This window comes from Grampus griseus (assembly GCF_964374135.1).
Source record: "Grampus griseus genome assembly, chromosome: 3".
Classification (NCBI taxonomy): Eukaryota; Metazoa; Chordata; class Mammalia; order Artiodactyla; family Delphinidae; genus Grampus; species Grampus griseus.
In genome coordinates, this window is record NC_139019.1 from 97,231,082 (window position 1) to 97,730,696 (window position 499,615).

At 38.0% G+C, this 499,615-nt stretch overlaps 3 protein-coding genes and 1 pseudogene across 6 annotated transcripts; 3 read left to right on the forward strand and 1 right to left on the reverse strand.

Moving 5' to 3' along the window:
• Nucleotides 1-17,100: 17,100 nt before the first annotated feature.
• On the reverse strand, nt 17,101-107,665 carry DTWD2 (DTW domain containing 2; the record flags this gene model as incomplete). 2 transcript variants are annotated; one of them, XM_082650594.1, is made up of 6 exons in its annotated part: nt 17,101-17,566; nt 22,881-23,009; nt 73,090-73,282; nt 76,041-76,135; nt 80,139-80,229; nt 107,448-107,665. In XM_082650594.1, the coding sequence occupies 6 exons, from the start codon at nt 107,663-107,665 to the stop codon at nt 17,396-17,398; spliced, it is 897 nt and encodes a 298-aa protein (XP_082506720.1). In that variant the 3' UTR covers nt 17,101-17,395. The 2 variants fall into 2 exon arrangements, with proteins under 2 accessions (XP_082506720.1, XP_082506721.1); XM_082650595.1 differs by lacking the exons at nt 73,090-73,282; nt 76,041-76,135.
• Nucleotides 107,666-169,500: 61,835 nt separating this feature from the next.
• Nucleotides 169,501-301,687, forward strand: DMXL1 (Dmx like 1; the record flags this gene model as incomplete). Its single annotated transcript, XM_082650313.1, has 45 exons — nt 169,501-169,713; nt 190,602-190,727; nt 194,023-194,094; nt 196,916-196,994; nt 201,525-201,657; nt 206,380-206,446; nt 207,727-207,905; nt 212,007-212,196; nt 213,740-213,908; nt 217,082-217,294; nt 219,147-219,400; nt 219,508-220,192; nt 220,283-220,404; nt 223,105-223,194; nt 223,275-223,377; nt 223,518-223,637; nt 223,928-224,149; nt 226,297-227,982; nt 229,206-229,313; nt 230,442-230,611; nt 231,125-231,222; nt 232,206-232,371; nt 233,193-233,448; nt 234,583-235,676; nt 236,129-236,320; nt 238,793-238,869; nt 241,086-241,213; nt 241,731-241,979; nt 242,314-242,427; nt 247,296-247,474; nt 252,299-252,429; nt 257,205-257,290; nt 258,699-258,900; nt 260,164-260,281; nt 263,509-263,571; nt 272,243-272,329; nt 274,886-275,007; nt 275,375-275,516; nt 279,034-279,094; nt 283,217-283,344; nt 287,237-287,329; nt 289,902-289,993; nt 295,185-295,237; nt 297,578-297,795; nt 299,485-301,687. The coding sequence occupies 45 exons, from the start codon at nt 169,501-169,503 to the stop codon at nt 299,707-299,709; spliced, it is 9,375 nt and encodes a 3,124-aa protein (XP_082506439.1). The 3' UTR covers nt 299,710-301,687.
• A 9,008-nt stretch (nt 301,688-310,695) lies between these two features.
• TNFAIP8 (TNF alpha induced protein 8) lies at nt 310,696-433,700 on the forward strand. Of its 2 annotated transcripts, none has more exons than XM_082650581.1 (2): nt 310,696-310,823; nt 431,991-433,700. In XM_082650581.1, coding segments are annotated over exons 1-2 (567 nt in total). In that variant the 5' UTR covers nt 310,696-310,822; the 3' UTR covers nt 432,557-433,700. The 2 variants fall into 2 exon arrangements, with proteins under 2 accessions (XP_082506707.1, XP_082506706.1); XM_082650580.1 differs by lacking the exon at nt 310,696-310,823 and adding an exon at nt 395,375-395,514.
• Nucleotides 433,701-472,562: 38,862 nt separating this feature from the next.
• On the forward strand, nt 472,563-473,005 carry LOC309821010 (large ribosomal subunit protein eL32-like; annotated as a pseudogene). Its single transcript has one exon. The product of its transcript is annotated as a large ribosomal subunit protein eL32-like (transcript).
• The last annotated feature ends 26,610 nt before the right edge of the window (nt 473,006-499,615 follow it).

Below are 499,615 nucleotides of genomic sequence, written 5' to 3' on the forward strand. Positions count from 1 at the left end.
TATAAAATATGAACAGACCAATCACAAGTACTGAAATTGAAACTGTGATGAAAAATCTTCCAACAAACAAAAGCCCAGGACCAGATGGCTTCACAGGCGAATTCTATCAAACATTTAGAGAGGGGCTAACACCTATCCTTCTCAAACTCTTCCAAATTATAGCAGAGGGAGGAACACTCCCAAACTCATTCTACAAGGCCACCATCACCCTGACACCAAAACCAGACAAGGATGTCACAAAGAAAGAAAACTACAGGACAATATCACTGATGAACATAGATGCAAAAATCCTCAACAAAATACTAGCAAACAGAATCCAACAGCATATTAAAAGGATCATACACCACGATCAAGTGGGGTTTACCCCAGGAATGCAAGGATTCTTCTATATATGCAAATCAATCAATGTGATACACCATATTAACAAATTGAAGGAGAAAAACCATATGATCATCTCAATAGATGCAGAGAAAGCTTCTGACAAAATTCAACACCCATTTATGATAAGAACGCTTCAGAAAGTAGGCATAGAGGGAACTTACCTCAACATAATGAAGGCCATATATGACAAACCCACAGCCAACATCATCCTCAATGGTAAAAAACTGAAAGCATTTCCACTAAGATCAGGACAAGACAAGGTTGCCCACTCTCACCACTATTATTCAACATAGTTTTGGAAGTGTTAGCCACAGCAGTCAGAGACGAAAAAGAAATAAAAGAAATCCAAATCAGAAAAGAAGAAGTAAAACTGTCATTGTTTACAGATGACATGATACTATACAGAGGATCCTAAAGATGCTACCAGAAAACTACTAGAGCTAGTCAGTGAGTTTGCTAAAGTAGCAGGATACAAAATTAATGCACAGAAATCTCTTGCATTCCTATAAACGAATGATGAAAAAACTGAAAGTGAAATTAAGATAACACTCCCATTTACCATTGCAACAGAAAGAATAAAATACCTAGGAATAAACCTACTTAAGGAGACAAAAGACCTGTATGCAGAAATCTATAAGACACTGATGAAAAGAATTAAAGATGATACAAATAGATGGAGAGATACACCATGTTCTTGGATTGGAAGAATCAACATTGTGAAAATGACTATTCTACCCAAAGCAATCTACAAATTTAATGCAATACCTATCAAACTACCAATGGCATTTTTCACAGAAGTATAACAAAAAATTTCACAATTTGTATGGAAACACAAAAGACCCCGAAGTGCCAAAGCAAACTTGAGAAAGAAAAATGGAGCTGGAGGAATCAGGCTCCCTGACTTCAGACTATACTACAAAGCTACAGTAATTAAGACAGTATGGTACTGGCACAAAAACAGAAATATAGATCAATGGAACAGGATAGAAAGCCCAGAGATAAACCCACACACATATGGTTACCTTATCTTTGATAAAGGAGGCAAGAATATACAATGGAGAAAAGACAGCCTCTTCAATAAGTGGTGCTGGGAAAACTGGACAGGTACATGTAAAAGAATGAAATTAGAACATTCCCTAACACCATACACAAAAATCAACTCCAAATGGATTAAACACCTAAATGTAAGGCAAGACACTATCAAACTCTTAGAGGAAAACATAGGCAGAACACTCTATGACATAAATCACAGGAAGATCCTTTTTGACCCACCTCCTAGAGAAATGGAAATAAAAACAAAAATAAACAAATGGGACCTAATGAAACTTAAAAGCTTTTGCACAGCAAAGGAAACCATAAACAAGATGAAAAGACAACCCTCAGAATGGGAGAAAATATTTGCAGATGAAGCAACTGACAAAGGATTAATTTCCAAATTTTACAAGTAGTTCATGCAGCTCATATCAAAAAAACCAAACATCCCAATCCAAAAAAGGGCAGAAGACCTAAATAGAAATTTCTGCAAAGAAGATATACAGATTGCCAACAAACACATGAAAGAATGCTCAACATCATTAATCATTAGAGAAATGCAAATCAAAACTACAATGAGATATCATCTCACACCAGTCAGAATTGCCATCATCAAAAACTCTAGAAACAATAAATGCTTGACAGGGTGGGGAGAAAAGGGAACCCTCTTGCACTGTTTGTGGGAATGTAAACTGATACAGCCACTATGGAGAACAGTATGGAGGTTCCTTCAAAAACTAAAAATAGAACTACCATATGACCCAGAAATCCTACTACTGGGCATATACCCTGAGAAAACCACAATTCAAAGAGTCATGTACCAGAATGTTCATTGCAGCTCTATTTACAATAGACAGGAGATGGAAGCAACCAAAGTGTCCACCATGGGATGAATGGATAAAGAAGATGTGGCACATATATACAATGGAATATTACTCAGCCATAAAAATAAACAAAATTGAGTTATTTGTAGCGAGGTGGATGGACCTGGAGTGTGTCATACAGAGTGAAGCAAGTTCAGAAAGAGAAAAACAAATACCGTATGCTAACACATATATATATGGAATCTAAGAAACAAACAAAAAATGGTCATGAAGAGCGTAGGAGCAAGATGGGAATAAAGTCGCAGACCTACTAGAGCATGGACTTGAGGATAAGAGGAGGGGGAAGGGTAAGCTGGGACAAAGTGACAGACTGGCGTGGACACATATACATTACCAAATGTAAAATAGATAGCTACTGGGAAGCAGCCGCATAGCACAGGGAGATCAGCTTGGTGCTTTTTGACCACCTAGAGGGGTGGGATATGGAGGGCGGGAGGGAAGGAGGTGCAATAGGGAAGAGATATGGGGATATATGTATATGCATAACTGATTCACTTTGTTATAAAGCAGAAACTAACACACCATTGTAAAGCAATTATACTCCAATAAAGATGTAAAAAAAAAAAAAAAAGACACAGTCACCCCCATTGTTCACTGCAGCACTATTTACCATAGCTAGGTCATGAAAGCAACCTAATTGCCCATCAGCAGACGAATGGATAAAGGAGATGTGGTACATATATACAGTGGAATTATTAGCCATAAAAAGGAACGAAATTGGGTCATTTGTAGAGACGTGGATGAATCTAGAGACTGTCATACAGAGTGAAATAAGTCAGAAAGAGAAAAACAAATATCGCATATTAACGCATATATGTGGAACCTAGAAAAATGGTACAGATGTACCGGTTTGCAGGGCAGAAATTGAGACACAGATGTAGAGAACAAATGTATGGGCACCAAGGGGGGCAAGTAGAGGGTGTGTGAGGGTGGTGGTTGTGTGATGAATTGGGAGATTGGATTGACGTGTATACACTGATGTGTATAAAATGGATGACTAATAAGAACCTGCTGTATAAAAATATAAAATTAAAAAAAAAATTTTTAATCTCTATTTTTGCGTTCAGATAATTTAAAAAAAAAAAAAAAAAAAAAGACTGATGGCTACAGCTATAGCATTTAGGGAGCTTGAACTCCCCCTCCTCTGAACTAACCTTGTGTCCCTCTTCTCTTCCTGCTACTTCTAGTTTATAATGGAACTGCCAAGTGCCCTTAAGGGCTCTTCTTCTGCCAGTCCTGAGAGTTTCACTCTAACAGTTCTCCTCAGTACAGCTGACTCCCTGCACTCTAATGCAATGACGAACCATAGCTGGCCCACCTTGAGCACTCAGCTGGAGATAACCACAATACAAAGTCTAGGGGGACTTAACTGGGGAGTGAACAGTAAGGCTTTAAGCATAAAACCCTTAAACAACAAATTTAGCCTTTCCTTCAAAAGGCAGCATACACATTTTTAAATTTCACATACTGCAGGGACCAATGTTTCTCTTTGCTCTTCCTGACTTTTGAGCAAGTCAGGCAGTTTGAGAGCAGAACACCTGATACTATGGTATAGACTTCATCATTCATTTCCTACTTAAAATGAGTGGGAAGATCCACCACTGACATTATATTTGAGATGCTGCTGCAGAGTCTGTCACAGAATTTCTATCAGAATTTTTAAATCTGACAATCAGGAACCTGGCTTATAATAATATCAGGCTAAGTCACTCTAAGAATACAAAGAGAGAGAAGTTTTCTAGATTTTTTTTTTAATATATGGGCAAATAAGTTGAAAGAGGAGCAAAAAGTTGATCCAAGAACTGTATCTTGTAAAATAATGCAATTCTGTATGGCTGATTGGTGGATTTCTAGCAATACATAATGAGAATTTTATTTGTGAATTAGGAAACATTTCAGATTTTGATCATTTAAAAAAAGTTTTGCAAAAGTAAAGATTAGGGATTGATGAGCCTTTTATTACCTTACTTCATTTGCTCTATGCAGTCCTAAGATAATAAATTAAAAGCAGTTCTAACAGATGTATGATGTCCATTAATGAACAATTATTTTAGGATTCTTCATACACTGCCCTATTTTCTATTCCATATTATAACAGCATATTTGAGGCCTCTTTGTTCCATAAGTTAATTTCAGAAATGTTTACCTACATGTTTCTTCATAGATTTTTTTTGCTTATTCATATATATCTAAATAATTAAATTAAAATATCTCACCATATCCTTGAAAAATACATTTCTTCCTTTGGTGCATGTTATGCGTAGTGCTGTACTTATAATCAGAAAGTATTTTTTTAGCCTCATCTTTTGTGGAAACTATGTATTCACATCAAGTAATGCTAGTACAACTCCAGACAACAAGCACTCAAGCTCTTTCTGGTTCTATTTTTAAAAAGATTGTTTTGACAGCTCTAATTGTGGCATACAGAAATACCAGTCAGGTAGCTGAACTTGTGTTTCAAAGACTATCCTTCAGGGCTGGATTCATTAAATATTAAATATGAGCATTAAGAATATCATACATTTTACATGGAATATTTTGCTTTCAACATGATTTCCTCACTGAAATTGTTGGTCAGTCCAATCCCTTGCTACTATCTTACCTGAATTATGCACTAGGCAAGGCATTTTCTTGTAGAAATCAGCAAGTCAACTAGAACATCCTCTCTGCAGGAAGGCCCTGTCAACATATATTACAATAGTTTTTCTGCATTATATTCTGATGATAATAAAGTGAAGTAGGTTAAGAAAAGAAAATTAATTTTCTTTATAAGAAACATCTAATGAAGCTTTTATTCATTTCTGACAGGGATTCACCACATGTTGAGAATAACATCCCGGGCTCAAGAGGAAAAATCAGATTCCACTCCCCATTCAAAAAGGAAGTAGATGCAACATGGTTTCTAAAGTAATAAATTAAAGAATTAATGACTAGATCACAAGGATTGAAACAACTATTTGAATCAAACAAGTATATATAAAATATTACTGTTGTTACAGCCTTCCTTATAAAGATCCAGACAGGATTAAAGTATTTACTAAAGACTACTGATGCCTACCACTGTGGTTAAAAGTATTCTATTTTTTTTTCTGGTAGACATTTATAACCGCAAAAAGAATTAACTGGACAGTCGGGTTGAGCGAGTTGGCTTTTTTCTTTTAAGAACAAGACATTTTTAGGAACGAACATTTATATGAAAGTGCCCTACCATTTTCAAATTTTCCTATCTAAACTTCAAAATAATGGAAAATCCAAATACCTAGATTTTTTTACATACAATATTGTACTAAAGACAGTGCCTGACACCTACTAGATGATAAACATATACATGTTGAATGAATGATAAATAAAATGGATTAGAAAACGAAAAAAGTCAAGGTCTGCATGGTATATCTCTTTCCATTCTTTTGTCTTTAACCTTATCTTTACATTTAAAGTGTCTGGTGCATCTTATAAAATGTTTACAGTTGGGTCTTACTCCACTAATCATCACTAATCATCAGAGAAATGAAAGTCAAACCCATAATTATGCAGTCACTATGGAGAACAGTATGGAAGTTCCTTCAAAAACTAAAAATAGAATTAACATATGATCCTGCAATCCCACTCCTGGGCATATATCCAGAGAAAACTATAATTTGAAAAGATACATGCTCCCCAATGTTTACTGCAGCACTATTTACAAAAGCCAAGACATGGAAGCAACCTAAATGTCCATCAATAGATAAATGGATATAGAAGATGTACTGTATATATAAAATGGAATATTACTCAGAAATAAAAAAGAATGAAATAATGCCATTTGCAGCAACATGGATGGACGTAGAGATTGTCATACTGAGTGAAGTAAGCCAGACAGAGGAAAACAAGTATCATATGATATCGCTTATATGTAGAATCTAAAAAAAAAAAAAATACAAATGAACTTATTTACAAAACATAAACAGACTCACAGACATAGAAAACAAACTTATGGTTACCAAAGGGGAAAGTGGGGGGAGGGATAAATTAGTAGGTTGGAATTAACATATACACACTACTATATATAAAACAGATCACCAATAAAGACCTACTATGTAGCACGGTGAGCTATACTCAGTATTTTGTAATAACCTATAATGGAAAAGAATCTGAAAAAGAATATACATATATATACACGCATACATATATATAATTGAATCACTGTGCTGTACACCTGAAATTAACACAACATGGTAAATCAATTATACTTCAATAAAAAAATAAAAAATTTTAAAAACCACAATGAGATAGCACCTCAAACCTATTAGAATAGCTATCATCAAGAACATGAGAGGTAACAAATGTTGTCGAGAATGTTGAGAAAAGGGAACCCTTATACACTGCAGGTAAGAATGTAAAATGGTACAGCCACTATGGAAAACATTATGGAGTTTCCTCAAAAAATAAAAAATAGAACCACCATATGATCCAGCAATCCCACTTCTGGGTATTTATCTGAAGGAAGTGAGATCAGAATCTTTAAGAGAAATCTGCACCCCCATGTTGTTGCAGCATCTTTCACAATAGCCAAGATATGAAAACCACCTAAAAGTACTTCAATGGATCAACAGATAAAAGAAAATGTTACACACACACATCACAATGGAGTATTATTCAGCCGTAAAAAAGAAGTAAATCCTGCCATTTGCAACAACATGGATGTATCTGGAGGGCACTATGCTAAGTAAAATAAGCCAGAAAGAGAAAGACAAATACTAAATAGTATCACTTACGTGTGGAATCTTAAAAAAAAAAAAAAAAAAAAAGCTGACTTCATTGGAACATAGAATGGTGGTTGCCAGGGGCTAGGGGTAGGGGGAAATAAGGTGATATAGGGCAATGGGTACACATTTTCAGTTATAAGAAGAATAAGTTCTGAGGGTCTAATATATAGCATGGTGACTATGGTTAATAATATTTGTATATTTGAAAGTCACTAAGAAAGTAAATCTTAAAAGTTCTCATAACAAGCAAAAAAATTGTAACTATGTATGGTTACGGCTATTAACTAGACTTACTGTGGTGATAATTTTGCAGTATACGCAAATATCAAGTCACTATGTTGTACATTAGATCCTAAGCATTCTCACCACATACACACACAAAAGAGTTACCGATGTAAACTATGTGAGGTGATGGATATGTTAATTATCTCGATCTTGGTAATCATTTTACAATGTATATGTATATCAACTCATCACATTGTACTGTACACTTTAAATATATACAATTATATTTGTCAATTATTCCTCTATAATGATAAAAAATCATTTTTAGGATTTAAAGATTTACTGCATGTTCTGACCTCAGGATGAATCCCATCATACTTTACATGTCCAGTCATTTCAATTAGAAATACAAACTTCCCCTGTTTGAATAAAAAAAATTTTTTTAATTTAAAAATTTTAAAAAAAGAAATACAAACTTCCCAGATTATCTATCATCCTATAGACTCACCACTAGGCATCTCTAATAATCCCATTTTCTACTCTTCCCATCCTTACAAACTGTGATACTGTGATTTATAACAAGAAATATATATTTCTTCTTCCCCATTTCTGGCACAGAGCTCCTAAACCCCTTGGAATTTCCTAAGTGATAAGAGCAATAAAGGTGTCTTGACGTTCATAACAACCCCCTTTCAAACACACCTGAGTTTATGTTAACAAGGTGACTTTTGGAAAGCACCTGAGGATGGGGGCTTGTTGCCAGGAGAACCAACCACATGACTGGAGGGTTGGAAATTTCAGTCCCCCCATGTTACTGCAGGATTATTCACAATAGCCAAAATATGGCAATAACCTAAATGTCTTTCAATGGATGAATGGATAAAGAAAATGTGGTGTACATAAAATGGAATATTATTCAGTGGTTTTAAAAAAGGAAATTCTGCCATTTGCAACAACATGGATGATTCTGGAGGTCATAACTCTAAGTGAAATAAGCCATAATTAGAAAGACCATGGAGAGCAGAGGGCTGGAGGCTGAATCAATAGCCAATGGTCATTGATTTAATCAATCATACCTATATAATGAAGCTTCCATAAAAATCCAAAAGGACAGGGTTCAGAGAGCTTCCAGGTTGGTGAAAACATGGAGATTCAGGGACAGTGACGAGCCTAGAGAGGACATGGAAGCTCCAAGACCCTTCCCACATACCTTGCCCTTTGCAATCTCTTCCATCTGGCTATTCTTGAGTTCCAGCCTTTAATAATAAACTGGTAATCTAGTAAGTAAAATGTTTCCCCAAGTTTTGTGAGCCATTTATTATATAAATGAGAACATTGCTTCCTCTGTGGCTCTCCCAAGCAGAGGCTGCTTTTCCTCTCATATCCCTCATACCTCAGAGCCTGGAGACAGTATAGTTCTCTTTGATGGCCATTGTCACTTTCCATCAAACTCACTTGGTCTTTCCTCCTTCTTCATTAAAAACCTCTAGCACCTCTGAAATGCATTACCAGACTCTATTACCCCTTACCCTCCTTGTTGGCATTATCTATTAACTCCCGGTCGCTTCCCCTCATTCACTGATGAATTCAGCACCTACTTTCCACCATTACTCTTAATATTCTTGGGGACTTCCACACCCCAAAACTTGGGCATCCAATTCCACAGCCTCTTAATTTTTTACCTAGCTCTAAACATCTAGTCTTCTACCAAACTTTAGCATCATTTCTAACGTCACACATTGGAAACTGTTACCAGTAATAACTGCACTACCTTTGATATCTCAATTTCAAACTTCCTGTTCTCTGACCCTCACCTTCCAGCTTATTTATCTAGAATACCCATGCCAATAATTCTATGACCACACTAAGATTCTCAACCAATGACCATACCAATTTTTCACTATCCATGGTCCAGATGCCCTTCTCTCCTTATAAGTCCAGATTCTACGGTCTAGTATTATTACACAGTACCCCAATCCCTTACCCTCTCTCCTTCTCTTGTGCTCACTGAACAGCACCCCAATCCAATTATCTGCTTACTCTACGACTAGGCACCACAACAGAATGTGGAGCATGCCCACATACACAACTCACATAAGCATGCTAAACAGATCTGCTTCAAATTTATACTCATATATCTGAAAGGGGCACACAACAATGCCAAACAATCCTAGTCCTTGCCCCAGTAAACCCACTCTCCAGATAAATACTTCATGTCCTCTCTCTCCATAAACATATCTCAATATCCCCCTTCATACTTAGTTGATAACTTTACCACTTTCTTCACTGAAAAAATACAATCAGATAAAAAACATGTCAAATTTTTTCTTCAGCAAGTCTACCAATCTACCCAGACAGCTATCCTTAATATCACGTATCTCAAAAAAAAAATTCCTGTCCTTTGATCCCTCTGAACTACTATTTCTCTGAAAAATTCCTTAAGATTATTTACGTGCTGCATCCTTCTCATCATTTAGCACAAAACTGAAAAGTCACCTCTTCCAACAAAGCCTTTCCCAACTACTATGATTGGACTCTCATACTCTGCTACAGGACCCTTTCCCGTAACAGTTATCAATACCTGAAATTATTTTATTACATCTGTCTCCAACCACCAAACTTCAAGTTCTTGGACACAGGGATTCTGTCTTCAACATCACTGTATTCTCTAGTACCTAACATAGTGCCTGACACATACTAAGAGCTAAATAAAAATATCTACCAAATAAATGGTTTATTGGAATGATTACTGAGAAACACTAAGTAGACCAAGATCTATCTACTAATAGACATAAAAGACAGACCTCACAGACACTTTTACTATATACTGAAACCTGGTATTTTATGGATACCCAAGCCTATTTCACTAGTAACATCATGTCCAATTATCCAAAATAATGGTAGATGCATGGAGAGATATATTACCTAACAGACTTTGTTCTTTGATGCTAAATACTAGGAATCATTCATATATTTCAAATTAAATATTTATGATATTTTAATAATAATGTTATAGAGAATCACCACAAAACATAAACAATTCTATTTTTTAAAATAATTCAAATAACTTACAACAAAAATTAGTAGAAGCATTATACAAAGTAAATATTAAGTCATTAGTAATTTAACTATTTCTTTTAAGATGGAAATTAAGTTTAATATTGTATTAATAATTTACTGAATATTAGATATTACAAATCACAAATGTTTAGTTCTAAGTAAAAACTATTACTATACCCCATAAACATAGACATTAGTAAATTTTAAGCTAAAAAGAAGACCGGTACTCTTAAAAGCAATGAAATCAATTCCCATAAATTAAAAATCAAAAAGTGACATCATAAATTCCCTGGCAGTCCAGTGGTTAGGACTCCGCGCTCTCACTGCCAAGGGCCCAGGTTCAATCCCTGGTCGGGGAACTAAGATCCCACAAGCCACGCGGTGTGGCCAAAAAAAAAAAAAAAATTCAATGGCCTAATCCCAGGCCTACAATCCCCATTTAATCTATACTTCTCATCACCAATGATCTGAAAATGAAGGAGATCATTTACATTGGTATACTGATATCATTGAATTTACCAAATTCTTTTCCATACAGAAGTTTCCAGGACCTTTATGAGCAAATAAAACCATCCAAAGATATGAATAAGTTAACTATCTAATTGCCACAATGCAGGAGTCCTTTATCAAAAAGGTACCTTTCAGATCAAGAAATCAGAAGCCTTGTTTTATATGTTGAATCTGCTCATAGATATTAGAAGGAAGGGACATAATTTTGTTTCCTGGACAGAATCACAGTAAGATCTTGCAAAGATGAGAAAGAAGTCCAATTTCTCCAAAGAAGACATACAGATGGCCGAAAGGCACATGAAAAGATGCTCAACATCACTAATTATTAGAGAAATACAAATCAAAACTACAATGAGGTTTCACTTCATACTGGTCAGAATAGCCATGATCAAAAAATCTACAAACAATAAATGCTGGAGAAGGTGTGGAGAAAAGGGAAGCATCCTACACTGTTGGAGGGAATGTAAAATGGTACAACCACTATGAAGAACAGTATAGATGTTCCTTAAAAAACTAAAAATAGAACTACCATATGATTCAACAATCCCACTCCTGGGCATATATCTGCAGAAAACCATAATTTGAAAAGATACATGCACCCCAATGTTCACTGCAGCACTATTTACAATAGCAAAGACATGGAAGCTACCTAAATGTCCATCAACAGAGGAATGGATAAAGATGTTGTACATATATACAATGGAATATTACCCAGCCATAAAAAAGAATGAAATAATGTCGTCTGCAGCAACATGGATGGACCTAGAGATTATCATACTAAGTGAAGTAAGTCAGAGAAAGACAAATATCATATGATATCACTCGTATGTGGAATCTAAATTAAAAACTGATACAAATGAACTTATTTACAAAACAGAAACAGACTTACAGATATCAAAAACAAACTTATAGTTACCAAAGGGGAAATGCGTCAGGTGGAGAGGGATAAATCAGGAGCTTGGGATGAACATGTCACACACTACTATACATAAGATAGATAACCAACAAGGATCTACTGTATAGCACAGGGAACTCTACTCAATATTGTGTGATAACCTATATGAGAAAAGAATCCGAAAAAGAATAAATAGATGTATATGTGTAACTGAATCACTTTGCTGTACATCTGAAACTAATACATTGTAAATCAACTATACTCCAATTAAATTAAAAAGAAAAAGTGACATCATAATCCGTTTTCCCTACTATAACCTACTGAATGAACACTTTATGAATTAAAGGAAGAGCCAATTTGTTAATGTATTTTGCCTGAAAGATACTCATTATTTCTACTAATCTTTACTTTTCCCTTATTCACTAAATGGATATTTTTCTTTTATAGAAAACTATATGCCATGGGTAAGAGTATCTGTCATTGTCTGCTCCATAGAATTTTAATTTGCAAGAGTTCTGAGAGTTACTAAACAATAACTATTAAATGTGATGTTAAAACATTGGTTTCATTTCTATAATTGTAGATAATCCAGAGACATGAAAAGGCAAGCTTACATTTTAGATCCAAAATCAAGGTTTTTTATATACATTTTTAACTGTTTCTTCATTGATTCTATTAAGAAAGAAGCAACTTTAGATATAAAATTATTTAATAAAGCCAAAAAAAACTCAGATTTATAAAATCTGATGATTTTTTCACATTGTAAATTACTGCCTTTTTCATATCAATTATGTTTCCCATAAAATTAAATATATACCAAAAATATAATAAGAGATTTTTTATCTTGTAAATAACATATTTAGAGACAGAAATGGATAAATGCTTTTAGCATACAAAATCAATGAAGAGTACATCTGTGAAAATAATCTTGAGGCAGTTGTACTTTCTAAAATGTTTTAATGCCTTAATTCCTTAATATACTTTTAAATAACAATAACAGTAAATTATAATTTCTTATTCAAAGGCCATCTATTTCAGTTTTTTTAATTCCTTACACTAAAAAATTTCTTTAAAAAATAATTCTTATGTTGTTAGTTCAAGTGAACAATTATTAAAGACTAATAAACAATTACTTGTTTGTCTAATATGTTTTTTTAAATAGACTAAAGGAGCCAAGTCATCTGCACAGAGTAAGTCATGGAGCACTGATTTCCTGCACAAATTTTAAACATAAAATTATAATCTATTAAGACCACTACAGGATCTTTTGTAAAGAAAAATACTTACGTAAGAATACATGAATAATTTGTAAAAAAATTTTCTACAAACTAGCACACAGGCTAAGGATAGTAGAAAAGGATAGAGGACAATGAGGGGAATGAGAGAGGGAGAGGAAGAGCCTAGGAAAGAAGAAGCAAGTGTGAAAAGAAAGGAGGGAGGATATGGTGACTATTGTTGATTAACACTGAATTGTATAACTGAAATTTGCTAAGAGAACTTAAATGTTATCACCAAAAAAAAAAGTAAATATGTGAGGTGATAGATGTGTTAATTACTTCACAGGGAAGAAACCTTTCACAATGTATATCAAATCATCATGTTGTACACTTTAAATATCTTAAAATTTTATTTGTCAATGATACCTCCATAAAGCTGAAAAAAAGAGAAAGGAGGGAGAATATGCTAAGCAAAGCCAGTAAATAAAAATTTAGTCAGAAAAATTAAGGGGCAGTGATTTATTCTATGCTATAGGACAGAATTAGATGCAAAGTTTCATTACATCTAAAACACAGTCTACTTATCTATAAAAATATCCACTCATACCTATTTTTAAGGAATAAATCTACATAGCAAAAATCCAGTTATATAAAACTTTTGAGTTCACTAAGTCAAAGCTAATTTTTTACTTAGAGCATCAATAACATTTACTTCTACACCAATGAAGTTGTATCCATGATCAACAACTTACCTTCCTGAAATTCAGTATCATTCAACGGAAAGGATTCTCTATTAGCATGACCACATTTTTAAACAGGCAATTTAGGGCAATAAATGGGGATATGTGATGAAGAAAGCTATACAGAAGTGCTCTTCTACATAATTCACTAACAGTGGTGGTGGTGAGGAACTTGCTCCTTCCAAAATCTTAGGGAGAAGACAGTAACACTGTAATGGTCACAGCTAAGAAAAGTTGGTTTGGAGTCTTAAAGTGGAGGAAAATAATTTTTCTTAACGTAACTCTCATGTTCCACATGAGAAATCTTATAATCCAAGCTATAGAAAGTTTCCAAGCACTGTGACTTGTTTCATATACTCTAGTTCTCAACCCTTTATACTCACATGTGCATAAAATTCTCAAAATAACATCACTCATTACACAGTGATTTTTTAACGCACCACAAAAAGGCTGACTAAACACATGGTCACCTTATATATAAAGGAATACTCTCTGAGTTACATGGTTTAAATAACAATTCACAAAACAATCTACCCCACATCAAAGTGTAGAGTATACATGTAAAGCCTATATGTATACTCTACAGCTACAAATCCACAAAACCTAGAATTAATCCAGGCAACTCAACCAGATACAAAGCATCTGAAGTTAAAAGTCAACTAATATAATAAAAAAGTAACGACTTTTAAAAACCAGATTAAGTTAAATCCTCACATAATACTACACATTTTGAAAAATTTTAGTAACTAAAAGTATTAATAGTTTTTAAAATGTATTTAAAAATGCTTAAAGAGAGTAAGTGACTAAAAAAGCTCTGTATACTAGAAAAAATTAAATGTGTGTGTGTATGTGTGTGTGTGTGTGTGTGTGTGTGTGTGTGTGTGTGTGTGTGTATAAAGCTTACTTTTAAATCTAATGTTTAGTTTTTCCTTACAATTTAAAACTACATACAGGAAACTCTAGAAGTCATAAGTAAAGAAAAAACAAAGTCCCCTCTTCTTGCTGAAATGTGTACATAACTGCAGTAGATGTAAGTTAGATATAAATATATACTACATGTATGTCTCTTATTCTATATAGAAATCTCCTTAAATATTTTCCCAAGGGAGTGGGAAAAATTTATTCTCTCAAATTGAAAGTTTTTGTCCACTAAAAATATTTATATTTGTTCTCGAAATTATAGCTGTCTTATATTCTACAGTTATTTCCATGTGAAAACTTCAATATAAGTAGTTTATCACAGTGAATAAACTTGTTCAATGAATACTGAGAAATCTAAACTTATCCAGATTGCATACAAATGAAAATGTGTGCTATTTCAAAATTACATGCACCTCTTTAAAAATTAGGGCTCTATCAAAGGCAATCTATAGATTCAATGCTATATCTATCAAAATTCCAATAGCATTTTTCACAGAAATAGAACAAATAATCCTAAAATGTGTATGAAACCAAAAAAGACCATGAATAGCCAAAGCAATCTTGAGAAAGAAGAACAAAGCTGGAGGTATCATGCTTCCTGATTTCAAACTATATTACAAAGCTACAGTAATCAAACAGTATGGTACTAGCACAAAAACAGACACATAGATCAATGAAACAAACAGCCAAGAAACAAACCCACACTTATATGGTCAACTAATCTACCACAAAGGAGGCAAGAATATACAATGGAGAAAAGACAGTCTCTTCAATAGATGTTGGGAAAACTGAACAGCCACATGTAGCCACACGCAAAAGAAGGAAACTGGACCACTATCTTACACCATACACAAAGATCAACTCAAAATGGATTTAAGAACTAAAATGTAAGACCTAAAACCGTAAAACTCCCAGAAGAAAACATAAGCAGTAAGCTCTATGACATAGGTCTTGGCAATGCTTTTTTGAATCTGACACCAGAAGCAAAGGCAGGCAATAAATGCAAAAATAAACAAGTGGGAGTACATCAAACTGAAGAACTTCTGCACAGCTAAGGAAACCATCAACAAAATGAAAAAGCATCCTACTTAATGAGAGAAAATATTTGCAAATCATATATCTAATAAGGGGTTACTATCCAAAATATATAAAGAACTATTACAATTAAATATCAAAAAAACAAACAATCCAATTTAAAAATGGGCAGAGGATCTGAATAGACATCTTTCCAAAGAAGACATATAGATGGCCAACAGGTACATGAGAAGATGCTCAGCATCACTAATCATCAGGGAAATGCAAATCAAAACCAAAATGAGTCACCACCTCACACCTGTCAGAATGGCTGTCATCAAAAAGACAATAAATAACAAATGCTGGCAAAGATGTGGAGAAAAGTGAATCCTTGTGCACTGCTGGTGGAAATATAAATTGATGCAGCCACTATGGAAGGCAGCATGGAGGTTCCTCAAAAATTGAAAACAGAATTACTATATGATCCAGTGACTCCACTTCTGGGTATTTAGCCAAAGAAAACACTAACTCGAAAAGATATCTGCACCACCATGTTCATTACAGCATTATTTACAACAGCCAAGATATGGAAACAACCTAAGCATCCCATCAATGGATGAATGGATAAAGAAAATGTGATACACACATGCACGCACACGCACATATATATATATATCTATATATATATAAAGGAGTATTATTCATCCATAAAAAAATAATGAAATCTTGCCATTTGCAACAACATGGATGGACCTTTAGGGCATTATGCTAATTGAAGTAAGTCGGACAAAGAAATGGTATCACTTAAATGTGGAATCTGGAAAAAAAAAAAAAAAGCTTATAGACAGACAAGCTCTAAGATAAAGAAAATAGACTGGTGTTTACCAGAGGCAGGGGTGGAGGTGAGGGTGGGAGTGAAATGGGTGAAGAGGGTCAAAAGGGCCGTTTTTAAACAAGTAAGTCATGGGAATGAAATATACAGCATGGTGACTATAGTTAGTAATACTGTATTGTATATTTTAAAGTTGCTAAGAGAGTATATCTTAAAACTTCTCATCACAAGAAAAAAATTTGTTCTAATTATGTAAGATGACAGATTTTAACTAGACTTATTGTAGTGATCATTTTGCAACGTATACAAATACCAAATCATTATGTTGTACACCTGAAAATAATGTTAGACAGTGAATATACTTTTTCTAATTAAACTTTAACTTTAAAAATATGGGCAATTAATCACACACTTAAATCACATTGGCTGAATTCAATTTTAGTCCCTAAAGAATACTTATTTATGAAATAAATAAATTCAACCTAGATTACTTGATTATTATTTTCTTTTGTTACTTATTTCAAACTATAATGTTCATGTGCAAGATTATCCTCTATTATAGGTCTACACCTAATTATCTATAAATACTAACAGAAACAATACTGGACCAGTCAGGCACATCAATTTCCTTCCATTCCCTTTTATTAATAAGTACTTCTAACCCAGCTCAACAACTAATCACATTTCAAATTACTGACTTGAAAAAATGTATTAGAGGCACATTTTAAAAACAAATACAGTACGAAATCTTGCTTTTCACTGAATCACTGAATTTTGTTTGTTTGTTTTTTGGCTATTTGGATTACTTTCTTCTTCTGGGTAAGTTTAGTATGTAACTCTCATTCTTTAGACAAAAACCCATAGACTTAAAATGTATAAAAAGTTAACTCGTTATTGTCAGCTGAAGACAACAAAACTAGCACCATAAGAACAACTGTACTAAATTTTAATGCTGTTCATTAATAGTTCCATTTTCCTGAGTTTGCGTTTGTTCTTTGGCATCGGCTTAGGATATAATCCATTTTTCAGAAGGTGTTCCTTGCTGAGGCGAATTTGAGCACCATGCTGAAGCTGGAAAGAGCATAAAGCTTGAAGAGGGCGAAGCAAAGTCTGTTAAGATAAAAAAAAAAAGATACTAAAAAAAGTGTGACAAATCATGATATTCTATCTAAATTTTTTCTTTAGAAACAGGGATTATTATTTTATTATTAGCTTTTAACTATGAAAAGCAATAGGCAATCAAATATATGATAACTTCTAAATAAATAATTCATTTAAATTCATACCTTACATACCACTAAGGAATTCCAGTAAGACACAAATACTAATTTTCCATATAGGTGATAAAGTCTAAATTTAGTTTTATACTTTAATATATTCAAACACTACAAAAATTGTTGCCATTATAATAACTAATCTGTAACAGCAGACTAAAAGAGACATTTAGGTACAAATTAGTTAGTTCAGTTCAATCACAGACTAACACAAGCTTCCCTCTACTTGCTAACAAACGGATGATGGCAGCAATGGGTAAGTTTACTAATTCTCTCACACTACTCCATGGCCCACATACAAGTTAGATAACCAGGTGTGGGTGCATTCGAAATAACTGTAACTGTATACATACCTGTCTGAACTCAAATACCTATAGGGCCAGACATATAACATAAACATGTGACCTAGGTGGACCTATAAGGTAACAGGGAATGGTGGAGGTTGTCAAACAACTGAGCATATGTCCTTCTTAAAGTTATTCAAATTCAAAAATTAGGGAAAAAAACCCAAAACATTAAGCTACTGTTTTAAACATATTTGAGTCAGAGTCTTTCCCTGGGCCTGAGTTCCCTGATCTAACACTTTTAAATAACACACTTGATGGTGCAGATTGTTTAAAAAGAAAATAAAAGGAACAAAGATAGATTTAACTACAAAAATTTCACAATGTCTATGTGAAAATGTATTCCCCCACATATACAACAAAAGTGGCAGCAAAGGGCTTAACAGCTTTAATTTACAATGAACTTGTACAAATATGTGGCAGTCACTGGTAGTTGCTCTCCATATCCATTCTTTTCTTCCTTATTAAAAAAAATCTAAAATTTTATTCAAGGTGGCAATGTGTCCAGCTAGTAATACTACATTGACTAATGACAGTTTATCCAACAAGATGTAAGTGGAAGGCCTTGGGTTGGGACAGACCTGGCAGGCATAGGCTTTTGCCTTTTCTTCTTGCCTGGAACGTGATTGCCACATGTGGGATGACCACTATGTGACTACAGGACAATAAACATGAAGATTAAAGCCAAATACATACAGTGATGGACAGAAAGACAGAAGAAATCTGGGTCTCTGATGTCCTCTTCAGCTGCATCCCCAGCCATAGAACACTAACTTCAGCATTTCTTAATACAGGAGAAAAATAAACTCATATATGGCTCAACCACTGCAGTAAGGGCTCTGTTACATGCAACTAAATGTAACTCCTAACTGAGACACACCAGTAAGAAAAAGACAAACGTCTTGGAAAAGCTCTGCCTGACATTATTGTAGAGAGTCTCTTAGGTATGTCTCATAATTTCTTTTTGTATCTTCAATTCTTCAAACAAGAGAAGAAATATAGAAATGACTATAATTACTTTACAGAGTCAACATAAGGAAGTGATTGAATCCTGAAACATCATACCTAGGAAACATACCTTGGACCATATACAGACTGAGACAATTGCTATTTTATGACATTTATTAGATTCTTCATAGATAGAAGAGTATTAATACTCCTCTGATTAAGGGCCTCCAACTTTTACTTCCCGAAGATAAGATTCTATCAATTTTCTGAGTAACTAAGACAATGAATTTTGGAGATAGATCTGTGGTAGTCACTAGGGCTGTTCACAAATACATCAGTCCTCTTTCATGATACATGATCAGACTGCATTTTCTAGCCCCTCTGAAGTTAGGCATGGCCATATAACTTGACTTGGTTAATGAAATGTGAGCACAAATACTGTGTGTCACCTCTGGGCAGATGTTTTAATAGTGGTGTATGATTCCCCACCTCTCTTTATTCCTTCCTTAATAAAAGTAGAGTGATGTGTCTAGATGGTGCATCCATCAGCCTGGATCCCTAAGTGACTATAATTAGCAGCGGTCCCCCTGGCAATCCCACTGTACAGACAGTGTGTTATGCCATTCTGATTTGGGGGTTTTGATGCAATCACTTACTAGCTATGTGTTCCCAGATAAGTTAACCTCTCTTCGCCTCGTTTTCTTCATCTGTAAAGTGAGGAATATTATGTCCATCTTATAAGGTTATGATTATGGTGCACTCACATGATACATTTAAAATGCTTAGCATATAACTTGATTGATAATAAATGATAATGTTTCTCTTTACATTCATAACATTATATTTGGGGCAATGTGAAACTATATGAGAGGTTTACTGGTTCAGAAGAACAAAGAAAATCCTCTACTTACAAAATTAGTTTCTAAAAGTTTATTTGGGGGAAAATCAGTGTTCTGTAAATCCTCTGTCTATAGATGCAACGTGACAGTTTCAAAAGACCGTTATTAACAACTACTGGTGATGAGTAGAGTTAAGACATTTAGGTTACAGCACATAGCTTTGCCACGTCTAGTTACAAAAGTTCATAAGGCTTCCAAGGTATGAGTAACCCTGGTACATACTATAATGGCAAAATGAAAATCACCAACTTTCAGTTCAATTTTTCTGTCAATCTATAGACAAGAATCAGAGGCGAGGAAAGGCAAAAAGGTGAACTCTTCTTGAGAGCCCGGTGTCAGGCAATTAACATACATTACCCCATTCGATTCTCATAACAATATTATGAGGTAACTATTTTTTGTATATTGCAGATAAGAAAACAAAAACAAAGAGATTACATGAATTGTCTTTTGGCAAAAACTGCTGATGATGAGTGATAAAGTTTTAACTCAAACTTGCTTCAAAACTCATATCATGCTATCTCCAAGTGACTGAAAACTGCTCAAGAATAAAGGAAGAGAAAGAATCAACAGACTAAGAAGGCCATTCTATGCCAAGTTCTTTATTTTGAGGAGCCCTACCTCTACAGAATGAAGCCAGCTGAAAAATTACTACTCTCCCCATCATCTTAAGGTTTTATTAGGATGCCCCTAATAAAAGGTTATTGGGGGGAAAAGGCATGTTATAGCTTTCCTCCCCAGGAAGGAAAGAAAACACCTATTTCAGAGCAGATGTTCAGAAGAATGTACTAATTTTTTTATTGTAGCTATATTTAAACAAGCTGGACTTGGTGTTCCCCCACTAAGAAAGCTAATTGTTTGCCAGATGTAATAATAAGCAACTTGGGATGTTTCATATGCTTTTTTTCTGCTCATGTTCCTGCGACCATCTTATCAGCACCTCCCAAATCACATGTCTGATTATCAAACATCCTTCTTCTACTCCTGGTCACTATAGTATAACCACTCCTGGTGACCAAAGCAAAAAGAATGAGAACTCCAGGACCCCACTTTTGCTTTGGGATTTTATGTTCAACTTGATCCACAGAAAAAAATAAAAGCTCCAAAAGCTGAAGAGATGATAGATCCTTATACCCTTCTGTCTCTTAAACTCTGCCTGTTGTAAGATATTATACTAAAAACATAAGACAGGTTTCCTGCTGTGACAGTACATTAATTAATATCAGAATAATATATCTAATAAAGCTGGAAAGGGGGGAGCAGTAGCAGCATTTGTAGTAGCAGTAGTAGTACAAACCCTATGCCAAACCCTAGCCCTATTATACTATAACTACTACTACTAAAACACCACCGTTACCAACATTAAAGCTTCTGTTTAGGAATGCAGTAAAGATCCAATTCCAATTGTGGGAATAATAAATATAAATCCATAGAAGATTCTTTTTATAAACCAAAAGAAGAAGAGGAACGAAATTTTAAATTTATAGCCAAAGACCATTATATTTTTCCCTCAAGATTTAAACTTTTAATGAGGCCTGTGTCTGATGTTGGCTGATCCTAGGATTTTACATCAACAAAAAGGAAAATACAGAGACTGTACAGAAAGCAAGCTTAAACAACAGCCTTGGGTTCCATCTTTCCTTTAAGACAACTAAAAATAATGTTGTTTTCTGCTGAAGAACATACACAGATGATGGTTAATAAACAAAACAGAGAGAAAAGTATAGGGGTATATTAAGTGTTATATTGATGGAAGGTACATGGGAGTAGGTGATAAAGTCAGAGGGGAGAAAAAAGAGTCTGAGAACACTCCCTGGTCATTTGGAGGAAGGATTTAGGATCCCTCACGCATTTTTTCCCTCAAAAGAGAGAAAGAGAAATTGCCTAGACCCAAAACTAAGTCTACTCACACAGATACACACAAAAATAGCCTACTCATGAAAGCCTACTTCTTTCAAAAGAAGAAAGTCTCCAACTCTGAAACATACCATGGCTTAGGGTAGGGGAGAGGAAAAGGGCAATTCAATGCTTCTTCTGGCATTCTTTAACTCCCCTTGCTTTGGAGGTCTTTTGTTCTTTTTCTTGGTAACTAATCCACTTATCCAGTTACTCTGACCTAAGCTTTTATCCATTATTGGAATTTCCCTCATGGCTAAGGCACACTTTTATAATCGAAACCATGGTGTATAATGAGAAAGACAGAAAGAAGGCAGGAAAGAGCATACTTTGTGTGTGTGTGTGTGTGTGTGTGTGTGTGTGTGTTAGAGGAGGGAGTTATAAAACTCCATTTAGTTTGCTATTTTTTTCTCTTGTCATAAATGGAAAGTTTCTTACATGTTCTAAAAGGTTGAGATGTTGGTGAGCTCACTGAAACACTATTATTTACTAATGATTATGAATTATATATGAAATCATCAGGCTTCCATGGAAATTAAATAAAATGTTGATTGCAGGTTATAACCTTTTCATATTCTGTAGGCTTTTTTCTCAAGAAAAATTATATCTTTTTATACCCTAAGCAAGGTTAATAAGATAAACAGGAAGTTGGTATATCTCCTTGAATAAAAGCACCAATGGAAAAAATCTTGCTGTAAAATGTTCTTTTAAATAAAAAGTCTAGTACAAGAGAACACGAAAGACTAAAACAGAAATACAGACTACTGAAAGACATATCTAGCCCAAAAAACCTATATTTAATGTTATGCTACTTAAAAACGATTTAGCATATTACAAATGCTGTTTGCACAGCTTAGAATGAATATTTAAATAATGCAATCTGGAACGTTAAACTAACAGAGAAACACCAGAGGGGAAAGGAAGGTTATAAAAGTGCACAAATTTCTATCACAGATACAGTCTACTTGTCACTTAAGTTACAAATTTAACAAGTTATGCATTTTAAATTTTCTAGACAAAAAACTCCTACTTTCAAAAACTATGTAACTTTCCAAAGACATACCTCTTGTATGTAATTATTTTTCTCCAAGATAGAAAGAGCAACAGCTGCACACTCCAGTGTAGAAAGGCACCTATTAGTTGGTTGCGCCCGAATTACATACTGACTAGAAATGCTGGTTTTTAATTGCACCTGAAATCAAAAACAGAATAGAATGTAATTTTTCTTTTAAGTTTAAAACTATAAGGTCTGTTTTTTATTTTATTTTATTTTATTTTTGCAGTACGGGGGCCTCTCACTGTTGTGGCCTCTCCCGTTGCGGAGCATAGGCTCCGGACGCGCAGGCTCAGCGGCCATGGCTCACGGGCCCAGCCGCTCCGCGGTATGTGGGATCCTCCTGGACCAGGGCACGAACCCATGTCCCCTCCATCGGCAGGCGGACGCTCAACCACTGTGCCACCAGGGAAGCCCTTAAGATCTGTATTTTAAATACTAATTACTCTAATTTCCTTCCAAAATTGCCAGTTTATAAATATTAAATGTATCAATATCTTCTATACATAATATCCTTTTATTATTGTTTTGTTAAATAGAAGCAAGAGGATAGTTATACATCTGACAAAGAAAATGTATTCAAAATATATACAAATTCCTACAAATCAAAAATAAAAAGACTAATAACCCCCTCCCAGTGGGCAAAAAGAGTGAACAGACACTGCACAAAAGAAGATATACAAGTAGCAAATAGGTACATGTAAAAGGGCTCAACATGATTTAATGTAAATTAAAATCACAATGAGGGGCTTCCCTGGTGGCGCAGTGGTTGAGAATCCACCTGCCAATGCAGGGGACATGGGTTCGAGCCCTGGTCCAGGAAGATCCCACATGCCACGGAGCAACTAAGCCCATGCGCCACAACTACTGAGCCTGCGCTCTAGAGTCCGTGAGCCACAGCTACTGAAGCCCGTGCACCTAGAGCCCATGCTCTGCAACAAGAGAAGCCACCGCAATGAGAAGCCCTCACACCGCAATGAAGAGTAGCCCCCGCTCACCGCAACTAGAGAAAGTCCGTGTGCAGCAATGAAGACCCAACACAATAAAAAATAAATAAATTAAAATAAAATAAAATAAAATCATAAGGAGATAACATTTCACTCACTAGAACAGTTAACATCGAAAAGACTAACACCACCAAATGAGGATAGAGTAAATGAAACTCTCATACATTGAAGTGGAAGTGAAAATGGTTTAATCACTTTGGAGAACTGACGATTGGGATATTTTATTTTCTGGTTTATTCCTCTATTATTTCTTAAACTGATAAGCATTATGTCTGTGTGGGTGTAAATCTATATAAACACACAGAGATACACACACATACCAACACACACACACACACACACACATATATATATCCTCTTTTTAGATAAAAGAAGCATACTACAGATACTTTTCTCCATCGAGATAATATTTTAGCTGAGATAGAGTCAGACATGAGAAAGGCAATAGAAAACTGAATGTCAGCATTTTGGCCCTTTGATTCCGACTTTAATTAAATGAAACTCAAGTAAACTTACACTCATAAAGCCCACACTCTGACCAAAATCACATTTAAGGATATGTGATGGGAAATATGGTTTTTCCACTCTGATTGCTTTTTGTTCAAAAAATTATCCTCTACAACTTGTTTCCTTTCCTTCCTCAAAAAGAGATGAGGGGAGAAGGGGGAGGGAGAGAGAGAGGGAAACAAAGTGGGCATCATAAAAGATTCACTATAGAATGTATTGCCCTATATATGATTTTGGAATATATTATTTAAAGCATATTTGACTAATTATATTTTAGATATCATATTTAAATTACTCTGCATTTCTACCAATGGACAAGATGAAAAATAGATGCAGGGAGAGAAAGAGATGGAAGAAAACGGTTGAGAAACATGTATAATGATAAAAGAAAGCCTATGTTTAAATAACTGTAAGAATAATTCATGATGTTGATTAATTGTAATTACTAAAAGCTTTGATATTTCATCAGGTCAACTAGTAGAACAGAGTACAGACAACTACTGCTTTCAATACTTAATTCCAAGTCATCACTGGAAGAATTTATAACAAGCATCTGATTAAAACAAAACCTTTGGAAAACATGCAAAATTCACAGTGGATTTTGTTTATTGGAATTAATTTGATTTTTAAAAGAAATTTGTTATTTCGGGAGGGTGTTTTATTTCTTACTGTGGCTCACATGGCTGTATGAAAACAGAATTTGAAATATATCATTTGTTAAAAGACTTCAAAATATGCTTCACAAATCATCTCTCTGGGAGTTACCTAGTAACTGGATATATTAAAAGAGTATATATAACTAAGATCTGTCATATTATTAGGATACCTGTTATTAAAGCATGCTAATGTGATCTCACGGCACCTCCTTTTACGCTTACGTGCTATATCACGTTCATCACACACTTAATTCAGTGAGTAAATGAGCAAGACTAAAAAGAAACCCTGTTGATCCATCTTCTTGAGAAGTCACAAGCATCATAATTTTTCAGAAACTGTCTCATCTTCATGAATAAGTGTTCAAGAAAATCCAAGGCAAAATTAACTATTATAAGAAATGAAAAAAATTAACATATGATGAAAGTATGGTATGTAGAAAGAGGAACTACTGAAAGACCAATATTATTATATCAAAGTTGACAATAATTAATCACTTAATTTCAGTCATTTAGTTTCTCAGTTTCTGCTCACTTGATAAAAATCAGATAGCTGGACCTGTATTAAAACCTATTTTTTAGTGATCAATCCCAAGATCATATAATGTATATGTAATTTTAATGCTACATTAATTATATATCATTATTGTTAATATATTATGTACAATTATTATATACAATCTTCATTTCCAATTTTTGGAAGCCATGCTGATGCAAAGAATGCTTCAATAATTTTGATCTTCTTGGAAGTTGGTTCTCCATGGGTAGAAGTTGTCTGAGTGCTCTTAATGTGACTTCTTTAGGAACAGGAGTATCATTGGTTGGTTCAGAATTCTACTGGTATAGGTTGTAAGCCTATAATATAACTCCCATTTTAGAAAGAGCCAACTCATCCAAATTTGACTTCTAGACTGAGCTTCAGAACTTTTCCACTGATTCTCTGGATTGGCTAAAATTTGAATTCCTTAAAATTCTTTTGTTGTTAATGCCTTCCTTTATTTTCTTCCATTAAATATATATTTAATATATAAATATACCAGATAACAGTTTGACAGCTATGATCACTGTTCAGATGCTTTTTAAAAGGGTTTTTCCAAATGTCTCCTTCCTAGATAGACCTTTAGCTATTTTTGTGATTTGTGTCATTAATAGTGTGGAAGTCATAGCATGTTCAGTGGTTTAGTAATGACCTTTAGGACTCAAAAAACTATCCAAAGGATTAACATGCCATGGCTTACGTTTGCATAACATATGTCTTTAAAATAATTTACTATAATATAGTTAATTCTTTTGTCAAGAAAAATAAACTAAAGAAGACCTCAAAATTAAAATTTTGATCATCTCCACACACACACACACCCAACAAATGCTGTATTTTTATAATCTGATGGTGATTACGTGTTATCTGTTCTCAGGCTCTTTTAAGACAAGTTTCATTATTACATAAAACTATTGTGCTCCTCACTTAATTATTAACAGTCACAAGACATTCTAATCAGTTGATCAGCTTCCTTAAAGGTTTCTAGGAAAATCAATCTATTTTGCAGGCTTTCTGAAACAACCCTAGTCTAGAACAAGCTAAAAAAATTCTTTTTACTAACATTCTGAATTCCTTACCAGTGGAAGACACACATAAAAACCCTCCTTTCTGAAGCACCCTTTTTTCTATGATCTTTCACAAACAAGAATCAGTATCTGAGCTTATGAGCTGCCCTTTGAAGGAGTGGTACTAAATCTTTTCTTCTAGCCCCAATCCCTCAATCCACTTCATTCCTTTAATTTCCTCAGTTTAGTTCAAAACTATGATCTAATAGTGATAAGAGTCCAGCTTTGGCATCAGACAGTTGCCAGTTTGAACAGAGACTTAACCACTTATATGCAAAGTCTCATGCACTTGGACAGTAAGTGCTATTCTAGAAAATGTACATATATTGTCTCATTTAATTCTCGCAAAGAACCTATGAAGTACTATTATCTCCATTTTACAGATGAGGAAACCAAAGTACAGAGAGGTGAAGTAACTTACCCAACGTTCCAAAATCAATCATGGTAAAGCAGGTAAATGAATTTATAGTCTTCTTTGAGAGCTTGAGCTCTTCATAACTAGGCTAATAATTAAATGGATGAATTCTTAAGCAAATCCCAACATATTAAACAAATAAAACAAAGCTATTCTGCTGGAAAGCAAGGCTGAGGGACTCCTGAATAATTTTAGGGGTCTTATGAACAGAGTGTAAAAAAAAAAATGATAAAGGGGGAGGAGTCTTCTCAAGAATGAAAGTTTCTCACACATATCAATATCTATGTCTTGCTCCCATCTTCCCACACTGTGAAGCCTGTAAAGTTTTTATAGAAAGTTAAGATTCTAGGATTAATGTTGAAACTCAGAAAATTTGATAAAAATAAGGTTAAAGGGGGCATTAGTTATAGATAAAATGATAATATTGTGCTACTTCCAAAACACATTATTGTTTAAATTTTTTTTTCTGAGTTGACCTGAGAAACTTCATTTCATAACAGTTTCTATGGTAAAGCACAATTCCAAAATTACCAAAGAACTTGTAGAACGAACACATTGGGTTTAAAATTTAGTACTTTCTTACACATTAAAATGATAATTAAAGTTACACATTGCTTTTCCAACACACAAAAACTGTGATGTTAAAAATGCAAACATACAATTCAGAAGCCTAAAAATTATGCACTTACAAATTTCAAATTTAAGCAAATCTAAATAATGATACAAAATTAAAATTCTGTTGAGTGACATATTTAATCAAATATCTTGACTAGTGTTTTTTCCTACTAATAAAAATATTTAATCTACCACATAACTCCAAGTAGTGCATATCTGAAGTCACTGAGAACTATGGGTATGGAAATATCTAGAGAAGGAAAGTAAAAACACATAGATTCATGAGATCACAGAATTGGAAGTTATCTTTATAAGTCAAATAGTAATCTCCACGTTCCCAGGCATAATTATTCTTTTAAAAAGTTTAGAATGACAGAATTAAAGTTTAAAATAATATTGAAATATAATAATTTCTCTTAAATAAAAAAAGTTTTATCTGAGTTTTTAAGCTTCCTCTTTAAAAAAAAAAGAATAGAGGCATGAAAACAAAAATTCCTTAAGATTATTGGCTACCACCCCTGGTGGCGCAGTGGTTAAGAATCTGCCTGCCAATGCAGAGGACACGGGTTCGAGCCCTGGTCCAGGAAGATCCCACATGCCACGGAGCAACTAAATCCATGTGCCACAACTACTGAGCCTGTGCTCTGGAGCCCGTGAACCACAACTACTGAGCCCACGTGCCACAACTACTGAAGCCCACGCACCTAGAGCCTGTGCTGCACAACAAGAGAAGCCACTGCAATGAGAAGCCCGCGCACCGCAACAGAGTAGCCCCCACTCGCTGCAACTAGAGAAAGACCGCACGCAGCAACGAAGACCCAACGCAGCCAAAAAAGTTTAAAAAACAAAAAAACATCATTGCCTACAATAACTTCAGAGTGATTTCAGTAAATTAACAAAACATTACACCATTAAACAAGCCAGAAAGAAGAATGTGACTATAGATTACACGTCTTGGCATTACTTTCTGCTGCTATTTTCCTCAGCAATACTTAATGGAGACGAGTCTCTGTTGAATAATGCTATAGAAACTAACTTTTGTGATATCTCCTGAAATTGAAATTGTCCAAACTAAGCATGTCTACATGTATGCATTTATTCATACTGGGCTTACACCAATTTATATCCTTTATTAGGAAACTTAGAACAGAAACTGACTTAGTATATTAGAAATTGATTTACTAGTCTCACCTAAGTAATAACCAATTTTATAATGTCTTGCTAGTGAAACATTTTCTCACCAAAGATAAATTTCATTTAACAATTATCATTTCTACTCATTTCAAAAGCTGTCATGGCTTTATAAACAGCTATTGGAAAATAAATCATAAATTAGCCTAGGTGTGAAATAAAGCACACATTAAACAATTACTTCGTAAGTTCAATTTGTCACATAAAATTTTTATTTTAAAATTTACTGAGTTAAATTGTACACTCTTTTACTTTATTAACAACACTTTTCTATAACCTTGAATTAAAATAATGTGCATGAATTGGGAGACAGAAAAGCACAGTAACTAAAAGCATAAGAAAGGAAATTATTAACTCTACATAATAGTAGTATGACCTCAAACAAGATTTAAACTCTCAGAGCCTAAAACATTAACAATCTTAAAGAATGATTGTGCTCAGGCTTCCCTGGGGGCGCAGTGGTTGAGTGTCCGCCTGCCGATGCAGGGGGCGCGGGTTCGTGCCCCGGTCAGGGAGGATCCCACATGCCGTGGAGCGGCTGGGCTTGTGAGTCATGGCCGCTGAGCCTGCACGTCCAGAGCCTGTGCTACGCAACGGGAGAGGCCACAACAGTGAGAGGCCCGCGTACCGCAAAAAAAAAAGAATGATTGTGCTTTAAGATGCTAATATATGTGAAGTGCTCAGCAATGCCTGCCATACAGTAAGCAGGCAATACAGGCAAAGATGTTGATGAGGGTGGTACTGATGCTACTGATGTTAACCAGGATACTGCTAGTGATGATTTACAATGCTTTCTTCACAATCTAAGGAATAAGTGTGAAGCAACTCAGCTTTATCGCAATAAAGCCAGATGAGTAGCCTGACCAAGAGTGAGGGATAAGATAAAACTTAGAGCTAGAAGAATGTCAAATTTTACAGGATGGAAGAAGAAAAGCTATTGAACAGGTAGAGAAAAAGCAGTCTTAGAAGCAGGAGAAAGAACCAGAAAGGAGTTTCACTGAATAACAGAGAACAAGTTACATTGCCAGATAAATACAATATTCCTAACAGTAAGAATCCTGAAAAAGGCAGAAATATTTTCATTAAAGATATAATTTATATACAAGGAAAATATTCATATTTTACTCTTTTGCCCTTTAAGTACATGATCTAAGCATCATTAAAATGTGCAATAATTCCCAAAGTATTGAATCTTGTATCTAAATCTTTGATATTTCTTTAAAACATTCCCAAACAACACTATGTAACAGAAGAGACAGACCAAGAATTTATAATGATTTTTGAAAATACTTTTAAAATGAAATTTTTTCATTTCTTGAATGACCTTGCATGACTCGTTTATCTGCCTATTATTTTCAATATATTTTCTCATCTTCTTCTACCTCTGCACATGTGTAACTTATCTGTAATGTTTAATTGATTTTATGACAGTAAAACTGGCAGACGGACATAAAAAAGAATTGGCTAACAATAGGGTGCTATGTTCCTTTGAAGAATACAGAGTACAGAATACTTAAATGATAAGAAATTATGAGTTGCAGAATATCACAATTTTTTTAACTGAAGTATAATTAACTTACAATGTTAAATAGTTTCAGGTGTACAACATAGTGATTTGATATTTTTATACCTTTTATTACCTTTGATCATTTTACACCAAAATGATCACCAGGATAAGGATAGTTAACATCTGTCACCATACAAAGTTATTACAATATTATTGACAATATTCCCTATGTTGTACATTATATCTCCATAACTTTGTTATTTCATAGCTGGAAGTTTGTACCTCTTAATCTTCTTCACTTATTTTGCCCATCCCTTTACCCACCTCCCCTCTGGCAATCACCAGTTAGTTCTCTGTATCTATGAGTCTGTTTCTATTTTATTATGTTTGTTTTGTTTTTTAGATTCACACAGGGGAATTCCCTGGCGGTCCAGTGGTTAGGACTCAGCACTTTCACTGCCATGGCCCAGGTTCAATCCCTGCTTGGGGAACTAAGATCCCGCTAGCCACACAGAGTGGCCGAAAATAAAAATAAAAAAGTGATATCACACAGTACTGGTCTTTCTCTGTCTTATTTCACTTAGCATAATACCCTCTAGGTCCATCCATTTTGTCACAAATGGCAAGATTTTGTTCTTTTTATGGTTAAGTAATATTCCATTGTGTATATATACCACATATTCTTTATCCATTCATCTTTTCACAGACAATTAGGTTGCTTCCATATCTTGGCTATTGTAAATAATGTTACAATGAACACTGGTATGCATATATCTTCTTTAATTAGTGCTTTTGTTATTTTCAGTTAAATACCCAGAAGTGAAACTGCTGAGCCATACGGCAGTTCCATTTTTTAATTTTTTGTTTTCCATAGCATCCATACCAATGTACATTCCTATCAACATTGTACCAGGGTTCCCTTTTCTCCACATGCTTGCCAACGCTTTTTATTACTTGTCTTCTTGATAACAGCCACTCTGAAAGGTGTGAGGTAATCATTTCATTTTGGTTTGGATTGCATTTCCCTGATGACTAGAGAAGTTGAGCATCTTTTCATGTGCCTGTTAGCTATTTGTACATCTTCTTTGAAAAAATATCTATTTATGTCTTCTGCCCATTTTTAAATTAAATTGTTTGGGTTTTTTGATATTGAGTTGTATGAGTTTTTTTTAACCTATTTTGTGTATTAACCCCTTATTGAACTTGTCATTTGAAAATGTCTTCTCCCATTCAGTAAGGGGCTTTTTCATTCAGTTGATAGTTACCTTCACTATGCAAAAGGTTTTCAGTTTGATGTAGTCCCACTTGTTTACTTTTGCTTTTGTTGCTCTTGCTTAAGAAGACAGATCCAAAAAAATATTGTTGAGACCTATGTCAAAGAGCATACTGCCTATGCTTTCTTTTAGGAGTTTTATGCTTTCAGGTCCTACATTTAGACTTTAATCCACTTGACTTTATTTTTTATAGATGGTGTAAGACAGTGGCTTAAGTTTCGTTCTTTTGCACATAGCTGTCCAGCTTTGCCAACATCACTTACTGAAGAGTTTGTCTTTACCCCCATTGTATATTTTTGCTCCCTTTGTCATAGATTAATTGACCATATAAGTGTGGGTTTATTTCTGGTTTGTCTATTCTGTTCCTTTGATTTATGTGTCTGTTTTTGTGCCAGCACGATATAATTTTTATTACTACAGCTTTGTAGTACAGTTTGAAATCAGAGTGCATGATGCCTCCATGTCTGTTAATTATTTTCTTAGACTATTTAATAGAGCTAGTGAAATCCAAAAAGTGAATTGGCCTTTCTTAAATAAATCCATTCAAACACAATTTGGACAACATCAAGTACCCTGCATAACAGCCATTAATGATATAATATATTCCCCTCAGAAATATAACATAATTCTGTCAACTTTGTAGCACGAAGAATATGTGCATAAATGTCAGATACTGAATTTGACAAGTGAATTAGTTTTTATTGACACAAATAAGGCTGAAAAATTACCACCCAAAAAAAGGGATGAAAGACTGATAACTGCAATGAAGAGTAAAAATAATATGGGAAAAGAACACAAGGTAAAGAATTCTTTAAAAATTACAGGAATTTCTTTTCTATTCAGTAGGAAAAGATCTGATTTCAAATTAAAACTTAATTTCCCCAAAGCTTATCATTCACTTTTCAAATGACTTAAAGGAAAATTCTATTAGATGGTTAATCAAAACACTGGCATGGGCTCTTCGGTGGGGCTAATGGTGGACTCTGGGAGGGCTCATGCCAAGGAGTACTTTGCAGAACTTCTGTTGCCAGTGTCCTAGTCTCCACGGTGAGCCACAGCCACCGCCCGCCTCCACAAGAGACCCTCCAACACTAGCAGTCGAGTGGCGGACAGGGTCTTGGTGCTCTGGACGGGTGTCAGGCCTGAGCCTCTGAGGTGGGAGAGCTGAGTTCAGGACATTGGTCAACCAGAGACCTCTGGGGCCGATGTAACATCAAACGGCGAAAGCTCTCCCAGAGATCTCCATCTCAATGCTAAGACCAGCTCCACTCAACAACCAGCAAGCTACAGTGCTGGACACCCTATGCAAACAACTAGCAAGAGAGGAACACAACCCCACCGATTAGCAGAGAGGCTGCCTAAAATCATTATGAGGTGACAGACACCCCAAAACATACCACCAGATGTGGACCTGCCCATCAGAAAGAGAAGATCCAGCCTCATCCGCCAGAACACAGGCACCACTCCTTTCTACCAGGAAGCCTAAACAAACCACTGAACCAACCTTACCCATTGGAGGCAGACACCAAAAACAACGGGAACTACGAACTTGCAGTCTGCGTAAAGGAGACCCAAACACAGTAAGTTAAGCAAAGTGAGAAGACAGGGAAACACACAGCAGATGAAAGAGCAAGGTAAAAATGCACCAGACCAAACAAATGAAGAGGAAATAGGCAGTCGATCTGAAAAATAATTCAGAGTAATGACAGTAAAAATGATCCAAAATCTTCGAAATACAACGGAGAAATGCTTAAAAACGATCTAGAAGAACTAAAGGGAAAAAAAACAATGATGAACAGCACAATAAATGAAATTTAAAATTCTCTAGAAGGAATCAGTAGCAGAATAACTGTGGCAGAAGAATGGATAAGTGACCTGGAAGATAAAATAGTGGAAATAAATACTGCAGAGCAGAATAAAGAAAAAAGGATGAAAAGAATTGAGGACAGTCTCAGAGACCTCTGGGACAACATTAAATGCACCAACATTCGAACTATAAAGGTCCCAGAAGAAAAAGAGAAAGAAAAAGGGACTGATAAAATATATGAAGAGATTATAGTTGAAAACTTCCCTAATTTGGGAAGAGAAATAGTCAATCAAGACCAAGAAGCACAGAGTGTCCCATACAGGATAAATCCAAGGAGGAACACGCCAAGACACATATTAATCAAACTATCAAAAATTAAATGCAAAGAAAAAATATTAAAAGCAGCATGGGGAAAGCAACAAATAACGTACAAGGGAATCCCCACAAAGTTAACAGCTGAACTTTCAGCAGAAATTCTGCAAGCCAGAAGGGAGTGGCAGGACATATTTACAGTTATGAAAGGGAAAACCTACAACCAAGATTACTCTACCCAGCAAGGATCTCATTCAGCTTCAACGAAGAAATTAAAACCTTTACAGACAAGCAAAAGCTAAGAGAATTCAGCACCACCAAACCAGCTCTACAACAAATGCTAACGGAACTTCTCTAGGCAGGAAACACAAGAGAAGGAAAAGACCTACAACAACAAACACAAAACAATTAAGAAAATGGTAACAGGAACATATATATTGATAACTACCTTAAATGTAAATGGATTAAACACTACAACCAAAAGACACAGACTGGCTGAATGGATACAAAAACAAGACCCATATATATGCTGTCTACAAGAGACCCACTTCAGACCTAGGGACACATACAGACTGAAAGTGAGGGGATGGATAAAGATATTCCATGCAAATGGAAATCAGAAGAAAGCTGGAGTAGCAATTCTCATATCAAACAAAACAGACTTTAAAATAAAGACTATTACAAGAGACAAAGAAGGACACTATATAATGATCAAGGGATCAATCTAAGAAGAAGATATAACAAGTGTAAATATTTATGCACCCAACATAGGAGCACCTCAATACATAAGGTAAATGCTAACAGCCATAAAAGGGGAAATCAACAGTAACACAATCATAGTAGGGGACTTTAACACCCCACTTTCATCCAATGGACAGATCATCGAAAATGAAAATAAATAAGGAAACACAAGCTTTAAATGATACATTAAACAAGATGGACTTAATTGATATTTATAGGACATGCCATCCAAAAACAACAGAATACACTTTCTTCTCAAGTGCTCATGGAACATTCTCCAGGACAGATCATATCTTGGGTCACAAATCAAGCCTTGGTAAACATAAGAAAATTGAAACTGTATCAAGTTTCTTTTCCAACCACAACACTATGAGACTAGATATCAATTACAGGAAAAAATGTATAAACAATACAAACACATGGAGGCTAAACAATACATGTCTAAATAGCCAAGAGAACACTGAAGAAATCAAAGAGGAAATCAGAAAGTACCTAGAAACAAATGACAAGGAAAACACGATGACCCAAAACCTATGGGATGCAGCAAAAGCAGATCTAAGAGGGAAGTTTATAGAAATACAATCCTACCTCAAGAAACATGTCAAATAAACAACCCTTATATCTAAAGCAATTAGAGAATGAAGAACAAAAATACCCCAAAGTTAGCAGAAGGGGAGAAATCATAAAGATCAGATCAGAAATAAATGAAAAAGAAATGAAGGAAATGACTGCTTATTGAAGCAAAGATCAATAAAACTAAAAGCTGGTTCTTTGAGAAGATAAACAAAATTGATAAACCATTAGCCAGACTCATCAAGAAAAAAAGGGAGAAGACTCAAACCAATAGAATTAGAAATGAAAAAGGAGAAGTAACAAGTGACACTGCAGAAATAGAAAGGATCATGAGAGATTATTAGAAGCAACTATATGCCAATAAAATGGACAACCTGGGAGAAATGGACAAAGGCTTAGAAAAGCACAAGCTTCTGAGACTGAACCAAGAAAAAATAGAAAATATAAACAGACCAATCACAAGCAGAGAAATTGAAACTGTGATTAAAAGTCTTCCAACAAACAAAAGCCCAGGACCAGATGGCTTCACAGGCGAATTCTATCAAACATTTAGAGAAGAGCTAACACCCATCCTTCTCAAACTCTTCCAAAGTATAGCAGAGGGAGGAACACTCCCAAACTCATTCTATGAGGCCACCATCACCCTGATACCAAAACCAAAGATGCCACAAAGAAAGAAAACTACAGGCCAATATCACTGATAAACATAGAATCAAAAATCCTCAACAAAATACAAGCAAACAGAATCCAACAGCACATTAAAAGGATCATACACCATGATAAAGTGGGGTTTATCCCAGGAATACAAGGATTCTTCAATATACGCAAATCTATCAATGTTATACACCCAATTAACAAACTGAAGGGTAAAAACCATATGATAATCTCAATAAATGCAGAAAAGGCTTTTGAGAAAACTCAACACCCATTTATGATAAAAACCCTCCCAAAAGTAGGCACAGAGGGAACTTACTTCAATATAATAAAGGCCATATATGCCAAACCCCCAGTCAACATCGTCCTCAATGTTGAAAAACTGAAATCATTTTCACTAAGATCAGGAACAAGACAAAGTTGCCCACTCTCACCACTATTATTCAACATAGTTTTGGAAGTGTTAGCCACAGCAGTCAGAGACAAAAAAGAAATAATGGAATCCAAATAGGAAAACAAGTAAAGCTGTCACTGTTTGCATATGACATGATACTATATATAGAGAATCCTAAAGATGCTACCAGAAAACTACTAGAGCTAATCAATGAATTTGGTAAAGTAGCAGGATACAAAATTAATGCACAGAAATCTCTGGCATTCCTGTACACTAATGATGAAAGAGCTGAAAGAGAAATTTAGGAAACACTCCCATTTACCATTGCAACGAAAAGAATAAAATACCTAGGAATAAACCTACCTAAGGAGACAAAAGACCTGTATGCAGAAAACTATAAGACGCTGATGAAGGAAATTAAAGATGATCCAAACAGATGGAGAGATATACCATGTTCTTAGATTAGAAGAATCAACACTGTGAAAATGACTCTACTACCCAAAGCAATCTACAGATTCAATGCAATCCCTATCAAACTACCAATGGCATTTTTCACAGAAGTATAACAAAAAATTTCACAATTTGTATGGAAACACAAAAGACCCCGAAGTGCCAAAGCAATCTTGAGAAAGAAAAATGGAGCTGGAGGAATCAGGATCCCTGACTTCAGAGTACACTACAAAGCTACAGTAATCAAGACAGTATGTGGCACAAAAACAGAAATATAGATCAATGGAACAGGATAGAAAGCCCAGGTGTAAACCCATGCACATATGGTCACCTTATCTTTGACAAAGGAGGCAAGAATATACAATGGAGAAGAGACAGCCTCTTCAATAAGTGGTGCTGGAAAACTAGACAGCTACTTGTAAAAGAATGAAATTAGAACATTCCATAACACCATACAGAAAAATAAACTCAAAATGGATTAAAGACCTTAATGTAAGGCCAGACACTATCAAACTCTTAGACGAAGATATAGGCAGAACGCTCTATGACATAAATAACAGCAAGATCCTTTTTGACCCACCTCCTAGAGATACAGAAATAAAAACAAAAGTAAACAAATGGGATCTAATGAAACTTAAAAGTTTGCACAGCAAAGGAAACCATAAACAAGACGAAAAGACAACCTCAGAATGGGAGAAAATATTTGCAAATGAAGCAACTGACAAAGGATTAATCTCCAAAATATACAAGCAGCTCATGCAGCTCATATCAAAACAACAAAAAACCCAATCCAAAAAAGGGCAGAAGACCTAAATAGACATTTCTCCAAGAAGATATACAAATTGCCAACAAACACATGAAAGGATGCTCAACATCACTAATCATTAGAGAAATGCAAATCCAAACTACAATGAGGTATCACCTCACACCAGTCAGAATGGCCATTATCAAAAAATCTACAAACAATAAATGCTGATGAGGGTGTGGAGAAAAGGGAACCCTCTTGCACTTTGGTGTAAAGCGATACAGCCACTATGGAGAACAGTATGGAGGTTCCTTAAAAAACTAAAAGTAGAACTACCATATGACCCAGCAATCCCACTACTGGGCATATACCCTGAGAAAACCATAATTCAAAAAGAGTCATGTACCAAAATGTTCATTGCAGCTCTATTTACAATAGCCCAGAGATGGAAACAACCTAAGTGTCCATCATTGGATGAATGGATAAAGAAGATGTGGCACATATATACAATAGAATATTACTCAGCCATAAAAAGAAACGAAATTGAGCTATTTGTAATGAGGTGGATAGATCTAGTGTCTGTCATACAGAATGACGTAAGTCAGAAAGAGAAAGACAAATACTGTATGCTAACACATATATATGGAATCTAAAAAATAGGTTCTGAAGAACCTAGAGGCAAGACAGGAATAAAGAGGCAGATGTAGAGAATGGACTTGAGGATACGGGGAGGGGGAAGGGTAAGCTGGAACAAAGTGAGAGAGTGGCATGGACATATATGCACTACAAAATGTAAAACAGATAGCTAGTGGGAAGCAGCCACGTGGCACAGGGAGATCAGCTCGGTGCTTTGTGGTCACCTAGAGGGGTGGGATAGGGAGGGTGGGAGGGAAACGAAAGAGGGAGGACAAATGGGGATATATGTATATGTATAGCTGATTCACTTTGTTATACAGCAGAAACTAACACACCATTGTAAAGCAATTATACTCCAATAAAGATGTATAAAAAAAAAAATTCAGGGCTTCCCTGGTGGCGCGGTGGTTGGGAGTCCACCTGCCGATGCAGGGGACACGGGTTCATGTCCCAGTCCGGGAAGATCCCATATGCCGCGGAGCGGCTGGGCCCGTGAGCCATGGCTGCCGAGCCTGCGTGTCCGGAGCCTGTGCTCCGTAACGGGAGAGGCCACAACAGTGAGAGTCCCGCGTACCGCAAAAATAAATAAATAAATAAATAATTCAATACCTCTGTACATTTTTAAGAGTTTAAAAATAAATAAATAAAAGACAGATCATCCTCATAAATAAATAAATAAACAGATAAAACATTGGCATGTTAATTCCACGCTTCTTATGGAAAGCATTAATTACAATAAAAGTATCACTATGATGATATACAATATTTAACAAATTGTGGTTTACTGTTATGTTGCTTTTCACCATCTGCTTAATGAAAGGTTCTATACTTTAGCTTACTATTATTTTATTAAGATTCCCATCAATTCCTTAATCCATATAAAAGCTATTTGCATGTATTTAATTTATTGGCAATATCTACAGCCGAATTCCATCTATCTGTATTAATTAGTTCTTTTTCTACTAGACAAGGTTAGCAGTCTCAGCCAGAGACGCAAACACATAAGTCTTTGTAACTATTAGCATGACTTTTATTTTTTAATAACATTCTTTCCAACAACAGTACTCAATTCCAAGTCAATATCCTTTCTAGACTGAATCTCTGCAAATGCCTATCTGGACATCTTGCTTCCACTTCAATCTTCTTATAAATCCTTCTATATGTATCAACCAAGTGAATTTCTAAAAAACAAACTGATCACATTACTCCTCATATTAAAATTCTTAGCTTGCCACTAGGCAAAATCCTTACCATGGTCTATAAACTATCCATTTCATGAAGAACACTCTTTCCCCACCTCCCTCACTACATAGCCAGACTAAGTATAGAAAAGTATTTACCTTTTCTTTGCCTGGCTAACTATTACTATCCTTCAGTTCTCAAATGCTAAAGAGGTCTTCATGAATTCCCAACTTCAATCAAATTGCCGTTTTAAAGCACCCCCTATATGCCATTCACAGAATTTAATTTGTAATTATATACTGACCTAAGTGGCTATTTCCACACAAAGTAAGCTCCATTAAGGCATGGATTATTTTACTTACAACTTACTGCATTCTAGTGTCAATAACAGTGCCCCATAGTGGCTGGTATTCAATAAATACTGGTTGAATGAATGAACGCTCATGATAATCATTAGAAAAGAAAAAAACTATAGCTATGAATTCAAACCCAGCAGTTAAATACTTAAATTTATGGTTTTTTGGTAACTTTGCTGGGCAAGATGTGGAAATGAGAGGTGGAAAAAGGATTTGTATAAAGACATTAGGGTTCTCTGTCTGAATTTAAACTTATGAAGTTGAGGGAATTCCCTGGGTGGTCCAGTGGTTAGGACTTGGCGCTTTCACTGCCAGGGCCTGCGTTCGATCCCTGGTCAAGGAACTAAAAACCCGCAAGCTGCATAGCATAGGCCAAAAAAATAAATAAGTAAAATAAACTTACAAAGTTGATAAACAACTGCTTTAGTCAATTATTAAATTTTATATAGAAAAGGTGGAAATGGGAAACAAATATTATTAGTCATAATTTATCTCTTTTGAGGGACTTCAGTAAGTTGTGTTTTAATTTTTTGTTTTTTGTTTTTTAGGTAAGACGTGGGTTTATTTAGAAATACACATTCCATAGACAGAATGCAGACCGTCTCAAAAGGCAAGAGTGGCCCCAGGGCATGGGGTCACCTTGGAAAGTGAGAGCGGCCAAGGGAGAAACACCCTCCACAGACAGAGTTCGGGCCATCTCAGAAGGTGAGAGGCCTAGTAAGTTTATTAAGCAGGGAGAGCCCACTGACATCACACAAATCCTTTAAGAACTAGAAATTTAGCCAGTTGTTCATATTACAGGAAAAGAAATGCAATTCCTTTTAAGCTGAGAAATTTGTAAAAAAAAATTGGACTTTGTGAAGCAAATATGAACTGTTTAATGAAAAAATATATATATGTATATATATAAGGTGCGTATCAAATCCTCTTGTAGGAATTTTAAAGGGATTACCTTCTTTTATTCTATGCAATTCTAACATCGTTTTCTATAATGCAAAATCTGAAAACTTTAAATATTTTCAGCAATTTCTTTTGAGATACTGGAAAAATTCAACCAGAACAAAACTCAGCATGTTATTGAAATCTACATCAAGAACATAAATAAGTTATCTTTTCCAAACACTATGCTTTAATTCAAAGTGACATTTTTAGAGCACCTATTTGGAGGAAAAATTCTAAAGGGAATAAATGTCACGAAATTTTTTAAATTATAAAATCATATAAGGAAAGTAAGTCACAAAAACTTTTTCTATAATTATATTTGTCTAATCACATATATATGTACATAAACACATGCATAATTATTCTACCATAAAAATGGAGATACCAAAAGCTTCTAAACTGTCAACTCAAGAATATGTATAAACTTGATACCATGGGAAGCCAGTGTTTCATGGTCAATTACATTATATCATTCATATGTTTCTAAGACATTTAACATTCTGTATAAAGTTGGAATTTTTTAAAAGATTTTCAAATAATCACAGAGACTCACTTTTAGTAACCACATCATTTCTATTTTCTTCCCTTAAAATAAAAATGTTTATAATCTTTTGCCCCAACTTCTCATAATAACATATTTACATTTAGTTACAGGTGCTAGAAGAAATTATAAAAAGATGAAGTACCATGCAGAGGATATTTGTTGAAAAACTTATAAAATAAACTTTTATTTATAATGAATGGTTTTGGAATTGTTTAATAGTATTGCATACAAGTGGATACTTAAGTACTGTATCTGTAACAATGTAACATATATTAGTGGTCTTTTGACCACTCAAACATCAGCTTTAGTTTTAAATTTAGATATACTTGATATCAGTGTAGAAAACACTGACCCAAATTTGGACTTATTAAAATTCTGGTGAAAGATAAATATGCTTATCTGAAAGTCTCAAGTGAGAGTAAATGCTGGGCTTGGTGATTTTCAAAAACAAATATCCTTAGTATTAAGTCCAACATGACAGCTTTGTAGACTAGTATATAACTCAAGGTTAACATCTCATTAGCAAAATATTAGAAAAAACTTTGAATCTGTGCTTCTACTTTCAATAGTCATCTATGTCTTTTCTAGATATTAAAATTTCATGTCAATTATAAAAGACCTATAAGATTTAGAAATGCATAATATAAAAAGTGAGAGTACCCTGTAATGTCACCACCAAGAAAAAATGACTACCATACAGTATTATTTCTTCTAACACCTTAGTTTTTAATTCATAATTATAAAATTTTTAATATCTACAAAAGAAAATATGCAATATTTGAGTCATGAAGAATGACTAAAACTGGCATCCCTGAATCTTTTAGTAACTAGTTAAGAAATACAATAGAAATAACCAAAATGATTGACACTCTCAGGATACCCTTCCCAGTATGCTCCACACACTCACAGAAATACAGAGAAATAGACAGACAGATAGATAGATAGACAGATAGATCCATCTATACATCTAATTTCATTTAAGAATGTCCTTAGTGCAGCCACTGTGGAAAATGGTATGGAGGTTCCTCAAAAAACTAAAAACAGAATTACTGTATGATCCGGCAATTCTACTCCTGAGTATACAGCCGAAGAAAACAAAAACATTAGTTCAAAAAGATACATGCACTCCGATGTTCATAGCAGCACTATTTACAATAGTCTAGATATGAATGCAACCTAAGTGCCCATCAACAGGTGAATGGATAAAGAAGATGTGAGATTATATATATATGGTATACACACACACACACACACACACACACACACACACACGGAATACTACTCAGCCATAAAAAAGAAGGAAATTCTGCCATTTGCAATAACACAGATGGACTTGGAAGGTATTATGCTTAGTGAAGTTAAGTCAAACAGAGAGAGACAAATACTGTGGGATATTACTTATATGTGGAATCTAAAAAATAAAACAAACTAGTGAATACAACGAAAAAGAAACAGACTCACAGATAAAGAGAACAAACTAGTGGTTACCAGTGGGAAGCAGGAAGGAGAAAGAGACAAGATGGGGTATGGTAAAAGATACAAACTACTATGTATAAAATAAATAAGCTACAAGGATATATTGTACAACAAAGAGAATATAGTCAATATTTTATAATAACTATATATGGAGTATGATATTTTAAAATTGTGACTATGACATATACCTGAAATTACATAATACTGTAAATCAACTATACCTCAGTTTAAAAAATGAAACAAAAAGAATATCCTTAGTAAAACAGTGAAAGCTCTCCTAATAAACTTGACCTCCTCCAAGATAACCACTAGTCTTAATTTTTTATTATTCTCTTAGTTTTGGGTATCCTAAATAACACATTGTTCAATTTTGCCTTTTTGAACTTTATAAAAAAGGTTTATATGCTTCTGTGACTTGTCTTTTTAACAACATTATATTTCAGGATGCATCCATCCATATTTATTCCTATAGCTGCAGTTCATTCATTTTCATTTCTGTCTTACAGTATCCCTGTATGTGAATTTGCCACAATTTACATATTCACTGAAACATTTGAGCTGTTTAGAGTTGTTTACTATTATAGGCAAACTAATAAAAATTTGTGTGTCCTAGTACAGAAGTGCAGGTGTTTCACCAGAGTACGTATCTAGGAGTAAAACTGATATCAAAGTATGGGGTTATGCTTTCCTCATGAAATAATGGCAAACTGTGTTCCAAAGTAGTAATATTTTATACACCCTTCAGCAGCGAATAAGAGTTCCACTTGTTCCATTTCATCTCCAACGTTTGATAGCATCAGACATTTTTAAATGTTTGTTAATCTGATGGGAATAAAGCGTTTCTCATTGTGGATATTTTGTATTTTTCCTTTCATCTACTTACAAAAGAAGAAATGTGGATGCGTATCTTAAATGGGACATCTTTAAAAGACCCAAAAGAAATACGTGTATATAAGAAGCTTAGAGACCTCTGAAGAAAAAACAATAAACTACCCAAAAGGAAAGAAAATAGACACCAAGCTTGGTCCAGAAACAGAACTTCAGAGTTGTAAGGAAGAATTACATCTGGGTAGCTGATTACACTGTTTCCAGAGCTCACGTAGAACACCATTTGAGTATTTTCAGCAATCGCCAATGGTGGAGGATTTACTGGTGACCATGGTCAGACCCTATGAGGCAGGAGCAGGAACCAGTGAAACAAAGGTGATTGCTACTATGAATGACCTCAATTTCAACACCAGCCTAGGATTCTGGAGGAATCTTGGTTTAGTAATTTCTACTACTCGCCTGTCACACCATTGAAGGTGGGCTGACTTGCATCTCGACATCCTAAGAATCTGACATTATCTTGAACATAAGAGGTTTATGAATGTTTTTGGAAAGATATCCATGTGAAGTAGAAAAGGCATTAGATTGGGCACGAGAAGGTAAGAGTTCTAACGCTGGGGTCACCAAATACATCTTTATGACTCTGGCCAAGCCACATAACTTCTGTGAGTCTTAGTTTTCTATAATACCTGTTGTGGCTTGGTACAGATATGAGAAAGATCAAAGGAACATGAGTATGGTAAATCACTCTGTAAACTGTAAAATGCTTTACAAATATAGAGTTAATAACATTTTTAATGCTGATAACGTTCAAACTTGCACATCTATGCTGTGCAATTTGTAATTTCAAAAGCCAGAAAGTTGACTAAGCTATAAGTAAAACAAAAGTTTTTAAAAATTTAAGTTACCTCAATAGTAGTCTCTACTCTGACCCTAACTAGGTGAGTGACTTTTCCAATTGGTGTGTGTGTGTGAGCTTTAAGCTTTTTTTTTTTTTTCACTTAAGTAAAACCTATGTGTGTGTGTTGGCTCCAATTTTTATAATATTGGGTTTTCTGCCTCTTTCTTAGTGATTTGTACTATTTTTTATATTATGTATTACAAACATCTTCTAACTGTAAAGTACATTTTTAACTCTACTAATGTCTTTTAATGACTAGACATTCTTAAAATCAATGAAATATAATTTATCAACCTTTTACTTTATGGTTATTGCTTTTCATACTATGTTTAAGGAATATTAGACACCGAAGTCGTCTAAAAAGAAAAGTGACAATGGTATCTGCAGACACACAGGGTTGGGTATGGGCCTGTTCCCACCAGCCAGACTAGAAAATCTCATGATTCATAGGTTATTGAGCAGAGTACACAGAAAGGTCTTTCCTCTATAGTGGGGAATACGCAGCCCTAGACTGAGCACTTGAAAAGTGCTCATACAATTATACTCGCTTGCTTCCTTTTACACATCTGCCATCATCATGAGAGTATGACTGGGATAACCTACAGGAGAATGAGAAGTGGAAGAGCTTAATCATGTCGGTGACCATCCAAGAGCCAGTCTACACCAGTTATAAGAGTGAGCCCAGCCAAGACCAGCAGAGCTGCCTAGCCAACACCTGACTCTGTAAGCAATAAACTTACTTTATACTACTAAGATTATGTGCTACTAAAATGCTTCTGGTTGATTGTTACACAGAATTATTGTGGCAACATGTAATGGAAACACTGTGTAAACTTTCACTTTGATCTTAAGGGAATCACAGAGCTTTGTATATTTCAAAATGAGATCTTCTTCTGCCATCTAAAAGAATAAGATATGGGCTTCCCTGGTGGTGCAGTGGTTGAGAGTCTGCCTGCCGATGGAGGGGACAAGGGTTCGTGCCCCGGTCCGGGAAGATCCCACATGCCGCGGAGTGGCTAGGCCCGTGAGCCATGGCCGCTAAGCCTGTGCGTCCGGAGCCTGTGCTCCGCAACGGGAGAGGCCATAACAGTGAGAGGGCCGTGTACCACAAAAAAATTAATTAATTAATTAAAAATAAAATAAAATAATAAGATAGTTGAACACTTGAAAATGTACACTTAAAATGGTTATAATGGTAACTATTATGTCATATGTATTTTAACACAGTAAAAAATGGAAAGGATCTTTCCATTATATAATGCCAGGCATTAATACCAAGGATGACATTAAATACTCATCCCCAATCTAGGCCCTATCTTACTCACTTTCTTGCCCTTTTACTACTTGCACCTTATTTTCTAAGGATCCTGATCATCCTTACATACATGATGCTTTTTCTCTTGAGACTGTGCTCCCACTTTCCCCTTTACAGAAGCGTCCTTCCTTCTCTTTCCTGCTCTCTCTGGGTGACTCAACACATTCCTTAGGTGGGTTAACACCTCTTCTACAGGAAACATTCCATAACTTCCCCTGCCAGGACACATGATATTTCTCTTCTTCCAAAATACCTACTATCAAGTTCTTGACACACTGTACTGTAATTATATTTATGTATTTATCTCCTCCAATTCAACTGTGCAACTAGAGAAAAGAAACCTTGCTTTTTCCTCATACTTGTGTTTATGGTACCTAAGAAAGGGCCTGGCACATAAGAGGTGCTGAATATAATTTTGCTTTATAAATACATATGCAAGTAAACAAGCAGACAAGCCAACCAGTCACATTCCCCTCCTAGGGCAGAAAGGAGGAGCTTTACCTTCTAATTCCTTCTATCCCTTTTTCCTCACCACTAAGGAAAGTACCCTGGAATAGGATCTCATTAACTGAAAGAAAAGTACCTAAGATTTATGAAGAAGACAGTAAATAGAAAAGCAGTTTCTGTACTCAGATACTTAGTGATAGTTATGAAAAAAGAAAAATTTTATACAGTAGCACAGCTCTCTGTAAGTACTCTGAATCACAAAATACTGCACAGCTCCAAATATGTTTCCTGTCTCTGTAACAGGAGCTACTTTTAAAAGTAAGAAAAGGATAAGGAATCTGGTCCCCTAACAACAGTTCGGTAAATATTAAAATGCAACTTCAGGAAGGAGATTCGCTTAAAAATGAGTTAGTATGACAGCAATAGAATTTTTTTAAGTAAAACTACTAAACAAGTAAAAGAAAGGACAAACCTGTTTCCCACACTGATATTCAATGATATTCCAGAGTTTATATTTCATACACAAATTTTTATTTGCTGTTGAAAATACCACTTTAAACAAACTTTAAATAAATATATATATTTCTTTAAATAAAGAAATATATATAAAGTAAAAATATTAGATTTTGGTTAAGAGATTGATGAATGAACTACTGTGACTTATTTAGATTTGGCTCACTTTTTAATAAACCTTTAGCAGGAACACTATGAGATTTTCAAAACTATAGAACAATGAAGGTAAACAAAATTCCCTAGCTGGATTAGGAAATGACTTCCCATTAATTAAAAATATGAACAAACAGAACACTGTGTAACTTCATTATTCTTCTAACTTGTTTTTCTTACCCTTAGCTTTTACTAATAATATTCCCTCATTCATGATAGGCTAGCAAAGATTAAATAAGGTAAAATGAACAAATAAATAAACAGAATAGATTCCTTCATCCTTATAGTTCTATAAACCAATGAAATAATAATCTTATCTAATTACATTATTTTCCTATCTTAGAAAAAAAATTATTACAATTGGTTGTATCTGAACTTTTAAATGTATTAAAGATAATGAGAAAATAATTCCATTTTAAAGAAAACTACTTGGAAAAACAAAATGAATATCCATATTTCCTTGAAATCTTTTTTATCATGGATCTATGTTAAAATATTATTTGAAATAAAAGCTACAAAAGGTTCCTTATCTATTTATTTTTCTGCCAATATGTCAGGTTACCATACAATATATCATTATTTTATGCACCCCCATAATTTTAATAATCAATGATTAAAAGTGATACAAAGTTAAGGCACAGAAATCTCCTGCATTCCTATACACTAACGATGAAAAATCTAAAAGAGAAATTAAGAAAACACTCCCACTTACAATTGCAACAAAAAGAATAAAATCCTAGGAATAAACCTACCTAAGGAGACAAAAGACCTGTATGCAGAAAACTGTAAGACACTGATGAAAGAAATTATAGATGATACAAACAGATGGAGAGATATACCATGTTCTTGGATTGGAAGAACCAACATTGTGAAAATGACTCTACTACCCAAAGCAATCTACAAATTTAATTCAATCCCTATCAAACTACCAATGGCATTTTTCACAGAACTAGAACAAAAAATTTCACAATTTGTATGGAAACACAAAAGACTCCGAATAGCCAAAGCAATCTTGAGAAAGAAAAATGGAGCTGGAGGAATCAGGCTCCCTGACTTCAGAGTATACTACAAAGCTACAGTAATCAAGACAGTATGGTACTGGCACTAAAATAGAAATATAGATCAATGGAACAGGATAGAAAGCTCAGAGATAAACCCATGTACATATGTTCACCTTATCTTTGACAAAGCAGGCAAGAATATACAAGGGTAAAAAGACAGCCTCTTCAAAAGCGGTGCTGGGGAAACTGGATAGCTACATGTAAAAGAGTGAAATTAGAAAACTCCCTAACACCATATTCAAAAAAACTCAAAATGGGTTAAAGACCTAAATGTAAGGCCAGACACTATAAAGCTCTTAGAGGAAAAAATAGGCAGAACACTCTATGACATAAATCACAGCAAGATCCTTTTGGGCCCACCTCCTAGAGATATGGAAATAAAAACAAAAATAAACAAATGGGACCTAATGAAAATTAAAAGCTTTTGCACAGCAAAGGAAACCATAAACAGGACCAAAAGACAACCTCAGAATGGGAGAAAATATTTGCAAATGAAGCAACTGACAAAGGATTAATCTCCAAAATATACAAGCAGCTCATGCAGCTCAATATCAAAAAAACAAAAACACCAATCCAAAAATGGGCAGAAGACCTAAATAGACATTTCTCCAAAGAGGATATACAGATTGCCAACAAACACATGAAAGAATGCTCAACATCACTAATCATTAGAGAAATTCACATCAATACTACAGTGAGGTATCACTTCACACTGGTCAGAATGGCCATCATCAAAAAATCTACAAACAATAAATGCTGGAGAGGGTGTGGAGAAAAGGGAACCCTCTTGCACTGTTGGTGGGAATGTAAATTGATACAGCCATGGAGGTTGTATGGAGGTTCCTTAAAAAACTAAAAATAGGGGCTTCCCTGGTGGCGCAGTGGTTGGGGGGTCCACCTGCTGATGCAGGGGACACAGGTTCATGCCCCGGTCCGGGAGGATCCCACATGCCGCGGAGCGGCTGGGCCCGTGAGCCATGGCCGCTGAGCCTGCGCGTCCGGAGCCTGTGCTCCGCAACGGAAGAGGCCACAACAGTGAGAGGCCCGCATACCGCAAAAAAAAAAAAAAACAACTAAGAACAGAACTACCATATGACCCAGCAATCCCACTACTAGGCATATACCCTGAGAAAATCATAATTCAAAAAGAGTCACGTACCACAATGTTCACTGCAGCTCTATTTACAATAGCCAAGACATGGAAACAACCTAAGTGTCCATCAACAGATGAATGGATAAAGAAAATGCGGCACATATATACAATGGAATATTTCTCAGCCATAAAAAGAAACTAAATTGAGTTATCTGTAGTGAATTGGATGGACCTAGAGTCTGTCATACAGAGTGAAGTCAGAAAGAGACAAACAAATACTGTATGCTAACACATATATATGGAATCTAAAAAAAAAAAAATGGTTCTGAAGAACCTAGAGCCAGGACAGGAATAAAGAGGCAGATGTAGAGAATGGACTTGAGGACACGGGGAGGGGGAAGGGTAAGCTGGGACAAAGTGAGAGAGTGGCATGGACATATATACACTACAAAATGTAAAACAGATAGCTAGTGGGAAGCAGCCGCACAGCACAGGGAGATCAGCTTGGTGCTTTGTGACCACCTAGACGGGTGGGATAGGGAGGGTGGGAGGGAGACGGAAGAGTGAGGAGATATGGGGATATATGTATATGTATAGCTGATTCACTTTGTTATACAAGAGCAACTAACACAACAACGTAAAGCAATTATACCTCAATAAAGATGTTTAAAAAATTAATTAAAAAAATGATTAAAAGTGATATAAAATAATATCCCTGAAGATGACGAGAAAAAATAAAACTGACCTAAGTAACTTTGGAAAACGGTATTTTAACTTGCTACTATTGAGCTGAAGATGAAAAGAACTGTACATAAACATAGTAGTCTTGTTGGTGTGTTTTCTTATGGGGACGGAAGTTAATAACTCTGAAACTAGTTTACATGCACTGAATTCAGGTTGAACAAATAGACAAACTGTAGTAATGGAAAGGAGGTTCCTCAAGGTCAGAGAACAAATTTACAAATAAGCAAGGGAGAAAGGCTGGAATGAACCCTGTGGTGCTGGATTACAGTTGGAGACACCAGTACAAACTCATTTGATTTACTATGTATGCAGATACAGAATAGCTAGATGTGGAAATAATTAGAGATGTATGTACACATACATTTTCTAGGGCTGTCAACTGAGAGGCCCTATCAAAGTAGCAGCAAGCATACCTATAGCCCACAGATTAGTTTCTAAATATAATTTTTTTGTGTGTGTGTGGTACGCGGGCCTCTCACTGCTGTGGCCTCTCCCATTGCGGAGCACAGGCTCCGGACGCGCAGGCTCAGCGGCCATGGCTCACGGGCCCAGCCGCTCCGCGGCATGTGGTATCCTCCCGGACCAGGGCACGAACCCGTGTCCCCTGCATCGGCAGGAGGACTCTCAACCACTGCACCACCAGGGAAGCCCTCTAAATATAATTTGTCAATGGAAGGAACCAGGGATCACTGGAGAAATGGCTGAGCTGGAGAAATTTTAGGACTGGGGCAGGAAAAATAGATGAGCCTGGAGTACATTATAGTGACAGAAGGTAAGGAAGTACTTGAGAGAGGGGAAAAAAGGCTGAAGCATGTCAGAAGGACACAGGAACCAATCTGAAAGAACTCCCAATGGTCAAAGCCGATATGGCAGCTTTATAGTTTCTATCAAAATTTGAAACATGAATACTCTTTTTTTTTTTTAACATCTTTATTGGGGTGTAATTGCTTTACAATGGTGTGTTAGTTTCTGCTTTATAACAAAGTGAATCAGTCATACATAAACATATGTTCCCATATGTCTTCCCTCTTGCGTCTCCCTCCCTCCCACCCTCCCTATCCCACCCCTCCAGGCTGTCACAAAGCACCGAGCCAATATCCCTCTGCCATGCGGCTGCTTCCCACTAGCTATCTACCTTACTACGTTTGTTAGTGTGTATATGTCCATGACTCTCTCTCGCCCTGTCACAGCTCACCCTTCCCCCTCCCCACATGAATACTCTTTGACACAGCCATTTTAATTCCTGTTATCCACCAGATAAATACACATGTATACACATGTATTAGGATGTTTACTGTAGCACTGCTTATATAACAGCAAAGAGCTGGACACAAACTAAATATACAGCAGTAGGGAAATGGTTAAATAAACTACAGCACATCTATTCAATGGAATGCCATGAAGTACAGTTTTTTGGTTTGGGGTTTTTTTTTTGTATATCTTAGGTATTGACAAAGATTTCTATAGGTGAGGCACTGTATTTTAGTGGCTGAAAGAATTCTAAAGCCAGACTAGAACTCGATTCACATCTAGACTGTTAACCACTTTTTATAACTTTAGACAAGTTCTTCTACCTTGTTGTGCTTGTAAACAATAACCTTGTATTTTACTGATTCTTAGACACGCATTTTCTCTCCACATTTCAACATCTCTAAAATTAGAATATGTCTTATAATAGAATTTTAGGTTCCTAAACTTCAGAAACAAACTGTTTTAAAAGTTCATTAACTCAAAAACACTCATCATAATCAAGTGGTAACAGCTGGGATTCTCTTCTGACTTTTTAAAATCTCTTAAAAACACACTGCCTAATTTTCAACTGGAATGGGTTTTTTCATTAGGTTCCAGACACAACTAACTTGTTATTATTTTTCCTTGTTTCTTTTTTAAAAATACATCTCAGTTTTTTTTCCATTCCCATATTATTTCAATTCTCATATATCTGTTAGGCTTTGAGACCTCTATAAACTCACACTACTGGCAAATATCAAGTACTAAAATGCATTCAAACTTATATATGAACCAAGACCTAAACTCTCTAATTTAAGTAAGTATTTTGCTTTGGGATTTTCCTTAACAACTAAGGTAAGTATGCTTTTTGGTATTTTCATATGGCTTACTGAAGCACACTGAAAATCATTTCAATCACCTTAAAATTCTGATGCTATCAGCAAAACATTACATGCAAATGATCTGATCATCCTGATTAGTAACTTTGTACAACAGAATTAATCTCACAGTTTTAATGTTTTATATCAGATTTTGAATGCATTCTAATATACATCTATTTTGGAATATACATTTTATTTCTCCAACAAAACATTTAACAAGAACACTACCTTGTATTTATCATATGTTCAAATTCACACAGAAAAAGCAAACAGTGAAGGTTTAAATACCAATCTTTAACATATCTATTAAGTGACATGAATCTTACAAGAACATGATCCAAATGCTATCTTTGCTTTCTTTTTTTACCAGATTCCTATGACTCTAAATACCATGATCTAAGACTTTTTTTTAAACCTCCAATGCTTACTTGAAAAAATGAGATTTGAGATTTTGAAAGTTCGTGAACCTAAGAAATAACATGGTTTATAAGAGTATTATCAATTGAAAATATCATTTCCTTCTAATGACTACCAACATTATTTTAAACCCATTTTTCTAGAACATCAACAATTCTCTCAAAAAATAGAGGAAAATCAAACACTACTCATCTTAGAGGGTAAAATTACTTCAAAAAATAAACAGCTGGCAAAAATGACACTTGAAAATGGTGGTGCTATGAGTTCGACAAATATTTATATTTTTGTACCTAATGAGTAGAAGAGACAGAATAGTATAGTTCAAGATAGACATCAGATTTTTGTAAATTTACAAGGGTTCTTCTTCTGTAGATACAACTTTGCAGCTATCAAATGAGAAACGAATAGGCAAAGAGAAACATGGAAACTATAATGAACATTCCCCATCTCTGTTGAACCATATATAGAATATTGCTAATAAAAATTTTCCAGAAGCACTAAAATTTAAGAGAAATGTACACTTCTCACTCCATGAAGAAGTTTTTGCATGGACACTTACTTTCATTTCTCTTGCATAAATACCCAGGAGTGGAATGACTGGACCATATGTTATGCGCATGTTTAACTTTTTAAGAAACTGACAAACTATTGTCTAAAGTGGCTGCATCATTTTACATTGCCACTAGGAGTGTATGAGAGTTTCAGTTACTCTACAGCTCTGCCAATACATGGTGTGAACAGTCTTTTTTAATTTTAGCCATTTTAATAGGTGTGTAATAGTATCTCATCGTGGTTTTATTCGTATTTCTCTAATGACTAATGATATTAAGCATCTGTTCATGTGCATATTTGCCATTCATCTATCTTCTTTGGTAAAAGTGTTCAAAACTTTAGCCCATCCATTTTTTTAATGAGATGTTTGTTTTCCTATTACTGAAAACTGAAAGCTCTTTACATATTATGAATACAAGTCTTTTCTTCAACCTATTCTTTACAAATAATTTATCTCAGTCTATGGCTTTTCTTTTCATTCTCTTAACAGTGACTTTTGAAAAGCAGGAGTTTTTATTCTGATGAAAGTCCAAGTCAATTTGTTCTTTTACAGATGGTGCTTTGGGTGAAATCTTGAACAAACCTAAGATAACAAAGAAAACTCCTCCCGGGGCTCTGGTCCTTCTCTCACAGGTACCACCTTGCATTAACAGGCCTCAAATAAAAATGAGTAAGCAAAAAAAGAAAAAGAAACAAACACAGGATCCATACAAAGCTATTACCAGAAAATTAAGGAGAAAAATGAATAGGAAAAACAAATGACAAAGGAAGAATAATTTAACATCAAGCAATAAATTACAGTACATCCATACAAGAGATACAAGGCAGCTAAAAATGCATAAGGAACCTCTTTACATACAGATACAGACAGGTCCTAAAATAAATTGTTAAATGAAAAAGGCAAGGAACAGAGGAGCAGGTATCTACCACATATCTAGGAAAGGGGGGATTTAACTGTATATAAATAAAATAATCTGGAAAAATACATAAGAACTTGACATATTGGTTACGTCTGGGAACGGGAAATGGGTACATGGGGTATAGAGGCGAGAAGAAGACTTTTCACTCTATACTCTTTCATATCTTTTAAATTTTCAGCCATGTGAATATCTCACTTTTATTAAAAATTAAATTCAAAAAAACTGAATGATACTTATGGTCTTTTCAACAATTATTTAATTATTGTGATGCAAGAAAAAGATTAAGTCATTGCTTTCTGAGACTAAAATGTATCCCTTAAAAAATACAGTTTTTCAGGAAAGAATGAAGAACTTTACTCAGTTTTCTATTGAAACTCAAGACCCTCTAGCTTCAGAAATATATACTACATTCTGTTACTATTTGGTAATATAAAGCAAAGTATAATTTATTAACTAAGAAAAAGTAAATGAATTAGGCAAGCCTCAGTTAGCCAACGACATTATATACATTAGAAGTAAATAATACTTAGTAGGTACACACTATGAGCCAGGAGCTATGCTAAATACTTTGCCTGTATTATCTCATTTGAATGACACAATAATCTATTAAGTAAATGCTATCACTTCTATTTTCCAAAGGAAGAATCTAAGAGCAGAGGTAACTTGCCATGTCAAACAGCAAGTAAGTTGTGGAGCCAGGTATAAAGCGAGGCAGTCTGACATCAGGGCCTGGGCTGATACTCATTAGGCCATGAGGCCGGTCCTACACATTCCATTAAATAAGGTACAATAAAGTTCTAGGCAGATAATCTTGTATATACTCTTCAGTAATTCATATTTTATAAACTCTGAAGTTCTTAGATTTTGAATTAATTCATTTAAATTTCTGTGTATCGGACTTCACTGGTGGCGCAGTGGTTAAGAATCTGCCTGCCAATTCAGGGGACACGGGTTCGAGCCCTGGTCCGGGAAGATGCTGCAGAGCAACTAAGCCCGTGCACCACAACTGCTGAGCCCACACGCCTAGAGCCCGAGCTCCACAACAAGAAAAGCCACCGCAATGAGAAGCCTGCACAACCCAACGAAGAGCAGCCCCCACTCGCCTCAACTAGAGAAAGCTCATGCACAGCAAAGAAGACCCACCGAAGCCAAAAATAAATTAATTAAAAAATTTTTTCTATGTATCTTTTTTTTTAACATCTTTATTGGAGTATAATTGCTTTACAATGGTGTGTTAGTTTCTGCTTTATAACAAATTGAATCAGTTATACATATACATATGTTCCCACATCTCTTCCCTCTTGTGTCTCCTTCTCTCCCACCCTCCCTATCCCACCCCTCTAGGTGGTCACGAAGCACCGAGCTGATCCCCCTGTGCTATGTGGCTGCTTCCCACTAGCTAGCTATTTTATGTTTGGTAGTGTATATATGTCCATGCCACTCTCTCACTTTGTCCCAGCTTACCCTTCCCCCTCCCCATATCCTCAAGTCCATGCTCTAGTAGGTCTGTGTCTTTATTCCCATGTTGCCCCTAGGTTCTTCATGACCTTTTCTTTCTTTTTTTTTCTTAGACTCCATATATATGTGTTAGCATATGGTATTTGTTTTTCTCTTTCTGACTTACTTCACTCTGTATGACAGACTCTAGGTCCATCCACCTCACTACAAATAACTCAATTTCATTTCTTTTTATGGCTGAGTAATATTCCTTTGTATATATGTGCCACATCTTCTTTATCCATTCATCCAATGATGGACACTTAGGTTGTTTCCATCTCCGGGCTATTGTAAACAGAGCTGCAATGAACATTGTGGTACATGACTCTTTTTGAATTATGGTTTTCTCAGGGTATATGCCCAGTAGTGGGATTGCTGGGTCATATGGTAGTTCTATTTTTAGGTTTTTAAGGAACCTCCATACTGTTCTCCATAGTGGCTGTATCAATTTACATTCCCACCAACAGTGCAAGAGGGTTCCCTTTTCTCCACACCCTCTCCAGCATTTATTGTTTGTAGATTTTTTGATGATGGCCATTCTGACCAGTGTGAGATGATATCTCATTGTAGTTTTGATTTGCATTTCTCTAGTGATTAATGATGTTGAGCATCCTTTCACGTGTTTGTTGGCAACCTGTATATCTTCTTTGGAGAAATGTCTAGGTCTTCTGCCCATTTTCTGATTGGGTTTTTTGGTTTTCTAATATTGAGCTGCATGAGCTGCTTATAAATTTTGGAGATTAATCCTTTGTCAGTTGCTTCATTTGCAAATATTTTATCCCATTCTGAGGGTTGTCTTTTGGTCTTGTTTAGGTTTCCTTTGCTGTGCAAAAGCTTTTAAGTTTCATTAGCTCCCATTTGTTTATTTTTGTTTTTATTTCCATTTCTCTGGGATCTATGTATCTTTGAAAACTGGTGGACCTTACTTTTTAGATAGAATGCAATCCTTAGGATATAAATTACAGCAAGTCACCAAAAGGCAAAATCCTAGTTTCACAAGTTTTGTGCTTTAATTACATGAATTACCTTCTTTAATTCAGATGTCTAATGAAGGCAGAGGCAGAAAGTGTTTTTTAAAATGTATATAGTGCATTATTATTAATCAGGTAAAAGAACAGAACAAAAATACATGGAGGGCTAAGTGTGAAATTTTGCAGGGTGACATTCTAACATATTTATATAACAATTTTATCAAAAATGAGATTTCTTTAGTAACCTCTAGATGCAATAAAAGAGATATTTTAGTATGTCTTCTTTTTTCTGACTAAATTTGGCTACATTTTTCCATTTGTATTCAGGTTGTTTCCCGAATCTATAAGAATTCTCCTGATTCTTTTTTAAAAAATTATTTTCATTATTAGTATATCAAAGTATTAGAAGGTCAAGTATTTTTTAGCCATCTGTTCCAACTACAGCATCCACATCACTTCATAAACAGAGGCAGTTTTATCGACCATGCCCTGTAAGTGAGGCACATAATCATACCAGCTGCCCAACTAGTCCAAGCATGCCTGCTATGCAAACAGCTCTTCTTTCTCTGAAATAATTGTGTCCACTGGGCCAATTTAATGCCGTGCTTCTCCAGCATTCCCTTTGCCAACTGTGACAGCTGTTGCAAGAAAGTCTACAGTGCACCCACTGCCACTCACATCCCACCCTAAACTGGGTGCAAAACATCTCTGAATAATGTACTCCTCTGAAAGAATGCAGTAATTAGAGGCTTAAACGCAGTCAGTATCATAATACGGCTCACAAGAAGTTACGGTAATTAATATATACAAACACAAATTCATTTCACATTACTACTTTCACATATCACAACCCAGTAAGATCCATTGGATCAAACCATTAATATTTAATAAATAAAATGCATTACAAACCTTATAACAGTCATTGAAGTGACCAGGATAACCAAGGAATTACTACTGATTGAATTAAGACCAAACAGCTCTTATCTTAAACTTCTCTTAACCTCAAGCATCCAGAAGACACTCACAAACTGTTATGCAAGCAAGACAATAAAATAATCTAGCTCAATGTTGTCTAATAAAAATATATTGCAACACACGTATGTAATTTTAAATTTTCTAATAGCTGAATTTTTAGAATGAAAGGGAAAAGGTGAAATTAATTCTAATAATATATTTTATTTAACCAAAAAGATCAAAAATAAAATATTTTAACATATAATCACTATAAAAGTTATTAAGAGATTTTATATTCTTTTCTTAAAACCAAGTCCTTGGGCTTCCCTGGTGGTGCAGTGGTTGGGAGTCCGCCTGCCGATGCGGGGGACGCGGGTTCGTGCCCTGGTCCGGGAGGATCCCACATGCCGCGGAGCGGCTGGGCCCGTGAGCCATGGCCGCTGAGCCTGCACGTCTGGAGCCTGTGCTCCGCAACGGGAGAGGCCACAACAGTGAGAGGCCCGCGTACTGAAAAAAAAAAAAAAAACAAAAAAAAACACCAAGTCCTTGAAATCCACTGTATATTTTATATATACATAACATCTTAATTAAGGGGCTAAATATCAAACATAAATTTTTAATCTGTATTTAGATTTCATCAGAGTTTAAAAAGTAGTTCATGTATCTAAGTTGTTCGAAATATACTTCAGTTTTCCAATAACACATTCATGTACCACATAAACACATGCCTTCAATATTTTCATACACACTGACAAAATTGGTTCATCTTTTTTTAATTTTTTATATCTTTACTGGAGTATAATTGTGTTACAATGTTGTGTTAGTTTCTGCTGTACAACAAAGTGAATCAGCTATATGTATACCTATATCCCCATATCCCCTCCCTCTTGAGCCTCCCTCCTACCCTCCCTATCCCACCTCTCTAGGTCACCACAAAGCACCTAGCTGATCTCCCTGTGCTATGCAGCAGCTTCACACTACCCATGCATTTTACATTTGGTAGTGTATATATATCAATGCTACTCTCTCACTTCGCCCCAGCTTCCGCTTCACCCCCGCCGTGTCCTCAAGTCCGTTTTCTATGTCTACGTCTTTATTCTGCTCCTGCCACTAGGTTCATCAGTACCGCTTTTTTAGATTCCATATATGTGCATTAGCATATGGTATTTCTGTTTCTCTTTCTGACTTACTTCACTCTGTAAGACAGACTCTGGGTCCATTTACCTCCTTACAAATAACTCAGTTTTGTTCCTTTGTATTCCTGATTAATATTCCATTGTATATATGTGCCACATCTTTATCCACTCATCTGTCTATGGACATTTAGGTTGCTTCCATGTCCTGGCTATTGAAAATAGTGCTTCAGTGAACGTTGTGGTAAATGTCTCTTTTTGAATTATGGTTTTCTCAGGGTATATGGCCAGTAGTGGGATTGCTGGGTCATACGGTAGTTCTAATTTTAGTTTTTTTAAGGAACCTCCATATTGTTCTCCATAGTGGCTGTATTAATTTAAATTCCCACCAACAGTGCAAGAGGGTTCCCTTTTCTCCACACTCTCTCCAGTATTTATTGTTTGTAGATTATTTCATGACGGCCATTCTGACTGGTGTGAGGTGATACCTCATTGTAGTTTTGATTTGCATTTCTCTAATGATTAGTGATGCTGAGCACCCTTTCATGCGTTTGTTGGTAATCTGTATAGTTTCTTTGGAGAAATATCTATTTATTCTTCTGCCCATTTCTGGATTGGGTTGTTTGTTTTTTTGATATTGAGCTGCATGAGCTGCTTGTATATTTTGGAGATTAATCCTGTGTCAGTTGCTTCGTTTGCAAATATTTTCTCCCATTCTGAGGGCTGCATTTTCGTCTTCTATATGGTTTCCTTTCCTGTGCAAAAGCTTTTTAAGTTTCATTAGGTCCCATTTGTTTATTTTTGTTTTTATTTTCATTTTTCTAGGAGGTGGGTCAAAAATGATCTTGCTGTGATGTACGTCATACTGTGTTCTGCCTATGTTTTCCTCTAAGAGTTTTATAGTGTCTGGCCTTACATTTAGGTCTTTAATCCATTTGGAGTTGATTTTTGTGTATGGTGTTAAGGAGTGTTCTAATTTTATTCTTTTACATGTAGCTGGCCAGTTTTCCCAGCACCACTTATTGAAGAGGCTGTCTTTTCTCCACTGTATATTCTTGCCTCCTTTATCAAAGATAAAGTGACCATATGTGTGTGGGTTTATCTCTGGGCTTTCTATCCTGTTCCACTGATCTATATTTCTATTTTTGTGCCAGTACCATACTGTCTTGATTACTGTAGCTTTGTAGTATAGTCTGAAGTCAGGGAGCCTGATTCCTCCAGCTCCATTTTTCTTTCTCAAGATTGTTTTGGCTATTCAGGGTCTTTTGTGTTTCCATACAAATTGTGAAATTTTTTGTTATAGTTCTGTAAAAAATGCCATTGGTAGTTTGATAGGGATTGCACTGAATCTGTAGATTGCTTTGGGTAGTAGAGTCATTTTCACAATGTTGATTCTTCCAATCCAAGAACATGGTATCTCTCTCCATCTATTTGTATCATCTTTAATTTCTTTCATCAGTGTCTTATAGATTTCTGCATACAGGTCTTTGTCTCCTTAGGTAGGCTGATTCCTAGGTATTTTATTCTTTTTGTTGCAGTGGTAAATGGGAGTGTGTCCTTAATTTCTCTTTCTGATTTTTCATCATTAGCGTCTACAAATGCAAGGGATTTCTGTGCATTAATTTTGTATCCTGCTACTTTACCAAATTCATTTATTAGCTATAGTAGTTAGCTATAGTAGTTTTCTGGTAGAAAACTACTGGTTTTCTGGTAGAATCTTTAGGATCCTCTATGTATAGTATCATGTCACCTGCAAACAGTGACAGCTTCACTTCTTTTTCGATTTGGATTCCTTTTCTTTCTTTTTCGTCTCTGATTGCTGTGGCTAAAACTTCCAAAACTATGTTGAATAATAGTGGTGAGAGTGGGCAACCTTGTCTTGTTCCTGATCTTAGTGGAAATGCTTCAGTATTTCACCACTGAGAACGATGTTGGCTGCTACTCCAGCTTTCTTTTGATTTCCATTTACATGGAATATCTCTTTCCATCCTCACTTTCAGTCTGTATGTGTCCCTAGGTCTGAAGTGGGTCTCTTGTAGACAGCATATATACATATCTTGTTTTTGTATCCATTCAGCCAGTCCATGTTTTTTGGTTGGAGCATTTAATCCATTTACATTTAAGGTAATCATTGATATGTATGTTCCTATTACCATTTTCTTAATTGTTTGGGGCTTCTTATTGTAGGTCTCTCCTTCCTTTGTGTTTCCTGCCTAGAGAAGTTCCTTTAGCATTTGTTGTAAAGCTGGTTTGGTGGTGCTGAATTCTCTTAGCTTTTGCTTCTCTGTAAAGGTTTTAATTTCTTTGTCATATCTGAATGAGATCCTTGCTGGGTAGAGTAATCTTGGTTGTAGGTTTTTCCCTTTCATAACTTTAAATATGTCCTGCCACTCCCTTCTGGCTTGCAGAGTTTCTGCTGAAAGATCAGCTGTTAACCTTATGGGGATTCCCTTGTTTGTTATTTGTTGCTTTTCCCTTGCTGCTTTTAATATTTTTTCTTTAATTTTTAATAGTTTGATTAATATGTCTCTTGGCATGTTTCTCCTTGGATTTATCCTACGTGGGACTCTCTGCACTTCCTGGAATTGATTGACTATTTTTTCCCATATTAGGGAAGTTTTCAACTATAATCTCTTCAAATATTTTCTCAGTCCCTTTCTTTCTCTCTTCTTCTTCTGGGACCCCTATAGTTCCAATGTTGGTGCATTTAATATTGTCCCAAAGGTCTTGAGACTGTCCTCAGTTCTTTCCATTCTTTTTTCTTTGTTCTGCTCTGTGGTAGTTATTTCCACTATTTTATCTTCCAGGTCACTTATCCGTTCTTCTGCCTCAGTTATTCTGCTATTGATCTCTTCTAGAGAATTTTTAATTTCATTTATTGTGTTGTTCATCTCCTTGTTTGCTCTTTAGTTCTTCTAGGTCCTTTTAAACGTTTCTTGTATTTTCTCCATTCTATTTCCAATATTTTGTATCATCTTTACTATCATTATTCTGAATTATTTTTCACGTAGATTGCCTATTTCCTCTTCATTTGTTAGGTCTGGTGGGTTTTTGCCTTGCTCCTTCATCTGCTGTGTGTTTCTCTGTCTTCTCATTTTGCTTAACTTACTGTGTTTGGGGTCTCCTTTTTGCAGGCTGCAGGTTCGTAGTTTGCATTATTTTTGGAGTCTGCCCCCAGTGGCTAAGGTTGGTTCAGTGGGTTGTGTAGGCTTCCTGGTGGAGGGGACTGGTGCCTGTGTTCTGGTGGGTGGGGCTGAATCTTATCTTTCTGGTGGGCAGGGCCACGTCCGGTGGTGTGTTTTGGGGTGTCTGTAAACTTAGTATGATTTTAGGCAGCCTCTCTGCTAATGGGTGGGGTTGTGTTCCTGTCTTGCTAGTTGTTTGGCATGGGGCATCCAGCACTGGAGTCTGCTGGTCATTGGGTGGAGCTGGGTCTTAGTGTTGAGACAGAGATCTCTGGGAAAGCTCTCGCCAATTGATATTACGTGGAGGTCGCTGGTGGTCCAATGTCCTGAACTCGCCTCTCCCACCTCAGAGGCTCAAGCCTGACACCAGGCCAGAGCACCAAGAGCCTGTCATCCAAACGGCTCAGATGAAAAGGGAGAAAAGAAGAAAATAAATAAAATAAAATAAAAATAATAATAAATTTTTTAAAAATTATTAAAATTTTAAAAAATTAATAATAAAAAATAGGAGAACAACCAAACCAATAAACCAATCCACCAATGATAACAGGCACTAAAAACTATACTAAGAAAAACTTCAAAATCAGAAACAAATCAGTCACAGACAACAAACCCCAAGTCTACAGTTGCTCCCAAAGTCCACTGCCTCAATTTTGGGATGATTCATTGTCTATTCAGGTATTCCACAGATGCGGGCTACATCAAGTTGATTGTGGGGATTTAATCTGCTGCTCCCGAGGCTGCATGAAGCTCCTGGGCTTCAGCTTTGGTTTTGGCCCCACTGCTGGGTGTAGGTCGCCCTCAGGCATCTATTCCCACCCAGACAGAATGGGGTTAAAGCAGCGGCTGATTAGGGGGCTCTGGCTCACCTATGCCAGGGGGAGGGAGGAGTACAGGTAGCTATAATTGGATTGCGCAGTGCGTCTGTGGTGGCAGAGACCCGTGTGACATTGCAACAGCCTGAGGCATGCTGTGTGTTCTCCCGGAGAGGTTGTCCCTGGATCATGAGACCCTGGCAGTGGCTTACCCAAAGCTACCTTCTTCCTACATTTGAGCTTACCAAATTATTTTTTACCCAAAGTATTAATTGGACTGTGTCTCTTTTATCACATGACTCATATAAACTAAATAAAAGTACATGCAAGTTTTCAAATTTTGAATCAACTGATCTTTGCTATTGTGGGAAAGATCTTACATCCTATGAGCTACTGTACAGTGCCTTAAGTGAAAATCTTATATTTTTTGTATTCTCCTAAGTTTTTAACAAAATTTCCACAACATAATCATCTTTTTTACCACCTCACCATCTAAAAATGACTTACATGTGATCACGTAAGTTTTTAAAAACCTAAGAAATCTATTAAAAACCTACTGCCAATAATAAGCAAATTTTAAAAGGTCTCTGAAAAACAAGGTCAATATACAAAACTGAACTGTATTCCAATATATTACAACAAACAATTAGAAAATTAAATCAACAAAATATAATGTCAATATAATAGCATCAAAAAACATGAAACACTTAGAGATAGATTTAACAAAATATGTGCTAGACCTAAATGCTGAAAGCCACAAATTTTTTAAAACAAATTAAGGAAGAAAAATTAATAGAAAGATATACCATGTTCACGTTTATGGACTGACAGACTCAATTGTGTTAAGATGTCAATTTTCTCAAAACTGATCTAAAGATTTAAGGTAATCCAAATCAAAATTACAGCACGCATTTTGGCAGAAACTGACAAGAAGATTCTAAAATTTACATGAAAATGCAAATGACTGAGAATTAGCCAAATCAATTTTTAAAAAGAACAAAATTGAATGACTTTATAATACCAGACTTCAAAGTGGTCTATAAAGAAAGCTACAGTATTCAGGACAGAGTATTATCACTATAAGGAAAGGCACAGATCAATGGAACTGAATATAGCATCCAGAAATTGATCTACCCATACATATTCAATTGATGTTTTTAAAGATGTTAAAGTAATTCAATAAAAAAAAGATATTTTTTCAATAAATGGTGGATAGTCACTGGGAAAAAAATAAACCTCAACCCTTAAGTCACACTTACCAAAATTAACTCAAAATTGACCACCATAAAAGCAAAACTACAAATGGGGCTTCCCTAGTGGCTCAGTGGTTAAGAATCTGCCTGCCAAAGCAGGGCACACAGGTTCGAGCCCTGGTCCAGGAAGATCCCACATGCCGCAGAGCAACTAAGCCCGTGCGCCACAACTACTGAGCCTGTGCTCTAGAGCTCACGAGCCACAACTACTGAAGCTTGTGTGCCTAGAGCCCATGCTCCGCAACAAGAGAGGCCACCACAGTTAAGAAGCCCGCACACCGCAACAAAGAGTAGCCCCCGCTCACTGCAACTAGAGAAAACCCACACACAGCAACAAAGATCCATTGCAGCCAAAAATAAAATAAAAAATAAAATAAATAATTTTTTTAAAAAAGCTACAAATGTTCTAGAAGAAAGCATAAAAGAAATAGTTGTGATGTGGAGGGAGGTAATTTCTTAGGATATGAAAAACATGAAACATAGAAGAAAAAAATTATAAGTTGGACTTCATCAAAATTATAAACTTCTGCTCTGTGAAAGGCATTATTTAGAAAATGAAGAGATAAACCACAATGTGGAAGAAAATCCACTGCATATATCTGACAATATACTGATATCCAGAATATTTACAACTCATTCATAAAAAGATAACTTAATAATAAGAAGATACATAAATGGTCAACAGTCAAACTAAAACCATAGTTACATACCACTAGTCATCCATTAGAGTGGCTAAAACTAAAAACATAGGCTATACCAAATGTTATAAAGGATGTGAAGCAACTGGCTCTCAAACACTATTGGTGGGAATATAAAATGATATATATTTAGAAAACAGTTTGATAGCTTCCTATAATGTAAAACATACACTTACTGGCAATTTCACTCCCAGGTATCTACCCAAGAGAAATGAAAATATATGTCCACACAAAAACCTGTATAAGAATTTTCACAGCAGTTTTATTAATAATAGTAAAGACTGGAAAGGACCCAAATATCTATCAATAAGTAAACAGATAAACAATTACCCATACAATGAAATACCACTGAGTATAAAAAATGAATAAATTATGCACATGCTTACATGGATGACTCTCAAGAGCATTTTGCTAATCAAAAGACATCAGACATAAAACAGTACATACTATACGATTACATTTATTTAAAATTCCAAAAGGCAGGGGGCGGGGAATCTACTGAAACAGAATTCATATCAGTGACTGTCTGGGGCTGGGATGAAGGATGGAGAAATTGAGCACAAAAAGGACAAGGAACCTCTAAGGGATGATGGAAACATTCTACATCTTGATTGTTGTGGTGGTTACATGATTATGCATTTGTCAAAAATCATCAACTGTATATTTTAAATAAATTCATTTTACTTCCTATAAATTATACCTCAGTAAAGTTAGTTTTTTAAAACTATAATGAGATACCATTTCTCACCTATCCAATTGACAAAATTCAAAAGCCTGACAACAAATTTGTTGAAAAGGCTGTTCGGAAGCAGGCACTCTCAAACATTACTGATAGGTACGTAAAATGAGAGAAAATAGTTGGAAAGAAATTTGATAATATTTATAAAACTACGTATTTACCCTCTGATCTATCAATCCCATGTCGAGGAATTTACCCCAAATTTACCCCATGATTTACACAATCATGAAACAACATATATACAACATTATTTGTCAGAGTAAACACTGGAAATCATCTAAATGCCTTTCTATGGAAACTGGTTGAATAAAGTATAGTTCATCTATTTAAAGGATATAAGGAGTACAGGTACTATAAGCAAAAGAATAAGGAAGATCTCTATAAACTGACATGGAGTGATTTCAACGATAATGGTGTTAAGTTAAAAAACATGCAAAAGAATATGTATAGTAAGAGAGTTTTGTGTAAAAAACATAGAAATGAGACTATGAATATATGTATATATCTGCTTGCTTCTTGAAAAATGCTATAATATAAGAATAAACAAGAAGTTAGTAAAAGTTATTACCCACGGAGAATATGTGGAAACAAGGAAGAAGGGATATGAAAAAGAGTGAGACTTCTGAGTATAGTTTTTATACAGTTTTCATTTTTGTAGATGTAACTAAATTACAGATCTTGATATAGGAAGACTCTCTTGAATTATATGGGTGGGTCCAATCTAATCACATGAGCCTCTAAAAGCAGAGAGCCTTTCCCAGCTGGTCAGAGAGATAGGACTGAAGGGAAAAAAAGAAGAAGAAGAAGAAGAAAAGGATGCATGAGAGGATCTCAACCTGCTATTGCTGGATTTGAACATGGATGATGAGTACCACTAACCAAGGAAGGTGGACAGCCTCCAGAAGCTAGGAACAGCGTTTGGCCAACAGCCATCAAAAAATCAGGGATCTCAGACATATAAGCACAGTATTGGAATCCTTCCAACAACCCAAAGGAGCAGGAAACAGATTTTCCCCAAGGTCCTCCAGAAAGCAACACAGGAGAAAAAAACATAGGAGATCAACACCTTGATTTTAGTCCACGAATTGTACCAGACTTCTGATCTTCAGAACTATAAAATAATAAATTTGTGTTGTTGTAAGCCACTAAATTCATGGTAATTTGTTAGGGCAGCAACAGAAAACTGATAGAGGTTTCAAAAGTATGTACTTGCACCAATGTCTTTCTTCTAGTCTTCACCATCTATCACCTGGACTATAAGTTGTTCTGTCTCCAATCCTACTCTCTTTTAATGCACTCCTGCACTCTGTCAGAAGAGTGACCTTTCTAAAATGTAAATCTGATTGGAAAAGGTCATTTCACTTTTTCTACCCATCCTCACTTGGGATTCAATACAATCCCACTCCCACTTACTTTATATTGGAAAATAAAAAACAGATGCTAAAAGGTATACAGAAATGCAAAGGAAATCCAAAACAATTTTCACAAAAAAAATTAAAAAAAGGAAAAGAATAGAGTTGGTTGGCTTACACTATGTGATTTTAAGACTTACCACAAAGCTACAATAATCAAGGCAGAATGGTATTGACATTAAAGATAAACACATACATAAGTGGAACAGAAACAGAACCATAGATGGTCAAGGTATTTTCAACAAATGAATCACAGTAATTCATTAGAGGAATGACAAATCTTACCCACAAAAGGTACTGGAACACCTACATAGCCATATCTTTTTAATGAAATTTTACTTTCTTCACACCACACACAAAAAATTAACTTAAATCAAAAATATCAGCTAAAAATGTATCACTCAAATAAAAATATATGACTTCTAAAAGAAAAAGTAGGAGAAAATCTTTGTAACCTGTGGGTAGACAAATATTTCTTAGGATATAAAATATACAAACCATTTTTAAAAAACTGATAAATTGGACTTGATTGAAATTAAAAGCTTCTGCTCTTCAAACTCAACATTAAGAAATGCAAAGGCAAAACATAGATCAGAACAAAATATCTGCTACACATATGTCTGAGAAAGAACTATTCTGCAGAATATATTTAAAACTCCTGTAATTCAATAATAAAACAATCAATCCCCCCAAAATAGGAAAGGACACTTCACTAAATAAAAAATATGATGATCAACTAAAAACATGCAAAGATGCTCAACATCATTAATCACCAGGAAAATGCAAATCAAAACCACAATGAGATACCACTACTCTGCCCTTAGATTAGCTAAAATTGAAAACACTAACAAGTGTTGGCAAGAATGTGGAACAACTGAAACTCTCATACAATGCTGATGAGGAAGTAAAATGGTATAACCACTTTGGATAACTGGCCATTCCTTATAAAGTTAAACAAAAGACACAGGAATTCCACTCCTAGGTATTTACTGAAGAGAAATAAAAGCATGCAACACAAAAAGACTTGTAAAAGATCATTCAAAGCAGCTTTATGCAGCCTTTTTGCTTCCTCAGAAACATAATATACTATCAAACATCCTTTCTTTCTGTGACACACTTGACCTCTCCCTCTCAACTAAATCCTTCCCACTGTTTTTTAATTACACTTAAGTCTCCCCTACCTGAAATATATAATAAACGAAAACATCTTCCACCAAGTTCACAATTCCCTTGTTTCTACCTCACTTCTCTTCTTACCAAACTACTTAAGATAGTTTTCTATACCAACTGGATCCATTTCTTCACCTCTACTTGCCACTTAAGCCTGACTGCCTGGTTTCCATCCTATCACTCCACTGTAACACTCTGACTAAAATAAACAATAACCGTCATGTCACTAAAACTAATGGATACTTCTCAGTACTCACTTAACTGATCTCTCAGGAGCATTCAACTTTGCTAACACTCTTCTTCCTTTGTTCTCAAGACACCACATTCCTTTAGTTTTCTTTCTACCCACCTGGCTACACATTCTTTGTCTCCTTTGTGGTTTCAACCTTCTCGCCTGGTTATTAAATACTCAAGTTTCTCAAGGTCCAATCTTAAATACTTGTTTTTAACTCCATATTCTCATTCTAGATAATATCATCCATAACCTGGTTTCACTTGCCACCTAAGTGGAAATGACTCACAAATGTATATACCTCAGTCTTTAACCACTCCCGTAAACTTTAGATTGAAAATTATTACTTTAAAGGGATTCTAAATTCTCAAGTTCATTTTACTGGAAATAGTTCAGAAGATATATATATATATATGAAAACATGGTTAAGTGCAGAGATTCAATATCTAATTAATAGTTTAGGATTATCCTAAGGAAGTAGTATACCCTGATGGAAAAAACCTGAAAGTCCCTACTATTTCAACTTCAATATATATATGCTAGTGAGAAAAAGGAAGAAAGTAGATATGAGTGAGTCCACACTGTAGGGCTGCCCCCCCCAAAGAGAGTGACCAACAGTGCAAACATCCATATCTTTAGTGACACTGAAATGGTGGTCAAATAGCCAAAAGCACTCTAACTTGTGAGTGAGACAAGGTCAGAAGAGTCAGGTGGATGGTACCACCATGATCCTATCTTTGGAACAAGATTCCAGTCAGTGGGTGGAGCTTCTGTGGTCCAGTTTCTAGGAGCAAGAACTAGGGAGGTGGGGATTTAAGGCAGAGTTCAGTCCCACTGGGGGAAATGGAATGATAAGTCAGAAATCAAGGCTGAAATTCAATCACCTAACTGAGCACTCTAAGTGCACTAAAGCAGAGGGGAGACTCACTGTGATCATGAGTGTCCAGGGTTCACCTCAGGTATCCAAATATCAATCTCAGAACATCCCTGATGCAAGTGGACTGCATAATATCCTGCCTGCCTTGATCAACATTAACAACAACAACAATCATCTAAACACCAGGACTCAGGATGGTAGTGTGGTGCCCCTAAAACTGAACAGATGCCCATGAGCAGTGGGATTTGGAGTCATAAGATCTCCATTCTCACTCTAGTTCTTCTATTTTCAAACTTAAAAAATCACTCTAAGCCTCAGGTTTCTCATCTATGAAGTGGGATAATTAACAATACTATTCAAATCCACAGGAAGATGCAGAAGAAAGGAAATGACCAAAATGCTAACTATGATTATTTATGGATAGTAGGATTTCAAGCAATTTTTATTTTCCTCTTTGAAATTTCCTGCTCAATGTAGAAAATTTTCAAAATAATTACAAGGAGGATAATGAAAAACCTCTTGTGTCCCTAGTACCCAGAGTTTTGAGCTTCCTTCTAAGTCTATCATTCTAATTTAGAGATTATTTTTATTTAAATCTCAAAAACAGAAAAAAATAGTATTGTAAATAATTGGAGTAAGCTATGAAAACAGACAACTTCTTAAAATGAGAGCCACATAATATTCACAAATATGAACTATTACAATCCATAGCATATACAGAATGCCAAATTAACTGCTACTATAAAACATTATGATTCAATTTTTAAAAAATACTTATTCAAACCATCTAACAATTTGCTTAAAGAATGAAATTATATAATGCATGCTAAAATTTTCTAACATGCAATATTATCCAACAGAGATGTCATTTATTGTTAATACCAAAAAATAAACATGATTGCTGAATACAAATAAATTAGGATTGAATAACATTCACTCAGGAGTCCTGAAGGAACTCAAATGTGAAGCTATCAAACTATGAGCTAAAATTTGTAAAAGCCGCTGAAAGATTTCAAGAATTTTTCATGATATTCATTTAAAAAAAGGCTCCAAGGGCTCTCAAGGAACTACAAACTGGTGAGTAAAAAAGAAATATTTCTAATCACAGGTTTGAAAATTTTCCACTTAAGTAAGAATAATTTCTAGCCATAAAAAGTAATAATATTTTCTGCAAAGGGAACTCATGCCTCCATGGTTCTTCTGGAGGAAAAAAATATATATGGTGCATCTCAGCCTATCATATTGCATATAGGTCAGATTTTTCATTTTCAAATGAAAAAATGAACCTGGACACGGTTAAGATAAAAATAACTAGAATAGTCACTCTCTAAAGAGGATATAATAAAAACATTCTCTTCTTAGAAATATGAAAGCCAAAAGAAGATGTTACATGTTAATAAAATCACAAAGAGTACAGATAACATGAACACAGAATTATTCAGCAGAACAAAAAGATATCCCTTAACACTCAAAGGGAAGGTAGTTTGGGGAAAACAAAAGGAATTAATAACCACACATTACAAAATATGTGGTAATACAGGGAATTCAGAACTCCAATTATTCCAGCTAAAAATAATAATATAAGCTATTTCAGCAGTATAAAATAAATAAATGATCGGTCTATTCAGGATAGTCTGATTCTTAATTGGCATTTTAGGGCTGTAATACAGGAGAGGCCGTATGTAGGCAGTCCAGTCAACAGTCCCAGCTGAGCACAGCCTTCCATCCATCGCTGCCAAAGTGCCAGATTCATGGAGAAAGCTCTTGGACCCACCAGACCAAACCAACTATTAGATGAAAATCACCAAGTGACCTCTGACAACAAGTCAAACTGAATTCTTGACCAACAAAATCGTGAGATACAATAATATGGCTGTTTTAAGATACTATGTTTTGCAGAATTTTGTTACGCAGTTTGTCATGGGTTCCCAAGACTACTCACAGGTCTAGTGATTCACTAGGACTCACAGAACTCAGCATCTAGTTCAACGTATGACTAAGACTTATTACAGCAAAAGAACACAAAGCAAAATTACCAAAGGGAAAAGACACATGTCCAAATGAAATCAGGCTCAAGCTTCCAAGAGTCCTCTCCCAGTGAGGTCGAAGAGGATGCACTTAAATCCTCCAGCATTACACTGTGACAACCTGTGTTAAGTGCTGCCTACCAGAGAAGCTCATTAGAGACACAGGGCCCAAGGTCTTTACTGGAGATTAGTTACATAGACACCCTCTGCCTGGCACGCACCAAAATTTCAGACTCCTACAGAAAAGCAAGTATTCATTGTACACCACATTGTTTGTACAACAGTGAGCCACTCATCCTTTAGGGAAAGTTTATATCTGTGCAGCAAACTGTTTACCATTCACATTCTCAGATGCCAAAGGCCGTTCTTGCAAGAATGTTTCTAAGGGGCTTCCCTGGTGGCGCAGCGGTTGGGAGTCCGCCTGCCGACGCAGGGGATGCGGGTTTGTGCCCCGGTCCGGGAGGATCCCGCATGCCACGGAGAGAAGCCACTGCAATGAGAAGCCTGCACACTGCAACAAAGAGTACCCCCTGCTCACCACAATTAGAGAAAGCCTGTGTGCAGCAACAAAGACCCAACACAGCCAAACATAAATAAATAAAATAAATTTAAAAAGAAGAAAATGTAGGAATAACTTCATTAAAAGCACACAAATAGAAGCTTTCCATATACCTTTTTCAATATAAAATAGCCCGGGCATGCCAAAAATAACAGCATAAAGTAAAACCACAATAACAAACTAAAAAAATGTAAACACTTTCATTGTTAAATAGAGAAGGTAAATTTTTTATATTCATAGAACATGCACAAAAATTTGCCATGTACTTACCCTGATAAAAATCATAAAATTATTCACAATATTGTTGGCAATGTTATTTTATCATGATCCAACAAAATAAAAATAAAAATAGCTACAAAAATGTTATAACACTTGAGAATTAAGAACTCTGATAATCCATGGGTAGAAAGAAATCAAAACAAATTACAAATTATATCAATGGTATAGATACAAAAACACATCAATCCAAAACTATAGGATACAATGACAATTATACTAAGAAGAAACATTACAGTCTTCTTTCCTTTTATTATTAAAGAAGAAACTCACTAATCTTAATAAAGAAACATAGTACTTATAGCACAAATCTTACAATCAGAAAAAATAATTTAGCTGAAAAAGGTAAAATAAATTGATCAAGCTAAAAGTTCAAATTGATGAAGTAAGAATAAAGTTTAATAGCCATTAAAACAATCTAAAGGCTAATACTTCTAAAAGCTCAATAAACAAGGAAATCCCTCTTGAGTCTGTTCATGGGGGAGAAAAGTGTGTGTGTGTGTGTGTGTGTGTGTGTGTGTGTGTGTGTTGTTTATGATTAGAAAAAAAAAAGGGAAACATCCAGAAGAAATTAAAATAAGTACTTAAGAATATATAGGTATATGGCAAATAATCTGTTAACCCAAGGGAAAGGAATAATTCCCTAGAAAAGATAAACTATTAAAAAATGAAGCAAATAGAAGTAGAAAGCTTGAATAATTTTCATGAAAGAGTTTGAAAGAAGGGTTTTAAAGTTACCATTTTAAAGAGACCAGTATCAGGTGGCTTCACCATAGAGCTCCATGTAATTTTTAAGGAGCAAAACTATTTTTTTTTTCTTCATTCACAATTTTTATTTCTTGCAGTGAACTTTTTATATCTTCAAAGTCAATTTGTCTTTAAAAAAATTAATACTTCTTATTCATGGTACAATCCATCCCCCCCTCCCCCAAGGAAAACAAATTCAGGGACGGAGTCATTTGGGGGAAGTTGAAATAGGTACTATAGGTTCGTGACGAAGACTTCCCAGCCCACCATCCTGTACATATACAACAAAATGGCAGCACCTCAAGTTCACCTAAATGAAGTTAGGTTAACTATTATTTAAACTATTCCAAGTCACAGAAAAATATTAAAATCTCTCCTATTTATTTGGTGAAGTTACCATTATCTTAGTACCCAAATATTATAATAAAAGTACATAAGATATATAAATTATAATTTAAAGCCATTAAATAAAATATAAGCTTCTGTAATATATCAAAAGGGTAGTACAATATGACCCAGTAGAGTTCATTCTAATAATACAAGAACAGTCCCACATTAGGAAATGTATCATCATCAATTACATCAACAAATTGAAGGATAAACCATATGATTATAATCATGAATGACAAAAAAAAGTATTTCATAAAAACTCAGTCATGCCTAATAAGAACAAAGTAATTTAGTATTCCAAAAATATTTAAACATAACACTTCTTAACAAAAACATTAATACACATAGAAATAAATAATCCTTACACTGCTCTGATTAAATGTCTGAGAAACTTTTATTACAGCTAAATGCCTAAACTATGGTGAAATCTGATGGTAGGAACTGACAAAGAAGGACAAATTTGAAATTTTCTGCTTACATATAAAACATACACACAAGCATATACATACCTCTGTACATAACATTTGCATATCTAAACACCATCAAATTCATATATAAACGCATATGTGTGTCCTCTCACAGAAAATATATACATGTATAACTATACATTTGTATTTACTCTATGTTAAAATACTAGTTTACCTGTTTAGGCAGTCGGAACAAGGAATTCTTGTAGAAAATGTCCTTAGCCTGGCTCCATGTACCATCGATGATGATGATTGTGGAAGGATAAATAGGAGAATCTAATATAAATTCTTCCAAATTAGCAGCTTCAGCCCCTGGATATAATATTAATGTATCAGACTTCCGACAAACAGTTGAAAGTTCAGGATCTCTAAAAGTTTAAAATAAAAGTCTTTATTAGCCTGGCGGGGGTGTGGAGTTTTATTATTCTTATTGAACTTCATTCAAAAATACATGTCAAAGCATTTTGTCACTAGAGATATAATAAAGAATGACACAGCCTCTGTCTGCAAGCAACAAAACAAACTTGAGGGGGAAGGAGACAAGTTAAAAGTCAATTAAAGACAATAAATGGTATAATCTTCAAACTATAATAATAAGTAGCATCTACAAAAATATACAGCCAATACCAGCTCTAACAACGTCCTTTTAGATTGGTATCAAGGTAAAGATAGGGGCTTTTGCCACTCATAATACACATTGTACTGAAGGTCCCAGTTACTACAATAAGGCAAGAAAAAGAAATAAAAGGCATAAACATCAGAAAGGAAGAAATATAAATGACCCTATCTGCAGATAATCCTACTTACATTGAAAGTTCTAGGGAATCTACAAAACAATTTCTACAACTAACATACATTTAGAAAGTCATAGTATACAGGGTTAATATACAAAGCCCAACTGTTTTCTTACATACTAGTGGCAAAAAACTGAAAATAAGTATTTTTAAATTCCATTTACAAAGGATACTAAAAGTAATAAGTCTCTTAATCATTCCCCCATGGTTACATCACATACTCTAACAAAAAACTAAATCAATCATTCAGGACTTCCCTGGTGGTGCAGTGGTTAAGAATCCACCTGCCACTGCAGGGGACATGGGTTCGAGCCCTGGTCAGGGAAGATCCCACATGCTGTGGAGAACTAAGCCCGTGCGCCACAACTACTGAGCCTGCGCTCTAGAGCCCGTGAGCCACAACTACTGAGTCCACGTGCCACAACTACTGAAGCCCTCACGCCTAGAGCCTATGCTCCACAACAAGAGAAGCCACTGCAGTGAGAAGCCTGTGCACCTCAACAAAGAGTAGCCCCCACTCGCCACAACTAGAGAAAGCCCGCACGCAGCAACAAAGACCCAAATGCAGCCAAAAATAAATAAATAAATAAAATAAATTTATAAAAATAAATAAATAAATCATTCAATTACCAGATTAATATTAAATCAATAATCTTAGTCAGCTTTAGTTTAAAATCCATACGTGAATAATAATTTACTGAGTAAGCACTATATTTGGTACCATCAAAAATACTGAGCTTAGGGCTTCCCTGGTGGCGCAGTGGCTGAGAGTCCGCCTGCCGATGCAGGGGACACGGGTTCGTGCCCCAGTCGGGGAAGATCCCACATGTCGTGGAGCGGCTAGGCCCGTGAGCCATGGCCACTGAGCCTGCACGTCGGGAGCCTGTGCTCCGCAACGGGAGAGGCCACAGCAGTGAGAGGCCCGAGTACCGCAAAAAAATAAATAAAAATTTAAAAAAATAATAATACTGAGCTTAATATCATAGGCTCAAAATGGGATAGGCTATTTAGAAAAATATCAAGTTTCTCATCCCCACGCACATCTGTGGAAGGGTTACATAGCCAAATGTCAGGGATGACCCAGATGGTTTCCACTTCTACCACCATAGATGCTCACCATTTTTGCAATAAAATAACCAAGATCCAAGCTGGCAGATTATATATCCACATCTATCCAAGAATTATAAAGAAACTATCATTATAAAGAGCCTCTGTGTGAAAGAAGTGTCACAGTGTAAATTATGTGGTTGCTCCCCATGTGAAGGGCTCTGGGTGGTGCTTCCACTCCCAACAAAATGGCAGAATCTGCAACAGCAGCACCAAGCCCAGAGCAAAGCTCACCTCTGGGGGACAAGGCAATGCAAACTGTGCAAAAGAAAAAGCTATATGAGAAAAGAATGCCTAACCAATAGTTTCAGAGAAAGGAAAAAAATGATTTTATAAAGTTCTAACATGATGTTTTCATAATACAAAGCTAAAATAATAAAGGAAGGAAAAAGTTTGGTCAATTCCTTGGGCTTGGTGCTGCCACTAGTCTTACTTAGCATTTTCATAAGTGAACTGAAAAAGAAATCTAAAAATATATTTAACTTTGTAGATAGGATCAAAGTAATTTGTGAAGGCTCTGAATAGGTAGAAAAGCAACAAATATGCTTCAAAGGTAAGAAACAACTTGTAGAAAAATTTCAATATACATACAGTATATTATATATATTTATTATAATGGGTTCTGTAATACAGTGTAAAATAAGATCCAAGAATATTACAGAACTGTCTGTGAAGATATCAACTAACAAACTGCTGCACATACTGGGCCTCATCAAAAAAAATATTTTAAACACAACAAGAGAAGGCATTCTATCATTTTTTTAAAATATGGATGTGCCTATAACTGGAACACTAAATATAGTTCTAGTCAATGTACCTTAGGAAAGCCTTCATGGGCTAGAAATGAATATATGTTTATATAAATGTATATCATATATAATTGTAAAAGAAAAAGAAAGAAAAACATTAACTAAATCTAATACAAGTACACTAACATCTTGAAATAAAATATCTTAACAAAAATGAAATAAACAGGAAATATACATGCCTTTTAGGCTCAACATATATACCATGGAATTTAGATAATGCTATAATTTGTTTATTCCATTTTGGTCTGTTTTTGTTTATGTTTTGCTTATCTTGTATTATTTTGAGAGAGAAGGCAGAAATTAAATTTTTTAACCATTTCCAATGTACCACGTTCTAGGTCTAATAGGTAACTTGAAGGAAACCATTTTTAAAGTAAAAAAAGAATTCATTTAAATTGCCCTAAAAGTTAATTTACCTTTCCTCACTGAAGCGACGACCAATCTTGACTTTACACTTATCTTGGGGGAGACATGCTGCTAGCAGAGGAACTGTCCGCAACACCTTGTTTTCCTGTAATTAAATAATTAATTAAAATGTAGATTCTAATTAGATAAACACGCTTTTAAAACCTTTTGATGAACATCTGATTCACAGCATTATGTATAATTTTCACAAGTCTTTTACTACAGACCACAGTTTAATAAAAAGAGGTACAGTTTCTCTGACTTATCAGTATTAAATATAATACAAGTGTATATTTTTATTCTATTTGGGTGTATTTACATGTTTACTGATCAAAAAGGATAACATTATTCTAAATAATAAAGATTATGAAAAATGTAAATTTGTGTTTAACTAAATTGAATTCATTTATTCTGACAAACTTTTTATTTCACTAGTAATTACATTTTGTAGTATGTCAACTTGAAGGTAACTGCCTAGATATTTATGCCCCAAAAGCAAGGAAGTGCTCAAAAAAAAACAAAACAATAGGGCATATCAAAGGGACACAGAAGCCAATCTTAAAGAGCACCCAATGGAACAACTTGAGCAACAAAATAACAGTATTTGGATTATAACCCAAAGTATAAAATAAATACAGAGTCTAGACTGATATAAATAAATGATTGAATAAATAAATGGGAGAGAAGTGACAAATCTTCCTCATAGAAGAATTCCAAGTAATAAACATAAACTCTCCCCTCTCCAGGAGGTGGAGTTTAATCTCTCCCTCCTACTTGAGTGTGGGCTGGATTTATGGCCTTCCTTCCAAGGAATAAAGTATGGAAAAAGAAAAATATTATAACTTTAGTGTGAAAAAAGCTGGTGACCATTTCTGTAAATTGCATTAACTATCATCATAGATAATGTTCACCATAAATCAGTGGGTTTTTTTCAACGTCCTAACTTCCAACACTAAAAACCACCTTTCTGGTTGCCACAAGAATTCCATTCTTAATCCTTAGTAAAGTCAGGTGCTTAGCTATTCTGCTTTAGCCTCATACTTTTCTTGGTTATTTTGGTCTATAGTGCTCAGTCACTGCCTGGCTCTTCTCCACTGGCCCATCTCGGAATGTCATGCTTGATCAAATAAGTGACAGAGGCCCTCTCTAATCAGTTTACTTACATAGAGCCCAATGTTAGCTTTACCAGTTTATATAATCCTGCATATACATATCCTCACAGTGAATAACTTGTGTCTATAAAAAAGACAATGTACTAAAGGAATATCAAATATTACTTACTTTCCTTTAGGAATATCAGTTATTTAGTAAATATAGAAAATAATAAAGTTATATATGAATTTATAAAAGTAATTAAAAATAAATTTATAATTACATTATTTACGTTTAAACAGAAACCAAAAGTATTGTAGTAACAGTATTCAACAACCACAAACAGACACATAGATATACCCTCAGGGACATTTTTGTGTTTACCTCTTTCACCCCTGGGTCTTGGAAGTATTGATTAAAATAGCATGTAAAAGGTAAATTTGCAGATGCTGAGAGTAGTTAAACTGACCTACCTAATATAAAGTTCAAAAGGAAACAGAAGAGTCAGAATTTGCTGGGATTTTAACTAAAAAGAACATGTAGCAGGCTGGCACTCTGAGGAAGCCTGAAAACAAGTTGGAGCAGCTCGTATGATGAATGGGACTAGCAGGAGATAGGTGAGAGGGAAGTTTCAGGACATTTTCCAGCGTCTCATACTGTTTTCCTCCCTCCTTACCATCACTATTGAGACTTCGACACATAATTAAATCACTTTCCAAACTTTTGTCAAAGTAACACATGTAAAATAGTCAAATTAAATGGTGCCTAAAGATTTGTAATGTTCCCAGATACACTCCCCAATACTACTTCCTAGAGGCAATCACTTTAACTCTTCTATTTCTTCCAGTAGTTATGTCCATATTTCTATATATGTCTTGCTATTTCTTATCAATTTTAGATATTATCTAAAAACTACCATTTATTATCATAATAGCTAACTTTAACGTATATAATTCTAAGTGCATTTTATATATTATTCATTTACTACGCACCACCACCAAGTAATGAAGTATATTTTTTATTATGTCCATTTCACTAATGACAAAACTGAAGCACAGAGAGGTTAATTATCTTGCCCAGGGTTACAGAGTTTACAGAGCTGCTAAGGATTTAAACTCCTGAGCCTTACTCTTAACTACAGCATTCTATAACTACAGCCTCTCGTAATAAATGAAAATTTAGCTTTCTTACAACACTCCTTACCCTTACATCTTCTAATATTTTTAGTTAAATCAATAAACAGTATTTACATAATTAATGCCTACATATACGTAGTTCACAAAACGCCAAGCAATTTAACACAACGTTTCTTTCTTGTAAAGTATTTTTGTTATTCTTGAGATAACTGTTTTGTTTTTATCCTTAAGTAATTTTCTATATGCATATACCTACTCTTTGAAATGCTCCATCATATCACCTCCATTTCATCCACTCCATCAAGTCTTCTTTTCTCAAAGCCCCCTCCTAGAGCCTATCCAAATGGTTTTCAATCATTTTTTAGGGAAAGTCATCAAATTGGCCTATTCTTTTATTGAAAACAGTATGCTGAGATTAAGCACAAGGCAGCCAAGTATGATTGACTTAGATTAAGATTGTAAAGTTCCTTGGAACTTTAAGGAAAAACAATATGTATGTACTTGTACATACATAAAATACATTTATAGCACACACAATTATGGATGAATCATCTAAACTGTGAATTAACTATGAAGGAAGGAAGGAAGGGAAGGAGGGAGAGAAGGAGGAGAAAGTGGGGGAGGGGTATGGAGGACAAGAGAGGAATGAAGAAAAAAAGGAACAAATAAGAGATATGAAAACATTAAAACGGCCACAAATCTATGAAAACACCTACATTTTAAAAGCCATCTTATGTCTGGAACCATACAACAATGAAAAGGCCCCATACTATGCATATGGCAAAATGAAAACAGCACTCAACATCAAAAGTCAAGTTTTAGCCACAACTGTTATGGCCAGTAAGCTATCATTTTATGTAAATTTGAGCTGCACCGTGTTGTATGTTTAAACGCAGTAAAATAATGCTAGTGATTAAAGTGTCACAATCCTGACAAAAGCATGTTGTTAACACTGAAAAAAAAAAGGCTGCCCAACAAATGAAATATTTAACAATTTGCAATAAAAGAATAATTGCTCCATCATTTGGAAAAGGAAAGTGACAGATTAATATACTTTAATGTCTTTGGTAAAGTCTTCAAGTGGTATACACCTCAGAAATTTAAGAAAAAATTATTCCTCCTTCAAAAGCCTGGAAAAGTTTTAACTTCAGTTTACAGTAAACCCATTTTTGTACCATGCATCAACTAGTTTGGTATTGATGATAATTTCTGGTTTTCTATGATCTCCTTCGCTCCTCTCTTCATTACTGCAGTTAATCAAGAGTTACTAACATACATACACACTAGCACATGCATAATTCTCACCAACATATGAAATTATTAACTAAAAAGTCTTTCTATACAACACGTACACATATTTTTATATATTTATTTTTATATATACATGTAAAACATACATATTTGTTCTATTCACTTAAAGAAGTAAAAAATTTATTTTACGCATTCATTTTATAACACTAAAATGCTGAGCATTATCTCTGCCCTAACAAGAAAAGACATCAAAGGATACAAGCTATGACCAGAATTTAAAAAGCAATAATTTCTTAGCTCTCTACTCACAAAATCTTTTTTTCCTCTATACAAAATTGTTGGAGTTCTAAACTTCTATATATTCAATATTCATTATACAATTCAGTAATGTACTTTCTATGAAATAACACCATTTTATGAAATAACACATTTTTTGTCTGTCTATAAAGCATATGATACTATACTATCATATAATATATAAAAGAAACTATTTTTTTCCCAAAGAGAGCATTTATCATCAATTTATTTTCAAAAATGCTGAAGAGCTGAAAGGGATGAGTATGTTCATCTGTATGCTTCCTCTTGTATCCTAATATTCTATCTGAAATTGTGTATTTTATAACATCTTACCTCTGCTGGATGCTGAATTATGTACAAGTGGGTAGAGATGTGTAGAGGATGCACTGGTAGAAACGGACACAAACACACTTTCTGAGGTCGGCTAAAGGGCAGAAAAAAAATGAAAACCTGTATGTTTAAAATAAAATTATATACCAATAACCTAAAATTTGAACATAATCTCACTTCATTATATAGATTTGCTAAAGCTGCATTCTTTAAAATGATACCAAGAATGAATTTAATCAATCATATTTTCAATATGAGAATTTGAAAAAAGACTCAAGTAAATTTTTTACCATCCACATAGATCAAAGTACCTCAAAAAATCTTGCCTTAATTATCTTCAATGGAAGAATACTCATAAGTCACCACCATGGTCTTTTTATTCATGAAGAAACACTTCTAATAATTTGCATTCCAAATCAAGAACAGATCTCATGTCAAAGAGAAACCTGGCAATTGATCTAAATCATCTGAAGTTGGAGAGAACAAAATGATGATAAAATATTAGAATATAATTACCACCTAGAAGAGAGTTCTAATCAAACTTAGCCATCAGTCAACATGGAGAGCTTACCAATTGTGAGAAGAAACCCAAACGGGCCACCAAAATATTTTTGGCTAGAATTATATCCACAGAACGCCAGTCTATCCATTTGTTTTCCCTTTTGTTATTGTTTACTTTGTTGTTTTTGTTTTAGTTACTTTTTAGTGCTTTACTATTGTTTCAAAAATACTTATTACAAAATTCAGATGGAATAAAAGGGTATACTTCCCATCTCAGTCCTCCAGTCTGGTGCATTCTCTTCCCTAAGGACAACCAGTGCTTAGTTTCTTGTGTGTCCTTCCAAAGGTATTGAAGGAATATACATGGATAGTTTACCATTATATCCTATATTTAATATGTGTGTTTATAATATGAAATTCAACAAACGGCCAGATACAGTATATGATGGAAGTAAATTTTCACAATGGATCACTATTATAGGCAGATGTTACATGCCATTACAATAGTACACAAGTGAATGTTATATTAAAGGGAATTCCCAACAGCATACTTACTACTAGAAAACTGATCACTATCAACTGTTTCCTCAATTTTACTCATGTTGAGTTATAGCCTAAGGTAAGAAATACTTATATTAATAAAACACAGTGCAAGTAAATTGGTTCAATTATATCTACCACCTCATTCTACAAGAAACTGTCAAACCTTTGCTCCTGCTGAAGAAATCATCTAGACAATATCTTACGCAAAGGTAGAAATGTATTGTACAACATGACCCCACTTGCCCTCTCCACCAATGAACCCAGAGTGGATGATTAACCAAAGGAAAATCAATATACTTGTTTTCCAGTGATGTCTGAAATGATTCCGTGTGACTACTCAGTCCTACAATGGGTTCCTTCTCAGGAATGTGAGATTTATAGGAATGGAGAGTCTTTCAGCGGTCCCAAGAAGACCACTTAAACATAAGTAAACACCGGAGCAGTGACTGATGGAACTACGTATACTGACAAACAGATCAAGGGCTGCAATTAGAAAGGATTTCCCATTCAATAGGAGGAGGAAGAGAATGAGATACATTAGAATTCTAAAAGTTTAAGTTTCTGATTTTTTTTAAAGATTTTTTTGATGTGGACCATTTTTTTTAAAGTCTTTATTGAATTTGTTACAACACTGCTTCTGCTTTATGTTCTGGTCCCTTGGCCCCGAGGCACGTGGGATCTTAGCTCCCCAATCAGGGATTGAACCCACAACCCCTGCATTGGAAGGCAAAGTCTCAACCACTGGACTGTCAGGGAAGTCCCTAAGTTTCTGATATTTTTATATGAAACTCTGCATATGACTGCAATGCATGATCAGATGTCAGTAAAATTCTTTTATAAAATGTAATTTAAGATCAGATGAAGCCATTTTTTAAAAATCAGAATTTAACTGGATATCAACTTACATATTTATAAATTATATGATTCTAAGAATATGAAAGAATGCAAAAATGTCATATGTCTTATGCAGGAAGCATCCACATATCAGCAGGGCCAAAGAACTGCAAAATCCAACAAGTAAACAAGCTGAGTGAAAGCTGTAGATTTCTGTGGGTAGCAGAAAACTAGGTAAAATAAACAGTTAAAATAACATCTTTAGTTCATGACATATATAGTAATTATAAAGGTCCTTAGTATGACAGTTAGGATAGTGCAAAGAACTGCTTTAGCTATTGATAGCTCTGGGTTTCATGTCTGACCAAAACCTCTGTTCATGGGGGGAAAAAAAGTTACCTGGGATAGTAATTTCTTTACTGGAAGGACATGTTTGATCTTTAGGAAGATTTAGAATTAAGTAGTAATTTCTTTACTGGAAGGACATGTTTGATCTTTAGGAAGATTTAGAATTAAATAGTTTGGAGAGTTCTGCTTCCAGGATAACAGGGAAAGTTGCTTCAGAGACCCACACTCCAGTGAAACAAGCAAAACTGACAAATACTGTTTTATAAAACCACCATTTAAAGTCTCTGGAGGGACTTCCCTGGTGGACAAGTGGTAAAGAAGCCGCCTTCCAATGCAGGGGACGCGGGTTCAATCCCTGGTCAGGGAACTAAGATCCCACATGCCACGGGGCAACTAAGCCCACATGCCACAACTGCTGCGCTCGTGTGCCTCAACTAGAGGGCCTGTGTGCCACAAACCACAGAGCCCACGCACTCTGGAACCCGCGTGCCACAACTAGAGAAGAGTAAACCCACACGCCACAACTAGAGAGAAGCCCACGCACCACAACAAGAGAGAAACCCGCACGCCACAACCAAGAGCCCGCACGCCACAAACAAAAGATTCCACGTGCCTCAACGAAGTTCCCACGTGCTGCAACTAAGACCCAACACAGCCAAAACTAAATAAAATAAACAAATAAATAATAAATAAATCTTTTTTAAAAGAACTTAAAACAATAAAGTCTCTGGAAATTGTCCTAAGGGCATATTCAAATGAAGAAACATTATTCAAGAAAATCTATGAAAACTTGGTATTGGGATAGTTTGTGGCATTTGAGCCATAACCCATTTACTACCTTGCCCCAGTTTAGGTTGACAGAAACTCCACTCCAGGTAAGTGTGGCCAAGAGAACAGAGCTTCCTCTCAGCTTTCGATCAAGACTTACCATATGTCACAGAGAAAGGTAGACCATCAGCATCTCTCATCCTTCCAACTCCAAATTGAAGAAAATAAATTCCTGGTGAGTGTGGCCAACAGAGCAGTCTCCTTTCCTCCACCCAGCCTCCACTTAAAAAACAGAAGCTGTACCACAGTGCAGTAGGCTGAAAATGCTGGGACCCCAACTGTTCTCACCCCAGTTCACTCATAGGACAGAAGTTCAACACCAGAAGCAGCAAGTCAGAGGCTACTGACTAGACCTGTGCCCAGAACAGTGACTCAGAGAATCCACGTTGGAGGAGAGGCAGACTATAAGAGAGCTCTGAAGCTCTCCCTAAAGTAACTGACTTTATTTGAAATGGAGTGTGAGAAGTTCAAGCCTAAGGGTGCTCTCAAAAACAATAACTCTTCTTAATTAAGAGCAACAGCTAAATCATAGGCCAGCTAGTTCATCAGAAAGAACCATGGAAAGAGACAGCTAAGAAGAACACACATGCAGTCAGAAAAAAACTCAGAGTGGCCTCAAAAACTACCCCTCTCCAAATTTAACTGGATCAGACTGCTGAGCAATTTATTCTCCAGGGCACTGTATCGAAATGATAAAATGATCAACTGATAATTAGTGGAGCCTACTGGACAGGATGCAATACCAAAAGAAGAAGGCAGCTTAAAAGAAAGATGTTGTAAAGAGATACTCAAAGATAATCTACTAAAATCATTGTAATACTGGTGGTGTTTGCACAACTTTGCTAATATTACAGAAAACCTCTAAATTATACACTTTAGTAGGATAAATGCCATGGTCTGTGAATCGTATCTTAATAAAGCTGGTTTTTTAAAAAATATAAAAATGCAATGAAAAAAGAACGTTCAACCTAATTAGTAAGAAAGAGGCATTTTACCACTATTTGACATCATGTTATGTTAAGGTGGGTTTCCTTCTCTACAATGTAAGCTACCTAAGAGCCAAGGACTTGACCTACTTTCTTCACTTTTATATCCCAGCACCTAGCATAGTAAGCTATCAATAAATACTGTTGAATACATGAGGGAATACCTTTGCATTCCCTCTTACCTTGACCTTGAAATTCCTTTCTCCTCCTACACAATTTCTTATCCTATCCTTTCATTTTCTTACATATCAAATACTGATCTCTCCTTCACTTCCTCTCTAGTACTAAAGCAATTAGTTTGTATTATAAATGAAATTCAGAGTCCCAGATCTTCCTTTGACATTTCTGTTGTTTCGTTTCCTTTTGGCCACAACGTCCAGCTTGCAGGACCTTAGTCCCCCAACCAGGGATCAAACCTGGGCCCTGGCAGTGAAAGCTCCAAGTCCTAACCACTGGACCACTAGGGAATTCCCTCAGATCTTCCTTTGTTATCATTTGTGATCTTTCTGGTAAGCAATACCATATAGGGAGAAAAAGTATTTACTGAAGAAAATATTTACTTAAAAAAAAAACAGCTAAGCACTTTATGTACAAGCATTGTTAACTGTGATTTAAGCTAAACCTAATTGTTTTGGTTTATGCTTTAACATGCTCATAAAATATCACTACCCATTTATTTTAAAGCATGTCCCCTTTATTAACCCCCTTATTAATTAATTAAGAATTTTGCTTATTTGTTATTAACAGCAATTTTTCTCATACTTTCCTACTCCACAATTGTCTGCATGTACTATGCTGGTGACTAGCTATCCAAATGTTAAACCATCTCTTACCAAACTAGTGAATAAGTGCAGAGAAATTGCTCTCCTCAATTTAAAATCTTTTTCCAAAAGAATAAAATACCTAGGAATAAACTTAACAAAGGAGGTGAAAGATCTGTATATTGAAAACTACAAGACATTAATGAAAGGAAATGCAGAACACACAAATAAATGGAAAGATATTCTGTACTTGTGGATTGGAAGAATTAACATTTTTTAAATGTCCATACTACCCAAAGCAATCTACAGATTCAATGCAAACCCTATCAAAATTCCAATGACATTTTTCACAGGAATAGGACCAAAATTCCTTAAATTTGTATGGAACCATTAAACCAAACAGCCAAAGCAATCTTGAGAAAGACAAATAAAGCTAGAGGCATCGTGCGCCTTGATTTCAAACTATACTAACAAAGCCCTAGTATTTAAACAGTATTATACTGACATAAAAACAGACATAGATCAACAGGACAGAACACAGAGCCTAGAAATATACCCATGCATGTATGGTCAATTAATTAACAACAAAGGAGCCAAGAATATACAATGGGGAAAGGACAGTCTCTTCTAAATGGTGTTAGGAAGGTTGGACATACAGATGAATGAAAATGGACTACTATCTTATACCATACACAAAAATCAATTCAAAATGGTTTAAAGACTTGAGTGTAAGGCTGGAAACCATAAAACTCCTAGAAGAAAATATAGGCAGTAAGCTCCTTGACTTAGGTCTTGGTAATGATTTTTTTAATCTGACACCAAAAGCAAAAGCAAAAGCAGAAATAAACAAGTGGGACTACATCAAACTAAAAAGCTTCTGCACAGAAACAGAAACTATCAACAAAATGAAACAACAACCGACACACTGGGAGAAAATATTTGAAAATCATATATCTCATAAGGGGATATAAAGAACTCATACAACTCAAGAGTAAAAAAAAAAAAATCCAATTGAAAAATGGGCATAAAATCTGAACAGACGTTTTTCTAAAGAAGATATACAGATGGCCAACGGGTACATGTAAAGATGCTCTACATCATTAATCATCAGGGAAATGCAAACCAAAACCACAATGAGATATCACCTCACATCTGTTAGAATGGCTACTGTCAAGGAGAATAGCAATAAATGCTGGAGAAGGTGTGGAGATAAGGGAACCCTCCTACACTGTTGGTGCAAATATAAATTGGTGCAGCCACTACGGAAAACAGTATGGAGATTCCTTAAAAAAATAAAAATAGAACCGCTATATGATCCAGCAATTCCCCTTCTGGATATTTATCTAAAGAAAATGAAAACACTAAATCAAAAAGATATCTGCATTACCATGTTGAGTGCAGAATTATTTATAATAGCCAAGATATGGAAACAAAGTGTCCATCAGTAGGTGAATGGATAAAGAAATTGTGATATATATACAATGGAATATTATTCAGCCATAAAAAAAGAATGAAATCTTGCCATTTGTGACAACATGGATGGACCTCCAGGGCATTATGCTAAGTGAAATAAGTCAGACAGAGAAAGATTAATACCATATGATCTCTCTTTATATATGGAATCTTTAAAAAAAAGTAACAAAACAAAAAAACCTAAGCTCATAGATACAGAGAAAAGATTGGTGGCTGCCAGAGGCAGGGGATGGAAGGGGGAGAAATGGATGAACTGTTTTTGTATTTTTTAGTTTAAAAAAATTGAACAAAAAAGTAAGTAAAATTTTTAAATAAAAATAAAATATTTTTCCAAAGAAAAAAAAAATCTCCCTACATTCAAACTTAATCCTTGAAGGCTTAAATATTTCAAATCAATAATGGATTAAATAATTTATAAATCCAACAAAATTTTATTCAAACATTTACTGTACATTTTAACTATGTACCAGACGTTAAGCACTTGGGACAATAAAAGAGAGAAAGATTACTGCCCTTATTGAATGTGTATGTTTTCACTGTGCCAGAAAAAAATTTTTTAAAAGTTCCTTGCTTCCTATGAACTATTATGGATGATAGGAAAAAAACAGATCAGATAACTACACATCGAACCTTATTATTTATCATTATTTATAAATAATGAACATTCATCTTAAAATAAAAATCAAACTACTTTTACAATTTATATAGATCTAAGGAAGAAAATTTAATATCTGAATAAATATCAACAGGTAAATTGGGTATAGGTTTAGGGAATAACTATTAAGATATGTCACTGACAATATCATTGTCTTGCTATGTGATCCTGACTGTGTCAGAGGTTTTCAATTTCCTTCTTCATAGAACTAGTAATAAGATACCAAGAAAGTTCTGGTGAATAACTACTGAATCACAGGCAAATGTAATAAAAATGTAATTTTTCAACTAACTTATAACAGAATGACCAAAGTAAGAGCTGAGATTTTTTTCCCTCTTCAACACTTACAACACATTGAAAATGTATTGTAAATACTGTTCTCTATCACTGGGGTTTATCTTCTTTAAAATCTATACAACCAATTAATGTTCATTATATTCTTAACATATAAATGGAATTTTCAAATAATTTCCCTGAACAAATTTTATGAAATAAGCTTTTTCTTCTTTTCTCAATAAGGTTGTAGAAATAAATACGTAGGCTTCCTGTCAGACTAGGACTGACTGGCTTCTGAAGTGAATGCTGTAAAACAGGGGTAATCTGTCACTCTGGGTATGCTATCTTTGACAGCCTGTAGGGAAATAAAATTATATCTGACATATGACTAGAGATGCTAAAACCTACAAAAACATCTTCCAAAAGTTTAATTAATATTTAAAAGTTTAATTAATTTCTAACATAATATTCACTGAAAGCTATTTTTCTCATAGTACTAATAAGGCATACTTTAAAGATTAGTGAATACGGGACTTCCCTGGTGGCGCAGTAGATAAGAATCCGCCTGCCAATGCAGGAGACACGGGTTTGATCCCTGGTCGGGGAAGATCCCACATGCCGCGGAGCAACTAAGCCCATGCGCCACAACTACTGAGCCTGTGCTCTAGAGCCCACATGCCACAACTACTGAGCCCATGTGCTGCAACTGCTGAAGCCCACGCGTCTAGAGCCCGTGCTCCACAATAAGAGAAGCCACTGCAAAGATAAACCCACACAATGCAACAAAGAGTAGACACCACTTGCCACAACTAGAGAAAGCCCACACGCAGCAACAAAGACCCAACATAGCCAAAGTAAATAAAATTAAATCTTAAAAAAAGAAAGATCAGTGAATAGATTTACAAGAATCACTATCTTTAAAAGAATTTCTTTTACCCACTAAACAAAAGCAAATGTAGAGCCCAGAAAGATAACGCACCTCAAGTTTTCCAACACTCAACAAAAAATTTTTAGTCCCATAGACTGAAAAAGCAAAGAACAAAGAGTTTCATCACTTTTCAATAGATCAGTTGAATAGATACACTGCATTACACATAAAAATGGCAACAACTTTCTAATTTTAAAACAGACTTTGAAAAACGAAATGCCACAGTGCCCTCTACTGTCACTTTAAAGAAACTTAAATAATCTGTAAAATAAACTCTAGGTTTTACATTTTTGAAACTATATCCAATATAATCAATGAAAGAAGAAACAGCTTTTCGTTATTAATATAATATTATAATAAAATTTCATCTCATAAAGAGAAGCAATCTCAACCATGTATGATTGCTTCAAGTGTAAAAGAAATGATATTCTCATAACCCCTTAAATCTGTTTTTTATCACTACATTATTTTATTTTATAAATGCCTTCAGGAGTAGAGGAACAACAGACTTAGAAAAAAAATCACTGTTATAGGAGAGGAAGTAACTCTCTAAAGATAATAAATACCTTTAAATGAGACATATTGACCTAGGCACGCTTAGAAGAGTGGTGTCCAAAGTGAGTTAAGTAAAATATCCCAATGGGGTGCAAAAAGATAGTATCAATATTATCACTTCTATTTATAATTAAACAACTAATATTTAGTACATAGAATAACACTCCCTCTATGAGATGGTATATCACATGGTAATGTGTCAGGATATGCAGTATCCTAATAGAAAAGGAGGAGTTTCATAACGTGAAGTGTTAACAACAGCACCCACAAAGAAACTATATATACCCACAAAGAGTCTATACTGAAGAAATTCTAATTACATAATCACAAATAAATAAGTATATGGCAGAGCTGTTCCTTTCTTACTGCTACTTCAAACTCTTCATTAGAGTTAATAAATCTAATCAGATGACGATAACTTTAAAAAGTAGAAATTATAAAGATTATTTGAACTATGAAATCACATCTTACTATCAGTAAGTTACTATCATAAACCTTACTGTAAGTATATATTATGTCTCAAAAATACTAAATAATAAGACTAGGACCCCATCACAATTAGCAAAACATTTTTAAATAGTTTATTTCACCATTATCTCTTCCCTTTTTATCTATTTTTTTTATGGTTTAAGAGGCAAGTCATACATTAATATATGATAAATGTATATTATCATAGATAAATATGTATACCTATTAGAACTACATCCTAAATATTTTAACCAACTGTGGTATGTATTCAAAATAATTTAGAGATCACTGGCCTAGAGATAAGCTTGTTCCTACTATAAGATCTATAACTAGGAACAATTTTAGTAAGTGTTATTATATTAAAGAAGCCTTCAGGGCTTCCCTGGTGGCGCAGGGGTTGAGAGTCCGCCTGCCGATGCAGGGGACATGGGTTCGTGCCCCAGTCCGGGAAGATCCCACGTGCCGCGGAGCAGCTGGGCCCGTAAGCCATGGCCGCTGAGCCTGCGCGTCCAGAGTCTGTGCTCCGCAACGGGAGAGGCCACAACAGTGAGAGGCCCTTGTACTGCAAAAAAAAAAAAAAAAAAAAAAAAAAAGAAGCCTTCAGAGGAGCCAGATGCTTGGAAAACAAAAGCCTTGTGTCCAGAGAGATGACTATATACAGCATCTATATAAAGCCCCTACTAGAGCTGCAATGACAAAGTGACAGGTCAACTGAGAATCTTGTCATAAAGTAATCATCTATAGTCAGTTATCCTATTATTTACTTTGTCTTCTTATATCAAAATAAAACAAATATAAAAAAATAAACATCTTTCTTAATAGCAAGTTAAGTAAATCACTCTTTGCTCTACAAACTCTTATTTTATACTTTCATAATTTGTCTTAAATATTTATTACATAGACATGTTTTCCCTCACATTCAATTCACTATGAATTCTAGAGGAAACAATTTCTTAATTGTTTTTCTATGACCCAAGCTGTGCCTTTACTGGATAATGAATTAATAATGATTGAATGAATAAAGACTACCCATATGATTCATCAAATTAAGCCTCCAGATCCATGTGCAGCAGAATTCTATGCTCCTTAGCCATTGGTCAACTAAAGGGGACAGCATGAATGGCCATCCTGACAAGCAAGGAGTCAGAGGTTAAATTGTTCCAAGGACCAGCTATATCTCAGTAGAGATATTTTACAAAGAATAGCATAGAATGAAGGGACCATGTTACTAGAAAACATCTTCATTTTCTTTATTCTTTCTTCTCCTTTCCCTTGCCTAAAAGCTGTCTATATTTTAAAATGCAGATTTGGAATACCTGATTTATTAAGGAAATATTCCTCCTAAATTTATATAAAGGTCCATTTCTTCAAAAGAGCAAAAGAGAATTGAGAACTTTCTTTGATATAAGAGACAAAAATATATAAGGTTTAAGATAGGCTTACTTTACTACATAAGAGAACACAAGAATGGTATGAATAAGCCACCGATTTTGATGTCCCTTAAAAAGTATTTTTCATCAATGGAATATTTATTTGTAGCTGGAAAGTGCGTATTTTAAAAGCCCTAGGATTATAAAATCTCCATCATGAGGCAATTTAATTATGGTGACCTGCAACATTAACACATGCAAAGTTATTTACTTGCCCTTAATCTCTGAATCTAGAAAAACTACCCAAACAGGGAAGAAGATGACTACAAAATAAACCAATTTTGTAAATAATAATAATGATAATTCATGGAGGAGAAAAAGAATGAGGGAGGAGGGAGAAAAAGAGGGGAAGGAAGAGGAGGAAAGAGAAAAAGATAAGAGATGAGAACAAGGAGGAAAGGGAAAGAGGAAGAATTTAACAACTGCACAATTTTGTGCAAATGTGCATATGCTATAGGCACTATGCTAAACACTTTACCTTCATTTAATTCTTACAAAACCTGTCAAACGAAGGTAGTATTATTGCCCTAATTTACAGATGAAGAAACCAAGGCTATGAAAGGTTAAATAACTTTCTCAAGAGAAAACAGAGCTGGGGCTAGAACCCAGTTCTAATTCCAAAGTGTATGCCCTTAATCAATACATTTTGTTGATTCCATATAAGCATTTAATGTCAATAAAAAGTCTTAACATAACTCTGTAGTGCTTCCCTAGGTCCCAGAAGGCCTAGCACTAAAATTAAAATATTTGATGATAAATAAACCTAACAGGCTGAAAGAGACAAAGAAGAAGCAAAAAGTCAAAGTCAAAGAAAGGTCAAAGAAAGAACATTCCATCCAAAAGCAGGAGAATACACATTCTTTTCAAGTGCATATGGAACATTCTCCAGGATAAATCGCATGCTAGGCCACAAAACAAGTCTCTACAAATTTAAGATGACTGAAACCATATCAAGCACCTTTTCTAAACACAAAGGTATGAGACTAAAAATCAAGTACAATAAAAAAAAAAATTGCAGAAAACACAAACACATAGAAACTTAATATGCTACCAATGTGTCACTGAAGAAATCAAAGAGAAAAGCAAAAAATATCTGGAGACATATGAAAATGGAAAACACAACAATTCAAAATCTATGGGAAACAGCAAAAACAGTTCTAAAAGGAAGGTTTATAGCAATACAAGCCTACCTCAGGGAATAAGAAAAATCTCAAAAAATCAATCTAGCCTTACATCTAAAGGAAGTAGAAAAAGAACAACAAACAAAACCCAAAGTTAGATTCAGGAGAAGATGGTGGAAGAGTAGGATGCAGAGATCATCTTCCTCCCCACAGATACATCAGAAATACATCTACACATGGAACTGCTCCTACAGAACACCCACTGAATGCTGGCAGAAGACCCCAGACTTCCCAAAACGCAAGAAACTCCCCACGTACCTGGGTAGGGCAAAAGAAAAAAGAAAAAACAGAGACAAAAGAATAGGGACAGGACCTGCACTAGTGGGAGGGAGGTGTGAAGGAAGAAAGGTTTCCACACACTAGAAGCCCCTTCGCGGGCAAAGATTGCGGGTGGTGGAGGGGGGAAGCTTCAGAGCCACGGAGGAGAACACAGCAACAGGGGTGCAGAGGGCAAAGCTGAGAGATTCCCGCACAGAGGATCGGTGCCGACCGGCACTCACCAGCCCAAGAGACTTGTCTACTCACCTGCCAGGACGGGTGGGGGCTGGGAGCTGAGGCTTAGGCTCTGGAGTTTAGATCCCAGGGAGAGGACTAGGGTTGGCGGCGTGAACTCAGCCTGAAGGGGTTAGTGCGCCACGGCTAGCCGGGAGGGAGTCTGGGGAAAAGTCTGGAGCTGCCGAAGAGACGAGACCTTTTCTTGCCTCTTTGTTTCCTGGTGCGTGAGGAGAGGGTATTAAGAGCCCTGCTTAAAGGAGCTCCAGAGATGGGCGCGAGCCGCGGCTATCAGCGCGGACCCCAGAGACGGGCATGAGACGCTAAGGGTGCTGCTGCAGCCACCAAGAAGCCTGTGTGCAAGCACAGGTCACTGTCCACATCTCCCCTCCTGGGAGCCTGTGCCTCCCGCCACTGCCAGGGTCCCGGGATCCAGGGACAACTTCCCCGGGAGAACACACGGTGCACCTCAGGCTGCTGCAACATCACGCTGGCCTCTGCTGCCACAGGCTCGCCCTGCATCCGTACCCCTCCCTCCCCCCGGCCTGAGTGAGCCAGAGCCCCTGAATCAGCGGCTCCTTTAACCCCGTTCTGTCTGAGCGAAGAACAGACGCCCTCTGGTGACCTACATGTAGAGGCGGGGCCAGATTCAAAGCTGAACCCTGGGAGCTGTGAGAACAAAGAAGAGAAAGGGAAATTTCTCCCAGAAGCCTCAAAAGCAGCGGATTAAAGCTCCACAATCAACTTGATGTACCCTGCATCTGTGGAATACATGAATAGACAACGAATCATCCCAAATTGAGGAGGAGGACTTTGGGAGCAAGATAGATTATATTTTCCCCTTTTCCTCTTTGTGTGTGTGTGTATGGTTATGCTTCTGTGTGAGATCTTGTCTGTATAGCTTTGCTTTCACCATTTGTCCTAGGGTTCTGTCCATCCGTTTTGTTTGTTTGTGTTGTTTTGTTTGTTTTGTTGTTCACTCTTCAAAATTTTTTTTCTTAATAATTATTTTTTATTTTAATAACTTTATTTTATTTTATCTTACTTTATTTTTTTATCTCCCTCCCTCCCTCCCTCCCTTCCTTCCTTTCTTTCTTTCTATTTATTCTCCCTTTTATCCTGAGCTGTGTGGAGGACAGTCTCTTGGTGCTCCAGCCAGGCGTCAGAGTTGTGCCAATGAGGTGGGACAGCCAGCTTCAGGACACTGGTCCACAAGAGACCTCCCAGCTCCACGTAATATCAAACGGTGAAAATCTCCCAGAGATCTCCGTCTCAACACCAACAACCAGCTTCACTCAACGATGAGCAAGCTACAGTGCTGCACACCCTATGCCAAACAACTAGCAAGACAGGAACACAACCCCACCCGTTAGCAGAGAGGCTGCCTAAAACCATAAAAAGGCCACAGACACCCCAAAACACACCACCAGACGTGGACCTGCCCACCAGAAAGACAAGATCCAGCCTCATCCACCAGAACACAGGCACTAGTCCCCTCCACCAGGAAACCTACACAACCCACTGAACCAACCTTAGCCCCTGGGGACAGACACCAAAGAAAACGGGAACTACGAACCTGCAGCCTGCGAAAAGGAGACCCCAAACACAGTAAGATAAGCAAAATGAAAAGACAGAAAAACACACAGCAGATGAAGGAGCAAGGTAAAAACCCACCAGACCTAACAAATGAAGAGGAAATAGGCAGTCTACCTGAAAAAAAATTCAGAATGATGATAGTAAAGATGATCCAAAATCTTGGAAATAGAATAGAGAAAATGCAAGAAACATTTAACAAGGACATAGAAGAACTAAAGAGGAAACAAGCAATGATGAACAACACAATAAATGAAATTAAAAATACTCTAGAAGGGATTAATAGCAGAATAACTGAGGCAGAAGAACTGATAAGTGACCTGGAAGATAAAATAGTGGAAATAACTATCACAGAGCAGAATAAAGACAAAAAAATGAAAAGAACTGAGGACACTCTCAGAGACCTCTGGGACAGCATTAAACACACCAACATTCGAATTATAAGGGTTCCAGAAGAAGAAGAGAAAAAGAAAGGGACTGAGAAAATATTTGAAGAGATTATAGTTGAAAACTTCCCTAATATGGGAAAGGAAATAGTTAATCAAGTCCAGGAAGCACAGAGAGTCCCATACAGGATAAATCCAAGCAGAAACATGCCAAGACACATATTAATCAAACTATCAAAACTTAAATACAAAGAAAACATATTAAAAGCAGCGAGGGAAAGACAACAAATAACACACAAGGGAATCCCCATAAGGTTAACAGCTGATCTTTCAGCAGAAACTCTGCAAGCCAGAAGGGAGGCATTTCATTTTGCTTATCTTACTGTGTTTGGGGTCTCCTTTTCGCAGGCTGCAGGTTCGTAGTTCCTGTTGTTTTTGGTATCTGTCCCCAGTGGCAGGACATGTTTAAAGTGATGAAGGAGAAAAACCTACAACCAAGATTACTCTACACAGCAAGGATCTCATTCAGACTTGATGGAGAAATTAAAACCTTTACAGACAAGCAAAAGCTGAGAGAGTTCAGCACCACCAAACCAGCTTTACAACAAATTCTAAAGGAACTTCCGTAGGCAAGAAACACAAGAGGAGGAAAAGACCTACAATAACAAACCCAACACAATTAAGAAAATGGGAATAGGAACATACATATCGATAATTACCTTAAGTGTAAATGGATTAAATGCTCCCACCAAAAGACACAGACTGGCTTAATGGATACAAAAACAAGACCCATATATATGCTGTCTACAAGAGACCCACTTCAGACCTAGAGACACATACAGACTGAAAGTGAGGGGATGGCAAAAGATATTCCACACAAATGGAAACCAGAAGAAAGCTGGAGTAGCAATTCTCATATCAGACAAAACAGACTTTAAAATAAAGACTATTACAAAAGACAAAGAAGGACACTACATAATGATCAAGGAATCGATCCAAGAAGAAGATATAACAATTGTAAATATTTATGCACCCAACATAGGAGCACCTCAATACATAAGGCAAATACTAACAGCCATAAAAGGGGAAATCAACAGTAACACAATCATAGCAGGGGACTTTAACACCCCACTTTCACCAATGGACAGATCATCCAAAATGAAAATAAGGAAACACAAGCTTTAAATGATACATTAAACAAGATGGACTTAATTGATATTTATAGAACATTCTATCCAAAAACAAAAGAATACACATTTTTCTCAAGTGCTCATGGAACATTCTCCAGGATAGATCATATCTTGGGTCACAAATCTAGTCTTGGTAAATTTAAGAAAATTGAAATCGTATCAAGTATCTTTTCAGACCACAACGCTATGAGACTAGGTATCAATTACAGGAAAAGATCTGTAAAAAATACAAACACATGGAGGCTAAACAATACACTACTTAATAACGAAGTGATCACTGAAGAAATCAAAAAGGAAATCAAAAAATACCTAGAAACAAATGGCAATGGAGACACCATGACCCAAAACCTATGAGATGCAGCAAAAGCAGTTCTAAGAGGGAAGTTTATAGCAATACAATCCTACCTTAAGAAACAGTAAACATCTCAAATAAACAACCTAAACTTGCACCTAAAGCAATTAGAGAAAGAAGAACAAAAACACCCCAAAGTTAGCATAAGGAAAGAAATCATAAAGATCAGATCAGAAATAAATGAAAAAGAAAGGAAGGAAACGGCAGCAAAGATCAATAAAACTAAAAGCTGCTTCTTTGAGAAGATAAACAAAATTGATAAACCATTAGACAGACTCATCAAGAAAAAAAGGGAGAAGACTCAAATCAATAGAATTAGAAATGAAAAAGGAGAAGTAACAACTAATACTGCAGAAATACAAAGGATCGTGAGAGATTACTACAAGCAACTCTATGCCAATAAAATGGACAACCTGGAAGAAATCGACAAATTCTTAGAAAGGCACAACCTGCCGAGACTGAACCAGGAAGAAATAGAAAATATGAACAGACCAATCACAAGCACTGAAATTGAAACTGTGATGAAAAATCTTCCAACAAACAAAAGCCCAGGACCAGATGGCTTCACAGGCGAATTCTATCAAACATTTAGAGCAGAGCTAACACCTATCCTTCTCAAACTCTTCCAAAATATAGCAGAGGGAGGAACACTCCCAAACTCATTCTACGAGGCCACCATTACACTGATACCAGAACCAGACAAAGATGTCACAAAGAAAGAAAACTACAGGCCAATATCACTGATGAACATAGATGCAAAAATCCTCAACAAAATACTAGCAAACAGAATCCAACAGCACATTAAAAGGATCATACACCATGGATCATACACCATGATCAAGCGGGGTTTATTCCAGGAATGCAAGGATTCTTCAATATATGCAAATCAATCAACGTGATACACCATATTAACAAATTGAAGGAGAAAAACCATATGATCATCTCAATAGATGCAGAGAAAGCTTTTGACAAAGTTCAACACCCATTTATGATAAAAAAAAAACCTGCAGAAAGTGGGCATAGAGGGAACTTTCCTCAACATAATAAAGGCCATATATGACAAACCCACATCCAACATCGTCCTAAATGGTGAAAAACTGAAAGCATTTCCACTAAGATCAGGAACAAGACAAGGCTGCCCACTCTCACCACTCTTATTCAACATAGTTTTGGAAGTTTAGCCACAGCAATCAGAGAAGAAAAGGAAATAAAAGGAATCCAAATCAGAAAAGAAGAAGTAAAGCTGTCACTGTTTGCAGATGATATGATTCTATACATAGAGAATCCTAAAGATGCTACCAGAAAACTACTAGAGCTAATCAATGAATTTGGTAAAGTAGCAGGATACAAAATTAATGCACAGAAATCTCTGGCATTCTTATACACTAATGATGAAAAATCTGAAAGCGAAATTAAGAAAACACTCCCATTTACCATTGCAACAAAAAGAATAAAATATCTAGGAATAAACCTACCTAAGGAGACAAAAGACCTGTATGCAGAAAATTATAAGACATTGATGAAAGAAATTAAAGATGATACAAATAGATGGAGAGATATACCATGTTCTTGGATTGGAAGAATCAACATTGTGAAAATGACTCTACTACCCAAAGCAATCTACAGATTCAATGTAATCCCTATCAAACTACCACTGGCATTTTTCACAGAACTAAAACAAAAAATTTCACAATTTGTATGGAAACACAAAAGACCCCGAATAGCCAAAGCAATCTTGAGAAGGAAAAATGGAGCTGTCACCCAGGTTATTATAGTAAAAACATTATTGTAGTCAGAGATGGAAGGAAAAAGTTAGTGCACTTACCCTGAGGATCAGAGAGATGTATTACTGGCAGCGCCCATCATATTTAACTCATCAGTCTGAGCTGTGTATATCCAAGTGGAGATGACAATACCAAAAACTCAATTAGTAGGTTCAATTTTAGCTGCCATGCTAGATTTATCAGGGGCATGAAAGAAATATTAAGATAGCAGAAAGGGTTCTGTGGTCGAGGCAATGTGGATGGATATATAGAAAAATATTTGAAAATCTTTTTATCTCCTGTAAATGCCAGAGAGTATCTGTCACAGAAGAGGCACTATTCAACCAAGTAGGCAGAATGACTCAGCCAGTTTGCATCAACCGACCTCAGTAAACAGCTACACTGATGCTGTCATGATGGGCATCTGAACAGAATGACCATAATTAAGGAGGAAGGCCATGTATGAGCGCTACAAGTGAGGTGGATGGACCTAGAGTCTGTCATACAGAGTGAAGTAAGTCAGAAAGAGAAAAACAAATACCGTATGCTAACACATATAAATGGAATCTAAGGGGAAAAAAACGGGGTAAGACGGGAATAAAGTCACAGACCTACTAGAGCATGGACTTGAGGATATGGGGAGGGGGAAGGGTAAGCTGTGACAAAGTGAGAGAGTGGCATGGACATATATACACTACCAAACGTAAAATACATAGCTAGTGGGAAGTAGCCGCGTAGCACAGCAAGATCCTTACTTATGATAATTGCTGCATTTTTTCAGTGATTTCTTTCTTTGAGGGTTTGTATTAAAGATTCAATTTCAAGTACATTAAGGGTGATATATATGCTTTGTTAACTACTCAGATAACTGTGTACCTTCAATTTTGTGGAAACTGGAACTTCTGTGCATTGCTGAGGGGAATGTAAAATGGTTGCAGCTGCTATGGAAAACAGTTTGGCAATTCCTCAAAAAGTTAAACACAGAACTACCATATGACCCAGCAATTCCACTCCTAGGTATATATCCAAAAGAATTAAAAGCAGGAACTAGAATAAATATTTGTATACCAACGTTCATGGCAACACTATTCACAATACCCAAAAAGTGGAAACAAACCAAGTGTCCATCAACAAAAGAATGGATAACAGATAAATTAAGATGGCATATACATACAATTCAGCCATAAAAATGAAATTTTGATATATGCTATAACATGGATGGACCTTGAAAGCATTATTCTTAGTGAAATGTCAGACAGAGAACAAATACTGTGAGATTATACAAAGTATCTAGAATAGGTAAATTCATAGAAACAGAAAGGAGAATAGAGATTACCAGGGGCTGGGGGGAGGAGGGGATGAGAAGATATTATTTAATGGGTACAGAGTTTATACTGGGGATGATGAAAATTTTCTGGGTATAGATAGTAGTGATAGTTACACAACATTATGAATGTATTTAATGTCACTGAATTGTACGCTTATAAATGGTTCAAATGATAAATATGTTATATACATACTAACCTGATTTTTTTAATTGACCTGCCAAATAACAGATTTACATAAACAAGTAGATCATACACATCTCTTTTTTTTAAGATTTTTTTTTTTACAGCTGTTTTAGATTCACAGCAAAATTGACGGGAAGCTACAGAGATTTTCTATATACCCCTGTCCAAAGACATGCATAGCCTCTCCATTATCAATATCTCCCATCAGAGTGGTACATTTGTTACAAATGATGAACCTACAATGACGTTTTGCATAGACTTTTAAAAATAATTTTGAACTCTCTATTGAGTCTCTGTTGAGTCACGGTCATTACATTTTTTTTCCTTTAATTCTTTGAACCTATTATAAGCCTTGCTTTGAAGTATTTTTCTACTATATCCAAAATCTGGATCCACTCAAAGACAGTTTCTATTTGCTGTTGTTTTCCCTGTATGTGAGTCACACTTTCCTGTTTCTTTGCATGTCTAGTAAGCTTTGGTTAAAAACTAGACGTTTTAGACAATGTAGTGTAGAAACTCTGGATTCTATTTAATTCTTCTGGATGCTGTTCTTTGGAAACTTGCCTGGACTTAACCTGCAGACTCCCTCCTCTTGTAGTGTGCAGTCACTGGTATGTCTGTTCAGTTTTCTTTTCTTTTTTTAATTCTTATTTTTATTTATTCCTAGGGGTCACACCTGTGAGATCAGACACATTTCTATCAGGTCAATCTCTCTAACTCTTTGCAAGGTCAGTAGAATCATTCCATACCTTTCTGTTTTTTTCCTTGATTAATCCTGGAACACTTCTACTTACTTCACTTCACTGCTCCCTTTTTCCCCACAACTTTTCCACTAGGCTTCCAGTAGACAAAAAAACAAGAAACAAGCAAACTAAAAACTCAGCAGAGAAAAAAAAAAAAAATCCTATCAATCAATAATACCTTCAAATTTGCCTTTCTAACTGAAATGTGAAGAGCCACCAAGAGAAATGAGAGCTGACTATAGGCAGGTAAAGGATTCAGGAGGTAAAAGGTGGACCATAAAAAAGGCAATAATTAAAATTGCCCATCCCAAAATAATTAAAACTAGCCATGGACAAAGGAAAAGGAAAAGAATCTATGGATTAGAAGAAGGCAAAGGAACACCTCACTGGAAGTATATATTATATGCAATAGGAAAACAAAGAAAGTCATACTGTTCATTTTAGTATAATTCATTATTACGTGATGCAGTAATGAAAATATGAAAGTTAAAGCAGCTCTGCCTCTGCTACTCCCCTGACCTTAAGAATATATAAAAGAGAATAACTATTTAAATCACAAAGTTGTCTTATATAGTAAATAAAAACATACATGTAAGAAAGCACTTTGTAACCTGTGAAGTCTTTTAAAATAATGCCAAATTTATTTAGATACAGAGAACAAACAGGTTGTTGCCAGAGGGGAGGTGGGTGAGAGGATAAGTGAAAAAGGTGAGGGAAATACAAGATGTACACACTTCCAGTTACAAAATAAATGTTACCTGTATGAAATGTACAGTGTGAGGAATACAGTCGATAATTATGTAATATCTTTGTATAGTGACAATGGTAACTAGACTTATCGTGGTGATCATTTTCTAATGTATAGAAGTATCGAATCATTATGTTGTACACCAAGAACTAACATAGTGCTGAAGGTCAATTATACTTCAAGAAACAAACTTAAAGAAAAAGGTGAGGAGTGGTGAGAGCGGGAGAATTGGATGAAGGTGGTCAAAAGGTACAAACTTCTAGTTGTAAGATAAATAAGTATCAGGGATATAATGTACAACATAATATAATTAACACTGTCATACATTATAAATGAAAGTTGTTAATCAAGTAAATCTTGGGACTTCCCTGGTAGTCTAGTGGTTAGGATCCAGCACGTCCACTGCCGTGGCCCAGGTTCAATCCCCAGTCGGGGAACTGAGATCCCACAAGCCACGCAGAGTGGCCTAAATAAATAAATAAATAAATAAATAAAGTAAATCCTAAGAGTTCTCATCACAAGGAAAATTTTTTTTTCTTTTTCTTTTATTTTTTATCTACATAAGATGATAGATGTTCAATAAACTTAATCATTTCATGGTGCATGTAAGTCAAATCATTATATTGTACATCTTATACAGTGCTGTATGTCAATTATATCTCAATAAAACTGGAAGAAAAAAATAAAATATATTACACATTTTAAAAATAAATGAAAAAGACAAATTTTAGACTAGACTATTAAGGAATATATTCTCTCACTACATAAGCATTAACAGAGTTACGAATTATTAATTTGGGGCAAATGTAAACATACTTAAAAAATTAATGTCTTTTGATATTCTTTGAAGAAAACTTCTATCTATCAGAGGGTAATAATAATGTTCTTATTTTTCTTGGGGAAAATAAATCAAACATTTGGAAAGCTCTAAAGTGGTTTCTTAAAATTGGTCACTCCTCTTTGGAGACTTAATTAAGAAAAAAATTCCCTCTTGAGATATATCATCTTTGCTCAACTTTGAACATATGATTAGCTTGCACAGTAATTTGTAAATCAGTTAGCTTCCCACATATCTTAGGAACGAACTAGTTCAAAGAATAAACATATTTTCTGTATTAACAAGAAAGAACAAATTAACTTAGTTAATGCACAAAGAATTAAATTTGCACGCTATCAAAATTTTTACCCTAAAAATTACCATCAATAATCTAGTTTATTTTAAATTTACCAAAACAGTTGGTTTTCTAATTCTAAGTGTTGATACCAGTTCAACAATCTTAATTATTGTAAACTAATTGCTTTGGGAGTTACCATTTTTCACTTCTACCTACAAAACCCGCAGACTGATTTACCCTCCTGCTCAGGCTGACCAGGCCACAATGACGTACATGAGACCCAGATCAAAAAGCAAATGCCTATGAGAGGCAGGCAGTTAACCATAGTTGAATTAAGCAGGAATGACTGGGAGCAATGATGACCTGGACAGATCACACCCAATCTAAAGGCACAACCAATACTCCGCTCAGCCAACTATTTTGCTCAGGCAGTTGGCCCCCAAGCTCCTAGATCTTCCCATTCTCACAGAAAACAGAAATCTGGATTTTGATATAAAACACCTTCATTTTTAACTATTAGCAACTGGTAATTTAAAACTGGTAAAAATATAGTTTTAAACAAAACATCTGTGGGGCTGCCAGTTTGCGGCTCCTGTATTCTTCTTAAACACCTGCAACCTTCCCTGCTTCGCTTTCTCATTATTTTATCCCCAGCACCTTCTTCTCCAGAATAACCAAGCCTAAAGAATACGGAAAAGGTTAAGACATGGAATAAAGAAGCTAGACGTTGTTAAAGGGTACAAAGTTGGAACTAGAAGGGGAACAAATGCTGGAGATCTAAGGCACAGCATTGTGATATGGTCAACAATACTGTCTAATATACTTCAAAGTTGCTAAGAGGCTACATCTTAAGTCTTCTCAGCACAAAAAAAGAAATGATAATTAGATGACAACAGCTAACCACTACCAATGATAACCATACTGCAATACATAAATGTATCAAATCAACAGGATGTACACCTTAAACTTATACAAATTATACAACAAATATATCTTAATTTTTATTTTTAAAAAAAGGAGCTAAAGAATACCAAAGCTCAGGAATCCTGTTACTAAGCTTGAAGTAAACATACTTCAGCTTAAAAAGTATGAAAATCAGAGCTACTCCTGCAGCCTTAGTGGCTGCACTTCAACTAGTGACTACATCCACTCGGCAAACAAAATCATAAGGCTTCTTCAGCAAGCGTGGAGCGTAGAGCAAAGCCAAGCATTTGCAAGAGCTTGGAAGCCAAGTGGACTGGAGCTGGAGACCCAACTCTGCTACTTGATTGTTACCTCTACCTTCTTATCATTTAAAAGCTAATGATATCATCAATTCTAGAATGCTGTTATGAGAAATAAATAAAATATTATACATAAAGCACCTAGGCTTGGTGAATAACCTGCAGATGACCAGTGCTTAATAAACGGGTGCTAAATATATTGATGTGGCTTATTATAATCCTTACAACTTTGTACTTTGGTAAGAAGAAAGCACTGGAGAGAGAAAAATTTCTGTCTCAGGGCCTATCTGTGTCAGTTGGTGTACATGTTCTCCCTGCTGTCTTCCTCCCTCAGACAAATTAAAAAATACTCTGTATTTAGACATTATTCCATTATTCTTATGATCAATGAATTTCAAGTGGTTTCTAACTCTTGTCCTCAGGCAGGAATATAAACAGAAGATATAAAAAAAAAATTAAGATGTCTGGCATTTTACTGGAATAAGGCCCTAACTCTTCCCAGTCAAGCCTTTTACCATTGTATCACCATTCAGTTTGCATTTTTCTTAATATATAAAACAGAGTACAAATTGTGATAAAAGCCACCTATAGAAGTCAAGTTGTAACCTCCATTCAAATATAAAAATACTTCAGTGGCTGTTTTGTTGGGTTCTAGTGCTTTAGGCTCAAACTCCCTAACACAGTTTATTTGGCCCTTCCCAGTGCAACCACCATTAATCTCTGCAGCCTCGTCTCTCCTTCCTTTCTGCCAAGCTCTCCAAATACACTGTACTCTATACAATGTACTCCTGTACATGCTGTTCCTTCTAACAGGGACACACTTTTTATAAAATCTGTATCTTGCAATAACAAATTAGTTTGGGATCTTTTAAAGAATATTTCATTAATGTTTAAGATATGTTGTATTTCTAACGAGCAAGATTCTGCTGAGAAGTTAAACTGAGTTTGCACTTCCTGAACAAAACCAATCTCTAGAACTCCTTAGGCTGTGACAATTATAGTAATGTGTTTAGAAAAATGAATAGTGTTTTAAATAAATGGCCAAATAACTGTGACTTACTGATCACTCAAATCTAAGAATGCATTTTAATTTTAAAAACTATTATAAGCATAAGTGTAAACAAGTTCACTCAGGGAACTAATTAAAACCCTAACCGCCTAATAAAATAAAATATAAAGAGCTATAAATATTATACTGATAACACCTAAATATTCTCCATAATTCTAGAACTGCACTCTAACCAATTAAAACAAACAAAATGCACAGCATGCCAAGGGAAAGAGTCTTTAAAAGGTAGAAAATTTCACTAGAAAAAACAAAGTGCAGAAATGTCAGAATGAATTATAATGCTGAAGGATTAACTAAATGAAACTGAAAACAAGCTAAAATCCAGCAAGTCATTTTTACTTTTTAAACAGTAGATCAGGTTAGAGGGTAGAGAGGGAGGAAAAGGCAGAGCCAAGAGGACTTTTAGGGCCGTGAAAACAGTCTGTATGCTATCAATACTATAATAGTAGATATATGTTATTACAAATTTGTCCAAACTCAAAATATGTACAACACCAAGGGTGAACCCTAATGTAAACCATGGACTTTAAGTGATAATAATGTGTCAATGGAGTCCATCAATTGTAACAAATGTACCACTCTGGTAGGGGATGTTGATAACTGGGAAGCTATGTATGTGTAGGGGCAGAGAGTATATGGGAAATCTCTGTACCTTCCTCTCAATTTTGCTGTCAATCTAAAAGTGCTCTAGGGCTTCCCTAGTGGCACAGTGGTTCAGAATCCGCCTGCCAATGCAGGGGACACGGGTTCGAGCCCCGGTCCGGGAAGATCCCACATGCCGCGGAGCAACTAAGCCCGTGCGACACAAGTACTGAGCCTGCGCTCTAGAGCCCACGAGCCACAACTACTGAAACCCGCGCGCCTAGAGCCCATGCTCCGCAACAAGAGAAGACACCACAATGAGAAGCCTGCACACCACAACTAGAGAAAGTAGGGCACAGCAACAAAGACCCAATGCAGCCAAAAATAAATAAATAAAATAAATAAATTTTTTAAAAAATAAAATAAAAGTGCTCTAAAAAATAAAGTCTATTAATGGGGCAGACAGGAGGAGATAAGAAAAATTATAAATCTTTGCTAGCCATAGAAGACTAATTTTTAAACTATTATAACTAGCAGTTCTGAGTAGACTAAAAACTACATGATAAAGCTAGCATAATTTAGCTCTGGATTTGTATTTGAAATACTTTTCTTTCCACCTCCTAGTGAGAGCCCTTCGAAGCATTTTTTTTTTCCTTGGGGGGCTGTGTGAGTCTTCGCTGCTGTGCACAGGCTTTCTCTAGTTGCGCGAGCGGGGGCTACTCTTCGTTGCAGTGCACGGGCTTCTCATTGCGGTGGCTTCTCTTGTTGCGGAGCATGGGCTCTAGGCGCATGGGCTTCAGTAGCTGTGGCTCGCGGGCACTAGAGCGCAGGCTCAGTAGTTGTCGGGCACGGCTTAGTTGCTCCGCAGCATGTGGGATCTTCCTGGACCGGGGCTCGAACCGGTGTCCCCTGCATTGGCAGGCAGATTCTCAACCACTGCGCCACCAGGGAAGCCCCGAAGCATTCTTAAGTGCTATCTCCTAACAACTTTAGACAACTTATTTAAATAAATTGTATTCACACACCCCGTCTGTTCCAACACACAGTCTCTTTTAGACACAAATTATTCACCCTCGTCAAAGGTCTACTGAGTATCTACTGCACATAGTACATTCAGAAAATATAAAAAGATCCTTACACTCAAGATCCTTCCTCTGAGGTCTTAGAATTCAGCTCTGGGAAAAGGTCAAAATGGCCCTGGTAAGAGACTCCAAGTATGCAAATGCTAAAGACAATCAACCAGCCGGTTCTTCTGTTCTCCTTCTTGGAACACTTCTCTCTTGGCTGAATCCTTCTCATCTTTCAAGTCTCAATATAAAGGCTATTTCTTCACAAATCTTTCCTGACACCATCCTGCTATTTTCTATGGCAGAATCCCACTTCTTTCATTGCTGTTCTTTTTTTTCCAATCTGTAATTACATATTTAGTTGCTTGTTTACTGGTTTATCATCTGTATCCAATAACAAACTGAACACTCTATGTGGACAAAGGCTCCACCGTATTACCAGTAATTAGCAAAGCACTCAGTACTCAATGATTAAATGAATGCGTACATCTGGTGCTCAGGAGAAAGGTCTGAGCTAGAGAGACTGGAGTAGAGGTGATAACTTAGCCATGAAAACTAGTAAGATCACCTGTGAGAAGTGTATGGGGTTAGAAGAGAACCTAGAACCAAGACCTTGAGGTAGCCCAACATTTAGAGTTTTAATAGAACAGGCAAAGAAGACTAGGATACAGAAGTCAGATAAATCAAAGCGAAACCAAAGAGACAGTGTTTCAAGGAGTGAGTATTTCAACTGCAGAATTCTGCCAAGAGGTCCAGTAAAAAGTGAACAGAAAAGGATCCATTAGATTTCACCTCATTAAGGTTAATGGTGACTTTAGTGAGAGCCATTTCAGAGCACCTAGGATCTGAGGACAAATTACAGAGTGATTCCCAGGTGAGGAAGTAGAGACACTACCTAATTGTTAAAAGTGTGAAGGACAACAGAGAGGTAGTAACCAAGAGAGATGATCCTGAACACCCAGGAGGTAAATATAATAGTATATCTGTATAGCATGAGATTCAAACAAGCAGGAAAAGCAATCCTCACAATCCTGAAAGTACACCAGCATAATTCAAACGGTCAAATAATGTTAATTGTTGGTGTTGCTAGTTTAATAAATTGTCTCCCCATTAGACTATAAGTGACCCAGTGAGCGCAGAGATAACGTATGTTTTATCCATGCCTAGGTTTCTAGGAACCGAGAACAGTGCCTGCCACACAGTAGGTGCTCAATAAATATTTCTAAGTGAATTCATAATTCTGAATACAATGTCAACTACTGGAATAGCCACCTTGATTGTCTCCTCTGATCCATTTTTTCTTTTTTTTTACTGTGAGATGACTATGTCACATAAGCATAAACGTGTTTTTACAAATATTACTGTCATTACGCCTTACTTCCCCTACCAGACACTCAAGCTTCTTGACAGCGGAACTTCTGTCTGCTCATCCCATGACCCGCTCAGTGTCTTGCAGGAAGAAGTAAGGCTAAATAATCCTGAACCTGGAGAAATGGCTTCTTACGAAAGAGCTGTGACAGGTATTTCACAGTGATTCCAAGGTCAACCAGTGGACCCTGCCGCCCCAAGCGCGGAGAGGCCAGAACCAGCGCTCCCCCGGCCTGGAACCGCAGCTGCCGCCTCCCCGGCAGAGGGCGCGGCAGCCACCGCGATACACATCCCCCTCCAAGTCGGCCGCCGGCCTCAGTCCCCGCCCCCGCCCGGCGGTCACCTGCAGCGGCTGCACTCGGGCCTCCGCTCAGCCGGCTCCACTGGCAGTTCCCACAGGCCGTCCGCACTAGCCCCGTCCGCCTCCGCGTCCAAGGCAGTCGCCGCCGGGGCTGAGCCGCCCTCCCGCCGCTCCTCCTCGTCCGGCTTCTGAGACCTAGAGGCCCCGGGTAGCCGCGCGACGGGGTCCCTGGGTGTTCGCGCCTCTTTCTGCAGCTCCATGGCAGGCGCTCAGGTCCGACCGTCACATTGAAGCCCCGCTGCCGCCAGGGGCCGCCACAAGCTGGAGAAACCAGCCTCCGCCGCCCGGCGCCACGCACGCACGCCACGTACGGGGGGCGGGTCTCCGAAGCCCAGGCTGGAGACCCCGCCCCGCAGCGGACAAGGAATGAACCCATTGGTCTGTGCCCTGTGGGCTAGTTCACCTAGAACCCGGAAGGGAAGTGTGGATTGTCCTGGGGAGCAGGTGAGGTTAGGAAAGCGTCTCGGGGAGAAATAAAGGAATCTCCTCTGAAAACACCTCAGGTGGCAAACTTGAATGTACTTTCCTTGTTTTCACCCCTTTAAAAGTGAAAATATGGGCTTCCCTGGTGGCGCAGTGGTTGAGAGTCCGCCTGCCGATGCAGGGGACACGGGTTCGTGCCCCGATCCGGGAAGATCCCACATGCCGCGGAGCGGCTGGGCCCGTGAGCCATGGCCGCTGAGCCTGCGCATCCGGAGCCTGTGCTCCGCAACGGGAGAGGCCACAACAGTGAAAGGCCCGCGGACGGCAAAAAAAAAAAAAAAAAAAAAAAGTGAAAATATAATGGAATTCTGCGTTTTCCCCCTTAGGATGGCAGTTTAAGAATTAGCTTCGTGACCGCGCGCAGTAACAAAGACCCAATGCAGCCAAAAATTAATTAATGTAAAATTTTTTTTAATAAAAATTTAAAAAAGAATTAGCTGGGTGAGTGCACACAGCAGTCTCAGCATCTGATGTACTTGATCAGCTTGTGTACTTGTTTCAGGCCTACAAAGGAGAGGTTGTACCGATTGAAAGTTGAATTCACGGCTGGTCTGTTTCAGCGACTTTCTTGCTCTAGAAGGGCAGGGACCTGTGTCCTGTGTCTTGTACTTGGTATTTCTACTCGTCATCAAGCATACTGTTTTACGCTAGACACTAAACATTTGTTGAAATGCGGTTTTTAAATTGTCCGAGGCCAATAAGATCAAAGTAAGAGAGCTGAGATTTCATGTATGAGGGGAGAAGTAAGCCACAGAAAGGTAACTACCTTGCCCAACTTTTTACAGCTCTGGAAAACAGCAATATAGCCCGCAGTTTTTTAAAAGCCAGAATGAACTTTACGTCAGAATGAAAGTGGCACTACTTCTTGCCCTATATCGGTGCTGATTGTTTTCATTTAATACTTTGTTACTTCTACCAACATTCATCGTTTTAAACAAAAATATTAAGTTTTTACCAGTCATATGAGCTAAGTTTTGCAATCATAATTATCTTGATTCTAGAGCTATGAAAGTTTAAATAAAAAACAAAGTAGATTTATCACTAACAGTAATAGAGCAGTATTGTATTTCTTAAAATAAAGTGTTTATCTCACTATTAAGTTTTTAATCATCTTAAAATCAAGCCTGTAGGTCTTCCCTGGTGGCGCAGTGGTTGAGAGTACGCCTGCCGATGCGGGGGACACGGGTTCGTGCCCAGGTCCGGGAAGATCCCACATGCCGCGGAGCGGCTAGGCCCGTGAGCCATGGCCGCTGAGCCTGCGCGTCCGGAGCCTGTGCTCCGCAACGGGAGAGGCCACTCCGCGTTCTGCAAAAACAAACAAACAAAAACAAAAACAAAAAGTTCAAACCAGAGATTCCTTATAAAAGTTCAAGCAATACAGATTTAAAGGATCCTATATGGTTAGTCACTACTCTTGCTAGACTTATACAAATAATCAGGTCAAGTTTATTAAACCTAGACTTACTTTGCAAACAAATTAGTCTTAATTCGGCTATCTTTGTTAACAATTAGGGTGAGATTTTAGAGAGAATAGTTACGTTTCAATTAAATTATAATACATACTTGTAGATATTAGATTTTTTTGCTATTAAGTTTCCTTGAGGTTTTGTAATTTACCTAAAAACTAGACTGAATTTTTTTAGTTTTCTCCAATATCTGGCCAGAACTCTCTAAACTAACTTTTCCAATTTCTTCCCATCCATTTGACTTGGAATCACTGAGACCTAAAACTTTTCCTGAAGCCCTGCAAACTGAAGCTAAACGACTTGATATAAACTTCAGAGAAGTTGCCACAACAGCTTATATTTAAATAATCCTTGTGCCTGTTACTGTATGTCACTCAGAAAGTTTACCTGAACACCCAATGACATCATCAGAGACGTTTCAAACTGCAAAAGATGCTTGGACACTGATATCTAGAAATTCTCTTGACTGACTGCCCCCTGGGCTAAAAAACTGGTTTATAATCTGCTCCAATTCTTAACCTATGTTTTTCTTTTGTTTCCATAGAAGTGCCTCTTATTAAATACCCGATTCCTTGCACCATAGATCTGGCTTTGGGAGCCCAGATGCATTACTGAAATGAGATACAACTGTTTAAATGACCTGTTCTCAGAACTAAGAAACTGGTTCAATGAAATGGAGGACTCTGCTAACCTGTTCTCTCTCTCCACTGTCACCAGCTCAGCTTTGACTATGTGAAACTTCCAGGGAAGTTTCAGAGGAGAGAACTGTTGGAGCCCAGAGTAGGTTGTGCAAAGTGTGCCTCAAGGGCATATTGATTATTTTGAATTAAAATTACTTAAGAAACAGCGAACACAAGAGGGACACTCTGACCTTCCTGTCTCCCTGAAAGCAGGAAATCAGTGTTTCATGTGAAAGGTGCACCCCTGCATCTGGAGGTAGAAGGACACCCTTGTTGTCAAAGATAAGGAATTCCAGCCTAGAAGCCTGTGTAAACAAACATTGTTACTTCTTTAATTTACTACCTCAAGCCAAAACTCTGTTTAGATTCTTCACTAATAGGGCATTCAAAACCTACACTTCATTGTCCTGCCAATTCCTCACAAAGTCACCTAGCAAGTATAAAAAATGCCTGCTTTGGCCACTTCCCATGTCTCATTTCTCTGAGACCTCCATGCACATGAATTAAAATTGTTTCTTTTTCTCTGTTAACCTGTCTGTGTCAATTATATTATTAGTCCAGCCACAAAAATTCAAGAGGGGTAGAGGGGGAAATATCCCCCTCCCCAACTGGTTCTTTTTGGCTGGGCCTGAGAATTAAATCGACATAAGACAGATCAAAAGGAGAAAAGAATACAACTTTTTTTAATGCAAGCTTTTTGTCACACGAGACCCTTCATAAGGAATAAGATCCAAAGATATTATGACACCAACTTGTTTTTATATTAGGTTGAACGAAGAGGCAGTCGTGGAAAAGTGACTCAACTATGTGGGCAAGCTAAAGGAAGATAGGAATTATTTTAACAAAGTCTGTTTGGATGATAGCATTCTCTTGATCTTAACTTCCTGTCCTTGATGATTAGAATGTACCTTCCTTCTGGTATAGGGAGGATATCTTTCACATAGGAATTTCACTTACTGCTTTTAGGGAAAAAAAAGTAAAGTCAGAGTGTTTGTCTTCTATCTGCAGTTTTTCACATGGCTTTAACTCAAAGGAGTCAATATGCCAGAGAGGCATATATTTGGGGAAGCATGTTCTGAACTCATCCCCTTCCTCTATCTTCAAAGCCAGTAATGGCAGGTTTTGAGTCCCTTTCGTGGTTTGACTCTCTCCTGCCTCTTCTTCCGTAGTCACATCTCTCTGACTCACTCTCTGCCTTCCTTTTCCACCTAGATAATCCAGGATAATCTCCCTATTTTAAAGTCAACTGATTAACTGCTTAATTCTATCTGCAACCTTAATTCCCTTTTGCTGTGTAAAGTAACATAGTCTCAGGCATAACACCAAGGAGTGCAGAACTTGAGGGCCAAAATCTTATCTTCCATATCTGCACATCTAAATCTATGAATGCAATTCATACAAACTTCACATGAAAAAGAAAAAGGAAAAACATATACCCAAAGTATTACTGATACTTACACCAAGGTACTGGGATTAGAAGTCTCTGTGTGAGTGTGATTTTCCTCTATCTTACAAATGTTCTGCACAATGACCATGTAAACCACATTTTTAGAAAGAAGAATTCAGAACATTAACAACTAGATATCAGAATATTAAATGGTATGATTAATGGCAAGTAATATAAAGTGGAAGATGGTTTCTATTAATTCCATTCCTTGTTTTCCTTAGGCTACCTTTCCTTAAGACTGTATTTTTGGGTCTTTTTTATGTGAATTAGTAGTGAGTCTAGTGATTCTTTTATTTAATGCAAGTTCCCTAAGTACATGTGTCATGATTATTTTGACATAAATTGTTCTTAAGTGACCCAGTTGATGATAGGGAGATGATTGCGTTTCCTTCACCCCCAAGTCACTGGACCCTTTGGTTTTCCTCAAGGATCTACTCTAATTTTTATATTTCCTGACTGTGCAGTTATGCTTTCATATTTTCTAAAAATCCTAGGTTTACTTAACTTGGAAATTTATTATCCCTTATCTACACATACAACTTGGATCCTCTGCTCACAGGATTTTTTTTTTTTAAAGCATCTTGTTTGCTTAGATTTGTTTGTTTTACCAATTAGTTTTGGAGACACTCATTTTTACATTTTGAATTAAATATCCCTGCATAGAGTTAAATAATTAAAATTTATAAATCCAATTCAGATGACTGGCAAATTTTTTAACTTAACTATTTTTATGGCCAAGAATTACCTCAATTATTAGAAACAACTGAGTTTTAGAGCAGGAAGGGAATGTGAAGATCATCTAACACGGTGCTTTTCCAGCCTGTCTTACATGGGAATCAGAGGAAGAGCCCCACCCAAAGCCAATTAAATCAGAGCCTGGAAAGAAAGAGGGAACCCCAGACATCAATATTCTTCTTGCAGCTTGAGTTGAAAACCACTGATCCTAAGATCCAGCTTTTTACAGATGCGGAAGCTGAGGCCCAAAGAGGGGAAATGGCCAGGTAGAAAGTTTAAAACTCCTGACTTCTAACCTAGTGAGTTTTCCCCTGACCTTGTTGTTCTCAATCTTTGCGGTGTCAGGGAGCAGAATTCGCCACCCTAAAATGTCTCTTTAGCATGCAGATGATTTCAAGCTGAAAAAATGATCAAGGCCCAAGACTCAGGAAGAAACTTTGATTTTCCCCCTAACTGCCTAAAAGAATGTAGGTAGGGCTTCCGTGGTGGCGCAGTGGTTGAGAGTCCGCCTGCCGATGCAGGGGACACGGGTTCGTGCCCCGGTCTGGGAGGATCCCACATGCCGCGGAGCGGCTGGGCCCGTGAGCCATGGCCGCTGAGCCTGCGCGTCCGGAGCCTGTGCTCTGCAACGGGAGAGGCCACAACAGTGAGAGGCCCGCGTACCGCAAAAAAAAAAAAAAAAAAAAAAAAAATGTAGGTAGATGACCTGTTCCAGTTACAGATAACTAGGAGACAGGAAAGTCTGCTAGAATTCCTCTGTGTCCCATTGACTCTGCACGGCCCGGCAAACATTTGTCTGCCAAACATTTGCTTTCCTACCTAGAAGTCAATTTCCTTCTCCCCTTAGAAACCCCAAACTGCCACCTCCAACACGCTCCATTATGTTCAGCTGAAAATGGTACTTAAGGTGAGGGTTTCAGCCATTTTGGCAAGTTACTCAGTTTTCCTGAGTCTCTCTCATGTATACGTGTTATTAAACTTTCGTTCGATTTTTCTCCTGTTGATGTGCTCGTGTCAATCTTAGACCAGCCTGAAGAACCTGGAGGGTAGAGGAAAATCTCTTCCTCCCAGACAGGGATGCTTAGAACCCTCTTTAGAACATTCATAATTACTTGATAAAGCCCAAAGTTCTACCTCCAGCCTAATGAAGCAGAATCGGTCACTCCCTAGGTAGTTCAGATGAGCACCAAAGTTGAGAATCATTGCATCTTACCTAAAGTGGTGATTTTTCTCATAGGAAAAGAACAGAACATAATCATAATTTCTCTCCTCTATATTTTAAAATTGTCAGTCTATGCTTTTGTTGGGAGATATATATATATTTTTTAATATACTACAATCCTATTTAAGGGGACATTTTCACCACAACAATAATTTGTTACCACTGTTGAGGAGGGAGAAATTTTCTCTACCCCTCTTGAGTTCTTGTGACTGGACTAATAATAAAATTGACACAAGATAGGTTAACAGGAGAAAAACAAACAATTTTAATTAATGCGCATGGAGGTCTCATTGAAACGGGATCTAGGTAGTGACCAAAGCATACAGCTTTTATACTTTTGAGACGAAGAAACAATAAATTTGTGAGGAATTAAGAGGACAAAGAAACTTGGGCTTTGGGTGCTTAATTAGTGAAGAACCTAAACATTTTGTCCTTGGGGTAGTAAATTAAAGTAGTAACAATGTTTGTTTATATAGGCTTCTCCACCCTAAATTCCCTATCTCTGGTGATAAGCGTGTCCTGCTATCTCCAGATGCAGGGAATGCACCTTCCATATGAGAAATTTATTTGCTGCTTTCAGGGACACCCTGAAATGACATCCTGTATGTTAAACAGTCTCTCTAAGGGGATAAAAAAAAATCTCAACCTTGAAATTCCTTGAGGAAAAACACCTCCTGACAGCTGTGAGCTGCAGGGCATCTTGATCTAACAAGTCATCTGTTGGCAATACCTCATTTGAGCCAATAACTAAAAGGCATATGCCCCAACAACCCTAGTTCTCCTTTTAATTTTCTCTGTGTTTTGAATTGAAGTATAGAGGGAAATATGAACTTTGCTTAAAAGCAACCTGGCAATTATGTTCTGCTCTTCATCCTCAAATATCCTTGAGGGAAAATGTTGCAAAAGTAATTATTAAATAACTTTTAGTTTTCAAAGTTGAATTTCCAAAACCAGTATATAGAGTCACAATCCTTGAGCAGAGAGAGAGGACAGGTTTTGTTCATCTTCCTTACTCAAAGCAACAACCCTGTATGTGAGCTCCTATAGCAACCTGCTAGGACCTTAAACTCAAGACCTGTGCCTTTCATCACCCTATTCTTGATGTACTGAGCCCATCCATTAACAAGGAGCTTCAAAATGGTTCTAGAATTCATCCTGAGGTGAAAATGAGAAAGGAAGGGGGCAGGGCACAACCTTTAAAAGAATGACATAGCCAGAGGATACGACATAAACTGGTTAGAATCAAATTGGTCTAAGATGGTGGACAAGCTGACTTCCACTAGACCTTGAGCCTCATTTTACGCTCATTTTAATACATTAGCATATGCTAAATGACACATCCACAGGCACCATGACAGTTCCGAGGCTGACCATAAAAGGCAGTAAAGTGGGCGGTGGCCCAATTCCTGGAAATCCCCACCGCTTCCCCAAAATAGTTGGAATAATCCTCTCACTCATTAGTCTGTGAAATTACCCAGCCCTATAGAAACTGACAACCCTGTACCCTGGTGCCTCTCTTGCCTTCTAGGATGGCCCACACTCTGTGGAGTGTGTTTCTCCCATGGCTTCTCTCACCTTCCAAGATGGCCCACTCTGTCTATGGAGTGTGTATCTCCCTGAATAAACCTTTCACTTTACTATGGCTCACTCTTGAATTCTTTCCTGCGAGAAGCCAAGAACCCACATTTGGCAGCTGACTCACCTGAGACCTGGGAAGTGACCATCCTCTCCAGCCCCACTTTCTTTCCTGCAACAAAAAATGGAAACACAGGGGCTTCCCTGGTGGCGCAGTGGTTGAGAGTCCGCTTGCCGATGCAGGGCACACGGGCTCGTGCCCCGGTCCGGGAAGATCCCACGTGCCGCGGAGCGGCTAGGTTCGAGAGCCATGGCCGCTGAGCCTGCGCGTCCGGAGCCTGTGCTTCGCAACGGCAGAGGCCACAACAGTGAGAGGTCTGCGTACCGCAAAAAAAAAAATAAAAGCATGGAAACACAAATCATCATCATGGAATTATGGAATTCTAGAACCGCTGGGCTCCTCAGAGATGACCTTCTATAATCTATTTATTTTATAGCTAAGAAAACTGAGGACCACACATTTTAAGTTACTAATGAAAGACCTGTCAGCAAGGCAGTACTAGATAGAGCCGAGTCCTTACTTCCTTTCATGTGTTTTCTTAAAGGTACTGTAGGGGAACAAAATTTGCCACCCCAAGATGTCTCTTTGGCATGTGGATTATTTCCAAGCTGAAAACAATGAAAACCCAAAAGAATCAGGAAGAAATTTTGACATTTCCCTTAACTGCCTAAAGAACGCAGAGGACCTATTCCAAGAAAGAAACTACCACTGTAGATAACTATAGTGTGAACTAGGTGTAGTAGACAGGGAGGAATCTAGCAAAGTCGACTTATTAAAATTCCTCTCTGTGCTCTCATCAGAAGACCACAAATAACAAATGCTGGAGAGGGTGTGGAGAAAAGGGAACATTTTTACACTGTTGGTGGGAATGTAAATTGGGGCAGCTACCATGAAAAACAGTCTGGAGTTTCCTCAAAAAACTAAAAATAGAACTACCATATGATCCAGCAATTTCACTCCTGGGTATATATCCGAATAAAAGGAAAACATCAATTCAAAAAGATATATGCACACCAATGCTCATAGCAGCATTATTTACAATTGCCAAAATATGCAAGCAACCTAAGTGACCATCAACAGATGAATGAATAAAGAAGATGTGGTACACACACATACACACACACAAATTGCTCTCTGTGTCACACTGTCTCTGCCTGGCCCAGCAAACCTTTGGGGGATTAGTGATGGGAGTAACTGAGTGATAATGCTGTCATCAATTGAGATAGGGAAGACTGGGGTGATGAACATGTTTGGGGGAGACGGGTATCAAAACAGGGTGCCAAGAATGCTGTTTTGTCCATGCCATGTTTCAAGTACCAACATTGAAATTAATATAGAAATATCAAGTATGCAGCTGGATATAAGAATCTGGACTATGAGGGAGAAGACAGGGATAGAAACATTAAATATGCTTCTTTTCCTTCCAGTTTTATTGAGATATAATTGACTTACAGCACTGTGTAAGTTTAAGGTATAATGATTTCACTTACATTATGAAATGATTATCACAGTAAGTTTAGTGAACATTCATCATCTCATATAGATATAAAATTAAACAGAAAAAATTATTTTCTTGTGATGAGAACTCAGGATTTATTCTCAACAACTTTCATATACAATATACAGCAGTGTTAATTATATTCATCATGTTACTAAATGTGCTTTTGATTTAAAAAAAAAAAGATTCAGCTATACCCTAGAAATACCAGGGGTTTGTCTGATTTGAGAGGGAACGGCAAATAAAAAAAGCCATCACTGTACTATATGTCGCTTTTACTATAGCCAGCTCCATAGATCTTTTCCAATCCCTTTGATTATATTATATATTTTCAAGAGGCCTGGAACATGAAGGTGAGCATTTATGCTTCTATATCTGTTTTTAGTTTATTGTTCGGGAGTAGGGCTGGTAGTGAAAGGAATGGAGAACACATGAACAGGGAAAAATCTGATATTTCTCAAAACAAATGTAAATTATTGAAATAGCATATATATGACTTAACAGAACTAGAATTCTAAAATAAATATCTTTTGAATTTCATTATAATACTAAGCTCAAAATTTCTGCAAAGATGAATGTGCTATAGCCTTGCCACTGACATACCCCTTTGAACAGTTCAAATACAGCAGCATTATATTGAATTCCATGCTGAAGCAGATGATACTATAGCAAAGCCCTGGTGTTATTTCTGAAATTATAACTTACATTTACATAGCACTTTACAATTTATAAAGTCTTTTTACCAACATTATTTCATTTTGCTTTTCCCTACAGCCTTACAAAGTAAATAAGATGTTTATTTTTATTTCTATTTGCCAGATAAGGAAAAATGCCAGCCTCTGAAAATGAAATGGTTTGTCTAAATTAAAATGGCTATTTTAAATTTATTTATTTATTTATTTATTTTTGGCTGCGTTGGATCTTCGCTGCTGCACACAGGCTTTCTCTAGTTGCCATGAGCGGGGGCTACTCATCGTTGTAGTGGGCGGGCTTCTCGTTGTGGTGGCTTCTCTTGCTGCAGAGCACGGGCTCTAGGCGTGCGGGCTTCAGTAGTTGTGGCACGTGGGCTCAGTAATTGTGGCACAGGGGCTTAGCTGCTCCGCAGCATGTGGGATCTTCCCAGACCAGGGATCGAAAAAATAGCTATTTTAAGTGACAAGACTGTGTTCAGAAACCAGATCTTCTAACTCTGAGGCTGTTTCTTTCTGTGATACCATAAAACTTCTTTAATTTTTTCTACACTGTTGAGTGGATATTTATTAATCGTTTCCCCAATTTCATAATAAACAAAATTGAAATAACTTAGAGTGAAATGAATGTCTTTACACCATGAAATTATATCGGAAAGAGCTAAGATTAGAACCTACATTTCCTAAGTTGCTGTTTCTTAACTAATCCATTAGACATTCACTGATGATTCAGCTAGAGATGTTTACCACTGTAAATCATTTCTACTACATAAATGCCTTGAGCTAAAACCTATGAGCAAAATATGCCTGGCAATAATTCAATTTCTTACCACTTTTACTACATTTTTTTCAAGTTTTCAGAGATAATTCATGTTTTTAAAACTTTCTTGAAGGAGGAAGTTTAAAAATCACAAACTTGCTGAAGCAGTTGTGGCTGTGACCAAAAAAAAAAAAAGAGGAAGTTTAAGAAAAAATGTACAAATAAATGTTAGAATATCAGGTGTTAGGATGCTTGAGTGGACTCATTGTGGCAGTCACATATGGGAAATCTGACATTTCACATGTTCCATTTTGAGACCTGTTATACACAAAGCCCCTATTCAATGAAAATCACATTATATGGGCATATCATGGATGACTTTTTGTAGTTTATTTTAGAAAAGATGTGAGTACCGTTTAAGACTAGCCCAGAAAATCGTAAGTTGGAATTTTCTCCTCTAAGTATCATGTTTCTCTTCTAAAATATCTCTCCTTTTTTGTACAAAATCATTGTCAAATAATAGCTTTTGAATACAAACTCCAGAACTAGAACTCAATACGGTAACATCTTAGATGACAAGAATTAATTTTGGTCTGAGACATATGGTTTTATTCACAATGACTTGTTACTTGCCCTGGAAGTACTCCTATACTAAAAACACATACATTGACCCACACCTGTTACATAAAACAGGCCAATAGTTGAAGACCAAAAAAATTCATATTTTTCTATACATGTATTTAGCAAAACCAAAATTATTCTAAGACAATATAATCCAATGATGTGAAACATCAGTGGTGTATATAATCCAAAATAGTCCATAATTTCCAAAAAGGAATTTAGGACATGCATTTTAGTAAGACATGGATATTTGACATCCTGAGAATTCACAACTCCTTAAAGAGATTAGGTTGTATTATGAATACTGAAGATCTAACTAGACAGGAGCTAGGGTTTTTAAAATTTTTTTCGGCTGCACAGCCTGCAGGATCTTAGTTTCCCAGTTCCCCAGCCAGGGATCGAACCCATTCCCCCTGCAGTGGAAGCATGGAGTTTTAACCACTGGACCACCAGGGAAGTCCTAGGAGTGAGGTTTTATATTCTGGCTCTTAACTACAATATTTTCAAACCAAAAATCATGACGAATTATCTAAAATAGTCTGAAATCAGTCCTGCTCTAGGTAACCCGTGAAGGCTAGCCAACACGCTTCTAGCTCTTAACCCAGTTTCCTGCCCCCATATCCCAAAGTCCTCTTCCCAAAGACAGAAACTGTTGATTCCCTGCCTGGCCCCATGCTTTGCAAACAGTGCTGTCTTTCCTTCAGTGGGACAGTTCAAAAGTTCTTTTTTATTATGCTTTTCTGTATTTTCTAAATTCTCTATATAAGCAAGTTTAAAAATCAGTTTTTAAGAAGCAATAAAAATATTTTTAAGGGATTTAAGGATTACGAGTTCAATATGCAAGTGATTCAGTAATAAGTGATACCTGGTCTTGCCCTTTGTTACATCCTAGTTCTGATTCCCAATAATGATCACCATTCTCAGACCCTAGGCCTTCCTGGTTGGGAACTCTATTTCCTTCCCTCCACTATCACAGAGGGCTTAGAGACCTTCACTGAGACTGCTTCTTGCCACTCTCATTCCTGAAACCCATTAACTGCTGGCTTATTTCCCTCTTACTGCTTGCTATAACATCACTTTCAGGTCACTCCTTTTACATCTGGTTAAGCCTTCCTGATGGTGACCACTTCTCTGGCTCACCACTATTATCTGTTGTCGTATCTCCTAGAGATTAAGTTCTGTTAAGTCTTGGGGAGGTAACAAACAGATGGCCCATAGGGCAAATTTGGCCCAGTAACAGTTGGCTTGGCATTATCAGTATTTGAAATTTTAAAAGGTGAATGTCTTTAGACCAAAAATATGTTCTCTGGTTTGCCACAGTCTCCAGCACTCCCTATTGTATTACACCTGCCCCTTTATTAATTTGTTTAACTGCCTGAGACTTGAAGTTATTTGAGTTAGACGTCTAGAGAGAGAGCCCCTCCAACAACCATTTTTTTTTAAGATTTTTTTTTTTTAACAGAATCTTTTTTAAAATTTCATTTATTTTGGGCCATGTTGGGTCTTCGTTGCTGTGCACGGGCTTTCTCTAGTTGCGGCAAGTGGGGGCTACTCCTTGTTGCTGTGCATGGGCTTCTTACTGCAGTGGCTTCTCTTGTTGTGGAGCATGGGCTCTAGGTGCACAGGCTTCAGTAGTTGTGATGCGCAGGCTCAGTAGTTGTGGCTCGTGGGCTCTAGAGCACAAGCTCAGTAGCTGTGGTACAAGGGCTTAGTTGCTCCGTGACATGTGGGAACTTCCTGGACCAGGGATCGAACCCGTATCCCCGGCATTGGCAGGCAGATTCTTAACCACTGCGCCACCAGGGAAGTCCCTCTCCAACAACATAACAGAGCTCTCATCATCATCCCAGCTGGGTTCTATTTACCCAGTACCTCAAAAGAATGTCTAATTCCAAGTCTCAGTTTCTCTTAGTCTTTCTGGCTCCATTGATACAAGTCCATTGTGTGAAACGACAACACCATCTCAGATGCCAAGAAAGTAGGGGATGGAAGGGGTGACATTTGAATGCTACTCTGGAATTATTGACTTGTACTGCAACCCTTGTACTACATACCTCCAAATTACAGATGCACTCTGAAAAAAATCTAAAAAGGAACTCAGCAGAAGAAGGAAGCAAAGAACAGCCCAGATATCCATGAAAATGAAAATTCTCACTACTGATGTGAGAATTAACCACACTTTTTGGTGAACTAAAAATGAGTATCACAAACACGGATGTTCCTTGCTGGGCCTCTCCATGTGTAGTAAGTCAGGGCTCCCTCCAGAAAGTGCCTTCAGACCTATGCCCACATCAGCTAAGTATTCATGCCTGCATTCCATGCAGCATATTAGGAATTTGTGGAATGCTGTAAAGCATTTTGTATCCATCTGGGGAAGATTTGGAGGGGTAAAGAGTCAGGATAAGTGGAACAAAGAAGGAGAAGTCATAGATTCCAACGTATGGAATCTATGACTTCTCCTTCTTTGTTCCACTTATCCTGACTCTTTACCCCTCCAAATCTTCCCCAGATGGATACCTAGGGGTAAGATGGGAATAAAGACACAGACCTACTAGAGAAGGGACTTGAGGATATAGGGAGGGGGAAGGGTAAGCTGTGACAAAGCGAGAGAGTGGCATGGACATATATACACTAACAAACGTAAGGTAGATAGCCAGTGGGAAGCAACCCCATAGCACAGGGAGATCAGCTCGGTGCTTTGTGACCACCTAGAGGGGTGGGATAGGGAGGGTTGGAGGGAGGGAGACACAAGAGGGAAGAGATATGGGAACATATGTATATGTATAACTGATTCACTTTGTTATAAAGCAGAAACTAACACACCATTGTAAAGCAATTATACTCCAATAAAAATGTAAAAAAAAAAAAAAAAAGAAGTCAGAATGGCATAAGAAGCAAGCAAGCCTGAGTGGAAGTAAGGAGGAGGGAGAAAGGAAGGCAGGGAAGCAGGAAGGTAAATTAACAGTTTATTGAGCATGTACTAGGTACCAAGTGTGCTCATTCCTTTTATACACATCATATTTAATATTCACGCCCCCTTAAGTTCAGAGAGTTAAGGACTTACTCAAGGTCACAAAGGCACAAAACAACAAACTTAGACTATAAAGCCAATTCTAACTCAAAAGTCCACTCCCTCTTCCTAACACCACAACTCTCTCAATGATGATTTATTTTAACCAGTGCAGCAAGCAAGTCTTAAAAAACAAAATTCAACTGAGTACATTTGAAGATCTAATTGGCTTTATTAGGCCACTTAGGAATTGGGCAACATTCCATCTAGCAACTGGAAGGGAGCTTGGAGGGGTTGTATAGATGGGGCAAGGAAGCTATTAGCAAAAGAAAGGATTAATTTGGGGCCAGGACATCTTTTGTCGGGGAGAAAGGAAAGGTGGAAGAGTTTTATCATGCAAATTGTCTATTTCCCCTGGGGTGGGGGGGGGGGATAAAGAGGGCCCACGTGGCAGATTTCTTCATTGGTGCTAACCAGAAAATTCCAGACTGGTTGATTCAGCTTACATTTCTGGTGAAGATTGAAAAACTGCAATTAGGTTAGGTATTAAATCTAGCTTTGGTACCATGGGCTTTAGTAAAGTGACGCCATTTGGGGCCTGTAGTTTTTCTCTTTAACAAGAGCTAACTCAATAGTGTTTTGGGAATGGGTTGAAAGACTAGGTAAATTAAACTTTCAAAACAATCCTGTGAGATAAGTATTGTTTTTTCCTTTTTTCACAGAGTCAGAAACTAAAGGTCAAAGAAGTAAAATAACATACGAAAAGCCAACCACTTTTGCAAACATCAGCAGTATTACTTGGTGTATGCCTTAGGCAGAAGGGTCCCCCATACTCTGTTCATGTTGCAAAGAGATGAGTTAGGTAGGGTCAAGGTGAAGGGGGATGTATAACAGGACTGTGCTTCGAGAGAGGGATCCCACCCCCTGTTGCTCTCTACAGGGCAAGATGGGAGTGGACTTAGAAGCAAGGGACATAAAGTCTGGGCTTGTGCGCTGAATGGTCTGAGCTTAGGTGCCATTTGTCTGTGAACACTAGCTGTTAGCTCCTGTGGGAAGTTGGCTTGTTGTGCAGCTCTTCCCATGGGGAGAAAGGAAATCACTGGTGCCGCAAGAAGTTGTTTGAGACACAGCCCCTTCCACTGGTGAGGGAAGCAGGGTCCCCTGCCCAAGCTAGTTCATCCAGGCAACCCAGAGAGAACTTCTACAGTCATTTATTGGACAATCCAACTTCTCTTTACTCATTCACCAAAAATAGTGGCAGAACAAGGAGTTAAATCATGGTCTTTTGTTTTTAGAATCCGGGTCGAAGTTGGAAAGCTAACCCTGGTTGAGTGAAAACAACAGCCAGATCCAATGGCTATGGCAAGCTCAGAACTGTTTCACGACTTATTTGCGATTTCAAGTGTTCAAATGGCAGATGATAGTCAAATAGAAAAATGACAGCATTCTGGTTCCAAGTGATGGAATCACTCATAACATCCTAGACACAGCTAAGAGCTTGAGGAGGAAGACGTCTCCAACTGGGAGAGAAAGGGCACCTCACTGACTGACAAAGGAAGTCAGGAAACCATTTCCATTAAATTCATTGGTTGAATTAAAGGGCAGCCTCATAAATAACTGTACTCTCTATTCTTCACCACAAAGGTTCTTTATGATAGAATTTTCCGTATAGACAAATATAGAAGATCAAAGGACATTTCTACTTTAAGAGGGTTGGATCTGTCCTAATAATTTTTTTTTTTTTTTTTTTTGCGGTACGCGGCCCTCTCACTACTGTGGCCTCTCCCGTTGCGGAGCACAGGCTCTGGACGCGCAGTCTCAGCGGCCATGGCTCACGGGCCCAGCCGCTCCGCGGCACGTGGGATCTTCCCGGACCGGGGCATGAACCCGTGTCCCCTGCATCGGCAGGCAGACTCTCAACCACTGTGCCACCAGGGAAGCCCTGTCCCACTAACTTATAATATCATTTTTGTTAGTAAAATGAAGTAGACTGTATGTAATGAGTCCTACTGTGAATATTTTTGTGAATAACTACCCCACGATTTTTTAAAATTTCCAATTAACTTTTTAACTATAATTAATTTTAATACAGGTTTCCTTATAGTGTGTTTACAGTTTTCTCTATTATATTTTCATTTTATCTCTATAGTAGCTTTAGAGTAAAAGACTTGCATTTTTCTTTATTCTCTAAAAGGTGGAGAGATGTTTTGTTATATCATGTGATAAACCGTTCTTATTAAGCAAGTACTGGTCTGAGAATGCACCTGTGTTTATTCCTTTCTATTCTAAAACTGAACCAGAGATGACAGGCAAAAAATAAGAGGCTTTCTTTTTTTAATGAAGTTTTTTTTTTTTTTAATAAGTAGCTCATTGATGAAGTGATATTACCTCCTTTCTGTCTGAGATCAAAATCAGGGCTTCAGAGAACAAATTGGTGGTTACCAGTGGGGAGAGAGAAGATGGGAGGGGCAATCAATATAGGGGTAGGGGATTAATTATTACAAACTATTCTGTGTAAAATAAGCTACAAGGACATATTGTACAACAGAGAGAATATAGCCAATATTTTATAATAACTATAAATGGAGTATAACCTTTAAAAATTGTGAACCACTGTATTGTACACCTGTAACTTATATAATGTTGTACATCAACGATACTTCGATAAAACAGTTTCTAAATCAGGGCTTCAGTGTTCATTTACTCTTACATTTGCTCCTTGGAGGTATGGATCTGCGGATCAGATGACATATTGCTAAAGTACACGATTCACGGAAGTCATTTAAAGACAGAACATTCACCCTGTAAATAGATTTATTCTTTCTCTCTCTTCCTTTTATTTCCTTCCTTCTTCCTTCTTTGCTTCCTTCCTTTTTCCCCCTCTTTCCTTTAGCCTATAAGTTAACCCTTAAATAAACCTAATATTAATAATAAAATTATATTTTATGATAAAAGAACTGAGAATTTAAATATAAATATGAGAAAGTAACATTTTTCTTAATGATATTTTACAATATTTTACTTCCTGCATACAATTCACTATATTATTAATATAATATGTGCTTTGAACCTGTATATTGGTAGTTTTTGCGAGACCATTTCTTGGTACTTGGGTCAGTGGGTAGGTGGGTGCAGTGTGTCTTAGACTTAGCTTCGCCAAGGCATAGCCTGAAACCAGGATTTGAGTGCAGTTAGTTTACTTTGGAGGCGAATCTCAGAAGCAGCAGTAGAGGAATGGGGAAGTAAGACAGGGAAAGGAAAAAGGAGCAGCAAAAATTATTATTATTATTAAGCAGATTACAGCTGTGGGCAACTGAGACTCAATCCTGCTGGATAACTCTGGCAGATAGGTAGAAATTGCTATTGAGTCATACCACCAAGAGCTAGGGCTCTCCCTGAGGGAGCAATAAGATAGAAACATGGAATGAGGGAAGATAAGAAAGATCAGGTGACATTTGATTGGAACTATTAGTATTAGTAGAAACTCAATTTTTAGAAAGCATATATAGGTGTGTGTGTGTGTGTGTGTATATATATATATATATATATATATGAGCACACATACACACCCACGCAGAGTGATGGCATATCTAGTGGGAGAGTGAGGTTTTGTCTGTGGGTTGACTGAACATTTTAAAGGAAAGGACCCATACCTGAGGGAGCTAAGACAGGTGGTAGTGACCTGAAATGATGTGAGAAATTCCCAAAGGGGAAACCCAGAGGGAAAGAGTTTTCTCTTTCTTTTTGGACAATATCCTTCTGGATCTCTTCTCTGCTATAAACTGGACATATTTTGCATCTTATTCAATAGGAAACTTGCCTAAGTCACTTTTCCCTTAATCAGTTCAAGAAAGCAAAATAACATTTACCATAAAATAAGCTTTTCTTCATTTTTATAAAATAAACATAAGGGACTAAGTATGCAAACTCAATATTTGATAAATAAGAGGGTTGTAGAAGTAAGAGGAGTAGCATTAAGTAGAAGATTTGACACTTTGTTTAAAAAACAGAGTGAGGTCAGCTGATTCATAGTGGCAGATAAGGTAATTCTTTTGGATCTTTTTGCTGAGGACAGCTATACCTCTGCAATAAATATAAAACATCTGCTCATGGACATCAGTGAGCTAAGAAGTCAATAAAGAGGTACTGGGTCAAGATGCAGGCTAGGACAGAACTACAGAAAATGAACCTGATATTTGGGAACACTTCTATTCTGGGTATGTATATCAGTTACTGAAAGAAGTTACTAAGAGTCTGAATATATTGATGTTCATAAATATATACTTGCTCTCCTTTCTCCTCTTATCTTCCTTAAAATACATTAAAATTACATAAATTAATAATTATAACAATGTTGGGTCTTTTGACATTTACAGATATATAGGTGAAATATGTATAATAATAATAACACAAAAACAGGGAAGGGGAATAAATCTATAAAGGAGTAATGTTTCTACATCTCACTGAAATTAAGTTAGTATACTTCTGAAGCTGATTGATGCTGATAAATAAAGAGGTATATGGTAAGCCCTAGAGTAATCACTCATGAAACAACCACCAAAATAGTGGAAAAAAATCATTAATGAAGTTAAAATGCTACATTACAAAATATTCACTTAATGAAAAGAAAGAAATAAGGAGAAATAGAAGAACAAAACAGCATGATATATAGAAAACAAAAAAATCAAATGGCAGATGTAAATCCAACTATACCAATAATGGCGTAAATGTGAATGGACTAAATCTAATCAAAGCTAGAGTGTCAAACTGGATTTTTAAAAAAACAAGATCCAGTTACATGATGACTACAGGAGATACATTCAAATATACAAAGAAGATTGAAAGTAAAAGGATAGCAAAATCTAAATCATTTAAACATTTTCTCCTATGTTCAAAGCGATTCCCAAAACCCATCCCAGGTCCCTGAAAAAACTTTGGAACAGGGACTTCCCTGGTGGCACAGTGGTTGGGAATCTGCCTGGTAATTCAAGGGACACGGGTTCGAGCCCTGGTGTAGGAGGATCCCACATGCTGCGGAGCAGCTAAGCCCAGTGCGCCACAACTACTGAGCCCACGCACTGCAACTACTGAAGCCCGCAAGCCTAGAACCTGTGCTCTGCAACAAGAGAAGCCACCACAATGAGAAGCCCACACACTGCAATGAAGAGTAGCCTCCGCTCACCACAACTAGAGGAAGCCTGTGCACAGCAATGAAGACCCAACACAGTCAAAAAATAAATACATAAATAAATAAATAAGTAAAAAATTTTTTAAAATTTGGAACAAATATCCTTTGCCTATGGGAATTCTGATCACTTTTCAAAGTTCAGTTCAAGTTCATCCTCCTCTGTAAAGACTTTCCTGACCATTCCCAGAGCCTTCTCCCACATTGATGAATATCTCCAGTCAATATTGTTTGTACCATTTTTAGTAAAGAGTATTTCCAATGAATAAATTAGTATCTAAAAGCAAACAAAATTAACTTCCTTGATTTTTCCTGGGGCTCTGCCCATATCTCAGATCACTCTTCGCTGGTTCTGTACACCAGCCCCCCTTCCCCTTCCACAATGCTTTCAACTGGCCAGCACCTGCAGCACCTTTACCTCAATTTATACTACTGGGACTTAAGTGACTTCCCCTTTTTGTATACAAATTGAAAAAGTATTTCTTTTGGGACATATAACAAGGCCTATTAAGCTTTATAAATATCATACTAGTTTATTCTGAGTAGTTCACTACCTCAATTTATTGTAAGTACTTAAGGTAAACTTAGCAGTATTATGTCTATGAGTATATATATATGAGTTGAGATTTTTTTGTCTTGGTAAGAAAAAATTATCAGACAATGCAGTAGATACTTCAGTACATCACCCAGATCTCCCCTTCAGGACCAAGGCACTCATTTTCCCAATTGCCAGTGTGAGCCCTTACTGGGAATCGTCCTCAGCTGAACAGACCTGCCTTGCTCAAGGTTAGACACCCTTCTTAGGTGTCCATATGGGGATAAAAAGGCCCAGGCCCCAAACTCAGTTGAGCACAACTCAGAAGAACCATCCCAGACCCATTTTCCCGTAAATTCCATAGGAGACCTCTGTTGCAACTACACTGAAGTTCACCTTTTCTCACTGCCCAATCCTGCTCCAGTGTTTTTCCCAAGAGCATTCCTGATAGATCTCTTAAATGCAAATCTTTGTCTCAGAGTCTCCCAAAGAACTGTCCTAAAACAAAGTCATGCTTGGCATATGTATCAGTTTCCTAGGGCTGCCATAACAAAGTACCATAAACTGAGTGCCTGAAACAACAGAAATTTATGATCTCACAGTTTTGGAGCTAGAAGTCTGAGATCAAGGCATTGGCAGGGCCGTGCTCCCTCTAAAAGCACTAGGGAAAGGTCTGTTCCAGGTCTTTCTCCTAGCTTCCAGTGGTTCTTAGTGGCAGCGTAACTCCAGTCTTCCCCTGGCATTCTCTCTGTGTCTCCATCTCTATGTCCAAATTTCCCCTTTTTATAAGGCCACAGTCATAATGGATTAGCGGTCACCCTAATGAGTTCATCTTAACTTGATCATCTGCAAAGACCCTATTTCCAAATAAAAGCATGTTCACAGATACTAGGGGTTAAGATTTCAACACTTTTGGGGGAAAATAAAATTCAACCTATAGCAGCATATTACAAGAATCAACATACAAAACATCCTCTTTATTTCAAAGGGCCTTTTTTTAAAATTTTAAATATATTTAATTATGTACTTATTTTTGGCTGCATTGGGTCTTCGTTGCTGCGCGGGTTTTCTCTAGTTGTGGAAATAGGGGGCTACTCTTCGTTGCAGTGCAAGGGCTTCTCATTGTGGTGGCTTCTCTTGTGGAACAGGGACTCTAGGCTGAAGGCTTCAGTAGTTGTGGTGCGTGGGCTCAGTAGTTGTGGCTCACGGGCTCTAGAGCGCAGACTCCATAGTTGTGGCGCACGGGCTTAGTTGCTCCGCAGCATGTGGGATCTTCCCGGACCAGGGCTCAAACCCGTGTACCCTGCATTGGCAGGCGGATTCTCAACCACTATGCCACCAGGGAAGTCCCCAAAGGACCTTTTAAAAACACAAAACATAAAAACTTAGTCTAGGCAGTTTCATCCTCATCGGCCTGGGACTAACTGAGAGTCACAGTGCAACAACAGTACTTCTCTGACTTGGCTCAAACAACTTTGCAAGAACTCCAGCTCCTCAAGGTGTTCCCAGACTGTTTTGAGGTCCTCAGAGGGTGACTTTTTTTGTACTCTGTGGACTACTCTGTTTTTTCATATGTACAATAGTATCCATTATTTTTCTGAACTACTGCTTCACCTGATTGAGACCATGTAATCTGCCCTTGCTGATACCCAAAGCTCCTGACACTTTTCTCCTCAAAGTGTCACCACTGTTAGTGGATATTGAATCCATTCTTGTTTGCACAAACTACATGGTCTTAATAAATGTAGCCCTATGTGATTGGGCAAGTGCTTTCAGCACAACCTGCTTCTTCTCTTTTTTCCACTTCTTCCTCAGGAATGTCTTGGCTGATCTTGGACCTTTGCTCTTCTTTATTATATACATGTTAGAGTCAGCTTGTCAGTTACAAGAAAAAAGGTTATATTGAGGTTCAGATTAGAATGTCATTGAATCTATTGACTTTTTCATGTATTACATCTTCCTGCCATGTGGGAAATTGCCTTGATGCAATGGTGGCCACTAAGTATACTCCCTGGCAAGCTATCCCGGACATCATAGGGCAGAAGGGCTCAAGGCTAAATTAAAATGCTCAAATCACATGGGTTGTTAAACCACTTTAACACACAGTGAGAAACAGGAGAAAGAGAGGAGTAAGTTAATACACTTAGGATAGGATCCAAGCTGGGTGGAAGGGCCACAGTACCTGGCTCTGTTTCTCTCTCCACCACATGAGCCTTACTCACTGATGGTGTGGTTACAAGGCCCAGTGCTGAGGTCTGAGCAAAGCAGCCCAGACATTAGGTGCCTTGGACCAATGATACATAATTGCCCTATTGGAGAGACTCAGGGCCAAATACACTTGGTCACAGCTGTGGTTTTCAATTAGCCTATTGAACAATCTTGAGTTTTATTTGTGTTTACTGGGTAGAGAACACATGGGGCCAGAATGGATATCAAAAATGGATGGAAGTTGAATTAAGACCTCATGAATATTGAGTGCTTTCATATGCTATGCATACTTAGTGTATCCTAAATATTAAGTGCCTCTTGCATATTTAGTATATCATGAATATTTAGGTATTTAGTGATTCATGAGAATTAAGTATGTCCTGGTCCTTCCACCCTTTCCTATTTAACATACATGTGCACTACATACTAACTTCTTATTTATACTTAACACATCTAAAGAATTTTATTAATCTCATTTGTTTTCTTTTCTTTTGTAGCAGGATTTAATATTCTCAAACAATACAATACACTAACTATCCAAGAACATTGTACATTTTATTTGGTTTAATTTACTTAAATCTCCTTCAGTATCTTTCAGTGGTTTTTTTTTCCTGCTCCTTAAAGGACTTATACAACATTTTTAAATGATTTATTCCCAAGTACCTTATATCTTTTGTAGATATTATAAAGGATCTTATAAATCTTTAATGACACCTTTAGTGACACTCTCTAACCCTATTCAGGCAAAGCATTATAGTTGAAAGAGCATGATCTTTAGAGTCAGATAAAACCATGTTCTCTGCTTACTAGCTATGTGATCCTGGGCTTCTCAACCTCTTGGAAGGTCAATTTCCTCATTTATAAAATAAGGATAAAAATACCTAACCCACAGAGTTATTGTAAATTTTGAGATATTTTGTCATGTGGAGCTGTCCTGTGCATTGTAGGACGTTTAGCAGCATCCCTAACCTTTATCCACTGATACCAACAGCATACATCACCCACCGACCCCACCCCCTTTATAAAAAAATGAGAAAATATGTATAACATACACAGAACTAGTAAGTTCTCAAACATTGGTAGTTATTATTAATGAGCCATTCTGGGCATCTGGATAACCGAGTTTTTATATTTTACAAACCTAGAATCTCTTATTTTAATCAGATTTGACAAATATATTTCCAATATATGTTAAATATCTGCTTTCAAACAAAATACAGAACTAAACTGAACATTTTGTTGATCACTTGGAATCATCATTATGAATTATTATAATTTCAATAAGGGGGGAAGAAATATACACTTGAATGCCTGCAGTGTTATAGGCAATTTATGTCCATCATAAGATTTAATCCTCATAATAGCTCTTAGAAGCAGGCACTGTTATCCCTGTCTTATAAAGAAGGAAGCTGAATTGCAGAGAAATTAATTTCACTCATGCTAAATCACTGCTAAGTGACCAGGCCTGTCTGATTTCGAAGTCCGTGTCCTATTTGCCACCCCAGACAGCCACATAATAAATCTGTCAAAATGAATAATGCATGTGAGGCTATTTGTCCTTAAATAGCCCAGATCACTGTATATTTGAGTTTGTGTGTCTTGTTTTGCTCTGCCATGGACTTGTGCAGCAGAACCTGTTGATTCTGCAGGCCATCTTCTCTACAGCCATCCTTCTCTATAGCCTACACCCCAGATTTGTTCCTTGCTAAGAGAACCCCTGCTTCCTCAGGTCTAGGGTAGCCTTTAGATTTAAGGCAGACTAGACCCCTCCCCAGTGATCTTGTTTGGTGCCAATTATTGTCATTCCATTCCCTTTGCCAACAACTGGTTTAAGCATGGGCACGTGAAGCAACTTTGGCCAATGAGACATGACAGGAAGCCTACTAGGGGGTGTCCAGCAGAAGTTTCTCCTGGCTGATAATAATAGACCCATGGAAGAAAGTGAGTCTTCTTCTTCAACTTGATGACATATCATCTTATATCATCTTGTGATCATACGGGGACATGCCTCAGAGCAAGAACAAACATGCCAAAGATGACAGAGCGCAAAACAGAAAAAGCCTGAGCCTTTAATGATATCATAGAAATTAATACACTGTACATTTCAACAAGGTACAGCCTGGGTATGCAGCTGGTGGTTTTTGTTTAGTTTTGAACGTGTAATGTGCCGAACATCAGGTAATACCTCCCTTCTTACACGCCTTCTTTCTAATAGATGAAAAACATTTGAAAAATAAAAATCAAAGTTAAGAAGGTAACAAAATGATTGCCCTGCACCCTTCTCTTTGTTTTTGCTCTGTAAAGTTATTTAGGAAATAGTCCTATCTCAAGACTATTCCAGACTTAAGAATGTTAGGGCTGGCTGCTTCACTACTGTGGGAAAAACAGCAAGAAATGAGATAAGATGTCAGGTGTTCATTATTGTGCCAATTTTGTAGAACACTGAAAAAACATTCCCTTGTCCTTAAAGGAGAGTGTCACACAGGAGGCAGATGGCAAAAATGTTTATCATGCCTCTAAATCTCTCCTGCAGTTCTGCCTATGTGGTACATCAGAGGTACCATAATGATCAAGTCCGGTGGCCAACCTGTCTTAAGCATTTTAGGTGCAGGATAACTTTATCACTACTGGTCATATTATTTTTGCTTTTCTTTTTCGCCTTCTCTTGGGGACTCAAAGCATTATTTTGTCTAAAAGTATATTAATATGAGACAGTGTGAGAGCTTTTGGCCTAGCTATAATAGTTTGGGGTCTACTCATGGGTAACACAGAAGGACCTGTCCATTCTTACGTTCTATTTATCTGTGCCTTATATGTTAGCATAGATACTCAACAAATTATGGTATTAGTGAATAAATGGATGCTAGTATAAAATAAATGTAAACAAATTTTGATTAATGTATTCATTCATTCTCCTTGCTGTTGTAAAGTTTATTATACAGTCATGACAAAGTAAATAGATAATTATAACAAAGAATTATAGATATTACGCTAGAAGTATACACCGGGTACTGTGAAAGAACAGAAGCGTGGCTTTTTCAAGATGTGTATTTCAAGCAGAGGGAACAGCATATTCAAAGGGACAGAGAATTGTACATTGTCTGTTGTGGCTGTAGTGAAGAGCTAATGATGGCCTGCTCACACCTGTCCTTCCAACATTATTCCCAGAACCACTATCTTGGTTATGTCAATCTTTGTGCCTTTCAAGCCCGCATTAGGCAATTTAGCTCCGGGAGCAAAATCAGAAAGATCATGAGGTAGAAAGAGGATAGATGGGTAATAATGAGCCATAAGTGAGCCGAAATGTTGACTTAATCTGTGGGGTAAAGAATATATACGGGCAGAAAAAAGACTATGTGAAGCAGTTGGTAATTGGAGGAGAAGCAAATAGATACCTTGAAACAGATTCAAAGAATGTAGTAGAGATATATTAAGAGGGGAGCCCATAATTGTTCTAAACTTCAATTCCTATGGTATCACTATTTTCCTTATTGATAACTATCACCTTAAGAAAGTTAGTCTGAATGAGTTTCTCTGTTCTTTACAACTCAGAGTGCCTAATGAAAACCATCCCCTGTTGGTTCTCTCTGTTTCTGTTAACTAGGATTCTTCCTTCATTTTCCTATTTTCCCATAAATATGTCACTTTCATCCCTGCCTGTCTTCCATCTGTTATGTCATTTACCTTAGATGAATTCCCTTTTCTTCCCTCTAACTAGTCGTTCGGCTGACATTTTGAGCCTAAACAAAGCGCCAGCCACTTTGCTAGATGCTGGGGCTACAGAGATGACTCACACGCGGTCCTTACCTTCATAGTTGGAAACAACCTAAATGCCCAAAGAGATATGTTTAAAGTAATTATGGTATGCCTGACAAAACACACCACTCAACAGCCCTTATAATCATTCTAAGAAGAACATTTAGTGACTTGGAGAAATTCACAAAATCTAATGGCAAATGACAAAAGCAGGTCAGGGTAATAGTAGAGAATATAGGCCACCAGCTTTGTTTTAGGCTTTGTAGTCAGATAAACCTACATTCTAGAGTTGGCTCAAATACTTTCTTTTTTTTTGGCTTAGTTGGGTCTTCGTTGCTGCACACGGGCTTTCTCTAGTTGCAGCGAGCAGGGGCTACTCTTCATTGCGGTGCTCAGGATTCTCACTGCGGTGGCTTCCCTTATTGTGCAGCACGGGCTCTAGGCATGCAGGCTCAGTAGTTGTGGCACAAAGGTCCTTGAGTGCAGGGTGTTCAGTAATTGTGGCGCGAGGGCTCAGTAGTTGTGGCTCACTGGCTTAGTTGGCTGGTGGCATGTGGGATCTTCCTGGACCAGGGATCGAACCTATGTCCCCTGCATTGGCAGGAGGATTCTTACCCACTGCACCACCAAGGAAGTCTCTCAAATACTTTCTAAATGTATGACCTTGAACATGTTACTAAACCTTTCTGAGCTTCAGTTTCCTTATCTATAAAATGGGGATAATTAATAGTACATATTTTCATAAGGGTCTGGTGATGATTAAATGAGATAATATATGTAAAGTACTTAGCCTGATGCCAGCTCATAGTAAGTGTTCAATAAACTCTACCCACTATTAGTATATCATAGTATACTGAAAAATATATATACATTAAATATATACATAGAAACTGGAAGGAAATATTGTAAAATGTAAATATTGATATTGTATCTGAGTGATATGACTACAGATGATTTTTGTTTTCTTCTTTATACTTTTATGTGTTTTCTACATTTTCTACAATGGCAACATTTTACCTTATAATAAGAAAAAAGTTATTTGAAACAATTATTAATGTTCTTTAAAACATGTTAAATATTTTCTAATTTGATATTTTTAAACAAGTCAAATGTTATAAGTTTTTAATTAGTAAAGTTAGAATTAGATTCTATTATAGCTTAAATTGTGATATTATTCTAAATAATATGCTTTTATGTATCCTAAGTCTATTTTACAACTTAAGAAATACCAGAAGTTAATGAAGAACACTGAACTTCCCTTAGAAAATATATATATCAAACATGTGCTTATATAGAAAGTCCTGCTTTAAGTGAACCATTTTAGATTTAAATTTGCTGAAATTATAGTGTGTATGTATCACCATAGCAGCAGAAGCTGACTTAGCAAAATAAAATAAAACAAGATAAAATAAAAATGAAATGAAACCAATGTTGTAAACACTGTACATGAAGAGTCAGGAGAAAAAAATATTGCTAGTCCCTTGGGCTATTGATGTAACTACACCAGTGCCTATACTGAGGAATCACATGCTAGATATTCAAAACTGAAGCACGGACTCAATGGTAACAAGACACAGGCTCAGAAAATGTGGAATACCTAAACTATCCATGGATCTGAAGTCATCACACTCACTGATTTCTTCTTTTTCTTTTTAATTTTTAGCTGTGATGTGCAGCTTGCGGGATATTAGTTCCTCAACCAGGGATTGAACCCAGGCCCACGACAGTGAAAGCACCGAGTCCTAACCACTGGACCACCAGGAAATTCCCACACACTTCCTAGTTTCAAACAATATTTTAAAGTTATAGTAATCAAAACAGTATGGTATTAGCATAAAAACAGATATATAGATCAATGGAGCAGAATGCAAAAGAATGAAACTGGACCACTATCTTTCTGCATACACAAAAATCAACTCAAGATGGATTAAAGACTTGAATGTAAGGCCAGAAACCATAAAACTCCTGGAAGAAAATATAGGCAGTGAGCAGTGAGCTCCTTGATATCGGTCTTGACAATGATTTTTTTTCCTTAGGATTTGACACCAAAAGCAAAGGCAACAAAAACTAAAACAAATAAGTGGGACTACATCAAACTAAAAAGCTTCTGCACAGCAAAGAAAACCATCAACAGAATGAAAAGGCAACCTTCAAAATGGGAGAAAATATTTCAAATTATACATCTGATAAGGGGTTAATATCCAAAATATATAAAGAACTCATACATCTCCTGGACAAAAAGCATATAATTTGATTAAAAAATAGGCAGAAGAACTGAATAGACATTTTTCTAAAGAGGACATATATATAGCCAACAGGTATATGAAAACGTACTAAACATCACTAATCATCAGGGAAATGCAAATCAAAACCACAATGAGTTATCACCTCACATCTGTTAGAATGGCTATCATCAAAAAGACAAGCAATAAGGGTGGTGAGGATGTAGAGAAAAGGGAACCCTCATACACTGTTGGTGGGAATGTCAGTTCGTGTAGCCACTATGGAAAACAGTATGGAGGTTCCACCAAAAATTAAAAATAGAACTATCGGGCTTCCCTTGTGGCGCAGTGGTTGAGAGTCCGCCTGCCGATGCAGGGGACGCAGGTTCGTGCCCTGGTCTGGGAAGATCCTACATGCCGCGGAGCGGCTGGGCCCATGAGCCATGGCGGCTGAGCCTGCGTGTCCGGAGCCTGTGCTCCGCAACGGGGGAGGCCACAGCAGTGAGAGGCCCATGTACCACAAAAAAAAAAAAAAAAAAAAAAAACAACTATCATATGATCCAGCAATCCCACTTCTGGGTATAATTCAAAGGAAGTGAAAACCGGATATCAAAGAGATATCTTAACTCCATGTTCATTGCAGCATTATTCACAATAGCCAAGAAAGGGAAACAATCTTCAGCATTATTCACAATAGCCAAGAAAGGGAAACAATTCTAAGTGTCTGTCAATGGGTGAGTGGATAAAGAAGATGTGATACGTATATATACAATGGAATATTATTCAGCCATATTAAAGAAGGAACTCCTGCAATATGCACCAGCATGGATGAAAATTGAGGTCATTAAGCTAAGTCAAATAAACCAGAGAAAGACAAATACTGCATGATATTACTTATATGTGGAAGCTAAAATAAAATGTCAAACTCATAGAAATAAAGAGAAGAAAGGTGCTTGCCAGGGGCTTGGTTGGGGATGGGGGGTGGAATAAGGAGAGGTTAGTAAAATGAGTAAGGTATGAGGATATAATGTAAAACATGGTGACGATACTTGATAACACTGTATTGTATAACTGAAATTGCTAAGAGAGTAGAACTTAAATGTTCTTACAAAAAAAAAGAAAAGATAAATATGTGAGGTGATGGATGTGTTAATTAGCTAGATGGGGGAAATCCTTTCACAATATATGTGTATATCCAATCACCACAATGTACACTTTAGGTTAAAAAAAAACACCTAAATATGAATTTTATAATTCATTGACTTTTCCCATTATTAAATGATACAGGAAACTGCCTTAAAGATTTATACACTTTTAAAAAAATGACTACTATATGTTATTTTTCAAAAGGGCAAATGTTATAGGAAATGAGTACAAAAAAATAAGAAACAGAAAGTGGAGGTGGTTTACAATGGTTTTAATTTTGCTGCTTGCTTTCACCCAGACAGAAAAACCTGCAGAGAGCTTTAAATACTATGCATGTGCTGATGATTCCGAAATTTACAACGCCTGAAAAATTCTTCTCTTCTCTTCATCCCGCACGTCCTCTTGCTTGTTCTTCAACTCCCAGCCTGAATGTCAATTTCCAGAGCTCCTTCTCCTGACAAAGACCAGGTCCATTTCCTCCAAGAGAGGAGCTTTTAATCCTTATGACTTTGACCCACAGTAAGAAATATATTTCATATACTGATCTGGTGCACACACAGGGAAATATTCATTCCTGAATATCTCTGTGTGCCAGTTACTATAAAGCATGAGAGATACAAAGTGAATAAGACTGTTAAAAACTCTTGTCCTGACAGAGCTTACATTCTGGTGTTCCTGCTTCTGCCTTTACCTCCCTTAAAGCTATTTTGAATCTAGCAGCCAGAGTGATGCTATTAAAACAGAAGTCAGATCATGTTACTCTGTTGCTCAACATCATCCAATGGCTTCCCATCTCACGCAGAGTCAAAACCAAAGGCCCTTCTATGAACTACAGGGTCTTACATGCTCCAGAAACCCCACTTGCCCTTTTCCCTCATAGCCTGCTATGTCTCCCATTCACTCCCCTTTACTCACTTCGGCCTTGCTTTTCTTCAAACTCAGACAGGCCAGGCAAGATCAGTGCCTTTGCACTGGCTATTGCTTCTGCCTGGAATGTTCCTCCTCCAAATATCCATATGACTTACTCCCCTAGTTCTTTGAGGTCTTTACCCAAAAGGCACCTTCCCATGGAAGTCTTCCTTTGTTACTGTTCCTAAAATTTCAACCCATACCCCTGACATTTTATATACTCCTCCTTGCCTTTTGTTTTTCAGTTTTATCACCTTCTAATATATTCTATATCTTACTAATTTATCTTATTATCTATCTTTCTCCTAGAAAGCACACTCCCTATTGTCCTGGATTTTTGTCTTTATTCACTGACTATATAAACTGAAATTTTAAAATTCACAAAATAATACTTACCTTATTAGGTGTGATTTACTCTGATATTTTCTGTTATTCCTTTTATTAAAAATACTGGTCGTAAGCCACTAGATTGGTTTCATGATCCACAGTTTATATTATACTGCCTTCATGTATGGTCTCATAGTGTCGTGTGTTTTTGTTTCATAGCATATCTCCTCTCTGTCTCTCTCTCACTACTAGTCCCTGCCATACTATGAGTCCTATGAGGGTCAGGGCTGTCCTACTCAGTACTATATTTCTAGCACCTAGCATAGTACTGTAACAACTCCAAATCAGGTAAAAGCAGAAAGGGAGCAGAAACTGTAAGCAGAAGTTAGCCACCAGGCAGATAATGAGCAGAAGCAAAGAGGGAAGTAGAAACTATAACCCATGAGAGAGAGACAGAGCTGTTTTAAGTCCATAAGTATCTTTTTAGCAAACTTCTTTACCCTCTTTCTTAATTAGAGTGAGTTTTTTATCTTTTAAAAATAATGCTACATAAATAGCAGATGAATGAAACATCTTGATCAGTCAGAGCAAACAATCCAAACACTTTAATAAAATAAATACCAATAGTTTCTAAATTTCAGATGGGTGTTAATGGATAAATGGAAGAATTACTTTAAAGCCTGGAGATGAGAAAGGCAGGAGAGTATGTTTGCTTCAATCAGCCCCCCATGTCCTTTTACCCCCTAGCCAACTTCCTTCTTTGCTCTGCCGCATGGCTGTGACACACAGGAAGAGCTCCTGGCTGACCCCTTGCCCAGAAGGACAGATGTTCTAGATTGTATAAGGAAGATGCTTTCAAAGGTAAAGAGAACTTACAGGAGTAATCTCTCTCTGGGTGTCTTCTCTTCTTAGAGGTTTAGGTGAAACAGGCCTGATCCCCACCCAGGAAAATGTCTAGGTTAAGAATTCAGGCTTGCTCAAATTTACATTCTCTGGTCTTACTCTTTTTCATTCTAGCACATTTCATTACTCCAGACTTCATTTTACACAAGAGTTTTGAAAGCTGAGTTTCAACTTTCACCAACTTTCACCATTTAGATGGTCCAGTTAAACTCACTAGATTCGATGTTGGAGAAAGGAGATAAAAATCCCAGATTGAAATAGTGTTCCTATGGCTGTGCTGTTTTTGGTTTTACACACACACACACACACACACACTTTTTTTTGGAGTGGTGTTTGTTTGGAGATACATACATATGAATTTCCTTGGCAGTGAAGATTTAACCCTGAAGCTAACAAAGTTTAAGCTTCAGTGCTTCTCATTTTCATGGGGCTCTTCTAAGAAACGAATCTAATTTTGTCTATTTTTTTTAAAAGGGCCTCCAGAAATGGATAATTTTCATGCCCTATTAAAATCTGGATCTGCCTGTGCCTTCAGGAACATTACTGGTAGTATAGTCTGATTAAGAGTAGAGCTGTGTGTTTTAGGAACTCAGGTCTGCTCAGTAGTCCTGGCTCTCATGAGCCCTGACAGCTGTGTGGCAAGTTGAGGAGTTGTTGCTGTGACATTAAAAGAAAGGGAAAAATGGGACTTCCCTGGTGGTACAGTGGTTAAGACTCCACGTTCCCAATGCAGTAGGCCCAGGTTTGATTCCCTCATTAGGGAACTAGATCCCACATGCATGTCGCAACTAAGAGTTCACATGCCACAACTAAGGAGCCCGCCTGCTGCAACTAAGACCTGGTGCAACCAAATAAATAAATAAATATTTTTTAAAAAATTCTTTTTAATTAAAAAAAAATAAAAGAAAGGGGAAAAATATGGAGCAATTTTTCGTTTCTTCTTAGCCACTGAGGTGGGTAAATCAGGGTTCATAGGAAAGTACAAACAGAGATGAGAGACCATAGCTTAGCAAATGAGTATAGAAAGAAGTGCCAATAGCACAAGTAAATTATGAATAAAAAATATATAATACTTTATAAACTTTATTTGCCTTGTGATTAAAACAGATCTTTAGTTAATCTTGGTTTGAAATGTTCAAGATAAACTGGAATTCTGGACAGAGATGTATGAGATAAAACTGAATATTCACGTAGTTTTCAAGATCATTGTTATAAAAGATAACATGAGAAACATTTTTAAAAAGTGGTGAAGGCATGACACCTGCCTTGAAACAAATGAATAGAAACTATATGTGTCATTTTCAGGTTGAAGATTTTAAGAGTAAGTGTATAATTTATCATGCTCTCTTTTCTCTTATTCAGCAACCGGTGATGTCTAGATGGTGGAGGTTATGTTAAGCTGTGTATCTGAAAGAGGAAAATACGGAGCAGAGCTGTAACTAAATTATAATAACCACATGTCACACAAACAATAAGTGAACCTGGGGTTGTTTATTACAGCAATATATCCTAACCTGTTCTAAGTTTTGAATGTTTAAAAGGTCTATTTCCTTTAAACCACTTCAAATTATTTCTAACTGATGTATGTATGATGTGGTTAAAAAAAAGGTAGACATATTCCACCATTCACTATCTGAAAATATTAAAAATCAGAAAAGAAACCCGGGTAGGATACAATACGTTTTGTTTTAATCCTCAGGCTTCTATTCCATCACTATAGGTAAATTGAACAAATTATTTTACTTTGTCCCTTTCTTTGTAAAATAAAAGGTGTCTACCCCCCCCCAAAAAAAGTAAAGGTGATTCTGGAGAAAGGAGGAAAATATCTTTCATACCTCCTTCCCTATTAACCATGAGACAAAGGAAATATCCCCAAAGGATATGGGGCCTACACAGGAGACTTGATGGAGAGAGAGTACCATTCTAATAGGCCCTTAGAAATCAAATAGGATTGTCACCTCAAATCCACTATATTTAACTGCTCAATAGGGTAGAAAATTGATTGGGATGAATATTTGACTCAGAGAGAATCAGAACTAAAAGGACTCTTAGAAAAAGAAACTTTAATCCTCTTTGTTGTATAAATATTCTCTTTAAAAGATCATTTGTCTAAAGTCACAGAACTAAGACTGAACCCCAGCACTTGTAATTCTCAGACCAATGCACTTTGTAGGACATCTTATTGCTTCTCCATTTCAGAAAATCAAAATCCATGTGCATTAATTCTACTTGCCTGAAGTTTTTTACTTCCAAATTAGAAATCAATTTCTTTTGCCTGAGGAAAAACAATCTCTTATTTCTTTTAGGAGCATTAAATGTGGCTGGTTGATGCTTTCATGTGACATTTGATTTAGTTATAATAAAAGTATAAAGAGAAATACTAATTATTCCTATAATTAAAATTGCCAAAAATTCCACAAGAGAGATAAAGTATTTTAAAATCTTCAGCATCTATATAACATGTTTTACTTTTTAGATGTTTGTGGTGTTTATATAACACATACAACTTATCTGGTCAGGCAAATGCAGGCTAGCATACAGTTCTCCTACTCATTCTAAAATATAACCTAGTTTTTAAAAATTACTTTTGGGGGAATTCCCTGAAATAATATCCACGATATCATAAGCTTGAGGTGCTATTTATATTTTTATATATTCAAATATTTTAAAAATATTAATCTGTGTACTACCTAAAAGCACCTCATTGTGGGAAACACTGGTATAGTTCATGGAAAGAGCACTGAATTTGGTACAAAAAAAAACAGGGCTTCAAAATTCAGTTATTATTTTTTTCTGTTAAATTTCTTTACCACTCTGAGCCTCTCTCCTAATATGTAAAATGAAAGAAGATACCCGTTGCGCTTTCCTTCCTAGGTTATTGTGAAGTTTAAATTGCGTAATGGCCATAACACTTTGAACTGTGAAAAACATGTAGAAGATAAGAAGAATTTTATATAAGAAAATACATAATAAATATAAAACAGTAATACATAGGACAATAATAAAGTCAACTAGTTTTATGCTTACTGTATTTAAATAGTTACTTTTTAATCTGCAAGACTATACCTTTCTTTATGAAAGCAAAAATTGGGGTATAATATAGGGTTGCTATCTATCCCATCAACAAAAAAACTGAGGGGGTGGGAAATCCTTGCCTTTTTCAGGAACAGAACCATTCTGTTCATTAGTTTGGTTTTAGCCACTGCAATCCCATAGTCTCTGAGGGCCATCTGCAGGGAACAGCCCAGAAGAAGGCAGAGCAGTGTGTGACTCTAACAGTGCACATATATCGACATGAGTGATCAGTGCAGAGCCAATATAAGCCATGTTTTTTTAATCAGTCAGTAAAACTTAAAGGGTGGATTCTTACACTCTCTTGCTACGAGGAGTCAGCTGAAGAACTGCTCTCAGGCTTCATTCAGGGTCACCTAGAGACACAGCAGCCTCTAGGAATCACTGATATCTGAACATTGAACATCAAAGGGACTTTTACAGGCTACATTCAGCCTTCTGAAGTCATGCTAGGTATTCTCGAGAAAATAGAACATGTCTAGGCTAGCATGTGTCATAAGGCTTCATATTTATCTCTGGTGTGCCTTAGCCTGAATACTAAGGTTCAAGCAAATGTGTCAGCACTATGCTATATACTTTTGCTTGTGTTAATACATTTAATATCTATTAATCTTGCCATTTGTGAGAACTCTAATGTTAACTAATGTTATCTAACTCTAATGTTATGAACGTGCCTTATAGCCTAACAAATGTTCAGATTTACCCACATGGTTATAAACAAATTATTCAGCTTCCTTAGGTAAAATTCCAATTATCTGTGATGACTGGACATATGACTGTTTTACATATGACATTTAAACTGTTAATTTTTTTTTAAATTAGAATATAATAAACAGTATTAAACTTATACTTAATACATTTAAATCTTTTTATCTTAATCATCACTATAAATTCTATTATAATTGTAATGCTGTATTATGGCTATAAAATTATAGAAAACAAAATTGAATTCATATTAATCTCATGATTATTTCTTGTAATCTTAAATGCAGAAAAAATAGTTATTTGGATTCTCTGACAGTTTGGCTGAGAGATAAATAAGAATTTATTATAATTGTCAATTTTCCTAATTAGCAAGAAATTAGAATATGATTTTTTTAAGTTGTCAGCTATGCCCAGATAGGACCAGATCATCTCGTAGTGCCAGAAAGTAAGGAAATGCTAAAAGAAACAAACAAAAAACAATGATGTAGTGTATCAAAGCAGCAACGGAGCCAGTTGAAAGAACTCCTAAGGGCAAAAAGCTGGAACAATTTGAGCCACAAAATAAAGTAGCATGGGATTATAAACCAACATATAAAGTAAAAATCCATGAGTACGTACTAATATAACAAATGACTGAATAAATAAATAAATGGGGGAGAAGAGGCTAATCTCCCATTCAAAAGAATTAAGAAATAATTTCTGTAGATACTCTACCCTGAAGGATAGAGACCATAACTCCTGACTTACAGAGTTAAGGAAACTCCGAAAGTGTTGTCTGTGAATAGTGTCTTCCTTCCATAGAGTACAGTATGGGAAGGTGGGAAAAAGAATGAGAAACACTACGTCAGCCAGTCAACATCAACAGTGATAAACCAAGTAGACATATGTAGCCTTAACATGATGTGGTGAAAATGGTACTTCACCTCTGCGGTATTCTCCCAAAAATGCATAGTCCCAGTCTAATAATGAAGTAAAAATCAGACAAATCCCAATAGAGGAACATCTTACAAACACTTGACTAGTAGTCCTCAAAACTTTCAAAGTCATCAAAAATTAGGAAATGTCTGAGAAAGTGTCACAGCCAAGAGGAGCCTAAGGACATAATGACTAAATGTAATGTGGTATCTTAATGGGATCTGAGACAGAAGCAGGGCATTGGGTACAACTAAGAAATCTGAGTAAACCACGGACTTTAGTTAATAATAATGTATCAATATCAGTTCATTAATTATAGCACGTGTACCATAATAATGTAAAATGTTGAAAATAGGGGAAACTAGGTACGAGATATATGGTAACTCTCTAAACTATCTTCTCAATTTTTCTGTAAATCTAAAACTGTTCTAAAAAATGAAGCCTATTGTAAAAAGAAAAGTTTTCAGTTATTCTAATAAAAGCATATCATTTATATATTACATCGTACTTTTTGCTTAATGGTAAGAGTATTAGGAGAATGACATTTTTTAATCTTAAAAAAATTAAGATAGGTTTAATTCTACTTAACCAAAGTGTAATAAGCAACTGATTTAATTAATCTAATTTATGGTAGGCTCTGAATATTGTGTGGATTTTTCAACTTAATTAGGAAAACTTTTACATTAAATCCAGTACTGAATGTTTGCTTCTTTCAATTTATTTTATTTAACCTAATGACAGAAGCTATAAAACTTCTAATGAGATATTTCATTTGGAGGGGAGGTGGGGTTTTTTTTCCCCGCATAAATAAGTTATCCCAGAATTGATCTCCAACAAAACTAAAACTTCTGTTTCCAGTTTTATAAACTATATTTAAAAATAAGACTCTCTAATGTTGTAATTTGCCACCACCTTTTATATGTGCATTCAAGCATTTCACAGCACCTTATGGTACATTTATAGTGACATTTCCTAAATGAGAGAAGCAGATGAGTCAAATGACTTATACCAGACTCCCCATGAGTCAGAGGTGGAACTGTTCCATTGAGTCATTAACTGTCAGTCCTAAAGTAATTTTCAGGATAATTATTTAAACAACAACCATCTGAAATCAGAGTAAGGAAATAAAATAAAAGCCATTTTCCTACTAGTTTTCAACAGTAGGTTGTACGAGAACAAATTTGGGGGATTCAAATATCTAAAGATACCACTAAACTGAAATACAAAGACAGTGCTCTCACTTTTTAAAAAAATTTATATTAATATCTGTTGCATTTATGCTAACGTTAGGGACAAATACCCTAAGCCACTTAGAGCTTAAATCCTACTCTAAGACCCTTTTTTTCTATTATTGTGCCTATATAGGAAGTACCTTAGACAAGTCAATAGCTGTCTATTAATTCTGTCATTACTCTCTCAGTACCCTAGCTTCTGAGGTAACTACCTTATAAATAATGTAACAAACAATGTTATATCAGAAAACATAATTCTGAAATTTTTGAATGCCATAAACCAAGAGTATCTGACCTCAGAGTTTTCACTGCTCCTTCCTTTAGTGATGAAGATTCTTATGAGCATATATACCAGAAATAAAACATCAATGTTTTGTATACAATTCTGAATTCTTATTAAAATTAGTTCTCACTTAGACCTCAAAATAGTCTGGGCCCAAGTAAGCTTCTTTTCAACCTACCATATGCAAGCCTGTGCGTGTAAGAAACTGTATTTCAGGTAAAATCCATTTAAAGCTGTACGTTTTTTAAAATGAGTATTAAGCAGAAAAATACTCAACCTGAAGCACACTGGGAAAAATGATATTAACACAGATGATCCGGTAATTCTGGAACTGCTTGACATTGTCACAGGAGTCTCTAACCTTGTTGGTGGAAGCCTTGAGGGCAAGGAGAATTGTTGTGTCAAGCAAACAGCAGACTCTAAACAAATTCCTGGTTGCCTAGTTACAGTACTTGATGATGAAAAAATAAAAACACTATTCCTATCAGTTAGTACATGTTCTGTTAGTATAAATTTATGGGGACATAACTAATAAAATGCTGGCACCTTACCCAAAGTGTGTATATAGTTTTGTATAATATAAGGCCTTGTTGAAGCCTAGGGAAGTAGGAATAACACCAAGAAATACCCCAAAGCCCCCATTAGAAAGTCATCTTATCATGAACTCATAGGATGTACGCTGAGGAGATTACTTTGCCTTATGGCTTCATTATAACACTCTTCCCAGGGCCCCAAATTGAGGACTCCTTTATGGGTGGGACCATGCACCTTCCCTCACAATCACCTCATAAATAATTTCTTCTAGTGGAGCCCAACACAGACTTGTGTCATCAAGGAAAGTCCAATTTCACTAAATATCTGTTTAACTCAAGTTTCTGTTTAATGAACCAATTCCCATATCCAAGCAAATAACCCATTAATAGTAAGGCAGGGGATATAGTTCAATAAATTGCATTGAATGGAAAGCTCCATATAGAAATGTTGTTCCCAAACATAGGTATATCCAACCTGACTATTTTAGAATTAAGTCTTTATGCTGTAACTGATTTTACATGTTGGAACTTTGATGGTCTACCGAAGAGAGGAGAAGGACAGGGAAGTGAGGCAAACATGGAGAAACCCAGTGGGGCAGCTTTAAAAAGGTGCAAAACTCAAATGCTGTCAGGATAGAGGAGGTAGGCTAAGGACAAATTTACTGCTAAAAACACGCAGAAAGAGGTAGAAATAAAACAGGGGCACTTCGGTATTGGATTTGAAGCCTAACTTGACATCCTCCCACATGATGAGATTCAATAGCAACAACAACAAAGAATTCTCTAATATGAAAGTTGTCTGTGTAACTGACAGACAAACCCAAGAAAAGACACTAGTTTACTAATTTTTTTTAAAGATACATCTAGACTCTGTAACACTTGGTTTTCTTTAAAACATTCTTTAAATTAACCCCAGCAATTGTGACATTCTACCAAGTTCATCAAGTGGGAGTTCAATTAAACTGAATGTTTTCATTTTGTGAATCAATTTATAGCAAATGGCCAGCAGAGAGAAACGACTACTTGATGTTTAGAGGCTGAGCTGAACAGGTGCTTAGGTTAAATGAGATGTGTCAAAAATCAGTACGACAATATGTCTGGAAGAGTACCCAAAACACGGTGGTTGGGCTTCCCTGGTGGCGCAGTGGTTGAGAGTCTGCCTGCCAATGCAGGGGACACGAGTTCGTGCCCCAGTCCGGGAGGATCCCACATGCCGCGGAGCAGCTGGGCCCGTGAGTCATGGCCGCTGAGCCTGTGCTCCGCAGCGGGAGAGGCCACAGCAATGAGAGGCCCGCGTATCGCAAGAAAAAAAAACCAAAACACAGTGGTTACCTCCGGGAACTGGGTGGCTGGGAGACGAGGGCAGGAGAGAGACATCTCACTATATACCCTTTTGTATCTTTTAAATTTTAAATCATGTGACTGTACTATCTATTCAAAGAAGGAAATACAATATTTTAAAAGTTAAATTAATGTGTTTCCCTTAAAATATTAAGAAGACCAATGACAACATAATCTCTTAGGAAAATTGTATTCTTGAAACAGTAAAATATACAGCAAATGCCATTCTATCCCTCAGGTTAATGAGCTGTGTTATCTTGCAATCATAAAGAATGCACTCAATCAAGTGTCTTCTGGTATCAAAGAGCAGTACTCCTAAAAGCTATTTAAACAATTGTATGTGTTGTTATACATTATTTAATATACCTTTAGGGCAAAAAATAAATGTGATTCCAAACTAATACTATTAGCTCCTACAGATAAAAGAGAAAGTTAGAGTATAGAGGGAAAGCAATGTTAGGTTTCTTTTTCTTTTTTCATCTCGGAAGCTTTTACTGATCACAGGGCTGACAGAAACATAAATCAAACTTTGAAGAAGGAGGATGGACAAGACCATAAATAATAGACCTGTGAATTATTCAGTGTAGATTATTTTAAATCCTATAATAAAAATATTTCTAATTAACTATATTATTACTGCTGATGGGTATTAAAATTACTGAATCCATTCATGACAACAAAGAAAAGCCCTTGGAATTACTTCTCTTTAAGGCTAGAATCATCAAGAAATTGGAGAGAGACAGAAAAGAGCAGCCAACAGAATGTTGTACAGAAGATGGGAGAGCATAATGACAATAGTGTTTTCCTAGACCCACTTCTCTGACTCTAGCTCTATACTTGTACCCCTTCCTTCCTTCTGTCCCTCTTTCCCCCCTTCCCTCCTTTCCTCCTTCCTCCCAACAAGACATTATCCCAGGCAACAGGAATTCTAAGAGGTATCTCTTCGATTTGTACACAAACAATCAAAAAAAATCACATATAGCCAATAAATGACAAATGCCATAAACAGAGCTATGAACATACAGGAAGGTGCAGATTCTGGTGTATTCTGACCTGGCCACATTCTAGCGCCATGAGTCCCAGTGTTGCCACAACAACATTTTTGCAAATGAAGATAAAGTTTGGATTAAGAGCTGTGATAAGGGAAAGAGAATTTAATAAACCTACTGAAATGAATGGTACACTCAATGAATAGGTACACTCAATTCTGCTTCCTCTTGGCAATTATAGGCAAATATATTTTTGCTGAAAGTTTTCGTTAATTTATTATTACAATTTTTAAAAAAGTGTTTATTTAAATGATCAATGGCAGTGCTTTGAATATTTGAGGGCAACTCATAATGTAAAACTACTATTTTGCATTAGAATGCATTTGAGCAAGAGTGGAGGTAAAGGTTTACCTTTCTTGTGACGTTTTGCTGGAGCTAATGGTAAGAATAATTTTAGTCTGTTAGGACAGTAATGAGCTTTAAGCAGAGTAAACTGGATGAGGGAAAATGGTAACTAAAATTTTGCCAGAGTTAGTCCACAGAGAAGGTAATCCAAACTTCAATATACATGCAAGGCATTTAAATCCAAGGAAATACTGTCTGATTCTTTTCCTATTACTCTTTAAAAATGTTTCTCCAAACTCTTCATACATGCTTTTCAGCTAATGCCAACTGGCTATGGCTTCTTTTAGCTGCTTCTAACAGATTCAGTTCAAGACTAGATTAGATACTGCAAGGCTTAGTGATGGCATAAACAATCTCCCTCACCTAAACTGACCTGAAATAGTAAGGTAAAAAAAGCAAAAAAGACTGAGATGCGAGGTTCATAGAGGAAAGGAAAACATTCAGTGTACTCAGAGGGCATTCATTTAAAAGTATTTATATACGTGTCTACTGTGGCCCAGACATAGGATTGTTCCCAAATTGTTTCTATATGTCTAAATCTACAATGAGAAGCACCACTTCTGAACACATTTAAATTTGTGATAATCATGGTTAAAACTAGGAATATCAGAAGGGGCTTATATGCATTATTATTTTACTTAAAACAGCAATAACCACCACGAACATTTATTATAAATCACATATTAAGTATTTACTGTTTGTCAAAACTATGCTAATCTCTTTACTTTCATTTTCTCATCTAAACCTCACAACAACTCTGTGAAGAAGGTACTATTTTTAACCATTTTACAGATGGGAAAATCAAGGTAACTGACACCCAGTAAGTGTCATAACTGACTTAAAAGCCCACACACATCCTCTGTGCTATATTAACTTGGAATTTTAGCAATTTTCGCAATGAGGAGAAAAGAACTGGTGTTATTTATGTCACTACGAAGTGATTCACATCGGTATCTTGATGGCAACTGCTCATATAAATTATTTCAATTTAAGCCAACTTCATCCTCTAATTTTACCTTTTAGGTGAACAACATTCCAGTTAGGCATACAGTTTTGGCTGTAAAACTAATTTGCCAATGTTAATAGAGCCTTTAGTATGGTCCAGGTGCTGGCCTGGGGTAGGTGCTATTTTTGTCAACCCTACTAAAGCCCTAAGGGGTTTAGTTTATACTGCTAGTGAGCATGAGAGCTGGGATTCAGACACAGGCAGTGTGACTCAAAGGCTCCATGTCGCTGCTCTATACAGCCCTTCAATTAAAACAGGCTAATGAGCCAATAATGATAATGAATCTTGTGCCTTGAGATGTGAGGGTCAGAGCAGAGTGCCTTAGGGGGCCCAGGAGTTCCATCATTTTACAGCATAACATTTCCTCCTTTGGAGCTAAATATTAAGTCAGAATTAGGCATAGGAGAGGAGAGGAATGGCCATAGCTATTCAAGTGGCCTAGGGGCCCACTGTATCAGCTCCCACTTAGGACCACCCACTTCCTAAAAGAGCAGCTGGTAAGGTGCACTGAGGACTTGTTATTTACAGTTTGGGAATAAACATGAAAAGCTTCAGAAAAGATAAATTTCTGATTGCCTGTCATTTACAGAATATCTGCTCCTCCTGTCTTACTGAGTCCATAACCTTAGGTAGGTTCAATGCTCTACGCTTGCTCATCTTTGAAATGTCTTATTAACGCCTGAGTGGAAGGCACACTACTAATACCAAATATTAATTATACTTATCTTCAGGATTATAAACATAACTACAGATTTTAATGAGGTGGCATAAAGTATTAACATTTATTTAGGGCTTTAACTTTTCACAGTCTTATTTAGAAGGCACAATTTGCAATGTCATTTCCATGTCTTAGTTGCAGAAACAAAGTAACACTTTGGCAAAGTGACTTGCTTAAAGTTATGCAGCATACTGATAGTGGATATTCCTAGCTTGGATAGCTCTTTGACCAAAAGTTCTTATGCCATTGGTGATATAATAACAGTAGCAAAATGTAAGGAGCACTTAACATGTACCAGATGCTGTGCTGAGCACTCTAAGCACATAATCCAATTCTTACAACAACCCCACGAGGAGGTTATTATTATTCCCATTTTACAGATGAGAAAATGGAGTCTCAGAGAGGTCAAATCATTTACCCAAGATTACACGCTCATTGGCAAAGAATCAGGATCCAAACTCTAGTCTCTCTGACTCCTAAGACTTCCCTCTAAACCCTGCAGAATAAGAGTACACGTGTAAAATATTTCCCTTACCTAAAATGTTTTAAAAAGTGAGAGGATGGGAGGAAGGGTTGCACATCTGGGCCATGAAGAAGGAAGTATGGTTATTAGCTTAACCCTCGAAACCTAAGGTTCAAAAAAAAGAAAACAAAGGTATGACATGTTCCTGTGTCTATCATTAGGTTTTACTCTGCTTATGTTCTAAATAAAAACCTACTGGGTTAAGGGCATTGAACTGTAGTTCAGCTGATTTAACGGTAATACTCCTCTCCATGTACAATGTTTACTAACAATGTTACATAGCAATAATAATTAGGAAACCATTAAGTGACAGCATGTAATGTTGGTTTTAGGTTGTAAAAGGATACTACAAAAATAGGAAATGATACTTGTGGGTACACATATACAGCTATATGCACATACACAGACACACAAACGTATATTTGTTATTCAGGTATAAGAATATTGGCCAAGTCTAAAAGTTGCTTTGTGCACTTGAATATCAGAATATGACTGCTTTTCAAATTGAATAACATCTGGTTAAAAGTAGGTACATTTGCACAAATTTATGCTTGTCCAGAATGAGGTTTCAAAAATCTGCAGCAACTAGATTGTGGTAGGAGAAGGTATATATTGAACATGTGGCATAATTCTTTTCTTAAAGCTAAGTCTTAGGGCAGTTAAAAATATAAGTAAGACTATTTATCAGGATCAAGATATATTTATAATAGTAAAAACAGAAACTTTCAGGTAAAACACCCAATTTATTAATCAAGAATTATGCTTTTACCAAATTACTTCCTTTCCTTTAAATTGCTTTATTCGAGGCAGGGATCGGGGTACCCACATTTCCCACGATAAACTGATCTCTTATTTCGGTCAGCCAATTTTTCTAGCCACCCAAAATGCAAGTCCTTGTGTAATAGGGAAGAGCCAAATCTGACTACATGTCAGATCTGTTTCTCTTACTTTAACCTTCGCTTCCTGTTACTTTTGATCACTACAAGGATACTGTCTGTACACCATGGTCTGCCTCAGGGAACCCTGCCTCTCCCTGAATGTTAAACCAGAGTGCCTTTGTTCAGGGAAACATCCTGACCCTGTCCACCTGTGGATGGCTGCAAGAAAGAAGAAATTAACACATACCCTCCCCGAGGCTGGCTATTCCAGGGGATATTTGCAAATCTTATGCCCTTTTTACTTTACTTCCTCATCTCCTCCCCTTCTCTGTTTTATAAAAGAAACTGGTATCCAAACCCCGATAAGATGGTTTTTCGGAGACACTAGTCTACCACCTTCTTGGTCTGCCAGCTTTCCGAATAAAGTCGTACTCCTTGCCTCAACACCTCGTCTCCGATTTACTGGCCTGTCATGCGGCGAGCAGAGCGAGCTTGGACTCGGTAACAGAAGGAATGTAGCAGGATTTAAAGTATATATTATAACAATGATCAGAAATATGTAACAGAAAATGTAATAGGATTTCACAGGAGGTAAGTTTATTTACGAAGAACTGTGGTGTGTTTTCAGTGAGAATCAAAGATTTTACAGTATGGAGGAACATCAGATTTAAAGGGGGTCCCCCTAACAACGTGTCGATGTTTCTACTAGATTAGTTGCTGTGACTACTGTCGTTAGACAAAGCACAGTGGGAAGCTGATTATAAATCACAAAAGGCCCGTTCATGTTTAGGTTTCAAAAGAAGAGGTCTCCTTACCAAAGACTTAGTTCCTAAAGGTGCTTTTAACAGACGCTATTCAAAGACGTCATTATTTCAGAAGAGTTGGGAATCCACTTTCTGAAAAAGTCAGTGCCATCTAGCATTCTTCGTAATTGTCTTTGTTACTGGCCTGGCAAAACTTTGAACAGCCTATAGTCTGTCAGAAAGAAAGGGTTTATCTCCTCCAGATATATTATGTCCTAGCTAAAGAACTTCGATAAAATTATAAATTCTCTTTGGGAAACTTATAGCCTTTCTGAGCTAAAACAGTAAGTAGAGAGAATCAGTCTTAGGACTTAGATCATCTTTAGAACACAACAAAAGGTCATCCACATTTTGTTTACATGTAGAATCCCTGAGAAATTTATAGTCTATGAGGTCGTGGTTGTGGAATTGTGAAAAGCAAGAGTGTACCTCTGAAATTCTAAGCATAACTGTCCAGGATAATTACTGATTTTCCCAGGAAAAGGTAAACAAACATTAACTATTTGATCTAGAGGAAAATGTCAAATGGTGGAATTTCCTGGGAGAATCATCAACTCCTCAATAGAAGGTATCGAACAACAGTTTACATCCCAAGACTTGCCCCAAAAGCCTCACCTTGCTGTGTCTACTAATTCTAAACTATAACATCCATGTAATTCAATAACGATCCATATGCAATCCTAATCAACACTCCTCTCCGCCTAAAGTTAAAAGATCTGCCTTGAACCAAACTTCACAATCTCAATAAATACCCCAACTTTGTCCTCTCTCTGAGACACCATTAAGACACTTTTGTGGTAGTGTTCTCTCTTACTGCAGTAAACAATAAACTCAGCTTTGTCGTATCCACAGACTGTTTAGCTGATGTGGGGGAACGAGCATTTGACCGTCCCTGGAGATTAGGGATTATGTCTTATTTATTTTTGTTTTTTACAATGCCTAATGAAACTTAATATACCCAGTAAACACTTTAAAATGTTGCAACTTAATATTTGCTGAATAAATGAATGACTGCAATATTTTTGAATTCTTGAATGTTAGGCAAGTTGGCAAAGCTCTTTCTGAGAGGAGGTAGTTCTCATGAGTGGTGGTACCACCTCTCTAGCGAGACTTTGGGTTAGGATTGCCAGATTAAGCATTTAAAAATACAGGGAAGGGGCTTCCCTGGTGGTGCAGTGGTTAGGAGTCCGCCTGCCGATGCAGGGGACACGGGTTCGAGCCCTGGTCCGGGATGATCCCACATGCCATGGAGCAGCTAAGCCCGAGCACCACAGCTACTGAACCTGTGCTCTAGAGCCCGAGAGCCACAACTACTGAGCCCACAAGCCACAACTACTGAAGCCCATGCACCTAGAGCCCATGCTCCACAGCAAAGAGAAGTCATGTCAATGAGAAGCCCGAGCACTGCAATGAAGAGTAGCCCCCGCTCACGACAACTAGAGAAAGCCCACAAGCAGCACAAAGACTCAACACAGCCAAAAATAAAGTAAATAAAATAAATAAATTTTTTAAAATAAATAAATAAATAAAAATTAAAAAAATAAAAATACAGGGAGCTGGAGCACAGAGGATTTTTATGGCAATGAAACTACTCTGTAAGATGTACGTACTACTCAATACATGTCATCATACATTTGTCCAAACCCATAAAATGTACAACACCAAGAGTGAATGGTAATGTAAACTATGTTCTTGAGGTGATAATGATGTGTCAGTGGAGATGCATCAGTTGTAGGAAATGTAACTTTCTAGTAGGAGACGTTGATAATGGGGGAGGCTATGTATGTGCAGGGGACAGGTGTATATGGGAAATCTCTGTACTTTCCTCTTAATTTTGCTGTGTATCTAAAATTGCTCTACAAGAAAAAAATCTATTAAAAAAATACAGGAAGCCCAGTTAAATTTCAATTTCAGACAAACAATAAAGTATTTTTAGTATAAGTGTATCCCATATAATATTTGGAACATACTTACATAAAAATTATTCTGAAATGATATGAAATCCAAATGTTATCTGACAATCCTATTTAGGATATGTACAGGGTATATTTGGTTGACATACTGTGAGATGGGGGGCAGTGGGGTGTGTGAGCCCTGTTGGCAGAGGCCAGGAACACTTAATGTCCTGAAATTATGGGACAGTTCCATGCAACAAAAAACTGTCCCACCAAAAATGCCAATAGCACCATTTGTGAAAACTGGCAAGACTTGCTGGGTAGGAAAAAAACTTTTCCTCTACCCTCTTCTGTATACTAATTGGGGGACTGCACATTAAAGTGACAAAAGACAAAAGACAGACTAACAGGAGAAAAACAGTTTATTTGTATGCATAAGGGAACTAACAAAAGAAGTAGCTAGCTCATTAAGTCGTTGAAGTTAGAGGTTTATATACCTGACTCAGTAAGAGAAAAGGAGAGAGGAGAAAAGACTTCTTTGGGAAGAATTATAAGTTTATTTAAGAGAGACAAATGGGTTTTAGGAGAACAAAGGAGAGATAGAAGTTTGTGATAATGTTTTTCTAAGCAGGTACCAGTGGTCTTTCCTCTTAAAGGTTATAAATCTCACCAGAGAGGGGATTTATGATAGATTTACTCTTGGCTTCCTGGGAGTAAAAGCTGCCAGAAGAGGGAATTTATGGCAACCTCATTACCCAAAAGTTTCTGCTTTTAATAAAGGAAGCTCCAAGGCAGCTTCTTTCTTCATCTGTTGAATCTCAAATGTCTTTAGCTTAAAATAATCTTTATACCAACTCTGGGGGTCTGAGTGGATCCCCATAGACTCTTCTGTTTGGGCTGTGCCGCGAGGCATGCGGGATCTCAGTTCCCTGACCAGGGATGGAACCCGCCCCCTGCAGTAGAAGCTTGGAGTCCCAACCACTGGACCGCCAGGGAAATCCCTTCCATAGGCTCTTATTTGTGAATTTTCTTTCTTCTTTAATGTCTTTTGTGTACAATCTTTGGAAAGAATATTCTTAATTATATGCAGAATTTGTTAATAACTTTTCCTATTCATCTTTAGAGGAGGTCAGCTGTGATACACTTGAAAAGACAGAAATTGAAGCCTACGGTTTGAATGTGTCTAAATAACTTCTTTTCTATACCATAGACTCTCATAATAGTGCATAGGGTACTCTTTTTAATCAGTCCTGTAGTTCCTTTTTTTTTTTTTTGCGGTACGCAGGCCTCTCACTGTTGTGGCCTCTCCCGTTGCGGAGCACAGGCTCCGGACGCGCAGGCTCAGCGGCCATGGCTCACGGGCCCAGCCGCTCCGCGGCATGTGGGATCTTCCCAGACCGGGGCACGAACCCGGGTCCCCTGCATCGGCAGGCAGACTCTTAACCACTGCGCCACCAGGGAAGCCCCTGTAGTTCCTTTTTTAAAAGTAAAAATCCAAGGGTCAATGTATTCAAAGTTAGAATTATGAACAATTTCTTCATTCATTAATAACATTGAAAAACCAGTGTGGTTCTTTTTCTCAATTTATGTAATAAAAAGGTACTGTCAACTGAAAAATACTGCACAACCTAAAAGGAGTTTTTGCCAAAAAAAAAAAAAAAATAAGGTAGTTGGAACACGAAGAGATTACCGCTAATTAAAGAAAATCAGACATCTCAAATTAATGAATTTAGCACTTTTCTATATATGGGAAGATGCAAGAGTCTGGGCTTATTGAAATTGTTCCTTTGATATGCACCTTAACTATCTAGGGCCAGTATCCTGCTTTTCTCCATCCTGAATCCCCTCAGGGTGCACAGTCGGGGATAGCTGCAGTGGCTGATGGCTAGATGGCCTCAACATCTTTGTTTACTGATATGGCAGGCCCTCAGCCACAGTACAATGAATATTCTTTGAGTTGGGAAGTTACTAATTAGTAGCACTCCTTCACAACATATGACATGGTCACTGTCTGAATGAAAAACAGTTGTTTTGTTTTTCTAAGTTTTTGAGTTTTGCAGGGATCCAAGGTCTGAAAAATTAAGTTACACTTTCCCAAATATCGGCACTTTTTTAGTGTTTTACTTAAAACCTCATTGAGAAGTACAGAGATGCTTAATGTGACCCAATTCAAAACTGAATAAAAAAAAAAAAAACTGAATGAAAAGAAAAACAAATACCATAATTAGGAGTAGTTGTTAGAAACACTTTCAGCTAACTTATTTGGGATAGAAACATCCATGCCTTTCGTTCCCTTAGGTATATATCTGGGGGTCATACAGGAGAATTCCAGGAAAAGTTAGCTGCTACTACAAGAAATCTGTAGTTCTCCCAAACTGACTAGAATCCAAAACACAAATCTACCTTAAACAGTTTTATTTTCATAAAACATTTTCATATGCTCATGTTTTGGTTTTTGAAGTTTTGTTTGCTGTTCAAGTCTGAGATTTTTCTTGTCTTAGTCCTCAGTTTTTGAGTTTTATCTCAGTTTAAATGAAATCTGCTCATATTGGAAGTTCCTCAAGCAAATATTTTCTGGTTGTATTATACTTTTTCCCAGTGAATAATGTAGCAGACCGTTTGGTAGCCTACCTAAAAGCCATTTCCAGTCCCCTCCTTTCTTGTATTTCTTTATCTAAGGCTAAAAAGCCAGTTATTCATTCACTTCCCAGCCTCCCTTGAAGCTAGGTGTTTGCAATGTGACCCAATTTTGGCCATGGAAATACAATAGGAAGTTTGCTTGTAACTTCCCAGAAAGATTTTCCTCGCTGGTAAAAGAAAAGTAGAAAGTGAGGACAATGCCTCTTTCCTTCCTCATCCTTCCTGCTTTGTTTTCTGGTGAGGAAAAATCTGGAGCTGCTATAGTCAACGTGTGCCCATCAGGAGAAATCCCACATTTTGTTGCTGTACCATCCTGGAACTATTTTTATTGTATGACATACTTATATGTCTTTATTGTTTAAGCCACCACTGGCTGCCTAGTCTGTTATGTACAGCCTAAAACAGACTATATAAATATTATTTATGTATTAGAATATTTACTATATCTGTCATGTTTACATTTGTTGATTAGGAAACATATGGTTATGTTCCATTTTTTCCTCCCCTGGAAGGACTGCCAGAAAGTTGAAAAGGTTCTGTGGAAACCTTTGGAGCAATTTAATATTTCAATGAGAAAGGAAGAGGGGGACATATAGACAATTGCAATCGCTCTATATAGAAACATCATTAAAGGGATCCGTAACTAGGAACTGCCATATTAATATGAATATGCCTTCTAAAACTCAATAATTTTCTAATCCTATCCCATCTCTTACATGTATTCCTTTTTTAAATAGCTTTATTGAGACACAATTCACATATTATAAAATTCATACTCCCTCTTTGGAAAGGATTAGCATCCCACTTTGCAGAAAAGATGAAGACTATCAAGTTGAACATTTCTTGCCCCACCTCTATCCTCTCTAACCAATGGTCTCTATTTCTACACTTACCATTGACAATTCCAACCCCTCCACCCTGGATTCCTTATATCCTTGGTTTCTAACTCCATCAAGAATGTTTAATATCTTTACATTTATGTAAGGAGGTAGCTCTTAGATGGGCCTTTCCAAAGGAGACATAAGCAATAGGGTGTGACCCAAATGGGGTTAGCTAAGCAGTGTGGTCAGACAGCAAGAGGCCTGGGCAGGGCAAGATTGCTGACTAGACTGACGCAGCAGGGCTTGGCAAGTTTAGGAGACTCAGCAGGCTTTAAGGCGTCTTTAAAAGGTAGCAATCAAGGTCAGAGAAGCAAACTAATTAGACCCTTCAGGACAGTGCTCCAGAGCCAGTGCTACAAAGAACTTGTTCTCTGACTGAAGCCTAGGAAACCATTGCCCTTTTGTCAGTTGTAGTCTAAGTATTCTCCAGTCAGCATCTTTCCCTGTCAGAGCTTTCTGTTGGGGAAAACTAAAACAAAAATTAAAAAGATTTTAAAAAGAATTATGGGGGAAAGGAAAGAAGGAAGGAAAGAAAAAGGAAGGAAGGCAAGGAAAAAAAAGAAGATACTGTCTTCATCTATTCAAGAGCTCTCAGTGTCCAAGTCAGATTCAAGGCTTGGCTGAAGGACTGAGTCCCTCATGGTGGGCTAATTCTTCCAAGCCTTGTAATTTTCTTCATAGTTTTCCTTTCAGTTCCTGCCTTGGGAAAAGGACAATAAGTACAAAGGCAAAGACAATTTATAGATATTGCTGCCAGTTGATGCCTCCTTATGTCCTTTTTATGCATTTAGAAGGTCACCAGTGATCTAAAATCCTAAATCCAATGCCAATGCTCTCTTCTTAGACTTTAATTATTTTCACAATCTGAGAAGCATAGTGCTTTTCAAGCAACATGCTTCTTAAAGTCCCTGCTATGTTTCCTTGATGCCTCTCCCATGCGCCTGACTACATTAGAGGAGCTGACTCCTGATTACTACTATTGGGTAGTCACTAAGCTTTAGTTTTTGGTTCTTCATTCCTTGCTTTCTTCACCTTCTCTCCTTAGAAACCACCTTTCTTCCTGAGGGTCAACTCCTGATACTTTTAATGTCTCTTTCTTGGTTTTATATTACTAGCTCTGTAATCATTCCTGAGCTCCAATCCCATTTCCCCAACTATCTTCCACCATGGATGTACCATGATTACTTCAAATTCAAACACTGAAATTAGTCTTAGTCTTGCCTACCCAAAATGGCTTGTGCTGCTATAGTCTCCTTATTTTTCACACATTAGTAAAACGCCAGTCATCTAATGCTGTCAATGAGCAGCCTGTCTCCATTCCTACTCTTCTATGAGAAAATTTCAAAATCTTATCTCCCTTCTTTTCCAAGATAAAAACTTTCTAGGAAGAATATTAAGCAAACAAACGTACCATGTTAGACACCATACACCATTATCAACGAGAGAAATTTAGAAACAGGTAAAAAATAACATCGTATACATTTTTAAATTTCATTTTTGAAAATCACAAACTTGAGGATTTTTTTTTTCAGAAATAAATACTGTTAAAGTGACCTTTTCATGTATAGCAAAAGGGCATTTCTTTTATCTACCTCTGGCTCTTAAGATTCAGAAAGAAAAAAGTCCTATTTACTAAAAATCCATTATTGGTTCAGATAGATGTGCTTTAACTGAAGCACTGTTTACAACCTGGAACTCTCTCTGTGGATGCTTTTGATCCAGAAACTATAATCAAAAGCCTCTGCACTGAGCATAAGGCAATGTACTTCTAGAACACAGGAAAATTGTGGCCATCTGAATTCCTGGCAATTTCAGCTACAGAAAAGAGTTTTTTTTAAGAAAGCTGCTTACTGAATTTCCCTCTTAAAAAGGTTCTCTTTTTCTTTCCTCTGTTGTATGGAAAGGAAAAATCAGCAGGTAAGGTCAGAATAAGTAATTTATTCATTTTTCAACTCTGTTTTCTTTTACTTGCTCAGAGCTCTATTATACGTTTTCTGTGGAATTAATTTTCTACCTGGTGTCTATACTTTTATTTTTTTAAATCCTACAGGCAGGAATTGAACCAAGTTATGTTGAATTATGTAAAAAGCACTTTTTAGGAATGGTATTCTTGCCTTTCTCCCATAGCTAATGCTGTTCCCTCTGCTACTTCACATGCTAATATTTCCCAGATTCAGAAAAATTGGAACTCTCGTGCTGGTTGGACTATAAGTTACCATGTATTAGCCTTGTGATCCAAAGTGACAGAAACAGAATTAAAACTCAAACTAATTTAAGGGGTGGGGGAAGCAGGTGGGGAAGATTTTGGTCTTACATAATTGGATAAGATGGGCACTACACAGGACTGGACCAAGGGTTCAAGTGAGATTGTCATGACATCTTCTTATTCCCAATCAAAAATGAACTTTACTTTTCTCTCTTTGTTCTTTCCTAAAACACTCAGACATCACTCTATGTTCAGAGATGGTGGTGCTTTCTTTCAAAAATGTAACTGTTCCCTGCCAGCTACAGCAGAGAAATCCCAGAGAAGGGTTCTGATTGACCCAGGGGTCCATCCCTGAGTCAATCACTGTGGCCAGGGAACCTAAAATGAGCAGTATAGCCTAGAGGTTAATAGAATGTACTCTGATGGAATTTTGTAGATTTATGTTATCTCCTTTTAATGTACTCTCTGATACTTGCCAGGCTCATATCCCATTTTCATGGGAAGTCCCACTGCCATTTCCCCAGTTCAGTGTAGGGTCCTGGAGTCAAAGCGTTGACCAGTGAGAGGCAGCCCAGGTTCTGGCTGTTCACTGCTCTTTTCATCCATCCCTATATAACAGCTATTTCCACTTCCTTAGGTAGAAGAGGAAAAAAATAAGGATATACTCTCAGTCCACTTCTCTCTAAATTTGGGATTATTTGTGAGAATTCTAATGATTTGATTGTAACTTTCAAGGATTGCTTCTGGTAAATACAAGTAGAGCCACACTAAGCTTCAGCAAAATCTTCCACTTGTACATTGGTTGTAATTTTTTCTGGTTTATCTCTGTTCCTTTCCTAACGTAGCTATTACTAAAAAAATTTTGCTGGTAAAAAATAATAGTAATAATTTATATTGGGACTTCCCTGGTGGTGCAGTGGTTAGGAATCTGCTTGCCAATGCAGGGGACATGGGTTCGAGCCCTGATCCAGGAAGATCCCACATGCCCTGGAGCAACTAAGACTATGCGCCACAACTGCTGAGCCTGCGCTCTAGAGCCTGTGAGCCACACTACTGAGCCCACATGCCACAACTACTGAAGCCCATGCTCCTAGAGCCCATGCTCTGCAACAGGAGAAGCCACCGCAATGAGAAGCCCATGCTCTGCAACGAAGAGTAGCCCCCGCTCTCCGCAACTAGAGAAAGCCCATGTGCAGCAATGAAGATCCAACGCAGCCAAAAATAAATAAATAAATTAATAATAATACATATATATACTTTTATTTATATATAGTTATTTATATATAATTTATATATATATAAGTTATATATGTATAATTTATAGAGAAAGTGTTACTTAATTAGATATTGGTGGACAGTGTGTGACTCAACTTCACTCCCCCATCTTCATGCAGAATTAGCCTCAGCTTGTATTGCACAATTAAAGGAGCCACTCAAGTGACTCTCACCTAGACATAGATTGCTTCAAGTGTACTTGCTATGTTGTCCTAGGCAGAAAAGAGGCTCGCAGTTTCTTTTATTGGAAAATTTTGTGTCCTGCCTCATCAGTTATTCTATAATACATGCATGAGTGAGTGCAAGCATTGCTCTGATAAGCTTTTTTTATAATCTAATTGGGTAAAAAACCTTTTTCCCCCGTGCACACATCTTCTGTTTTCTTTGCTTTCAGAATATATGTCTTTTGTAATTATTCCTTCCCATGTTTGAGAAACATTCCCCAAATTTCTGTTCATTCATTTACCTCCCTATCTTGTCTTACTGTTTCAGCTAGGAGGAAGTGGAAGGCTCTGATCATTTACCAAATCATAGTCCCCCTTCTTTTTTTTTTTTTTAAGACAATTTTTTTAGAGAAGTTTTAGGTTCGCAACAAAATTAAGAGGCAGAAGCAGAGATTTCCCAAATACCCCTGCCCTCACACATGCATAGCCTCCTCATTATCAACATCCCTAACCAGAGCGGTACATTTGTTACAACTGATGAACCTACACTGACACAGCATAATCACCAAAATTCATGGTTTGGACAAATGTAGAATGACATGTACCCATTTTGACAGTACAGAGTATTTTCAACATGCTCTTAAAAAGACACCGTGTTCTATCTAGTCATCCCTTACCGCCAACCCCTGGCAATGACTGATCTCTTTACTGTCTCCATAGTTTTGCTTCTTTCAGAACATCGTATAGTTGGAAATCATACAGTATGTAGTCTTTTCAGGTTGACTTCTTTCACTTAATAATATGCATTTAAGGTTCCTCCATGACTCATCATGGTTTAACAGCTCATTTCTTTTCAGCACTGAATGATATTCCATAGTCTTGATGTACCACAGTTTATTTACCTGTTAACCTACTGAAAGACAGAGTGTTTACTTCTAAGTTTTGGCAAGTGTAAACAAAGCTGTTATAAACATCAGTGTAAAGGTTTTTGTATGGAAATAGTTTTTAACTACTTTGGGTAAATTCTGAGGGGCATGATTGCTGGATTGTATGGTAAGAGTACATTTAGTTTTGTAAGAAACTGCCAAACTATCTTCCAATGTGACCATACAATTTTGTGTTCTCAGCAGCAACGCATGAGAGTTCCTGTTGCTCCACATCCTCTACAGCATTTGGTGTTGCCAGTGTTCCAGATTTTGGCCATTCTAATACATATGTAGTAGTATCTCATTGTTGTTTTATTCTGCATTCCCTCATGACATATGATGCGGAGCATTTTTCATATGCTTATTTGACATCTATATATCTTCTTTGGTGAGGTGTCTTTTAAGGTCTTTGGCCCATTTTTCAATCAGGCTGTTTGTTTTCTTATTGTTGAGTTTTAAGAGTTCTTTGTGTATTTGTGATAACAATCGATTATTAGAAGTATCTTTTGCAAATATTTTTTTCCCAGTCTGTGATTTGTCTTCTCATTCTTCTGACATTGTCTTTCACAGACCAGAAGTTTTTTTATTTTACTGAAATTCAGCTTATCCATCGTTTCTTTCATGGATCATGCCGTTGGTATTGTATCTAAGAAGTCGTCATCAATCCAAAGGTCATCTAGGTTTCTCCTATGTTATCTGCTAGGAGTTTTATAGTTTTGTGTTTCAATTTTGGGTCTGTGATCCACTTTGAGTTAGATTTTGTGAAGGGTGTAAGGTCTGTGTCTAGACTAATTTTTTTGCACATAGTTGTCCAGTTTTTCCGGAATCATCTTTTTTTTTTTTTTTTTTTGCTATACGCGGGCCTCTCACTGTTGTGGCCTCTCCCGTTGCGGAGCACAGGCTCCGGACGCGCAGGCTCAGCGGCCATGGCTCACGGACACAGGCGCTCCGCAGCATGTGGGATTTTCCCGGATCGGGGCACGAACCCCGCATCGGCAGGCGGACTCTCAACCACTGCGCCACCAGGGAAGCCCTCCAGCACCATCTTTGCTCCATTGTATTGCCTTTGCTTCTTTGTCAAAGATCAGTTGACTATAGATCACAGTCTATTTCTGCATTCTCTGTTCTTTTCCAGTGATCTATTTGTCTATTCTTTCCCCAAAATCACACTGTCTTGATTACTGCAGCTGTACAGTAAGTCTTGAAATCAGATAGCATCAGTCCTTCAGATTTGTTTTTCTCCTTCAGTATTGTTTTGGCTATTCTGGGTATTTTGCCTCCCATAAAAATTTAGAGTCAATTTGTCAATATCCACAGAATAACTTGCTGGGATTTTGATTAGAATAATCCCTCCACTTCATTACTGTCCCAAAGCCCAATGCTCTCAAGTTGCTCCCAGCTAACCAAAACTGCCTGCTGCTGTCCTCCACATGGCCTCTCCTTTGCCTTTCAAAATTACATCTCTTGACTTCTGCTTCCCCCTTAATGAAAACTCCAGTAGGTGTTAGAAGACCCACAATCTGATGCATGTGACTTATTGGTAGTTCCAAAACATTCCAAGAAGTACTTGCCTTTAACCAAGTGAATACCTATAATTGTCTGTGTATCAGGGAGTTTTCTGGTTGGAGATGTTTATTTTACCATTTAATAAAAGCTGCCCTTTATAGTCTGGGTGTGGGTCAAGGTAAGGAGGTGAGCTTTCCTTCCATCTTGTGGAAGGAGGAGAAAACTGTTTTGGGAAGATGGTTCTTTTTACCAGCTGATCACTGAAGACTCAACTTAAAGAAGTCCTGTCTCTTCTCATCTTGCCAGCTAGGGAATAAATAGTAGGCCCTGACTGAATCCACTTTGGGATTCAAGGGGCTTTGGAGAACACTTAAAGGGCCTTTGCAGCCCAAGAGATCTGAGTTCAAATCTTTGGGTGGCAACATGACCTTGGCCAAGTTATTTAATTTCTTTGAGTTTAGGTTTCTTCATTTGTAAAACAGAGATATTACCCTTAGAGTGTTGTTGAGATTTAAATGAGATAAATAAAATACCTATTACAGTGCAGATCGGGTGTTTAATAAACACTAGCTTTTATAAATAATTGCCCTTTAATAGTTTATGGGTGGAAAACCCTCCAGTTGAGCAAGTGAGGGTGAGCCAAGAGTATTTAATGGCCAATAGTATTTAATCTTCAAATATTAGAGGTATTGGAATTAATTTTTCTATAGTAACAGTATTATAAATAATGGCTAGGGTCCTATACCATTGCTCAAATATCTATTTAACCTATAATATTGCTGATGGAGTTTTCTATAGTAAGGTTGCTGTTGGCAATACAGGCAGGTTTCTGGGGCATTCAATATCTTAGATGCTCAGAGATCCTCATTATTTTTGTGAGATAATGAGTTCAGAATGCTTACATGAAATTCCAGCAACATAGTCCTCCTGATTCAGCCTTTGTTATAGGATTAGGAACTCTTTTCTTCTGACCTCCCTCATCTGTTGGGTGTTGGCTATGGGGATGGAAGCCCCTCTTGGTGGGTCCCTTGGCACAGGCCCTAGGAGGAAAGGGATTTATATTAATGAGTTTAGGATGGCAGGGAGGAGGGTAATGACAGGGATGTCAGTAAATAAGCTAGTGAGAAAGAGGCATGATTACTTCTCCATCTGAGCTGACTTCCTATATGCTCCTACCCCCACCAAAAAAAAAAAAAATCTCAGAGTTTAGCCTGTTTGCTTTTCCTTACACTGTAACCACCCCTCAAGTCTGATAAAAGTCCCCTTTCCCTTTAAGACCAGCACTGAAGAGAGCATATCTCTTTGTCCTGCCAGTCCCCAAAACCACAGTACTTTGGTTTTCTAAGAGATTTTGCTGCTAGCAATAAGGCAAAATAAGGCAAAATTTTATTAAAAAAAAAATTATTAAAAAAAAGACTTCCTTTTTCAGACCCATCCTTCCTCTTTTATTTCTTAGAAATAAAGCTGAAGAATAAAACTAAAGAAACTACAGGGAAAAAAAGAATGAAAGAAACTAAAGGGAAAAACCACAAAGGCACATAGCCTTTGAGCATTCAAAGGACAGAATAACAAAATTCAATTACAGATCAGGGAATAGTTAGATTCAAGAATTCCCCTGGACTTTCTGTGTTAGGAGGTGGACTTGTGGCCTTTGGGCAGAGGGGACAGGGGAGGGAGGATGAAAGGTATAATTTACCTCCATCTCTTCCATTTCCTTATCTTACTAATTTTGCTACAAGGTCAGAGTTATGCTCAAGTTGCATAAGAAGTCAGGACTGGATTTAGGGTTGAGTAGAACCTTGTTAAGTGGGAGGTGAGTGACATTACAGGGTGATCTATGAAGAGCAGCAGTTTGAAAGTAAAGGGATTGTCTATGGCCACTTCTCCAAGGTAGTTCTTCAGGGACTCTTTTTATATATATGTAAGTCAGGTCCTGTCTATATTCAGGGTTCAACTATTAGTGAGGATCTACTCTGTGCTATGATAAATATTGGGGAATCAGGGATACAATAGATGTATTTAAAGATGCTTGTGTAATCATCAACATGAAATGTTTTACTAATTAAGCTGAGTGGTCATGCAGTACAACAACCAGTCTGCACAGCAAAAGCTATTTCATAGATCATAGAGCAGTAGAGGATTCTTCCTATAAATTAGGGGTCGGCAAACTTCTTCTCTAATGGGCCAAACAGTAAATATTTTGCTTTGCAGGATATACAGTCTCTGTTGAAACTACTCAGCTCTGCAGTTGTAGTGTGAAAGTAGCCATAGACAATATCTAAATGTCTATGCATTGCTGTGTTCCAATAAATTTTACTAATGGACATGGGAATTTCATATAATTTTCATATATCATGAGATATTTTTCTTCTATTGATTTTTTCCAACCATTTAAAAATGTAAAAAACATTCTCAGCTCAAGGACTATATAAAACCAGACAGCAGGCCGTAGTTGTAGTGGAATAAATAGATATAGTAAAAGGATTTAGTTGTTTCATTGAAAGAGTCCATCTGCTAAACATCAAAGATAGGTTGTTGAATGGGCATTTTTTTCTGAATAAGAGTAAAAGGAATGTCCTCACTTTTCATTAGTTGTTGTACTGTAGTCCCATAGTTTTGGATACAGAATGGGATGGCCTCAGAACATTTGTGGTGTCTCAAACATCACTGGAAAATTTGATTTGGACTGAGGTTTGACACTATATGAAAACTTTAGAAAGAATATGTCAAAAGGTTAGATTTAATTTAATAATAATAATGAGTAGCTAACATCTATTGAATTCTGACTATGTGCTAAACACTGTGCTCATTTAATCTTCATGATAATTGTATGAAGAAAGTCTATTACTATCCCCACTTTACAGATAAGGAAAGTAAAGCACGAAGAGATTAAGCAACTTGTCTAAATGACTGATTAGGCCAGGAGTCAAACTCTTGTTTATTTCAAGGATGAAGGAATTTAATAAAAACTAACAGATGTTTGTATGGAAATATGTTAATATAAATGTTTCAGACATTACATGAAATTTCTAAAAATCTTATATGTTCTGGCATAAGTCATAATTCTAGTTGTTACTTTAAAATATATATCTCAGAAATAACTAAATTTCCTTGCCAATTGCATTATTATGTACTTTCATCAAATCTTTAACCGTGGTCATTTTTAAGTCTTTTGTCATTTACAGACAGTTCTGGGTGTACTCTGATGCTTTTGCAAAAATATTCCCATAAAAGGGTTTCATCTTCAAGGAATTCATGGAAAAGACTCTGACAAGTACAGGTTTCTGGTAATTGACTATACTGCTGAACTGAATGAATAAGCATTTTCAGAACTCTAATGGAAAACTGATGAATTCATAAAAGTGCTAACAAAAGATCAAGATAAAAAAAATTAATTACATGGGACTGAGTGAACTGATAAGGATGATTATAAGTTTTGTGACTTTCTGTTTGAATAATTAAAAAAAAAACCTAACAGATGTTTATCAGGAATAAAAATGCCAAGTAAAATGTGTTGATAATCAGGTTAAACTTGTTAATTTTACAGATGACGAAAACAAAGTTTACAAGACATTTTCCATGGTCACACAGCAAATGACAGATCAGGAGTAGATCTCAGATTTTCTAACTACTAGGTCCCTTAGTTTCTTTTATTCTGCTAAACAGTATGCCCTTCAAAACCAAAAGATAGGCAGAATAGAATGAGTAAACATGTTAAACTTTGGGCTATACACAGAATTTATGTGGAATATAGAAAAACCTTGATTTAAGATCTAAAATATAAAATTAACTTAAAGTCATTTAAAATAAAATCTGAATAATTAAAACACAAACTAAACTGTATGTTAGACCTCAATAAAATAGGTTTTTTTTTTTAAGACAAGTTATGTTTTAAATCCCTTATTTTTATGAGGAGACTGGGATAAATAATGGAATTCATTTACATCTTTCAAATTAAGAAAAGGGAGATGGCTCTTAAATTTATTTTTTTAAAAGTTTTTATTATAGTTGATTTACAATGTTGCATTAGTTTCTGCTGTACAGCAAGGTATATCTGTTATACATATATCCACTAATTTTGAGATTCTTTTCTTAAACTTATTTTTTAAGTAACTTTTTTTATTGCTAAACGAAGTATATGTATACTGCAAAAAACTTAGGGAAAGCAAAAGGAAATAAAATTACCAGTACTCCTCCTACCCAAGTAATAGTGTGAACTTTTTGGGGGGTTGTTTGTTTTGCTTTCTGTTTTTTGTTTTTTTACCACAAGAAAAGGATATAAAATCAAAATCAGTTCACCAATTTTTAAAAAAAAAACTACTTTTTTTTTTTTTTTTTTTGGTGGGGAGTTCCTATTTACATTCACTCATTTAACATTTTCTGAACACCTAGGTTGGAAAGCGCACTGCACTAGACACTTGGGATACAGGATCGTTTGTCCCTAAGAGGGTACCTGGGAGGAGACATAAAGAGATGTTTATCAATAATAATACAAAACTTGTGTTAAAATACAATTAGAGTTGAATCTCACAGTTGAGACTGTGACACTAAACATTCTGGAATTCTTAGGTTTTTCCAAAACAGCTTAACGCAGGGCTGTTGCAGTACTGTTATCAGCACTACTTCAAAACGAATGTTAAGTTAAACATTGGCGAAAACCCTTCATTTTAGTACTTGTCAAATGTTTAAACCTTTCAAAATTTTCCTTTTTAGCGAACTGGAAACGCGCGTCCTGCCGAGGTAACCATTGCGCGGGCACAGAGACACTGCAGGGTTCACATTCACTTGGGAGTATTCGCGGGACGCCTAGGGGAGCGGTGCTTGTTGGGACTTGTAGTCTCTACCGAGGCCGAAGACACCGCAACTGCATTTATAATGCACTTCTCCCTTTTAAGCTTTCTGGCCCAACAGTCAGATTAAGCCCCAACCTAAAGCATAATTTGACAACCCTTACCTCTTCCAAGGCTCTTTATGTTTTTACTAGGTTCCTTACGTTCAACATTCAAACGCACATCGTCCGTCACAAGCCTCAAAGAGATTGGTCTGTCCTCAGCAGTGGGCGGAGCCTTAGGTGGACTGGATCTCTGGATTGGCCAACATCTCACTCGAAGAGGCGTTTTCCACTTGCCGTTCTGCACACTGTGGTAAAAAAGTAAATCGTTTACCGCAGTGTTCCTTTTCGCCGCGAGAATCTCGCGATATTTCCGCCAAAGGGACCTAGCGACGCGTAGAGAGCCGCCGAGGCCAGTGGGGGTGGCCGGCACCGGAGCAGGGAAAAGCCAGGTTAGGGGGCAGAGGACTAGCGGGTGCTACTTGCGCCATTCGGGTTCGGTCCGGGCCAGCCACCCAGAACACAGAGGAAGTGTTGTGGACGGCGTGTCCCTCCTGGCCGGTGGGTCGGCCCGGGGTCGCAGCCGCTGGGTCAACCCCGAGTTTCACCTGGGCCCGCGCGGGTTGTGACAGGTGCGCGGAAGAGCGCGGCGCTCCGCCCGCTCGCCGGTCCGCCCCCTCCGGGCCTCGCCTGCGCGGGCTCGGGATGAGCTGCGGGCCGCAGCTGAGCGGCTCCCGCTCCTGGCGCCTGTCGCTGCCGCCGTCTCCTCCCAAGAGCAGACGCCGCCCGTGAGGGAAAGCGGGAGGGAAGCGGCCGCTGACCCCGGGCATGAGCCGGACGCGACATACGTTGCTGGATTAAGGCGCCGACATGAACCTGCACCAGGTGCTGACCGGGGCTGTGAACCCTGGCGACCACTGCTTCTCCGTGGGCAGCGTCGGCGACCAGCGCTTCACGGTGAGTGAGGGAGGCTCCCGCGTCGCCTGTGGCGAGTCCGCGCCCCTGAGTCAGCCGGGCTCGGCCCAGAGTGACGGGCAGAGGCCGAGAAAGCCTCGTCGCCCTCGCGGGGCGTCTCCTACGGAGGTCCCAGCTCCTTAGGGCCGGCGTACCTGGCCTTTGAGAACGAAGGAGGCAGTAACGCTTCGGTCATTGAGTTATTTAATGTACAGAGGCTAAACTCGGAAGTTAGAATGTTTTGTAGGATTTTTAAAGTTTTTAATCTGACGTCCTTGGGCTGGGGAGGTTTACTAAAATCGTTTGTCCGAGAATCGTTGGTGTGTAATGTGTATGTGGGCTTTTTATTGCCCCACTCCATAGGCTCTAATTGTCAAGTTGAGGAATAGTTGGGATTGGTTTCATTTCTTCCTCTAAGTTTAGGTCAAGTGTCTTTGTAGTTGAAAAGAATGGGTGTCTTAAAAACAGGTAGCTGTCAACAACTAGCGCTGAGTGAAAACAGTGCTTTTCACTTATTTTTCTTTAAATTCACTGGGAATAACTTTGGAAAGAAAAAACTATTTTTCGTAAATGGTTCACTCCTGCCATCCTTTGAATTCCATATGTAACAGTTTAGTAGTCCTGGGAGGCTTATATTTATTTTAGATTGTTCACATTAATTACTAAAAGTTGCATTACTGTTTCTCAGTAAAATTCCTCTTTGATGTGTAGTGGTAATTCCAGGTTAAAGTTTAAATGAAAGTGTCTTGTTTTTCATTTGTTTTCCCCAGATAGTGAAAGGAAGAGGGCCCCAAACTTTTGCTGTTTATCAGTATATTGACATTTTCTGCCTTAACTATAGCGGTTTTTTTTTAAAGAATTAAGTATAGTTTTTATAATAATTTCAAGCTATAAGTCAGTATTGCACATGATAGCCTATATCTGAATATATGTATAGTGCTCATGATTTTTGCTACAACTTGAATAGCTATCTCTTAGTTGTGATTAAAACTTAATTTTGCATAAAAAAGTGAAACAAAATAAACATCTTAGTAGATGCCCTAGGTTTTCTTCTCAAACGATTTTGACTTTTTTTGGTCATCTTTATCAGTCGGAATAAATAATAGGAAAAAAAAGTAGTCATTATTTAACATGGTGTAGGCATTTAATACCTGAATTGTGCTTTTAGATCTGTGCCAACCAAGTACTTTGCTTTTGAATAGAGTCTGTACCTCCCCTGTAGAGTGACTCACACACACCTTAACTTGCACTTGACACTAGCAGTTTTAGAGATTCTAATTCTAAATGTTGACCTCGCTTCAGTGCTCAAGAGGAGGGTGAACTCTGAGAGTCTCAGTGGGCAACCATAGTCTCCCTGCAGTTGAACATTGCTCACTGCTCTTGCTATTTAGAAAATAAAGATCATCCTAAGAAGATTTTGCTAGTGGTAGATTATAGGATGGTAACATTACATTCTCTGTCATCTCCTAAAATTATATGAGTGCTTCCTCCAATGTAAATTCTAACAACTTTTTCTGAGAAGGCATTCAGAATCTATGTAAGCAGTGATATGAACTTCAAAGCATATACAATATGATGGCCTATTTATACACCTAGATGATCCTTCTAAGTGTATATAAAATCTTGGTGAATGCTTCTGTTATGTTAAAGGAGAAATGAGTTAATGTACCAAAGATAAGACTATCCTACGCCATCATGTAGCTTGTTGCACAGTTCTACTGAATTTTAAAGTCTGTTTCCATAGACCAGGCTTTAATCATCTCCCACCAAGCCTACTGCAGATTTCTTCCAGATCTCAGGAATCAGTCCAGTAAATAAGGTAAAAATAAACATTTTGTTGTTATTTAGTATAAAGAGATCCCAGGTCTCTATAATTTTGGTGATAGTTTATTAACAATCATCTTTTTTCCTTTGCAGCTAATCCATCCCTGACTCTCTAACATTAAATTGATATTCCGTTATAAACCAAGTTTCTTGCCCTCAGTCTACTGGACACTATATACATCTTAAATTTATCTCTCTTGAAATTACTGTCTTTGCTAAAATGTAGAATCTGTTGTTTACTCCTTGAATTTTGTTTTTAACCTCTTTTGATTTTGGCTTCTTTTTCTTTTCACAGAAAGAGAGCAAACATTAATGGTAGATGGTATGTGCAGACTAAAAAACTCTCTCCAAATTCCAGTTTTACTTGAGCTAGGGACATGAAATCTTCTTGCAGGCCCACTTGAAGAATTACTTTGTTTGTCCTGTTACATTATGCCTTCTCTAAAGACAGACTTTACATTCGTAATTCATTTCTTTGCATGTTTGCAGATAACTTATTTGTTCTTGTTTTGAAAGATTACAAGAGATGAGATCTCATTTTTTGAATACAGTCTGACAGGTTTTAAATTGAAATGAAATTGAGTGCCATTTCTCATGGATTCTTGATTTTAAAATATGAAATTACTAACATAGTTAGTATATGTAAGTATTAGATACTTTTTTACTACTTAAACTGGCATCAAACAATTTTGACTTTTCTCTTAATAAGAAAGCTTCTAGTAGGCAATGACCTTTTCTCTTATACTTTCAAAGCACTTTATTTGCGCTTTCGTTATATTAATGACCTGTCTTGCCTTGTGTATGTCTTCCACAGTTTCATTGTGAGTGCCTGGAACAGTGATTGAAGTACTGATGTCACCTAATAGTAGAGTCATTACCTGAATTTGATTTCCAACCTAGTCCTTATAGTTAGTTATGTATCCCTGGGCAAGTTCTTTTACATTCTTTGAATTTCTTTTTTTTCTTATCTGTAAAGTGGGGCTAAAGAAGAACTTATTCATAGGGTTGTTACATGAAAAAGTGCTAAGTTCATTGCTTAGTACCTGTAAAACCCTTAAAAATGTCAGTTATTATAAAGGCTAAACTCATCATAATGCATAGCACATAAAAAGTGCTTAATAAATACTGGTTGAATTGATGACTAATAGATAAAGAAGCCTTATCTATGTAATTAAAAATTGTGTTTTTAAAAAAATATTTTTAATAATTTAGATTTGAGTCCAAATAAAATACTTCAATTAAAGTTTAAAATTTTTTTCCAAAGTCATTTATTACGCATTTTGCCATAAATATCAGGTGAGTAACCAGGAGAGATTTCAGATATCCGAAGCAAAAATTCTTTAATTTTTCTTTATTTACATGAATTTTTCTCTCACTCCTTTTCCCTTGTTAATTTCATACTGTCTTTAGAGTGAAAGTATATGAGCAACCTGGACCTAATCTGTTGACAACTTTTGTTTTTAGAATAAAAATTTTATTTGTAAAAGACAAATAATAAGTTAAAAACAGGCATAGTTAGTTAGAATCTGGATTTTCTAATGTTTCTGTGCATGCAATAGATTATCCATACTTCGTGTTGAAATTGTGTTTTTACTGAAATGGAAAGGGAGATAATTTCCAAGAGACAGATTGTGTTAATATTTAGGACTTGCTGTCTCTAGTTTGGAATTTAAATGCCTTTGTTATACGAGGGATAACAAACATGTAATAACTCCAGACTCCCTTTTGTATTAGACAACTCTGTGTTCCCAGCCAAGGGGACCCAGATTAGAAGTCAAAAGACTGACTGCAGCTATCCGGGTGTTGGTAGAGAAATGGAGGCTGAATTAGCATTCTCCTTCTTTCTGTAATAGTAGTTTAACTTTTTGTTTTGTTCACTGTAGGGAAACCTTTATAGGAGGTTCTTATTTTGGAGAAGCACGTTAATGTTTGTGGATGGAGAGATACAGGAGGGGAAAGTTTGATACTGTTTGTATCTGGAGAAAGAGAATGATTTTTGTGGTACTCATATGCTATTACGAGTACAAATTGGACTTCTTTTTACATATTTAGCCTATTTAAAAATTTTATGTTTTAAATAGTATTAAGGTTCCTTTAAAATTATTGAAGTAATACGAATTCTTAATGTTGTGTTTAAAAAAGTGAGAATAATGTTAATTACAACATGCCAAACATAACTCATTTAACCAGGAAGTATACCAGGAAGAAATTCTTTGGGATATTTACCTGGTGTGGTTGGTTAAAACAAAACAGTAAAAACAGGAAATCTAAGTACAGAAATCACAGGATTTCCAAATTAGAATGCTGACTGTGGCAGCCTTGGGTAATTTTTGAATATTGGAGAAGGTTGTCTGCCAAATTTAAAGTTAAAAATCATGTTTCAGTTGTATGCTTGAAAGCACACATATGAACTCAGTTCTTTCTTTGCACCTTGTTTAGTCTCAAAGTTAGTAAACCCAATATTATGTATGCCTAATAAAAGGATTTTCGTTTCTCACTTTAATTTTCATTGCTTAGTAATAGGTTATTCTGATTACAGATCTTTTGACAGAAGCAGCTAGTGTACCAATTACAATATATACATATTAATTTTGAAGCTTAGGTAGTGTGGCAATTTATTTCATGAACCAGTGCTGTTCTTTTTGTTTTGATAGTAATAGGGCACCTTGAAATGAATTTTTCAGAACAATTTCTTTTGGAAAAAATCTATAAAACTAGTTTTAGATTTTGGTTTAGAATGTTATGTATAGTATTACATCTTAGGTTTTTTTTTTTTTTTTTTCATCTTAGGTTTTTATTTAAAACCAGGGAGATGGGTTATTTTTATTTAAGAATTTAGTAAAAATGGATTATTTTAAAATCACACACAGCACATTTTATTTATTTTTTCTTCTTTATTTTGTTTATGTGTGAATTACATTGATTGACTTTTAAAATTGAAGGACAGTTGATTCATAATACTGTGTTGGTTTCAGGTGTCCAGAAAAGTGATTTGGAGATTGTGTGTGTGTGTGTGTGTGTGTGTGTGTGTGTGTGTGTGTGTGTGTGTGTATACACACACACATATATATGATTATGTTCTATTATAGGTTATTACAAGAATAGTGTCCCCTGTATTATACAGTAAATCCTGTTGCTTATCTGTTTTATGTATAGTAGTTTGTATCTGTTAATTCCATACTCCTAATTTATCACTTGCCCCCCTCCCTTTTCCCTTTGGTAACCATAAGCTTGTTTTCTATGTCTGTGAGTCTGTTTCTGTTTTATATATGGATTCATTTGTATTATTTTTTAGATTACACATATAAGTAATATCATACAATATTTGTCTTTCTCTCTATGACTTCACTTAGTATGATATTCTCTAGGTCCATTCATGTCACTGCAAATGGCAATATTTCATTCTTTTTCATGTCTGAGTAATAGTCCTTTGTATATATGTACCACATCATTATCCATTCATCTGTTGATGGACACTTAGGTTGCTTCCATGTCTTGGCTGTTGTAAATAGTGCTGCTATGAACTTTGGATGCAGAGCCCATTTTGAATTAAAGTTTGTTTTCGTGTATTGCCATGCTTATTAACTCATCATGTTGTATAAACTCTAGAGATTGAATTAATTTTAATAATATATTAAAAATATCCATAAGAAGATATGTTTATTTCAAGTGATTTTTGCATGATATCCAGTTTGGATTTTCTGTACAGATTCATCTCTCTATTTTTTCCCCCCAAGCTTTATTGACATACAGTTTACATGAAAATTGTGTAAGTTTAAGGTATGCAGTGTGATGATTTGATACACATATATAGTGTGAAATCTTTACCACAGTAAGGTTAGTTAACATATCCTTTAACTCACATAATTACCATTTTGTTGTTGTTATGATGAGAACATTAAAGCTTTATTCTACTAGCAACTTGCAACTGTACAATACAATATTGTTAACTATAGTCACCATGCCGTGCATTAGATCCCTAGAACTTATTCATCTTATAACTGAAAGTTTGTATCCTTTGACCAACATCTCCCATTTCCCCCATCCATAGCCCCTGGCAACCACCATTCTATTCTGTTAGTACAGTGTTTCTATTAGTACGATGTTTTTAGATTCCACATATAAGTGGAATACATTATTTGTCTTTCTCTGTCTGACTTAGCATAATGCCCGCAAGGTTGTCACAAGTGGCAGAATTTTCTTCTTTTTTATGACTGAATAATATTCTTTTGTGTTTGTGTGTGTGTGTATAAAACATATTTTCTTTATCCATTCATTCACTGATGGACACTTAGGTTGTTTCCATATCTTGGCTATTGTGAACAATGCTGAAATGAATATGGGAGTGCAGATATCTCTTACAGAGATTTCATCATCTTTGGATATAATCCTAGAAGTTGGATTGGTGGAATATATGGTAGTTCTGCTTTTAATTTTTTCAGGACTCTTCCATACTGTTTTTTACAGTGGCTGTGCCAATCTACATTCACACCAAGAGTGCACAAAGATTCCCTTTCTTCACATCTTCACCAACACTTTTATCTTTTTGTTGATAGCATCCTAATGGATATGAAGTGATATCTCATCCAGTTTTGATTGGCATTTCCCTGATGAGTAGTGATGTTGAACATCTCTTCATGTACCTGTTGGCCATTTGTACATCTTCTTTAGAAAAATGTCTAAGTCTTCTGCCCATTTTTAATTGGATTGTTCATTTCTGGTAATGAGTTATATGAGTTCCTTATGTATTTTAGGTATTAACTTTTTTTTTTTTTTTGCGGTACGCAGGCCTCTCACTGTTGTGGCCTCTCCCGTTGCGGAGCACAGGCTCTGAATGCGCAGGCTCAGTAGCCATGGCTCACGGGCCTAGCCGCTCCACGGCATGTGGGATCTTCCCGGACCGGGGCACGAACCCATGTCCCCTGCATCGGCAGGCAGACTCTCAACCACTGCACCACCAGGGAAGCCCTAGATATTAACTTTTTATCAGATAAGGTTTGCAAATATTTTCTCCCATTTTTAGGTGGCCTTTTCATTTTGTTGGTGGTTTCTTTTGCTGTGCAGAAGCTTTTCAGTTTAATGTAGTCTTACTTATTTATTACTGCTTTTGTTGCTTGTGCTTTTGGTGTCCAAAAAATCATCATTAATTGTCAAGGGCCTTTTCCCCTATGTTTTCTTCTAGGAGTTTTGTGGTTTTAGGTTTAAGTTTTTAATCCATTTTTGAGTTGATTTCTGCGTGTGATGTAAGACAAGGGTCCGATTTTATTCTTTTGTATGTGGATGTACAGTTTTCCCAGCATCAATTTTTGGAAGAAACTGTCTTTTCTCTGTTGTATATTCTTGGCACCTTTGTCAAAGATTAGTTGACCATATAAGTGTGGGTTATGTCTGGGCTCATGATTCTGTTCCTTTGGCCATGTGTCTGTTTTTATGCCAATACCATACTGTTTTTTTGTTTTTTTTTTTAACATCTTTATTGGGGTACAATTGCTTTACAATGATGTGTTAGTTTCTGCTTTATAACAAAGTGAATCAGTTATACATATACATATGTTCCCATATCTCTTCCCTCTTGCGTCTCCCTCCCTCCCACCCTCCCTATCCCACCCCTCCAGGCTGTCACAAAGCACCGAGCCAATATCCCTGTGCCATGCGGCTGCTTCCCACTAGCTATCTACCTTACTACGTTTGTTAGTGTGTATATGTCCATGACTCTCTCTCGCCCTGTCACAGCTCACCCTTCCCCCTCCCCATAACCTCAAGTCCGTTCTCTAGGAGGTCTGCGTCTTTATTCCTGCCTTACCCCTAGGTTCTTCATGACATTTTTTTCTTCTTAAATTCCATATATATGTGTTAGCATACGGTATTTGTCTTTTTCTTTCTGACTTACTTCACTCTAGGTCTATCCACCTCATTACAAATAGCTCAATTTTGTTTCTTTTTATGGCTGAGTAATATTCCATTGTATATATGTGCCACATCTTCTTTATCCATTCATCCGATGATGGGCACTTAGGTTGTTTCCATCTCCGGGCTATTGTAAATAGAGCTGCAATGAACATTTTGGTACATGACTCTTTTTGAATTTCGGTTTTCTCAGGGTATATGCCCAGTAGTGGGATTTCTGGGTCATATGGTAGTTCTATTTGTAGTTTTTTAAGGAACCTCCATACTGTTCTCCATAGTGGCTGAACCAATTCACATTCCCGCCAGCAGTGCAAGAGTGTTCCCTTTTCTCCACACCCTCTCCAGCATTTATTGTTTCTAGATTTTTTGATGATGGCCATTCTGACTGGTGTGAGATGATATCTCATTGTAGTTTTGATTTGCATTTCTCTGATGATTAATGATGTTGAGCATTCTTTCATGTGTTTGTTGGCAGGCTGTATATCTTCTTTGGAGAAATGTCTATTTAGGTCTTCTGCCCATTTTTGGATTGGGTTGTTTGTTTTCTTGTTATTGAGCTGCATGAGCTGCTTGTAAATTTTGGAGATTAATCTTTGTCGGTTGCTTCATTTGCAAAAATTTTCTCCCATTCTGAGGGTTGTCTTTTGGTCTTGTTTATGGTTTCCTTTGCTGTGCAAAAGCTTTGAAGTTTCATTAGGTCCCATTTGTTTATTTTTGTTTTTATTTCCATTACTCTAGGAGGTGGGTCAGAAAGGATCTTGCTGTGATTTATGTCATAGAGTGTTCTGCCTATGTTTTCCTCTAAGAGTTTGATAGTTTCTGGCCTTACATTTAGGTCTTTAATCCATTTTGAGCTTATTTTTGTGTATGGTGTTAGGGAGTGATCTAATCTCATACTTTTACATGTACCTGTCCAGTTTTCCCAGCACCACTTATTGAAGAGGCTGTCCTTTCTCCACTGTACATTACTGCCACCTTTATCAAAGATAAGGTGTCCATATGTGCATGGGTTTATCTCTGGGCTTTCTATCCTGTTCCATTGATCTATCTTTCTGTTTTTGTGCCAGTACCATACCGTCTTGATAACTGTAGCTTTGTAGTATAGTCTGAAGTCAGGGAGCCTGATTCCTCCAGTTCCTTCTTTCGTTCTCAAGATTGCTTTGGCTATTCGGGGTCTTTTGTGTTTCCATACAAATTGCAAAATTTTTTGTTCTAGTTCTGTGAAAAATGCCAGTGGTAGTTTGATAGGGATTGCATTGAATCTATAGATTGCTTTGGGTAGTAGAGTCATTTTCACAATGTTGATTCTTCCAATCCAAGAACATGGTATATCTCTCCATCTATTTGTATCATCTTTAATTTCTTTCATCAGTGTCTTATAATTTTCTGCATACAGGTCTTTTGTTTCCTTAGGTAGGTTTATTCCTAGGTATTTTATTCTTTTTGTTGCAATGGTAAATGGGAGTGTTTTCTTGATTTCACTTTCAGATTTTTCATCATTAGTATATAGGAATGCCAGAGATTTCTGTGCATTAATTTTGTATCCTGCCACTTTACCAAATTCATTGATTAGCTCTAGTAGTTTTCTGGTAGCATCTTTAGGGTTCTCTATGTATAGGATCATGTCATCTGCAAACAGTGACAGCTTTACTTCTTCTTTTCCGATTTGGATTCCTTTTATTTCCTTTTCTTCTCTGATTGCTGTGGCTAAAACTTGCAAAACTATGTTGAATAAGAGTGGTGAGAGTGGGCAACCTTGTCTTGTTCCTGATCTTAGTGGAAATGCTTTCAGTTTTTCACCATTGAGGATGATGTTTGCTGTGGGCTTGTCATATATGGCCTTTATTATGTTGAGGAAAGTTCCCTCTATGCCTACTTTCTGCAGGGTTTTTATCATAAATGGGTGTTGAATTTTGTCAAAAGCTTTCTCTGCATCTATTGAGATGATCATATGGTTTTTCTCCTTCAGTTTGTTAATATGGTTTATCACATTGATAGATTTGCGTATATTGAAGAATCCTTGCATTCCTGGAATAAACCCCACTTGATCATGGTGTATGATCCTTTTAATGTGCTGTTGGGTTCTGTTTGCTAGTATTTTGTTGAGGATTTTTGCATCTATGTTCATCAGCGATATTGTCCTGTAGTTTTCTTTCTTTGTGACATCCTTGTCCGGTTTTGGTATCAAGGTGATGGTGGCCTCGTAGAAGGAGTTTGGGAGTGTTCCTCCCTCTGCTATATTTTGGAAGAGTTTGAGAAGGATAGGTGTTAGCTCTTCTCTAAATGTTTGATAGAATTCTCCTGTGAAGCCATCTGGTCCTGGGCTTTTCTTTGTTGGAAGATTTTTAATCACAGTTTCAATTTCAGTGCTTGTGATTGGTCTGTTCATATTTTCTATTTCTTCCTGATTCAGTCTTGGCAGGTTGTGCCTTTCTAAGAATTTGTCCATTTCTTCCAGATTGTCCATTTTATTGGCATAGAGTTGCTTGTAGTAATCTCTCATGATCTCTTTTATTTCTACAGTGTCAGTTGTTACCTCTCCTTTTTCATTTCTAATTCTATTGATTTGAGTCTTCTCCCTTTTTTTCTTGATGAGTCTGGCTAGTGGTTTATCTATTTTGTTTATCTTCTCAAAGAACCAGCTTTTAGTTTTATTGATCTTTGCTATTGTTTCCTTCATTTCTTTTTCATTTATTTCTGATCTGATTTTTATGATTTCTTTCCTTCTGCTAGCTTTGGGGTTTTTTGGTTCTTCTTTCTCTAATTGCTTGATGTACAAGGTTAGGTTGTTTATTCGAGATGTTTCCTGCTTCTTAAGGTGGGCTTGTATTGCTATAAACTTCCCCCTTAGAACTGCTTTTGCTGCATCCCACAGGTTTTGGGTCGTTGTGTCTCCATTGTCATTTGTTTCTAGGTATTTTTTGATTTCCTCTTTGATTTCTTCAGTGATCACTTCATTATTAAGTAGTGTATTGTTTAGCCTCCATGTGTTTGTATTTTTTACAGATCTTTTCCTGTAATTGATATCTAGTCTCATGGCGTTGTGGTCAGAAAAGATACTTGATACAATTTCAATTTTCTTAAATTTACGAAGGCTTGATTTGTGACCTAAGATATGATCTATCCTGGAGAATGTTCCATGAGCACTTGAGAAAAATGTGTATTGTATTGTTTTTGGATGGAGTGTCCTATAAATATCAATTAAGTCCATCTTGTTTAATGTATCATTTAAAGCTTGTGTTTCCTTATTTATTTTCATTTTGGATGATCTGTCCATGGGTGAAAGTGGGGTGGTAAAGTCCCCTATTATGAATGTGTTACTGTCGATTTCCCCTTTTATGGCTGTTAGTATTTGCCTTATGTATTGAGGTGCTCCTATGTTGGGTGCATAAATATTTACAATTGTTATATCTTCTTCTTGGATCGATCCTTGATCATTATGTAGTGTCCTTCTTTGTCTCTTTTAATAGTCCTTATTTTAAAGTCTATTTTGTCTGATATGAGAATTGCTACTCCAGCTTTCTTTTGGTTTCCATTTGCATGGAATATCTTTTTCCATCCCCTTACTTTCAGTCTGTATGTGTCTCTAGGTCTGAAGTGGATCTCTTGTAGACAGCATATATAAGGGTCTTGTTTTTGTATCCATTCAGCTAATCTGTGTCTTTTGGTGGGAGCATTTAGTCCATTTACATTTAAGGTAATCATCGATATGTATGTTCCTATTCCCATTTCTAAATTGTTTTGGGTTCGTTATTATAGGTCTTTTCCTTCTCTTGTGTTTCTTGTCTAGAGAAGATCCTTTAGCATTTGTTGTAAAGCTGGTTTGGTGGTGCTGAACTCTCTCAGCTTTTGCTTGTCTGTAAAGGTTTTAATTCCTCCATCAAATCTGAATGAGATCCTTCCTGGGTAGAGTAGTCTTGGCTGCAGGTTTTTCTCCTTCATCACTTTCAGTATGTCCTGCCACTCCCTTCTGGCTTGTAGGGTTTCTGCTGAGAGATCAGCTGTTAACCTTATGGGGATTCCCTTATGTGTTATTTGTTGTTTTTCCCTTGCTGCTTTTAATATGCTTTCTTTGTATTTAATTTTTGACAGTTTGATTAATATGTGTCTTGGCGTATTTCTCCTTGTATTTATCCTGTATGGGACTCTCTGTGCTTCCTGGACTTGATGAACTATTTCCTTTCCCATATTCTGGAAGTTTTCAACTATAATCTCTTCAAATATTTTCTCAGTCCCTTTCTTTTTCTCTTCTTCTTCTGGAACCCCTATAATTCGAATGTTGGTGTGTTTAATGTTGTCCCAGAGGTCTCTGAGACTGTCCTCAGTTCTCTTCATTCTTTTTTCTTTATTCTGCTCTGCAGTAGTTATTTCCACTATTTTATCTTCCAGGTCACTTATCCGTTCTTCTGCCTCAGTTATTCTGCTATTGATCCCATCTAGAGTACTTTTAATTTCATTTATTGTGTTGTTCATCATTGCTTGTTTCATCTTTAGTTCTTCTAGGTCCTTGTTAACTGATTCTTGCATTTTGTCCATTCTATTGTCCATTCTATCTCCAAGATTTCGGATCAACCTTACTATCATTCTGAATTCTTTTTCAGGTAGACTGCCTATTTCCTCTTCATTTGTTAGGTCTGGTGCATTTTTATCTTGCTCCTTTATCTGCTGTGTGTTTTTCTGTCTTCTCATTTTGGTTATCTTACTGTGTTTGGGGTCTCCTTTTTGCAGGCTGCAGGTTCCTAGTTCCTCCTGTTTTTGATGTCTGTCTCCAGTGGCTAAGGTTGGTTCAGTGGGTTGTGTAGGCTTCCTGGTGGAGGGGACTAGTGCCTGTGTTGTGGTGGATGAGGCTGGATCTTGTCTCTCTAGTGGGCAGGTTCACGTCTGGTGGTGTGTTTTGGGGTGTCTGTGGCCTTATTATGATTTTAGGCAGCCTCTCTGCTAACGGGTGGGGTTGTGTTCCTGTTTTGCTAGTTGTTTGGCATAGGTTTTCCAGCACTGTGGCTTGCTGGTTGTTGAGTGAAGCTGGGTGCTGGTGTTAAGATGGAGGTCTCTGGGAGATTTTTGCCGTTTGATATTATGTGGAGCTGGGAGGTCTCTTGTTGACCAGTGTCCTGAAGTTGGCTCTCCTACCTCAGAGGCAGAGCCCTGCCTCCTGGCTGGAGCACCAAGAGCTTTTCATCCACACGGCTCAGGATAAAAGGGAGAAAAAGTAGAGGGAATTAATAGAAGTATGAGGAAAGAAAGAAGGAAAGGAGGGTAGGAAGGAAGGAAGAAAGAAGCAAAGAAGGAAAGAAGGCAAGAAGGAAAGAAAGGGAGGGAGGGAGGAAGGAAGGAGGGAAAGAAGGAAAAAAGACAGAAAGAAAGAAGATACAGTAAAAATAAAATAAAGTATAATAAAGTTATTAAATTAAAAAATTCTTATTTAGAAAAAAAAAGGGACGGATAGAACCTTAGGACAAATGTTGGAAGCAAAGCTATATTGACAAAATCTTACACAGAAGCATACACATACACCCTCACTAAAAGAGGTAAAGGGGGAAAAATCATAAATCTTGCTGTCAGAGACCACCTCCTCAATTTGGGATGATTCGTTGTATAAAGGAGGGAAGGAAGGAAAGAAAGAAAGAAAGAAAGAAAGGACGGAGGTAAAGTATAATAACGTTATTAAAATTAAAATTGATTATTAAGAAAAAAATTTTAAGAAAAAACCATGGACGGATAGAACCCTAGGACAAATGGTGGAAGCAAGACTGTACAGAGAAGGTCTCACACAGAAGCATACACATACACAGTCACAAAAAGAGGAAAAGGGAAAAAATCATAGATCTTGCTCCTAAAGTCCACTTCCTTAATTTGGGATGATTGGTTGTCTATTCAGGTATTCCACAGATGCAGGGTATATCAAGTTGATTGTGGAGCTTTAATCCGCTGCTTCTGAGGCTGCTGGGAGAGATTTCCCTTTCTCTTCTTTGTTCTCACAGCTCCCAGGGCTCAGCTTTGGATTTGGCCCTGCCACTGCGTGTAGGTCGCTGGAGGGCGTCTGTCTTTGCTCAGACAGGATGGGGTTAAAAGAGCCGCTGATTCGGGGGCTCTGGCGCACTCAGGCCGGCGGGGAGGGAGGGGCACGGAGTGCGGGGCGGGCCTGCGGTGGCAAAGGCCGGCGTGACTTGCACCAGCCTGAGGCGCGCTGTGCGTTCTCCCGGGGAAGTTGTCCCTGGATCCCGGGAACCTGGCAGTGGCGGGCTGCACAGGCTCCGCGGAAGAGGGGTGTGGAGAGTGACCTGTGCTCGCACACAGGCCCCTTGGTGGCGGCAGCAGCAGCCTTAACGTCTCCCGCCCGCCTCTGGGGTCCGCGCTTTTAGCCGCGGTTTGCGCCCGTCTCTGGATTCCGCGCTTTCAGCCGCGGCTCGCGCCCGTCTCTGGATTCCGCGCTTTCAGCCGCGGCTCGCGCCCGTCTCTGGGGTCCGCGCTTTCAGCTGCGGCTCGCGCCCGTCTCTGGGGTCCGCGCTTTCAGCCGCGGCTCGCGCCCGTCTCTGGGATTCGCGCTTTTAGCCGTGGCTCGCGCCCGTCTCTGGAGTTCCTTTAAGCAGCGTTCTTAAACCCCTCTCGTCACGCCCCAGGAAACAAAGAGGGAAGGAAAAGTCTCCTGCCTCTTCGGCAGGTGCAGACTTTTCCCCGGACTCCGGACTCCCTCCCGGCTAGCTGTGGTGCACTAACCCCTTCAGGCTTTGTTCAAGCCGCCAACCCCAGTCCTCTCCCTGCGCTCCGTCCGAAACCGAAACCCGAGCCTCAGAGCCTCAGCTCGCAGCCCCGCCCGCCCTGGCGGGTGAGCAGAGAAGCCTCTCGGGCTGGTGAGTGCCGGTCGGCACCGATCCTCTGTGCGGGAATCTTCCCGCTTTGCCCTCCGCACCCGTTGCTGTGCACTCCTCCGCGGCTTCGAAGCTCCCCGCTCCGCCTCCCGCAGTCTCCGCCCGCGAAGGGGCTTCCTAGTGTGTGGAAACTTTTCCTCCTTCACAGCTCCCTCCCACTGGTGCAGGTGCCGTCCCTATTCTTTTGTCTCTGTTTTTTCTTTTTTTCTTTTGCCCTACCCAGGTATGTGGGGAGTTTCTTGCCTTTTGGGAGGTCTGAGGTCTTCTGCCAGCCTTCAGCAGGTGTTCTGTAGGAGCTGTTCCACGTGTAGATGTATTTCTGGTGTATCTGTGGGGAGGAAGGTGTTCTCCGCGTCTTACTCTTCCGCCATCTTCCGCCTTCACCATACTGTTTTGATTTTTATAGCTTTGCAACATGGTTTGAAATAAGGAAATGTGATGGTTCCAGCTTAGTTTTTTTTTAAGATTGCTTTGGCTATTTGGGGTCTTCTGTGGTTCCATGTGAATTTTAGGACTTTTTTTTTCCCTATGTGAAAAATGCCACTGGAATTTTGATAGAGATTACATTGAATCTATAGATGGTTTTGTGTAGTATGGACATTTCAACAATATTAATTCTTCCAGTCCAAGAACAGAAAATGTCTTTTCATTTATTTGTGTTGTCAGCTTCTTTAATCAATGTCTTACAGTTTTCTGTGTACAAGACTTTTCACCTTGGTTACATTTACTCTTAAGTATTTTATTTTTGATGCTATTGTAAATTGGATTTTCTTAATTTCTTTTTTGAATAGTTTATTGTTAGCATATAGAAATGCAGTTGATTTTTGTATGTTGATTTTGTATTCTGCAGTTTTGCTGAGTTCATTTCTTAGTTCTAACAGTTTTTTGGTGGAATCTTTAGCGTTTCTATATGTAATATCTTGTCTTCTGCAAACAGACAATTTTACATCTTCCTTTCTGATTCGAATGCCTTTTATTTCTTTTTCTTGCCTAATTGCTCTGGCTAGGACTTCCAATATTATGTTGAATAGAATTGGTGGGAGTGTGTGCATCCTTGTCTTTTTCCTGATCTTAGAGGAAAGCTTTTAGCTTTTTATCATTGAGTATATGAGCTATAAGCTTGTCATATATGGCCTTTATGGAACCATCCTTGCATCCCAGGGGTAAATCCCACTTGATTATGGTATAAGATCTTTTTAATGTGCGCTTGAAATCAGTTTGCTAGTATTTTGTTCAAGATTTTTGCATCTATATTCATCAGGGAAATTGGTCTGTAATTTTCTTTTCTTATAGTGCCTTGTGTAGCTTTGGTATAACGGTAATGTTGACCTTGTTAAATGGCCTCTTCAGTTCTTTGGAAGGGTTTGACAAGGATTGGTGTTAATTATTCTTTAAATGTTTGGTAGAATTCACTGGTAAAGCCAACTGGTCCTGGGCTTTTATTTGTTGGGAAGTTTTGATTACCTTATCAATTAGTGTATTATATTTTCTCAGTTTTCTAAAAGAGTAAATATTGATAGTGATAACCCACACAAACTAAAGCTCTTGGGGAGGGAGAAGCTAGGGTGGTTATCCTCAGTATTTTCTTAAGTGTACAAAGGATTACTGAAACCAGAGAGTTTGAGAACCATTGCTTTATAGTATTCCATTGTATGATTATACTGCCGTTTTCTTTTTAACTTTTTATTTTACATTGGAGTACAGTTGATTAACAATGTTGTGTTAGTTTCAGGTGTACAACAAAGTGATTCAGTTATAAGTATCTATTCTTTTTCAAATTGTTCTCCCAATTAGGTTGTTACAGAATATTGAGCAGAGTTCCCTGTGCTATACAGTAGGTCCTTGGTGGCTATCCATTTAAAATATATATACTACAGTTTATTTATGCATTTTATTATATGTTTGAGTTGGTTCTACTTTGGAGCTTTTATGAATAGCTATGAATGTTCTTGTACATGTCTCTTAGTGTACATATAGACACATTTCTGTTGGGTATAAACTTAGAGGTAGAATTGCTGGATCATTGAGTGTGCCTGTGTTTACCTTTCCAAAGTAGTGGGACCATTTTATTTTACATTCGTATCAGCAGTTATGGGAATTCTGGTTGCTTTACATCCAAAGAAGTCATTTTTAATTATAGGAAGAAATTAGGGGACAGTTATTAAATTCACATCATGTTTATTTATAAGGCATTGTATGGCAGCATAGCAGAAGGAGTAAGAGCATGTTCTTTCCCATTAGTTATAACTTGCTTTCAGTCTCATTTGTGTCTGATACTAGCTCTGAGACTTGAGCCAATTACTCAATCTAAGTTCGAGTTTCCTTATCAGTAAAATGGATTGATTATAGTAAATATCTCACAGGATTTGTTGTGAGGATTAAATGGGATACCAGTGAAAAGCACTTAGCATTTGGCCCTGTCAAGAAGAAAAAATAGGCTCAGATGACTACAGTGAATGAAAGATAGAGGAAAGCACAAAAAAGTGCCCCCCTCCCCGCCCCCATCTCTTTTTCTGGCTGTTTATTTGTATCCTTTATCACACTGGTAAGCATAAGTGTTTCCCTGAGTTCTTCGCACTGTTTTAGCAAATAAATCCAAGGGGGAAGAGGTCATGGGAACCTTTGACTGGGACAGAAGTTGTGGGTAATCTGAGGACCTACTATTTGTGATTAGCATCTGAAGTGGAGGGCAGTCTCAGTTAAGGCTGAGCCCTTAACTTGTGGGATCTGATTCTATCTCCAGGCAGATAGTGTCAGGACTGAGTTAAATTGTAGGATACTCAGTTGGTGTCACATAATTGCTTGCTTGGTGTGGTTAAAACCCCCCCCCCATATCTGTTGTCAGAAGTGTTGTGAATGTGGTAATAATGTGAGAGCAAAGGAGAAACACGGGAGGAAGACTAGTTTTTTCCTTCTCACTCTCCAAGGCTGCAAACGTATAGTCAAATTCTGTGTTCATAAGTTACTTAGTTCCTTCCTGCCTTCTTTCTTTCAGTGTAGATATAGTATTTGTTTGAAATGTACTTAGTTCCTTTGTTTCACCTCCCCCCCATTCTGATTGATTTAAATCAATTTTTTGAATATGTATGATGTTAACGTGTTTCAAAAGTCATAACTAGTGTCCACTGGTAGATGAATGGATAAAGGTGTGTGTGTGTGTGTGTGTGTGTATACATGTATACACACACAGTGGAATATTACTCAGCCATAAAAAAAGAATGGAATCTTGCCATTTGTGACAATATGTGTGGACCTGGAGGGTATTATGCTAAGTGAAGTAAGTCAGACAAAGACAAATACCGTATGATTTCACTTATATGTGGAATCTAAAAAACAAAACAAATGAACAAACAGCAGAACGGTAACAGACTCATAGATACAGGGGACAAATGTGGTTGCCAGAGCGGAGGGAAGGGGGAGGTGGGAGTGATAAGTGAAATAGGTAAGGGAGATTAAGAAATAGAAACTTCCAGTTACAAAATAAATGAGTCATGGGCATTAAATGTACAGCATGGGGAATATAGTCAATAATACTGTAATATCTTTGTATGGTGACACATAATAACTAGACTTAATGATGATCACTTTATAATGTATGGAAATGTAGAATCACGGAGTTGTGCACCTGGAACTAACAGAGTGCTGTAGGTCAGTTATACTTCAATTTTAAAAAGAAGTCGTGAGTATATAAAAAGTTATACTCAGAAGTGTTATTCTTTGCTTCCACTTCATCTTCTCCCCTTTTGTAGGTATCCAACTTCATTTTTCCCTAGTTTTATTCTCCCTTTGTTCCTTTTTGTAGCAAGCCAGGTACACGTGTTTTATTTTCCTTGTTCCTTACACACAAAAAATTGCCATATATGCTCTTTTCTACTTTTTTTTTTTTTCACTTTATAATATCCCCTAGAAATCACTCCAAGTCAGTTCATAGATTTCTTCCTCATTCTTTTTATAGCTGTTTTAATACTCCATCGTGGCTATGTACCACAGTTTATTCAACCAGTATTCTGTGCACAGCAGGATTTTTAAGGAGATGTTTACACATTCTTGAAAATGATTAAGAAATGGAACAAAACACAAATAGAGTTTGAGTCTCTAATGCATTTTATATTTAATTAGTCAAATAAACTATAAAAATTAAAATTCTGTAGTCAAGAAAACCAGAAGTTGTTTTTATTATAAGCCCCAAGGATAATAGTCAACTGATGAACTGTAAACTGCAGTTCGTTATATTTGTTTTTTGTTTTTTCCCCATTTACCAGTTTATTGCCATCCATTAGTTATAACTCTGAAAGAAGAAAGTGAGGACTAAATGACAGAGATATTCCAGATGAAGATCAATAATTTTTATTCAATTTAAAGTTTGCCAAAACTAGGGATAGATAGCTTTGCACCTTCTAGTGCCGTCACTAAGGAAAAATTAACTGACAGGCAGTGATAGTATAATAGCAGCAGCAAAAGAACAAGGGTAATCCAGAACTGGATAAGTCTTTAGGTTTATTTGTATTATAAGTTGGCATCTTTCTATAGGGATAGATGTTTATTTCTGAGGTAACTTTGCATTTATCAAGTTTATAAATGTTTAATACTTGTTGAAATAAACAGTAATTTTGTGAGGTACTTCAGGATTCATGTAGACTTAATTCAGGAAAACTTAGAGTCCTGATTGACAAAAATAGGTGCAACACAATATCTGTAAGTAGATATATAATTGCAGGTAAACAAAAAGAAGGCAAAGTTATGAACACATTTTAAAATATATATATATATATTCTAGTCAATGGAAACTGAAAAAATTTTGTTTAGTGAGGAGGAAATCTACATTGTAAACATTCCAAATTTAATACAGTATTTTGGTAAACAGTGGCAATCAGTATTTTATCAAAATATAATATTCAGGAGAAAATCAGTTTCTAAAATATTAAGGTATTTTAGAGTATTGTTAATGACATTTTTCATAAATTAGTTTTTGGAATTTATTCTGGCTGTTAGTCTTGTGACAAGCCTTATGATCCTATTGTGGATATTTACACCTAGGTGAGCAGACCATCATGAGGTTTTTTGTTTGTTTACTGAGCCAGTTTTTTCCACTGTGTGGCACTAGTAGAAACAGACTTGATTTCCCCTAATTCCTTTTAGGAAAATTCCAGACAAGCATGCTTAACTAGGGAAGTTCCTGTTCTGACATCAAAATAGCACTAGATCAAAAATCAAGAGATCAGAGTTCTCAAGCCCACTCTGCCACTAAGAAGTTGTCGGCCAATTTAGGCCTCATTTTCTTGTTGATAATGTGAGCAGATTTATTTGTATGTTCTTTCAAGTCCCTTTTCTAATATTTTTTGGTAGCTTGTACAGAACCATTTTGGCTTTGGTAGGAATTACGGTTATGAAGTATATATTAAGTATAATATTTTTTACATTAAGTAAGGTGTATGTATATGTGCAAAAGTGATGAGAAAGTAAAGAATTACTAAAATTTTAAGAACTTAGGATGGAAAGCAGTTTGTGATAGATATTTTATTTTCAGAATTATGCTGCATGTAAATTCTAGGACGACAGCCACGTACTCTTAAATGGAAGAAACTCCTGTGATCTAAGAGCAGAGAACAAGATAAACTTGAACCCTACTTTTTCATCTTGGACCTTAACTTGTAGTAATGGAAATGGATAACAAGCAAGATATTTACAAATTGTGGTATATGCTATGAAGAAGAAAAAGAGTAGTGTGATGGAAAGTAATTAGGGGAGGGGGGAAGAATATTGATCAATATGAGTATATTCAGGAACTGAGACATGAATGTTGAAAAGAAGCTAGTTAGACAAAGACCAGGCAGATAGAAGGAAGGTAAACCACCTTGAGGTGAAAAAAGATTGTTACGCCGAAGAAACAGAAAGAAGGGCAATGTAAGGGCAGGAGCCAATTGAGGGAATGAAAGAGTAGCTTGAGATGGATTTGGGGAATTAGGACAATCATTTAGGGCATTGACATTGATAAGAAGTTGAGATTTTATTCCAAGTGCGATGAGGAAACTATTGAAGGGAAAATTACTTGGTGTAATAAACATTTTTAAAAGATCACTCTTGTCTGGGTGTGGAAAGGAATTAGAGGGAAGCAAGAATGGAAGCAGTCAGAGTATAAACAATAATGCAGGAGAGAGATTATGGTAGTTTAGATAAGGGCAGTAGCATTCAGTGGAGATGGAAAAAGTGAAAGGAATTGGTATATATTTTGCAGAAAGGACTGACTGATGGGACTATATGTGGGAGGTAAGGGGAATATTCTCAAATAATAAAGATTTTTTAAAATATTTAAAATTAGTCTGTTAATATTTAATGCCAGTGTCATACATGATAAATATTTTCTTGACAATTTTATCATTTTTATTTTACTTTGTTCATTTTTTTCTTTGTTTTTAGGCTTATGCCTCTGGATGTGACATTGTTATACTGGGAAGTGATTTTGAAAGACTGCAAATAATCCCAGGAGCTAAACATGGAAATATTCAAGTAGGATGTGTAGATTGTTCAATGCAACAAGGCAAGGTTTGTAATCTTGTGGTGATATGAGATTTGTTTTGAATATGGTTTTTGTAAGTATAGTCTCTGAAGTATCTATTTCCTATTGAATTAGAGACTTGCTGTGTTTCCAAGACAATGTAGCTACAGGTTTCTTTGGCTCTCTAAGATGCACTCTAGAGAACAAAATTCCTGACTCAGATGTATCTTAGAGATTGTCAGGAATTCTGTTCTCATATAATCTTGAAATATAGCATAGTTTTCTCCATGAATTGACAAACAAATGTAATATTACCTGTAGAATAGGTATAAAGCTTACTTATTTAAAAATTAATTGGATTGAGGGAAAGGAGTGACAATAAACTTCAGTCTATTTAGAAATAAACCCTGAAAAGAAATTGTTGTTAGAGTCCTTTTTTGTCTGTAAACAGGTAGTTATCTCCTTGTAACTTCTAGATAAACTTTGTACAAAAACGAACATAAATTGATAATTTTTTGAATAATTTATTCCAAGTCTATAAGAAAAATGAAAAATTTAATTTGAACTTCTGTTTACACATGGAAAGTATAAAGTTACCTTGAAAGTAAAAAAGCAACAAAAACAAAAGAAACAGGGCATGGGCTTTCCTGGTGGCGCAGTGGTTGAGAGTCCGCCTGCCAATGCCGGGGACATGGGTTCGTGCCCCAGTCCGGGAAGATCCCACATGCCGCGCGGAGCGACTGAGCCTGTGAGCCATGGACGCTGAGCCTGCGCATCTGGAGCCTGTGCTCCGCAACGGGAGAGGCCACAACAGTGAAAGGCCCGCGTACCGCAAAAAAAAAAAAAAAAAGAAACAGGGCATATGATTTAACATCAGGTTAAATACAGTTCTGTATAGTACCAGAGTTGGGAGAGTTATAACTTATAGGCAGTATAGTGTATAGCTTAATATAGCACCATATAGGCATAGATGACCAGGCCTAGGTACAGTTGCAACTAGACTAGGCTGAACTTTGCAAATTTAATTTTTTTGGTAGATACTTAATTCATGTATATTGTTTGTGATTCTACCAGAACATTTTGTGTGAGAAATCAAAATGGGCCCAACCTTATTTTTTTTAATGTAATCATTCCTAATAAGGCTGCCATTCTGAAAAGTTACTTCTTGGGACCTAGTTTAAAGATACTCGTAACAAAGGAGTTTCAACTCTTGTAGTCTTTGCCTACTTTTTGGACTACTGTTCTTTTTGTTATTCCTGTGTTCCTTCCTTTCAGTAGAGTTACAGGTATCTCATCTGTCTTTCTTTTGTTCATGCCTTTCATTCTCACTGTACTACGAAAGTGGTTTTTATTATGGAATGCTAAAAATCCTTGAGACTTTTTTCCCTTTCTCTTCATGTTTGTTTGATCTCGTAGCTCTGTAGTTCTGTAATCTTGATTGTATATAAAAACTTACTTATACCATTTAGATTCACATAGGGCTTGTTAATGTTGGAAATCTAATTTTAGAAATTTTCAATATGAGTTATCTTTTAATCTATATTACATGAAATCCAGGTTAGAATGAAGAGGTCATTTGGTTTTATAATTATTCTAATAAAGGGTAAATTTCCTTTGTTTTACAGAAAACAGTATACTCAAATGATTCCTTAAGGTATCAAGATGAAAATTTGTAGATTTTGGTACTTGGGATTTCTGTTTACCTTTTAGAAGGAAATGCTTCTTGATACCATAGGCATCAATATTTTATCATTACTGTTTTTTTATTTGTACTACCAGATTAATTTTCCTAAGAAAATTCATCTGCATTTGACTTGTTATTCATTTGCTTAAAACCATTCTTAGTTTCCCATGAACTTAGAAAAGTTCAAATTGTTCACCTTGGTTTGAGACCTTATTTAACCCACTCACACTTGCCTTTTTGGCCTCATGTCCATTATTTCTCTCTTCTGCCTGGGCTGGTGCTCAGTCACCTCCCAACGTACTTTACCTCTTTTAATATTTACACTCGTGGGGACTTCCCTGGTAGTCCAATGGTTAAGACTCCACACACCCAATGCAGGGGCCCCAGGTGCAATCCCTGGTCAGGGAACTAGATCCTGCATGCGGCAACGAAGATTTCACGTGCCACGACTACGACCTGGAGCAGCCAAATAAATAAATATTTAAAAAAAAGATGTACACTTGTGTTCATACTATGCCCTATTTCTAAAATTGAACACTCACTGCAGTTTGAAATTCTATCCACATTTAAAGGCGCAAACTAAATACTCCCAGGTGAAGTCAGTGCAGATGATTTCTACCTTCTAAGATCTCCTCAGAACACTTTAAAATATCCATTGAAAGTTTTTTTTTCCATTATGTATGTTACATCCTCATTTCTTACTGTCTTCACTAGATTATATGTTCTTATTTTTATCCCTGATCATTCATTCTATCTATATATCTGTCTGATTTCTGATGTTTTAATGTTCTTTATTTGTGACTCACTCAAGCTATAGTAGTAGCTACCTTATAAAACAGAGCCAGCAAGGGTTATGCTTCATTGATTTAAGAGTAAATATTTGAAAGTTACTCAAATAAAATAGAATATTGAAAAAATATACTCCTTAGAGAGTTTACAAAGGAATAGATCTAAGTTTTACTTCTAAAAAGTTAAATATACACTGACAGAATTCTGAACTTTGAAGACAGATAACCTAAAAACTTGATTTTTAAGTCACGTCAAATTCCATACTTGACAAGGAATACATCAATACATTTTCTTCTGTGAGGAAGGAAATTAACATTTACTATGCATCTTATATAGATAATTCTTTACCAGATGCTTTACAAATGTTATTTCAACCCTCAAAATAATCCTATTAGGAAGATAGTATTATATATACTGTAAATATAGATAGAAACTAAGGTTCAGAGAGCTTAACTTGCTGGTACACAGTGACAGCACTGGAATTCTGATCCAGATATGGTAGTCCCCAAAATTGACATTCTCAAGTATTGGTGAAAGAAATTTTGTGTTGGGTATTTTTTTTTTTTTTTTTTTGCGGTACGCGGGCCTCTCGCTGCTGTGGCCTCTCCCGTTGCGGAGCACAGGCTCCGGACGCGCAGGCTCAGCGGCCATGGCTCACGGGCCCAGCCGCTCCATGGCATGTGGGATCTTCCCGGACCGGGGCACGAACCCGTGTCCCCTGCATCGGCAGGCGGACTCTCAACCACTGCGCCACCAGGGAAGCCCTGTGTTGGGTATTTTTTAAGTTATACTGTTAATTTCTTTTGTTCTTTTGATTCATAAGTAAGTTAACATATCCATAACTTTTCTTTCTTTTTTCTTTTTAAAAGATTGCAGCATCCTATGGAAATGTTGTATCTGTTTTTGAACCAGTTAACCTACCGAAGCAAAAGAAAAATTTGGTCAGTAATTCATCTTTTTCTCTTAGAAATGAAAATGTGTTGTGTATTAAAATATACCATTTTTAAGAGTACAAAATTAGAGTGATCACATAAATCAGTATAAATTATACACTGTAATTAAAGACAACATGTTAAATGCCACTTCCTTATTAAAGATGTATGTTTCATTGAAGTAGAATTAAACTAAATTGTGCATATGAATTATCTTGAAATGCTTTTCTTTTTTTTCCATCTATCATTTTTTTCTTTTATTAAGTATTTGAAGAGTCAACAACTTGAAACTTGTTAGTTACTTTATTGCTAATGGCAAACATCATTGTCCAGTCATATGTGGCACTTGTTCTTTGTTTCTGTGATCTACTTTTAGGTAGTTTTTCTGCTTTATATATTTTGTTCTTAAAGTGACATGTTTTAATTGCAAAGTCTTAACCTACCCCCTGAACTTACTTTCTTGCACTTATTATATCATGTAATAATTGTTAGTGGGTCAGTGAATTTTTTTTTAATAAAGAAACTATATTCAGAAATAGTTCCTGAGAGTTGGTTAAAACTTTATAATTTATAAATATTGAGGTTATGTAGTAGATTTCTTGGGTGTTTAGATGCTCTTAAAGATAACAGTCAGATCAGGCTGTTTTATCCGTTTCTACTGAAGGTTAAGCTAGTGATTTGAACCATGTGGAAGAAGATCAGCATGGTGTGTCTAAAGAGCATTGTAGTAGGAGTCATAGGACTGGTTTATTTCTCTGCTGCTCTGTAGCTATTGAAACTGAGCAGGTCAACCTTAAGAGGCTCTTTGCTCAATTCCGAAATTGGTTAATGTTTGTTTATTTTTGATGTCAGAGACTGTAGAAATGTGTTAAATGTAAAGAATTAAACAGTGTGTCAACAATAGATTTACCTTATATATCTTTTAATAGCTTTCATTTCATTTTCACGTAGCTCATTAGTATCTTACAAATTCCCTCTGACTTAGTTGGGCAGCTGTTACTTCTTTTTTTATAAATAAGGCAGCAGAGACCCCAAAATAAGTGACTTGAGCAGTGAAACAGCTATTGAGCCCCAGAACTAAGAGAGAAACTAGTTGTCTTGATTCCTGGGTGTGAGCATTCTTTTTCCCTACCTTGTGTTAATGAAAAATATTTTCTCTGGGTTAATTGATATCCATTTTAAAATTTCATGGAAGGAGAGTCCACAGTTCTCTCCTCATTTCTATTTGTGTTTATATATTACCTAATGAATCCAGTGTTAGAGGCTCTCACACCCTTATGAGTTAGTAACTGATAGCACTAAAAACAAATTTTAAAGGTGGTTGCTCCATCCAAAACACTGTATTTCAAATAATACTCAATAAGTATTTGTTGAATGAAATAGCTGACTTTAAAAAAAAATCAGTTTGTTATGTTAAAATGCCTTTATTGATAAGGGTAGAATTGAGAATTTCAGGTTTTGCCCATTTTCTCTTGTACTAATTATAATTGTTTAATATAATAGTGTAAAAAATTCAATAAGAAGAGGCTTGTTTATTGGTAGGCAGCACTGACTTTGCAGAGAGGGTGAAAAAAAAGCCTGATGAATAAAGGGAAAACTGGATCAAATGGAAAAATCATAAACTTGGAAGATGCACAAAATCTTGAATTCCAGGATATAGTCTCAGAGAATCCTTAGAGCCTCATAAAAAATATTATATTCTTTTATTTGTACATTCTGGAATATTCTTTTAAGATGGTGGTTCTTCACAAGAGGTACACTTCAGAATCACTAGTTGATACGTGTGTCCATATCCTGCCCTGAGGAATTCTAAATGTGTAGGTGTGGGATTGTGCCTGTGTGCTTGTACATATAGATCTAGAGGGAGTTCTGATGTGTGCTGTGATTGAGAGCCATTCCTGCAGGATAGTGTTTCATAAAAGCATATTCTGCAGGCCACCTGTATCAGAATCACCTGGAGATGTTGGTTTAAAGTACAGATTTCCTGTGCCCAGTTCTGGACCTTTTGAATCTGAACCTTTGGGCATGGGTCTTGAGCATTTGAATTTTTAATAAACATCTTAGACTGTTTTCATACTAAAGTATGGGAACGACTACATTAAGATAGTGTTTATGGATCTCAATGTATTAGAGGTTAGAGAAGTCAACTTAGTAGGCCACAACCTGAATTTAAAAGAAAATGAAATATAATAGAAAATGTTAAGAGCGCATCACATGTATTAAGGGTGAACTTAGATTGCATTTATGTGTGTGTATGTGTGTTTGTTCTGGGTTATAGTGCAACATGTATTTCTTGCTGGTTTGCAGGTTAAAAAAGTTTGAAAAATATTGCTTTAAGGCATGAAAAGCCCTTAAATTATGTAATGTAAGGGAAGTGTTAACATCTCTTATTCTGAATTTTCACACATAACCGTACGCCCTCAGATGAAGATGAAACTTTATAGAGGAGGAATCCTCAAACAGCAGACACAGACATATTTAAAATTAAACCTTTGTAACTATAATAATAATAAAGTAATAATTATAACTTTAAAAGGCTGAGGTTAATATATATGTTGTCCTAGTTGGCAGATACTTATTGGTTGTTTAAATATACTAAAGACAGGCTTTTGGACTTATAGGAATGGATGTTCTCTCACTGATCTCCTCCATCACATATTCCTTATTTTTCTTGACAAGCTGAACATTTTATTCTCTTTAAGTATGACTACATGGTCAATTATACCTAAAAAAAATGAGTACATGTATTGTTAAAAATAATTAGTGTCAGTATATACGTTTGACAGAAAAGATGCCAATAATTATTGACTAAATGACTTTTTAATTTTAGGAATTATATAGTCAGTGGCAGAAAAGTGGCCAATTTTTTCTGGACTCAATAGCACACAATATAACTTGGGATCCTGCAGGTAAGAATACAAGAAGAATTAACTGAAGTGAAATAACACTTGTCTAGGCTATTGCTTTTTTTCTTACTTTCATGTATTTCAGTTCTGCTTTGTGTGAAATTGTGGGGAACACAAAAGTAAGTAAAACAGGTTGTGCTATTTTAGAGCTTATACTGAAATGAGGAAAATATGCACCATAATAGTGTCCAGCTATTGTAGGAATACCTGTTGTTTTGGGAAGGAGACACTAATTCTTTGTGGGGAATCAAAGTTCCATTGCAGAGGAGCCTTTTGCCATGAGAGTAGATAGATTTTGACAGTGAAGGTGGGAATAGGTTGAAGAAGGAAAAAAGAAGTGAATTCTAAGAAGAGATAATGTGTATATGTATCAGTTATCTATTTCTGCATTAGAAAATCATCCTAAAGTCATTTTTACCAATTTACCAGAGTGAGCAAAGAGGAACAAAGAAAGAAAGCATAAGATATATTCTAGTAATGGTTAGTACTTCATTGAGGCTGGAGTGAGTCTGGTGATGAGATAAGAATACAGCATATATGGAAAGCCTTTACAATCATGTGAAGAATTAAAGAATTTTAATTTAATTCCTTTTAATTGTATAAAATGTATAGGTTTTTGAAAATGGCTAGTGACAGGCTAAGATTTATGGTTTTGCCAGATTTTTCTGGTAGCACTAACTTAGAATGATCAGACACAAGAGGAACAGGAAGATAAATACTGTATTATCTATAATTACCTTTGGAAAGTGTGCATTCACAGTAGTCTGAAAGAGAAATAAGAACTTATTTCAGTGCCTTTATCATAGTAGGTGCTCAATTAATATGGCGTGACTAATGAAAGGAATTCATGGATATGAAATGCATTTAGGTAGTCGAATTGACATTACTTGACAACTGGATTTCACATTATTCTGAGGGTATCTTTGATCACAGGAAGAGTGATATGTAGGAGTTAGAGATAGTGGAACATAAATTTTATTTGGATGTATGGAATTTGAGATGCTTGCATATCCTATAGCAGTATTCATTAGATTGTTAGAAATTTGAATCTAAATTTATGAAAGAAGTTATCTTTGGAGCATAGAACTAGAAGTCATCAGTTAAGATAGATAAGATAAATTTTAATATAGTAGATAAAATGGCTGAGAAAAAATGTTAATTTAGAATACGAAGTTCAGAACCTTGGGAAATTATTTTAGAAGGTAAAAGAGATTATCTTAGATTAAATAAAAATCACATAATGTTTTAAGATGTTTTTTCTCATGAGATTGATGCTTACTAGCTGGTAGCCTACAGGTATATTTTATGCATACAGTGAAAAGAGTAAAAATTTGTCCTGGGTTCAAATTTGGCATTTAGTACAGCACTTTGAATATAACTCTACTCTGGATAGGGTCGCTGATGTCCAGTTTATGCCTGTTTCCTTATAAGATAATTAGCAGTGTCACCTTTACTTTCACAAGTGTTCCTATTTGGATGATAAATTATATGGTTACTCTGTGATAACACTACAATTTATTATAATTATTTGTTTACCTTTTTTTTTATTAGGCAAGGGCTTAGAATCTATTTTATTCAGTATTTTATTTATCTTTAGGGGTCCATCATATATTAAGCTCTCAATAAATGTTTACATATATGACTACAAGTTTTGTGATCATGAGCAGATTACTTAACATATCAAGAATGGTTAACTCACTTTAAATTAAGGTAATATCTATTTCACAAGATAGTTTTTTAATGATCAGATATGGTAGTATATATGAAAGTAGTTGGTACTTTCTGTAAAAAGGTATTTATGTAGGTACTTACCTATAAAAATATTGTTAGCAAGTGAACTGGCTACTTGAAGTCTCATGAATAACTGTAATAAAAACATTTATTATTTGAATTGAGTGATATTTCTTTAGTAATGACATAGTAGTTGCCTGGAATTTTTGTACCTGCAGTCTGTTAGTACTAATTCTTTAGAAGGTAGTATTGATATTGTTATTGATATTGACAGTATTTTAGTTCTTCTAAAATCATCATTACAGAGTAGTATTAGAAGATAGCTACTTATTTTCTTAACATATCTAGTAGTGACTTGCCAGTATTTCATGACCATTATCTTTTAAATCATGATTTATTTAAAATTCACATAAAAGTTTATCATTTTTCTTTTTATAATCAAAAAGTTTAAAATTTAAGTGGTTTGGTTGAGAAATGGGTTATTACTGTAATATATATTGGGGAGCTATTATTACTTTTGTAAATGAACTTTGTAATTATATAAACAGATTTAGAATATATTAAGTGAAATACTAGTATTTCGGTTTTGATGAATATTTACTTATTAGTATATGCCAGGTATTGGGATATAAAGAATATTTTTCAGATGGTGCTAGTAAACTGACTATAGTGCCTTTGTGTTGTCTCCAAACGCACTATTGCATCTTGCTTAAATCATAAGACTTACTATTTTAGACTTAATGCTTTTTTTTCCTACTTTGATATCTATACTTCTGCCTTTCTGTTCAAATCAATGTATTATGCCATACCTTACCTACTTTTGTTTCATTCCATAACTGGGATGAATTATTTTGTGTTCTATATTAATTTCTTAATCCTTCATGGTTTACCTTAGTTTCACCTTTAGTTTATGTTAAAGAAAACTTGTCAAAACTGAACGTATAGATACAGAGAACAGATTGGTAGTTGTCAGAGGCAGTGGGCTGGAGTAGGGTGGGGTGGGATTGGGGAGAGTAGATGAAATAGGTGAAGGTACAAACTTTCAGTTATGAAATAAATAAATCCTGGGATGTAATGTATGACATAGTGACTATGCTTAATAATTCTGTATTGTGTATTTGAAAGTTGCTAAGAGAAAGTAGATCTTAAAGTTCTCATCATAAGAAAAAACATTGTAGCCATGTGTGGTGATGAATGTTAAGGAGACTTATTGTGGTGGTCATTTCACACTGTATACAAATATTGAATCATTATGTTGTAACCTGAAACTAATACAATGATACATGTCAGTTACATCTCAGTAAAAAAAAGAAAACGTATGTATGTTGCTAAGCTAAACAGTGGAATGATAACCATATTTAAATGGAATGTCTCATTAGTATCAATACTTTCTGGGCTGTTTTTATCTGTCTATAGGACTTTCCACCTAGTTGCTATTATTTATTGAGCTTCTGCTAAGTGCCTAGCCTGTGCTAGATATGTAATACATATTATAGCTAATTCTTAAAACAGCTCTACACAAACTTCTAATTTTATAGGTGAGAAAATTGAGACTCAGAGGTTGCCCAACTCGATCAAATTCACATAGCTGATTGAGTAACTTATTTGGGATTTAGACACAAGGATTTCTGATCTAAAGTCAGTGTTTTGCCACAGACTCACTTTTTAAATAAAGTGATCTTTCCAGAGAGATAGAATGCCTTATTTATTGTCAGCTTTTTGGCCAAAATTGTACTGCCTTTATTTTCTTTGATAGCACAATCTTCCACTCAATTCCCCAAGTCATAAAGTTGGAATCTCTCCTTGAAACCTCTTGTATCTCTCTGTTTTTTACTTGGTGTCATGCCATGAAAATTCTGTTCTTTTTTTTGAAATGGCTTTTAAATCCATGCTTATTACTTTAATATTTGATTCAGATCCTCATGATTTCCCATCTGTATTTATTATAGTCATTTAACCGGATTTCCCAGCGTCTTACATTTTTCCTAATCTTGCCTATCTCTAGAGTTATAAAGAATCATAATTTACCCTTCTTTGTTTACTGGAGTTTTTGAAAGTATGGTGAAAATTATGGATTATCTCTCTAGAAAAATGCGCAAAGTATACCTATAACTTTTGCATGTATGTCATTGGAAGGAGGTTTATGGGCATCTTACGTCCATCTGTTGACAGCCCCTCCCAGTTGAGACCCCTTGTTCTAAAATACAGATACACTTATGTAAACTACACCCCCCCTAAATAAAACCTTTAACTTCCAGCTACCTATAACAAACTCTGAACTCTTTATGAACCTCAAAAATGCTTCACAATATGATCCCTTTTTTCCAAACTTATTTCTTTTTCTAAGTCTACTACGTACCTTATCCCTTAACTATAATGAGATTATGAGGCATTCTCTGGAATATATTTGAACTTGCATGTTTTCATGCTTCTGTTCATAATATTTCTCTACTGGAATGTGAACCCATCATGAAAAAGGACAGTCTTTCATTTCTTATTGTATTGCCAGTGCCTAGCACAGTGCCTGTTACAAAGAAGATGCTCATTAAATGTTTGTTGGATGAGAGATGATAAGATCTGTTCCCTTTTTTGTCTTAAGTTTCTTCAACAAAGTTAAAATATAGCCTTACTCCCCCATACCCCAAATCTCTTTTTGTTATTTGACTTTTTAAAAAAGTTGTATTATCTTTATAGTATTATATACAACTCTTGAGCATGTACTTAACTCACTAATTAAATACCTAAATAATAATTGGTGAATGATATATATATATTATTTTTTTTGATATATATATATTTTAGGCAATCGTCTTTTAACTGGTTCTAGCTGTTTGCAACTGTGGTCCAGTGCTAACTTGGAGAAATCAGCTGAAGATGAAAATCCAGATAAAACAGATCTTAACTTTGGGGATTGGAGATGCATTTGGCATTGCAAGTAAGCAATTAATTAGGGGATTAAACCAATAAACCTGTTCCATGTGGTCTTATATTATAAATGCATTTTAGTTGGTGTAAAACCATACTAACATAAAAAGTATTGATTTTGACATGCCTTTTCTTATATACAGAGGATTCACCATTTCCCATGTTCTGCAGACGCTTTTTTACCTTTTTTAAATTGTTGAATAAAACAACTAGGAAGAAACATAGAAATGTGTTAGGCCTATATGAAGATAGTTAAATAAGAACTTGCTAAATTATACAAAAGGAGACAGAGACACCTGTCATGATTTTGAATGGAAATTTTCCTATTGTGAAGAAGTATATTTTTCCCAGACTAATCTGTATGTTGAACATCATCCTTATCAAAATCTCATTGGAATTTCTACTTTTGAGCATAGTTCAAATTTTATTTAAAAGGACAAATATGGGAAAATCAGGAAAATCCTGAAAGAAAAAAAGAATGAAGATATACAGTATAGTAAAATGAATTCTAAAGCTACAACTGGTCAAGCAGTTTGTTGTTGATACAGGAACAGATAGATTAGGGTCCAGGGTTAGACCCAATTATACATGGAGATTCAGTATATAAGGTGGCATTTTACATCAGTGGGGCAACTTGCTAGTTCTGTGGTGGAGAAAATGACGTTAGAATCTCTTTCATACTTGGCACCAAAATAAATTTCAAAGGAAGAAGAAGCAATATCTATACAATGAAAAAATTTTAGAAGAAAATATCGGTGAATTGTCATAGTTTAATACTACCATGTCCAGTATGATAGCCTCATTTCACTTGAGCCCTTGAAATATGGCTAGACTTAACTGAGATGTCCTAAAAGTATGAAATGAACACTAGATTTCAAAAACTTTGCACAAAGAAAAAAATGTAAAACTCTTATTAAATTTTAATTGATTACACATTAAGATGATAATATTTTTGATATATTGGATTAAATAAAATATACTTAATTTTACCTGTTTCCTTTTACTTTTTTAAATGTCACTACTAGGAAATTAAAAATTACATATTGGGCTAACATTTATCATTTGTGTTCTATCACTGTTGAATGAGAAGTGCTATTTTAGAGTTATGGAAAAAATTTCTAAGTATGACACCAAAAGTAGAAACTGAAAGGAAAGAAAAGGAAAAAATTAATAGTTTTGTGTATCAATAAAAAATTTCTGTAAAGCAAAAAGACCATAAGGAAAAGAACCAAAAACTTGTTGGGAAATATGTGCAATTTTGGGTTAATGCCTTTTTTAAAAGGAGGTCTTAAAAATTAACTAGAAAATAACATATCTCAAAAGTAAACAAAAATGGACAATGAAGAGAAATTTTTTTTGAGAAAAATTTTAAACAGTAGTACGTATGCATAATGAGCATATTAAGAGTTGATTGACTTCACTCAAAATCATAAAGAAGAGAATGAATAATACCTATTACGAGTGAGTGGAGGAAAGGTATTCTTATATACTCTTAATAAGGGCATACAATTGGTATCATCTTTCTAGAGATCAATTTGGAAGTATGAATCAACAGGCTTAATTTTTCTTATGCCCTTTAGATAGCAAGTCCAAGTTTCTTTCATTCATTCAACAAATATTTGTTGAGTGCTTATCATGTTCCAGACAGTGGTAAAAGCGCTTAGAATATAGCTGTGAACACATAGGGGGAGATAGACAATACACCAGTAAATCAGTATGACAGGATGTTAGGAATGGCATTCTTCCTGAGTCAGTTTTACATATTTTTAAAATTCTTATTTTATTTTTTAAAATTTTGGCTGTGTTGGGTCTTCGTTGCTGCGTGCGGGCTTTCTCTAATTATGGCGAGTGGGGGCTAGTCTTCGTTGCAGTGCACTGGCTTCTCATTGTGGTGGCTTCTCTTGTTGCGGAGCACGGGCTCTAGGCATGCAGGCTTCAGTAGTTGTGGCTCGCAGGCTCTAGAGCACAGGCTCAGCAGTTGTGGTGCACGGGCTTAGTTGCATGTGGGATCCTCCCAGACCAGGGCTCGAACCCGTGTCCCTTGCACTGGCAGGTGGATTCTTAACTACTGCGCCACCCGGGAAGTCCCCTGAGTCAGTTTCATATGAAGCAGTAAAGGGTACAAATCAGATACCAAAGTCAGAGTAAGGCAGACCTCCTATATGTATAGAATATACAAAGGAGATTTCAAAGGAGCTGGTTCTGTGTTATTTTGCACCCCCTCAGCCAGATCATGGGTGTTAAAAAGGGTTTACATGTAGAGAGGAAATAAGATTTTGCAAAGATAGTTCTTTAGAAAGAGCTAATGGGGGAGAGAAGAACAAAGAAGTGCTATAGTGCCTTCACTGCAGATCTAGTAAGGGGATTCCTTGGGTTGAACTGAGAATTTGAAATGTATTTCTTGCATTTGGGAGAGGGGAAGGATATTAAGTTAAATCATAATCAGAGTTATACAGTGGGAACTTGGACTAGACATACTAATTGTTTATTTGAGGTGGTTTGTTATTTAAGTAAGCAATAAAGCCTTGGACTAGAAACTATGCCAGTTTTATTTTAGAATCAACTGAAGATTACACTAACTGGAATACATTTCAAAGTTGGGTTTGATCATACATTTGTGGTGCATTTAGAACCCTGCTAATACCTGTTAGATGAGGACCAGTAGGTACGATAGAGAATAATTAAGTAGGGTAGGGGGAAGAAGAGTAGAGGTGACATTTGAGTATAGACCTGAAGGAAGTGAGTGAGTAAGCTATGTGTGTGTATCTTCTGGTGAAGAACGTTGTAGGAGGAGGGAACTAGTGCAAGGCTCTGAGGTAAAAGTGTATGTTACCTTGTGGCTGGAGTAAAGTGAACAAAGTGAGGAGTAATAGGGGAGTCAGGAGTCAGCTTATAGGTTATTGTGAAGCTTTTGCCTTTTATTTTGAGTGAGTTGGGAAGGCCTTGGGGCTTTTAAGCAGAGGGTGTGTTGAGATCTAGTGGATTGGCCAAAAAGTTCGTTCGGCTAGTGAATACGTTCAATAAAGTTCTTCGTGAAAATGAAAAATGTCTCTTATTTTTACTTAAAACCAAACGAACTTTCTGGCCAACCCAGTAATTCTCTTTTAAAAGAACTGCTTTAGCTACTGTTTTAAGAAAAGACTAGGGGCAACAAGGTCACAATCATGGAGACCAGACTTTTAATTATTTGTTTTAAAGATGTCCTTAGGATTAACCAGATGCATAAAAATGTGTGTGCAAAAATGTTCATTGTACTACTTAATGTTCATGACATATTTTAAAATAAATATTACAAAGCAGATTGTAAATATGGCATCAGTTTCCATCTCCTTCCCCACACTCTTCCACAGAAAGTAGATGGAGAGGGAATATGGAAGAGGTCTGGAAGTCAGTGTATTAAAATGTTAACAGTGATTTTGCATGAGAATGAGTGTTGTGGTATTGGTGAAGCTATGGATGATTTTATTTTCTTCCTTTCACCCATTTGTATCAATATTTTCTCTTATGTATTTGTAACATTTAAAATCAGGGAAGGGACTTCCCTGGTGGTCCAGTGGTTAAGACTCTGCGCTCCCAATGCAGGGCAGCTGGGTTCGATCCCTGGTCGGGGAACTAGATCCCACATGCCGCTATTAGGACCCCGCATGCCGCAACTAAAAGATTCCGAGTGCCACAACTAAAGATCCTGCACGCAGCAACGAAGATCCTGCGTGCCGCAGTAAGACCCGGCACAGCCAAACAAACAAATAAGCAAACAAATATTTTTTAAAAATCAGGGGGAAAAAGTTATTTTTATTTGGAATGAAATGTGACAAAATATCTCTTTGGCCTGCTTTACAAATAAATTTAGGATGAATCTATCTAAGCATGAACTTGGGTAAAGAAAAGGAAAGCAATCACAGTGAGAAGTGTCTTGAGATTAGTATATACAGGTAGCCAGAAGGGAAGGTGATGAAGGGAAATGAGCCAAAGCTCCTTGGAGAAGAAAAGACAACTATGTACCAAGTATGTTGGTGAACTTGGAAGGCCGAATCCATGATAGTTGCAAGTCTCCCATTAACCCATACATAATCTTTAATTATGCAAATGCTGCCTTAAGGCAGAATTCATTTTAAAATACTGATTTACTGTCCTTGTAAATGTATGCTGGAATATAAGTATCTATGGCTCCGGAAATTAGGTTTCCAGATTAAAAAATGAAACCTTTCTTTCTCACATCCTAAGGGAATGAGACCTATGGCTCTTTTGTCTTAAGCTTTGAAGACTGACAAGTCAGGGCTTCCCTGGTGGCGCAGTGGTTGAGAGTCTGCCTTCCGATGCAGGGGACACGGGTTCGTGCCCCAGTCCGGGAAGATCCCACAAGCCTAGGCCTGTGAGCTATGGCTGCTGAGCCTGCTCGTCCGGAGCCTGTGCTCCGCAACGGGAGAGGCCACAACAGTGAGAGGCCCGCGTACCGCAAAAAAAAAAAAAAAAAAGACTGACAAGTCATTCCTTACATGATTCTTATGCATGGATATTTTTACATAAAAAATAATTTTTATATTTAATATTAAGTTTTCTATTTTTTAATTTATTTCATATTTATGAGATATACCTATAAGCGAGTGTGAAACTTGTTTTATCACAAAATTTTCTATTTGAAGCAAATTGCTGAATATAATTTAGAGAAGTAATGTTGCATTCTCTTATTTAATTTTCCTTGAAAATTATTTCTTGTCTGTTTAATTTACAGAACTGCTTCCCAAGTTCATTTAATGAAGTTTTCACCAGATGGAGAATTTTTTGCCACTGCTGGGAAGGTAATTTGTAAAAATACTATTGTCAAGTTGTGTTTATGGTATAGTTTGAAATGTCAAAAAAAATTAGCTGGCTTCATTAAGTTGAAAACATTTTCTGTTAAAAATGTTAAGTAGCAAAAATTGGCTAAATATAGTGTTAAAGGCAGTATGGTATAATTGAAACAACGTAGATCAAAGGTAGATCTGGGTATAAATTTGCCATTTACCAACTGTTTGATCTTGGGCAAGTAGTTACTCTCTTTGAGCCTTGGTTTTCTCATGTATAAACTGAGGATGATAGTACCCACCTCATAGGTCGTTGATCATCAAATTAGTTTAGACAGTGTATGTAAAGTGACTGGCACAGAGTCATGGATGAAGTATACTGTCAATAATCAACTATAACTACTGTTTATGTTATCTTTTAGCTGACAGCTATATTAGGCTGTATTTACAATAAAAGAATTTACAGACTTTCTAGAAGGACATTTGTAACTTTTCTTTGTTATTACCTGTTTATTTTAGAATAATGTATTCCCTTGAAATTATTTTATTTTTAATCATTGGTTCACAGAGCACTTTACATACAACTAATAGTCTGAAGTTATTGTTCCCATGGCTCAAAACCTGCAGACTAAGAATATGAGATATACCTTAAACCCTCAGTGAGGTTTTTTTTAGGATAAAAGTAGAGCTGTTTAATCTAATTGACTTTACAGTCAGCTTTGGGAATGCAATTAATAGCTTAAGAACAGAACCTGGTACGTGCTAGTCTCTCTTGTTCTTGCTTTCCTTCTCAAATTAGGAGATGCAATTTTGATTGTGCTTAGAATATTTTACATAGTAGTAGTTGCTAACTAGTTATCATCAACATTTTCTTTGAACATTCACATGGTAATTTATAAAAACTGTGTTTTCAAAAATCACCAGTCTTTTGAAGTCTGCTAATGGTAATGCTTTCTTATTTGGTATTTGGCTAAGTGGGCACGTGAAGCCCTAACTTCATCTTTAGGTCTTTCCTAAATGACTTTATTTTCCATACCAAATGGTAACTAGCATTTTCCTTGAACCAACCCTTGCAAAATACACACATCCACACACATTAATTCTTAAAGAACAGTTAAGGAATGCTAGTAGAAAAGTATCAGAATCAGAGATTTTCTTCCTAATTTCTCCATGCCCAACTCCTCTTCACATCCCTAAGTTCCTTTAATTGGGGAGAAAAATCTTACTTTTGGTATTTGACTTAACCTTTAATTTAATTCTGATCTGGATGTTTTTTGTTTTTTTTTTCCCCTTAGGATGACTGTCTTTTAAAGGTATGGTATAATGTAGAAAACTGGCGGACATCTGTTACCTCTCCAGATAAAAGTTCAGAAAAACAATCCCAAGGAGAAATTGACTTTTCTTTTGTATATCTGGCCCATCCTCGAGCTGTAAATGGATTTTCCTGGCGTAAAACAAGCAAATATATGCCTAGGTCAGTGGATTAGTCATTTTTCCCATGTATTAAGAGAACATCATCTTTGTGACTTTGACTGCTTTTCTCACTTTGAGAATCATTCCTTTAGGATTTTTGCCTATGAAGATTCAAGTAATACTAGATCGTTCTTGGACTGCAAACCTCTGGCCACCGGTCAACTATGGTTGACGCTTAAGAGGAGAGCCATATGAAAGGATAATTTACCTCTAGATCAGATATCTTTAAGTGACAGAGTTGTGCATCGTTTTCTTCTCTATGTTATGTATCCAATTCTTTCATCTCTTAATCATTCTCCAAATTGCCATTTGCATCAACTTTTTCACATTTCACTCCCTTATCTTGTCCCTTCTATATCTCCTCTGTTTTCCCTTTTTTTTTTTTTAATTAAAAAAAAAAGGCTTTATTGAGAACATATACCATAAGGCCTCAAATATTTCTTTAACTGCACCCAGCATCTTTGAGGAGAAGTGCATGGGTTAATACATTATGATGCCGTAAACTAGGTATTAGTTTAACCTACACATGCATGCACAAACACACCTGTTAGTACTTTTCTTTTTTCCTGTAGTCCTTGCAAGACTTGATAATCCTGTTGAATTTTTGCCTATATTTAGTAAGTTACAGAGCTATTGTATTACTTAAGTATAGGTAGAAATCCTTTTTGTTCCACATGGCCATTTTCAATTTGGCCACACTATGGATCAGTACAGGTTTTCCCTTATCTTTTTGTCATCTGAGATGTCTTAAGCTGATCCATGGTAGCATACCTAGATCATTTGTTGACTTTAGTTTTGCTCTTCTGAGCCAGCAGAGTATACCTAGATTTTTTAAAAATTATTTGACGTTTTTTAGAGCAGTTTCAGATTCACAGCAAAGCTGAAGGGAAGGTACAGAGATTTCTCACATAATCCTGTCCCCCACATATGCACAGCCTCCCCCATTATCAACATCCTCCACCAGAGTGGTACATTTGTTACAGTTGATGCTTATTTCAACACATTATTTTCACTTAAAGTTCATAGTTTACTTTGTGGTTCACTCTTGGTGTTGTACATTCGATGGGTTTGGATAAATGTATAATGGCATATATCCATCATTGTTATACCTAGACTTTTTTGAGCTATTTTGGAGTGCAGTAGTTACCATTCTTCCTACCTCAGTCCTACAGTCTAACAAAGCATAGGAGTAGGACACTGTAGGTACAGTGATGGTTCTTTTGTTAGAAGTATGTTTCACAGTTTTTGGGCCAAGGGAGAGTGGTGTGGGCAATCTGTATTGTTAGCAAAAGCACCTTTACTCCAGCTTCACTTTGAGAACTGTTGCTCTAGTACCTCTGAGATCATTGCCCACACGTATAAAAACGTGTTTAGAATAGAATGAGCTATGACAAATGTAAAGTAAAAATAGCTGTCATCACAAACTGTTAACCTTTTAGAACTATCACAAGATCACATTATTTCGGAGGCTGATTTCTTCTTCTATTCCAGGTATTTTCATGTGCAGCCAGTTAGACCACCAGAATACTAAAAATGAGGCTTGTGAAATATTTTATCTTTTGAGAGAGGACAGTCACATCTACTCCTGACCTAGTTCACTTAGTGTTGGCAAAAGTGATCACGGTGGATACAGAGGCAGTACCTTAAACTGGGGCATTACGAATGCCCAATGACAGCAAAAAGGCATATTAAGGGTTTTTTTTTGCCCTGCTTATTTTATTTCTTATCAACTAAATTCTGCAACATAGGGAACTGATACAGAGCTAGACTTTTCTGTTAGTTACGGCATCTTTTCAAGGTTTCCAGAATTTCATTTTTGGATCCATTTCACTAAAGAACCAGCTAATCTCCCTTAGTTCTTTTAGTTTTCATTTTTGTTTCACCCGCTGCCTGCAGATATATAGTGGGAAGGCTGACCCTTTCTCATGAGGATGAAAGAGATCCCATCAAAGACCATTATCCTTTCTGATATGGAATCTTAAAATTAAGATGCTTAACCAGATGGTAATACTTTATATAAAGGGCCTGCTGGCTTGAGAGAGAAGAATGGGGAAGTGTTTGTAATGAGCATGTACTTCTTTACAAGTTAAAAATTGTTGTATGTAGGACAGGTTAGGAGGTCTGGTTATATCCCCCTAAAACGTCCAAAAGTTGGTTCTACATAACTAGTTTCAAAAGCATCTTAGCCTTTCGTTGCATCAGCATAGGGCAGCTAAATAAAATAAAATTAAAAAAAAAAAGATAGGACAGCTGTTGCAGACACTTACCCATCACATGGTTGCCCATATAAGGTCATTCATTTATATATATATATATATATATATATATATTTTTTTTTTTTTTTGGTTGGGAGGGAGAGTGCTACACCTGAATATGATATGCTTATTGGAGAGAGAATAAGATACCTTGATGAAGTGAGGAAGGGGGGAGGTATTGCCTGAGCAGTGCCTCAAATACATCTGGATATTTCTTCTATGCCATGCTTATATTACCTGCCAGCTGTTTGTAAGGCGTGGCATTATTTGTAAGGCATGGTATCCTGAAGAGAGTCATGTGGGGTCGAAGCCCTGTCCATGCTTCTGAGTTTTGCAACTTTTTAGCTTGCTTTGTTGGTCTTGCCTAAGTTCTGTACCTCTCCTGATTGCTGTCTGTTCAGGCCTTTAGTCTCCTATCTTCTGCTCTTTCTTTATAAGCCTTCCCATTCTGCCATTTACTGATTGGCACTATGAACCTTGAACTTCCATATTGCCTTTTTGTATTTTCTTCTGTTTCTGTTTATTTTTAATCTCATTGCTACTGCTTGTGTGTATTTAAATGTACTAGAGAGAAACTAAGAGAGGGAAGGAGGGGAGGAAAAGGTCAGAGGGAGATAGAGGGAAAAAGAGGGAGAAAAATGAAGGAGGAAGAGGGGGGAGAGGCATAAGGCTGGGGAAAGGAAGGAGAAACAGAGGGTTTGGAAAGGTAAGAAGAAGGAGGGGCCCTAGGAAGGGGGTAGCGGTGAGAGGTAGGAGAGGTGGAAACGGAGGGTGGGTTGGAGAACGTGAGAAGCAGAGAATTATAGGAGAAAGCAGAGGGAGAGAAGCCCAGAGTAGATGGAAAGGGGAGAAAAGTAGGGGAGTATACACAGAGGGGGAGGGGAAGGGAGGGAGGTGTTAAAACAGAGGAGGGAATCTGAAGGAGAGAGCTACCAAGACAAAGAAAGCTGTTCTCCCTTTTCTTCCCCTTTGCTATTGTTCTTAAATCAAGTAGATACGTTTGTTTTAAAAAGTGACTACTACGGAATATTTTAATTTTTTTCTTTAACTTACTGGGTTACTTGATAGAAACCTACTTACTGATTGTTCTCTTTTAATCAGATATGTTTGAATAAGTGTCTGTTAGAGGATATTGCAACTATTTTTTTTTTTTTTAAATTTCCTGGGTTATCCAGTAGAAAGGTAGTCTTAGTTAATAGGATTTCAGCCTTTGAGCTCTTGATACTTGTGGGGTTTATTAACATATATGTAATTGTTTTGTTATTATTTTGTGGGGTGGCAAGACAGTAAATTCACTGAAAGTCAAAAATGACTAATGAAGGAGGTGGCTAAAAAATCATTAATTTTTCTATTGCACTTGACTGCTTTTGTCATATGTTAGGCAAGGAAAGAGTAAGTGTACTGGTTACTTTAGCTTATTAGTGACAAGTGCATGTACCTTTACAGGAAGTAAAAATGAAGCATTGTGAAATAATTCAAATAAACATCCACTGAATAAATCAGAAAATTTTAATAGAAGAAGTCAGGTTTTTTCCTTGTTTATTAACTGAGCAAGTATGGTATGATTTCAGTTTTTGTTCTTTAGATGTACGAAGAATCTTAGACTACTGAAACAGGAACTACTGAGTTCCAGGCAGAAAAGAATAGGTTAGCAAGCATTTGCTGTGATGAAATCAAATACCCAACTCAGTTGTAATGGCTTTGACTAAATACACTACATAAATGTATATTGACATTTTCTTCATTGATACCTTAGTTGTGTGCATTTAAATAATTATAGAAACATTGTAGAATGTGATACTGTGGGAAATTTATACTTTTGCCTCAAAAATCTTTTTATTCCTTAGGGCTTCTGTATGTAATGTACTGTTGACTTGCTGCAAAGATAACATATGTCGTCTTTGGGTAGAGACATTTTTACCAAATGATTGTTTGCTCTATGGAGGTGACTGCAGCCATTGGACTGAACCAATTAATTTAACAAATAACTTCAAGAGAAATGCTTCCAGTAAAGAACGAGTTCAGAATGCTTTAGATGTGAGTGTTTTTGTTAGATGTTATTTCCTACAAGTTTTAAAATCTTTCGTACATGGCCTTTTTTGTAACATTCATCTTAATTAATATTCAAAGTCATGGATAGTTATGAAAAAACATATATGTCTTAGGAAAACAGTTCTGAGAAGATTTTCGGGTGTTTTTGGGTTCAACAAGTTTTCTTAAGGATTTCGCCTAGCATAAAACTGCCTATAATTACAAAGTTAACCTTAGGTTAACTGATGATAACAAAAGGATGATTATACTTGACTTAGCTAAAATAACGTAAATTAAGATCTGAGAATGCAAAGATTTGACTGTAAAAATAATTTATTATTTTTCTTTCTTTAGAGCTTGGGGTGTTCGTCCTGTCATAATTACAGGAATGATTAGAGTAGTTTATCAGATTCTGTTCTACATTTGTTATCTTCCAAATCTCCAAGAACTTGAATTATTTACCTTACTAATTACTATAGTATGGAAAGTAAAAGCCAGTTTTTGGTGTTGGGGGTAATTCAACATAGACTAGTTAACACAGATTCTTCTTATTATTTTCTTAATATTGAAAACAAGAAAGTGACCTAAAAATGATTTATCTTTGAATGTTTTGTATGAATATGGAACCACTATTTCTCAAATTTAGATAGTATTCTAGTGACACAGAATATCATTAAGTATATATTGTGTAGAGACTCAACCACTGATAGAATGGTTATGTGTAGTAATAGTTGAAAGAAGTCCTTGACTAGGAATCTGAAGACCTTTGTTTCACTTTTAGATGACCTTGTGTTCTCTATAAACTATTTTATCATATGAAAGATGAGAATAACAATATTTGCATTGTCTGCTTTATGGGTCAAATGAGATGATCTCTGTGAAAGTGCTTTGCAAACTATGAAATATCATCCTAATGTATCATGGTAGTTTTATTCAGTGCTTTGTGGTCATAGGAAGTAAACTGAGGGTACGAAGAGAACAGTATACATAGGGACATCATTTTCCACACACACATTGTAAACTTTTTTAAGTTTAGGAAATTAATTCTCAGAAAATATTAAATAAAAATTTAAAGTATTGTGTGATGGTTAAAAGAAGAGTCAAGCAGTTTAAGTTCCAGGCTTATTCCAGGTTTCAATTTTGCTGTACAAAAGTACTGCAAGAGGGCTTCCCTGGTGGCGCAGTGGTTGAGAGTCCGCCTGCCGATGCAGGGGACACGGGTTCGTGCCCCAGTCCGGGAAGATCCCACATGCTGCGGAGTGGCTGGGCCCGTGAGCCATGGCCGCTGAGCCTGCGCTTCCAGAGCCTGTGCTCCGCAACGGGAGAGGCCACAACAGTGAGAGGCCCGCGTACCGCAAAAAAAAAAAAATAAATAAATAAATAAACAAAAAAAAAATACTGCAAGATATTTGTACATATAAACTTATCTGAAATAGGATATATGTACTATCTAACAATCATTATGTAACCTATACATATATGCTTATGACAATACAGGCATTAGTTTTACTTTGTTTTGCATTGTTTGACTTTGTTTTTATTCTCACAGGTAAATCTGAAACATTTTCGTAGAGGTCGGAGGAGATCACTTGCACTTGTAGCACATACTGGATACCTGCCACATCAGCAAGATCCTCATCACGTTCACAGGAACACTCCACTGCATGCCAATGCACTTTGCCACTTTCATATTGCAGCCAGCATCAACCCAGCCACGGGTAATAAAGCACTGTTCAGAAAATGTTTTTCAAATTGAGTAGATTGATTTTTATAACCAATAAGTTATACTTTTACTTTTTTAATAAGTAAAAAATTGTAGGTGACTTTCTTAGCTAACTTTTCATTTTAGCCAGCTCACTGATTATAGAAAAAGAAGTTTTTATTTACTTGTTTGCTTCTTAAGTCTGTGATTTGGTCTGTAATTTTAGATCTTGATAAGTCATTGAGATTCTGTATTTGATATCTGAGATTTGAGCTAATACATAACAAAGAGGTTAACACCTCAGAGTAGTATTTTATAATTATTGTATAGTTGTTCAAACGAAACCAATGTGTTTCGTACTTGATCTTTGGAGCCATTTCAGAAATAGGGCAGAAGTATGTAGAAATTATAACTGGAAGAATTAAGAAACTTATCACTGTAGTCAAATAGGTACTATGAAACAGACTGAAAGATCTAGAATACCTGGGTTTATCTATGAATTTGAAGACTGAAGTGTTTATCATTTTAGTAAATATTTTCTGTGAGTTTAAAAACCAAGTGGTCACAGTTGGGGGCATTTAAAGTGGAACCTTAGAATATTACTGGGAAAAAAGTTAAAAATAATATTTACACATGATAAATGCCATCTGTACAGGAAGTGTAAAGTAAAATCCTCCTTTTACCTCTATTCCACCCTAGTCTTCCTTCCCAGAAGATAACCACTGTTGATGAGTTTTTATGTATTTTGAGATATTCTTAAACATAAATTAAGCATAACCTATTTCCATATAACACACTGGATTGCATTCTTCAAGAAACATAGCAATAAATACAGTCCATTAGTTACTTGAATCAAAGTGAGAAGTACTTTGATAAGTTAAAAAGTGCTGAGATACCTGTGGTAGGAATAAAGAGTATTTGCTGATTTTTAAAATTTTATATGGTTAACTACAGTCCCAGCTCTAAAAGAATCCAAAATCCATGAGCCATGAAAATGTAAATGGGAGAATATTGAATTATTTTTATTAAAAAATTGTTTTATTACCTTATCAAAAAATGTACATTGTCAGCACTTATAGTATCCAGAGGCAACTCTAGGTCACTGGAATAATTTTGAAAGTCTTTGCTGAGTAAAGGACAATATTTTGAGAATAAAGAAAGCTTGAATTCTCACTTTAATGGAAAAGGCTGAGGTATTATGAAAAAAATAAACCCTAAGTTCCTGTGTAACATCTCCCTGACTACCTTCCAATAAGGAAAACTCTAAAACCTTTCTTTAGATTGTGGGTCCCTAAGAAAAATTCATATATGTAGGGCAAATCAAAGCAAAATAATAATATTAGGAGCTATATTAGATCTTGTGAAAACTCCTTTCCCTAAATTAGGTCTGTTAGAATGACTTTCCTGCAAGGCCCAACTCAGATATGGCTTCACTTATTTGTCCATCAATGGAAAATGATACAGGAGAGGAGTTCATAATAGCGTGTTCTCTTAGTTCTAGTTCTTACACGCTTTCCATGAAGATTTCTCATAAAAAATGACTTTATCAGATTCTCTGGGTGAGGTCAGGAGGCAAAGGAAATGTGAGTCTTTTCAGCCAGAATGCTTCTGCTAAAAGTCAGCATAAGCCCCTAATTGTGTGTACTTTACAGCTAGGCCTGTGATCTACTTTAGGCATTGCTTATCTCTTCTGAGTTGATTGTAAGTTGAAAATCAGAAAATGCTACCCATTTAGTTTTCTTGGGGACACTCTTTCAAACCCTAACACTATTGTGTATCTACCTAGGAACAGTGGGATTGGCAGTTCAGCCCCTCAAGGGTTTTATTGGGTGTTTAGTCTGTGCCAGTATAGGAACTGGAGATAGTGGTAGGAGCTGGAGGTACAGTAGTGATCAAAACAGTGTGGTCCTTGCTCTCAGGAAGCATATAACTAGGTAGGAGATAGGTAAATATTAATCAAATAATTATACTAATGAATATATAATAATAAACAGAGCGCTTGGATTAGATAATATCCATCAACTCTTAGAACCCAACGCCAATAAGAAGGGACAGAAAAAAGATTCTTTTTTTTAACATCTTTATTGGAGTATAATTGCTTTTCAATGGTATGTTAGTTTCTGCTTTATAACAAAGTGAATCAGCTATACATATACATATGTCCCTGTATCTCCTCTCTCTTGCGTCTCCCTCCCTCCCACCAGGAAAAAGATTCTTCTATCCTTTCTTTTACCATTCATGCCCTATAATACTGTTCCTATGGGTGTCCATCAATAGACGGTATTTGAACAAATACTTAAAATTGTTTATATTTCCTTTTAAAAAAAATCAGTAGATTTGCTCTGGAGAAAATTATTTACCTTCGCTGAATCCATTCCAGCCTATAATGTTCAGCAGACACCAGCATGATCTAGATTTGGATTTTATTTAATAATGATAGACAAATTTTTCTTTACCTCTATTAAGTTAGGATTGTCATTTTTCACAATTTACTCTGAATTTGTACTTCAGTATACTTAGCAATGATTTCAAAAGTAATACCAAGGAACAATTTTTTGTAGCTGAGTTGGCTTGTCTTGAATGCTTTTCTTGAATATAAGGGAACCTCAGTTTCATACTTTCTAACTTCAATCTTGATGCTAATAAATAAGCAGTATCTATCTTAGAATTAGATAGGTAGGTCATGAAAAAAGTTAATATGAGGATCTGTTAAGTAAAAGAAAGTTGTTGCTGTTGAGATAAACATATCACTGGTTCCTTTGACAACTTAATGATGGCATTTTTAATGGTAGATCAGGTTAAAATATATTTCTAACCAAAGTTTCTATACAAATTAAGAAGACTACCCTATTAACATGTCTGCAAATTATAGACATATTTCTTAATGAGAATATTTTTTAAAATTATAGAAAAAAATGTATATGTATGTATATATAAATAAGTTACGGTATATAATGTAGAATTTTATTTCCTTTACAGTAAGTGTTTTAAATTTACCATGTAAGTCTGTTTTCATGAATAATAATTGTGTGAACCATTATACTGTGAGTCTTATTTATAGGTTAAATAAAATGTATGGCAGAGGTTTAAAGATAAATGTAACAGTAAATAATAAAAATAAGAGACATGGATGTTTTATATGCTAACATAATAGAAATTTTAATATTTTTTTGTTGTTGTTCTTTATAGACATTCCACTTCTTCCTTCTATTACGTCTCTGAGTCTAAGTGAAAATGAAGAGAAGAGTGGACCTTTTGTGGTACACTGGCTAAACAATAAAGAACTGCATTTTTCTTTGTCCATGGAAGTCTTTTTACAACAACTTAGAAAAAGTTTTGAGCAACCATCTTCTGAGATGAGTGTAGAAGACTCTAATCAGGCAGATGTAAAATCTGATGAAGGTAAAGCTTTAAGGATAAAAATTATAAAGTTTTATTTAAAATAGCAAAGATTTTTATATTATGGTAACACCAGCTACTGTTAGAAATAACCTTCAAATTGCAGTGGCTTAATACAAATTTGGACTAGCTCATTTAATAATCCAATGTAGATGTTCCTGTTCCAGGTGGCTTCTTTCCTGATGATGATGTAGGGACTTAGACTTCTCCATACTTATGCTTCTGTCAGCCACTAGGGTCTTGCTACTTAGAGGACTATCTGCAGACTAGCAGCATTGTCATTATTAGGAATGTACAATCTCAGGCTCCACCTGGAGCTACAAGAATCTGTAATTTAATGAAATTCCCAGATGAGTTATATGTATATTAAAGTTTGAGAAGCAGTACACTAGGGCCTTAAGGTTTGCATTCAGCCTCAGTCAAGTAGAGAGAGAAATCAAAAATGTTTTTGTTATTTGTTTTAATTACAAGATTGCACGTTCCCCTTTAAAAAAAATTTAAATTAAACAATACAAGCGTGTATAAAGTTTCCATATTGTTAAGTTTGATAAGTGTCCTTCCAGATTTATTCTTTTCTATGCTCACACAAATATATGCATAAAGGTAGTTTTTTTAAGAGTTGTACTATGGGAGTTCATTTTTCAATGAAAATAGTGTGCTGCAGCTTGCTTTTTAAATTCAGTAACAGGCACTTTTCTTTCTTATTTTTAACAGCTCCTGAGTCAAGAGACTCAAGAGAAAACTTAAGCATTTTTTCTGATGATAGCCATTTAAATTGATTTAAATTGTTTTTCACTATATACTGATAATGGTAGAGTAACACATCTCTTCATCTTTGTGTGAATTTTTCTGTAAGGTAGATTCCTAGATGGGGAATTAGCATAGTGTATAAGCATTTTTAAATTTCAATAAGTTCTGTCAGATTACCCTCTAGTAATGTTTTACCAGTATATGTTCCCTCTAAGTATATGCAGATATCCTTTTTTCACATCCTTGCCAACACTGGATCTTTTTATTTTTTGGCTGTTGATATGGACAAAATGGTGTCTTGTTTTACTTTGAATTTTCTTGAGTTAAATTGAGCAGAATTATGTTAACCCTTCTGTGGTTTGCCTCTTCGTGCCTTTTGCCTAATTTTCTGTTGAGTTATTTTTCTTTTTCTTAATGATTTTATGTCTTGACTAATTTTTAAAATCTGGTAAACAAGCTAACATTTTTTGATAGTCTCTTAAGAAAGGCTTTGTATTCCTAACCAGGAATAGGGGCTTGGATGTAGAGGTCAGAATATACATATTTATTTGTATTAATAAGTTGGCATGTGTTGAAGGAAATCTGGAAATTAGGCACTATAAAATGTATTTCTTTAAAATAGTTTCTTTAAGGTATCATATCAGTTATAAATGCTTACACCTAGAGGATGGCTAGTGTGGTTGACTTAGGTTTTATGAATCTGACATTATGAAGAAAGTACAAATTACATTCCAATACTATATTTTAAAAATTCAGCCTAATTTCAACTCCCTCATGTTAACATGAGCAAAACTAGGGTCCAGAGAAGTACTGTGTCTTACTTCTAAGTAGTTACTTGTGGTACATCTGGGTTTGGAAACCAGTTTACCTACTTTCCAGTCTAGTATTAGTCCTTCTACTAATAATCCACTGAATCAGCCTTATAGGCCTTCTGAGTACTGAGTTAACTCCGTGGCCTGGAGCAAAGTTATTTTTTAAAGGGAACCCCATTTCTTGTTTATATGAAAACTTGTTTTTCATTTTGAATGCATTTGTAAAGATATTTCTTAATTTTTAGTAGTAGCTTGATTGTATTTACTTGGTTCATGAACCCTTTTGCTTATAGAGATCGATGACGGTGTTGATGATCTGAAAATAAATCTTGAAAAGAAGGAATTGGGCAGTGATAAATTGGTACCAAATTCAAGTTCTGTACCATTACCATCAGCTGCCATTGATCATCAGATTGAAGTACTTCTGTCTGAATGGAGTAAAAATGCAGACATGCTATTCAGTATTCATCCCATGGATGGTTCTTTGCTGGTTTGGCATGTGGATTGGCTGGATGAATACCAGCCTGGTATGTTTCGTCAAGTACAGGTATTATTTTTATGATCTCTGGAGAGCTACTTGTTAAATGTGGGTACTGTTTTGTAAAACCTCTTTATATAATTTCATGAATTCTAATGCTACTTTCTTTCTTCTAGGTGTCCTTTGTTTCCAGAATTCCTGTAGCTTTCCCCACAGGTGATGCAAACTCTCTCTGTAAAAGCATAGTGATGTATGCCTGTACCAAGAATGTTGACTTGGCTATTCAGCAAGGGAAACAAAAAACTTCCAGCCTGACACGTTCCACATCAATGCTTATATCTTCTGGTCACAGTAAATCAACTAATAGTTTAAAATTAAGCATTTTTACCCCTAATGTTATGATGATTTCAAAGCATGCTGATGGCTCCCTGAATCAATGGCTTGTCAGTTTTGCCGAGGAATCTGCCTTTTCTACAGTTCTCAGTATTTCCCACAAATCCAGATATTGTGGTCATCGCTTTCATCTTAATGATTTAGCTTGTCACTCAGTATTACCATTATTGCTGACAACGTCACACCATAACGCATTAAGGACACCAGATGTTGATAACCAAAAGGAACCTTATGGTGCTGTGAATATTGAAGAATGTTTTTTGGCACAACAGAATAAAAGCACTATTGACATGGCCTTTCAGGATCCCAATGCAGTTTACAGTGAGCTTATTCTTTGGAGAGTTGATCCAGTTGGGCCATTGTCTTTTTCTGGAGGTGTTTCTGAGCTTGCCCGGATTAATTCTCTTCATGTTTCTGCATTTTCCAATGTGGCATGGCTGCCCACTCTTATACCCAGTTATTGTCTAGGTAAGAATTCTGATTTTTATTTAAGAACTTGAGATTTTCTGACATTATTGCTTAAGGGTTAAATTTCAAATGTTTTTAAAATACATCTAGGTGCATACTGCAACTCTCCTAGTGCATGCTTTGTAGCAAGTGATGGACAATATCTGAGATTATATGAAGCAGTTATTGATGCCAAGAAACTTCTCTATGAGCTTTCCAATCCTGACATTTCTGTAAGTAAATGGCTTTTGAAGCTAAGAATATAATATGTTTTTAGATACTTTATACTTATTGGGCATGTTCTAGAATTGTGACATATAATTTGTAATAAAATGTATATTTTTTAGTAATTTTTTTCACACTTTACTCTTACAGTGATTCTAACCTCCTTTAAAAAGAAACCATATCTTTCATTCATTCCAAAAGTAGAGTCTAGTGTCCTACAATATGTGTTTCTGTTGTACTTTTTTTTTTTTTTTTTGTGGTACGCGAACCTCTCACTGCTGTGGCCTCCCCCGCTGTGGAGCACAGGCTCCAGACATGCAGGACCAGCGGCCATGGCTCATGGGCCCAGCCGCTCCGCGGCATGCGGGATCCTCCCAGACCAGGGCATGAACCCGCTTCCCTTGCATCGGCAGGTGGACTCCCAACCACGTGCCACCAGGGAAGCAAGCCCACTGTTGTACTTCTTTGCTCAGAGATAAATGGGGACTACTGACAGTGTATGGAATTATGTTGGTTCATCTGCAGGTTTTTTTCTAGGCAAGGGAAGCTGAAATAACAGGAGTGGAATTTTAATCTTAACCAAGAGGAAAGAGCTTTCAGCTTGGTTGCACTACAGGCAGGAGTTTTTTCAACACCATTGCAAACAAAGCTTTTGTCTTATGACAGAGGGCACTTGTTCCTGTGCCCAACTAATAGCAACCCACCATCTGCATTGTCTCAGCACCTCCAAAAGCCAGTATTTCCATTCTTTTGGTTTTTGTGTTTTTAAATATGCCCTGAGGTAACTTTCAGCCATACTGAGCTTCCTGTTTAAGAGAGTCAAACTGTCCTCTCAACCATCAATTAATGTCTTTGTTAATGCTCTGGTTACAGAATTGCATAGGTGTCAGTGGTCTGCTCCCATCTTGATTTTTCCCTGTTATTTTTATTGCATGGTTTTACAGAATACAAAGTTTTTCAAAACATATATAGTGTTAAATTAGAAACGTATATTTCTCGAGGGCCTTCTATTTTTCAGGAATTGTTTTAAGTGCTGGAAATTTAGATGTGAGCAAAACAGACAAAAATCTAAGCTTACATTCTAGTGAAAGAATATAGAAAAAAGGTAAAAATATATTAATAAATACTTTGGAGAGAAACAATGTTGCAGAAGTAGTATGGAGTGCCAAGTAAAGTGCTGGTCGGGGAAAACCTCACAGAAGTGGTGCCATTTGAGTAAAGACCTGAAGGAGATAAAAGAGCTACCTATATCGATATGTAGAGGGAAGAGTATTTCAGGAAGAGCCAGTGTAAAGATCCTGAGGCCAGAGCATGTTTGGTATGTAAGGAACATCAAGGAGGCCATTGTGGCTGGTGCAGAATAAGTGAGGTGGAGAGTAGTCAAAAATAAAATCAGAACGTGAGCCTGGCCAGATTGTATTGAGAGTAACTTTGACTTTTACTCTGAATGACATAATAACTAGTGAAGAGAATGACAGTGATATGGTCTGACTTAGGCTTTAAAAGGATCACTCTGGTTGTTATATAGATTAGACATGGGAAGCAGAAGTGTTATCAGAGAGAACAATTCAGGAAGCTATTACAGTAGTCTAGGAAAGAATCAAAGGGGTTTAGAGTGGTAGGAAATGGTGGTGATAAAGATGCTAAGAATTGGTCAAATCTGGATGTGTTTTGAACATTGAATAGTAAGGATTGGACTGGATATGGGGTTTGTGTGACAAAAAGAAGATGACTCCCAAAGTTTGCCTTGAGATGAGAAGTATAAATAGCAGTTTTGGGGTTTTTTTTTTTTTTGGCCACGCTGCCTGCCATGTGAGATCTTAGTTCCCTGACCAGGGATTGAAGCTGTGTTCCCTGCATTGGAAGTGTGGAGTCTTAACCAGTGGACTGCCAGGGAAGTCCCTAAACAGCAGATTTTGAGGAGCAGGGCGATTCAAGAGCCGGGCTTTAGACATGTTAATTTTGAAATGCCTGTTTGATATCCAAGAGATCTAGTAAGCTAGTCTCTGGAGTTTTGAGGGAGACCTGGTCTGAAGATAGAAAATAAGTAGTTGTCAGAATATAAAGTTGTGGAGCTGAGTGAGATCACTGAGGGAGAGACTATAGCTGGAAAGTAGAAATGATAGGAGGATTGAACCCTGGGGCATTCCATTGCTAAAAGTGAGGTGAGCGTGGTGTATAATGGAAGCCAAAATGAAGAAAATTATTTCCAGGAGGAAGGAGTAATCAACAGAATCAAATGCTGCTGATGGATCCAGTATGATGAACATTGAATTTAACAACGTGTGCTTGACTAGAGCAGTCAGGAGATAAGTGGCTCAAGAAATCAGCATATGTAAATAGTATGTTAACTTGTTTCTTTAGCTTTCTTTGTCAAAATTAATGCTTAAAAAACCTTGATTCTTAGAACATTTCCATGAGATTGAAGTCAGTCTTTCACACTTATAAATATAAAATACTTTTTTTCCCCTTAACAATTACCAAGCATTGCTTTTGGTTTTCTCTGCACCAGCTGAGCTGTAACTTTCTTCATTCCTGTGTAATTGCTTTGTAAAACAGTAAAATGTTTATAATGAAAAGGACTTGTGAATTTATTTAGTCTCACCTGAACTTATTTATTATTTGTCTGTTATGCCTGAAATTTTATGTCATTTGTTACTATTTTTTTAATTGTTTAATAAAGGAGATATCCATTTTTTCAAAAACAGAAATATGTTGGTGAAGTGTTTAACATCGTAAGTCAACAGTCAACAGCCAGGCCAGGATGCATTATTGCATTAGATCCCATTACCAAACTTGTAAGTATTATTTTTCTGGCCACTTAGCATTAGGTAAATAATATGTATGTCAACTTACATTGGTATTTATTTACATTCAGCAAGGCAGAAAAACCCAACTGCTTCATGTTTTTCAAGAAGACTTCATTTTGAATAACCTTGAGAAGAAAAGACTAGGAAAAGACAGAATATTATCTGATGCAGGTAAAGAAGAATTTTTCATGAAATAAGAAATAAAATGTAGAGTATGTTAGGCAAAGATAAATTGATATAATATTTACATAATATATAAAGTTATCTCAGCTTTCCATGTTAGTAGTGAAATACACCATTTATACCAACAGGCAGCTCACCTAATGAATTTTCGGAAAAATTCTACCTAATTGTGATAGAGTGCACCCAAGACAACCGTTCATTGTTACACATGTGGAATTTGCATTTGAAGTCCATTCCTGTCTCATTGGGTGAGTTTTTTTTTTTTTTTAAACTTTAAGTAGGCTTAGGTTAACAAATTATATATGGTTAGATAGTTCAGTGGATATTTTTTAAAGCTGTTTTTATTGAGAGAGGATAATTATAGTTTATTCTGTTAATTAAGAAAAAAACAATTTTCTGATTTTCTTGCCGTAAAGAATCATATTAATATGTTAACTTTTTTGTCTTTTATAAGGTGGTTTTAGATTATAAAATGTAGCAATTGTAATGTTTATAGGGTTTCTCTCCCAGTTTTTGGTTCTTTTTTTATGTTTTATAGATGAAAAAGTAGATACAAAAATATCTGAAGCAGTTTGGCAGCCAGAAGAACATTATTCTTCTTCTCCAGAGAAGATCTTATCCCCTTTTTCACAGAAGTATCAGGCTTGCAGAGCAAATCTCCAGAGTACCAGCAAGTTGACTCTGTCTTCAGAAATGGTTTATAGCCAAGAGTTGCATTTGCCAGAAGGAGTTGAGATAATAAGTGTTAAGCCATCAGCAGGTTTGTAAATTTTGTAAAAGGAGACTAATCAAACTTCATAATGCATGAGTATTTACTGTGTATTTAAAAATAGGTGCAACTCCCAGTTTTAAAATCTACACAGAAACAGAAATAGAAAGAATATCTTTAAGTACCCTAAATTAAAAATTTAAATTTCTCATTACGTTTTCAGATGACTCTGGCATTTGTCAGCCAGTTGTGGTCTTAAATATTGATTTCCAAAACAAATTTTTATTATCCTTTTGTGAAGACAAAGCGAAAGTTTCCAGGGCAGAGATAATAATGGGGTGGCACCTTATTTGCCAGCTTTGATAATGCTGGTATTGGCTGCCTGGAGCTCTGTGCTGTGAAGGATTCTAAGTGTGTAGTTCCTGATATATATATTTGTCATCCTTATCCTTAGGGCAGTGGTTCTCAAAATGTGGTCCCCAGACCAAAAGCATCAGCATTGTTTTGGAAGTTGTTAGAAATAATAATTCTTGGGTCACACCCTAGACTTACTAAATCACCAGCTGTGAGGTGGGACCCAGCAGTCTTGTTTTGACAAGCCTTCCAGGTGATTCCAGTGTACAAAAAAGATCAAAGTATCAAGGGTATCATGAAAACCAAGACAAAAATCCATCCTTTTATCACCTAGTTCTTTCATTTTCATAGTCACAGTGTGGGTTTTTGGTCTTCTTTACTTGTCTATCACTTTCGACTAATTACTTTGAATGCTTTTCAGTTTGCCACATTATCAGGTACTTAATCTTTTCTAATTGGTGAAGTTAGCAGGAGTATTAACAGTGTCCTGATAACTTTTACATTCTGGGTTTTTTTTGTATATTTTAATAAAAGAGGCATCAATGCAAGGCAAGTTAAAGTTTGAAATAGAATGACTTTTGTATTGGCACAGTTTTAAGAGCTGTTATCCTTAGCCAGAGCAGTATAATCTTCACTACTGAATTCTATTAAAAAAACTATATGGCAGATCTAAGAGAAACTGAAGATGTTTCTAAAAATAATCCTTGGCGCAAGTTGAGTTTGAAAGAAAAGAGAAGTCCTAGGGCAAAGGAAAAAATTTGTTTCGTTTGGCAAAAACAGTAGCATGTGATAACAGCTTTTTTTCCTAGTCTTGAGAATTTTTTTTTTAACCAAGACTTTTGGGAAGGGTAAGCTCTTTATTCTCTGTTCAGTTCAGAGAAACTAATAGACAGTGTTAATTGTGTCCTTATGCAGTACTGCTAAGTCCTTGAGGACTTAAAGAAAAACTTATGTTGAAATACGCTTTTAAAATATAATAAATGTTCTGTATAACATTTCTGTATTACGATTAGCAGTTTATGTTTAATAGTCTAGGATAGGGATTGGCAAACTATGGGTCACCTACCTTTTTGTAAGTAAGTTTGATTGGAACGTAGCCACACCTATTTGTTTACTTTTGTGTATGGCTGCTTTGTTCTACACTGGTGGAGTTGAGTAGCTGCAACCAGGACTCTGTGGCTAGCAAAGCCTAGTTGTTACTCTTTGGCCCTTTAAGAAAAAGTTTGTCAACCCCGATTTAGGAAATTAAGAGTATGTAATTACATTAAGCCCAAGCAAACATATGTCCCACTTAGGAATCTTCTCAACGTCATTTATATGAAATACACTTCAATCATGGAGGACTCTTTTAGTACTTAGGTAAGCATGAGCCGTTCACAAAATTGTATTAAAAAATATTATAGAGAAGTAGCCAGGGAATATTGACAAATTTTAAAAAACGTATTGATATCTTTAAAGTGAGATTTATAATAATATATAATGCTAACAAAGAGTTGTGAAAAGAATGCTGGATTGAAAACCAGGACTAGAATTTAGGTTTTCTAATTCTGCCTTAGTCTAGCTATTTGATTTAGGCATAAGATACTTACACATTTAGTCAAGAGTCCTTACTTATAAATTATTACGGAGTTCTCTTTCAGCTCTAGGTTTTGGTAATAATGTCCTTTTTATGTACCTTTTTGACGTCATTAAAAGCGTCTTACTGATCTTGCTGATCCTTAAGCTAAATATTGATTGTCATGTTGTTAACACTAGTTCATGCAAAAGACTAAAACCTTTAGTACAAGAAAACAGATTTATTTAACCAAATTTCACATTTTGTCACTGGATTATTTTTGTTTTAGGACATCTGAGTTCTTCTTCCATATATCCCATATGCAGTGCTCCTTATTTATTGGCAACTTCATGCTCAGATGAGAAAGTAAGATTCTGGAGATGTAGAGTAACAGCTGAAGAATCTGCCACTTCAAAGAATGGAGAAATGGATCTTATATACATTTGGGAAGAATGGCCGTTACTTATTGAAGATGGACTGCAGAACAATAGTAGTATAACTGTACCTGGTAGGCCTATAGAAGTCAGCTGTGCACACACAAATCGTTTAGCAGTAGCATATAAGCAGCCTACGTCTAATAGTAGATGTTCTCAGGACTTTGTGATGCATGTAAGTATTTTTGAATGTGAGTCTACAGGAGGTTCATGCTGGGTCCTTGAACAGACAGTTCATTTAGATGAGTTAAATACAGTGTTGGATTCTGGCATTAGTATTGATAGCAATTTAGTGGCCTATAATAAACAAGAGGTATATTTATCCAGTAAAGAGAGTGTCACATCAAACACAAAGCATTTAGTTCACTTAGATTGGATGTCTAGAGAAGATGGTTCTCATATTCTTACTGTAGGAATTGGATCAAAACTTTTTATGTATGGACCCCTGGCTGGCAAGGTACAAGAACAGACGGGTAAGGAAAGCCTGGCATTTCCTCTCTGGGAAGGTACTAAAGTTGTGCCTCTTTCTAAATTTGTACTGTTACGAAGTGTGGACTTGGTTTCTTCTGTAGAAGGCTCTCCACCTTTTCCTGTTTCTTTATCATGGGTCCGGGATGGCATCCTGGTGGTAGGAATGGATTGTGAAATGCATGTATATTCCCAATGGCAGCCATCTTCTAAACAAGAACCGGTTACAACAGATTCATACAATGGGAGCACTCCATCTATAATAAGTTTAATAAAACAGAGTAACTCATCAAGTTCTGGATTACATCCTCCAAAGAAAACCCTGACTCGATCCATGACCAGTCTTGCACAGAAAATTTGTGGAAAGAAAACTGCGCTTGATCCTTCTGTGGGTATGGAAGATTCAGGTCTTTTTGAAGCAGCTCATGTTCTTTCCCCAACTTTACCTCAGTACCATCCTTTGCAGCTTTTGGAACTCATGGATCTTGGCAAAGTTCGGAGAGCAAAGGCCATCTTGTCACATCTTGTCAAGTGCATTGCTGGGGAAGTTGTGGCTCTGAATGAAGCTGAATCTAATCATGAACGCCGCTTTAGGTCTCTCACCATCAGTGCTAGTGGAAGCACTACTCGAGACCCCCAGGCATTCAATAAGAGTGAAAATACAGATTACACAGAAATCGATTCTGTCCCTCCACTTCCTTTATATGCCTTACTTGCAGCAGATGATGATAGCTATTACTCATCCTTGGAGAAATCTAGTAATCAGAGTACCTTAAATAACTCAAACCAGTTGTCAAAAGAAAGTTATGATGAGCTTTTTCAGATGTCAGCTTTAATGACTGATAGTCATGTGTTAAAGACAGAAGAAGAAAATACAAAGCCCAGGGTTATTGACCTTTCACAATACAGTCCAACTTACTTTGGTCCTGAGCACGCTCAGGTTCTTTCTGGCCACTTACTTCATTCTAGTTTACCAGGACTCAGCCGGATGGAGCAGATGTCTTTGATGGCTTTAGCAGATACAATTGCAACTACCAGCACTGATATTGGAGAAAGCAGAGACAGAAGCCAAGGTAAAATTAAATTGGGTATAGGATTAGAGGAAAAATTGATGGTAATATTTTTACTTATTTTTTTCACAGAAAATAATCTTAAATAATTTCTGTAAAAATGACAGCCATGAAGGTTTTTAAAATCATCATTGTTGCCTTCACAGTATTTTTAACTTGAATATATATTATTTATCCCATAAATCATAGTACTCTGAGAAAGTACACAAAGATTCATTATGCCAAGTCATTTTTACCTGTCTACTTAATAATGTTAAGAATCCAACTAATTGCTTTTGAGTTTAGCAAAAGTTAACATTCTTAATAAATAATTACTTTAGAAACCCCAAAATAAAAGGTGCTTTCTCCTTTATTTGTTTTTCACATTGTAATAATTCACTGTTAATTTGGGTTTTTTAATATTGAGGTTTTAAAAAAATTAACATTAAGGTATACTCCTTCCTAGAGTAGCAGCAAGCAAGCCTAATAAAATTAGGTCTTTTCCTCACCCAAAGAGCATTTTTTGTTTTTAACCTCCTGAGTTATGAATAAATTTGTAGAATTCCCATCAGATTTCAAATAAGATCTGATTAACAGTCTAGCCTTGTGCACCAGATATGTCAGTAGGATGCGCCCCTTAAAAGGAAAATGTGGGGTAAATTTAAGAAAAAAGAATAACAATAATAAAAATAAAAACTTTAAGAAAAAATAAGTTGGTCATGAATTGCGACATGAAATATTATTAGTAGATATTATGTTTTGATGTGACTGTATTACAAGTGTTTTATGTTTTTATTCATTTAAAGTAAAAATCAGGCCCCCTTACCATATAGCCATTTCTTCCAGTGTTAGCAGTTATTGGAATGGGTATGTGACTTGAATCAGTATGGATAATATTACAGGGAAGGTTAAACTATTTTAAAATTGAGTCACATTTAAATTAAAATATTCATGTCAGAGGAGATTATTATTAAAAATATGTCAGAGATCCTGAGTCAATTCATTCTCTTTATTATTTTTTCAATTATTTAACGATACAACTTTTTTCTGTAATGTATAATTATATAGGAAAAAGAAATACTAGATAATATTTAGACTGAAAACTTTTGTCAGTTTCACACAATGTTTTGTCCCTGTATTTGGTGCTGTGACATACCCTGCTTGCCAGAATTATTAGCATTTACTTGTGTTTTGCTAATGAAATGGGTTTTTACAAGTAAAAATACCTTTTTTTTTCTTTTTTATAGGTGGAGAAACTCTTGATGAATGTGGCTTAAAATTTCTTTTGGCTGTTCGACTTCATACTTTTCTTACAACTTCTCTTCCAGCTTATCGAGCTCAACTCCTTCACCAAGGTGATTTTGGCAATAATCTAGTAAAAGGAAGTAAGACGAGTAGAAGAGAGGCTTAAGAACATTTAAGTTTGTTTTTGCCCAGATATGATAATGCCAGCAAATTTGACACATTCTGAATTGCCTTAATTTATTTTAAAAATGTTTGCTTTCATCTCATCCTCTTTGCATAAAAATACTGGAGAGGGCTCCCCTGGTGGCGCAGTGGTTGAGAGTCCGCCTGCTGATGCAGGGGACACGGGTTCGTGCCCTGGTCCGGGAAGATCCCACATGCTGCGGAGTGGCTGGGCCCGTGAGCCATGGCCGCTGAGCCTGTGCATCCGGAGCCTGTGCTCCGCAGCGGGAGAGGCCACAGCAGTGAGAGGACTGCGTACCACAAAAAAAAAAAAAAAAAAACTGAACGATAAACCCCACATGTGTGGACCAGTAGGTTGAGAGACTTGCTAATGTAAATGATGCTTTATAAATATAAAAGTATCTTATTAATATAGTGATTATGGGGTAATAAAAGTTATTATGTGCTAGGTACTATCCCAGATGCTTTAACTATATTATTTCTTTTAATCCTCACAACAATGTAATGAGGTAGGTGCCATGATTATTCACATTTTGTAAATAAGAAAATTGAGGAATCAAGAGGTTAAGTAGCTTGCCCAAAGTTATATAGTTAGTTAGGGTGGAGCTAGAATTTAATTTATGCATTCTGATTCCAGAGTTTTTGCAGTCTTAAGTTCTGTTCACCAGCTGTACTGTCTCCTTGGTGCTTTTTTGATTCCATGGAATTAAATCCACACAACAAATGTTGACCAAAGGATGTCAGACATACTAGAGAATAGAAAGACTCAGCACAGTGGCATTTGCCCATAAGCGTTTTTCCTTATCTTTTTAAAAAACTATATTTTAATTATAGAAAATATATGCTCATTGTAGAAAATATTGATGTGATGATTGAGTTACTTGGAGAAGCAAGAAAAAAGACCCATATTCCCTCCAACCCCAAACAGTTATAACTCTGGGAGTCTTATATAAACTTTTAGGCATTTTTATTGCAACTATGGAACACACATTTCTGATCATCATTATATAATCATATTTATTTTCTTATAAACATTATTTTTGATGTTTCTTCAGGCCTGTCTAGTAGTCATTTTGCCTGGGCCTTTCATTCAGTAGCAGAAGAAGAACTGCTGAACATGTTGCCAGCAATGCAGAAAGATGATCCCACATGGTCTGAACTTAGAGCTATGGGTGTGGGGTGGTGGGTCCGGAATACCCGCATCTTACGCAAATGCATAGAAAAGGTGAGTGTTTTATTTTGGTGTAAAAATGAATTAATATATATTGCATGTTTATTTACATGATATTCCATATTTCCTCTCCTGTTACTCTTTTTTTTTAGCAGTAAAATGCTTTTAAATAGTCTTTATATTTCAAAATAGCATAATTTTTAACAATTTATATTCTAATTCTTAAATTGCTAGTTGATATATTAGCATTTTTTATTGATATACACAAAATAATATATATACACATTTAGGAAAATAAAACAGTACAGAAGAGCTTGCAATGACAAGTGTAGTCCTGTTTCCATCTCTGTAATCTTGGGGCCCACCACCATGATTACTTTTGTAATTATAAAATAAATTAATAAATTAATAAATTTACATATACATGCGTGTGTTCATACACATATTTTTTAGTTTATTGAACATTTAAGTAGAGAATGTATGACAGTCTCGTATATGAAGGAAAGTATTTGTTTATTTAATTAAAAACTGTTACCGTGAAATTTTGACCAATATTTCTAATTATAGGTAGCCAAAGCAGCCTTTTATAAAAAGAATGATCCTTTAGATGCTGCCATTTTTTACCTTGCAATGAAAAAGAAAGCTGTGATTTGGGGATTATATAGGTAGGTGAAAAAACTGCTTCAAAATGAAAAACTTTCCATAGAGTATGAAGTAAAGATTTCTTGTTCTTTTTAGTGTGATTCATGTGGATTCTTAGTTATTTTTGTATTTAAGAGATTTCATGTGAAAGAAGCCCAGGTTACAGAGCAGAAGAATCTTGATGAGGTCACATTAGCGTTTTTTAGGTTTATCAGTCCAGAAAAACATTTTTTTTTTGCTTATTTTAAGAACTTCTCATGATGCTCCTGTAGAACAAAAACTAAACCAGAAACTTTATCTGGAATGGGGAAGAAGATGAATTGGTGGAGCTTTGAAGATACATCTACCCTCTGCCCTATCAAGGATCTCTTGGACCAGGCTATTCTTCCAAACCACCCTCTTCCTAAGGGCCCTGACCCCATTCTTGAGCTAGAGTCATTTAGAATTTTTCTCTTTCACTTGTTCTCAGCTAGACTTGGTGAGCGTGATCGCCATAAATAGTTCATTATTCGTTTGGGGTTCAGTTCTAGATATAGCCATATGATCAGCAACCTTTGGGGGAAAATCATGGTATCAATCAGTTGTAAGAGACTAGATCTTTTAGGATTGTTTTGCTTCGGGACAAATTCCTTGGATTTTTATCATCAAAGTCATCTTCAGGTGGGCAGTGGGGCTAAAGGCAGTTGATTAAGTGTAAATGGTAAAATAGCACAGAAGTTAATGTAAATTATATATTTGTATAGATTTAAAAATAATTTTTCACAGTGCTGTTAATGTAGTTTCTTCGTAGTTTGAAAGAATGTTTTCAATAATCTCTGAAATTTATATGGAAAAGTAAATGTTTACCATAAATGCTACTTTGCTCAGAAAAGCAGCAGATGTATAGTAATTTATGAACTGGTAAATGTTTCTTTTGAGTCTTAACTTTTAAGTGGCTAACTTCATAACAATTGGTTTTGATGTAGAAGCATTATGTTCCGAAATTTTCAAACTTTTTTCTTTATAGATCCCAAAAAGATTCCAAGATGACACAGTTTTTTGGGCACAATTTTGAGGATGAGAGATGGCGTAAAGCAGCTTTAAAGAATGCTTTTTCTTTGTTAGGAAAACAAAGATTTGAACATTCAGCAGCATTTTTTCTTTTAGCTGGTTGCCTCAGAGATGCAATTGAGGTAATGAATGAATTTTTTTAAAAATAGCATTGTCATCCTTTTAAGCTCTTCATGGTTTCAATTTTGTTTTTTAATTTCAACTCAAGTATAGTGGAACTAACACAAGGCTTAATGTCTAAAGGCTTAATGCCTAAAGGCTTAATGCCTAACTGGTAATATTTAATGGTGACTTTAAAATTTTGTCATTTAGCTTGAATGATATTTATACAGAATTAAAATTAACCAGGTTCTGTTGGTTGGTAGAGATAGGTAGTTGATCTGACTCTTAAAAATATTTATGAACAGTTAAAAAATAAAATATTTGTCCTGTCACTTTAAACACATTCGGACGTATATTTGGCTCTGTGTTAGTTGACAAACCTTAGGAAATTTTTAGCTAATTATTTCTAAGTAAACCTTACAAAAAGTTATAAATATTTAAAATATAACATTTCTATTTCAAACTGCCCTTTTGCTCAGAGTTTCATACAAGTGATTCAAAACATCTTTTTGATTTGGAAACATTATAGTCTGCTGAGGTGGATGGGGAAGGGTAAAAGCTCAAGAATAAAACAAAGCGTGTCATTTTAGCAATTATTTAGTGGTTTTTCATTAGGCTAATTCTTTTTGCAAATATGTATTTAGTACTACCAGATAAATTAACATAAATGTTGTCAAGTAGATTTGCTGAAGCAAGCAGCATATGTTTTGTTTATTGTCCTTGTTCACTATTTTCAGATATTAATAAAGCTTTGTGTTCATCTAGTTATTAGTGAGTTAATTGAGTTTACCTTAAAATGAAAGATACCCTTATTTATAAACAATATTTCTTGTTTTTGAAGGTATGTCTTGAGAAACTGAATGACATTCAGTTGGCTCTTGTAATAGCAAGACTCTATGAGTCTGAATTTGATACATCTGCAACATATAAATCTATTTTACGTAAAAAAGTTTTGGGAATTGAACTCAATGAACTCAATTTGTTGAATATAAATATGCATTATGATCCTTTTCTTCGGAGTATGGCATATTGGATTTTAGAAGATTATAGTAGTGCTCTGGAAACATTAATAAAGCAACCTATCAGAGAGGATGATGGTAAGCTATACTTCTAAGATGTTAATGTTTAAGAGTTTTATTAGTGTTCGTCAGGTTCAGAGCACACTGTTGGGTGCTAAGGATAATGCAGAGCAAATTGAAGACGTACATGGTCTAAGACTTTATGGTTTAGTTGGGGAGACAGAGTTATGTATACAGTTTTTTATTTTTTATTTCCCCCCCCACCAGGAAGCTAAATCCTTTGAAAACCAAGGACTTTGGATTTTCTTATTGAACATAGATGTTTTCAACGTTTGAATATAAATGTTTTGAAGAAAATAGTGATAAACAGGGAAATAGAAGTGGTTGGATTTCAACTATAATTTTAAGGTTGACTAGATAGGACTGAATTGGATATGGAATATGAAGGGAATGAGAGTGAAGTTTAACTCCTGGGTTTTTAGTTTGAGCAATAGATAAGTGATAGGGGGAAGGCTAGGAGCAGAGTTTGGAGAGTGTTGCTTTAGATAGAAAAGACTTCTCAGATAAGGTAACCTTTGAGATGAGACCTAATTGAAATGAGTGAGTAATCAGTCAGTGCAGGTATCTGGTTTTTAGGCCAAGGGCACAGTAAATAAAAAGGCCTTGAGGCAAGAATATGTACATGTAAATGGAAACGTAATGTAGGCCTTTGGATATAGCATTCTAGATTTACAGGGTGAAATTGCTACTAGAAATAGAGATGTGCACGTTATCACATATAGATGGTATTTAAAGCCGTGGGACTGCAGGAGTTAACTCAAGGAGTGTAGATAGAAAGGAGGTCAAGTACTGAACTCTAGGACACTCAGCATTTAAAAGTAGAGAAGATGAGGGAGATCTAGCAAAGCAGACGGACTGAGATGAAGTGTCCAGGAAAGTAGGAGAAAAAGAACTAAGTGTGTAACTGGATGTTTTAAAATGTCTTAGATTGTTTCCTGAAGAGATGTGAAATCAGCATAATCTTTGTTTTCCTACTATGTTAGAACGCTTTCATTACAACTGTGTTCCTGTCTATTCAGTGCTATGTATTAGTTTGGTCTCTTAAATTTTTCTTAGAAGACCAGGTAGATAAAGGTGCCATGGTAGAGAAAAAGGGCTACAGTACAACCCTTGAAGAATTTTTCTTGGCTCATAAAATGAATTTACTTTCAGATCAAGTCATGATGTCAGCCTGCAATCCTGCCGTTTTTAATTTCTACAATTATCTAAGAACGCATCCTCTTTTGCTGAGACGTCATTTTGGATCATCTGATGCGTTTTCCGCACACATGAGTTTAACAGGAAAAAGTGGACTGGCAGGAACAATTAATTTAAGTGAAAGAAGATTATTTTTTACTACTGCCAGTGCTCATTTAAAAGCTGGCTGCCCTATGTTGGCTTTGGAAGTATTATCAAAGATGCCAAAAGTCATCAAAAAAACGAAACCTTTTTGTAGAACATCTAGTTTTCTGGATACTAGTAAAGTCTGTTCTCCTTCTTCTCCATTCAAATTGGATGCAAGGGAAGATAAGTCTTCTGCTATTGATTGGTCACAGTCACTGATGAATGGTTTTGGATCTTCTTCAGAGGGTTCCTCAGAGAAGCAGTCAAATTCCACTCTTTCTTTTGACTGGAGCCAACCAAGTATTGTATTTCAGGATGACTCTTTAGAATTAAAATGGGACAGTGATAACGATGAAGAAAATGAGGATCTCCCTGTTTCAATGAAAGAACTAAAACCTTTACAGAGAAAAGTAGGGGAAAAAATAGATGAAACAAGTTCTAAGTACACAGACTCTCTCAGCACACTAGATGCACATGACATTTTAAATCCATCAGAAGATATCATTGCAGTTCAGTTAAAATTTAGAGCATGTTTAAAGATTCTCACGGTAGAACTTCGTACTTTATCTACTGGATATGAAATAGATGGTGGAAAATTGCGATACCAGCTGTACCACTGGCTTGAAAAAGAGGTGATAGCCCTTCAGAGAACTTGCGACTATTGTTCAGATCCTGAAGAATTACAGTCTGCATTTAGTGAAAATGGAGATGCATTTGGATTAAATGAAGATGCTGAAGATTTGCTTCATCAAACAAAAGTGAAACAACTGAGAGAAAATTTTCAGGAAAAAAGACAGTGGCTTTTGAAATATCAGTCACTCTTGAGGATGTTTCTTAGTTACTGCATACTGCATGGATCCCATGGTGGGGGTCTTGCATCTGTGAGAATGGAATTGATTTTGCTTTTACAAGAATCTCAACAGGTATGTAACTTACATGATAACCAGTCAAAATACTACTTGTATGAAAAACAGTTTTTGAGATTGCTTTTTTAGTTTTAAAATGTTAAAATTGTTGATTTTCTTAATTATGGTTGCTTTAAGGAATTCTGCTTTTTGTGTGGTGCTTCATATTATGGATTTCTAGAGTTGTGAATGCATTGTGGTTTAAGGACAGTTTGATATCAGACCCTGTGATCTGCTTAATTCATATTAAACATTCTTATACGAATGCCTTGTGAGATGATGATACGAGCGTATTGTCCCATCAGTTTTCATTATAATTGGTGGAAGGTTGATCGTCCCTTCTAACTCTGTAAAAGTTTGTTATGCTTTTAATTTTTAATTGTTCTGAAGTTTTTCAAAGAGACCCTGAATTACTTAATGGATTATAACTATAAATAGTTGATTAACCTTTTTTCCCTTTGTTTTTTAAGGAAACAGCAGAACCAATATTTCCTAGCCCTCTTTCAGAACAAACCTCAGTACCTCTCCTCTTTGCTTGTACAGCCAGTGCCAAAACAGTAGTTGCCAATCCGTTATTGCACCTTAGTAATCTAACACATGATATTCTGCATGCCATAATAAACTTTGATTCACCACCCCATCCTGATATCCAAAGCAATAAAGTAAGTATGCTTGGTTTCAGACATTTAATTTACCTATATACTATGATAAAACTAAAAGATAAGTGTTAAGGCTTTTTATAAACAATTTTAAATATCATCCTATGCATAGTGATTGTTTCATTGCCAAGTTTATATTGGTTTTGATCAAAGAAAACTTTTGGTTGTAGGCCAAGTTCATCTTACTTGTATTACTTATACCCAATAGGGTACTTTAGTTTTAAAGTTTTACTTCGTCTTATTTAACTGCATCATTCTGGTAAGCATAATAGTGTGTATGCACATTTATGAGTAAATCTTCAGCAGTACACTTAGCCAAAAAGCTGGGGTTTTTTTAGAGACAGAAACTTAATATTATGTAAAAGTACTAGTATCTCTTTTTTTTTCCCTCATAGTCTGCATTTGATTCTCTCCCCCACCTCACAGGCTGTGATATCATGCCATCCATTTTCTTTTTGTCTAGTGGTAGCCTCTCCTACAGTTTTACCTTCCTGGATAACCTTAACCCTTATAAATTAATTTTGTCACTTTGTTTCCTATACTGCTCAGTAGAATAAATGCCCACATTGCATATTATACAATTAGGAATTTAATTTTGTTTAGATTGTGCTGATTTTAACCAAACTTTATTCCATATTCAACTTTAATAATAAGCAAATAATAAGCATAACCCTGGTGTATCAGCTTTTGCTGCTTAAGAGCCACCCTGAAACATTAATAGCTTAAAATAGCCATGATTTATTTTGCTCATGATTCTGTGGGCCAACTGGACTGATAGCTGGATACCTTCATTTGTCTTAGGTCAGCAGGCAGGTTGACTGGATTCTGGATGACCTAGGATGGCCTTATTTACATTTCTGGTGGTTGGCAGACTGTTTGCAAGGCTGACAGGAAACTTTGGGATGACCAAAGACTTTGGGATGTGTCTCATCCTCCAGTAGGCAAGCCTAGAGTAATTAGCCTGGGTTCTCTAAAGAAATAGAGCCAGTAGGGTGTGTGCGTGTGTTTTTATAGAAGGAGCCTTGTTGTAAGCAGTTGGCTCACTTAATTATGGAGGCCGAGAAGTCTCAGGATCTTCAGTTGGCAAGTTGGAGACCCAGGAAAACAGATTGTGTAGGTCCAGTCTAAGTACAAAGGCCTGAGAACCAGGGTAGGTAATAGTGTAAGTTCCAGTCCAAATTCCAGCAGGCCTGAGACCCAAGAAGAGCCAGTGTTTCAGTTCTAGTCCCAAGGTAGGAAAAGACCAGTGTCCCAGCTCAGTGCAGCCAGGCAGAAGTTCCCTCATACTCAGCTTTTTTGTTCTATTCAGGTCTTCGATTGATTGGATAAGGCCCGCTCACAATCGGGAGGGCAATCGTCTTTACTCAGTCTACCAATTCGAATATTAACCTCATCCAAATTTACCCTAACAGACACATCCATAATAACGTTTGACCAAACGTCTGGGCACCCCTTGGCCCAGTTAAATGGACACATGAAATTAACCATTTCACCTGGATTATTTCATATAGTGGTTCCAGGGGTTTAAAGAGCAAAAGTAGAATTTGCAAGGCCTTTAGAGAACTCGGTTCAGAAATAACGCATCACTTCTGCCGTGTCCTCTTGCACAAAGCAAGTCTCAGCCCAAATTCAGTAAGTGGCGAAATAGACTCCACCTTTTGATTGGAGAAGCTAGAAAATATTATCGTTTTTGTAGTCTGTTGTATGTGGTCTTCGCTGTCTTCATTCATATGATGTTGTCCTTGATTTTAATTCATATCACATGTCTATTGATCATTGAAGGAAAAATAGCAATTAGATTTTAATATGCACAAAGAGTATCATACCTTATAATTAGATCAAGAACCTGGTCTTTTAATAGTCTAGCCTCCTTTCTTACCTAGATTAAGCTTCTCCCTCATCCTCAGATCTACTCCTGTTACTTCTCTTGTCATGCCATGTTTGGAGCCCTGTCTTCCTCAGTACACGTATTTGCCTTTCAGTTGCTGTCTTTCATACCTTCTTTCTCTAAAATTTCCCTCTCTTCAAATTGTTTTCTCTAGTAACTCGACTGTGTGATAGCATATTCTTCAGTGATCTGTTCATAAGTGAACTGTCATTTACCAGGCTGGACTTCATATTTTGGTTGAAGAAGGAGCAGTTTAAGTCTTGGAGGGCTTGCTTTTAATGCATGGCTCATGGCACTACTGAATAAGCTAACATCTGTTCTCGTTTGCCCTTAAAACAAATTAGGTAGTAGGTGTCTGTTTTATAATTTCTGCCAAAGTCCTCAGGTTTTGTGTGTTTGTTTGTGTGTGTGTTTTTAATTTGTTTGTCACAAGACCTTTCAGACAGAAATGAGTATTAGGGAGAAAAAGGAAATAGTTTATAAGGGCAAAATCATTTTTTCATCTTTTTAAAAATGCTGATTATATTAGGTCTTGAAAAAAAGCTACATTTTTCAAAGTTATAACTCTGTTGTTGTTTTTTTTCCAGGTATATGTAATGCATACTTTAGCAGCTTCACTTTCTGCTTGTATTTATCAGTGCCTTTGTGGTAGTCATAACTACAGGTAAATATCTTGTGAAATTTAAGAATGTTTGCAGTAACTGATGAGGTTTGAGAATTTGTATGCTCTTGCTCTAGAAATACTGTGTACTGCAGTCCACCTTAAATAATGCAAAAAGCATATGGCTTAAGTGTTGAGTCCTTTTTTTTCATCTTTGAAATTTTAGCATACGTCTTTATGGCAAATGTATCTCAAGTAAACTCTTCACAATATAACTTATTTAGCAGCCTTTTATTGATCACTGTCTAATGCTAGACATTGTGATATACGCTGGAATAAGGTCTCCTTCCTTAAGGTCAATCTAGTTAGAGACAAACATGTGAAATGATAAATGATATGTAACATGACATCATACTTAAATGATATGTCCTATAAGATGATAGGTAGTAAAATCTCAGGGAGCACAGAGGAGGGAGTGACTGACTTGGAATTGAGAAAAATTTTACAGAGTAGTTGATTATGATTTTTCTCTTTATGTCCTAAGGTTTCACTTAGGACATAAAGATAATAAAGCCTAAATAATTTAAAGCCTAGATAATTTATCTAGGCTTTCAAAACATGTTGTTTGACAGTGTGGGGGTCTGTATCTTTCTTTAGTTCTTTGAAATTCCCTTACTCTATTTCTTCAAATATTTTATCTTCTCTCTTCTCTTTCCTTATATGAGACAGATATTGGAACTTGTGGGTCCCTCTTATTTTTCTTTTAGCTTTCCTCTCAAATGATCCCTTTCATTATTTCTTTATTTATTTTTTGCTTCATTTCAGGAGAAATCCTAGCTTCATTTTCCAGACACTAATTCATTCTTCAGCAATGTCCTGTCTTTTATTTAGCCTATTTGAGTTTGTTTTAGAAATTCTATTTTCAATTTTAGTATCTCTTTATTTAATAGCCACTTAAAAAAATAACTTACTGTTCTTTTTTTAGTTTTATTTTTTTTTAACATCTCTGAGTATAAACCACTTTCCTTAATGTTCTGTTAAGTCTTTGCTTCCTCAGGTGTAGGTATGTCGCTGAGTTTGTTTTCTCTTACATGATGTCAACATTCCTTTGTGTTGATTTTTGATTATCTGTTTATCTTACGTGTTTGAATTCTCCCAGGGGTCACCTCAGCTTACTACTCTGGTTATGTATTCCCATAGTAGCTTCAACTTGATTTCTTTGACCTTGGTCCTCCAAAAGTTCACTTTCTTATTACTGAGTATGGCTTTGTTTTCATCAACATATTTTTATCTTTCTTATCATTTCCATAGGCTTACTTTAGCAGGGGAGATTTTTGGTTTTTGTTACTCTTCCATCTTGAAAATGGAAAGTAAAGCAAGAGAAGCTATTTCCATATGTATCAAACTGTTAGAACTAAGACAACTTGCCAGTTAGAACAGATCTAAACAAATAAGTGTGCTATTTTTAAATATTATATTCATTTATTTAACATATGATATAGGAACTACTGACAGGGTTTAACAAATTTTTCGTACCATTTTTCTATTGTATTTATTTCATAGTTTGTGTCAAGCTGTAATTTATTTTGTCCATTGATCAGTTTATTTAGTTTTAGCTTAAAGTGCCATTTAATTAGAGAAGCTTATGCTGAATTCCCAAACTGTGTGAAATCACTCCTCCCTTTTGCTTTCATATCACTGTATGCATAGGTTTTGTCTTTAAAAACAGTATGATAAAATTATTTGTGTCTGATTCCCCCACCAGACTATAAATCGCATGAGGACGGAAACCATGTGTTTCCTTAAACACCTGTTATCTGGTGCATATACCTGATATAACCTACCCTAGTGTAGGGTAGAATAGCCATTAAATATCAAATTGAACCTAAACTGACTTTTTCAACTCAGTAACCTTGTTTTAAATTTTGATATATAAGCTTGCTACTTGTGGTCAATAATGATTTAGTTTTTTCATTTGTACATATTTTATGTCTTACAGTAAATATATTTAAAAGCTATCATATCTGTTTTAATTTAGAAAATTTAAAGGACACTTTGTTTTATTATAATACTAGACTATAAAGTACAGTACTTAGGTGTAAAGCAGTATAACTAATACACAAAATTTTGTATTTAAGGTACCCTAGATGATAGATCTAAAACATGGAAGTATTACGTGTGAAATTCATTTTAGATCATTGTATGTTATTATTGTTTTATTATATCGTTGTTATTGTAGGTCATTATAGATTGTTATTATTTAAATTTTTTTTTCTTAGTTCATTTCAAACAAATCAGTTTACTGGAATGGTGTATCAGACAGTACTGCTTCCCCATCGACATTCTTTGAAAACAGGAAGCTTAGATGAAGCCATAACTCCCAATACATCACCAGCTCATTGGCCAGGTATAAATAATTTATATATGTGTGAGTGTTTTTCTTAGCCTTATTGAATTTAATCAGATGAGGAAAAAGTAGGTTTGGCTTGGGTTTGTTGTATGATAATCATTGTTGTTAACTATTGTTAGAATTGATACCAGTTTATTATTCACCACTTATTACAAATTATCCAGTTATGTAATGTTAGTTTTTCCTTTATCATCATACTAAAATAACTCAAATATTTTGTTGTATCACTTTTTATAATTTTGCTTTTGTCATAATAGAAAAACATTTGTTATGGCAATGAAATTTTATCTATCAGATTTGAATCAGATTACAGATTTCCAGCGTTTGTCTAAATTGAACAAGTAGCTCAACATTTATGCATTAACTGCAATAACCTCTACTAGTCTATGAATCTATGGCAGAAAATATTTTAATCCTGATGCTGTAACTTTTTTCAAAAATTAGGAAATGTTGATTATTTATTAATTTATTGTCAATGATAGCTAATGGTAGTTATGTTTGTTGTTTCTCCTAGGAATAACTTCTCTAATTCGACTTTTGAATTCTTCTGGGGAGGAAGCCCAGTCAGGGCTTACAGTCTTGCTCTGTGAGATTCTCACAGCAGTGTATCTTAGTCTCTTCATCCATGGCTTGGCAACACATTCTAGTAACGAACTGTTTCGGATTGTGGCCCACCCTCTAAATGAAAAAATGTGGTCTGCTGTATTTGGTGGAGGTGCACATGTTCCCAGCAAAGAACAGACACGCTCAAAAGCTTTACCTGGTTAGTTTTTAAACTGTTTTATTTTATTTTTTAAGGCTACAGCTTTATTTTTTCATCTGAATGATAACTTTGTTAAATGTAATTACATTTTAATTCATTCACAGAAAGTTCTGTTACCATTTTCTTAAAGCATGAACAAATAGTTTTGTGGTAAATATGCAGTATAAAGTTTCTTGTGTAATTATCAAACTTTAAGATACTCATGCACCAGTGATTAGAACTATCTAATGTAATTTAAAATCTTTTACTATTGAAATTTTCATTTGTTTTGAAATGTACTGTAATATTGGTTTTTGTTCTATCCCAAATCAGATCTCTCTTCTTTCTTTGGCAGGAAGGTACTTTGCTATGCCTAGCCCCCACCAGGTAGTGGTATTCTCCATGGAATGTGTGGGCTTTTCCAAAGCTCTTTCAACCATCAGTTCTCATAGCCCTCCCAGTCTTGCAGGCAAGATATTAGCTTTAGAAATAGGCTTTTACAGTTCAGCTTGCTTTGTGTTGTTTTGGAAGGGTTGGGGTACAGTGGGCCAGTTTTATTTTGTTTGGCACTTAGCAAACTGAAAATTTTCCATTAATCAAGTCATATTTTTGATTTAAAACAATGATTAGCATTTTAGAAAACCATCCCTGCTTTTTTATTATGCTTTAAGTTCTTCATTTTGATGTTTTCTATTCCTTAGACTTTAACATATTTTTAAATGTGTAGAAATAAATAAACGTCAGTGCTAATCATGATAAATCGGACTATGGCTTGAAATGACTGGAAAAACATTTCAAATAAGGCTGCTTTATGTTCTGCATATTATGATTCCAGCCATTAGGGTTTTGGATTTCTAAGTGTTCATAATATCATGCAAAGTAAGTATTTTAAACAATTGTATTACCTTTTCTAACTTTCTAATGTTGTAACTGTAGGTACTGTATTTATTTAAAGACTGAAACAAGCTTTTGACCTGAAAAGAATCTTCATGATGCTTTCTGCCTTTAAGTTTTCTTTTTTTTATTAGCCCATATGTGATAATCTTGGCTTTAAAATTTTTAACAATATTTTAAATTTTGTAACATCTCCTTTCTAATTTTTAAAGAGTAATTTCCTGTGCTTTATTTTTTATATGGATAAAAATAGAAAAGACTAACTTATGAAACTCATGTTGGAATATATACTTAACTTCAGGTATTTGAATTCATTTTAGAAAAAATTTCAAAGTCTGAGAGGGAGTACGATTTATAGATCTACTGAGATTAAAGACTGTGATCTTGTTATTACAACATGTTATAAAGGGATAAATTCTTGAAATGGAATGTCCACATACTTGTAAAAAATTAAAAATACATTTTTACTAACCAGTCAGCAAGCCTCAACTTCAACAATTCCTGGAGCATTTCTGAGCACAGATACATAAACAACCTTACTCAAAGTCCAGGTTGTTCTTTGTTTAACCACTCAGATATAGCTGTTTGTAGTTACAAATATCATATAATCAACTCTATCTCACCACTTACTGAATCCGAAATAATCAAAGTGAAAAAAATTATCTGCATCTGTATGTTTAACCTCTTGCGTTGGGACATGGTAGCCAAATAATACAGGATACTTAAAAAATGAGGTTTACTTAGTGATGGGGCTGGATATAGCCACATATAGATTATGTGATGCTCATCTGTCTATAAGAACCCAGAAACAATTCTGAATGCAATCAATCATGGATGTAACTGAAGGAGCATGTACAGAAAACATAAATGATATGATTTATCAGTTTGCTAACCAGAAAAAAGAGTACGCTCATTTAATGATGAAACCAAAGGTCTGCTGTTTCTAAAGCTGATTTAGTTTGTGAAGGAACAAGTAGAAAAAGAAAAAAATAGAAAAACAGAATAAAGGGAAGAAGTGAAGATACTAGGTAGTAAAGGCAGTAATAGTAATTAGAAGTAGCAGTCCTATGAGGCAGATAAACTGACAGTTGGAGAGACAAAATCTGAGAACAGAAAATCAACCAAGACAAAGGGACAAGCAGGGGTGGCTTTCAGTATAAGGCAGAGTTCTGAAATCTCAGTTTTTGAAGGCATTATTATGTTGTTCTGAAAGCACACCAACTAAAGCAGCACAGCAGCTTGATAAATTTTAGGTTGTAAGTAAGCAGCCCTGTATGTTCGAGTTACTGTTGAATGTAATCATGATGTCTTAAGAGTGTAATTAAATTAGATAATATTCAGTATACATTGTTGACCAAGGGAATAAAATGATGCGTTTTAGAAAAGTTGATCTGAATTCAGCCAAAATTGTTATATATATTGATATATTTTTAGTTTCTAGTGTTTAAATATGGCCAAATGAAAACTGACAGGTCTAGAATATTTCATTTTCCTGACAACCTATTCATCTATTCAGTGTCAATGTATTGTATATTGAAGATGAAATACATGCTTAGAACCCTTAAAAATCTGTTTTTAAAAAGTGTTTTCATAAACTTAGTACTATGAGAAGATTTTAAAAGTTACCATTTGTTTTCCTTGTTCTGGTATAAATTCTGATTTTAATTTTCTTTGCAATAATGGTCTTATGAACTAAATTTTTCTTTCTACATGTCTATTATATACTTAATGTACTTTTAGTGACATAAAATTTAAATATGACTTAAGCTTTGTAATATAAGAAAATGGTAGATGATTTTTATTAGACTTTAACTCAGCAGGTCAGAGTTCTTAACAAAAATGTTAAGGTACATAAATCAGTATTTTATTTTTTAATCAAATTTACTTTGTGATTCCTACATATGTTAATGAGGGATTTATTTTTTCTAATTAATTAAAACTGTAGCGTGGGTGAATGTTCATGGAGTTCTGAATTATTCTATTATGGTTAAGTTTTAAAGTAGATGATCATATAAGCAATAGCAGTTTTTGAAAAACTACTTTTTTTCTGCTAACAGTGAGAAATCCATACTTTTGCTTTTTATTGCATATTGTAAAGCAAAACAAAATATTTTAAGAATTTTTGTTGTGTTTCATAATAATGTTTGCAGGTATAAGAATTGTCGTTATTCCTGTGCATACCTTAGTTTTTCTTTACCTACATTCTAACTTCTTAATGCCCCTTATAATTCATAAGCTCTATCTATATCCAAGTTCCTTTTCATTTCTCCCTAATGCTGATTTTTTTCTTTTATTACTAGTAAAGTAGCCATTTACTACCTTAATAATGGAACAGTAGAATCAGTTTGTATCCAAGGAGTGACACAGTTCTTGATATTTTATTATTAGCTTTTTTCAGAAACAAATGGTTAAGCACCCAGCAGCTACACAGTTTCTCTTGGTGCCCCTCAGCTTCATGACCACTCGAACCCAACGTGATATAAGCATAAAGTTGTCTTAGGTCTTGCTGCAATTTGAGGGAAAAGAAGAGGGAGCATCTACCCTAATGATAAGCTTCAAATCATTTCTTGTTTGCTAGGAGGTGTCACTAAGGTCTTTTAATTTGTAGCATTTCAGGTAATATAACATTCGGTACTGTGAACCTGTTTGCCGTTTTTCCCCTGTTGTCCTTGTGCATCAGAAATGTTTCAATAAGAAGTTTTATACTTCTGAAATTGAGTCTGTAATTTTAAATGTTTCCCCTCAGTGTGGTTAATTTCTTGTTTTCATGTCAATTATCTGGGTTCACACACTGTACTTGCAAATGTTTTTCTCTCTTAAAAAATTTTTTTTATGTTTTGCTTTAAAAACTTTGCTTTTTTATGACATAGCAAGCTTGGTAAAATCTGTGAATTTAGCATTGTAAGTTTTATTTTTCCCTAAACGTCTGTGTTCACATCACATGCCTTCTAATAATCTAAAAACAAAACAAGGAGAATAGTAATATTTGTCAAGTGATAAATTTATTTTAAAGCATAGCATTAATTTTTTTGACAGATTAAAAAAATACCCTTATATTCTAAATTTTTTACTCAATGAGAATTTGGTAAAACCACTGTTTAAGTTTTATAATGTATATAAATGTATGCAACAGATATATTAGAAACATGATTGTTGATTATCAATTGCTTATAAGATCAGAGAGAAAAAATTACACATTGAATATGATGGTTCTTTTAAAAGTCATTTGAATGATTACATACCACTTTTTAGCAATCCCTTTGTATACTAATTTTATTCATCTTTATTTCATTTTTTCTGAAGTAACTAAATTATTGTTAGACTCAGCTTGGCTGTAGCTTGATATAATGCATGAGCATGCTGTTTATGCAAGCTAAGTAGCTTCAAGCAATAAAACAAAATTGTATTAAAACACAAATACGGGCTTCCCTGGTGGCGCAGTGGTTGAGAGTCCGCCTGCCGATGCAGGGGACACGGGTTTGTGCCCCGGTCCGGGAAGATCCCACATGCCGTGGAGCGGCTGGGCCCGTGAGCCATGGCCGCTTAACCTGCGCGTCTGGAGCCTGTGCTCCACAACGGGAGAGGCCACAACAGTGAGAGGCCCGCGTACCACAAAAAAAAAAAAAAAAAAAAAAAAAAAAAAAACACAAATACTTGTATTCCTTTGGAAGGTAAGTGACTTCTTGCTGTAACCATTAAAGAAGAATATTGGTGTGCCTTAATATGGGGTTGTTTGCCTATCTTTTAGACCATGACTATGTCCAGGAGATCCTTGATTTTCTATTGGTGATTTGCATGTAGTGACTTAGTATTGATTAAAGATTTGTATAACTTGTTTTTCTTTGCTAATGCCCTTAATACTCTAAGGTAAAATACTAAGAGAATATTGACTGTTAAATGTTTAGAAGTTAAAACAATAAAGATTGCATTTTCTCCCTCTTCTTTGTTGTTCCATTGAGTAGAAAATTCTACCTCCAAGCCATTTCTAAAAGTCTGAATCAGTTTAGTAGGTAGTTTTGGTGTTTGAATTTTTTAATATTTTCAGTGAAAAATTAGTAGTAGTTTTTTAGTAGATAAAAGGCCAAGTGATTACTGAAGAATCTCATAACTGAGTTGTTGCCTTTAATTACCACTGACATCCCATGGTATTCTTCCCCCCCCCCGCCCCATGATATTCTTAAAAAAACAAAATAGAAAGATGTAGATAATTTAGATAAGTCAACATTCAGAGAGTAAGGGACAAGATGAGATAAAAACAAAGATCACTATACAAGATGATTTTTGTCTCACTTCCTCCACTATTTTCTTACCTTACTATCATAATAATCTCGGTTTTGTGTATGTACTTACTTGTAGTTAACCTTAGGTCTTATGTAAAAATAGATGAAATCAGAACAATGAAAATTGTACTTATTTTATAATACTTTATTTTGTTCTTGTTAGTTTCTTCACTAGTGGAAGAAGGAGAGAAACAGAACAAACGTTTTAGGCCATCAAAAATGTCTTACAGAGAATCTGCCTCAGTGACCTCTTCCTCACTACCAGTAAGCCAGGAATCACTGATAGTTAAAGAGAAGTTCATTCCACCTGAGCTCAGTATCTGGGACTATTTCATTGCCAAGGTAATACAAGTGTTATCCACATGATTATTTGTGTAGTTAAACAGAAATGAAACTGTTTAAAATAAGTAATTGTTGGTGTTTCCAAATATTTTTCCACACTGGTTTAGAAAATTTTCATTTTATCAGGGTACATTATCACAAAATATACCCTAAAATATTTTGGACATATTTCAACCAGGTTTTAAGGCAGTTCTTTTATAAATTATGATCTTTGCATTTTAAACAAAGCAACGTTCTTAGTAAGATGAAAAGATAAATTGGTTATTAACACCTTAATGCTTGATAGTAATTAAGGAATCAAGACTGCCAGAAGTCAAAGTGCCATCCATACTCTAATTCCTTTTCTATACTCCAGGCAGTCCTGCATTGTCCTGATATACACAGATTTCAGTTTTTAGTTAAATAACATCAGTCCCTCAACAACACTGTTCAATTTTAAAGTTACCACAATTTATTAAATATGAGTAATCGCATAAAGTACAAACTTTCCTGCTAGCTATTCAGTCCACAAATCACTATGTAAATAACAGATGCACCTCATGATCAGTGACCAATCACAACAGTTCTTTCAAAGTCTGTCAGTGATTGGTCATTTAGTACCTGTTATTCAGTATTCAGTTCATACACAGACAGAAAGGCATGTGGTTGTCTTGCCTCCTTATCTCCCATAATAAACTCAAGTGACATTTTACAAAACTGGCTAATCAGAAGAGGGAATTGGCTAACACAGATAAAAGTGCAACTGAAAAATGAAAAGTGATAGTGATAGTACTGGAAGTGAAATTCAAATCAAATATAAGTAAAGTTATAGAAGAAATAGCTAACTTTGGGAATACTGACATTGCTGTCATTTGATACACTTTAGATGTACAGCCAGAGGCAATTAGTAAAGGCCAGCTTATCAACATAAATGGAGAAAGTGTGGCAAAAGGATGAAGATGTCCCAGAGATAGTGAAATTGGCAAAATACTTCACATTAAAAGAACTCTGGGTAATATTTCACAACATTGAAAGTGCAAAGAGTAAAAAGTTGGACGCTGATACAAACTTAGAAAGGAGTATGACGATTTGCTAATGATTAGAAAAGAAGCTTGCTTTGATTCCTGAGTTAGAAGAAGGCCAGCACTGTTCAAAGTACTCTTGATAAATTTCTTACAAAGAAATAAAACACTTTAATTCTCACTGTTTCTAATTACAGTATACTAAATAAGTATTGTTTTTACTATTTTTTTTCATTTTCCTATACATTTATAGCTGACTGTAAAAGTTTTTAATGTTCTGACAAATTTTTAAATGGTCACAGAACATTTGTAATTTTTGCATGCTTCAGGGTAAAGAAGGGCATTTATATCACCTTGTTTCACATTGCCTTTTGCAGTCATTGATTCATTCAACAGATGTTTATTATGTACTCTGTTTATATTGGAATATCTTTATTTCATCTTCATTTTTAAAGCATAGTTTTACTTTTGCTGGGTATGTGATTCTCGATTAGCAAGGCCGCCTTTAGTTGTCTTGTTCCTGGATCTGGTTAAATTTGGGGCTGGTCTGCCCTTGTTCCAATCTGTATCTCAGCCTCAGGCTAGTTGAAATGTTAACCTTCCCTAATTGTTTGCTGCTAAGAACTCTTGTTTTTGACAATGCTGCTGGGCATGGAATTCGTTGTTGTTGTTTTTTTAATTGAAGTATAGTTGATTTACAGTGTTGTGTTAATTTCTACTGTACAGCAAAGTGATTCCAGTATTCATTTATATACATTATTTTTCATATTTTTCATATGGTTTATCACATGATATTGAATATAGATTGAGGACCTTGTTGTTTATCCATTCTCTGTATAATAGTTTGCATCCCCTAATCCCAAAGTCCCAATCCCTACCCCACCTCCCTCTTGGCAACCACAAGTCTGTTCTCTACGTCTGTGAGTCTGTTTCTGTTTCGTAGATAAGTTCATTTATGCCATATTTTAGATTCCACATTTAAGTGATATTATATGGTATTTATCTTTTTGTTTCTGACTTACTTCACTTCTTTTTTTTGCGGTACGCGGGCCTCTCACTGTTGTGGCCTCTCCCGTTGCGGAGCACAGGCTCCGGACGCGCAGGCTCAGCGGCCATGGCTCACGGGCCCAGCCGCTCCGCGGCATATGGGATCTTCTCAGACCGGGGCACGAACCCGTGTCCCCTGCATCGGCAGGCGGACTCTCAACCACTGCGCCACCAGGGAAGCCCCACTTCACTTCTTATAATCTCTAGGTCCATCCATGGTGCTGCAAATGTCATTATTTCATTTTTTTTTTTTTTTTTTTTTTTTTTTGCTGTACTTGGGCCTCTCACTGTTGTGGCCTCTCCCGTTCCGGAGCACAAGCTCCGGACGCGCAGGCTCAGCGGCCATGGCTCACGGGCCCAGCTGCTCCACGGCATGTGGGATCTTCCCGGACCGGGGCACGAACCCATGTCCCCTGCATCAGCAGGCGGACTCTCAACCACTGCACCACCAGGGAAGCCCTATTTCATTCTTTTTAATGGCTGAGTAGTATTCCATTATATATATGTGCCACATCTTCTTTATCCATTCATCTGTCAGTGGATATTTAGGTTGTTTCCATGTCTTGGCTCTTGTAAATGGTGCTGCAGTGAACATTGGGGTGCATGTATCTTTTCGAATTATAGTTTTCTCTGGATTTATGGGCATGGAGTTCTTATTAAAGTCAGCCCCCTCTGGCCAGGCCACAGAGTTCTTTGTCCTCACAGGCTGCTGTCCCTGATAGAACAAATGGGCCACAGAGGGCAGGGGTTGGGTTAGGAGTACCCCCTGGCCAAAATGCCAGATGCTCACTTTTTACCAGAGATTCAGTAGTTTTTCTTGAATAAATACTTCTCTATGTGCTGTATGTATTTGGTCAGTTTCCAGTATCTTTAAATGGTTGTTTTTGACAACTTTTTCCAGTTTCATTACTTCTTTTTGGGAAGAGGACTTACCAAACTCCTCACTCAGCTTTTCCAGAATTTCTACCCTCCCTGCTATGTTTCTTTATTGGGCTTCTTTGGACCCAAGATTTTATAAGTTTTCTTTTCAAATTTCCCACATCTCTTCTTTCATCCTCACTCTTAACTGATGACATCATCTTATGTCATTAAAAAAAAAAAGAACCAGACAAAAGTCTTTCATCATTCTGTCGTGAAGCCCTCATCTTGTTCTCTCTTGTTATTATCAAGGAAGCATCCTTCCTATCAAAGATTCATTGCTATTCTGAATCCTATCCTTGTTTTTCTTCTCTACCCTTCTCTCTTCACTACTGGCTCTTCCCTTCAGAGCAGAAATGTGCTCTGCTGTCTCCCATTCCAAATCCTGCTTTGATCCCAAAACTTTTTCGAACTATTATCCCATTTCTCTGCTTCCCATCCTCCTTCAACTTTTCAAAACTATAAACACATTATCTTTCTATTACCATAGGTCCCGTTCATATTTACCCATTGTATGACTCGTGACACAACCACCCCACTAAACCTGCTGTTGTTGAGATTCAGGTGGTATCCATGTTATCAAGTATAGGAAACTTCTTTGTCATCATCTTATATGACTTCTTAGCAGTATTCAATCCATGTGACTATTTCCTCCTTTTTGAATTACTTTTCTCTCTTGTTGTATTGATACCAGTCTCTTCTAGTTTATTTCCTAACCTTACTATTTATTTCTTCATAGTCTTCTTTCTTCTTCCTTTTCTGCCTGACCTGTGAATCTTGATCTTCTTCAAGATTTAGGTTTCTGATACTTATTTTCTTTAGTACTTCCCATGTCACAACCAAAGTCCTCCCATTTTAGTAAACGGCATCTTCATCCTTATAGTTGCTCAAGCCAGAAACCCAGAAATCGTCTTTTCCTTCTCTTTCCCTTGCTCTCCAAATTGATCAGTAAATCTGTGCTTTCCCCCAGATATACCATGAATGTGTTATTTATCTCCATTTCCATCACACACCTGTATCCAGACTGCCAACTCTTGCCTTAGTTACTGATGTCTCCATTTCTTCTCTTGACATTTGACTTTTCTCTCATAAGGCTATGGTCATAGTAACATTCCTAAAGTATAAATCTCAATACCTATCCTCTACTTAAAACTCATCAGTGGCATTCCATTACACTCTTTACTGTGTTGTACAAAAACCCTACCTGATCTGTCATCTGCTGTTCTCTTCAGCTTTTCTCCCAACACAACCCTCTTGCTTTAGTAGGCTTCAGCCGAACTTCTTTTTTTTTTTTCCATACCAAACTCTTTTACCTTATTAAAGCCTTTTTACATACTATACCACCTAAAATGCTTTTCTTCCCTCTTGTTAAATGGCTTATTCCTTCTTGTCCTTTAGGTCTCACTTAAATGACACTTTTCAAAGAGGCCTTTCATGATCAGCTTATCTCAACTCTTGTTAATATTCTTGATGCCAATGCTATTTTCTTCTTTATAACACAGCTAAATACAATTTATATTTAGTTTTCTATTATTTGCCTGTTTTTTCCCCCCACTAAAATATAAGAGCTGTGAGGACAGTGACTATATATATGTCTTAAAATTTCTTACATTGAGTATACTTTTCACACATAGTGGATACTTAATAAATTTTTGTTGATTGGATGAATAAATAAGGGAATTGTGTAAAGTGATGTTGAAGGCATAGAATGTCAAAAAAGAAGCAACCAAGTACTGGTTACTTTACTTTCTTATAACAAAGTACCCCAAAATGGGATAAATTGCTAATATTAGACTGTATAATTGAATGTGTTAAATCAGATAGTTGGATGATAAATTCTGTAACTTTTTTATTTTAGCCTTTTCTACCTGCTTCTCAAAGTAGACCAGAATATGATTCAGAGGAGAGTCTGGAAAGTGATGACGAAGATGAAGATGTTTTAGCTTCAGATTTCCATCTCCAAGAGCATTCTAATTCAAATTCATATAGGTATGGAATATTTAATTTTAAGCTTCTTTAAAAAAATTCATTATGTAATTTTGAAAATAATACATGAAATTAATATCTTGGTGAATTATATTATAACCCAGATTTCTTTAGCTGAAATTGTTAAATTCCCTTCCTTAACAATAATTTGACAGTTAATTTTTGATTACCCTTGAATGGACAATCTGTACTTTTTTTCAGCTCTCATAAATCTTGCTGTCATATCATTCCTTGCCCTTTGCTCCCTACAATAAACAAACTGCATTGTTTTAACCTAAAAGATCTAATGTCTTTTCAGTACACTAGTACTCAAAGATGTCAGTGATTTGTTTCTTAAAAATGGCATATGTGGAACACATATAAAAATCATAAATGTTCAAATACCCTCAAAGCTCCAATGCTACATTATTATCCTTACATGTATAAGTGATAGTATGATATGTTGTTTATATCTGAAAGGTGTATATATTTTATTATGACATGGTATGTTAATTGATAGAAAAATATAACTTTTCCAAAAGAAACAAGTAAGTATATTAGGGAAAATGAAGTACTCCTTTATCGAAAAGAACAGTTTTTATGAGATTTTTAAAAAATTAATTTTTATTGGAGTATAGTGGATTTACAGTGTTATGTTAGTTTCTGCTGTACAGCAAAGGGAATCAGTTATACATATACATATATCCACTCTTTTAGATTCTTTCCCATATAGGTCATTACAGAGTATTGAGTAGAGTTCCCTGTGCTATACAGTAGGTTCTTATTAGTTATCTGTTTTATATATAGTAGTGTATATATGTCAATCTCAGTCTCCCAATTTATCCCTCCCCCGCTTTATCCTTTTTCACCTTGGTAACCATAAGTTTGTTTTCTACATCTGTGACTTTATTTCTGTTTTGTAAATAAGTCCATTTGTACTATTGTTTTAGATTCCACATATAAGTGATATCATATAATATTTGTCTTTGTCTAACTTACTTCACTCAGTATGACAATCTCTAGGTCTATCCATGTCGGTGCAAATGGCATTATTTCATTCTTTTTTGTGGCTAATATTCCATTGTATATATGTACCACATCTTCTTTATCCATTCCTCTGTCAATGGACATTTAGGATGCTTCCATGTCCTGGCTATTGTAAATAGTGCTGCAATGAACGTTGGGGTGCATGTATCTTTTCAAATGATAGTTTTCTCCATATATATGCCCAGGAGTGGGATTGCTGGATCATGGTATAGTAGCTCTATTTTTAGTTTTTTAAAGAACCTTCATACTGTTCGCCATAGTGACTGTACCAATTTACCAATCTACATTCCCACCAACAGTGTACGAGGGTTCCCTTTTCTCCCCACCCTCTCCAGCATTTATTGTTTGTAGATTTTTTGATGATGGCTCTTCTGACCAGTGTGAAGTGATTCCTCCTTGTAGTTTTGATTTGCATTTCTCTAATAATTAGCAGTGTCGAGCATCTTTTCATGTGCTTTTTCGCCATCTGTATGTCTTCTTTGGAGAAATGTCAATTTAGATTTTCCACCCAGTTTTTGATTGGGTTGTTTGTTTTTTTGATATGGAGCGCATGAGCTGTTTGATATTTTAGAGATTAATCCCTTGTTGGCCACTTAGTTTGCAAGTATTTTCTCCCATTCTGAGGGTTGTCTTTTTGTTTTGTTTATGGTTTCCTTTGCTGTGCAAAAGCTTTTAAGTTTAATGAGGTCCTATTTGTTTATTTTTGGTTTTATTTTCACTACTCTTGGCAATGAGTCAAAAAAGATCTTGCTGCAATTTATATCAGAGAGTGTTCTGCCTTTGTTTTCCTCTAAGAGTTTTATAGTATCCTGTCTTACATTTAGGTCTTTAATCCATTTTGAGTTTATTTTTGTGTATGGTGTTTGAGAATGTTCTAATTTCATTCTTTTACATATAGCTGTCCAGTTTTCTCAGCACCATTTATTGAAGAGACTGTCTTTTCTCCATTGTATATTCTTGCCTCCTTGATCGTAGATTAGGTGACCATAGATGGGTGGGTTTATCTCTGGGCTTTCTATCCTGTTCCATTGATCTGTATGTCTGTCTTTGTGCCAGTACCATACTGTTTTGATTACGGTAGCTTTGTAGTATAGTCTGAACTCAGGGAGTGTGATTCCTCCAGCTCCGTCTTTCTCTCTCAGGATTGCTCTGGCTATTCGAGGTCTTTTGTGTTTCCATACAAATTGTAAAATTTCTGTTCTAATTCTGTGAAAAATGCTATTGGTAGTTTGATAGGGATTGCACTGATTCTGTAGATTACTTTGGGTAGTATAGTCATTTTGACAATATTGATTCTTTCAATCCAAAAACATGGTATATCTCTCCATCTGTTTGTGTCATCTTTGATTTCTTTCATCAGTATCTTATAGTTTTCTGAGTACAGGTCTTTTGCCTCCTTAGGTAGGTGTATTCCTAGGTATTCTATTCTTTTGATGAGATGGTAAATGAGATTGTTTTCTTAATTTCTCTTTCTGATCTTTCATTGTTAGTGTATAGGAATGCAAGAGCTTTCTGTGTATTAATTTTGTATCCTGCAACTTTACCAAATTCATTGACAAGCTCTAGTAGTTTTCTGTTAGCATCTTTAGGATTCTCTGTGTGTAGTATCATGTCATGTGCAAATAGTGACAGTTTTACTTCTTCTTTTCCAATTTGGATTCCTTTTACTTCTTTTTCTTCTCTGATTGCTGTAGCTAGGACTTCCAAAGCTGTGTTGAATAAAAGTGACAAGAGTGGACATCCTTGTCTTATTCCTGATGTTAGAGGAAATGCTTTCAGCATTTCACCATTGAGTATGATGTTAGCTGTAGATTTGTCATATATGGCCTTTATTATTTTGAGGTATGTTATCGGTGCCCACTTTTCTGGAGAGTTTTTATCATAAGTGGGTGTTGAATTTTGTCAAAAGCTTTTTCTGCGTCTATTGAGATGATCATATGGTTTTTATTTTTTAGTTTGTTAATGTGGTGTATTACATCGATTGATTTGCGTATATTGAAGTATCCTTGCGTATACTGAAGTATCCTTGCATCCCTGGGATAAATCCCACTTGTTCATGGTGTATGATCCTTTTAATGTGTTGTTGGATTTGATTTGCTAGTATTTAGTTGAGGATTTTTGTGTCTATGTTCATCACTGATATTGGCCTGTAATTTTCCTTTTTTGTGATGTCTTTGTCTGGTGTTGGTATCAATGTGAGATTTTTATTTGCTGGTTTCCTGTGTTAACCTGATTTTGTTTTTTTGAATATATGGAATATTTACATGGCTCAAAAGTCAATCTGTGTAACTCAACAACAAAATAACTCAATTAAAAAATGGGCAAATAAGTTGAACAGACATTTTTCAAAATAAGCACATGAAAAGATTCTCACTATCACAGATTATTGAGGAAATGCAAATAAAAACCACAATGAGAGATCCCCTCACACCCATTAAATTGGCTATTATCAAAAAAAACAGAAAATTACAATGTTGGCAAGGGTGTGGAGAGATTGAAACCCTTGTCCACTGTTGGTAGGAATGTGAACTGGTGCAAACCACTGTGGAAAACAGTATGACAGTTCCTCAAAAATTAAAAGTAGAATTACCATATGACCCAGCAGTTTCCCTTCTGGATATATACCACAAGAAATTGAAAGCAGGTGTTGAACTGGTAGTAGTACACTCATGCTCATAATAGCACTATTCATAATAGCCAAGGGGTAATTGCAACTCAGGTGTCTGTCAGCAAATTGAATGCAATAAAGAGTGTGGTAGATACATAGAGTAGAATATTATTCAGCCTTTAAAAGGATGGAAATTCTGACACATGCTACAATATGGATGAATCTTGAGGACATTTTGCTAGGTAAAATAAACCAGGCACAAAAAGACAAATGCTTGTATAATTCCACTTATGTAAAATACCTAGAATAGTCAAATTCATAGAGACAGAAAGTAGAATGCTGGTTGCCAGGGCCTAGGAGACAGGGAAAATGGGGAGTTATTGTTAAATGGTTATAGAGTTTCAGTTTTTCAAGATGAAAAGAATTCTGGAAATGGATGGTGGTAGTGGCTGCACAATATGAATGTACTTAATGTCACTGAACTGTACACTTAAAGGTAGTTAAGATGTCATATGTATTTTACCACAATTTAGAGTAGTAAAAAATCAGTAATCTAAGAAATAAATTTTTTGCTTGAAAAAAAAAATGCCAAGGTATCTTTTTTTAATTAAAAAAGGAAATCTGTATAAAAATATAAAATCTGAAGTCTCATATCCCTTCCACTTGAGTCCTCCTCTATACCCTCTACAGATACTTATTTTTATTAGTTTCTGGTTTATCCTTCTGTTTTCAAAAATAAGGGTGTGTGTGTGTCTCTGTGTGTGTGTAAAATTTATTTCCGCTGCTTTCTTACACAGAAGGTAGCAGGTAGCATACTATATAATGTTTATAACTTGCTTTTTATTTATTAATACATGCTGGGGTTCACTCCATATTAACATTTAAACATCCTTTTGGCTACCCTAAAGCATTCCATGATTCAGAGCTAGTTATTCAACCATTACAATTACTCTGATGGGTAATTTCTACTCTTTTGCTGTTGTAGATAATGCTGACATGAGTAACTACATGCATGTATTGTTTTGTTTTTGTGGAGGTATATCTTCAGGGTAGATTCCTGGTAGTGAATTGTTGGATAAAGAGTGTGTAGTCTTCTCAATCCCTAAGTAAATTTTTAACAGATCTACTGTTGCTTTATTTTTAGTTGGTCATTGATGCGTTTGGCAATGGTGCAGTTGGTGCTCAGCAATTTGAAGACTTTCTATCCCTTTGCAGGTCATGATCTTGCAGGTAATAAATAGCTTAACATAAACTTATATTGCCATTGCTTTTGATTGACTTATTTTGTATTGTTTTTCAAGTAGTGGAGAAAACGTTTAGTAAGTTCCTATGGGTCTATCATATTGTTAGGTGCTTTTAGGAGGACAGGGTCCAAGAAAGCAGGGAATCTGAAGCTGATGTGATTGACTGTATTGAGACTGTGATTATGGCTCTAGCCAAGGTGTTGAAGATTTAATAGTTGTAGACACGTAGGAAACTAAACAAAAGCAAAAATTTAGTAATTATTAACTCTGAGGGAGAAAAAGGTTGTACAGGAAAGAAAGGGGCATGATAGTATACCAAGTAGTTCAGCTGTGATCTCTATTAACATATATATAAAACAAAGTAGACACTAAATTATCAATCTAACTAAAAATTATTATGGACTGTATTGGAATGATGGAGAGAGGGGAAGTTTATTCTCATATTTCATAGTAAATCAGTAGATCATTTCTAAAATAGAAAAAAATCATAAGCATATTATTTTGATTTTTGAAGGTAAACAGCAGAAATAGCTAAAAGTTGAAAGGGGGATCAGGATTCAGGAGTATGGAAGTGTAGAACTGGAAAGTGCTGACTTTTGTAATAAGTATTATTTCACTTTTTTTACCTTGTATATTATTTTACTTTTCAAAAGAAGTCTAGCTATGTGCTGTACATAAATTGGGCTGATACAAAGGCTTAAAGCAATTAATTTTCCTCCCAAACATATTTTTATAATATTCAGGTACATTTTTTGTGCGAAATTAAAGTCAAAAGCAGAGATTGCTATAGCAGTTATTTATTTATTTATTTAATTTATTTATTTTTGGCTGTGTTGGGTCCTTGCTGCTGCGCCCGCCTTTCTCTAGTTGTGGTAAGCGGGGGCTACTCTTCGTTGCAGTGAGCGGGCCTCTCACTGCGGTGGCTTCTCCTGTTGCAGAGCATGGGCTCCAGGTGCACGGGCCTCAGCAGTTGGGGCTCACAGGCTCTAGAGCGCAGGCTCAGTAGTTGTGGCACACGGGCTTAGTTGCTCCACAGCATGTGGGATCTTCCTGGACCGAGGCTCAAACCCACGTCCCCTGCATTGGTAGGCGGATTCTTAACCACTATGGCAGTTACTTAAATCACAAGTCACAAATGTTATTCCAAGTTCTAGTAGTAAAGGTATGATGTAATTTTGACTTAGATTGCCCTTTTATTCTGTTGTCCTAGGCCACTAATTATGTTGAAATGCTATACAGATTTATGACATTCTTTTCAATCCTCTGGATTTCTGTGCCCACCTCTCTTTCGCATCGCCTCTGCCAAAATGTGTGTTTATATCTTATTCTCTACATTGAATATAGCATTTTACTGCAGAAGATAAATGTGGGTCAATTTTATTTTCTTTTTATAGAGCTTCCAGTTAGTTCACCACTTTGTCATGCCGTTCTAAAAACTCTTCAATGTTGGGAACAAGTTCTTCTCCGACGACTTGAAATCCATGGGGGGCCACCTCAAAACTATATTGCAAGTCATACCTCTGAAGAGAGTGTGTCTGCAGGTCCTGCAATTCTCCGCCACAAAGCTTTGCTGGAACCTACAAACACTCCTTTCAAGTAGGGTTTCATATGAATACTGTTCTAATATGAGTTTTATTAAATCAGAATGTCATCAGGTGGTATTTAAAGAAAAAATATTTTAGTACTTCCATATTTAATTTGCTGTTCTAGGCTCATATCTGTGTCTTTGTGTGATGCATATTGTAGTCCGGATGTTAGCAAACATTTCTTGCAAAGGTTCATATAGTAAATATTTTAGCCTTTACTGGCCCTACAATCCTTTTTGCAGCTATTCAACTCTGCCATTTGTAGAGTAAAAGCAACCATAGACAGTAAACGAATGGGCATGGCTATGATCCAATAAACTTTTTTTTTAATATTTATTTTATATTGGAGTGTAGTTGATTAACAGTGATGTGTTAGTTACAGGTGTACAGGAAAGTGATTCAGTTATACCCATGTAAGTATTCATTCTTTTTTGAATTCTTTTCCCATTTAGGCTATTACATTGTATTGAGACAAGTTCCCTGTGCTATACAGTAGGTCCTTGTTGCTTATCTATTCTAAATATAGTAATGTCAATAAACTTTATTTTTGAATATGAAAGGTAGGCTGGATTTGAGCCATGGGCCAGTGTTTTCTGACATCTACGTTGGAGCAGACCTATTTGGAATAGCTAGTTAGCAAACTGTTTTACTGTACATGAGGAGATAAAGCATTTGCACCAAGAGGTAAATCAATTCATTGCTTGCTTCATTAAGAAAGTCTTACTACAAAAAATGTTAACTGAACTAAACAGTGTACTTAGTGGCTTAGTGACATAGTTGATTTACATTCTTTCATGGGCTCTTACCTCACTGCACATCAGTAACACAGTTCATGGTCCAGTATGTGTTCACAAACAACACTTTGAGTAGTTTTGCTTCTAGATCTTTTGTAGGAAGCATACCTCTTTTGTTAGATCTTATGTTCTTAGGTTAAAGGTCATCAAACTGCAGCCTGTGGGGCCAAATCCACTCTCCTTCTGCATTGTAAATAAAGTTTTGTGGATTACAGCCACACCCTTTCATTTTAGTATTACCTATGGTTGCTTTCCCACTTCAGTGGTGAAGTTAAGTAGTTGGGGGAGAGACCATATAGCCCACAAAGCCTGAAATATTTACTATCTCTTAAGAAAAAGTTTGCTGATTGCTACCCTAGATGATGTGGTCTGATTCTAGTTAATTTATTATTATAAACATTCATATAGCACCAAGGAAATATAGTCAGATTAACCAGAAATCTCTGAAGTGTATGATGAAACATATTGTCTCTCTGTAGATCTAAACACCATCTGTCACTGTCTGTGAAGAGACTTTGGCAGTACCTGGTGAAGCAGGAAGAAATTCAAGAAACCTTTATCAGAAATATATTCACAAAGAAAAGGTGTCTAAATGAGGTCTGTATAAATTAAAACTTGTTTGCTATTTTATTATTAAAGTCTTTTGTATTTTTAACTATAAAGAATAAGTTGCATTTTACAGACTTTTAAAAACTCATTGTTTATGTCATAAACATGTATTATGTAGTTAATACATAGAAAAAGAGAGGGTCAGTATTTTCCTAACCAATTTAATTTAAAGTAACTAATTCAGATGTGTTTGGGACTTTTATTTCCCAAAAAGATACTGTTTGACTTAAGATTTTTTGTCTTGTTTCCTGGTTTTGAGTTGTCATGATTACCATTTTAAGAGGCAAAGTGGAAATTTCCCATCATTTTCATGTGATAAAGTTTATCTTATAAGTTTCATTGAAACTAGGTTTGTATACTGCAAACATTTCAAATATGTACATTTTCCTTTTTTTGTATTGATTATACTTCTTAGTAAAATTTTGCAGACTGAAATAAATTTATAATTATACTGTAATTGGTTGATTATACCTTGATGTTATTATCATAAAGATTATTTTTCTCATTTAGTTCAGTGCTACTAGTAAGTCCAGTTTGAAGATATGGGGAACCTGTACTGGAATATAAATTAACATATTGCCTCTTTCTTTGAAATAGTTTTGCTATTAAAAAGTTTTGGATAAATTAAACAGTGGACTTAGTGATGCAGTTAATTCCTTATCTTCTCATGGATCAGTAACAAAGAGTTCAAGACTGGCGGCTGGTTTGTGGATCACACTTTGAGAAGCACTGAACTAATCTAAAAGCAAGCTTTGCAGTTGTTGAAGTGGGAGGAGAAAAGGAAGATATTTCAGTTGGAAAAATAAGGAAATAGAACAGCTTCTTAATAGACAAGTTAGCAAAAAGCAAGATGGCATCTAACCTTATTGAAAAAGGAAAATTACATATATCTCATTGTCTCTCAGTTTAAGAACTAATTTGTAAGAGGCAACTGCATGTGTTATTATTTACTATTTGCCTGATTGTGTAAATATATTTGAATAGCCAAGTCAGGAAACAAAATATATAGTGTTCTTGCTAATAACTTAGAAGACTTCTGACATGTGTACCTTAGTATAACATTGAAATCTAGGCAAACAATAGATACAATTAGATATAATACAAATTAATGTATTTCTTTTTAACCTTATGTCAGATATATCTTAAATATTTAGTATATGAATTCCCTTTAAAACAGTTTAAGAAATTTTTTTGATAAATAAAATTAAAAATGAATGTGCTAAAAAAAAATGAATGTGCTAGATAAGAGTGTCAGAGTAACTATAATATGTTTACTGCTGAGGTAATGTTTCTTATTTTAAATATACCTTTGCCTAAAATAATTTATTACAAGTTAAAGCATCCTGATAATGGTATATGAAGCACTGCTGCATTCTGTACAAATGGCATGTTTACTCTGCTTGTTATTACTTCTTTGATTTCTTTGATGTGCCGTGTAATATGAACATGCAAATATGGCATAGTAATTTCAAGTACAAAATCATTTTTTAAAAACCGTTGCCGTATTTGATTAATATAGTTATGAAGATAAAAACATTTCTCCACTGCTGATATACTTAGTGCATTTGGGAAATGAAATCATTCTCAAAACAAACAAAACAAAACTAGTTTACCACTGGATTGTCTAGTTGAATCAGGAAATAGAGTCATTAAGGAAATAGAGGAGCATAACCAAGCCAGAATGCATATGGAGGGATAATGGATAAATGAGTACAACTATTCCTGTTAAATTCCTCTGCTGTTTTATTCTTAGTTTTCTTAGGAGTTTCATGATATCTTAAGAAAATTTTAGTTATTTTTGTATTGTAATTATTTTAATCAGAAGCATGAATATGAATGTTGCACTGAATGTTTTATAGCTATCATTAAGCTAAATATTTTCTCCGATTTTAGTTTTTTTAAATCTCTAAAATGAATATGATTTACAGTACTTTGATTAGCAGAACTTAACTTATATAAAACCTGGCGTGATTAATGGTAGTTATTAGAAATTATTTGTTACTACTTTGTTGTTTTATTCTTGATGATAGTGACATTTTGATAAAGGAAATATGAAAAGAAAAATTTTATGTAGTAAAACATAGATTAGATGGAATTAAATAAAATATTAACTTTATAGAGTTGGTACAAAGTTATTTAATCTTTACTGGAAAGTTGACTAGCCTTTTTGTGGTATTAACAAAATTACCTTCCATCTCTCTGCTTTATAAAATGATGATTATACTTAAATAGTTGAGCCCAAGTCCCTGACTTTTCAGATGGTTAGGAAATATTAACAGATGTGTGACAGGCCTTGAATTTTCAGTGGGAGATGTTGGAGAGTATTTTGAGAGTGCTGTTTTATTTATTCCTTTACATGTTTGGAAATGAAATTTTCTTCATCTGACATTAAAATCCTGGTGTATCCTCAGTTCTTTTCTTTTCGTATATAATGTAGTTTGCTGGCACATGCATTTTTAAAATAGAAGTTCTTTCCTGTTTGTGCTTATTTGGAAGTAAAGTATAGATAGCTGCAAATAGACTATATCTGAATCATAACCAACAACAAAAAAAATGCTTGGCAGCTGTCATTTTTATCCCCAATTCCTTTTTCTGTTTTTTTTTTTTTTCCATTTTCTGAGAACTAAAGATCTTGAACCATCTCTTTCTTTAACAAGTGCTAATATCCCCTTTTAAAAATGATATGTGTCTCCAAGCATTTTATTGACTGTTTCTGGCTAAATCAAGAGAAGGAGAGGATTAGAAACCTAGGAATCAAAAATTTTCTAATCAGGAGGTCTTCCTTGAGGAATGAGGTATCATAATGGAGACAAGACTTAATAGTGTGTAAGAGAGCAATTTTACTTTAATTTTCAGTTGATAGTACTCTGGCACTAGTAGCTCTGAAATTTGTAGTATAAAGTACTTTGGGCTCAATCTTGCTTTAATGTCAACGTTTCAAATGAGTTAAGTGGGTAAAAATTTCTTAAGAAATAGAATAAAATTTATAGTGATAGTTAAGGAGTTCCGACAGATTAAGTTTTCCCCAAACCCCAATCATGCATCCCCACACATGCTTCTTTTAAAATATATGAAATTAAAAAAATAATAACTCAGTCCAGTGTTGTTTTTTAGTAAATTTAGTTAAAAATAAAATTAAAAAAAATATCCCCAGTATTTTGCATGTTACATCTCATCCTTACTCTTTGTCATGTGGTTATTCTTTCTTGATGAAGTCATTAGAGGACAGCTGTGAAACCATCAAAAATTCTATGATGGAGGAGCCAAACATCAATAAGGTACAAAATATCATTCAACTGAAATTAGAAATTGCATTCTTTAACAAGAAAAACAAAGTGTTTGCATTTTAGTTTTGGACTGGACTTTGTTTCTAATGCAATTAAATTACTATTCCCTCAAATTATTCTTTTTTTAACAAGTTAAATATTGCAATCATAAAAATTGTTTCTGTTTTGTTATTAAGACAATGCAGTTTTAAAGGGAGTTGAATGTATCCTGTTTTGGCTGCAGATTTTTCTGAGTAAATAAAACTAAGGTTCTTAATAAAATGTAATTACAGTAGGTATTATAGAAGTATAGTAGTATTGTTCTGTTTCTGCAAGTATCACTTTTGAAGATAAAATTCTCTCCTATGATGTAAATTACTTGAAATATATCAAATACTATTATGTAGCCTTTGTTTTACTGGTATCAGTAGCATATAGCACATTGCCTTATGCATAGTAACTACTCAGAGTACTTGAGAATAAGAGCAGAAAGGATGAGAATTTGTACAATCATAAAATAACTCCCAGATGTTCTGTGATCAGACATTCAAATACAACTTTTAGTAGGTTGGTATTTAATTTATATGTTTCATATTCTTATTTTAAGACAATCTCAACAGAGTAATTTTTAGGGGAATGATTTTTCAAAATATTTTTTTTGAGGCTACTAATTTCCACTTCTTTTTCTTTCCCAAAGGATTCTATGCAATTAATTTAAAAAGACTGATTTGATATAAAGTGTATATTGTAACTAAAACTTTGGCAAAGTAAATATATGCCGTCCATACTTAACTTTGGAAATTTCTAATGGCCTTCAGAAGTTTTGAGGGAACGTAATTCAGACTTTTAATCAGTTAACAATATTCTTTGCCTGGGTACTCATTAATTATTATAGTCTATACATTAGCATGAATTCTTATCCTAAGACTTTTCTTTTGACAGATTTTATAAAATGTTAATAATCAGAATGTTGTATTTCTGTAGTCATCACACTACATCAAAAGGCAGTCATTCTGTTTGGTTAACATCATAACAATTTTTGGCCAGAATTTTCCAAGCCATCTGCTACAGTTTTATTTTAAACAGGTTTGTTAGGTATACCTGACTTAAAGTAACTGCACATATTTATTAAAGTGTAGAGTTTGGTCAACTTTGACATATGTATACATTGGTGAAGCCATCATCACAATCAAGATAATGAATATATCCATCAACCTCAAAACTTTAATTCCTTCCTTGCTTCTCCCTTCCTAACTTTGCCCCGTTTCTCTCAGACAACTACCAATTTGCTTCCTGACATTACTGATTAGTTTGCATTTTCTTGAATTTTATGTAAATAGAATCATACAATATGTCTTTTTTTCTCTGTGTCCTTTCTCTTAGCATAATTATTTTGAAATTCTTCCATATTGTTTATTTCAGTAGTTCATTCATTTTTATCACTGAATTATATTCATTTTATGGCTATACCACAGTTTGTTTGTCCATTTACCTGTTGATGAACACTAGAGCTGTTACCATTTTGGGGCTATTTCAAATAAGACTACTTATCATATTCATGCACAGGTTTTTTTGTATGGGCATATGCTTTCATTTCTCTTGTGTAGATGCCTGGGAATGGAACGACTGAATCATAGTGTAGGTGTATGGTTAACTTTTTAAGGAACTGCTTAAGTATTTTCCATTGTACCATTTTACATTCTCAGCGACAGTATATGAAATCAGTTGCTTAACATTCTCACCAACACTTAGTATGGTCAGCCTTTTTATTTTAGCCATTCTAGTAGATGTGTACTGGTAGTTTGTTATGGATTTAATTTGCATTAAGCATCTTAATCATGTGCTTATTTGCCATTTGTGTAACTTTTTGGTTGAAGTGTCTTTTCAGATGTTGTGTCTGTTTTTATAGGGTTGTATGTTTGCTTAGTTGAGTTTCAACAGTTCCTTATGTATTTTAAATACAAATTAGATATGTGATTTTAAAATATTTCCTCTTAGATGATTTCTTGTCTTTTCATTCTCTTTACAAGTTCTTTTAAACTGCAGACGTTCTTTTTCTTTCTTTTTTTTTTTTGCGGTACGCGGGCCTCTCGCTGTTGTGGCCTCTCCTGTTGCGGAGCTCAGGCTCCAGACGCGCAGGCTCAGCGGCCATGGCTCATGGGCCCAGCCGCTCCGCGGCATGTGGGAATCCTCCCGGACTAGGACACGAACCCGTGTCCCCTGCATCGGCAGGCGGACTCTCAACCACTGCGCCACCAGGGAAGCCCCAGAAGTTCTTAATTGATATATTGGAGCTCATCAAAATTTGTTCTGTGTATGGATTTTCTTTCTATAAGAATTTTGCCTAACCTAACGTCACAAAGATTTTCTCCTGCTTTGTTGATGTTTTATAGTCATGGTTAGACCTATGACCCAGTTTCAGTTAATTTTTTAATACGGTGTGAAGTATGTATTGTAGTTACTTTTTTTTTTAAATCTGTGTATCAGTTGTCCCACCACTTTGATTATCCTTTCCTCCACTGCATTGCTTTTCTCTCTTAAAAAGTCAGTTGACATATATCTGGAAGTTTATTTCTGGACTCTGTTTTGGACCATTGATCTATTTGTTTATCTTTATGCTAATACCCTACTATCTTACCGCACTAACTAGAACTTCCAGTCTAGTATTGAATAGAAATGGTGAAAACAGACATTTTTATCTTGTTCCTGATCTTGGGGAGGAAGCATGCAGTCTTTTGTCATCAAGTATGATGTTATCTGTAAGGTTTTTTTAGAGGCCCTTCATAAGACTGAAGAAGTTTCTTTCTTTCTTCAGGTTGTTGAGAGTTTTTAATCAGGCATGGATGTTGGAATTTGTCAAATGCTTTTTTTTTTTCTCCTGTTGAGATGATCATATGGTTTTTCTGCTTTGAGTCTGTTTAATATGGCTAAGTAGATTGATGGCTTTGTTTGATGTTAAATCAAGTTTGCATTCCCAGGGTAAGAACCATATGGTCATGATGTGGTATATTTTTAATATATTATTAGATTTGATCTGTTAAAATTTTTGTTAAGAATTTTTGTACCTATGTTTATGAAAGATACTGGTTTTTAGTTTCTTTTAATGTTTTTGGGTTTTTTGTTTTATCTTTGTTTTTTTTCGTGTGTGTGTGTGTGTGTGTGTGTGTGTGTTTTAACAAATGCTGGCCTCACAGAGTGAGTTGGAAAATGTTCTCTCCTTTTTAATTGTTTGGAAGAATTTGTGTAGAATCAGTATTATTTCTTCTTTAAGTGTTTGGTAGAATTCACCAGAGAAATTTTCTGGGCCTGGAGTTTTTAAATCTACAACTTCAGTTTCTTTCTTTAACAGATATAGAGCAGTTCAGGTTTTCAGTTTCTTCTTGAGTGAGCTTTTGGTAGTCCATACCTTTCAAGAAATTTATCTGCTTCATTTCCGTTGTCATATTTATTGATGTAAAGTTATGCATAATATTCCCTTATCCTTTTAATACACAGTAGAATCTGTGGTGTTATTACCTCTCATTTCTCTGCTATAATCTTGAAAACAAAATTATTTCTTAATATTTATATTCCCTAATATTTTGGGTATTGGTGTCATTTTATATTCATCTGACTGCTTCCCATTTCTTTCTAGTATGCCTTTGATAGTCTTTAGATCTCATCTTCATGTTCGTTTTATTATATCATTAGAGTAGTGCTGAAGTACTCCAGGCATACAGCTTTATATTGTAGAAAGTCTTAGTAACTGAAAACAACTAATGAGACCTGGAGTACAGCTTTTCTATAGACCTGTTCTGTGACACCGAGCTCATTCCACCCTTGAAGTCTTATTTACTAAATGAGAGTTGATAGTTTTAAACATGCTGTTGCTTTAATTGAAATAGTAGTAGAATCCTGGATTTAGTCTGTTAGTACTATTCCCTTCTTCACTCCTAAGGGAAGCTTTGTGGAACCCAGACACTATTCAGATCAGTTTCCACATAAGATTTCCTTTTTTTAAAATTTTGGTAAAATATATATATAAAATTTATCAGTTTAATCATTTTGAGTATACAGTTCAGTAACATTAAGTACATTCACATGGTTTTGCAACCATCACTACCATCCGTCCCCAGAACTTCTTCATCTCCCTAAACTGAAACTCTTTACCCATTAAACAGTAGTTCTCCATTTCTGCCACTCCTCCCCCCAGCCCCTGCCAATTACCATTTTACGTTCTGTCTATGAATTTTACTTCCCTAGATACCTATATAAGTGGAATCGTACAATATTTGTACTTTTGTGACTGGCTTATTTCATTTAGTATAACACCTTCAAGGTTCATCCATTTCGTAGCATGTTTCAGAATTTCCTTTCTTTTCAAGGTTAAATAATATTCCATTATGTATATATAGCATTTCGTTTATCCATTCAGCTATTAATGGACATTTGGGTTGTATCAGTCTTTTGACTATTGTGGGTAGTACTGCTGTGAACATTGGTATACAAATATCTATTCCAGTCTCTGCTTTCAGTTCTTTGTGTATTTACCTTGAAGTGGAATTGCTGGATCATATGATAATTCTTTACTTTTTTTTTTTTTTTGAATTTTATTTTAGTTTTTTTATAGCAGGTTCTTATTAGTCATCAGTTTTATACACATCAGTGTATACATGTCAACCACAATTGTCCTGTTTACTTTTTTTATCTGTTTAATCTCATAAAAACTCTTTTAGCATTCATATTTGGGTTTTTTTCCCTCATTTATCCAGCCCAATCACATTTTATAAGCATGACTTGAAACCTTATATTAAGATGACCTTTAAGACCATATTCATTGTGATTTTTTTTAACATCTTTATTGAAGTATAATTGCTCTACAATGGTGTGTTAGTTTCTGCCTTACAACAAAGTGAATCAGCTATACACACACACATATCCCAACATCTCCCCCCTCCTGTGTCTCCCTCCCTCCCACCCTCCCCATCACACCCCCCAGGCGGCCACAGAGCACTGAGCTGATCTCTCTGTGCTATGCGGCTGCTTCCCACTAGCTATCTGTTTTACATTTGGTAGTGTACAGATGTCCATGCCACTCTCTCACTTTGTGCCAGCTTACCCTTACCCCTCCCCGTATCCTCAAGTCCATTTTCTAGTAGGTCTGCGTCTTTATTCCCATCTTGCCCCTAGGTTCTTCATGACGATTTTCTGTTTGTTTGTTTTAGATTCCATATATATGTGTTAGCATACAGTATTTGTCTTTCTCTTTCTGACTTACTTCACTGTGTATGACAGACTCTAGGTCCATCCACCTCATTACAAATAGCTCAATTTCATTTCTTTTAATGGCTGAGTAATATTCCATTGTATATATGTGCCACATCTCCTTTATCCATTCATCTGTCGATGGACACTTAGGTTGTTTCCATCTCCTGGCTATTGTAAGTAGAGCTGCAATGAACATTTTGGTACATGACTCTTTTTGAATTATGGTTTTCTCAGGGTATATGCCCCGTAGTGGGATTGCTGGGTCATATGGTAGTTCTATTTGTAGTTTTTTAAGGAACCTCCATACTGTTCTCCATAATGGCTATACCAATTCACATTCCCACCAGCAGTGCAAGAGTGTTCCCTTTTCTCCACACCCTCTCCAGCATTTATTGTTTCTAGATTTTTTGATGATGGCCATTCTGACTGGTGTGAGATGATATCTCATTGTAGTTTTGATTTGTATTTCTCTAATGATTAATGATGTTGAGCATTCTTTCATGTGTTTGTTGGCAGGCTGTATATCTTCTTTGGAGAAATGTCTATTTAGGTCTTCTGCCCATTTTTGGATTGGGTTGTTTGTTTTTTTGTTATTGAGCTGCATGAGCTTCTTGTAAATTTTGGAGATTAATCCTTTATCAGTTGCTTCATTTGCAAATATTTTCTCCCATTCTGAGGGTTGTCTTTTGGTCTTGTTTGTGGTTTCCTTTGCTGTGCAAAAGCTTTGAAGTTTCATTAGGTCCCATTTGTTTATTTTTATTTCCATTTCTCTAGGAGGTGGGTCAAAAAGGATCTTGCTGTGATTTATGTCATAGAGTGTTCTGCCTATGTTTTCCTCTAAGAGTTTGATAGATTCTGACCTTACATTTAGGTCTTTAATCCATTTTGAGCTTATTTTTGTGTATGGTGTTAGGGAGTGATCTAATCTCATACTTTTACAGGTACCTGTCCAGTTTTCCCAGCACCACTTATTGAAGAGGCTGTCCTTTCTCCACTGTACATTCCTGCCTCCTTTATCACAGATAAGGTGACCATATGTGTGTCGGTTTATCTCTGGGCTTTCTATCCTGTTCCATTGATCTATATTTCTGTTTTTGTGCCAGTACCATAGTGTCTTGATTACTGTAGCTTTGTAGTATAGTCTGAAGTCAGGGAGCCTGATTCCTCCAGCTCTGTTTTTCATTCTCAAGATTGCTTTGGCTATTCAGTGTCTTTTGTGTTTCCATACAAATTATAATTCTTAATTCTCTCCAGCCCTGCTCATTTCATGAAGTCCAGACTTGCATATATAATCTATTAGTTACCTCCCCCTCAATGTCAAAACATAGAATTTTCTGTCTTCCCCTAATCCCAACCTAAACCTATTCTTTCCTTCACTTTTGTCTCAGTATCATTTTTTGAGAACGGTCTGAAAACTGGGAGTCACCCTTGCTTCCTCTCTTTTACTCACTACTGTAGTCTCAGCCATTGGCAAAATTTATCCTAATGCTAACCACTTAATCAGTACCACCATTCCTACTCCTCTAATCAAATACACCGCTGCCTCTTACTTCAGCTACTGTAGTTGCCTCTTAACTAGTTTCCTGGCAGCCAGTCTCACGCCCCTTATGTTTTGTCCCACAACATCCAGAATTATCAAAACCCTCCAATGGTTTTCTAACCTTAAAATAAAATCTGAATTCTTTATTATGGCTTTTAAGGCCCCATGCAAGCTAAACTGTGCCTACTTCTCCAAATTCATCTCCTACAACTTACGATTGTTTTCAAAATTGAATATGCATAAACTCTTGATGCCAAACACCATTCCTTCTACCCCACCCCACCCCCTTTAATTGATTCTCACACAGATCTTCTTGGGACCGCACTATTGAGAAACAATGTTTTAGTAAATCTAGATAATGAAAGGACAGGAATGTATTCCCACACTGAAGAAGCGTTTATGAAGTTCATGCTTTCCTCTCTGTGAGTGTAAAGTTTGAAGAAGTGCTGCCGGTGAAACTGAAATTTTCCACCCACCCATTCATTACCAGCAAATAGCATATCCCTCTATTCCATGGAAATATCATTTGTCTTTATTTCCAATTTCTTCAACACCCAGTAGTGGACCCTTAGTGTACTTTAGATACCAGGCAGATAGGTGGTTAAGTTGGGATTTTGGTCATGAAATTACAGAATTTGACTTAGACATTCTTACTGGATGATGGACCTCAACCAGAACTAAGACTTTATTTAGAAAAGAAGTTGACTTCTCAAATCAACCTAAATGCTGGTACGAGCAGTGAAATTCTTTCATGTTTGTTATCCAGTTGCATTTAAGATTAGAGTATATTTGACATCTTTACATCCAGTGACTATGAGTTTTGATTGCATATGGTTATTTTGGTTTGATTATGTCTCTTTCAACTTTGCAAATGAACTGTCATCTTAGTTGCCATTTTTAAAAATACTGCTCACCCTACTCAGTTCTGTGGTCAAACGATGGATGGGGATTGGTGATATTTTATCTAAATTTTCCAGGAAGTAAATTTGTTTTCTGATTTCAAATTAATAACTTCTGCACTGCACAATGAGTTGTGAAACAATTTATAATAATTCATTTTAAAGGTTGAAGGTTAGGATAAAATAAAATGAAACAAAATAGTATATTAAGTAACATCTCCAACTCTTAACAATTGCCTCTTCATTTTACCTCTGTTTATTTTAGTAAATGTTGATTTTATACAGTACTCTCTTCTGAGTTGAAAGGTGTATATACCTTCTGTGGGGTAAGCAAAAGGTCAAATAATATTTCCCTTGTCCAAAGTATATTGAATTATGGTTTATTCAGCTATTAAAATGATTACTGACTTGGGCAAATTACTATGCCTTTCCGGATTTCAGAGTCCTTTAATAAATTAAAAGTTATTTTAGATAAAGAGTCAGTAAAATATATTCAGCTGGCTGTGTCCTACTTGTTCTTCTGTAGGCCATGAGCTAAGAATGGTTTTTATATTTTTGAAAGGTTGTTTTAAAAAAGAATATGCAACATAATTCTTTACTGGTCTGCAAAACCTAAGATATTTACCTTCTGACCTTTTAATATTAAAATATTTAAAATATCAAAGGATTATAATACTACGAAACGCGGTAAACTTATCTTAACGTTAATAATTAGAATGTCTTAAAGTTAACTTATTGCAGCTTAAGAACATAAGCAGTTAATGAAGTTGTATATCAATGATCTTTTTATATGTGAAAAAGCAAATTTGAAAAGATGTAAATTCCTCTTGCCAAATTTTGTTTTAGAAATAAGTAACATGTAAAATAGTACCTTTGGATTTGAAATACCTGAAAAGTTTCTTAATTTATGCAAGTATTAAATGAAAGACTGACATATATTATGTTTTTTCATTTACTAAAATCACTGTATTTTTGTATTTTCTTTCCCTCCATTTAGATAGAAGCAGATTCGGGATATCCTGGAGGTAAAGCAAGAATTATTCATAAGGAATCTGATATAATTACTGCCTTTGCTGTTAATAAAGTAAGTACATAGACATTTTTCTTTTCTTTGATTAAGTATTCATAGTTGGAGAATGTCTCCTGTTCTGTCAGTTTATTCAGTAGCAGTGTTTCCCTTTCCCAGAGCTACTTTCTACTCCTTAAATTGCAATGTGAATACATTTTTTATTTTATAAAATGATTATATTGTTTGATAATTTATTTGATCTTGGATATATAGCAGATAAAATGTTTTATTACTACACAGAGAGAGGTCTCAAGTATTTATATATGCAGTTGCCTTTAGAATTTATTTATTTTATTTTATTTTTATTTTTTGGCATGCGGGATCTTAGTTCCCCGACCAGGGATCGAACCCATGCCCCTTGCAGTGGAAGCACAGAATATTAACCACTGGACCGTCAGGGAAGTCCCCCTGCCTTTAGAATTTATACAACACATGCAGCTAATCCAAAGAAAATGTTTCCTGTTTTCTTTATATGAATATGTTGAATGTGATTCTTCGTATAGATCAAAATTAAGCTTATATGTGACTCACAGAAATTCTCCCTCTTTGACTTTCAGCTATAATAGCTGCCCAACTAGAGTGTTTTCTTTGTATTCCTTAGCTTTCTTACTCAATATCCTCCTTAGAGGTGTCTATAAGCTACTTACAGAAGAGGTAGCCTTCGGTACAGTGGTCCAAGGTTGAAATTTATCTTAGTCATTTTCCCCTCCTATCTTCCCTAATTGCCTTACTGCAAAATGTATAGGGACTTCTAGTTGATTCTTCATCTTCCTATGCTATGTCTGTCTTTTTTGCCCTCACCGTGCGGCTTGTGGGATCTTAGTTCCCTGACCAGGGATTGAACCCACACCCTCAGCAGTGAAAGCGCAGAGTCTTACCCACTGGACCACTGGGGAATTCCCTATGCCTGTCTTTTCTTTGATTTCACCGAGATAGATCCTTTGTCATTCTGTCCTCATCTTTACCTGTGTTCTTCATCTCATATTCCTCATAGACTCTCCCTAACAGTGACTAGTTCTGTTCATAGCAGGCAAGTTTGGGATTCGCCCCTTAGCCAGGCAGTTCTCATGATGTAGTATCTATATAATATGATATATACATATTACACAATACAAATATAAAATTATTATTTACACTCAACAAGTCACTTCCTTCCCCTGAAGAAAATAAGGTTTTAATATTTTGTGCTATAAAACAGACTAGCTTTTTTCTCTTACTTGGATATATTATATAAGTAAATAGTAATGAACAGTCATATACAAAGTCTCCTGTTGACTCTGTAAGAGTGTACTTGTTTAATTTTTATTTCTTCAAATATATTGTTTTTACATCTTTGTTAAATTTGTAGCTAAGAAATATCCTTTGCTTTAAATTGCAGTAATTTAAAATGCTGATGAGATTGAACTTTTCCCCATTTGTTTAGTTGTGAATTATCTGTGTCAAGAATGATCTGAGATTTTCCCCTGCATTCAATGGAACAAGTTAACTTTCACAGTTTAATGGATACTGTTAGAAGACACAAGACCAGAGACAAAGGACAGTTTATTACTAATAGCAAAAACTAGAATGTTAGCATTTTTGCTCTGGTTCCCTGAGGTACATTTCCCACAAAGGGACAGCAAGAAGGCCAATGATACCCAAATCTTTTCTAATGTACATTAAGCTTATCTGCCTTTTGATCTGGAGGGAGAGACTATAGCTATATAGACATCCTGGCAATAATACCGTGAAACAAAGGCAGTCATTGGCTAACTCACAAGACATACAAAAGTGGAGAGTCCCATGGAGAATTACCTTCCAACAGTCTAGTTAATATCCTTTTCCCACATATCTCTTGGGTCTCAGTTTTTTCTTATTAGTTTGTATTTAGCATTTTACATAATGGAAATACTAATCCTGTTTTCTTTTTGCTGTCAATATCTTTTCATTTTCTGTTTTAGAGATACATGTTTTAAATTTGTAGATGTTTAAAATTTTCTATCATTTAGTCTGACCAACTTTTCATTTATGATTTTTTCTGACATACTTCCCTCACTCTTCTTCACCTCTTCTTTGTGACCCTTTCCCAAATTCTGTTTGTCTTGCCTAAGATTGAAAGGCTTTAGGTGAAAGTGATACCATCTTATTTGAATAATTCACCATTATTTCTTTAGTTTGGAGTTCCTTATCTCCCTTACCTTTCCTTACCTCCCAGGGCCCCTATATTGTTCAACATCTCACTCCACATTTCTGAACTGTGCAAACCTTAAGGAGATTGTACCATTCTAGTAGACTAGAGAGACAGTGCTGGGAGAAGAAATGAAGTGGCATGTGCATTTCCATTTATAGCTGACTTTCTGTTGAATGCTCTGGAATTCTTAGAATATAAACATATCTCCAAGCTCAAGCTGATGATTATTTCACTCAAAGTTATTTATTAAAATTAATTTAAAATATTTGTGAAAATACTATTTATTCTATACCTTAAAGTTATCATTTCTAGAGGCTGTTTTGTAGTCTCCATTTTCAAAAGTAGCGCATATACATGTTACGCATTTTTATTTAAAAAGTACTGTATGATTTATTTTTCAGGCGAATAGAAACTGCATAGCAATTGCTTCAAGCCATGATGTTCAAGAACTAGATGTTTCTGGAATTCTGGCTACACAGATCTATACTTGGGTAGATGATGATATAGAAATGGAAACCAAAGGGTACCCTTATACTTTGTTTTTATTTGGTGACATTGCAGTACGAATAATGAAATCCACAGAACTATACCTTTCAAATGATTTTTTAAAGGAATAGTCCTAGATTGTAAGCAAAGTGGAAATTGATACGCTAAAGAGTAAAGAAGGGGTGGCTGGAGCTTTAAAGAAGGGAATCGAGGGTTAGAAGAGAATAGGTGAAGGGATCTGAAATTGTTCACGTACAAAATTATTGTCTGTAAGTTGAGAGTTCAGAGCTGAAGAAAATTAATTTTAAAGGGAAGTACAAAGTCATATGTTAGAGCTTTCAGGTATAACAGAAGAAATGAAGAACTGATGGGTTGCTTTCATTCTGGCTGATATTCCTTTGTAGGTCAGAAGATTTCTTGGTTATACATGCTCGTGATGATTTAACAGCTGTGCAGGGTACAACCCCATACACACATAGCAATCCTGGTACTCCAATTAACATGCCATGGCTTGGTAGTACACAGACTGGCAGAGGAGCATCAGTGGTATGTAAAGTTAAACATATTTGTGTATAAATGTCCTGTTTTTCTCTCTAACTTAATAGATAAAAGATGATGTAAATTTTTTTTTTGTGTGTGTGGTATGGGGGCCTCTCACTGTTGTGGCCTCTCCCGTTGCGGAGCACAGGCTCTGGATGCGCAGGCTCAGTGGCCATGGCTAACGGGCCTAGCCACTCCGCGGCATGTGGGATCTTCCCGGACCGGGGCACGAACCTGTGTCCCCTGCATTGGCAGGCGGACTCAACCACTGCGCCACCAGGGAAGCCCTAAATATTTTTTTTTAATTCTTAATTTTTTTAATAAGTCATACTTGTTGGAAATTATAAATTTTGATTCGAAGAATAATATGTTTTCATTTGAAAAGGGTAACAAAAATTATTTTAAATAAATAATTGAAAATACAAAGAGCTATATTTTAAGTAATAATTATTTGGAACCAAATTAGGCCTCAGCAAACTATGGCCTATGGGTCAAATCCTGCCTACTACCTGTTGTATCGACAACATGCTAAGAATGGTGTTTGCATTTTTCAGCTGTTGAAAAAAAATCAAAAGAAGAATGGTATTCTGTGACACATGAAAATTATATGAAATTCAGATTTTATTGTCTATAAATAAAGTTTTATTGGAACATAGCCACACTCATTTTTTTAATATTTTGTTTATGGATGCTTTCACATTACAGTGGTAGGATTGAGTATCTGAGCAGAGACTATATGCCCATAGAGTCCAAAACATTTATTATCTAATTCTTTATGAAAAAGGTTTGCCAACCCCTAGTCTAGATAATATTTTTAAATGGTTATCAACTAATAACTGTTAGTTGATGCTGAGACAAATAAATTTTTCTTTTTTTGAACAAATAAAAATGATATAAATTTTTTTTAATTTAAGCAAAATATAATATGCAGATGAACTGAAACAGAATTTTTCTGTAGTAATGGAGGATCTTCTTGAGCCCTTATTACCTAAGCTGTGATCCATGTTTATACCCACATGAGATTCCTTTGTTGACACTTAGGGTATAGGAATTCATACACAGAACCAAAGAAACCCAGCACCAGCAGTTCTTTCCATGGCTTTCTAGGTGGTAGGTGGTTTTTGTAAGGGTAATTATTTAAATAAAGGCTCAGTCATCTTTAATAATACCTGATAATATTTTATACTTAATGCAGTTCCTTTATCACTCATATAACCTTATTATTGTTTGAGATATCTGTTGTAGCTGTTGTAATTACTCCTACTTACCATTCTTTAGATGAAGCTTGAGATCCAGAAAGGTCAAGGAATTTAACTCAGGTCACTATCTCAAATTTGTGGTAGAGCTTGTGTTAAAGCCCTCCATTCCCCTTCACTCATTGATTTCAGGTAGGAGTATTTTAAGTATTAAGAATTTGAAAAGCAATCTAGTGATTATTCAAAAGAAAAGAGTTGGTCATTAATAGTTAAATTTTTTCCAATGGACAGATACATTAAAATTCATTTGTAAAACCTACTGATATTATTATCTTTTAAAGAACTTAAAGAGAATATACAAAATATACAAAAAGAAATAGTAAGCACTTTTTCCAACTCCATTTTCAGAGAATATGATACAATTCTTCCTGTAACAGCTTTCTTTCTGGTCTCTCTGCTTCTATACTGCTCCCTCTGTTTTATACACAGCATGCAGAGTTGCTTTTTTCTAAAAGATCATTCAGGTTATCACTCCAATGCTTAAGACTTGAAGATTTCCCAGTACAGCTTTAAATCAAGTCCTTAACATGGCCTCTAAGGCCCTATGTGATTTAAACTCTGCCAGCCTCTGCAGCAGCATCTCCCTTGTTTCCACACCTGATTCTCTTTGCTCTGGTCACACTGGCCTTCTTTCTGTCACTTGAGCACATCAAGCTCAGAGCCTTTACCTTGTTTTCTGCTTGAAATACTCTTCTTCTGTTTACCATTCAGATCTCAACTCAAATTCCCAGAGATTTCCCTTGCTTCCTTAGCAAAGGTATCTGCTGCTCCCTACACTACTGCCAGTCACACTGTTATCTCATTTGATCATCATATTATCCCATTTTATCATCTCATCAGTTTGGAAATTATCTATTCATTATTTGGTTGTCTTTTTTTAATACCCTCTGCAATGCAAGCTCTTTGAGAGATTATGTTATGCCTGCCTTATATATTGATGATCTCTAAGTAGAATAGATCTCTAAGTAGAACATTTAGTAGGTGCTCAGAAAATATTTGTTTATTCTCCAGAGTATTATAATATGGAAATTTACCATTGTTATTCCTCTTAGGACTGAATTTTCTTCCTATTTAAATGTTAGAAGGACATCTTTTTTAGTTGGGGTCATTGTGGTTTGTAAACATAAGTATTGGGATTATCCCACTCCATCCTCAGGAAAAAGACACCAATATAATAAGGTGGTTCCTTTTTATATGGATCTTCTAAAATAATTAATGATTTCTTTCCCTTATAATATTCTACATATGCTTTCAGAAACTTATTTAACTTTCTTTTATTTTTTTACTCATGATTTTCCTTTGATGCTCTTACCAGAAAAAAAATGATAATTAAAAGAAAGAACAGGAATCTTTAGACTTTTTCTAAATTAAGAGGGGCAAGGGATTTAAACATGAAGTTTACTAAACAGAAGTAACATTCAGAAGGTTGTTTTTTGTGTGTAGAGAATTTGATCAAAATTTTCTTAATCCTATTATTTTATTAAATTATGAATGCTAATGAATACTAGTTATGACCAATTTCTGCTGTTTTGGAGTATAACTGCAGCCATATATATCTTTCAGTGTTTCTATCCCTCACTGATTCTGCTGGCCTAGTTCCTTCCCTCCCTCCCAAATCCCCACTTTACTTACAGCTTTAGGCTAATTGAACAATTTAAAATCCAAAAGAACAGTAACAACAAAATATACATGAACTGGTGCTACAAACTTAGGATAACCTATAACTATAGTTAGAGTTATAAGTAGGAAATAGTCTATAAATTAAAATTATCCCTTTAATTTCACATATTTAGTTTACTCTTATTTGACAGGCTATGTAAATCATTCAAAGCATAATTTTAAAATGGGTAAATAAATAGTTCCAAACTATCAGTTAAAAATTTATACAGTTTTCTGTTTACCTCTTTTTTTTTTTTTTCACATGCTTCTGCCTGTCTTTTTAACCTTATACTATTCAGGATTGTTCCAATAAATTTAATGGGATAAGAAAAGAATTGGCAAGAAAGGAGGTAAGACTAAATTCTTGAGGTGAATTTGTTCTTAGATACTAGGTAATGATGCAGAAAATGTATGTACACTTAAATGTTAGAGAGCTGAACTATTAAATTTCATTTCTGTTACCATGTTTAGTATTTTTAGCACCCATTACAATAGTTATGGAATCATGTAAAAATAAATAAATGTTATTTGAATCTCCTGTCACAATTTAAATTTTTAATACTACTTTTTATTGTAACTGTAAAAGAATGATTTTTCTTTGTTAACAGATGATTAAGAAAGCCATTAATAATGTCAGAAGAATGACTTCTCATCCATCTCTTCCTTACTGTAAGTTGATGATAATTAGCCATTATTTTAAGGAATTTAAAGGAAACTTTTAGTTTCAATTGAAAGATAGTCAACACTTTATTTTTTTTGTAGGGAATGTTTGCTAGCAAGTAAAATCACTTCAAAATTGGGTAAAAATAGAAAAAGTGATTTTCCTGAATTAATAGAGAAGGCTAACTTAACATGTAAATTTTTAGCATTTTGACTGAATATTTCTGTTATCACATTTTATTTTTGAACATTTTGCACATTGTTAAATTGTAGTTGATAATTATTGTTTTAATAATTGGATCACTCCCTTTTTTATTACATAGAACAGAACCGTATCTGGGTCACTTGTAGCCTCCTCATAATCAGTTTGTATTTTATTAACATTTTGTCAGTTTGTCTTTTATCAGATACACTAATAGTAAGTATAGGAAATGGTTATTACTACATTCTTACATTCTAAGGCAGGATATATTTATTTTTAGTTAATCTTCCTAGGAATCGCAAAAGTTTTTCTTCCTTTAACAAAGATTTAACGGGGAATTTATTGGAAGTATTGAAGCAGAGAAAAAATAATAGAGACAACTTTAACTGGTGGGTTGGAATCAGTATTCATATTGGCATGTGTGTATTCCAGGTTTTTTTTAATATAATTTTTAAGTAGTGCCCTTCATCAAATTGTCCTACTACACAGTAACAAAAATAGTGAAAATAGTGCATGTTAATTAAAAGGTACTCATGTCCTTCCAATTTAATAACCTATAAAAAAATCGTACCACCTTTTTTATGAGAGATGTTTTGATAAAATAGGAGTGGCAAAACGAGTGTTCTTTTCTACCTAATTATAATAAGTCTGTAAGCATCTGTTATCAAAGTTATATACCAATGTCTAATAAAATAGGAGTGGCAAAACGAGTGTTCTTTACTACCTAATTATAATAAGCGCTATAAGTATCTATTATCAAAGTTATATACCAATGTCTAATAAAAGGGTTGAAGAGAACCATATATTTAAGATGAAGAGGGTAACTTCTGTTACTTATGCTAGAGGTATAAAATAATATTGAAAATTAGCCTGTTTCCACTACATCAAATTTATTCAACACTAGAAGTATATGTTTTCTATCCACAAGTCTAGTGTAAAGTAAGAACTAAAAACAATCATGAAGCATATAGAGGAAGGAGTCAAAGGTGTTTTATTTACAAAGCTTAAATAATATTAATCCTGCAGCAAGAAAATTTGGCATTGTTTAAAATCTATTCTTACTCTATACAATAGGGTTTAGAAGTTTCCTGAAATATTGAAGGGATTTCATTATTTCTCAGTCCCAAAACATGTATCATGACAGGTGACTAGTTTATAAATAGGCTCTACGTCAAGCCCATAAATTTAAATAAAATAATCCCTAGCTTCAAAGGCAATTAATGGACTTATTTTCAGAGTTATTATGTAATATCATGTAACTTCTGTCTTGCAGTAAGTACTTTCTCTGTTCAGAGAAGAACTACTGTAACTGGCAGATAAGAGACTTGAAAAATTAAATGCTAATTAAATTAATCACTGAAATTTTTTTACAGTATATTTTTTCATGTCATGAACAAGTCTCACAGATAGTAATTTAGTTCAACAATAGGCTCCTTTCATGTACTGGAAATATTTTGAAACAAGTTTTTAAAAAATTTTACTCTGAATTACAGATACCTCAAAATAGTTCCTTCCTTCCTTTGGAATAGATTTTTAAAAAATCTTAGTCATTGTAAACCAAAACTTTTGGACTTCTACTCCAGGGAAGTTTTTTAGAAGTTAATCTAATAGGTTGAACTGAAATAGAAATGTAAGTCTTAAAAGGAAAGCCTCATTTCAAAAACAAAAAATGAATATATTAAGATTTTTAAGGTTGCATTTAACTCTTTCGTTACATGTATATGATGTAACAGACTTTACTTACTAATAAGGAATATTTGCTCAGACAACCTGGTTATAGGAACGTTTGTGGGTTTTTTTGTTTGTTTGTTTTTGTTTTTTAAAGAATTAATTTTTGGCCACATTGGGTCTTCGTTGCTGCGCATGGGCTTTCTCTAGTTGTGACGAGCGGGGGCTACTCTTCGTTGCGATGCACGGGCTTCTCATTGCAGTGGCTTCTCTTGTTGCAGAGCACAGGCTCTAGGCACGCGGGCTTCAGTAGTTGTGTTGCACGGGCTCAGTAGTTGTGGCACGCGGTCTCTAGAGTACAGGTTCAGTAGTTGTGGTGCATGGGCTTAGTTGCTCTGCGGCATGTGGGATCTTCCCAGACCAGGGATCGAACCCGTGTCCCCTGCATTGGCAGGCAGATTCTTATCCACTGTGCCACCAGTGAAGTCATGGAACCTTCGTTTTTTTAAGTTTTAGTTTATAAGGTTTTAAGAGTGTTTCATTTTACATGTGAGCTACTAATAATTAGGGATTTTTTTCAAATAAATAAAACCATAAATAATAGAAAAATTTGAGTGGTTTTTAAATGCATCTAGTCCAATTTATTTTTTTTGATTAAGCTGGGCAAGACTATAGAGGAGAGGGAGGGTAGAATTAACATCCCTAGTCTCAAGAAATTCTACCCACCCTTCCATCCCAGCCCAGTGTTAAAACATGTCAAAACAGTTGAAGCTCCTTTTTTTTAAATACTTGGATATGAATGAGGGAAAATTGCCTAATGTATGACCAGCAATGTGCTAGATACTTTACTTTTACATACATTAATATAATTTCTCACTACCTCTGTACCACATTAATACTGATAACTATTCTTAATGTAGATTTGGCCCTATATGTTAGGCATATTTCTGAATGATTTATATGAATTATCTCATTTACTTCTCAGAACTGTCCAGTGACTTATATATCATTAATGATATATATCACTATTATAGTGGCTTATATACCTTTTACTAGAAGGAAATAGGCTCAGGGAGATTAAGTAAGTTTCCTAGTAACACACAATTAGTAAATGGTAAAGTAAAAAATGTAATAATTACTTAGTTTGTTCATATTCCTTAATGAAACAGATAACATATATTTGAGATATCAGATGAGACAATAACTATTAGAAATGATTTTTTTAGCATGACTTTCAAGACCTTGTACAATCTTTTTTTCAGAGAAAAATGCATAAATTTAAACATCAGTAGTATGACTGATAAGAATTGGCTGTTAAAAATCCCAAGATTTTATACTGCTGAACTGAATGAATAAGCATTTTCGGAACTCTAATGGAAAACTGATGAATTCATAAAAGTGCTAACAAAAGATCAAGATGAAAAAAAATTAATTACATGGGACTGAGTGAACTGATGAGGATGATTATAATTTTTGTGACTTTCTGTTTCAATAAAAAAAAAACCCACAAGGACTCAGAATCAAAAAATATACAAATCAATTTTCAGAATCAAAAAATATACAAATCAATATACAAAGTAAAGGAGCTGTTACTGTGGAGGATTACTGGACTGAATGTCAATATTATATGACATAGTATGAGTGTGTTTCGTGTTTGGTAATTGCAGTCATTGTTGCTTTTGTTGTGGTCATCCATTTACAATGCTTGGTGTCAGTTTATTTATCTCTTGTAAAAATAAAATACAGTGTGTGTGTGTGAAAAAAAAAACCCAAGTTTTTTTTTTTTAAATACAGTTGACTTATTAAAGTGTTGTGTTCGTCTCAGGTGTACAACATACTGATTCAGTATTTTTATACATTACAAAATGATCACCATGATAAGTCTAGTTACCATCTGTCACCATACAAAGTTAAGTAACTCCAAGAATTTGATTCTTTATCATAAACGTTATCTACTAAAGGCTGTTAAAATGTAACTGAGATAATTTCAAAAGGAAATAAAGTTTATAGAGGTCTGATTTAATTGCTTCTGTTGTTTTGTGTGAGGATATGTTCTGTCAGTTGAAAGAACACCATGTAATCATCTGTTTTTAAGATTGAGAGTATTCAAGTGAAATTTCATACAAAGGTAAATTCATGTGAATTGACTATGATTCATTTCTTAGGTATTTCTTCCGTAAAGATTTTCACATTGGATTAAAAGATAAATTTGCCAAAGATTCCTGAAATAAATTTGCAATTTTTTCCCTCTTATAATGCAGATCTGACAGGAGCTCAAGATGGAAGTGTGAGAATGTTCGAATGGGGCCATTCTCAACAAATAACCTGTTTCCGATCTGGTGGCAATTCAAGAGTTACAAGAATGAGATTTAACTATCAAGGAAATAAGGTAGTATATAAAAATGTAAATAGGGAAAATGGTTTGATTTCATTAAGGGTTTATGAATATTACTCATTTGGGTTTCTGAAGAGAACAGCTCAATGAGCTAATGGTGAAGTATTAATCCATCTTATATGAATTCTTTTTAAAGAAATTCCTCTCAAAACTTAAATTCACTTGGTTCTTCCTGGAAAGACATTATATACATTTCCATTAAAATTCTCTTATATGATGCTTAAGGACCAAATGATTATAGGACCATCTTATATTACACATTTTTTATTAAATACATCTGCTTACTTTACCCTCTGGGACCTACTCAAAGTATGGTCAAGTACCAAGTAGTAAGTAACATCTGGGAGTTGATTAGAAATGCAGGTTATTGACTCTAGTCCAGACCTATCAAATCACCATCTGCATTTTAGCCAGATACTCTTGTGATTTGTATACAACATTAAAGTTTTGAGAAGCACTGCTCTAGAACAGGGTGTTAGAACAGGGTGTTAACAAACTATGGCCTAGCCACCTGTTTTGTAAATAAAGTTATATTGGAACACACCTAACCCATTCATTATTTGTTTTCTATGATTGTTTTCCCAGTACTGCAACAGAGTTCAGGAGAACAAAGACTGTAGCTGGCAAGCCTAAAATATTTACTATATGGGCCTTTTAATACAAGTTTGCCAACCTGGCTCTTACCAGCTTCACTTCCCGTAATCCTCCTTTCCTCAAACTGCCTCTCTCTGCTCCTCCTATCTTACTAGCACTTTAAACAACTACTGAAGGGGAAATCAGCCTGCTCTTTGTCTTCAGGGCCATGCTTCACTAAAAACATTCACACAGGCCCTAGCTGATGGTTCATCTTGCCTTTCGTTTTCCCTCAACCTCCAAACCTTCCACCCTCCTTACGTGTTACTTGTGTCATGGTGTGCTGCAACCTTTTTGCCTGCCACATTTATCAGATGGCTCTTATCATTTCACAGAAGTCAGTGATAATTTTTCATGTAGTTATGAAACAAAATTGAGAGCTTATAATTTCTTAATACCAATTAGCAACATTCTTTGCTCCTTAATGGGAAATTAAGGGGATTTAATCTAAAAGCCTTTAGAATTCTACTGTACTTTCAGCTGTATAACCTATCCATACCACTTATGTGCTCATATTTTTCCACTTTGGTTTGTCAATGTTACATTGTTCCTAACTAATCTCTGTACTTCGACCCTGTCTCTCTAATGCATTCTTCATGTTGTCAACAAAGTTATATAACAAATAGCGTAGGGAATTCCCTGGTGGTTCAGTGGTTAGGATTCACGTGCTTTCAGTGCCGAGGGCGCGGGTTTGATCCCTGGTCCGGGAACTAAGATTCCACAAGCTGTGCGGTGTAGCCATAAAAGAAAAAAGAACAAATAACATAATTATATAACTACCCTATAGGTGAGATCATATTGTCCTTTTCAAGAACCTGCAGCCTCCTCATTTTATCCAAAAGCCCATATTCTTTAGTGTGGCATTCAAGTCCTTCTACACTCGGAGTTATTTTATAGATTTTACACTCACTACAACCTTCTATATAGGCTATTTTAAGTCACAACAAACTTCCTTATTGTCTTCCCAAGTCTCTTTGACAGGCAGTCAGCTTACTGTTGATTCACCTTAGCCATGATGGTGCCCAAGAGCACGACACCTAAGTGTGCTATCTCCCTTAGTAGGGAAGCCTACTGGAGTAATTGGAACAGATAACTCATACTACAGTGTATCACAGTAATGCTGATCATTTTGTCAAAAGTCATTGGACATTGCAGAAAAACCAAGAGGATAAAAGGGAGCATTTAGCAGAAAAAAATGACCTGTGAGGAATAATTCCTTGGATTTAGGAAGATCCTACATTGTAAAACAAGAATGGGATTTTATGAACCAAAGGCAGTAGAACAGTAAAGAATTTTTAGAAGTTAAAAACATATGATTCCCCAAAATTAGGAGTAGAGGAACTACTGATTACAAGGGCTGAATAGCAGAATTGAAGTATTTGAAAATCAAGTTTGTGACTGGGAGGTACAAATTTGGAATTTATTCCATGGTGAAAATAACCCAAGAAGTAAATTGAGACTAGACCCAGGAAAATTTATAAAAGAAATTTAAAAGATGTATCAGAAGAAGAAAAAAGGTGATGGAAGAGAAACATTATATTAAAAGGAATAATAAAATAAAAACTTCCCCGAAGCAAAACATGGAATTTTAGAAAAAGAAGCACCTACCAAGTACTAAGCAGAAGTATTGAGAAACAGCACGTGCCTAGACACAGCCTGATTATTTGATTTTTGTTTTTTTTAACTGAAGGATAAAGAGAGCTTCTAGAAAGGAGTAGGGGTAAAAATGATTGCTTACAACCTCTCTACCCCCCTATCTAAAATTAATGGCATTGGCCTCCTCAAAAATAGAGGTTACAAATAGACAATAGAACAGTATTCACAGAATTCTGATGGATAAGGAATGGGGTTGATGTCTGTCCAAACTGTCATTTATATTTGGTGGCAAAATAAACACATTTTTAAGTATGCAGAGAATTAGCACATTCCATATACCCTTTCTGAAGAACGTACCTAAACCTACTCTAGAAAACATAGGATAAACCACAGAAAGGATAAACATCAGAAAAATATCTGTAACAAAAATAGTAAACAATGGATTAATATTCCTACTATTAGTCCTATCAGTCAGTTTTGTAAGAAGACAATGAAAAAGAAGACAAAGAATGAACAATTTACCAAAAAAACAAAACCCTATGCATGGCCAATAACCCTCACTAATAACTGAAGAAATGCACATTAAAAGACTTTATTTCTGATAATCAACAAATATAATTTTGTAGTATGCAGTATTGACTAATGTGTAAGAAAAATGGGTGTGTAAATTGATATTACCACTTAGGATTTAATTTTGGCTTCACCTACCAATTTTAAATGATGCCCTTTGACAGAGCTTTTTCTTTTCTAGATGTCTGTCCTATATAAATACTCAGAGGTGTATATGCAAGAATGTTCAAAACAGTACTTTTTATTATAGGAAAAATTGAAAATTCTATAAGGAAAAGCTTTAAAAAGTTACAGTGCAACTATATAGTGTAATACTGCACAGCACAAGAATGAGGTAGATTTATAGATACCAATGTGAAAAAATGGCTATAATAAGTAAAAAATGTAACTGTAGAACTGTATATTATCATCATAATTTTTAAAAAACCTTGTATCCTTGTATGTATGAATGTTTGAATATTCATAGAACAAATCTGAAAGGGAACACTATCAAATTGTTAATAGTTGTTATATCTGTAGATGGGAGAGGGCAGGAGTCCGAATTAGACATTTGTTTTATTTTAAGATCTGTATCATATACTCCCTTACTGGATTATTTTGTCATCTTTCCAGTCAAAATGCTCTGAGTTTCCATAGTGGAATTCTTTTACTGTGATAAACTTTGTTTCATTTTCTGCTGTTGTTTACGTGTTTTTCTTATTGTATATCTCTGGAAGTCCTTACTTTGTCTTTTTTAAGATGAACAGTTTTTTTATCTTATATATGCTAAAACTTTGTCACATGGCTTAATGTGTAAATCCAGTATTCTATTTTTGGAGTATTTACAGAGAATATACAGACTGTGCTGTCGGTTAGTATAATAAATTGAGTGTCTGATGTTAGTTTCCTTTATATCCACCCTGGAATTTTTTAAAGCAATAGCTAAATGTTTTTCTGGACTAGATCCATGTGTAGGTGAAGTGAAAAGTCAAGCAACTTATCAGTCAAATGTTTAAGAGTTAAAGTATGAGATTCACAGTGAGGGTAAGGGTAAATAATGTGCTTTTTTATTTGTATTAAATACTTCTAAATATTTTTTTTCTCTAAGTTTGGAATAGTTGATGCTGATGGATATTTAAGTTTGTATCAAACAAACTGGAAATGTTGTCCAGTTACTGGAAGTATGCCTAAGCCATACCTGGTAAGCCAAGAATTCCTACCTTTAAAATTTTTTGAATTTTTATTTTAAAGAAACCAAGAATATATACTTGCAAGAAATATCAAAGCCAAAATACAAAATCTGTCTAGTCTTGTGTATTCAATCACTTTACTATAAGTTTCTGTCCTTGTATTGTGTTGAAAATTACACTGTGAGGTATAAAAATCCTTAGTCTCTGGTAACTTGGAGAATAAACCTGTATGAAAGTACCTGTTTCTGATGGCAAGGGGAGATTAGCTATGTGGTTACTCAGAGGCAGGGGTGGAGAGGGGAAATTGGATGGAAGCAGTCAGAAGGTACAAACTTCCAGGTAAAAGGTAAGTAAGTACTGGGTATGTAATGTACAACATGATTAACATAATTAACACGGCTACATGTTATATATGAAAGTTGTTAAGAGAGTAAATTCTAAGCATTTTCAGAATAAGGAAAAATATTTTTTCTTTCATTTTATATCTATGCGAGGTGATGGATGTTACTAAACTTATTTCATGATGTATGTAAGCCAGAACATTATGCTGTACTCCTTAAACTTATGCAGTGCTTCATGTTAATCATTTCTCAAAACTGAAAGGAAAAAAAAAAAAACATAAGAAAAGTAAAAAAATCTCACCAGAAAATGTAAATAAATAATAAAGCTTGTGGATTAGTCACTCGATAAAGACCAAAGTAGTAAAATTAATTAAAAATGCAATGATTGGGCTTCCCTGGTGGTGCAGTGGTTGAGAGTCCGCCTGCCGATGCAGGGGATGCGGGTTCGTGCCCCGGTCCTGCAAGATCCCACATGCCGGCGGAGCGGCTGGGCCCGTGAGCCATGGCCACTGAGCCTGCGCGTCCGGAGCCTGTGCTCCGCAACGGGAGAGGCCACAGCAGTGAGAGGCCCGCGTACCACAAAAAAAAAAAAAAAAAAAAATGCAATGATTAGTCAAGGGATAAATAAAATAAAAAGATGTTAAAAAAAAAAAAAAAAGAAACCTGTATAGAACCAACATGGTAACTCTGGAGACCCATGAGTTACTCAAGCCCTTTTCTAGCCTCACTAAATGGCAGTGGCTATGATACCTAAAAAGGATGATCAACAGACCAGTGCATCTGGTTGTTTTTCTGCAGTTATTATCCCTTATGAACAAAGTAGAAAGGGTATCCTATAGCTGGTGCTATTTTCTTGCCCATCTCTTAAAAAAAAAAAAAAAAAAAAATCTCTATTCAGGACCACACAGGTTCAGTGAACCTTCCGCAGCCTCATAGAACACTGAATTTATATTTGATGGATTCTTTAGTGAAGCCCTTTATAAGACTAAGTAATATCTATCAAGAAAAAAATTAAGAATATGGGTTAAAATTCCAGTAATTCATCCAAGGTTAAATGCTAGAATAAAGTACTGGTCTAAGTGAAAGCAAGCAAGGGAGTGTTGGTGAGGGTACCTTGAAAGAATATTTATTTTTCCTCATATTTTCATTCAGGCAGCAGATTAAATGTACAGATGGGCCTTGAACAACACAGGGGTTAGGGACACTGGACACCTCACCTCCCCAAGTTGAAAATCTGCATATAACTTTGCAGTCACCCCTCCATATCCATGGTCCTGCATCCACAGATTCAGCTAACCTTGGATCATGTAGTACTGTAGTATTTATTGAAAAAAATCTGTGTATCAGTGGACCCATGCAGTTCAAACCTGTGTCGTTCGAGGGTCAACTGTACAGGTTTATGTTTCTTAGGGGACTGCCTTTGTTTTAAAACTTCTAAAAAGACAAATTGGATTAAAAATGAACATTATTTGCTTTTGGGGATTAAAGTAGATTTTGTTTTAAAGACATATCATCTAGCCCAGCTGCAGTGGTGGTTGGGGGCAATGGGGAAGTGACTCACAGGAAAACTTTTTCATATGATGATTTTGACATATTTTTAAATTTTATTTTTTATTGAAGAGAAACATCTGAACAGACATAACTTGGAAGCCTTTATAACTGACTAAACCTCTCATAGTAGTTTGTTATTGTTTGACGGAATATTGAGAAACATTGTAAATTTTCTAATTTGTTGACTATTAGTAATATGTTTTTATTCACATATTTGAAAAAGTATTTGAAAGCTTAAATATTTCTGAAAATAAATAATTCAGTCTGAGATCATCTAAAATGCTAGTTTTTGTTTTCTAAGACAAAAATTTTCACAAGTATTCTAAGAAAAATGTTTGAACTTAACTTTCTTTTGTTTCCCTTTGAACTTTTGGTTGAACAAAAGCGGAGGTCATAAAAGGTCATAACGTATGCATCTTATTTAAATGGTTCAGGGGAAGGGATGTGTGTGTGTGAGAAAGAGAAGAAGAGGCAAAACAAATGTGCCAAAATGGTAAACATTGGTGAATCGGGGTAAAGGGTATATGAGAGTTCTCTATTACTCTTGCAACTTTTCTAAAATCTGTGGGGGAAAGAACACAAGGATTTAAGTAAGCCACAAATTACATGATTGTTTTTTGATTAATACATCTACCTGCTTATAAAATTGTTTGTGACAGCAATAAACATGTGTTGTTTATAACCATTCCAGACTTGGCAGTGTCATAACAAAACAGCCAATGATTTTGTCTTCGTTAGTTCCTCCTCTCTGATAGCTACAGCTGGTCTTTCAACTGACAATAGGTAAGAGATTATAACTGAAATTGAAGTCTGTGTATGTATAGCTAAGCTTTATTTTTTAATTGCTTAATGTCCTTATATCTCAATAATGTCATAATTACACCTTTAAATATTTTTATTTAAAGAGACTTGTTTCTTAGAGCTTTTTTAGTGTTTTAATTGTAAAGCTAAGGAAATTCTGGTGACATTAAAGACAAAATCCATTCCTTCTGGATTTTTAGTATTCTAATGTTAAGACTTTAGTGTAGGATAAAAGAATTTGATTGTTGGTAGAGTTTTTCTCCATATTATTTGCTATGTGTTAAGAAAGCTTGAGGCCAAAAAAAAAAAAAGAGTATTATTTATTGGCCATGCTATTTAGTTAAATCCTTGCCACAGCTTTATTATATCGCATTATCAATGTTTCACAGTAAGAACACAAGAAGCTGAGTTGTATAATAACTAGTAAGTGACAGCCCGTCCCCATCTCCCCAGATAGCTTAAATATGCAAAAAAAAGTCTCCTCCCTCCATGTCCAGGCACACTTTTTACTTTCCTCCTACAGCTGAGTTCTGTGATTAAGGCCTTCTGAGGTTGCTGAGCTTTTGTGTTTGTCCTGAGGCCTCACTTTACACTCAAAGTGGGAATTTTAGGAATATGGAGTTTTCAGCCCGTTTTTCATAGAAATTCTTATACACATTTGTGCCTTCTTTGTAACTCACAGAATGGAGTAGAAGCTGCTCCCTTTTGTAGTAGGAATAAGTTTTCTTTGTACTCAAGAAAATTCGGTGTGTCCTGCTACTTATGTATGTGGTCGAACTATTAGATTAGAAAATCAGTGAATACAAAAAGTGGTTCCCATATTCAGACTTCATATAGTACTCCTTGTAATTACATGTTAATCTAAAGTTATTCAGTTTGGGAAGCTATTAGTTTTTTAAATTTTTGTCTAAAAATTAATCATACATAAATATATTGGCTACTTGTATTCGATGCTTTATAAATTTAAGAACTTTCTGTGTGAGCAAGGTTCAAGCGAGCTATAATGAGACATATTGCTTTTTTTCATTGAAGTATACTTGATTTACAACATTATATTAGTTACAGGTATACAGCATGGTGATTCAGTATTTTTGCAGATTATACTTCATTATAGGTTATTACAAGATAATTTTTACAATTCCCTATGCTATACAGTATATCCTTGTTGCTTATCTATTTTATATATAGTAGTTTTTATCTATTAATTCCATATTCCTAATATGTCACTCACCCGTCTTCCCCTCTTTGGTAACCACAAGTTTGTTTCTATATCTGTGAGTCTGTTTCTGTTTTGTATATACAGTCATTTGTCTTTGTTTTTAGATTCCACATGTAAGTTGTATCATATAGTATTTGTCTTTTTCTGTCTGATTTATTTCACTTAGCATGATATTCTCTAGGTCCATCTACATTGCTGCAAATGGCAGTATTTCATTCTTTTTTATGGCTGAGTAGTATTTTATTTTGTGTGTGTGTGTGTGTGTGTGTGTCAGTCACATCTTAATCCAGTCATCTGTTGATGGGCACTTGAGTTGCTTCCATGTCTTGGCTATTGTAAATAGTGCTGCTGTGAACATTTGGATGCATGTATCTTTTTAAATTAGTATTTTCATTTTTTCCAGATATGTACCCAAGGAGTAGAATTGCTGGATCATATGGTAGTTCTATTTTTAGTTTTTTGAGGAACCTCCATACTGTTTTCCACAGTGGTTGCACCAATCTACATTTCCACCAACAGTGTACAAGGGTTCCATTTTCTCTACACTGTCTCCAGCATTTATTGTTTGTAGATTTTTTTGATGATGGCCATTCTGACTGGTGTGAGGTGATAACTCATTGTTGTTTTGATTTGCATTTCTCTAATAGTGAGTGATGTTGAGAATCTTTTCATGTGCCTGTTGGGCATCTGTATGTCTTCCTTGGGAAATTGTCTATTCAGATCTTCTGCCCATTTTTTTATTGAGTTTTTTTTTTTTATATTGAGTTGTATGAACTGTATGTATATTTTAGGTTTTAACCCCTTGTCAATCATCATTTGCAAATATTTTCTCCCATTCAGTAGGTTGTCTTTTCGTTTTATTGATGATTTCCTTTGCTGTGCAAAAGCTTTATGTTTAATTAGGTCCCATTTGTTTATTTCTGCTTTTATTTCTTTTGCCTTAGGAGACTGATCTAAGAAAATATTGCTACAATTTTTGTCAAAGAGTGTATTGCCTATGTTCTCTTCTAGGAGGTTTATGGTTTTCCATTCTTACATTTAGGTCTTTAAACCTTTTTGAGTTTATTTTTGTATATGGTGAACAGGAATGTTCTAATCTCATTATTTTATATGTGGCTGTCCAGTTTTTCCACCACCACTTGTTGAAGAGACTGTCTTTTCTCCATTGTATATTCTTGCCATCTTTGTCATAGATTAACTGACCATAAATGCTTGGGTTTATTTCTGGGGTCTCTGTTCTGTTCCATTGATCTATGTGTCTGTTCTTGTGGCAGTAGCACACTGTTTTGATTACTGTAGCTATGTAGTATAGTCTGAAATCAGGGAGTGTGATTCTTCCAGCTCTATTCTTTTTTCTCAACATTGCTTTGGCAATTCAGGGTCTTTTGTGATTCCATGTGAGTTTTAGGATTATTTTGTTCTAGTTCTGTGAAAAATGCCATGGGTATTTTGATGGCGATTGCATTAAATCTGTAGATTGCTTTGAGTAGTGTGGCCAATTTAACAATATTAATCTTCCAGTCCGAGAGCACAAGATATCTTTCCATTTCTTTGTATTATCTTCAGTTTCCTTCATCAGTGTTTTATATTTCAGAGTATAGGTCTTTCACCTCCTTGGTTAAGTTTATTCCTAGGTATTTATTCTTGTTGATGTGATCTTAAACAGGTTGTGTTTTACTTTCTTTTTCTCATATTTCATTATTAGTGTATAAAAATGCAGATTTTTTTAATATTGATCTTGTATCCTGCACCCTTGCTGAATTCATTTATTAGTTCTAAATTTGGGGGGTGAAGACTTCAGGGTTTTCAATCTAAAGTATCATGTCATCTGCAAATAGTGACAGTTTTACTTCTTCCCTTCCAATTTGTTTTTTTTTAATTTAAAAAGAAATTATTTATTTACTTTGGCTTCACCAGGTCTTAGCTGCAGCATGCAGGATCTTTAGTTGCGGCATGTGGACTTCTTAATTGCGGCATGTGGACTCTTAGTTGCGGCATGTGTGCACTATCTAGTTCCCTGACCAGAGATCAAACCCAGGCCCCCTGCATTGGGAACATGGAGTCTTACCCACTGGACCAACAGGGAAGTCCCCTTCTCTTCCAATTTGGATGCCTTTTATTTCTTTTTCTTGTCTGATTGCTGTGGCTAGGACTTCCAGTACTATGTTAAATAAAGTGGAGAGAGTGGACATCCTTGTCTTGTTTCTGAATTTAGTGGGCAGGCTTTCAGCTTTTCACTGTTGAGTATGATGTTGGCTGTGGATTTGTCTTAAATGGCCTTTATTATGTTGAGGAATGTTCTCTCTATACACACTTTGATGAAAGTTTTTATCATGAATGGACATCTCAGTAGACAGTTTTTCTGTGTATTTTGAGATGATCATGTGATTTTTATCTTTCCTTTTGTTAATGTGATGTATTACATTTATTGATTTGCAAATGTTGAACTGTCCTTGTGACCCCAGAATAAATCCAACTTGATCATGGTGTATGATGCTTTTTATGTATTGTTGGATTCAGTTTGCTAATATATTTTGTTGAGGATTTTTGTATTTGTAGTTATCAAAGATACTGGACTGTAATTTTCTTTTTTTGTAGTGTCTTTGTCTGGTTTTGGTATCAGGGTAATGGTGGCCTTGTAGAATGAATTTGGGAGTGTTCCCTCCTCTTCAGTTTTTTTGGAATGGTTTAAGAAGGATAAGTGTTTGTTCTTCATATGTTTCGTAGAATTCCCCTGTCTGGTCCTGGACTTTTGTTTCCTGGCGGTTGGGTTTTGGTTTGTTTTTTTTTTTCCCTTACAGATTCATTTTCGTTTCTAGTGATCAGTCTGTTCAAACTTTCTGTTCTTCTTGACTCATTCTTGGCAGGCTGTATGTTTCTAGAAACTTGTCCATTTCTTCTAGGTTGTCCAATTTGTTGGCATATAACTGTTAATAGTATTATAATTCTTTGTATCTCTTTCGTATCAGTTGTTATTTCTCCTCTTTCATTTCTTATTTTGTTTATTTGGGTCTTCTCTCTTCTTGATGCGCTGGATAAAGGTTTGTCAATTTTGTTTTCTTTTCAAAAAATCAGTTCTTAAAAATAAATCAGCTCTTGCTTTCATTGATTGTTTTTGTTGTTGTTGTTTTTAAGCTCTATTTTGTTTATTTCCTCTCTGATCTTAATTATTTTCTTCCTTCTGCTGACTTTGGGCTTTGTTTGTTCTTTTTCTAATTCTTTTAGGTGGTAAGTGATAGGCTGTGTTGTTTATTTGAGAAGGCCTGTATTGCTATGAACTTCTCTCTTAGAATTGCTTTTGCTTCATCCCATAGATTTTGGGTTGTTGTGTTTCCATTTACATTTGTCTCAAGATCTTTTTTGACTTCCTCTTTGATTTTGTCATTGACCCATTGGTTTTTTAGTAGCATGTTGTTTAGTCTCCATGTGTTTGGGGTTTTTTTCCATTTTTCTTTCTGGAGTTAATTTTTAACTTCATACTATTGTGGTCAGAAAAAAATGCTTGATACAATTTCTATCCTCTTAAATTTGTTGAGGCTTGTTTTGTGACCTAGTATGTAATATGTTTTGGAGGACATTCCATGTGTGCTTGAAAAGAATGTGCATTCTGCTGTTTTGGGGTGTTATATTCTGTACATATCATTTAAGTTCAGCTGGTCTATTGTGTCACTTAACACCACTATTACCTTACTTTCTCTCTGGATGATCTGTTCATTGATGTTAGGGGGGGTGTTAAAATCCCCTGCTATTACTGTATTATTGTCTGTTTCTCCCTTTACGTCTATTAGTATTTGCTTTATATATTTAGGTGCTTCTGTATTGGGTGCATATATGTTAACAAGTATAATATTCTTTCTGTATTGATACCTTTATCATTATATAATATGAGACATATCTATTTTTATTCTGTGGTTAACTTCTTATGTCATTCAATAATCTTTTTTTTTTTTCCAGAAACATATGTTTGTGGGACACTCTTGTAGCACCTTCCAATAGTTTAGTCCATGGTAAGTTTTGAAAGCATTTTATGAATCACAAACTCATAAAGTAAAAGTGATGTTTAAATGGATTTTTTTTTTAATGACACACTTAGTAGTCTGTGAGGTTTATTTTTGACCATGGTGGCAAAGTTTAAAAGCAGAAAAAATGCTGTATATGTAATTAACTCTTCACTGTACTTTAATGAAGGACAGTGGAACATAGATAATATAAAAATCATTTGTTTTTACTTTGAATCTGATAGCACAGGTCCGAACATCAGTTACAGTATTATATCCCCTCACACCACTCTTACTCAACTTTGTACTTGAAGTTCTAAATAAAGCAATAAGACAAGAAAAGGAAGTAAAAGTTATCCATATTGGAAGGGAAGAAATAAAACTGTTTATGCACAGATTACATGATGGTGTAGAAAATCCCAAAGAATACAGAAAAAAAACTGCTGGAACTGATGTGCAAGCACAGCAATGTCACAGGATACCAGGTCATTATGCTAAAATTAGTTGCATTCCTTTATCAACAATGAACAATTGGAATTTGAAATTTAAAAAAAATATTACCATTTAAAAGAGCACCCAAAATAATGAAATACTGAAGCATAAATCGAAATATGTATAGCATCTGTTGGGAAAAGCCACAAAAAAAGTAAAAGAAAAAAAGGTCTAAATAAATGTTCATCATGTTCACAGATTGTAAAACTTGATATTGTTAGGATGTTACTTCCTCACAACTTTATAGATTCAGTGGAATTCTAATTAAACCCCCAGCAATCTGTTTTGTATATATCAACAAACTGGTTCTAAAGTTTATGTAGAGAGGCAAGAGACCTAGAATAATGCATACTGAATAAAAACAAACTTGGAGAACTCACATTACCTGATTTCAGGACTCACTATAAAGCTACAGTAATCAAGCCATTGTGGTACTGGCTGAAGAATAGACACAGATTAGAGAGCCCAGAAATAGACCCACACATAAATAGTAGACTCATTGCTAATAATGGCACAAAGATAATTCAGTGGAAACAGATAGTCTTTCAACAAAAAGTGCTAATAACAATTGGGTGCTTATATGTGGAATAATGAACATAGGTACAAACCTTACCCCTTTCACAAAAATGTACTCAAAATGACTCATGTAAAACATGTAAAAACAAAACTGTAATACTTCTAGAAGGAAATATAGGAGAAAATCTTGGTGACCTCGGGTTTGGTAATGAGATTTAGATACAACACCAAAAGCACAATCTATTAAAGAAATGATATATTCAAGATTTTTTTAAATTACCGTTTTTCTCAATACCTGAATAGCAAATAAGCATATAAAAGATGCTCAACATCAGTAGTCATCAGGGAAATGCAAACTAAATTCACCATAATTTATCATACTACTCTGTATACTGAAATGGCAAAAATTAAAGGTTCTAGACTACCAAGTGTTGGTGAGGATATGGAGAAACTGGAACCCTCATGATTTGCTGATAAAAGTATAAAACAGTACAACTGCTTTGGAAAACTGTTTAGCAATTTCTTAGTGAAGTTAAACATGCATGTAGCGTGACCCAACAGTATATAGTTTTACATATGTACCCAAGAAAAATGAAAACACATGTCCACAAATAGACTGGTATTAGGAATGTTCTTAGCAGCTTTATTTATAGTAGCCCAAAACTGGAAACAACACAAATGTCCAACAGGATAACGTGGTATATTTATGTAATAGAATACTACTCAGAATTTAAAAGCATGACCTACTGATACGTGAGACACATCTAAAATGTTATGTTAAAGAAAAAGAAGCAGGCACAAAAGAATATATACTATAAAATTCCATTTATGTGAAGTTCAAGAATTGGCAAAACCAATTGGATAGAAATCAGGATAGCGATTGCCTTTGAGGGAGAGGCATGAGGGAACTTTCTGGGATGATGAAAACAGCTGTGTTAAAAGCCGTATTTGGTACAGGGCTAATTTTGCCCCTCTGTTGAGGCAGTACCCTTCTCAGTACTCTATACGATGCCTTGTGAATTATGAGGGTTTTTTCCCAGTATGGCTGGTGGAAATAGGAACCCAGATCAACTTGGGTTCCCCTTTCTTATGCCACGGCCAGAAAATACTCTGTAGGCAATAAGCTGGGGCAGTTATGTTGGTCACCCAGTTTGTTTCCCATTTTGCAAAGATCATTCTTCATTGCTTAGTGACCGGTGTCTCAAACCATTGTTTCCTGTATATCATTTGATATTTTAATTGTTTTAGGCAGGATGGCAAATCTAATCTATCATTCTACCTTGGCCAAAAGCCAGAAGTCTGTTTCTTATACTATTAAATAGTTTTTACTTTTTTTTCCAGCTTTTACTTGTCATGATAGCGGAGCCACTGTTTTAGCATATGCTCCAAAACATCAGCTACTAATATCAGGTGGCAGAAAAGGCTATACATGTGTTTTTGACCTTCGGCAACGACAGCAGAGGCAGCTTTTCCAGAGCCATGATTCTCCTGTTAAAGCCATTGCTATTGATCCAACTGAAGAGTACTTTGTTACAGGATCTGCTGAGGGCAACATAAAGGTAAATACAGTAATGCCACAATATCTATTACAATATGAAAAGAAATCTTTAGAAACCTTAGATCTTTAATCATATTGATGACACCAGTCTCTTTAAATAATAGAAGTATTAATTCCTTTGTAGTCAACAAGGTTAATTGCTATTTAATAAATCTTTTAATGAATGAAATAAAATAATATTTAACTTGAAAAATGCCTGTTTTTCAGTTGTTTTCAAATATGCTTAACTAATGCACGCAAAAGAACTGGATTTTCCATGGATATGAACATATTTCAGACATTAGAATTAGTCTTGACTCCATATTCAGAGTTACTGAATTCAGTTTCAGGGGCTGTGAGATATGCTGACATTTTCCCTTATTCCAAATTTCTCCCCATTTTGTCATTCATAGTATCAGCATCCAACAACTCAGTGCCTGATTCAAGAATTCTGATGTACCTGGATAAGCTCTGCCTGTAACAGTCCTTCTCAAACTCCACTGTGTTTCAAACTTAGAAGTTTGAATGTTAAGCAGCTTGTTAAAAATGTTAAGCACCTTGTTAAAAATGCATCCCACTCCAGAAATACTGTTACTAGGTCCTATCCCAAAAATACCCATTTGGTAAGTCCAAGGCTCAGGAATGTGCATTTTTGGAACACAGAAATAGTGGTTTTGATGGCAGGTTCTCTGGCTACACTCAGAAGGATCTGCAGGGATAAGACTAGTCCCTAAGTTACTCTAATGGTTAGCAACCCACTGGAGGAGTCTAGTTTCTTAGAATCCATTAATTTAAGTGCTACTGAGTACTTAGTACAGGTAAGTTGGACTGCTTTGTTAGAACTTCCATATTGTTTTCATAATTCTCAGCCAGAAGAAATTGAAGAATTTCAAAAAGGTTTTTCTTAAATATATACACCAGCTTCCATACAGAATTCTTTTTTTTTCCAGTTTGAAGCTAGTTTCTTATTTGAACTGCCCTCAGTTTAGAATAAGTCATACTATGTTTTAGATTAGTTATTTAGATTAGTTTGTACTTTCATTCTGAGGTTTATTATTTAATTAAGTTATAAGATTTCATAGTATACCAGGTAGTATTCAGGACTTAAAATTTAACAATCATGTCTAGAGTAATATAAATTAATGAATTTCTTAGGGAAAAGAAAGAAATATTTTTTTTAATGTGATGTCAAAACATCAGAAAGTTGTAATAATTTATCTTGCAGCTGGAATATAGTTTTGACTGGTCTGAAGGCCTCTAGGTGTTTGGTATTTTCCTCTTTCCAGCGGTTCTGATCCCTTGGTGGGTACTGTATATTATGGGGAAAGAATTACCCCACTATACAACTACACAACAGAAACTTTGCTGAGAGATAGGAAATCTTGATTGTAGTTCCTATAACATTACAAGTTTCTGTTGCATTGTACACCTAACCTCCTTGTACCTAAGTTTTCTCGTCTCCAACTAAGGGTTTAAAGTACCTCCTCTCTTACTGGATTGATTTTTGAAGAATGTGATAATATCAAAGAGCTTTGGAAAATTGCAACAGCATATACAGAATCAAAATGTTATGACTGTAAGCCTACACAGATTTTTCTCCATTTTTGTTTTAGAAATTCCTTATTTGTGCAGGAAGACAGACGTGAATCTTTTGTTTGGATTTTTAAGGTAATGTCAACCCCAATTTTTATTTTGTTCTTATATATTTCAGATTTGGAGTCTCTCTACCTTTAGTCTTCTCCACACTTTTATCAATGAACATGCTCGGCAATCCATTTTCAGAAATATTGGAACCGGAGTGATGCAAATTGAGACAGGGCCTGCAAATCACATTTTTTCATGTGGAGCTGATGGAACAATGAAAATGAGAATACTGCCAGATCAGTTTAGCCCATTAAATGAAGTGTTGAAAAATGATGTGAAATTTATGCTGTAACATTTTAACAATAAGATGTATAATTTATTACCTATTCCATGAAGTGGCCAACACATATGATGTACAGTGATCAGTCTCTATGCCACAGATAAGCTAATGCTTTCCTGTTTTCATATTTATTTTATGGAGCTTTGCCCTTGATGCACTGATGCCTTAAAAATTAATAAGGTCATTCAAAATTAGACTACATTGCCTAAAGTAGAATGTATAAGTAATGCTGTAATAATACATATTTATAGTATAGTGAGTATATCATAGTGTTAAAGGAGTTTTGTTTTCTTGTTGTTGATAAATTCTTCTGCAGATATCTCTGCATGAATTTGTTTCACAGTAAAAATACCCTTTATGTAAAGGCAGTTGCACATCAGTCATCACTTAATTCACCACACTCTCACTGCCTTTTTCAAACTTACACATCTCACACTCCTCTCTTAATTAATGATAGATTGATATTTGGGTAAGAATCAAAAAATAGTGAACATCTCCATTAACACTGTCTTTGGGACTTTAGTGACAGGTGAGCCAAATGCTTCGTTATGTAAAGTTTTCATCAGTTTCCCCTCTGGACCCCAAGTTGTGTGTGTGTGGTCGTGTATATATATGTAATGTATCTTATACATCTTATTTGAACTTTGTGTGTGTGTGTGTGTATATGTATATATATATATATATATATATGTGTGTGTGTGTATATATATATATATATATATATGAAAACTACAAGTCTTTTCATTTGTTTTTGTGCCATAACAACTACTGCCACCAGAATAACAACTTTTTCTGCAACTGTTTTTTTCACCTTTTTTTTTTTTAAATTTTTGAATTCCCATCCTAATTTTCAAATAAATTTCAGGAAAACTTCCAAGATTATTATTTTAAAGATTACATTGAGTCAGATAAGACTTAGCAGGCAATAATGATTCTGTGTTGGCATATATGAGATACTTAAGCTTATAAATTTGTCAAAGGATTTCTAGGCACCATACATTTTACTTAAATTTTATTTTATTTTATTTCTTATTTTTTAGGTGCTTTTAGTCTCAACGTTCTGAAAACCTCATAGCAGTGTTTTTAGAAACAAATGTGAAAACAGTCAAATTAAATAGATAGTATTTACAAATGTAAAATACCTGCCAGATCTACCATTAAAAGATAATAAACTAAGCCTTATATTTTATTATTTTTTGCCAAAATATATTATTTTATTATAAAATATGACCAAAATATTAAAAATGCACAATGCTTTTAACTTAAATGTGCTAACCCTATTTCTGTCTGTTTTGTGCTATACCTTTTCTGATTCAGAATTATAGAAAACTTGATAATACTTGATTTTAACCAAGAAGACTGGAGGCAGATGGGACTAAGAGTTTAAGGGACAATTATATACTATTTAGCTTAAATATATTTTAATAGGAATATTAAGAGAACATTTTTATGTAACAAAATATGGAAAGCTATTATCTTGGAAACTAAAGAGTCAAATGAAGCAAAGAAATGAAGGGCTGGTAAAATGAATTTTGTAATATCCTCAGGATACTTTTAAAAGTATATTGTTAAAAGATTTTGTAAATTGTATTCATAATTTTAAATGTGTTGAGCAAGTTGCAGTGAAGACACTGTTATTATGTAGAGAGTTGATGTGCACATAATAACCTGTACCTATAAATTGTGCAATAACGATATGTGACTATTTTGCCATGGAGAAATCTGTGACAACATTGCAAACAATACTATTGTTTGATGTAGTTAATATTAAGTTATTCCTCAGTAATTTCTTCATGAATCAAGATTCAAAAGGCTTTAAACACTTTCAGTGAGATAGAAAATGTATTATTATGCTTACTAGGAAAAAGACATTGTGGATGAAGAATTAAGCATTTTAATTGAGGGTTTATATGAATAATAAATTATGTAAGCCCATATGTATTTACATCCCGAGTCATAATATTTTAAATAAACAATCATGCAGTAACTATTTTTAGCATGCTATTGTTTTAAGTAGTATTTATGCCACTTTAGTTGACTTGAGTGTATGTGACATTTTAAATTGGAGAACTTCTGTATTGTATTTGGTTAATGTAGGAAGAATTGCATAATTTTCCCAGATACCCTGTTCTTCCTTCTCTATAGTCTTTAACTTAATGAATAAGCATTATTCAAAAAAGGTGAGAATAAAAGTAGTTGGAATGTATGTTTAAGTATAAAATGGTATACATATATGTAAAATTTCATCCACACTAATGAAGTAGATACATCAAAATACATTTTTTAAATTGTGTGCTTTCTGAGAATGAGGCTTTGTAATGATGGAAGAATTCACAACATTGTGAGTCTCATTTTCTAAAATGTAGGATTTTTCTTATGTAGAATCATGGGACAGTCAATTCCATCCTCCTTTCTTGCTCTCTCTGTCTTGCCCCAATTCATTTCTTCTCTTTAAAAAATTTTTTCAAAACCATTGAGGAATTTCTCAAAATGGTCTCAACAATTGGAACAAAATACAGAGATATACCTACTTAAAGAAAATCCTTATACAACCTTAGATTGGTGATGATCTTTTTATAACAGTGTTGGAAACCCAGAGAGACATATTTACTAAACAAAGAGTTTAAATGTCATATTGCAAAAGACCACAGTCTAAAGAACAGGTAGACGAGAAGAAATATGTGTATAGGAATAGGAAAAATGTTAACGACCCTAATACAAAGAGAATTTTAACATGATAAGTAATGGAGAAGTCACACAATTCACAGAACAGGACATGGAAAAGTCAGCAAGCACAAAGTATGTTCATCCTCACTAATAGTTAAAGGAATGCTTTAAAAAAAAGAAATGTGTTACCACTGTTCATCCATCAAGTTAGTATAAAGTCAAAACACAGTGACATCAGTTTGGTGAAGATGCAAGGAAGTGGGCACAGTGAAACATTACTGGCAGGACTAAACTGCTACAAAGTTACCTAGATACATATTAAAATTGAAAAACATACTTTCACTGAGCAATCTTTTGAGAGATTATCCTTTAAGATAAAAACACCTATGCATAAAAATATATGTATATGGATGTTTATTGAGACATCTGATGGAGCAAGAAAACTGGAAATCTAAATGTTAATTAGTGGGTAAATTTTGGCATAAATTTTGGTACATCCATACAATGGAATATTCTCAATGGTAAAAGAATGTTAGATTTGTATCTGTTCATCTGAAAGGAGGTTGGTGAGATAAAATTTCAAAGTAAAAGGTGTTATATCCCTTATTGTTTCAGGTTTTTTCAATCTTTAGTCTTAGTATATATGTAGGAACATAGAAATGTGTATGGAAGAATACATACAAAGCAAAACTTTAACATGGGAGAAGGGAAGAAGGAGGTAATACTTTTCTAAACTCCTTTAAACCCCACTTGGTAACATGATACCCGAGATGGTTGTGTATGTGTTGGTGAAGAAAATCTGTATTTTCATACCAAGAAGGACAACGACTTTGGCAACTGCTCTGTTGAGTGAAGTGGTCTTGTGTCAGGAATATTCCTCTTTGAATTGTTGAGATATTTTTGATGCTTGATATTACTTAAGTAGAAAGGTTAAGATGTTACCCTTCAGGGTACTTGGAAAAAGTTGAACATAGATTAGTTAAATGTACCTGTCAGCGTTAGATATGTGTATGGCTTTTGCTACAGTTATTTTCAAAGCTAAATCTGTTTTGAGTTTTTTAGGACTTTTCTTCCCCTTCTGCTTACTTGGTTGTCTCCTGTATGTCTGTGGCCTATAAGTCAGGGAGCTAACACAGAGTTGCAGTGTGACATTATTTCACAAGTCTCCTTGGAACAAGAAAAATTTCTTAATGTTCTCCCACTGCAAATACAGATAGGTAATAGAAACAATTTGGTGGTACAACCCATTTCTTTCCACAGTGAAAATGCCTTACTCCTGTATGCCCTTTGTAACAGAATCTAAGCAGTGCAGTGTATCAGTCCAGGATATGTGTTTTAAAAGTTTTAAAATCTATTCCTCCCACATGTAAAACACTCCCCCAGAAAAACTCCAATGTTTTCATCCTATTACTGCATCAGGGTTAGGCATTTGAACCCAGGGTCCTGATGTCTAAATCAGGTTCAGGTGTATATGTGGCTCCTTAAATGAGGTTCCTTAAGTACAGTACTCAGTTTAAAGATCCATGAACTAATGAGGCAAGTTATGTGCCTCCCACATGTGAAATGTAACAGTGGTGAGACAGAGAGGCGATAGCTATCTCCCATTCTAAAAGAGGAAAAGTAAGTCACATGGTAGGTCCTGGTCCAGAGGGATTCTGGAATTTAGCTGGGTACATGTCACCAGTTCCTTGAGTACTCTTGTTCCCTGCAAGTAATTCTCTACAGCTCTTGGCTCCACCTTCTGGGCTGCTTTTTTCTATCCTTAAGTTATTCTTTTTCCATAAAAGTGGCCCAGTGTTTTTAACGGAAGTTTTCTCAGCCTGTTTTCCTGGATAGAGAAGTTTGAGCATTCAAAGACCTCTTTACATTTTATACTGTCCTGTCCCCTATGCTTCAGTCTAGTAAAATTGCTTTTTAAAACGTTGTGGGGGGCTTCCCTGGTGGCGCAGTGGTTGAGAGTCTGCCTGCCGATGCAGGGGACATGGGTTCATGCCCCGGTCTGGGAAGATCCCACATGCCGCGGAGCAGCTGGGCCCGTGAGCCATGGCCGCTGAGCCTGCGCGTCGGGAGCCTGTGCTCTGCAACGGGAGAGGCCACAACAGTGAGAGGCCCACGAACCGCAAAAAAACAAACAAAAAAAACCGTTGTGGGTTTCTTGTATATTAAATTATAATCCACTCATTAGACAAAAGCCACACCCGTATTTTATTTCTCTACCTTGGGCCCCCTGTGAGGTTGCTGTGGTGTATACCACCTTAAGATTCTTAGAAATCTTAGTGTCTCACAAAAACGGTATACATGGTGCACCCAAAAATCTTTCTGAGATCTTAACAAAAGGACTTAACCATAACCTTGGCTGTGTTTTTATTCTGAGACCATTTGCAATCCGCCACAATACTGAATACACTTTTTTAAAATCCATGTGGCCATTTTTATGTAGAGAGAGACAGATGAACAGACCCATGTACACACACAGAGAGAGGAAGCACAGGTACATGGAAATAACTAGCACATCAACTCTTTACTCTGAAGACTGATAATGAGAGGGAAAGAAGTGAGGCTATTGAAAGAGGACAGTGTGGAAGTCAGAACCCACTAGGGGAGGGTGCTGTGCTTCGAGTATTCCAGGACTAAGGTGGGAGCCTTTTTTGTTTAAAATCACGTAATGCCTTGCCAATGTGGGCTAGCATTTCATGGGTGTAAGCGCAGAAGAGAACTCTTGATAGAGGCAGGAATTTAGACCCATATGTATAGAAAAAGCCCTTCAGAGTAGAATTATGCAGCTAAGGACAAAAAAATAGACTGTAGTATTGGGGATAGGCTCAAGTAAGATTTGAGATGGTCAAAAAGGAGAAAACAGTTCAGGTGAGGAAGAACCCACAGAGATGAAGAATCCAGTGGTGCAGTCACAGAAAAATAAGCGTTCTGGGTAGGGGCATCACTATATTTTCTATAGAGGAATGGCTTAAGGGGTGAAAACCTGGAAATATGCAGAGAGCTTGGTTTCATGTAGAGGGTGGCTGATCGAATTGGCTAAGAATGTGGATGAAGTTACCTTTAATGCAGGCAACAGTTCTAGCAAACTTTCTTAGGAAGAGGTGTATTTTAGTAACATCATAGGTAAGTAATTCTGAATAAAAAAGTGAAAAATGCTTTATGATGAAGGTATAATCACTAGTGGTGTATAATAGTTAGGAGTAGGGGTTGAGGTATATGGAAGTAATAGGAAAAGATCACTGACCCCCAAATCTTGATTTTTGTTCTATCCCCAAGTTTCTAGTTTGCATGACATTGAACAATTCTCCTACCCTACCCAGTATGCACCTTGACTTCTGTTAGGAAAAATGTACTCTTTACCATACCCATATTGTTACTCTAAGAACAAGATTACATGTTATGGTAAAGCTCTGAAAAGAAATGGGACTGGGAATAGAGTTGAAGCAGCAGACAATCAGATAGTGACCTTAGAGGATGGTGAAGTTATAGCCATGTTTTGAATCAGGCATGTTCATTGATATAGTCCCATTAAAATGTAGTTAGAGCACAAAGGCCACATAGATATTTCTGTGGGCTGTGTTCAAGGTGCACATCCTTGCTTCAGTGATTTTAGTGCCAGAAAATGTTAGACTATCTTTCTTCTCTCTCCATGATGCCTGGAGTGCCCTTCTGCCGGGCAAGCTTGAGTTCATCCTTTTCGACTTGGTTGGATGGAACCTCCTTTGTGAAATTCTCTCCATTCCCCCAAGGAGTGTGAGTCACTTCCATTCTCCTCCCAGAGTATTTATGCATAGATTTTTATTGTACGTTTCACAGTGCCATGTAGTTATTTCCTTACACTCAAAAAGAGGAGGCTGACACTGAGTAAGCAGAGAAGAGGCTTGAAGCAAAAGAAGAGTAGAAGAGGAAGCTGGGTCAGAAGATTTTTTCAACTTTAAGCTGTCTGATGTTAGTTCCTATACCTTCGACTGGGCAGAAGTAAAAATAGAAGGTATGCACAGAGGTATTTTTGGCATGCAGCTCTCATTACAGCTCTCTCCACTTCATGTGATTTATAGGGTTTGGGGGGGTGGAGTTTGGTCTGAAAGGATTCAATTAATCCAGAGACAGCTGCAATTATTTTAAAATATAATTAGCCGTTGAATAATGGATTAGTTATTAGGAGCTTCCTAGATTCTATGTTTTTTACAACTCCGAACTGGAAGTATGCAAGTGCTAGTTTGAAAATGAAATGATCCAAGTATCTTTTGGCCCAAGTAAGATAGGAAAGGTAATTATCTTACTAATTTCTAAATATTATCACTCTGTGTAGTAAGGTGGAATCCAATATCTTTATTAGAAGAAAGACTGGTTGTTCTTTGATGACAATGATGCAAGTTGCCTGGGATTGTAGAGGCCCCTTACCAGGCCTCCTAAAGTAAGCGCTGAGGCAATGCCCACTCTGAATCATTTCAGCTATCAGCTCCTGTAGTCACTCAGGTCTAGATGGCCCTAGTAAAGAGGGTTGCGGTGAGAGAAGGTGGTAGGATTCATGGAGATTTTTAAATTTTATCATTTTAACATTTTAGCATTTTTAAATATTTTGTGGGGGAAGCATAGAAATTGAGAGGTCCAAGATAGAAAAGAAGGGATATTCAACAGAATGTGGCCCCTGTAGATAGAAGGGAGGGCTCCTTGGGGACCCAGAGAACTGGTGGATGGGTTTGCTCTGATCCACTGGGGTGAGAGAAAGGAAGTCAATGTGACTGTTGATATAGATGGCATTTTTGGTAGCTGGGGTAGGAAGTAGAGAAAATTCTCTATTGATGATCTATATATTTCCTTTGGGGCTTCCCTGGTGGCACAGTGGTTAAGAATCCGCCTGCCAATGCAAGGGACATGGGTTCGAGTGCTGGTCCGGGAAGATCCCACATGCCGCGGAGCAAGTAAGCCCGTGTGCCACAACTACTGAAGCCCACGTGCCACAACTACTGAAGCCTGTGCACCTAGAGTCCGTGCTCCGCAACAAGAGAAGTCACCGCAATAAGAAGCCCACGCACCACAACAAAGAGTAGCCCCCGCACACCGCAACTAGAGAAAGCCTGTGCACAGCAATGAAGACCCAACACAGCCATAAATTAATTAATTAATTAATTATTTTAAAAGTTCACTCTATATTTTATTTGAAATAGGAGGTGAGATTATATATCAAGAGCAGGAGGGGTTAGGGGTGCAAAAGATGTCTTGAGGAAAGGGATAAAGATGGAACACACTTCTTCTTTCCATCCATGATGCAGGAGAAAATCCTCATGAATCTGCAGAGCATCAGGTTTTACACTTTTTGGTGTTTCTTAAGTAGAGCTTATGAATAATGTGGATGGCTAAAAATATTTGCCAGGTAGTAGAAGGAAAGGACAATGTAGTAAAGCAATAGGAGGCACTAGCAGTGAGTGACTGAGGTATTGGCTCTTGGGGTTAGGCTGTGTAGGAAAGGAAGCCAACTGGGAGAAATGCAAGTCTGCATGAGGTAAAAAAAGAGTGTGAGGACCAAGGATGAAAGGCTGCAGTAGGGGTGTAGAATGATGGAGATAAAGATGAAAGAATCTTTTTCTATAAAGGTAGAAATATCTCTGGAGATTGCTGCTCCAGGGTGCAGCTTGAGACAAGGGAGACTGAAATGAAGCAATGGTGAAAGTTACTGGGGTTGAGGTTACAGACAAGACACCATGACATCCTGGCTGACTCTCCCAGCAGTCACACAGATGGGGCTCCTATCTCACACAGTAGAAGAAGCCATGTTTCATTAAGGTTTTGTGCTTTGTCCAAAGTATCCAGCTTACACAGAGCAGACCCATTATTAGGACTCTCAGTTCGTGGTGACAAATATCACTGCCCATGGGCTTTCAGGGATCGTTTCTAATGATTTTGAGGAGTAGGGGAGGCCTGGGAGTGTACAAACCTTTTTAATCCTAAAAGGACCTGCCTTTATTACTCCCTGCACTGCGTGGCACTACCAAAGACTGAGCCTGGCAATCCAGAAACCCCATAAAGTGACCTAGAATATTCTCTTTCCCTTAACCCTCACATCCCATTAGTCTCCAGGGCCTGTGTTAAGCCTTGAAACCATCTTCTTTCCATCCACTTAGTTTAAGCATTCAGCGTCTGTAATTATTTCCTATTACTGCCACAACAAATTAACAGCAATTTAGGGGTTTAAAACAACATACATTTATTATTTTACAGTTCTACAGGTCAGAAGTCCAGTCTGGGTCTCACCAGGATAAACTCAAAGTGTCAGTAGAGCTGAGTTCCTTTCTGGAGGCTCCAAGGGAGGATCCATTTCCTTATGGTGGTAGAACTGAGATTCCCATTTTGTTGTTGTTGTTGTTGTTGACCGAGGTCCATTCCCAGCTTCTAGAGACCACCCACCCTCCTTGGCTCCTGACCCAGGTCAAGCCCTTCTCATGCTTTGAATCTCTGACTCATTCTTCCACTTTAGGGGAAGCATATGATTAGATTAGATCCACCCAAATAATCCAGGATAATCTCCCCATCTCATTATCTTTAACCTTAATCACACCTGCCAAGTCCCTTTTGCCATGTAAGGTAACATATTCACAGGTTCTGGGGATTCTGGTGTGAACATCTTTCCTGGAGTTCTTATTCTGCCTACCACTGTATCCCAACCTGACTTATTTCAATAACTCCATAAGTCAAGTTTCCTGGCTCTGGTATTCTCTATGCTGTTTTCAGATTAACCTTTCTAGAACATTTGACATGTCTCCCATGCTTAAAATCCTTCTGACTTTCTCCAAAACAAGGGTCAAATTAATGTTCTTCAGCTCCTATTGGAAGAACGCGCTTAGATTTGGTCCTTTTCTATTGTTTTAGCTTCATTCCAATCTCCACTTCTTCCCTAACCCTTCTGAATGCTTGAAAAATGTTTACTGTGTCCTTTCTCCACCTATAGGTGCTGTGAAGCTCCCATTTCTTCTTCCAAATTGAGCTTAGACATCACCTCCTTCAGAAAAATCTTCCTGACACTCCCCTCCCCATAGCTATAACCACAGGAACAGTGTCTTAAACATCTCTGTTTAAGAGATGTTTACGTCTTCTGTATACATCTTCTGTATATTCCTATTTTGGGCATTAAACCCAAATGTGTTGTGATTTTAGTCTATTTCACCTAACAAGTGTTTACTTTCCTGTGTCCCAGCCATGCTCTGCCACTTCCTAAATGTGTAAATTTGGGTAGGGTATTTTACTTCACTATGCCTCCCTTTCCCTTTGTAAAACTTAAAGTAGCTACAGGATCTACATTTATAAGTTGTTGTGAGGATTATAAGTGACCTGCATATGTTAAGTTTTGCTAGTATTATTCATATTCCCAGCCCTCTGCACAGAACTACCATATAGTAGGTGCTTAATGGAGGACGGGTTCATCACACTCCTACGAAGGTCCAGCACCTTCGCCCTTGAGAATGGCTACCCCGGGTCAGGGCTCTTCACCAGAAGGAAGGCCCAGATTCGGTCCCATTCCAATGAATAGCCAGCCTTCGGCTCCGTGGGCAGGGGCAGTCACTGAAGTCCACGGGGGTGCCACAGACCGGTCTGGCTTCCCAGGAGCCAATGAGCCTTTTAACTTTGAGAGGGAGCCCTGCACCCCCCGCGAATTGAAACTAGGAATCGCTAGCGCGTCAGGTATCGCCAGGTAGACTTGAGGCCAGTAGAGGCTGAAACACAGACACACAACGTTAAGAGCAGGCGGGATTTAGGGGCTTATACGGAAAATGATGATGAGGATGATAACGGCAACAGATAACAGATGATAAAATTCATGCGTACTTGTTAGGTGCCAGGCATGAGCTCACTTAACCGACTCAACTCACTACGAGGTTGGTATCTCATTTTCACAGTTGAAGAAACTGAGAGACCCGAAAGGTAACGTCTTCCTTGCATATCTCCCAAGACTGTCCTGGCTCCTCGCGCCCAAAAATCTTGCCTTGCAGCTCAAGTCCAGCTCCCAGGTAGCTGTCCAGCTCTCCTCCGCGGTCTCCGGAGCTCTGGCCACTCCTGACCCCCAACGCCAGGCCCAGTCTGCCCAGTCACGGCCGCTGGGGTTCTCCTCCCGTCCCCGCCCTGGACCGCTAGATCCTCCTCTACCTTGCCTCCCCGGCTGCTCCGCTCTTCCTCCTCCGCACGCTCCGCCCCCGACCTCCCGGCTCCTCCTCCTTGTCCGGCTCCGCCCCCAGCCTCCTAACTCCACCTTCCGCCCCGCCCCCGGCTCCTTAGCTCCTCCTCCTACCCCGCCCCTCGTTTCTTTTGCCTTGCCCCTGGCTCCTTTTCTCCCGCCGTCTCTGGCCCGCGCTTTGCTCGTGAGTCCGCGGGGCCCCGCGAACGTTCAAGAGTCTAGGCAGCTCCGCGCCGTCAGATCGCCCAGCTCGCCTCTTGGCGTCCCGGCGCCACCGGGCCCCCTCTTCCGAGTAAGTGCCTCCTGGGCGCGCCGGTTCCGCACACACCCTCGCAGGGCTTCCCCGGCCGCTGGGCTGTGGGCTGCTCCTGAGGGCGCGCGCTTTCAGCTCGCCGAGAGTCTCTGGAGTGGGTGGGAGTGGGTGGGAGTGCGTGTGAGCGAGTGTGTGTGTTTGTGCGTGTGTGTGCAGACGCGCACAAGTCCGAAAACTACGCAGAGTTTTACTCAGTTCCTGCAGCGCAGAGACAACCTGAGACCTCCAGCTCGGGGCCCTTACCGATTTGGGCTGACCCCTTAACTTCCACCTCCTGCACTGAGCCCCATCCCTCCCTATTCCTTGCTTCCTTCTGCAGACGCGGCTCCCACTACGTGTCACGCCCTCCTGGTAACAGCTCCTGCTGTCGAAAGGACTGGCCCGGTTATCAGGATGCCCCAGATTGCAGACCGAGATGCTAGCCTGAGATTGTAATCCAACCCTGCATTGTAAAATGGGCAGGGACTAGAGTTTTGCCTTGAGATCGTTCGGTGGAGACTTCCTTTGAGGAAGAAAGTTTGTGTGTGTGTTTGTGTGTCCGCCCGTGTCTTTGCGCGCCCTCTCGACTCTCAGCCTTCAAAACCTGATGCAAGAACACTTGATAAGCGCCCTCGGACCCAGGGCGGCTGATAGGCATGTTCAAGACCACTCTGACCAACCGGGCTTGGGCGCCTAAAAGATGTTTATTGATTCAGTGACACCCTATTGCTAAAGCCAACTGATAAAACACAGCCCTAGGTAGGAAGAGCAGTACCCTGAGAGAATCATGGGAGGAGGGAGACAGTAGTTGAGTGTTCAGTGTTGAAACAAAGAAATCCTGGAGTTACTTAAGACTGATAATTCCATCCTTGCATAAATTATTTTTATTGGGGGTCAATACTATCTCAATGTAGGGTGTATTTCTGCCCTAAAAAGCAGATTTAATTGATAGCAGTACAGTACTTTAATCCATCAATAAAATGATTCCCTGGTTGCTGAGGTCCCATCCAATTATGATAGTCCCTGAATTCTTCTGTATCTCAGTTTATTCTTGCTATCTTCTTGCTGTGAAAGTAGAGATACCCATAAAATTTCCCCACCTTCATGATAAGAATTCATTTAGGAGATGCTGGTAGGGAAATGACCTGTTGAGTAGAAATTATTCATTGAGGCATAAGGAAAACAAAACTATGTGGTTAAAGGAAATAACCAGAACAGAGCAGGCTTTAAGTTGCCATTGTGAAAGTTAGAGCTGATATGAAAGTTACAGCTGATAAATCACTTTAAGTGCCGCTTATCACAGCAGATATTTTTATCCTGGTTTGAATCTTGTGTTACACAAAAGTGTTTCCACAGTGTTTTAACTAAGGAAACATTATGCTTTGAAATGTAAACATATGACTCCATCTGTCTTTAAGGAAAGAAATAATTATCACACTTAATTAAACACCTGGAAACATTTATTGCCACCTTCTAATTAGATCTGTCATGGGGAGTTGTCAGCAAGTTATTGTTAATATTCTAGCCGGTAACACAATTGGCTTTTTCGTAGATTTTTGGGGCGGGGGATGCCAGTTCCCCTTCATATACATTACTTGTCTCTGCCACTTCTTGCTCAGCTTTTGAGTTTTTAACCTGTAATTTGAGTAAATAAAGTTTAGGGAAGTGGACTACCATTTACCTCCCTGTAAAATATGAATACCTTAGGTATTGAATGTTTGGTGTTAAGGTCTTTGCATTAACAGATATAGGTCTTCTAAGCCATTATATCCATCTAGATTATCTGCTAATTTAAGAATCATTAATAAATTATTGAATATAAGAAAGTTCCCGCCAAATTGTAGTGCTCCTGCACAGATGCTCCTTTAAATTTTTTTTCTTTAAGAGAGACTTGAATCTGTAGTGCCTTTTGTTCTAATGTGTTTAAATTCAATGAGGAAAGGGATGGCATGAGCTGGAAAATCTGCTTATCTTTGTTGCCTCTTAATTTTCTGTTTCTGACTATATTGCTGGATATAGTCTTCATCTGTGTTGTGAGTGTTGCAGACAGGCTGTTCTGGGAGTCCAGCAGAATGGCAGAAACTGAGGGTGAGCATGCACACTGCAAGGGCCAGGAACAGAGTATTTTATGAGGACTGTTCTCTGCAATTTTTTATTCTGTTGAAATTGGAGGAAAGGGTGTGTGGAGAGAAATGATTGCATCCAAACAGTACTCATTAGGAAATGCAGTTTGGGGGAGGAGGGGATTTCTAGGTGGTTTACGACTTGGGGAACTTCAGGTAGCTGATCCTTGAAGCTGAGGCTGCCACAGTGCCAGGCACTCGCGAGACCTCATAGTTAATTGATTCAAATTAATCCTTGTCTACTTGGATCAGCCCCTTGGAATGAACACATTTCCTTCTTGGAGATTTCTTTCGTCCTCAATCAGAATTGAGCTTTGCTTCCACACCATGCAGAAGAGTCCATTCTCCACCCCCTCCATCCTTGCCTGGTACAAATTGAGGGCTTGACCATGGGATGACCTCCAGGAGGCAGAGGAGGGTGGGTGATAACAAATAAAGGCCACCTGTTTTCTCACGGAGGGAGAAGGGAGCGGTAGCACAACCCCAGTACCATGGGCACTGACTCGGGCACTGGGGACATGCACAGGGGCCCACCTGGACAAAAATGGGACAGTTTTCCTCAGTTTGGCATTCACAGAGATAATCAGCTCTGCTGCAGAGTTTAAGAGAAGGCACCGTGTGGTGCCAGATAAACTTTTATCACCTCAACTCTCCTCACGCTGCCCACATCCTGCATTTAATACCAAATGCACAGAGTAAGCATTCAACAAACACCGAAAAGGAGCTTTTAACACCCCAACCTTCATGTTTCCCTGTGAGAAGCAGTTTACTTCCTGCTCCCCCATCTCTGGTTTTGATGACTTTGGCCCTGGGGTCTGAGCCAACTGCAGTTTCTAGACTTTTGTACCTCAGTGGGGCTTCCCAGTAGCTAAAAACAGATGGTTCATTGAGGGTAAAAAAAAAAAAAATCAGTGAACCTTGTTGCAAAATGTAAACGAGGTCAAGTAGTAACCAGTGAACGTCAGTTCGCATTCTATATTTTGGCCTTAAGAAAAGGAAGTGAGCTACAGTAGGAGGTAGATAATTCTAGAATGTGAGAGGCACCATTTGGCCCATGAGTCTTAGACTACAACAGTGGCCGTTATACAAGCTTGGAGGCGCATCCCCTCTGTCCAGCTTGCAGGGGCACCATTCATTCACGCAACGGGCATTTATTGAGCTCCTACTGTGTACGTGGCACTGTGCAGCCCTCTCATGTTTGCACCAAGGCCTGGGATCCAAGAGGACCAGTGACTTGCATGAAAATGTTTGCTGGTAAGAACGAGTCCCTGAAGATAAATTGATAATGGCAAAGATGGGTTCAGAATTCTTCTGAGTTTCACAAAGGAAAGTAAAGGCAATTCCTTAGAACAGGAGATGAATCATTTTCAAAATATTTTTTATTTCTCAATAATAAGAAGTTGAAATAAGCATCTTTCATCTGACGTCTGTTTCAAATCACCAGTGGTATAACTGCAATAAACGTGATTCCATAAGATTTGGTTTTCTTGGCCTTGCATGTCAAGCATGGAAGTTACCTGAGAAATTTGTTTTAAAATGTCACATGCTCCAAAATAATCAAATAACATCCACCCATCCTTTTAGGGATAGGTTGCTTTTTGTCTAGAAGAAAGTGTTTATGGTTCAGAACCAAGGTAGCAAAGATGCAGAGCCAGCTGCAAAGCTGGATGGGCGTCAGCAAGTTTGTTTTCCCAGGATTGTGGAGGTTTTTTTGGCCGCCCATGCGGCTTGTGGGATCTTAGTTCCCCAACCAGGGATGGAACCCGGGCCCTCCGCCGTGAAAGCTCAGAGTCCTAACCACTGGACTGCCAGGGAATTCCCGGATTGTGCTTTTTTATATAGAACAAGAGGGGTGATTGACCAACATGATGATATTTCGCTCAGGGTGACCAGGGGCTAGGCATGCAGCCACCTTCCCCACCAAAAAGAAACAAAAAATGGCTGGGAGGTCACAGGAATGGGCCTCCCCTGGAACAACCCAAGCTGACTTATAAGCACATTGGGGTTTGTTTCTTTAATAACAGAGAATGGAATTAAGTCCAAAATTCCACTTGTCGTCATTTCCTTAAACATTGGGAATGAAGATGACTTTTAGTTTAGTCAAAAAGTGGTTGGGTCACGTGACACTGTTGGAATCAGCTGTTCATGTCTCAGCCACCACTAGCTGTGTGACTTGGGATAAGCTACTTCAGCTCTCTGAGCCTATTGCTTTACCTAAAACGTGGGGATGGTATTTCTATCATAGGATTGTTGTGTGGATTAAGGCAGGATGTTCCTCTCCTGGTGTCCAATGTGCAGAAGCAAGTGGTCTACTTTGTTGGATTGGCCACATTGCTCTCATTTCAAGACGATGGTGTTTGTACTGGGCCATAGTGGAGCAGAGAGGGAGAGTGGTGACTGTTACCACATGTGCTTTTAGCATGAACTTTCCTTTTTTTGCCTCTGACGAAGCCAGAGAAGCCCAGAGAAGGGGGTGCATGTAGCGCAATTTCAGTTATTCCCAGCTGCAGGGTCATGTGATTATATAGGGAACTCTTGCTGCTGCTGCCGCTGCTGCAGTGGCTAAAGAGAATGAGCCAGAGCAGGGCATCTGGGTTTTACGTGTCTGAGCAGAAGAGCCATGGCATCCAGTAAACCCTCCCTATGCATGAGAGACACTTTTAAAAGGCCCGTTACAGTTCATTTGTGAGCAGTGGGTTGGCCTTTAGCCTATGGAGGCCCTTATTTAAAACAGGTAATGGATATGAAACCAGGTTTTCCAAGCCAGACAGGAAGCTATGTCTCAGCTGCCCTTGGTGTTGCAAAGGGACTCGGGCTGGCATGTCTTCAAGAGAAGTTGTGAGAGTTCCGAGGGGCAGAGGGCAGGGACATTATCTTCAAGGTTGTCCACTGGGGCAAGCTCTTCTGGGAACACAGCACTCTGCAGGGCACACAGGACACTCATGAATATTTGAAAGGAGCCAAAAAGGAAGAACCAGCCCACCTGGCCAATACCCTCTCTAAGCCTGGCTCTTACTCCTTCTAGCCAAATTCATTTAGTTCAAGCCTTCTCCACTCACAGCTGTTATTTTATTTATTTCAAAAAATGAGTTCCTTATGACTGTCAACCAGTGGGACTCAACCAGTCCTGGTGGAGTCCCACTGTCCTCATCCTTTCCCATCTCGGCCTCTTGAGTTGTGCTCAGACTCTCACATACATGTAGATGCAACATATTCTACGGAACATGTTGGAGTAGGGAGTTCTACGGAAATGCCACCGTCTTCTGAGAAAAACTGCAGGTACAAATGTTGGCCAGAGGTTGCAAAGTTCAAAACAATCTTTGATGACTCAGACCTTTAAGAAAGAAGTCCAATACCTGATTCCACCCCTCTGTGATTGGGAAACAACTCCCTTTTTCTCCCTTTCTTCTCTCTTGAAAAAGATGAGGTAGTTTTCTGGGAAGTGGCTGGTGTTTGATTCAATACTATCACCGCCCTGGAAGGGCAGAGCAGTCTAGACTTAATGATGGAATTCTTTCTGCCTTGGTGCAGGGATAGGCCCCCCGGTGACTCACAGAGTGTACCTGGGAGAGGTGGTGAGCTCAGCCCTCCCTCCCCGAGCATCCGGTGATGGTCTCTGTGTTGCACATACTTAGCCATTTTGCTCCTTTGCTTTTATGGCCTGGAACACCTGAAGGTTCCTGAAAGAACAGCCACTCTTTTTGCCAAGGAGAGAGACTGTGTCGACAAGGAGCCTCCCGGGTTCCTGCCCTGTGGTTTGAGAATGCAATTATCTGGGCAGCCACAGAGGTGATCTCCCAAATGAAATTTTGAACTTGTCCAACGTGCTATATTTTAGGGCTCATCTGGGGCCATAGTTCCACCTACTGTGGCATCACCAAGGCCGGGCCAGGGAATCTGCCTTTCTAACAATTCTCTCCCCGCCCCCCCATGCCCACCCCTGGTGACTGATGCACAGCGAACTGAAAACCCCTAGCCTGGGAGATCGGTTGTAATGTCTCGTTCTGTAAAGATTATTCAGGCAGTATCTGTAGGTGTCTTCCCACCTCCTTTTTTTTTTGGCAGTGGAAAAGTGCAAACCTCTTGAAAGTACAGAGTGACTTTAAAGTTTAAAGAAGATTAACATGAACGTGCACAAAATGAACACCTGTGTACCCATCCTAGGAAATAACAAAGTGGTTTTTCAAGTAGGTCCTCACTGGGTTAAAAATTGTTGACCAACAACCAGGTCAAGAACAAAAAATAACAACCAAAACCAGTAGTGGCATCCCACAAATGGCTCCAGGAATTGAAAGCCACGAAGCAGAGACACCAGGGAGTCTGCTCAGTGTTCATTTGTTCACAATCTAGATTTCGAATCACTGGCAATGCTGACCTTATCCTTTAGTGTGCTGCTGACTTGAGGACACCTCACGCTTTGTAGATCACTGACATGGATGGGCGCCCTTTTTCTAGGAGTGGCACCTGTTGGGAGGAGCCCCAGGCCCAAGACTCTTGAGTTGCCAAGTAGCCTGTTTTCCCTTCCCTGGGTCTACTCCCCTGTCCTGAGGTCCTGGCACCTCCAGGAAGCTATCCTGTTCTGAGAGTGCCGTGCCCCTCTCATGTTGAAATGGTGGGTGATGGGAAAATGGACAATAGACTGCTGAAGCTGTCTTGCTGTAACTTCCTCCCCCTCTCCCTCCTCCCCCTTTGTCCTCTACTTCCTCTTCCTTCTCTTCTTCCTCCTCCTTCTTTTGCTTTTTTTTTTTTTTGCATTTTGAGTTGTGTAAGTACTTGAGACTTTCTTCCCTACTTCTGAATTCTGGTCAGTTTTCAATTTCTCATTCTAATAGGGGCCTTGAAAATTATTTAATAATGGTCTGCTACTGATGCTACATAGTCCTAATTTTAGTAGAACCACTATTTTTTCCCTCTAGGTTGAAATATTTGACCAGGGACCCACAAGTATAAAAATGGACTGATCTGAGTCTTGCCTCAGCCTTCCTCTCTAGCCAGCAATCCTCCAGGTTTGCTGCTCCCGAGTCCAGCGCACAAGGGGCCTTCTAGCCTCACAATTTGGGAAAAGGGGCAGGTGGAAGAGGTTGGGAAGTGACTTGCAGAGACAAACCACAGGCCAGAGAATGAATCACCACAGTCTTCCTGGTGCATACCTGGTCTGAGTTCCCTACAAGCATGTCCACCCCAAATTTTACCCTTCAGTCTGTCTTTTCTGTTTCCTTTCTTGGTTGCCCTAGTATTTGTATATTCATGATAACAGATAGTATACCAGATCACTGTAACAGTTTGCTAGGGCTGCCATAACAACATTCTACAGACTGGGTGGCTTAAACAATAGAAATCTATTTCTCACAGTTCTGGAGGCTGGAAGGCCAAGATCAAGGTGTTGACTGGTGTGGTTTCTCCTGAGGCTTCTCTCCTAGGTTTGCAGATGGTCACCTTCTCATTGTTTCCTCACATAGTCTTTTCTCTGTGTGCATGCATCTGTGGTATCTCTCTCGCTTTCTTTTTATGAGGACAGCAGTCATATTAGATTAGGACCCCACCCTTTTGACCTCATTTAACTTTAATTATCTTTCAAAAGGCCCTATCTCTAGTCACACTGGGGATTAGGGCTTCAGCCTAAGAATTTGAGGGGGAGGGGGCAGAATTCTATCTACAACAATCTCTTTTGTAAAGGTATTACGGGGAATTCCCTGGCAGTGCAGTAGTAGGACTGGGCACTTTCACTGTGGTGGCCTGATTCAGGAACTAAGATTCCAAAAGCCGAGCAGCACGGTCATAAAAAAGGGCAGGAGTGTTACAAATAATACCCTTTGTGTTATTATCATATGGTTTACGTCTACATATATAATCTTCAGAAATCATGGTTATTATTTTTTACTTTAAACAATGATCATTTGAAGAAATTAGAACATGAGAAAAAGTTTTTTATATTTATCCACTTACTTGAGGCTCTTCATTCTTTAGTGTAGATCCGTTTCCATCAGGTATTTTTTAATCCTTCAGCCTGAAGAACTTCCTTTAATATTACTTGTAGCCCAGAGCTGCTGGCAACAAATTCTCTCAGCCTCCTTTGTACATGTGCCCCTCATGTCTGTGTGTCCAAATCTCTTCTTATAAGGGTACCAGCCAGATTGCGTTAGGGCACACCAGAAGAACCTCACTGTAGTTGAATCACCTTTTTAAAGACCCTATCTCCAAGTACAGTCCCATTTTGAGTTACTGGAGGTGAGGACTCCAACATATGAATTCTCTTAGTGGTGGGGGGGGACACAATTCAGCCCATAACAGTTAGGATGCTTTAGGCTGCAAGTAAGAGAATGCCCAGCTACCAGTGGTTTGAACAGTAAAGACATTAAATTATCTTACGTGAAGGGAGTCTGGGGTTGATCCAATCCAGAGTTGAATCAGTGCCTCAAACAGCATCATCAGGGACCAGGTTCTTTCCATCCTTCTCTTCTCCCATCCTTAATATGTTACCTTTTTTTTTCCTGCAGACTTACCGCCTCATAGACAGAAAATAGTTTCTTCTGCGGTGGGTATCACAGGCTTCTCCAAACTCATTCAAAGACAGGAGGAGCTTGTGGATGTGGGGAGAGGGGTGGGCAGAGAGAGCAGCAATAAATCTGTTCTCTTGTAATGTCCATCTCTTTTTTTTTTTTAACATCTTTATTGGAGTATAAATGCTTTACAATGATGTGTTAGTTTCTGCTTTATAATGAAGTGAATCAGCTATACATATACATATATCCCCATATCTCCTCCCTCTTGCATCTCCCTCCCATCCTCCCTATCCCACCCCTCTAGGTGGTCACAAAGCACCGAGCTGATCTCCCTGTGCTATGCGGCTGCTTCCCACTAGCTATCTGTTTTACATTAGGTAGTGTATATATTTCCATGCCACTCTCTCACTTTGTCCCAGCTTACCCTTCCCCCTCCCTGTCCATCTCTTTTCATCAGAGGATAAATCTTTCCTGAAGCCTCCTCAGGCCTCACTGACCACAACTGAGTCACAGCTGCAAGGGAAGCTGTGAAAATAAGTAATGGACATTAAGGGAAAACTTCTACTTTGGGAGGTTGGCTGTACCAATGGGAACAAGGGAAAGAGGCATGATTATTGGGCAGATAAATAATATCTGCACCAGCCCCAGGCTCCCATGCTCTAGAAGCTGTCTAGCTGAGCCATCACTATTACTGATAATAATCATCTCAGGTTTTATTGGAATTAAAATTATCTACCCATGATGAGTAGTTGGGAGAAAAAGATGTGGAAGGTGTTAATCACATATATGAACTTAATTACTACTAGTAGTGACTTTTTAATGTTGTGTGTTTCTAAAAATAGCAGTATTTACTTTGGAGACAGCATGCTGCATTGAAACCCAGAAGATGTTCATCAAATAGAGAGTTCTTTATCTTTATGGAAATGTTTACACCCCCAATAACAGTAATCATGACAAACACTTTTTGACTACTTATGATGGGCCGGGCACTGTGCTAAATGCTTTATACACATTATTAAATTCATCTTCCTAACAGATCTGTGAGAAAGGTATTGTTGTTAATCTGCATTTGCAGATGAGGAACTGAGGCTTGGGGAGGTCAAATAACCTGCCATAGATGCCTGGCTGAGCTGGGAGTCACACCCGGGCAGTTCAGCTTCATCCCATACCTGTGCTTTGAACTGCTACAGGATATTACCCCTCAACAAAACTGCTAAAAACTCCTTCATTTTCTGTAAGCTCTCAAAAGCTGTTATCTTTCCAACCAGTCAGAGTCTACCTCATAGTTTATGTCTCATTTTATTGTTCATATTTTAAGATTGAGATATAATTGACATTCTGGTGTTTTTAGTAGTAGAAAGAAGAACCTTGAGAGTGTGCCCAGCTGACACTGACTCACCTGGTGACCTTCAACAAGCCACCACAGTCTCCTCTGAGAGGTTCAGATTAAGACTGAGTCTGCGGGGCCACATCCAGGCACTTAGGGTCTGTTGTTCACAGACCGTTGCCCTCTGCAGATTGTACTAAAAGTCCTATGTTTATTTCAGATGTGATTCACAAATGTATTTCAAAGTAAGGATGTGGAAGTTCAAGATGAATGGAGCTGTACTTCCCAAATTGAGAAGATAACATTTATATCCTTTTTCATACTGGGAAGAAGTTGGACAACTTTAATAACCCAGAGGAATGTGTCTTTCATTATTGGCTTGTACAGAAGAGTGCCAATCTGAGTGATGGCAAATTTGTCCTCAGGTTGTAGAATCTTGTGTGAGGCAAATTTAGTAAAAGCTGGGAAAACTTCCTGATGGTCATTGTGCAGAGACTGCACCCTGCAGAATGCTTGGGCAGCTGAGAATTGGCTTTAGCAGAAGCAGGGCTAGATGTGCTTCTCATCTGGTGACTCTAATAACAGGGACGCAGTGGAGACGCTGTTCCAAAATGCAGTGCAGACATTGGGAGCCTGTGTTTCTTCTCTTAGTCCTGAATTCATGTTGCTAAAGTTGTAATAACATCTTGTGTGTGGTAGTTTTTTGCGGTACGCAGGCCTTTCACTGTTGTGGCCTGTCCCGTTGCGGAGCACAGGCTCCGGACGTGCAGGCTCAGCGGCCATGGCTCACGGGCCCAGCCGCTCCGCGGCATGTGGGATCCTCCCGGACAGGGGCACGAACCCGTGTCCCCTGCATCGGCAGGCGGACTCTCAACCACTGGGCCACCAGGGAAGCTCCTGTTCATTTGTTTTTTAATCGACTATTGCTAATAACGAGTCTGGAGCTGAGTATGGGAGTAAGGGGTGTAAGTTTCTTGTCTAATTCTGGGAACTCAAAGCTGCCCTAGGTTGGTATGCTGAATGCTACAACTCTGAGTCAAGTGATTAATCTTATGTCTGTGAGAAATCAACACCCAACAGCTCTTTGCAATTCCAGTTAGGCATCCTAGAGGTCATTTTGAATTAAGAACATCTTTGAGATATTTTGGAGTACATGATTTGCTATAAGCTTTAAAAAATGATTTGAAGTGTTATAAGGCAAATTTTCATTAAAACAGTATAGATGAAATCATTTACTGTCACCATGAGCAGTTCATTGAAACAGAAGTCCTTCATAAGATACTGGCTCCCAGCTGATTGGCTGCTTGGCCCCTTCCCCTCCTCTATTGTCTTGCTGGGTTTTCCATCAGTTGGCTCTTATTTTGCTGACTCGCCTAGATTCCTTTTTTTTTTTTAACTTAGTGACATTTTTTAAATTTAATAATTGAAAATCCATTCAATGTTTCTGGTCAGAAAAGTCCACATTGTAAAGACTGCAATTAAAATTGTGGTTCCATGAAATTCACATGAAGACTTCAATTGGATTTTTAATTTGAAAACTAGCAGATACTATTTTAAAGCACATCTGGAAACGCATATTCTTTTTTTTTTTTAACATCTTTATTGGAGTATAATTGCTTTACAATGGTGTGTTAGTTTCTGCTTTATAACAAAGTGAATCAGTTATACATACACATATGTTCCCATATCTCTTCCCTCTTGCGTCTCCCTCCCTCCCACCCTCCCTATCCCATCCCTCTAGATGGTCACAAAGCACCGAGCTGATCTCCCTGTGCTATGCGGCTGCTTCCCACTAGCTATCTATTTTACATTGGGTAGTGTATATATGTCCATGCCACTCTCTCACTTTGTCCCAGCTTACCCTTCCCCCTCCCCATATCCTCAAGTCCATTCTCTAGTAGGTCTGTGTCTTTATTCCCGATTCTTTTTTTTAACTTAAAAAAAAAAGAAAATGTTACTTTATTGCTTTTTCTTAATTGAAGTATAGTTGATTTATAATATTATATTAGTTTCAGATGCACAACATAGTGATTCAATATTTTTATAGATTATATTTCATTTAAAGTTACTATAAAATATTAGCTATATTCCCTGTGCTGTATGATATATCCTTGTAGCTTATTTATTTTGTACATAGTAGTTTGTACCTCTTAACACCCTCCCTTCATCTTGCACCTCCCCCTTCCCTCTCCCCAGTGGTAGCCGCTAGTTCTCTATATCTGTGAGTCTATGTTTTGTTATATTCATTTGTGTTATTAGATTCCACATGTAAGTGATAACGTACAATATTTTTCTTTCTCTGTCTGACTTATTTCACTAAGCATAATACCCTCCAGTTCATCCATGTTGTTGCAAATGGTAAAATTTCTTTTTTTATGGCTAATATACCACTTCTTTATCAATTGGTCTGTCCATGAGCCCTTAGGTTGCTTCCATGTCTTGGCTACTGTAAATGATGCTGCTATTAACAATGGGATGCTTGTATCTTTTTGAATTAATGTTTTCAATTTCTTTGGATATATACCCAGGAGTGGAATTGCTGCATCATATGGTAGTTCTATTTTTAGTTTTTTGAGGAACCTCCGTAACTGTTTTCCATAGTGGCTGCCCCAACTTACATTCCCATAACAGTGCATGAGGGTTTCCTTTTTGCTGCATTCTTGCCAGCATTTGGTATTTGTGGTCTCTTTGAGGATGGCCATTCTGACAGGTGTGAGGTGATATCTCATTGTCATTTTGATTTGCATTTCTCTGATGATTAGCGATATCGAGCATCTTTTCATGTGCCTATTGGCCATCCATGTGTCTCCTTTGGACAAATGTCTATTCAGGTCTTCTGCCCATTTTTTTATTGGGTTGTTTGGTTTTTTGATATTGAGTTATATGAGCAGTTTGCATATTTGGATATTAACCCTTTATAGGTCACATCATTTGCAAATATTTTCTCCCATTCAGTAGGTTGTCTTTTCGTTTTGCAGATGGTTTCCTTTGCTGTGTAAAAGATTTTAAGTTTAATTAGACCCCATTTGTTTATTTTTTTGCTTTTGTTTCATTTGCCTTAGGAACAGATCCAAAAAAATATTGCTTCGATTTATGTCAAAGAGTACCTATATTTTCTTCTAGGAGTTTTATGGTTTCCACTCTTACGTCCTTTACCAATTTGAGTTTATTTTTTTATATGATGTGAGAAAATGTTAGATTTTCTTAACACTTTTCTTCAAACTTTTTTATTGTAAAATAAAACACAAATAACAACAACAAAAAAACACACATATAAGAAATGCACACCTTAGTGAATTATTATAAGGCAAACACTCATATAACCATCACTCAGGTCAAGAAATAGAACTTTGCTAGCTACCCCAAAAGTGCCTTCACATACCCTCCCTAATCACATTACCCTTCCTTCCTCCAAAAGTAAATGCCATCCTGACCTTTATAGTAATCACTTCCTTGCATCCCTTTATGGTTTTATCACCCAGGTGAGCAGCCTGATACACGGTAGTTTAGTCTTACCCATTTTTAAAAAAACTTGTATCTTTTAAGTCTCTTTTAATCTATGGATTTCCTTAACATCCTCCCTCATTTTAATTACTTAAAAGAATAGTTTTTTTGGGGGGGGCTGTTTGATCTGTAGAGTTTCCACAGTCTTATTAACAAGAAAGATGCACCCCCCCCCCCCAGGTACATTTCAAGTTATTCCTTTGCCCTCTATTTCCTGCATCTGGGTCCAGAGGATTGATCAGACTCAGGTTTGATCCCTTTGGCCAGATTACAGGTGCTGTTGTATCCTTTCATTGGAAGGCACACAACATCTGTTTTTTCTACTCTTTTTTTTGCCTTTAGAAGCTGTTGATCCTCAAAGTCTAGACCTATTAATTCATTGGAGATTGCAGAATAGTGGTATTCTAATTCTACCATTTTGCTTTACTTTATTAGCTGGAATAATTTTATAAAGGTAGACTTCCCTTCAATCTGTTATTTGATTACACAGTGGTACAGGTCACATAGAAAAAACAAGGTAAACGCTCAGTTCTTTCCTTTGATTTACCCAGTTTTCGAGAATTGGTTTCCTGTCATTCTCAGAAGGAGACCAATGGTTTTTTTAAATTGGTATGATCATGGAATTAAATATACTTAATAAGACTCAGATTGTCCCATCTTTGACCAGTGGGAGCTTCTTCATGTTGGCTCCTAGGTCCTTCTGACATCCTTAGCTTCTGTGTTATCTGGTGTGTTAAGGTGATCCAGGCCTGTCTTGTACATTTTCTGCCTCGACCTGGATTCAACCATTTCTTCAAGAATGCCTGGTTTATTTTAATGAGAATGGTGTCTCAGGGCCATAACCCAAGCACTAGAGATGTGCATTCACTGCAGTAGTCATTGTTTCTAGGCTGTTTCATTGGTCAGAGCTGAGAAAATACACACTCACTCACACACACACACACACACACACACATTTACATACAAACGTATGTACACATATAGAGATAAAATACTTTGTGAGTTCATGTTGATATTTCCAAGTCAAATTCGAGACTACGGGGTTTTGTTTAACTTCTTCTATGTTACGTTTATATTTCCTTTCTTTCTTACTTAGAATCTTTGCTTTTTAGTCCCAAGGGAGATAGAATATCTTTTAATTACCCATTGATACCCTGTATTACACATACACCAGTCTCCAAGTAATCAGCTATGATTAATGAAAACAATAAAAATAATTTATTTGGCATATGCCCTACTCATTCTTCCCCAATTTTTTTTATGGTTGTACTATAGCTGCATTGTCAGATCATATAGCCATTATATACTAAAATATCTCCCATTCAATGCACATTTAGTCTTATTTCTACAGGTAACTATATATGTCATGCTTATCATCAGTCCTCATATCACTGTCTCTACAAATTTTGATTGAAGCTGTTTCTCTAGTGGATTCTTTAGGTAGGGCTTATGGGAATAGTATTCCCTAATTCCTTTTTTTCCCCCTTATTTATTTATTTATTTTTGGCTGCGTTGGGTCTTCGTTGCTGCACGCGGGTTTTCTCTAGTTGTGGCGAGCGGGGGCTACTCTTCATTGCGGTGCATGGGCTTCTCATTACCGTGACTTCTCTTGTTGCGGAGCACAGGCTCTAGGCGCACAGGCTCAGTAGTTGTGGCACAAGGGCTTCAGTAGTTGTGGCTCGTGGGCTCTAGAGTGCAGGCTCTAGTAGTTGTGGTGCACGGGCTTAGTTGCTCCGTGGCATGTGGGATCTTCCTGGACCAGGGCTCGGACCCGTGTCCCATGCATTGGCAGGTGGATTCTTAACCACTGTGCCACCAGGGAAGCCCTCCCCCTAATTTCTTGATAAAACTTTGTGACCTTTATACTAAAGGTCAGTTTTGCTGGATAGAACATACTTGGCTCACATTTTCTTTCCTTGAGAATCTTAAATATGTTACTTCATTTTCTTCAAAGTATTGTTGTCAAAAGTCTGATAATGATGATAATCTAATTTTCTTAGCCTCTATAGTTTGCTTTTGAGAGCATCCACTATACGTCTTTTTCCTTCAATCTACTATCTATCTAGCATTTCTGCACAGTGAGTAGTGAGCTTGTATGTAACCAAATCCAAGTTTATGACTTGGTCAACCCTGGTGCCAAATAATTTCTCTCTCCTGTTAACCTAGAATGAGCCACTTGCTCTTAGTAACTGTAGTTTTTTATCTTTGTAACCTCAGCTGTACCTTGTAAGGTGTACAGAGCACTAAATATATACTTGTTTATGACATAAATGAAGTGGAAGGATGTGGGTTTTTTTCCTTTCCTTTAGCCTGTTAGTAACTGCCCCGCCCCTTTGACTCTTTTCCTCCAATCAGGCGCGGCCTTGCCTCAGACACAGCTGTGCTCACAGAGGCAGGCTCTTCCCTGAGCAGGTGTGTGGGCACTGCACCCGTGGGACCTTGTCCCCATATTCACCGTGTCAAGTTGTTAGACCATGTTCTCGTGATACTGCTTTTTCAAGACGAGCAAACTAGGAAGCCCTGTCTCAGAGTGTTGGCTCCACACCAGATGCCAACCTGGTTTCCACACCTGCTTGCCCTCTGCGTGGTCAGTACTTTGACTTCTCCTTGTGGGTGTTATGGCCCAGGCCCCTGGCATATGGGGCCCAGACCCCCTCCTCTCTGAGGATGCTGGGGCTGCTGCCTGCCCTTTTCTTTCTTGGCTGACCTTTTTCCCCTTCACTTCTTGGTCACCAGAACCCATGGCAGGACATCATATTGGGAACCCTCACCCAGACGTGATCCCTGATATACTTTCTTCAACATACACACTGTTTAGGTTTTGAAATGTAAATTCCAGTTGATTGGCATGCATGCCACTTTGGCCAAAGCCTCTTCTGCTTGTTGCTTTACTACCTGGATCAGTCACGCACTTCGTTTATCTGTTGCATTGTGACCTTTGACCTCTGGTATCCCACACTTCTCGGAGCACTCTCATATGGGCATGACCTTGCCCAATTTTAGGCCTGGCCTGCACTACAATCCAGTGATGTCCCTGCCCTGGCTGTCGTTGTTAGGTCTTGGCCTGTGGCCGTGCTTTTTTTTTTTTTTTTTTTGCGGTACGCGGGCCTCTCACTTGTGGCCTCTCCCGTTGCGGAGCACAGGCTCCGGACGCGCAGGCTCAGCGGCCATGGCTCACGGGCTCAGCCGCTCCGCGGCATGTGGGATCTTCCCGGACCGGGGCACGAACCTGTGTCCCCTGCATCGGCAGGCGGACGCTCAACCACTGCGCCACCAGGGAAGCCCACGTGCTTTTTTTTTTTTTCCCTTTCTTCTTGAGTACCTCAGGGCCAAGGACATTGTGATAGATGGCTTTTTCTTCTTTTTCTACTCCCAGCTGCCTGTGTTTTTGTCTTTTGCCTCTCGTTGGCTCCTGGTGAGCCAGCTGTGGTGGTAGAGCCTCAGTATTCATTGAGCACTTACTATGTGCCAGGCATTATACTAAGCTCAATAAATGTTGAGCCTCTACCAAATCCTAGGTTCTGTCATTATTATTCCCATCTTAAAGATGAGGAAACTGAGACCATGAGAGTTTAAGTTCGTACCCAGGGCCAAAAGCAAAACTGATATTCATATCCTTTGGTTCTTAACCACATTGCTCTACTTCCTCATGAAGAAACATAGGCTCAGCAAGGACCTACTGTATAGCACAGGGAACTATATTATTTGATATCTTGTAATAGCCTGTAATGGAAAAGAATCTGAAAAAGAATTGATAAATATGTATGTATAGCTGAATCACTTTGCTGTACACCTGAAACATTGTAAATTACCTATACTTCAATAAAAAGATAAAAATTATATATATAAAAAAAAAACCCACAGGTTTTACTGAGGAAGTTTGTGGGTCTTGCCCAAGGTCAGTAACCTTGCTGAGCTCTGGAGGTTGGATGGTGGAGCTGACAACTCTATAATGTTTAGATCTTGAACAGAGTTTTCCCAGAGCTATTCCAGGTCCCTGATTTAGACTGTGCAGCATGAATGGGAGGGGGAGTGGGGAGTAATAGAAATATGGCTCCAGAGTCTCACAGCCTGGAATAGTCCCAGATCTGAAAATCTATTGTCAGGACTGCAGACAACTTGAGAGCTGCATGTCTTGCTGATAATAAGTCAGCAGTGTTAGCAGCACTTGCTTGTTAATGCCTCCACAAGGGGCAGGAGAAGGCACGTGAAGCTTAAATATGTCAATATTGACACTTGTTAGACATTCTAGTCGTGAATTTGGTGGATGAAGGAGTTAAATTTATCTAAAATAAGGTTTTTAAGAATTTCTTCCTATCCGTGCTATCTCTACATATGTTCTCAGAATTTTTTTTTAAGCATTATTATTTCTACCCAGGGAAATATTATAGACCCATTTTGCTTACATGATGTTTTTGGAATAACTGAGCAGGAGATGCAGATGTTATTTGGTACCACGTAATGGAAAAAGCTCTGGATAGGTGAGTGGGTGCTTTGCGACAACTGGCTGGGTGATTTTGCTGAGGCAGTCACGCCTCTGGGTCTTAATTGCCACATCTAAGGAATGTAAGGTGTAGACTACATAATCTCTAATCCCTTACAGCTCTAAAATTCTGCGCTTCTGATTGTTGATTGTTATCATCTGCACTTTTCATTGCCATTTTAAGCGTGGAAACCAAGCCACTGGTAGAGCAGGAGGGGTAGAGCCCTGGATTCATCTGGAAGGAGGAATGCCACCCTGCCCCAGTGTGGAATGAGGAATTCTATACCAGGGGCTCAGGGTGGGGAGCTAGTCCTGAGTCTTTCCAGGAGGCTTTAGGACTACAAAGTGAGATACTCCTGTGAGTAAGTTTATTTTTAGGTTATCTGTGTTCCCCTTCATAAGACAAGTGACTGCTAACTATACTAACATCCTAGGAAATTTGCTAAATGATGTCTTACACCAGAGATCCCACCTGTGACTATCCAAGAAGCTGATACGTGTAATCATGAGTGAATTCGGTCTGAGACAAAGAGTTCATTGCAGTGTTGTTTTTAGGAATAAACAAAATGAAAACTTTAAACAACTTAAATATGCATCGACAGCTTATATACGTTACGGTACTTCCGTGAGATGAAACATCATGCAGCTTTAGAATAAGGTTGGTCTTTGTGCATGGATATGGAAAGATCTCCAGGACAGATTAAATCAAAAAGCAAAATAATGATCTCATTATGTTTTTAAAAAAATGTATATTCTATGTTTATGAGTGCATAAGCTTTTTTTTTTTTTTTAAAGAATGAACAATACACTATTAATAGTGGAACTTTGGATTTGAAGAAGGGAAAGGAGGTTAAGTTTTCATTTTATACCTTCTATCATTCTTAAATTTCATAATAAAGATACATTTGGAAAAGGAGAGAATTTAGATTTCAGTTGAATTTTTGAGGCAGTCTAATACTTCCTTAGAAAAATCCATATAAACAAAGCATACTGAGCAAAGCAAGGTGTTGTCTATAAACACTAGTCTCCCAGCTTTAGGTAACACCCCCCCACCTCCTCTTCTTAACACACAGTCTCAGATTACGTGTCCTCTAACCCCAAATTGTCAGTGGCACCCAATGTCTATCAGAAACAAATCTGGAAGAGCAATATGGCAGAGCAGCAGCACATGGGCCTGCTGACTTGTCATCCATGCATTCGGCAGTATTTGTCGAGGACCCGCTGAGCACCGGGCATAATGGTAGCTCTGGGATATGTAGGGGATGGGCGTGCTTTTCGGAAACTGTACTTGACTTCTTGGAGCCTCAGTCTTCTTACTTCTAAAACAAGTTGTTGGGACTAAATAGAACAGCAAATGCAAGACTCCTTGCCAAGGCCCCAAAGAACAATATTTGCTCATTTGCCTCACCCTTCTCTCCATGTTCAAGGCTGGGTCTGATCCCCACTGCTCTTCTGCATGTTTCCTTTGGTTCCCGTTCCTAAATTGTGCATTGCTCTAGAACACACGCCAGTCTTCCCTGCTTTTGTCTTTGCTGGTTATATCCCCCTTTCCTGCATGCCCATTGCTTCTCTTTCCTGGACAAACTTAAATTTTCCTTCAGGATCCAGTTCAAATATTGCCTCCTCCATGCAACTTTTCCTGGTTCTCTTCTTTACCAGGAAAAAAAGTCCAAAAGTAATCTCTTCCTCTTAAGAATGTGAATAGCTCATTCTGGTCTTCCTATCTTTATGTTGATTATAAGTTATGACATTGCACCTTGATTTGCAGCTGTCTTCCCCCTACTAGGTATCTTTCCTGAGAGCAGTAACTAAGTTTTGTTCATCACTAGAAGTTATCTCTGTCCCCATGTTCTCAGGAAATACGAATGACTTCATTTTTATGATTACCCAAATATCATTTTTACGTTCATTTAAAAGATTATTTTAGTTTCATGTTCTTGAAATCCACCACTAACAGCAGGTTAGACAGAGTTTCTTTCCCCCTGCAGGGATTAAACTTGGAAATTGTGGAGTTGTTATCCCTGAAGAATGTTCAAGAAGAGACGGGCAGGCATCTTTCTAGGGTGGTCCAGGCAGTTACCACCCTTCACATGAGTAACTGGCTCATAAGATCTTGTCTGATGAGGTGAGATCTTATCCTGATAATTTAAAAAAGCAAACAAGCTATACCCACTATTAAGACAACTCCAAGCAGAAGTAAAGGAAATGAGAAAGAAAAAAAAAATAGTAAGATTTTAGATGTGTGTGAGCCAACAACTTGTTTCATTTTTCCTATTTCTTTCCATCCTTATCCATAGTTAAATATTATAGCTGTGACCATAGCATAGACACAGTTTAATATTCTGCTTTTCTCTTAACATTATTTCCTACACAATTTCCTATGTTTTTATGGACATTTTGATTCTGTTTTTCTCAGTGAAATGATTGGAATTCAGTTGATGCCTTTCTTGAGCAAGAAATGGAGATTATAAAGCAAAGATGTAGCCTGAGGGAATGTCAGCATTGTGTATTTTTAAAAGACATGATCTTATTCTGATATTGCTGAGATATACTGGAGCAAAAATATTAACAAATGATTTGATTGAAGTTTACAGCACAATAAATGAGATTAAGATTGTGAGCCACTTTAAAATGTTTTCTTAAATGAAATACACATCTTTAAGAGATTAGACAGAGTTTTGCCCAAGCAATGGCTCTTTATTTACAAAGGCGTGTTGGGAACAGCTGGAAGACAGCCTTTCTTTATCAGTAGGTTTGTGTAACTAGCCTCAAGTTGTTTGCTAATGAAGTTCAGGTCTCCCACACTAATAGAATGGAATAATTTTACATGGAAGAATCAGACCCTAGCCTCCTTTTTCAGAAGAAACTAATCTGACTGGTGCCTATAAGCAATGAGGTGTGTTTAACATGTGGAAATCATTAGGCTAAATACCAGAATCTCTTTGAGGTCTGTGGATGTAGTCTCTAAAGAGAGAGAGAGGGGCATTTAAAATTAAGCTGCGCAGAATTCTAACAAGCACTGTATACTCATTCTTGGAACGAATCTTCTTTCTCTGGCCCTAGGCTAAATTGACTAGATTTGTACTCCCTTTGTTGATTTAAAGCCACATTCACTCTTTTTTTTTTTACGGTACGTGGGCCTCTCACTGCTGTGGCCTCTCCCACTGCGGAGCACGGGCTCCGGACGCGCAGGCTCAGCGGCCATGGCTCACGGGCCCAGCTGCTCCGCGGCATGTGGGATCTTCCCGGACCAGGGCACGAACCCGTGTCCCCTGAATCGGCAGGTGGACTCTCAACCACTGCGCCACCAGGGAAGCCCCATTCACTCCTTTTTAAAATGAGAACCAACTGTCTTCTAATGTGATTTTGTAGCTCTCCTATCTGGAGGTTCTTAATTATTTTGCTATTTCTGTCATCTGTCAGAATCATTCATACACATGTCAATTCAAGGTAAGTTTACCTTCTGGGCCAGCTTGCCTGTTAGGAACTAATATATTTTATAATTACAGACGGTCCCTGATTTATGATGGCTCGACTTACAATTTTTTTGACTACAATGGTGGGAAAGCCTTGTGCATTCTGTAGAAACTGTAGTTCGGATTTTGAATTGTGATCTTTTTCTGGGTTAGTGATAGATGGTGCGTACTCTCTTGTGATGCTGGGCAGTGAGCCTCAGCCACGTGCTCACGAGGGTAAACTACCCATACACCTACAACCATGCTGTATCCACACGACCATTCTGTTTTTCACTTTAAGTACAGTATTCCGTAAATTACATGAGATATTCAACACTTAATTATATGAAAGCCTTTATGTTAGATGATTTTGCCCAGCTATAGGCTAATGTAAGAGTTCTGAGCACATTTAAGGCAGGCTAGGCTAAGCTATGATATTCCATACATTGGTGTATTAAATGCAATTTCAACTTATGTTATTTTCAACTTATGATGGGTTTATCCATCTTATGGTTTATTTCAACATACAATGGGACCCCCATTGTAAATTAAGGAAAATCTGTATCCTTGCTTTACTCTAGTTATTGTGTATAACCGCCTATAATTTAGCATAGGAATGATGATTGGATTTCTTTGTGTTTTCTAGAGGGGTGACTGCATCCTTGTGTGATTATTTATGGTTTGGTCTATAAAAGGACCCCAAAAAATTGGTCCTGTTTTTTTTTTTTCTTCTGCTTTCATTTATGGCTTAAAGAGAGGTATTCAGTCTTACTAGTCACCCAGACCAGCTACAGTGAGTCCCAAGAAGAGCTACGAGGACTCTGTTAGACCCTAACTTAGTCTGAATTCCAAAGAGGACCTGCACTGGGCTGGAGCCTCTCTAAAATATGAGAGGATTCACAAGAAATCTTCTCAATGAGAAGCCTATGAAATATCTTCGGTTCTGGGGATTCTACCAGATTTAGGCTGTTTAGACACGGCTGACCAACAGCAAATCCTTTAAGTGGTTACTATTTATTGTTGCCAGTCTCCTCCCCCCCATCCCATGCCTGACTCCTGCCCTGCCCCACCGCCTATGTATCGCCTGTGACACTGTGAAGCTGCTCTTGCCTCGGGATAATGTCAGGGTGGGAGGCAAGACCTGAGGTAGAGATGACACAAGGTTTCTCTGTATTCCTGGCAGTGTTTCCTAAAAGCCAGGGCTGAGATCAGAATCCAGACTACCAGCTGTTACAACTTTCATGATGCCAAGTCTATAAAGTTAAAAAAAAGTTACAGAATCATCCAAACTGATATGAAGTCAGCCCAAGGCACAATTTCATCAATGGTTTCATTTGGTTTTTCTGTTCTTTTATCATTTAGTCAACTAATGATTACTAAGTGTCCTACTAAAGCATGGAGAGAATTGAAAAATGACAAAGAAGGTCCCTCCCCTCTGGGAAATGTTAATCTAGTTCTAGGGAAAAGGTTAGGATGCAAATAATTGGAATGCTGACTGCTACTGAGAGGTGTATTAGTTATCTATTGCTGTGTAACAAATTGCCCTAAAACTTAGCAGCTAAAAATAACAATAAGCACCTATTATAACACACAGTTTCAGTGTGTCAGGAATTTGGGAACAGCTTAGCTGGGTGATTCTGACTTGGATTCTCTCATGAGGTTAGAGTCAAGAAGTTGCAAACATCTGAAGGTTTTTCTGGGGCTTCTTCTGGATTTTTTTTCTGAGGATCCTATTCCAAGATGATTCACTTACATAGCTGGCAAGTGGGTGCTGGGTCTGAGCAGGAGGCCTCAGATCTTCACTATGTAGCCCTCTCCATAGGTCTGCAGGAGTGTCCTCATGACATGGGGTGGATGGCTTTCCCCAGAGTGAATGATACGAGAGAGCACAAAGTGGAAGCCTCACATGTCTTTTATGATCAAGCCTTGGAAGTAACACACCATCACTTCCACAGTATTCTGTTGGTTACACAGGTCATTGTGTTCAGTGTGGGAGGAGACTGTATCAGGGAGTGAATATCAGGAAGTGAGAATCATTGGGGGGTCAAGAGGAGACTGGCTATCTTAAGAGGTAAAGATCTTGTGCACTAATGAAAGAAACAGTGTTGGGAGTGCCCCCGGGAAGGAGATAGAATGTAAAACTGATGGATTTTCAGTAGTTGAGGTGGTGGGAAAGGGTGTTGAAGGACAGGGCGTCAGGAGGTAAGAAGGGATTGAACAGCATTAGGTATTGGTGTGCTCAAGGAACATTCGGCTGGAGCAAAACCTGGCAAGGCGAAAGATGCAGGGCCTGTGAGGTCTTGAAGGCCAAGCTGGGAAGTTTGGACTTTCTTTGATTCTTAGTGATGAGCCCACTAAGGGTTTTTGAGCAGGCGAGTGACATAATCATTGACATTGTTCAGCTTTAATCTATGTATGAGCTTTAGGGTTTTGGTGCCCTTACTTCCTTTTTTTTCCTTGGTATTATCCAAGTTGTCAACTCTGTAATTTCTAAAATTCTGTAACACTTCTAACCATGCCCCCTAATCACATACTTCCTTGCACTGTTTAACTTTTCATGTTTTTGTCTTATCGCAAGTAGATTACAAGGGTCATAAGGGCCATATCTTTATCCATTTCTATTTCCCCTGCTGTGCCTAGCGCACTGGGTACCCAATAAATATTTGATAACTGATTGGATAATAGCAGCCAATTACTATATTTAAGTATAGCCACCGCTTCCTTCCTGTGGTGCATAATTTGGAGCTAAACATTTTTCAAAAGAGAGAGCAATTGTAGTAGATTTGATTTATATAGGTTAAAAAAAAAAAGTGTTCAGAAGCACTACTGTGTCCTCGGTATTGGCCAACATATTTATAGGAAACTTGGGATAATAATTTTATTTTTAAAATCCCATGGATTATTTTAATCAGCCTCAAACAGAGTTCTAATTTTGCCTAAATTAGGCAAATGGAGTAATAACCGGCCACAGAGTGAAGTCAGGGCTGCTTGCCTATTTGAATAGTAAAGAGCAGCCGTTTTTCATGCACATGTAAAGACACTGATGAAATAAAACTCTTGTTTAGAATTTGGGGCAGGGTTTTATCTCCTTCCCCTTAGCTTGAATGAAATTTTCATCATCCCCGTAATTTCATTTACCAAGTATTTCACCACAGTCTCATGATTGTTGGAGACTCCTGGTTTCAAGCCAGCAAAGACAATTTTTCTTACTTCTCTTGCAAATCCCTCCAAACAACTAAAAAGGGCAAAAGATTAGGAATATTCTCTACACACTATATTCTCATAAACTTAGGAGATGTCTAGAACCCTAAACCACACAGGACTTGAAGAAGGAAAGCAGATGAACTGATGACAAATGAGTTTGCAGAGAGAAATGGTCAAGAATAAAATACCTGCAGGAGGGTCAGGGGAGAGGACCAGAAGCAACTGATGTGCTCACGGAATCCCAGGAGGGCTCAGCAATGAGTTTCCAGATTCCCCAGAGGTGAGCAGTGGGCCTTAAGATGGGAGGGAGGCTGTGAGAGTCGACAAGAGGTGAAAGGGAGTCCGACGTTGACTAAGTAGAGAAATTCTTCAATAGCAACTCTGGAACAGAGAGAACAGCCAGTCTGGAATGGAGCAGAGTGAAGAGGGTCTCCAGGAGAGATGTTTCTGGGGAGGGAGGGGAACAATGAAACTGACTAAAAAAGAAGAAAAAAGAAAAAAATGGGAAGTTCTGGGTCTAAATCCTGTCTCTGTTACCAGTGAACTGTGAATCTAAGCAAATCAGTTAATGCCTCTGGACTTCAGTTTCCTCTTTTGTTAAACAAAAGGTTGCAACATGTGATGTTTAAGGTCCATTCAAACTCTGATGTTTTGCAATGCTATTGGGTAGAAGGCAATAAAACCCCAGCAATTCCACTTCTAGGGTTCTGCAAAGAGAAATAAAGACATGTTCATACAAATACTTCTATGAAAATATTCGTAGAAGCATTATACATAAGAGCCAAAAACTGGAAACAGCCTAAATATCCATCAGTCGGTGAATGGATAACAAAATGTGATATATTTATACAATGGAAAAGTATTTAGCAGTAAAAAATAAGGTACTATATCTGCTACAACATGGATGAACCTTAAAAATATTATGCTAAGTGCAAGAAACCAGATGCAAAAGACTACATATTATATGATTCCCTTTATATGCAATGTCCAGAAAAGGCAAATGTGTAAAGACAGAAAGTACATTAGTGGTTGTCTGAAGCTGAAGTGAGAATGGGGATTAAGGGCAAACAGGCCCTTGTGGGATGATGAAATGCTCTAAAACTGACTTGTGGTGATGCTTGTAGAACTTTCTAAATTTACCCCAAACCATTGCATTGTACCTGGGTTGTAAATTATATCCCAATAAAGGTGTAAAAAAGAAAAGGTAACCAACAAGGGGTAAGGGATGGAAAGGTGTAAGTGAAACAAGATTGGCAATTTGTTGATTATTGTTGAAGGTGGGTGATTGATAGTAAGGGCTCATTATACTCTTCTTTCTACTTTTGTGTATGTTTGAAATTTTACATAATGAAAAAAGTTTAAAAATATAAGGATAAAGAGAAAAAGGCAATCACAAGCCTATTACTGTGTGGATGTCAGATAACACTTGCAATATGTATTTTACATGTTATAGTGGGGAATGTTCTAGACATTCTTGGGATATAATTTAACCCCCATTGACAGCAAATCCATAGTATATCAGGTCACCTTTTTTTTCTTTTTTAACTTTAAAAGAAAATTGAGATATAGTTGTACAATATTATATAAGTTACAGGTGTACAACATAGTGAGTCACAATTTTTAAAGGTTATAGTTCATTTATAGTTATTATAAAATATTGGGGCTATATTCCTATCAAGTCACTTTCATTATTTATTTATTTTTAATAAATTTATTTATTTATTTTTAGCTGTGTTGGATCTTCATTGCTGTGTGCAGGCTTCTCATTGTCGTGGCTTCTCCTGTTGTGGAGCACGGGCTCTAGGTGCACACGCTTCAGTAGTTGTGGCATGTGGGCTCAGTACTTGTGGCTTGTGGGCTCTAGAGCTCAGGCTCAGTAGTTGTGGCACACGGGCTTAGTGGCTCCGCGGCATGTGGGATCTTCCCGGGCCAGGGCTCGAACCCATGTCCCTTGCATTGGCAGGCAGATTCTTAACCACTGCGCCACCAGGGAAACCCCAAGTCACTTTTAATGTGTTAGCCCTTCCCTATACTTCATAAGGCACTTGAGAAAATCATGGTGATCACATTGTCAGAAAAAAGGTTCAATTTTGATCAGCATATTCCATTTAAGTAAGTGTCACATATTTTAGAGAGGATAAAGTTAAAATAAGCTTGACGACTTTACAGGGAACCCTCAATCTTAGAAAAGTAGACCATCTAAAACCATGTCATTTGTAATAGTTGTCAGTAGCTGGATTTTTTTTAATACTTGAAACTTAGAATCAGTATTCCATTGTAGTTGCTTTTTATTGTCAAAAGTGGGTAAAAGAATGAGTATTATTTTCCATGCTTACTGTATACTTGTACAAAGACCTATTTTTAAACCTCATAGCAACATTCTGAAAAAGATCATTTTTTTGTTCCTATTTTATGATGAGGAAAGTTAAGGCCAGAGAGGCTGGATAAAGTACCTGAGATCAGGCAGCTGGTACATGTTAGTGCTGGGACTGCCTGTGACCTGACAGGCTGTGCTCTTACCAATTTTACTCTCCTGGTTGTATTGGAACATATTTTCTGTCAGAGGCCTTTCTTCCACAAACCTCAGGCTAACTGATGTGATGTACTCCCTTTGTGGAATGCACTTGAGGTAGATGAGAAAGAGGAAGAGGCATTCTCCTGGGGTGAGGGACCATAGGTGTGGATGTTAATTACGGCAGTGACCATCTTTGAGGCAGGTTTTAGGCTGCCTCACGCTAAAAATGTTACACATGTGTCCCAAGCTTTGATTTGAAAGTGATGGAGACAATTGTCTGGAAGTCAGATCGCTAATTATAAGCATGATTATTATGTCTTCTCACCTGTCTCTTGGCTTCCAGTCCATTCTTGCACTTGTCACCCAGTTGTGTTACTTCCATGTGTAAAAAGCATCAATTAATCAACCACATTGCCTACAGATTAAAGTCTGAACTCCTTAGTGTTCAGAGCTCCTTATATCTTGCTTCACCCTGTCTTCCTTTTTTTGTTTGTTTTTTTTTGCGGTACGCGGGCCTCTCACTGTTGTGGCCTCTCCCGTTGCAGAGCACAGGCTCCGGACGCACAGGCTCAGCGGCCATGGCTCACGGGCCCAGCCGCTCCGCGGCATGTGGGATATTCCCGGACCTGGGCATGAACCCGTGTCCCCTGCATCGGCAGGCGGACTCTCAACCACTGTGCCACCAGGGAAGCCCTTCACAGTGTCTTTCTATCCTTCCTCCCACCATTCCCCATTGGGCACCCTATTCCCGGACCATCTGGATACTCCACAGTTTGTATCCTTCTGTGAATTGTTTTGTTCCTACTGATTATCTTTCCCTGGTCCCCCTTCACTACTGGGCCAGCTCCTAATCAGCCTCCAAAGGCCCAGTGAAACATCATCTCCTACGGGAAGCCGCCTCTGATCCTCCCTCAGCAGCCCTAGGCACTTCCTTCTCTGGATCTTCATGTTACTTTCTACATAACTCAATTATATGTGATTTTTGTCTGTTATTTATGTGCCCCAGCTCCTTCAGGCTGAAGACCTGGTACCCCATCTTTGTGTCTTATCACCCACTTCTATGTCTGACATTTACTAGGCCTTCAGGGAATATTGGTGGAAATAATTTTTCCATAGAACTCTGATTTACAACTTTTAAAGACTTTTAACAAATTGTCTTTATGTGGAAAAGAAATGGGAACTGGCCTGGAAGTATCAAGACAGAAAGGCAGGGTTGGTTAATCATTCATTAGATATTTTGAATCATAGGACCAAATGTGGTGACCTATTTGGGGTCAGACTGGCCAGTGCATTGAACTTGACCTTCAAACCAAGTCAAGTATGTTCAGGTCATTTTGTTCTAAGCTCTAGTTTCCTGTAACTGCTTACTGGTATTTTATGGACAGGAAGATCCCTGTGCTTTCCCGGTGATAACCTCAAAAGGCTTATATTCCAAGGGAGATAATCCAGAAATATGGGCATCTGTTTATGAGAGAAAATAATTTCTAGAAACTTGAATAGTTATTTTTTTTCCTCTGCTTCTAGTACGTTTCCTGCTAGTCACTGGGTAAGTGTTAAAAATAAAAATTCACCTTTCTTTGGGAAGGATGGGCTGAAAATGACTTCTGTTTCTCTTGAGAATTGGCTCTGCAGAACTGTCAAATTATTCACTCATATTGAGCAGGGGGGCATCTGATTTTCCACCGTGTGCCCCCTCCTCTTTAATGGATGTTTTATGAGCTCATATGGAGGCTGTTTCTCATCTGACCATCATCTTTTCATCAGGGTTAGCTGGCTCAGTGCATTAATTTCCATTCTTTTTTTTTTTTTTTTTTTTGCGGTACGCGGGCCTCTCACTGCTGTGGCCTCTCCCGTTGTGGAGCACAGGCTCCTGACGCGCAGGCTCAGCGGCCATGGCTCACGGGCCCAGCCGCTCCGCGGCATGTGGGATCTTCCTGGACCTGGGCACGAACCCGTGTCCCCTGCATCGGCAGGCGGACTCTCAACCACTGCGCCACCAGGGAAGCCCTAATTTCCATTCTTAATTAACACTTGAAGCATATGAGCTAAGACGGTTCACCTACAAAAACAAACGAAAACCCCAAACTGCAAAACAAAGCAAGTTTCCTGTCACTTGCCGAGGAGAAAACTGAAAATAACCCTGGACTTTCTCCCTGTCCTCATTTTGCATCACCATTGAAGGAGAGATCCTTCCTAACTTGGATTTTCCACTTCTCGTTAGATATTTGATATTGTAAATTGTTATACTTTGAGCCATTTAAACTATAATTTCTGCCTTCATTCATTTGATTTTATTATGTTTTAGAACTTTGTTTGGGAAGACCCACCTGTCATGCCTGCCATATCCTACTCTGCTTCTCTTCTCTGAGAAAGACTCTTCCTATGCCCTAGAGCCCTATAGAGCAGAAACCACAAAAATTGGAGTAACTGGGGAACCGGGGCCTGGTTTCCGGGTGGATTCCTTTAGGGGAACAGCTCTGCAGCCAGAATAAACATTCCAATTTGGTTAGAGATAACTACTTGGTTTTCCATTACTCACACCAACGAGGTCATAAAGGGTATGCTTACCGTAATGAGCATTGTGTTTTGCTTAAAGTATTCGTTGCTTGGTGGAAAATGCTCAGAGTTCCGAAGCCAGAGGATTTGGTCCCAGTTAATGTTTTGCTACTGACAACATGTTACGCAGAAAACACTTTGCCTCCTTCCTTTTCCCTTTGCTGTCTCCTGCCGTGTACAGCGTGAGGAAGGCTGTGTGCTCCAGGATGGGCTCAGGTAGATGGACATGAGCCTTTGGAGGGTCAGCACCACTACACATCTTGACTTGAATCTCAGAGCCCTCAAAGATAGGAGACAGGGCTTTCTCTCCCGCTATCCTGTGGGTACAAGTGGGTGAAGTGAACCCAAGGAGATATATAGTGGCATAGAAACCAGAAGTGTTGAATGCTTGCTTCAGACACATAAAACTGAAAGGAAAAACAAGTTGAATTCAGCAGACGTTCCACGCAGGAGCAAGAATAACCATGGGTAGAACAGGAAGCGATGGGAGGAAAGGGCGAGCCTCTCCCTAGCACTGGCATATGCATTCATGAGATGGTCACCCTTCCTGTAAGTTCTCGCCTGTCGCATTGTGTAAGTGAACCCAATAGCAAGAAGTAAATATAAAACAATAGTTAGTTTCTATCACCTTGTGCAATAGTTTCCCACCATTGTTCGGGGGTGAAATATTTCACCTAAGTAAATTTACCAGGTAAGTGGTTTCCAACTGTCAACATTTCAACCAGTTTGAATAGAAATATTCTCAACCTTTCTGCCCTCTGTCTTCTGAGTATAAATGGAGAGACTGCCCTCCATGGGTCTTCCTGCTGAGGGCTCTTTTCTAGGACAAGAATCCCATACCTGTCCCACCCAAGCTTCAAATTCTCAAAATTGCTCCCCCTGCTTTCAGGATCAGTTCCAGTCCAACTTTCCAGCCTCACTTCTCCTTTTCCAGAGGCATTCTGTACTTCAGCCCTTCTGAAGTATTTCTTACAGTTAGTTGACTCTATAAACTTTCACACATATTGTCCCTTCTGCACTGATTGCCCACCTGCCACATTGCTCTGGACTCCTGATTTGAGATGCTCCCAAGTGTGCCCTCCTTCTCTAAACCCCCGATACCCCCATATACATTAGATGCTCCCCTTCTGGATTCCCCCAGGGCCTTGACTCTACTGTAGTTGTGGTCTACTGGCCTACCTCCCCCACACCAATAATTAGAATAGCATTTATTGAGCAGTTACTAAATACTAGGCACTTTTCTAAGGCTTTAATTTGTATTAACTCATTTAATCCCCATAGCGACATTTTGCAATAGATGCTATTATTTTCTCTATTTTAAGGATGACTAAACTGAATCACAGGACATTGTACAACTCACCCAAGTCTTGCTGCTACTGTTGATAGAAGTAGGATTTGATCCCAGACACGCTGGCTCCACAGCCTGAATCACTACACCCTCTGCCTGTCTGAAGGGGCTGGATCCCTCGTTAGGGAACACAGTGGGCACGCTGTGTTTAAGGGAATGAATGAGTGAGTAAGTGCAATGATGCACTGTGAGCTTACAGAGGCCAGTTGGTCTGAAACAAGGGATATACCAGTGTGGCATTTAAACGTCTTCTGTATAACTTAACTTCTTCCTCATTGTTGGTTGTCAGTTTTTGATGTGCTCCATATGAATCTTACCTTGACTAGTAAGAAAAATCCTTAATGTCTTCTTGTTTAAACACAGATGGAGTTGCCTAGGGAGGGGGTAGAATGGTGACTGCTGCAGAAGATAGTGATGGCCTTTTGGGAACTTGTGGCCCTCCATGATCCACAGGGAAAACTGAACTCTTTCCCTACTTTGATGATTCATGGTGCAACCAAAGTCCTCAAAGCCTGCACTTCGGAATCCTTATCTGAATATAACGCATAGTCATCACCATTACAGGCTTATTGGCGATGTTGTGAAATCAAAGGCCGTTATTCTACGAACTCACTTCTCTCAGATGAAAGTAGCATAACTTCCCCTGTTTTCTTTTCAGGGAATAATTTCCTTTCAATAAACTGATAGTATCCTGTTAGAAATTATTTTAAGTGATCTTCTATATAAATCTTGTAGCACAGGTTCTGTTTTGGATGTATCAGGAAGCAAGTCAATACATCTCTGTTTAATACCAACTGATTTAAGTGATATATTTCCCTAAATTCTAACCCTGTGTTTGAAGCTGCACTGCACCAGAAAAGAAAAATCCTGAAGGAATGGTGAGGTGAAAAGTATTGTTGAAAGAGGACATATAATTAAATCATTTATAAGTAAGTCAATGTAATATGCCTTCTATCACAATATAAAGAGGAAAAAAATGCCACATTACTTAGAGGGAGGAAGGAGGTAAACTTAAATCTTTAAACTCCAAACTGAAACAACAGAGGAAGAGGCATTTGAAATGTAAGTTTTGTTGCTGTGAGCGCTCGGGTACAGGCTCACCCTATGAGCAGAACTTAAGTAAGCTGATTTGCAAAAGAAAATGGAAGGTCTGAGAAAATATTGGGTATTTAAAACATCCTGATAGTCATTTTAGGAGTTGCTCCCCTCAGAAATGAACTTCTTTTTCAAGCGGCCATTTTCTTATTTTAATAAATGGGGGAGGGGTATACTTTCTCATCAAGGAGGAGATGAAGTTTCCAAGTGTTTGCTTCAGTTTATAACAACAGTTAGAATATAAAGGTCTTAATCTCAGAAGATTTAGATCCTCCCTCTTTGAATGGTAGTATCAATTCTAATTTTTATTTTTTTGCTTTTATTTGTTTTTTTTTCCATTTTCTTTTTTTTTCAATTCTAGTTTTGAAAATCATTTAGAACAAAATTTGTTAAACTCTGTTACCTCTAATCTCTTTTCTTTATGTATTATAAAAGTTACCCACCTTATGTGACAGAGGCAAATATTCAGATCATGGTAACTCAGGCCTCTGGTGGAACGCTTCTGGAAATTTCTTCGCCTTAGACCTGGGTAGGCCAAAGGATTACCATCCCCGCCTCCTCCGCCCCCTCACTAGTAATTCCAAGGATGGAGGACCACAAGGTGAGAAACACTGCCCTAAAGTTTCACCTTCTGAGGGTTCTCCAGGGCCTGAGCTTACCTGTGCTCAGGACCTGGCCCTTGTCCTTCTGGCTGTCATCCTCTGCTGGTGTGGTGGACCTTGGCCAGACTCTGTCTCTGCCCCTGCCCCCCTTCTCCCTCAGAGAAGGACACTTGCTTGCTTTGCTTCTCCATCTTCCCAGAGGGCAAGACTTACTCTGAATTCCCAATCCTCTCCACCCCCAGCATGAAAACTGAGCTATAGCTTTTGGCAACACTTGCCTCAATGATCAGAAAAGTGCTGCGAGGTGCTCAGGATTCCTTAGTGAACTTTCCCCTTCTTGGTCCTTGCTTTTCATTTTTTGTAAAATAAAAAATATCATGGGGATGGTTTTCCCAAAAGGGATAGCCTGCTCCAATGGCTGTCCAAGACACTTCTTTTTAGGAACCTAAGAGGTTCCTAAACTACTTACATGTGGTTTGTTTTGCTTTTATTTGCAAGTGATATGTGTTCAAGGAAACACTTCAAACGTTAAGAAAGAATATAGGAAAAGTAAAATAAAACAAATAAGCATCTTTTTCTTCTCCTCTGTTATGATTAGAAGTAATTTTCCAGAAAATTTTTATGCATGTATATTCAAGCATGTGTATTATATATGTACACAAATAGGATCATACCACTGTATTTCATGAGCTCTAAGATGCCATTGCTTGGACACTAATTTCCCAGATGTTAAGATATGAAGAAATGTGCATTTTATAGTCAAGAAAATATGGAATATTACTTTTAAAACTTAGACCTTTCTTTTTTCACACATATTCAGTATCTCGAGCATCAGTCCATATTAGCAGAAAGATCTACTTCATTCTTTTTACTTCATGGTATTTTCCACATTCCAAATCTATGTTCAAATACATATGCCATATTCCAAATCCATGACTGTGTCATGATTTGTTTAAGAATTCTCTTATTTTTGAGCATTCATGGTTTTTTTCTTTTCTTTCTTTTTTTTTTTTTTTTGAGGTACGCAGGCCTCTCACTGTTGTGACCTCTCCCGTTGCGGAGCACAGGCTCCAGACGCGCAGGCTCAGCAGCCATGGCTCACGGGCCCAGCTGCTCCGCGGCATGTGGGATCTTCCCGGACCGGGGCACGAACCCGTGTCCCCTGCATCGGCAGGCGGACTCTCAATCACTGTGCCACCAGGGAAGCCCTAGTGCAACTTTTATAAAATTCTTTTACTGGCTTTTGTGTTTTCAGTGTCAGGATGGAGCCAAACACACAGATGCATAGCTTCTACTAGGGGTCCCTCGTTGAGAAAATTTCCAGAAAAGTGGATAGGCACATCTAGTTAAGCATCCATCTTTATCCATTCATACCATAATCTTTCATTCTAAGTTGGCTATTTTTCATTTTTTTTAACGATTCTAATTGGAGATGCATTGTAATGTTGTAGTCCTTCCCCTAAAACTCCTGCTATTAAATTGTGTATCCTGCAATCAACTGAATCAAGATACGATGTATTTTAGTAAGTGTGTGTGTATATGTATGTAGATGCCCTTCAAGACTTATTTGGAAATGATTCTTATTCTAATTTAATGATGAAAATATAGTTGTTATTTTCGCATTGAAGCAGTCTTGAAACAAGCCAGAGTTTTACAGCCACACTGTGTTTACCATCAGCTACTACTCTCCTTTAGAGTCTGCACATGTAATTTAAAAACACACATTCATTTACTGAAGAGCCCCTTTTCAAGGAGAAATCAAGTCACAAACAGCACCTTGAGAAATACTAATGCCAGTTCACTTAGAATTACAGAATTTAGAAGCTGATTCCAACCTCCTTAACTTACAGAGGAGGACTGTAACTCATGAATCAACACGTGGTATTTTGTGCATCATGCCCAACTGATAATTGATAGTAAAAGAATATTATTAAGTGAATATTGCAGAGCTCTAAGGCACACTTGAGTCATGAAATGACAGCGTCAGTGCAAACGACAGCTTTCCCTCCTGTCCTGCTGATGTTCTCACAACCTGCTACCTGCAAATTCTTTTACGGTAACCTGCATCATTTCCCAGGGGGTTGGCATTGGCAAGTCTAGCCCCTCACACCTGTTTCTCGCTTTCTGTTTAATTCATACAAATCTCCTGTATTTTTCTCTCCACCACTCTTCCGCCACCTTTAATTTTTAGTTTCTCAGCTGGTGTGCAGTACATCACGCAGGCTGCCCTCTCCTGCCTCTTGGCACCAAAAGGCTTCCATTACATCAGGGGTGGCCTTGTGAGTAGGTCTTAAACAGTTGGCACTTAATAAATGTTCTTGGCTGTCTTAGCTTTTTTGGTTTCTCTTAAGACTGTTCCAATAGTGCACTGGCAGGCTGTCTGAGCCAGTGTGCCCCTCTGTGCCCCATAGAAGCTGACTTATTTTCTTTCCAGCTATCATTTACCTAGCTGAAAAACAAAAGTAGTTGTGCATGTGTGTAATAAAATGGTTAAAACTGCTTCTTGTTAGCTGTCAACCAGTATTGAAGGAGACAGTTATTTACATTTTCAGTTGCTTTTTGCGAAATGCAAAGATCAAAGACCTCTGCTGCAGTTTCCTCAACTAAAACCACAGCTTCCTTCCTCTGGATTAAAGGCCTCTGTAACATGCCTAAGTATTCGGTTTTTCTCACCCTGAGTGGCAAATAATAGTTTTATTGGACCAGGATGACATGTGGCCACTTCATCTGTGGGTGCCTCTGTATCTCTGAACGGAAGCCCTTGCAACACACTTAGAGGTCTATTTAGAAGCATATTTTGTCTTTCTTTCTTACAGGAAGAAAAGACTTTGTGGGCGTGCTCCTCACTAGTTTTCAACTTTTTTTGGTTATGAACCCTTCTGAGCATCTGATGAAAGTTTGAGGGGGGTGAGGTGTGGTGACCCAGGATAGCCGTGGTTCATTCCAGCACATTCTCCGAAAGTGATACCCTTTCAAGAGTTGTTTAAATAATATGTGAACAAGATGGCTCCTTAGACTAATGAAAAGATAACAGTAGAGGAATTAGGGTAAGAGCAAGGGTGGGCAGTTCTACACCTGATTGAAGCATCAGTGCTCAGACTGTGGGAGGGGCAAAGGAGACCAAGTGGGGTCATTTGGTGACACCCTCCCCAACAAAAGGCACAGCACCCCAGTCTCAGGACATTCTGATGCCCCCAGAGCCCACTCGGGGGCTGCTAGGGATCTGCAGGCCTCAGGTTGGAAAGTTCTGCTCTCGGGCCTGATGGGAGTTATGTGTGGACCCAAGAAACCTAGGGTGGGCCATTACCTGAATTTCAGCTCTAATGCTTCACAGGTGTGAGGCCTTGCCTGTCAAGTTACTTCACTTCTTTTAAGTCATTGTTTTCCCACGGAAAGCGGAAAGAAAGAAAACCAGGCACACAGGATGGTGGGAGGCCTAACTGGGATGACATGAATAAAACACCTGGCATGTTCAGCAAATGGCTCTTCTTTTCCCTTTCTTTGTCCATCTTTGGCTTCTTTTGTGGGGAGACATTTTCTTCCCCAAGGAGATGGATTTCACAGAGTAACAGAAATCCCTAGCTGCACCGGGGCTAATTGTATCTCAGAACTCAGATGCCTTTGTAGAGTTTGGGAAATAGATGTCACTCCTCCACGCTCCTCTCCCCCAAGATGTCCCCGGGGGCACTGGAGCTGGCTCTGTCTCTGGTAGGCACTGCATGAAGACTGGAAAGGCAGGGGGCCCATCCTGGGAGGGCCCCGAGGGGAGGGAGCCTGGTGCTCACTCATGGAAATGGAACCTCTCCCTAGGACAGTAACCCCAGCAGAAGACACTCCACTGGGGAAGGCAAAGCAGGGCAGCGCCCCCTAGAGGATTCCAGCTCTCCACAGTAGAGAGGAGGAAGGTCTCAAAGCTTGGAGAACACAGAGGACCAAACCTGGCTGGGCTAAAGCCTAGTCTTAGAGCTGATGAAAATGCTCTGAGAGCAGGGGTTCACCCTTCCTTTCCTTCTCCTTTTCCTTCCCCTTCTCTTTTCTCCAAGATCCAAAAACACTGTACTCCAAAGGCTTAAATATAACCAGCTTTGGTTGGTGTTTGTTTTAAAGGAAACAAAAGGAGTAAATGGCAACATGAATTTTGAAAGGTAAAATGAGTATGAGCCTAATGCACGAAACCTTTTCTATCAATAGAAGGGGAAAATAAGGTGATTAGCAAAAGTGGAGTAATATTAGTAAGAAGTGCTGATGCAGGGACCTGTGGGTGTTGATTCAGGGAGGAGGAACAAAGCTCAGGTTTGTGGAGTTTGGGTATTAAGCAGAAGAATACAAGTATGTACAGACCTGTGGTCCTTTTGAGGTTCGGCAGAATGTTACATCTGTTGCTTCTCCAGGATGATTGCAAAGTACAGAACTGGCTTCCTCCTTGCAAAGTATTTCTTCATCCAATTTCCATCATATCCTTGAAGTACCTCTCCTTCCCTCCAAAAGAATTCTCCTTCTTTTGCATCCTTTGTATTTCTTTCTTTTTTTTTTCCCCTGAGCTCTTTTTGTCGTGCTGTTACAAAATAGATGTAGCATCATAATATGGACTATTGAAAATAGCACTAGCTGATAACCCTGTAATTATAACTCAGAATGAGTGTAAATGGAATTCTTATCTAGAACATTTTCAGTGGGAACCCAGGCATTATGTTTATCAAGGGCAAAATGTTGGCTAATGCAGAGCTGTACTAGATCTTTGTGCTTTGGGGTGTTACTTCCACTTTTCTGATAGGCAGAGTTTGATAAGGCCCAGGGTTGGGGGGAAAGTGGACAAACAGGGGCATTCTCAATCTCAAACACTATTGATAAGATTGCAAATTGGTGACTTTCTGGGGAGCAGTCTGGCAATATGTATCAAAAATTGAAACACCCTGCCATTCCACTTCTAGGAATTCATCCTCAGGTAATAATTGGACACATGCACGAATGTGTCATGCTCAAATGTATTCTTAGGATATCCACTGCAATATTACATGTAACAGAAAAGGATTGGAAACAGCCTAAATGATCATCAAGTTTAACCAAACCTAGATTAACTAAATTTAAATTAGTTATGACACTGCCCCATGGTGGACTAGTGTTGAGCCATGACAGGAAGAAAAAGACCTATATATTCACTTTGAACGTTGCTCATGATATATTATTGAATTCCAAACTAATGTGTATAATATGATATTTTTTAGGTAAGAGTGAAGGCATTGAGACAAGGAGTAAGCATGCTTGTTTGACATTTAAAATTTTGGAAGAGGGAGGTGGGGGAAACTAGTGAAGGTGGTCAAAGGATACAAACTTCCAGTTATAAGATGAATAAATTCTGGGGATGTAAAGTACAGCATGCTTACTGTAGTCCACAATACGATATAGTATATCTGAAAGTTGCTAAGAGAGTAGATTTAAGAAGTTCCCACCATAAAAAAGAAACAATTTGTAACTGTGAGGTGACGGAAGCGTTAAGTAACCTTCCTGTGGGAATCGTCTCGCAATCTGCACATTTATAAAATCACTGTGTTGTACACCTTAACCTAATACAATGTCTATATCAATTATACATCAATAAATCTGGGGAAAAACTTTGGAAGGAAAAAACCAACGTTATCAGTGATTCTAACTGGGGAAAGATTGGGAAGGATACTATAGTTTGACAGAGCAGCTTGAGCTAGAGTTTGTATTTGTTTTGTTTTGTTTTTTAAATTATTTTTTGTTTGAGCCAGGGTTTGGAAACAGAGATCTGGATTCAAATCCTGGCTCTGCTCCCTCCTAGTGTCATGACCTTGACATTTTGCTTAACCTCTCTTTCTCTGTGCAGTGGAACTCATCATGGCACTGACCTCATATTGTGAGGATTAAAATCAGAGTAAAAAATATAAGGTACTGGGCTTCCCTGGTGGCGCAGTGGTTGAGAGTCCGCCTGCCGATGCAGGGGACACGGGTTCGTGCCCGGGTCCGGGAAGATCCCACATGCCGCGGAGCGACTGGGCCCGTGAGCCATGGCCGCTGAGCCTGCGCGTCCAGAGCCTGTGCTCCGCAACGGGAGAGGCCGCAACAGTGAGAGCCCGCGTACCACACACACACACACACAAATATATATATATATAGTACTTAGTTCACTTGGCACACAGTAACTAGTAAGTGTTCAGCATACTGTAATGTTTATAAAGAAAATGTCTTACTTTTATCATTACAGAAAAAGGAAAGCTATTTCAGTGGGAAGTGGTGGTTTGGGTTAAGAAGCTTAAGTAACATTCTCAAGAGCTAAAAGTAATCGCCACAGGGAACAGATTTGTTAACAGGGAAGAGTAAGAACTTGTCAAGTTTGGGAAATAAGAATGTGAAAAAATATCAAAGGGCAGAGGGAACCTAAAGGCAAATGGGGTAAGTTAAAGTTCTGTAGACACTAAGCAGGATACAAATCTTTAAAGAGAAAATAAAGTTAATTGGGACAATCTGTACTTGGAAAAAAGACTATTCAATAACAACCAGGACAAATACTTGTTTTGATTGTAATTATAATCTTTATTTTGGCTTCAATATTAAAAGGGGTTAAATATATTGAAAGGATATTATATAAAGTAAAAATGGTTGACAATACTCCAGGAACTTTCCAGAACAATTGGATAAGAGTGGAGAGCTTTGTATTTGTCATTTTTTGTCAGTTAGTTCAAGGTCAATAATTTATGTTTGATTTCAAAGCTACTTAAAATTTCCAGAGAAAATTATTTTCTACTTATTTTAAAAGTCCACTTTTTGAAATCAGCCCGTCTCAGAGGATTTTTCCGGAAACCTTAAAGACAATTGGAAGTCTGGCTGGGAGCGCTCAGTTTATAAAAGGCACAAGGCTTGGAGCAGCTTCTTTCGGGGCCGGGGTGCGGGTGGAAAGAGAGAGGAGAGTGGGGAGACCACTATTGCCAGACCTGCCAGGGTGCTGAGGCTTCCGGAAGGATCCCATAGTAGGCACAGGTTTTACCATTTTGTTTTATTCTACAGGTGCCCTACAACAGGGGAGGGTGCAGCATTTGCTGAAGTTTAATACACTCTAGAATATGGGAGCTGCCTTATTAACCTGTGATTGATTTAATAGAATTCTCAGCACCTTTAGTAACTTCATTAAAGTACAGACAATGTATGCTTCTTTTCTTTTTTTCCTAGTTTTATTGAGGTATATATGGTATCTAACATTGTGTGAGCTTAAGGTATTCAATGTAGTGATTTTATATATGTATATATTGCAAAACGTTTGCCACAATAAGCTTGGTTAATGCATCTATCACTTCATATAGTTATAATTTTTTTCATGTGGTGAGAACTTTTAAGATCTGCTGTGTCGAATATACAATACAGTATTGTTAAATTTAGTCACCATGCTGTATATCTCCATGATTTATTCATCTTATAATTGGAGGTTTATACCCTTTGATTACCTTCACCTATTCCCTCCTCCACCCCCTCCCCTCTGGCAACCACTCTCTGTTTCTGAGTTTGGGGTTTTTTGGATTCTATGCATAAGTGACATCATACAGTATTTGTCTTTCCCTGCCTGACTTATTTCATTAGCTTAAGGCCCTTGAGTTCCATTCCAGTTGTTGCAAATGGCAGGATTTTCTTTTTTATGGCTGAATCATTTTCTTTACCCATCATGCATTGATGGACACTTAGATTGTTTCCATGTCTTGACTATTGTAGATAATGCTGCAGTGAACATGGGGGTACAGATATCTCTCTGACATAATTTCATTTCTTTTGATATAACCCAGAAGTGGAATTGCTTGATCATACAGTAGTTCTGATTTTCATTTTTTGAGGAGCCTTCATACCGTTTTCTACAGTGGCTGCACCAATTTACATTCCCACCAGCAATGCACAAGCCTTCCCTTTTCTCCATATCCTGTCAGCAGTATCTTGTCTTTCTGATGATAGCCATTCTGACAGGTGGGAGGTGATCTCTCATTGTGGTTTTGATTTGCAATTTCCTGATGATTAGTGATATTGAGTACTTTTTTCATATACCTGTTGGCTATTTAAATATCTTCTTTGGAAAAATGTTTATTCAATTCCTTTTCCCATTTAAAAATCAGATTATTGGGACTTCCCTTGTGGTCCAGTGGTTAAGACTCTGCGCTTCCACTTCAGGGGGTATGGGTTCAATCCCTGGTCGGGGAACTAAAATCCCATGTGCCATGCAGTATGCCCCCCACTAAAAAAGTCAGATTCTTGTTTTTATTAAGTTTTATGAGTTCCATATATATATATATATATATATGGATATCAACAAAACTTATCAGATATGTGGTTTGCAAATATTTCCTTCCATTCCATAGATTGCCTTTTCATTTTTGTTGATCGTTTCTGTTGCCGTGCAGAAGCTTTTTAGTTTGATGTAGTCCCACTTGTTTATCTTTGCTTTCCTTGCTTGCGCTTTTGGTGTCATACCCATGAGATCATTGCTACGGCCAATGTTAAGGAGTTTTACTCTGTGTTTAGTTTTAAATCTTACATTTAATCCATTCTGTGAGTGGTGTCAGATAGGGGTCCAGTTTCATTCTTTTGCATGTGACTATCCAGTTTCCAGCACCATTTATTGAAGAGACTGTCTTTTCCCCATTGAATATTCTTGGCTCTCTTGTCAAATATTAGTTGACTATATATGCATGGGTTTATTTCTGGGCTGTCTATTCTGTTCCATTGATCTATGTGTCTGTTTTTATGCCACTATCATACTGTTTTGATTACTACAGCTTTGTAATATATTTTGAAACCAGGAAGTGTGATGCCTCCAGCTTTGTCTTCTTTCTCAGGACTGCTTTGGCAATTTGGGTTTTTTTGTGGTTGCATATGAATTTTAGGATTGTTTTTTTCCTATTTCTGTAAAAAATGCCCCTGCAATCTTTATAGGGATTGCATTGAATCTATAGATGGCTTTGGGTAATATGGAAATTTTAACAATTTTAATTCTTCCATTCTATGAGTGCAGGATATCTTGCCATTTATTTGCATCTTCTTCAGTTTCTTTCATCAGTGACTTATAGTTTTTAGTGTAAAGTTCTCTCACCTCTTTGGTTAAGTTTATTCCTAAGTATTTTATTTTTTGATGATACTATAAACATTTTTTAATTTCTATTTGGTATAGTTCATGGTTAGTGTTTGGAAATGCAACTGATTTTTGCATATTGACTCTGTATCCTGCAACCTTACTGAGTTTATTAGTTCTAACAGTCTTTAGGTGGAATCTTTAGGATCTTCTGTATGTAAGATCATGTCATCTACAGAGACATGTATGCTTCTTTTAAATTCTGAGATTGTATATTACGAAGCAGCCCTACGATGGGGTGGTTTTAGTTGGTACAAATAAACAGAACGTGATCCTTGTGCTTAAGAAGTTCATGCTCTGGGGAGACAAAGCTAAAGCACATGAAACATTTTCATGCGTCTAGCTTGGCTGATTCATTTATTCAACAAATACTTGAGTGCTTACTATGTGCCAGGTATTTGTGTATTAGGTTGGAGTTAAGGGCAAAATCAAGTTAAATTTTCTACACTGTAGAATAATAATTACTCCACACTGTTGAATAATTTGTTCAAATGCAATTAGCCTACAATACAGTAGTGGCAATTGTAGCATAATGGTTATGAATGGCCTGTGTTTGTTTTGTTCACCCATGGATCTCCAGCAAGTGGGACAGGATCTGTCTCATAGTAACCATTTAGTAACAGCTGTGGACTGAATTAATACTCATAGCAATAGTCCATGCCCTTTGGGAACTTACAAACTAGTGGTAAAGCAGTTTTTCTCAGGAGATACGTCCTATACAATTTTTTTTTCCTTTTTCTCTCTCATGAACACAAACAGGTTTCTTTGACAAATAAGTGGTGCTCTATTATGTGGGACTTCTCATTTTCATTCCTCAAGAGGGGTGCTAGATATAGCACATAGCATTTCCTAAACTCATTTGAACATTAATGTGTATGGTCCTGGCATCTTTGGGAGAGGTGGATTTGGCCATAAAAGTCCCAGGAAATCTGGAGAAGGAACATGCCAGGAGTACAGGGAACTTTATCTCTTAGACTCACTGATCTATCTCTAGCGCCAAAAACAATGCTTGGCCCTGCTTAATAAATTTGGGGGGAGGAAGGGGAGCACCCCAGATTCAAAGATGAGAGGTCTCAGTAGGGTAGTTTTGCCTTAGACAATTTTTAACATCTATCTATCTATCTATCTATCTAACTATCTATGAATAAATAAATGCAATAAAGGATTCAAAGTGAGCGACATGGATCTTGATTCAGACATGGAGAATGGGACTCTTAGATCAGGTCACAGAGGTTAGTGTGAGCAGAGAGTGTTTGGGGGAGGTAGTGGAAGTTGGTCCGACTAGAGTTTTGAGGTTGTGTAGTGGGAAATAGTGAGGAGAATTCTGGATGGCAGGAGCCTTCAGAGGTGTGCAGAAGAGTTGGGAGCGTCACAAAGAGGGAACTCTTGCAGATTTTTTAGCAGAATAGGGACAACTTGAAAGCAGAACTGAAAGAAGATTTGACATCTGTGTGCAAGATGGGTTGCAGTTATGTGAGCTGTTTTGAGCCAGAGGCACTTGCAAATCCAAGAGTGAGAAATGAGAGAATCTGAGCAAGGACAATAGAGCATTAGGGAGAGACTTCAAAGAAGAATCAGTAAAGCATGGTGATTGTGAGGAGTCAAAGCTGAACTCCAGGATTAATTTTGGGCAAGTTCAAAGACATACACAGTGTCCTGTGGTCTTGTTGATGGAGTCTGGGATGAAACTAGATATCACACATCCTCTCTATATCTGGGAAACATTCTCCTAACCTAGCATTTCCAACCCAAATCATTGAGAACTTCAAACACTTTTAATGGGTGGTGTTCAAGTCATTGATTTTGGTTCTTTTTGGAGAACCAGGGGAGGCAGCATTTTGTGGTGGTTAAGACCATGGGCTTTGGTGCCAGAGAGAAATGGGTCCAAGTCCTGGCTTTACCTTGGATAAGTTTCTTAAAGTGCATAAGCCTCAATAACCTTATGTACCAAATGGGGATAGTACTGACATCTCCTTTACAACTGTACACATTGTTAACACTCAGTATACAAATTGCTGGTTAGTGTCCTTCCTGAACTGGGAGAAGAATCACTATAATGTTTGTATGCATATGTCTACTTGCGTTTTTCCAAATTAAAGAACAGCAGTCAATCTGTTAGCACAGCCAGTAGGTTGGCACATGGTTGACGGGAAAGCCACAGCCAGAGACCAGGCAGTTAGGGGAATAGTGCCCTCCGGGGCAGTGCCATGCCATTCTCTGCAAAAATTGGAACTAAGCCCAGTGTTGTGGAACATACTGAGGCTGGCAGAGGACACAGAGGTGTAAGGGGAGGAGGGAAGAATTTGGGATGTTCATGGCCTTGGAGTTTTTGCACAGGACTCAAACTTTGCTGTCAGCTCCAGGTAGGTCCCTGGTAATGTCATCTACTGCAAAGATGAGCCCCCCCGAGGAAGGGCTTGATTTCAGTTCCCCTGTGGGTTCTCTGTCTTTCCAGCCCACAGATGGTTTGTTTGCTTGTTTATTATTTTTAATGAACTCAGCATTTCTCCAAGGCCGGTTTACTGGTGCTCATTAAAGAGATGGCAGCTCCAAAGTTTCTTCATTGTACAGCTGGCGTTGTTACCCTGTGAGGACATGGTCCTGTTTTTCCTATCTGTGAAGCTTTGTTTCTAAATCACCCCAACTGCGGAGTATTGGCAGATACAGTGTCAAGATTCAAGTAAATGTTTATGCTGTAGTTCCTGTCCAATCAAAAGGAAAAAGAAGTTGGCAGATCAGAGTTACAGTTAACCTTTTTCCATTTCCTCTACCTTTTTTTGGTTTACTGTAATTATGTAGATTCTAATACCAAGATAAGAATACTCTAATTTGGAGGAACGTAATGCATTTTTGTGTTGACTTAAATTGATTTAGGGACTTCCTTGATATCATTGATACACTCTAGGGCAGAGATTCTCACACTAGGCTGCATATTTTAGAATCTCCTGGCTTTCAAAAATTCAGATACCCAGCACCTAGCCCAAATGAATTAAATCAAAATCTTGGGAGGTAGGGGAGGGTAGGATAGGGTGAGACTTGGAACCAATATTTTTCAAAAGTCCTCAAGTCCTTCCAGTGTGTAGCCAAGAACCAGTGCTTTAGAACAGTGGTTCTCAACCAGGAGCAATTTTGCCCTCAACCTCCAGGGGACATTTAGCAATGTCTGGAGACTCTTTTGGTTGTCACAACTAGGGGAGGGGTGTCCTACTGGCATCTACTGGGTAGAAATCGGAGATGCAGCTAAACAACCTGTGGTGGAGCAATTCACAGGACAGCTCCACCATAACAAATAATCCCTGGGCTCTAAATGTCAATAGTACTGAGGTTGGGAGACAGTGCTCTAGAATAAACAGGGCTAAGAAATGAGATGTGCCAGAGCAGTGTATATACCCATTGTGAGGAAAGCATAGCACGTAGAAATTTACATTTTTGGCCTCCCAGCAAGATGAGGGGAGGGAAGTGCCTTAGTAAATGCCTCTACCTCTTGAGTCTTCTGTGTCTGCCATCACAGGGGTCTGATAATGTGGTCCTGGCCTGTCCTTGTAGCTGGTGCATCTCCTGGTTCTGATTTTTTAGACAGACTGTCTTCCATAAGTTCCATAAGTTTATTGCACTGGAATGACTTGGAATTTAACCTATGTAAACTAGCCAAAATAAATAGTTTTTAAATAAGCTGTTTTTAAAAAAAATAAATTTATTTATTTATTTTTGGCTGCTTTGGGTCTTCGTTGATGAGTGCGGGCTTTCTCTAGTTGCGATGAGCAGGGGCTACTCTTCGTTGCGGTGCGTGGGCTTCTCACTGCGGTGGCTTCTCTTGTTGTGGAGCACAGGCTCTAGGCACGCGGGCTTCAGTAGTTGTGGCGTTTGGGCTCAGTGGTTGTGGCTCGCGGACTCTACAGTGCGGGTTCTGTAGCTGTGGCACACGGGCTTAGTTGCTCCGCAGCATGTGGGATCTTCTTGGACCAGGGCTCAAACCCGTGTCCCCTGCATTGGCAGGTGGATTCTTAACCACTGTGCCACCAGGGGAGTCCCTAAATAAGCTTTTGAGTTGCTTGTTTTTTTAAACAAAGTCTTCTAAAATTAAGGAGTGAACCATTTGAAAGTGATTATATATGGGCTATAAGAAATAGGATTTTATGTGCTGTAGAGCGTTCTTTCTCTTCTTTTGATTGGGTAAGAGGAGGCTAGGGAAGCCATTTTTAATTTAACTGCAGTATAGTTTTCTTTAATTTTGAGACATTCAGGAGTACTTTTATAGCAGGTTCTTTAACCTACATTTATTATATTGTGTAATTAATTTAATGAACTTTATCTCCCTCTGTACACACCCAGTTTTCCAGAGTATAACACACATAAAAGATATTTGCCATAAACAAGTTGTCTTTTCCTGGGTACACTTGTCAAATTTCATTGATGTGGTGAAATTTAATGTTAGATAAAAACATAACCTATTGAATATACTCAAAACTGTTTGTGTTTCCAAAAACCTATGAAAGTAGATAGCTAAAGCTCTTAAAGTTGCTCTGAATTCATTGATCGTCATGCAAGTGGTTGATTACCAATTTTTCAAAAAAATTTTTCCTTTAAAGAGATTTTAAGCAGTACTTTTAATCCTCTACATCAACCTTTTGTACTAGAATTAAATTCATGTATATGAATCTGGGGTTATATCTATAATCGTTTTTCAGTTTTTTCCTTTTTGGGTGGGGTGTACCCTTTGACTCCAATGTAATGCAGTTTATTCATTCAGTAAATATTTCAGGGCCTACTATGAGCATTTTGCATTAATTAAAATAATGGCTTTAAAATTGTTTTACTCTAGTTTAGTGTGACTTGAGGCACTTTGCCAATACTCTTTTGTGCTGGGTCCCTTTTACACCTAGTGGTTGGAATGTTTTAAATTAAGACTAGAAGAATAACAGCTCATGTAATATTTGGCATGAATACTCCAAACTTCTCTGTTGGGATAACGTATCCCAGTTTTCACTGAGTTTTAGCAATGACTCCATAATCCAAGGGTTACTTTAATTTTAATCTAAGCCTGTTTTTTTGTAGCTGTGCTTTTAAATTAATTTATAATTGCATTTTAAAAATTTCTCTTTGGGTATATAAACATTTGGTTTTCTCTTTTGACTTTGGAGTTTTGTTGAATGAAGTTTGCAGAAAATTAATCCAAATTTATGATGTAGAACTTACTGAAAACTTGACTGCCATGAGAACCATCACAAGGTGTGCTTAATAACAGGTGTGCTTAATAGTAAATGGTCAGTATTCTGCTGAGACTCTCAGTGTGCATATGTAGGGTGTGTGTATGTGTGTTGGGGGAGAGTGGGAGCTCTTCTCTACTGGGATTGGGGGACAGGATGGAGAGGAGAAGAATTAAATTAGTGCTTAAGAATTAAATGGATCAAGCCCAAACCTAGAAGTAGAAATCACCCAGAGACATTCTGGTTTCTTGGAAATGAGGGTTATTGTGGATAATCTGTATATCTATGGGTGTAACTTTTACTGCAATATGCTTGTCTATACCTTCATCATATTAAAGAACAGCTGGGTTGATTGGTAGCCCCTGTCTAGATAGTTTCTAGAATAGGGACCTATTTTTCAGCACATGTAAAAAGAACAGATTTGGTTTGGGGCATATGAGATTACTAAGAGTGGAGAAAGAGTTAATTGTTTCCCAATGTTTGAAAGACATAGAAGAGGGATTAGACATGTTCTTTGTATCCGGAAGGTATGGAACCAGAGCCAGTGGATTGAAATACAGGAAAATAGATTCTGTCTCAGCTCAAGGAGTATCCAAAGAGATCATAAACCATAGAGTTGTGAGGAGTTGTGAGGAGTAGGGTGGATGGAGTGAAGAGGTGTAGAAATTCCCTTTCAGTGGAGGTTGTCAGGAAGACCATGAATGGGAAAGGACACAGGGGATTTGGCAGTGGACTAATAGTGGACACTGGACAAGATGATCTTTATGTTCCATTCCTGTCTAGCCATTCTGTGATTTTTAGGGCATATTACCTCCCCTGAGCAATGAAAAATGAAGACACCTGGCATCTGAAGGAGAATTACAGTTTCATTAGTTTAGGGTCCTTAATGGCTTTTCCTCTCCAACTTCTGCAAGTCCTCCTGCAACTATACCCCCTCTTCTATAACATCCTTTTCTTTCTCCATGTGGGAACATCCTCATCAACATCAGAATATGTCTTTTTGTCACTCATCTTAAAAAGCAAATGATGCAGAGAAGAATGCACTTGTGCAAAAAATGTCAACACATTGAGATTCAGAGAGAAAAAATAAAACAAAAACAAACGAAAAAGAAACTTCCTAAATCCAAAGTAGCCTTCCAGCTCTCACCTTGCTTCTCTGCTCTTAGGTCCGGTGGAACTTTCCCAAGGACATATCTCTGCATGTGATCTCCCCTTCTCACTGCCCTCCTCACCCCTCCCCTCCTCCAAAGCCGTTCCTGTCAAGGTCACCAGAGACCGCTATTTTAATGAACCCCGTGGCCACTTCTCCATCCTCATTGCCCTGAACCTCAGCAAGATTCAGCATCGTTCATCCCTCCCTCCTCTTGAAACACTTTCTTGACTTGGCTTCCAGGGCATCACACCCACCTTTTCTTCTATCTCCTTAATTCCTCTTTCCGAGGGCCTCTGCCATCTCCATACACTCTGGACAGTGTTTCTTTACCTGACTTGGGTAAAAAATTGAGAGAGAGGCCAGGTCTCACTCAAGTGTAATTAATTCAGAATCTCTGGGGAAGACTCGTGGGCATCAGTTTTTAAATTAAAAAAATTTTTTTTTATTGAAATGTAGTTGATTTACAGTGCTGTGTTGGTTTCTGGTGTACAGCAAAGTGGTTATAGGTTATTACAATATATTGAGTATAGCTCCCTGTGCTATACAATAGGCCCTTGTTGGTTATCTATTTTATAGATGATAGTAGTATGTATATTTTAATCCCCAACTCCTAATTTATTCCTCTCCCCTTTCCCCTTTCATAACCATGCATTTATTTTCTATAGCTGTGTGTCTATTTCTGCTTTGTAAATAAGTTCTTTGCATCATTTTTTTTTATATTCCACACATAAGCAATATCATATGATATTTGTCTTTGACTTACTTCTCTTAGTATGATAATCTCTAGGTCCATCCGTGTTGCTACAAATGGAATTATTTCATTCTTTCATTATTTCATTCTTTTTTATGGCCGAGTAATATTCTATTGTCTATCTGTACCACATTTTCTTTATCCATTCATCTGTCGATGGACCCTTAAGTTGCTTTCATGTCTTGGCTGTTGTAAATAGAGCTGCTGTGAACATTGGGGTGCATGCATCTTTTCGAATTACAATTTTCTCCAGATATATGCTCAGGAATGGGATTGCTGGATCATATGGTAGCTCTCTTTTTAGTTTTTTAAGAAAACTCCATACTGTTCTCCATAGTGGCTGTACCAATTTACATTCCCACCAACAGTGTAGGAGGGTTCCTTTTTCTCCACATTTTGTTTTGCTTGTTTGTTTTTGTTTCTGTTACCTGGCTATACTAACGTGCAGCCAGGATTGAGAATCCAGGTGATTTCATCTAGTCCCACGGAATAAATACCAAATTCTAGCTAAGGACTCCCAAGTTAACGTATGTCACACATCTTCTCCGAACTCCAGACGTGGTGATTCTGTTGTCTCTTTTAAATTTCCTCTAGGAATAGACTTCTTGATTCCACTGCCACCCTTCTCCCCGCACCCAAACCTGCTCCTCTCCTGGGTTTGTCCTTCTCTGTCAGCACATTTGTATACAGAGCTCTCAGGCGAAAACCTTTGGCGGCATGTTGATCCCTCATCATTTCACAGCTAGTCCAACAGCCAGTCCTGTTCGTTTTTCTTCCAAAGAATATCCCACATCTCACCACTTCTCCTGCTACCACCGTTTCTCATCTCAATGGCCTCAGTAGCCTCCTAACGCCCCCTGTGCTCTTGCCTCCCCCTTCAGCCACTTTTCATGTAGTCAGAGTGCTCTTAGCCATCAGACCGTGTCACTCCTTTGCTCTAACCCCCCCTGTGCCTTCCCATCACAATCAATAAAGTCCACTCTCCTTACCCTGAGCTAGAGGGCTCCCTTGACCTGGCCTTGGCCTAACTCTCCAACCTCATCTCTTACCACCCCTGCTTCCTTCACTCCTCTTGGACCACATTACCTTGCTGGCTCCTCAAGCTCTTCCAAGCTTGTTCCTACCTCAGAACCTTTGCACCTACCCTTCCCTCTGCCTGGAAGGCCCTTCCTCTTAGCTCGTTCCTTGGCTCTCTCCCTCACTCTTCAGATACCACGCCATCCAAAATGCTCCTCTCTCCCCATCACCCTCTCCCTTTCTTCTAGTTTATTTTTTCCTTCCACAGCATTTATCTCTGCTTGACATCCTGTTTTTCTGGCTGTTTCACTAGAACTTTTGTCACTGCTCTGTCCCCAGCACTGTAAGCAGTGCCCATACACAGTAGATGACCAGTAAATACTTTTGACTGAACAACAGAATGCCACTTGTGTAACCTTGTGTTTTGTCACTTCTGTGGCCCTTGGCCCCTCTTCCAGCCGCTGAGCAGACCACGCTGGCTTATGGCCAGGATCTCCTGCCAGGTTGATCTCAGAACCTTCTCTCTTCTGCTGCCTCCCATTTGGGCCCTGCCTGCTCACAGACGACTCCAGAAATATCAAGGGGTGGGGAAGAAGTCAAGCAGCATCTGGCATTTAAATGGTGGGTGCATGGCCACCGTTCAGTTCCCTCTTGACGGCTCAGCACAAATCCCTACTGCTCCTGGTTTCTATATGCTGTCTTTTCCTTGACAATCCACCCTCCTGGTTTCTTTCTTTTCTCTCTCTGTCCCTTCTCAGTCTCCTCTGCAGGCTCCTTCCTCTTCTTTGTCCATCCCTTAAATGTCAGTATTTCTTAGGGCTGTGTCTGGGTTCTCTGCCCTTCTTATTCCACTCTGTCCCTTCATGATCCCTTCCATTCCTAGGTCTTCAGAGTCTCTACATGGTAATGACTTCCAAAGTTATATTTCAAGCCTAAGCTAGCCTTGTCTGTCCAGTTGTAAAGTGTTTATCAATACTTGGATATCTCATAGGCAACTCAAATTTGATGGGAAGTAAGCTGAACTTACTTTCTCTTTGAATTTTCCCCTCAGTAGAGGATCCAATTGACTATCCAGAAGCCTGGAGGGCACCTTCCTGTGCATCAATCAGTTGCCAATATTATAAGTTCTCCCATTAAATAGCTGTAGAATCTGTACGCTTCTTGTCACAGCCTACTGCCACCAACTAAGACCAGATCTCCACCATCATCTCTTACCTAGATTCCCTTAAGGACAGTTGACATGCCACACGCCCCCCTACTCCCACCTCCATACCAGTCTGGCTCCCTGTGCTGCTCTTGGTCTTTATAAAATATCCATCTGATTGTGTCATCCCCCGCTTAAGATACCTTATTAGAGTTTTGATAAAGTCTAAAATTTTAAGTAGGGCTTATAAGATCCTTAATAACCTGTTCTCAAACTGACTGTAGCTGTTAGAGTATCTTGGAAGTATCTGGTTCCTTCCCTTCCTCCTTCATACCCCATCCTACCTCCCCAGGGGCTACCATTGAGTAAGGCCTCAATAGATAGTGTTGAATGAATGTGGGAAGGCAGAGGCCCTGGACTGTAATTGTGAGTGTCCTCAAATTCTGATTTAATTTGTCTTAAAATTTCTAAGGTTTCCAGAATAAAAAAAATTCGGTTTTTGTGTACAGTCCCCCGTATACGTTTCCCTCAGCTCCGTGGCTTCCAGGGTTGTTAAAAACAGAACTAAAAGCAGTATGTGGGATTCTGCTGGCAAATCATTTCCAATCTGTGCTCTTTGAGTGGCCGTTAAGTGCTGAGCTTAGGAGGCTGCCAAACAGGACATGGGAACCAAACCGCATTTGTGAGCCAGTGGCCAGCAGGGAGGCACACTGGCTGAATGGGCCTCTGCAGCGAATGTTTTCAACTTGGGCCTGCGTAAGCCAGCATCAGAATACCTGAGACTTGTTGTGACTTGTTTGAATAGTTTATTACATTTTCAAACCTGTTTGGGAAGAAGGCTTACGCACAACAGATTGTTTGGGGCTTGCAAAGTAAATCTTATTTAAAAGAAATAGACAAAAATGTAATCATGTTTAACCTGTAATAATATAAGTGAGACTGTTGATCTCAGTTGTAATGAATCTAAAGAAGAACGGTAAAAGGCTTTTTCCTTAGAAGATCCAGTTTGGCATTTCAGACTTCAGCCCCAGGGCTGGGAGCTCCTGGGTGAGGTTTCCAAGTCTTCATCCTCTTCTATCTTCTAACTTCTTTAAAACGAGGACCCGAGGGGCCTAACAGTCAATGCTGAGTCAGAGGGATCAGCGAGCAGCAAGAAAGGAATGACACACTTCCTGCCTCAAGTTCTAGGGAGGTTTTTTTTTGTTTGTTTTTCTGTTTTGCTCTGAAGATTCCCTAAAAAGACAGAAGATTGCCCTGGCCATCTCTTGATCAGCAGACTTTATTATTTGGAGGAAATCTACCCTGCTATACCTTCTTGTTACTAACAGGTTTTTGAAAACCTTTTTCCCTTATTGCAAAAGCATCACATGGTAGTGTAGTGTATTTTATCTACTATAATTTGACAAAAAAGTGAAAAATGAAAAAAAATGTTACTCCTTAATTTCAGCACTGGGAAACAAACATTTTGTGAATATTACTCCAGGCTGTTTTGTGTATGCCTGTGGTTTTTCTCTACAAAGATTGTATAGTACTTAATATGATTTCTTTTATATATTGCTTTGTAGCCTTTGTGAAGAGTTCTCATGTTATTAATTACTCTACAAAATCATTTTTCAATGCTGTATTACATGCCATTGTATAGATATGCCATAATTCACTTAACCAGTCCCCTATTTGGACAGGTGAGCTGTTTTTAACCTTCACCATTGTCATAACACCACGCAACACCCTTGCTCTGAGCGGCTGTCCGTACCTGTCTCTGTTTCATTGGATGTGTTCTTGGAAGTAGTTCAAAGGACACGCGGAGTTTGAAGGTTTGTTTTTTTTTTTTGTGGTAGGCGGGCCTCTCACTGTTGCGGCCTCTCCCGTTGCGGAGCACAGCCTCCAGACACGCAGGCTCAGCGGCCATGGCTCACCGGCCCAGCCGCTCCGCGGCACGTGGGATCCTCCCAGACCGGGGCACGAACCCGTGTCCCCTGCATCGGCAGGTGGACCCTCAACCACTGCGCCACCAGGGAAGCCCCTGAAGGTTTTGATCTTTATTGCCACTTTGCCTTCCAGACATTTGTCCTGTTTTACATTCCCACCATATAATATAAACTTCTTACCATGCCCTGGGTGGCCCTACCTATTCTGGCCTTTGCCCGACTCCCAGCTGCTTCTTCCCTGTGCTTTTCCAACACTACAGCCACACTGGCCCCCTTTCCACTCCTCTCCCTGGAGTGGGCCAAGCTTGTCTTGTCTCAGGCTGGAGCACCTGTTCCTCTTGCTGCTTTTCCTGCTCTTCTTCTAGCTCTTGACATATACCTCCGGTGCCACCTCTGCCAGAGTGGTCTCCATTGGAACCCCCTGTTCATGTCCATCCTCGCCCCTCTTGAAATCTGTCCTTTAGTTATTTATGTGTTTACTTGGCTGCCAGATCTCGCTCCCACTGAATGTCAGTTCATGTGTTTTATTTCCCACCATGTGCCCAGCGCCTAAGTCAGTGCCTGGCATGCAGGAAGTACCAGGTAAATGCAGGTTAATTTTGTTGAATAAATGAAGAAATCTCCCTGTTGCCTAGGGAAGTACAGTGTAACGGGATGATGAGATGTATATAGCAATGGCTCTCCCTTGGGGCAAAATGGGCTAAATGTGGTAAAGGAGCTTTGAAGTTGCCTAGGAGACAGAGGAGTAGGAGGTAGCTGAAGGCATCATGACAGGCCTGCTGAGAGCTGAACCTTGGGAGGCTGGCAGTGTTTTGTAGCTCATGATGGTGGGAAGGACCCCAGAGGCCAAGGAAAGCGGGTGAGCAGGGGCCCGGAAGTAGAACAGTGCTAAGCCTGGTGGGGGCAGGACTGGGGACCGCGTTAAATCCTGTGCTGCCAGAGTGGACTCTGGTCCATGAGCAGCTGGGAAGCACTGCACATTCCTCATCGGAGAGTGATGTCATAAAGTGAGGATGGGGAAACCCTTTTTCAACTCAGTTCTAGGCACAGATAGTGACGTCTTGGTGCTAGAGCTGTGCTTTGAGAAGATGTGCCATGAGGGCAAGTGAGTGAAAGGAAGCAGGAAGTTGAGGCCAACGGATGAGGCCTGAGGTAGGGCACTGGGGCTGGAGCAAGGGGGAGGCAGAGGGGCACTGCAAGGGTGGGGAAATGTGAGAACCTGGTGGCTGGCAGGGGGAGAGTGAGGTCCACGATGACACTGAGGTTTCAAGTCTGAGCGGCTGATGGGAAGATGGGTTACGGAGCCCAGAAGAGAAGCTCTTTTGGGGTAAGGAGGCATATGAATTGAGTTTCAGCCCATCCTTTTGCTGTATTTTTTCTTACATATAAATTTATTTATTTATTTATTGGCTGCGTTGGGTCTTCGTTGATGCGTGCGGGCTTTCTCTAGTTGCGGTGAGCGGGGGCTACTCTTGGTTGTGGTACACGGGCTTCTCGTTGTGGTGGCTTCTCTTGTTGTGGAACACGGGCTCTAGGCATGCGGGCTTCAGTAGTTGTGGCATACGGGCTCAGTAGTTGTGGCTCGCGAGCTCTAGAGCTCAGGCTCAGCAGTTGTGGCGCACGGGCTTAGTTGCTCCATGGCATGTGGGATCTCCCCGGACCAGGGCTCGAACCCGTGTCCCCTGCATTGGCAGGCGGATTCTTAACCCCTGCGCCATCAGGGAAGCCCTCCCTTTGCTGTATTAGTGAGCATTTTCCAGATTAAACTAGCCCATGTGCTCTCCATTGTCCTGAAGGACTTTGGGTGACGAGAGGATAGAGGAGGGGAGACAGAAATGTATGACAGGATAGGAAACTCTGGGCTCCAGGGGCCCCTCCTCATCTGTAAGAGAGGACTGCTTAGTGGGGCTTTGAGGTTGCCTAGGAGACAGAGGAGTAGGAGGTAGCTGGGGCTCCGACATCTCTCCAGGAGGTGAGAGGTGGTTTGCTGGCAGTGTCTGCTCCTCAGTCACCACATGGAAGAAGCTTGTTTGATGTCAGCTAGTCGTTGGGTAAATTTGTTCAGCTGTAAATGGAGGAGGATGGGGTGGAAGACAAGTGCAGATGGTGGGTGCCTGAGCAGGGCGGCTCTGAGTACAAATGGGATGAGGCCCAGAACTGGGTGACACAATCATCCTTCCCCTGCAAATGGTCAAAACTGGTGTGTGTGGGCTTCCCTGGTGGTGCAGTGGTTGAGAATCCACCTGCTGATGCAGGGGACACGGGTTCGTGCCCAGGTCCGGGAAAATCCCACATGCCGCGGAGCTGCTGGGCCCGTGAGCCATGGCCGCTGAGCCTGCGTGTCCGGAGCCTGTGCTCCGCAACGGGAGAGGCCACGGCAATGAGAGGCCCGCGTACTGCAAAACAAACAAACAAACAAACAAAACTGGTGTGTGTGGGGCAAAGATCAAGGAGAAACTTTACTCAAGACATGATATAATTTCTAATGGCTCTCTGAACTGAAACATTTCTGAAAGTTGTTGTTGTTGTTTTTTAAATTTAGCTTTCCATATAGCCACATGGGTAAAACTACAACATGAAAAAGCTCTCTGTCCTCTAAAGGAGAATGGAGAGTAGAACTGCTTTGATGGCCTTCTCTGGAAAGTTGTCTTTTCAAGAAAGTAACCTTCTGCCACCTTGAAAGCAAAGGGTTTAACAGAATGCAAATGAGAACGGTGGAAGCACAGATGGAAAGACAGCAGAACTTGGTGAATGAGAGACCATCCAAACCAAGAGAGGAATCAGTGATGACTGGCTTACAGGGTGATGATGGGATCCACAGAGGTTAAAAGAGGGAGGGAAATGATCAGGTTTGGCCATGCAAGGAGGATGAGGAGTTCAGCTTGGGAAGTATACGTTGTGTATTAACTAGAAATTCTAGGAATTTATAGAGAAATTAACTCTACCATTGGAGAGTTTTTCTTGGTAAATTTAGAGTTTAATTAGTTTAGTATTTTATTACAAGGGATCGTGTTCAGTTTCACATGAAGGTTTGCAATGGAAGAATGCTATAAAATGTCAGGACTCTGTTTATATTCAGCTCAGCAGAAAATAAACCACATTCAAGTGCAACAGGCGCTCGGTGTTTCTGTGCTCTGTAAAGGCTGATTTAGTGTCTTCATTGGTGGTGCGAGCGTGAAGAGAGATTGGAGCCCACATCATAGGAAGACAGACATAAATGCTCCTTCTAGAGTCCTAAGGTCTGGCTCTGGCCACCACTGCACTGCTAACCAGCCAGGCGGTTATTTATTTATTTATTTATTTATTTACTCATTTGTCTGTTTGCTTGCTTCTAAGTAACATTTTATAAAATTTATCCTTAAAACCTACAAACACGTGATAGAAAAGTCTGCCATCCCACACTTACATTTTATGCAGCCCATCTAGGAGGAGGCTGCAAATTGCAGTCAATGTGAGGATGGACTTGAGAAATCTCCACCCCCGCCCTGTCTCTGAAGCCAGGGCTGGCCCCCAGCAGCTCCCGTTCCCACTGTTGAGCTCACTGCTCTGCCCAACCTTGAAAGGTGGGTGGCCAGCTGTTCTCTTTATTTTCCAGACAGTCCCCTATTTGTGTTTTCTGTCTGGTGAACCAAGGACAATTTCGTGATATGATATGAAGAGAAAAAAGCCAACAGATTTGGAATGAGATCCTTATGTCCCTATCTTGGCATTGCACTGAGCGGGTATGTTAAATTTATGGAGCTTAGTTTCCTCGCCTGTAACCCGGGGATCATGGTGCCCACCTCCCAGGGTTTCGGTGAGGGCTGAGCGAACGTAGGGAAATCATGCACGCTGCTTGGCATCTAGCGGGATTTCCCGACCCTGGTCCAGGCAGGAACTGTGTGCTTCTATGCTGGGTGAGAGAGGGTGAGTCTGACCATCCGCTGCCTCTGTGATAACATCCAGAAAACGCTTCTGGAGCACCTTACCAGTCTCAGGCACTGAGTCCCCTGGAGTAATTCCCCTTTAGAGTGCCTTCCTCCCTTGCCAATGACTCCTTCCTCCTTGAAGAAGAGCAGATGGGCAAAGGAAGCAAGTTGAATCAAGGAGGAGACCCTGCTCAGTTCTCTGGTTTTAGGGAGGCCATTGAGAGGGTTGAAGTGGCTGGGAGAAGGCCAGAAAGGAGGGTCCAGATAGGACTGATGGGGAAAGGGGAGAGTCGAAAGGAAAGAAAACAGCACTGCTCTTGGCAGTCACTAGATCATGCACTAGGGGCTGGAGAGCACATGGGAATGCCAAAGCATAAAGATCAAGGTGTTTTGCAGACATTTCCAGTTCTGACCCAGAGACTATAGAATCTGTTGAAATAAGTGAAATGCAAATGTTCATGCAGCCATGAGGATGTGGGTGGCCATAGAGGAAATGTTTTTCCTGGGGTGTGTAATAAGCAGTCAGTGAAACTAGGCCAGAGAGAGAGCATGTGTTCTGGAGGTCACCCTGGGTCTCATGGCTCAGATCTCATGGCTTCTCTTCTCAGCCCTGCCCCAACTTGCAGGGCCCTGTTGAATATGCTGCTTCACCTCTTTGAAATTGCGCTTGCCACCGGGGTGTGGAGACAGTGGATTGAAGTGATAGTGCCTTGCTCTGAGATGCCTAGATAATGTGGAGGGCATGCACGCTCAGAAGCAGAATCTGGTTTTCTAAAAGCCACCGTCACGTGCTTGCTTGCAGATAGCTGGAGAAGAAATACCACGGAAGACGCACTCAGACTTCCCTAACGACAGCTTATTTAGTGTCGCTGCCAAGCTCTGGAGTGCCTCTATCACCAGCAATGCCAGTTGCACTCCCGGGGGTGTTGGGGTGCTGAGCGGTACCTTGCTTCAGCTGCAGAGCTGAGCTCACCAGAAAGAGAGCGAGCCCTGCGTTCTCCTGAGCGCCGATCACCTTTGTGAGGCTGGATCCAGACAGAGACCTCGGCCACTAGGCCATCACGTAGGGTTTCTAGGGATGGAAGTTCCAGTTGCCTCCCGTCTCCCTGTCTCAGGGCACGGATGATGCTTCTGCACTGGGCAACTGTCACAACTGTTGATCCTTAGATCTGTCAGGAACGTCCTACTTGCAAGTCCTAGGGAAGCATAGGAGAGCTGTGTTTGTATCTCCAAAGGCAACTGAAGCGCGTTAGATACCTTGTTAGATTCTGTGAGTTTTGGGTGCTCCACAATCTCCCTGATCTTTAGCCTCTGTCTATGATTCTTCTTTCTTTCCAAATGGAGGATGAGCAGAATTTAAAATTACAACTGCTGGGACCGCTTTAAACGGCAAACTTTGAATAGCTCTGAATACGTAAGATCTCGGCATTCTGGTCTCAAGTAAGAGAGGAAGGAGGGATGTCTTAAGGACATGACCTCCTGCCTGATCTGTAGCCCAACCAGATGTGTTGCTTTTCTTTGGCCGCACCGCGTGGCTTGCAGAATCTTAGTTCCCCGGCCAGGGATCGAACCCGGGCCCCAGCAGTGAAAGTGCCAAGTCCTAACCACTGAACTGCCAGGGGATTCCCTAGATTTGTTGCTTTTTATTCTCCCGTTGTTGGAGTGCTCTCTCCAAAATCAAGAATTGGTTTTCCTGGGTACAGAGGTGCCCAACTGATACATGAGACTCTAATGCTTGCAGCCTTCTCTGCCCTTGCCTCTCCCAGGCAGGACTTCCATGACTGTGTCTGGAGCATGTGTGAGGGCTGTGCTGCCATGTTGGCAGTTGTTTTCTGTGATGCTGTGCACCTCTCCCTCCTGCCTTCCCTTCCTGCAGCTTCACTGTGCTGCTCTATTCACAGCAGTGGACAGAGTGGCTCCTGGTAGCCACCTAGCCATGCAGCTACCCCCGAGACCACATTTTAAGGAAATGTGAAACCCTGCTTCCTCTGTTTAGAGGAAGCATTTCTGCTCTTTACATTTTGTAACTTACCCTTGGAATTGCCAGTGTACCGGGGTTTGAGAGGTCTTTCTGATTTGGAGTCCTTCGCTTCCAGGTGGAGTTTTCTCTTGGAGTCTTCTTTGACCCTTAGTCCCTGATGAAGTTGTCATAGCATCAAGGGGCCAGTCAGAATTTGGGGAGGTAACACAAAGGAACACAAAAGGGAGGTTTCTAAGGTATAAACTTCAAACCTCTGTGAGTTAGTCACATGATAATGCTGGCTGAAGGAAATGAGAAAAGCGTAATATGTTTGTCAGTTGGTGTTGATTTGGTATTTCTTTCAGCCTCCTCCCTGATTTAGTGGTAGGCATTTGATTTTTATTTATTTGTTTATTTTTTTGCTGGGCAGCTTGCGGGATCTTAGTTCCCTGACCAGGGGCCACGACAGTGAAAGTGCTCAGTCCTAACCACTAGACCGCCAGGGAATTCCCTATAGGCATTTCATTTTATTTCAGGTCAACAATAATGCTTATTGCTATTTGAGCATTTGCTGTGAATCGCGCAATATGTTATTTGCTTCACATGGTTCTCTTTACATCTTGATAGCAATTCTACGAGGTAGATGATGTTATTCTCATTTGACAGAGAACAAAATTGTTCAGAGAAGTGAAGTAACTTGCAAGTCTACAAAACCAGGAAGTGGCGCGGCAGGTATTTGAACCTGACCTAGCAGACTCCAGAGCATTTGTCCATTGCATTCCACTTGGGATCTTTTTTGCTGAGTACCTAGTAGGCTCAAGGCAGAGTGTTACTGCTGCAGAAGATAAAAGTAAAATCAACAAACTTGGGCTTCCCTGGTGGCACAGTGGTTAAGAATCCGCCTGCCAATGCAGGGGACACAGGTTCAAGCCCTGGTCTGGGAAGATCTCACATGTCGCGGAGCAACTAAGCCCGTGCACCACAACTACTGAGCCTGCGCTCTAGAGCCCACAAGCCACAACTACTTAAGCCCACACACCTAGAGCCCGTAGCAATGTTGTCCAAACTCTATTCTCTAGTTTTCCTGAGAACCAGAACACCTTTAAGCAATACTTACTATTAATAGACATTCATGTTTATACTGGCCAGGTAGGAATGAGGTTTTTTTTTAATTTTCTTTTTTCTAGGCGTCTATGACTAGGGCTACTTCCTTTTTTTTTTTTTTTTAAAGTATCTGCTCCTCTTTCCTAACATGTTGAAACGTTAGACTTCCTGTTTCTGCTTGATTTTGAAATTATCCCCCGTTCACCTATCACAGGTAATCCCTGTGTCTCTGTGTAGTCGTAGTTTACGGGTAGCAAGTACAGGCAGTAACCAGTCCGTCCCACTGTGGATGCGGAGACCTCTCTGGAGTCACAACTAAAGGCTGCATAATGTATTCCACTACAGGTGACGAAACCCACGTCCCAGAATAACAAGCAAAACAACTTTTGAAGTGACTGTTGTTGACCACTGTCTTCTGTGCATTGGTTTGATAAACTTATGGTTGATTTTTCAAAAGGACGGTATAAATTCTGTTGAATTATCCTCAGGGAGGACTGACTTTCCCTGAAGGCGATACGGATGCCAGAGAATACACATCAACAGTGTGGCTGTGTATGTTCCTCTGGTCTGTGTGACTCTACCAAGACTCCGCGAACCTCTCCTTCTGATTGATACGGGGGGAATATGCTGAAACTACGTGAGTTAACCGTACCCTCAGACTAACTTCGATGTAACATCTTTGTCAGAATCTGGCAGAATGTTCAGATGACTAAATACCGTGGTGTTGCTGTCTACAGGGAAATAATCTTTGGTCACGGCTTTAAAGTGGTTGTGTTCACTGTTTTGTTTTGTTTTTTTTTGCTATGACTCTGGGTGTGGAGAACCGGTATTAAGCTGAGGGACGTTTGAGTACTGTGGCTGGAAAAAATGGCATCTGAAGTTTGCATGTAGACAGTTTCATTTGTACACAAATGAAGGATTGAAATGTTTCAGAAATGGGGCTCTGAACCCATCGAGAACTTTTTCACATAAAGTTTCTCCTTTTGACAATTTATATGTGTTTACTAACTCTCAGACATCTCTGGATCCCAGCGGTCTGGTAGTGGCAGTAACACCTTGAGAACTGCAAACACAAGGGTGTTTATTTCTGTTCTCGCATTATGTAGGGGTTTGTCAGAATATTGCTGCTACCATTTCCTCTAACAGCCAATAAGGGATTTAACCCCACACATGAGGCCTTTCGTACTTTAAAAATAGACCTTAGGCTTGTTTTCAGCCTTACTTAATGCTTCTGTAAGTAAACTTAATTTTAAGATAAATTGGAAACGTTTTCAAGGATTGAAATAAAGAGAGCCTTTTAAAATAGCCCTTAAGTTATATTGGTATTTACACACTCTTGTTCAAGTCTATACATAATATTTGTTGAGGTTTATCTAAAATTTTTCTGCTCAAAAGACTTTCTGGACCTTAAATTGAATACTAGGAAGGAACTAGAAATTGGAAGACATAGATGAGTGTTAATATATCTAGTTTCTTGGCCCATGATTTTTTTTTTTACATCTTTATTGGAGTATAATTGCTTTACAATGGTGTGTAGTTTCTGCTTTACAACAAAGAGAATCAGTCATACATACACATATGTTCCCATATCTCTTCCCTCTTGCGTCTGCCTCCCTCCCACCCTCCCTATCCCACCCCTCTAGGTGGTCACAAAGCACGGAGCTGATCTCCCCATGCCATGTGGTTGCTTCCCACTAGCTATCGATTTTGCTTTTGGTAGTATATATATGTCCATGCCAATTGAACCTCTCGCAGCCAATGCTATTTCGTAGAGCCGTGACTACTTCTGTTATGTGGAATGTGGTCACCTGCACATCATTTATATGAAATGTACATTTGCCTACCAGATGCCCAGAGCTGTGTGTGTGATTGTCTGTCAGCTTTCTTTATGTATGTATATAGGCACATTCTATCCAATATATAAAACTGGTTATGTGTCTGTGACTGTATATCATGGCATATATACAGTTGGAATCAGAGCCAGGTTTGCTTGGGCAGGTTTTGTGGGAGAAGTGAATTTTGGGTAGAGTTCTACAGCAGGGGTTAGGGTAAGTAATGTACTTTGGCAGAAAGAAGCGGACATAAAACTTCCAAGGCTGGAGTGATTATATTAAATGCATTCATGAGTAAGCACGAACCATTTAGGAGCAAACGTAAATTATTGGTTGAAAATAGCCAGGCTAAAAGTGAAGAGGAGGCAAGGAGATAAGTGTATCAGAGAACAGGAGGGGTGTGTGGGAGCTCCTCTCTTCTGTGTGGCTGGTAAATGTCAGCGGTGGATACCAGCACACCCAGACCATGTTGCCATCTAGTGGAACTGGCTGAACTGCACGGGGAGCATCACCACCTCTTCTCATTGCAGGTTAAATTAATAGCGTGGTCATCTTGGCAATAGAGAAGCTTACTTCTCTTTCCCCTGGGGATTTTAGATGCAGAGTTTGAGAAAGGAGTTGGATGTAACTGTGCTCCCCCCAAAAGTATTAATTTTGACTCTAGAAAATGGAGCTGAGCACCAGTATAAAGAATCTCCTGTAGACAACGTTTGGAGGCCGTGGTCTTGCTGAGACTGTAGGGTGTATGTGGCCCTTCAGCAGCTCAGAGCATGGAACGTGCCGGAAGCAGCACTTGAGAGGGTCTGCAGCAGAGTGAAAGCCCACCACGTACGTCTCTGTGTTGGCTTGTTGTTTCATGTGGTTATGGAGTCCAACCTGTACAGTGGTGGCAGAGGACAGCCCTTCCTTCGGCCATGGACACCGCAGCCCACAGACCTCAGAGCTGGAAGTCACGGTAGAGAGCTGTACTCTTCCTGCCCTCCCTTCCACCCACCCGTGCATGCATCCATTCAGCAAAACTTAATGAGTTCCTTTTCTGTATCAGGGACTCTTCCAGGTACCAGGGATACACCAGTGAACAAAACAGAGAGAAATCCCTGCCCTTGGAGAGTAGACATTCTACTAGGGGATATAGACAATAAAATAAATAAGTAAAATATATAGTAGGTGGGATACTATTAAGTGCTAAGGAGGAAAAAAAATTTTTCTAAGCTGAATAGGAGGATAAAGATGGGTGTGTGTGTGTGTGTGTGTGTGTGTGTGTAGGATTTGTAATTGTGTGTCCTCACAGAGAATGTGATATTAGACTCACCTGAAATATGTGAGGAAGCCACATCTGTGAATAGTCTGGGGAAGAACATTACAGGCAGAAGGAAAGCAGATGCAAAGGTCCTGAGGTGGGAGTGGACACGGTATTCCAGAAACAGCCGTAGTACTGATAAGAAAGAGGACAGGGAATGAACCAGAGAGGTGGTGAGGGGCCCGATAAGGTGGCACGTTGTGGACAACTATGATGAATTTGACTTTCACTAGGCATGAGATGAGAAGCTGTTTGATTTAGTCTAATATTCTCATTTTACAGATGAAATTTAGGACAGAGAAATCAAATCAGGCGTCCATGGTTATTCAGCATGATAGTGCCAGAGCCGGGATGGGAACCTGCCTCCTAACGGCCCACTGCCTGCCCGGGTGGGGTGCACAACCACACACAGGCCCAGACTTCCACGTGCAGTGGTTTAAGAGGAAGCCAAGTGCTGGGGGCTCCTCCAGCAGCTGTTTGGTTGTTCCCCCAGCGTGAACTACCTACCTCTAGAGGCCCCACAGCAAACACAAGAAAGGATCAGACCTCTGAACTCAGAGGAGTCCTCTGCCCAAAATGCCTTCCTTTGTTTGAGTATAGAGATAAATCCTTGGATTTCCCCAGTGGTTACACGCAAGAATCTACAATCTGGTAAAGCCTCCCTACGTTCATTTCTAAGTTAATTGGGTATAGTTAACATTGGGTATAGTTAACATCCAATTCCTATAGTCCTATCCAATTCCTATAGTCCCAAATGTTTTCAGTATCACACATCTCCATAAAATTTAATAAGATGACGTATTACATGTTACTTAAAATGAACTTGAAACAGAATTACCAGCTGAGGAGAGAGCAAATGGTTACCATAAAATACAGTTTGACTTGGACAAATTTTGCCCAACATTCTTGCTTTACTGTGAGCCAATTCAAGCTTTTTTTTTTTTTTTTTCTGTCTATCTCCTTTAGATCTCATGACAGATGTCCTCTGGACACAGGCCAAACCCTCTAATCTCACTTTCTGATGAAGGTCAGACTAGTGCTAAGTCTAGAGGAGAATGGCTTTGTGCTGTGGTCCGCATCACCTCATGTCCTTTAATCACCTCACGGTGGCCTGTATCTTGTGCACAAAGCAACATGAGGTCTTTGCATAAGGTTGTCCCATCTTGTGGAGAGAACTAATTCATCCCTATCTCTTGCCCTTTCTTTTCTTTCCTTTCCCCCTAAAGCAAAGCTCCCACTATAGGTAATGTGAGATTGATATCATCATCTTATTTTGCATTTATATTTGTTTGCATAGTACTTTCTCTCTCACTTTCTCTCCCTCTCTTCTGGGTTTTTTTGTTTGTTTGTGTGTTTTTTGCCAAACAAGGTAATTTCATGTGTTCATTTGTGTACATTGTCTTTAAATGAGCTCTGAAACCCCACTGCCATTAGCGTTGCATTCTTTGGAATCCTTTCGGTGGTTAAAGTCTTTGTCTCCCCTTGGAGCCAGAGGGCACGGACCCCTGTCGTCCTTTGATTTCTGGTCTTGAGGAGAATAATGCTCCTGGTGGAGCTGGCTTTGGTGAGAACCTGAGAAGGAGTGCTTGCTGGAGGAGGTTCCATTATCAAAACTCAGGACAACAAAGCAAATGCAGAAATGCAGGTGTTTTTGTGGAGGTTGCTAGGAGCAGTAAGTGGGCCTTAAGAAAACTTGACAAGAACCATTTCTACATTTCTGGCTTATGAACAAGTATTTGCTGCACGTGGGTGACAGACAATGAGAGCGCTGCGTCAAAGGTGCCTCGAAAGACAACCTAATTAAAAACTTAGCTGATTTCTCCAGTTTCCAGAAAGTCCTTCTGTTGGAATTTAGTGTTTCAGCTGTAAGACTGCAGTGGAAAGCTAAGCGTTTTAGCTGTGTGCTGTGTGTGTTTGTAACAAGCAGCCCCAAATGGACTTTGAGCACATCCGAAGGCAAAAATCTGGCCTGACCTTATTAGGCCAGTGTTTTCCATTGTTGATCTGCCCCTTCTCTGCTATTTAACGACTTCTTAGCCTTCAAGGAATGTGTCCCTGAGCTTCTCACCATACCCTTAGCTCCTGGGAGAAATTCCAAAGTAGGCCTGACCTGACTCTAGATTGGGATCTGGAGGTTTTATACACACACCTTCCCAGTTCCTTGTCCTGCCTGCCTTCCAAGTCTCGCTCTTTCAGCCCCTGTGAGGAAGGCAGCCACCCCACCGGGGCAGGGATGTCCTCACACAAGGCCCATCAAGATGTCCCATCAGGGATGGCGGGGCAGGGCCATGCTGGGAGTGGAGGAGGATGCCCAGGGACCCAGGTCCTACCTCTCATGCTCCCCTCCCTCTGTGTGCCACTAAGGTATCTCAGCATCTCCTCCCCGCCGCCCCCCACCCCCCAGGTTTCTGCTCTCAGCTACCACTGCCATCAGGTAGACAGGACTTAGCCCTGCAGGAGGCGGGGCATCCAGGCTGCACTCTGGCCTTTGTTAGGCAGCAAGCTTGAGGAAAGGGGAGAGAACGGTTTGGTCAGCTGTGCATCCTCAGCCTCCATTACCCACTGTCCATTAGGGACCGGGCACACGGTAAGGCTGGCAGCAAGGTTAGAAGTCCTCAAGCACGCTCCTCATCTGCGGCCCACGATGTGGTATCAGTTATGGCTCTTCTTGTGCAAGAAAGGAACCCTAGTTTAGACTGGCTTATACAAAAGTGGATTTTTCATTAGTTGCATAAGTAGAATGAGATTTGATTTAGCGGTGCAGTGATGTCAAGGACCCACTTTTTTTCCAGTCTGCCTTCTGTGGTTAACTTTCTTCCTCAGCTGGCTTCTTTCATGCTGGTTAAATGTCTGCAGCAATTCTAACTTCACACCCACAATACAGTGTCCAGAGGAGAGAGAACTGGCTTTTGGTAATTCTATCAGAGGAGTGAGTGACCTTTTCCAGAAGCCCCCAGCACATTTCTGATGTCTCACTGACCCAGATTGGGCCACGTGCCCAATCTTAAGCCAGTTTGTTGAGTAAAGAATGTGCTGTGTTGATTGGCTTAGGCTTGGGTTGCCTAAACCAGTCACTCTAGGGCGAGGGGGACGGGATTACTATGACTGTGCGGAAATGCTCAGGGCTGAACCTGAGAGCTGGAGGCTGGGGTCAGTTTCTCCCTCAAACAACATGCTGCTCCACAAGGAGCAGGCAGGCGGGCGGAAGGAAGCGATGGGAAGTCGGCCACGGTGTCTCCTACACAGGCTTCCTTTCACCGTGTTTTTTTTCTTTCCCTGTTGCTTCTTATTTGGTGTCTGGCTATGGTCTAATACAGCAAATGGAGCCCGGCGTATTGGATTACCAATCCCTCTCCCCGCCCAGTGACAAATGACACAGATGCTATGAGGGAGAACAAGGATACAGAGTCCATGAACCACAACAGTACTGCAGATCAGAGAGGGAAATTCTCAAACACAGACCTGGTCTGGTAAGCATTGAGCGATGAGAATAAGAACTAGAGAAGATTAATTACAGGCAGGCTCTTCAACCTATGGTAATTATACACCCCATAGAACACTGGAGTCCAATATAAAATTTTTTTAAAAATCTGTGTAAGAAGTCCATACGTCCCTGTAAAGAATACCCTTACACTTTCTATATATGCGCTTAATTGCCATATTTGATTATTTTATCTATTTTAATGGATATTACTGAACTCTGGATAATGTAAAGACCTTGAAGCTGCACACAAATAAACAAAACAGGGCAATTAGTCATAAGGAGTTTCAGGTAGTTGATGCTAGATGAGACCTCCAGGAGGATGGCTGTCTAGGACAGGGGATGGGGCTGGAGCAACATTCAGAGAGCTCTTGAGGGAGTGAAAGGCACGGTGATATAAAGAAAACACTGCTTTTGTGATGAGTAAATTGGGATAGAAGAGGTGCCCGTTTATCTTTGTAGATGAAATCCATGGCTAGGGTATAGGATTCCAAACTCCCAAACCTTGTCCCCAGCCAGCCGGTATTCCCTGCCACATCCCCAAGGGAATACATGCACAGAAGGCCAACCAAAGCAGAGGAACCCCTTTATTATCAGTGGGCTTTGACCCAAACCCCAGTGACGACCTCGAACCTGGATGCCCATGTAGGTCACAGAAATCAAGTCCAGGAACACTGGGCCAGGCTGCAGAAGGACACGGAGGCTGCCCTGAGGGGCTGGTCACAGAGAGGACAACCTCCACTGTGGAGGTCTCAGAGATCTATGTTCTAGTCCCCCTTAAGACGCTTGTGTGATGAGCCTTTGGACTGGTCATATCAGCTCACTGGACCTAATTTCTCAACTGTGAACAAGTCTGAGGAACGAGGAGATTGACAGGACCTCAAAGGCTTCTTTAAGCACTAGCTTTCTGATTCTTGGATTCTATGCATAGTGCTATAGGAAGTGTAATTTGGAACTGAGATGAGTTTCGGTGTGAGGACCTAAATCCTCTTTGCCAGCACTTAACGGACAGACAGGTGATGGCCCAGTTTCTGTATTACATGCCATAAATGTCTCAAATAGCCATCAAGTGGCTTGACTGTCTGAGCACCGGGTGTGAATTGCTCCAAATTGAGTGCTGTTAGTTGGATCCTACAGATGCTGTGGTATAGCCACAGCTCACTGAATAGAGGGATTGTTTCCTTTGCCAAGACAGGCTTGGAGTTTGGCTGCCAGCCTTCTGTTCTGGGCCATCCAGATGTCAGGGATCTTGTGGGAGCAGTGAGATCAGTCGGTGACTCGTGGCAGATGCTTCTGTTCAAAAGTGGTTTCAAAGCCATGGTCACGTGGCTTATCCTGGGACAAGTGAGTCCCACTGGTGTTTTCAGTCTCCTGTTTTGTTAAGAGTCTGATTGCAAGTGGTGCTGCACACTGTTGTGGTTTATTGTTTTTTGTTTTTGTTTTTTTGGTTTTTTTTGCGGAGCACAGGCTCCAGACGCGCAGGCTCAGCGGCCATGGCCCACGGGTCCAGCCGCTCCGCGGCATGTGGGATCCTCCCAGACCGGGGCACGAACCCGCGTCCCCCGCATCGGCAGGTGGACTCTCAACCACTGCGCCACCAGGGAAGCCCGGTTTATTGTTTTTTAGCGATCCTATTACTCAACAACCCACACATGCTCCGCTCTGAAACGTTAGCCCTACCTTAGTAGGAGAGGTTGTTTGTTGTTAACATCAGTCTGTTATAACGGTGGTTCCAAACTCAAATGTCTACAAGAACCAGGCAAGAAATATCAGTGCATAAGTAGTGCTTTATATGAACAGTTGCAAGTGTTGAGACCTGTGGCAAACTTGCAGAGAACAGTTCTCATCTAAAGGCATTGAAGTTCAGATGAAAAATAAAACTTATGTGGCCCAAGAAAACTCTGAGCTGGATTCAGTCCTAAGGCTATCAGTTTGTGATTCTTGGGCTATAAGCCTGCTAACTTCAGCTATCATTGATATGTTTGCTCAGCGTCAGAGATGCCAGATTTTATCGATGTATTTTTGTTTTTATAGTAGATTTTAGCTTTTTACCTTAGGTTAGAAAACTGGCTATCACTGGGGTAAGTGGGCCGCCATAATTTTTACCCACAAATTGCAAATACTTGAAAAGAAATCATGTCCTCAATGAAAATCATTTCTTTGGTTCAGTGGCCTTTGGAGGCAGAATCAATTTAGAGAAGCAGAGATGGAAATCTCGTCAAAACAATTCTGAGTATTTTACATCATTAGAAAAATTTACATCACTAAAGATAAGGAACCCCAAGCATTTGAAACTCACCCACCTGCCTGGCAAGTTGTCCGCCGGGTTTGTTTACTCCTCTTTGCCTTTTCTTGGGGTGAGGCAGGCAGGAGATTAGTGAGCAGAGTGGAGTTGGGGATGGGATAAACTTGCATTTACTCTTTTCCCAGCCCTCCCCTCCCCCACCCTCCCCTCCCCCTCCCCTCCCCCAGCCCTTCCCCTGCTCCCCACACTCTTAATTTCTGCATTCCTGCTACCACCTGGGATGCCCAGTGAAGGAACAAAGAAACCAGTGAGTTCATTTACTCTTAAATGTTAGTCATTCACAGGCCTCTCCAAGATACGCTTGTATTTTTAAAAGAACCTGATGGTAGAACAGAAAATAGGGCAAAGTTTAGCCCAAAGTACCGCCTCTCTAATGAGAGTATTTCCTGTAGTGCTAAGAGGGTAATTTGGGGCTTGGGAGCCTCCCAGGTGCCTTAGAGATAACACCTTGTGTTGCCCTGTTTCAGGTAAGACCTGCTGGGCTAGCACCAGCCACTGAGCTTGGAGAAGGGGGTTCGACTTCATTTTTTTTTTTAACATAATTTAAACTTGTGTGAGAGTCCATGCAAATTATTGCAAATGTGTTTTTGTAAGAGATTGACGGCACCAGCTTCCCTGTGTCTGGTATTGGCCAGTGGGAGAGCTTTGTGAATTTAAATATTCCTTCAGCAAAGTCACTCAATTCAAGCTGTGCTAAAGTTGTGTTCTCTTGACACTGCTTTCTCCTCAGAGTACTCTTCCAACTTACTCTTCTCAGTGAGATTCCATAAGTGAATAGTCCACCAGTCCTTTTTCTACTACCTTAATACCAGTTTATTCTGCAACCCCTTGCAATTTGGCTTTTATCTCTAGTTCTGTTACTCTATCGTCTTTCTCAAAGATCCCCAGTGGCCAGTTGATTTTCATATCCATTGGCTTTTTCTTTAATCTTCCTTTCAGTTATTCTTTCACCTGTGGACTGTTAAACGTGCTGTTAACTCTACCTGAAACCATTCTTCCTTCTTTTCTCTCCCATCTCCCCTTCCTTGGCTAATTCCTTGACTCTCAAGTTTTAGCTTAGGCATCACTTTTTTCAGGAAGCCTTCCTTGATGACTCCCTCCCCCAGGTCCGATTTAGGTACTTGTCCTTTGAGTCTTCATAACACCCCCTACTTTTGTGCTATTGCACTTATCATACTGTATTTTAATTAGTGTTCTTCACCCTCCCCCACTGTACTGCGGGCTTTGTGAGAGCAGGTACCATGGTTGTTTTATCTACACCATTTGCCTTATACCTGTACACGGTGAATGCTCAATAAATATTTGTAGAATGAAGAACTACATAAATGAAGATGACGTCTGAACAGTGACGTCTTCAGCTTTGTCTAGAACAGATGATGAACCCCTGACTTCTTCCATCAACCTTTGGTTCTCCCTAAGTCCCTTGGACCTCCAATTAGAAGATGTAGAGCGGTTGTTAGATACTGTCAATAAGAAGTGACATCTGACTCTGAAGAAGAAGACAGGTGTCAGGAAATCCTGACCATTCCCATTCAGCCACTCATGACCAAGCAGAAGCCCTCTGCATTGCTTATGTTGAACAAGTCAGGGTCACCTATGGATGAAACCAATGGAACATATGAGTTTTAAGGGTTCTGACCACCAACAGAATGGGAAACACGTTGTTCAGGAGAACAGGCAAGTTGGTGGTGATGATTTTATCATCATTATGGAGGAAGAACTTAACGTCTGACTGGCAACTGTAGAGAAACATAGCCTAAGAGAGGAATTGATAAGTATTGTGTAGATACAAAACTGTAGATGGTACTATGCTTTGCAGGCCATTTAAGAAATTTTCAAGATAATTTTAACCATTTGCAATTTCATTTTACTGATTTTAGAACCCAATGTCCCTCCTCTCACCTGTGAAACATTACTCTCCTGTATTAAGAGAGTTACATCTGTCTGTAGATCTATGTATTAGGACAGGCTTTATAGAGCAGTTAAAAAGAATGTGAAATGTTGATCACATGCTTCTTCTTGTCTCTTGAGATTGGGTAGGAATCGTTGACCGGGTGTAAAGACAATGAAAAAGGACACAATTGGGCTTCCCTGATGGCGCAGTGGTTGAGAGTCCGCCTACCGATGCAGGGGACACGGGTTCGTGCCCCAGTCCGGGAAGATCCCACATGCCGCGGAGCGGCTGGGCCCGTGAGCCACGGCCGCTGAGCCTGCGCGTCGGGAGCCTGTGCTCCGCAACGGGAGAGGCCACAACAGTGAGAGGCCCGCAAAAAAAAAAAAAAAAAAAAAAGGATATATTTATTAGGCAAGGCTTAGTGAAAAATGTAGGTCCATATATATATTAGAGAATAGTGTAATTAACAACAGTAGTCTATTTTGTAGGAAAAAAATAAAGTATGTTCCACAGCCTTTGTTTAGTGAACTGGAGATATCCTATGCAATGTGTTATAGAAATATTTTCATCAAAGGCTGTGAGGCCTGTAGAAACAGCAGGACTCCCTGAAGGGCCCTGGCTGTCTGGGAAATTGGTCTGGTAGAAGAACACATCCCCACACTGGTTGTCCTGCTCTGACTCAGACTCAGATGTGTGAGTGGAACCACATTCCCCCTGCCACATCTGTTCCTCCTCTGGACTTGCCCTTTTCTATTCATGTCTGGCTCCCTCTTCCTCCAAGTCAGCCAGGCTCAGAGCCTCCGGGTTGGCTTTGCTGTCTGACCTCTCTTACTGCACTATATTCCTCTTCTTTTGGAGCGTATGGCGCAGTTGCCTTGAATTAAAATGATCTGTGCTCTGCTTATTCAGACACATCCTAAGGTATAGGAAAGTAGCATGGAATGAGGTCAGAGGGACCCGCACTCCAGTCTCAGTTCACATTCAGTCCTAGCTAAGTGACCTTGGGCCAGCCACTTATTTCTCTGAGGATCCGTATCATCTTCAGAAGCAGATGGAGCCAGTAATACCCAAGATTCCTTCCTTACAGGATTATCATGAGGATCAATGGTGATGTGTACAGAAGCACTGCAAGAGCTAGAAAATACCACCTTGCTGAGATATCGTAAGAGTGGAGATACGTTCTGTAATGTGTGTGGCATAATACCTAGCACATAGTAGGTGTTTGATAAATTATACTTATTATTGCTGATGATATTAAGACATAGCTTAATTGAAACACATAAGTTGTTTGGTACTAAACTGGGTTGCTGGTTCAGAATTTGGGGCTATGGCCAAGTGGGATACTTTTTCCTTCCTCTGGTCCAGATAACAGGATGTTTGGGACAACAAAAGTGCTGCCTTTCTACATTCACAGGTTAATTCCATCCGTCAAGAAAACAGATGGCAAAATTAATTACATGTTGTGCAACAGTGGATCCCAAATTGGCCTCAGAAAACAGAACATGTTGTAAGTGCTAACAGCCTCTGAGGGAAAACTTGCTCCTAAGAGACTTGCTTAATAGAACGTTTATCACCTCAGACGAGGTCATGCCTTGAGTAAAAGAGGTGTCTGGAATTCTCCTCTGGGATTTATTAGTATATATTATTCAGGTGGCCCAGTGCCGGATGTTAGTTCTTAATTTAAAGGAAACAGCATTCCCACTCTGAGGAAGGTGAGGCTGCTGCTCTTTTAAAGTGGGCAGCTTCTGCTGGTACCTTGCTGGCCCTGGAAATTCCATCAACTGAAATGAAATTTTGTTCAATCCATCTTATTCATGGCTCCTAGGACAACTGTGGTGGGTTTGCTAGGGGGCTGGCGAGGTTGCCTCTATAAAGATAAGCACAATCCATTAGTTGAAGCCTAGACTCCAGTGTCTTCTACTGGGGCTGTTTGCATTTGCTCAGCACTCTGTTTATGAGGATGTTAAGAGGAAATGCCTCCATTCTGTGCATGTTGTAAAACAGAAGGTTTGCAGCTGTCAGAATTATTTTCTTCTTGGCTTTTTATCCGATAGAGTTTTGGATTGTTGTAGATTACCAGCCTCAGTTCTCCAGATGCAATGCAAATTTTCTTGTTTTCTGTCTTTGAAGATAACAGATATTTATGTACACAGTTCCTTGTAACATACTTTTGGAGTAAGGAGAAATTAGGCTTATTCTTACATGTTGTCATAATTCAATATTATGAAATGATTGAATGATTGTTTTATTAGTTATATAGTGCCTTCACAGTATCCAGTGTGTTCTACTCTCTAGAAAGGAGAAAAAAAACCCCACAAGATATAATCTTATGTTCCAAATAGCTTACAAATCTGCCTCAGAAGACAGCTAACATCCAGAGTATCAGCTTTAAGTGTGTTAGAAGTTCACAGTGGAAGTTAAGTTCACTGTGGGCTTCAGTAGGCTTTATGGAGGAGTTGAGACCTGAACTAGGCTTTGGGGTTAAAAAAAAAAAAAAAAAGCGTAACAGCAGAAAAAATAGACTGCAGCCTGTTCCAACAGTGTGGCTGCACAAGATGTGTCATAAGGTTTGTTTCCAGTAATTTCCAGTTAATGGAAACAATTGTCAAAGTTTCTGAATGATTACTTGCTTTTCAAATCATTCATGTGTACTTGTGTATGGAGTGGGGAGCAGTCATGATTTTGCCACTAGTAGCGTCATTTACACTCACTTGCATTGCCAGCGCTTTCTTTGGGAGAGGGAGGTTGTTGTTCCAGCTGGCATCCTGGGCACCTGGCCCATAGCCTGCTTAGCTCAGCTGCTTTCGTGTGTGCAGGGACTGTGGCAGGTACGAATCATTGTATTTCTAGCCTCAGTGGGCATTTGAATTTTCAACCCATGGTCTCATTTAAGGGAAATCAGCTTGAATCTGTTAGATAATACCAGCTAGCGATGATAGTTAGACTAACAGCTGTGAGAACGCAGGGGAAAAAGGCCTATTCGGGAAACATTTTGACTGTGGGACTTAGATTAGAAATAAGGGGACACAAAGCAGCCTGAGTCAATGATAATCATAAGTTTCTAGCCATCATTGCCCAAGTAAGAACGAATTTAATATTATGAAGAAAACCAAGATGCTGGGGGTGGGGGAGGGATCTATCTGTGCCTTCAAGTATAAGGATACTCCCTAGGTGAGTGTCCCTCCAAGGTGAGCCTAAGGAACCTTCCAAGCAGACTTGTCCTAAGGGCAGCTGGAAACATATAGGCCGGAGCAAAGGTTCCCAACATCTTTACTCATGGAACCCTTAGTGTCTCAGTAATTTTTTCATATTATTTCTAGGATACAAGAAGTACCTAGCAGTTTCACTTATGAAGTGCTTAGGTCCCAATAACTTAATAAGTAGTTATGTACTATTAACTTTGTAGCCATGTGAAAAAATAATACACATAAATTGAAAGGTTAAAAAATAATGTTTTTATTTCATTCTTCACCAGTTACTTACTAATGGAATGGGTGCATCTGTTGGGCCTTGCATGTTTCAGTCAGGATCCAGTCAGGAGATAAAGCACATGATAATTTGAACAGGAAAGTTTAATATAAAGAAATATTCGCTAGCAAACAGTATGGGGGCTCCTAAAAACTTAAAAGTAGAATTACCATTCGACCTAGCAATTCCACTTCTGGGTATATACCCAAAAGAGTTGAAAACAGGGACTTGAACATGTATTTGTATACCTATGTTTATAGCAGCATTATTCATGATAGCCAAAACGTAGAGGCAACCCAAATGTCCATTGATGGAGGAAGGGAAGAAACAAAATGTGGTATATACACACAGTGGAATATCATTCAGCTTTAAAAAGGAAGGAAATTCTGATACATGCTCCAACATGGATGAACCTTGAGGTCATTAACTAAGTGAAATAAACCAGTCACAAAGAAGACAAATACTGAGTAATTGCACGTACATGAAGTACCTAGAGTAGTCAAATTCAGAGAGAGAGAGTGTAGGATGGTGGTTGCCAGGGACTGAGGGGAGGGAAGAATGGAGAGTTAGTGTTAATGAGTATAGAGTTTCAGTTTTGCAAGATGAAAAGAGTTCTGGAGATGGATGGTGGTGAGGCTTGCACAACAATGTATGTGTGCTTAATACTACTGAGCTGTACACTTAAAAACGTCTAAGATGGTGCATTTTATGTGATGTGCATCTCACCACAATTGAAAACAGTAGTAAGAAAGAAAAAAAAATTTTAAAGAAATATTCATTTTGATGAGGGTTGGCTGTTAGGAAGTAAAGAGAATTCTGAAGAACAGAGGAATAACAAATATAAAGAGCAGCCTCTTCCCCTGGGTTTGAAACAAGGCACCAAACCCAAACTTGCTCTCTCTTCTACTGTGGACCTTGTTGGGGAGAGGATGGCTAGCCTTGGCACCTTGGATGGCAGAGAAGTCACAGTAGCGCTGTGCTGGTAGAACTTGCTGGAAATCCATCCCCTAGGATGCCGAGGAAATCTGTTCATGGGGAGGTTTCCCACTGGAGGGGCTCTGCTACAAAACCACCTAAGGGGGACGCCAGCAGAAGCTGCTGGAGGCTGGTTGGTGCTGACCACCATGTACAGCAGGGGCCAGTTGCTGAAGAAGGTACCTGCATTGCAGGAACTGGGGGCTGCAGAAGCCATGTATGCTTGTGGCAGCTTGCAGCAAGAGCACACCAGAACCAGGAAACAAAAGTTCCTCTTCCTGTAATGTCTCTCCATGGCACCCCACGGACAAAGCTTAGGGTAGAACCAGCTGGCAAGAGAAAAAATATGTAAAGTTCCATCTTTATTTTTGCAGAGGGTGAATTGGAGCTGTGAGGCAATAAATTGATCACTGGCCAACACACAACTTCTTAAAACCTTGAAATCAGATTGTATTCCACTATCCTAATTTCCTGTTTCACGTTACTTTTCACATAATATTTGCTTTTTAAGTACAGCAAGTGCCTACAACCCAGCTTTGCAAAGTAATGCTCTCATCCAAAGAAATATAACAGTCTAATGTTATACTGTGAACTGGCTTGAACTACTAGTTCACGCAGTGTCTTAGAGATGTTAAATAATGCTATGTCTTCCTCAAAAATTTAAAATATCCTGCAACACCCCCTCGAGTTTGCTGTAGTGCTCTCAGGCACCATGGCACACAATTTGAGGATCTCAGGGCTCAAATTGTGAGTCTCTTTCACCAACTCTGACCACATCATTCTAACATACGAGAATCTAAGGTACCAATTTGGTTAAGAGTACAGAAGAGTCAGGTGTAATGTAAAAATTGTATAGGGTCAATATTGTTTCTGAAAATCTTTTAGGAAGTTACCAGATTGGAGAATAACATACCATCTTCCAGTAAGTATAGGACTTATTGTAAGTGTTTCCTCCAGCATTGGAACAAGTTCCTGTTTCCTTCGGACTAGATTGGATAGTTGCCTTGTCTTTAGAGGTACTTTGACATTAAAAAAACATGCATAGCCTTAACCACGACATTCACCATCAGTGTATGAGATGCCCCCAGTGTGAGAGGCAATGCAGAGACAAGGGTCAGAGAGGGACCAGCAAAGCCCCAGCTCCATCTCATGCTTACTCTTCAGCATAAAATCATTTCATGGTGGCTGATGCACCATTTAGGTTATTATTTTTCTCTCTCTTTCTGTCTGTTTTGGGCTGATGGTACATAATTGAATTTGAGAAAGTTAAATGGCATGCGATGGGGCTTTGCTGAATTCAGTAGTAAAAATTCTATTGAAATAGTTTTCAAATTTAAAAAGTTAGTGATTTGTAGCTTTCTTTTGTTTCTACGAGGAAACGAATGGACTTAATAAGACCTTTTTTAGGTAGGTAGGCAGGTATACTGTTCACGTCACCACTTTCCCAGAAAATACATTCATTTTGGTGATGTTTACAATTTTGTGAATCATAACTGTTACATATTTCTATAGCTCTTTAAGGAGAAGCTGAATAACTTAAGTTTTGTAATCTGACCTATTCAAAAGGAAAAACTTCTGATTCATGCCTTTCAGTGCTACCTGCAAAACAACCTCCCTTTTCCTCCTGAAACCCTGTTTGGATAAGTTCTGCTTTGGTTCACATTTTTATCACCTGCTGAGTTTGTCTGCTGAGTTTCAGCCTTGGCTACTTTCACTGGCAAGCCTGTCTAGCCCTGTAGCTTCACCTCCCAGCGTTTTCTGTCTCTTAAACAGTGACGAGTTGGCACGAATATTAACTTAATAGAGAATCTACCCATGTCAGAAACTCAATGTTAAACTCCAAATATGACAACTTGGAATGGATTAGACTTTCAAACAGATCTCAGACCAGGAGTCTATGGTCCAAATTCCACATATGAGCACTACTTCCGTGTTCTTATGGATTTCAAAAGTTTGGTCAGAAACCCCGATAAAGATCTTAACTGCTCAGATGTGATCACGTAGGGACACTACCCAACCTGTCTTGGCATCCTTTTCTACCCCCTTAGAGTGAACACACGGAAGAGAAAGAGGTTGTCACTGCTGCCGCCTCAAGCAAAGCTGCTTGCTTCTGAATACTTCATGATAATCAATAGCAGATGTGTGGCCAGCCCTGGAAAGTTGCATAACTGTCTCACATTGCATTCTACTGCAATTACCAGCCAATACGAGGGGGTCTCCAGTAGGCTGTTGAAAGAGAAATTTCAGTTAAAAAAATCTTTGTTTATCTCCTCATAAAATTATTTCCTTGCAGTAAGCAGTAAAGGTAGTGGTTAGAGTGGAAGTAGTTTGAATAGTACTGCCCTTAAACTTGAATTTCAGTTCATTATAAGGAGGAACTTTCTAATGATTAGAGAGGAAGTGGGACCCTGTTAAAGGAGTGAGTCTCTGTTAATAGAAGTAATCAAGGAGATTCTGGATGAATGCTTGCTGCCTGTGACATGTCTAGGAGAGTGCTTCACAGCCAGGTAGAGGATTAGAGTAAATGACCTCTAAGGTCGATTCCAAGCCTGAGTTTCTGTGACTATGATCACTGATCACGTTTTCCTCCTGCTCCTTTTCTGAAGATAAGCCAGGGATGCATAGGTCAGGTGTGGCACGGCCTTCTGGGTCCAGTCTCAGCCCTGCCTCTTTTCTTCCTGGCGAATCCCTTCTGTAGCCCCTCTCAGGTTATCCCGTGTTGACCCCATTAACCTGGGCACAGTGAGGTTCGGCCCTTTTATTTTCACTTTCCATCGCTGGACCACACACATTAAATTGCCACACCTATCTGGAACTTCTGTAGGGCCAGCATCTAGGGCTTCCAAATAGATGCTCCACAACCTAAAATAATCTGGCCTTATTCATGAAAGTATTTGCAACAGGGATGAGGGGGACTTCATAATTTTCAGTGCTTCGTCACTGAAATAAGTGGCATTATCCCCATTTTACAGGTGTGCAAACAGAAGCTGAGAGAGCTTAAATGGCTTGCCGATTTTTAGAAGAAAAGTGATAGAAGAATGAATAGAAAAATAAAGTCCTAATGTAAATGAGGCAGTGCTTACTGAGTTTGTGGTAATTAGGCCCAGTTCTCCCACATTGAGTCTGGCGTTCTCTTCTCTGCTCCTGGCAGCCTCACATCCAAGGAGGTTTAGTCAGGGTCCTGAGCGAACTTCTACTTTAAAAAAGAAAAAAAAGAGCTTCCCTGGTGGCGCAGCGGTTAAGAGTCCGCCTGCCGATGCAGGGGACACGGGTTCGTGCCCCGGTCCGGGAGGATCCCACATGCGCAGAGCGGCTGGGCCTGTGAGCCATGGCCGCTGAGCCTGCGCGTCTGGAGCCTGTGCTCTGCAACGGGAGAGGCCACAACAGTGAGAGGCCCGCGTACCACAAAAACAAAACAAAACAAAACAAAAAGACCTGTAGTTTCATGTGGCTGAATAAATAGGCGCTATTAAACTTATGGTTTATTTAAAGCATTGAATATCAGGAATGGAATAGCTTTGATTTGAGGCTGTGATCTAAGCATTTGAACAGAGTGATTTGAGCATTCCATCCTAGAATCATGACCAGCTCAAACTTTCTGAGAATCTTCCAGTATAGCAATCTTTGAATTATTCTTCTGCAAAATAAAGGACTTGAATTTTACGTGAGTAGTTTAATAGAGTGAGAAAGTCTGGGTATAGGAAACAGGAGGCCTGGTTTGCATTTACTGTAGTCTCAAAAACATTATTACTTAGTTTTGTGACCTTGAGCAAATTTTATAACCTCCCTTTCTTTAATTACATATCTGTAAAATGAGTATAGTGACCCAAGGGAACGAACTGAGAAGTCTGAATAAAACATATATAAATGCAGGGCATCATAGCTAAGTATTACAAAAGAAAGACCCAAAGACATAAATTCTTCAGATAGTATTTTCGGACCTGATTTTGAGTGTGTGTGTGTGTGTGTGTGTGTGTGTGTGTGTGTGTTTCATCATCTGCTAAAAGTTTTTAGCAAGGAAGATTTCTTAGGAGAGAAATAAAAGCAAACACTGATAGTCTAGGAAATAAAAGCAAACACTGATAGTCTAGGAAATAAAAGCAAACACTGATAGTCTAGGAAACAAGTGTCTCCCAGATGTATTGTTGTCTCCCTGTGTGCGCTCACTTCAGATGTCAGCACTTCTTCCCATTCCCTCAGAATTAACCACTCACACCCAGAGCATTAGTGAGCCTGGAGGATACACTGAAAATGCCATAGGGAAGAATGAGGAGAGGATTTACCCAGAACAAACTTCAGACTCCCAGGCAGGGCCCTGGGAGGCAGCTTTCCCCATCCTCCGTCTCCACACTTATCCTCAGCCTTCTTCCTTGATTCACAGCAGTTCTGTCCCTGCCTCCCAATCTCCTGCACCTCATCCCAGTACCAGCAGTGCATAAGCAGGAGGCCACTTGAGGCTCAGGGCTTGGCCTCCTGAGAAGGTGTGTAAGGAACCTCCACTGTCATTTGCAGGGCCCTTTCTCCACTTTTGGTAAATAAAACTTTCTTAAGGAAGAAGAGTGAGATCACCTGGGCCAGGCAGGGGCTCTGGCGAGACACCCATTTAGCCCCACCCCTCTTTTGGAAGGTTAAATACAAGAGAATGTCTGAGGAGGAGAAGAAGGATGCAAAGCCTGCAGCCCTAACCAGGTGAGATCAAGAACACAGATCCTTCTGTGAGGAGAGGGATTGAAAGCCAACTTTATACATAGATCATGAAAGCCTTTAAAGACTCTCAAGGGTGTAGACATAAATAACAGAAGAAAAGGCGAGGAAAACCTCAAAGTCAAATAGAAGAAAAACACTTTTTTGTGTGTGTGTGGTACGCGGGCCTCTCACCGCTGTGGCCCCTCTCGTCGCGGAGCACAGGCTCCAGAAGCGCAGGCCCAGCGGTCATGGCTCACGGGCCCAGCCGCTCCGCAGCATGCGGGATCCTCCCGGACCAGGGCACGAACCCGCATCCCCTGCATGGGCAGGCGGACTCTCAACCACTGCGCCACCAGGGAAGCCCAGAAAGCCACTTTTTTTTTTTTTTTTTTCAGAAAGCCACTTTTTATACCAAGTAAACAACTCTTTTTTTTCCCCCTGACCTAAAATGTTGTTTATACAGATTCAACCTCTTGTCAGCAGGGTAGAGATAAAAATATTGATGGAATGACCATTTCTGTAGCATGGTATTCTTATGACCTAGAAGCCATTAAGTCTATAACAAATTGACAGAGATGCTTAGTCTTTTTCACTGCAGAGAACTTACAACATTCTTGAATGGGAGCAGAGTATGTGGTACCTCCTGAATGAACTGTACCTTCTCTTCCCAATTCTGCTGGCTTCTCTTCTGTGTAAATCTGAACACTTGCTGCCCTCCCCTGTTCTTAGCAGACATCTGGGCCACTGTAAGCAAAAGGTCCAAAGCCCAGGCATTTTCCCAACAGCTTTACTGAGGTATAATTTAAGAGGAGATGTTTCTGCTGTTCTGTATAAAGTTCAGTTGAGAGGTGGTGTTAATAAACCTTCCTTAGAGCCAAGATCACTTGGAAGGTTGAACTCTTTAAGTCTCTGGTCAAAATTACCAAAATTATGCCAGTAAGCTCCATGTGAGCAGACCCCTTTTACATCTGACACATGTAAATATTCGATAATGACTGACTGAATGAAAAAAAACCAAACAAACAAAAAACAGAATCTTAGCCAGCACTGTAACTCTCCCGTCTTGATACAGAAGGTGGGAGAGCCACTGTTGGACATGGGTAGAAGTTCAACATAGTATTTAAAAGCAGTTTGGTATTAAATGAGAAGTGCTGCTAACTTAGTTGCTATTTTGTATCAGGTGGTCTGTAAGAGATTGTTGTTGTGACTTCAGAGCGTATTCCAAGCCACACTAAGAGGTGGTGGAGTGTTTCTTAAACATACAGAAGTGAACAGGTTGCACTTACACCAGACAACAAATCATTATGATGTACTGGAGCATATTTACTAGGGCTAAAAAGTAATCTCCTTTTTAAAACAGAGCAAAATCAAGACGAAGTGACCGACCTAGTATCTGTCTGTTGCCGTAGACAACCAGGGAAACCCCAGAGAATCAGCTGCCCTTTGTCACCATTCTTTGGTGGGAGGGGGGCAGTGTAGCTTCAAGTTGTACAGGTGACTGAGGCACATCCTTAACCACACAATATCTTTTTTTTCTTATTCAGTGAATATTTGTTGAATAGATACTATTTTTAGGCTAGTATACAGAGAGTGTTGTGGAAAAAATAAACATAGAAACCCTTGGGTAGTTTTTTTGATGAGTTCATAGAACACATACAAAATATATACACCATTTTAACCGACATCCTCGTGTCATATATTATACAGTTGTAGTTCAGAGGAGTGAAATAAGAAGTTGGAAAGAGCTAATTAGAGGCAGACACTGAACTAATACCTTATTTTACTAACACAGTCAGCTGGTTTCTTCTTTTAGGCGGTTAAGGAGATTTAGATAAATTTACAGTTAACCACAAAACAAAGAAATAAATGCTTACAAACAGTGAAACACACTTCTGTAGAACTTCTGAGAAGGACATGGACACTTTCTTATGGAGAGGTCCTAGAATATCTGGAATTTTGGATCCTAAAGAAGAGTGGTTTTTGGGGAGTGGGGTGGGGGGGAGGGTAGGACAAGATGGAGAGAGGCTGTGATACAATCTTTTAAAATAGACTGAGCATGCCTTGCACTTGAGCTATATCAGGACATTGTTCCCCAAGGTGACTTCTGGACTGCATTTAAATACAAAAGTTTTTTGCCAGGTTTCCTGAGGATCCCAGCGAAAGTTCAAAGATCAACCTAGCTGCTAAAACGGCTCTAAATTGAATTAGGAGGCTGACACAGCAGCGCTTGAACTGCTCATTCAGCAGTTGTTCTCCTCGGCTAAACTGAGTGGAGCTGAAGGCCTTTTTGTGAACCCAGTGTAAAACAAGTCGGACATTAGGATGTGTACTTTAACACACCTTATGTGGTTTGTACGTAATTGGACTTGCAGGAGGACATTTCGTAAATCATTCTTATGGGGGCACTTTCTGAAGGAAGAAGGTAAAAGTGAGTCCTTCCTGTGGCTGATGGGGCCCGGACTTTGGGTTGCGTGAATCTGCGTAATCATCACCTTGAAAAGGTGTTGCATCTTACTCCAATTATAGATGAATGGGAACTATCTTTATGTAGTTCACAGCCCTGGTGAGATCCTGCAGGGCTCCTGGCTGACATCTGTGGAAGTCTGGGCTGCCATGGGGGAGGGCAAGGACAGATGGCTGGTGTGGGGTGAGGTGGGGAGGCTTCCAGAATGATTCCTTGGATGAGACAGGAAAGGTCGCTTCTGACCGGTAAGGGAGCTTTTCTTTGGGTTCAGAATGACCTTCATATCTCCTCCGTAAGTCTGAAGTTACAGAGTGAAGGTATGCATCCTAGCAGCTCAGGATGTGTGGCAGGGGGGACCTCGCATTTAACTGCGATTTTTGGAAGGGTGCAGCCTGTTACCCTTTTGGTGGTGAGGTCAGTTTCCGGGAGGCTCCACAATACTGATATTTTCCAGATGTTTCTCCTCTTTTCTCCTTTCTGACTGGCTATGTCTTCCTCTCATCATCCTGCCCTTTTAGTAGAATTGAGATAAAATTCTTCTTGGTGTCTTAAGCATGTTAGAATCACTCAACAGTAGGAACTGATTTAATATCTAGGTCTTATATTAATATTTATAATAGCCTTCACTGCTTGTGAACAGCATAAACACTTCTTTTCTGTTCAAACCCAATACTGAAATAAAACCCAAGAATATCTTTTACAAAAATTTACTTTTAATAGTGGTGGTAGTTTGTAATAATCTGTGTAGGATTTTATGGTTTTCATATCACTTTTTGCTTATATTACCTTCTTCAATACCAAACATAAATTTGTGAAGTAAATAAAATTGATTAATCCTCATTTTCCAGATGAGGAAGGGGAGGCCCAGAGAAGTTAAATAATTTGCTCAAGGTCATACAAATAATAAATGGCAGAACTAAATCTTAATTCAGATTCTTTACATCTGTTGTATATTCTTCTCATTAAATTTACTATGGGGCCTCTCTTCTTGTTTTTTGCCCATATTAAAAAAAAGAAGGGAAATGAAGAAAAAGAAAGCAGCTGGAAAATATATTTATTAAAAGAATGTAACTTTTCTCACAGTTTCCTATTGGATCTTTCAGGTATGTTATTTGAGGGTCTGTTGCCTTAGATTGGTAATAAAACTAATGCTCTGCAAAATACCTCATTAAGACAGGTATGTCGGTGGCAGCTCTGGTCTCCCATTCTCCGAAGGAAAAATTAAGGTTTCACAAAGCTAAGACGTCTTCCTCTCAGCCGGTTGTAGGAGCTTGTGGACCCGACCAGGGGGCAGAATTGAGATCTGTCCTCCAGGCTCTCCAGCCTCTTTATTCTATCAGCATTTCAAAAGCCTGACTACCTCCCCACCCACGCCTCCTCTTTCGGCTTTTTGGAAGGAATTTATCCCTGGTAGTTGCTATTAGCGCGGGGAGGGAATCGCCCCCTCAGTCTGGGGGATGGCCCTTGCGTAACTGCAGAGGAGTTAGTTCTCCCGGGTTGGGGTTTGAGTACGAGTGCTCGCCCGGGTTATACGGAATGAGAAAGCCGCCTTGTCTCCTTTTCCTGCGCAAAGGTAAGGGGTGGAGGCTACACCCCACTTTCTGATAAAGGCCCCCCCTCTTGGGCTTGTGAAGCAGGTACCTTCCAGGCACATGGATCAATATCCACGTTACTTTCCTACAAAAATAACGTGTAAAACCGAGCAGCTTTAAAATCCTTCATTTTGGGCGTATAAAGCCCCAAGACACAGAAAGTTAAATGGGCGTCGAAAAATGTAACCTAAAGATGGAGAAGCATTCTTTGGACTGCGTATGCGTTTATGCCTTATGTAAAACAGCAGCGCGCGCCGAGATGGGCCTTTTTTCTTCCCTGCACATTGATTTACCAGGCATGGCCCGTCCGGGGTCTTGGCGGCCGCCACCCCTCTGCCCGGCCCCTCCACAAAGTCAGCCCCACCTGCGTGCGCCCGGCCACCAGCCGCCAGGTCGCCGGCGACGGGCTGGGGCGCGCGCCCCGGGGGCGGACTCCCGCCGCCCAGCTGAGACGCGATTCGTCACTCTTGCAGAACTTTCCCCCTGAAAATCCCTGCACCAGAACCAGCCCTCCCGCCCCGAAGAGGTTTTGATTTTAGTGGCTTTCCTTCCTTTTATTTTCCGTTGTGTGCGGGTTTGGGCTGCCGAGCAAATTTGCAGCTCGTCCATGTCAGCGGCAGTCGCTTCTGCTACCGCTTACTCTGACACCATGCACTCCGAAGCAGAAGAATCGAAGGAAGGTACGAGTTTGATTTTGCTGGGGGCCCCCGCCAGATTCTGCGGAGGAATGTGGAAGTAAGGCGGAGTAGGGGAGCAGATGGGAGTTTAAAAGTGCGCGATGGGTACTTTGTCAGCTCTCCCTGCGCATTCGCTGCTCAGTTAGAGCCGAATGTGCCGAATCCTGGACCCTTCTCACCCCGCGGCCGTTCAAAGGGGAGGGGAGGAAGAGTCGGACCTAGCTCAGCCAGCCCACTAAAAGCTGCTTTCTAGATTTCTCTGGAAACGAAACAGCCCCAGTATTGACTCCAAGAACGCAAAATGTACTTGGAAGAGCGCTGCCTGCCTGCATCAGGACAGCCGAAAGCCGGATCCCCTGGAAGAGCCTTAAGAGTCAAGGGTCTCTTGAAAAAGGGGTTTAGAAATTGGAAACGTGGTGTGTTTCCGGCTAAAAGGGGAAGCTGCGTGGGGCGGGGGGGGAGAAGTGAAAGATCTTTATTTGGGGAATAGGTTGGTTTTTTGTTTTAATTTTCTTGTTGGCTGTTAAGCAGTGAATTTATTTTGTTGGAGGCTTTAAGGGGGCTGAGAGATGAGGGAGGCCTTGTGCAGCTTGAAACTGAGGAGAGTTTGTCCGTTTCCAACTTTGCCAAAGCAGAGGGTTTCATTTACTCCTAACAGAGAGCGGGTGACAGGGCTGGAAAAGCTCCAACCAAAACACAATTATACGCTGCTGTTAGTTCGGGGAGTTTATTTGTGTGTGAGTGTTTGTATGCTTTGTTTCCTGAAACTTTATGTATACAAAAGTCCTCTTGTAAGTTGAGGTAGGAGTAGGGATAGTTGGGGGACTGTTCAAGATTGTGAAATTTCTTTTCTTTTCAAGTGGCCTCTTGGGAAACTGGTAAATTTCAAGTCAATCACAGCAGCTCTGGGAGCGTGAGGAACAGAAAGGAGCCCCATCGTTTCCCCATTTGGTAGATACCAGTCAGGGAGAGCCTTTGAAACTTGTCCTCTTCTTTTACTGAGTCCCATCCCCAGAGTAAAGCCCTGAGTTTCAAGATGTAGTCTGTGTGGGCTGACGTCTACTTTATTATGCTGTGTGAAGGAAGCAGTCAATAAAAACAGGCTTGTTTAATAGAAATATGGGGCTGGTGTGAATGAAAAATGACAGCCAGGAGCATTGTTTTTCAGCTTGATGTGGAGTTTGGGGGGTTAATGTTTCCTTGCTGCCGCGGAGTCTGTCCTGATGGAGGCTTTTCCGTTCTGTCTTTTAGACAGCAATTTACATAAGTCACAAGTAGTCGGAGGCAAATAGGAAACGGGCTGAGCGAATCCAGTGGTGAACTTTTCTATGAATGACGAGTAGCACTTACATTGGTATTTTTCTCCCAGGTGTGTTTTTTTTCTTTTGAAAAAAAGGGAGTGGGGAGAAAGTGGAAAACAGTATCCCAAAGCATATGATACATTCTTCTAACAGCACCCACATTCTTCTCTCCTTCCTAGCTCACCCATTGCAAGCCTGAAAACTGGAGTGTGAAGAGGTCTTGTAATGTGCACCCCACCTTACCTTATCCCACCACTTGCCATCATTTACATTCTACAGATCTGTAGCAAATTATCCTGCCTCTGCTTTTTACAGAAAGCTCAGAATGTTTCTTTTAAAATAATATGAGGTGCTAGAGTTTTAAATTGATGGCAGTTAGGGTAGGATATGGAATAACTCTTGAGGGAGATTGAATAAATACTTCATTAACAAATGGAATCATGGTAGCTTCTGCCTGGAAATAAAGGATGTCTGTGTATATATGTGTGTTGTGTATGTGTGTGTGTGTGTGTGTGTGTGTGTGTCCCTGGCAGTTCTGGCAAGACTGGTTGTTGGCTGTGATCTAGAACCCTCCATTTAGCTACCACCACTCAGAAAGGAACAATGCTGTTTAAATAGCTCCAGTTATCTTTATTCTCTATCCTTACTAATCCTGTCCCCACTCCTTAGCTTTTTTTTTTCTCCTTGTGGACTTAATGTGTCCCGTTTAGTATGAGATCACCACAAACTCTTCACAATGTCTGCATTACAAGAAAACTGCCATTGGATGTTTCATGCCTGATTTGCTGTAATGAGAGATACTTTTAAGTCATTATTCTGAACCACAGTTTGAGACTAGTATACTTCGTTTGGGGTTGAATCTGAAAAAAATATCAAGTCGGATTCAGAAATCCTTGGAGGCCAACATATTTGTGTATGTGAGTGAATGTAGAAGCAAATGACTGGGGATATTGTTAAGCCATCATAGCTTAGGACGTACTTGACTCTGTGCCAGGAGTGCTGAACCTCCATCCTCGGTCAATAGCCACCTCCTAAAGAATTGATTTAATTTTGCCTTACAAATGAATAGGTGATTGTGCTTGAGTATTAAACAGAGAAAAAAAAAACCAGACCTCACTTTATTGAAAGCTGAATGAGTTTAAGATATCCAGACATAATATGAATAGGAAAGCAAGAGAAAGGAAGGAAGAAGCCTACTTTATTAAATTGGGGAAGGCCATTGAAAGAAGGATATCAACAGTTTCCAGTGGATGGAGGCTTCCTGAGGAGATGGGTTGATGGCCATATTTTTGGTATTTAATTGATTCCTGTTGAGTAAATTACTTAATTATAAAGTAGGGGAAATGAATGGCAGTTAAGATCTCAGAAGCTCTTTCTAGTGTCAGGCATCAAGGAATCCGGGGCTCCTCTGTCCTGGTTATTGAAGCTTTGGTACCAGAAAGCAAGGAAGCCATTATTAAGGAGGGGTTGCTTTGGGAGGGTTGAGCTGTGAGTGAGCCTAGGTCCCCTCCTCTGTTGCCCATAATAGCACTTCCTGCCACCACCTCTCTCATGCCTCACCAGGCCTGCTATTTCACAAAGAAAACAGCAGCCATTAGACAACCCCCTCCCAACTTCCTGCTTCCAAACTGACAGACTCACCTTCACCCACACCCACCCTCCCGGTGTCTGTTGAACAGGCGTGGTTCCTGCTGCGGAGGCCACTCCTTCCACCATGGGCACCTAACTGCGTCAGTTGGCCCCATGTCTTTCCTGGCTCCTTCCCTTCTGTGTATAGATGGGCTCAAGCTCCCTACTTTGGGGTGTTGGCACTTGATGGTCTTTCTTCCCGAAATCCTTCTCCCCACCTGACCCTCTTTTCCTGGTCAGGTCTTTGGAGAGGCTCTTTCTGAACCTGCATCTTAAATTAAGATCCCCGGACTTCCCTGGTGGCGCAGTGGTTGAGAGTCCGCCTGCCGATGCAGGGGACACGGGTTCGTGCCCTGGTCCGGGAAGATCCCACGTGCCGCGGAGCGACTGGGCCCGTGAGCCATGGCCGCTGAGCCTGCGTGTCCGGAGCCTGTGCTCCGCAAGGGGAGAGGCCACAACAGTGAGAGGCCCCCATATCGGAAAAAAAAATTAAGATCCCCTTACTGCCGACTCTCAGGACACCTAATCTTTTCCGCACTGGTACTCACCACGTTGTTTAGCATCTTTCTCTAGACCACAAGCTCTTGAGGGCAAGACCCTGTCTGTTTTATTCCCCCCACTATGTCTCCAAGACCTATACAGTGAGAGGTGATCATTCAGTATTTATAAAATGAATGAATGATCTTCATTTTTTAAAGGTAATCCTCAGTACTTTGTTAATTTTAGGCACTTATTTCTCCTTTAAAATGAACCTGCTTTTCTTTTTCTTTTTTTTTTTTTTAACCTTTTGCATGGTTCCTACTTTCTCACTCTTTGTCATCCGTCATCCACTGAAATCTGTCTTTTTCTCCACTACTCCACTGAAGTTGCCCAAGTCACCAGTGATTTCCGAGGTGCTGGGTGACCAGTGACCCAGCATTCATATTTTCGTCCTGATCTTGACCTTTTTTTGCAGCATTTGACACTAGAAGACCAGTGTCCCTGCAGTCCTAAACTCCTTCCTTAGTTCCTATGCCTCTACACTCTCCTGATTTCCCTTCCTTTTTCTAGCTGTTTCTTTCTAATCTCCTAGACCTCCAGCCTGGGCTTTTCTAAGAGCCATCTGTACAGCCAGCTGCCTGGTAAACACCATGCTTTTTTTTTTTAATTGAAGTATAGTTGGTTTACAATGTTGTGTTAGTCCCTGGTGTACAGCAAAGTGATTCAGTATGCATATATATTTCACATTCTTTCCCATTATAGTTTATTATAAGGTATTGAATATAGCTCCCTGTGCTATACAATAGGACCTTGTTGGTTATCTATTTTATATATAGTAGTTCATCCCAAGCTTCTAATTTAACCCTCCCACGCACTTTCCCCTTTGGTAACCATAAGTTTGTTTTCTATGTCTGTGAGTCCAGGTAAACACCATGCTTTAGTGAATGTCAAATAGGTATCCCATTCAACAGGTCTACACTGAGCCCATCATTTCCTACTCTTCACAAATCTGATCCTCCTTTTGTGTCATCACTGAATATCACTGCACTCTTTTTGGCTTCCAAACTACAAATCTGCAAGTTGTCCTTGACCCTACGCTCTCCTTTACCTTCAGCTTCCACCTGGCACTTCATCCTCCTCATTACCTGTTGAACGCATCTCCTTCTCTTCATCTTCCTGGCCCCTGCCTTGGTTCAAGCCCTCAGCGTTTGTACCCTCCTGATTACAATAACTACTTCTGTCATCAGGGTTCTTGGTTGAAAGGGATGGAAGTTGATTCCTGCTGTTATGAGCTGAAGAAGGTGTTGAAAGTATATCGGATAGCTCACAGATCCACAAAAAGAATTAGCCTCTGAAAAATGCATCAGGAAATGCAGCTAAGCATCTCCTGATTAGGACCTCACTGTGGCCTTGGCCTCCTGTATACTTTTCAGTTCTATCACTGATGGGACTCCAGATGTGATTGAATATGTGGTCATCCTCGACATTTAAAAATCTCAGAAATAAGCCAGCTGATTTGTCAGTGCTAGATTGTGTCCTTGCCCCTTGCTGCCTGTGGGAGAGGGGACTTCTGGTTCCAACTTTGGGAGTGAGAGGTAGGGGTGTGACTCCTCCAATCACTTGCAAAATGAGCGTTTCTTCAGAAATAGAAAGGGACTTCTGACATGGATCACCAAAACAGCAACAGACATCTACAACACCACTGGACTGGTTCATCCAACCCTGGTGTTGCCCTGTTTATTTACTTCCTTGTTCCCTCAACAAATGTCGTTTCTTTTTTGGGGATCATTCTCTTGCCCCTCCTCAAGTGGGTAATGTCTCACTTACCTAGTGGACCCAGTTTGGAGTAGGTGATCTTTCATGGCATTCCCATAATACCCTGTATTTCCCTCAGTAGTACCATGTTTTCATGTATTATGGCTGTTAATTTTCTTTTCCTTTGCCTCCACTTTGTTATAAGTTTTTTTGGAAAGCAACATGTGTGCATGTTTTGTTTTGTTTTTGCTTGCCCTAGGGCCTCTCTTATATAGTAGGGCCTAATAAAGCATTGTCAAATTAATCAATTTAAAATGAGATTACAGAATATGATGAAACTTATCATATGCTGAGAAGTTGCTGAGAAGTTGCAATGCTGAGAAGTTGTCTAGCCTCACTTTTACAGGAATAGTGCCTTCCAAAACTAGAGGACAAATCTATTTAGTATTTCTTAGAGTCTCCACTAAAGTACTTTTTTTTTGCTGTACGCGGGCCTCTCACTGTTGTGACCTCTCCCATTGCGGAGCACAGGCTCCGGATGCACAGGCTCAGCGGCCATGGCTCACGGGCCCAGCCGCTCCGTGGCATGTGGGATCCTCCCGGACCAGGGCACGAACCCGTGTCCCCTGCATCAGCAGGCGGACTCTCAACCACTGCGCCACCAGGGAAGCCCTCCACTGAAGTACTTTTAACGGCAGAGGCAAAACAAGCATGTGTCTTTGATCACTGGGGTTGGGACCTAAGGTGGCTTATGAACATCTCAAATTGCCTTGAAGACTGAAGAAACCATTTTGAAACTAAAATGTACTGAGTGCTTCCATGTGCCAGGCACAGTGCTAAGCATCTGTTTATGTATATTATCTCATTTAACACTTGTTTAATAACCCTTTGTTTGAGTTCCACATAGCAATTAAGAAAACTAAGGTTCAAAGAGGTTAAAAACCATGCCTGAAACCACAAAACTAGAAAAGGTAGAATCAAGATTTGAATGGAAGTCGACTATCCATAGACGCTGGGCTTTCAACCGTGATGTGGTACTTCCAGGAATGTCCAAAAGCTGCTCTCCCCCGTCCTCAAGTAATCTTGGCACTCAGGAGGATGCTCTCTGTGGTCCTGTGTCCACTTGTACCCCATTTTTGAGAAGACAGGAGTGGAGAGACCAGATGTCTTAGAGGAGAAAGAGAAGAACCCAGGCTTGAGTACATCCTTCTACCCCTGATGCAGGAGATCTAGGAACCCAGCAGGACTGGGTGGGAGGTACCTGGAGCCTACTGCAGCAAGAGGGACCAGAGTACCTGTGGGACAAGAGAGGGACCTCACTTTCTGAGCCAGAGGCCAGCTTGAGAACGGAGAGCTTGGATTCCCCAGGTCACTGATGTGAAGCAAGGTTCAATTACGTGTGTGTTAAGTTATTACAACGGGGTGACTTTGTAGCATCCACTGAATTTCAAGTTTCTTTAAAATCTGCAAGGACTATATACACATGTGAGTGATTCTTAGCACAGTTGTGTTCTACTCACTTAATTCGTCATGCCTCCTGATAATATGTTAATTTGTTGGGCATGTGCACAGGCATTTGCACTCTCAATTGTAGCCCTTCTCAGCTTTAGTATCATTTAACAGGTGCCTAACCTATTCCTCAGTGCTTCTGCAGTGGTTTCTCTGAGCTCCAGGTTGCTTTGAGTCCATCTCGCTAGAGACTGCCAGAGCTGGGGTCCCAGTTCCTGGTGGGTTTTCAGGAATGGATCAATCAGAGCACCAGTCAAGTGACTGAGATCAGTCAAGTGCCAGGACAAGGTATGCCTGAGCTTAGCCCCACCCCCAGCCCATGTGCCTTGCAGAACCTTGCCGGGATCTCATGGTCAGCATTACCCCACCTCCCAGGAATTTTAAATCTTCAAGGAGACAAAAAGTAGAGACTTCCACTGCAAAGAAGGGGACCAATACCTGTCAAAGTATTGATCACAGAAAAGTTCAGTTCCATGGTGGTGGTTTATTAATATCCTCTTCTATAATCAGAAAGCTCAGTGGTATCGTTTAAGCTGCCCGCACCAGGTGGTGTCCTCCCTGTTTCAGATAATCATGTTCATTGCTAAGCACTACCGTACCGGTGTTCTCCCCTTGCCCCTCCCTTCCCTAGCCCTTGCTCTGCACAGGGAATGATGAGTTCAGAGGTGAAGCAGTAGTTTGGCTGTGACAAAATGCACAGCACTTGGTGCAGCTGACCTTGATGTCATTTATAATGTAGAAGGTGCAGCCTGTGCTCTAAAACACTGGACTTTGATGTGATTGTTTCCTTTTATATAGTCATTAGCCTTGGAGCGCAATGTGCTGACAAGGACTAAAAATGGAAAATCCATTTAGAGATCTGTGCCATACTGTCTCCTCTGCAGTGGACATCACTGATAACCTGGTATTGCCTGACACCCCCAGCTCTGTAAGCCGAATTATACCGGGGACTTTTTCTTCCTCACTTCTGAAATTTTCATCAGACTGAATTTGCTTCACACCTTTCTTGTCCTCACATGAGGATGCCTTGGAACAACCAGGATAACATGGATGATTAAATTCCCTGCTCCTGGGACTTCCCTGGAGGTCCAGTGGTTACGACTCCATGCTAGGGTGGGATAGGGAGGGTGGGAGGGAGGGAGATGCAAGAGGGAAGAGATATGGGAACATAGGTATATGTATAACTGATTCACTTTGTTATAAAGCAGAAACTAACACACCATTGTAAAGCAATTATACTCCAATAAAGATGTTAAAAAAAAAAAAGAAAAAAAAAAGACTCCATGCTTCCACTTCAGGGGGCGTGGGTTTGATCCAAGGTCCGGGAACTAAGATCCCGCATGCTGCTCGGTGCAGCCAAAAGAGAACAATAACAAAAACAAAAACCAAATTCCCTGCTCCTGGTTGCTGATAATGCAGGAAGTAACCAAAAAATGGGTGGGTAAAAGAGAATGCAGTAGGGTGAGAGAAAGTCTCGGGGCGCACTGATTTCATTTCAGCATAATGCAGTGGCTAGATTTGCCACAAACCGTTGGTCAGCATTTCCATCTGTATGAGAAAGATGCTAACAACTTGAGAAACATTGAGATGAACATGGTCGTATACTTCATTCAGTAGATTGTGCCTAAAAAGATAGTATAAGCTGAATTTTTAAAAAAATCAAATCAGTATATATATCTGAAATATTTAAGGAAAATCTACAGTGAGAAGCCTTTTAAAATTAAAATGATTCCCCCTACAAATACAAGTAGAATCACCATGAATTTTTTTTTTTTTTTTTTTTTTTCCGGCTGCACTGCACAGCTTGTGGGATTTTAGTTCCCTGACCAGGGATTGAATCTAGGCCGTCAGCAGTGAGAGGTTGGAGCCCTAACCACTGGACTGCCAGGGGATTCCCCAATCACCATGATTTAGAGTTAAAAGCAACTTTGCAGGTCCATTCGTCTAACCTTTTCATTTAGAAATGAGGAGCTGAGGCCCAGAGAGGTGATGTTTAGGCCCTTTCTACCCACCTTGTGCCTGTTTGGCAAACAAGAAATTTTGCAAGCCTAGGTTTCAGCATCCTGGATTTTTGCATGAGATCTCCTGGAAGCAGGACAATCTAATCTGTTTGTGTGGGTGTCATTCATTACCTTTTGGGGGAATTTATTTCACCTTCTCTTATGTGTACCTCAGGAAAGTAAAAGATGAGGAGGCATTGTGAAATAAAATTTAGCTCTGCAAGAGATCCTTTTAGATCCCTGGTTTTGAAGGGGATAGACTGAGTGAGAAGCAATTTAACAGTGAGCTCACTTGTTTTCATTCCTTTGAGAACATCACTTAGGAAAATTAGCTCAGTAGTTGCTTGGGCAGGGGTGCTCTTCCTTGGGGAAAAGGTGTGCATGTATGTGGGTGGGAAGGGAGTGGGCATTAGACACTGGACATGCAGTTGCAGGAGCAGATGGGCGGTCCACAGCCTGGTTTTCCCCGGAGCACTGTGGGCCCGGTGCATGCTGGGAGTCAGAACATGTTCTTTTTTGAGAAGCAGCCCACTGCTCCCCCCACCGCTGATCGAGATACCTGAAAGAGCAATTGCTTAGATCTTTTTTCTTCCAGTTTTGTTAAGATATAATTGACATGCAGCACTGTGTAAGTTTAAGGTGTACAGCATAATGATTTGACTTAACATCATGAAATGATTATCACAATAAGTTTAGTGAATATCTGTCATCTCATATAGATACAAATTTAAAGAAACAGGAAAATTTTTTTTTTTCCTCGCGATGAGAGCTCTTAGGATTCACTCTCTTAAAAATTTTCGTATATAAGATATAGCAATGTCAATTACATTTATCATGTGTCTTAAATCTTGTTCTAGACCTTGAAGGAGAGTTAGGTGTAGCCCTGTAGTGTGTCCTGAGTGACTGACCGCAGAGTGGGCAGTAAATGGCTGAGGGAATGCTGCTCCGGGCATCTGTAAGACTGTAAATCCTGTGTTGTTAGGTTGGTACCTACGGTATTTACGGTTTTAAAGATGTATGGGGGGGCTTCCCTGGTGGCGCAGTGGTTGAGAGTCCGCCTGCCGATGCAGGGGACACGGGTTCGTGCCCCGGTCCGGGAAGATCCCACATGCCACGGAGCGGCTGGGCCCGTGAGCCATGGCCGCTGAGCCTGCGCGTCCGGAGCCTGTGCTCCACAACGGGAGAGGCCACAACAGTGAGAGGTTCGCATACAGCAAAAAAAAAAAAAAAAAAAAAAAAAAGATGTATGGGGGTTTGTGTTTGTATACATAGCATCGTCTGTGGACTTACATTGGAATTCAGTCTCCAGCTTCATCGTGACAAACAACATTTAATTTTATAGATAACTGGGAGTAAAGTTTCTTCCAAGGAAATGCTGAAGCAAAGAGGCCACTAAGCAGAATGCCCTAAGTGACCATGACAGCTTGAGGCCTGAAGCCTTAAGACCTCATGTCCCCAAGTCAGGGTTGACTGTCAGGAGGAAAATAAGGAATTTATGAACTTTCCTTCCAGCGTGACCTGCCATGTATCCTTGATGCCGGCTCACCTGGCCCAGGTATGTGTTTTCATGTGGCCCCCTCCGCTAGGCAGAGGAGCTGGGGACCAGAGGTGTCCCCAGAAGTACAGGCTGTTCTGCTCACCATGGACAGTCCTGTTTCCCAGGTACAGCCTCTCTCCCTCAATCACTGCTGCCTTCCCTGGGCTACTCATAGCAGGAAATGTTGACTGAGTTAGTACTTCCTCTGCGGGGCCTGGAGAAGCAGATTGTGTGTATAGAGGGCCCTGCCCTGACAGAACTCCTGGTTCAGGCCATCACACACGGGACGTGTGCATTCATAGGACAAAATACATGATGGGGAGCTTAGGTTGGGTACAGGTCAGAAGATGAGGCAGCAGACCCTTTGAGAATCTAGAGGAGAGAGTGTTCACCAGACATTGTCGTGGGCAGCAGTGCCTTCACAGAGGGGTTAGCTGGGACTTCAGCAAGGCCCTTTAGGGAAGAGCAGAGGAGAGTGAAGGAAGGAGGTTTACGGCAGCATGGAGTGGAGGGTTCATGGGCAGCGTTCGTGGGCTGTATTGCAGTGGTACATGGCGCCAGCCTAGAAGCCAAGCTGCCCAGAGGGACATTATGGGTAGCAGACAAGGCACTGGGAATCAGGAGACCAGTTGTACTCCTGACTTTGCCCTTGGTTGTCTGTGCAACCTTCAGTCGCTGATTAGTCTCTCAGAACTTCAGTTTCCTCGTTAGAAAAATGAAGGCATTGACATTAGACTAAAGCATGCCTGAGATACCATTTAGGAGGCAAACACAATTATTGTAAAGAACCGCGGGTTTTGAGCTGGAATAGGGTAGGTGCAAAGTAGTGTTGTAGGAATACTAAGCTGACAAGAACCCTGGGTTGGTCTGGAGGATCAGCTGAGCCCTGGTAAAGGACCCTGGGCAGAAAAGTATGTGACTCTCCTCTCAGAAGAGGAGAATTGATTTCCCTTACGTGATCTCTGAGGGTAAGATTGAAGACAGAGGTGGGGGCTGGTCTGTGGAGTTAGTCTCTGAGAATACCCACTTTTACAAGGGAAGGAGCTAGATGCATCCAGTAAAGGAAACAGAAATGGAGACACTCAAGAGGTAGGAGGAAACCAAGGAGAGAACAGGGCTTTAGAAGCCAGGAGGACAAGAGCCCCATGGAGGCAGTGGTCAGCCATGTCTAAGGAGAGGTGCTGTAGAAAATTGCTTTGCTGTCTTCTCCTTGGGCCTCAGCAAAAGCTTTGAGCCTGTGTTTGAAGAGCTCATCTGCTAAGAATACGTCATGAGTGTTCCATCAATATTTAGTGGACACCCTAGGAAATGAGGGAAGGCATGCGGGGCCCAGGGGATGACTGCCCCAGCTGTGAGCAAGCACCCAGGCTCCTGAGGAAGGGAGACTTTGATCACCCTAGGACCTTCCAAGTCCTAGTTGCCAGTAGCTTCCTTCCTGATCTCCACCGCCATCACCTCTGACCTCTCCCTGTGGCATTGCACAAAATCAGCACTGGTGCTTAAGGGTAAGAAGTGAATATAGGTAGGAAATTTAATCCAGCTCTTCATGCTGGAAAAAAGTTTTGGCCAGTCTGAGAATTAGGGAATTTTTCTCTCTTCCCTTTCACCTTTACTTCCTCTCTGCCCCCTTTTTTTTTTTTTTTCCCCATATGACAGGAATGCATGTTTTGGAAAACCACTGGTGGTTCTGCCAGGGGTACCCTAGATTTGACATATACTCTGAAGCTCTGAGGGTTTTAGTCTTTTACATGTTAAATAGGATTTGAGCCACACTAGTAAGTTGAGCCTTTCTGAGGAATTTTTAATCTCTCCTGAGGTGAGCACCACTGAGTTAATGCTATATCAGTGATTAGACAGCTTCACCCAGGAGGTGCTGGATAAATAAGGAGACTTATAATCACAAAGACAGAACCCACCGTGGCCTACCTACAACATTTACCTGGTTAAGAAGTACTCATTTCCCATTCTGTAAAAAGCAAGCAAGGATGGGCTTGCTCCAAGGAATGTTTTTCTTCTGTAAAGTTATCTGATAACAGTAAAGTATTAGTGCACTGACTGTTCTCCTTATTGTAAAGCACTTACAAAACCATTTTCACCTTTGAGGGTTAAAATTAGAATTAAGTCAGTTATGAAACAGCTAGAATGAAAATGCACCCCTCTGCAATATCACAAGTCTAAACGCTGGACTCAGGTTCTTCAGACAAAGGAGATAATTAAAGAAGGAGTCTCTCCAGAGTTTCCAAGGAGGTAGAATTCAGGGGCCAGTAGCGCCAACAAAAGGGAAGGAGAAGAACTACTGGGAAACAAGAATAGTGAAGGAAGTCGAGGGAGTGGCCGTTTGGCAGGTTTTGACATTTCAAGGGAACAATGAGGAAGAAATAGTGAGTGAGAGGGACGGGGAGTGGCAGGCAGTGGCAGGCACAGGGTGGGACCCAGACTTGATGCGGAGCCTCCTAGGAGAGAGAGGGGAAGGGAGGTGTAAGGAAATAACTTGGAAATGGAAAAAAAAAAAAAAGATAATTTATGCAACACTAGAGAGGCAAGAGACCACCGTGACTGAGGTGAGAAGTTTTGGCAGTTTATTTTGTTTGCTTGTGCAGTTAACAGGAGGTATGAAGGAGTGCTGGTCTCCAAAGTTAAGATACAGCTTGGAGCCCGTGAATATAGTGGCGTTTGGAGGACACACAAGCACTCCAGTTCTTCTCAGGCAGGATTAATGCAGGGGCCCATAAACAAGGACGTGACACTGAGGAATGCTGCTGCTTTTCCAACGGCTAAATCGGGCTGGTCTGAAGCAAGGTCTGTGTTGTGTTGGCTTGGATTCCTAGTGACTTTCTACTGGGTTATAAAAATGATTTCCTCAAAAAGCTTGCCAATGGCAGATGATGAATTAGAAAAGCAGTAATACCAGCCCGGCGGAGTCCTCTCAAAGCAGTCAGCTGTACCGTACCATCCTTTGGATGGAAGGCCAGTGGGACTTTTAGTGCATGGCTGTTGGAGGAGGAGAGAACCATCGTCACCCTCCCCCAATGACGCTGCGCCTAATTTCTGTGGCTTCACTCATTAGCAAGTCTCACTTGCTAAGTGAGCAAGCTCACTGAAGAATCTCAGGCGGAGGGTTTTTATGGGCAGAGCTGGTGTCCATTATTTGGCTCACACGATCATTTGCTCAGACTTGATGATCAAGGGGATAATCCTGGAAGTGCAGGAGCTGTTACTTGACGTTCTTGTTGTCGTCGTCCATCCCAGCATGCTTTGGGGCTGCTCCTCTGCCAGCGCTTGGGGCGGGGGCGGGGGGGAGGGGAGGTGTTCCTTGTGCTTCTCAGCAGTGGAACTTCAGCTGGCTTGTCTCAGCATGTATAAGGGTTAATCAGGTAAATTATAACTGAAGCCTGACGTAGCCCTCAGGGCTGCTAGGGAAAGGGTCATTCTTACAATCCTTAATTGTATTCCTCTCTTTCTCAAAGATGGGTTTTTAATGTAACATTATGGTGTTTGACCAGTGGATAAAGACCTTCCTGATCTGTATTTCAGTCCTTCGTATTCTTGTTTCTTTAAAATTCTCAGGTGACCCTTCCTTTAAAATATAATTAGATTAAAATTAAACGCAAAAAGGAATAAATTGATTCTGTTGTTGTTGCTTAGTTCCTTGAGATCTTCTGCATCTTGGGGCATTTTTGTAAATGAAGATGTGGAATGTCAATTGGACTATTTAACCCAGAGGGGGAGTGAGAGAACTGTTATATTTGGTAGTAATACTGGAATATCACAGAAACTACCAGAAAATAGTCTCTTAGAGTAACATTGTATGTTCTTTTCTTTCTGTTTTGTTTTCCTGGCACCATCTATCCTTATTCTGTGAAATAGTCAAACCTGTTTTCCTTGTATATCTTTTAAAGCTTCAGTTAGCCAGATGTTTTTTAATGTTTGATGCTGTTTTCTATTCCATGAATGACTCAATTGACAGAATGTAAGCAGCTACTAAACTTGGCAGTTTGTCGCCATCATCATGCCCCTGGACAGGAAGTGTTCAGTATAGATATGACTAACCAGTTTCCAGGCTTAAAAATAAAGTGGGGGATTTCTGGACAGAATAGATCTTTGTCACTCAGTTCAACATGGCTATAAGTGTGAAGCTCTCAGCAGCCACTTGGCTTTCTCACTTTTACCAGGCCGTCACTTCACCTGACATTTTCTGTTATACAGATTGAAACTTTATGGTGTTGGTGGGTTTTGGTTTTTTTTAATGAAATAAGAGGATATTTGAATAGACGTGAGAATCAGCTCGAGTCAGTATTCTTTCCTTGTTGCCTCCTTTATTTTTAGCTCCTTTTAAATCATCACCCCTCCTGAGGTAGGTAATGGGGAAATAATCTTCACCTGCATATGTAGCAGCTTAAACTGAAAGCGTCAAGGACGTGCCCAGACAACTGTATACTCAAGACTTGTCTTCTTGAATCTAAGGTATACTTGAAGCAGCATTTTTTTCCCCCAAAGTTACTTCCAATCATTCTAGTGATTCTTCGATTTCTTTTGTCAGATAGCAACTTAGGAAGAATCTATACTATTTTGACAGATACCAAAAGGTTTTTTAGCACCTCTCTGCACACAGTTATTGTTTCAGGACTTCAAAGATAACTTCATATTTTATTTTGTCTTGCTGTCTCCCTAAATAACATAACTTTCCCTCTCTTAATACAGTTTTTTCTATCCTTTCTTTCTTATTCTAAACAGCATTTTTTTTTCTTTTTTATTTTTGGTCTTAGGGATTTAAGAAGTCTTAATACCATGTTCTTTGGAAATGCTGAATTAGAGACAACATTTATTAGATGAGAGTCTCTAACAACAACAACAAAAAAGTGTTTCTCTTAACTCTGTGCAGGTGTTTGAGCTTCTGTTTGTTTTTCAAATAAGAAACTTGCCAGAGAATGATGATTTAAAATACAAAATGCATGCAAAATATTTTTAGTTTGGGTTAGGGTGAGGTCAGTAATGGTTCTTTGGGACAACTCAGCTTTATTTGCCAAATTTAGAAATAAATCATAAATTTATAAAGAACGGGGTTCTAGTTACCATACTTGAGCAGAATGTGGCTGCGACTCTGAAATGATGTTTCTTCTCCTGTGCTCCTCTTTACCGTCTTCTCTGTTTTCGAGCTCCAGGCAGGACAGAGTAGAATAGTCCCTGCTATGCCTTGGATTAGAAATTGATAAAAATCAAGTCTTTTAAGAATATAGGACTGCTGTGCTCCAAATAACCTATACCTGTTCTAGTCAGATGTTTTTAGGGGGAAAAGGGGAACTGTGTATACAAGCCAAACTTTCACTGAATAAAATGATTCCCTGATCTGAAATGTTAATCTTCTCTACCTCTGTCGTGAAGACTACTTCTCTATCTTTGTCGCCTTGTTGTGGCAAGACTCTTCTAGTTTTTATGATGTTGGGCACAGTGTAGGGAAACGGAAAATACTTGGTAACCAATGAAGTGTGAGGGTAAGCATATGGTCCAGAGGGTAAAATATTTTGCAGAATTTAAACCTCTGCTATTTTCATGAGATTGATGGATTATCCAAACATTGATGATGAGTCATCATCTGGCCTTGCTGTCTGGGTTTTAGGTACAGGAGGGGACTGTGCTCGGTAGGTGGTTATACCATCCATGGTGCCAGCTGTCAGCTGAAACCAAGATGGACATTCCGAATATACTGTGCATATGAGGGGCATCTAAGAGAAGGCCTGTTAGGACTTTATTTGTGCTGGTTCCTTTGAAGGCTTCGGGGTGATAATCAGTCTCTTACCTAGTGTTTTGAATCACAGTGGTCATGCCTAGGCTCAGCACAGACCCAGGGGTGGGCTTTAACCAGAGCAGAACTGTCTAGGCTGCTGGAGTCTGTAACAGGCTAACTTATTACTCTGTTGAAAAGTTGATGGGAACTGGAGAGTTGTCTTTCAAATTTGGGTCAGGTGGGCTTCATTATCAGTACGCTTCTGGCACATCTTGTGGGGCAATAGAAAAGGGAGTGTTTTAGGCAACTCTTGTGTTTGAAATGCCTCTTTTTTTTTCTCACTAGTTTTTTGTAGCTGTTGTTGCCACAGAAGCATCTCTCTGTTTCAGCTCATTGGAATTGTACATCTGTGGAGTTCTTCTTGCGTTCCAGCCATTGTAGCTTATCACTAGTTAAATCTAGTTTAAAATAAAAAGCAATTTTAGGAGAAATATTAGAGAAGAAAAAGATGTTAGTTGATTGAGGGACAGAGAAACAGTGGGCAGATCCAGATGTAAAACGCTTTGGGGCTGGGTAAAGCCTTCTAACAACTAAAATCTCAGCTTTCACTTATTTATATCTAGAAATAAGAAATGGACTTCATCAGAATTTGACAGCAAATGGAAGGCCTCAGCCCTCTTTAACCATGCACATACATGCTCAGAAGTTCTATAAAATAATGGATGATAAAGGCACACTGCTGATCAAAATAATATGAATTGTGCCTGAAAAGAAAATCTTGCCTCTAAGACCAGGAGGGCTCCCAAAGTGGCCACCGCTTTGCCTTGAGCCCAAAGACAAGGGAATAACTGTTACTAAGACCTCTACTGACCCAACACTAGCCTCCAACCAGTGTTCCGGTCATTTTTCAGCTATCCCTCATGATGAAAAAAAATACTGTATTAAAATATTTCAGATTCTTTTTCCTCCATCAGAATGAAGTGAGCTGTAAGTCAGCTCAAGAAAAGATGACCCAACCTCTGACCCCTTGATACTTTATTAGGAGACATTAAAACTTTGGAGACCTGGGAGATTATTGAGGCCTACATTTGGAACCTAGAATCTTAATCCAAGAATTCTAAAACTTTCTTTTTTTTTTTTTTTTTTTGGCCTGTATCTAAGGTTGCTCTATTTTGTGAAAATACCAATTTAATGGAAGAAAAATACTCATAGATGCTAGACACTTGCTATTCAAGAATTCAATTTCTTTTGAGGTTAGCTAGAGTCTCTAAACATTCATTTAAACATGGTTTCTAAGTTTCAGTGGGGGTAGTACGACATATGGTTTTATTTTATTCTGTAGTATGTAGTGGAAAAAGAGTTCATTTTGATTTGTCAACAGGGAAAATATGGCAGAATTCATTTTGGATATTTCCTATAGATCATGCCCTGCATTGGAAAGTGGGCGGAGTTCTGGCATTTGTGTATTTGTATGTTTCAGGGAAATAAAGGTACAGAGAAGCACTTGTCCATTGCCTAAATAAAGACTAACTGTACAGCTGACAGCTTAAAAATACTGTATGAGATGACATTTCATGTCCAACAGTAGCATCTGTTTCCTTCATTCTAAGATCAACAAATGGCATTAAAAATGGATGCTGAAAGGGGCTCCCCTGGTGGCGCAGTGGTTAAGAATCCACCTGCCAATGCAGGGGACATGGGTTTGAACCCTGGTCTGGGAAGATCCCACATGCCACGGAGCAACTAAGCTCGTGCACCACAACTACTGAGCCTGTGCTCTAGAGCCCGCAAGCCACAACTACTGAGCCCGCATGCCACAACTACTGAAGCCCATGTGCCTAGAGCCCACACACTGCAACAAAGAGTAGTCCCCACTCACCGCAACTAGAGGAAGCCCGCGCACAGCAACGAAGACCCAACACAGCCAAAAAAAAAAAAAAGGATGCTGAAAATGTAAGAGGAAAAGCCATTGTTTCTGGCAAATTTGTTAACTCCCCTCACCATCCTTTTCAAAGCAGGAGTAGACTGAATGACATGAATTGAAAATTAACAGGAGATTAGTTCAAGGGGGAAACTTTTCGGTTAGGATAGATTTAATTTTCAGATTTAGAAACTGACTCAAATCATACATTCTAAAGACTTGATTCATCTTTTTCCTAAGCATGTAATCTTTACAATTTACATTGTCTCACCTTAGAGATAAATTCAATATTATTCTTCTAAGATATCTTCTATTTTTGCAGGACTGAGGGTATTAGAAATCATATGAAAAAGAAAATTTCAAAAAAAGTAGATTGTCTTTCTCCATAGAAACAATGCTTTAATTGGAGGTTCTATTATTTATCAATATAAAATAACCACTAGATATGATCAGGAATATTTCCCAAGAACAAAGATATGATCATAAAACTTGCTAATCATTTGACTCAGAAAATTTTATTTCTAGCCTTATAAATGAGCATCATGTGCACCGTGTGTACTGATCTTATAAGGCCTCCAATCTTTTAGATTAATCTGGATACCATAAAAGTACAAATTGAGCATCACAAATTGTCTCTCTCTCTCTCTCTCTCTCCCTATATATATATATATATATATATATATATATATATATATATTTAATGTTAGGTTAGTAGACACTGCTTTTATTTGCCTGTGGAAATCTTTGTCCTGTGTCTCTTTATCAAGTTGAGCCAGGTAGTGTGAACCGATTCTTTCTGGGCATGTGTGACACCCGGAGTCATCACAGAAGGTGCTCAACCCCTCTGTCCACCCCAGAAACAAAGCCTAGACACCTACCCCCTTCCCAGCCTGCTAGGCACACTTCCTTACCTTTAAAACAAAACCTGACCTAAATAGGATAGCTCTTACTTAGCACACCAATAGTAATTGTATTCAGTGCTTTATAAAATCCTTAAATTTAAGAAAGCAAAGGTATGCAGTTATTTATCCCTGTGTCTTTCACCATATTGGGCACTTTATCTATTAGGACATGTTTTAGTTCATTTAGAAACTGGTTTGCAATTTTTTAAAGTCACTTCAAAACTCTCCTCGCTGGGGATGTCAAGACAGGCATATGCCACGAATCTGACCAGGTGTAGGTTAATGCCAGTAGCTTTCACCAGAGAAGATTATGTAGTATGGAAGACCTGTCTCTGTCCTTGAGGGCCTTTCAGTCCGGAGAAGATGTCAGACATGTACACGAGGAAGTACATACAAGGGGGATGCCACATCCGGGTTAGAGAGGTTCAGGAAGGGCTATCCGTGGCCGAGACCTCTGAGGCACAACTGTTGAGATGAATGCATTGGCAGGAAGCTTTGGACAGGATTTCCCAAAATGTGGTGGCTGTACCGTTGGTGGCGGTACGGTAAATGATTTTAGGAGGCCCCAGGCACAGAGTAAGATCATCTTCAGTAACTTTACAAGACGATTAGTCCCTTTCAGCTCCCTTGGAATCCTTTACATCATTCCCAGAGAATGCCTTTTTGGGGCTGTGTGACTTTTGCCACCTTATTCACACTGACTCACCCCTTTTGTGCCACGCAGTTAGACATGGGGCTCATGGCCTTTGGCAGACAGCGATATCTGGCTAGAAATGAACAGTAATGGGTTTTTTTTTCCTCATTGAAATAATTTTTATGATTTAACAAATTTTTTTTGATTTAACAAATTTTTAATGATTTTTATGATTATGGTATATTTAGGGGAGGAGTAGCAGTTTCCATTCACATTGTGTATATGGTTCCTTTGATAAATAATTTTTTTTCAATAACAAATAACCAGAGGGAAATAAAATACAGATAGTAAGTAGAAAACAAAGGCAAGTATTTGCAGCAACACAGATGGACTTTATGCTAAGTGAAATAAGTCAGGCAGAGAAAGACAAATACTGTATGTTATCAGTTATATGTGGAATCTAAAAAATACAATAAACTGGGCTTCCCTGGTGGCGCAGTGGTTGAGAGTCCGCCTGCCGATGCAGGGAACACGGGTTCGTGTCCCGGTCCGGGAAGATCCCACATGCTGCGGAGTGGCTAGGCCCGTGAGCCATGGCCGCTGAGCCTGCGCGTCCGGAGCCTGTGCTCCGCAACTGGAGAGGCCACAACACTGAGAGGCCCGCGTAACGCAAAAAAAAAAAAAAAAAAAAAGCAAAGGCAAGTTGTGACAGTGGTGCTCAAAGGATGAGGGTTTAGAGTGCTGCTCAGGTACACACAGGATGGCTTTTTCAGTGAAGAGAGAGATTTCAGCAAATATGCTGGGGTGGAAAATGCAAGGCATTTGGAGGAGAAGGTGGTGGAAGCCTAGAGATGTGTTGACAAGTCAGAACTAGGAAGTCGTCTTGCTCAGCTTGATTGCCAGCTAGGGGAACAGAGGGCTGCGAGCGCTTTGGAATCACTGCCAGAGTCACACTCAGGTCTGAAAAGTGATTCAGAAGGATTTGAGTCCCTGAGCCTTTAAAGCAGGGGTGGCTAACTCACAGGTCTTGGCTCATTTCCTGGCCTCTGTGGGCGTGTGGCCAGGTGGTTAACTGGACAGGACCTGTTTCTTACTCCCTTGTACCCCCTGCCCCCAAATGTTACCAGAAGGTCAGATTTTTCTTGAGAAATGGGAAATGTGAATTTTTAGGTCAATGCTCCCAACTTTTACATGGTTTTTACTAATTAGAAAAACAAAATTGAAACATTATGAGGGCCCATTTTGGGGTTGATGGAGTGTTCTGGGATTAGATAGTGATGATTGTTGCCCATTGTGAATATAATAAAAATCACTGAGTTTTATCCTTTTGAGATGGTTACAATGGTGATTTTTTTTTTTTTTTTTTTTTTTTTTTGCGTTACGCGGACCTCTCACTGTTGTGGCCTCTCCCGTTGTGGAGCACAGGCTCCCGACACACAGGCTCAGTGGCCATGGCTCACGGGCCTAGCCACTCCGCGGCACGTGGGATCTTCCCGGACCGGGGCACAAACCTGTGTCGCCTGCATCGGCAGGCGGACTCTGAACCACTGCGCCACCAGGGAAGCCCTACAATGGTGATTTTCATGTGATATGAATTTTATCTCGGTTTTAAAAAGAAAAAAAAATTATGGGGTCCAACCAAAATGTGTTGCCAGCCCAAAGTTTGTAAGCTCTGTTTTAAATGGAGGAATTACTCTTTGCTACTTTTGATAATCCCAAACCACCTTTCCCCAGGGAAGCCAGCGACCAGGAGTTAATGGGGGTCATATTGTAACCCTGCATTAACCTCTGGGCCTCTGTTTTCCGCCTGTGGTCTCCATGGCTTCTTCCATCTCTAAAAGTAGGACTGGTGACAGAAATGGGGAGAGGTGGGATGGTGGCCTTAATTCTGGAGCACTGAGTGAGTGGATGGAAAGACAAAACTACAGAAAGGTGGGCGCTGCCAAAGTGTTTCAGAGAAGTGATTTATTTTGTTGTTATTTGGCAACTGGTGGTAAAATTGATTGGTTACGTTATTTGCCAAAGTTTATTTTACCCAAATATCTACCATTAGGGAAGTAATCCATCTCTAAGACAGCAAGTTAATGTACTTAGGGAAACGATTTTTAGTTCTTAAAAGAGATTGACTATAATGACCTTTTTTAGTTATTTTCTTTAATGGAAAAATGAGTTTAATATACCAAGTATGACTCAACATGAAAGAATTATGATTATTTTAACAAAACTGTTCGACTTTATTATTTTTAATTCTAAATATAATTTGAAGTTAGCCAATTTCAATAAGGACAAAATAGAAAACTTAAGATTTTTATATTATAACCCTAACTTAATTTTCAACTTTTTATTTAACAAACTAGCAAAGAAAGATAGAGTTTATGCCTTTTTAAATTTCCAGTTTCTTATGAATATATCCTTAAAAAATGCCTTTTTTAATCTTAAAAAAGCAACATCTCTCTGAAAAACAGAATTATCTCATCTCTGCAGAGTGTGGGTTATTCAGTAATTTTTACCAGTTTCAAGTGTTATCAAAAGATGACTTTTTTTTTTTTTGGATGCCTATCTTAAGTTACGAATGGACTCATTTAGAATAAATTTTTTCCAAAGGATTATATTGCAATATTCGTTTCTTAGGTAAATTTGAGATATGATATTTGAGGTATGCTACCTAATTAAGTATTTGAGATATGCTACTTAATTAAAGTATTTGAGATATGATACCTAATTAAAATAATTCATTTATAGTTTCTTATGTCTTATAAAAAACCAGTACTCTTTTCTCACTCCTCCCCTGGCTTCCTGTTCCCCCAGAACAACCTGGGAATCTTTTTGACCCAGCAGATACATTTTAAAGATTAATTGAGCATTTATTGTGGCAAGGAATACATAATAAATTATAACCAATCACAAAGATTTTACTTTCAGGGAAAATGGAAGCAAATAATTATGATGTAAAGCAGTTTGCAAAAAGAGTGAGAGAGGATAGAACGTTTCTGACAGGGTTAGTCAATAAAGCCTTCAAGGAAGATATATTTGGGAAGGATCATTGAGGAATGGATAGGATTTCACCCAAGATGGCTCCCCCTTGCTTCCTTCAAGTTTCTGCTCGAATGTCACCTTTCCAGAAAGGCCTTCCCTGACTAAAATAGCAGGGATAAAATAGCATAGTCTCCCCCTCACCCCCAGTCTCCTCACTACCCCGCCCCCCAGCAAAAACACACACACTCCCTTTACTTTTTTCTAGCCCCCTGCCACTATTTGACCTGTTTATACACATTGTTTAATGTGTCTTAGGTTTTTGTGTCTTAGGTTTCCCTCTACTAGAATCTGTGCTTCTTGAGAGCAGGCATTTTGGTGCTGAGTAAAAAATGTGTTAAGTGAATGAATGAGTGACTGACTGGGAGAAGGCTTTTCTGCTAAAAGTCTGTTTACTGTGTAGCGCTCCAAACTGGTATGGAAAATCCAAGTTCCACTTCTCCCAGGATATTTAGAAATTTGGCAAATTCACCACCTCTCTGAGACTCAGCGAACACATTCTGTAGAAATTAGGGGGAGATTTTGATGCCTGTGACTAAATAACAAGTGTTACGAAAACAAATTATTATTACTCTTAACCTTCCTACCTTTTTACCCAGCAGACCTTCCGTAGACACTCACTGACCACACATAATTTAGGTTTAAATTATTTCTAAAATCCATGGGACTTGCACATGCCCTTCTGTTTCTGACATACAGGTACACTGCGGGGCAGAATTCTAATTCCAAAGAGCCCATAGGAGTTCCGTAGGGTTGGCTCTGAAATGTAGTCCCATTTATTTCTTTAAGGAGAAGTCATCCACACAAATGGTTGCCGAGCCCGGGAGCTGAATGTAACTAGGTGGTGATGGCCAGGGAGGACCTGTGGTAAACCAGGCAGGGTGTTCTCCTTCTAAAGGCGGCAGCCACAACTTACCTCAAGACCACGGTTGCCGTGTGGGAATGTGGGCCCGTTTTGGTCAGATCTTATGATTATTAAAAAAATAATAATAATAATAATCAAAAACACAGATTTTGAGGTTAAATTTTTTAAAACGTGGACCACTAACTCTAAGATGAATACAACACTGTACAGGCCAAACAACGGGGTGTCCAGGTTACAACCTCTACAAGGCATCCTGATCTAAATAAAACAATGGAGGATACCTGAGCATTAAGAGCAGGGAGAAAAGGTTAGAAAGAGGGGTAGAAACCACTTTACAAAGAACCTGAGTGCCACACTGGAGGTAGCCAGCTGTAAGCACACTGGGTTTTCTTTTTTCAAGGTTATCTCCTGGAGTTTTAGAGCTTCAGTGTATCTTGATACTTGGAATGAGATAGTTCACTTTAAGGCCCAGCAGATCGCATCTTACCATTTGCTTACCTTTAATGGGGTCTGGCCTCTTAGGGCTTGACATGGCTATAAAATGCTGGACCAGCTTAACCTTTTCCTACAGTTATTGCGGAAAGGTTTTGTCAAGAATGTGGGGAGGCTATGCCAGGATGCATATTTGACAGATGCCCAAGCTGAGGCCAAGAAGTCACTGCTCCTAAAATACTCAAACAGATGGCTTTGGGATATTTTCATGAAAAATTCCAGAACATTTGCTGTAGGGATTGAGTTAGCTAAATATGGTCACTTCGCCAAACAAAAGTGGCTGGTCATTCTGTATGTTCTGGCAAAGGACAGGGGAGAAAAGCAGTAGACAAAAAAAAGAAAAGAAAATGCATATTGTCCACGGAGGATAAGTAAATTTGTTTGTTAAGCTCTAGATACATGAAATTGAATTGATTTCCTGACACATCTTCATGAATTGCCGGAGAAGATAGTGATAGGTTCCATGGAAGCAGATTAGAGCAGTGGGGTTTGTTTCACTCCATGGTAGCTGGAGGGCAGGTGTTATGCACTTTGAAGAATAGAGAGATGAATAGAGTGGTACCTTAGTTGTCAAGGATTATAATCAAGTAAGATAAGATAGGAATTTAATTCTCCCACGAGGCAGAAAATACATTAGAAGAGGGAACACTTTATTCTTTTCTTTGGATTTGGGAGATTACGTCCCCGCTGGATTTGGAAAACCTTCTTGGAAATGGTGGTGTTTAAACTGAGCCTTAAAGGACGAGCAGGACTTTTTCAGGAATGGAGCAGGGTGGACACATAATTTTTATTTTCTTTATTTTTTTTTCTCTTCTCTGGTATGTGAGACCCATCCTCCTTATTTTTTGGTTCAAGGAGTTGCTTTATCTTGGGGAGCAGATAAGCTCTAAAAAGTGGGATTATGCAGCTGGCTCAGGAACATCACAGCATTTGATAGAAAATTCACTTTTCTTACAGAGCAGCCATGCACCATAGTTGGCTGCCATGTACCTCGGCTCTGCCCCCATTCAGTGCCCTTGGACAAGTCCCTTGACTGCTAAGCGTCAGTTCTCTCATCTGCTTCTTCAGGGTTAAATAATAATAAGAGGATGAAACCAGAAGAAACCCTTTCATAAACACATGGAAGTGTTATAGTGCAAATATTTTGCATACTGTGGAGTGCCATGCAAATGTCAGCTCTAATTTGACTGTCTGCTTGTCTTCGTTATAGGGCCAGGAGACCAGACAGGGTGTGTTGACCATCGATGCCAGTTTTAGGGGCTGGTTCGATAATTAAACTGCACTCCAGTGTGTTGGCTTTTAAAGTCTGTTACTGGTTTTCGAAGCCCGGCGTGAATATAAATATTCATCCGGAGCCAGGGCCTCTGGCAGGATGCGAGAACTTAGGGAGTGGAAAAGTGTAGAAAATCGTGGAGCTTGTTTAGAGGATTTTCCTCCACAATCTGGTGGAAGCTTGATTTATATCAACAATGGAAAGGCTTCATGTCCTCAAGAAAATATGTAAATAAACCCAGCTTAATTGAAAAGTCTTCAAGAAAAATATATGGTATCCTAATCCAATGTAATAAATAAGGAAGGGTTCATTTAATTTAAAAAGAAAAAGAATAGTTCACTAAAGTCAGTTTGGTATAAACACATGTAGGATATTTTTATTTAATTTCAAACCCATATGAAGCTTAGTGATAGAATTATTAGGCCCTGTTCAAATTTTGGTTAAAGTATCATTTAAAGAGACTAACTTTTCTATTCTCTTTGAGGCTTTAATATAATAAGCTGTATTCTGAGAACATTTTCTCTGCATTCTGTGCACAAGCTCACGTCTAGTTTTGGGTGAAAAAAACATTGAGTGGGGAGTTACATCTGTTCATAGGCTACTTAGAGCATGTCTTCATGGCCAAAGTGTGTCTATTGGAAAATTGTAAAGTACAGCGTTGTAGGAGTACACCTCAGAGTAGGGGTCCTCCAACTTTACTCTCCCTCAGAACCATCCATCAGGGTGCTTCTTCCAGCTTCTTAGACTGCAGTCCTGAGGATTCTGATTCAGTGGCTCTGACAATCTGCATTTCGAAGAAAGCTCCAGGCCCTTCTGATGCACGTGGGCCTTGCCACGGAGAATGCTGCCCGAGTACCTGCTGTATCTGTCCTCTCCCTGCCAGTGCTTTCTCGCAAACTGAGTACCTTTGTAGTAAGTTTTCCTGGGCCTCGACAACAAGCTATACATAGTTTGTGTTTAAAGTTTCTCTAAAATCCATAGGACCCACGTGCATCCTTGGGTTTCTAACATATAGATAGGTACGCTGCTGGGCAGAATTTTTAATCCCTAACTCGCCTGTAGGAATTCTGTAGGTCAGCTCTGGAATGCAGTCACATTTATTTCTGTAAAGCAGAGTCTTCTTTTTCTTTTAAGGCAACCTCCTGGGTCAGTCTCCACTTGTGAAACCTTCTGCAAACCTAGTTTCCCTCCATCACCCCTTTGAGCAAAATTATCATTCCCTCTCTTTGCTACCGTCACTTTTAGGATTCTGCCAAGCTGTGTGCTCATCTGCCCCGCACCCCAATGCCACATTAAACTGAGTGTCCGGAGAGAACTGGAGAGAAAGGATCGGTCGTTTATCTCTGAAACCACAACATTATAAACACTCAGAAGTTTTGTTGAATGATTCGTGTCTTCAGATTAATGTCCTCTCTTCTTTCCTCACTCCTGTTTCACAAGTCATGATCACAAGACTCGATCATCCCATACCAGCCGATCTTCTACAATATCTACCTTAAGAATCAGGATGACAACATTAACGACAACAGTAATAATAGTTCATGTTAACTGATGCAATTTTTAAATATCTGGCACTATCCTAAGCACTTTATATGGATTATTCTCATTTAATCTTCATAACAACCTCAGGTATCCTCATTTGCATATGGGGATACTGAGGCACAGAGAGGTTAGGTCATTAGCCCCCGGGACACGGGCACTCAGTGGCAGAACCAGGCTTCTGACCCAGGCGGTGTGCCTCTGGAGCCCACGTTCACAGTCACCACATTACCTGGCTTTGCCTGACTCTCTTTGCACAAGACAATTGTGAATCCGTTCCAGAGGGCTAGCAAGAACTCAAGTCAGTTTGTTAGCCAATAATTTTCACTGACCTTATCCTACAAATTTGTTAATGGGTCGTCTGAGAAGTTAGGTTGGAAAACTTGGGTAGGTAAAGTTAAAATGTTACTTTACTGCACTAATCCTCAAGACCTCTAAGATTATTAGTACATTTTTTGCAACTCAAATGGGACCTTTGTATACCCCATTTCCCAAATGTATTTAGCTCGAGGGAATCACCCCTGCCACCCCCTACTTAAGACTCTTAACTTTTTGAAGAATTAGGTTTTTGTTGTTTTTAACATAATTCGGAATAAAAGCTGGCTAGTGCTCTTGTGGGGTTCCCAAGAAATTTCTCAGGTCCTAAATATTTGGGTAACCCTTACTTTTGACCCTTTCTTATTTAGTCTTGAGTGTCTTTAGTGCCTGAGTAGTTAAGTAGTCTTTAGTGACCACTTACATTTACCTGCTGGAACAATCACAGATTTGTTGTCATAGTGTAACTACTAACAGTGCCCTTTTCGAAGGGCTCCCATTTGGATGATAAACTCTGCACAATTGCTCTAATCATAACTTCACCCTCCCCCAATTAAATAAAGACCTCTGTTTCATACTTACTACCTTCTCCTCACTCACTGAAGGACTCTTATTGCTACCACATGTATGGGAACAAAGGTAATAGCCATGTGCCTCTGGCATCTCACCATTTTATGTCAGAGTCGTGCAAGGAGTTATAGAATTCCATAAACTGGAATTACCCAGTTTATAGTCTCTCATCACTCAAAAGTAGCATTTCTTAAGAATTGCAAGCCTTTAAGACTTCTTCACCTTGCTCAGAATCTATCTGTTCATATATATGCTTATCTATGCAGCAGAGACAGCAAATCTGAAAGGATACCAAAAGTCTAAAACTAGTTGTTACCTCTGGGCAGCAGTGGTTGACATCATTACTGTGTAGTGGTGGCAAAGCTGAGAGAGACTTCTCACTTTAAATATTTACACTCCGGCTTTTGAGTAACGTAAGCATATTATTCTTTTTAATTATATTTTTCAATGTTTTAAAACTATTCTGAGTTTTTCCTGGAAATACAGGCTATTTCAAGCCCAGCTGGGTTGATCTACCTTATGGAATCCATGTCTTTCCTCCAAGGGAGACCTGCTCTCTTTTTTTTTTCTTTTATTTCACTTCACTTAGTCAAATATTATTAGGTCTTCTCATACTTCGAGAGAGCTTTTTTTATGCTTGTGTGTTGTAACATAATTCTTAAGAGAATAGCTTGGAATTGGACATATCTGGGATCAAGTTCCTCTCTTCCACTTACTGACTGTATGGCTTTGAGAGAGCAACTTAATTTCTCTGGGCCTCCGTTACTGTATCTGTAAATGGGGATAATGACAACCTCCCTCTTGGGATTTTTGTGAAATTTCAATAAGATGATGCATGTTCTAGGCAGTTCTGGGGATAATGTAGTATAAGTTCAAAATATGGTGGCTAGCCAGTGGGTTCTTATGACTGTAAACCTCTCACTCTGAGTAGCCACAAAATTCATTTCTATTCCTGTAACCTCTTTTCTAATATTTACAAGACTGACATTCCGTGCCACTTCATATAAATATCATCAAACTTTCTTCCAATCCTGGTATTAGTGCACCTAGAGGCAGCAGGGATATCTTGTCAGAGTTTATGCCTTTCAGAAAGCAGTCAAGGAGTCAACATGATTCCTGGAGCAAATTAACCAAAAAAAAAAAAGCAGAGATGGAGTCTAATATGACGTTAAAGGTGTTGAAACTTAGGAAATGACATTTTCAATTTCAAAATCATCACAAAAGTAAGCCACAGGAATGAAAGACACACAGTTGAACCCAAAATCGTGATGAAAAGATTCTAGAATTCAAGCAACAAAAACAGCCCAAGGTCACACGGGGAAAAGCCTTCGTAGTGTTTTCTTTAGGACATAATTCCTCTTGTCTACAAATTTGGAAAATAGAAGATATAAAGAGAAACGAGTAGAAAGAATACAGTGTGTGTAAATATTGGATTTGAATTCCTGCTTCTCTATCTCAAGTGTATTCAATAAGGGAGCAAAACTCAGTGTGCATTTGTGGTCTGTCGTCATGAGCCCAGCACGCTGCTGGGGGTTTTCTGATTTGTAACTCAGTAACTCTCACTTAAGCCATACCACCTTGAAATGATGCCCTACTTAGCAGATGAGAAAACAGATTCAAAGAAATTAAATTGCACCCAAGTCTACAACCCAGGACTCTCGACCTTGATCTTTTGTTTCCGTCCATGCTTACTTGGCAGGAAGCCCTGCCTTTGGGTCTCTAGTTCTCTGGGAAGCTTTGGGAAGTCTGGGGGAGAAGCTAGGACTTTATGGAGTAATCTTGTTGGCCTCCGTGGACTTTCACTTTGGCTTTATATGTGGCCCACTTCCTTTACATTGTTTCCTCTCTTGCACAGCTTTGTATGGACGCTGATACTGTTTGTCTTTTTGTGGGGTGCTTCAATTCTGTTCTCCTGGGGCCAGTTTTCTCTAGACAAAATACACTTGTGTTACCTATCACAGTCCTTGTGGTACTGAATCTATTGCTAACAACAGATTCAACACCTAAGAAAAAGAGAAATTCCCCGATAAAGGAAATTTTAATATATTTTAGTTTTTTTAATGTCATCACGGAAAGGATCTATAACTCGTTATTCACTAAACCGTGTGAGGTCTTTGTTTTCACACAATCGTCTGGCATTTTGCATTTCTAAGCTCCATGTTACTTCCGGAAGGGGTTGATTAATTTTCACCGAATGTCATTCAGTACCAGAGAACCTCAGAAGGTATTTGAAGTTTAATTTGTTGACTTCTTTAAACAAACCTGTGGAGAAAGCTGTTCAGTGATGGATATTCTGTGAGATCCTCCTCTGTGCTCCATGTCCATTTATCTTTGCAACCACTCCAAGAGGTGGGGATCATTAGTCCCATCTTGTAGATGGGGAAACTGAGTCTCAGTAATATGCCTGAGCAGTATGGCAGTTCATGGAACCATCAGCTACGGAATATTTGACTTTTATAAGTACACTCTTCTTTTCCAGGACCCTGGGGAAATTAGTTGCTGTAGGAAACATGTACTAGTTCTCACTAAAGGGTTATATAGACTGCAGTTTTGTTTTGGTTTGTTTTGTTTTACTTTATATGGTTTTGATGAAAAAATCGTAATATGTGTTAAAAGGTATGTTTTTAAGAAGATCAACTCATGAGTCTCATAAAAATACAAAAGGGACATGCCGAAGATTTTACTTAACTCGTTAACTAATGAGGAACAGTAAGCTCTTATAATCGTTTTAAAGGAGAATGCCAAGTGTAACACAGGCAGACAAGAAAATGAGGAGCAATTGCACCTTCACTAGACAGAATTTATTTGTATCTCTGTGGAAAAGAGCCATTTGCACTACCAGATTTACTTACGGAGTTGTGAAATAGCTACGTAAAGAACAAGGAAAGGAGGCTGCAAGGGGGTGCTTTATAATTCCCAGTACTCCATTGAAAACCATCCAGTGATTTTTTTTTTCTTTTTCAGCCCTTTTTAAAGTCACCACCTTCCTTGACATTTGTCTTCTTTAATATGTTGACTTTTTAAATGAGCATGTACTTTTCTGAAGGTGGTAGGAGACACAGAGTGAATGACTTAGCTTGTCCCTGTGATGAGGCATACCATTGGTTTTCAACCACTTGGGATCAGGAAAATGCATACACACCCAAATTTGCATTCGCCATCAGGTCAAGGACCTTAGATGTATTGATTTTTCTCAAGACTATGTTCTTTTGTGTCAGAGTCTCCATCTGTGACCTGAGGGCGATTGGGGGTTAAGGGTCCCGGCACTTGTCTTTTTCTCTCTGGATAAGATTGCCTCCAGCTTGCTGCCATGGTCATTTCTTCTGGTCCTTCCAGGGTCAGCCCCTCTCATAGTTTGAATCTCTGCTGCTTCTGCTGATATGGCCCTCTCCCCACCCCTCACTCTCTTTCTTTTTTCTTTTTGGTTTTTTGTTTCTTCTCTATCCTGTTGAATTTCCCACTTTGGAATTTTTGAGTGTGGAGGCTAGTGTCACACATATATCAGCAGTGTCCCAACAATTCCTTGCTTTTCTCCTGGAGCACTACCAAATCCCAATGTAGGGGGGTCAACTCTTAGCTGTTTAACTTCTTGTGACAGTGTTTACTGTTGGTTATGGCTCCATTCTTATCCCCAAAGCTGTCTTTTTACTAAGCCCCATTTAGATTTGGAGTAATTCAAATGCAAGAGAGCTAAGGTTTTATATATTTGTTTAAAGAACTTTTACTAACAGACCAAAACAGCCAGTCGTGCTCTTCAAATTGTTTTCTTTTCCATCCTTCCTACTACTGGGCCCACTGGATCAAATTTTAACTAGGCAAGAATTAGCAATGACATATATGTGCATCTGTAGTCACCGTTTAAAAGTTCCAAGTATAACAAATTTGATGGGTGAAAAATTATGTATTTGATGGTGAGGTTGTAAAGAAAGTGACTTGAGTACTTCACTATATTAGCATTTTCTTAACTGGGGTAATATTATGGGTAATTCTTGTTAATTTCAGAGAACTATAGTTTATCATTAATTAATGTCATGAAAAGGTTTGGGGGTTTTTCCCCCTATTCTAAGCACTTTTTTTCTTTTATACAGGGTCATTATAACTTTGACATCAGTGTTTATCTCCAGATTTATAATTGTTGATGCTAAAAGCAGGATTCCCTAAATATCAGTTTGCCTTACAGCAAACGTTGCTGAAATGGACTGATTAAGCCAAGAAAGGCGATGTAAAGACGTAGAGGAGGGGCAGTGAGATAAGTAGATGTCAAATCACATTCACATATGTTTCTGAAAACAGTCTTAAATGGTTTTGATGTAGTGGTAATCCTTTGTATGTTTTTGATATAAGGTATCATTTTTCATTAGTCAATAGCGTACATGTATATTTTTAAACACAAGTGAATCAGTACTTCCAGCACTTTCTTCCTTGAGAACATCTCCTATTCATACATCTTAGTTGCTTCCTGGGCATACCTTTGGTTATGTGTTTTTCATCATAGATCCAGACAGAGGGAGAGGTGGGCCTGTGTTTAATCTTCCACTGTAGCTCAAGTCAGAACCACTGTACCCTGCTTTTATGCTAAATATTTGTATTACTGTCCTTTGATGTTTTCTCATTGTACATAATAAATCTTTCCTCTTTATTTTTTTTACATTTGCAGTTTTTAAATTATAGTTAATTTACAGTGTTGTGTTAGCTTCAAGTGTACAGTACAATGATTCAGTTATATATATATATATATATATATATATATGTCAGATTATTTTCCATTATAGGTTGTTATAAGACATTGAATATAGTTCCCTGTGCTATACAGCAGGTCCTTGTTGTTTATCTCTTTTATACATAGTAGTGTGTATATGTTAATCCCAAACTCCTAATTTATCTCCCCACCCCATCCCCTCTGGTAACCATAAGTTTATTTTCTATGTCTGTGAGTCTATTTCTGTTTTATAAATAAATTCATTTATATCATTTTTTTTTTAGATTCCACATATGAGTGATACCTTATGATATTCATCTTTCTCTGTCTGACTTCACTTAGTATGATAATCTCTAGGTCCATCCATGTTGCTGCAAATGGCAGTGTTTCATTATTTTTATGGTGGAGTAATATTCCATTGTGTACATATACCACATCTTCTCTATCCATTCATCTGTTGATGGACACTTGGATTGCTAAATCTTTCCTCTTTAAAGGAACTGATTTATGACAGTAAGAGAAACCACACTCTGAGGTACACTTCAAAGGAAGAAAACCACATATTTAACCAGGTAAAGCAAATATCTGTTTCTCTAGCTTTTAAAACAAACAAACAAACACCCACATATGTATTTAGAACTCTCATTTTGCAGGTCAGCATGTTTTCACAGAGAAGTATTTAAGTATAGTGAAGAGAGGGGGGCAGTTCACTCCTGCTTCTGTCAGAAGTGCCGTGTACCAGGCACCCTTGTAGGTCCAGGGGACGACACAGTGAATAAGATTTACAACTTCTGCTCTCAAAATGCTTACATTCTATTAAAGGAAGGCAGACAATGAAAATGTAAGCAAATGATGAGGATTTCAGGAACAAGGAAGTGCAATGGTTAGCAAAGAATTTAAGTGAAGCATCATTTTCTAATTTCCATTTTTAAAAACCCTGGCTACTACATTGGAAGCGATTGGAAAGGGGCTTGGACTGGGCTGTTGTCCATGGAGATGGAGGGAATTGGATAGAATTTAGAGAATTGGAGGAAGGTAGGATGGAAAGAACTTGGTAATGGACTGGGTAAGGGAGGGGATGGTATAGTGGACGACTCCCAGGTCTCTGACTTGAGCACAGGATGGAAGGGATGCTATTAATTAAGATAGTAAAGAATGGAGGAGGAGCCCTTTGGGGGCAGGAGGGAATCGAGGATTCAGTTTTGGACATGGTATATTTGCGATGCCTGCAAAATAGCCAAGGAAAAGAAAAACCTTGAGTGCATTTGCAAAATGAGTCCGGAAAGGAGGTCGAGGCTGAGTTATAACTGTGGGAGTCATTGGCACATGGGTGATATCTGAAGCCATGGAAGTGGTTGAGATCACACAGGGGTGAGGACTGTGAAGGAGAAAAACTTGGTCCAGGACTAGCTGTGAGATACACCAGACATTTAATCGATCTAGTGGAGGATGTGGAACTGACAAACAAGCCTGAGCAGGAATGGCCAAAGGCAGTTAATTTGCAAGAAAAAAATAATCATATTTCATGATCACAGACCACACAGTCCTGGCCAGCAGCTCTCAGCCACAGCTCCCAGTTGGCTCTGAAAAAGCCTTCACTAATGCTAGGAAAGAAATCTACTGCATGCATGTCTTCCCTGAGGAGGGGGAGAAAGAGTTTCATCCTCATTTTCAAAGATGACTGTACTGGATATAATCCAAAGGATAAAATGAAAGTATGAAGCTGTTGCTGCGTTTCTAGAACAGGGTTTGAAGTTCCTTTGAAACAAATGTGAAAGCCTCAGAGGTCAACTTCTCTGTCTTGGTTTAGTTTGGGTTCCTAGTAAATGGAGAATGATCTTGCTTAGTTGGCAGCCGCCTTTCTCTTGCGAGAAGTTAAAGCGCTACACCATAGAGTCATTTTGTCTTTATGCTTGCAATTACATGGGAAATTTAGATTTAATAAGAAAACTAGTTTAAAAGACATACGAACTTGCAAGTCCAGCCTTGGAAAAAAGGAGCACAGGGGAATCTTTCGAACCCATCTCCCTCTGGTTTCGATTATTTCACAATGTACGGTATCGCCATTTAATAGACATTGCAGTAAATCCCAGATGGGATGTTTGTAGACTGTGCCACACTCTAGTCAATTAAAAACAATAAACTTTCAACTTTATATAAAATAAATTCCTGAAATCCTAGTTGGTTACTGTGTATCTGAAAATTTGGGGGTATCCCTTCCTATATAAATAAGGTTTATTATTTGTAGAGGTCCGTGTCTTAAGTTGAGTCATGGAAGATGGTCCCTGGTCTTAATATGGTAATATTAATATTAAATAACTACACATGTGCCGTTCATTTTGACATAAATTCTTTAGTGTAAAGCCATACACTCTTGCAAACTATTGAAGAGTAGGAATAGAAATGGACTGCTGCTTAAATGATGAAAGTATTAAAAAGCTTGGAAACTTTCTTTGTCAAGTTGGCTATTTCTTGTGCTCTTTCACTTTCCTTTTCTTTCTCAAAAACAATTTCAGTTCTTCTGCAGTTTCAGTTCATGTTTCACAAGTTTAAATATCAACATTTGTGAGGGCACCATTTCTAGTTCGATCAAGATTTTCTTGCAGGGTGTATGGCCGTGTACAGTTCTGAATGACATCCTGGTCATTAGGAATCACTTGGCGGCTACCTGTACTATATACCATGAGCTACTTTGGCCCAAATTTCAAATCTGACATGGCAGTTCCACATTGAGGGAGTTAATCTCTTATGTACCTTCCCAGCCTGGATTTGGGAGCGGCTACCTTTTTGTTTTCTAATGTTGCCAACCTGTCCAAACTAGAAATAATTTCGTAATTATTTCTAATAATATCAATGATGCCCTGACTCATTCCTACATATCTGTATTTTTAAGCCTTTCATCTTTCATTACTGAATGACTGCTTTCCAACACCCAGGCACCTAGGAGAAGAGGGAGAAAGCACAGTTGTAGTGAAGCAGTATACGCAGAGTGGGAGAGGATTTTGGAGAAAAACTAAACTTGGTTTAGGGAATGAACATTTATTGAGCATCTTCACTGACTGGCTGTAAGTTAAGAGCATCACGTAGGGTCTCATTAATATTTAATATATACAGCTCTTATTTTTTGTGTCTTAAATCTCTGTCTAAATTACGATAATTTAATCAGTGAGTTCAAAAGTGAACTCTAAGCATCTGCTTTTTCAAAGTATGTTGTTCATGTGGCACGTTTCATTAGTTCATACAGTAGGGTTTTTTTCTCAAATCGTAGAAAAATTTAAAGGTCACAATGGCCATTCATTAGAAATAGCAAGTGACAATAAGCTCTCCAAGGAATATTTCTTTCCAACACTCAGCTTTGGGGAGTTGAAATTCAGGGTGGTTAGGTTGATCAAACTGGTAAGTGCTGACCAATGTCTTGGGAAATTTGACTTTTTGCAAATTTTGGACTATAAAGCAGGGCTTTCCTTTTGATTAGCTTCCATGAATTTGTCAATTTACTCAATATCACGGCTTTGTCATTTATTCCTCTTACATTTAAATGGGTTTCTATAAATCATTCTTGGTTACTGTTGCTCAGAGAACTATTGTAGAGTTGATTTTATATTCCTTATGTAATTCTTATAAAATTAAAACTAGGGAAAAATAACATAAAAACTTACTGCCTCTTGAGACATACTATCTTTATAATCAGAGCCCTTTAACTCGTTTTTTGTTTTTTTTTAACTTGTTTTTTTTAATTTTAGCATTTTTAAAAATTTTATTGGAGTATAGTTGATTTACAGTGTTGTATTAGTTCCAGGTGTGCAGCAAAGTGACTCAGTTACACATAGACATATATTAATTCCTTTTCAGATTTTTTTCCCATATTATTATGGAATACTGAGTAGAGTTCCCTGTGCTATACAGTAGGTCCTTGTTGGTTATCTATTTTATATATAGTGGGGTGTATATGTTAATCCCAAGCTCCTGATTTATCCCTCCCCCACCCCCACCCCCAGAGCCCTTAAACTTCTAAACAGTGTATGGGCTACAAAGCAGAAGGTGTAAAACACTTGAATTGCCAAAAAACCTTAAAGATTATGCACAACCACCCATTAATTTCACCAATGAGAACCTAATTCCCCCAAATGTAGGAAAATTATTTTAGTTCTTTTCTGAACAGAAACTAATGTCAGTAGATGGGAGGCAAACCGTAGAGTGGGAAAATGGGAAGGAAAATACTCCTTCCAATGAGATTTTTAATTTGCTTCTCTTGCTGAATTTACTGAATTTTTATCCTCCTCCTCCCCTTTGTTTTTAGTGGCCACAGATGTCTTTAATTCCAAAAACCTGGCCGTTCAGGCACAAAAGAAGATCTTGGGTAAAATGGCGTCCAAATCCATCGCTACCACCTTAATCGATGACACGAGCAGCGAAGTGCTGGATGAGCTCTACAGGGTGACCAAGGAGTACACCCAGAACAAGAAGGAGGCAGAGAAGATCATCAAAAACCTCATCAAAACAGTCATCAAGCTGGCCATTCTTTACAGGAATAATCAGTTTAACCAAGATGAGCTAGCACTGATGGAGAAATTCAAGAAGAAAGTTCATCAACTTGCTATGACCGTGGTCAGTTTCCATCAGGTGGATTTCACCTTTGACCGGAATGTGTTATCCAGGCTGTTAAATGAGTGTAGAGAGATGCTCCACCAGGTCATCCAGCGTCACCTCACCGCCAAGTCACATGGACGGGTTAATAATGTCTTTGATCATTTTTCAGATTGTGATTTCTTGGCTGCCTTGTATAATCCCTTCGGAAGTTTTAAACCCCACTTACAAAAACTGTGTGATGGCATCAACAAAATGTTAGATGAAGAGAACATATGAGCATGTGAGTTGAGATTGTGACTGCTCGTGATTTATTTGAAGATGGAGCACTGCTGATTTATGAAGAAAAAAAAATAATGTTTTAAAGATTACACATATTTCAGAAAGACTTTGCCCAATTCAGTTGTCAGACATTAATGCTAATGTTTTATGAGGCTTGTTTTATTTGAAGCAAAGCATATTGCCAAATATTCTGGTAAAAAGCTTCCCAGCGGTTAGCAGATCACGGGAAGATGTATGGTTGCGTGATGCAAATATAGAGTTATATAAAGAAAGATACGTGTGGCTCCAAACCTCAAGACATCTTTTTTAGGGCAGTTGTTATGTTGGTGGCACATTGGATATTTCTGTCATGTACAGAATTGTGTATTTTGATTCACCTTTATCCCTTACTATGTATGTGTACCTCTTTTAAAAAGCCAAGAGCTCTCTCTTACTGTCATTTCTCCTTTTGAAATAATTCCATTTTCACGTTTACCTTTTGTTAAAAAATCTTTTGTTAAAGACTTTGTCACTGACATTCAAGAATTCCGTCTTAATTAAGAATTAAGATTCAAGAATTAAGGCAGTCACATTGAACCTTCAGAAAAATAGAAAACTGCTTCTCTGAAATCAATATTGTAGAAACCAATTGTATTTGACATTATGAATAATGTCTAACATAAGACTATGCTTCTGGAATCGAGTCCTGTTTTTCAGTACCAACAGTAATACTTCCCAAAACATGAAAATTCCCCAAAATGGCATATCATTGCCTTGAAATGCTTGCTGAGGGCTTAACTTACGTCATCTTGAAAATGTGCTGATGGAATCTCCATTTTTCATACCTGTTTTAAATGTAAGAGACAAAGAGGAAATCTAGATCATTCCCGATATTGGGACAATAAAAAGTAAGTGGTTTTAAGAATGATAAAACAATCTTTACCTTAGAGACGAGCCCATCAGAATAATTTAATTTAGGGGGATGAAAGGCAAAAGGGAAGACAGGATATTGCCAGAAGAACATGGGAATGAAAATGAATGCATTTCAACGTTTAGTAAGGTTTGATAGGTAAATAAAGAATGTCACTTTTTTATTTAACTGATAAGGTTTTTGCTATTTTGTTATTTGCTATCTTGATGAGTAAACCAAAGAATATTTGCATTCCAAGCAGTTTGTGTGTTGTTTCTATATAATTTTATGTGTGAATGATAAAGTAAGCATTTGCTTATTTTGTGAAAAAAAAAAAAAAGAAAAGAAACCTGCTGGCCAACTATATCACCTAGGAAATAACAGACTCAGTCACCAGTGTTAAATGTTTGCAATGTCACTCTGTCTGTGATTTAGTGTACTCTTTTGCCTTGAATTTGCCTGTCTCCCAGAATACTGATGTTAAAATAATAGCTCACCAGGAAAGGCCCTACAACTAAATATTCCAGAGGTTGAGATCTTCTTTAACCCACTACAGCCTAAAGGAGGTGGTAACTTTCTCTGGGACCCTCATGTGCTTATCTGAGTCAAGCAGCAGAGGCAAAGAGTATCTCCCTGTTTGATATTAAATCCTGACACCAGGACTTGAACTGAAATTACTATCCTCACTTCCCAGGGCCGGTAGGTGACCACTGTAAGTTAGCAATAGCATAGTGATTGCAGAATTGATCTGTCTAGCTTCAGAGCCTGCTAAATAGCTTCTAAATTTAGTTTAGCAGCCTTTCTTGACCACCTCTGCTTTCCTCACTTGGGAAAACCTAACCTGTGGTCTGTGGAAGCTACTGATCTGGTGCATTCTACTCTACCAGATTCCCTCAGCAGAGGGAGTGCGGAAAACAGTGCTCGGGCAGTTGGTGGGTGCTTCTTGCTCATCTCTAGCTATAGACAGGACCAACCAGAGAGAGAGGACCTAGGGATAAACTTAGATCAGTCTGGGCCCTTTTGGATCATAGAGTTGTGCCTTCAGACTAGCAGTCAGATGTGCATGGGGGAGGGGAAGGGCAGTCCTTAATTTCACACAGAAGGAAGGCAGTGAGGAATATCCTGAAGGAGGAAAGCCTGTTTGCTTCCCTCTCTCAGCATCATCTTCTGGAGGGAACCCATCTCCTCCCCAATCCTGTACCTGGAAGGCATGCCTCAGAAGGATCAGTGACAGTCTTGATCAGCAAGTTCATTTCTGATGCAACAGGACTCCCCTTGTGCATGAATTTATTTGGGGTGGAAAGCTGGAAAGAATGCACATGTGCTTAGGATAGATAATTTTGAGCCAAGTTCACAGTCATTTTAGGGTCTTATGAAAAAATGAGTCTTTTTACATTTTGGAAAAAAATCATGAATTGTATTATAATTGGTTTTTAAAATTTTTTGATGATGGCTTCTCTGCAAACATTATGAGTTAATATAATAGGTGAGTGACAATACTAGTGTTAACAACTGACATTACAGAGTAGATATTATGTGCCAGGCACAGTAACTCATTTAATCCCCGCCACAACCTTCACCGTTTTACAGATGAGGAAACTAAGGCAAGAGAAATTAGGGAATTTGCTTGAGGTCACATAGCACCTGTGTCAAAACCAGGATATTAAGAAAAGCTTATTTTCATTTAATGATGGTATATATAAAAGCAATTCTAGAAACATCGTTAGTTCAGAGAAGAGTGGGCAGTGTGCTTCTGAAATGGATTTTCACATAGTGGCATTTTAGAAGGTATTTAAATCACACAGGTCTGAGCTATTCTCTAAAGATCTGGGTATGATTTTATACAAAGACATCTTATGAAGTTTTCAACATGGCTCCTAATTTGGGGGCATCTCATGGCTCAAATTTCTGTCCCTTCTGGAACTTCAATTCAAGGTGTTCCCAATTAACGATGACTTTGAACACTGACCCCTGCAGTACAGTGTGCCTCTCCCCCCGGGTGGTCTTTCTGTGGATGCACAAGGCGCTCTGTGTGCATGCAACCAAGACAAGCAGAAGTTCACCACTTCTCCAGTTCCCCAGAAAAGGCATGGCATCGATTTAAAACTTCAACATTATTTTCCAGGTTTAGAGGCTGGAAATATCTGAGTAAGTCTTGTGTTTTTCTGCTTATTAGACCTTTCATATAGAACTCAAAGTTAGTTTAAAAGAAGAACAAGTGTTAGGAACTTTAATGGTACAGAAATAATGCATTTTTTTTTGGTGTTGTATATCAGTATCACTTATTCATAATTACCTGGAAAGTTCTTTTTCTCCCACCATCTTAATACTTAAAAAAACAGAAAACTTAAACTTTCTGGTGGGTTCCTCCCCACTAAAGGATTAAAATAACACTTTTTGTGCTCTGTACATATCAATTGGATTTTTACTGAGAATTTTAATTTATCCTTGAGATACTTGATGAAAGCACCTAAGTTATAATTTAGCATACTGACCTTGACAAATAATAAATGAAAGATGAGTGTGCCTATCCATATGATGAAATATTTGTAATAAAAAGTTAAGTGCTATTTAATTGCTAGGAAATGAAAATATCCTCATAGAACAAAATTAGCATGTTAATAGTATGTATAATATTTTTACATTTTTAGCCAATCTTGCATTTCCAAACTGGCATTATCTAAATTAGTTGAGCTTTGCAATGTTTGAAAAATCACTATTTTACTTGGTCTATTGCATTCATGGATGTAAAGCTTCTATGTAATTTGTTAAACTCAAAGCAGGTTTTAGTACTCAGTGCTGTTTATGACAGATAAAATTTTGTCCTAGCTCTGAAATAATTTTCCTTACTGTGATTCAATTAAAGTCTTTATAGAAACCCCCTAATAAAATTACTGAGGCACTAACCAGAAAAATGAGTTAACTTTTTCCTTCTAAAATAGGACAGTAGGGACTTCCCTAGTGGCACAGTAGTTAAGAATCTGCCTGCCAATGCAGGGAACACAGGTTTGAGCCGTGGTCTGGGAAGATCCCACATGCTGCGGAGCACCTGAGCCAGGGCGCCACAACTACTGAGCCCATGAACCACAACTACTGAGCCCATACGCCACAACTACTGAAGCCCGTGCACCTAGAGCCCATGCTCTGTAACAAGAGAAGCCACGGCAATGAGGAGTGTGCCCACTGCAATGAAGAGTAGCTCCTCGCTTGACACAACTAGAGAAAGCCCGTGTGGAGCAACAAAGACCTAATGCAGCCAAAAATAAATAAATAAATAAATTTTAAAAATATAAAATAAAATATATATATATATATAAAATAAAATACGACAGTAGGAATATATGTAGGAGCTTATAATCACATATCACTCTCATGGCAAACTATTGAAAATCCATTTTCTCTTTTACTGAGGTGTCCTGATGGTTACTTGTGTGTGCCCAGAGCCAGAAAGACACTTTTATCTCAGTGAATTTCCCAAAATGGAAATATTTTTGTGTAATATTGATTCATGTCTGTCTAGCCAAAGATGTGTTTTCCATCTAGCAAGGAACATCAGCCCCGAGTTATAGAGGACAAACCTCTCCAAAGACATCCTGTCTGCTGAGCCCTGAAAAAGGATACAGACAGACAAGTCAGCCAGCGTTCACAGTTAAGAGAAAAACATCTGTGCCTTGGAAAATGTTCTCAAGTATAGAGCATTGTGCTCTGTGTCCACCAAATTTCCATGCAGTCTTTGTAAGAGTAGCCAGCCAATGGATAAGGCCCCTCATCTTCCTTCATGGGTGGTCAAGGAAATTCTCTGCCTTCCCCAGGAGCAGCTGCATAATTGTTATTTCTGCCTCGTGGAATAAGGTGGCTGATAAGGCACTTGGGGTTTGTTCTTAACAGAAGGAAAGAATATTTGATTTTTTAAAGTATGTGTTTTGATTCGCAGAATGATCCAAAACAATATACTTCTTTGTACTTTGGTTTTTCCATTTAAAAGCTTACAGATGGATGAAGTCATTTAAAACTGCCTGATGTGAGGTTTAAACACAAGGCATGGAAGTGAAAACTCTTGAGTTTACTTACCTAGATGGTCACCATTATCTGGGATGATTGACGTTTTATAACAAGCCCAGGTTCCATTTTCCTGGAAGTGGGCTTTTATCAGACGAGCAAGAGCCCGTCCTAAGTGACTTGTCAGCTCTCTTTTAAGACCACTTGTTTTGCCTGTTTTCAAGCAAATTACAAATATGTATAAGACATTTAATGTCCTAGAAGAGGACTTGCTGATGATTCGATAAAAGTGCCAGCATTATTACTGTTCCCTAATCATATGGATTTTTGTGTTCTCATGACCAAGGAGGCACATTTTTAGCTTGCTGAAATAGTCACTGGAGAACGTGCAGTGAAATCCATGAGTGGAAATGTCCCATAGTATTTTCAAACACTGTGTGTCAGTAGCTTGGCATCTTTTCCTCTTGGGGACTCACTTGAAGGTGGCCAGGGGGAGCCCGGCAGCCGTACATAGGGTGCGCGCTGGAGCAGCTGAAACAGTGTTTCCAGTTCCTTGTCTGCCAGGGAGCTCTCGTGCCTTATCTCTAAAGTTTGGATAAAATCAACTACCTTACAGACTCATTTTAAGGATAAAATTAAACAAAACATGAAGGGCTTTGAAACCTCCTGAAGACTATTCCTGTGTAAGGTATTGTTTACCTAAGCTATGAAAATAAGCCTGAACCCAGAATAAAATGAACAGTAGACTTCTGCAACCTGAGAGCATTTTATTAAATCCTAGTCCCCTTTAAAAATTGTTTCTTGCTTTAAATTTAGAAAATTGTTTTGGGTTGGGTAATAGTTTCTGACAGTTACTTATGTATGATCTCTTAGCCAATTAGATTCTGAATCTCTCCAATTATTTTATCATTCCTGCTGGTTTTAGTTATCTAGTGCTACCTAACAAGCCACCCCAAAGTGTCACAGTTTAAAACAATAACTATTTTGTTATGGTTCTGTCAGTTGACCGGACTTGACTGGGCAGTCGCCTTTGTTGGGGTGTTATGTGGCTGCAGTCAGATGGTGGCTGGGACTGATGTCTTCCAGAGATTTGACTGTGCCCCTGAAGGGTCTGGGCCTCTCCTCTTGCTGGGATCTCTACTTACTGTTACTCAGGGCATCCCTAAGAGCAGGGGCAGAAGTTTCCAGGCCTTCTTCAGGCATATGCTCAGAAGAGGCATAGTGTCACTTCTGCCTCATTCTACTGGTTTAAGCAAGTTACAGGCTATGTGTAGGATCCTCAGGACTGCCTTCAGGTCTGAAGCTTCTCTGGAAGGAGAGAACTCCGAAAAGCAATTATACTCACAGTTAAGATTTACTACAGTGAAAGGTTACATATTAAAATCAGCAAAAGAAACAGGAGCATAGAGCAGAGTCCAAGAGAAACCAGGTGCAAGCTTCCAGCTGTCCTCTGCCAGTAGAGTTTTACAGATAACACTTAATTGTTTCAGCAATGATGTGTGATAGCACATACAAAGTGTGGCCAACCAGGGAAGCTGACCTGAGCCTTGTTGTTCAGGGTTTTTATTAAGGGTCCGTTACATAAGCATGGAATGCCCATGTGACTGACCTTAGTTACTCAGTCTCCCTTTCCTCCAGAGGTCAAACTGATACAGGTTGGTCCAGAGTCCCAGGTGAGTAAAAACATGTGTTTACCATAAATCACAGTTAATATAAACTATCTGGTTGTGGCTTAAGCCCCTAGATATACAAAGGCACTCTTATCAGATAGAATATACCAAGGTCTTAGAGATTATCTCCCAGGATCTAGTCAAAGGTCAGTCCTTTCTTTGGAAAGTTCAGGGTTTGACCATCCCAAGCCCCCTGAGTTATCCCTTTATTGCATGCAGGCCCAGTTCCGATTTAGTCTAGAAAGGACTACACAAGGGCACAAATTCTAGGATGAATGGTTTTGGGGGCCCATCTTTGGAGATAAGGTGCCATATCATTATTTTCCCCTCATGGCTCCAGAAGAGACACCAGTATACTTAAGGAGTCTGGAGTTCTTCATGGAATAGTTTGTTTTAACTGCAAACTGAACATGTATATGCATTTATATACATTTTTATTTATAAACATTATATACTTTTATATGTATATATAATGAAATAATATTATGAAATGGGCTGACCTCTTAATAACAACATTCTTGTCCATGTGAAGATGTGAGTCCCATCTATGCCCAATAAATTAATCCTTTCCATTTAAGAACCACACAACAACACCTGGTTCCTGTACCTGAGGAGTCACTGAGTAGTGGCACACTGACAATGCACAGGTAAGTTACTAAATTGGTATTCCCAGGATGAGGGGGTGTCCAAGGCTTTGTTAGCTTCACATAGGCTTTCTGGCTTTAAAATGCATGCTTTAAAAGCAATAAGCTCAAAGTACTGTCAGATTTCTCTTTCAAAATCAATGGTAAGTGTGTGTGTGTATGTGTGTGTGTGTGTGTGTGTGTGTGTGTGTACAGGTAAAAGAAAAATGTTTACAGGCCAAATTTTTTTCATGCAAAATAAACATGATTGTAAATGAGTCTGTGGCAAAATATTGAGTACGAACTATACTGAGGGGAAGAATCTAAGAGAAAACTAAGAAGTAATATTTTAATTTACATTTAATTAATATTTTAATTCTTGGGAGTATCTGAGAAATAGCAACAGGAACGATTTTTTTTTAAACTTTATTGACGTATAGTTGATGTACAGTGTTGTGTTAATTTCTGCTGTACTGCAAAATCATTCAGTTATACACATAAATTTTCTTTTTCATATACTTTTCCATTATGGTTTATCCCAGGATATTGAATAGAGTTCCCTGTGCTATACAGTAGGACCTTGTTGTTTATTCATTCTATATATAATGGTTTGCATCTGCTAATCCCAAACTCCCACTCCTTCCCTCCTCCACTCCCCTCCCCCTTGGCAACCATGAGTCTGTTCTCAATGTCTGTTTCTGTTTCATTTGTGTCATATTTTAGATTCCACATATAAGTGGTATATGATGTTTGTCTCTCTCTGACTTCATTTAGTATGATAATCTCTAGGTCCATCCACGTTGCTGCAAACGGCATTATTTCATTCTTTTTTATGGCTGAGTAGTATTCCATCGTATATATGTACCACATCTTTATCCATTCATCTGTCTGTAGACATTAGGTTGTTTTCATGCCTTGGCTATTGTAAATAGTGCTGCTATGGAGAGGAAAGGAAATAGAAGAGGAAAGAATTTTTAAATCATTTTTCTTTCAGAAATAGATTGCAGGTCAGCTTGCAAAGCTAGATAAACTCTGGTTTCATATCTTTGTCCTCAGTGAGGTATATCTGTGACCCCTGAGGCCTCAGGCCACGACACAGAAATACGTGATTGAACTGACCCAGGGAGAATGGCCCTTCCACGTTTCTTTCCAGCCACACCACTGAGCCAGGTCTCACTGGGTCCTGCCCAACATTTGGTTCTGTCTGCTCACTTGTCACTAATCATTAACAAAGCCTGAGGGCTTCCCTGGTGGCGCAATGGTTGAGAATCCACCTGCCAGTGCAGGGGACACATGTTCGAGCCCTGGTCTGGGAAAATCCCACATGCCGTGGAGCAACTAAGCCCGTGTGCCACAACTACTGAGCCTGCGCTCTAGAGCTACTGAGCCCATGTGCCACAACTACTGAAGCCTGAGCGCCTAGAGCCCGTGCTCCACAACAAGAGAAGCCACCGCAATGAGAAGCCTGTGCACCGCAACGAAGAGTAGCCCCCGCTCACTGCAACTAGTGAAAGCCAGCACACAGCAACGAAGACCCAATGCAGCCAAAAATAAATTAATAAATAAAATAAATTAAAAAAACAAAGTCTGAGTCTTGGAGACAAAGCATTAACAAACAGCATGTCCTCTTACCAGCAAAGGAATGGAGCAGGCCCAGGAATACAGCCTGAGGATGAAGCCTACCTAGTATGGGGTTTAAACCGTGACTGTGTTTCATCTCCAGTGGCTTTCCCTGTGGCTCTAGACAAGATAGGGGTCTTTTCCGTTTCACTGGGTTACATTCAGAACATGATAGGATTTTTAAATTTCTCCTGATTACAAAAAAATGGTCTTTTGAAGTTTTAGTTTGTTTCCTCTATCTCTTGACTAACCATGCAATTTCAACCAAGAATAAATAATATGTAAACATGACTGATGGCTTAAAAACCTATCCTTTGTTTTGAACTATGTTCTAAAAGTTTGGCTTTTATTAATTAGCAGGCCAAGAAAGAAGATGGCCTCTCTAATCTCCATTAAAGTTGCGTTTGCCACACTTTCTTCTCCCAGACTTTAAGAGCAGCAATCCCACTGGACGTTGGTTCTTGTTCCTTTTAGCTTCAGGGAAAGGAAAGCTGCCATCTTGGTGAGAAGCTCTGACTTCCTGGTCGCTGTCAGTAGAAAATGAGTTCAGAATCTGAGACAGCCTAAGCTTTTCAATCGTTTTCCAATGGTGATTTCAATACAGGTGTTAACCCTAACAGCTTACCTTTAATTCTTCTGGTTGGGTCTCATAACATTTAAGAAAATCTTTCTAAACATATATGAAGATTAAAGTTTTATGAGAAGAACCTGAAATTCTAAGTTGATGTGAAAACTGTTACACAAATCAGACAAGAGAGAGAAACCAGTGAGTCTAAGAAGCATAGTTTGGTTGCCTCTTTCCCTCGCCATCTGATAGTATTTTCTGTAGATGTACTTCCGTGTGAGGAATGTGTGTTTTCATCTGACAGTGCTTGACGCTAAGGTAGGAATTCTGGGGTCACAACCCTGCCTGAGGGGAGCAGTATTTGCAAACATGTATGGGACTAATCTAAACTGGATAGGGTCAAAGATTCTTCCTCTGTTTTTCTTTTCTCTTTTACACGTTTCATTTAAAAATAATTATAGAGTCATTATGCATTGTAAAAACAGTACAAAGGGTCCCTTATACCCTTCATCCAGCTTGGTCCAAAGGTGACCTGTTGTATAGGTGTAGTACAATTCCAAAACCAGGAATCGACATTGGTATTAGATGATGATTTTATTTAGTTTTCACTAAATAAGGTTCATTTTTTTCTGACCTGCATTCGTGTCTGTGTGTGTGTCTGCAGAGTTCTATGTAATTTTTTTTTTATATACAGCAGGTTCTCATTAGTTATCCATTTTATACATATTAGTGTATATATGTCAATCCCAATCTCCCAATTCATCACACCACCACCACCCCAGCCACTTTCCCCACTTGGTGTCCATACGTTTGTTCTCTACATCTGTGTCTCAATTTCTGCCCTGCAAACTGGTTCATCTGTACCATTTTTCTAGGTTCCACATATATGCGTTAATATATGATATTGTTTTTTCTCTTTCTGACTTACTTCACTCTGTATGACAGTCTCTAGATCCATCCACATCTCTACAAATGACCCAATTTCGTGCCTTTTTATGGCTGAGTAATATTCCATTGTATATATGTACCACATCTTCTTTATCCATTCGTCTGTCGATGAGCATTTAGGTTGCTTCCATGTCCTGGCTATTGTAAATAGTGCTGCAATGAACATTGGGGTGCATGTGTTTTTTTTTGTTTTTGTTTTTTTGTCTGTATTGGGTCTTCGTTGCTGTGCGCGGGCTTCCTTTAGTTGTGGTGAGCAAGGGCTACTCTTCGCTGCGGTGCATGGGCTTCTCATTGCAGTGAGTTGTTGCAGAGCACAGGCTCTAGGCACATGGGCTTCAGTAGTTGTGGCACGTGTGCTCAATAGTTGTGGTACACAGGCTTAGTTGCTCCACGGCATGTGGGAACTTCCCGGACCAGGGCTTGAACCCATGTCCCCTGCACTGGCAGGCGGATTCTTAACCACTGCACCACCAGGGAAGCCCCTGCATGTGTATTTTTGAATTATGGTTTTCTCTGGGTATATGCCCAGTAGTGGGATTGCTGGGTCATATGGTAATTCTATTTTTAGTTTTTTAAGGAACCTCCATACTGTCCTCCATAGTGGCTGTATCAATTTACATTCCCACCAACAGTGCAAAAGGGTTCTCTTTTCTCCACACCCTCTCCAGCATTTGTTGTTTGTAGATTTTCTGATGATGCCCATTCTAACTGGTGTGAGGTGATATCTCACTAGTTTTGATTTGCATTTCTCTAATAATTAGTGATGTTGAGCAGCTTTTCATATGCTTGTTGGCCATTTGTATGTCTTCTTTGGAGAAATGTCTATTTAGGTCTTCTGCCTATTTTTGGATTGGGTTTTTTGTTTTTTTAATATTGAGCTGCATGAGCTATTTATATATTTTGGAGATTAATCCATTGTCCGTTGATTCATTTGCAAATATTTTCTCCCAATCTAACGGTTGTATTTTCGTCTTGTTTGTAGTTTCCTTTCCTGTGCAAAAGCTTTTAAGTTTCATTAGGTCCCATTTGTTTATTTTTATTTCCATTAATCTAGGAGGCGGATCAAAAAAGATCTTGCTGTGATTTATGTCACAGAGTGTTCTTCCTATGTTTTCCTCTAAGAGTTTTATAGTGTACAGTCTTACATTTAGGTCCATAATCCATTTTGAGTTTATTTTTGTGTATGGTGTTAGGGAGTGTTCTAATTTCATTCTTTTACAAGTAACTGTGCAGTTTTCCCAGCATCACTTATTGAAGAGACTATCTTTTCTCCGTTGTATACCCTTGCCTCCTTTGTCATAGATTAGTTGACCATTGGTGCGTGGGTTTATCTCTGGGCTTTCTATCCTGTTCCATTGATCTATATTTCTGTTTTTGTGCCAGTACAATATCGTCTTGATTACTGTAGCTTTGTGTTATAGTCTGAAGTCAGGGAGTCTGATTCCTCCAGCTCCGTTTTTTTCCCTCTAGGCCACTTTGGGTATTTTGTGTCTCCATACAAATTTTAAGAGTTTTTGTTCTGGTTCTGTAGAAAATGCCATTGGTAATTTGATAGGGATTGCATTGAATCTGTAGTTTGCTTTGGGTCATATAGTCATTTTCACATTATTGATTCTTCCAATACAAGAACATGGTATATCTCTCCATCTGTTTGTATCATCCTTAATATCTTTCATCAGTGTCTTATAGTTTTCTATACTATTCTATATGTAGTTTTGCATACAGCTCTTTTGTCTCCCTAGGTAGGTTTATTCCTAGATATTTTATTCTTTTTGTTGCAATGGTAAATGGGAGTGTTTCTTTAATTTCTCTTTCAGATTTTTCATCATTAGTGTATAGGAATGCAAAATATTTCTGTGCATTAATTTTGTATCCTGCTACTTTACCAAATTCATTGATTAGCTCTAAAAGTTTTCTGGTGGCATCTTTAGGATTCTCTATGTATAGTATCATGTCATCTGCAAACAGTGATAGTTATACTTCTTCTTTTCCAATTCGTATTCCTTTTATCTCTTTTTCTTCTCTAATTGCTGTGGCTAAAACTTCCAAAACAATTTTGGATAATAGTGGTGAGAGTGTGCAACCTTGTCTTGTTCCTGATCTTAGCGGAAATGGTTTCACTTTTTCACCATTGAGGACGATGTTGGCTGTGGGTTTGTCATATATGGCCTTTATTATGTTGAGGTCAGTTCCCTCTATGCCTACTTTCTGGAGGGTTTTTATCATACATGGGTGTTGAATTTTGTCAAAAGCTTCTTCTACATCTATTGAGATGATCATATGGTTTTTCTTCTTCAATTTGTTAATATGGTGTATCACATTGATTGATTTGCATATATTGAAGAATCCTTGCATCCCTGGGATAAACCCACTCGATCATGGTGTATGAGCCTTTTAATGTGTTGTTGGATTCTGTTTGCTAGTATTTTGTTCAGGATTTTTGCATCTATATTCATAAATGATATTCGTCTGTACTTTTCTTTTCTTGTAGTATTTGTCTGGTTTTGGTATCAGGGTGAAGGTGGCCTCATAGAATGAGTTTGGGAGTGTTCCTTCCTCTGCAATTTTTTTGAAGAGTTTGAGAAGGATGGGTGTTAGCGCTTCTCTAAATGTTTGTGAAGCCATCTGGTCCTGGACTTCTGTTTGTTGGAAGCTTTTTAATCACAGTTTCAATTTCATTACTTGTGATTGGTCTGTTCATATTTTCTGTTTCTTCCTGGTTCAGTCTTGGAAGGTTATACCTTTCTGAGAATTTGTCCGTTTCTTCCAGGTTGTACATTTTATTGGTGTAGAGTTGCTTGTAGTAGTCTCTTAGGATGCTTTGTATTTCTGTGGTGTTTGTTGTAACTTCTCCTTTTTCATTTCTAATTTTATTGATTTGAGTCCTCTTCCTCTTTTTCTTGATGAGTCTGGCTAATGGTTTATCAATTTTGTTTATCTTCTCCAAAAACCAGCTTTTAGTTTTATTGATCTTTGCTATTGTTTTCTTTGTTTCTATTTCATTTATTTCTGCTCTGATCTTTATGATTTCTTTCCTTCTACTAACTTTGGGTTTTGTTTGTTCTTCTTACTCTAGGTCCTTTAGGTGTAAGGTTAGATTGTTTATTTGAGATGTTTTTTTGTTTCCTGAGGTAGGATTTTATTCCTGTAAACTTCCTTCTTAGAACTGCTTTTGCTTCATCCCATAGGTTTTGGATTGTCGTGTTTTCATTTTCATTTGTCTCTAGGTATTTTTTGATTTCTTCAGTGATCTCTTGGTTATTTAGTAACGTACTGTTTAGCCCCCATGTGTTTCTGTTTTTTACGTTTTTTTCCCTGTAATTGATTTCTAATCTCATAACGTTGTGGTCAGAAAAGATGCTTCGTATGATTTCAATTTTCTTAAATTTACTGAGGCTTGATTTGTGACCCAAGATGTGATCTATCCTGAAGAATGTTCCATGCACACTTGAGAAGAAAGTGTAATCTGCTGTTTTTGGATGGAATGTCCTGTAAATATCAATTAAATCTACCTGGTCTATTGTGTCATTTACAGCTTGTGTTTCCTTATTAATTTTCTGTTTGGATGATCTGTCCGTTGGTGTTAGTGAGGTGTTAAAGTCCCCCACTATTGTGTTACTGTCGGTTTCCTCTTTTACAGCTGTTAGCAGTTGCCTTATGTATCGAGGTGCTCCTATGTTGGATGCATATATATTTATAATTGTTACATTTTCTTCTTGGATTGATCCCTTGATCATTAAGTAGTGTCCTTCCTTGTCTCTTGAAACATTCTTTATTTTAAAGTCTATTTTGTCTGATATGAGTATTGCTACTCCAGCTTTCTTTTGATTTCCATTTGCATGGAATATCTTTTTCCATCCCCTCACTTTCAGTCTGTATGTGTCCCTAGATCTGAAGTGGGTCTCTTGTAGACAGCATATATATGGGTCTTGTTTTTGTATCCATTCAGCAAGCCTGTGTCTTTTGGTTGGAGCATTTAATCCATTCACGTTTAAGGTAATTATCAATATGTATGTTCGTATGACCATTTTCTTAATTTTTTTGTGTTTATTTTTGTAGGTCCTTTTCTTCTCTTGTGTTCCCCATTTAGAGAAGTTCCTTTAGCATTTGTTGTAGAGCTGGTTTGCTGGTGCTGAATTCTCTTAACTTTTGCTTGTCTGTAAAGCTTTTGATTTCTCCATCGAATCTGAATGAGATCCTTGCTGGGTAGAGTAATCTTGGTTGTAGGTCCTTCCCTTACATCACTTTAAATATGTCATGCCACTCCCTTCTGGATTGTAGAGTTTCTGCTGAGAAATCAGCTGTTAACCTTATGGGAGTTCCCTTGTATATTATTTGTCATTTTTCCCTTGTTGCTTTCAATAATTTTTCTTTGTTTTTAATTTTTGCCAATTTGATTACTATGTGTCTCGGCGTGTTTCTTCTTGGGTTTGTCCTGTATGGGACTCTCTGTGTTTCCTGGATTTGGGTGGCTGTTTCCTTTCCCATGTTAGGGAAGTTTTCGACTATAATCTCTTCAAATATTTTCTTGGGTCCTTCCTCTCTTCTTCTTCTGGGACCCCTATAATGCGAATTTTGTTGCATTTAATGTTTTCCCAGAGGTCTCTTAGGCTGTCTTCATTTCTTTTCATTCTTTTTCCTTTATTCTGTTCTGCAGCAGTGAATTCCACCTTTCTGTCTTCCAGGTCACTTCTCCGTTCTTCTGCCTCAGTTATTCTGCTATTGATTCCTTCTAGTATATTTTTTATTTCAGTTATTGTATTGTTCATCTCTGTTTGTTTTTTCATTAATTCTTCTAGGTCTTTGTTAAACATTTCTTGCATCTTCTTGATCTTTGCCTCATTTTTTTCCTGAGGTCCTGGATCATCTTCACTATTATTCTGAATTCTTTTTCTAGAATGTTGCCTATCTCCACTTCATTTAGTTGCTTTTCTGGGGTTTTATCTTGTTCCTTTATCTGATACATAGCCCTCTGCCTTTTCATCTTGTCTATCTTTCTGTGAATGTGGTTTTAGTTACACAGGCTGCACGATTGTGAGTTCTGTGTAATTTTATCCCATGTATAGATTCGTGTAACCATCCCCATGATCAAGATACAAAACTGTCTTATCATTACAAAAGAACTCTCTCATGTTACCTGACTCTCTGTACTCACACCCATTCCCACTCCATTCCCCTCCCATCCCCACTCCATTCCCCTCCCATCCCCACTCCATTCCCCTCCCATCCCTAGTAACCAATCATCTGTTCTCCACCTCTACAGTTTTATATCTTTGAGAATGTTGTGTAAACAGAATCACACAGTATGTAACTATTTGAGATTGACTTCTTTTTCACTAAGCATAACACCCTTGAAATCCATGGGCATGCTGCATGTATCAGTAATTCATTCCTTTTTATTACTGAGTAGCATTCCAATATATGGATGTATTAGAGTTTATTCAACCATTCACCCATTGATTGACATTTGAGTTGTTTCCAATATTTTCTTATAAATAGAGTTTCTATGAATATTTGTACACGTTTTTGTGTGCAAAGAGTTTTGTTTCTCTGAGATAAATACCAAAGCTTGTGATTGTTGAATCATATCATAAATACTGCAAAAACCATTTTCCAGAGTGGTTATGCCATTTTACGTTCACACTGGCAATGTGTGAGAGACCAAGTTTCTCCACATCCTTGTCAGCATTAGGCATTATCACTATTTTTTTTTTTTCCTGCGGTATGCGGGCCTCTCACTGTTGTGGCCTCTCCCGTTGCGGAGCACAGGCTCCGGACGCGCAGGCTCAGCGGCCATGGCTCACGGGCCCAGCCGCTCCACGGCATGTGGGATCTTCCCGCAAAAGGGCACGAACACGTGTCCCCTGCATGGGTAGGCGGACTCTCAACCACTGCGCCACCAGGGAAGCCCTATCACTATTTTTAATTGTAGTTGCTCTAATACGTATGTAGTGATAGCTCATTGTGATTTTAACTAATGACGTTGAACATCTTTTCAAGCTCTTAATATTGCGTTTACCTTTTTGTTTTAAATTTTCATTCATTTCCTTTTGTTCTTTATTTTATTCCATTCTCTCCTCCTCCTCCTCTACTTCCCTCTCCTCCTCCTCTTCTCAGTAAACTTACTGAAGAATAACATACATATAGAAAAATCATAAAGATACAGTGCTAGAATTTTCTCACAAAGGAAACACACCTGTTAACCAGCAGTCCGATTAAGAACATTTCTATTACCCAGAAATCCCCACCCAAGGCATCCAGTATTTTGACTTCTAGCACTAGATTAGTTTCGCCTGTTTTTGAACTTCATATAAATGGAATCATTCAGTATGTACTCCTTTGTGTGTGGCTTCTCTTACTCATAAGATTCATCAAGTATTCTCTTGAATCGTCTCTAAGAGTGACTGACTGCCAACTTTAGGCAGCAAATACCATGTGGATACTCTCCAAGGTATGTTGTGGAATTAAAAGAGCCAACCAACAGTAGTTCTGATGCCTGATAAACTCCAATGACCAAATAATATTGTGGGATGATGATGATGGTGAGATGAATTCTGAAATATAAACTACTGAGCCAACCTCCTACCCTCCCCACCTTCTTGGTCCACTTGTCAAGGGAGTCAGAGCTGATTGTAGGAGGGATAGCTTTGGTAATGGGGAAGCAGGTATTATCAAAAGCAAGACTAATGAGTTGGAGCAGGCATCATACTTCCCTGAGTGGTGTTGAACCATCACCATCAGCTTCTTGGCATCTCAAGAAGGGGCATTCCTAAAGGTAGAGGCCAATTGCCTGACCTGTACCTCCTAACCCCTCCCCCACCTTTCCTCACACTTAGCAGCTCTGCTGCTATAGTTATCATTTGAAAACCCTACCTACAAGTGAGAGTGGATCAGGGAAACTTTGATGGAAGTTTTTACAGATGATAAAATTGTTCTTTGCTCCAGGAAAGACAAAGTGGCACGTTGAGGGTTATTTCAGTCAAGATCCCACATGCTGCGGAACAACTAAGCCCATGTGCCACAACTACTGAGCCTGCACTCTAGAGCCCATGAGTCACAACTACTGAACTCGTGTGCCACAACTACTGAAGCCAGCGCACCTAGAGCCCGTGCTCCCAACAAGAGAAGCCACCACAATAAGAAGCCTGCACACCACAACGAAGAGTAGCCCCTACTCCTTGCAAGCAGAGAAAAGCCTGCGTGCAGCAACGAACACCCAACACAGCCATAAATAAAATAAAATAAATAAATTTATTTAAAAAAAAGATTAGTTCTTGCAGAGATAGAATGGCTGTCTCTGAATTTAATGCTTTCCTGTGTTCTTCTGAATTTTCTGTCCCTTCTGCAGATATCTTATATTGATCATCTTGGGATTCAGACTTTCCCACCCTGAATATGATGCTATTGTGAAGCATTTATTTACTGGGGCTAAAATAACATAGCTGTCTTATATCGTACTTTTTCACTATGAGGTATGTGATGTTTATCCTCTACTTTATAGAAGAGAAACTAACACTGAAAAGATAAGAAAATTTCCCAATGACTCAGCTGGTAAGTGGCAGAGCCAGGACTTGAACCCAGGACTGATACCGAGACCCCTATACTGTACAGCACCCTACGGCTCCCAGAAAACGGGTAGGTGGCTGAGTTGAATCCTGAGGATTCTCCTTCTCTAGTTCCAGATATTCAATGGCAGAATGTTCTGTGATGGGTCAAAGAAAGTTGCTGTCAAAAAATTACCTAAATCATCTTAGTCCTGTCCTTACCTATGTGAGGCTTGTTCATGCATATCCAAATTCAAATGCTGAAAATTATTACAAGTAACAACTAGCTTGTTACTGACAGCAATAAAATTGAGATCCATACTGTCATGTCCACAAATCAGATGATTGGGTTAAACATCTGGGTGAGGGAGTCACTTGCAGGCTGTGACCTTGTGCAGGTTACTATTTTCTCCATCTCTTGTTATTTTTATCCGTTAAGTGAAGATAATTGCAATACTTAAATTATCCGTGTAAATCACTTAGGTAAAGAAGAGCGTTTAGCATATAATAAGGGCTCGATTCCTATTAGCTGCCGCCATCACCACCATCATCATCATCATCATCACCACCACCTGGAGAATGTGGACAGGGATGCGGAGGTGATGGGAGTGGTTTTTAGTGTGAACTGAGGCCACATCGCTGGACTAAGATACCTCTGTAGTTAGTAGCTGCCTTTTCTAAGAAAATGCTTGCTGTTGAATTTTAGATTTGAAACTAAAACCATCATCCAGGCTGTTTTATGAAGAAGGAATCAGATGCACAGAGAATTTATCTAGGAGACTTAATACTTGAGGCCTTTTAAATTGGCAGTTTATATTTGAGGAAGATTCGTATTTGGAGATAAATGTTAATCTTCATTTTGAAAATATTCACTAGCTATCGTGTTGCACCTTTCTCTTTACTTTTGAAATGTAATAACATATTCAACCAAGGGTACCAGGGCTGTGCTAACGGTTTCATCCAACCAGAGCCACATTCCGTCTTAGCAGTTCACTGGCTCCCTTCAACAATGACTCCTCTCATTCACCGGTGCCAGGCTGAGGTCATGTTCTCGGTGTATCACAGCTCTAAGAAAGGTGATTGGTCTGTTCCTTCTGCATCACTCTTGTCCCTGGCTGTAGATTTGACACAAATTCCATGTACACTATATGTAAACCATATGGACACCATCTGAGAAGAACCTTTCTCCTGCGTTAGCTCTTCAGGATAAGCTGAAAGCTTCTGAGCCTGCTTGCCTCTGGCTCCTTTAGTCTCTGTTATGGCTCCTTTGTTTTAAATCCTGGAATCTCCAAGGTCATGACAAAGTGCGTGTGGGGAAAGAGGGATGATTGATACTTGTTACATTGCTCTGGATTCACAGGTATTGACTCTGGCATAACTTAATCGTTGAGTGAGAGATGCTTTATATTAACTCTTTAAATCTATATTTTGCCCGAACTCAGGACCTCTGCCCATAGGTTGGCAATCGCTATCTGGCCATGATTTTAGGAATTGTTCTGATTTCTAACGTTATGTCATGTTGTCATTCATGGGCCCAGAGTTTAGTTAAGAGTATGTGTAGTTGAGTCCCTAGGCTCATAGGGTATTAGGACCTAACATCGTTTACGTTGTGGTCATTTACATTTTGTTGCTCAGCATCCATTCTCTTTCTATTGTGAACAACATGCTGGTTTCTCTGTAGGACAGCAGTACCACCTCCCTCCAGCTCTCTATCCAGATGCTGATGGTAACTCTGATGACAGTTGAGCACATGACGTGGGTCTGGTCAATCAGAGCATGGCCTCCCCTTTGTGTCAGTGATTGATTCAAGAATGAACATGCAATGCAGCTGTGCAAACAGGCTCAACTGTAAATCATCCTAGGACTTTTGCTAGAGATACAGGGAAAGAATCCTTTTGTGTTCCCCCCGGACTTGAAACTATGAGGCTGTGAGTCTGGAGCTTCTGGCAGCCAATGTGCTGCCTTGAGGAGAGAGGCAGGCTGAGAAAGAAAGGAACCTGGAAAGTGGAGGGATGGAGAGATGGAGAGAAAGTGAGTCCTGATGCTATCATCTGAGGCAGTACTTCCAGCCTCACCCGCAGTCGCCTTCCCCTGGACTTCTCCAGTTTCAGGAGCCAATACATTTAATTTTTTTGCTTAAGCCAGTTTGAGTCAAGTTTCTGACTCAAACTGATTGAGTCTGTATCTGACTCAAACTGAAAGAGTTCTGATTGATACAAGATGATTTCTAGGTTGGTTTTATATTCGCTGTGGAAAGTGCTTGCTCTTTTAGAGAAGGGAGAGGGAACCTAAGAAAACTTAGTGCCGGGAAACTTTGCCTAGAAACAGACTAGTAGGCACCTGACCTGGCCAGTGGAGACAGACCATTTAGAACTCAGAATTAAAGTCTGTCCTAAAGTATCATGAAAATATATTGATTCAAATTAAGTTTTATTATTTTTAAGCATTTGCAATCACTGGAAGTATTTTGGAAGACTGCAAAGTGGCCTAATGTTAAGGAAACAAGATTCGTAGTTGGAGTTTGGGAGTGCGATTTCATTTCTTTGAAACTTCTTTTCTTTCATTTCATTTCTCAGTTTCCTCATCTGTATAATGGGCATATCCAGTGCCTATCTCAAATAATCACTAAGGCACATAAACCATTCATAGCAGGATGTCTAGTATATCCTCAATAAGTAGAAGCTATCACTCTTAATAATGCTCTGACCTTTTCCTTTTAGGACTGTGTGATGCATCATATTATATCTTTGAGCCAGAACTGAGTCAAAATAATGTGAACTAGAAGGACAAACTCTCTAGAAAGAGGATATTAGGGTTTTTAAACATTCCTTAGGCTGACTAAAATTTGTTTGCTAGCTCTTCCAAGTTGGCAAGTAAAAGGAAATCTAAGTACTGGTTGTTTACTTATATTCCGTGAAGGACCAAGTTATCTAACTGAGTTCCTCTTGTTTAAGGTTGCTCTAAGTTGTCAATGACAGTCCTCCTGATGGAAGTAAGAGTTCAGGCCAAGCTTCACCTCCTGGGCACTTAAAAACAAAGTGAGAAAAAAAAAGATAACACAAATCAAAACCCTAATCAAAACCAATCTTTATTTAGTACCATGTGCCTGGCACTATGCTAAACTCTCTCTGTGGACCATATTGTCTCCATCACAACTCTAGAGGGTAGGAACTCTTATCACCATTTTACAGGTGAGAAAACTCAGGCTCAGAAAGAAAGACTGTTAAAGGGCACACAGGTGGTATGTGGTGGAGCTGGGATGGTAGCTGCCCTTTTAACCACACACACACTGCTCCTTGCCTGTGCACTCTCCAGTCTAGCAGGATGGGAGTCCGCACCCTCCAGTTCCTGAGCCCACATTTGTTCACGGTAGATCTGAGAGCATCAGGAGACCTAGTTCCTAGGAGTCAGTACCCCCAGGACCATCCAAAAGGCTGATAGTGGGATGTTCCAGTGGCAAATTACACACTGTAGGGGCAGAACTGGATCACTTTGAGGAAAAAGAATGTCTCTCCTGGAAGAATTGTTATATTCTCATTATATCTGCTTGCTGCTCTGAAAATTTGGAGATGTCTCACTGTGGAAGGATAATCACTCTTCCCTAGTGAACCACTCAATAATTGATTTGATTACATGTGGTTAATACAGGAACCAGATGTGGGTAAAAAGTATCTACTCTTTTAATTTATTTTGTTTAAATACAATGCTGAAAGGGGGGAATAGAGATGTTTATTTGAAACAAATGATTTATTTTACATGAATTTTGTACAGATGACATGGCTTGTTCTAAGATGAATTTAAAACAGTGGTAATGAACACCTTCCATCACCCTGACCATCCTTGAAGTTTCCCCTATCACCATGATGCCTATTATCTGAGGTCTTTTTTGTTGCTGTCAGATGTTATCATTGGCTTGTCTCCCTGTGATGTGTGTGTGTGTGTATGTGTGTGTGTGTGTGTATGTGTATGGTGGGGGGGGTGACTTGCTGACAATAGAAATTAACAAAATATATGAGCAGAGACTCAAACAGTATTGAGTGAATGGATACTAATGAGCCTCATCACACGGCAATGACCTGGTATGTGGTTGTGAACAGTCAGAGCCACCACACTGCACAACACCAAGGGCTCCATGTTCACTAGACTCAGACATCCAAGGTTCCCTGGAAGCTAAATGGGCCTGTGCAGGGTATGATAGAGAGGGAAGGCCTGAAAAGTGGTGGAGGTAGACACGTGTTACTCTTTGGCTGCCCAGAATTCATTTACACTATTTCTTTTTTTTTTTTAAAAATTATTTATTTATTTGGTTGCACCGGGTCTTAGTTGCAGCAGGCTGGCTCCTTAGTTGTAGCAGGCAGGCTTCTTAGTTACAGCTTGCCAGCTCCTTAGTTGTGGCATGCAGACTCCTTAGTCGTGACATGCAAACTCTTAGTTGTGGCATGCATGTGAGATCTAGTTCCCTGCCCAGGGATCGAACCCAGGCCCCCTGCATTGGGAGCGTGGAGTCTTATCCACTGTGCCACCAGGGAAGTCCCCATTTACTCTATTTCTAATAGCTTCTCACATTAACTGGGGATCTACTCTTCTCCTATGCTCAATGTAGATAGAGCTAATTTCACCCCCAGCTCTAAATGTGGCCTGTGACCCAGGTCTGACCAATCAAAGCTTCATATTCCCCTGACTGCAGAGATGGATCCTGACAAGCCACCGGGACTTCACGTTCCTTTGCTGAGACTTCTTAGAGCTTGACTTAGAGACTTGGCCTGTGTGCAAGGCTGGCCTGCTTCTCAGGCGTTTCTGAGCTTTTGGGGCCGAACTGTAAAATCATGTTGACTTGAGCAGATCTAAAGCTGGGAAGGAACACTGATACAATGGCAGGAATACAAGTATGTGGTGAGTTGGAGGCATATATTTCTTAATGTTAAATGAGCATTGTAGAAGAGGGGCCAGTGTTCATAGCAGAAGAGTGTTAGGGAGAGGAGTTTTGGGAATTGTATCATGAAACGTTCTGGATCTGAAGTCTGTTGGAAGATTCCAAGATTCAAGATGTGACATGTCTCCCAAGTTGCAATTAGCTCCCCCAAGCTTTCAAGATGGCTGTTGTACAGGGCCATGGCTGTATTCTCAGTCCTTTAGCTAGCTGAAAGTTTTCAGGCCAAAAGATTTCGCCATTGCTCTTTCTTCAGCCACCTGGAGTCATCTTCAGTCTTTAAGACATCTTGGTTATGGTTTTTCCCATCTCCCAACCTTTCTCCCAGCACCATGACTAGATTAAGCTTTGCCTCTGACAGTGTTTTTTAAAAATTCACATTTCTATTCAGTACAACACTTTGAACTGTTTGGAGAAGAGTTATCATAGGGATCTAGTAAACGAGGGAACTCTTGCGGCAGTGATTTGATAATTTATTTTCAAGAAAAGTTTTAAATCGTAGTTTGGAAACCTGTTCTGTTGAATCCAAACAGGATTAGTAAGCATCAGTCAGGACTCAAGGAATCACATTTCTATGGTCACAGTCATAAGTTATCTCCCATTGTATTTACTCTTCCCTGTATTTTTTGCCTGACATTCTGCCTGCAGCGTCTGACTAACTCTGATGAGGGAAAACTATCTTATTCAGCTCTATTCATCATTTTTTTTTTTTTCCCCAGGCTGTGCTAACAATGAAAAAATCCCCAAACACCCTGGACGGTTAATTCGGTATAATGGGCTACCATTTACGGGGCTCGGAGTTTTAGAACTTCCCCAGGCGCAAAGGACTCAGCAATGATTGTGGATTATAACTGAGGATTTCTATTTATGTCATTCCAAGAAAGGTGTGTTTTCTTAGGCTCAAAGTCTGACCTTTCTCCTTATTGAGTGCTTACTGTTGGCCTTTGAAAGTTACTCATTGGCCCCTGTATTACCTAGTTACTTTAGTGCTGTGGTAAGTTAATTCAAGAACTACTCGAATCACTGAACATGGCATGTGTTCTCATAAACCAGATATTTGGGCTTGGGTGGTGAATCAGAGAGCAGAGGCAGGCACTGAAGGGTGTCTTCAGCGATGAGACAGGAACCCACTTCTGTGTGAATCGGTATCTGGGAGCATTCCTCTGGAAAGTCAGCCTGGGACAGCATAGGAGAAGTAACCTGCTCCCGGTTCTATTTTCTTCATTTCTACAGAGAGATCTGTAGGTACTGGGCCTGCCTTTGGCCAGAAGAAAGTCTCTGGATTATTAGAAGAGGTAAGAGTGTGGGGGGAATAGAAACAGCAAAAGTTCCGTTTTCTCCGAAATGCTAGAGCCTAGCCGTATGAGATGTTTTTGTGGCTCTTTACTCCCTCTTGTGGTGATGTGGTGCCACTGTTTTCTAACTATCGTGGACCTTCATGTTTCCACCTGAGGCAGAAATCACCAAATTGTTTAACATACTCAGGTTGGATGTAACTACCCAATAAGGCAAAGAGCAGAGGTTCCATGCTACATTTGGACACACCTCTCAGAGAGTTAAGGGATTCATCTGTTAAAAGTTGTAAATAAGCGTTAGATCCACTGTTCCCACCGAGAGATGGTTTCACAAATACTTTTCCCCCGAATGTTGGACTAGTATGGGGATTTTAGGATCTGCGGATGAAAAAAAGCACCAGACTCCACCTTTCCATTCCACTTGATGGTAAATAGTATAAAGTTTCCCTACCAAAAAAATGTAGAATCTGAATTCCTATATACATTCCAGTGATATTTTATCAATCTCTATATAAAACGATATCACATATATACATATTTTACTGTGAGCAGTAATAAATATTCTTTATTTTAAATTTGGCACATTGCACTTTAACATGACATCCGAACGTTTCTCAAGTGGATGCCTACTCTGTAAAACCGTATATTCAGCTCATTGTCATTTCTGTACAGAAGTATAAGTAACTATATGTGATATAATACGTGCAATAATACTGGAATTATTTTATTTATCAGATATTTTGTCCTCTATTATATACTCCACTCTGCAGTACAGGGAGGAGCGGAATAAATGGCATAGTTTAATTGGGAGGTCTTCTCTTTTTTAAAAACTTGAATGGAATGGGCAGCTGTACAAGAAAATGCGCCAGAAGTAGATTCTATTTTTCTAGTAAAATGAGCTGGCAGAGAATTTTATAGTGCTGCGCATTGCTTTAGGATCATTCTCAAAATGAGCAAAATAGCATCCATTTGGGTCGCTCAGTAGTTTTAGTACTCTGGTAAACTATTCTACAGTAAAACAAGAGTAGACTCTTTTCAGGCACAGATTCTATAAAGGGCATCCTTTCACTGATGTGGCTGGTTGGGCATGGTCAAGGTCGCTGTAAACACTTGTCTTCCCTGGGGTGGTAGGCAACCTCCGAGATCGCTTCTGTGATCCTCCCTCCCTCATCTTGATATTCACACCCTTGTGTAATCTCTCCCTTTTGAGTGCGGGCTGGATTTATTGATTTGCTTCCAATGAACTGAACTCCACAGAAGTAATGGGATGTTATTTCTAAGATTAGGTTACAAAAAGACTATGGCGTGCCAAAACTTGGAAGCAACGAAGGTGTCCTTCAGCAGATGGAATGGTAAATAAACTGTGGTACATCCAGACAATGGAATATTATTTAGTGCTAAAAAGAAGTGAGCTATCAAGCCATGAAAAGACATGGAGGAAACTTAAGTGCATGTTCTAAGTGAGAGAAACCAATCTGAAAAGGCTCCCCACTGTATAATTCCTACTATATGACATTCTGGAAAAGACAAAAAAAAAAAAAAAATGAAGACAGTAAAAAGATCCGTGGTTGCCAGGGGTTAGGGAGAGAGAGGGATGAACAGGCAGAGCACAGAGGATTTTGAAGGCAGTGACACTATTCTGTATGGTACAATAATGGAGGATACGTGTCATTATACATTTGTCAAAACCAATAAAATGTACAATACCTAAATGTGGACTTTGGGTGATAATGTTGTGTCAATATAGGCTCATCAGTTGTAACAAATTACCACTCTGGCGGGGGATGTCCACGGTGTGCGTGTGCGTGGTTGTACATGTGTCGGGGAAGGGGTTATATAAGAACCCTCTGTACTTTTTGCCCAATTTTGCTGTGAACCTAAAACTGCTCTAAAAAATGAAGTCTATTAAAAAAAAAAAAAAAAGAGGCTATGGCTTCTGTCTAGGTGCCTTCTCTTGCTCTCTCATTTGCTCGCTCTGAGGGAGGACAACTGCCAAGTTGTGAGGAGCCTTATGGAGAGGCCCACGTGGCAAGGAACTCATGTCTCCAGCCACTAGCCAGCAAAGACCGGAGGCCTGCCCGTGGCCACAGGAGTGGGCTCAGAGTGGAGCCTCCCCCAAATGGGCCTTGAGATGACTGCAGCCAGTCAACACCTTGATTACAGCCTTGTGAGACACATTTTGAGAAACTCTGAGTTGGAGGTGCCCCCTTAAACCAGGCCCAGATTTATGACTCATAGAAGCTGAAATAATAAATAAATGTTTGTGATTTTAAACTGTCTAGGTTTTGTAGTAATTTGTTGTGTAACAACAGATAACGAATAAACTTGTTAAGCCACTTCTCATATACAAATGTTGAAGGGATTCTTTAATACCGAGAATTAGATGGAAAGTACCGAACCCATGGTTCACGCCAGGGACTCTACCCACAGGTAAGCATAAATATATCCAACCACCTGTGATTACAGGTGACTACAGCTATAGTCACTGGGTTGTTCTAGAGTAAACCTTCAGTTCCTCTGCATAAGAGGAAGAAAATAAAATTTTACTGAGCATTTACTACTTACTAGGCACTTAAATGCAGTGAAGAGTAGCCCTCGCTCACCACAACTAGAGAAAGCCTGCATGCAGCAACGAAGACCCAACGCAGCCAAAACTAAATAAGTGAAATAAATAAACAATAAATAAATTCATTAAAAAAAATCGAGGTGTCACTTCCAAGTAAAAATAACTTGTATCACTCTTTCCAGAACTTTTCCTTGCATTTTCTCATTCTATATTTTCCACTAATCTGTGTTAAATCATTAGGCTTTCCTCACAGTCTACAGTCATAGTGGGGTATTTTATACACATTTTTCTCAGTAACTGATAGAACAAGCAGGCAAAATATCAGTAAGGATATAAAAGGCTTGAAAAATATGATCTGCAAACTTAACCTAATAGCCATGTATAGAACCCTGAGCTCCAAACTGCAAATTACACATTCTTTTCAAATATACATGGAATCTTTACTAACATTGAATCAAATTTTACTAAAATTGGGTCATAAAGTCAACCTCAATATGTTTAAAGGACTGAAATCAGAATATGTTCTCTGATAATAAGGCATTCAGCTCAAAATCAACAATAAAAAGATTACTAGGAAATCCCCATATATTTGACATGAAGAAATATATCTGTAAATAACTCATGCATCAAGAAAGAAATGATCATAGAAATTAGAAGACATTTTAAGCTAGAAAATCTCAAAGTTTTCTAGGAGTGAAAAGAAAAGTTTTCTAGGAGGAAAAGAGAAGCAAGGTTGTGGATTATAATGATGAGTCATGGAGTCTAAGCAAGACAGAAAGGAAGACAGAAAGAGGCTCTGGGTGTCCAGAGAGACACGGAGGGATGCGTTGGAAGTTGCCGTGAGAGGGAAGGATTCTGCAATGGGGGTACTTGAGCTGGAAAGGTTTGGATGTGAGATTGCCGAAGTGGTAACTGGTAACGAACATGTCCAGGGTGTGACTATGGGAAAAAGTTGCCAAAGTTGACTGGATAAAAAGTCACTGGAAGTGCGGGCATTAAGCAACTAGGAAGCAGGGCATTGGCTGGATCATGCACAGGGCTTCTAAAGTCTCCAAGCATAATGAAAGGAGCTGAGGTGAAGAGTCACGTAGCAGGAAATAAGCCATGTGATGAGTGAGAGGGTGTGAACAGGAAGGAGGAAGATTGAAAGCAATGAGATGTGAAAGTGGGTAGTAAATCCCAAGTGGCTCAATGGTCGTGGGAGTAGGTGTCCAAGATAATCCAGGTTACTCTTAAAGCACATTTCATCAGGTACCTTCTACAAAGAAAGACAAAACTGGCAGTAGCTCACTATATACTAAAACTGGTTTTCATAGTTTAGACAATGCATAGAATTATCAATTGCTTCCAACTGGGAGAAACGAGCCAAGTTCTTAATCTTTTTTTTTTTAACCCTTTTTAAAAATTCAAGTATAGTTAATTTACAATGTTGTTTCAGGTGTACAGCAAAGTGATTCAGTTATTCATATCTATCTATTTTTCAGCTTCTTTTCCATCATAGATTATTACGGGATATTGAATATACTTTCCTGTGCTATACAGTAGGTCCTTGTTACTTATCTATTTTATATATAGTAGCGTGTATCTGTTAATGTCAACTCCTAATTTATCCTCCCACCCCCTTTGGTAACCATAAGTTTTGTTTTCTCTGTCTGTGAGTCTATTTCTATTTTGTAAACAAGTTCATTTATCAAGTTCTTACTCCCTATTTGGGTTTTCTCAGCCTCACAATCAGCTTTACTTACTGTGCCTCTTTTCAGTCTTACCAACTCTGCCCTAAGAGGTTTTGCTCACTACGCAATACACACGACTGCTTGCGGTTTCTCTAAGGGAGATATACATCCTGTAATTCAGGTTTGTGTCTGAAGCAGAGTTCACAAGCTCCACAGATACTGTGTTTAGTTCAGCGTGATGCAGCTGCTTGTAACTGAGAGGGTTTTAAGCTACACAACACATGGGATTTTATGGAGCTTAACTTGTTTTTAGAAGTTATTCATTTGTATAATTACACAAGTAGCTTTTCAGGTAAAAAACAGAAAAAGCCAAAGTCCCCTTGATCATTGCCATGGTCCTAAATCATGCCCAGAACTAACCACTTAATCAGGTGGTATGTTCTCCTGGGCTTTTCTCTATGCATTTACATTCTTGTAAGTGCACAGAGGGGAATATGTAGTTTTGCTCAACGGATCATTTTACTCCCCCGCTTCTGAAGCGCTCCCCATTATAACTAGAATAAAATCCATACTTTCCACTGTGGCCTCCAAGATTCCACACTATCTGGTCCCTGCCTCCCTCTGTGACCTCCTCTTGTGCCAGGAGGTGAGACGGTATTCTCCCCACAGGTCCTTTGCATGTACTGTTCATGCTGCTTGGAGAGCTCCGTCACAATCCTTGCTTGACCGTTTCTTCTCAACTTTCAAGTCTCAGCTCAAAATTCATCTGCTCATAAGCCTTTCCTGGATGCCCTCGCTAAATTAGTACTTCCCTCCTCTGTCTCAACTTTCTATCTCTTTCGAATCCTGTTAGCTTATTTCAGGCAACAGAGTTCTACCACTGGGGTTTGAATCCTCTCTTTACTACATGCTAGCTAAATTACTTCACCTTTTTGCGCTTTAGGTTTCCCATCTAAAAATGAGGATAATTATGCACTTACTTTTTAGGGTGGTATGAGTTAATATGTGTAAAACATTAACAAGTTGCCTAGAACGTAATGCGTTCTGTTTGATAAATTGATACAATTTTTCATTAGCACTTGCAATGAGATGAAATCATTTCTTCCTTTGCTGTTTATCCTCTCCCTTCTCTAGAATGTAAGATCTATAAGTGCAGGGACCTTGTCTGTTCTGTTCTTAGGCCAAGAACAGTGCCTGACTCATAGCACCCTTAATAAGTAAAGGCTGAATGCATGAATATTCAGATCTTACCTCCTGCATAGGGTTCTGACTGCACAAGTGGTAAGTTTTTTTTTTTTTTTTTTTTTTAACTTTTGGCTGCATCTCACTGCATATGGGATCTTAGTTCCCCGACCAGGGATCGATCCCGTGCCCCCCGCAGTGAAAGTGTGGAGTCTCAACCACTGGACAGCCAGGCAAGTACCAAGAGATAAGTTTAAAATGGAAAACATGGTCCTGCTTTTATTAAAAACTTAACTTTGATACACTGTCCACCACTTAGTGCTATCACCATATCTTGCCCTGTTATACTAGAAATGGATGTAACTCCTCTAACCTCCAAAGTAGGCCTAACCCAGCTGCAATTCTCTCTGTGTCTTACTTTTCCGAAGAGCACAGCAGAACAAAGACTGCTAACATGTCCTGCCCACTGTCTGCAGCACATGGTGGGATGTAGCTCCAGGACCTTGCTTCAGATGTGCAAGATCACCCATCCATTAAACCATTGATGTTTCTATTGCTGAAAAAACAAACAAACAAAAAACAAAGCACACAGCATACAGAAGGTCAGTGTAGTAGCAGCCTCACTGCTGGAAAAACACTAGCAGCAGTTATCATAAGCAAAAAAGACACTCCCAGATTCCAGCGCAATCCAGACCCTTACTGCAGTTGCCAGCCAATTTATTTAGGATTATCTGCGGGATGGAGGAAAGAGAAAAGTTCTTGTTTAAGCCTGTCAGGTTACTAGTCATACTGTGCTGGTTGGCCACGGTCTGTGAACATAAACTCTATTGGGAAAAATCTTCTGTAGAGATGTTAGTTGTGCTTTCATGCACTCCTCTTGCAGAAACCCAAGCTTTCTCCAGCTGTGCTGTAGCTACTGTCACCACCAAGACGGTGGGTGCTTCAGAGGTCCAGTAAGGCCACATGGACATAAACTTTCCTACTCTGAAAGATGCATTTTAAAAAGATTTTTTTCCTGCAGATATTCTCTTGCTGCATTAGGTCCAAACTGGGTCATCTATCCAAGGCTAAGAAACAAGATAAAAGAGAAAAAAAATTAGCAAAAAATCCATTAGATTGCTACCTACTAAACTGAGCTTGAGGAAAAACCAGGTCTGAGGTGCTTCGTTCCTGGTGCTATTGATGGGTCTTTTTGTTTTTAATTGAAGTATAGTTGATTTACAATGTTATGTTAGTTTCAGGTGTACAGCAAAGTTATTCAGTAATACAGACACATATATCTATTTTTTTTAGATTCTTTTCCCTTATAGGTTATTAGAAAATATTGAGTATAGTTCTCTGTGCTATACAGTAGGTCCTTGTTGGTTATCTATTTTATATTTAGTAGTGTGTATGGGATAAATTAATGAGTCTTAAGTTCATGTAAATTACAGCTGCCTTTACAGTATAGGGTCCCCTAGGGAACTACTTGTGATTCCAGGGAAAAATTTCTATCTCCATCCAAGGCTTGATTCTGACTTATGCAGTATGAGCTCCTGGAAAGCCTGTGTTGGTTCCCAAATGAATCTATTTTCATATTAAACTTGGCTACTGTAGTCTATATGTGCTCAATCACCCTGCACAGCTGCAATCTCAAACCAGCTGCAGCTCAGTGACAGCTGACAGAATCACTTTCAGGGCCAGTGAGTGAGGTCAGGGGCTTTGCAGCCAGGAACCCTGCCCCAATCATGCTGCAGGTGGTCTAGTGAAGACACCGTTCTCCTTGCAGCTGGATACTAGACGCCACCACTCACCCTTCTGATGCCACTACCACTGAATTTTGCCCACCCCCGCTAGAGCTAAGACCATTGCTGCTTCTACCACCTATCACCAGAATGGATTCTGTATAGTTTGTCATTCTCTCCATCCCACCTGATTGGCAGAACTTAGGACATGTGCTATGCCTGGTTGCAAGGAGGCTAAGAAGGTAAGTGTCTCTTATTTTCAGCCTCTGAGGTAGGAAATAGGTAGAGGTATTCTCCAACAATAGGAAGCAGGTTCAGAGACTCAGCAGCAAAAAAGAGAAAAATACTGTTTCCCTGTAACATCCCTTCATGCCCTCCCAGCTCTCCACACACCATGAGAGCTAAGTCACAAAGCTTAGTGTCTCCCTTATAAGAGTAACCCCTTAGAAAAGAGACATCCATAAGGTCGGAGCAAAGAAGACAAACTTAGGAGGAGTTCTGACTAGCAGAGATTAAGTAGAATTCTTACTGGGAAAGGGAGAAAGATTAGGAGGGTAGATAATAGGGGGTGTGGTTGGCCTGGGGTCTTCAGGGACCCAACACCCCTTTTCCCCTTCCGGGGCCAGGGCCTGAGAGATGGGGGAGAGAAGAGGATAGAAAGACCAGATAGATATTGACTCTGAGAAGACACTGCTATGCAAGTGACTTTGAATCATCATAAAGTGACTGCGGCAGAATGTTAACGGCCTTGTTTGTTTATGCAATAATGTGCTGAAGGTCCTATTCCTGTTTCCCTTGGCTCCTGGCTGGCATGGAAGAGATTTATTTTTGTTTGTTTGAAAATTTTTTTTTAGACTCACATAGAAGTTGCTAAAATAATTCCGAGAGCGAGAGACAATGCACAGCAGATTCTAGGAATACCTGAGCCCACATGCTGATGCAAACACGTTTCAGAGGCTGGATAGACTTGAGTTGGGGCCAAGTGCAGGTAGGTTGAGGATCACTGAGACGTCTCAGTTATGTTGAGAGAATAAACCTCAAGTTCTATCTGCCACATACATTATCAGTAGCTTGGGGGAGAAACAGAGGCCAGCAGGGCTTTAAGGACCACTCCTACCCCTGCCAAATCTTTCCTCTATCTTAATGTGACCTTTAGGCTAGAAAAGGGAGGAGGGAGAAATCCTGAAAGATTGCATTTACCCCAAATAGACCGAGTTACCTTTAACTGGTACCTTTAAGTCTCTTCTTCTGCCTCCCCCCACAAGAATGAGGACACGAGAACAAGCTAAGAGCATTAGAGAACAGTGTACACTAATAAAGCAACCCTCTTTTGTAGTGTATCATACACCTCACTCTGCCTGCGACTAGCCAGAGCCCAGCTGTGAGTCTGGGAAATGGTGTATTAGCTTCCCAGCAATGGCTGAGAAAGCCTTCATTCTCGCTCTTGTGGGCCTGTGGCTGAGCACACCTCATGGAAGATCACAGTTGGGTTGATTTTGCACTGACATTTCTGAAAGTAAGAATAACGCACACAACCTTTTTTTCTTTTATTCTTTTCGCAGTTTTTTTTTTTTTTAAAACATAATAACGGGATTATTGGAAAGACCACAACGCAAGATTGAAGCAAGTACCCTGCATGAAGATCTGGGTACTTGTGCCAGGTGGAGCTTGGCGACGGAACCGATACTCCGCTTGCTAGGCTCCCTCGTGAGATTGCGTTTGAAGAAGTTTGGCGCTGCTCAGTCGCCGTAGCTACGCCCTTCTCGGCAGCGGGCGGGAGCGTGGAGACCGCAGTTTACTGAGTTGTCCCACTGGCTTACGGTTGGTGGCCATATGCCCAAGGCTCACATTTACATCTTGATTTGAGTCTACATTCCAAACGCCCGCGGACTTCCTTGTGCCCAGTAAGCAAAGAAGCTCGCCGTTGGCCTGATGCTAGGATAGCGTCACGGGTAGACGAGGCTTTGTAGGGAGCAGGGGGCGGGGTGACGGGCACCAACCCTCCGGAAGAAGAGGGCCCCGCCTCCAGGCCACGCACCCTCCTGGTTGGAGGCAGCGCGGGGGCGGGGCGAGGTCCTGGCTCAAAGCCCAGGAGTGACCTTTCTTATTACAAGGGCTTTTTTAACTTTCAGCGCCTTGGAGTCTAGCCTTTCCGGGTTTCGGTGAGCCCCAGAATCAAGGGGTACAACGTCAAAAGGCATATGTGGACAAAGGGCTAAGAGTGCAAGGGGCTGGTGTAGGGGCGAGTTTTCAGTGACAGGACTGCGTTGGAGATTTAGGCTTGAGTTACAGAGAGACTTTTCTTGCTCTGCTTGAGAGTTGAAACCAAACTTTCAGAGTTGTAGAACCATAGCTGTCTGTTTGGCATCTCCAGCCATAGCTTCACTTCGCTTACTGTAGGCAGTTTGCCCAAAATTGAAATCGTGTTCCCTCCAAAAGCTGATCTTCTCCCACTATTCCTTATTTTGATGAATGGCCCACCGTAACCTAGATTCTCAAGCCAGAAATATGGGGGTTATTTCTATCGTTCTCGTACATTCTATTAATCAAAAAGACCTATTGACTCCATTTCCAAAAATAGGTAACTAATAAGAACCTACTGTATAGCTTAGGGACCTCTACTCGATACTCTGTAATGCCCTATATGGGAAAAGACTCTAAAAAAGAGTGGATATATGTGTATGTATAACTGATTCACTTTGCTGTACTACAGAAACTACACAACATTGTAAATCAACTATACGCCAATAAAAGTTAATTAAAAAAAATCTCCAAATTACCCTCTCTTCAACATTTCCTCTGCATTACTTCTGGTCTCAATTTTTCCCAATAGGTTTCTATCTGTTACCCCTGCCCACCTACAATCAATTCTCAATTATGGGGCAGAGTGATCTTTCCATGATGTAAACATTTCTCTGGAGTAATCCTGCTTAAAATATTTTAAGCACAAAATTCAAACACCTAAATGTGCTCTGACTCTGCTTGCTTTCATGCCCATACCCCATCTCCAATCTAGCTAGTACTTCTGTTGCCTGAGCAGTATTCAGTATAGTTCCCTGTGCTATACAGTAGAACCTTGTTGTTTATCCATTTTATATATAATAGTTTACATCTACTAACCCCAAACTCCCAATCCATCCCTCCCCACCCTCCTTCCTCTTTGCAACCACAAGTCTGCTCTATGTCTGTGAGTCTGTTTCTGTTTTGTTGATAGGTTCATTTGTGTTATATTTTAGATTCCACATATAAGTGATATCATATGGTATTTGTCTTTCTCTTTCTGACTTACTTCACCTAGTATGATAATCTCTAAGCCCATCAATGCAGTAAGCAACAAAATTAAGAACCATTAAAAGATACTGCCTATGGGCAACTTGTGTGTCAACATACGTTAATGGGTGTTTTTTATGTGCATGTGCTTAGTTTGCTCTGCTGAACCTCTTTGTACTTACACTTTTTCTTATCAGTTCCACAGGAAAGAGAAAAGCTGGAATAGAAATTCAAAACAATAAGAAAATCATACATGGGTTGCTTTGTCTGTTAGTGCATAGACTCACTTTGGCTTGAGGAAACGTTTTGAAATTGATTTTAGAAAAGATTATCAAAGAGAACTTTAATAATGCACTTAATATTTGCAATGTCTACAGCACATAGCTCATTGTGTTTACTTTTTCTGTTTTTTTTTTTTTTTTTTTTTTTTGCGGTATGCGGGGCTCTCACTGTTGTGGCCTCTCCAGTTGCAGAGCACAGCCTCTGGACATGCAGGCTCAGCGGCCATGGCTCACGGGCCCAGCCACTCCGCAGCACGTGGGATCTTCCCGGACCGGGGCACGAACCCGTGTCCCCTGCATCGGCAGGTGGACTCTCAGCCACTGCGCCACCAGGGAAGCCCCTGCCCATTTTTTAATTGGGTTGTTTGTTGTTTTGATTTTGAGCTGCATGAGCTGTTTGTATATTTTGGAGATTAATCCCTTGTCAGTTGCTTTGTTTACAAATATTTTCTGCCATTCTGAGGGTTGTCTTTTTGTCTTGTTTATGGTTTCCTTTGCTGTGCAAAAGCTTTTAAGTTTAATTAGGTCCCATTTCTTTATTTTTATTTTCATTACTCTAGGAGGTGGGTCAGAAAACATCTGTGATTTATGTCAGAGTGTTCTGCCTATGTTTTCCTGTAAACGTTTTATAGTGTCTGGCCTTACATTTAGGTCTTTAATCCATTTTGAGTTTTTTTGTGTGTATGGTATTAGGGAGTGTTCTGATTTCATTCTTTTACATGTAGCTGTCCAGTTTTCCCAGCACCACTTGTTGAAGAGATTGTCTTTTCTCCATTGTATATTCTTGCCTCCTTTTTCATAGATAAAGTGACTATAGGTGTGTAGGTTTATCTCTGGGCTTTCTATTCTGTTCCACTGATATATATTTCTGTTTTTGTGCCAGTACCATACTGTCTTGATTACTGTAGCTTTATAGTATAGTCTGAAGTCAGGGAGCCTGATTCCTCCAGCTCCGTTTTTTCTTTTTCAAGATTGCTTTGGCTATTCGGGGTCTTTTGTGTTTCCATACAAATTGTAAAATTTTTTGTTCTAATTCTGTGAAAAATGCCACTGGTAATTTGATAGGGATTGCATTGAATCTGTAGATTGCTTTTGGTAGTATAGTTATCATCACAATATTGATTCTCCCAATCCAAGAACATGGTATATCTCTCCATCTGTTTGTGTCGTTTTTGATTTCTTTCGTCAGTATCTTAGTTTTCTGAGTACAGTTCTTTTGCCTCCTTAGGTATTTATTCCTGTGTATTTTATTCTTTTTGTTGCAGTGGTAAATGGGATTGTTTCCTTAATTTCTCTTTCTGATCTTTCATTGCTAGTGTATAGGAATTTTACATCAGGAAGTGTTTTAATATAGCCACTATGAAAAACAGTATGGAGGTTCCTCAAGTAATTAAAAATAGAACTGCCATATGATCCAGCAATTCCACTTCTGGGTGTATATCCAAAGAGAACAAAATCATTATGTTGAAGAGACATCTGCACTGTCATGGTCATTGCAGCATTATTTCATAGTCAAGACATGGAAACAACCTAAATGTTGACAGCTAAATGGATAAACAAATTGTGATACACACACACACACACACATCAGAATATTATTCAGTCATGAATAACTGAACTTTGAATTCATGAGTATTTCATGAATAATTGAACTTCTTTCAATTGATATGTCTGTGAGTTTCATTTATATTGTTGTATGTGGATTTTGATTTTGATTCTCATTGTTACATACTACTATTATGGACATATACCACAGTTTATTTATCCATTCTAGTGTTGATAGGCATTAATAGTGTAGTTGGCAGTTTTGGCCTATTATAAACAGTGATGTTATAAACATTCTAGTTCCTATACTTTTGTAAATCCATCTATGTATTAGGTGTACACCTAAGACGGAAGGAAGAAAATAGAGAACAAAATTATATAGTTCTAAAATTAAATGTCTTTAAAATATAAATGATAGATGATAGACTCAGACATGACCATCTACTTAAGCAAATAATCTGAAATATTTTCCATTAGATATCACACATGGCTCTACTGATGTTCAAAGAGAGAAAATTTAACCAAATAGACTTAAATGAAATTAAACACATCTTTGTCTGTCTTTGATGATTCAAATGTACCCTGGAAGGACCTTACATATATAAATAAAAGTTGTTAATTTTGGACGGTCACAGTGGTGAAAGACTGTTTAGAATAGATCAGTTTAAGCAGATTGCATTATATAAACTGAAAAAATCCAGCTCTGGGGAAATTTTTTAGAGTATTTAAAGTTTTGTCTTTTCATCTTTATTTTCATTTAAGAAAACTTTTTTTTTCTGAAAATAATTGGCTCTGAAAAGTATCTTTTAATAAAGATTTTTAAAAACTTTTTTCTAAACCTCTAACTCGTAAAAAAACTCACTGAATTACTATGCCTGCATTAATTTCCATCTACTGTTAATTTAAAACTCAGTGGATTTTCTTAAACTAAACATACTGTGTAACCAGCACTGAGATCCAGAAATAGATCATTACTGTACTACAGTACTATACGATCTGCAGTTGCCGAATCCATGGATGCAGAACTGTGTATAAGGAGGAACCACATAGAGGGATGGCCGATTATAAGTTATACTCAGATTTTCAACTGTGTGGAGGGTTGTTCAACAATCCTCTCATTGTTCGAGGGTCAACTGTACATTGTGATTCAGCTTCTCCTTCTGCCAGATTCTGCCTTACTCACATTCTTCCAGGTGAACTTCCTAAGAGCATTGTCCATCAACTTTCCCATTAAAAATCCCCATTTTCAGGAAACCCGATCTAAGAAAGTACCAGCACAAATCCCAGAACATCCATATGGAGAACTATTAGGCTTGCTAAGGAATGAGGAAAACTAGGTGCTGCCGTTGCTGCAGGATTTGGCTAATATGTACCAATATACCATGAGGAGACAAGAGTAGATGCACAGGATTGTATATGTTAAGGATGCTGAACGAAGGGGAACAGAACAAAAAAGAAAGTTGTGGATGGGGGAGTTTATCAATATGGGAGATAGTCCTGTGAAATAGAATTTAACACTCTGGCATCTACAGTGGGAGATCATGCTATTCTCTCCTAAGATAGCTATTAGAAACATTTAAAAAAATACTGACACAAAATAAATTAGGTAGAAATGTCAGAGTTATCAGGGCTGATGATGGAAAAAGGATTCAAAGATTCAGAAAGAGAGCTAGGTAGGATATATTACATAAAGCTGGATAAACAGCTGACAGTATTTCACGCGAAGGCCTAGAGGACATGCCAGGTGACAGTACTAAGCAAGTAACTGGTGAAAGGGGAACAAAAATTGTTTAGGAGCTCAGGGATGGCTGTTCCGTCTAGGCAAAGAATGACAGTAAGAGATGCTGTTTTAGGACTGGGAATCCTGATAGCAATTAATTTGATTGCATCTCAAAATAACAAAGAGGGGATGGTAGTGCTTAGCAAGCAAAAGCAAGGTAAGTGCAATTATCACAACGAGCAACAAGATCTGTGCGGCAGATGAGGAAGCTTGACTCACAGTGAGATATAGAAATGGTTAACAGGATATGTTAGTCCTTACAGACATATGAATATGCAGCAAGCAAGCATTTTGCATAATATGTGCAATCAAAATAAATAAAAATAAATGATAAGGAGGCAGAGGGAAGCTGCCCATTAAAAAGTCACAATTCTTTTTTCCTAGATTCCAGATGTGATCTGATTCTCACACCATGAACCCATTGACTGGAAGAGAGGCCTATGATGAAAGATCATTTTTCACTGTGACAAATGTATAACAGTAATTCCCCTGTACTTTACCTAGGTGACCCCGAACTTTAATTCAGGTGCCTCAGCACTGGGAAAAGGGAAATGTCCAGATCATTCCAGGGTTGATGTAAACATGAACATAGTGTGGACAGAAATTCCATATATTAAAAGGAATAAAATAGAATGTCTAGAACCCAAAATATGTTATGTGCAGATTAAACACCACAGAAAAAATATCAGTGAGCTTAAAGACATAACAATAGAAATTATCCATACAGATATATTTAGCTCTGGTGAAATATGGGATGGTACTAAGAACTCTAACAACAGTGTTATTAGAGTTCCAGGAAGGAGGTGGATAGGAATTGAATAAATAATGGGTAATATTTTCCAAATTTGTTCAAAATTATAAGGCTGCATGTCCTAGAAGCTCAAAAAATTCTAATCAAGAAAAAGAAAAGAAAAGCCACATAATTCAAATTTTATAAAATCATTGTTAAAGAGAAAATTTTAAAAGCAGCCAGAGAAAAGAGAGATTAAGTGCAGGAGAATACCATAAGAAAGTTGTTGACTTTTTATCAGAAACAATGCAAACCAGAATATTTTGGAACAACATCTTTAAAATGTTGAAAAAATGTCTGTCAACCTAAAATTCAATATCTAGAAAAAATATTCTTCAGAAATGAAGCTAAAATAAAAATATGTTCAGGAAAAGAAAAACGTGGAGAATTCATCACCCAAGGATCTGCACAAGAAGAAAATTTACAGTAAATTTCTTCAGGCTGAAGAAAGAGTAAACCAGAGTTTTACTAAGAAATAAAAAATACTGTGAATAGTCACTATGTAGATAAATTTTTTTTTTTTTTTGTGGTACGCGGGCCTCTCACTGTTGTGGCCTCTCCCGTTGCAGAGCACAGACTCCGGACGCGCAGGCTCAGTGGCCATGGCTCATGGGCCCAGCTGCTCCGCGGCACGTGGGATCTTCCCGGACCGGGGCACGAACCCGTGTCCCCTACATCGGCAGGCAGACTCTCAACCACTGCACCACCAGGGAAGCCCTATGTAGGTAAATTTTTAAAAATTCCTTCATTTTAAAATTTCTTTAAAATGTATTTTATTGTTTAAATTATAAAATAATAATATATTTGTGGGGTTTATGCCAATGAAGATGTAGATTATTTGACAATAAAAGTATAAAGAAGAGGAGGGCATAATAGAAATATACTGTTATACATTTCTTACATTAAAACTCAAGAGGCATGATATTACTTGAAGAAAGACTGTGATAAGATGCATATTGCAAACCCTAGAGCTCCTACTGCCTAAACTTAAAAGTTATAGCTAGTAAGACCATGGTAAAGAAAAATTGAATATTGAAAACATTTAAATAGTCATAAAGAATGCAGGGACGGAGAATAAAAAATATATGGGACACGTCCTCCTCAGCATCATGGCCGCCCTCAGACCTCTCATGAAGCCAAAGATCAAAAAGAGAACCAAGAAATCCATCCAGCACCAGTCAGACCGATATGTCATAATTAAGCAGAACTGGCAGAAGCCCAGGGGCATGACAATAGGGTGTGCAGGAGATTCAGGGGCCAGATTTTGATGTCCAACTTTGGTTACTGGAACAGCAAGAAAACAAAGCACTTGCTGACCAGTGACTTCTGAAAGTTTCTGTCCACAGTGTCAAGGAGCTTGAAATGCTGCTGATGTGGAGCATATATTACTGGGCTGTGATTTCTCACATCGTCTCCTCTAAGAACCACAGAGCCATTGTGGAAAGAGCAGCCTAGCCGGCTGTCAGTCACCAATCCCAATGCCAGGCTGCACAGCGAAGAAAATGAAGAGACAGCTTGTGTGCACATTGTATTCGTGTTAATAAAACCATAAAACTCAAAAAAGTGTACATATAGGACAAATTGAAAACAAATAGCTGAATGGTACACTTAGAAACAACCATGTAAATCATTAGATTAATTATAAATGCTCTAAACTTTCTAAAAAAAAGCCAAAGAATATTACACTGGATTTAAGTGCTAAATCCAATTTTATATCATCTAGAGGAAGTGCATTTTAAATATGGAGTTACAGATAGTCCAACAGTAAGAGAATGGGAAAATATACAGAGAAGTCCTCACAACCAGGAATATTGACAAAGATGAGAAGGGGAATTTCATAAAAATGAAAGTGTCAATTCTGAATCCCTGTGAACCTAATACCAGAGATTCATAAATCTATGAAGCAAAAACTGAGAAAAATCTGCAAGCAAAATTAGACAAATCCACATTACAGTTGAAATTTCTGCAGAAAATTACTAAGGATATAAAAGATGTGAATAAAATATCGACCAGCAGGACATACCTGAAATTTATAGAAGAATTCACCAAACAATGGAACATAAAAAGTCTTTTTCAAAGAGCACATTCAACAGGTGGAACAAAAAATAAAATTAATTAATGAATAACTGAAAAAAAGAAACTGAACAGTTGTTTGGGACACCTTCCATCTGATTTCACATTAAATGGAGGCATATTGTGGAAATGAATCCTTAGTGGTTATCCAGACTTTAAAAGTACTCACATCAGTTATTAAAGCTAATAGGAGCAATTTCAGTTTAAAAGCAGGACTTCCTGTCCACTTAATACTACAGTAGTATTGACTGCATTACTTGGAAATACCCTATGTCTAATTTTCCATTCCTTAACTGGAGGAGAATATTGTCTCGAATGCAGATGCCTCAGATAGCTTGTAATTTTATGTAACCAATTTCAATGGACTTTATGCCATTTTTAGCTTGTCACCTATGTGTGATTATCCCAGAAAACAATCTTTTTTTCCCCCAAACTCACTATTTATGTACTTATTATGTTTAAACTAATTACTGAACCTTAGTACTTCCCCACTGAAGAATGGGCTTATAAGTATACTTCCTCATGATTATATGATTTTTAGACTAGATGGTTTATTTGGTAGACTTCCTAGCATCATCTCCCTGGGCTCTAAGTTATTTAATACATTAATTTTGGGCAGTTCATCATGATGGTGTTAATTTTTTATTATAGCCTATTTAGTAGTTTTATCTTCTAAGATCACAAAGATTTTCTTTGATATTTTCTTAAACAAATTGTGGTATATCCAAACAATAAAAAGAAACAAACTACTAGGCACACAACATTGACGAATCTCAAAAAATGTGCTGAGCTACCTAGGACACAAAAGAACACATACCATATGAACCCATGTATATACTATTACAGAAGAGGTAAACCTAATCTATAGTAATCTCTGGCCTAGGCAACAACTGATAACATATCAGTTGTTGCCTAGGCCAGAGGTGAGGGTGGGTAAAACGCAAATGGATACAAGGAAAATTTGGGGGGTGATGGAAATATTCTGTATCCTGATAGGGTTGATGATCATATGGGTGTATACATTTGACAAGCTCACCAAACTGCAAACTTAAAATAGGTGCTTTTTTATTGCATGTAAGTCACACTTCAGTAAAGTTAATAAGGAAAAACAAACAAACAACTATTGTGTAGGGAGAAGAATGGAAGCAGGGAGACTAGCTAAAGTGCTGTGAATAATCTGAGCAATGATGGTTTAAACAGTAGAAATGGAAAACAAGAAGATAGATTTAGGATATGTTTTGAAGGCAAATTGTACATGATATATTGATAATTTATATACGTACGTTTGAGAATGAGGATTCTGATGGACAGTGAGAAATAAGGAAAAATCCCTGAAAGTTTGACTTAAAAAATTGGATAGTGTTATTTATTCAAAACAGTTCATCTGAGAAAAGAGTTTGGTAATTGAGTTCTATGAAGAATCAAGAGTACTATTTTGGCTGTGTTAATTTTAAGATGCTTTTTAAAAACACCTGTGGGGGGGCTTCCCTGGTGGCGCAGTGGTTGAGAGTCCACCTGCCGATGCAGGGGACACGGGTTCGTGCCCCGGTCCGGGAAGATCCCACATGCCGCAGAGCGGCTGGGCCCGTGAGCCATGGCCGCTGAGCCTGCGCGTCCGGAGTCTGTGCTCCGCAATGGGAGAGGCCACAACAGTGAGAGGCCCGCTTACCACAAACCCCCCCCCAAAAAAAAACCCAAAAAAAACACCTGTGGACAAATATCCAGCAGGGTGTTGGGTATATGATTCTGGAGTTCCAGGGCATGTTTGAATCTTAAGGTACAGATGTGGAAGTCATAGCAGACAAGTTCTATTTAAAGCCATAGGCTTGAAAAAATGTCGCCTAGAGAGCCCAGGACATTTAGTGGTGGAGGAGGAGAAAATGAACCAGCAAAGGAGACTGTGATGAAGCAGCTAATAATGCAGGCACTCAGGTACAAGCACATGGGGTCGTAGACATTAAGAGATGAGAGAGTTTTGTGAAGAAAAGTGAGCAGTTATGTTGGAAGCAATGGAAATGTCTGGTTAAGGAAAGAACGGTGATCACTGGATAAATTTTTGTGTGTGTGACCCTGACAAGATCTTTTTCTGGAATAGAAGGGGTGGAAACTTGATTGGACTGGATGTAGAAGATCATATTGACATGACTATATTTGTCAAGAAAATGTACAGTGAATTGGGAAGGAATGGAAGAGTGGTGGGAAGATGATTCAGGTCAAAGTTCTGGGAGGTTTTATTTGATTTGATTTGAAAAAAACCAATATTAGTGCTTGTTTGTATGCTGGTGGTAATATTCCATCAAGAACTGAGAATTGGTTGAAGCAGGAGAGGGCGTGTTTGAGGAAAGTCTTTGAGAAAACACGGGATGCAAACCCCAAGTGGAGGAATTTGTATTTGATACCATGCTTCATTTTGGGTTACATAGCATTATGCTAAGAGAATGTATTGATGTCATTGTGCTCTATGCTTTAATACTCAATTTAGAACTAAAAAAGAAGACTGAGAAAAATAAGATTTGGTTCAAGTTAAGATTCGGTTAACATTCTCTGATTTCTTTTTTGGTTTGGAACACACAATTTTCCCAGTTTTGCCTATCCTTCAGGAATATCTTGCCTTCATTAGATAACTATTATAAAGTTAAAATGAAAAGAGAGCATTTTCTAAAGGTTATACTATTTAAGGTTGTATTTATTGAAGGAAAAAAAATCTAAACAATTTTATCCTGATGGGAAAAATAGTTTCACCTGAGCCACAAATGAGACGAAACAAAAGACAGAATCTGAGAATTTGTTTGCAGGGTCTTCTGTTCAAAAGAATACAGCCCTTTGAAAAATCTGCAGCCATAGTAACAGCCATTCCCAGTCCTGTGATCTACAGAGCATAGGACCCTGTTAGATGTCACAAAATTATACACCATTGCACGCCAGTCACTAGTGAAAGGTTGAATTTTTTTTTTTTGATTGCTTTGGGTCTTGGTTGCTGTGCGCGGGTTTTCTCTAGTTGCAGCGAGCAGGGGCTACTCTTGGTTGCGGTGCACGGGCTTCTCATTGTGGTGGCTTCTCTTGTTGCGGAGCACAGGCTCTAGGCACATGGGCTTCAGTAGTTGCAGCACATGGGCTCAGGAGTTGTGGCTCGTGGGCTCTAGAGAGCAGGCTAAGTAGTTATGGTGCATGGGCTTAGTTGCTCCGAGACATGGGGGATCTTCCCGGACCAGGGATTGAACCTGTGTCCCTTGCATTGGTAGGCGGGCTCAACCACTGGGCCACCAGGGAAGTCCGAAACGTTGACTTTTTATTGTTAGTTCTTGAACAGCCACCAACAATCATTTGGAGCTAACGACACACTCTTCATCTAATGTGGTGAATGGAGCTAATGAAATAGTTAAGGGCCAGAGCAAGAAGTGAGGAAAAAGCTGTGACTTTAAAATCCCAAGAAACAAAGGATGTCTTAAAAATGAGAAGAAAACTTGAGATTGTGAAAGCCTGAGGTCGGGTCTCAGGAAAAAAGAATGTGAAAAAAGCAGATTATTTTCCCAAATACTGGCATTTAAGCTTCTAGTACTTCCACGGGAGTGACCACCAAGATCGTGAGAGGATCTCCTACTCTTGCTGGTAGATCTGCAGAGCTTGGGCTATCCCCTCACCTCTTCTCCTACCTCCTTCAAACATAGATAATAACACTAAAACAGGTGTATCAGCGAGGATCCTTTAGGTGCAAGTCACTGAATAAACTAAAAGTGGCTTAAACAACGAGAATAATTCGCTACCTCGCATAACAGGAAGTCCCAAGGTCAGCTCTATCAGAGTTGGTTACCTGCTCAGCTCCATGATGTGAGGGCTCCTGTCACTCTCTCTGGGACTCTCTTGACTTTCCCCTTTGGGGCACAAAAAGAATACAAGTAGCTCCTAACATAGAGGCCTCACGTGGCAGTGCCAAAGGCAGGAACAAGCGAGTCCCTATTTTATTTCTCCTTTTTTAATTATGAGGAAAACAATCCCAGAGGCCTCTCACTAGACTTTCCTCTTTGTCTTGTTTTTCTAATACATGACCATGTGTAACAAATCACTGATAAGGGAAATGAAATTATAATGGCTGGCATAGACTGATGAGCATCTACCCCTGGGGGTAGGGAAGCCCCTTAAAGATACACAAAAAACTAGTTCCTAAATAAAGCTGGGTTTCTGTCAGCAGAGTAGAAAGGATAACTGTGACCGCTGAGAAGAGGGGGCAATGCACGCACAGTGATTAGCAGAGTGACTGGTGCCCAAATGCACTTAATAAATATTAGCTGCTATTATTGTCCTATCAAGCCGCTCTTACGGGAAATACAATAGAAGAGCCCAGCCTCACACCCCAGACTACGTATTCTGACTGCCATCCAACCTGTCATCAAATAGTACAGTTAACCCTTAGCTGTAGCTTTACTTTCTTTCCTTGACTATAAATCCTTTTCCCTTGTCATCCTGTTTGTCTCAAAAAGTAGTAGCTAATGAGTTGTCTGCCTCCAGCCTCATCGATTTTCAAAAACTTTGCATATCGTAGCCAGACTGATCTTTCTAAAGGCAGATCTAATCATGTCACCATCTTCCTTAAGAGCTTAATCACAATTCCTCATTGCATTACATCTGAAGGTTGAACTCTTCAGAATCATGTCCATGTAGTTGTTCTTCAATGCAGGTGGAGGGAGGCTCCTCTGTCCTTCAGCTCCACCATATGGAACATGCAGTCCCCTTGGTGCAGGAGGAGAGAAACAGAAGACTCCCAAGGAGGGTCTCCATTGTCCATGAAGAGTGAGGTGCCCAGCCCATCTATAAGGGGCTGAGAAGCACCGTCTTGCATTCACCCAGAAGGGGAGGAGGACATACTTTTAGGGAACACTATTGTAATAGATCCAGAGATGTGCCTCCCAGATCCCCCTTCAGGGAAGGGCTTGCTGCCCAATTTCAGAGAATTTGTCTCAGTGGCTGAGAGCTGCTTTGCCTGCGGTCACGCCTTTCCTGGGGTAGCCAGGCAGAGGGGTAAAGACATGGCCGTTTTGGCCCATGCACATAACTCCAAGAGGCACTGGTCACTCGAGGACTCCCTGCTGGGGTGGCCAGGGCTTCCTTGTGCTTGCTTCACAGTTCGACTTCTTCCTCTTCTCTATCCTGTTTCATTGTTTCTTTCATATGTTTTGATCCTTTATGAACATCTTGTACCCCATACTCTACATGGTATCTGCTTCTGGAAATTACAACCTGCAACAACTAGTAATTTCGAGCAGAAAGTCCTTTAACCCTCAACTCTCTTTTCTCCCTCAATGATCATTATCTAAGTTGAAAAATTTTCACTCCAGATTTATAGAAATACAGTTACCTGAATGCATCACCAAAATTTCACAGATAAAATACATATTATTAAGTAATTACATGCTGCCAAGTGCTTTTTTTAAAATAAATTTATTTATTTTTGGTTGTGTTGGGTCTTCGTTGCTGCGCGCGGGCTTTCTCTAGTTGCGGAGAGCAGGGGCTACTCTTCCTTGTGGTGCACGGGCTTCTCATTGCAGTAGCTTCTCTTGTTGCAGAGCACGGGCTCTAGGCGCACAGGCTTCAGTAGTTGTGGTGCATGGGCTCGGCAGTTGTGGCTCACGGGCTCTAGAGTGCAGGCTCAGTAGTTGTGGCACACAGGCTTAGTTGCTCTGCGGCATGTGGTATCTCCCCGGACCAGGTATCGAACCCATGTCCCCTGAACTGGCAGGTGGATTCTTAACCACTGTGCCACAAGGGAAGTCCCCAAGTACTCTTTTTTGTTTTGTTTTTCTTTTTTACTCTCTCATTTTCTCTAAGGTTCCCTATGAGTAGATAGATGCGTAGAAGAAAAGTCATCTGCCCAGACCCAATAGTTATTAAACCAGGGAGTTCAGACTCTGATCCTCCTTCGCCCTTTATAACTTTACAGCCTGTTTCCTTTATAACTAGTTTAAACCACCACTGCCTGGAGCACCCTTTCCCCCTTCTCTTTGAGGGGCTCACTGGTACTCACTTAGGTCAGCATCAGTACCTCCAAAAAACTTCCAAAGTTATCCCCTATCCTTGCATGGGCTGTCATGCTGTGTTCCGATAGCGAATACCCAAACATTTATCCCCATCTTGGTACTTATCAATACTGTATTATAGTCGTCGTTGCCTGTCTAGCATCTCTAATGGCTGACCAGCGCCTGGTGCATCCTTCTTTACCTACTTCTTGAAAGGATTTTTAGTGATTTAGTGTCAGCATGTAGTAGGTACTGAAAAGTGTTTACTGAGTGAATTTAATAATGCTCTTTTCTTTCTCTAGTTTTGCACTAACTCTATCATCCTAGGAGATTCAGTTAAAAGAGGAAAAAATACTGCCATTCTAGAATGTATGCAACAAACATCTGCGAGTCTAAAGGAATTTGGTTCATTAATATTTCTTTTCCAGTTCTGATAGTTGGCTATACTCGTGGCTGACTACACAGTGTGACGTAGCGCAGATAACTTGAGAAGGGCAGAGGTGTCTAGTGAATGGAGAACTCTTCCTAGACAGAACTATTTTCTGTTCATTTTTTTTTTCACAAATCCATGTTCAACATCTATGACATGCAAGACCCCTTCAGGGATTACTATCTCAGTCAGTTTAGATAATCACATTCAAGATATATGTGTGTAACAGGAATTATGATATGAGTATTCACATTCTGGTTCTCTTCCCTGCCCCCAAATACTATCCGCATTAATTTTATTTGAAATTAAGCAAGATGAGGGGAGAAATATTCTGAGCAAAATGTTTTATTGTCTGATAACAAATGAAAATTATGCAAGTGGAAAAAAACTGAACCACTCTACAAAAGAACCATGTTGGGAGATTATAATATCCTTCATGGAACAGTACTTTATTAAAAGCCAGAAAAAATACTTTATCAATGGTAGCATCCAAAAATCTGCCGTTAATCTATGACAGGGATGCCAATGAGAGTATCATCTTCCAGGTAGAAAGTTCATTTACTTAACTGAATAAAAAGAGAGTATTTTATAGCATTTTAATTTCACTCCTCATTGCTATGTGCTTTAAATAAGACAATTGCCCTTATTTTTCATAGAAAAATAAAAAACACATGTACATTGTCTATGCAATTTAAAATAAAAATATGTACATATTTTATTGACTTCATTTTAATTATTATTAAATATGCAAATATAAAGACATGACATGAGAACCCACTTTGTCTTGCACAATATTTAATAACTATGTCCTATAAATGGGTGTGACCAAGAGAGTTCCACGGTGTGACAAGGTGGGCAAGGTGAAGATTACAAATAACACTCACTCAATTGTTGGCCTGCAGAAACCAGTGCTCAGGTGAATGTCAAAGTCAGGCCACGTTTCCCAGCTGTGACGACAGCCTTTCTACTGCATTTTTGGACACTCCTCACATTTTTAAAAGTACACCCACCAGGTCCCCCTCGCTCCCTCCTGAATTTTTTCCTTCCCTTTTGTCTTTGTGTCTTTCTACCTTTCCTTCCATCTGGCTTTCCCTCCAATTCTCTCTCCTTTCTTCAAACTAGTATCCAGCACCTGCTCTGAGTTCAGCCACATTCTGACCCGGAGGGATACAAAGATGAATAAGTCAGCCGATTATTGTTTCCAGGGGCCTTTATTTTCGCCTCTCTCCTCATTTTAGACTTAACATTTGCTTTCCTATCTATCACAATAAGGCTTCAAACTATTGGAGTTTCTGTAACTGTCTCCTTCCAAATCAAAAAGTTACTCCTTTACTCTTTCATTGGATCACGTCAGAATATGTTCCACTTATGTGCAAGGGATGCTAATGGAACAAGGATGTCTCTCACAGAGCAATTTTCATATTTTCAGCATCCTGGGTTGTGTTTATCCTTAAAGGATATATCTACCTGTAAGAATTGTGGGCTCTAGGTAAGACATATTTTTGAGGATGTAGGTCTTGAGAAAAGGATTTGTGAATGTTGTTCAGAGTTGAGCTCATGGAGAGAGAGGGTTTGGGAAGCAGTTAGTCCTCTGGTCCATTCCCAGCTTGGCCATTTACTAGTTATGTGAAGCTGAGACCCTCGGTTTCCTCATCAGAATTCAGTAATGGGAATTAAATCAGCTGCAATTTGTAAGGTGTTATAAGTTAATGTCTGTGTTATAATTCTTAAGCTATTCCTACCCTAAACTTCTTCTCTTCATGTACTTGTCTAAAACCTCAATAATGAGGAGTTGGATCCTTAGCATATATTATTATTATTTCTAGATGCTTCTCGTTTTTTGCCAGTGTGCATGGCTAAAAAGCAGTGTGATGTGCTTAAGTTGGCTGATTCTACCTCTGAAAACCTGATTGTGAGCCTTTCTTCCCAAATTCACATTGCAGTATTATTAAATTGATAGCTTGAAATAGGTCATATTGGGAAAATTTATAGAGTGGAAATTAATAAACACTACAAAAAATGGCTCTGTTTTCTTCTGGAGGGAGAAAAAAAATTTGTTAACCCTTTACTAGCACACCGCTGCCAAGAGTCCAGGCAGAGAAAATCCTCTTTTTTCTTTTCCCAAATAACAGAATAGGACACGACAAGTCCCGAGTTTCCATTTCCCTATGACTGTGCTTCTGCTAGGAGGGGAACATATTTCCGAATTCTCTCCAAACCCAACTCTACCTTCTGATCAAGGTGACCTTAATGTTCTCTTCTGCCTTTTGTTTCCAGAGTTGAGTTCAGTTTCTCTCCATGATTGCAGTAGTCTTGACCCCTAAGCAATAGTATTTTTTTTTTTTTTTAATTTTTAGTTTTGGCTGCATTGGGTCTTCATTGCTGCACGTGGGCTTTCTCTAGCTGTGGCGAGTGGGGGCTACTCTTCATTGCGGTGCATGGGCTTCTCACTGTGGTGGCTTCTCTTGTTGCAGAGCACGGGCTCTAGGTGCTCGGGCTTCAGTAGTTGTGGCACGTGGGCTCACTAGTTGTGGCTCATGGGCTCTAGAGCGTAGGCTCAGTAGTTGTGGCACACAGGCTTAGTTGCTCCGCGGCATGTGGGATCTTCCTGAACCAGGGATCGAACCTGTGTCCCCTGCATTGGCAGGCGGATTCTTAACCACTGCACCACCAGGGAAGTCCCTAAAATAGTCTTGAATGAAGTCTTCCTTGCCTATTTAACCCCATCAATGCAGTTTTTCTTTGACACTGTCCCAGTTTTTTGACACTGACAATTCCATTTTTTTTTTTGCAATACCAGTCTCTATTCACACCCCTCTTAAAGCATGTACAATATTTCATGCTCCTAACATGTAGTGCCTCTGAGCTGTCAAATTCTTTGACCATTTATTAGAGAGTCTGGCTTATTTTGTCTCTATGATTAAAAAAAAAGGACAGGTTGTCTGATATTTACAGAGAATCCCAGGTAAATTTTATTGACATCATTTGAAAAATACTTAGTGGATTCTTTTTTAAATATAAAAACTATTTTCAAAGAACAGATTGAAAAATAGAAAGTTGTTCCCTTTTAGTTCCCCAAATTTTATCAGGTTCTGCAGGTTATTTCCCACAGCTGTGCTTTATGAGAGGCAATGAATCGTATTTATTCAGCAGCTTCTCCGGGGCTGTGAACGCTGAGCTCTTGCTCAGAATTAGCATAAGTAAGCAGCACATTCCTGGTTGTCAGGCACTTTTGAGCCTCCAAGTCACCCTCAAGGGAGGCATAACACAGACCAGCCTACAGTGCTTCCACCTGTTTCAGCTCTGTGCTTGCTGCCCTACCGATCACTTTAAAATGCAAATATCTCCTTTACTATTTGAGGATTCATGCCTGCTTCTCCCTTTCTCATTAAATTATCCCTACACCCACCCCACACCAAGGTGGGTCTCTGGATTGCAGACCAGTTGCCAAGAACCTTAAGAAGAACTGAAAACCTTTCACCTTCTACCCCACTTTCCTCTCCTTTTTTATTTGCTGTGGTCTCCGTGGCTGAGAACTATTTCTGGAGCCGTGCAGGCTGACAGTCGAGCCTTAGTGTGCTTCTTACTTCAGCGTTTCACCCAAGTAGATCTCAATCTCATGCTGGCCTCCGGAATAGAGGCTCCTTAGAATATTTTGCTCCCTTCGCACCTGCCTTTAATGGTAACTAGAAGTAGATATAATGATCTCCAGGTGCACCTATAACCATCCTCAAACAATCTGGATTTCAATTATTCAGTTTACTGTGGCCAGGGACCAGGACTCACCTTTCTTAGGGAATTGTAAGTTCTACTTATTCCCTATTTCCTCTCCATTTGGGCTCTTTACTGCCCTTCCTGTCCCCTGCCTCCCACCATCAAATCAGGAGAATCTTTGGCTGTCATGGTGTCATGGTAGGAAGTCTGTCTCTAACTCTGTCTTCAAATCTATTCAGACTCAGGATTTTGCCTTTAGAATCCCAAATGCCTTCTTTTTGCTATAAAATTATTTTCTTTATGAATGTCTCACAGTTTAGGTGCGTGAATGGTGAAAAGACCATGGTCTTATAAAAAAACCCAAAAGATTAAAAGAGGAGAACTTCTGCTGATATTTCAAAATATTATGCCACCACATAAATACCGTGCCGACTGAAGAAGGCATTTTAGTGTAGATGCTGTCTTTTAGTATCTTTAAGCAGAAATCCACTTAAAAGATATAAAAGCCCAAGCTCTACTTTTTATGTTCCTTAACCTCAAATAAAAGGGAAGTTGATTTGGGCAGAGATTAAACATAACAAATACAAAACTCACTTTCCTACCCATAGATGAGTTCCATTTAAAATAAATATTTTTTATCAAATCATCCCATTGTACACTTGAAATATCTTAGTTTTATTTCTCAATTATACCTCAATAATGCTAAAAAATAGAATAATATTTTTTCAGGAGCAATTTTGTACTGGTGACTATAAATTATGATTTAAATCCGGCACAGTCACTGGTAAGTGTTGCTTGAAATGCAGGCAGGGGATAAGCAAGCCCTTCACACAGTTTACAAAATGAAAGTAGGATACTACCACAAAGTCACAATTATCTTTCACAATGTGTATTAATATTTTCCTCCTGAAAATTCCATGCATTTTACCTGTTAATGAAGACCGTTTAAGTTAAAGTTCCCTTTCTGAACGGGAATACTGTCCATATATACTATATATATACACACACACACTAATATTACACTTCTATTATTATACTATTATATATAATTATATATACTATTATATTTATGTAGTTATATGTACATAATATATTTACTATTAAACTAGTTATTTACTATTAAGCTATTTAACTATCACAATTAAGCAAGTTTTCAAAGAGATTCTTTCCAAATGTGTGCTTCTTTTCACAATATACATTATAAATATTTCAACAAGGAAAAGAATAAGAAATGTTTGCAGAGTTCTTGTACACAACACACTTTTGTTCAGAAATAGTGACTTCAAGGATTCTATTCAAAAATAAAGCTTTGAAGGAAGTTGAAGAGGAAGCCCTTACTCCTTGCCCCTTCATTTCTTTGTGTCCTGAAATTTGTGACTCAGTGCAATGAAAATAATCAGAATGAAACCTTGCCCAGAGGGAAGTCCTCTCAAATTCTGGCGGGGTTCCACTGTCCTCCTCCAGCATCATCCCTCATTTTCTTTGGAATATTGTAAATTTTAAGACCTGCTAGTAGAATCTATATCAAATATATTTTATTGGGAAAGAGATTTTGAGGTGGAATAAAAGCATATTTTCTTAATCCTTTCATATTCTGATCGATTTACTTTAATCTGGATTAACTAAAATTCCTGAAGACCCTAAGAAATTACATGAGATTTCACTTCAGAGAACATTCTTCTCATATGTAAAACTACAATGCAATTAGGAAGCCAGGAATGGTGTTTGAACTCAGTACTCTTGAAGCTGAGAAAAGAAGTTTATTTGCCTTTACACAATTTTCATTCTTTTTGTGGCTATTCTTAAGTCTCACTCAGGGCAAGATTCTCTATTGCTAATAAGCGTTCCCAGTAATTTAGGGCACCTCCTGTTTTCCCAAATATTTGTTGGTGCAAATAAAATCTGTTTTTCTCTTATGTTTTTTCCCCCCGTATTTGCAGGGGCCTGTATTGATGTATTTAATTTTGAAAAGTGTTATCGGATACCTTAAAAGAGAGTCAGTCCTTCTCATGCTGAGAAGTTAAACCTAAGATATGTATTGTTGAGTTTTAAAGGTATGTTGCGTGTAGTTTGAATCAAAATATAGGCCATGTGGCACATTTGAAATGCACCTTATGCCCTTGGGAGTGCCCCAGAGAGAAGGGTATTCATCTTCCAGAGCAGATGGAATGTTGTGATTAGAGACCCCAGTGACTGTTAATGGTAGGTGGCATGGCATATATATCATGACATTTGGATAGTAAAAACAGATGTTTCTAATAAAATTTTCAGATCAAAGCTCTAAAAGCAGACACTCTAATTTGAATAACTTTGTAGCATGTTTCTGGGTGACCAGTAGCAGAAAGTTATTTTGCAATAGTTAACAGTTTTCCTGAGCTACAATCATCAAGCTCCCTACTGATTAATAAAAACATGCCAAGTTCTTTGAGGTTAAGTTACTTGGGTAAGTTACTTCAGTTCCCTCAGCATGAATTTGTTTATTCGTTACATGTACATAGGACCTGGCTCTGTAAGCACACGGTAATCACCTGATTTTCAACAAATGAGTGCACACCTACCTTATTAATTGGTAGGTATTTTAAAGATTAAATGAGATAAAATAATATCATGTAAGCAAAAGTTTCATCATGCACTTGGCATCCATTAAACACTAACCACTTGAGTGTCTTTATCCCTTTTTCACAAAGTGTCTTCACATCGAATACCTTATTTAGACCAGACAATTTCTAGTTTTTATTTAGGGTACATGTTACCTTCATTTTCCAACAAAGCACTGAGATTCAGAGAAACTAATTGGCTTTCCAGTGTCCATGTGGCCAGTGCATATCTGAGCCTGGAGTTAATATTCAGATATTCAAGGTTCTGTTTCAGGTCCTAATTTCCAGCCCTGTTTCCACTACTATCCATCTGCTTCCACTTTTGGGGTCTGGTTTTCTCCTCTATAAATTGAAGGAGTTGAAGTTGTTGGGTATGGTATCAACTAATATATGGCACAATCAACCACATAGTCTCAGTATCCCACAGCAATAGGCATTTACCTGGTTCACAGATCTGTAGGTCACCTGAGAGTCTCATGTTCTAGGCTGGGTACATGCCTGGCTGGCTCAGCCCTGTAGGTCTCTAATCCTTCTCCTCAGCTAGCCCAGGCTTACTCTCCTGCTCTGACAGATGTGAAAGAGAGCAGGCACAATAGCACAAACTATTTTCTATTAACATTCCATTAACCCAAGCAGATCATGTGGCAAACCCGAAAGCAAGGGGAGGGAAGTATCTTCTGTCTCTTTCCTGGGAGAAGGTACTGCCAGGTTGTATGTGAAGAATGTGGATAAGGACAGGGTAAAGAATTGAGGACATTAATGCCGTGTATTTCAACCGCTAAGATTGCTTTTAGCTCCAGCACATTGTGATTTTCTTCCAATTTACATTTGGTTGGCAGAGTCTCTTTTCCTTATTTCTTTTCTTAATGTTTTTCTTTTTTAAAAAAGTGTTATTTTTTAAAATTAATTTTTATTGGAGTATATTTGCTTTACAATGTTGTGTTAGTTTCTGCTGTACAGCAAAGTGAATCAGTTATGTGTATACATATATCCCCTCTTTTTAAGATTTCCTTCCCGTTTAGGTCACCACAGAGCACTGAGTAGAGTTCCCTGTGCTATACAGTAGGCTATCATTAGTTATCTATTTTGTACATAGTAGTGTATATATGTCAGTCCTAATCTCCCAGTTCATCCCACCCCCCCTTCCCCCCTTGGTATCCATAAGTTTGTTCTCTACATCTCTGTCTCTATTTCTGCTTTGCAAATAAGTTCATCTGTACCACTTTTCTAGATTCCACATATAAGATATATTATATGATATTTTTCTCTTTCTGACTTACCTCACTGTGTATGACAGACTCTAGGTCTATCCTCGTCTCTGCAAATGGCACTATTTCATTCCTTTTTACAGCTGAGTAATATTCCAGTGTATATATGTACCACATCTTCTTTAACCCATTCCTCTGTTGATGGACATTTAGGTTGCTTCCATGACCTGGCTATTGTAAATAGTGCTGCAGTGAACATTGGGGTGCATGTGTCTTTTTGAATTATGGTTTTCTTTGGGTATATGCCCAGTAGTGGGATTGCTGAGTTATATGGTAGTTCTATTTTTAGTTTTTTGAGGAACCTCCATACTGTTCTCCATAGTGGGGCTGTACCAATTTACATTCCCACCAACAGTGCAAGAGGGTTCCCTTTTCTCCACATCCTCTCCAGCATTCATTGTTTGTAGATTTTTTGATGATGGCCATTCTGACCAGTGTGAGGTGATACCCCATAACCTCTTCACACTCTTTTCAGATCAAAATTCCTATATTCTGCATCTAGGAAGGACTAATTATTTCCCTCTTTTCTGTTTAAACAAAAAAACCTGCATCTGTGTGAACCCTGAGAGCATATTCACAATGAAGAAAATATAGTGCTCCAACCTCGTATGAGATTGTCCTTTAATATTGCCTTCTGGAACAATATGTTCAGGGAACGGCAAGATCAACATATAAAAAAAACACAGAATGGCAAACTGACATGAGTTTTCTGCCCTTCAATGAATTCCTGTTTGCCCTAGGCAACTTGAAAAACATTGACACTAATTATTAGAAAAGTGCAAATCGTAATGTTTTTGTTTCTATGTCCATCATTGATATTGACCTATAATTTCCTTTTTTTGTGATATCTTTGTCTGGTTTTGGTATCAGGGTGATGGTGGCCTCATAGAATGAGTTTGGGAGTGTTCCTCCCTCTGCAATTTTTTTGGAAGAGTTTGAGAAGGATAGGAGTTAGCTCTTCTCTAAATGTTTGATAGAATTCGCCTGTGAAGCCATCTGGTCCTGGACTTTTCTTTGTTGGAAGATTTTTAATTACAGTTTCAATTTCATTACTTGTGATTTGTCTGTTTATATTTTCTAATTCTTCCTGGTTCAGTCTTGGAAAGTTGTACCTTTCCAATAATTTGTCCATTTCTTCTAGGTTGTCAATTTTATTGGCATATAGTTGCTTGAAGTAGTCTCTTTTGATCCTTTGTATTTCTGTGGTGTCAGTAGTAAATTCACCTTTTTCATTTCTAATTTTATTGATTTGAGTCCTCTCTCTTTTTTTCTTGATGAGTCTGGCTAAAGGTTTATCAATTTTGTTTATTTTCTCAAAGAACCAACTCTTAGTTTTACTGACCTTATTTATTTATTGCTATTGTTTTCTTAATTTCTATTTAGTTTATTTCTGCTCTGATCTTTTTGATTTCTTTCCTCCTACTAACTTTGGGGCTTTTTTTTGTTGTTCTTCTTCTTTCTCTAGTTGCTTTAGGTGTAAGGTTAGATTGTTTATTTGAGATTTTTCTAGTTTCTTGAGGTGAGATTTAATTGCTATAAACTTCCCTTTTAGAACTGCTTTTGCTGAGTCCCATAGGTTTTTGGTCATCATGTTTTCATTGTCATTTGTTTCTAGGTATTTTTTGATTTCCTCTTTGATTTCTTCAGTGATCTCTTGGTTATTTAGTAGCATGCTGTTTAGCTATCATGTATTTGTGTTTTTTACAGTTTTTTTCCTGTAATTGATTTCCAATCTCATAGCGTTGTGGTCAGAAAAGATGCTTGATAACGATTTCAATTTTCTTAAATTTACTGAGTCTTGATTTGTGACCCAAGATGTGATCTATCCTGGAGAATGTTCCCTGTGCACTTGAGAAGAAAGTGTATTCTGCCACTTCTGGGTGGAATGTCCTATAACTATCAATTAAATCTATCTGGTCTATTGTGTCATTTAAAGCTGTGTTTCCTTATTTATTTTCTGTCTGGATGATCTGTCCATTGGTGTAAGTGGCATGTTAAAGTCCCCCACTATTATTATTATTATTTTTAAAATATTTATTTATTTATTTTCGGCTGCATTGGGTCTTAGTTGTGGCATGCGGGATGTTTGTTGTGGTGCACGGGCTTCTCTCTAGTTGTGGTGCAGGGCTCCAGAGCGTGTGGGCTCAGTAGTTGCGGTGCGCAGGCTCTCTAGTTGTGGCACATGGGCTCCAGAGTGCATGGGCTCTGTAGTTGCGGCACATGGGCTTAGTTGCCCCACAACATGTGGGATCATAATTCCCTGACCAGGGATCGAACCTGCGTCCCCTGCATTGGAAGGCAGATTCTTAACCACTGGACCACCAGGGAAGTTCCCCCCCAACTATTATTGTGTTACTGTTGATTTCCGCTTTTATGGCTGTTAGCATTTGCCTTATGTATTGAGGTACTTATATGTTGGCTGCATAAATATTTACGATTATTATATCTTCTTCTTGGATTGATCCCTTGATCATTATGTAGTAATGTCTCTTTATCTCTTATAACAGTTTTTATTTTAAAGTCTATTTTAACTGATATGAGCATTGCTACTCCAGCTTTCTTTTGATTTCCATTCTCATGGAATATCTTTTTCCATCCCCTCACTTTCAGTCTGTATGTGTCTCTGGGTCTGAAGTGGGTCTCTTGTAGACAGCATATATACAGGTCTTGCTTTTGTATCCATTCAGCCAGTCTGTGTCTTTTGTTTGGAGCATTTAATCCATTTGCATTCAAGGTAATTATTGATATATGTGTTCCTATTACCATTTTCTTAATTGTTTTGGGTTTGTTTTTGTGGGGTTTCTTCTTCTCTTGTGTTTCCCACCTAGAGAAGTTCCTTTAGCATTTGTTGTAGAGCTGGTTTGGTTGTGTTGAATTCTCTTAGCTTTTGCTTGTCTGTAAAGCTTTTGATTTCTCCATCGAATCTGAATGAGATCCTTGCTGGGTAGAGTAATCTTGGCTGTAGGCTTTTCCTTTTCATCACTTTAAATGTATCATGCCACTGCCTTCTGGCCTGCAGAGTTTCTGCTGAGAAATCAGCTGATAACCTTATGGGGATTCCCTTGTAGGTTATTTGTTGCTTTCCCTTGCTGCATTTAATATTTTTTCTTTGAATTTAGTTTTTGTTAGTTTGATTAATATATGTCTTCGTGTGTTTCTCCTTTATGGGACTCTCTGTGCTTCCTGGACTTGGGTGGATATTTCCTTTCCCATGTTAGGGAAGTTTTCAACTATAATCTCTTCAAATATTTTCTCAGACCCTTTCTCTTTCTCTTCTTCTTCTGGGACCCCTATAATTTAAATGTTGGTTCATTTAATGTTGTCCCAGAGGTCTCTGAGACAGTCCTCATTTCTTTTCATTCTTTTTTCTTTATTTTGCTCCTCAGCAGTTATTTCCACCATTCTATCTTCCAGCTCACTTATTCGTTCTTCTGCTTCAGTTATTCTGCTATTGATTCCTTCTAGTGTATTTTTCATTTCAGTTATGTGTTGTTCATCACTGTTTGTTCTTTAGTTCTTCTAGGTCCTTGTTAAACATTTCTTGTATTTTCTCAATCCATGCCTCCATTCTATTTCTGAGATTTTGGATCATCTTTACTACTCATTACTCTTTTTCAGGTAGGTTGCCTATTTCCTCTTCATTTATTTGATCTTTTAGGTTTTTACCTTGCTCCTTCTTCTGTAACATATTTTTATGTCATATCATTTTTTTTGATGGGTGGGGCTGTGTTCCTGTCTTACTGGTTGTTTGGCCTGAGGCATCCAACACTGGAGTTCGCAGTCCAACACTGACAGTTGTGTAGAGCCAGGTCTTGGTGCCAAAATGAGGACCTCTGGGAGTCCTCACACCAATTAATATTCCCTGGGGTCTGAAGTTCTTTGTTAGTCCAGCTGTTTGGACTCAGCACTCCCACCACAGGATCTCAGGCCTGACCCCTGTCCTGGGAACCAAGATCCTGCAAGCTGCAGGGTGCAGCAAAAAAAAAAAAAAAAAAAAAAGGGCACCAAACAAAAAGGAGGAGAACAATAACAAAGAATGAAAAATAAAATAAAGTTAGAAAAATAAAAAATATATTAGAAAAAATAATAATATAAATGAAACAACAACAAGAAGGCAAAACAGAACCACAACAGCAAAAAAAAAAAAAAAAAATACCGGAAAAGGCCTTGGGGGGTTAGATGGGGGGGCGGGGCTTAGGCAGGGGCAGCTGGGCCTAGGCTCAGTGCGGCTGGAGGGGGCCCCGGAGGGCGGAGGTTCAGGCCCGGGACCCCAGCAGGCTTGCTGGGGCCCAAGCAGGTCAAGAAAATGCTGGCTGCATTCCCCTCCGATTCCCTGATTCCCCGAAGTTCTCTCCCTGTCCCCACTGATCCCGTCACCATGAGTGGGCCCCTCCGAGCATGGGAACCCCTCCCCTCCCCCAGCTGCCCCTTGGGGTACTGGTTCTCTCTCGCCTCTACTTCTCCTCCCTCCCATGCCCACAGGACATGCGTGACTGGAGGGGGCCCCAGAGGGTGGAGGTTCAGGCCTGGGACCCAAGAAGGCTTGCCCAAGCAAGTGGGGGAAATGCTGGCCACATTCCCCTCTGATCCCCTGAAGGTATCTCCCTGTCCCTGCTGATCCCCTAGTGGTGAGTGGGCCCCTCTGGGTGTTAGAACCCCTCCTCTCCCCCAGCTGCCCCTCAGGAGCACCAGTCCTATCCTGCCTCCACTTTTGCTTCCCTCTTCCCAACCCCCCACATCCTATCTGGTTGTGCAGGGGTTCCTCCTGTCCCCTTAGGTGTCCAAGGTCCCCCACCAGAGCCTGGTAGGTGCCCTAGTTGTGAGGAGATGTGAACTCTGCATCCCCCTATTCTGCCACCTTGACTTCACCTGCCCCCCATCCTGGGAATAAAGCTCCTTGACATGGGTCTTGGTAGTAATTTCTTGAATGTGATACTTAAAGCACAAGCAACAAAATCAAAAATAAACAAGTGGGACTACATCAAACTAAAAAGCTTCTGTACAGCAAAAGAAACCATCAACAAAGTGAAAAGACAGCCTATGGAATGGGAAAAATATATGAAACCCTATAACTGATTAGAGATTAATATCCAAAATATATATAGAACTTACACAAATCAGCAGCAAAAAAAACCAAACAGTGAAAAAATGGGCAAAGAACCTGCATAGACATTTCTTCAAAGAAGATATAAGAAAGACCAACAGGCACATGGAAAAAATGCTCAACATTACTAGTAACTAAGGAAATGCATTAAAACTGCAATGAGACATCACCTTGCACTTGTTAGAATGGCCATTATAAACAAGACAAGAGATGGTATGGATGAGGAGAAAGGGTTTGGTGGGATTGTAAATTGGTACAGCCACTGCAAAACAATATGGAGGATCCTCAAAAAATTAAAAATAGATTACCATATTACCCAGCAATTCTAATACTTCTGGGAATATATACAAAGAAAATGAAAACTCTAATTCAAAAGATATCTGCCCTCCCATATTCATAGCAGCATTATTTACAATAGCCAAGAGATGGAAACAACCTAAGTGTACATTAGTAGATAAAATGAGTAAAGAAGTTGTGGTATCTATCACAAAATGGAATATTATTCAGTCAGAAAAATGAGGAAATTCTACTATTTCTGACAATGTATGGACCTTAAAGGCATTATGCTAAGTGAAATAAATCACACAGAGAGTGACAAATACTGTGTCATCTCACTTATATGTGGAATCTAAAAAAAAACTGTCAAACTCATAGAAAAAGAGATCAGACTTGTAGTTACCAGAGGCTGAGGGTGGGGGGAAGGGCAATTGGAGGAAGGTGGTTAAAAGGTACAAACTTCTAGTTATTAGATAAATAAATATTAGGGATGTAATGTACAACATGATGACTATAGCTAGCACTGCTGTGTGTTGTATAGGAAAGTTGTTAAGAGAGTAAACCCTGAGAGTTCTCGTAACAAGGAGAAACAATTTTTTCCTTTTTGCTTATTTTTTCTTTTTATTGTATCTATATGTGAGCTGAGCCTATTGTGGTAGTTGCTTCACAGTATACGCAAATCAAAAAATCAAACCATCCTGCTGTAGACCATAAAGTTATATTATGATGTATGTCAATTATTTCTCAATAATTGGAAAACTGGAAAAAATAAAGAAATAAAAAACCAAACTAAATTAAACTTTTGTTCATTTGAATATTTTCTTTCTGGCTACCTAGAAGATTTCATCTTTTCTTCAATATTCTGTAATTTTACCATTATGTAGTCAGGTTTAGTTTTGTTTGTATTTATCTTGCCTGAATATTCTAAAATTAGATGGTTTATATATTTTTCATCAGTTTTGGTTAATTGTCAGTCATTATTTACTCAAATATTGCTTTTTCTTCATGTTCTCTGTTCTCTACTTTGGAATTCTTACATATCTCTTTGACCTTTAAGTTTTTTCCAGTATTTCATGATTTTATTTTTTCCATGTGCTTATTTCACATATTTTATTTGACCTATCTCAGATCACTAATTCTATCATGTGTAATTTGATAGTAAATACATTTTTGAAATTCTTAGTCATTATATTTTTATTATTTAAAAAAATCCATTAGATCATTTAAAATTTTCCATTCATGGCTTAAATTTTCAATCATTTTTTATTACCTTGAACCAAATAAGAATAATTATTTTGAAATCTATGGTCAGTAACTCTTATCTGGAAGCCCTTGGTGTCTGTTTTATAACCTTTGATTTCTCATGGATTTTGTTCACATTGTCTTGTTTCTTCAAATGCCTGGCCATTTAAAGCTATATGCTGGAATGTATATGTGTACATATATACACACGCACACACACACATGCACACATATGAATGTATATATATACATATTAATATGTATATATATAATATATTCTAGAGTATATTTAAATATGTATATTCCAGCATATGTTAAATATATATGTATATGTGAAAGATAATTTAAAGTTTTTAATATAGTATAATATGCATAATATTCATACTATCTAGCATAATATATAATATGCTAGACTTTATATAACACCAGCTGACATTTTTTAAACAATTTTTAAAAATTGAAGTATAGTTAATTTACAATGTTGTGTTAGTTTCAGATGTACAGCAAAGTGATTCAGTTATACATATGTAGATATATCTATTCTTTTTCAGATTCTTTTCCATTATAGGTTGTTACAAGATATTGAATATAGTTCCCTGTGCTATACAGTAGGTCCTCATTGTGTATCTATTTATATATAGTATTGTGTATATGTTAATCCCAACCTCCTAATTTATCTTCCCCCCACGCCCCCTGCTATCCCATTTGGTAACCATAAGTTTGCTTTCTATGTCTGTGAGTCTATTTCTGTTTTGTAAATAAGTTCATTTGTATCATTTTTTTAGATTCCACATATAAGTCATATCATATGATAATTGTCTTTCTCTGACTGACTTACTTCACTTAATATGATATTCTCTAGGTCCATCCATGTTGCTGCAAATGGCATTATTTCATTCCTTTTTTGGTTGAGTAATATTCCATTGTATGTATATATATATATATATATATATATATATATATATATATACACACACACACACACCATACCTTCTTTATCCAGTCATCCGTTGATGGACATATGGGTTGTTTCCATGTCTTAGCTATTGTAAATAGTCCTGCTGTGAACATTGGGGTACATGTATATCTTTGAATTAGAGTTTTCTTCAGATATATGCCCAGAAGTAGGATTGGAGGATCATACGGTAACTCGACTTTTATTTTTTTAAGGAATCTCTATACTGTTTTCCACAGTGGCTGCACCAGTTTACATTCCCACCAACAGTGTAGGAGGGTTCCTTTTTCTCCACACCCACTCCAGTATTTATTATTTGTAGACTTTTTAATGATGGCCATTCTGACTGGTGTAAGGGGATACCTCATTGTAGTTTTGAGTTGCATTTCCCTAATAATTGTCAATATTGAGCATCTTTTCATGTGCCTGTTGGCCATCTGTATGTCATCTTTGGAGAAACATCTATTTGGGTCTTCTTCCCATTTTTTGTTTGGGTTGTTTGTTTTTTTGATAATGAGCTGTATGAGCTGCTTATATATTTTGGAAATGAATCCTGTGTCAGTAGCATCCTTTGCAAATGTTTTCTCCCAGTCTGTAGGCTGTCTTTTCATTTTGTTTATGGTTTCCTTTGTTGTGCAAAAACTTTTAAGTTTAATTTGTTTAGTTCTGTTTTTGTTTCCATTACTCTAGGAGACAAATCCAAAAAAGTATTGCTGCAATTTATGTCAAAGAGTGTTCTGCCTATGTTTTCCTCTTAAGAGTTTTATAGTATCCAGTTTTTCATTTAGGTCTTTGATCCATTTTGAGTTTACTTTTGTATATGGTGTCAGAGAATGTTCTAATTTCATTCTTTTACATGACCAGTTTTCCCAGTACCACTTACTGAAGAGACTGTCTTTTCTCCAATGTGTATTCTTGCCTCCTTTGTCATAGATTAATTGACCATAAATGCATGGGTTTATTTCTGGGCTTTCTATCCTATTCCACTGATCTGTTTGTCTGTTTTTGTGCCAGTACCTTATTGTTTTGATTACTGTAGTTTTGTAGTGTGGTCTGAGGTCGGGGAGGATGATTCCTTCAAGCTCCATTCTTTCTCAGGATTGTTTTGGCTATTAGGGGTCTTTTGTGTCTCCGTACAAATTGTGAAATCTTTTGTTCCAGTTCTGTGAAAAAATGCCATTGGTAATTTGATAGGGATTGCATTGAACCTATAGATTGTCTTGGGTAGTATGGTCATTTTAACAATATTGATTCTTCCAATCCAAGAACAGGGTATATCTTTCCATCTGTTTGTGGGGTCTTTAATTTCTTTCATCAGCATCTTATAGTTTTCAGAGTACAGGTCTTTTGTCTCCTTAGGTTTATTCCTCTGTATTTCTTTTTGATGTGATGGTAAATGGGATTGTTTCCTTAATTTCTTTTTCTGATATTTTGTTGTCAGTAGAAATGCAACAGATTTCAGTGTATTTGTTTTGTGGCCAGCAACTTTACCAGATTCATTGATGAGCTCTAGTAGTTTTCTGGCAGTGTCTTTAGGATGTTCTACATATAGCAACATCCCATTTACAAACAGTGACAGTTTTACTTCTTCTTTTCCAATTTGGATTCCTTTTATTTATTTTTCTTCTCTGATTGCTGTGGCTAGGACTTCCAAAACTATGTTCAGTAAAAGTGGTGAGAATGATCATACTTGTCTTCTTCCTGATCTTAGAGGAAATGCTTTAAGCTTTTCACCATTGAGTATGATGTTAGCTGTGGGTTTGTCATATATGACCTTTATTATGTTGAGGTATGTTCCCTTTTTCTCCCTTTCTGAAGTGTTTTTATCATGAATGGCTGTTGAATTTTATCACAAGATTTTTCTGAGATGATCATATGGTTTTTATTCTCCAATTTGTTAATGTGTTGTATCACATTGATTGATTTGAGGATATTGAAAAATCCTCGCATCCCTGGAATAAATCCTACTTGATCATAGTTTATGATTGACAGTTTCATATCCAACTGAATTATCATTTAATACTGAGGGTGAAATGAAGATATTTTCAAGTAAAATAGTAAGAGTTTATCAACAGTAATCCCTGTTGGTGCTGCATTGTGTTCCCTCAAAATTCTTCTGTTGAAACCCTGACCCCTAGGACCAGAAAATGTGAGTGTATTTAGAGACAGGGCCTTTAAAATGAAGATTAATTTAAAATGAGGCTGTTAGAATGGGCCCTAATCCAATCTAACTGGTGTCATGTAAGAAGAGGAAATTTGGACATACAAAGGAACACCGGGGTATCTGCTGCAAGAAAAGACCATGTGAAGACACAGTGAAAGGCAGCCATCTGCAGCCATTAGGAGAGGCCTCAAAAGAAACCAAACAAATCGACACCTTGATCTTAAGCTTCCAACCTCTCCAACTGTGAGAAAATAAATTTCGGTTTTTTAAGCCACTAGTCTGTGGTATTTGTTATGGCAGCCCTAGCAAGCTAATGAAGATTCTTATAAGAAGTACTAATACTTTAACTCCTAAATATTTTCAAATCGCAGCACACATATAAAATATTCCTGCAGTATTCTGACAGAAGTACACAGGGGTTGGGGCGCTGAACAACACAGGGGTTGAACAACCCCTTGAACAGCACAGGGGTTGGGGCGCTGACCCTCTGTGCAGTTGAAAGTCCTCATATAATTTATAGTTGGTCCTTCATATCCATGGTGCCACACTATGGATTCAACTAACCTCAGATCTTGTAGTACTGTAGCATTTACTATTGAAAAAAAATTCACCCATAAGTGGTCCTGCACAATTCAAACTCATGTTGTTCAAGGGTCAACTCTAGATAAGAATGGTCACAGGTCAGAGATCAGCCAGGGCATTCTAGCCATTCTGTTCTCCACAGCCGCACTAAGGGTTGAGGATAGCAAAATTTCATGCACATCTGTAACCCATTCATGACACCTCATCTGGCAAGCTCTTTTCTAAAGGATAAAATTCAGGAAGAAGTAAAATGATCTCATAAGGAATGTCCGACATTCACGGAGGAAGTTTCTTTCTGTGTATCAACTGAACCCCAGGCAGAGTTTCAGGATGGCTATTAAAAAATTTTTTTTTTTAAACAGAAGGACACTAGCTGATGACTTCTCAGAGAGCTGAGCCCCAATCTCCTTTATCACCTTTACCTTCCAGGTATATTTTCCTGCTTCTGCACTTGGATTCCAGTAAGTTGTGAGGATAGATCTGTGAGTATAGCCCCATTCTCTGCTTTGGGTTTCTATCTGGAAATACAAAGATTTTTGTTTGATCCTAGCTTTATAATTCTCTTTTTGTATTTTATTTATCATCACTATGTCTTTTTAAAATTTTTTAAAATTTATTTTATTTTTGGCTGTGTTGGGTCTTCGTTGCTGCACGTGGGCTTTCTCTAGTTGCGGCGAGTGGGGGCTACTCTTTGTTGCAATGCATGGGCTTCTCATTGTGGTGGCTTCTCTTGTTGTGGAACACGGGCTCTAGGTGCCGGGGCTTCAGTAGTTGCAGCACATGGGCTCAGTAGTTGTGGCTCATGGGGTCTAGAGCACAGGATCAGTAGTTGTGGCGCACGGGCCTAGTTGCTCCACATCCTGTGGGATCTTCCCGGACCAGGGCTTGAACCTGTGTCCCCTGCATTGGCATGCAGATTCTTAACCACTGTGCCACTAGGGAAGCCCATATCATCACTATGTCTTTTGGACAGAGATAGTATATTGAGAGTGTGAACAAATGGAGACTTAATCAGAAACCAAACATAACCATTATTCAAAAAGTTTCAGATTTCTCTTTGCCTAAGATATTGACTTATGAGACACCACATGAGGATTCATATGTTCAATTCAGTTGTGTTAAAATGCATGACAATATCCAAAATGAAATTTCACGCTTGAAAATTGGACACCACTGAAGCTATTTAGTAACTATTTAGAAAGCATTATTTTCACCTTGGAAAATAAACATTAAAGTTTATTTTTTCTGGTAAAATTATGTTTCCAAAAATGTTACTTCTGAGGCTTAGTTTATCTTAGTATAAACTAGTTGTTCTCATTCAGGGGTTATCCCCACCCCACCCCAACTGAGGACATTTGGCAATGTCTGGAGGCAATTTTGATTTTTGTGACTTGGGGGGATGCTACTGGCATCTAGTGGGTAGAGGTCAGGGATGTTTCTAGACATCTTACAGTGCACTGAACAACCCCACATAACAAAAAAATTATTGACCCCAAATTTCAATAGTGTCAAAATTGAGAAAACCTACATCATTTGACTGTACTCACCATCCAAAAGCAAAAATCATTTAGGAGCACCTGTTGACATTTTTTTGTCCCCTGAGATTCTGTTACCAAGGCTGTTGCCCCGGAATCATATCCCTGCCCCTCCCTCGAATGGAAACCAGTTGTTCTTATCTAAGTTCAGGAGGAAGATGCAAAGAGAAAAGCAAGGACTGGTTAGAACAACTAGACCCAAGATGACAGA

What these genes read in the sequence shown, in the direction of transcription:
- TNFAIP8 (XM_082650580.1), top strand. Translation starts at nt 395,442, where the DNA reads ATGTCAGCGGCAGTCGCTTCTGCTACCGCTTACTCTGACACCATGCAC. An exon ending in AGCAGAAGAATCGAAGGAAG is followed by an intron (nt 395,515 to 431,990) that starts GTACGAGTTTGA and finishes CTTTGTTTTTAG; the next exon opens with TGGCCACAGATGTCTTTAAT.